Source organism: Sebastes fasciatus, chromosome 14, assembly GCF_043250625.1.
Source record: "Sebastes fasciatus isolate fSebFas1 chromosome 14, fSebFas1.pri, whole genome shotgun sequence".
Taxonomy (NCBI): Eukaryota; Metazoa; Chordata; class Actinopteri; order Perciformes; family Sebastidae; genus Sebastes; species Sebastes fasciatus.
In genome coordinates, this window is record NC_133808.1 from 1,687,430 (window position 1) to 2,264,145 (window position 576,716).

The 576,716-nt window shown below is 41.3% G+C and overlaps 2 protein-coding genes, 4 long non-coding RNA genes and 2 other non-coding genes across 9 annotated transcripts; 5 read left to right on the forward strand and 3 right to left on the reverse strand.

Moving 5' to 3' along the window:
- Nucleotides 1-21,338: 21,338 nt before the first annotated feature.
- LOC141782143 (uncharacterized) lies at nt 21,339-353,254 on the forward strand. The gene is made up of 3 exons (XR_012597057.1): nt 21,339-21,550; nt 352,956-352,976; nt 353,087-353,254. It is a non-coding gene; the product is annotated as an uncharacterized LOC141782143 (long non-coding RNA).
- LOC141782110 (uncharacterized) lies at nt 33,348-42,673 on the reverse strand. The gene is made up of 3 exons (XR_012597044.1): nt 41,739-42,673; nt 34,213-34,268; nt 33,348-34,115 (listed from the first exon to the last, which is right to left on the reverse strand). It is a non-coding gene; the product is annotated as an uncharacterized LOC141782110 (long non-coding RNA).
- trnas-cga (transfer RNA serine (anticodon CGA)) lies at nt 100,401-100,482 on the forward strand. The gene has a single exon. It is a non-coding gene; the product is annotated as a tRNA-Ser (tRNA).
- On the forward strand, nt 103,234-103,315 carry trnas-cga (transfer RNA serine (anticodon CGA)). Its single transcript has one exon. It is a non-coding gene; the product is annotated as a tRNA-Ser (tRNA).
- On the forward strand, nt 143,196-146,122 carry LOC141782227 (uncharacterized). The gene is made up of 4 exons (XM_074658322.1): nt 143,196-143,338; nt 143,536-143,691; nt 144,009-144,101; nt 144,910-146,122. Exons 1-4 carry the CDS (start codon nt 143,234-143,236, stop codon nt 145,216-145,218), a joined length of 663 nt encoding a protein of 220 aa, XP_074514423.1. The 5' UTR covers nt 143,196-143,233; the 3' UTR covers nt 145,219-146,122.
- LOC141782142 (uncharacterized) lies at nt 154,665-172,592 on the reverse strand. Of its 2 annotated transcripts, none has more exons than XR_012597055.1 (3): nt 172,438-172,592; nt 156,203-156,342; nt 154,665-156,095 (listed from the first exon to the last, which is right to left on the reverse strand). It is a non-coding gene; the product is annotated as an uncharacterized LOC141782142 (long non-coding RNA). The 2 variants fall into 2 exon arrangements; XR_012597056.1 differs by lacking the exon at nt 172,438-172,592 and adding an exon at nt 169,561-169,621.
- Nucleotides 353,255-513,749: 160,495 nt separating the features above from the next.
- On the reverse strand, nt 513,750-516,022 carry LOC141782087 (uncharacterized). The gene is made up of 3 exons (XR_012597037.1): nt 515,878-516,022; nt 514,731-514,800; nt 513,750-513,890 (listed from the first exon to the last, which is right to left on the reverse strand). It is a non-coding gene; the product is annotated as an uncharacterized LOC141782087 (long non-coding RNA).
- Nucleotides 516,023-550,838: 34,816 nt separating this feature from the next.
- On the forward strand, nt 550,839-554,016 carry LOC141782078 (serine/threonine-protein kinase pim-1-like). Its single transcript, XM_074658118.1, has 9 exons — nt 550,839-550,995; nt 551,110-551,364; nt 551,661-551,729; nt 552,302-552,396; nt 552,482-552,529; nt 552,650-552,868; nt 553,097-553,277; nt 553,406-553,579; nt 553,695-554,016. Exons 2-9 carry the CDS (start codon nt 551,169-551,171, stop codon nt 553,784-553,786), a joined length of 1,074 nt encoding a protein of 357 aa, XP_074514219.1. The 5' UTR covers nt 550,839-550,995; nt 551,110-551,168; the 3' UTR covers nt 553,787-554,016.
- The last annotated feature ends 22,700 nt before the right edge of the window (nt 554,017-576,716 follow it).

Sequence of the window (576,716 nt, forward strand, 5' to 3'; positions counted from 1 at the left end):
TTTGACCTCGAATTGGAAAAGTCTTGCACGAAGGTCATGTTTTGTTGCATTAGAATTTCATTTTAGAGTTCAACTGAGGAGATGAAACACCTGTGCACTAGCACAGCACTCTTTACACAACACTTCTATTCAGGACAGCACATTGTGAAAGCCACAGTGTATAAGGCAGCACAATGGCTAAGCATATGAAGATGCTTTTGGCACAGCCGAATGCTGAACTCTGGCATTCAGGGAGTCACATCACCTCGGAGCATAATGTTGTGGTGTTTGGTGACCAGCCAATGGGTTACCATGACCCCACCTTGAAGCTATTCTCCACCCGAAGACGTTTCTTGCAAGCACTTTCATCAGAACAGAGCCAGCTGCTGACATAGGCAGCACACACACACTGATTTTACCAATACTATTAAAAACACCTGTAGAGTGTTTCATGTGTATTTTCAGTTAAATATCCACCAGCAGCAGGAATATGTGTATTACACCTGCAGTCTCCAGTTTTGTGATGCACAGTGCGTCATGCTCGAACAGTGGGCACAGTCTTCAGACACAACAGGATCTAAAGATAATTGACCTTCTGTGGTTTTGTATGAGCTGTTCTAAGTTTATACAGCGACATCATTTACACAACAGCCAACTGTTTTACTTTGAGCATCTCCAAACCTCACATCATTTTCAGATGTGGCCGAGGTGCCACCTCGGCTGGAGACTGCATGAAAAGGCAGCAGCTGTGGTCGGCTACAATGGATTGCACCGTTGAACCAGTCTCACAAATAAAACTTCGATCAAAACATCCACAGAGACTCCTCAAGCTCAAACTTCTGGAGCATCGTCCATGGTTTGCCATGTTAAAACAGAAGAATTGCTTGCTTCTTGGTCACCAGCCCAGTCGCACTAAATGGCGTATGAACAGTCTCAGGGCAGTTTGTGAAATAGTCACAACATTTAATTTATTTGATTTGTGTACATCTAGACACAAATTTCCCTTTTTTTCGTGATGCTCAGAACGACTTTCAACAACGTATTGTTCATGCTTTTTCCTACAAATGTCCAGCAACATGTGGCGCACGAGTCAATTTCCGCTCCAGTCTTTTCAAAATAAAACAAAAAATCGACTTTGTTAGGCTTATGCGACAAAACTACTTAAGATAGTTTTAGGAAAAGATTGTAGTAGAAGTTTAAATAACACCGGAAGTACCGTAACTTAAGTACGGAAGTTACTTGACAAATAATTACTTACCGGTTCACAATTACTTGGATTACACACAAATTGATTTTGTGCTGACCATCACAAAAAAATGTGAAATTCCTGTTTATGTACACAAATCAATACATACAATTTTGTGACTATTTCACGAACTGCTGTGCGACTGGGCTGATATGAATAACGCAATGAATTTCCCAATTCATTATGCGTGTAATCATTTTGCGAGAGTGGCTTTTGCGTGACATTTGTACAGAGGCAGGCAGGGAAGACCGAGATAAATCCTCCACCCTCTACCATGTCATCCGGAGCTGATGCTGGAAAACCAGTACATGGTGCTGAGCTCGGACTCGTCCCTCGACCGCCATCACCCCTCTACACTCACTCCTCCACCATCGCTTGCCTCCACCATGGTGATCGATGATTCCATCGTTCGGGAGCTTGCGCTCCCCTCCCACGGGATTTATGCAGCGGTCCACTGTTTCCCCAGAGCATGTGTGTTGGACCTCAACACACATGCTTCCTTACGTACTTTGAAAACACGTTAACATGAGTACTTTGGTGGCACACAATGGTAGCAACGACACTTCCCATCATGAGTTTGAAACTTTAAAGGAACATTCTAAAACTTTTCTCACCACTCTTAAAGCAACTGGAAAAAAACATTGCAATTTCAGGACCCCTACTGACTTACAAAAGAATGGAACTTTTTATTTGACTTAAATAGTTGTAATCAACAGAAGACAATCCCCAATGGTGTAACAGATCCACAAATATTGCAGTATCCACAAACATGTATTTTTGTATTTGTGTTGTGTAAATTTAAATCCACGTTTGTAGTTTACGTACTTATTTTATGGCCAACCATGATGTTTTTCCTAAACATAACTAAGGGGGTATGTTGAATGACGGCTGTTCTTGTATTTTGTTGTGTGGCATAAAAATCAAACGCAATACAAATGACACATGGAAAGGCTAAAATGCATTCTCATGACACACAGAATGTCCTTGTAATGTTGTGCTATTTATATGCCTTCCCGTGAGATCGGGTTGTGATCACACACTACATGTCATCTTTTACCTGCTGCCTAATGTATGGTCTGTACTACAGCCAAATGCAATGCAAGCACTTTTGGATATGTTGTATTTGAAGTGTTTAACCTCTAATATCCTTTCTGTACATAACTAATTTGCACATTTTATCTAAATTTGAAAAAGATGGTTAGTATATGAAAAGAAAAACAGTTTTAGAAGTCACTTAACGTTTCAACTTGGTACTTGATGCCCTAAACCACTATAAATGGTTTGTGCATTAATGTGGGCGAGGAAACCTTAATTTAATTCATTTATGCTGCCATACAGGTCAGGTACAGTACTGAGCATTTTTGCTTCAAAACTATTGAGTAAATGCAATCAAAAGCTGTATGCTGACTCCTCGGGATGACAACACTATAGTTTTTATAGCACCTGATTCATTTCCAAAGATCTTCACACCAATACGTGGATCCTTCTAAAGACCACTTATCCCTGCACTTCAGGCCAATGCAAGAACATAGCAAGAGGAAAATTGCATAATGAGGAGAAATACACCTATCTACTTGGTGCTTAAGCAGAGGTCTGAATTGCAGCTATTATAGGTCTGAATTGCATCATTATATAGTAATAAGTAAAAGCTTCACAATCTTTCTCCGATCCTCGTGGCCATCTAAAACTCTTCAGGTAGTGCTCTTGTTAAAGTCAGCTGTTCTGGTACAGGTCAATTGAAGAAATCCAATTGTGGCCCCAGAGGGCAGAGAGGCTACATCATACTTCCAGGCCCCTTAAAGTAATTAATGTTGCAGTTGGCTCAGTAACTGAAATCCTTCTTAAATCTTCTCATCTGCAAGGGAGGGATCCTGCAGACCTCAGGGCCTCCTGCAGCAATGAAGCAGCCACAGTTGTTCATGTCATTAGCTTGAGCAGCCCACTCGGCTAATTGGTAAGGCAGAGTTCATTTGGCTTCCTAGCTGATTTGGCTAGCCACTGGGGATAGGAGGAGTGAGTAATTAGAAACTCAAATTAAATGTAGTTTTCACAAATGGCTCGGAGGAGACCGGTGGCACACAACGTGTCCGTAGGTTGGCTTATTAATGTGTGTTGAAGCTGTCCTACAGCCAAATAGTCACGTCAGTTGGAAAATAAGTCAATAAAATGATAATTTGGTTAAGCATTAGATGGTGTGGTTTACGTATATCGATGGAGAGGAAAAGCGTATCTTAATATAAGATGCACATAATTTTTTTTCCTGCAGCTGTCAATCAGCCTGTTCTCTTTAACAGTACAAATGTTTTTCTAATTTGACTTACATTGAGGGACAAAGTGGCACCATTGATTGGTGGATGATGCTGTATTCCTCTGTCTATACTCCATCTTGCAGCATCTAGAGGCGCCTGCCACCTACACTCGGGTACTATTCATCAGCTTTTAATACAATCATCCACATAAGGCTTTACAGCAAACTTTTACAGCTCGGTTTCCACCAGTCTGTATGTCTCCTGGTGTTGGACTTACTGGTTAGAACACAGGTTGTCAAAATCAACAATAGATATACAAACTCATTGACGATCAGCACAGGTGGCTCTCAGTGTGTCCTCTCACCACTGCTCTATACTCATAAGTTTGCTGATGATACAACTCTGGTGGCACTGATTTCCTGTAATGATGAGACAGCTTACAGGAACGAGGTCTCCTCTCTGGTCGACTGGTGCAGCCAGAACAATCTGGAACTGAACATCAGCAAAACTAAGGAACGTGTGATGGACTTCAACATACCCAGGGTATCTTCTCCTTATTTGATTTAACTAACTTTAACAACCGATATCCCGCTTATCAACTCGGTAGATCAACTCAGGGTTTCTCAATCTGGCTACGAGCACGTTCACGTGAAAGGGCCGGTGTTTGCACCACATGACCAATCACAAACATGGACACAAACAAGTCTACTTGTCCGCAGTGATTCTACAAGTCAGCAGAGGGGCATATGTATTTTACAAACCAAGAGCAGACTATAATATAAGACAAATACGAAGAAGTTACACGTAAATTACACGTAATCCAGAATAAAAGTATCACAGTTGCAGCTGCCAGATGCAGGAAGGACAGCTGGCTAAAGAAAAAAATGCAAATGTATGAATGCGTAAATTAACAGACTTATTAATTTAAATGTATTTTTCTAAATGGGGCAGTGATTGGCTATTTTAAATAGCTTTCAAAATAGAATGGATGAACAGATTGCACTTCATTATGCCCTTTGGTAATGATATGGCATGTATGAGTGTTTCAGCCATCTTTCAGCTGCGTTCCTGTCTCCAGCGTTGTGAAACGGACTTAAGAGCAAGTAAAAATATAAATATAAAAACATAATTCAAAGTGGTTAACACCCACAGCATAAAGCCAGCTGCCCTTCCTGCATTTGTCAGTTTTAAATGTGTTGCTTTTAGCCTGGATTATGACTTTAATTTGTTGGTATTTGTGTAATATTATCATACGATCTGCACACCGAGCTTTGATTGGTCAGTTGGTGGTGCTTTTATATGAGTAGATCTCTTATCTGGAACATAACCTGCTGCAGAGCAGGTCAGGTGTTCAGCATAAGTTAACATGGCGATCTACTCCGGTAAGAAGTGAACCCCCGTTGTAGGACTGGAAACCCTGAAGGGTTAACCCTGAAGTTAGCTCGATAAAGTACAGGCCTCTGGTGGTAGAGAGAGTTCATCATTTCAAATTTATCGGGACTACAACCTCCTCCTCCCTGAAATGGGAAGACAACTTCACCATCATCCAGAAGAAAGCTCACCAAAGACTTTTTTTTAAGACAAAAAAAAAATTTGGTGTGTCAAAGATTGCAATGTTACAGTTCTGCTGAGCGATAATAGAACAAGTCTGCTCACCTTCTCAATAACTGGATGGTATGGCAACTGTACAGCCCACTAGAAAAAAAAACACAGTCGTGCGCACAGCTTAAAAAAAATTGGCTATGTACTCCCCACTATTTCTGAGCTACAGTATACCACATCCGCATCCAACGGAAAGGTTTGAACTTTTTAAAGGAGCCCTGCAACGTCTTGTTTCCACATTAGCACTCATCCTGATGCAATCCACATCCTAAATGCTCTTAAATGCACTTAAACTTGTCACTTTAAAGGACATTAGCCATCTGGTTACTATATTGTAATTGTGTCAGTGTGTGGCAGTATGTCTTTATTGTGTATCATATCTGATTATATGTTTTGTTTTTGAACGCAAAACAAATTCCTAATCAACTGCAGTTGATATGGCAATAAACTCCCAAATCTTGATAGAGCTCTTCTTTGATGTAGTTATAACTTAAGTCTGACATTTTGGGAAAAACATTTAGTTGCTTTCTCACTGAGAGTTAGATGAGAAGATCAACATCTCTCTCACATCTGTGAAGCTACAGCCAGCAGACGATTAGCTTAGCTTAGCATAAAGAGTGGAAGCAGCTGGAGTGGCTCTGTTCAAAGTAAAAAAAAAAAAAACATCACCTACCAGCACCTGTAAAGTTCACTAATTAACACACTGTATCTTTAATTTGCACCAAAAAAACACGACACTTCAGTTTTGGTGCTGGTAGGCATATTTCCCCCTGATCTCACAGAAATATGTGAAATGACCACGAACTGTTAAAAGCGCAAAACTAGGTGGTGGCATGGAATGTGTTAGGATTACATGCAGGCACTACGGAAACAATGCCAATGGAAAGTCAATTAGGATCCTTTTGCTCGGTGGACAAACTAATTCCCAGGTTCAACAGAAATATGTTTTAATGAAAGTTTACTTATGGAGGAGGTCGTGGTGGATGGGTGGGGTAAACACGTGTCCTGTGTGAAACAACAAGTCAATGTTGAGATATTTTAAATTGCATACGCTACATTCTTTTAACCCAAACTGATCTTTTTAACTTACATAAGCTACGTAAGATGTAACAGAACAAACTTAGTTCTTTTAACCCAAACCATTAAGTTTCCTTTCCTACCTAAGCAAGTAGTTTTGTAGCCTAAACCTAATGTTAAATTGTTTAACCTAAGGATGTAGTTTTGTAGCCTAAACCTAATGTTAAATCGTTTAACATAACAATGTAGTTTTATTGCCTAAACCTAATGTTAAATTGTTTAACCTAAGGATGTAGTTTTGTAGCCTAAACCTAATGTTAAATTGTTTAACCTAAGGATGTAGTTTTGTAGCCTAAACCTAATGTTAAATCGTTTAACATAACAATGTAGTTTTGTAGCCTAAACCTATTGATAAATTGTTTAACCTAAGCAAGTAGTTTTGTAGCCTAAACCTAATGTTAAATTGTTTAACCTAAGGATGTAGTTTTGTAGCCTAAACCTAATGTTAAATCTTTTAACATAACAATGTAGTTTTATTGCCTAAACCTAATGTTAAATTGTTTAACCTAAGGATGTAGTTTTGTAGCCTAAACCTAATGTTAAATTGTTTAACCTAAGGATGTAGTTTTGTAGCCTAAACCTAATGTTAAATCGTTTAACATAACAATGTAGTTTTATTGCCTAAACCTAATGTTAAATTGTTTAACCTAAGGATGTAGTTTTGTAGCCTAAACCTAATGTTAAATGGTTTAACATAACAATGTAGTTTTGTAGCCTAGACCTAATGTTAAATTGGATAACCTAATGACGTCAGTTTGTTGACTAAACATAATGTTAAATTGTAAAAACTTAGTTTTTAGCATAAACCCAACATTAAGATGATTCCGTAGTCTCAGCATGTAATTTTAACATATTTTGTGCCACCACCACGTAATGCGCTGTCAAGAGGTCGTGGTCATTTCACGTATTTCTGTGAGATCACGTTGCATATTTTGTCATATAGAGCCAGGCCAGCTGCTAAGCTAAGCTAACTGTCTCCTTGCTGATCCTGATGAACAGGGTGTTGGGCACACACATCCAAAAAACTTCGACAGGTGCTAAATTGAACTGATGCAAGAATCAAACAAAAGATCTGCACAATTAAAATGACTGGGTGCTTTTAACACAGGATGCAGATCTTTTGTTTGATTCTTGCCTTGGTGGTATTGATTTAGTCATCTAACTCTTGGCGAGAAAGTAATTAGCCGTATTTCCCAAAATCTTGAGCTATTCCAAAGTTTAACCAAATGGAATCTCCGTATAGTGAGCTTGAGTAACTTGAATGAGCTACCTAGGAGGTGACTAAATGTGTGGCTGCCAAATTGAATTTGAGTTTAAATGCATACGAGGACAAGGTAGATGTGTTAATTCAAAGCAGTGCAGTTCACAGTAGTTAAGTAGCTTTAGTGACACATATGAGAGGTGAGGCAATAGGTATTAAGTATTATTGTATCCAAGGCTTCAACCCAGTGCGCCTGTTATTTGTCTTCACAAGTGCCATGCAAGATGTTAGTGTGGATGTGAAAGGTGCATGAAAGATCAGTTAAATGGCCTTCCAACAGTCCAAGCTTTCTTTCAATAAAGAGATTAACGGTACAAAGCAATTGTCGAGCTCCTGAAATGGAGCTCGCCCTTCTCATATTACTCCATCAACAGCCTCAGCGGTAAAATATTAACAACACTGTAGAGAAGGAGGATTTCCCTTCATTTTGTACTTTCATGCAACAGACAAGCGACCACCTATACCAGGGCCGATACACTCATTCTCTGTTGAATGTCAGAAATGGATAGCGTAACTGAAGAGGCTCTACATTCCCTGCTCACCTATGCAGACTATGCCCTGTAGAGGTAGGCGTTAATACTCTGTTAATTCTATTAATTGCATGTTTAGGATCCATGCCACTGCAAGTCTTTTAACCAAGCTGCATACTGTCAGTTGCTCCTAAAAATAAAGTTGCTAATCAGTGGACAGAAATTTGACACTAGATCATCTCTCAGAGGAAGCTGAACCCTTTGAGGCTGGCTCTGTGGGAGAGTGGAGCTGGTTATGCCCCTGCAGCCCTTCCACAGTAATCTGACATATGCAGTGCTTTGCACTACATTTGCATTACAAGCTTTGAGGCACTGATCAAAGGAATGAGCTCTAACAGGGCCAGCAAACAAGAAAAGAAACAAATGAACAAATGATTTTGTTCCAACCCCAGTGTGATGTTTACCTCTTGCTCATCACGGCCCCTTCGACTACAGACTTCACACAGCCATCTCCTTATCTCATTTCCTTCACAACTTCTTCCCCCCAACCACCCCTTCCAACAAATTATTTCCTTCAAAGGAATGCCATCGAAAGCTTCTTGACTCCTGTCTGTGTGGTTGAGAGACTGACCGAAACAACAGCATTATTAGCCTTGTTTAGCAAGATCAAGTCTTTAAAGGTGATAAATTCGAAATTCAGAGAATTTCTATGGCCCACACACGGCTCTCAACATGGCGCCGGCTGAGCTGCGGCTTGCAGCTAACAATGCTACCAGTGCAATCAACGGCAACAGTGCTGACAGAGCTAACCGTGTTAACCTGGGGGGGAACTGGAGGGTGGGTGCTACACTTCCGCGACGACACCATAGGTCAGGGTGGCGTTATCAGCTGTAACCACCATATGAGCGCAGTGCAGCGTCCGTGAGCCAGCCAGTGGGGCACGCTCACATTCACTAAAAGGCATATATATTTACATGGAAAGTAGTTGTTTGCTGCTATACTAGTGCTCTGAATATGTAGATAACCTTTGAAAAACAAATTGAGGAATCTGTATCAAAAATATTTACTTTTATTGTGAATTTATCTTAAAATAAATATCTGCTGCTATATAGCTATCAGATGTTTTAAACTCTCAAATATTGAATGATTGTAGCAGCAAAATGGGATAATTCAAATCGAGCAGAAAAGGCATTTCAGCAACATGAAAGTAATTCCCATAATATAAATAAACACAATACTTGCTTTACACTGACAACCACTCACATGAGACCTTTGTACACTCTCCGTCAGCAAACATGACAAAGAGCATCGAACCTAACAAGAATTGTGCTTTTGTCAGTGGAGGAGGAAGTATTCACATAGTAGCAATACTGCTATATATATATATATATATATATATATATATATATATATAAATACCCCATTACAAGTAATCCTTCATTGAAAGTGTCACTTAAGTAAAAGCACAAAAGTAGTGTTTGCACTTAAAGTATCAAAATTAAAAGTACCATAACACAATTATGTTTTATATCAATGGATTATTATAACTGATGCATTAATGTGTAAGTAGGAGTGAAATCTATAATAAATGTATCATATTTTATAAACTCATCATGTTTTGTATGCAAAATCTTAACTAACATAGTAACTCGTAACTAAAGCTGTATAATAAATGTAGCGACAATGTAGCGTGAAGTAGAAGTATAGCATGAAATGGAAATTGGAAATACTCAAATTTGTACAATAGTGCAGCACTTGAGTAAACTGTAGGCTAATTAGTTACATCCCAACACTGGCATTTGTGGAGGAAGTCCTAAGAGCCAGGGTTACTTTTAAAAAATTAACAAAACACTGCCTCCTACCATGGATTTCACAATCATGGTTTTGAGAGATGGATTTTCATTACACTTATTTGTATTATTTAATTTGTCCGATATACACTCTAACAGTTTCTCTGCCAGATGTACTGTATGTGTGTGTGCTGCTCATACGAGGGGTAAGTTTGCTGTACAGGACATTTTATTTCCCACTCAGGACTGATGTAATGGGCTGTCACTGTAAAGCAGCTCTCTGTACCTCTGGTGGTTCATCCATTGGAGTAAAAGGGGGATGCGAGGGGGGCAATGGATAATTCCTAAACAGCTTGTGCTCTCTATACAGGACAGGCAATATAGACTGACTGAAGTGTACACTTGAAGGAACATTCTATACACCTTCCAGGACTTTGAAGATATTAAACTGTGTTCTCTATAGCCGAGTGTGGTTGCAGACCTGAAGGGACATTTCTTTCTTCGGATAAGTCTGAATATGGCTGCTGTGGTATTTGAATTTTAGGACTAATGCCCAATATGTTCTTGACGTTGGAGAAGTGACACGTTCGATGAGTGCACATCGATTAAAGCTCAAATTGTATTTCCACTGTTTGCCATGCTGTCCACGTCCGGGTCAGTCGATCAGGGCCTTGGGGCAGGTACAGGTGAGAGCCGTTGCCCGAGGATGTAACACAGAGCTGGGATGTAATGACCATAGCGTTAGGAGAGGGCTGGGTCTGCTCAGCAGGGCAACAGGGTGCGTGGAGAAACAGGCATAACTTGTTAATGCGACACATAGACTACAGAGACAAGTGAGACCACTAAAGGGGACCCCTGAGTTAGCACTCAAGAAAGCCAAACAGACCAACCACGGGACTGTATGAGAGCAGTGATTTTGGGAGAACTTCAAAAGCTACAACTATTAAATCCATCTGCTGATTGTCAGTTGTTAAGAAAGTGCACCTCCCGATCTGTAAAAGCCATATAATAAAATATTATTTTGTAGCAATGACAACACATACAGTATGTGTATCAGTAGAGTGCATATATTTTAGACCCTCCATAGTGAAAATCCTGGATGCACTGATGATGCTGGATGACAGTCAACAAAACTGTCCAATGAGTTACCTGTCCATATGAATGTATGCTTCCTCCTCTTGGTTCATTTGTCAGTGTGAATACAAAGTGGACCAGAACTCAAATTCAACAAAATATAGTTTGTTTCCCGATGGTCTGGACCGAATGTACCGAAATACAGGTGTGGACGCCCCCAAAGCCACTATTCACTAAACAGGCTTGTATGTGGACGTAGTCACTGTGACGTCACCCATAGGTTTGTGGACTACCGTTTTTGAAGACTCGAGTTTGGCATTCTGTCCGTTGCCATCTTGTTTTTTTGCAACCAGAAGTGACACAAGAGGGTGGAGCTAAGTACAAACAAATGCTGAATAAGACATTTTTAGGCGACCAAAATGTTACAATTAACTTTCATGAACTGAAAACACACTGTGAAAGGGTTAAAGTTCTAAGATGAAAACGCGGACAACTCCCAGACCGGACAATCATAAGGTAGCCCGGCGCTAAAGCATCCCCTGCTTTATGGTCTATTTGACTCTAAATGGGACAGTAATTTACTAAATGAACATCATGCTGTATTGAAGAAGACTTGAAACTATAGATTGAGACCATAAACTCATGTTTACAATGTTTACTGAGGTAATAAATCAAGAGAGAAGTAGGCTCATTTTCTCATAGACTTCTATACAATCACACTTCTTTTAGCAACCAGAGGAGTCGCCCCCTGCTGGCTGTTAGAAAGAATGCAGGTTTAAGGCACTTCAGCATTGGCTTCACTTTTCAGACCCGGAGGTAGCCCACTGGTTGCACCTCCACATTTAAAAAGATATAACATTTAATTATGGCTAACCCTAATCAGCATACATAATTAATGACATACACATGTAAGCAGGCCAGTAGGAATTCAGTGTAAGAAATAATGCAATCCTGCTCATGCCATGGCCACTTGTCAACAAACTGACATACTGTGTGCTGTCAAATCAAAAAATATCAGCCCTTAATTTACTTATATAATTATTTTTTTCATGTCACTTTTAATTATACAATTCCTGCTGTTTCCAGTTCTTGCAACCTTCAGTCCAAACCCCAAACAGCTAATAGCAACAAAGGATTACACATATTGTATGTGGAAGCAACAGCAGTTTTGGTCAATTTGAAATTGGGTTTCTTCACACACAAAGATAATTTTGACAAATCTCTGCCCTCAAATTGTTAACACTCTCAAACAACAATAGTAAATAGCGCTGCATCTGGCCACAATACATTATTAAGACTAATCTCTAAGACACACGAGCTCACCCCTCTCTCTTTCTCTTTTTTTGCTGGTTTTCTATCTTATATTCAAGTTTCCAATTTCATACAAACTTTGTATTTCACATAGGCTCTATTGGCATGAATGTGGATGATGCGTTATTGTCAAAGCTAAATTACACACAGTATGACTGAGACAGACAGACACAGCGTAGACACAGCATCATATGACCCAAAACACAAACACACACATCCAGTATTTTGTCTTTTTTCCTCCATCACTCCAACACACTCACTTTGTAGAGCTCGTGTCCATGTCTCTGTCCGCCAAATCCAGAAGTGTAACATATCTGCAGTGCACAGACCCGCTTGTAATTAAACACCTCAATGAGCAGATTACGAGTTTCCCCATTTGGAAATTTCATTACCATTTCCATAATTGGATTCCAAATTTAATTAGTGCTCCTGGGCTAAACAGCATGTGATCCGAGGTTGAATGCAGATGCTGTAAGAGGTCTTAAACACTGGTTTAACTCGGCTTGCTCTTCTGACACCTTGGCAAGAAACAAACTGACCACTATAGAAAATGTGTGTACTTGTATTTTTTTGCCAAGCACCCATTATAAAGGCAAACATATCATTGACACTTCTTCTATAAATAAAATGCCATTATTTTCACAAAAATAAAAAAAAAGTGTTACATTTCCTGAGACGGCACTCTTTATTATCCTCTAATCATGTGGGAACTGTAACTTATCTCAATCTAATTAACACCATTGAACTGAGCTGTGTACAGTAGAATGTGTTTAACTTAGAAAAAAAATAGTGTCTGTTACTTAAAAATGTATGATATAAACAAAACTCTGAACTGACTCTGAACCAAACACAAAGAAAATCTACATACAGTAGAAAAGTTTGAAAACTGTTATTGTGAGTGATGCTTTGAGCTAAATGCTACCAATGACAATGCTACAATGCTGGTGTGTAGCAAGTATAATATTTTCACCATCTTAGGCCCTATTCAGACCTGGCATTAACATGCGTTCTGAGTGATCAGATCACGGACAGCTTTGAATACGTCTGTTCACACCTGACATTAGAATGCGTCTCCACGTGTCTCCATGGACCACTTGTGATCTGATCTCACTTCCCTGTTCTATATGCAAATAAACACGTTGTAAACTGACGGCTAATACAGCAGACGCTGTGATGTGATATTAAAGGAATGCTTGTCTATTCACATGAGGAGCGCAGAGACCCGCGGATCCCAGCTGGACGTCAGTTGAGAAGACGGTCCTTAATGTGGCCCAGGACACATTCACGTACACGTTGCTATAAGAATGTGGTGATATGTGGCCCAGACCACCTCTGAATGTGGTCTGAAAGATCCGATCTCAATGCGTCTTGAGTGCATTCACACCTGTACTTAAAGCTGTCCACTTGTGATCCGATCACTCAGGACGCATGTTAATACCAGGTCTGAACAGGGCCTTAGTTATACATGTTAGCATGCTAACATGTGCTAATTAGTGCTAAACAAAAAGTACAGCTGAGGCTGATGGGAATTGGTGTGCAGGTATTTGGTCATAAACCAAAGTATTGGACACATAAAGTCTTTGGCCTCATGATGGCGCTGGATGGAAAGTCAGGGGATCACCACGAATAGGCATGTGATTGACACGATAATGCACAAGGCAAAAGCGTGTAATAAGAACGCCGTTCTTGCTTTAGGCGTGTTATTTTCACGGCATGTAGTCTGTACTGACTGCAATGTAATGAAATACAATATAAAATGAGAAAGACTGTTTATGGTGGGCGGGAGGGGGGATGGGTTCAACAAAGACAGGGCTTTCAACCAGGAGACCGCTGTTTGGTTTTATAAATTACATTAGTGACGTTTGTCACGTGTTTTGTAGTGATGTTACATTATTTCGGGACATATTGTAGTTTACATACTTATTTTAAGCACAATCATGATGTTTCTCCTTAACTGGTTTTGTTGCCTAAACCGATTTGAGTGGTTTTGTTGCCCCCTGCTGGTACTGCACCTTAATACAGCCGTATAATATTCATGCCTCGGAGAGGCAAAGCGTGACACTGCCACTGTGTCCTCTGGTGGACAGGCGGGTCTATTACACACTTTGGCGTGATATGGGGTTGGACTACCTCCTGGAGACATGAATGTCTATAATAATTTCATGGCAATCCATCGAATAGTTGTCAAAATATTTCACTCAAAACCACAAATGTCAACCTCATGGTGGCCCAAGAGTTTAAATCAGTCTAGACCAAGTGCTGAACCAACTGATAAATGACAGACCCACACGCCATCCCTAGAGCGATTAGTGTGGCTAAAAACAACTCACTATTTAACTTAGTAATGCATTTCCATACTGAGTCTCCAAAAACGGTAAACTGATTAGCTTTGATAGACTTAAATCTGAAGAATTTGTTTTCTTGCAGTGTTCTTTGTAAAAGAATGTTCAGCATCTGACTGAGAAGGAAATTGAATAAGTTGAGTGGACTTCCCCTAGCTGTCCAATAGGTTTTAATATGATTATCCCAAACAGCATACCATATTTCATTTAAAGGGATAGCTGTACATTTTGGGAAATATGCTGATTAGTTTTCTTGCCAAGGTGTTACAACCCTGGCTCGGGGGTCAAACCAAAGTTGGATGAACACAATTTAAGCTCTTTCCATAAATAAAATCAAGCAGGAACAAAGAGGAACATGGTGGAAGGAGACTGTTCCAGCAGAGGCTGCCAAGAGGGACTGAGGGAAGTGGAGGAAGGGCCATTTAAAGCAAGGCCCGCTGCCACTGATTGGTTAACAGCTTCCTGACAGATAACCAAGGGCAGGTACACAGACAGATATGCTATACATGACATAACAGAGAAGATCAATACTTCTCTCTATGCTAAATATGAAGCTACAACCAGCAGCAGGTTAGCTTAGCACAAATACTGGAAATGGCTCCCTCCAAAGGTTAAAGAAATCCACCTACTAGCACCTCTAAAGCTCACTAATTAGCACGGCTCATTATCTTGTTGATTTAATCTGCACAAAAAACTAAGTGTAAAATGACAAGTTGCAGTCTAACTGGTGGTTACATGTGGGACTATTTCTTGGCCGGGGGCTGTGAGGCAACTAAAGTCACTGCTCCCAGCCAAGAAATAGTCCGGCACATTTTCGTCGTTTTACCATTCTGTACACCAAAATCTGCTTAAATATTTGCAGTAGTAAAACGTCCTTATTTCCTGTAAACAACATGCATTTAATTTAGGGCTGTCAATCGATTAAAATATTTAATCGCAATTCATCATGATTGTCCATGATTAATTGTGATTAATTGCAAATTAATTGCATTTTTTATCTGTTCAAAATGTACCTTCATTTTTTGTCAAGTATTTAATACTCTCATCAACATGGGAGTGGGCAAATATGATTGCTTTATGCAAATGTATGTATATATTTATTATTGGAAATCAATTAACACAGAACAATGACTGTTACGTTCCCCTCTGTTTAAGGTCCAGGGGGTGGAGGGAGAAACAAAATCAATATGTAAAACCAGGAATGAGAGGACTGGCAACAGGATTGTTTGAAAAATAATTATACAATTTATTAACAAAAAATATGATGAAAAATGTACAAATACCAACTGAAAACTACTTTCTCACAGAAAGCGCAAAGTGATTACACAACCAAACAAATATGGCAATAGCCAATAGTAAAACACTCAAATTAAAGCTACTGCTTAAAAAGTGCAGCGACAAAACAACCCGTAGGTACTCAACTTAAAACTACTGCTCCACAGAGACAGCGAACAATCGGGGAGTAAAACAATTTAACACTACTGCTCCACAGAGACAGCGAACAAAACAATCTTATACACCACAAAGTTTGTCGACTTCATCAACCACTGACGCAACCACGGAACACACAGTCTCAGATACTGCAGATTGGCACTGGGCAACTTCTCCTCCGTTTTCCTGCTGTGATATACTCCGCCCTGATTGCTGATCAGACACAGCCGTGTGCTTCCATGGACTGCAGCTGCACAGTTGAGGAGGACGGTACCTGAGGAGACAGGGAATAAGGCACAAAAACACAACACACATGCAACACAGCACGGCACGTAACAATGACAAATATTGTCCAGAAACCCTCACAGGTACTGCATTTAGCATAAAACAATATGCTCCAATCATAACATGGCAAACTGCAGCCCAACAGGCAACAACAGCTGTCAGTGTGTCAGTGTGCTGACTTGACTATGACTTGCATGTGATTATCATAAAGTGGGCATGTCTATAAAGGGGAGACTCGTTGGTACCCATAGAACCCATTTACATTCACACATCTGGAGGTCAGAGGTCAAGGGACCCCTGTGAAAATGGACATGACAGTTTTTCCTCACCAAAATTTAGCACAAGTTTGGAGCGTTATTTAACCTCCTTCACGACAAGCTAGATTTGGTATCAATGGATTCTTCAGGTTTTCTAGTTTCATATGATACCAGTATCTTCACTCTAGATTTAAAGCTGAGCTGATACAACCTAAACATTGCAAGTTGCGTTAATGTGTTAAAGAAATTAGTGAGGCTTTATTATGGTGTTAACTTTGACTGGCCTAGTTTAGCTCAACAGGTGCTGTTGATGGAGAAAGTTAAATAAAGATCTATGAGTTACCAAAATGCATTAGGTGGTTAATAGATGGTCAATAATAAATAGCACATGTTATTTGTAAAGATAATTATTCAGTAAAGATAAAGAATGAACGATTTCTTACATGTGTTTTGCCACTTTGGGCGCTACAATGAATGTACACACAGACAATTTGAGATGATTCTTCCATTATATTGACTATTCTTCCATAATTATAAATGTACAACAATCCACACGGACACAGTTCCCTGTTGTATCTTTTCTCTCCTTTATACACAAGCAGAGCCCCACACTCACTCCAAGACACCATTCAATTTGAAACTTCTTGGCCAGTAATCAAATCATTTAATAGGATGCATTTTTCCACAGTCCAAAGGTTTCATTTCCAGTCAAACGCACTTCCCTTAAAGAAAAGTGTGCACAAGCATTATTTTCATTCCCATAGGGACCAAGAGTAATTGTAGAGCTACCTCCCTTTGAAAAGAGAGCATGATGCCTTGGAATGATTATGATCATAAATGAAATAAAAGGGCCTTGAGGACAAGAAAACAACTCCCCACCAAAGTTAGCCCAGAAATCAGCAGAGAGTGCCTTTTAAAATAAAACCACAATGTGTGTGTCTCAAGTGATTGCAAAGCCTCTGCAATCATCTAAGATATATAACAGCCATGAAATGTGTCTGAGGTATGAGAGGAAGGAAAAATAAACCATTTTCACTTCTTGGCATATGACTGAGACTTTCAGGAGGCTTCGGAGCCTGAGAGCTGCAGGCCCAGACCTGACCTCCGCAGGAACCGAGCCTGAGGCAACAGGACTGTGAGGATGTTTATCTGAAACATGGGACAGGTCGGGTTGCACATCACAAGCACATTCCAACATGTAAACGTAACCTGTCCACCAAACCGTGAATCAGCCCATACGTCAGGTGGGTAGACATCTTGAGTGTACGTGCGTGACGTGCGCCATTGCTCTTTTGAAAGAGGCCTCACAGAGGTAAACAAGATGAAAATGAATACATGAATCAATCTATCTGGACAGACAGACTGCTCCTGTTAAAGCAGCAGTAGGAAGGATTGAAGAAAATATAATTTTAAAAAGTTATTCTATAAAACGGTCACTGTAGCCTGACAGTAGTGCATGAGACAGGTAATCTGAAAAAAATCATGTGTCTCTATGTCCTTCGGTGTCCTTCGGTGTCCTCCGGTGCTCCTAATGGCATCTGCAGGATTTCACAGACCGGAGGAAAACAACCAATCAGAGCCGAGCCGGAGCCTTGCCGTCTCTGAGCAGCTGTCAATCACTCACAAGCTCTGATCAAACGGTCAAACTAATATTCTGTTACTGTAATGCCTATTTCTCACGCATGTTTCCAGAAACATCTTGTAGTGTACTGTTTAGCTTTAAAATGAAAAAAGTTTGTGACCTGATCTGTTGAGGATATACCAAGCACCGTCCACCAGCCGGAGCACACTTTCTCATTTTACAGCTAAACAGTACACTACAAGATGTTTCTGAACACATTTGAGGAGAGAAATAGAACAGTTACAGAATATTAATTCATATTTGATCAGTGCTGCCTAGTTTGACCGAGTGATTGACAGCTGCTTCCGTTGAATGAACTGCCAATAGGAACGCTCTCTCTCTGTGAAATGACCTGTGATTGGTCAAAGTCTCCCGTCACGGACTAGATTTTCTAAAGCCTGAAAACAGAGCCATGAGGAGGAGCAGAAGTCTAGTTTTCTCTCAGAACACTTGAATACAATATGCTGAAAGGTTATTATGGAATTCTTGCCCAGTGATGCCAAAAATATTCTGCCTACTGGCACTTTAAGATGGCTATAACTAATACTTGTAAGCCTGTGGGTCCATGGGACCAGCAGTAACAACTACCCCACAGCACCCTGTTGCCTAACACCCATTCAGCACAGCATGGGAGTGATCTCAGAAAGCATGACAAGTGCTGATAGAATGTTCTGATTCAGCCACAACATTATGCACACTTCAATTGCTCACTCAAACGCTGCTAAACTTGCAAAGGTTTGGATGTAGTGAGTTCTTTTTTTAAACCCTGGAGAGAAACTTTATATCTCTTCTCCTTTACAGCACGTCTCTTCCACAGAACAGAGTTGTCAGACAGTTTAGTTGCCTCCGGCACAGTTTGAATTACTTTCAAGTGACTTTGTTCCATCCATGATATCACCTTAGCCTAAACTTGTCTTGAAATCTACACAGAGAGGGAGGGAATGGAAGCACATATTGATTAGTGTGCTTTCCATGGAAGGCTTCGGGGTGAACAGTAAATACTTGTGGAGGGACGCAACAGAACATCATTGTAAGGTGATGAAAAGTCTCTTCATAGACCTTCTCCATTATATCTAATGAATAAAACAACACTGTAAGTAGGTGGTAAAAGGGAAACACAGCTACTTAAGGCTTTATGGTATCAGTTAATTAGGTGGTTTCTGTAGCTATCTAGAGACAGCAAATCAGTGTTTTATAGGGATAGATGAGGTTAGGAGGCTTAAGTCCATCCAAATAGAGACATACTGTACCTTGACTAACTCATTTCAAGTTGCAAAAAGAGTAATATTTGCTGTTCCTGATAATCATAAGATGTGGTCTTAGTGATGTTCAGGGGGACTGCAAGTACACTCAGACCTCTGATGAACCCCGAGCTATCTGTGAAGTGTAGATATGAGTGAAGCTAATCTTTCTGTTCTCCATTCCCCCATGGCATGTCTGGGAAGCATTCAGTCCCCGAGATAACCTCTGACCTCAGGCTGCCAGTTCAACCACATACCCTTTGGTCGGTTATGTCAAAGGTTCCTGTTGCTGATCCATGTTCACATTAGCGAGTCAGGATTAGCAGCACGTCACTGCTTCCAGGCAAAACACAAAGTTCTCAGAAATCCCAAAATACTATGTGTACTGGTATTCTTGTATGGCCAGTTATTTTTGTAATAAACAGAACTCAACATATGAATGAGTATATTGTTATAGTAAAAAAAATAATTAAGAAAATAATTCGAGCTGCATACTTCCTCTGTGTGAGAAGTAATGAATTTCAAAAGGTCAAAACATTAGTGTTGGGTGTGTTGAATATGTTGTTTTCATTTATTTGACAAGATTTCTGAAGGTAACCAATAGAGTGCCACAGGAATGAGTCCTAAAACCCAGAAATGACTTAGTATTGTAGTACTTCCGGTTCCCTCGTCTGGAAGTCAATGGGTTTTTGGTTAGATGCCTGAAATAAGGTCTGTGGTTAAAGTGGCAGTAGGCAGTATATTTTATTATACATTTGTGTTCAAATAACAAAACAATGGACATCTGGTGCAGCTGTGCTGCGTCATATATTATTTAAAGGGACTGTTTGTAACTTCTTACACATATTAATCATTGTGGGTCGGTGTTCCATGCGCGCTCCCGTGTGGCTACGCTGTTCAGACAAGACTCCAACACAAACTACACAGAAGCACCAAAACCTCTTGGTTGTATCTAGTGAAGCCCGTCTGTTAAACGGTGTTGGCCGCGGTCGGAGGACGCGGGGGAGACCGTAGTTTTGGTCTCCAGGACCGGAGTCTCTGCTGTACTCTGCTCCTCTGCTCCTCTGCCTGCCTTCACTCACACACCGCGCTCGTTCTCACTCGCTCAGCTCGCTCCACTCTCACGTGCATGCGCGCTCACTCCACACTGAAGAAGAGTTAGTAGCTCTGAGAATATCTAGTGAATGTACAGTGGACGTTTGTGCAGAAATAACTGCTGTAGCTCCTCCAGACCAACAGAGGTTTCCCGTGTCTTGTGAAGTGACGGGGCTCCGCAGAGAAAAACGTTAGCGTCTCCGACTAAAACTCCGGCATCTCCCCTGTTCCCTCTGGCCGCGGTCGGGAGGCTGAGGCAGGAAAAGCCAACACTAGGATCAGCAGTGATTCATGGAGAGACCTTCGGCTGGTCAGCTAACATTTCTGCCAAGCAGCTGAAATATAGAGTGATATTGTGCTTTTAGCTGACGTGTGTCGCCTCACTGTTTTGATTGATGCTCGTTCATGTCTATGTAGAGCGAGCACAAGCGCGAGCAACAGGACGCTGACTTTCGTTGACTTAACGGCCACAGGTGTCACTGTTAACAAGACATTTCTGATTCTTACAAACAGTCCCTTTAATTGGCTTTTTTTTTCTAAAGGAAGACTCAGATGCAAGGATGTCTCATTTGTGAAATGCCTGTTGCCTCAACTCCTCTGTCCTCGCGTCTCTTTCTCGCCTCCTCCGCTCGCATCTCCCATGGGAGGGAGGAAGTGTGGCAGAGATGATGTATTTTTATAGGCCGACCCAGACAGCCCTGTTTCCTAAAAATGACGTTCACGTATAACAAAACTGCATTGTGAGCTACGTTTTGGGAGAAACGCATTTTGTCGTGGATTAAGTTTGTGATGGTGGTGGACGGGTCAAACAAACACAGGACTTTCATGCCGGAGACCGCTGTTCATGTCCCGTGTCAAACTGAAAGTCAATGTTCAGATATTTTAATTGATGTCCGTAGCTTAAATAACATAATCTCCCGTGGGAGGGACTAAGAAGCGAGGAGAGGAGAGGAGTCGAGGAGGTACAAACTCGGATATGGGAAAGACCTAGTGTCATGATTTCACATGGGCAGTCTAGTGTTTCCTTTTGTTTCCTCTGTTTCCCTGCCCTTTTGTCTCCTGTGTGTTTTTCCCTGGTTTGTCTAATCTGTCAGTGTGTTGGGAGGCGTGGTCTTCCTTCTCCTCCTCCTTCTCCTGGGCGGGCACTGCTGGAGCAGCTGACAGCAATTATCCTACCATCACACACACCTGCAGTATATCAACGCCGGTTTTCCTGCCAGTCATCACCAGATAGTTCCGTCGCCCTCAGTGGTACAAGACACATTCAGGCTCTCTTAGTTTATTACTCTCGACTTTGCTCATGCTCGTGTTTTTGGAGTTTTTGGACTTACCTTGTTTTTATTGTTTACTCAGGTCTGTTCACCTGCCAACTGTTACTGCTTCCTGGTTCCCATCGCCTGCTCACTCCTACACTCTGCTCCTCCTCGACCTAGATCCTTACCTTTGTTACTCACCTGCCTGTTCACTCTCCGACGCCATTCCAGCGCTCGGAGCTCAAGTGGATTCATCTGTTCCTCCGGAAGGATTCCTGGACACCCCCTCCCCGTGCACCCCGTTGCCTGAAATAAGTATTGACTTTATTACTGCCACGTTTCGGACCTCCGGGAACCCCAACCCTGTTCACTGTTCATTTAATATTTGTGTAATAAATTCTCTGTTACACCTTTAAAGAACTTGTATTTGTGTCAGCATTTGAGTCCACGCTATTGTTGAAACCAGAACATAACACCTAGAGTGTATGCTACTGAGAGGGGATGGCTGTTATACAGTATACACAGCCACAAGGTCAATCTAAACTTGTTGTTTTAACTATTTGAAAAAAGTAAAGAAAAGGTGAATGTGTTGTTGTTCTGATGAGGACGGACTGTCTCTTATCTCTTTATTTTTCTCTTGTGCTGTCTTTTTAAGAAATACTACTGAAAGCTTGTCACATGGGACAAAAAAATACATAAAAATGTATAGCCTGTTAGAAATATCCTGGTCTGTCCTTTCTTCCAACTTTACTCTCATAAAGTTTGCTCTTTGTCAGTCACACTCTGCTGCTGTAAAGTCATACGCTAGCACACAACCACACCACAAATCTACCCAGCGTAATCACACTCTTCCACTGAACACTGACCAGCTGAGGGGAAACAAGTTCATTACTTTGCCCAAATGCACCTCAACAACAGACAATGAAACGAGTGCTCTTCCTGTTTCTTTTCTTATTCTTTAACTCCAGCTTTAAATAAGACAATTCATATCACAGTTAAAGTGGGTAGAAATGGAGCAAATATGATTATTATAAAACAATTATTATAAAATATGTTATTTTTATAAAGCAGTCACTATATCCTGACAGTAGTGCATGAGACAGGTAATCTGAAAAAGAAATCATGTTCCTCTGTGTCCAGAGGTCTGTACTACGAAGCAGGATTTGGCGTTATCGAGGTAACTTCAGGGTTAACCCTTCAGGGTTTTCCTTCCTACGAAGCTGGATCACTTCTTACCGGGGTAGATCTCCATGGTAACTTATGCTGAACAGCTGACCTGCTCCGGAGCAGGTTATGTTCTAGATAAGAGATCAACTCATATAAAAGCACCTCCTACTGACCAATCAGAGCTCAGTGAGCAGATCTTATGGTAATATTACACACATATGAAGAAGTGTAAGTCATAATCCAGACTTAAATTAACACAGTTTAAACTGACAAATGCAGGAAAGACAGCTGGATGTATGCTGTGGGTGTTTACCGCTTTGAATTATATTTTTCTATTTATATTTTTTAACTTCCTCTTGAGTCTGTTTCACACCGTCAGAGAGGGGGTACGCAGCTGAAAGGAGGTTTAAATAATGAGAGACGCAATAAGTTACACATGGTAAAAAGAAGAGCAAAACAATTATCTATTACACTCTTGAACGCTATTTAAATCTAGACGAGTATATCTGACTTTTGAGTGTTACGTTAAAGTGTGTTAATTTACGCATTCACACATCGGGAGTTTTTTTCTTTTATCAGCTGTTCTTCCTGCATTTAGCAGCTTCAACTGTGTTACTTTTAGCCTGGATTAAGTGTTTAACTTCTTCGTATTTATCTAATATAGTTCGCTCTTCCTTTGTAAAATGTGCTGCTCTGCCTGTCAGTAGACTTGTCCATGTCTGTGATTGGTCACATGCTGCAAACACTGTCCCATTTATGTGAACGCGCTCATAACGAGATTGGAAAACCCTGGGTTGACTTACCGAGTTGATAGCCAGCTTCGTAGTACAGTTTAGTGGGATCTCGTTTGTTAGGGTAAGTGAAGCCAGATAAGGAGAAGATACCCTGGGTATGTTGAGCTCGCTTCGTAGTACAGGCCTCTGGTGTCCTCTGGTCCTCCTAACGGCATCTGCAAGATCTCACAGACCTGAGGAAAACAACCAATCAGAGCCGAGCTGGAGCCTTGCCGTCTCTGAGCAGCTGTCAATCACTCACAAACTCTAATCAAACGGTCAAACTAGGCAGCGCTGATCAAATATGAATCAATATTCTGTTACTGTAATGACTATTTCTTGCATAAAATGTTTTCAGAATCATCTTGTAGTGTACTGTCGAGCTGTAAATTGAGAAAATTTTTGACCCGGCAGCCATGTTGAGATCAGTTGAGGAAATACCAAGCACCGCCCACCAGCTGGAGCAAACTGTCTCATTTTACAGCTAAACAGTACACTACAAGATGATTCTGAACACAGTTGAGGAGAGAAATAGTCATTACAGTAACAGAATATGAATTAATATTTGATCAGCGCTGCTTAGTTTGACCGTTTGATCAGAGTTCACGAGTGATTAACAGCTGCCTCCGTTGAATGAACAGCCAATAGGAACGCTCTCTCTCAATGAAATGACCTGTGATTGGTCAAAGTCTCCCGTCACGGGGCTAGATGTTCTAAAGCCTGAAAACAGAGCCATGAGGAGGAGCAGAAGTCTAGTTTTCTCTCAGAACACTTGAATTACAATATGCTGGAAGGTTATTATGGGATTTTTGCCCGATGATAACAGAAGCATTCTGCTTACTGCTACATGAAATATTTCCTGTAAATTATCACAACATAAATAATGCTGGCAGCAGTATGTTACTGTCAACAGTGCCACCCCATCCTAATGGTCCAGCTGTCATGATCCCAGGGTTTCAAAGAGAAAGCTGTCAGTCACTTGTCTCCTTCGGAGTAACTGTCTCTATTAGGCTGCAACGGTGCATTCCTAGTTCAGTTAAACAAATGTGTGTAATACTCAACACTTTAATGCATTCAGCCGGTAGCCCCTATTTAAATCCATCATCACACTATCCATTGCTGCTCCCACTTTGAAGCATAATTAATATGCAACAACAAAGCTAAGGATAATTAAATTTTCTTTCCATTTTCATATTGCAGCGAGTGCCATCCGGCGTGACACTTGATGAAAGGAGAGCTCCTGCTGCCCCGCATATGCTGACAGATGTGTTTCAGAGGAATCCTCAGTATAGACACTGACTACTGAGTGACTTCTCATCTATGCAGAGTTTGTCCTCTGTGAGGCAAGTAGAGAAATACTATAAATCAGCCTTTATGTAGCTTTCTTTTGCATTAATAATCATTGCAATGTGCTACATGTCAAGTGGAAGACAGTGAAAGAGATACAATTTACCTTATATGTGCAACAGAAATGATATAGAATAGAATATCAAAATAGACTGCAAAGGTGAAGTTGTGAATTGGATGTCAATCAAAGTATATGATTCAAATGTAGCTTACTTGTTGATGACAATACAGCTGTTCTTCATCAGCAGCTGTTGTTCTTCCAACACACTGCCTTCATTTGCTACTTACTTTTAGTAGAGTATATACTTAGTGTGTGGCTCATAAAACATTGTGTACATTCATTCTTCCAGTCTTCCCTTATTTCTGCATTCCTACCGCATATTGTGTTTCTTTCAGGTATTGTGTAGTGGGGCGTCATTTCTCCATCCAAGATGAAGTGCAATATCTTTGCTCAAGTTGTGTGCAGTGAAATGTAACTAAGTACATTTACTCTAGTACCGTACTTGAGTACAACTTGGAGGTACTTGTAATTTACTTGAGTATTTTAATTTTCTGCTATTTTAAACTTCTGCTCTACTACATTTCAGAGGCAAATATTGTACTTTTTATTACACAATATTTATTTGCCAACTTTAGTTACCAGTTACTTTGCAGATGTAGATTAATGATACAAATTATAATCACCAAACAAATTATGATTTATTAAAGGTCACATATTATGCTCATTTCCAGGTTCGTAGATGTATTTTAATGTTGCACTAGAACATGTTTACATGCTGCAATGTTCAAAAAAACCTTTATTCTTCTCATACTGCAGCCTGAGTCTGCCTGCCTCAGAGCCTAATTCAGCCTCTGTCTGAAAACCACTGATTCACAGCCTGTCTCCTCCCACTCTGCTCTGATTGGTCAGCGTTTTCTGTCAATCAAACTTCCTCAACAACAACAGCGTCACCCTCCCCCTCCCTCCCGGAGCAGCTCTGGAGAGAGAGACGAGTGGAGAGAGAGGAGTGGAGGGAGAGGCAGCTAGAATAGAGCTTATAAACCACTTTAAAGTTTATAAACCAGAAACTTCACCCAGCGCACGTTACCGGAGGAATCTGATCAGAAATCGGCGACACATGATGAACATCTGCGGTCCAGATTCCAGGTTTTCCTGACGGTTTCTCTCAGGTAAATAATACTATTTATAGCTCTGTTAGTTAACTCAGTGTTTACCTCATGCATCAACTCTGTAAACCGTAAACATACACTCTGTTTTACGTCTGTCTTTACAGATCCATCTGTGAGAAATGACCGACAGAATCATCCCAGAGGAGAGCAGATAGCTGAAAGCAGATGGGAGATACAGAGCTAACCCGTTAGCATGTAGCTACATGCTAACGGGTTAGCTACATGCTACCGCTATGACACGGTGTGTAAACACAGCGACCATCAGGGTGGAAAATAGAAGATGTGAAACAGTAGTCAGTTCATTATTTCTGCTAAAAGATAAATGTATGGAAGATCAGAGTAATGGTATATTATTTACAATAGTAGCTGTCTCTGTGTTACCATGACTACAGACCACCGGAGCTTAGCTTACCATAGTTTACCAGAGCTGAAAGACTTTCTCCTGTACCATGTCACATAACTAACTAACAGGTGAGATGATTACAAATGCTGTGAATAATTAATATTGTCATCTGTCAACTCAAATAAAGTTTGACTGTGAAACAAATGTGTTGTTGCTTACAAGTCACTATTTACTACCTGTAATCTGCTACATGCATGACATCAAATATATATAATATATAAATATCATCTGTTTAAACAGTGTAATTACATAAAGCCTTTGTGAAAGAACATGTTATATTTAGATGATGGGAGTACATGAAGCCTGTTCTGCTGGTTCTTGCAGACTTTGCTCAAGTTAGGTTGAGGAGGAGAGACAGTGACGCGCTGTGGGGCGGGGTCAGCTACTGAAGGTTCTCTCTGGTTCGACCAGGAAACCCTTACATGGCTTGCATTTCTCTAATGACGTCAGAAGAGAAGGAAAAAAAGCGATTTTTTTTTCTGCACCCATTTCCGGACAAACGGAGGAGGAGAAAAAGAGAGAGGATGGTCTTTTATGATACTATGGTGGCCTGTAGACACACTGGGGACAGATATTGATGTTTAAAAGACATGGAAAAGTGCATTTTGCATAATAGGTGACCTTTAATACAGGTTAAAGGGACTGTTTGTAAGAATCATAAATGTCTTGTTAACAGCGACACCTGTGGCCGTTAAGTCAACGAAAGTCAGCATCGGGTTTGCGCTTGTGCTCGCTCTACATAGACATGAATGAGCATCACTCAAAACAGTGAGGCGACACACGTCAGCTAAAAGCACAATATCACTCTATATTTCAGCTGCTTGTCAGTAATGTTAGCTGACCAGACGAAGGTCTCTCCATGAATCAATGCTGATCCTAGTGTTGGCTTTTCCTGCCTCAGCCTCCCGACCGCGGCCGGAGGGAACAGGGGAGACACCGGAGTTTTGGTCGGAGACGATAACGTTTCTCTCTGCGGAGCCCCGTCACTTCACAAGACACGGGAAACCTCTGTTGGTCTGGAGGAGCTGCAGCAGTTATTTCTGCACAAACATCCATTGAACATTCACTAGATATTCTCAGAGCTAAACTGTGAGCTAAACAGTGTGGCGTGTGCGCGCATGCATGTGAGAGTGGAGCGAAAGAGTGAGAACGAGTGTGAGTGAAGGCAGGCAGAGGAGCAGAGGAGCAGAGTACAGCAGAGACTCCGGTCCTGGAGACCAAAGCTACGGTCTCCCCCGCGTCCTCCGACCGCGGCCAACACTGTTTAACAGACGGGCTTCACTAGATACAACCAAGAGGTTTTGGTGCTTCACTGTAGTTTGTGTTGATTTATACGTTGAAGAAGTTACAAACAGTCCCTTTAAGATAAGGCTATATAGAGTGCTGCAGAGATGACGCATTTTTGTAGGAAAACCCGGACAGCCCTGTTTCTTAAAAATTAGGTTCACATACTGTATAACAAAACTGCATTGTGAAATACGTTTTGAGAAAAAAACATTTTGTCTTAGATTACGTTTGTTTTTGTTGTATCACAAATACGTTTGTAATGATATTCCACAGAAGTCTGATAGGGAGGAGGTCAGGGTGGAAGATGGGTCAAACAAACAGGACTTTCACCCAGCACTGCTGTTTGTGTCCTGGGTGAAACTAAAAGTCAACATTCACTTATTTTAATTTATGTCCGTAGCTCAAATAACATAACAAACATAGGCGGGCTAGTGTTCAGCGTGATGATGTTTAGTAGTGTAATTTATCCACTTGTTAGCAACCGCCTTTTTTAATACACGTAAAAGCTTCAAAATTCACAAGTGGGCTATTTACTAGGGCTTTCAATCGATTCAAAATATTTAATTGCTATTAATCGCAAATTAGGTCAGAGGTCAAAGAACCCCTTTGGAAATGGCCATGACAGTTTTTCCCTCGCCAAAATTTAGCGCAAGTTTGGAGCGTTATTTAGCCTCCTTCATGACAAGCTGGTATGACATTAGTACCAATGGATGACTTCGGCTTTCTAGTTTCATATGATGCCCATATGAGCCTGTGTTAACCACAACCCTTATATCATTCATATAACCAAAAAAAAACTTTCAAAAAAATCCATTGACTTCAAGATAAGGGAACAGGAAGTGTCAAAATGCTAACTCATTTCCAGGTTTTAGGACTCATTCCTGCAGCAGTCTACCAGCTGCAACATTAAAGTGATGAACATATGAATGCATCAACAATTATAATCCAATAATATAATATATATGATTCTGAATTCTGAATTCTGTATAATGAGTAAGCTCTTGTATCCAACATTAATTCAATTTGACCAAAGCCATACCTCTCTATGGAACTACCAACTTCTAACAGCTGGGTTTAAAGCCCAGAGAGGGGGAGTACTTGATACTGAAAAGGCTTTGGTTGGAACATCAGTTCGACACTGTCACCAAGACACAGATTAAAAGACAAAAAAAATTAAATTAGTGATAAAGCTATAAATAAATGAATTATATGATGCCACTTGGGTGATGTGAGGGAGGGAGGTCACAGTCTTCCATTGTTAAAGAAGTACTATGTAAGAGAACGTCTTGTTCACCCTCATCTTACAGAAACAGACGTTGACGAGAGACTCATAACAAAATAGTTACTGCAGCTTCATAATGCAGTGACATTCACAGAGTGGCTCGACCTGGAATGAACAACCAGCTGTGTAGAAAACACAGTTTGGAAATCTAAGGTAGAAAATGAATTTACTGAAAATAAATCATTCTTCTAGTTCTTGGAAATCCAAGAGACATACACAGAGGAGCCACGACAACTTCTCCCATATCTATCTATCTATATCTACAGTATATATGAAATAGTTACAATATTGAACGTATTGATTTGTGTACATAGACAATTTGACATTTTTTCGTGATGGTCAGCACAAAATCAATTTGTATTTAATCCACGTAATTGTGAACTGGAAAGTACAAAGAGCGGCAAATGCCGTGTAGGGAGGAGGTCGGGGCGGCATAGGTGTGTCAAAAAAACACAACTTTCACCCAGGAGACCGCTGGTCGTGTCCCGTGTGAAACCACAAGTCAGACTTGATTTATTTGTCACCTAATGTCCGTATTTTAACCCAAACCACGATCTTTTCCTAAACCTAACTAAGTAGTTTTTGTCAAGTACCTTCAGCTTTAAGTTACGCCACTTCTGGTGTTAATCAAACCCAGACCGCCATCTTTTCCTAAACCTAACTGAGTAGTTTTATTTTTGAAAATACTGGAGCGGAAATTTACATGTTGCTAGACATTCGAAGGAAATCGCACTAAAAATGCGTTGAAAGTCGTGCTGAGCGTCACGGAAAAAAAAGGAAATTCATGTCTATGTATACAAATCAAATAGATTACATTTTGTGACTATTCCACGAACTGCACTGAGTGTTTTGTGTGTGTGTGTGTGTGTTCATATATACTGCATACATATATATATATACAGACGTAGGCAAAGTTGTTGGTAACGTTCCGTTAAAGAGAGAAAAACCCACAATGGTCACTGAAATAACTTGAAACTGACAAAAGTAATAATAAATAAAAATTCACTGAAAATGAACTAATGAAAATCAGATATTGTTTTTGAATTATGGTTCAGCAGAATCATTTAAAAAAACAAACTAATGAAACTGGCCTAGACAAAAATGATGGTAACATTAACTTAATATTTAGTTTCACAGCCTTTTGAGGCAATCACTGCAATCAAGTGATTTCTGTAACTCTCAATGAGACTTCTGCACCTGTTGACAGGTATGTTGGCCCACTCCTCGTGAGCAAACTGCTCCAGCTGTCTCAGGTTTGAAGGGTGCCTTCTCCAGACAGCATGTTTCAGCTCCTTCCACAGATGTTCAATAGGATTTAGATCAGGGCTCATAGAAGGCCACTTCAGAATAGTCCAATGTTTTGTTCTTAGCCATTCTTGGGTGTTTTTAGCTGTGTTTTGGGTCATTATCCTGTTTGAGGACCCATGACCTGCAACTGAGACCAAGCTTTCTGACACTGGGCAGCACATTTCGCTCCAGAATGCCTTGATAGTCTTGAGATTTCATTGCACCCTGCACAGATTCAAGACACCCTGTGCCCGATGCAGCAAAGCAGCCCCATAACATAACCGAGCCTCCTCCATGTTTCACATTAGGTACAGTGTTCTTTTCTTTGGATGCTTCATTTTTGCGTCTGTGAACATAGAGCTGATGTGACTTGCCAAAAAGCTCCAGTTTTGTCTCATCTGTCCAAAGGACATTCTCCCAGAAGCTTTGTGGCTTGTCAATATGCATTTTGGCAAATTCCAGTCTCACTTTTTTATGATTTGGTGTCCTCCTGGGTCGTCTTCCATTAAGTCCACTTTGGCTCAAACAGTGACGGATGGTGCGATCTGACACTGATGTACCTTGACCTTGGAGTTCACCTCTAATCTCTTTGGAAGTTGTTCTGGGCTCTTTGGTTACTATTCGTATTATCCGTCTCTTCAATATGTCATCAATTTTCCCCTTGCGGCCACGTCCAGGGAGGTAGGCTACAGTCCCATGGACCTTAAACTTCTGAATAATATGTGCAGCTGTAGTCACAGGAACATCAGGCTGCTTGGAGATGGTCTTATAGCCTTTACCTTTAACATGAAGGTCTATAATGTTCTTTCTGATCTCCTGAGACAACTCTCTCCTTAGCTTTCTGTGGTCCATGTTCAGTGTGGTACACACCATGATGCCAAACAGCACAGTGACTACTTTTCACCCTTTAAATAGGCAGACTGACTGATTACAAGTTTGAAGATACCTGTGATGCTAATTACAGGACACACCTTAGTTTAATATGTCCCTATGGTCACATTATTTTACATCTTTTCTAGGGGTACCATCATTTTTGTCCTGGCCAGTTTCATTAGTTTGTTTTTTAAAATGATTCTGTTGAACCACAATTCAAAAACAATATCTGATTTTCATTAGTTCATTTTCAGTAAATTTTTATTTATTATTACTTTTGTCAGTTTCAAGTTATTTCAGTGACCATTGTGGGTTTTTCTCTCTTTAACGGAACGTTACCAACAACTTTGCCTACGTCTGTATATACATATATGCAGTATATACTACCTTAAGATGTGAGAATGATATTATTTATGATAAGAGGACCTTGGGCCACCCTGCTACCATAATATGATGCAGTGGAAGCACAGAATTGATTTAGTCCACCACATTCATATCAATGAGAGCAGGCTGAATCTCTGTGTAATGTGATACAGTTCAACAGCACCACATGCTACAGCCTCCAAAAGGATCATAAAGTTGGATCAACACCTCTCTAAAGCAACAGAAACTGAACATCATAACCTCCGTGAAGAAAGGATTTATTGCAGGACTGTTGTATATGACTGCATTAGTTGTAGTGAGGGGTACCTTGTAAACTGGGCACTGAGTGTATTTTGGAGGGAATGGGTTTTGTCACATTTTAATAATCGTTTGCAGCACAGAAAGTATAAAATTCTATTCTATTCAAAAATAGTCTTACTCTGTCTAAATAAAGCCAAAGCATCCCTCATTACATCATGATTTAGGGTTTTATAGGACACTAGAAAAAGTTCAAGAGAAGCTCACTGAGAGTAATCATCAGTTCTGTAACAGTCACAATCTTTGTTCAGACATAACATAGACATGACATTGTGCCTCACACTGTCTGTGCTGTCACACACAACCTCTGACAGAAAGGAAACTAGATTCCTCACACTTTAATGGCCTTTTGAGATGACGAGACGATGCAATTAACAGGTATCTCAAAGCAGTGGCGTGTGATTCAAGAGGCAATCAACAGCTACGCTGCATCTATGGCCCTGTTCACACCTGCCATTAACATGCGTCCTGAGTGATCTGATCACAAGTGGACAGCTTTAAATACGTCTGTTCACACCTGGCATTAGAATGCGACTCCAGTGACCACTTGGGATCTGATCTCACTTCCCCACTCTATATGCAAATAAACACGTAGTAAACACACGGCTAATACAGCAGCCGTTGTGATGTCATATTACAGGAATGTCAGTAGTAATATTCTACATATTCATGAATTTGGGAACATTTTATTATCATCTAAATAAAAAGTTATTTTCTACCGGCGATCCCTGGGGACTTCCATGCCGCCGACACCGCTGCCTTTGCCAGTCAACAGCTGGTACAGAGCTTCAGAGAGCCGGGGATGAGAGATGGTAGTTGTCCACAGGGATGTTTTTCAAAAAAAATGTGGAAACAAGTGTGAAGAACAGCTTTTTGGGCATAAACTGTATCATCAGTTGTAAATGATGTGAATACTGATGTCCTGTCTGTGTGTTGTTATCAGTCAGCTGCCAGTGCAGGAGTTCATCCTGCACCAGTGAAACTAGAGAGACAGCTACCATTTGTTGGTCGGCACCATTTCATTTTATTCTCTCAGTTTTTGCTGATGCATTTACCGGAAGTATAATATTTGCATATTTTTTATTGTGCACTGTTCTCATTTATTCAGCAGGTGTCTTCAAGTACTTTGTTTTTGCATTGTATGAAGGATCCATGTGTGTTATGTAACTTCGCCAGTGGTACATGCTGTAATTTATGACTTCATGTTTGCTTAGCACTTCATTAAAATGAGAAAAAAAAACACTAGAAGAGCGCTCCAGGACTTATATATATGGAGAAAAAAAATGGATGCTTGATGGGCTGCCTCTAAATACAAGGCACTAGGCACCTGATTGGACGAACGCTGTCCCTCGTGGGCTGCTGCTCCCAGCTTTCAAACCGGAATCAACATGGCAGCTCGTTTGGAAACTTTCTTCTTCTTATGTTATGAAAGTAGTTCACCAAAATGAGTTTTTGAAAACATTTGAGGCGAGAAATAAGCCACGCAGTTGGTGAATCTGTCTTTATTTTAGATCGACAAGGTTTAGTTAAAAAGTTTCTCTGGAGTTTCCAGAGACGGCGAGTCGCGTCGGACGCCCCTGATTTGCATAAAGTAGCCTAGACCTCGACTTTATGCAAATGAGGAGTGAGCAGTGACGGTCCGTCTCTCGGATAGCGCCACCACGCTACCAGAATGCATTGCACGGCTGCTTACATAGACAATGAATGGGAAGAGTGGAAAGGACGGAGCCCGTAGACACGTACCAAGGCAGAGAGCGAGCGGGTGTCAGCTCCGTACAAAGCACCGGACTAAAACACCAACACATCACTGACAGTATGATAATAATGCACTTTGCATTCCTAGTCTGATAGTCTGTAGATATGTAGCCTATAAACAAGATCTATTTTAATAAAACACAGTTGTACCGTCAGGATACAGTAGAGCACAGAAGATGTTTCCACGTCGTTTTACATGAGGAGCGTAGTGAGACCCCGCGGATCCAAGCAGGACATCAGTTGAGTAGGCGGTCCTTAATGTGGCCCCGGACACATTCACTACACACTGCTAAAAGAATGTGGTCATATGTGGTTCCAGACCACCTCTGAATGCAGTCTGAAAGATCGGAGCTCAATGCGTCCTCAATGCATCTTGAGTGCATTAGTAACAGGAGGTCTTTCTTCTGTCTACTACCTCGATACCCAGTTCATAAACCCAACGGACAGCTCCAATGTCCATTCAAGATGGATTTATATGCTTCGAGCACTTCGGGACAGACATTCACCTGGGAGATACAAGCCGGTCTCTTAGATTATACATTATACATAGACTATACATTAATATTTACAGATTAAAATTTACACACACACACACTCACTCACCTGGGAGATACAAGCTCGGTCCGACTGCTTTTATAGCTCCATTGTTACCTTGGACACTGTAGTATCAAATATAAAAATATATATTTAATAACTGCATAAAAATATGAAAATAACACATATGTTCACGTAACGACTATCAAATAAAGGTAAAATTACTGACAAAATTGATAGTAACAATTTATTAAAGCTGAAATGGTGTATCTAATGTAACATGCATATGTTACACATTCACACCTGTATTTAGAGCTGTCCACTTGACTTGGTCTGAACAGGGCCTACTGTATGTGGCTCTGCTGGCTCAGAGGGGTATCCTGCACAAGCACTGCTGTGTCTACTCTACTGTGTTTACCATGCATACAGTAGACAATCAATATAATGTGCTCACCCACTTCTAGAAACCTGAAAAACACCTCACAAGGACACCAAACAAGCTCAAGATAAGAACAATAGAAGCACTGGTGTAAGCCATCTAATATCTAAACATTTACAGCTGACGGCAATAACAAGAGAGCGGAGAGGTGCAGCAAATCCCTTTTGCATTAGTGTGAATTATAAGCTTATCAGTATTTTGGTGAGCAGGAAGGCAGGCCATAAGATGAGCTAAAGGCCTCTGCTTCTCCCCTGGTGATGCATGCTGGTGCCCCGCTAATGGCGCCTAATTTGCCAGCGAGGCATAATTGGGTTCCGGAAGCATAAACTCTACGGGAATTGTGAACACCAGCAGAGATGGTAGCAGGGCGAGGGAAATTGTTTGTGTGTAGTTTGCATAGGGTTTGCTCACAGTATGTGCATGCACCATATTACACATAGAAGATCATTTACTGTATTTGAGTGTGAATTTCTTCGGTGTGTATTCAAACCGTCTCTTGGAGGGTTTCACCGCTTTGATATTAATGCATGTGTGTACGCGCGTGTGTGTGTACAGTCTCCGAGAAGTTGTCTTTATGTAAATGAGAAACCGTGGGAGACGAAGACGGGCTTCAAAGCACGCTGCTGGTAGAACAATTCTGTGCCGCCTAGCCTAAACACCAGTGTGCATGCAGCAGCAATGGAAGCATACGAAGGATGCACACACCGAGTGATGAAACATCTTCTTATTGACCAATAAATTCAGTGTGAGCACGTGGAAGTGTTATGGAAGGTGGCCATCTTTTTGCTGTAATGTGCAGCTGGAGAATGCTTAATTGCCTCTACCAAATGACACATCCCCAGGCAGGTTTACGTTCCCAACATGAAATACTGTTCTATTCTGCATGTCACATGAGGATGCATTGTGCAGTTATCCATTTCTGCATTATGTTTTTTTCTTCTCTGTGGACAGTTCTTTGTAAAAACACAAAGTGACAACTTCTCACACAGCAGCAAAAGAATGTTTTTGGACTATAATGACAATTCCAACTTACAACTCAGCGTTGTGTGTCTGCGTGTGAGTGAGCTAGTACAGTGGGACAGCTAAGCTGAAATATTCTTAACAACTGTGCATTTTGCATAAAAGCAACACATTTGGCACAGATGCAGGTTTATATGTCATGAAAAGATACAGATATTGGGGCAGGGCAAATTTGGCCCCCGGCTGCCAAACAGGCGCTTAATATTCCAAAATGTTGCAGAAAAATGTATTTTATGACTCTTGATCATTTCCAAGGTGTGTTCAAGCTGATTAGATCAGACGTTAGAAGATCAGATGTTAGAAGATTTCTCCCTTTTTAGTTTTTAAGAGTTCTTTTTAAAAGCTTTTAATCAGAGAAAAACATGAAAACCAAATAAAGGGAGTGTGGCACACCTGAGACAGTATGAGCACATCTAAATGATAAAAATGTGAGTAATAATTTGACTAATAATCTTGTATCATTATGTGCATTTATGTTTGGACATTTATTTATTTTCCTTGCATTAATGCAGTGATGATACGGTTTTAGAGAAGAAGTAGTGAGGCGGAACATTCATGTTCACTTTAGTTGCTCCGGGGTACGGGTAAGAGAGCGCCCGCTTCCACCGTTTCCTCAGAGAGCAATCTGGAAGGAAACGAGACGCACCGTGTCCTCATTGCTCCTGTTCTACCTGCTTTATAGAGGTTGGTAAACTGTTAACAAACCATTACTATATACGTTATAAGGTTGGGCTTTATTAATGAGATGGTTCGCTAAATGTTTACAGAGTTTGTATTGATTTATATATATATATATATGCATAGAAGACACAAAGTGAGTTACATCCGTCCTGGCAAAGCATTCGTGCAGTGACGCCATTTTAGATCTAACATGGCCTGACAATAGTACGGTGTCTCAAGGCTCCTGCACAGAGTGAATATTTAGGATAATTGTTTACTAATGTGTTTAATGATGTGTTTATTAAGTCACATGCACTCTGTTAATATTGACTGAAAGTTGTAAATTGAATTTAGGTTGTTAGTTACACCACTAAGTATATTTCTGTTCCTGTATCACAGCATTTTCTTATTGACACATTTCTGTGGCCTGTAATTATTACAGAAGTGTAATGTCAAATGCAGCATATTTAAAGGGGCATTGTGTACCTCTTCTGAATTGCACTAAATGAGAATAGTACTGTTTAAACCAGTTGAATACTGTGAGAAAAGAAGCATTTTAAGTACTAAAGATGTTTATGGAATATAAAAGGGAGTTAAAATGGATGTTTATCACAGAGAGAGTAACTGACTATAGTGAATGTGAGTTTTATTGAGACTGTGAACATACTGAAGTGAGTAATGGACTGTAATGAAGAGAACTGAAATGCAGATAGCAGAAATATGTTGTGTTTAGGGCTACATGTGTTGAGTTGAGTGTAATAAAACAACCAGAGAAGCAATCTGGAAGGAAATGAGATGCACCGTGTCCTCATTGCTCCTGTTCTACCTGCTTCATACAGGTTACATTTCTGCTTCGGCGACACCCATCCCTGGGACCCGTAACAGGAGCATGGTCACTTCAGGGTCAAACTTCACCCCTTTGCCTTCATTTGAAGGCACCGTACCAAATTCTGCTATTCCATCCATGTTTTCCTCATTGCAGAAATCATAGGGCCCTACAGAGCTTCATAACAATACACCATAGCAACACACCATAACACATAGCTTCATAGCAACACACCATAACACCCCTTTGCCTTCATTTGAAGGCACCGTACCAAATTGTACGATTCTGTCCATGGGCCCTACAGAGCTTCATAACAATACATAACACAAAGCTTCATGACACATCATAACAACACATACGTAGCTTCATAACAACACGACATCATAACAACACATCATCAGTGCCGTTCTAAAGGTGTATTGTTTCTCATTCTATCATGAAGGTAAGGTGGTGAAGTTTGACCCTGAAGTGACCTTGCTCCTTTTATTTGGTTTTGATGTTTTTCTCAGGTTAAAAGCTTTTAAAAAGCACCCTTAAACAACAAAGAGGGAGAAAATCTGTGATCTTCTAACATCTGATCTAATCAGCTTGACCACACCTTGGAAATCATCAAGACTCATAAAATCAGTTTTCTGCAACATTTTGGAATATTAAGCGCCTATTTGGTGGCCATTTTAAAAAAATGACTGTGAAATTCATAGTGCCCCGATATCTATATCTTTTCATAACATAAAAACCTTCAACCTTGCCAAAATTGTTGCTTTAATCATAAAATGCACAGCTGTTATTCTTAACAGCCCCGCTAGTAATAGGTATATCCATCTTCAAGTTCTATGCATATTGATATCTGTGTTTACGATTACATTTATCCTTTAATAATATCCTGCTTTATTCCTACCAAGCACTCTGAAGTTTGAGTTGTGTGCTGCTGATGACCCCGAAGTTTCAAATCTCAGTCAAAATAACCTTTCCACCGCTTTTTACTACATCCTGACTCAAAATAGAAAACTTGTCTCCAACTGTGTTGACACGGAGGGGTGTGCATTTCATTGTCTCATTTCGGAGTTGCAGAGATACTTGATGTCTGCCATACTCCGTTCCTCTTGTCCTGCTCAATTACACACACCCGGAGAGGCTTGAGCTACCTTGCTCACTTAGAGCGCTCCGCTGAAACCTCAATTTGTGAAAAATGAACTGTGTTGAAAGTATTGATGTTATTTGCTGCTGCTTGACTGACATCTACAGCACACGTTCTATTTTTTCAGAAAGTTTGTTTCTTCAAATCAGTTAATCAAAGGAGCCTTTTTTATCCTCGGAAATTGATCGATGACAGTGTTTAAAGAGGACTCATTATGCGTATTTTCAGGTTCATACTTGTATTTTGGGTTTCTACTAGAACATGTTTACGTGCTTTAATGTTCAAAAACACATTGTTCTTCTCATGCTGTCTGTGTGAAAATACCTGTGTCAGCTAATTAGACTGTTGTCCTACGAGTAGGTTTTATCATCTATTCACATGGTAGATCACTGAAAGAGGATATAAAAGAACATGAAAGCGACCTCTAGCGACCGTAGTAAATATGACAGGAGCAGAAGTGAAAGTCAGGCGCTGTAGTATAGACAGTGTGAAGGGGGACGAACGAACTGGAATTTGCATCCCGCATGAAACCCAATGTGTAGTTCCCTTTGTGTTAGTGGTTATTTTAACACAAAACCCAACAACGTTTTTCTTTAAACTTAACTAAGTGCTTTTTTTGCCCTAACCTAGAAGTTGTAGTTTTATTGCCTAAACCTAAAGAAGCCTTTTTGCTTGTGTTCAAAACGTGATTTTTAATTTAGTTTTATAACATGTTTAGTATGTGTTAAAGTTTCACTAGATATTCTCAGAGCTAAACTAACTCTTCTGCAATGTGTAGTGTGCGCGCATGCACGTGGGATGTGGAGCGAGAGAGCGAGTGAAGGCAAGCAGGCAGGCAGAGGAGCAGAGTACAGCAGAGACTCCAGCCCTGGAGACCAAGGCGGTCGGGGGGGTGTAGCAGGATTAGTTGACACTATTTAACAGACGGGCTTCACCAGATAGAACTTTGCGGTTTTGGTGCTTCTTTGTAGTTTGTGTTGGAACAGCGTAGCCACACGCTGGGACACAGACCCGCAATGATTTATAAGAGTGTAAGTGTAAGAAGTTACAAACAGTACCTTTAAATAAAGAAAAACATGGTTTTGCGTTGCTGGTTCCGTGTTGTGGTTTTGCCGCAAGTCTTTTCATGAACTGCACTTTACAAACATCATGTCATTTGGTGCAGTACTGTGTTATTACTGCCACTGATGTAGTGTTGATTTTAACACTAGCAATTACTCAAGTTTGATGAAAAGAAGAGCCACAATTGTCTAATCTTTATTTAGCTGCATGAGGCTGTCACTCTCTTCATCTCTGTTTGTTGAGAATGACACACATTGTGATATTGCTGCATCTTTTAAACCCCCCCAAACCTCTGCTGTAACATCCCCTGCACTGCTGTCAGATCGAGTTGGCAAACCAAGCAAAAGACATGTTTGCAATAGTGTTAGATTTAAACCAGGTAAAAGAAACTGCAACCTAGGAACCAACAATGGCCGATGCGATTGGGAAAACATCGACCTTATCTTATTTTCTTGAGATGTCTGAAATTGGGTCTGCTGTGCCAACACACCAACCTGGTACAGGAACAGGCTATTCAGTATAGATGTTGACAAGTAAATGGAGTTACTGCTGCCTGTGTTGGATAAAAAAAAAAACTTTTCAGATATTATCTTCATCTGGAAAAACTCCCATTGCACAGCTGCACTGTTGTGTGTGCAAGCAAGCGTGGGAGATCTTAATGTTTGCCTTCAAGAAGGCCAGGAGGCTTGTATGTGTGTGTATCTCTCTTGTACAGTAATGTGTTATTTTAAAAATTTAAACATTATAGTATTAAAATGTGTTTGTGCCAAACGTAAGCTTAAATCTGGGTAAAACAAAAATAACTGTGTTCTGAGTTCTTCACCCCACAGAATATACATAGTATATACATAATATCCAAGTATATACATACATGGAATTTAACTCCAATTTTATGCAGCTTTCTCAATGTATTTACACAGAATATAAATAATAGAATTAAAGAATACCATAATAAAAATGAAATGTCTATACAAGTCAATGTTATTTCAGTTATTTCTGATATTCTCAGAGCTAAACTAACTCTTCTGCAGTGTGGAGGGTGCGCGCATGCATGTGAGGTGGAGCGAGCTGAGTGAAGGCAGGCAGGCAGAGGAGCAGAGTACAGCAGAGACTCCGGCCCTGGAGACCAAAGCTACGGTCTCCCCCGCGTCCTCCGACCGCGGCCAACACTGTTTAACAGACGGGCAACCAAGAGCTTTTGGTGCTTCCGTGTAGTTTGTGTTGGAGTCTGAGTCTGAACAGCGTAGCCACACACGAGCGCGCATATGCGAGCGCGCATGGGACACCGACCCGGGTGATTTATACGTGTAAGAAGTTACAAACAGTCCCTTTAACAGGGACGCCAAAATAAAAAACAACAAGTAACGCAGCCGCCACGTGCTCCTGACGTTCCTGGTGTGTGCCAGGCTTAACACCACAACTCAGAACCACATAGTTCAGTCTTTTCACTTGTTTTCAGCTCTAAATTTGTAACATATATAATGTGTTTGGAAACAAATCTCTGATTTTACTAACCCGGACTTTAACAGCAGGGCGAGATCATACATAATGTGTTCATGCACACCGTGCATATACCTGTGTGTACGTGATTGTGAGCGTGTGTGCATCAGGCTGAGAGAGACTCAGGTGTGAGTGTGTGAGTGTAATCAGGCCTCCTTCCCCTCAGCTGACAGCTCTTTTACTCTCTCTTGTCTGAAGTCAGCTTCTTCACAAGCAGCCAATATATTACTGTTGCCTGGCCACAGGCTCGTCTTTGGAGAGTTTCAGGCCCTTTCCGAAATAACCACTAAAACTCTGTCCCCTGCAAACTCACCTGACATGACATCTAGCTTGTTTTCCTCCCTGGTTGAGACAGTTTACTACTCCAGGGCTGAATTGCTTTTGTAATTGTCTTGGTGACCTCTGTGCTACAGCAAGCTGCTTACTAAACATTAAAGAGGATCTATTATGCTCATTTTCAGCTGCATACTTGTATTTTGGGTTTCTACTAGAACAGGTTTACATGCTTTAATATTAAAAAAACAAACATGTTTGACTTTTTTCATACCAACTGTGCTGCAGCACCTCTTTTCACCCTCTGTCTGAAATGCTCTTTCAGCTCCCATTGGAGACTTTTTACATGCAAAAAACTTATAGGTAGCCTCAGTCCCGTCCCTTCCAGTGGACCCCATGGGACCTTATTTTGGAAAAATGATGTAAGGTAGACAACAGAGAGAGACAAATATTTTTCTGATCCTCTTTGAATTGCTCCATGAATCACACATATGATGTTTGTCAATTTAAAAGATCATTTTGCAAGTCAAGAAAGTCTCAGTTTGTCATAGTATCATTTAGTTTTGTGTGAAACCGCTCAGTGAACTACATCTCTCGTCTCGCACAATAAACGTCACCGACACTAGCTAGCTAGCTAACTTAGCTATGACCAACGCACAAATGAAACGTTATCTGACCTGATGTGTTTTATCCAGAGACTCCTGCTCTTTTTATCAGCCGGGAAGAGAAAGCTGCTGGTGTGAGTTCATTCCGGTACGAAACACACAGACATCGCAGCTTCAGCAAGGGAGACGTCACTTGCAAGACTTTTGGTTGTGTAGTCTTTGTTATGACTCAGTTCATGATACCGTTCATGACTCCATTCATGAACTCAGCCTTCCTACTGTGTCTTTTCCCTTTGTGCCCAGTTCCCTGTGTGTCTAGTGTGGGCGTGTCTGGCTGTCTATGTGGGAGTGTGAGTTTTTACCTGGCAGACTCTCTCTCTCCCTCACCGAGGCAATCAACCCACCTGAGCAACCTGCGCAGCTGCAAATCATCTCATCATCCACCTGAGCATAAATACCCCGGCTCTCCAGTCATTTGACGCCAGATCGTTGACTCTACCCAAGTGGTAGTTTCACCTCGGTCTCTTAGCTTGTACTTTTGAAATCTTGTTCATAGTGTTGACTGCGTTTGTGCTTTTTCTAACCATGTGTTTTTTCTGTGCCTAGGATCACCGCCTGCCTGCTTTGCTCATTCCAGCCTGCTCATTCCGTTCATTCTGCCACCATTCATGCTTTTGGCAATAAAGCTTTTTTGTTCAACTTCTGCCATCGTCTCTGTCTGCGTTTGGGTCCCACCTTACACTGATATTAAAAGTCTTTCTAATTATGTATTTTCACAGTCTGATACTTCAACAGTCTTACAACAAACTGACACTTTCTTCACTTGCAACATTCTGTTTTAAGTTGACAAACATCATATGTGTGATTCATGCCACAATTCAAATGGGATCAAAAACATAGTTGTGCCTTGTTGTTGACTACCATATTTTTTCTATAATAATGTCCCATGGTGGTCCAACGGAAGACTTCGCCTCTCTATATAACACGCTAAAGGAAAGGGAAAAGCACAAAAGCATAATAGGTCCTCTTAAAGATGAATCCTGTATCAGTTTAATCCAATTTAAAGCATTTAAACCATTTGATTTTTATGATTTTATGATAATATGTCAATAATCTTCTGGGGCTGCAAGTCAGCCATATTCTGATGCCATTCTTGTAATGCTGTAAAGCCTCATGGCTGCTGTATCAACCCCGGCTGGTGGATAGCATCAGGAGAGCCAACATTCATCAGGTGCAACTACAAGAGTAATCTGGTTAACACGGAGGAGAGAAATTCATTTTCTACAAACCAACAATGATTCATTCATTGTGAGAATATAAATAGTTCAAATAAATCTGTTTCTCCAGTGGGTCAGCCAACATATGTGAGCTGCAGGACAAAAAGGCCCTGTCAGGATGTTGTGGAAATAGGTTAGTCACACTGTACATTAACAGGTCTACATACAATAAGGCTCCAGCAGAGAAGTTTCAGTTGCAGACAGACATGTCTGAAAACTGGATCAGCATGTTCCCTCTTGTTCTAAATAAAAATCAAATACATTAATAATTCAATTTGGTCCCAGTTGCATGAAAGCTGCTGGTTGTTAAGTAAATACACACTAGCTTGCTCGCAACACATCAGCTGGCTTTGTGTTGTTTTCTGTAAGGATGCCGATTCACTAAAGGCTGAGCCCATGCAGCAACCTCTTACGTTCTTTCTAACAGCCAGCAGGGGGCGACTCCACTAGTTGCAAAAAGAAGTCAGAGTGTATAGAAGTCAATAGGTGCATCTCAATTCTCTTATTTGTCATTTCCTCGTTCCTCATTTGAACCAGAAGTTGTTCTGGTGCTCCATCTTGAGGACCATCTCAAAGTTCTTATTTCTGCACCGAGGATCGAGGATCGAGGATCGAGGAGGGATCTCTGAGGAGCAAGGATACAAAAGAGCAGCCTTCATGGAGGTCGTGCAGCTTAAAAGCCGACGTACTCCGCCTCCGGTTACATCTGCCAGGACTTTGAACTATGGCGTAAAAACAGGACATGTGTAAGTGTCAGGTATTTAATGTTATTTCATCATTATTCTGTGAAATAATGTGATGTTAAAGGGACTGTTTGTAAGAATCAGAAATGTCTTGTTAACTGCGAAACCTGTGGCCGTTAAGTCAACTAAAGTCAGCGTCCTGTTGCTCGCCCTTGTGCTCGCTCTACATAGACATGAACGAGCATCGCTCAAAACAGTGAGGCAACACACGTCAGCTAAAAGCACAATATCACTCTATATTTCAGCTGCTTGGCAGTAATGTTAGCTGACCAGACGAAGGTCTCTCCATGAATCAATGCTGATCCTAGTGTTGGCTTTTCCTGCCTCAGCCTCCCGACCGCGGCCAGAGGGAACGGGGGAGACACCGGAGTTTTGGTCGGAGACGATAACGTTTCTCTCTGCGGAGCCCCGTCACTTCACAAGACACGGGAAACCTCTGTTGGTCTGGAGGAGCTGCAGCAGTTATTTCTGCACAAACGTCCACTGTACATTCACTAGATATTCTCAGAGCTAAACTAACTCTTCTGCAGTGTGGAGTGTGCGCACATGCACGTGAGAGTGGAGCAAAAGAGTGAGAACGAGCGCGGTGTGTGAGTGAAGGCAGGCAGAGGAGCAGACGAGCAGAGTACAGCAGAGACTCCGGTCCTGGAGACCAAAGCTACGGTCTCCTCCGCGTCCTCCGACCGCGGCCGACGCTGTGTAACAGACGGGCTTCACTACATACAACCAAGAGGTTTTGGTGCTTCCGTGTAGTTTGTGTTGGAGTCTGAGTCTGAACAGCGTAGCCAAATGCGAGCGAGCATGGGACACCGACCCGCAATGATTTATACCTGGAAGAAGTTACAAACAGTCCCTTCAATGCAACGTGTTTACATTTATTTCATCCACAATCCGTTTAGTGATGTCATGACAGCACCTCCTAATGTGTGTACTGTAGAGCATCCGTTATTCATCGGACTTTTGTTAAGTGTGTTACGTCAGAGCAAAAGTAACGCCATCAGTATTCACATGGCGGACACGCTGCTTGTTTCAAGAAACAACCTATCATTAATTGTTTTTCATATGATGTGAGGAAAATGATGTGTGACATTACTTAATGTTTTCCCTTTTCTGATATGTATGAAATATGTGTCATTTAACAGGGACAGACGAAGACAAAAAAGCTTTAATCAGTCACAGGACCAAAAATGACCGACTCTTCAGGGGGAGGAGGCCTATGGTGAAGAAGGCCTGGGGGTGAGTTAACTGTTTTACGTCTGTTTACCGCCACTTGGCCGTGGTTCTCCCTGATGCATGAGGCCATCGGGAGGCAGCCCTCTATTGAGCCCCCAGTCCTGACGGACTCGTGTGTTGGGGAAAACCATGAGCCTGTGGCTGACGTGGCCCCCAGTGGCTCATCATCTGGAGCTGGGGCCGCTACTTGTGGCCAGGCATGTGAGGAGGAAGAGAAATCTGCCCAGCCTGGCACAATTAGCGGCACCGCAGAGCTGGATGATGAGCCATCCACCTCTACCTGTCCCCCCCCACCCAGAAAACAGCGTGCCACAAGGGGGGCATTTCTGAATTTTTTGGAAGAGGAGTCGAGAAAGGAGGAAGTCAGATTCCAGGCAGCCCAAGACAACACCTAGTGCTTTTTAGATTTGTTTGAGGAGTTGGTGTGAAAGTAATCTAATTTGGATTTATTTATTTTATATTATAAAGGTCTTTAAGTTAAGCATTATTTATTTATTTTATATCATAAAGGTCTTTAAGTTAAGCATTATTTATTTATTTTATATTATAAAGGTCTTTAAGTTAAGCATTATTTATTTATTTTGTCCTAAATTTGGGAAATTATTAATTTGTTGGCAAATATAATTTGTTATTCTTTCAGACTGTCATTAAACATTTTAAGTTGTGGAAACCATCTTCACTGTTCTCCAAAATCTGACATTTACTTCATTAACAAAGCTATATTCACAAATTCCTTTTCCAGACTAATGTTCCATGGACAGGAGCAGAACAGTGTTATCATTACGTTTGTAGTCACAGGAAAGCATTTCCTATAACCTTGAAACACCATAGACCTCTTTCATACCATTTTGTAAATTGCAGAGCAAACCTAAATAAATAAAAGCAAGCAGACAATACAAAGTATAAGTAAGTCAGTAATGAGATGTTGGGAACAAACTGGAATAACAACTTGTTTACTGCACAAAACAGGGTACAAAGCCTCTTTGTAGATCCTGCTGTTCTTCAGGACTCTGGTGTCATGGACAGAGCCAGGATACCCCACAAATGTGTTACTGAAGAGGCCCTTCCCATCACATACTGCCTGCAAGTGTATGGATGGGAAGAGCTTTCTGTTGAGGTAATCCTGGCCATTGGGTCCTGGAGGGTGGGGGGGGGGGGTTATGTGGACATGGCAGCCATCAATGGCACCCACACACTTGGAGAACACTGGACTGTTGGCCAGCCGTGGAAAGGCTTGGCCAACCTCATACAGTGCTCCAGCGGTGGGCAGTTTGATGACACCTGGCGAAGGGCTCCAATCTTCTCCACTCCAGTGTGCACCAGTCTGCAGACTTGGGGACATGAAAGGCTCGGGACACCACACTGTAGGATGAGCCGTGTGCCAGCCAGTATATGGTAATAAGCAAATGCACTTCATGTGACCAGCCTTGCGTGTTCTTTTATGGCAGAATCCTCAGAAGGACCTCGACGGACTGTCTCCCCAGCCTGGAGTCCGCCATGAGGTCCGTCTGGCCATCAAAGAACACAGCAAGGACCGGCACATGATGATTTATTTGCGCATACACCACTGGCTCCGTGTCCATCTTCATCTCCATCTACAAAATAAAGGAAACGGTTACATCCCACACCTAAGTTTGCTAAACTGTGATTAGAACTAATCTAACATTAAATGAAACTCATAGGTACAACCAGTCATAAAACATTACACTTGTGTGATGCTTACCTCTAAACACAGGATAGCCCGCTACAGTCTTCCTCTCCTGCGCCTTGCGTTTTCCTGCTCTTGTTGCAGTATATTAAACAATGCAGTTGCAGAACTGATCTGTTTTTAATTTCCTGAATTGTTTTTTGTGTGCAATCCACATTTTAAAAATGTCTTTTATCTGTTTTTGCAAATTAACTCTTCATTTATACACTTATTTTGGTCTGCAATTAATGACAGAAATGTAAACACAAGTAAATGTGTCAAACAGAGTCCACAGTTGGCGGGGGATATCGTCTGAGTGAACATGGAACAGATAACACGGCTGTCAGCAGATCCAGCTGTGCCGCCTTCATCAGAAACGAACGTTGCTTCACGTGGCGCTTCACGTGACGCTTCAGAGGAAACAACGTCTCATTTCTCTTAAAACATATTTCCTCGTTTCCTCTCTCCTCGCATGGTTTCCTTGACGCAAGTGAGGGAAACATGGATGCAATTAAGAAAATTGGGATGAACCCAAAGATGGCGACGGACAAAAACCAAGATGGCGATGGGCAGAATGCCAAACTCGAGGCTTCAAAAAGGCAGTCTACAAACCAATGGGTGACGTCACGGTGACTACGACCAGTTCTTATATACAGTCTCTGACTTCAGCATGGAAACATCTCTGCATCCATTAACATGAGGCCACAGAAGTCTTCCAGACTGGTATAAACTGACTTTGGACTCTGGATTCACACTGGGAGCTGTGGTTCCACAAAGAAGGAAACCATGCTCAAGTCCAACTGAACAAACATGGTTGAATAAAGCTTTGATACGAGTTTAACATTACATATTATTGGGGATAAAGACATGTAAATAATGTAGGGCTGTCAATGTTAATGCGATAATAGCGTGTTAACTCAAATTACTTTTAACACCACTAATTTCTTTAACGCATTAACGCAATCGATCTTTCGGAGGTCGTAGCGGGCTCAGTTGGAAACCTAAAGAATCATTGGTACCAGCCATGTCATACAAGCTTGTCATGAAGGAGGTTAAATAACGCTCCAAACTTACACTAAATGTTGACGAGGAAAAACTGACATGTCCATCTTAAAAGGGGTCCCTTGACCTCTGACCTCCAGATCAGTGAATGTAAATGGGTTCTATGGGTACCCACGAGTCTCCCCTTTACAGACATGCCCACTTTATGATAATCACATGCAGTTTGGGGCAAGTCATAGTCAGGTCAGCACACTGACACACTGACAGCTGTTGTTGCCTGTTGGGCTGCAGTTTACCATGTTATGATTTGAGCATATTGTTTTATGCTAAATGCAGTACCTGTGAGGGTTTCTGGACAATATTTGTCATTGCTTTGTTATGTTAATTGATTTCCAATAATACATATACACATACATTTGAATAAAGCAGCATATTTGCCCACTCCCATGTTGATAAGAGTATTAAATACTTGACAAATCTCCCTTTAAGGTACATTTTGAACACATAAAAAATGTGTGATTAATTACAATTAACTATGGACAATCATGTGGATGTTCGCGATTAAATATTTGAATTGATTGACAGCCCTAAAATAAAGGTTAATAATTTGTAATAATTAGCAGTTGGAGTTTGGTTAATTGTTTGCATGACATGTCCAGGAGAGATGTCATACAAACTACATACTACTACTGAAATTAAGACCAATGAATGAGCCTCAAAGTCTTCCTTTTCCTTAGACCCACAGTCTCTCCTTTTTTCCCTCCATTATTGTTTGATTAGAGATGAATCCATCTTTGCCTGTTAGAGCTCAGGTCCCTGTTAGCAAGTCAGTTCTACTTGCAGAAGCCTAACTGTTAATACTAATACAAATACTGCAAATGCAAAACCTTGTTTATACAATGGAACACATGGATGTCATCATTTCTAAAATATGGCTAATCCAGTATTTATCCACTTTCCCATCAATAAATTCCCAGTCTCAGTGTTCCACTTTGGCAAAAGGCCACACAGAAAGAAACTGGCAGTAGTGGTGGGTTGGTTTCGAAAGCCCCATTTGTGAAGTTTTAACCTATAAATATTGTATGTATATACTCGATGACAAGGTCATTTTGAATATTTGTTGCATTATGGCTGTTGCCTGCGTTATTACATAATTAACTGTCATGCAAGCCACCAATTATAGCTTGGTAAGCAGAGATGTAGTGAGTAACATGGCCTCAAACCCTGGTTTGCCTCTCACATCTAGTTACTTAATTAGCTTTGAAGTTACACTATTTGCCAACATCCCATTTAAACATGTATTCTGTATCAGCTTGTTCCAACACTTCACTGAAACTAATGATTATATAAAATATATAAAAAATAAATAAAACTTCTTTTTGGGCACACTATAAAAGCGTAAAAGATGCCTAAACAGCATAAATGAATCCTAACACCTCTGAGACTATCACTGAGACAGAGAGTCAGCAGCCTGTTGAGCTTATGGCTGTGCATCCCGCCAAATAAATACATAAATAAATAAAAGGCAGAATAAAGCATAGTGTTCTTTGTTAGCGCCCCATGAGCCCTCAGATCCTCTTCAAAGCCCTTCCAGCTGTTCCCAGATCCCACCTTGTTACAGAGGGTGACATGAGTTTTCCCGGATGGGGCTCTAAACTGTGGAACGTCTTGGCTCAGAATATCAGACACAGATTATTCACTCCAGAAAGCTGAAGGCAAAGGTAGCTGTCTACAGAAACTGGTTCCTGCTCCCTAAACATCCAACCAATGTAAGCATAGAAACAAAAGTTCCCTTTGTGAACCTTGGTTGACTGTTGGTTGGTTGAAAACTTGTGTATGCAGTTATATTCTGTATGTTTGTGACTATAGCAGTGTCTGCACAAAGCCTCAACTGGTGTTGGCAATCTGCCACACTGTGTTATTTATTCTATTTATATATATTATATCAGCTGGGTTTATAAGGTTATTTACCGACCAATGACCTCACAATTCAACTCATGATTACATTCTTGCAAGACTTGTGTAAGATGAGTTGGGTTTATCTGCACTTGCACACTAGTTGAACGGTGAGTATGGGTAAGTGTTTGACATTATGACACTCCGTGTGTCTTTGTTGACTTCACCAGTAAATGCTATATGTTCACAGCGAGACGTGTTTTCAAAGAGGGGCAAGGGTGAAATGAAGTGCATGAGTAAATAAAGGTTTAGATATAGGTTTTCTTAGAAGGGGGGGTTCTATATGACTTCTATAAGCCCTTCTATAAACTAATTTTACTTTTTCACACTTAAAAGGGACATATGCTCATTTACTGGTTCATACAAAAAACACATTGTTTTTCTCATACTGTCTGTCTGAACATACCTGTATTGACCCTCTGTCTGAAACGCTCCGTTTAGCACCTGTCTCTTTAAGCCCCCCTCCAGAAAAGCCCAGTCTGCTCTGATTGGCTTGCCTAATCACTGAAATGATGGTACTGGTATCATATGAAATTAGAAAAACCTAAAGAATCCCTCAGTACCAACCATGTCATACTAGCTTGTTGTAAAGGAGGTTAAATAACACTCAAAACTTACGCTAAATTTAGCTGAGGAAAAACTGTCATGTCCATTTTCAAAGGGATCCCTTGACCTCTGACCTCCAGATGTGTGAATGTAAATGGGTTCTATGGGTACCCACGAGTCTCCCCTTTACAGACATGCCCACTTTATGATAATCACATGCAGTTTGGGGCAAGACATAGTCAAGTCAGCACACTGACACACTGACAGCTGTTGTTGTCTGTTGGGCTGCAGTTTGCCATGTTATGATTGGAGCATATTGTTTTATGCTAAATGCAGTACCTGTGAGGGTTTCTGGACAATATCTGTCATTGTTTTGTGTTGTTAATTGATTTCCATTAATACATATACACATACATTTGCATAAAGCAGCATATTTGTCCACTCCCATGTTGATAAGAGTATTAAACACTTGACAAATCTCCCTTTAAGGTACATTTTGAATGGATAAAAAATGTGCAATTAATTTGTGATTAATCACGATTAGCTATGGACAATCATGTGATAGATCACAATTAAATATTTTAATCGGCCCTAGTTTTATTACAATAATGTACAATTCAAAGATTTATCATAGCATTGATATAATTATATAGATATTTTGTGCTAAAATAAGTGATACCAAATTAATGGGGATTGTTGCAGAAGTTTGGAGAAAGCTGTCCATGTAGAAGTGAGTTGACAGAAGTTTCAGGAAGGAAGGTGAAAGCAAGAAATAATAAACAAAAGAGGGCAGAAGATCAGTGTGGGGAAGAGGAAGTGGACAGCAGACTAAAGGAAGCATGGAGGATGAGGATCACGGTCAAAGATGAGCAGAGAATGATGGATGGGAGCTGTGGCAGGACTCGGCGGTGAGAGCCACACTCTCCGCTGGAGCATGGAAAGGCAAAGGCAGAAAATAGATAAGTACAGTATGATTGTCTTGTCTTTTGTGACCCTGTCTCCTTGTGGACTCTGGAAGGACAAACGCTGTTTGAAGTTATCTATAGCCTGTGGACAGAGCCTAATGGTGTATTTGATTTGAAAAGTGAAAAATAATGACAGACTGTCTTCCCTCCCCGAAATTTCATTATAAGTACTGTACATGTACTACATTTTAGGGGCACGACGTATGATTAACCGGTTGAATTTGCAGAATCCACTTAAGTAATTGGATAACCAGACTGCATAGAGGCATGAAACACGAAACCACTTCTCCTCCTTTTGCTCTGCTTTTTTATCTGCTATTCCCTCCTCTCCACACCTGAAAAAAAAGAACAATCTAGATTGTGAGAAAACATTAAAGCCCCAGCCCCCAGGCCAAACCCCTGCTGGGTTCACCTGTCAATCAAAACTCTCCCAGCGCAACTCACTGAAGGATGAGTTTCTGTTTCAGATGACATCAGCGATAGAACGATCACCCATTTATCTCCAGGCTGGGCTAAAAATTACCAACAAGGTATTTGTCAGAGTATTTGGGATATGGTTGCATTGATCCTTGTCAAGATGAGACTCAGTGAGGAAGGCAAGGACACAAAAAAGAGAGGAATTAGGTCCTTTAAGTAGAAAGGTTGTTGTGAGAGGTCGCTGTTACAAACTGTCCTCTGAAATATTGTTATATTTAAAATTTTGCCGAGTGGAAAATGATCCACATACTAAATATTCAAACTTAAAGCTGATGAAATCAATATTTTTTTATATTTGAAGGGATCACTTGTATGTGAAAGGGAATTATCATCTTACTGCAGTTCCCCTCAGTTCTACAGAGCTTTGTAGATTTCAGCTAATTATTTTGGTTTTCCCGACTGCCACTTCACTGTTTTGGTTCACTCTCACCGCTCTCATAGTTTTTGGCTGCAGAAAGCAGCTGTTTTCAGCAAAATAAGCTGTAAAAACAGAGTGGATGCTACCTGCTTTGAACGCCATTAGCGACTAGCTGGTGAAGATAGTGGAGCATTTAGCAGCTAAAGAGCCAGATATTTCCATCAGGAGTTGGTAGAGACCATAGACTGTATATAAGAAGTGGACGTAGTCATCGTGACGTCACCCGCTGGTTTGTGGACTGCCGTTTTGAAGCCTCAATTTTGGTATTTTGGCCGTTGCCATCTTGTTTTTTTTGCAACCAGAAGTGACACAAGAGGGTGGAGCTAAGTACAACCAAATGCTGAATAAGATATTTTTAGGTGACCAAAATGTTACAATTAACTTTCATGAACTGAAAACACACTGTGAAAGAGTTAAAGCTCTGGGATGAAAACACGGACAACTCCCAGACCGGACAACGCCGTGGTAGCGATGAATCACAAGGTAGCCACGCCCTAAAACATCCCCTGCTTTATGGTCTATCTGACTCTAAATGGGACCATAATTTACTAAATGAACATCATGCTGTATTGAAGAAGACTTGAAACTAGTGATTGAGACCATAAACTCATGTTTACAATGTTTACTGAGGTAATAAATCAAGTAGGATCATTTTCTCATAGACTTCTATACAATCAGACTTATTTTTGCAACCACAGGAGTCGCCCCCTGCTGGCTATTAGAAAGAATGCAGGTTAAAGGCACTTCATCATTGGCTTCACTTTTCAGGCCCGGAGGAATCTGCCTGGTGGAGACCAAAAACTGAAATAAAAGGAGAGGGAGCATTGGGATTATATTCATTAGGTGGCAGGAAATACACCCCCAAAGGAATGATAATGTTGCTCCATATCTTCCGGACATGTAAATAAGCAACTGTTGGTTAACAAGTTCACCGAATAAACTTAAAAGGTATGTCAGCGTTGTATTCACAGCTTGTTTTTGTTCTCCTGTTGTAGCAGAAATGAGGAGAAAAAATGACAGGTTTAAAGCTAGATTTTCATAAGATTGTAGCTTTCCATTTAATACTCTATCTGTGAAATGAATGGCAAAATTAGGGAAAAACGCCCAGATTCTCACATGATCTTATCTATGGAAAGCAGTTTTCAAAGTGGCATGAAGTTAATCTCCTTAAAGAAACCTTGAAAATTACAATACATTTAGTCAGGGAATTAATACCCTCAGACCTGAGCTTGTAGTTAGTCAAGTTACCACCATTTGGTACTGAAACAAATGCTCTGAGTGACAGCCCTATGCTGCCCGTTAAATTGCAACATGCTGCAGGTTGATATGGAAGCATTGTAGTTCGGCCCTACATACCGATGCATGACCACTCTCCCAGATATTGTTGCATTCTTGGTAGATTCCTTCTTTACCAGTCTATTTGGATCCATTCCTGCCCGTCATTCCCCTTGGCGAAGTGAAAGCTTCCAGCCTTGGCAACCAGGTATATAAATTTGTACTAAATCAGTCAATTAGGTCAGGTCCTCCTTTTATGGCAGGCATGCAGCTCCTCACCTACAAGGCCTTACATGGCTGTGATCCAGTCTGCCCCATCTGTCTAAGCTCCTTAGCTCACACCGTCTGACTCGCCGTTTGCCTCCTTCATCTCCGCCTCTTTTTGCTTTCCATTTTGCACATCGGGTGATGTGGACTTCTCCAGTGTTGTCCATCACTGACAAATGCAATCACACATGCAATTTTTTAGCAGACAATGAAAATATTTTGTAGCAAGTGGTGCAACTAACAGCTCTGAGGGTGTAATATGTAAAGCATTTGAAATGAGTTATGGCTGGTAAATAAAATGATATCTTTGAAAAGCATACGCCACAGGTTCACTTTGGGGGCTAGACTACGAGGTGTGTCGGTGTAGGATGTAGTAGAAGAAGAGGGCCAAGGTGGCTTTGATCCCCACACTGCTGAACAGCTGGGTGTTAATTGAAGGGAGACCCTCAGAGGTACTGGACCCGGCTGCTGCTGGGTTCAGGCCTCTGCAAAATCCCAGGGTCCCAGGCCTGCTGTTCTCTTCTGTAAGCCGCAGCACAGCAGTCAGAGGGGGTCAAGAGTTCCTTGAGCAGTAAAATACAATATTTCCCATTTAGCATTCAGAGGACTGCTAAACCTGAGTGCAACTACATTGAATAAACAAAAATTAAATTACTTAAATCAGTGAAAAACGGTAACCTTAATGGTTTGAGCTGGTCTTTTACCTATATTTAGGTGAAATGGAAACTACATTTTTAGGATGGGGATGCCTTTCTCCTAAAAACTATCATTATATATAACTAAATCCTGTTGTTTTGCCTAATCTGTTTTGGAGGAAACGTGATTGCTGCCTGGATTAAGGCTGAGTAATTAATTGCTTTTATATCAAAATCGCAATTTGAGACAGAGCAGCTTTCAAATGGCAAGAGCTGCGTTTTGAGTTAGACTACAACTCAACCTCCATCCATCCATCTGCAACCGCTTATCCCGTTAGGGGTCGCGGGGGGGGGGCTGGAGCCGATCCCAGCCGACATTGGGCGAAGGCGGGGTACACCCTGGACAGGTCGCCAGTCCATCACAGGGCTGACACATAGAGACAGACAACCATTCACACCTACGGGCAATTTAGAGTCAACTCAACCTAATGTTTGAAAATGTGCATCTGTGACTCAATAGGCCGTTTTCACAGCAGCCATGTTGACATGTCATTGCAGGGGGAACACTGGTGTAATTATTGACTTTAATTGTGTCACGATGGCTGCTGTGGAAAGGGCCTATATGCTGACAGGTAGCTAGCAGCTAGCTCGTGAGTTGTCAGTGTTAATGACTGACAGCTGTTGGTAGTGAACAGCGGTCAGATGGTGCCTTCAAATGGGGTCCTGTTTACCGTGTTCACGAGAAGAGTCCATATGAACGCCATATCATATGGTCCATATGACCTCTTCAGTGGAAAGTTTCTGAAAGCTCCGAGTTCACGAGATGTGACGTGTTTGTTGGCGTTTTCAGAAATGGCGGAGGCCATGGAAGTTAATTTTTTGGTGTGTTAATAAGTTAATATATTGTAATTTTAGTCGTATTTAGTCGTATATTGTTTTTCTTCATAATTTTATAATATGTCTGAGGAAAATGTTGATATTCCCAACGGCCTCATCTTTCTCCTCTGTCATTATGCCTTGCATTTGCATTTCCTGCATTATGTTACCCTCTTGCTAGCTTGTTAGCCTCTGTGGCCTCTGGACACCAACAGTAACATTAATATTGCCGTTGCTTAGCAGTGGTATTCTCACGACTTAACCACTTGAACGCTAAACATATTGTGTACATGACTTCCCATGTTGTAAACTGTGAGCTACTTACACTACAGTGCAGTATATATTTACTATCCGCCATGTATTTGAGTGTCTGTGTTTTGAGTGGAAAATGTACACTTAGTGCCTCAAAAAGTGTCCATAGCAGGTACACGATGCACGCATTTTATAGAGTGGCCAGGTCCCGTACGGTGGACCACCATGGGACCTTATTTTGGAAAACAAGACTCGGTCAAAACCAAGTATCTGTCTGGACCGTATATGGTCAGTATGGGAATTTGTGGCTAAATTGTTCCATCAATAGTCAGTGGTCATGTCTATCATGTTTTGTGAACAGTTTTTTCCACTTATATCTTAATGTTTGATTGAATCTTATAATGAAGCAAATGACATTCAGTAATAGTAAATGGTAACATTTACTAGTCAGTATATTATACATTTTATAAAAGGTATTAGCATGACATAGGCCTACAGTATGCAAGGTTAAAAGTATTTCAGTTTTTTATTAAAGCATGTGTATTAAAAGCATTCATCATATTGTGTAACAATATATACATAATTCTCTAAAATGTATGTCATCACTGACGTTGTTGCGGCTGTATTTATTCCTAGATGGAGTGTTAATGGAGCAGCTACAATGTTAGCATAGACTGGCACTGATCGATCCAAACTCCATTCAGAAAACAAGCATTTTAAAAGTTGTTTGCATGTCGTGTTGCAGACAGACTCAACAAAGCATGAATTCAGACTTTCTACTAATCAGCATCATTACGTCGTTATTTCGGCATCATTTTGATCCGTTTATTGCAATTAAACAGCGCAGTCTGTTTATTTTGGGTTCATACGGCAGTAGCGACGTGTGGCTTGCTAGATACAGATACAGTATGTGAATACAGCTCGCCACTGGGTGACGTTATGAACCCAGACACGACGGCGTTTGGTTTTCCGACACATCTGGGAGGCGAAAATTTGCTTTGCGCTTGGCGTGAATGCATTATAACACAATATGAAGCACAACGTAATGTAACGTAACTTAAACGAACATAAACAAGAACTGTTCTCCGCCTTTTCATTTTGAAAGAGCAACGACCAATGAGGACACTCCAACAGTCGGCTGACCAATCCTGTAGCTTCATCACTCAGTCAGTCAGTCAGTGACAGACTTTTGCGTTTGTAGAGCTGGCCTTCTGCGGTCCAGCCAAAAATATGAACTTGCAAAATTATGTTTTAAATTGACAAACATCATTTGTGTGATTCTGATTGTGAACTTTTTTTTTTTCTTTCTCCTCCCGTTAAGTATACCAGAGAGCTCAAGCTGGTGATTAAAGTACACCTGTCCAGAGTCAAACACCCCTGTACCAGCAAAGAAAAGTGCTAACAAACTGGATTCTACTTCAACAACTACACAGTTAATGGCGATATCCAAATAACTGTGCGACTGTGTTGCTGCGTCTGTGTGCTGCTGGACAACCATTCTGCTAAATTTCGCTGAAGAACTACATTGCTTGGCGGAAGAATGAATATTTGTTATTAATAAATTAAAACATTTATTGTTGCTGTGTGTTTGATTTATGAAACCTTGTACATAGCAACCATCTTATAAAAGCAATAAGTCACTGAGGCCGTGATTTATAGTGATTTTACAACAGCTAAGGGGCGTTGTTGGAGACGACGCGGAGCGGAGGTGTTGTAAAATCACTGTAAATCACGGCCTCATGTGGCTCATTGCTAAAATAAACATCTCCTTATTATGTTGATAGATAAAAAAGTAATCTTTAGCATTATGTTTCATCCAAAATGTGTTTCAAATTAGTAATGTACAATCTGAGACGGAGACAACATTGAATGAATTGTCTGGATCTCCTGAGAATATCCACCAATAAGGTCAAATGTACTACACATCCATAAGATATTCTCTTCTGGATCTCTTCAGTTCACTTTGTTGTTCTAAATTTTGATGTTTTATGACAGTTTTTTTTATTTCAATAAATAAAGTTGTCTCACCACACGAACCAATACACATCAAAAGGACAACTCTGAATATGCAGTTCTCTCAAAAGTATATAACTGATAAGTGGAAGATGCTTTAGGTAATATAAACGGCTATAATAAATGATCTAACAGTCATATCTCAGTGATACAGCTGTGAAGAGTTCAATATGTTCCACCGCAGCTGCTCCCTTCCTGGCGCAGGATTTTTCAGTGTGTTTTTCAGAACAGGGTGATAAATGGAGAGGTCTCATATAGTTCAGTGGTTTTAATACAGGTAGAGGCATCACTCCTCATCATTTCTTCATCTGTCACATTTATGGATTTCTGTCTGGGCTAAATTACTCACTGGAGCCGTGGAAAAATCAAGCCTCAAGGTTTATTTACAGATACTCCCATTAGACATTTCTCATATACATTCCTGCTGTCTTGTTTGCCGTCTGTGCCCTCTGCCCATCAGCTCTCCATTTGGCGTTAACGCTTCTCAAGAAGCAATTGGAAATGTAAAGGCTTTGTATACATGAGAGCCACAGTCCCAGGGTTGTAAATCCTTTTCATGTGCACACACACACACACTAAAATAAATGTGCTGTCTAATACGGTGTGCCAAGAGCATTTCATTTAGTAAGCCACTTTAATCACATAGCTTCAAAGCGTCTGCCTGTATGAATGCATTATATTCATCAGCAGACTGGTGACAAGTCAACATAAAGTGGCCACCACGAGCCTCCAGAACAGCTCCAGCGCTACTTGGTATAAATTCTACAGGTCTCTTAAACGCTGGAGAGATGAACAATAGGGCTCATACTTGCCAACCTTCTCTATTTTGCGGGGGAGACTCCTGTTTTTCATTGCCCTCTCCCGGTTTCCTCCCAGGGTCGCACTTCTCCTGTTTTTTCACACTTTTTTTTCTTTTACTGTTTCCACTCGGAAGATAATAGAGCTACACCAAATGTCGTTTCCCGGCGGAAGAGAGCTGCTCGCGACCATATATTTATATACACTCGCGACCGACACAATGTATTTTGAGCTGCGCTTGCTGCATATCGAAGGATGTAGCGCCTGAAGTTGGGCTTTGCTCGATGCAGCAAAAATCCATCGCGGCGCAATCCATTGGAGATATCGGGTTTCAGAGCGCAGTGCTGCCGTTGTCGTGTTGTGTCTGAAAGGGTCTTCAGTGAGTGAGAGACGGAGAGAGAAATGGAGAGAACTAAGAGAAAGAAATTTCAATTAAAAGTCAAATTAAAAGTAGGCCTATTTAACCAAAAATGCTGTTGCAGTGTACTGTACTGTTATTTTCATTCTTTAAAAGTCACCAGAATGCAGAAAACAAAGTCTCATATTTTTCTGGGGGAGGACCCCCAGACCGCCTGCTTTGGTTTTGAAATCCTCCATATTTTTGAGGTCTCAAGGTTGGCTGGTAGGGCTGGGTAATATCACCTAAAATCAATAGCATGACTGTCAATTTCACTTAAACAAAATCTTATTAAATACACTACTATACACGGTAAAATATGTCCCCACTCATCTACTTAAAGCTGCAGTAGGCAACAAGTTTTTGGCATCATTGGGCAAAAATCCCATGATAACCTTTCAGCATATTGTAATTCAAGTGTTCTGAGAGAAAACTAGACTTCTTCACCTCCTCATGGCTCTGTTTTTAGGCTTTAGAACATCTAGCCTGTGACGGGAGACTTTTGTGACGAGTGTTCCTATTGGCTGTGCTCCAGCTGGTGGGCGGTGCTTGGGTTTTCTTCATCTGTTCTCAACATTACTGCCGGGTCACAAACGTTCTCATTTTACAGCTAAACAGTACACTACAAGATGATTCTGAGAACATTTGAGGGAAGAAATAGTCATTAACGTAACGTAAAATTGATTCATATTTGATCAGCGCTGCCTAGTTTAACCGTTTGATTGGAGTTTGTGAGTTATTTACTCGTGGCTCTCATAGACAGCAGCTGGACGGCAGACTCCAGATCAGCTCTGATTGGTTGTTTTCCTCCAATCTGTGAAATCTTGCAGATGCTGTTAGGAGCACCGGAGGACACAGATGCACATGATTTTTTCCAGATTACCTGTCTCATGCACTACTGTCAGGATATAGTGACCGTTCTATAAGGATAACTTTTTTTAATCAGATCTGCTTAATTTATACCTACTGCTGCTTTACAGCTACTACAAGGAACTTTAATTTATTGTTGATTTTGGTGGTCTCTGTGGACAAAAGCGGTAGTGTTTCCAAGCACCAGAGTCCCTTTAGAAAACCTCTCATTTTAGTGCAGCAGGGTCTGACAGTCTGCCCCGATTAGTCCTGTTTCTGCTTCTCCCATGACTCCCTTCCCTCCACCGGGCCCAGCAATAAAGCCATACTGGGCCTCCAGCAGCGTGGTGTCGGTGTTGGCTCCCAGCGGGGACCGGTGGAGCAGCAAGGCGAAGCTCTGCTCCTGGCCAGAGGACGAGCCGCTGCTGCTGGGCGCGGAGCTCTCCACCTCCCGCCGGAGTTCCAACTGCAGGTCGAAGGCAGCAGCGAAGCCGGATCTGGGTCTGTCCGCGGTGGGCTGGTCGCTGCTGGAGAAATAGCCACTGAAGGTCTCGTTTACTTATCAGTACAGCATCAGTATTACATTGAGACTGTTTAATAACCAGTGCAAAGTTCCTCACAGTAACTTTAAGATTGTTCCTTTTTGTCACCTGTCTCTAGTGCACACTGGCCTGTCGTTACTATATTAACCTAGAATGTGTAGCCTCTCTGAAAAATTGAGGTCCGTTCCTGGAAAGTCATGCTACCAAGTGCAATTTTGAGAAATTACACACAACTGCTCACAGCCTTAATTAATGTTTATAGACATTGTAAAATGAATAGGGCTAGGTAACAAACACCAGTCAAGGCCCTCTTTGTTATTCTGGTTCACAAGGTGTGAATCAAGGATTCTAACACAAAGGAATGTACACACATACTGAAGATGGCGGGGAAAAAAATACACTTTAATTCCCACAGCTAACATAACATTTTTCAATAACTATTCAATTTCCTCTTTAGCTGGCCCACATCCAAGAGGAGGCCTTGCCAAATATCTCAGCCAAGTTTATGATTTATCAGCTGTGAGCCTCATGAAACAAACTTGTGTTGAGAAAGAGATAAATGATTGATAATTATATGTATGGGTCTAGTTACGAGGACCTGAGGGTGAATTCTGCAGGTGTGAAAAGTTGCATATATCAGGAAGCAGTGTGAGCCGTCTGCCTGGGCGGGTTAGAATAGTTACAGAGTTTAAATGCCTTCAGCTGTTAATTGACAAGCAGCTCCAGGATCTTTGACTGTCGGGACAATGTGGAAGATGGACAATAGTTATTGATGTCAGTGCAATCTCCACTTTTATGCAAAGGGACCATTTAAACCAATTCTAAATAATAAATGTTGTCAGAATCATCTTGTAGTGTACTGTTTAGCTGTAAAATGAGAGAGTTTGAACCGGCTGGTGGGTGGTGCTTTTTTAGATCTCAACATGGCTGCCGGGTCACAAACTTTCTCATTTTACAGCTAAACAGTACACTACAAGATGATTCTGAAAACATCTGAGGAGAGAAAAAGTCATTAGTTTGACCGTTTGATCGGAGTTCGCGAGTGATTGACAGCTGACTCCGTTGAATGAACAGCCAATAGGAAAGCTCTCTCTCTGAAATGACCTGTGATTGGTCAAAGTCTCCCGTCACGGGCTAGATGTTCTAAAGTCTGAAAACAGAGCCATGAGGAGGAGCAGAAGTCTAGTTTTCTCTCAGAACACTTGAATTACAATATGCTGAAAGATTATTATAGCATTTTTGCCCAATGATGATAAATATATGCTGCCTACTGCTGCTTTAAGTATGTAAGTATAATGCTCTCATATGCTCTTATAGTCAAATCTTAATTTGTAAAGTAACTAGTAACTAAAGCTGTCATATAGATGTAGTGGAGTAAAAAGTACAATATTTCCCTATGAGGTGTAGTGGAGTAGAAGTAGAAATGAAAATAAAAGACTCAAGTGAATTACAAGTACCTCAAATTTGTACTTACTTAAAATATTTTTGGCATCAATGGGCAAAGATTCCATAATAACCTTTCAGCATATTGTAATTCAAGTGTTCTGAGAGAAAACTAGACTTCTGCTCCTCCTCATGGCTCTGTTTTCAGGCTTTAGAAAATCTAGCCCGTGACGGGAGACTTTGACCAATCACAGGTCATTTCAGAGAGAGAGCGTTCCTATTGGCTGTTCATTCAACGGAGGCAGCTGTCAATCACTCGCGAACTCTGATCAAATGGTCAAACTAGGCAGTGCTGATCAAATATGAATCAATATTCTGTTACTGTAATGCCTATTTCTTTCCTCAAATGTTTTAATGAGAACGTTTACTCTGGCTGGTGGGCGGTGCTCTGTATTTCCTCAACTGATTGATCAGAGTTTGTGAGTGATTGACAGCTGCTCAGAGACGGCAAGGCTCCAGCTCAGCTCTGATTGGTTGTTTTCCTCCCGTCTGTGAAATCTTGCGGATGCTGTTAGGAGCACCGGAGGACACAGAGGAACATGATTTTTTTCAGATTATCTGTCTCATGCACTACTGTCAGGTTATAGTGGCCGTTTTATAAAATAACTTTTTTAATCATATTTGCTCCATTTTTACCTACTGCTGCTTTAAGTACAGTAACTTGAGTAAATCTACTGAGTTACATTCCACCTCTTTTCACACAGCAAGCACGAGCAATTTGGGGTTCAGTATCTTGCCCAAGGACACTTCAACATGCAGACTGGAGTGGAAGAGCCGAGGATCGACCTCCCGATCTCCAGATTAGTGGCTGACCCGCTCTACCACTGAGCCACCGCTGCCGCTATATTCTAGGCAACAATGGTCTTGATGCAGTATACCTGTCATACAATCACAACATTCACTACTCCTCCTTTAGCACTTTTGATCCCCAGTAATGATTCTATTAAATTCCACCACATTGATTCAACTGGTTTAGTAAAGCCCAATGAGTTTCTGCAAGAAGCAGTGATTTTTTTCATGAGTTTAAAGAGCGTCTCCCTGTATGATCTCCCACTTAATTGGCTCTTGCCACTGGAATTCTAATGAGTCATTTTGTTTGAGGTTTGCGAGCGAGGCTATTGTGATGCAAATTCACATTGCAACCAACGCTTAAGACCAAAGAAAAATCTGGAATACCTGACATCAGATTTTAAAGTCCCGATGATTTGTTTATCAAATAATCCCCCCACACTTGCCCACTTCAAACACTGTAATGATATCAAAACATGGGGAGCTTTGATATGCAAATGTTGTGTAAGGGGATCTAAAACATTCTGTTTTCCTTCCGTTCACCGCATCAGGCTGCGACAAAGACGCTGCTTAGTCTCATTTCTAACACAAAACGCTCCATTAAATTCTATTTAAAGATGGCTCTGGTGAACCCGTATTTTGACAGCACCTCCTACACTAGAACCCACAAAAGCTCTTAAGTATCAGTCTGCATTGTGCCTTTTTTCGGTTTGTATTCTTGTGTATGTGTCTTTGTTTTGCCTCTTGTTCTGCCGCCAGCTGCCCACATCTTTTGGTCTGCGCCTAATCTTCCAGATCCAACCCATGACTCTTTTTTATCCCTTTATCCCTTTAAACAATACACAAGAGCCTTTTCTGATCTGATGCCCGTATTAGCAGAATGACATATTTTGTCTGTGTAAAAAAAGCTGTTGCCAGCCGTTACAAACATGACGTATATGACCATTTATTTTTTATGTTAGGTTAGTTTAAGGCAAAAACATACAAACAAACAAAACAAAGAAATCTATAAGAGCACAGCCATGTGAGTGGCTCTGTGAGGTTGGGCTTTGAGTTCAACGCTAACGTAAGCATTGGGGGTGGGAAAAAAATGTATTCACCTATGTATCACGTTTTTTTGTTTTTTTTAACGATTTTGAAATATATATTTTAATGCCAGAATCGATATATTTGTTTCATTTGAATCTATGTGGAGGTAGAAGGAAGTAGCCGCTTTTTATTGTTGTAGTCTGAGTAATGTGACGTCATATCTGTTCCGTATCCGTCAACCAAAACAAACCGCAGTCGGCCAGAACGAAAAAGTAGAAAACGTTGGAGGGTCAGCGTGGATACGACCTGCACCCTCCCATGTTAAATCCAGCGTGGTAAACACTACACATCCAGTAAAGGATGGAAACACTTTGGGTTTCACACATTGACAGGAAAAGCAGACCTAGACATCACGGCTAAAGCTGCATGCTAACTCTGTCACGGACAGGAAACGTTATCGTATTGCGGTAACGTGCGGTCGAGCCGGCCGTCGCTCTCGTCTCCGTGGTCAAATGGGCCGACGCTACAACTGTAGAGCACCCAGATACTGACATTTATGTTCTCTGTATTCAAACGGCCCCAATGGAGCTGACCATGGATGGATAAAGAGAACGGAGCTGACGGGAGAGCTAGAGACCACCTTGGAGAAGTTACACGTGTGACTACGTCCGGTTTTCAAAAGGTGTTAACAAAGGGAACTGTATATACAAAATACATCTATGGAAATAAGATTGATCGGATAATATTCACCAGAAATATAAAACATGTCCCTTAAAAACGAAAAAGAAAATACCACTGATCTGTGAGGGAAATGTCTTTATTCTTTGATTTTTGGGTTGCTGGAAAAAATATAATAAAAAAATTACTGATATATTCGCCTTCAGGACACCACTGACTACATACTTGCTGTTTTACTGTATTCATTTATTTAATTTTTCAACTTAAAATTCCTTAGAAGTGCATGACTTGTGACCCATGGTCTAGTGTTAAAAAGGTTAACAAAAATGACAATAAATTGTAATATTGAAACACAATACTTAAAAATCGCAATACATATAGAATCGACACCCAGGTATCGTGATAGTATCGAATCGAGAGGTAGGTGTATCATCTGAGTCCTAGTAGGCATGCTAACATGCTCCCAACATTTACTGTATATAGATGGACGACGCGTCTCTGCTTCCTCCAGCTGTACAAGTGAAGCCAAAATATTCCAACACGTTCTCATCCCAGCTCATCACATACTGACGCTTTGTCGGACCCCTCGGCATCACTTTTCAGTCGCAGTAAACACATGCTTGTCTGCTGACACTAATATGAACACATGAAGTGCTCCGACAACTACTTCAGCTGTCAATCACAGCTGTCAATCATGATGTCACACCCCCTTTTTTATATCATCGAACAACTAATTAAAACCAAACTTCTAAGAAAAATGAACACATGAACATGCATCCGTATGATAAGAACTAACTAAAATCACAGAAACCATTTTTGAAAAAAAAATTATTTGACATGTGTTTTGACTTTATTTTGGCTCATGTCCCATAGGCTCACATTGAGGGGGCGGGCTTTATGAGCTGTCCTGCAGCCAGCCACCAGGGGGCGATCAAGATGTTTTGGCTTCACTTCATATCGTTTGAGCAGGTTTAATGTTTACCACGTTGGCATGCTAACATTTGCTAATTATTGCTCAACACAAAGTACAGCTGACAGCCGATGGGAATGTCCTTAGTTTTGCAGGCATTTGGTCATAAACCAAAGTATTGAAATGTTTTTGCCCCCAGGTTTGTTGGTAGCTTTAAGAATAGTGTCCGGGTCCGCCAGCGGGCTGTTGAGAGTTATAAGGGGTTAATGTTAAGTTGCTGGCCATATTATCTGCCCAGAGAGTTCACCAGTGGTGTTGTTGCTAATGTTTGCATTCCTTCTGATGGACAAAAAAAAATGCACTACAGAATGCACCACTGTTTTTGTTTTGTTTCTGGTTGTAGTATTAATGGACTAGGCTACAACTGAGTTCCGTTGTGCAGCCCTGTGTTGTATAATGACAATAACTGAGTGCTCCAGGGATGATATAATTTTAAAGGCCAACCAGGAAGTTAGCATCACCCTGAGTCCCTCGACACAAAGCCAATGGGATTTTTTCATTGGTTTTGGATTATTGCAGAAAATAAGCTCTGTGGCAAACAAACGTTTATGATAATTACACGTTTTGTTCGGCAAGATAATCTTCACAAATGAACACACCTTTTACTATTTTTGAAACATGAATGTAATTGCCAGAAGTAAAAAGCGAACGCTCTGAAGAAGGCTCCATGCCGAAACGCATAAGCGTATGTCTATTGTGATGTGGGCCAATTAAACGAGTGAAATGTTACTACTTGATTTTTGAAATCTGGGATGTGCTACCCTATCACATTTTTATATTTATTGGACTTTGGGTCTAGCACTCCACCGTGAATCCCATTGTTGAAGTGTAACCTCCTTTACCAAAACATAAAAAGCTAAAGTCAGGCTATAAACGATCTACACCACGGTCTCATGAGCGTGAGTATACACAACGAGGCTGTAAAGGTGGACGAGTCGGCGGGATGATGTTTAGCATTTTGCAACTTGCTAGCAGATGTCTTTTTTAAGACACATTAAGGCTTCAAAATTCACGAGTGGGGTATTTTACAAAATACATAAATATGTATTTTATGTCGTAGAACAAAATGTGAAAATGTCTTAAACTTGTGTTAACCACAGACCTTATTTCAGGCATCTAACTAAAAACCCATTCCAAAAATCCATTGACTTCCAGATGAGGGAACAGGAAGTGCTAAAATGCTAACTCTTTTCCGGGTTTTAGGACTCATTCCTGTAGCACTCTATAGTTATTTTTGTAACTACTTTTACAACTTGCTGTATAACAGTCTGTTTTCTGCTACACGTTCATGGGGATCTAACAATGCTGTTAATGGCCCACTGGGCTAATGTAGCATGTTTGAGGTTTTTATGAGACCAGTTCATCAGGAACAAGCATAAACATGAGGAGGATGGAGGATGAAGCTGTGGCCAGACAAATAAAAGAACAGCCAAGCAATCGGGATGGCAGTTTTCCAAAGAATGGTTGTCTGAGGGGCAATTGGATGAGCCGGGCGCTGATGTAAACACACGTATGCCTCCCTCAACAGAGAGAGAGAGAAAGCACAGCATGCCACTTCCTCCTTCATAATCACTTTGTCTCTTTCATTTCGCTTATTTTTTTTTCAAAAGGCACAGAAGCCCTGAGCCCATGTGTCTTGAAAAGGGAGCGCAATGGTGGAGCATAAGACATTAGTCTTGGGAGTAGTGAGTGTGTGTGTGTGTATGTGTGTGTGTGTGTGTGTGTGTGTGTGTGTGTGTGTGTGTGTGTGTGTGTGTGCACTTGAACACGGCATATGTAAGTAGGGTTTTTGTGAAGCTATATTTTGCATAATTTGTGCCAAGCTGCGTGTATGTGCAGTCATGTGCATCTGGTGGGTAAGCAGAATAAAGGACTTACTGGGGTTTGGTGGGACAGGGGTGTTGGGGGGTAAATGATGTGTTTGGGAAAGGAGTAATGTTGGGGTTCTGTGGAGGGTTTGATCTGGAAAGTGCTGGCAGAGTATCACAACTGGCACAGCAAGAAACGGAGCCGTTTTCCCCGACAAGCTGTGAGATCCACACAGCCGGGAAGGCTATTATCTGGCTGGGGATGTGACTTGTTTACTGCTGGCTATCGCTCACACTGCTAGCGGGCAACATCTCAGAATAGAGAGTCACAATGTAAGGAGAGCATGCTAATGGTTTAACATATTATAAGCAAGGAAAATATGCGTTAAAAGGCATATCATAATCTTCTTTTATCATATTCAAACTTGGTTGGACAGCATTGCATTCAGCATTTCAACAGTCATGAATTACGACCATGCTGTTGTTTTTGATGCCTCTACCATGAACAAATAATAGCATCTGGTTTGGCAGCCTTAACGTGCTATAAAGCAGAGGTTCTCAATCTTTTTTCAGCCAAGGCGCCCTTACGAGATCCCGGGAACACCCTCATGTGAGACCCTTGAAATAATTTGATGGAGCCTATTTTTACATTTCTAGTTATGTAAAAGAAAAACACAAGAGAAATGTATCATAGAGAGATATTAAACTTATTTGCAGATTCTAAGTTATAGATCCGTTGGATTAAAATGTAATCTATGAACTATTAAACCACCCCAGGCGCCAGAAAAAATGTTGGCATTGTACAATGTTGATATTTCTGAACCAAAAACACATTTCGTAAATACGATGCCAAAATGCACAATGCCACGTGGTTAATGTGAAATGATTAGTTAGGTTTAGGCAACAAAACTACTTGTTTAAGGTTGGAAAAAACATCATGGTTTGGGTTAAAATAAAAACATACCAAAATAATGTTACAACCGTAAATACACAACAAATGCCCTTAGCAGACTTTCTTACGTAACGTTACATAGTAAGCGTAACATTGTTATGCAACAAGTGTAATAGTGTTACGTAAAATAGCATTACGTAAAACAGCATTACGTAAAACAGCGTTACGTAAAACAGTGTTACGTAAAACAGCGTTACGTAAAACGAACCACGTAACTTTTAATAACAGTCGCTCGATATACTACTACTACTACTTCCGCTGACCGAAAGCAAAAATGTCCAAATTTGACGTAGAACATTTTCCAAGGACTCCCTCATAATTGTAACACAGATTAATCATAATGCTTTCAACCATGTGTACTCTTTCAACCTAAATACTTTTAGCCTGTTTGATAGTGAGAAACAGAAACACATTTCAATGTGAATCATGTTAACATCACTTTGTTTTGCCCTGATAATCCGGGTGCTTTGTAATCAGATGTCGCTTTAGCTTAGCTGGACTCATGTTCGCTAACACCTGAAGACATAGGAGGCATTTTGGTCTCCCGTCGCTGTTGCTTGACATAACTATTGTCCTATTTTCTCAGTTTAGCTAGTTTGATCTTAGCATCACTTGACGATGTGGACTGACTGAAGTATTTATCCATGCTCGCCAGGGATAGGGACAATAGCAATACCTGGGTGAAGTGACTAATTCATGACAGATTGACGTAATGTGTCACAATCATATCAGAGTTTCTATTGTTTCTATAACATTTTACTGATTTGTTTAGTATGGGCATTTTGCTGTGAGCAATGTTTCCTGCATCACATTTGGAAATTAGTAGAATATAAATGTAATTTATATATATTTATTTCCTTTTGTATTTCTTCTATCCACTATTAAAAAGGCAGGAATGCTTCCAAGAATCCACATTATCTACAGGCCTAATTATAGTGACACTTGTCTCCTCAAGTTGGAGACAATCCATGAAAAAGACAATTTTAGACAATAGCAGATGTAAATCTTCTCTGAACAGTGCTCTAAAAGCATCTGAGGAAATTAGGTTTTTTACATGATGTGGAGAATACTGAGTACTGGTATGTGCTGATTGTTCTATCTTACAAAGGGTTTAGGCCTGTGACATCATCAGTCTAATTGATGCAGCAATCAGCTGGCACGCCTACTATTCATTAGCTGTTGTTTCCTAACTCCTCCACCTGCTTCACGCTCTCTCTTTTTTTTGAGCAACTCTACTCTTATGCCAGGATCAGACTACACAATATCTTTGTCTTTGACGATGGTCACCATGTCAGATCTAACGATCACAGCGCCATAAACTCTTGCAGTGTCTTGGTCGGGTGACTGGCAAGACTACACGAACTGTTCGACCACGACCAATCATGGAGCGTCATATTCCACGATCATGTGCGAGTTCAGACGTCATCGGGAAGGCGGTTGAAGCAACTGTCAATCATGGTGACAGAAGTGTCGTGTGTGATGCTGGCGGTCTTGTGTTGCGCAAAGAAAAAGAAAAGAAAGAAAAAAGGGTTGTGGATCGATCCTGTGTGGCTCAGAGAGGACGGTACGGACTGTCGGTACTTCAGTCAGTTTGGTTGTCCCACCTGACAGCAGCGAACTGGGCATCCCTCCTCCTTTTCACCATGTTTGTTTATTACCAAGTGACCTGACTGCGACTGCGCGCTGGAGAGAGCACCTGATTGGTCAACGCAAAGGAACACATCGTTGGAGATGTCACACTCGGCGTATCGAGACGACAAATTCTGACAGGCTAGACTTTTCCTCGGGTGTCGTGGGGCGTCCCTGACGTGGCGTCGGTTGTCGTGTACTATAACACTACACGAGATAAGAAGATCGATTTTAGCACAGGACACTCATTTATCGTTCCCGATCCCCTACGACGGCCGTGTCGGGCTATAATCGGGCTGATATCGTGTAGTCTGAACCGGGCATTATACATGCTAATACGTGCTATAACTGGAATTCCTTGTTTCTTTCATTGTATGGAACATGGTCGTATATGTTTTATAATACTCTATTTTGCAGATGGATATAGTACTATAGCAATGATGCCACTTGTAATGGTCTGGCAGTTTTCTATTACCTTGTCTCCTTAGGCTGCTAAGTATATAGAAACAGACCTTGAGCCGACTGCTAAACTAAAGCAAACCTCACGGAGACGATCTGCACTGAGCATTTCTACATGACTCATGAAGAAACGTGAGTGAGATCATTAAACAGAGATCGGTATCGAGAGCGAGAGAATGTGGGGGATGCTGTGCCTTCCCACAGCCACGACGACAGTGACAGCTCAAGCTCGACTTGGACACTTACTCCAAGGGTTACTTATGTATTACTTTCTTTTGAGTCATACTCAGAAAGCACGGTATGTGGGAGAGAGATGCATCTGTTATTGATCACGCAGAAAACATCTATGTCTCAGCCAAACCCTGGTGGGCAGAAAAATCATTTGAGTGACAAAAAAGTTTACGAGACATGTGTAATTAGTCATTAATCAACAAGTCATTTACATAGACATGTTATGTGTCAATACACATGAGCTTCATTTATGACAATGACTTTCTGCATTTATAGATCTGAATTTAAAAGACTGTCAAATATTTATTTGCAATTAATCGCATGATTGTCACGATTAATCACGATTCATTTCAAATTAATCGCACATTTTTTATCTGTTCAAAATGTACCTTAAAGGGAGATTTGTGAAATATTTAATACCCCTAACAACATGGGAGTGGGCAAATATGCTGCTTTATGTAAATGTATGTATATATTTATTATTGTAAATCAATTAACAACACAAAACAATGACAGATATTGTCCAGAAACCCTCACAGGTACTGCATTTAGCATAAAACAATATGCTCAAATCATAACATGGCAGACTGCAGCCCAACAGGCAACAACAGCTGTCAGTGTGTCAGTGTGCTGACTTGACTATGACTTGCCCCAAACTGCATGTGATGATCATAAAGTGGGCATGTCTGTAAAGGGGAGACTCGTGGGTACCCATATAACCCATTTACATTCACTGATCTGGAGGTCGGAGGTCAAGGGACCCCTTTGAAAATGGCCAGTTTTTCCTCGACAAAATTTAGCGCAAGTTTGGAGCGTTATTTAGGCTCCTTCGCGAAAAGCTAGTATGACATGGTTGGTACCAATGGATTCATTAGGTTTTATAGTTTTATATGATATTGGTATCTTCACTCTAGCTTTAAAGCTGAGCCCGCCACAATCTAAAAACTTGCATTAATGCGTCAAAAAAATTGGTGGCGTTAAAAGAAATTTGTGTTAACGTGTTATTATCGCGTTATTATTAACAGCCCTAGTAATAACTTTTGTGCGTCGTTGATACAAAACAATAAAATGCAGGAATAAGATATTTTTAAGACACATAAAGCACAAAATTGTAATATTTTAGATGAAAAGTGAAATATGACAAAACTGAAATGCAAACTTCCATGACTAATGAAAGAAGTGTCTAAAAAAGACGTATAGCTCAATTTGTTCCCTGGCTTCCCTTCAAGATTTTCAGGCGGATTATCCAAAAAGCTCACAAGAACAGGCCCTTCACTCCCACCCTAATAGCTGCCAAATTGCAAAAAAATCAGCTAGAGTAATCCCCTGAGAAAAAAACACACACTAATCTACTCCCCAAAACCTGCTAATTGTCCATTTGGTTACAGATCCGGGTAAACACAAAAGAGCACCGCTCTCTCACTCTGCACAGTTTACACCCACCCAAAGATGTCTTGAGAGAGATCAATGCAAAAAGCCTGTAACAGCTAAACACTCATAATTTCTGAAAACACATTCTAAATAAAACAGCACCCGGTTTGAATAAAATGAAATGCTCAAAGTTTGATATGTCCAAAGCCTCAGAGCAACTCCCACATCTGTATATGTTGTATTGGCCTAAAGGAAATCATTGTTTGAATCTCTGTAAAAAGTCTCTGAACAACAAGCTTTGAGGTGTGAGTTCCAATTAGGCTGTCAGAATGGCAAAGAGCAGCTGGTACAGTAATGTTCTGGATGTAAGAGTTACTAATTGCTGTAGCAAAGTGCTGCAAATGAAAAATGAGAGGGAACTATGTACCATTCCTTCGTTAATTAACTTGAGATCTAGTTTGCAAGCTGATTTGATGGCTACCAAAGCAAAAACAATCCTACTGAGTAAGAAGCATTCAGTATATAGAGCTTTTAGTAATGTTCTGACATTGTGGGATACAGTTAAGATCACTGCTCACCAAGTAAAGGCTTGTTGGAGGAGCTGGAGCTGAAATGTATAATGAGAGGGAAAGCACCCGCACACTCCTCACTGTGCAACATTCATTTACTATGGCAAGCTTTTGGTCTTATTTTAATTAATGTATGTATACCTGTAAGGGGCCATGTAGTTTAAAATAAAAGGTTTTACTCAGCCGTGAAGGCCCCTCGACACCAACACGGCATGCAGCAACCAGACTCTTAACCACATTACCACCTTCCTTTTTAGAAAGAAGAGAGAGAGAAACAATCATTTTATTGTGTTTTATATGTTAAGTTACACTACTGGACTCATTTCTGCACAATACTTCAATTATGTAGTAGTAGTAGTAGTAGTAGTAGTAGTAGTAGTAGGTCGGGAGCCTGGCAGATAGCTCAGGGTGTTTGCCCTTTTCTATCCATAAGCAGTCATTAATGGAGGGAGGAGATGGAGAAGCAGCCCACTTGGTAGGGAAGCACTATGGCCCATGGCGGCTGAATCGCTCGCGCGGCGGCGGTTGCATCGCGTGGCGGCTGCATCGAGCCGCGAGGCTGCTGCGTGATGCACGCGTCGGGCGTTTCAGCTGCGATTCTGCTGCTGCAGCTGCTGCAGCTGCTGCTGTCAGCCCTTTCTTTCTACATAGTTTGCCTTTCATAATGGTCATTTAATTTCATTATAAATATAATTTATATTTATTTCAGACAGAGAAAGGTTAGGAAACGTGTGGTAATTTGTAAATAATAGTAATAATCAACAATTAAAATCTGGTACTTTATTCATTCATGAAGCTCTCCAAGTCACTGCATGTTCCACAACACTGTCCAGCACATATTTCAGAATAAAAGCCTTGTGTTAACAAATGAAGAAATTCTGTCCACAGAAAAAAACGCTTGAGGGCTTTTATTTTGAAATGAAAGCAGGAAGTGTTGATTTAAAAATAAGTCTTTACTTTTTTTCATGTCTGTAACATATTCTACAGATAGACATGTAAACTGTAGTAATGTAGCTGATATGATGTTAATATACAGTCAATAGATCATCTTCACTGTCTTCTGCTGTGAACGGAGTGGCACGCATCAAAAATAGGCAAGACCTCTCTTCTCTAGAAGAGATGCAGCTGAGACGCGCGTCTGACGCGGGCAGTGTGGCTGCTCTAACCTGTTAACATGGACACCGAAATAAAAAAACAACAGGTAACGCAGCCGCCACGCGATCCTGACGTTCCCTGTGTGTCCTGGACCTAAGATTGGTTACCCTAAGTAAGAATACCAGGGTAAGCCAACCAGTGGCAGATTAGGGTGGGTCATGCCTTTGCCATAGTAGGAAATAAAATATTGTGGCCGTGACATTATTCTGCATAATAATTAGCAATGTGCTTCTGATTGATGCAAGGAGAGTTTGTATTTGGTTTTGTGATAACGGGCTGTCAGACAAATGGAAATTTTTTCTGACTATTGGGGTATGGGAATAATGGGTCCTTGGAACAATGGCATGGCACCAGCTAAAGAGCTTGGAGCTAGGGTTATATGTGTAACTAAAAAAATCTATGTCTATATAATAAAGAGGACTTTAAAAAACATTGGCTGCTGTGAAGCTGGAAGCCTGCAGGTCTGAGAGACAGCTGCTCGGGGGAAGGAGAGAGGAAATGTGTCCAAAACTGCACAGAAAAAAAAGAGATGAGAAGTCACAGGTAAATGTGAGAGGGAAAGAGACAGCAATAGTGAGCATCTGTGTGTGTGTGTGTGTGTGTGTGTGTGTGTGTGTGTGTGTGTGTGTGTGTGTGTGTGTGTGAGAGAGAGAGAGAGAGAGTGCTTCCTAACACTGCCTCCACTGGAAAGTTTTAGCAAAAAGCAGCACCGTTCTCTATTCTTGTAGGTTGAGTATGTTCAAGACTTCAAAAAAGTTGTCAGGATTTTAGAACTCCTGGCCCAGTTCTGTGAAATGCACTCCTGTTTGGCAAGATGTTGCCGGGCAACTCAACTCGCTGGAATACTGAGGTGGAGCTATAGCAACTACTGTATATTTTGAGATACTTAAAACAGAAGTCATCCAAAAGTTTGTTATTTAAGTAAATGGAACACCCGGTATGCGATTGTGCATTTTGTTGGCAAGTGTCCATGGTATACGTGGAATAATACCTGACAAGTTGTACGGTGGCTATGAACCTAATTCAAAGCAGAGGGGAGGTGGGGCGGGGGGTTCTGCCTCCTTGAAATACTCACTCATCTTCTTTGAGAAAGAAATAAAGCCAGATTTCCCCTATGAGCCAAGCAGAGTGATTGGGACACTGTGTAAAGCATACAAAAACATCCCAGGTAAAGTGATATCAATGCTGTATCAAGGGCTGGTGAAGAGTAGTGGAATCAACACACTGTATGTCAGAGATAAATGGGTAAAAGAAAAGAAAATGTAACTAACCGAAGAAGACTGGTATAATATATGTAACACTCAACTACCACCAGCTCCAGGGTGTGGAAAGAACTTTGCTGGAAGAACATAATCAGATTATTCATTACTTCTTATGACAAAAAGTACATTTTCATCTACTCAACAGACATGCTGGAGACTGTGTGGGTAGGATAAAGTAGGCCACACACATGTTTTTTGGGAATATAAGAAAATGCGTAAATACTGGGAAGATGTATGGGTAGAATTAAAAGCAATATTGGGTTATGAAATACCTAAGACATGCGAGGTGATGTATCTAGGCAACCTTAAAAGGGAAAGTGTTCAATGGGAAGACCGATATCTGGTCAAGGTCTTGTTGGCGGCGGCGGCGGCGGCCAAGAAAGCAATCACCAGGAAATGGTGCAAAGAGGACCCTCCTACTCGGAGTCACTGGAAGGACATTGTTGGGGAGATATTTTACATGGAAAGACTGAGAGAAAACTTACTAATCTTACAGCTGTCTACGCAAGAGACACATTTACGCATTTTTTATTTTTTTTTTCATTTGCCTGTCTGACATGTAGCTGATGAAACAGATACGCTTAATTTTTAAATAACACAGGCTCAGCTTATGTTTCACTCACACTTTACATGAGTAGGCTAACTGTGACTCGACACGTCTGAGGCAGAACTGAATCTGCAGCGCTTCTAACGTGCTTCTTTCACTATGCTACCACTGTGTATTTTAGCTTATTATCTTATCTTAAGTTATCTTATCTCATTTTGCCTTTATTTAGGAGAAATGAAGCATTCACATGTTCATGTTTTGTTTATTTTAGGGCATATTTATGCACATCTGGAATTGTGTTACATACACTAACACTTTCAAATACATATTTTAAAGATCCCATATTGTAAAAAGTGAGATTTACATGTCTTTTATACTATAAAGCAGGCTTAAGTGCTTTATAGATACTGTTAAACTATCAAAACACTCAATATACGGAGAAATACACACAGCCCGTATTCAGAAATTGCGCGTTTGAAACAAGCCGTTAGGATTTCTGTCCATTTGTGATGTCGCAACATATTTAGACCATTACACAGATTTAAAAGTTAACATTCTAAATGTGTCCCAGTTTATTTCCTGTTGCAGTGTATGTAAATAACATCAGCTGACAGGAAGTAAAACATGGACCTAAACTGTTGCAAGGCAACGCAATTCCGTTGAAATGCACTAAAACGGAGCGTTTCAGACAGAGGGTAAATACAGGTATATTCAGGCAGACAGTATGAGGAAAATAATGTGTTTTTTGAACATTACAGCATGTAAACATGTTCTAGTAGAAACACAAAATACAAGTATGAACCTGAAAATGAGCACGATATGGGACCTTTAAGTACAAATTCAAATACAAAATTTTAAAAAATAATATTTTTGAAAGATAATTCTACAATTACATCTGGATTAAATTCAATTACACACCGATAAATCCGTCCTAGAATATCTGGCTAATCTCCATATGTCTAGATTAAGAAAATAATTCTATAACAGTGTGTCCAAGTATACATGATTTAGAAAATACCTCAAAATAATCAATGCTTTTATAAGATAATAAGAAAGAACAACACATTTACATGAGAACAGCTGTGACTGTTTTATTTCTGTTATTTGATTGGGTTCCAGGACCAAGATGTCATATATGATAAATAAGTGTTAGACAGGCTTTAAGTGTTAATGTAAGATATGTGTTGGATTGAGGTGTTCGTCTTATTCGACGTGCTGATTTTGAAAAGTAACCTCCGGGATGACTTGATAGTCCTCCTTGACCTTTTTCTTTTCCAGCAGGGAAGGTGCGTATGTGGTTTAATTTGCCGTGCCTAGAATGTGATAGGGATAAATTACATTACATAAATGATGTACTTAGCCCTGTGGCCTTGTGTGAGGTGACTTCTCATTTTACGCAGTGCTTATTCTAAAGAAGACTGTGGTTTAGGAGACGGATGGACTCCATACCACTGAGAAGGTATCAGACATCCAACCTGGGACTTGATCAGCCTCCTCAACCATTTTATTGACCAGTGTCCTAGAGACAGTTGACATGCAGCCGAGGAAAAATAAAGAAAACAAGCCATAGATCCTACAAATTACAGCATGCAGAAATTGAAAGTATTTTTTGGGGGAAACTCATTGCTGCCTGTATTGTGTGTTTTGGTCCACATATCACAAAGGATACTGAAGCTTCATTAACTTAAAGCTGCAGTAATCAATATTTTTCATCCTAACTGATCAAATTACTCTGTGTGATGTCATAGGGGTCATTTGGAATGATAAACCCTCTGATAATTATCAGCCAATTTTAGCTCCCTGCAGCTTTGCGTCTTTCAGCTCATTGTTTGGATTTTACGGGCCAAAACTTAACCGCTCCGGTTCAGTCTCACGGCTCTCATCGACCTTGTTTTTCCTGCAGTCTGGTGTCACTCCCAGGGCGCCAAATATCGACCCTTGGCAGTGGCCCGTCTTGATACTGAGGTACAAGGCACCCTTTAGCGTCTGTATTATTAGACACTCAGAGCAACGGCCGTAGTATTAAGAGCGACAAAGTCCGCTAAGGGCGGGAGGGATGTATGGTAGATGGGTCAAACAAACACACACTAATCACACACACTTTTACACACGTTCATGTCCTGGGTAAAACCAAAAGTTAAGTAATTTTTACTAACCTTGTTATGTCACTCGCCGCTACATTACTGAGTCAAATGACAGTTAAGCCGATATACAATGTTTTTTCTAACCCTAACCAAGTAGTTTTGTTGCCTAAACCTAACCACCGTCGTTTCACAATGTTACCCACCTGTTACAACGTTAATGACACGCAAACCTTCTGCGTCAAGATACTACGCAAAAGGTTGCCTACTATAATGACGCCGGGGCTTCTGCCCAAGCAAAACAAAATTAATCCGATTATACTGTTATCAGTTCATTAAATAGGCATTATCAGTCACTATAAGCTCCATAGATGTGGGTCATTAGGGACCAACTACACCTACTTTACGTTGTAAAAGTGAAAGTGAAACTAAGAGCAGCACGTTCTAACATGTCGTAAAACGGATTAAACATCCCATTTTGAACACTAACAGAAACGTTTTTTTTAGGTTTAGGCAATAAAACTACAACTTCTTTAGGTTTAGGCAAAAAGACCAGTTAGGTTTAGGGAAAAACATTGTGTTTTGGGTTAAAATAACTACGAACACAGACAACTAAAGCACCTGACTTCCGCTTCTGCTCCTGTCATAATTACTACGGTCGCTAGAGGTCACTGTCGTGTTCTTTTATACCTTCTTTTGGTGATCTAACATGTGAATAGATGATAAAACCTACTAGTGGGTGTAGTGGGCCCCTACTGACCCACATCTATGGTGCTTGTAGCGACTGATAATGCCTATTTAATAGCCCGACAACAGTCTAAACGAGTAAGGATGCAGCAGCATGCATCTATTTTTAACATAAAACTCATTCGAACAAAACTCACTCAACATAACAACTTCATAATGTGGTAAAATGTAAATGTTGTGTGTACAGGGTTGCGTTGCCTCCAAGTGGCCCATAAAAATTGTGCAGGTGTAACATTATTTTCAAAAAACATTTATCAACAAAACAACATTGCACTTATCTGGAAAATGTCCACTGCCAACATCTTTCAGTTGGTTATTTCTAAATGTATGATTATGGCATGGTTGTAACAGTATGAGATTTTTACGATACAATAACCGTCTCAGAAAATATCACGGTGTACAGTATTACACTATTATTGTCATAAGTAGCAGTAGCAGTAGTAGTAGTTGTAGTAGTAGTAGTATGGGGCGGCAGTAGCTCGGTCGCCGTTTCAAGTCCCTGCACGGACCAAGTACTTCCTCCGGGGCACTGCCGATGTTCCCTTGAGCAAGGCACCGGACCCCCAAACTGCTCCCTGGGCGCTATATAGTAGCTGCCTACTGCTCCTAATACTAGTAGGGGTTAAATGCAGAGACAGAAATACACAGTGTGATGTTACCTTCAGTAGCATTAGTATTATTATCTGTTATAATAACCCTTAAAGGAATGAGAACAGAATTATAAACCTGATGAAATAAATAGTATGCACCTATAATATGTTATCTGACTAAAGCATGTTAGTTTACATGTTAGTAGCATAATATAATATATTTAATTACTAAATGAAAAATAACATCAGCTGTGAGCTTTTAAATTATTTCCTATGATCATTGACAATTAACATGTACTGTAGGCCAGACTGCTTCTATCTGTATCTCTAACTCACTTATGTCAGGTTTCGTTCAATACTGTAGATAAGCAAATGTCACTATGATAACCGTCAACTTTGATACCACGTTGTACCTTGATACTGGTATACTGTTACAACCCGAGATTATGGTGAAGGTTAGGTAACTAAACATTCTTGATTTTATGAAAACTATATGACTATATGTTAAAATGTGGTCATTTATCTACACATTTAGGTCCTGTACTTACATTGTTTTTCGAACTCTTTCTAAAACTATGGAAAAAGTAAAGAAATCTATAATTTTTACTTTATTTTAACACTCAAAATAAAGTTACAAAGTGCTGAAAAAAAGAAAAATAATAAAACAGTGTCACAAATAAGATAAGGACAAATTAAAACAGAAAAAAACAACAAGGACATAGTTTTTAGTTTCTCATTGCAACTTCAGTTGCTAAAATTAGACAGTCCTCTAACAAACAATTAAATCCTGCTCTTTTCCGGGATTCAACAAATCGTTTGTGATAATAGCCCTACCACTAGGTAAGTAACTTAACAAATGTCTTCTAAATGGCAAAGTGAAAATACATTCAGCGATTAATTACTTCATTAGCCTGCTGCTGTTCTAATTATTGCATCAATAGTGCTCATTAAATGATCTTGACCTCCAGATTTTCTGTCTTTCACTGTCACTTTTTTTTGCCTTCTGTCTCCCTCAGCCTCTGTCTCTGTCTCTGTCTCTGTCTTTGTCTCTGTCCACCCACCAGGGCTCCGGCTGCATGCAAAAGTTAAAAGTCACACACTCAGAGCTGGACGGAAAACTGACAGCTCATTACGACTTTTGAAATTGAGTTCAGTTCTGTGTGATCTATTAATCTATTCTGTGCTTCTGCCGATCCACAGTCATTTCTCTTTTCATTCAGCAGAACAATAGCCCCAATGCCACAGAATTCATTACACACAATCAAAAGCAGATCCTTGGGGCCCATTTAATTCACTTTCATTATTAACATTACCACTATTATTAATATGCTTACGTAGAAGGCTGCTGTGACATTGTGTGGCGTTGAATTGAAATGTTAATCCACCCTTTTGACACGTGCTATTTTCTCGCTGGAGGCAATCGTCAGCTTTCTGAACTGACTGAAACTTGTTCAGAGATGAATGTGTCGCAGTTGACATTTTTTAGTATGGTACAAAAAACAACTACAATGTGGTGACATTTTCTGCCATAATGCAATGGAATTATTTGCGAACATATATGTCAAGTAAAATGTATAATTGTGCCTTAATTATGTAAAAGATTATAATTACTTTTAAAGACAGGGAGTCGTACAGGAACTCCTTCATGATCCCACTGCAATATGGTGCTACAGGAATGACCACTAACAAGTGGCCGAATGAGACTAAACGTCATCACGCCGACTCACCCGCTGTTACAGCCTCGTGTTTACTCACGTTGTCATACAAGAGAGGTGGGGACAGAATCTCACTTCTTACTGTGCTGTGAGAAATATAAGGATGTGAGAGATGTTTTCTTTGAAAAAATAAATAACACATCCTGAGTTCATCAGTCTCCCCGATCCTCAGAAAATACCATACTTATGTGGGGAGAAAAATCAATAATGCAATATTAGCTGCAAAATATGTTGACTGTTGTCACACAATAAGAGGTTCTACAAGCTCTGAACATGTTTCTGATTGACAACATCTATAAAAGAATGTATATTAAAATGTATGCGGTATATTGTGATTGTGATTATTTCTTGTGAAATGTAATTATTCATTAATATGTAATTTAGCTTTGGCAATAATATAACCACATGCCAATAAAGCTTATTTGAATTTGAACTTGAATTTGAATACTCACACTCATGCGACTGTGGTGTAGTTTGTTCATAGCCTAACGTTAGCTTTTTTTTACTTCTGGCGATAGCATTTACATTTCAAAAATCATAGAATTGGTGTTCATTTGTGAAAATTATCTTGCTGAACAAAACATGTAACTATAATAAATGTGCGTTTGCCACAGAGCTTATTTTCTGTAATTATCCAAAACCCATTGGATGCTAACTTCCTACAAAAATACATCATCCCTGCACTCTACTGACTATGCACGCAACCCCCTCCCCCCCCTAGATACTTTCTGTTCCTTCACAGCACACAGTTTACAAAAATGATAGTGGTAGATTTACCACTCAAAATTTGCGTTTATTATTTAAGCAACAAGTCTGGGATTTTAATTTTCTTCTATTTTCTTTTTTTGCTTGCTAGCTAATTAAGGCTAACATAGGGTGACCCCCAAACCAGGCCCCTGAAGTGTACCAAGCGCTTTGAGTGGTCGGAAGACTAGAAAAGCGCTATATAAGTCCAAGTCCATTTACCATTTTACCACACATTAAAACATGCACACACGTATGCGCGTCATATGCATTTTCATCAGGACGGGGAACAATTCTTTCAGCACCATAGACAGCTCCTCAACAGATGGAAACTTTTTTGTCACCACCAAAGCATAGTTCATTAGAAAACTGTGTAATAACACGAGTAAACACAAGGATTGCATTGGTGTAATATAGCATATTTATTGATTGTCAGACACCTTTTAAACACAAGGCATTTGTCAGTTAAACATGTGATTAACATAAATTGAAACAAAACAAAAATGAAACAAACTGCTTGGTTAGATTTAGTAAAAACATCATGGTTTATTACAATATTTAACTTCCGGATGTAAATCAAAATAAGTCAACGTTTACTTTTGGTTTCCCACGGGACACAAACAGCGGCCTCCTGGGTGAAAGTCCTGTGTTGACTCCCCCAAACACCCCGACCTCCTCCCTGCGCGACCAATGATTAGAAACGTTTTGTGATTCGTCTAAAACAAATGTAATCAGTTAACAATGCAGTTCCGTTGTATGGGAGTGCAATTTTAAGGAGACCAGGCTGGAAATCGTGGAACACCTAATGAAAGGCAAAGCATTTAAAGGCACTTTATTGATCCCCGAGGGGGAAATTACCTTTTTTCACTCTGTTATTTTACACAGGCCCAAAATACACACACATGCACAAACAGGACCTATATACATGCATTAATGGAGAGATGTCAGAGCGAGGGGGCTGCCAATGACAGGCGCCCCAAGCAGTTGGGGGTTGGCAGTGCCCAAGATGCAAACTGACATCTCTCCAGCTTCCAGTTCACACTCGGGACTTAAACCGGCGATCCTCCAGTTTCCAATCCAAGTCCCTATGGACTGAGCTACTGGACTGAGTTACTGCCACTCCTAGTTCAACAACAGCAAAAGTATATCAAAAATCAGTTTACAAACTCTCACACAACTCGTGTATAATCCAAGTCTCGTTGCAGTCGTATGCTCACTACTTCCCAAACACATGCATTTTCGGAAAATCATACCATTTGAAATGCCATCTCAAGCGTTGCATGCATGCCAACATGTTCTCATCCCAACTCGTCACATGTCCCTTGGCATCACGCCCCGCCCCATGGCATCACTTTAGGATTAGGCAACAAGACCACTATAGTTAGGTTTAGGAAATAACTCCTACTATGTTTTACAGTGCAAATGACACTGAACATTGTGAACACGGGACACGAACAAACAGCTGATTGTAGCGTGACGCACGGGACAAGAATGAATGAAAGCCTTGTGTTTGTTGGACCCCACCCGCCCGCTCGGTGTGTGTCTTTTTGTTCCTAACACTACATCACCACACTCCCGGCGCACTTTATGAGAGCGTTTACTGGTGCCGCGAATAGGTTTACATAATAGTTTACAGAACGCCTGGTGCGTTGCAGCTGGTGCTGAAGGGTGCCTTGTGCAGCAACAACGAGCACCGACGGCCTTGACAAAGCCTCGGAATCCAGCGCCCTGGGAATGAGATCGGGCTGTGCATGCATGTGAGTCCGGACGAGTAGTGTGCCTGCGCAAGAATGAGTGTTTTAAATAGCAATTATGTTTCCTTCAAAAGAAATTTGTCGAAAACAAATAAGTAGCATGCAAACATAATTTGAAGGCAGGTTTGGGGTAACACATATAACCACACACAGCAGTGAGCCAAGCAGATATCAATACAACAAATTAGTAAGGTGAGACTTTACGTCATAGAACATTTTATCTTAGGAACAACATACAAGGACTCCATTTAAATGTAGGCTTTTATCCAAAGTGCTTTTATGCTAAGCTCTTTACCCATCACTCACTTAATGCTGCATTCTGAACTGGGTATTGTGGGATCGGATTGGAAGGTCTATAAAAAGCAAACAAAACAGATTTTTCGCCGCAAATATTGGATGAATACTTTTGTACATCAAGGTTTTTTTTGTATCCCTTTGTACAACATGAAATAAGTAAGTGTCATTGCAGTAATGGAGTGGAAATAGTCCCAATTAGACTTGATAATTAGCAGTTTAATAAAGTCATGTTGAAAGGATTGCTCCCATGAGGACATACAGTACGTCATGTAAGTGACATCTTAAGTGCTGAACCACATGGGGCTAAAATCTACATTTTTTTAATTATGGCATGTGACCTCTTTGTGTAAAATTAATGAGGAAAAAGTTGCTCAGACAGGCTGTAAGTCAACGTACCTAGTACAATAAAGGCTGAAACTTGTTTTGAAGTGTTACATCACTGAAGTTGGTCATTATTTATTCAAAGAGCACAATACAATATATCTTTCTCACACTCCTACACCCCACACTGTAAACATACACATCTGAAAATAATCTTTATTTCATCTTTCTCTAATGCTTCTCTATCCCCAGACATCGAGTAGTCATGTCAACATGATTTTTCATGTGCATGGCCAGCCAATTAGATTGTTGTCAGGCTATTAAATGGGCATTATCAGTCGCTATAAGCCCCATAGATGTGGGTCAGTGGGGGCCCACTACACCCACTAGTAGGTTTTTATCATCTATTCACATGGTAGATCACTGAAAGAAGCTACAAAAGGACATGACAGTGACCTCTAGCGACTGTTGTAATTATGAGCAGAAGCCGAAGTGTAGTATAGACAGTGTGAAACTCTCTGTGAGTGGAGGTCAGGGACGATTAGTGGGACACAAACTGGAGTCTGCATCCTGTGTGAAACCAATAATGTTAACTTTGTGTTCTTAGTTATTTTAAGCCAAAACATAATGTGTTTCCCTAAAAGTAAAGTTTTTTTTGCCTAAACGTAAAAAAGTTGTAGTTTTACTGCCTTAACCTAAAGAAGTTGTAGTTTTGTTGCCCAAACGTAACAATTTTTTTTGCCTAAACCTAAAGTAGTTGTAGTTTTGCTGCCTTGTCCTAAAGAAGTTATAGTTCTATTGCCTGAACATAAAGTAGTTGTAGTTTTTCTGCCTAATCCTAAAGTAGTTGTAGTTTTGCTGCCTAATCCTAAAGTAATTGTAGTTTTCTTGCATAACATTTTCTGTGTTCAAAAGGTTCAGTTTTACAACATGTTGCTTTTAAGTTTCACTTTCACCTTTACAATGTGGTAGTCATAGTAACCCCCTAATGACCCACATCTATGGTGCTCATAGCGACTGATAATACCTATTTAATGGCCTGATAACAGTCGAATCGGGTGCCATGGCAATGAATCAGCCCAGAGATGTGTGTCAGGCCAGATGGATGGTCAACTAAAAATACAAAGACAGGCCATTAAAGCCATAGATAGATGGATAGACCACTGGATATAAAGACAGACAAGATAAACAGAATGAAACCTTCACTGTGTACATGTGAATGAGGCTGTCCGCTGATCTCTCAGAGCCACTGGGAATATACAGCCAGGTTAAAGCAGCTGCACTTCTCAACTGCGGGACAGGCACAGTTTATTATTCAAAATGGTGCACTGATGCAATTGATACGATTTCTTAATAAAGCTGCAGAAGCTGTGAAGTGACGGAAACAAATGGACAGGGCTGTCATGGTTGACCAGCTCATGAACCTTGTGCTGAGCTATAATACTGGAGCAAAACTGAGCTGCGTGCTCCAGAGAATCACTAAAAGCCAGACTCAGCTCATTCAACTGCAACTCTTTCATTCATTTTCAGACTTTAGGGCTTATTGAAAGAGCCAGAAAACTGAGGGTGCGTGGGGACGTACGTGTGTGTGTGTGTGTGTGTGTGTGTGTGTGTGTGTGTGTGTGTGTGTGTGTGTGTGTGTGTGTGCATGCAATTGAAAGACACTAACAGCAAAAACACCTCTGTATGCTATTGCCTTATCAAATTCTCGTTGTTAACACGGTGGCAAAAAACGAATTACGTGCACATTAGGCAGATGCAACACAACATAGGCATCTCTTTGGAGCTCAGCGTCTCTCCACCTGATGAACGTGAGCCCAATGTTTAATTGCTTCTCAGCTTCTCTTGAGAAAACATATCTGGTTTGCTAGATGTTTAAATTTCATTTACTTTGGCTGTGTTATTTCACATGGGGCAGGTAGGTTACAAGCAGCTTGTCTGAGGCTGCATGCTGGAAACAGCTTCTGTAGTTTTGCATGAGGGGGAGCTGTTGGGATTGAACCAACAGACCAAAAACAATGGGATGAAAGTGGCTGAAAGCCGAACAAGCTGCAGATTTGGGTCTCGGCACTCAGTGGAATCAGCTGTAGTAGCAAATCTTTCACATTATTCCAGGCAAACACTGTATGAACTAGAATGGCACCCAGAGAGTGCAGACCTCCGCCAAGCTGCCCGAGTACGATATAATATATATTTATTATTGGAAATCAATTAACAACACAAAACAAAAACCCTCACAGGTACCGCATTTAGCATAAGAAAATATATTCAAATCAAATCAAGGGGAGACTCGTGGGTACCCAGAGAACCCATTTTTATTCACATATCTGGTTGTCAGAGGTCAAGGGATCCCAGTGAAAATGGTCATGCCAGCTTTTCCTCGCCAAATTTTAGCGTAAGTTTGCAGTGTTATTTAGGCTCCTTCACAACAAGCCATGTTGACATGGTTGGTACCGATGGATTCCTATGGTTTTGTAGTTTCATATGATGCCAGTATCTTTACTCTAGCTATAAAACTGAGCCCGCTACAATCTAGAACTCGCAAGTTGCGTTAATGCGTTAAAGAAATTAGCGGCGTTAAAACAAATTTGCGTTAACTTTGACAGCCCTAGTTTATATATTATGTGGTATTCTACTGTTGTGTCCCCTTCTACCCCCTCACCCAATATGTTATGTGATGTTGTGTGGTTTATCATTGTGTTGTTGTATTGTATACCCTGTATAATTGCAAAACTGTGAACAAACAAATGAAAAATCAGGCTGTTGGTCAATCAGATGGATTTCTGGCCAATTTTAAATGGCTGTCTTGCAGTTTGAGCAATTCCGCAATCCATATCCCACGTCTGTTGTTTATTATTATTGGAATAGTATTTTACATGTTGTAATTAAAATGTAAAATTACATGTCTTAATTGACTGAGATGATGCTGTGATAGAAATAATACATACAGACCATATAGTCCACATCTTACCGGCCATTTCTGTCTGTGTCCATATTTTCCTCTCCATTCAAAGTAATATCACACAAAGTAATGCTGCCTTTTTCCTTGTTTGGCAACATTTTTTAAGACGTTATCTTTTTAACGCAAATTTATTGGACCTGCCAACGGACAAAACCAATCTGGAATCGATCCGTACAGTGTGAGCATAGACAACCCTGTTTCCTACAAAATTACATTCCCATACAACTAATCTGCATTCTCAATAGTTTTGAGGGAAACTTTTTTTTTTTCCCGTTACAGTTTTAAACACGCGGTTAATGTTGTAATGTGAAACAAAACAAAATAAAGAAAATGCAGCATATCTACTTAATAAGGTTTAGGCAACAAAACCACTTGCTTAGGTTTAGTAAAAAAAACATCATGGTTTGGCTTAGAACAACTTTAGAACTGAAACAAAACAAAACAAAAATGCAAGAAAACTAGTTTAGACTTTAGACCTTATTGTCCCACAAGGGGAAATTCTTTTTCACAGCACTATACTTGTCAGACACCAATACATACAACAGCACACAGTAACACAGCGACAGCAATACAACAGTGACAACAACAGAAAATGACGGACAGCAGTACACACTCAGGCCTGTTCAGTGACGCCTGTTGTTTAGGGCAGCTATGACTGCCGGTATCAAGCTTTTCCATAAGCGAGCCCTATTGCACCTCAGTGTTCTATACCAGTGCCCGGAGTGGGGCGTTATGGTGAGGTGGTGATTGAGTCGGTGTGTGATGTCCTGTGCTATTGAGATTGCAATGCGTGCAATGGCTTTGTTGTTGAGTTCTGTGAGGTTGGGTTTGGGGATACCAGTTATCCTGGCAGCAGTGTTGGTTATGCGTGTGAGTTTTGACCGATTAGTGACGGATAACATGTTAAACAAGCAGGTGTAACAGTAGAGTAGGATGGGCTGGATAATGCTCTGGTACAACAGTAGGAGGAGATGGGGGGCAACATAAAGTCCTTTCAGTTTGTGGATGACTGATAGTCTTTGATGGCTCCTTTTTAGGATGTCATTGGTGTGTCGGTCAAACCTGACTTTTTTGTCCAGAGTCACTCCGCGGTATTTAAAGCTGTCAACTACTTTAACTGTTTGGGTATTGATGATGACGGGGTGCTGAGGTGAGGTGAGATCGATTAGTATTTCCTTTGTTTTGCTGACGTTGAGGTGAAGATGGTTGTGAAGTGAGCAACTGTGTTGTGATAGTCCAGGGCAGAGTTGTTGTCTGTGAGTAGGGCAAGAATGGCTGTGTCGTCTGAGTATTTGAGGTAGGTGGTGTTGGGTGACGGACTGGTGCAATCGTTGGTGTAAAGTGTACACAGGAATGGGCTCAACACACATCCCTGTAGTGCTCCGGTGTTGGTGGTGAGTGCAGGTGATGTGGTCGTGTCCACCCGCACAGCTTGCAGTCTGTCACTGAGGAAGTTGTGTATGAGATGGATCAGATGGGGGTGAGTGTTGCGATGGTGTAGTTTCCGGCTCATCAGATGCCCTTAGATGGTATTGAAAGCAGAGCTGAAATCCACAAAGAGTATTCTGGCGAAGTTGCCACGGGCATCCAGGTGCTGGAGTAGGAGGTGTGGCAGGCAGGCCGCAGCGTCCTCCATGCCACTCTTAGCCTTATAGGCGAATTAGAGGGGATCCAGTTGTGGGGCGACAACTGGCAGGATTATATTTAGCAGCAGCTTCTCCAGGCATTTCATCATTATGGATGTTAGAGCAATGGGGCGGTAGTGGTTGAGTTCTGTGGGCCGGGGTTTTTTTGGGTACGGGGATTATGGTAGCAGTTCTCCAGAGTGTGGGTACTGTGGCAGTATGGTAGGATTCACAGAAGAGTGAGTGGAGGATTGGTGAGATTTCCTGGGCGCAGGTCTTCAGCACCCTTGCTGGGATGCCGTCAGGCCCTGGGGCCTTGCCTGTCTTACACCGGCTAAGCTGGCGCCGTACATCCACCTCTGTAAAGGGGGCCGGTTCGTCAGGGTCTGGTGAGGGGAGGGCTCTCAAACATTCTCCACATTCAGCTGTGAAGTCCTGACTGTCAAAACGGACGTAGAATGTGTTCAGTTGTTTTGCAAAGGATGCTGGGTCAGTTATTGCAGATAGTTTGGGTTTTAGTTCACACTCAGTGAGGGTTCTCACCCTCTGGAATGCCTGCTTGGTGTTCATGTTGCCAAAATCAGATTGTAATCTGTCCTTGAATTTTAGTTTAGCCTTAAACACCTCATTTTTTATTTTTTTTCTATTTGCCAGTTTGAGGCTGGCCCAGTCTTTGAGACTAAAGATATCATGTTTTTACCTTAGGCTCTGTCTTATTTGGGGAGTGATCCAAGGTTTGGAGTTGGGATATTTCATTATTGTTTTAACTGTAATGCTGGTTTTCATGCAAAAGTTGATGTAGTCCGTAATGACAGAGACCCTGTTGTTCAGGTCTCCGTCGAAAACATCCCAGTCTGTACATGCCAGGGAGCCTTGAAGCTGTGTAATGGCGTCCTCCAACCACTGTGGGGCACTGTAACGTTGTAGTTTATGACGTTTCAGTTCCTGTTTGTATAGCGGAAGTAAACAGCCGATGATGTGGTCTGCAAGTCAGAGCGGTGGATATTAACGTGCACGTAATGCATCGGTAATGTTGCCGTAAAACAAATCCAAGATGTTTGCCCTTCTGGTAGGAATGTCCACATACTGTTCGAATGATGGAAGCACGCAGTCCAGTCTACACATGTTGAAATCCCCCAAGATAAATACCAGAGCTCCGGGGTACTTCGCTAACATAGCATTAGCATCCTCGTCTACCAGCTCCAATGCTGTCTTGATGTTTGTGCTGGGGGCAATGCAAACACAGCTGACCACAACAGTAGGGAATTCCCGGGGGAGATAGTAGGGACGCAGGGACAGGGTCAGCAACTCCAGGTCAGGCATACACACCTTACGGTGCACCTTGATGTTGTTACACCACCTGTTATTGATGTAAAGGCAGTCCCCTCCACCACTTTTCTTCTTTGATTGTCCCGTTCTGTCGGATCGGATGATTGTGAAGTTGTCCAGGCTGACCTCAGCATCTGAGACCAACTCATCAAGCCAGGTCTTGGACAGGGCGATGATACAGATGTCCCTGAAGTCCCTTTCCAGTCGGCACCAGGCGTGTAACAAGTCCATTTTATTCTGGAGTTGCCGGACATTTGACAGGATGATGGATGGGAGAGGGGGTTTAAATGGACGCTTCCTTATTCTGCTGCAAATACCTCCACGTCTTCCTCTTTTCCTCGGTCGAAGCTCCGACGGTAGAGCCATAGCAGGCTTGATGTTACACAGCAGCGAGGTCCAGTGTAGCAGGAATTCATCGCGGCTGTAGGCGAGTAACCTGTTGCCGGTCCCAGGCTGTAGTGCTAAACCAATCGCAGATCAGCCATAAGATCGCGAGTGAAATGACGATCGCTTTGTAAGATCTGATCATGGTCGGTCAGCCCAGTGTGACTTACATAAAACGCGTAACAGAACACAAGAACACTTAGACCGGACGCTAGACCATTTACACCGACGCTGTCAAACAGAGTACAGTCTGTGCTGTCGCAGCAGAGCGTGCGCCATCTTAGCAGTGGGTTGATACTTAAAATGCTAAAAAAAAGGACTACGGGCAACGAACAGTGACCTCTTGGGTGAAAGCCCAGTGTTTGTTTGACCCATCCATCACCCCAATCTCCTCTCTACGCAGAGTTTGATTAGAAACGTTATTTGTGATATGTCGAAAACAAAAATAATCCGCGACAAAATACATTTCCCTCGAAATGTAATTCACAATGCAGTTTTGTTGTATGGGAACGCACTTTTTAGGAGATAATGCTGGCATAGAAGTGTTACATTTGGCTAAGCATAGAGGCTAATTAATACAATTAGAGTATGTCAACACCATATAGTGTCGTATGGTGAGTTTACAAAGTTGACCCAATCGCAGAGTAACAGGCAGGACAGGTAGTTAGAAATAAAAGCGAGCTTTAATAGAGCTGAAAAATCCAAAACAACAAAAGGCAGGGAGGGGAACCAAGTACCAAAAGAACAAATAGAAACAAACAACAAAAACCAAACAGAGGGGGCTGCCTTGTATGCCTGTGGGGTGCTGGTATAAACCAAGTCTAATGTGTTCTCTCCTCTGGTTTCAAAGTCCACATATTGATAGAATGTGGGGAACACAGTCTTTAAGTTGGTGTGATTAAAGTCCCCGGCAATCACTGCAAAGCTATCAGGATGTTTGGTCTGTAGCTCACTGATCACATCGTGCAGGCCCCACAGGGCTTCTTTAGCATTAGCTTTAGCATTAGCACTGTAAACAGCTACTACAAAAATAATGGTGAATTCCCTAGGCAGACAGAACGGCCTTAATTTCACAATGAGGAATTCTACCAGCGGCGAGCAGTGTTTAGCCGCTACTGTAGCATTCACACACCAGGCTTGGTTGATGTAGATACACAGCCCCCTCCTTTGCGTTTCGTGTGGACAGAGAAGCAGCTAGGTAAGAGCAGTCATTCCCTCTAGCTGTATTGCTCTATCCGGGATGTTATCATGGAGCCAAGATTCCGTGAATACATACGCACAACAGTCTCTCATCTCCTTGCTTGCATCTCTCAGCAGCCGCAGCTCGTCCAGCTTGTTGTCCACGGAGCGGACATTTGAGAGCAGAAGTGATGGTAAAGCTGGTCTGGTGGGGTTAGCTCTTAGCCTGGCGTGAATTCCGGCCCTCTTCCCCCTCCGTTGTTTCCTCTCACACCGCTTGCGCACCCTCCTCACTCGGTTGACAGTCGGCTTGGTAGCCGATAGCAGTCCGTGGCGGCGTAATTAGTCTATATCAAACCAGAACTCGTCAGTTTTTCCGGCGTAGTTTGTCCTAATGTTCAGTAACATATTCCGACTGTATGTTATACTTGTTGGACGACTAGGACAGACAATAGGACATACAATTGCACTTGTTGATCCCCAAGGGCCGCTGCATCTTTACACTCCGCCATCATATTCTATTTATTGTTTTTTTCAGCCACAAAATGTCACCTACATAAGAAACAAAACATTTACAGTATATTGAAATGTATAGTACTTTATGCTATGTTATACTTCGAAATGAAGCAACTTTAAACTTTGTAAAAAAACAATGTATAGACTGGTACAAAAATAATCCCTCTCAATAATCACTTCTGACACATTAGCAGTATGTGGTGGTGTCTGTATCTACAGAGACCCTGCAGCTCTCTGCCTGGATTTTCTCTTTTCTTCTTATTTTCCTTCTGGGCTTTACGTTCTATTTCTCTGATTGACTGCTATGTTCTCACTAATGCCGCTCCCTCTCTTCATTCACTCTTGCTCCCTCGTTGAGCCATGGAGGAGGACCAGCTTTGAATGCCATGTGTCTACAATCAGCAACCACCAACTGTTACATAATATAACTTTAACTTATTGTTTATTCAGATTGAAGATAATATGTATTTAGACTGTACAGTGTCCACCATTCATCAGTCCTGGGTAATATGTCCCCATATCATCAACTAATCGTGGTGCACTTGATGCATCCAGACACTTAATAACTAATTGCTACATCCTGGGCCGTCATTGAGTTATGTTTTCCTTGTTTCCACTTATTATTTCCTGTTTATTTTGGTATACTCACCCAAAGAGTATAGGAGCAAAGAGACAAAACTCTGTTGTTTCAACAGCTGCTGCCGCCATGTTGGACTGAAAACGCTGATGGTATTTATAATATTTTCTTGTTCAACACAGGATATTTTGGCAGAATATGACAATAGAATAGAAATTATTTTGTTTACATTTGTACGGCACTTTGTAGGCGGGCACTTTGTAGGCGGGCGTTTTACTGGCGTCTGGTAGTTGCTTTCAGTGCAAAATGGACAGTTTCACCGGTCCCCAATTACCCTTCTTCCTTGTGTATTTTGTCTGTGTGCTCCCCTTTGTCTGTGCCAGTTCATCTCTGTCTGAGTCGTGCTTTTTGGTCCACTTCCTGCTGGTTGCCAGTGTAATCCTGATACTAATGACATTATTTTAATATGAAATCAAATGATTGTGGTGTTTTGTTTTTCATGCATTTTTTAAGTCTTCAAAATGCATTTTACGATCTCTACTGAGTCTCCCTTGCATTATACCTTTCTATTTATGCATCATCTGACTGACTTTTTCTCCAATATTTATGCCTCACTATATCTTCAAAGCAGCAGGGACTGAGTTAGATTCACCATGAGGGGTACAACAGTGTATAAGGCTCCAGGCAAGCCACAGGTTTCTTGACAGTTATGAGGCCCTAATAGCCCATGTGCACCAATGGAAGAAGTTGACAATTGTAGATGAGGAGAGTGGTAGGCGAAGGAGGGAGAGGGTGAAGACACAGAGACAGGGGGAGTATAATGAGAGGAGAGACAGCAGGAGTGCTCATGATGACAGCCTGGAGGAGACACTTTGTGGTAGTCAAGTGTCCGCACAGTTGTGCACTCTCTGTATTTTATTATCCTTCTCTGCATCTTTCTGTTGACATCGTGATAATAATTTTACAGGAAAATATGTCTAATATGAGATTTCCCTATTGGACATAGAAAGTAAGTAATACACACAATGAAATACAGGCAGAATTGCCAGGATATTGCGCATTGAATTTCTGTGACATTCATTTCAGATTATGCTAAAGCAACCACAAGGCTACCCATTTAGGATTAGCTACTTTTTGTTTCTGAAGTTCCATGCTTCCTCCTCATCCACAGCCAACACAGGAAAATCACCACAACCATGGCTAAAAGGAAACTAAGTCTAGCAGTACTTTGAGAAATCCCTTCCCTTTCGTTGCCCCCATTGGACCTTATTTCTAAAAAACAATATATACGGTAGTCAATGGCGAGAGACAAATATGTTTTTGATCCTGTTTGAATTGCGCCATGAATCACACATATGATGATTGTCAATTTAAAAGATCATTTTGCAAGTCAAGAAAGTCTTAGGTTGTCATAGTATGATTAAGGGTGAAACCGCTCAGTGAAATACATCTCTTGTATCGCACAATAATCCTCACCAACACTAGCTAGGTAAATGATAACAGTAATTTGTTTTAACGCCACTAATTTATTTAACGCATTAACGCAACTTGCGGTTTTTATGCTGTAGCAGGCTCAGTTTGAAAGGAAGAAAGAAGATACTGGCAACATATGAAACTAGCAAACCTGGCATGGCTATATTCAAAGGGGTCCGTTGACTGAAAATGGGCTCGGTTTGAAAGCCAGAGTGAAGATAAATTAGATAAACTGAAAAAGATAAATTAGAAAACCGAAGGAATCCATCGGTACCAACCATGTCATACTAGCTTGTTGCGAAGGAGGCTAAATAACACTCCAAACTTGCGCTAAATTGCTGAAAAACTGGCATGGCCATTTTGAAAAGGGTCCCCTGACCTGAAATTGGTTCTATGGGTACCCACAAGTCTCCCCTTTACAGACATGCCCACTTTATGATAATCACATGCAGTTTGTGGCAAGTCATAGTCAAGTCAGCACACTGACAACTGTTGTTGCCTGTTGGGCTGCAGTTTGCTATGATATGATTGGAGCATATTTTGGGTTGTTATGGGTTTCTGGACAATATGTGTCATTGGTTTGTGTTATTAATTGATTTCCAATAATACATGTTTAATTATATTTGCATAAAGCAAGTATATTTGCCCACTCCCATGTTGATAAGAGTATTACATACTTGGCAAATTAAATTTACGATTAATCACGATTAACTATGGACAATCATGCGATTAATAGCGATAAGTATTTTAATCGATTGATAAACGTAATTTGCAAAACGTCTTTTGTGAAAGTATTCCTTCAAACTGAAATTAAATTGATTTGCAGGTTTTTCCTGTTGGAAAACTGTGTGCCAAGGTTGAGTGGGCAGACCCCCACTTAGCAATCCTCCCATTCTTTATACAGCTTCCTGGCTGTGCCCTAGTAACTGTGATGTGATAATGGTCAGAAGATTTGGAGTGGATGAATTAGCATTGTTGATACATCTTGATAAATATGAAAAAATTGAACTAACACAGTAGTATCAGCAACCTTACTGTTTCATTTTCCTAAATGCAAGCCCATACTCTGGGACAAATACTGCTCGACTGGGTGTTAATAGAATTCATCCAGCTTTTAGGCATGCTGTAATATCATTCCAGTATTGAGTCATAATGGACACAAACATAAAGGAGAAGATGTGTAGTGAAATGGCCAACTAAAATAAAAGTGTCACCCAGACCTAGCATGTTACCTTTTGGAACAATAAGGGAAATAATGAATCGTGCCGGAGTGGTGTAACTCCATTTTATATCCATTAACAGAGTCCTTCCGTAGCCAGAGACTCCATATCAATTTATTGGATTGTTTAATGTAATCATGCATAATGCAGAAGGATTAATTGAAAATGGCTACACCAAGAAGGGACCAATGCATTAAGGAGCCACTTAGAATCAAAAGAGGATTTGTTAAATGGTCCTTCAGTCTTGAGATACTGGCAAATTAATTCAATGGTGGACGAGAGAGACACTTTTTGGAGAGTGCATTATCTTATTAGAAGATGAATACCTCCGCTGTTATTTTGTTGCTCAGAAATGAGCGGATGGGAAGTTGTTAAAGGTGTTTTGGGAAAGCGTAAATGCTGGATGCATCCTTAGCTCAGGTGGTGTTAAAGTCCGTGTTTGAGCCCATAAAGCATTGGAGTTCGGGGATTTCACAACAACAAAATCAAATTGAAAAGTCTGAATAGAAGTGACATTCATCATGCAATTTTGTTTTCTTTTTACCTGGTCAGGAAATTGAAAAAAAAATGTAAAACTTTATTTTTATTTTGCATTGTGTCCCCTACACCTACCAGTCTAAAAAATAGGGTGGAATGGTACAATTATGTAAAATTGCAGTTTTAAGTCAAAACCTTCAAATGTTATTGGGGGAGGAGCCACAAACCAAATATCACCTAGTAGCTTTTATTCACTGTCAAAATTCAGAATGTACCTCTTTATCCTGTTGCATAATTTGTAGGCGCATCCTGACTGGGACACAGCTCCTAAAACCTGAATGATACCCTACTGTAGGCTGCAAATAACACAGAAAAGCACTTTAACTATTAACACTATGGGTAAATATACAAACAACACATCATATTCCACTAACTTCATTAGCCAGCATATGGCTCAGTAAAGCACTATCTATCATCTCCCGAGGCGCTCTGTCCACATCATTACAAATGCCCCTTTCGGTGGGAACATTAGCTGGCCATTCTTTTTTTTTCCGAAATACATAATATTTTTGACCTCTGTGTCAGGCACGTTCAGTTGTGTTATTTTTACTCGGGGTGGATTCCATTATCAAAACACGTCCAGCAGACTGACAGGTATGACGTGGCCTGCCCTGGGGTGATGCACTAATGTCAGAATAACAAAACCTGTCATGGGGAAGCCACATCCATTTTTTTCCCTGGTGGTTAAATACCGAAGAATATTACTTTTCTCGACATCTGCCTCTTTCTCCTTTTCAACCTGACTTTACTCTTTGCTGCATCTGGCCTTCATTGCTCTACCAAGAAATGTAATAGCATTCCTCAAAACTCTCATTAACAGTATTCTGGCAGAAGCCACCATAATGACTTGGCCTCTCATTAGTTTGAGCCCATTTGCCAACTCAGGCCTGAAACAGGTCGGGCCATTGTTAACACTTCAGTTGGGCATACTTGTTTTGTTCCGTGCTGAAACCCACAGCCTGGTCTGGGGATTTTAGTTTGGTGCATACCTCAAAGCAAGTTGCAGACACCATCTAAAGTCGATCTAAAGTTGAAATAAAGTGGAGCTCATAGTCATAAGCACACAAAGAGGGAGAGTAGAAAGGACTGTAGGTTCTCTGTTGAAAACCACAAACAGAGTCTGACACCCAAACAATTATTTGCAAGTGAAATAGGGCATGTCGGAGGGAATTTCACAAAGACAAATTATGGCAAATTAATTACATTATAGGTTAAGGGCACAAAGAGTAAAACAAAAACCTTCATCACAAAAGACGAGAATCTGATCACTATGATTAATTTGGGAGATTCGGGGGTGCTTATGCATGGTAATTTGAGGTTAATTACTTTGGGAAAATATCACAGAAAAATAGCAAACTGTAACCACAACAATAGAACAAAGTGTGCCATTTAATGTGAGTTTTGAATTAACTTCCATAGGTACTGCATGACATGTTGGAATGGGCTAAAAACATGACTGCATTAAGCAGAGTTCACACTACACAACTTGCTGTCTTGTAATCGGGAGTCTTTAAGTCGTTGTGGTTTTCACACTACATCACTGACCGGTGACAGGGGGTCACACACTACAAGATCTTTCACCAGGAGGAATCCCTGATGAGGTCTCCAAACTACGTTTTCCCACAGAAACACTCGCGAGAAACACACAGTAAGTGATGTGATACCATATGCCAGACACATTGGTGATGTTGTTGTTGACACGTTTTCACAAAATAGACTCTTTCCATCGTTTCCTCACTCTTTTTTTACTATTTATTCTTCTAGGTGCAAAAACAACTTTGTAGCAAGTGCATCACATCCAGTAAGTTCCTCTTGTTACAGGCGACCCCTCCTCCCCCAGGTTTCCCATCAATCCGTGTCTTGCTCTCTCATTGGCTGTAGCTCGTGGCCGTAGTCCCCGACAGGTCCACATATTTAGATATGCTAGATAGGGCTTTTTGTCTGGGAGCTCAAAAAAAACTGTCGGGGATTGGAAAATCAGGGCTAAAGTCTTGTAGTGTGAACTAGGCGTAAGTGCTACAAAATGTTGCCAGGCTCACATAGTAACAAGACTATGGGTCTACAGCCATGCTAGCAGCTCAGTGAGGCTGTAGTTAGGCACAGTGGTACTTTGTGCTAAATGCTAATGCTATGTCAGCATGACACTATGACAATGCTAGCATGCTGATATTTAGCAGGTATAATGATTAAAATATTCCACAGCTTTCATTAGCGTGTTAGCATGCTACAATTTTGCCAATTAGCACCAAAAACTAAGTAGAGCTGAGGCTGAGGGGGACTTAGTCATTAGTTTTGCAGGTGTGTGGTAATAACCTAATTGTGCTTAATGAATAACTAATTCCTAGAGCCATGCTGACAAAAAAAGAAAGGAAAGAGAAAAGCTGATTCAATGCCCCTCTACTGATGTGCTCAGAGGTCACATCAAACAAACAAATGACCAATGCAAAATTATAAATGTGGAAACCAATCAAAGCCCTGACTCCTTTGATATTGACACCTTTTGGGGTTGCAAGCAACATCTAGTTTTTGTATGTGACATTTTAAATTGCCAGGGCTACAACTGAAAAACCATCCCCCTATTCTAATACCTTCCCTTATAGTGTTTGGAGGCGTTACCTATTCTAATACATGTCTTTATAATGCTTGGAGGCGTTACTTATGTTAATAACTGTCCATATTCAGTGTTTGGGGTGTTTGCTATGTTTATTCCTTCCCTTATAGTGTTTGGGGCGTTACCTACACTAATACCCGCCTTTAGCGCCCGGACACACCGGGAACGTCAGGAGTATATGGCGGCTGCGTTGCGTGGCGGCTGCGTTGCGGCTGCGTTGCGGCTGCGTTGCGGCTGCGTTGCGTGGTGGCTACGTGATGGACGTGTCAGGTGTTCACACCAGCTGCATTTCAGCTGCGTTTCTGCTGCTGCAGCTGTCAACCCTTTCTTTCCACATAGTGTGTCTTTTAATGGTCATTTCATTTCATTATAAATATAATTTATATTTATTTTAGACTGAGAAAGGTTAAGAAACGTGGGGTAATTTGTAAATAATAGTAATAGTCCACAATTAAAACTGTGTATTTTATTCATTCATGTTCTAGAACACTGTCCGGCACATATTTCAGAATATTAGCCTCGTGTTAACAAATGAAGGAATTCTGCCCACAGAAAAAACGCTTGAGGGCTTTTATTTCGAAATGAAAGCAGGAGGTATTGATTTAAACACCATACTTTATCAATTCATGGAGCTGTCTAAGTCACTGCAAGTTCCACAGCACAGACTGCTCATATTTCAATAGATCACCTTCACTGTCTGTGACATTCTACAGATGTTTAGACATCAAAACTGTAGTAATGTAGCTGGTATGATGTAATATACTGTCAATAGATCACTTTCACTGTCTGTTGTTGCTGTGAGACGCGCGCGGCACGCGTCAACAATAGGCGAGACCTCTATTCTCTAGATAAGACGCGCATGAGACGGGCAGTGTGGCTGCTCTAACCTGTTAACACGGACGCCGAAATAAAAACAACACGCCACGCCACGCCACGCCACGCAGCCGCCACGCAGCTGCCACGCGCTCCTGACGTTCCTGGTGTGTCCGGGCTGTTATAGTGTTTGGGGTGTTAGCTATACTAATACCTGCCCTTATAGTGTTTGGGGTGTTAGCTATACTAATACCTGCCCTTATAGTGTTTGGGGTGTTAGCTATGCTTATACCTTCCCTTATAGTGTTATAGTGTTTCAAATTTAGACTTTTGTCCATCCAAATTCCCAAGTATTTCTAATTGTCAACAGACTGAATAGAGACACCAACAAGAGTTTTAAAGGCCGTGGAAAGGAAATTCAGAGTTTTGTTTCTAACCAAATTATAAATGTTGGAAAATAATGACTGAAAACATGTGCAAAGACTGTGAACGTTGTAGTACTGGATTGTGGAGTTAGACCGTTAAACTGTTTTTAGCCAGTTTTGTGTTCAAGATGTTTTAGGCGGGGCTGAAATCATGGCTCGATGACGCACTAGAGTCATGGTTAACATAACTCCACCAATCTGAAGTTATGTTGGCTAGCTCAGTTGGTAGAGCGGGCGTCTCATGTTGGCACGATCGTGGGTTCAAGTCCTGCATTTTCATCACTGATTTTATTCTGTATTGTATTTTCATGATTGTAATCCATCGCATGTCCTATGTATATTTATTATTTTCTGTAAACTAACTAAACTAAAAATGAATAGTCAGTATAGAGTACCAGGGCCACGAATGTCTTTGAGACTACCAGGACCACAAAAGCAAGCACTTTGTACACAGCCCCGGCAGCGAGGTCCGGGCAGCGAGGTCCGCGCTGTAAAGATAGCGGCCGCAAGCTGCGAGCCTTTCCAAGCCGACCGACCGCCTCGGATGAAATGCGAGCCAGCCAGCACCGTGAAGAGGGGAGAGGAGATCCGCGAGGGGATCCTCACACACCGAGCGGCCGTCCCTAACCCGCCGAGTTCAATCCCCGAGGGACTCATAGATGTTATTTATATAAACTAGAAAAAGCAAGGGTCCCAAGACAGATCCTTGCGGAACATCCATCTCAAGAGTGACCAGGTCAGACAAGACGTCACTGTGTTTAACAATCTGAGAACAATTAGTCAGATAACTGTGGAACTTCTTTTCCGCTTTACATCCAATGCTGGCATTCTGCAAGTTGTTAATGAGTAAAGGGTGGTCCACAGTATCGAAAGCCTTAGTAAGATCAATGAACAGCGACACACATATACGTTTGTTGTCCATAGCCTCTTAGATGTCATCAATGACCTTCAAAGTGGCGGTTACTGTACTATGCCTCGAACGGAACCCATATTGCATGTTGTTTCAAATATTGAATGATTCCATGTGGGATTTCAGTTGGGTAGCGACTAATGTTTCCAATATTTTTGAGAGGACAGAGAGATTAGAAATAGGCCTGTAGTTGTTCATGTCAGATCGGTTGCCAGCTTTAAAAAGGGGTGACATATAAGCTTGCTTCCAAGTAACTGGAACCTGATTAAAACCAATATACATGTTAAAATGTGGGTGAGGGGCTCTGCAATAACCAATGCAGCGGCCTTTAACAGGTAGGGGTCCAGGCCATTGGGCCCAGGTGCCTTTTTGGGGTCGATTGTATTTAATGCATTGAGAACGTCAGTGACTTGGAAGGCTTTAGAATCAAATGAATGAGAAGAGGAAGAGGGCATAACTGATGGTGTGAAACACTCTGAAGATACAGCTGGGGTTGAGGGAGACAGTTGATCAAAAATACGACCTGCCTTCTCAAAAAGACTGTTAAAGGCATTCAGCATATCACGTTTGTCTGTGACAGAGGTATATCCAATTTTCAATTCCTGGGGACAATGTGATACTTTTTTGTTCTGTAGTACTTTGATTATCTGCCAGAATTTGGAGTGGTTAGTATAACAGTCATTATTGCTCAGAGCCAGATAGATTTGTCCCCACTCATCAATTTGTCCACGTCCTGAAACACATTAAACAGAACCTTATCAGAATCACCTTTTATGTTTTTTTTTTTTTTACATCTGTTGCAATGTGCTTATATTTGTTATGCAGTCACGGTGGCCGAGAGGTTATGGTGTTGGGCTCGAAATCCAATGGGGTTTCCCCGCACAGGTTTGAATCCTGTTTGCAACAACTTTTTGGGGGCGGCAGTAGCTCAGGCCATAAGGACTTGGTTTGGGAACTGGAGGGTTGCAGGTTCAAGTCCCCACATGGACAAATCTAACAAAGTGTCACTGTCTGGCTTAAGTGGATTGATTCTGGTAGGGCTATCAATAAATTGTACTAGATTTAAAGAGTTACAGGCCAGCTTGAAACTCTCAGATTTGTCACTTAGCCAGTCCCAATTCAAATCACCAATTACAATAGTTTCAGATTTACAAAAATTTAACGACACCTCAGCTAAATTCAACACTGTTTCACTAATAGCAGAGGTAGGTCTATAGCAACCAATACTTGTAAGTTGGGCATTTGCAATGGTAATGTTTAGGGCCAGAAGTTCAAATTGTCTTGGGATTGACTGGGAAAGTAAAACTGACACATGAAATTTATTTGAAACACAAATAGCAACACCACCCGCCCTTCCTTAACGATCTGTTCTAAAAACATTGTAACCACCAACATGTATATTCTCACAGAAGGTTGAACCCATGTCTCAGAGATCACAACAATGTCCGGGTTAGCAGCCATTAACCAGGTATTCAGTTGGTCCACTTTGGGCAATAGACTCCTTGCATTAATGTGAAGAAAGCCAATTCCGTGCCTGTTGGCAAATTCAGTTGGAGTTGATAGAACTGTGTAAATCCTCAGAAGGAGCCCGGGTGGGGTTGGGGGGGGGGGGGGGGGGGGTTACATTGATATTACCAGAGACAAACAAGAGCAATAAAATCAGTGTCTGTGAGAGAGACTTTTTGTCATTGGGAGAGGGATTAGGCCTATGGTGAGAGAACACACTGGTTGAAGCCATGTGAAACAACAGAATCGAGCACTAGTAAAGCACACGATCAAGTATTAATACATTATATTATCGGCTTGTGGTGAAGTTTGTCGTGAGTTGTCCATTTAGCTGAAGGTCATAAACTCCCGTCGCAAGTAAAAGTCCAGCTGCCCACCAGCTCAGATGCAGCGCCTCCATCGGCCGGACCTCCAGCAATTCCATAGAGAGTTCCAAAGCGATCGCAGCGACAGCAGCACTTAGATCGGGGGAGAGCGGGTCAAGCAGTCGCCAAAGGTAAACAAACTACCTGTAGGTAGAGCCCAGCTGCAGCCACGGCCAAACACCCGACCTCGGACTGGACTCCAGTAATTTATTAACCTTAACCTTAACCGTAGCCTTATTAAAATAACGATTTCAAATCGATTTGAAGCTTTGAAGCTTCTAAGGCATTTAAAATGCTTTCAAAATGTTTTAAAATGCTGCTCAGGACAAGTGACAAGACAAAAAACACGCAGACAAGCACAGGGCTGCAATGGGACCACCATCTTTGACCACCTGAGTGTCTCGACTCATGCATGAATCTCAATCAGAATCAGACATGCCCACTTCATGATAATCACATGCAGTTTGGGGCAAGTCATAGTCAAGTCAGCACACTGACACACTGACAGCTGTTGTTGCCTGTTGGGCTGCAGTTTGCCATGTTATGATTCAAGCATATTGTTTTATGCTAAATGCAGTACCTGTGAGGGTTTCTGGACAATATCTGTCATTGTTTTGTGTTGTTTTGTTTATTGATTTCCAATAATAAATATAAATGTACATTTGCATAAAGCAGCATATTTGCCCACACCCATCTTAATAAGTATATTAAATAATTGATAAATCCTCATTTAATCGCGAATAATCGCAAATTAATAAAAAAAAAGTATCTGTTCAAAATACGTTATACTTAACTATAGACAATTATGCGATTAACCACGCTTTAATATTTTAATCGATTTACAGCCCTAAAAATTACACTTTTATCGAACATGTAACACAATACAAATAACGTTGAATCAAATCATGTTAAATCAAAGTCATGCAAGATAAAGAGGTCAGTGTTGATAAACAAGAAGCTTCAGTGGCCTAAGTCACATCCTGCCTGGGAGCATTTTATCCTGGGCTACCTCTAAAGCTCTGCAATAAGGAGGAAAGTTGCAGGCAGGGGGCCCGTTAATGCTGAGATGCACACAGGCAGCCAGATGGTCACCCTGCAGCCTGTTCCTCAGGTCAGTCTTCACCTGTAAATGCAGTAACAATCACTTGACAATTAATAGGTTTGGGGTCAGTGGGGTTGAAATTTGAGAGAAGTCAAATAATGAATCTGAATACAGATTACCCAGTTCATGGTGAAAGCCCGCTCACACTTCACACTTGAGATTGGTAAATCAATGGCAGCAAGCTTGCTCAGAGCCAGATAGATTTGTCCCCACTCATCAATTTGCGATGCCAGCTTCACCATAAGGCGCTGCTGGTCCACGTCCTGAAACACATTAAACAGAACCTTATCAGAATCATTTTTATATTTTGAATTATCTTTATAGGCCAAGTACGTGTGCACATACGAGGCATTTGACTCTGTTTTTTTTTTTTGCATCTCTCGCAATGTGCTTACACAGAAATAGATATAACAGCTTGGGCCGAGGACAACGAAGCCGGACAAATAGAGGAAAAGCATAGGCAGGACTATGTATAGTTATGTTACGTTGTTGTTAGTATGTTAGTTATGTACACAAGTAGTGAATAAATAGGTGTATAAATTAATATTATATATAAACCGTGTATATATTCTATATAATATAAACACTGATCAGCCATAACATTATGACCACTGACAGGTGAAGTGAATAGCATTGATTATCTGGTTACCATGGCAAGTGGCAGTGGGGGGTATATAATAAGCAGTCACAGTGGCCGAGAGGTTAAGGCGTTGGACTCGAAATCCAATGGGGTTTCCCCGCACAGGTTCGAATACTGTTCGTGACGATTTTTTGCGGGCGGCAGTAGCTCAGTCCATAGGGACTTGGCTCCGGAACCGGAGAGTTGCTGGTTCAAGTCCCCTCATGGACCAAGTATGCGGTAAATTGGTCGCTGGAGAGATGCCAGTTTACCTCTTGGGCACTGCCAAGGTGCCCTTGAGCAGGGCACCAAACCGCCTGTCAGGAGCAGCCCCCTCGCTCTGACATCTCTCTCATTAACGCATGTATATAGGTCCTGTTTGTGCATGTGTGTGTGTCCTGTATATAACAGAGTGAAAAAAATTTAATTTCCCCTCAGGGATTAAAAAAGTGCCTTTCTCCTTCTCCTTCTCCTTCTCCTTCTTCTTAGACAGCAAGTGAACATTTTGAACTGTGAGCTTTGTGTTGGAAGTAGAAAAAAGGGGCCAGCGTAAGGATGTGGGCGACTTTGACAAGGACCAGATAGTGCTGACTAGACGACCGGGTCAGAACATCTCCAGAACTGCAGCTCTTGTGGGATGTTCCCGGTCTGCAGTGGTCAGGACCTACCAAAAGTGGTCCAAGGAAGGAGAACCGGTGAACCGGCGACAGGGTCAGACCCGAGGCTCGTTGATGCACGTGTGGAGCGAAGGCTGGCCCGTGTTGTCTGATCCAATAGAAGAGCTACTGGAGCTCAAACTGTTGAAAGAGTTAATGCTGGTTCTGATAGAAAGGTGTCAGAACACACAGTGAGGAGCAGTTTGTTGCGTATGGGGCTGCGTACCCGCAGACCGGTCAGGGTGCCCGTGCTGACCCGTGTTCACCGCAAAAAGCGCCTACAATGGGCACTTGAGCATCAGAACTGGGCCGCGGAGCAATGGAAGAAGGTGGCCCGGTCTGATGAATCACGTTTTCTTTTACATCATATTGATGGCAATGAGTTGGAGGTGTCGACTCGGCCTCCAAATGCTAAAACTCATCTAACTAATTTCTGGCTTTTAGGACTCATTCCTGTAGCACTGTATCTGGTGAACCTCAGTGTTCTAGAGGGTATTGCAAAGAGAAACATGGTCCAGATGAGAAGGGCTTTAAGCCTGTACCAGTTGATCACAAATTCAAGAGTTACAAATACACTTATATACCTTTTTTTTTTAAATAAATTGTCATTGCAATTAAAGTAAAATGCAAGCCAAAATCCCAGAGTGTGTTCATCGGTGGGATGCCAGTGAGGGATTCATACATGACTCGGTTGGTTGCAATGCCAGTGCAGAGGGTTGTGAGATCTGAGGGACACGGACCTCCGCATATGTTTTACCTTCGTTGTGAAGCTCCTTGCCAGCAGGTCAAAAGAAGCAGCTGGTGTCTCAATGTGTATCAGAGGAGACATGTGGCTGTTTGCATTCTCACCAAACCAACGGCGCCAATTAGCCGTGCAGGAATTCACCACTCAAATTTGTGAGCAAAAGGGTAAAAAAGTCACATCCTTATATTTGTTAGTGCAACAATAGAAATTGTGGCAAACATTAGGACAGTTTCTAAAAGAGAAATCACAATTCTTTAGTAGTGGCACATACAATATTTTGAGTAACTTCACATGGACGTGAGGTTTTTAATAACAACATGAGATTTGGGAAGACAAATCTCATTTTAGAGGATATTATGTGCCTGTTTTTGCTCTCTGATCCTCATAGACCCTCAATCCTATGGTTGTTGTCTCAGCTCAAAGCCCCTAGGCCAGAGTTTCCATGTAATTACCAGCACATGGTCACCCAGGAGGCCCAGAATCAGTCTGCCACTCTTTGATCATAACTGATATTGAATGGCATTTACCCCCTGGACAGAGAGAAACCTGTTTCTTTGGCTCTGTGAACAGATGGCCACAGGATGGTGGAGGGTGTTGCTATTATTCAAAATTTCTCAGAGAATGTGGAATGCCAGAAGCCTTTTTACCCACCAGGAGAGCTGGAAGAGAGATCACAATTTTTGTTTGGCGAGGATTTGGGGCGTTTGTGCTTCAAATAACCTCCTGTCAAATGCTGAGGAAGATGCTGTCAACCTTTGACATTTGCTGGATGCAAGTTCTTTTTCGGCTCAAGGCCTGTCAGACTGGAAACTAAATGTTCAAGATGTTACTTGCGATTCTGCTCACACCCTGTTTAAACACTCCTCAGATGTCTGCAAATGAAAGTGATATTAATGTCAAATCTCAACTAATTCATTCCACTTCTCTTTTACCTATCTGAGTTTCATCTCATCCTCTCCCAGAGGCAGTGTTTACCAGAAGCAGTGTGCATTACTTAAGGAGAAGAAGACATGTTAAGCTCTCCACAGGCAAAGGTGAGCAGAGGAGGTTATCCACAGAGAGGTAGCTGTGTCCCTTTGAAAGTGAATATTAGTTACTCTTTATTTGATATGCCGTGAATAAACTGGAGACGAGAATAACTACAAGAAAGGAAGAATCGCCAGATTTACACAGTCAACACATTCTTACGCCCAACTCGTCAAATACCGCCGCTTGGTCAGTGCCCTGAGGCATCAAAGACCGACACATGGGTTACCCCTCTTACGTTACTTTTCGACGGCCTGGGGGTGGCGTGTCAATATATGCTTGTTACGTGCATAGTGTCCTTTCAAAATAAACTTCCGTTGTCACAAGAAGTTAGGTTTAGGAAACGGTCGTGGTTGACGTTAACTTCACTGACTAGCGACTCACGGGACTCACAGAGCTGACAATACTAGTCACGTGACTGACGATACCGTCGAGTCAGTGAGTGAGTGCCTTGCAGTTTGAGGATGAAGTCTTGATTTCTTTGGAATAACTGGGGGAGGTAATAAACCTCTCCAGACAAAAATGGCAAAAAGAAGTGGTTGGGATATGGAGGAAACGGCGGATGTTGAGATGGTGTGTTTGAGATGCGGCAGTGCTGCAGGAACATGATTATGACTGCCGTCCTCCCAGCCCATTCTCATTCCAAGGGCATCAAATACCAACGCTTTGTCACTGCCATCGGCGTTCTATACCGCCTAACAAACAGGGCTTTCATCCATACCGCTGTTCGTGTCCCGTGCGTTACGTTTCACTTTCACGTTACAATCAGGTTTGGTTCCTGTCCCCTGTTCACGTCAAGTCATGTTTTCACTGTAAAAACGTAGTAATTTTGAGCCCAGGCATGTTGTTTTTTCCTAAATCTAACTAAGTGGTTTTGTCACCTAAACCTAAGCAAGGGTTTTTTGTTTAATTCACAATATTAAGCACGTGTTTACTGCAACCAAAAAGTGATGTGATGAGTTGGGATAAGAACGTGTTGCTCCTACATGATTACAATAGCCACATTTAGACCCTAAGAGTCAATGACAACTGTAATATTAACACTGTAGATAATTTGTTATCCAAGATAACGTAACACAAAGTTGACCTAATGTTTACAATTTAAAGCATTGCAACCAATCAGAGCTGAGCTGGAGCCTTGCCGTCTCTGTGCAGCTGTCAATCACTCGTGATCTCCGATCAAACGGTCAAACTAGGCAGCGCTGATCAAATATGAAACAATATTCTGTTACTGTAATGACTATTTCTCTCCTCAAATGTTTTCAGAAACATCTTGTAGTGTACTCTTTAGCTGTAAAACAAGAAAGTTTGTGACCCGGCAGCCATATTGAGATAGTTGAGGAAATACCAAGCGCCGCCCACTAGCCGGAGCAATTTTTCTCATTTTACAGCTAAAAACTGTTTTACAGTACACTACAAGATGTTTCTGAAAACATCTGAGGAGAGAAATAGGCATTACAGTAACAGAATAGTGATTCATATTTGATCAGCGCTGCCTAGTTTGACCGTTTGATCGGAGTTCACGAGTGATCGACAGCTGCCTCCGTTGAATGAACAGCCAATAGGAACGCTCTCTCTCTCTCTCTGAAATGACCTGTGATTGGTCAAAGTCTCCCGTCACGTGCTAGATTATCTAAAGTCTGAAAACAGAGCCATGAGGAGGAGCAGAAGTCTAGTTTTCTCTCAGAACACTTGAATTACAATATGCTGAAAGGTTATTATGGAATTTTTGCCCAATGATGCCACAAATAATCTGCCTACTGCAGGTTTAAGACCCACTTCTGATTGAAAAAAAAATCCAAAGACCACCTTCCCAAATAAATGAGAAAGAAAAGGAAAAATAAATGTAAAAAAACAAACACGAAGCGACACACACTAATGGTGCCAACTTGAATGGTATATTGATATTTTTGTATATATTCACCACAAACTACCATATATCAGACTTTTTTTTTAAATATAGCACAGTAGAACTCAAAAGCCTTCAAAACTCAAAACGATCAACCACAGAAACATATTTAGCTTGGTAGTAATCGTTTTAGTTCCTGAATGGAACCGTTGTTGTGTCACTTAAAAGCAGTCAAGAAAGATGTGAATTTCTGTGAGAAGGAGGATTTTGTAGAACAACTCCCAAACCAGCACAATCTATCAGCTTGGATGAGGTTTATGACCATATCATGGTCCGCAATTATTTTCAGTTTCTCATGCTGAATTGGGTTATAAAACTGACAGCTATGTATACCCGAGCTAAAATAATACATTCCCAAAACAGTAATAAGAACAGGAGGATGCAGATTTAAACATCAACAGCACAAACACTGGAGTGCTCAGCAGAAATGCTGCAGAAACCAATAATGGTAGTGTGATTAGGCTGGCAAATGCAAGGCTTTAAGCACTTTAATTAGACTGATGGCTGCTTTCATGCTATCATCTGCTGCCAATGATACAGTCTTAATTAACCCATTTAAAAGCAGTGGTGTGTATTTATGTCCACAATGAGCCTTTCCAGTGTCAAAGGAAAACATAAAGGCATAATGCCATCCCCCAACAGCTCTCTCTGATGCTTATCACACTTCTGTTGCCGTCTGTACTCTTTCACAGGAACAAAGTCAAGCATGATAGGTTGTTGTCGTTTGTCACAGTTATTATAGAATCCTGACAGCCTGCATGTCAAGTGAAGGTTCAACTCATTCATTCAGATTCAAATACAAAATCCTTTCACCGCTTATCCAAAAGGCTTTTTTCAGTCCTGTACTGAAGAACAGTACAGTACAAAAATATTACCTAATCGCAAATTTAAGGAAGCACTTTATAGATTGGTTTAAAAGTGTATCAGTATTTGACTGACTGTTTAAGATGAATAGACGTCTAGTGGTTAATTACAAACTATTCAAGTGGAACATGATTCATGCTTCCACAGAAATGACTACATTTTAATGACATGTTATGCTTCAGTAACACTTTACAATACTAGTATACAAATAAGCATTTATTAATGCTTTAATTGTTGAATTATCATGAGTTGTTGCATGAATCATGACAAACCGAGTCATTGATTATTGTTCAATACATCAACTAGAATTACCACCTCATGGTTGTATGCCTCCGCCAACCAGTCAAGTTGCAGTTTACATCCATCTGTCCAAAATGTCATCACTTCATCATTTGTGTGAAATTGTTATATTTAGCATATTAATTCTTGAGTTATGGCCAAAAACGTGTTTTGTGAGGTTACAGTGACTGATACATTTTCTCAAGGTGTTCCTGAGATATCACGAGAATAAAGACTTTAGATGGAGTTTATGTCTGAACTGTACTAATAATACTAATAAAGACGATTCTCACTGCCAGAGCAGCAGTGTTTCCTCTCTGTAGTCTGTTACCTGTTTAACAAACACCTGCACATGAATAACAGCTGCAGTCTGTATTTCTACTGTGGAGTCCTGACAGACAGACTCTCCTTCTCTCTCTGACTTTAATTTTATCCTTAATAAAAGTTAACGGGGAAATAACAGATCATGAAAAGAAAAGTCTTTCTAATAAATGAAGAAAGATGTTTTAGACCTGTTTGTCAGGTGTTATAAACCTCTTTCAGTGACAGGCTGCTTCAGTCGTGGTGTGTGAAGGAGAGCTACTGCAGGTCCTTCTGCTGTTGGAACACCTACAGTTAACACAGATTATAACTAGATGGTAACTCAGAAGACAACTAAACTATAAAACGTTTACTCTGTGATCTGTCTTCACTCCGGTATGAAACTCCAGTGATGTTGAGAGGTAAAGTTATCAGTCCGGTCGGCAGCAGCGTCCAATCAGTAACTGATATCCAATAAGGGGGCGTGTCGGTCGGTAAAAGACTTCCGTGAAGGCTGCTCTTGTGTATCCTCGCTCGATGTCCTCAGAGATCCCTCTTCGATCCTCGTTCCTCGCTCCTCCGTGCAGAAATAAGAGCTTTGGGATGATTTTCAAGATGGAGCAAGGAAACAACAGATAAGAGACTTGGGATGTACCCAATGTGTTCACAGGAATGGAACGGACCCAATGTGTTCACAGGAATGGAACGGACTTCAGGACACGGTGACCTTTGAACACTAAAATCTAATCAGTTCATCCTTGAGTCCAAGTGTACATTTGTACCAAATTTGAAGAAACTCCCTCCAGGCGTTCCTGAGATATTGCGTTCAGGAGAATGGGTCTGACGGACAGCCCGGAAACATAATGCCTGAGGCCGCGACTGGCATCAAAACAAACATGTCAAATCTGGCTTAGGGCTGTCTGTTCAAAATGTTTCTGACTAGAACCACCGCACCGTAGCTATGAAAATGACATCACACAGGTGATGTTTCTGTCTGTCACAACTGCCTTTGTTCATATTGTTGAGGAGCGATTTGGACAGTTGGTGCCTCTTTTACTGGAGAAATGTGTAACTACAGTAGATCTTTGCTGCACTTACTGAAACTGTGTTACATAGAGTAGAAAGCAAAAAAATCACATTTCACAATGAGGAACATAGTGATTTATCTCAGGCTTGCAAACTAGTGAATCTACTGTAGTTTTTCTTTACAGAAGTATATTCAGCAACATAGAAATTCATTTGTGTTCCAATTCAAATTCTGTGCCAGCACTTGAAAAGTTCTGAATGTGGGTGTCAGTACCTTTACAGATGTTCTGTATTCCTTATCCAGACAGCCTTATACTGTACCTCAACTATGTACCTCAACCGTTTTGGTGCTCTAGGCAAAATTTTGATTTGGAGCTCCCCCCCCCCCCCCCAACGAGAGTTAAAGGGGTCAAAAGTGTATTTCTTTCTTTATTTGTTTATTTGTTACCTCAATGCAGAAAATTAGGAAGGGTGCTCACTAGGGGTGGAACGGTTCACAAAATTCACAGTTCGGTTCATATCACGGTTTTCGGTTCAGTTCGGTACATTTATGTTACAGCGAGGAGGTCAATTTCTGATTTCAACATGCTTTTCATTTATTTGCCAAAAATAAGTTTAAGGACTGTTTGTAACTTCTTACACATATAAATCTACCGGGTCGGTGTCCCATGCTCACTCCCATATGTGCGCTATGTGCGCGCTCGCGTGTGGCTACGCTGTTCAGACTGACTCCAACACAAACTACACGGAGGCACCAAAACCACAAAGTTCTATCTAGTGAAGCCCGTCTTGCAAAACAGTGTCAACTCTTCCTGCTCCAGCCCCCCGACCACGGTCAGATGACACAGGGGAGACCGTAGCTTTGGTCTCCAGGGCCGGAGTCTCTGCTCCTCTGTCTGCTTGCCTTCACTCACACACCACGCGTGTTCTCGCGCTACACTCTTACGTGCATGGGCGCACACTCCACACTGCAGAAGAGTTAGTAGCTCTGAGAATATCTAGTGAATGTACAGTGGACGTTTGTGCAGAAATAACTGCTGCAGCTCCTCCAGACCAACAGAGGTTTCCCGTGTCTTGTGAAGTGACGGGGCTCCGCAGCGAGAAACGTTATCGTCTCCGACCAAAACTCCGGTGTCTCCCCTGTTCCTGGTCGCGAGGCTAAATAAGGAAAAGCCAACACTAGGATCAGGTCTAAATCATGTTCATGGAGAGACCTCTGTCTGGTCAGCTAACATTACTGCCAAGCAGGTGAAATATAGTGATATTGTTGTTTTAACTGGCGTGTGTCGCCTCTCTATTTAGAGTGAGCAAGCGCAAGCCCAACGCTGACTTTCATTGACGTAAAGGCCACAGGTGTCGCTGTTAACAAGCAATTTCTGAAAGTTACAGTCCCTTTAACAAATGTTTGCCTCAACAAAAGTATGGCTTACATAAGGAACATAAACACTTCTTCATTGTCAAATCTTAATTGAAAGAATAGGTCTTCTACAGTCATTAATGCAAACAAAAAAAATGCAGCTTTGTTATTTTCATATAAATATGATGAAATTATAGACTAAGGCCGTACATTGAAGCATAAGCTCAACCAGAACTATGCTTAAAAAAACGTATAGCTTTTTATCTCATATAAACCCGACTTCAGTTGAACAGTGTCGGCGTACAGTTTGACACAAATCGTTGTCAGTTCAGCTCGACTATCAAGAGCTACTGGGCGTTACAGGGCTGCTATCATTCCTGGTGCGCTGCCAAAACTTTCCGGGTAAAACTCAAGCTCCAGAGTTTCTGTTCCGCACGTGCGAGTAATAGACATTAACAGCTGTTTGGATAACGGCGAACCGAAAGGATGTCGTGGACTGAACCGAACGTCCTGAACCAAACGGTTCGGGTCAAATACACAACCCGTTCCAACCCCTGCTTTTTTTCCAAATGTCCACTGTTAATCTGTTATATTTTAGTGACTGAGTAAGAACTAATCAAGTCAGTTAGTATTAATGAATATTCTAGGTGAGAGGACTTTTCATGGTGCCATGCCATTGCTTTGACGGCCCATCATTGCAATACCTCAATAGTCTGAAAAACGGCCCATTGGACCGAAAGCCCATTTGTCCAACAACCAGTTATAAAACAAACGCCCATTCTTCCAAAGGCCCAGTGCTCTGAAAATGCACACACAGTTTATGAAAAACAGAAGCACGTGGCTAATTAGTATGCCCTAATCTGCCTCTGGCTGGCTTACCTTGATATTCTTACCCTAAACCTAACTAATGTCATGCCTAAACCTAACCAAGCCAACCAACGAAGGCAACGAATAAGAAGATAAATCAGGAAGGTCCGACAACGTCATTCTGCATTAGATTCTACATCTTTAAGCCACATATAAAAGTATACTGAGTGATAGTGTAACAGACTGAATAATACACTGAAATTACTACAAGGGTTGTCAAACAAAACAGGGTGGCATAAATAAAAGAAAAGTTTCTTTAACTGCAACAATGCAATATGTATAACCCTAATGTAATGAGGCAGGTTCAAGAAGAACTGAGTTACTAACAGAAACTGCCTACGGAGTCACTGCAGGGGAAAGCAGTGGTTAAGAGCAAGAAGAGTGCCTGTACTCTGATTGTACTGTTATCACAGGCACTTTCCATGAAGTATACTGAAAAGGGGAATTCAGGTAAAAGTGAGAAATGTAGATAAACTAAAAAGTAACCGAGGCTTTTAAGCTTTTCGACAAGTGAGATGTAACTGTGTAATTCAACGATTGATCAAATGTAATGTAAAGACGGAGGCTTGCGCTGACGAACCAACGGGGAATTATCCCCCAACTCTGCAGTTCCCCTCAGCTGTACAGAGCTTTATCGCCTCTTTCAGCTCTAGTTTTGTCTCACAAACCTACTCTATGCTACCCGGCCAGCACCAAATGGCATGCAGAAATGATAGTGGTTTGCTGGTGAACGTAATGAGCAGCACTCAAAAGACAGATATTTCCCTCTGGAGTTGGCGGAGACCAAAACGGAACCAGGAAGAGCTATAAAACCTGAGCTAAACCAATCACAGGTCATTTCAGAGAGAGAGCGTTCCTATTGGCTGTGCTCTGGTCATGTGACCGGAACTTCAACAGATTTCACAATGGCTGCCGCGTTAAGAACTTTCTCATTTTACAGTACAGTACACTACAAGATGATTCTGGAAAACATGTGAGGAGAGAAATAGACATTAACGTAACAGAATATTGATTTATATTTGATCAGCGCTGCCTAGTTTGACCGTTAAGTTGGAGTTTGTGAGTGACTGACAGCCGGCTCTCATAGACGGCATATGGACAGCAGACCTCAAATCAGCTCTGACTGCTTGATTTCCTCCGATATTTGAAATCTTGTAGATGCCGTTAGGAGCACCGGAGGACACAGAGACACATGATTTTTTTCAGGTTACCTGTTTCATGTACTACTGTCACGATATAGCGACCGTTTTATAAAAATAACTTTTTTTAATCATATTTGCTCCAATCTCCACTACTTCAGCTTTAAGCGGACTGCAAAAACGTGTGCTAGAAGTATTGAATATTAAAATAAAGACATATCTCCTTCAGATTATAATGATAATTCTGATTCTGACTTCATTCATCCATTTTCGCAGTGGCTTTACAGTTTACAGATAAACTCCGCTTAGCTTTTATACTTGCTGCTTTAAAGGCAGTGTTGACGATGTTCTCCAGCCTCAACTATTTGTTCTATTGGTTGAAATGGTCTTTACACCCCGACAGCGATCCATTGCTGATGAACTCTGAAAAAGGACCGGAAAAGAGCCGTCATCTGTAGCTGCTGTAATCATGTAAAAACGTCTACCAATCACTGCCTCATGGTCCACTTGGAAAGAACCAATCAGATGCCTCCCTGCTCGTACTCTACCTTTGGCGTGCACCAGCCTGAACCATGGATATATTAAAAGAACTGGATAGAGCGTTGGAGGCGGGGCCTCGGTCTTTCCTATGAGAGTTGCCCATTGGAGCATGAAGCCCAAATGGCTTGACTTCCGTCTGGAAAAGTATCCGGATCCTGGCGGAGTAACGTCCGCTCGGTCGCATGACTTGGTCACGGGGTCCCAACGTCACGGCTTGCGCTCCAGCCTCGGTCTGGGTCTCCCTCACATGAACGGAGGAAGGGAAATAACTTTGGTTTCGGCTGTTAGTGCATTTTACAACTTTAAAAATGTAATGATTTAAATAAGGGCTATTAGAGTGTTCGTACTGGGGAGTTTATTCACCTAAAAAAAAATGATCCTCTGAGTTACAGACGTCTCTTTCCCAATGTAAGTCTATGGGGAAAAGTCTTTTCTGGCCCAATGCATGACGTGACTGACACGGAAGTTGCAGTACCGCCTTTTGGCCACTACGAAAGTCGGGATCGACGACCGACGCTCTTCCTGGGGGCTTGGACTGAACTCAAACTGTGCTGTCGCCGTCGCACGTTTCCTGGAGAATAGAAGAGAGAACTCAACCCTGCAGTAGCACTGCCGTGGTTACTTGTCATGAGGTAGCGTTGTTGAGTTGAGGTCCTCTCTCTGCTCTGTTTGTGAAGTAGTTACGATGCGGCGGTGCTCGTGCATGTGTGGGGGGGCGTTGCCTTGGAAGGAGCCCCGAGGGGAGGGGGGGGGGGGGGTGTTTAGACGGAGCTCCTGAGGCGATGCTACTTACAAATAATGCTAGCTTTACAACATCGTCGACCTTATCTTTAAACAGTCAGTGTGCTGTAGGATTTTCACAGGAAAAAAAAATCCTCTGAAATAAGGTGAAGTACTATTCCAACAACCTGCAGATCAGATTTCGCAATTTGTGGGTTACCTTCTACACACGACCCAGTCCTGCTGGGGAAGCAGAAACATGTGTCTGGAAATGACAGAAGAAGAAATACTTAGTTCAGAAGAAACTTGTAGCCCTCTTAGTTGATTGAACACAAGAAAACGACCGTATTTAAAGGGACTGATGTAACTTTTTAACGGTATATACGTGTTTTAACCGTTATTTCTTTTTTATTTTAACAGGTTGTAACCTAACATAAAAATGAGACCTTCCACGACTGTCTGGGCTTCCTCCATCACCCTGTAGACTGCTTTTAATGTGAAGAAACCGTGCAAATATAGCTAACATTCATGGAGTCCACTACCACCAACAAACGACCAACCTTCACCCCAACTCAGACTTCAACACAAACCCCACGGAAGCACAAAAAAAAGTTATATCTAATGAAGCCCGTCTGTTACAACCCAGGGGTGTTGTAGAGGTAAAGGGAGAGACCGGTTTGTAATCCCAAAGACTCTCCCTTCACTGTTGCCCTGCAGCTGAGATGCAAGTCGTTGTTCATGGGCAAACTGTAACCTACACTGTATATTTACTGCCACTAGACAACTTCACTGTTAACCTTTCCCTCCGCTCCGATCGCCGGCACCAGTCTGCCCTGAGAGCAGCCACCGTCTCTTTCTCTCTAGCTCAACCACACACTCGCTGAGCCACAATCATATCATGTGTTGATGGAAAAATAGATCAGGAATACTTGGCTTACCTAGGCATGCAAAGAGAGGAATCATTTCTAATCTTAAGCGGAAACAAGAGTCCAAACTGAAGCAATTGTTGATCACTTGCTGCCCCTACCGGCTGGTTAAGAGTAGTGAGGAGTCAGCAGTCAATGACGGTATACACCAGTCAATAAAATAATATTTGAATCTAATCTTTTGTCCGTAATATATGTTTTCAAAAAGTGTGAATCACTGCAACCATGAGAGGTCATACAGTCATAAATGAGCACAAAAAATATTAGGCTGATGGGTCCAGCAGTTTGCAAAATTAGGCGTGGACTGACAGACACACTCACAGGACCTAACGCATAATCTCCTGGCAGAGATATTAATATTTTGCAGTTTTTTTTGGTATTCAGGGAAATTATCATGGAAAAAAATTGTTTTGCTCAGAATAAAAGCAGATTGGTCAAAGCATGGCCAATAACTTTGCAAGGTCATAATCCGCTAGCTCTAGTTAGCTCTGAGTACAGTACAGTACACATGACGTCTCATGCTTGTTGTTGATACCAGGTATAAATGCCCCATGATCAGATGTGATCATCCACTTAGTATCCCAATACAAACAGCCTGCTCATACCAGGTGTCAATGGGGTAAAGACAATCTGAGCCTTGTTTCTGCTGTCATCCACAACATTAAACATATATTTGCAAAGGCCACTTTCAACTAAATGTACAGACCAGATTATCCATGTTGACATTGTGTTCTTTTTCTCTACTCTCTCCGTCCTGTGATGTTGACACAACGCGAGCCAAATATCTCCGCAAATCTCCAGCGAAACTGAAAGAGTCAAACTCTACATTCTGCATTTTCTTAAAATGAAAAGATAAAAACATTTTTAGGGTTGTCAAAATTAACGCAATAACGCGTTAACGCAAATTTGTTTTAACGCCACTAATTTCTTTAACACAACTTGCCATTTTTAGATTCTAGCTGATTCAGTTTTAAAGCGAGTGAAAATAACGGTGAAGGCTAAATAACGTTCCAAACTTACGTTACATTATGGAGAGGAAAAACTGTCATGGCCATTTTCAAAGGGGTCCCTTGACCTCTGACCTCCAGATATGTGAATGTAAATGGGTTCTATGGGTACCAACGAGTCTCCCCTTTACAGACATGCCCACTTTATGATAATCACATGCAGTTTGGGGCAAGTCATAGTCAAGTCAGCACACGGACACACTGACAGCTGTTGTTGCCTGTTGGGCTGCAGTTTGCCATGTTATGATTGGAGCATATTGTTTTATGCTAAATGCAGTACCTGTGAGGGTTTCTGGACAATATCTGTCATTGTTTTGTGTTGTAAATTGACTTCCAAAAATATATATATACATACATTTGCATAAAGCAGCATATTTGCCCACTCCAATGTTGATAAGAGGATTAAATACTTGACAAATCTCCCTTTGAGGTACATTTTGAACAGATGAAAAATGATTAATTTGCGATAAATCATGATTAACTATGGACAATCATGTGATTATTCACGATTACATATTTTAATTGATTGACAGCCCTACTTATAATAAAAAAGATGCATTTTTTTGTGAGTTGTTGCCTATTGCAGATGTTCTTTTTGGTACCACAAACCCAAGCTTCAACATCTGAAAAATACAAAGGGCTCTCACAGCTGATCTTGTTTCATAGCACACCCTCATCTGAATCCTTCTCATCACCAAGTCTACTTTATCCCCGTTGACACCCCTCCGCCCACTCTGCACTACATTTTACATATTCCTTGAGCTCTATCTCCTACCATTGTGCCAATTTCTTCACCTTCCTCCATCAACTTAAGTTCAATTCCCTCCTCTTCTGCTTCAGTCGCCCACTTTCCTCTCTTTATGATTATCCACACCGATGTCAGTCTTTTTAGTTTTGCTCCACAGGAACACAGGAGGCGTGTGATATGTATATATATATATATATATATATACACATATGTGAGGGGAACACATTGACAGAGGTGAACAACAGTCCATTCCTGTTCCCAGAGGAGCAGGTGGGAGGGAGCCCAGCACAGCAGGATGGCCTTTTCCTTGTCCCTTTGAAACCACGGTTTGCGTGCGCTCAAGGTAGAATAAATGTGTCAGTATGTATGTCATTGCATGCGCGTGCATGCCTGTGTGTGGTTTCCCGGACCATATGTTCATGTTTAACTCCCTCCACATCTGCGCTGGCAACAATAGCAGCTCGCCCCACTGGAATAACCACAGTCTGTCAGGGCTCATCAGACACGTCCTAAATTTAAATGATGTGGGCGCCTCAGACCCCAGACTCGTTTCATTGCTTTATGATGGAACCCAGTCACCTTTGACCTGCACAATCAACTCCATTTTCTGCTCAGGAAAACGTGCAGATCCACTGATCATATCCATGAGGTCTAACCAAATAGTGTTCCCTTGGGTGACGTTACTGGGATGAGGTCATATTTGTTCGCTTTCGGCTTGATTAAATGTGAGAACACAGTTATCATAAATTTTATGTTCTCCTCTCATTGTCCCATGTTCATGTCAGGCTAATTCAAACCAGTTGGAAGGAGAGAGAGGAATCCACACACCAAGGAATGTATTCATTCCGTCCACAAGCATTTCAAAAAGCCCACAAGTCTGGCAAGTATCAAATAGTAGTCCAGTTTCCATTCAAATTTTATGCAAATTTTAAAGGGACTGTTTGTAAGAATTAGAAATGGCTTGTTAACAGCGACACCTGTGGCCGCTAAGTCAATGAAAGTCAACAAAAGTCAGCGCCCTGTTGCTCGCGCCCGCTCTAAATAGACATGAACGGAAATAGTGAGTCGACACACGTCAGCTAAAACCACAATATCACTCTATATTTCAGCTGCTTGGCAGTAATGTTAGCTGACCAGACGAAGGTCTAGATATTCTCAGAGCTACGAAGTCTTCTGCAGTGTGCATTGTGCAGGATGTAGTGTGCGCGCATGCACGTGAGGTGGAGTGGGAGAGCGAGCGAGAACAAGCGCGGTGTGTGAGTGAAGGCAGGCAGGCAGAGGAGCAGAGTACAGCAGAGACTCCGGTCCTGGAGACCAAAGCTACGGTCTCCCCTGCGTCCTCCGAACGCGGCCAACACTGTTTAACAGACGGGCTTCACTAGATACAACCAAGAGGTTTTGGTGCTTCACTGTAGTTTGTGTTGGAATCTGAGTCTGAACAGCGGAGACACACGCGAGCGCGCATGGGACACCGACCCACAATGATTTATACGTGTAAGAAGTTACAAACAGTCCCTTTAACTGAATTTCCAGAAAATCGTCATCAGTGTGTGTTTTCATCCACTTCTGCTATGCCAATATCAGGAGTTGGGTGTCACTAATCCTTCAGTCAGCTTCCATTAAACAATGGCAGAAGAAGAAGGCGCAACAAGATGATGTGATGAAAAGAGCGTCAGGCAAACCTCAAACAAATGAAAGCAATGTGGAAAATATGATGTAAATATATTTTTCATGTTTTAATTTGAGGAAGGTTACGGCCTCTTGTTGCTCCACACAGATTCCACCTCTTCAGTGGAAGCTCGAGTGATGTTTAACCCTCTGAGACCTTTCGATCCCGATCAACGGTACTGTCTTCCAGAGGCTGTAGCAGGATGAAGAGCTAGAGGTATCATGAAACTAGAAAAATCTAAGGAAGCCATTGGTACCGACCATATTGTGTTAGCTCGTCGGGAAGGAGGATAAATAACGCTCCAGATTTAGACTGCATTTTTGGCGAGGAAAAACTGGCATGGCCATTTTCACAGGTGTCCCTCCATATCTGAATGAAAAGGGGTTCTATGGGTACCCACAAGTCTCCCCTTTACAGACATGCCCACTTTATGATAATCACAGGCAGTTTTTTGAATGCAGTATAAATGTGTTATTTTCATCTATTCTAAAATGGTGTTTGAATATTTCTGCATTCTGGGGTCCCTAAACAGTCTTGGAATTGCATAAATTGGGTATGACAGGAATTTTGAGACTCTTGTGGATTCAGTGAGCCTAATTGTATTCATTTGTGATAATGTTAGTTCCCAACGTTGCTATTTCATATAGTGAGACCATTTTTGAAACTTTACAGCCACAAACTAGAGACCTAGAGCATTCAGAGGATGGATGGATCAGACTAGAGACCTAGAGCATTCAGAGGATGGATGGATCAAACTAGAGACCTAGAGCATTCAGAGGATGGATGGATCAAACTAGAGACCTAGAGCATTCAGAGGATGGATGGATCAGACTAGAGACCTAGAGCATTCAGAGGATGGATGGATCAGACTAGAGACCTAGAGCATTCAGAGGATGGATGGATCAGACTAGAGACCTAGAGCATTTAGAGGATGGATGGATCAGACTAGAGACCTAGAGCATTCAGAGGATGGATGAATCAAACTAGAGACCTAGAGCATTCAGAGGATGGATGGATCAGACTAGAGACCTAGAGCGTTCAGAGGATGGATGGATCAAACTAGAGACCTAGAGCATTCAGAGGATGGATGGATCAAACTAGAGACCTAGAGCATTCAGATGATGGATGGCTCTCATAGCTAGATTGACAATAAGGGGGTTTCTGACCAGTTTCTAGAACAGAAGTGCTCGCCATCCAATCGCCGAAAAATGCAATTTTTGCAGAAATCTCCAAATGTCAAAATTTTTTTAAACCAAATCACAGCATGACTTTTTCTATTATGTTCCTCAAGGTCTTGGCCAAGACAAGAATGGTTAAATTTTGCACCAAATCTGTGTAACAAATGGTATCAACCCAAAGATTTATGCAATAACCTATGAGACATAATAGAGAATGGGGATGACCATCACATACTGCTATCATAATGTTCTAAGCTCTGACACACTTTCAGTTTGTTTTAATTAATTAATTAATTAATTAATTAATTAATGTTTATTTCTGATTTATGAGTAGGACAACTTGACATTTAGTGCTGAACTGCATCTCAAATTAATCTCCAGGTTCCCATCTTTCAGATGATGCACACCACTTCTATGTGACATCTACTGTTGACCTGCTATCTCCCATTAAAGACCCCCTGTACCTCCCTAAAAAAGACAAAAATGGTCTCTTAGGGTTAAGTCTTTGGGTGTTTTTATATGAGGCACGATTGATTCGCGGGTCTTCGGAGACAGACCATTCAATTATTATCACTCAACCCTAATGTCTACTATTGTTATGTAAGGACGTTAAGGGTGATGACCCACGGCCGTGCAGGTCAGAAAATGAGATTGTTGCATGCTGCGCACATATACAGGTTTCGGAGGAGACCGGCGGCGTTGAAAAAAGCCTGTCCTTTCAAAACTACTCGCTGTCTGCTAACGTTAAATACAGTCCACTTCCATGTTTGGTACGGTCGGCTTTCAGACCTGATGCGACCATTACCCGAGTACAACCGTACTCCAGATCACCTTTTCAAGTGGACTCCAGTACCGATCAACGAACAGTGCCCGAGTACGGTACGGAGCGTTCACACTAATCAAACCAACTGGACTTTGGGGTCAAGTGTACTCGGATCCAGGTCCCTGATGTGAAAACGTCCTAAATTATTTATACACTTTCAGTCTGTTTCCATTGCATTACATTTTGCTTTTATTGACATCAATATTTCAACTAAGACAAGACTAAAAAACTTTTGCAACTTTTTTTTTATTTCCAGCATTTTCACTCCAGTTTTTTTATGCACAATTGAGCATAAAAATAGTTGGATAGAAATGCACACGAGGAAACACCAACTTATAATGGGTTTCCTCAAATAGATCATCAACATACGGTAATTGATTCCTCTTGATACATAGATCAAACTATCTTAAAGGGACTGTTTGTAAGAATCAGAAATTGGTTGTAACAGCGACACCTGTGGCCGTTAAGCCAACGAAAGTCAGCGTCCTGTTGCTCGGGCTCGCCTGTGTGCACGCGCTACCTGAATGTGAGCAAGCATCCGTCAAAACAGTGAGGTGACACATGTCAGCTAAAAGCACAATATCACTCTATATTTCAGCTGCTTGGCAGTAATGTTAGCTGACCAGACGAAGGTCTCTCCATGAATCAATGCTGATCCTAGTGTTGGCTTTTCCTGCCTCAGCCTCCCGACCGCGGCCGGAGGGAACAGGGGAGACGCCGGAGTTTTGGTCGGAGACGATAACGTTTCTCTCTGCGGAGCCCCGTCACTTCACAAGACACAGGAAACCTCTGTTGGTCTGGAGGAGCTGCAGCAGTTATTTCTGCACAAACGTCCATTCACTAGATATTCTCAGAGCTAAACTAACTCTTCTGCAGTGTGGAGTGTGCGCACATTACCATGAAAGGTGGAGCGAAAGAGTGAGAATGAGTGCGGTGTGTGAGTGAAGGCAGGCAGAGGAGCAGAGGAGCAGAGTACAGCAGAGACTCCGGTCCTGGAGACCAAAGCTACGGTCTCCCCCGCGTCCTCCGACCGCGGCCAACACTGTTTAACAGACGGGCTTCACTAGATACAACCAAGAGGTTTTGGTGCTTCCGTGTAGTTTGTGTTGGAGTCTAAGTCTGAACAGCGTAGTCACACGCGAGCGCGCATGGGACACCGACCGACAATGATTTATACGTGTAAGAAGTTACAAACAGTCCCTTTAAAATAGGAAAAAAGGAGCATGGAGTCCATTAAAATCAGCAATCAGCAGTGTATACTGAGGACTCTGCAATATCTAACCATCATTTCTACAGAAGAAACCCAAATATTTAGTGGACTTCCAGGGTTTCTGGAGGGTTCTGGTTAGTGTAGCCTATGAAAAACAACACACCTTGTAAATCTGTAAAAGTGCTATGCAGTGCTGTAAGAAGGGGAGGTAGGGAGAGATTAAGAAAGATGGAGAACAGCAAGTTTATTCTTTGTAATTATTTTTTCTCTGTAATAACCCAGAGGCCCCTGTTGAGCCCCCTGGGTAAAACTCCCTGGAACTCGAACCACGTCCTCCCATCCAGGCTGTTGAAAGATCAGTCAAATGCTTCTTTTATCTCAACAGAGAGCTGAGAATAGAAGAAAAATTGTCTCATAAAGTCACCTATGACTTGCACAATATCTGTCTATCTTTTCCAGAAGCCCAAGAAACACACACACACACACACACACACACACACACACACACACACACACACACACACACACACACAACCACTGAAGATGCAGTCCCATGTATTGTGCTTAAGAGCTGATTCATTCCAACACCATACACCAACCATTTGACTGTTTGACTTTTGTTCCTGTTTAAAGACTGCACACCGGACGTATTGAAAGCTACCTGTAATTTACTTTTCATTGTGTGGTTTTCAATTCAAAATGAGTTAAAGACTCGGACTAAAAGACTCTCAGCACCTTGGTGCTGATTAGAGTATAATGGCCCACTGAATGGCATCATTTTATGGCTGGGTTGTTTCAGATGAGATCGAGAGTGGTGGTGTTATCTGGGATGCTCCTGAAAATGAATTCCAAATCTCTTACTAGGCATTTCGTTCCGCCGTGATTTCAGTGAGGTTTTTTTAATAATGCACGTTACGTGACATAAAAAGGTAAACAGTCTTGGAAAGTCATACTATTTTCTAATAAAGTCTTTTTAGTCAAATACACTGCCACTTTAAATTATTTAATCACAACTAATTGCATGATTGTACATAGTTAATCATGATTTATCGCAGAAATTTTTTTTTTTTTGTATCCGTTCAAAAGAGACTGTACAATTAAAGGGAGATTCATCAAGTATTTACTACGTATTAACATGGGAGAGGGCAAATGTGCTTGCTTTATGCAAACTTATGGACATGTTTATTACTGGAAATCTACAAAAGAATTAACAACACAAAACAATGACAGATATTGATCCAGAAAGCCTCACAGGTACTGCATTTAGCATAAAACAATATGCTCTAATCATAACATGGCAAACTGCAGCCCAACAGGCAACAACAGCTGTCAGTGTGTCAGTGTGCTGACTTGACTATGACTTGCCCCAAACTGCATGTGATTATCATAAAGTGGGCATGTCTGTAAAGGGGAGACTCGTGGGTACCCATAGAACCCATTTACATTCACACATCTGGAGGTCAGAGGTCAAGGGACCCCTTTGAAAATGGCCATGACGGTTTTTCCTCGCCAATAATTTGCACAAGTTTGGAGTGTTATTTAACCTCCTTCAGAACAAGCTAGTATGACATGGTTGGTACTGATGGATTCTTTATTTTTTTTTAGTTTCATATGATGCCAGTATTGTCATTTTAAAACTGAGCCTGCTACAACCTAAAAATTGCGACTTGCATTAATACGTTAAATAAATTAGTGGCGATAAAACAAATTTGCATTAACATGTTATTATCGCGTTAACCCTGACAGCCCCAATAGAAACATAAACTGGAAATTTGCTAATGTAAGATGAGCAGACGAGTGTCTACATAAAGTCTGATTGAAAATATGTTTTTCAACAGCTGCACCATTTTAATTGATCTTTTTTTTCCACTCATATCTTCCGTCATTTTGTGCTGTAATGGCCTGTAATGCTTGTCCTGTGTACTTCCTGTTGCCTAGATATGGTATATCCACAAAATCACATATTGTGTGTCCCTTCAATATGCTCATAGATAGTTACATTTAGCTAATGAGAAGTGACAAGCACACTGTGTAACTTCAGCACATCTGTCAACACATTAACTATGAAATACAGAAAAATCGAAGTCTACAAAATAATGAAATGTGGATGGGAAACGAAGCCTTGATCAGAAGAGCCAGTATCCCACGGGACAACATCTGTGAGATGTTCCTTTGTTTTTCTTCTAGACTAGGTAGCAGTTGCACAGTAATTATGGGCACATGGCACATTTCATGTGGAGCTGAACATTATATTGAAAACAAAATCTGAGATCAAATATTACACATACGTTTTTGGGTGAGATAAATCCTCACCGGGTGGCAAATGAAGATTTGATAGCCTCTGTAGCTCATTTACTCGTTGCCAGAAGCAATAGTTGAGCACAATCATTTCTCAAAACATGGCATAATAAATGAAATACAGCGTGTGTATGCATTCAGTGTCATTTATCGTATATAAAAGAACATCATAAATTACAGTATTGCATGGTGGAGAGATCAATATGCGTATTGCTACATGCACACCCATCAACAAACTCATTCACACTGATTGATTGTTCATTTGGTTCATTTTGGAGGTGAGAACAATGTCATTGTAGCTTTTGTGCACACGAGCGACTGTAATGAGAATGTCTATATAAATATTGGGAGCTGCTCTACTTTCAAGAGGATTATGGAGCATCTCAAACAGCAAACTGCCGTCTCAACTGCTCATATTTATCTGTTCACTCATATGATCTTATATCACTTTGGAGGCAAATTACAGCAAAGAGCACTGACCAGTTCATCATTCATACACTTTAAATGATTTGCCTGTACTTTTTACAGTAAGATATTATGAAATGACAGCTATGTACTGTGACCTCACAGTAGTTATGCCAGGATATTACTGTGATTAAGCGGTATGCTGTTGTAGAGTTACTGTATTTAAATGTAACTTCACAGTTAAGGTCCACAATTTTTTTCTGATGGTAAAGCTAAAGTTGGTAACTTTGAGAAAATATGCTAAAAAAAATATATATATATATTTTTATATCCTGATAGTTGTGCATGAGACAGATAATCTGTGGGAAAAAAAACATGTTCCTCCGGTGTCCTCCGGTGCTCCTAACGGCATCTGCAAGATTTCACGGACCGGAGGAAAACAACCAATCAGAGCCGAGCAGTCTCTAAAGCAGCTGTCAATCAATGCTGGCAAAACTCGCGAACTCCGATCAAACGGTCAAGGTCGGCAGCGTAAATCAAATATGAACCAATATTCTGTGACTGTAATGCCTATTTCTCTCCTCAAATATTTCAGAAACATCTCGTAGTGTACTGTTCAGCTGTAAAATGAGAACGTTTGCTCCGGCCGGTGGGCGGTGCATGGTTTCGGCTCGACTGTTTTCAACATGGCGGCCGTGTCACAAACTTTTTCTTATTTTTACAGCTAAACAGTACACTGCTCTGCCTAGTTTGATAGTTTGATCGGAGTTCTTCAGCTGCCCAGAAACTGGCCGGCTCCAGTTGATTGGTTGTTTAAAATGGGGCGATGTAGAATCTTGCAAATGCCATTAGGAGCACGAGGAGGAGGCAGAGGAACATGATTTTTTTTCCACAGATAATCTGTCTCGTGTTCTACTGTCAGGATATAGTGACAGTTTTATAAAAATAACCTTTTTTTATCATATTTTCTCAAAGTGACTGCAGCTTTAATACTCACAATACTCAGAGGTTTTGTTCATACACAACACATTTTTACAGGAAACAATTTTGTCTAGCTACAATTTCTTCAGTGAGAAAAGATGAACTTGTATGCTAAATGGTTCACTGCCAATGCAAAACATTCACTGGCAACCTATTTAATTTGATTTCCCTCCAATATCCACTGCTGGCAACCCCCCCCCCCCCCCCCCCCCCCCCCCCACCCCAAAGACTTTACTTTATAAAAAAAATTGGTAGTATGTATGTAGGACAAGTTACAAGTTACTTGAAACATATTACTTAGTTGCTATGCATCGGGAAACTAATGTCATTACTTCACCAATCACTCATCAGCAAAAGTTATTAGTTGTATTAATTGTTCCTCAGAAAAACAAACTTCTGATGCCTCACCCACATGCACAACTTCTGTTTTTATTAAAAAGAGAGAAAAAGACATTGTGTTTTAATGAGCAGCCATCCTACAGTTTAGAGGTGCTACTGAGCTTCAGCAGCTAGCTTATCCCTGCTGACCCCATGCAGCACTCCAATAGTCCCATCCCCACAATAAAGCAGCGGACTTAATTCATCATCCAACTCTGAATAAAACTAGCTGGTTTCTGAAAGTAGGTCGACAAGTTGCTAGATAGCTATAAGGCAACATCGGAGTTACCGGAAGCTAGCTGCGCCCCCACAACTCCAGCCTCTTCACCAAGTTGATAAAGGTCAGGCAATTTGATTTTCCCCCCAGGTTTTATTCTTTCTTTCTTTCAGGGATTCAATAATGTCACTATGGTGATGGACTCTGCATCTGCATCGCCAGACAAATGATCTGGTCCCAACTTCACACATCTTACTCCGACCACACAGCGCACCATGTGCTTGAAAGTGGCATTGTGATGACTTTGGGGATAACCTTTCAGGGTTTTCCGTCCTACAAAGGTGGATCATTTCTTACTGGGGTAGATCGCCATGGTAACTGATGCTGAACAGCTAACCTGCTCCAGAGCAGGGGTCTCATTTATAACCGTTGCGTACGCACAAAACGGGGCCTGCGTACGCCACTTCCCACGCAACAGTTGTGATCTATAAAAACAAACTTGACGGGAGAATGTGCGCACCGGTACGGAAACTTTGACCCATGCGTACGCACATTATGGAGACAGCGAGGCAGGGGAAACTGGAGAAGCAGACGGTGAGGTGGTGAATTGAAGCCAGACTGTAGACATTAAATGTCATTATACGTTTAATGATGCTTCTCACACATTTAACTTCACTTCATACTTATATCCACTTTATCATAAACATTTAAAACCGCAGTGCTATCTTTGCTAGTGAGCCATAACTATTCCATAAGCACCTTACAAATGTAAAAGATATCAGCCAACTCAAATTCTGCTCAATATCTCACCGACACTCGCAGTCAGCTGTGGAGCAGCTGTTGAAATCATCATCATTGGTTTTAGATATCCAAGATTATATCAATTAGCATTAAAGAATGGCAAAACAGAGCGCCAATAGTTTTAATAATATCTTCTAATAGTGTGCAGATATCACCAAGTACCATATTCGTTTTCATAAAGTTGTTGTGTAAAATCGCTGCAGTGAACATGACGTGACTTATTCATTTATTTATGTGTTATTAGATAGGGACAGATACAGTATACATATAGACAAAATGAAAACGGCTATCCGATGCAACTATCAGACTGTCTCCAGTGCGCCACCGAGGTGCGCCACTCTGCCTCCTCCAGTCACCTCCACCCGGCACATCTCCACCAGTATGGATTGTGTAAATTAACAAAGTGTGTAAATGAAGCCAGTGACAGCTCTCACACAATCGGTACTCTCCATATCCTCATTATCATTATCAGTCTTAATCATAATGCAGGACAAGTTCACTATAAAAACTTAAATAAATTGTGTTCACCTGTTAAACTTCTTTTTTCTAATGATATCCAGCGTGGTGGATTTTACTGATTGTCTTGATCATTTTGGCAAGTTGTGAATTGATGAAATTGGTCGCTGTAAAACTTTAAACACAGCAGTGACACTGGTAACATGCTGCATGGTGCTGGTGGATATACCGGCACTGAGGACTAAATGACGTGTATAACAGAATTAAGAGGGAACGAGTGTTCAGAGACCTCCTCAACTACAAGCACCTTGATCTCTGTGTCAGAAAAACTCCTTTTCTCGGTCTTCCTCTCGGGAGTTGCCGTGATTCACTGTAAAGATCAAACAGGCTCATTCACATGCAGAAACATTCATGAGGTGTTTTGCATCGACCATTTATGGTTGAATGTGGGCGTGTAGTGGGCGGAATATGAGGCGGATCCACGTGCACACATTTCCAGGTGGACTGTGATTTATAAAGGGAACATTGCGTGCAGGTGTGCGTACGCACAGTTTATAAGTCTGAATTTTTTTTGGCGCACGCCATTTTCGGCTTTTGTGCGCACGTACATTTTTAGTGTGGATCCTACGCACTGTTTTATAAATGAGACCCCAGGTTATGTTCCAGATAAGAGATCTACTCGTATGAAAGCACCGCCTACTGACCAATCAGAGCTCTGTGCGGGGATCGTATGATAAAATAACACAAATCCGAAAAAGTTACAGTCATAATCCAGGCTGAAAACAACACAGTTTAAACAGACAAATGCAGGAAGGACAGCTGGATTTATGTTGTGGGTGTTTACCGCTTTGAATTAGGTTTTTATATTTTATTTTTTTACTTGGTCTTGAGTCCGTTTCACACCGCCGGAGACGGGGATGTCGCTGAAAGAAGGATGAAATAGTCATACATGCCGTATCGTTATAAATGGATATAATGAAGTGTAATCTATCCATCCTTTACATATAGTAATGCTATTTATATCTAAACCACTATATCTGACTTTTGAGTGTTCCGTTAAATTAATAAGTCTGTTACTTTATGCACTCACACATCAAACGTTTTTTCTTTTGCAAGCTGTCCTTCCTGCATTTGGCAGCTTCAACTGTGTTACTTTTAGTCTGGATTAAGTGTTTAATTTCTTCGTATTTGTCTATTATAGTTTTGTTATTATTGTTATTATAGTGAGTGAGCCGCTGCCTTGGTGATGCATTTATTTTGTTGGTTTTGATTTAATTGTTAGTTTGTCCACCCTGTGCCGTTGTGGGCCGGCCTATTGTCGGCAATAGTAAGCACCCCGGCACATAATCTCTGAGCCGCTCTTGCACTGTGGTTTGTTATCCAACGCCAACCAACCTGTTAATGACGGATTGAAATGACAATAAGATTTTCTGTACTAATAAAGAATTATATTTTTAGTATAACAAAGTTTCCTGGGTGTAAATGCTGTAACGGCATCCGAACCTGGTGTCTGTAATATTGGGATGCTACAGTATTAAATAAATTACCAGCTATTGGGAAATTGCGGAATATGATAATAATAAAGTAAATTTCGATAAATTTTGAGGTACATTTTGGGGTAATTCAGCAGTAATTCCAAAGAAATTTCAAATAGGTTACTTGGTATTTATCACCTAATTACCATGAAATTTGCAGACCTGTAAAATGAAGTGTTACCAAATTGCGTGCTGTAAACGATAGATGTCAGTTGGGTATTGTGAATGATGAATGGTCAACAGTTGATTATCAGATCAACAATTTCAAATAAAATGTCAGTCAAGTTTATTAAATTAATTGGCAATTTATCACTCTATTTTTCTAATCACATACATTTTCATCACTTGTGCATTTGCATATTTCCACTCGAGGCCACTTTCCGTAAACGATAAATGCCAATTTTGTGAATGATGAATGTGAGATGGTAAATATGATGAAACATGGCTCCGTTTTCATCATATCAAGACTGTTTTAGTCAAATCAGCCTTAAATTAATCAAATCACTTGATAATTTATGGCTCCATTTCTCAATTCACATGCATTTTCATCACCTCCATTAATGTGATTTTTAGAAGAAAAAATATTTTTTTTAAATATATGAAATCTCACGCTAAACCATTCAGGGACAAAGTCTCTTATTGAAGTAGTAATTTAATGTCACCTGTACAAGTAAAGTTTTGTTTGCGCCTCATATGGCTGATGAATGCCAACCAAGTTTGGCATTGCTTCGCCTTTCAGACAAGGCGGTGAAGATGGGTTAGGAAAGGACTAGGGCACACTGTCTGTTGTCTGCACAGAATTAAAATGTCAGACTTTGCCGCTGAGTCTGTGACCTCTTGACCGTGTATGCAAATCATGTGAGGGTTGACAGTGAAGAAGGAGTTGGGCTCCTGGGAGGAAATAAAGCTGTTATTCCCCTCAGGTGGTGAAAGGCAGGATTAAGTTCTGGATGGGCTTTTCAACACGATAAGCATTTTTGGACGTTGGAGCAATGTAGAGGCTTGAGGCATGCCTTGCACTATATTTTATCCCTATTATGATTAAATGTTTAATGTTTGACTTCAAGTGGTTGATAAGGACACAGTTCTGCATGGCAGTTTCTCATCTAATACAAGATGTAGATCGCCATTACGGGTAGTAATGTTGAACTTATTTTAAATAAACAGAAAAAATTTTAATGATGTGTTATCTTACTTTAGTAGTAAAGTAATAATCAATATTAAAGCAGCAGTAGGCAGAATGATTTTTGGCATCATTGGGCTAAAATTCCTTAAAAACCTTTCAGCATATTGTAATTCAAGAAACTTCTGCTCCTCCTCATGGCTCTGTTTTCAACTACAAAATGTAGCCCGTGACGGGAGATTTTGGCCAATCCCAGGTCATTTCAGAGAGAGAGCGTTCCTATTGTCTGTTCATTCAATGGAGGCAGCTGTCAATCATTTGTGAACTCTGATCAAACGGTCAAACTAGGCAGCGCTGATCAAATATGAATCAATATTCTGTGACTGTTAAATAAGAAAGTGTGCTTCGGCTGGTGGGCGGTGCTTGGTATTTCCTCAACTGATTTCAACATGGCGGCCGGGTCACAAATGTTCTAATTTTACAGCTAAACAGTACACTGAAAACATTTGAGGCCTGAAAAGGCATTACAGTAACAGAATACTGATTCATATTTGATCAGTGCTGCGTAGTTTGACCGTTTGATCGGAGTTTGTGAGTGATTGACAGCTGTTCAGATACAACAAGGCTCCAGCTCGGCTCTGATTGGTTGTTTTCCTCCGGTCTGTTAAATCTTGTAGATGTCATTAGGAGCACTGGAGGACACAGAGGCACATGATTTTTTTCAGATTACCTGTCTCATGCACTAATGTTTTTTTATGAAAATAACTTTTTTAAATCATATTTGCTGCATTTTTACCTACTGCTGCTTTAATGTACAACAGTATTGGAACTTATACATTTTTGACCTTTTCTTATCAGGTGAATGTTTGCTGAGCATACATGCTCTCTTTCTGATCTTCTATTATTAGCACAGAATAAAGTCACTCTTGGGTTTTCATTCGGATCAGGATCTTTTCTAAAGCACTGTGTGTTGCAACACGTCCATTTGACTTGATCCACTAGTCGAGTATACATCAGAAATGGACAACAAAACAAAATCAATGTGCTGAACAAAGCCATTGATATCCAAATAAAGATAGTCAATACCGCTTTTGATTGACGTCCCAGGTCTGTCTGTGAATTGCAATGGATTTTCCTTGTCTTGTCCTTTCCCCCCCTCCCCCGCTTAGCAGTGGCCATTGACTCGTCGGCTAATGAATTTGCCTTGTGTCACTTTGCACGACAGCTGTCACTCTCCGACTTGGCACATCCGCCCGCATCAGGGGAGAGAAAAAGGGGAGCCAGATCGATGACGTTAATTATGCGGATGTAACGAGGGATGGTGCACGTTGGTCTGTGTCTCCTCCAAAGCAGTCGATAAAGGTCAGGCAATTAGATTTTTCCCCTAGGTTTCTTTTTTTCTTTCTTTCAGGGATTCAATAATGTCACTATGGTGATGGACTCTGCATCTGCATCGCCAGACAAATTATCTGGTTTCAACTTCACACGTCTCACTCCGACCACACACTTGCACCATAAACAGTGGGCTAAAACTCACAAGCACACGGGTGAATTAGCAAGGGCAGTGGCTCGCAGAGTCGGAAACTGTCATCGTGATGACTGTCATTTGTAAAACAGAAAAAAGCTGGTTAAGATGTCAAGAACTTCCTTCACTTCAAAGTCTGCTTGCAGATTTGACAATCATTTTGACAGAAACAATACAAGCCTATTATTATGTCATTTAGCTATATGTGTTATGATTAAAAAGCCCACATATGAAGACATTTTAAGAAAAAACAGGCACATTTCTTCATCAGTCCCATGTAATCATCTGAATTACTTTTTTATTATTAGGGATGTGCCGATGTCAACAAGGCGAATATCGGCGAGCATCGGTATTGGCTGATATTTTTTACTGACTTGTTGACGGACATCGGCCTATCGGCATAAAAGATATTTATCTGTTGTGTTGCATCTATTTTGCGCCGGCTAAATGTTGTGTTCTAAATGGTGTCACAACACCCGCCTCAGAAAGATCATGAGGATATTCTGGCCTAGAAAGATCACAAACCATGAACTACACCAAACAACAGGGTGCTTGGACATGGAAACAATATTGATAAGAAGAAGATGGAGATGGCTTGGACATGTATTAAGGAAACCATCTGATGACATGACAAAAGTGGCATTGCGTTGCAATCAAACAACAGAGATGAGTGGAGATCCTTAGTCCTTGCCCGATGTGCCACCAGGCGCAACAAGGACTAAGTAAGTAAGTAAATGTCGTGTTGGTTATTTGCAGTTGTTCTCACAGTAACATCAGTATCCAGCTGCTGATTTAGAGAAGAAGCCACTGGCTGGACACAACTCTGGCATGACAGCGGGTGCCTTGTGCATTTGGGGTTTGTTTACAATAAAAGTAAAAAGTCGGCCATGTGGGAGTATTACACTGTCTCAGATAAAGATCAGCGAAAAGAACGTTGTTATGTTCAATGAAATATTAAGCAGTAAAACAATGGCTTACAAGATTTACTAAAACCAATCACTGCGGTCTGGATGGGAACGGACCTCGTGTGTGCGTAATGTGTCACTACAAGAAGCAGTTATTAAAAAAGAAAAATATTTTTCAAGTGAAAGGTTATATTAAAGGTCACCTATTATGCAAAATGCACTTTTCCATGTCTTTTAAACATTAATATCTGTCCCCAGTGTGTCTACAAGTCACCATAGTATCATAAAAGACCATCCTCTCTTTTTCTCCTGCTCCGTTTGTCCGGAAATGGGTGTCGAAACAACGCTGCGCAGCTTTTCTTTTCTTCTGACGTCATTTGAGAATTAGCCATATAAGGGTTTCCTGGTCGAACCAGAGCAGAACCTTCAGTAGCTGACCCCGCCCCACAGCGCGTCACTGTCTCTCCTCCTCAACCGAACTTGAGCAAAGTAGCTCCTACTGTTAGTCTGCAAGAACCAGCAGAACAGGCTTCATGTACTCCCATCATCTAAATATAACATGTTCTTTCACAAAGGCTTTATGTAATTACACTGTTTAAACAGGTGATATTTATATATTATATATATTTGATGTCATGCATGTAGCAGAGTACAGGTAGTAAATAGTGACTGTAAGCAACACAACACATTTCTGTTTCACAGTCAAACTTTATTTGAGTTGACAGATGACAATATTAATTATTCACAGCATTTGTAATCATCTCACCTGCAGTTATGTTAACATGGTACAGGAGAAAGTCTTCAGCTCTGGTAAACTATGGTAAGCTAAGCTCCGGTGGTCTAGTCATGGTAACACAGAGACAGCTACTACTGTAAATAATATACCATTACTCTGATCTTGCATACATTTATCTTTTAGCAGAAATAATGAACTGACTACTGTTTCACATCTTCTATTTTCCACCCTGATGGTCGCTGTGTTTACACACCGTGTCATAGCGGTAGCATGTAGCTAACCCGTTAGCATGTAGCTACATGCTAACGGGTTAGCTACATGCTAACGGGTTATCTACATGCTACCGGGTTAGCTCTGTATCTCCATGTAAACAGAGCCATCTGCTTTCAGCCATCTGCTCTCAGCTGTCTGCTCTCAGCTGTCTGCTCTCCTCTGGGATGATTCTGTCGGTCATTTCTCACAGATGGATCTGTAAAGACAGACGTAAAACAGAGTGTGTGTTTACGGTTTACAGAGTTGATGCATAATGTAAACACTGAGTTAACTAACAGAGATATAAATAGTATTATTTACCTGAGAGAAACCGACAGGAGAACCTGGAATCTGGACCGCAGATGTTGATCATGTGTCGCCGATTTCTGATCAGATTCCTCCGGTAACGTGCGCTGGGTGAAGTTTCTGGTTTATAAACTTTAAAGTGGTTTATAAACTTTATTCTAGCTGCTATCTCTCCACTCGTCTCTCTCTCTCTCTCTCTCTCTCTCTCTCTAAAGAGAGAGAGAGAGAGAGAGCTTCTCCGGGAGGGAGGGGGAGGGTGACGCTGTGTTGTTGAGGACGTTTGATTGACAGAAAACGCTGACCAATCAGAGCAGAGTGGGAGGAGACAGGCTGTGAATCAGGGGTTTTCAGACAGAGGCTGAATTAGGCTCTGAGGCAGGCAGACTCAGGCTGCAGTATGAGAAGAATAAAGGGTTTTTTGAACATTGCAGCATGTAAACATGTTCTAGTACAACATTAAAATACATCTATGAACCTGGAAATGAGCATAATATGAGACCTACAGAGCTACAGACACAGAAATCAGCACTTTTGGAAATGGGCTGAAACAGAGGTTATAGAGACATGCTGGAATGCATGATCTGATTGTTTTTTTGAAAAAAAAACTTCAGAGACATGGTTTGGAGGTGTCTGAGACCTATAATAACTAGTTTAAATGGAGTATAATATGTGACCTTTAAGGCTTGTTTCCTAAATTTGTATGATTGATTCTGGGCTCATTTAAAGACAGTGTAATGGAATGCTGAGTTACTCTAAAACAGCTCAGTTATTTCTTCTATAATGAAGAGGTCTTTGTTTCCCTGACACAAAAGGGGAATAAATAACAGCAAAATAAACAAAAACATTGGTATTTGTCAAATTGTTATTCTAAATATTGGAATCGCCCCATAATTTTACAACCAGTGCATCCCTATTTATTATTATTACTGTTATATCAAAATCTGAGTTACGTAAAAAACAATTATTCTATTATTTTGATAATTCCATTAAAACTGACTTAATAGAATATCACAATGATAAACCTGCTTACAACCTGGTCCAAAACTGGAGCATAAAGACAGATAGGAAAAGTGGTTTGAACTAAATGTGTATTTATGATTAAACGGCCAATATAAAAAGTCCAACTTTTATTTAACCGGCGGTGCATACACTGACGTTTTTCCCAAGAACAGCAAGATTTTAAAGATGAAATGCACATACAGTATAAGACTAAAATGGAGAGCAGGCAATACATTTTCCTTTATCAGGCAGTCGGATGTGACTGTGGGGGTAACAGCCTGAGCTGGATATTCAATAACTTCCTGTTGAAAATCACTGAAACATGAAAGTGACCTTCTTTATTACTGTTGTGGTGAACCAATCACCCTGCTGGATCAGCTACCAACCCTTCTTTAAAGGCATGCAGAAAGAGTAACAGTTTGTGAACTTCCCAGTGGAGAACATCCATATCTAGTTTAGCGGAAGTAAGTGACGTCCTCTCTCTCCGAACAGGGCGGTACTCCCACAAGTAGGGATGCACCGATCCACTTCTTTTCAGACCGAGTACAAGTACAAGTGCTTACATTTTGGTACTCGCCGATACCGAGTACCGATACGAGTACCGATACGAGTACTTCTCTGTGCCAGAAGACCCTCGTTAACAGCCAGCTGGAGGGTGTGAGTGACACACGGCAGGCTGGGGAGTCCCGCATATGAGGCGGTGCACCGCGACCGGCTCTAGGTCGGCTTGGAAAGGCTCGGGGCGAAGGTGGCTCGCGGCTGCAGCTTTACAGCGCTCCCCGCCTGGACCTCGCCGCACCTTGACGGGGCTCCCTGCTCCCGCTGTGACTGTCGGGGCGGACTGTCCTCAGTGCGCCCCAACCGCGTTGTGCTGCGGCCCATGCAAAAACACGGACCGAGGAGTCTAACGCACGCGCGATTCAGAGGGTGCAAGCAAAACCCTGTGGCGCAATGAAAGTGAGGGCCGGCTGAGGTGGGATCACGGCACAGCGGGGTCGGGTGCACCACCGGCCCGTCTCGCCTGCACCGTCGGGGAGGTGGAGCGTGAGGACCCAAAAGATGGTGACGAGAGGTCAACGTCACGCCGCCATAAAGTGGCAGCGGTGCCGTTTTGCGAGTACGAGTACATGAGCACAGTATCGGACCCGTTACCCGATACTGGTATCGGTACATCCCTATCCACAAGCCATTAAAATAAGGTCCAGCCAGCCAGCCAGGGTTAGCTCATGGAGGCTTGCAAATGAGAGGATCAGTCAGGACTCCATGTTCCAATAAGAATGATAAAGAGTCATTTGTCCAGCCCTGACAGGTGCAACATACTTGTGCTAACAGAAGAGTGAGGAAGATGACAATCAAACAGTCCTCACACTCCCAGTCACTCCTGAGAAAAGCTCTGATCATCCAAAATAAGTGAAATCACCTGTGTGGGTGTGCAGCACCTTTAAGAGACATATGCAGTGCAATAAGTGTGGAGAAGATTGAAAGGGTCTTATACATGAAACAAACAAATGCCATATTTCTACATGATTTTCCACCAACTGTTTATGTCAATGCACTCAACTCCTAATATTCACATGACGTACTGGATGGAAATGCACATTACAGGTGCAGTGTGTAGGATCTGGCGGTATTTAGCAGCGAGGTGAGGAGAATGCAACCACCTGAAACCGTGTGCCCACTGGTTCGAGAGCTACGTTGGCCGACGCAAAAATTGAAATGTCCTTCTCTAGAGCCAGCTTTTGTATAAGTAGTGTAGGTCAATTGGACTTCTGTCTGCAACTATCTGCAGAACTATGTGCAAACCATGCGTCTTTCGTAGAACAATTTATGCTCAGCAAAGTGGGGTTATATAAAATTGGATGGTGAAGCATAGTTAATATGGCTTCCTCTATTTTGGACTCTCCATTCACTGGATCTAAGTTTGGTCTGCTATTGGTCAATGGCATGAATATGTATGTAAAAGTTCACCAAAGCTGAGCTCATGCAAAAGCCCTGCACATATTTATCAGATTTAATTCCACTGAAATCATTTTGGTTTTGCTCTGAAATTTCATATTTTAAGTAAATAGTTATAGGTAGAGATTTCATTGGGCTCTTACCCGAGGCTGGGGCTGAAAAGCGATGCTTTGGAAACCTTCAGCTGGCTACAATGTCAGGACTCACCTTCTTCTGAGCTGACAATCCATACGTTGAATAAGAAAAACAGTTTTCTTTGTGTTCTCTGGCTGGAGCCAAGCTGACTCCTACTGAACCAGGCTACAACCTGGGACCTTGTCATCAGCCCAACATGATTTCACAGAAATATGCCATTGTTCCGAAAACCCAATTGTCCGGAGGATGTCCCGACAACCTGTTATCCCGAATAGAAGCACATTGCTAATTATTATGCAAAATGACGTCATCGGACCTTCCCGATCACAATATTTTATTTCCTACCATGGCGGTGGCATGACCTGCCCTACTCTGCCTCTGGTTGGCTTACCCAGATATTCTTACCCTAAACCTAACTAATCTCAATCCTCATGCCTAAACCTAACTAATCTCAGTCCTCATGCCTAAACCTAACTAATCTCAATCCTCATGCCTAAACCTAACCAACCCAACAATGAAGCCGCACAAAAGGGGAATGAATAACAGCAAAATAAACAAAAACATTGGTATCGCCCTAGAATTTTACAACCAGTGCATCCCCATTTATTATTATATCAAAATCTGATTTATGTAAATGACATGACATGTGACCCAGAGCAGCCGGGGATCGAACCACCGACCTTCCGATCAGTGGACAACCTGCTCTACCCTCTGAGCCACAGCCGCCCTAATAGTATGACAACAGTCTATCCGAATGGGCGGTCTCACAATAGAAACATAAAGACTTATCACACCTGTTAACATATATATCTACACAAAGTATAGGTGCAGATCCAAAGACCTAGTAGCACCTGGATTAAGGACCCAACCAGGATTTTAGTGGTATTGCAAACAACACTAAAAGCTATCCACACATACAGCCCTACTATCTGTATCTGTGTACAGGCAAGTAGGCCACACCACAAATATTACCATTTTTCACTGACAAACAAGAATCACGAGAGAGAGAAAGTGCTATTTGTTTAACAAGGTTTTTTTTTCTGGCTTTGCACCCTAGTAGTTATAATGAGGTTTGTCAGACTCACCGATTAAAACCTTCCATCACCCTGAGACTGCTCCCTCTTTCCCTTGGACTCTCTGTCTCCTCTTTCCTCACCCCCTCCATCTTTCTCAGTTTCCCCCTGTGCAGGCTGTAAATAGAATCTGTCTCCGTGATCAGCTGAGAAATTAAATGTGCCCACTCTGGCCTCAGTTTGCCTCTTGCTCTGCATAAATAATGGGATGTGTTCTCAATGGCTGCAGAGCTATCATAAGTCCTTTATATGATGCATCATATTCCAGGTGCCGTGCCATTATTTTTCTGCTAGCTGCTGTTGCGGCTCCTTTTTTTTTATTAAGATCTATAAATATGATTCTCTACTAATTAGCCATTACATTTCACCTTTTTTCAGAGGAGGAAATTAAGACTTGTTTTAAATGTGTGGAGTCTACAGACATGCCAGCGGCTCTGTGAGTCTGTGCTTTGGCACAGCAGTCCATCCAGCTAAATGCTATCATCAGCAACAGGTTTAATGTTTACAATGTTAACCATTTTAGTTTAGAATGGTAACATTTGCTAATAGAGTTCTCCAGGGATGACATATTTTTGTAGGCCAACCAGGAAGTTAGCATCGCCCTGGTTCCCTCAACAAAACGCTAACGGGATTTGTCCATTGGGTTTTGTATTATTGCAGAAAATAATCTCTGAGGCAAACACATGTTTATGGTACTTACAAGTTTTGTTCAGCAAGATAATCTTAGAAAAATGAACACCACTTCTATGATTTTTGAATGCGACCGCCAGAAGTAAAAAGCTAATGTTAATTCAGCTATAAACAAACTACACCATAGTCGGACGAGCGTGGGGATACACAACGAGGCTGTAAAGACAGATAAGTCGACGTGATGACGTTTAGTAGTCCTCTTGATAGCAGCTGCCTTTTTTAAGACACATAAAGGCTTCAAAATTCACAAGTGGGGTATTTGCTGACATATTTTATGTCGTAGAACAAGACGTTCAAATCTCTTCAGCTTGTGTTATTTCAGGCATCTATCTAAAAACCCATTCATTGACTTCCAGACGAGGGAACCGGAAGTGTTAAAATACTAACTCATTTCTGGATTTTAGGACTCCTATAGCACTCTATTGGCACCAAACACTAAGTACAGCTGAGGCTGATAGGAATTAGTTGGTTGCAGAGACAGGTCATAAACCAAATTAAAATACTGACCTGTTGATGGTGCTAAATGAAAAGTCCGATCACCAAAGTTAAGTCAGTTCATCCCATGGGTGACGTGAATGTCTGTACCAAATTTGTTGCCAATCCATCCAATGGTCTATTGGGGTAGACTGGCATGTCGCTAGCATGCATGGGGACAAAGTCACATAAACTCCAGCTGATGGTTCCTACATTAGTACATGTTCACGCCGAGTGGTTTTAGCAAAGCAGAGACATCTGTGAGAAGTTGTGTGCAGCCGTTATTGTTAGAACATTTTGTACTGCTTGCCCCCTTTCTTCCAGATTTAATTGTTTATGCTTTGTTTTTATCACTACAAGAGGTCTTCGTTTTGCATGTGCAGACTGTGTCTCAGTACCATTGAGCTGACAGCATCAGGTCTGCCAACCCAATGAAGTGAAACACTTGGTAAATGGTAAATGAGTGTGTTATAATGCACGAGAGAAGGGGATTGGGAGCAGAAAAGGGTAGCTTATTGCCAGAGGGTTTCATTTTCTTCAAAACTGTATGAATAAGAAATAAGGTAGTAATGACACTTTGAAAACTGAGCTTCATACCCAGCCATTTAGGTAACAAGGGAGTCTTAGTAAATTGCCTCCTGGTAAATAACAGTCAGATTTCTTTTATTGGTAATTTGAATAAATGTACAGAGCTTGTCGTCAAATTATATATAACAGTACAGTATTTTCCCACTTTACCCTTGGCAGTATCAAGCTATGCAGTTTGTTTTGGTTTCATTTGCTGAGGCTTAAAGCTCTCCACCACTGAGATGTCTGCAACCCCAATCCAATGGAGGTGAATGGGATTTTGATTGTGGTGCTCAAGGCACGTAAAAAAAAAAAATACATTTGAAAAACTCAATAGCAACATTTATTTTCAGAAAAAACAATAATGTCCTATTTATTGAGGATAACCCACAGAAAGAGTAAAGTGAAGCAGAAAAATGACCCTTAAAAGATCCCTAAAGCAAATAAAACCCAAACTAACACATCCCTGAGCATAAAGTTCTGACAATACAAATCATTTCACTTCTGGATTCTGGGTCAATTCTTTTCAGCAACTGTGGCGCCATGATTTGTTCTTTTATTTGCTCAAAGATAAAACGTTTTGAATAGAGTGCTACAGGAATGAGTCCTAAAACCCGGAAATGAGTTAGCATTTTAGCACTTCCGGTTCCCTCGACTGGAAGTCAACGGGTTTTTAGTTAGATGCCTGAAATAAGGTCTGTGGTTAACACAAGCTGAAGAGATTTTAACATTTTGTTCTATGACATAAAATACATCAATAAATACCCCACTAGTGAATTTTGAAGCCTTTATTTGTGGCGATTCCTAACAGGTGGCTAAATGAGACCACTAAACGTCATCACACCGACTCGTCCGCCTTTACAGCCTCGATATGTGTACTTGCACTCATGCAACCGTTGCGTAGTTTGTTAGCTTTTTAGTTCTGGCGATTGCATTTGCAGATTATCTTGCTGAAGAAAACGTGAAAACGTGAAAGTATCATAAACGTGTTTGCCAACAAGCTTATTTTCTGTCAGACGCGCGTCAGACGTGCGTCTATTTTATAGAATAGAAGGCTCGCCTATTTTTCACGCTTGCCGCTTACCTCTCGGCTGCGTCTCCCAGCAGCAACAGACAGTGAAGGTGATCTATTGACAGTATATGAGCAAGATTACTACAGTTTCCATGTCTAGACATCTGTAGAATATGTCACTGACCATCAATATTTTACACTTCCTATCTAGATTTCAAAATAAAAGTCCTCTAGCGTTTTTAGTGCACAGAATCATTCATTCATTAACACAATGCTTTTATTCTGAAATACTCTAAATAAAGCAGTTGTCTGCTTGCAGGTTTCCATCAAGTTAATATAGTACAGGCTTTTAATTATGTAAACACTGTAGTAGTCATAGCAGAAACCCTACATATGCTATACATATAATAGACTGGGTTAATAGGTTATAAGAACATCAGGTGATAGTTGGCAGTATTTTTCCGATGCGCTCTCTCTCTCGCTCTCTCTCTCTCTCTCTCTCTCTCTCTCTCAACAAACACCACGTAACTTTATTGTTCTTTCTTTTAGAGGTGTTATTTAATTTTTTTAAAGATATTTAATAATAATTTTCGTTTTCTAAAGGTTAACAAATAACGAAACTGTTTATTTTGCTTTGTTTTATAATAATAAAAAAAAAAACACTTTACTTATATTTATCATTCTGAAATACTTCAGGTGTTTTTCTCCATCAAGGCGCAGTTCAGCAACAAGGTGGTGAAAAGCTCCAAGTTGCCTGAGATGTCGGAACATCAGCATTTATAATGTAAATTGCTGTCCCGCCCCAGATGTAAATTAAGTCGTTTTCGATAAAAGCCGCAACCTGGAATGCTGTAGAACAGGAACCCGAAACCCCCTGGAAATGTTGTTTAAAACTGTGCCAGTCAAAGTGAAGAGGGATTGCTGTAGGCTCTCTCTTACTACTAATGTATTTATTTATTTTTTTGTATTAATATATAGCCCACAGAAATCCCTCTTCACTGTCAATGAAGAGGGATTTATATATATATATATATATATATAGCCCATAGAAATCCCTCCTCATTGTATATATATAAATCCCTCTTCACTGACAGAAAAGAGGGATTTATATGGGCTATATATTAATATTTATGTATGAATTTATTTGCTTGTTTTTAATAATATTTACAAATTACCACACAGTTCTTACCCTTTTTTGTCTTAAATAAATATAAATCACATTTATTATGAAGTTAAATGGCCATTAAAAGGCAAACTCTATGTAGAAAGAAAGGGCTGTCAGCAACAGCAAAAACACAGCTGACAGGTAGCTCCGGGACGCTCCCGAGACGTGGGTAACTCGCGTCTAGTGTGAACACCCTAGGTGGGCATGACGCGGCCACGACGTGACGCTGCCGTCACGCGAGCATGATGCGCGCTGTGTGGCCCCGGCGTAAGTGTCATAAACCTTTGGAGTAAAAACGAAATCAATTTATTAAAACTTGTGTTTAACAAACAAAACGTAATTTGACAGAGGTGACGCACGTTCACCGGCCGTCTCTCATCCACAGCCGGTCTGTTTACAGCCTCAGCTCTCTGTCTGGTTACTGCATGGAACCGTTGAGTTTAGAGACATCTCAGACATGCACCCCCACCTCCCTCCATCAGGGTACCCTCCAAGCAGTGAATCTGCTTAGATAAGCAACACAGGGAGGGATTGATAGTACGACAGGTGATTGACAATTTTCTGAATATTACTTTTACTCTTTTTAAGCTTAATCAAAAATGATGAGAATGGATTAAGTACTAGATAGTGAGTATCGATTAAAGAGGAAGAATTCATATCACATTCTCCATTTTTTCAATGTTAATGCAGTAATACCACCAGTATGTCTAAGGCCTAATTATTAAATTAGAGTCTGTAGTGTAGGTTAGGTTAATTGTGGACTCTAAATTGCCCGTAGGTGTGAGTGTGAGCGTGAATGGTTGTCTGTCTCTATGTGTCAGCCCTGCGATGGACTGGCGACCTGTCCAGGGTGTACCCTGCCTTCGCCCAATGTCGGCTGGGATCGGCTCCAGCCCCCCCGCGACCCCTAACGGGATAAGCGGTTGCAGATGGATGGATGGAGTCTGTAGTGACAATTATGGACAATGTTAACTATCCCATCAAAAAACTAAATGTGAAATCTCACCTTTTGCTTTGTGTTTACAGGTTTGCTGTTGTTTCATGAAAAGGTCACAGTTTAGCCACATTGCTGAATTTGGTAAGTCCCATGCTGGACAAGATTTTTTCACTACAAAGACAGGACGTTGTGGGAAAGGAATCAGGAATGGAAGAGTTGAAAGAGAGATGGCCTGCATGGTTCACAATGGATGAGGTAAGTAACTTCAGTGGTGGCCTGTAAAGTAAATAATATTATCCCCTATCATAAGAAACCTGCTAAGAAATGGAGCCAAACAAATTAAAAATGCATGTTTTGGCCCTTGATATCAAAAATAAGATCTCATGCACCACACAGCTGTAATGTAACATGTAATGCAAGAACATTTGCATGTGCTATTTTGTTTTTTAAAGGTCAATGCTGAATTCATGAGGATCACAACTGTTCCACTTCAACCGCGATTCCTGGCTTCCTTGGACAAGCACCACAGCAAGCTGATTGACATCATCAGAAACAAGGGAGGAGTTGTCAGGGAGAAAACCCGGAACATACTGAAAGTTCTTGATCAAGTATGTACTGGTACATACAATACATAAACATTTGCCTTATATCACATAAATAGTAACATTGTAAATAGAAGCAATAGTGCTCATCTTGTCAACACATTTGATTGTGGAGTTAGATTACATTTTGGAAGATGTACTACGTTTGTCTTCTCAGTTTGACAGGCCTTTTAACTGGTTTGCTCAAAGCATTTGTAAATCACAATTACTGTAACTCCCATTTGTGCATTGTGTAGTGTTTGAATCTTCAGGTTGCATCTTCAAGTTGAAAAATCGGACAGTATAGTTTTGCATTATGTGTGTGTGTTTGTGCTCTCACCTAGAGCCTCGAGGTGAATCAAAAAAGAGAGTGTCTGCTGAAGTGCCTTATTTTGTACCTTGGGGAAGACGTGGACAAACTTATCAAGGAGTATCTGGTAAGTAGTTTTGCATGAATCACTTAAGCTATACACAAGATAAAACATTGAATATTCAAACTTTAAAGCTCATAAACGTGGTCTCAGGTCCTATAAAAATACTCAAGCGTATCGTACATTCATGTACTGTACATTTGACTATGCCTATAATTATTGTGGAGTTCTCTGCCCCCCCAGTGGTCATTAATCATCAATTTTTTTTAAAATTTAATATGTCTAACACAACGACTTAAGTCTCTTTGCTGGTTTATATTTTATATTTTGTAAAACACTATATAGTGTGGCTATATTTGGCTGGAACCTATACAGATATTTTAATTGCAGTGTGAAATATTTGTCACTTCAGAGCAGCAGCAGAAGTGCAGATGGAGTAGCGTAAAGCCTGGACATAAAATGGATATTATATCCAAATATTGGTGTCTGAAGAATCTGAAATTAATGAAAATATGGAGACACAAGGCAGTTGTAACTTTTAACATTATAGTGAATCTTATACTAGTATGTATGCTACTGTATTGTACTATTTAAGATGTTATAACTTTTTGGATATAGCTTTTATTAATGTGTTCCAATGCTTTACTTGCGATAAAGTCAAATGTTTGCTATGAGGAAAATATTTGGAGGAGCTGCCATTAAATCTGCTGGACTTTGCAAGTCATTAACATTTTCGCATCACTAGAACCCCAATTTAAGTTTTTTATTGAGATTTGATTGAGAGAATTGTTTGTATAGATATTTTCTTGTATTGGTACATCAGTCAGTGGTTTCATCAGAATAATTTTCTCATAAATGTCTTGTCTTTTATCAGGTTGTGCAGAAGGATGAAGCTGAAACCAAGCTTGAGAGGTGTACAATGGCAGTGTTTGTCATCAGGGAGGAGGAGGATCCTCTCCAGCCACCACATGACATTGGGATTGCTCTTGAAGGTGTGGAAGTCCTTAATGGGTTGCCATCGGTCGCACATGCATGTGCCATGTTATTTGGCTTCATCTATGCTCTAAACTTGAGCTATCCAGGTGAGCTCAAATACACTTTTGATGCACTGCAGAAAATATTCATGGAGATAGAGCCAAAGAAAATGACACGCAAAGTGTGCAGTCTGAGTGTCAAGCTCTAAATACTGGATCAATCAAGGAAGACATTTGGATACAGCATGTTTTTGTTCTGTTTTATAGCTTGTATTCAAATACATTCCAAGATGATGGAAGAGTTTCATTGTTAATTGTAAATAAGAGAGAGAAACAGACTTTAACTGAAAACTGGCTCCAGAGGATGCATTGCCAGCAAAAAAAGTGGAAAGGCCAACGACATACCTAACAGAGACTGTCACTTTTAAGTGATGTGAAGAAGCGAAACAATTGTGCAGTGATAAAGGACAAAATGGACAAGACTTTTTCACTGCAAAGACAGGACATTATGGGAAAGGAATCAGGAGTGGAAGATTTGAAAGATAGATGGCCTTAATTTCTGATTGTCTCTGTTAACAGAATTCTTTCTGTGGTATAAATATTGTGGCACTGTTATTAACACTGAAAATGTGAATAATGCTAAATTCACATGACAAGCAATTCAGTACTAGTAATGGTAATGTTCTTAAACTGACTTATGCACAAAAGACCAAGCTTTGTTCATAGATTGCACCCCCAGCAATTGAACTGCACTTTTCCTTGGTTGTTTTTTTGGGTCTCTTGATCTCACATTTGTAATGGTTCAAAATAATGTGACATTCATACATTCTGGTCATTTTATCAAAGGATAGTCAAGTTTTAACACTGTTAGAATCTATTTTTACACTTCTTAATGGCTATTACATTACATATCTCAGGTTCTAAAGGAGAGATGTACAAACCCGTTTCACATGTTAAGATATCTGTGGTTAAGGTTACAGAAAGGTTGCATAAGGTTTAAAAAACATTGAAAAGATCATGATTTATTTGATTTTATAGTTACTATGTATTTTTCCTCAAGTGTTGAGTATACTTGCTAGCTTTATTGGCCGCACAATTCATTGTGGGTTTCCTTTTTTGGTTTTTTTTTCTTTCTTTTTTTTAGTACATAACAGAAAAGGTGATGCATATTTTAAAAAGACATCACAATAAACATTTAGGTATTTGAAGAGAATATTCCTGTCTTTATTAATAGTAAACTAAACTAAACATTATCTGTAACAAAATGTTTTTTGAATTTGATCTTATGTGAAAATTCTACTAGCTTTTGTTTATGTGAAAATGTAAGTTGTAAAAAAGCAAAAAATGCTATTATATTGACACAGATAAAGTATCATTTTGGCTTGCAACTAAAGAAAATATATTGATTAAGGTAAATTAAAATTTTAGTTTGTTTGTACTGAATCAGAAATTTGACTTGAGAAAACTTAATAAAATTAGATGTAACAAATTAACTTGATTTTTTTAAGTTAATCCAAAGTAAAAATTTTTTCAGTGTAGGCTTAGGCAACAAACTACTTAGTTAGGCTTAGGAATAGATCAATTTGGTTAGGCTTAGACAACAATACTACTTAGTTAGCCTTAGGAATAGATTGACCTGGTTAGGCTTAGACAACAAAACTACCTAGTTAGGCTTAGGAATAGATCAACTTGGTTAGGCTTAGGCAACAAAAATACTTAGTCAGGCTTAGGAAAAGGTTGACTTGGTTAGGCTTAGGCAACAAAACTACTTAGTCAGGCTTAGGAAAAGGTTGACTTGGTTAGGCTTAGGCAACAAAACTACTTAGTCAGGCTTAGGAAAAGGTTGACTTGATTAGGCTTAGGCAACAAACCACTTAGTTAGGCTTAGGAAATATTTACTTAGTTAGGGTTATACAACAATGTACTTGGTTAGGCTTAGGAAAATATCAACTTGGTTAGGCTTAGGCAACAAACTACTTAGTAAGGCTTAGGAATAGATCAACTTGGTTAGGCTTAGGCAACAAAACTCCTTAGTTATGCTTGGGAAAAGGTCGACTTGGTTAGGCTTAGGCAACAGAACTACTTAGTTAGGCTTAGGAAAAGGTTGACTTGGTTAGGCTTAGGCAACAAACTACTTAGTTAGGCTTAGGAATAGATCGATTTGGTTAGGCTTAGGCAACAAACTACTTAGTCAGGCTTAGGAAATATTTACTTAGTTAGGCTTAGACAACAATGTACTTGGTTCGGCTTAGGAAAATATCCACTTGGTTAGGCTTAGGCAACAAACTACTTAGTCAGGCTTAGGAAAAGGTTAACTTGGTTAGGCTTAGGCAACAAAACTACTTAGTCAGGCTTAGTAAAAGGTCAACTTGTTAGGCTTAAGCAACAAAACTACTTAGATAGCTTCAGGAAAAGATTATGGTTTTGGTTAAAAAAAACTCTGGAATCGCTTAAAGGTCACCTATTATGCAAAATGCACTTTTCCATGTCTTTTAAACATCAATATCTGTCCCCAGTGTGTCTACAGGCCACCATAGTATCATAAAAGACCATCCTCTCTCTTTTTCTCCTCCTCCGTTTGTCCGGAAATGGGTGCAGAAAAAAAATTCGTTTTTTTCCTTGTATTCTGACGTCATTAGAGAATGCAAGCCACGTGAGGGTTTCCTGGTCGAACCAGAGCAGAACCTTCAGTAGCTGACCCCGCCCCACAGCGCGTCACTGTCTCTCCTCCTCAACCTAACTTGAGCAAAGTAGCTCCTACTGTTAGTCTGCAAGAACCAGCAGAACAGGCTTCATGTACTCCCATCATCTAAATATAACATGTTCTTTCACAAAGGCTTTATGTAATTACACTGTTTAAACAGATGATATTTATATATTATATATATTTGATGTCATGCATGTAGCAGATTACAGGTAGTAAATAGTGACTTGTAAGCAACACAACACATTTCTGTTTCACAGTCAAACTTTATTTGAGTTGACAGATGACAATATTAATTATTCACAGCATTTGTAATCATCTCACCTGCAGTTATGTTAACATGGTACAAGAGAAAGTCTTTCAGCTCTGGTAAACTATGGTAAGCTAAGCTCCGGTGGTCTGTAGTCATGGTAACACAGAGACAGCTACTACTGTAAACAATATACCATTACTCTGATCTTCCATACATTTATCTTTTAGCAGAAATAATGAACTGACTACTGTTTCACATCTTCTATTTTCCACCCTGATGGTCGCTGTGTTTACACACCGTGTCATAGCGGTAGCATGTAGCTAACCCGTTAGCATGTAGCTACATGCTACCGGGTTAGCTCTGTATCTCCATGTAAACAGAGCCATCTGCTTTCAGCCATCTGCTCTCAGCTGTCTGCTCTCAGCTGTCTGCTCTCCTCTGGGATGATTCTGTCGGTCATTTCTCACAGATGGATCTGTAAAGACAGACGTAAAACAGAGTGTATGTTTACGGTTTACAGAGTTGATGCATGAGGTAAACACTGAGCTAACTAACAGAGATATAAATAGTATTATTTACCTGAGAGAAACCGTCAGGAAAACCTGGAATCTGGACCGCAGATGTTCATCATGTGTCGCCGATTTCTGATCAGATTCCTCCGGTAACGTGCGCTGGGTGAAGTTTCTGGTTTATAAACTTTAAAGTGGTTTATAAGCTCTATTCTAGCTCCTCTCTCTCCCTGCTCTCAGGCCGCGAGGGGGGCGGGGAGGGTGACGCTGTGTTGTTGAGGACGTTTGATTGACAGAAAACGCTGACCAATCAGAGCAGAGTGGGAGGAGACAGAGGCTACAGACACAGAAATCAGCACTTTTGGAAATGGGCTGAAACAGAGGTTATAGAGACATGCTGGAATGCATGATCTGATTGTTTTTTTGAAAAAAAAAACTTCAGAGACATGGTTTGGAGGTGTCTGAGACCTATAATAACTAGTTTAAATGGAGTGTAATATGTGACCTTTAACTTAAGTACGTGAGTTACGTGACAAATAAATAAACTGAGATCTGGTTTCACACTGGATTCCAACACCGGTCTCCTGGGCAGAAGTCCAAACCCACCCATCCACCCCAATATCTCCCTATGCGGCTGTGCCGCTCTTTATACTTCCCGGTTCACAATTACCCGGATTACATATGAACTGATTATGAACTGATTTCGTGCCGACCCTCACAAAACAAATGTGAAATTCCTGTCCATGTACACAAATCAATACATTAAATTTTGTGACTATTTCACAACCTGCTGTGCGACTGGGCCGATAGATCACCAGCTTCACTGTATAGCACATGCACCTTTAGCAGCAGGGAAGTGTAGCAGGAGAGAAGAGATTTTCTTCTCTTCTCGGTTGCTCTAAATCAAGTGTTTTCACAGTTTCTACACATGATGTACAAGTCTGGGAAACCCAGCAAGGTACATTGCAACGATGTCTTAAAAGAGACTTAACAAAAAGGTAGATGTAATGGAGCCATGAGTATATGTGGAAACTTAGAGCAAAAAAAATAAATATCTCACAATGTAGTTAAAATTACATTCTGCAACTGACATGGTCCTGTCCAATAGGAGGCCCAGAAGCAAATCATTACAAATCAATATAGAACAGAAAATAGATTAGATTAGATTAATGTGGAATACACAACTTGAGGCAGTTTTAAAATAAACAATCATTATATATGTTAAACATGTAAATCAATCATAAATAGGCACATATCCAAAATGTAATTCAACAACACACATTCATAAAAAAAGAAGGTTCATTTATAGAACGATATGTGGAAATTTAATTTTTGCCTATTTTAATACAATTCAAATTGCTTAGAGGGAATCATTTTCATACCGGTGTGTGTGTGTGTGTCTGCTCATCTCTCTCACTCTCTCGGGGCAGGGTAACTAAAAGGATTGGCAAGCATGGGATGCATATTTTATCATTTATCAGAATCCGATTTATTTAATTTAGTTAATTTATATCATATTAAATATATCCTTTAGGAATATATTGTTTTTCATAGATTATCAGTGTGTTTTCTTGCCAGATTTGCCTACAGAAAAAAATAGATCAGATAGCTGTGTCGCTCTTTGAGCGAATTAAAAGAAATGATGGTGTTCGGGTTCTCTGATGGTGTTCAGGTTCTCTGATGGTGTTCAGGTTCTCTGATGGTGTAACTGGACAAGGCTTAAATGTTCTCAGTATAGTTTTCTTGTAAACAAACAAAAGTTATGTTTACATTGAGTGTTACTCACCAAAATGTATGAAATTCTGACCGTTAACATTCATGTTTACAAGATATCAGTCTTAGTCCATAGGTTAACTGCACCAGATTAGCATTTCAGACTCACGAGATATACTCATTTATATTTCACACATTGTTCTCCCATGTCAAAATCTGATGGATACATTACCCACAATGCAACTAGACCGCCAACAGTTGGGTTGAAGATGCGGGTGTCTGATGCTATTAGTGGCTAATGTTGCCTTGAGCAGAGATGCAGGCTACAGAGGTCTGGTAAGGTCACTTCTAACTACTGACTCCACACCCCCAGATTTTTAAACTTGTAGTCTTCAGAACCCAGGTGACTGGTGTTCGTGTCCTGTGTGAAACCAGAAGTCAACGTTGATTTATTTCTCACCTAACTTGAGTACTTAAGTAACGCCTCCTCCGTGTTATTTTAAGCCGAACCACAATCTTTTCCTAAGCCTAAATAGTTTTGTTGCCTAATCTTAACCAAGTCGATCTTTTCCTAAACCTTACTAAGTAGTTTTATTACCTAAGCCTAACTAAGTAGTTTTGTTGTCTAAACCTAAGACAGAAGTTAATTTAGAAAATAATGTATGCATGTGACAAGCGGAAATTGACACGTGTTGCTGGACATTCGTAGGAAAATTTACGAAAAAGGAGAAATAACTTTTTCTTTTTTTTTGGGCATTTTCAAGCCTTTATTGATAGGATAATGGATAGGCTAGAAAGGGGGAAAGAGAGGGGGCAACATGCGGAAATGGCCTCAGGTCCGATTCGAACCCAGGTTGGGACTCAGCCTTGTTATATGAGTGCCCGCTCTACCAACTGAGCTATCGGGGCGACCCAAGAAATAACTTTTTCATAAGATATCAACGAACCGCTGTATTAGAATATGTTGATATGGTATGTAGTTGTCTTCCCTTACCCAAATGAAGATCGTATTAAAGGCAGGGTCGGTAATCATGAGATAGTAGCAAGAGTACTCTGGATTGTAAAAATGATCCAGTGGAAAAACCCAACCCAGTGTTGCCAACTCTTTTCCAATGAAAGTAGCTAGCAGCACTAGCTTCAAAAGTCCCGAAATCTAGAGAGAAAGTCACTGAGTCTGCAACACTGACAGTCTGTTGCTTCAGGCCTCCCTCCCAAGCCACTCCCCCAACATTATCATTATGAACGCAAACAACGAACATGGCTATCGTTACTACTCAGCTGTCAAGCTAGCAGCTTGTGGAAGACTCTGGTGGCGCACAATGAGTGCACGTCCAATCATTTCAATCCGGCCAAATGAAACGATTGGACGAGTTAATTACCGTCCTGCGACAGCCACAGATACCAGATTTATTTTCTTTTTTGTTTTGTCAGAGCATTTGATGTATTGATAGCTGTCGGGATGTAATGAGAATTTCAACAAATATTACAAAAAATGTATTTGAACAGAATTACCAACCATACCTTTAATCAGTATACATTTATATCTGTAGGAAGTTGTTTGAAATATCATTAATACACACTTAGCATTAAGATTATGCCACAGAACTGTCTGTATTAGGATGCAGGTCATATCAATGAGGAGATATGCAGAATATATATTGTTATATTATTATATGAAGCTGTTGCTGCAGCAGTTTTTCTACAAAGTGTATATACAGAGATCTACCCATTCCTTTGCACTACTTTGGTGGCTCTTGCCCTCTAATTTATACAGCCCCTATTGAAATTTCCTAATGTATCACCCCAGCTAAATCCTATTTATAATTTGGGGTGTTTTTTCCTTTAAAGTCATTACGGCTCAGGACTAGGCTGCAGGGGCGAGCTATTCCCAGACTGCCGGTGTTGGCTTTGTGTTTAATGGGGCCTAAGGGTGTTACAATAAGATTAAATGTGGCCAGTCAGGGCACCTACTCATGTCACATAAAAAAGAACAAGTGCCGTGGTGCGTGACATTTATGAGATAGTTGGCCAAGCAGCGAGTGTCTGGGGATGCTGTTTGTTGTTTGTTGCAGGTGTCTGCTGCTCACCGAGAATGAAATTGATAGTTGAGCAACTGATCATAAAATGAACGGGGTGTGTTGCAAGATAATTACATAAGAACAGAAAGTCATCAACAACAGCTACACATACAGCACATGCATAAACCATTACAGCGCAGATATTATTTGGTTACAGATCGCAGTGCTTTTCTTCTGTATGAGAGATAATATAATTCATATTTTACATTATATTCATTCATTCATTATCTGTAACCGCTTATCCTATTCAGGGTAATATATATATATACACACACACTGTATATACACACACACTGTATATATAAAATAATAATAATGAATAAAAAAAAAATGGTATTCAGGACAACCCTACTATTGTTCCGGTTTGTCTCTGGCAGCTCTGAAAAATAATTCCATGGTCCTGTTGTGTATTTATGTATATGAAAGGTGTATATAAGTCCAATATATAACAAACTGCAATGCTTTATGGTATTCCAGACAATACAAATCTGAAAAGCATCAGTTTACCTGTCAATGTGTTATTTCTCTAAGAACAAGACTCGGTCAAAACCGAGTATATGTCTAGACCATATATGGTCAGTCTGTGAATTTGTGGCTAAATTGTTACACAAATAGTCAGTGGTCATGTCTATAATGTTAAATCCAGTAAGTCTTTCTTAATGTACTGCAGTAGCCAGTGTGGTCGTCGATAAGGTGGGTGAACTACTGGGTAGAGATGGGTAGGTTACAGAGGAGGAAGTAGGTATACTCTCCTATATATTCCGATGGCTTTTTGGCTAATAAGTGGATATACTGTAAACTGTCAGAAAAAGAAGTGGGTATACTCCGTACACCCTCATGTACACCCTCCACTACACCGCTGAAAGTAGCATATGATGACATTGTAAAGCTATGCATAAAAAAAGTCAAGAAATATTGTAAATTAAGTTGTATATATTATATCTTAATGTTTGATTGAAAGAAACGTTTTAATGAAGCAAATGACATTCAGTAATAGTAAATGATAACATTTACTAGTCAGTATATTATACATTTTATACAAGGTGAAAAGGTATTAGCATGACATACAGTATGCAAGGTTAAAAGTATTTCAGTTTTTTATTAAAGCATGTGTATCAAAAGCATTCATCATATAAGTGGTGTGTAACAATATGCACAGGCCTACGTCGCGAAAGTTTATCAGCGTTGAGATTCTCCCGCTGTCATCACTGACGTTGTTGCCGCCGTATTTATTCCTAGATGGAGTGTTAATGGAGCTGCTACAATGTGAGCATAGCCTGGCACTGATCCATCCAAACTCCATTCAGAAAACAAGCATTTTAAAAGTTGTTTGCTTGTTGTGTTGCTGACACATTTGACAAAGCATGAATTCAGTCATTTTTACAAATCAACATCATAATGTAGGTATTTCCGCATCATTTTTATCCGTTTATTGCAATTAAATCACAGTTTATTTTGGGTTCATACCGCAGTAGCAACGTGTGGCTTGCTAGATACAGTCAGTTAAAATGGCGCTGTATGTGAATACAGCTCGCCGCCAGGTGACGTTATGAACCCAGACACGACAGCGTTGGTTTTCTGACATATCCGTGACTTCCACAACATTTACAAAGCAGCAACAGAGGTTATTTCTTCCATGGTTGATCGAGGAAATGGAGGAAAGCGAGGCGAAAATTTGCTTTGCGCTTGGTGTGAATGTACGGTAAAACAATATGAAGCAACAACATAACGTAACTTAAACGAACATAAACAATAGCACATGCACAACAACAGCACTATGTAATGATACATTGAACCGCTGACACGCTCCCCAGAAAACCTAAACACAGAACTGTTCTCCGCCTTTTCATTTTGAAAGAGCATCGACCAATGAGGAAACTCCAACTGTTGGACGACCGATCCTGTAACTTCATCACTCAGTCAGTCACTCAGTGACAGACTTTTGTGTTTGCAGGGCTGGCCCTCTGCGGTCCAGCCAAGACCTCTTTCCCCGCTCTTGTTCCCTGCTTTCCCCCACCCTAGCAGTCAACCTGCATGTCTTTGGACTGTGGGGGGAAACCGGAGAACCCGGAGAAAACACAGGGAGAACATGCAAACTCCACACAGAAGAGCCCGAGGCCGGATTCTAATCAGCGACCCTCTTGCTGTGAGGATACAGTGCTTACCACTGCACCACCGTGCTGCCCCTTCTTATAATAATAGAAATTCACAGGTACTTTGTACATTCCGCTATGTCAAGCAGAATCAATACCTACCTACACATGAAAATACAGAGAAAAGACCTTTAACACATAATTAGTCACGTTTGGATAATTACTATAATCACAACACACAGTATAGAATGTTTAGTCATTCTCTGAACCCACAGCATAGGAATTGTGGGACAAAATAGTTGAAGATCTTGTTTATTTTATTGCGCAAAGTTAATCAGAGGGGCAAAAACATTCAGTTTTTCAAATGGGAATACAAGGGGCAGGGATGGTCTAATGAAAGATGCTTTCCAGCTGCATCATGGGAGATGTAAAATCCAGCATTTTTGGAGTTTGACTCTTACTAGCCACTAAATATCCAAATATCTTGCCCTCTGGCGCTTTCTTTTTTATTCTGACTCGTTAGTCCTCCAACTTTCTGGAAGTGGAAATCTAAATGGTGAGAACACCCCTTAAAAAAATGAAAATGGACTCCATAAAACATTTTAATTTCTAAAAAATCTTAATGATACATCAATTGAAGGAACGGCATTGAGTTGATGCCTTGAGTTTCAGTGTTTTTGCTGAAACAAACAGTAGGCGACAATTGGACTCAGATGTCCCCCTTTCTTGTGAAAGCCAGAGTCAGATTTCTGCTACAAAGAGTAAAAATGAGACTTCTTTATTGTGTAAACGCAGCCTACAGGGCTTTTGTATTTTATAACTAATTCAATTTCTTTCTTACAGAGAGCTCAGTCAGTCACTGGGGATATGAAATAGAAGTCATATGCAATATGCACTGCTAGCAAACAGACTCCCCTGTTGAATGTTCATACACAATCCTTATAAGCACCAAACATTAAGCTCGCTGAGCTCTTGTGTTGAGTCACCTATGATCTCACCAGCTATAGAACAATGATCACCGACCTTTTCCAGCTCGAGATCACCTAGGATGTCAACAGAGACCCCAATATATACTTTTAATTGATATAACTTAATTTACCCACATGCAAAACCTAGCCCGTGACGGGAGACTTTGACCAATCACAGGTCATTTCATTTAGAGTGCGTTCCTATTGGCTGTGCTCCGGTTATGTGACTGGAACTTGGCATTCCTTCACCAGATTTCACAATGGCGGCGGCACCACAAACTTTCTCATTTTACAGCTAAACCGTGGACTACAAGATGATTCTGAAAACATTTTACAGGAGAAATAGGCATTACAGTAACAGAATATTGATTCATATTTGATCAGCGCTGCCTAGTTTGACCGTTTGGTCGTAGTTCGCGAATGATTGACAGACGGCTCTCATAGACGGCAGCTGGACAGCAGACCTCGGATCAGCTCTTACTGCTTGTTTTCCTTGGGTTTGTGAAATCTTGCAGATGCCGTTAGGAGCACCGGAGGACACATGCTAGTTTTTATTTTAGGTTGGAACCCAAAAAGGAGACTGGCACAGGTAAGTAAAAAATTAAACAAAGTTTTTTTTCCAACAACTAGGAAAAAACACTAACTGGAGGGCAGGGAGCTGGTCGGCTTGTGGCTAGTAGAGAATGAAAACACGAGGACCGAGCACATGGGAAATCTCAGTCACTGGAGACGCGGAAGCAGCAGCAGCAGTGAGGCAAACCGGAAGATCTGCCAAGAGGACAAAAAAACACAAGTAAATCAAAAAGATCACAAGCGAACACTACAAAAATCTCAATCTGGAAAAAACACTCAGAAGGAGGAACGCAGTGCACTACCAAACGAGATGGAATTATCTGGCAACGTAGTGGATAGGTGACCAGGCTTTTATGGGGAGGTTGATGAGGCGATTGGACCATGGTGTGCCTCGACTGCTGCTGAAGGCGGAGCCAGCAACACCCCCTGCCACACACATGCCCTGCCAGGAGGAAAATACAGAGGGGAAGGGAACAGAGAGAGCAAGCAACAAAAAAATCCAACAATCTAAAACAAAAACAAACAGAATCATCACAACACAGAGACACGTGATTTTTTTCAGGTTATCCGTTTCATGTACTATTGTCGGGATATAGCGACTGTTTCATAATTTTTTTTTTTTTAAAGGTCTCATATTATTCTCATTTCCAGGTTCATAGATGTATTTTAATGTTGTACTAGAACATGTTAACATGCTGTAATGTTAAAAAAAAACTTTATTCTTCTCATACTGTCTACCTCAGTCTGCCTGCATAGAGCCTCATTCAGCCTCTGTCTGAAAAACTCTGATTCAGAGCCTGTCTCCTCCCACTCTGCTCTGATTGGTCAGCATTTCCTGGTCTCTGCTGTCAATCAAACGCCCTCAACACAGTGTCACTTTCTTCCCCTCCCTGCAGCTCGCCCTGAGCTAGAGAGAGAGCAGGAAGAGAGTGACGTTCATCTTGGTGCTACTGCTTTTTACCGTGAATAATAAACTACTTAAAAGTTTATAAACCAGAAACTTCACCCAGCGCTCGTTCCCAGAGGAATCTGATCCGAAATCGGCGAGAAATTAACAACATCTGCGGCCAAGATTCCAGGTTTTCCTGACGCTTTTGCTCCGGTAAATATGTTATTTTAAGCTCTATCACGTTAGCTCAGTATTTACGTTATGCATCAACTCTGTAAACCGTAAACATACAATCTGTTTTACGTTTGTCTTTACAGATCCATCTGTGAGAAATGACCGACAGAATCATCCCAGAGGAGAAGAAAACATTTGCTGTGAGCAGATGGTTAAATTTACATTGGAGATACAGAGCTAACCCGTTAGCATGTAGCTACATGCTACCACTATGAGACGGTGTGTAAACACAGCGAACATCAGGGTGGAAAATAGAAGACGTGAAACAGTAGTCAGTTCATTATTTCTGGTAAAAGACACCTGATAAACGTAGTAAAGTAATCAGAGTACTGGTATATTATTTACTGCAGAAGCTGTCTCTGTGTTACCATGACTACAGACCGGTTAACGTTACACTCACCATAGCTTACCGTGCTGAAATAGACTTATCTAAAAATTGCTCAGTAACCACAGTATCAGCAGCTACTGGGAGGACTTACGTTATGTTATGTTTCAGAGTAATGGTTTTACTTGTCAGACAGTTATTGCCATATTTATGCTGTGAAATGTTTGTCAAAGCTGCAGGTTATCTGTTCACATTCAAAACGCTGTGTATATTAATATTGTCATCTGTCTACTCAAATAAAGTTTGACTGTGAAACAGAAATGTGTTGTGTTGCTTACAGTCCCTATTTACTACCTGTACTCTTCTACATGCATGACATCAAATACATTTTTCATATCACCTGTTTAAACAGTGTAATTACATAAAGCCTTTGTGAAAGAACATGTTATATTTAGATGATGGGAGTACATGAAGACTGTTCTGCTGGTTCTTGCAGACTAACAGAAGTAGGAGCAGACTTTGCTTATATACTGGAAAAACAAAGTTCGGAAACTTGTGTTTGGTGGATTATTTCTCTGTTGTTACAATGCTAATTGGCATTGTATTTTACATCGTTGGAAAGCCTGTTTATTTACCTTCGCAATGATGTCCAACTTGTAAGGATCATGCATTTGTGGGATGAGCAGCACAGCTGATTATGTGGGTAGCGCCCAAGAAAGATTTGCCAAAATGCTCTGTCAATGGTAAACAGTGTATTCTCATAAGGCTACCAGGAAGCCTGCAATGACTGCCCTTCACCGTCAGGCCCATTTGCGCTGGTGTCGACAACACAGACAATGGAACCTGAACATGTGGGGGAATGTCATGTTCAGTGATGAGTCCAGGCTCTGTCTGCCAAAGTTGGATTGCAGGGTCAAAGTATGGAGACGACGCGGAGAACGCTATGCTGATTGTTGCACCGATTGAGTAACAGCTTTTGGTGGGGGCATCTCCCTCACTGGCAAAACAAGGCTTGTCATCATTGAAGGCCATGTCAATGCAGTGAGATATCGGGATGAGATTCTGCAGCCAGTGGCGATCCCATATCTCCACAATGTGGCACCTAACTTCATCTTCCAAGATGACAACGCTCGCCCCCACAGAGCCAGGGTTATCACAGACTACCTCCACAATGTGGGAGTAGAGAGAATGGAACGGCCTGCCAAGAGTCCAGACCTCAACACAATTAAACAGAGTGACCAACACAACCTCGTTGGCTGACCTGCAACAAATCCTGGTTGAGGAATGGAACGCCATCCCACAGCAACGTGTGACCAGGTTGGTGACCAGCATGAGGAGGAGGTGCCAGGCTGTTGTGGCTGCGTATGGATCTTCCACCGCTACTGAGGCTCCTGACGGTGTATTAAATGAATAAAGTGTAAAATTGCCAATATGTCTTGTTTGTTCCTTGTTACTGATAGAGAATTCAATCATCCAATCCACCAAACAACTCAAAACAAGAGTCAATACCAGCAGGAGAATACACTGTTTACCATTGACGGAGCATTTTGGCAAATTTTTTTTGGGCGCTCCCCACATAATCAGCTGTGCTGCTCATCCCACAAATGCATGATCCTTACAAGTTGGACATCATTGCGAAGGTAAATAAACAGGCTTTCCAACGATGTAAAATACAATGCCAATTAGCATTGTAACAACAGAGAAATAATCCATCAAACACAAGTTTCCGAACTTTGTTTTTCCAGTTTAGTTACGAAGCGGATGGTGAGAGAGCCACTCTGTGGGCGGGGTCACCTAGCTGGAGGTTTTTCTACCTAGTTCTAACCGTTCCACCAGGAAACCCTCATATGGCCTGAAAAATGTTTTCTACGTCACCAGTTTAAGGAAGTTCTACTCAGCGTTTTTTCAGACCCATTTTCTGAGAGATGGAGCAGGAGAAAAAGAGAGAGGATGGTCTTTTATGATACTATGGTGGCCTGTAGACACACTGGGGACAGATATTTATGTTTAAAAGACATGGAAAAGTGCATTATGCATAATAGGTGACCTTTAAAATCATATTTGCTCCAATCTCGCCTACTTCAGCTTTAACTTTTCTCTGTCTAAAATAAATATAAATGACATTTACGCCTCATCAACACTGGGAACGTCAGGGTTGCGTGGCCGCTTGAAGTCCCGCCTTTTCTTCTGTAACGTGTGCTGCGTGATTCACGCGTCGGGTGTTCACACCAGCTGCGTTTCTGCTGCCAGCCCTTTCTTTCTACATAGAGTTTGCCTTTTAATGGCCATTTCATTTCATTATAAATGTCATTTATATTTATTTTAGACAGAGAAAGGTTAAGAACCATAAGGTAATTTGTAAATAATAGTAATAATCCACACTCAAAACCCCATATATTTATTCATTCATGGAGCTTTCCAAGTCACTGCATGCTCTACAACACTGTCCGGCATATACTGTATTTCAGAATAAAAGCCTTGTGTTAACATATGAAGGAATTCTGTCCACAGAAAAAAAGCTTGAGGGTTTTTATTTTGAAATGAAAGCAGGATTTATTTATTTAATCTAAAAATAAGTCTTTACTTTTTTCATCTCCGTGACATATTCTACAGATAGACATTGACACCGTAGTAATGTAGCTGATGTGACGTCAATATACAGTCAGTAAATCACTTTCTCTGTCTGTTGTTGCTGTGAACCGCGCGGCACGCGTCAAAAATAGTGGAGACCTCGAATCTCTAGAAGAGACGCAGCTGAGGAGCGTGTCACGCGGACAGTGTGACTGCTCTAACCTGTTAACACGGACGCAGAAATAAAAAACAACAGGTAATGCAGCCACCACGCGCTGCTGACGTTCCTGGTGTGGATGAGGCTTTATAATGAAATTAAATGGCCATTATGAAAGGCAAACTCTATTTAAAAAGAGTGTATGTAAAAAAGAATGGACGAGCCACGAGTCACAGTGCTCACAACTGTTTCTGTGGGCATGTGTCACAGGCCTTACATCAGAATCAGAATCAGAAATACACCATTGATCCCCTGGGGGAAATTGGGGTGCTCTAAAGATTAGGAATGTAAGAAAATAGAAATAAAGGAGTATGTAACATGTAAATTATATACATAATGCTACAATATAAGAAAAATATATTTAGAGAAATAGAAGTACTACAATGAAAAATAAGAAAATTAAAATATATAAACACATATGAAATATCTACAAATATTTCCATTAAGATGTGCAATATACAGCAAAACCACAGTGCAAAAAAAGTACTGGGGCCAGATGTATAAATGATGTGTACGCACAAGAATCATGAAAACACCATTTCCCTTCCATAAACTGGTATTTATAGAAGAAGAACATGCTGTGAAGATGTATGTACCTCACTCATACAGACCAGGCGTACACATGTTCTTCTAGAGTTATCTGAGGGAGAACGAGAAACAAATAAAACAGTTTGTTTCAAGGTTTTTAGACCTGCCTCGAGACTGGTGAAGCAGGCAGACGTATTGACTAGGGATGTTCATAATTAACCATTTAACCGTTTAACCGTTAACCGACATTAAGCATTTTAAACGATTAACACTATCGGTTAAAACGGTTAAAAGAAATATTTATAATTAATTAAAAAGCTGAGCGGCTCAGAGGAGCAGCTCGTCACTTTAATGAGAAAAGCTGGTCCACCTTAACAGCCCACCTTAAGAGGCGGAGCCGGAGTTGCAGGATAAAGGAAGTCAGCTCTAGTCTCTCCAGCTCGCTTGAGAGGAGTGGAGGAGTTGTAGTTTAGTAGCATTTATTCAGCGACAAATAAACTGTACACACACTGCTACACCTACGTTCACAGCTAGAACACCACCAACAACCTCACACTCACCGCCAACACACACACGGACACTCGTTAAAGTTAAGTTGTGCTGACAGACTGTATCATTGTGGCGGCGGCGCGCAAGAAGCCTCCGGCAATGCTAGAGCTGCTAACGTAGCACAAACACACACACTGTTTGTTGGCCACTCGCTATCGTTAATCCGGGCAGACAGAGTGTCGTTCCGCCGGGCAGACACACAGCTGACAACCTGCTAAACTAAACTAAATGTGTGGTGGAGACTTTTACTGGGAAAGTGGCTGCATGTCCGCGACACTACACGCAGCATCGTAGCTGCTAAGCTAACGCTCTCGGACGGTGAACTGGAGACTCAGTTGTCTGTTGTGATCATACACTGCAGCTGGCGCGAGGCACAAATCTTGTCGGTTCACAGTTAATAATCGGTTAAAGAGGGTCGGTTAGGCTATCGGTTAAGAATTTTTTTCAAAATGAGCATCCTTAGTATTGACTAAAGGTACCAAACCCCCCTCTTTTGCCTTGGTGAAGTCTCCATGCTCTTTCGCGTGATGTATTTTCAAATGTTTTATAAGATGGTGCTGGTGTTGAAATTGGCAACACTAGTGCCAGCCCTCGAAATGGAAGAATCACATACTGGACATATCGCTGTTTTACTTCTTGGATTTTCCACAGCGGAATACTGCCAGATGGCTGACATTTTCCTCACTCAGACTACCGTTACACTCTCCACTAGCGCCGCGCTGTTGACATGACAAACTACCTGCAGTCAGTTCTTCTTCGCTGCTCTAAATCAGTAGTTGCTAGTGGCAGCTATGATGCATCCAGGGACACAGCACAGTGAAGACTACTGTTTTGGAGCAGTGAAGAAAAATTGATTTGCGGTTAAACAGGTTGATTTTTTCTGGGTTAATAAATGATGCTGTCGGATTGTTGCATAGACTGGAGTACTTGCTGATTTCTGATACAGAATTTTGGACTGTATCGGACACATTTCCAATACTGGTATCGGTATCGGAACAAATCTAATAATAATGAGTTGAAATATGTACTCAGTGAACATTTTGCTAATACGTTCAGTATGAACATGTTGTGACTGTAGATACATACAATTAAAAATGTTTCCTCATTATGTTGATAAAAAACAATCTGGGAGGCATTACGTTTCGTTCAAAATGTAGTTGCTGTTGCAAATTAGTATATCAATGTATTTTTTAGGAAACAGGGTTGTGTTGTAGCTGTAGACTGTGTTTGAGACATGTTAATGTGAGTGTGTTTTGTTATAGCTGTCAATGGATTCAAATATTTAATTGCAATAAAATTGCATGATTGTTTGTATCATTATTTAACCTCCTTTGCGACAAGCTAGTATGACATGGTTGGACTCAATAGATTCCTTATGTTATCTACTTTAATATGATGCCATCTATTATGATGGCATCATATTAAATATAATGATATATGATGATCTTCACTGTAGCTTTAAAACTGCCCCCGCTACAACCTCTAAAAGAACGATTGCATTAATGCGTTACAGAAATTAGTGGTGTTAAAACTAATATGCGTTAACGCGTTATTATCGCGTTAACTTTGACAGCCCTATTTTTTACCTTCATGTTCATGTAAAGGTTCCATGAGTGCACATGCTCAATATGTGGCATAGGTAGGACATCCACCCGAGTGGGTGATTTGTGGTGTCATGGACATGTTATGGTGACAAAAAAAGGGAAGTCATCCATCATGATGGGAATAACTCCAGCTTGAGACACCGTATCCTTCCCACTAGGAGCTTTTAGAGGAAACAACAGCACACAAAGAGAGCTGTACAGTGTTCAGCCAACCTTTGACACTCAAATCACAAATCAGAGTAAAATAGAGACAGTCTGCAGTACTTCTCCCAGTTGTCGAGATGTTTGGGGAGAGACATAAACAACATTACAACCTTGTGTGAATCTTAGATACTGTATTTTGTACTAACTTGGTAAAATCATATACTTGATTTATTCTTCTCACAGCTTTTAGACAACCAACAAGGATGGTGTTTTCAGTGTTTTCACCTGAGCTGAAGGATCCTCAGAGCTTCATGAGCCTTGAGGTAACCTTGGAATTTATAACAGACCATAACCGGGGGTGTGTACATTTAACCAACAAATGTTGATATCGACCAGTGTTTCAAAATGAAACACATTGCCACATATCAAAGCTCAGTAACAACCCTGTTTGTCCGAGGTAGAAAACAATAACAATTTAACTGGTGCTGGGCGTTAACCGGTGCACTCACACGGCTGTGAGAGCTGTGGAAATGATGCACATTGTGGAGCCATTTTCGGTGTCAATGATGGTTGTGACTCCCTCTAGGTCTCTGCAAACAAATGACCTTGCGGCTGAACATGGCGGGTTTTAGCTGGAAAAAGCACAGCAGCCACAAACCACAGGAGGTCTGTAAAGACCAGGAACTGTAAATGGTAAATTACACTCGGAACAAAAGCTGCTCGGGCGGATGGTGGATGTTTTGCAGTTAACAGGGAGTCATTCCAGGCAATTTAACAGGCACCTTGGGAAGTGCACCTTCTTCCTTTTTGGCCTCTGGTTGCTTGTTTCTCCCAGCCTGCCTGCTTTTGACCCCCCCCCCCTCCCCTTCTTTTACCTTCACCACCCCAAGTTAGAGACCGTATCAGTGGTTAACACAACCTTCTCTTCCACATAAACAAACGGGGCTTTTAAAACTGAGTTGGCAGCTGTTCTGACAATGCAATTCCTGCATGAGCTCACAGTCTCTGCTTGTCTCTCTGTGTAACAACCGACACAAACAGCGACACAAACATGTTTAAATTTGCTCTCCTAATTTTGCCTCCTACCTCTGACAGGTCAGGCACACTAGGAGGAGTGATGCCACAACGCCGGCACTGACGACTACACACTGACCCGACACCTTGCCATACATCTGTCAGCTGCAAAACATGCACTCTCCAGTGACTTTCAGATAATTGCCACATTGTGACTGACTTGATTTGCATAACTAGATTTAATAAATCAGACACTGAATTGGAGAAAAAAAAAACTGTGACGGTTATTGTACCACCAACTCTGGGTTGCAACTGTCCTCTGACCCCACTAATCAAAAGCATGCAGTACACGCGTGAGACTCGGAGAGATGTGCAAGGAACACTGTTGCATTATAGCTAATGAGGAGGCTAGCAAGGGCGGGTTTATAATTTATTTCTCACCTTCTTGCATCTGTGACGGAGATGGTATTTCACCCATTTAATGTTCCTACAGAATGCAATGTCTACTGAGCCGTCACACACCGCGCACACACTCTGCAATCAATCAGCTCAATTCATGTTCTTACTCTAATGCACACACATCCGAGTAGAAACATGCTCGACAGGATTCTTGCTTCTTACATGGCTTCTCTTTTGAGCTGATCTTGCTTGGTTTAGTCTACAGCAGGGCTCCGTTCTTCCTACATGAATGTTGACCATTTCTCTGTACTTTTTGGTTCGTTCTTTGAGTTTTAGAGATTTTGTTTCCTGCATTCTGGTGACTTTTAAAGAATGAAAATAACAAAATAATAAGTACACTGCACATTATTTTTTTGTTAAATATGCCCACTTGTAATTTTACTTATAATTCAAAGGACAGAAAACTGAATAATTTGCCCCTCTAGCGTGAACTTGTGTGTGACTCTTGTATAAACTAATAATCATCAGTTTTCATTCGTTCATTCATTTTTTTGCCCCTGCTTTAGTATTTCTTTATCTTGGTACTCTCCCTTCTCTCACTCACTGAGGGCCTTTTCAGACACAACGCAACAACGGCACCACTGACCTCTGAAACCCCTTATTTCCAATGGCTTGTGCCGCGCCACGCTGGCTTTGCTGTGATGTCTGGCGAGCATAGCTCAAACGTGGTGTCGCGAGCAGCTCTCCTCCGCTGGGAAAAGACATTTGGTGTAGCTCTATTGTCGTCCGGGTGGAAACAGTATGGCTTATGGCTTATACACGCTAACAGAAAGGAAAAAAAAGTTGTGGAAAATTGCCATAAATTGGGAGAAATGACTCTGGAAGGAAACCAGGAGGGCAATGAAAAACGTGAGTCTCCCGGGAAAATTGGGAGGATGTCACGTATGCTTAAAATCTGGAATCTGGAACTGTTGTAAGAGCCACAAGTCCCTGAGCCCAAAGTCTATTGTATGTCCACCTCACAAATCATGCACCAACATCACTCGTAGTCTAACCACATTAACTGGTAATGTCATTGTTCAACAGTGCTGAAAGTGTGGAAACATTGGTGCACGATGTAGAAATAAATAGCACCAGTAACAGGGCTTGGTGTACTTTTAAAAAATTGCGCTACCTGTACCTTCAAAGATATACTAATACCAATAGAGTACTTTGTATTTTTTTTTTACTACTTAATTTGATACCCATCATGTGAATGGTATCTGTGAGTGCCCCACTAGCTAATAGAGTGTTACAGGAATGAGTCCTAAAACCCGGAAAGGAGTTAGCATTTTATCACTTCCGGTTCCCTCGTCTGGAAGTCAATGTGTTTTTTGAATGGGCTTTTAGTTAGATGTCTGAAATAAGGTCTGTGGTTAACACAAGCTGAAGAGATTTTAACATTGTGTTATAAGACATTAACTACATCAGTAACTACCCCACTCATGATCTTTGAAGCCTGTATGTGTTTTAAAAGAGGCGGTTGCTAACAAGTGGCTAAATGAGACTACTAAACGTCATCACGCCGACACGTCTACCTTTACAGCCTCGTTGTGTATATGTTACAGGTACCGCATGGCAGCACTAATATAACAGTTATAGTCCTGAAATTCAGGAAAGAAGAGATGAGTCACCGAGACGTGGCTAGTTTCACCAAAGTCCTCTGTAATAATTGAATTACTTATTTTCACACGTTCCAAGTGCATCTGTTTTTCTTTTGCATCTCTGCACATTCAATGTCTCTCTGAAAGAAATATAAATTCCCTTATAATGTCCACATGGATACACCCATGAAATCAGCATCCATTTAAACATGACCTACCGTCTCAGTAGTATCTAAACATATCTCTGCAAATATTACACTTTAAACTGTAGCAGATAAACTCATCTTTTAGAAGACTTTTCTAATTTAACCCTGTTGGTTAACTATTACATGCACTTACAAAAAGACAAAGCCGAGATAACTTGCAACATGAACCGATCTAATGTTGGAGCCAATTAACCAAAAATAACCCATGCAAAATTATCGCGGAGTCGCCAGAGCTAAAAATAGCCGCTAGCACATTAGCAGCGTGGCCATTACAACAGATTTTACTGTCGCAAAATCATTTACATGCTTTAAAACACTTTACCATCAACGTACTGAACACTGACATTTCGGCTGCTTTTATACCTCACTAACCTGAAATTCAGGGGAAGAAGAGATGAGTCAGCGAGACGTGGCTAGTTTCACCAAAGTCCTCTGTAATAAGGGGAGGAAACAGAAACTCCCGGACCTGTAACTACAGTCTCCGGCTAAACCACAGCCTTACACTGTCACCTACTGTTACAGAGTAGACAGAACATCAGATACGTTTACTTTCTTAGCGAAAACTGTTCAAAACTGATTACATTGTTTTAAATTACCAGCAGATACACAGAATTAAATATGATTTGACAAAATAAATATTACACAAATGTGACCACACATTAGTGGGCGTCACATATACTCGCGCTCATGTGACCGGGGTGTAGTTCGTTTACAGACTAACGTTAGCTTTTTAAAAGTGCTTCTCATTTGTAAAGATTATCTTGCAGAACAAAACGTGTCAGTATCATAAACATTTGTTTCCCACAGAGCTTATTTTCTGCAATAATACAAAACCCAATGGAAAAATCCCATTGGCTTTTTGTCGAGGGAACAGATGGCGATGCTCACTTCCTGGTTAGCTTACAAATGTACATCTTCCCTGGAGCACTCTATTACCGGCGCTTTGCACTGCGCTGATATGGCAGTTACCGCTGATAGCGCAGATTGGATACTGCTTGGTACTGGGTTATTACGGTCGATACCTGAAGTACCGATTCCCAGCCCTACTCCCAACACACCTATCTCATGTCACGGCAATCACATGATCGCTCATATAATCATTTGGATGCTGATCGTGATTTTTCTATTCATTTGCCTTAATTTAAAAATAAGAGTGCACTGTTAAAATAAATCTTCTGAACTGCGTTCAAAGAACCAAATTAGCTGGTTGAGAGTAAACAGGGTTATTTAAGTTATTTATATTAGTTAAACCACGTTTTAAAGATAGGGCCCTGGCCCGAGTGGGTATTAGTCACACACTGTTACTCACACACTACATTTATACAAATAAACAGGCTGCATGAATTATTGAAAAAGAGCACAACAATTTGATTGAGATGGACTTGTGATTGAGAGGGGCAGCTGTGGCTCAAGTGTTGAAGTGGGTTGGCCATGAGTTGTACTTGTAGTTGTAGTGGAGAGATTTGAATCTCTGCTTTTTCTGTCCTCACGCCAACATGTCCTTGAGCAAAACTCAGTCTACCTACATTTCTTTCATGGGTTTCAAATGTAGTTAGAATTGTCATATTTTAATGGAAGAAAAGCAATAAAAGAAAAAGAAGCCATAATTGCACCTGCAGTTGTCTGTTACCCAAGCATTGTTGTTATCGGGGCATTGCTGAGTCATATCTTCAGGCTGGCTGGAACATTTGGGTGGAGAATGTTAATGACGAAACATTACCCTTAAACAACTGTCACCGAGGTGCTGTTGGGGAAGGCACGCACGTTCCAGTTGAGTAACTAATTGACGCAGTGAAACACTGGTTGGCCCAAGATGCTCTGAGGTATGATTGTGTGTTTGCTGCATCAGTATAAGTGTTTAGTGAAAAGAGCACATTCAGCAAACCTTCCCTGGGTTAATAAAAGTTGAAGTGGCTTTGGAGCGAACATATTTTTGCCATAGCCTTCGCTTGTGGGAGAAAAGTTCAGTAATCTATCCCTGGAGTAAAACAAAGGGGTTTAAACAGAAAACAGCTGCAAGGACAGTTCATGTTGTTGCCTGCTTGAACAGTAGCTTCCACTAAAGTACTAGAACTCATCTACAGAGAGAATCAGCACCAAGGACAGCACCAGAGTTTGGTCACAGTTTGTACTGTAGCAGGTTGGCTGTTATTTAGTTTGGACCTCTCTGACTGCTTAGATTAACAGTTTAGTTTTTTATTTTAACCGTTTTTTAGGTAACACTTCATTTTACAGGTCCACAAATTTCATGGTAATTAGGTGATAATTAGCAAGGAACCTATTTTAAATTTATTTGGAATTACTGCCGAGTTACTCCAATATTTACCTCAAAATTGATCGAAAATGACTATTATAACATTATTTAATAATGATATGCTAATGAAGCATATAATGGTTGAAATAGGGCCCTTAAGCCCCGGACACACAGGGAACAGCAGGAGCACGTGGTGGCTGCGTGGCGTGGAGGCTGTGTGATACACGCATCAGGCGTTCACACCAGCTGCATTTCAGCTGCGTGTCAGCTTGGTGTCTGCTGCGTTTCTGCTGCTGCTGTTAGCCCTTTCTTTCTACTTAGAGTTTGCCTTTTAATGGCCTTTTCATTTCATTATAAATATCATTCATATATATTTTAGACTGAGAAAGGTTCAGAAATGTGTGGTAATTTGTAAATAATATTAATAATCCACAATTAAAACTCCTTACTATATTCATTCACGGAGCTCTCCAAGTCACTGCATGTTCTACAGCACTGTCCGGCACATATTTCAGAATAAAAGCCTCGTGTTAACAAATGAAGGAATTCTGTCCACAGAAAAAACGCTTGAGGGCTTTTATTTCTAAATGAAAGCAGGAAGTGTTGATTTAAACCTTATAGTTTATCAATTCATGGAGCTCTCCAAGTCACTGCAAGTTCCACAGCACTGACTACTCATAGTTCAGAATAAAAACTTGTTGTCATTGTTAACAAATTAAGGAATTCTGTCCATAGAAAAAACGCTTGAGGGCTTTTATTTTGAAATGAAAGCAGGAAGTGTTCATTTCAAAATACGTCTTTACTTTTTTTATTTCCGTAACATATTCTACAGATGGACATTTGAAAATAAATAGTCAACGGCGAGAGACAAATATTTTTTTTTATCCTGTTTGAATTGCGCCATGAAACACACGTTTGTCAATTAAAACGTAATTGTACATGTCAAGAAAGTCTCAGTTTGTTGTTAAACTGTTGAAGTATTGGACTGTAAAAATATATAATTAGAAAGACTACACACCCAAAAGTGACGTATCTCTCTCCGAAGCTACGATGTCTGTGTGTGTCGTTCTGCGATGTACTCACATGAGCAACGAGTCTCGCTCGTTCTTTCTCTTCCCGGCTGATAGAAAGACCAGGAGTCGCTGGATAAAACACACCAGGTCAGATAACGTTCATCACTGAGCGGTTTCACACAACGCTAAATGATGCTACGACAAACCTACGACAAACTAGGACTTTCTTGACTTGCAAAATTATGTTTTAAGTTGAGAAACATCAAATTTGTGATTCATTCAAACATCAAAAATATTTCTCTCTCACAGTTGACTATCGTACATATTTTTTCTTAAATAAGGTCCCATGAAGTTCACCGTAAGGGGCGGGACTTCGCCTCTCTAATATCCCTTCCACACTGAGGACTCAACCAGGGTTGAACCAGGGTTGGTTGTGTGTATGAAAGGGTTAAACCACGTTGCTCGACTCGCCTTTGCGACCCAGGTCGAGAGGTGGGTCGGACCAGGGTTGATTTTGATGTGAATTGCACGGACCAGGGTCGCTAACAAATGTTGCGGGACAAACCTATTCGGTTGCAAATTAGGGCGCACAGTCCGTGACGTAACTGTCACAGGTCTATTAAAACTTATAAAAACTACTTACAACCATTATGCATACTACAGAAGAGAGCAATCAGGATAGTAAATAATGTGGGATATAGGGAACACACGAACACACTGTTTTTGAAGTCACATGCATTGAAATTTATGGATTTGGTCAAATTTAAAACCGCAATAATTATGTTTAAAGCAAGACATAATTCACTTCCGGGCAATATTCAAAAAATGTTTTGTGACAGGGAGGGGGGTTATAATTTAAGAGTAAAACTTCATTTTAAAAAGCATTGTGTTTGTACAACAAAGAAGAGTATGTGTATTTCAGTCTGTGGGGTGGATTTGTGGAATGGGTTAGGTGATGGGTTGAAGGGGAGCACAAATATAAATCAATTTAAAAAGCTATACAAGAAAGATATTTTTGGGAGGTATATGGTTGAAGAAGAGTTGTGTTAAAGGTTGGTTATATACTTTTTAACTCCGGATGGATTTGTGGGTTGTAAATAAACTTGGGATGCTGTTCATATATTCAACTTGGGATATAAATAAATCTGGGATAGTTTTTATATTATATTATATTATCATTCTATGATATATGAGTTAATAGAGGAGAAGTGAGAAAGGGGTAGGGTAATATACGTTTTTCTTCTACCTACTCCTTTTCGGACACTATAACCCTTGTTTTGTTTGTTATTATTTTGTATCTGTTTTTATTTATTATATGTTCGAAATAAAGTCTTTCATTCATTCATTCATTCATTCAGGTCGCCGTAGCTCATAAACAAACTGTAGGACGGCAGCAGGAATGATTTCAGACACACCGGAGGTGACCGGCGGGCGAGAACTACACGGATGTGTGGCGAGACATCGAGGTGCGGGAGCTCTAGTCCTGAACGTCCGTGGTGAGGAAGAAAAAAGAGGTAGATGACGGAATGGTGAGGGACAACGTAGTGTAACGAACATAACAAGGCTGCCGAATGAGGGAGGCATCCGCCGTTACATTACACGGAAACACACCGTGTTAATAATACCTCACGGTACCGCCAGCTGTACGCGCATCTGTTTTTAAAGCGTGTTTACACATCTTCTATTTGTTACGTTACCTTTTTAGACTTTTATCTTTCAAAATAAATCTGCTAAAAGATCCATCTGTTGCCTGTTCTGTCTGTTAAGAAACCCAGTCCTAGTTCATTACATTATCAAGCAATTAGCAAACTAAATGAAATATAATATCATTTTATTATGTTAGGCAAACATACTAACAAACTTACATTATCCAACAGTTGACACATGTCCAGCTGAAAAACTTTAGTAGGTCTACTATATGTAGTAAATCTTTGCTGGGATGGTGGAGTGAGTGAAATATACATTTCAGTCTTCAGAAGTGTCTAATCCGTTAAATATAGCCTATATTATCACATTAGATAACACAATGTAGTCTAATATATGATAAATGGGTGCTGTAGATAGACAGAGGAAAAAAGGTTCATGTTGATGAATAAATACTGTAAATCTGTATGTTTGTATGTTTTTTGCATTCATTACAGCTCCATATATACAACACAGTTAAACATTTTATAAAGCTAAAAATGCTGTGTGCACTATATTTACACTGTATCCCAAAAACATGCATCAATCTGTGAAATTTTATGTTTTTGAACAAATTGATGATGTCACTATCATCTCCTCTCTCTGTAATCCTCCAGAGATTTAACCCCCCCGCCCATTTCTAGCACCTGAGCAAATTGGTATGCATTGCTCCCAGGTCTGACCCAGGTCATATCTGAAATGTCCTGACCAGGGTTCAACCCAGGTTGACTGGCTTGGTTTGATTTGACAAAAGGAGGGTTGGACCAGAGTAGGTTAACCCTGGTCCAACCCTGGTTATTGGTGTAAAAAAGGTATATTTTAGCACCGTTAAATGCAGTGTCTTGCAACAGCTTCTTGCACACAGCCTACTTTGTTCATTTGTAGTGCAATAAGAACATGCTTAAATCAGTATGTTTAATATGTTCAGTGCTAGTATATATTCTATTCATCATGCTGTAAGACTAACCCAAATGACTATATGGAAACAGACATAACAGTGGTGGTGAGTGGCAACACCACTGTTTAAAGTGAAACACTGAAAGTTTTCAGAGTTCACAGTCTGTAGAGAATTTAAAGCCGCCTCTGCAGACTGTGCCTGTTACACTGGCGTCTGATTGTGGTGCATCACTCAAACCGCACGGCTGCATCAACCCCCTCCCGTCGAACCCTGCCACATGCTGAGGCCTGGGCTACTCTGTACTCCCTCACAATATGGCGGCCTGGTGCGCTGGGCACACACAGACATCAATTAGAGAAAGGTTACCTTGTGCTGCTGCTGCTGCTGGCTGCCTGTCTTCCTGGCTCCAAAAGAGGCAGAGAGTGAAAATATGAGAGGAAGAGATGACTTCTGTGGGCAATTTAATTCCGCCCTCTTACCCACAATGTACCCCCCCCCCACCCAACACCACCACAATCACAACCACTCTCCCTCTATTTTCCAAATCCAGCCAAGTGTTTGATTTTCAAAAGGTCACCTTCCAGCTCTGTCGTCGCTCTCAGATTCTTCCTAACCAATAAGAGTGTAAACAGAATAGATGCCGATTATTTACCTGGGAACCGCGGTGTGTTTTTTTACAAAATGCAAATCTGAGTCTGAGCAATGAACTTGCCTTGGGTTCCAATGGTATTATTTAATTAGGCATGGTGGTATGGGGTTCAATATTTGTTTGGGAGAGGGGTTGTGTTTATGCCACTGGATATTTACTGGAGCAGTGGAGGTTAAAATCTTAAGCCTGTCTTCTTCTTTGTTCATCAGATTAGACTTCCGTGCCACCACCACCACCAGCACCACAGGCAACTGTTAAAACTGGCATCAAAGTATTAATTATAGAAAAGTACCATTTGTAGCAAGGTTGGAGGGAATGTGCATGTGTGTGTGTGTGTGTGTGTGTGTGTGTGTGTGTGTGTGTGTGTGTGTGTTCCTGGAGGAATATGAGGTCGAGCACTAACGAGACTGACTATCATCCTGTTTGTGCAATCCATTTGCAACAGCTGGAGGGTTATCAACACACATTTTTGGGTCGGCAGAGAGGTCATGGCTCTTAGTTTATTAAACAATGATCAGTGTACTTTAATGTATAAGTGGGGACCTCGCAGGAATGCTGGGTTTCTTTCGTGGCTTTTTATTGCATTGAAAAATGTGCGGTTTGCTTTTAAATGGTTCTAAATTAAATTAAGCTAAAACTACTACAAAGACCTTCTCATCCACATCGTTTTCAGTTCAAGTTTTATACTTCTCTTTCAGAGATAATTTTTTTTAGCTTTTATTTGACACTGCACCATTCCCTTTAAGTAGAATAAAAGAACCACAAATGCTTCATTAGTTGGACTAGTTCAGACCAGAAGAGCAAATTTTAAAGGATTCTTAATTAGTTTTTTTCCTTCAGTGTTTAGTCAGGGTGCTTTGAAAACATTTTCAAATGTTTAATATAAACTACACGGTATCATTTAAAATGTTATTTTATTTCAATAAAGGTAAAGTGTAGGATTTGGCGACATCTAGTGGTTGCAGATTTCAACCGACTGAGTACCCCTCTGCTAACTCCTCCCTTTCTAAAGCCCGGGACACACCAGGAACATCAGGAGAACGTGGCAGATGCGTTACCTGTTGTTTTTTATTTTGTTGTCCGCGTTAACAGGTTAGAGCAGCCACACGCGCGTCTCATTTGCGTCTCTTCTAGAGAATAGAGGTCTCACAGCAACAACAGACAGTGAAAGTGATCTATTGACTGTATATTAACATCATATCAGCTACATTACTACAGTTTACATGTCTAGACATCTGTAGGATATGTCACGGACAGTGAAGGTGATCTATTGACTGTATATTGACATCATGTCTATCAGAAGAATATGTTAGAGAGATGGAAAAAAAGTAAAGACTTATTTTTAAATCAACACTTCCTGCTTTCATTTCAAAATAATAGCCATCAAGCGTTTTTTCTGTGGACAGAATTCCTTCATTTGTTAACACAATGCTTTTATTCTGAAATATGTGCCGGACAGTGTTGTAGAACATGCAGTGACTTAGAGAGCTCCATGAATGAATATAGTACGGTGTTTTAATTGTGGATTATTACTATTATTTACAAATTACCACACTTTTCTTAACCTTTCTCTGTCTAAAATAAATATAAATGATATTTATAATGAAATGAAATGGCCATTAAAAGGCAAACTCTATGTAGAAAGAAAGAGCTGACAGCAGCAGCAGCAGCAGCAGAAACACAGCAGACACACAGCTGGTGTGAACACATGACGCATGAATCCCGCAGCCGCCACGCGCCCCTTACGTTCCCTGTGTGTCTCGGGCGTCAAGACGGCTGGCGGTACCACGGTTTTGCCCTCTGCAGCTCATATAACTGCAGTTTCACAAGCAAGTCGGAGAACTTTGGTGCAGGTAACATAAAAACATGAAAAGCTCTCGCTAGAGCCAGTGTTTGGTTTGTCCGTTCTGGGCTACTGTAGAAACATGGAGGAGCAACATGGCGGACTCAGTGAAGAGGACCCGCTCACTGTGTAGATATGAAGGACTCATTCTAAGATAACGAAAACACAACAATTCTTAGTTTCAGGTGATTATATAACAATGAAAACATAGTTATGGCCGCAATGTTGAGATCAGTTGAGGAAATACCAAGCACCGCCCACCAGCCGGAGAAACTGTCTCATTTTACAGCTAAACAGTGCACTACAAGATGTTTCTTGAAACTTTTGAGGAGAGAAATAAGCATTACAGTAACAGAATATTAATTCATATTTGATCAGCGCTGCCTAGTTTCACCATTTGACCGGAGTTTGCGAGTGACTGACAGCTCCCTCTCTCTGAAATGACCTGTGATTGGTCAAAGTCTCCCGTCTCTAGGCTACATTTTCTAAAGCCTGAAAACAGAGCCATGAGGAGGTGCAGAAGCCTAGTTTTCTCTCAGATTTGTGCTGCAGAGCAGTGAGCTGCACGATATGTATTCTAGTCACTATATCATCTATCATAAAAGAAATACTGATTAATTTAATAGTTTCTAATATGGGGACAACAAGTTGCTCTTATTTGTGAGTTTTTGACAATTTACATTTAAATGTGTAGATAAGATTTCAAATTAAAGCTTTGGGGTGCATAATCATGGAACTGACATCATGTTGGCTTTGAATAACTTTACCTCCTACTTAAACCTTAAATTAAATTGAACAACAAAAAAATAAAAAAAATAAAGTCAGAGGCAAATATACAGAGAGCTCTATGTGTTCCATCAGCTGTTTATCCTTGACAGGGAGCCACTTGAGGCTCATTTAAACCTGAACTGTTCACTGATTATAACTTTGGGTCTTGAGGGAATCTGTGGATCGAGACAGAATTATGACTATTATTATTATGAGATGTAGTTATAACTTCCTCTTTGCCAATCTGCAACAATCCAAAAGCTTTTCATTCTGCAAAATTCTCAAAGGCCATTCATGTGTAATCTAATCTAATAACTGAGATGCATGTTCTATAAATTCAAATGAAAATCATCATATGTTTCCTGCCAAATGCTCATCTTTGGACTGAGGAGAGACCAGGTGAGAGAGAGCAGCGAGATCTTAAGGAACACTCAAAAGAATTGGGAAACAATGGGAACACAGACAATGAAAGGGAGTGGGTGGGATTTGAAAAAGATTAAAAGGATTGTGACGGAGGCAGAACAGAATGAAGCCTGAGAAGCTGACATGGCGGGAAGATTTTCATGTGAGCCGGAGCAGATCAAAAGTTATTGCAAAAAGCAAGAAGAAGAAGAAAGAACAAGAAATGATGTAAAGAGAAGTTAGGAGGAGGAGGAGGAGGATGACAGCAGAGGACTTAGAACTGAAGAGGGGCAGCAACCCACGGGGCGACATCGGGTAGACGGCAGAGGCACACGTCACCGGATGCGGGACAGAAAAGGACGAGTGGGGACACATCTGTGTGGACGCAGCCAGCCGTGTGTGACCGATGCTCCGTGAGGTCACCTGTCAGGAGCGGGGACTGCTGGGAACAGGGGCAAGGGCAGCACCACAGGAGGCAGGTACCAAGACAGTTGTAGAGGGGGGGGACAAAGGGTGAGGGGAAATAAATGCAGACGGAATGGGAAACACATCAAACAAAAGGATTCTGGGGCAGGTGGAGAATGGGAGAATTTAGCCTCCTACAAAGTTGAAAGAAAACAAATTTGCCCCCTTTTCAGCGTTAACTCCCTCCAAAACGCAGGAGACGCACAGTGATGGCAGAGCGTGTTCCGCTTCAAATGAGCATTCATGTCAACCAACAGAAGTGAACACAACAGCTGTGCATGCAGCTCCAAGGTGCTCACCAGTGTCTGCTCTGTCTCCTCTACAGCAGCGATTCTCAACCCCCCAGGGGCCCGTGGCACTCCGCAAAATAATTAACTAAAAATGATAGAATTGTGCTGTATCATTAACAAGTGCATATCTACAGATGGGGACCATTTGCGCCAATAAAACAAACATATTGTGTCCATTACTATCACCCACGTTAGCTTTGGGCCAATATGATTGTGACACATCATGTCAATCTGCCATGAATCAGTCACGTCACTCACTCCAAGGCAAACATTCCAATCACAGATTTTCTGATGTATGAAAATGAGGATTTGTTCAGAGCTTTCTGACAGTGATTTGAAAAGGGAGCAGTGCATTTATTGTTTTAAAATTGAAGCACTTACTGAAAGTCTGCATTAGACCGGTCATTTTAAATGTCTGGATTCATTGGACAGGGCAAATGGTAGTAAGCATTATGCTTAATTACCATTGTCGATTAATTATTTCGATTATGAGGGGGTCCTTGTAAAAAAAAAATGTCTACCCTGTAAGGGGTCCCTGACATGGGTGTATTAAAAGAACTGGATACAGCGTTGGAGGCGGGGCCCCCGGTAATTCCTATTAAAGTTGCTCATTAGCACAATGAAGCCTAAATGGCTCGACTTCCATCTGGAAAAGTACCCGGATCTTGGCGGAGTAGCGTCCGAGATGATTGGCGTAGTATCGTCCGCTCAGTCACATGACTTGGTCACGGGGTCCCAACGTCACGCCGTCGTCACGGCTTGTGCTCCAGCCTCGGTTTGGGTCTCATTCACATGAATGGAGGAAAGGAAATTGGTGCGTTTTACGGCTTTAAAAAATATTTTTGAAATAAGGGCTATTTGAGTGTTCATACTGGGGAGTTGATTCACCTCAAAAAAAATTATCTGCTGAGTCACAGGCGTCTCTGGGAAGAAGTATTTTTGGGCCCAATGCATCACATGACAACATGGAAGTTGCGGTACCACTGTTTGGCCGCTACGAAAGTCCAGATCAACGACCGGCGCACTTCCTGGGGGCTTGGTTCCTAACCCCAAAAAGTTTGAGAACCTCTGCTCAACAGATCCTGAATAAACCAGGACAACATAATAAAGTACAATACAACAGACTGGTGTTTATGGAACTTAGCAGGCTGCAGGGGGTCTGGATTTCACTCTTTCTATTGGCCAACAGAGCAAACGAAATGGGGCATTCAGGCGGTCTTCATCAATTAGTAAAGTTGGATTTCTTTCTATGTTAGAAAATATACAATATACACAAATATATTTGTGATACGTCAAAAAGAAACATAATCCGCGACAAAGTACGTTACAAAACGTAATTCACAATGCAGTTTTATTGTATGGGAATGTAACTCTTAGGAGACTGGCCTACATATGACAATATGAAAACAGTGACTGTGTGAAAGGGCATCACTCATAGTGATGAGTTATGAATCAAATATGCAGCTGTCATTGTCTTTACTAAGCTTTATAGCAAGCTTTAAGTCATTGTTCAGGTGTGTGGCAACCTTTCTGTTTTGGTTGACTCTCGTACTGTATACTGCGTCCGTCAGTAGTATGTAGTAGGTGGTTTTGAATACAGCAAATGTCTTTTTGTGATGAGTCATGAAATGATGACTTCAACATGAGAATGGACTGACAAAGCATTCGGATGTTGCCTTCTATCTTTTCGTGCTCCATTGTAACCCCATCATAATGACTCATGGGTGTGCTGCATCAGGTGTGCATGGACACTGGATGGATATCCAAGCCACTTTTGTTACTTGAGAGGATCAATGTGGAGTGTACACCACTTACACCTCTGTGCCAGTCATCATGGTGCATGATGAAAATGACTTGGCCAATAGAAAGAGCCCAGACCACCAGATTGCTGGTGATGACATACGCAATGTCAACAGGAATTGGAAAATTACTGTGGTGCCATTTGAATGCCATCTCTCCCTGGCCTTTCTTCGCCAAGTGTCCGCTACATGTTTTTCCACTCAAATACTCTTCAGGTCAGTACGGACTCTGCTGACTGACATTATATTCCATAATCACGTTCAAATGAATTGCTTGTAAAATGTATAATTAACGTGTTTCATTGACATAATTCAACATTATTCTATAATTGTTGCATTTATTTGCCTTGCATTACCACATTGATGGAATGTCACTAAGTCCATTTCCTCAAGTACCGTACTTAAAGCAAACTTAGAGCGGTGGGCTAAACGGCGGTACTACAACTTCTGTGTCCGTCACATGATGTCATCGGGCCGAAAAATACTTTTTTCCCATAGACTTATGCCCAGGACATACAGGGAACGTCAGGAAAGCGTTGCGGCTGCGTGGCATGACGGCTGCGTGATTCATGCGTCGGGTGTTCACACCAGCTGCGTGTCTGCTGCTGCAGCTGCTGTGAGCCCTTTCTTTCTACATAGTTTGGCTTTTAATGGCCATTTAATTTCATTATAAATGTCATTAATATTTTTTTTTAGACAAAGAAAGGTTAAGAAACGTGTGGTAATTTGTAAATAATAGTAATAATCCACAATTAAAACTCCGTACTATATTCATTCATGGAGCTCTCACTGCATGTTCTAGAACACTGTCCGGAACATATTTCAGAATAAAAGCCTTGTGTTAACAAATGAAGGAATTCTGTCCACAGAAAAAAAAGCTTGAGGGCTTTTATTTTGAAATGAAAGCAGGAAGTGTTGTTTTAAAAATAAGTCTTTACTTTTTTTCATGTCTGTAACATATTCTACAGCTAGACATTTTCACTGTAGTAATGTAGCTGATATGATGTTAATATACAGTCAATAGATCACTTTCACTGCCTGTTGTTAAACCGCGCGGCACGCGTCAAAAACAGATGAGACCTCTATTCTCTAGAAGAGACGCAGCTGAGACGCGCGTGTGACGTGCGTCTTATGCGGGCAGTGTGGCTGCTCTAACCTGTTAAGACGGACGCCGAAATAAAAAACAGGTAACGCAGCCGCCATGCGATCCTGACGTTCCCTGTGTGGATGAGGCTTTACATTGGGAAAGAGACGTCTGTAACTCAGCGGATATTTTTTTCAACTTCCCAGTACGAACACTCTTATAGTCCTTATATAAATCACTAGGTCCTAAAAGTTGTAAAATGCACTGATTGCTGAATCCGGAGTTATTTCCCTTCCTCCATTAATGTGAATGAGCCCCAGACCGAGGCTGGAGTGAGGGCTGGGAGGCGAGGTTAAAGGAAATGCTACTGCGCCTGCTCCATGGGCCCAACGGATGAGGAAGATCACCGGATGATCCGGGTACTTTATCACTCGGTAGTCGAGCCATATTGGCTTCATGCGCTACTGAGCAACTCTCAGGAATGAACTGGAGCCTCCGACGCTGTATCCAGTTCTCTTTATACATCCATGATTTGAAGGGATAGTTTGGGTATTTTCAAGTGGGGTTGTATGTTGTATTATCTATAGTCAGTGTATTACCTACAGTAGATGATGGCGGTTGGCCCCCTGAAACAGGAGTAAGAGCACGAAACCAAAGCAATGTACAGCTGTGGACGGGGGCTGAAAAAACTTATTTTAGCCACCTTAAAGAAAGGCTCACCTAAAAAAAATCAATATCAGTTTAACCACTTAAAACTTAAATGTTTTTGTTCCCAAATCACAGCAGGGCTTTTTCTCTGGTGTACCTCAAGGTCTTGGTGCCTTAATGTGGTATTTTTATTATGGATCATTTTTATCAATTCTCCAGTGGTAAAAAATGGTTAAATGTAGCACCAAATTTTAGTAACAAATGGTATCAACCCAAAAATTGCTGCAACACTTTATGAGACATAATAGAGCATGGGGATTGAAGTCATTTACTTCCATCATAAAGTTCTAAACCCTTATACACTTTTATACACTATACAGAATTTTGTTTAATTGATTAATTCATTGATTCATTCATTTCTATTTCTGATTCATGATCAGAACAACTTGAGCTGCTCCTCAAATTAATCGCCAGGTTCCCAGCTTTCAGATGATGTACACCACTTCTATGTGACATCTACTGTTGACTTTTTATCTATTGAACATCCCCTGTCCACCACCCCTATCCCTTCACAAAAAGAATGCGGAATGTTAAGGGGTTAAGCGTACACTATGTTTTGAATATTTTCACTGCTTTACCTTGCTGTCAGAAGGAACCGAACTAAAAGTGAAACATACCTATTCTCTCTTCAAAGCAGCCAGACTGTTGATAAAAAACATTATAGATAAATTTCACTTTCAGGTCAGTTCATCGTCAGAAAATATTCTAAACATTTTAAACAGTGCAAACAACGGCAACAGTGCTGACAGAGCTAACAGTGTTAACCTGGGATTGAACCGGAGGGTGGGCGCTACCTTTACGCAATGACGGCGTAACTGCTTTAAGTGCGCAGAGCAGAGCGGCGGCCATTAGTTATAGCCATTGGGGCAAGCTCACATGCACTAAACGTGCGACCGGCCCGGCAATGGAAACATAGCAAGGAGAAGCTCGGATTACAACACACATAGAGTAGACATTTAATCTTGTACTTTTTACTTAACTAAAGATACAAGTTGTAAATCTCTGATTTGCACTATAGGTTATTCAGTTTATTATTTTGACAGGGACAGTGCTCATTGATCAACAGAAAAATTAACTGTTATTGAGCAACAGTTAGCCTCAAAGGCAAATTTCCATCTGTTTTCCCTGGCCAGATGTTAAAAAGGCAGCCCAAGAATAGAATAGTATCTTAAATTATATATAGGGTTAGCCCGTGCCCTATGAAGTAAGATGCACGCACACACACTGCAACGCCACATCCATCAATTATTAAATCAAGCCGGCTTGGAGGTGTCTGTGTTTAGTGTTACCGTAGCATGATTTCACATGGGTATCAGTACTTTATCTTCTTAAGTATTACATTTCTTAACGTGGGTCATAGTGTAACAAATCATAAATGTATTTTTGAATAACACACAGGTACAAGTATTGTTACTGAACATTTCCATTTATTGTTAAAATGTTTTGGTCAGAAAAGTAAATTGTTTGTCACCCATTTCTCCTCTGCTTTAGTTGCGCTCTTTGGTTTAGACCCGGAACTGCCGAAACCGCACAGGAGCGTACCATTGGCTTTTGCAAGGGGGTTTCGCGGGGAAGGTACCAAGAACAGTAGAGTTGGAGGGGTGTTTTTGGGGTGACAATAGGCAATGTCATTTTAATTGTTTTTTGAATAAGGACTTGCCTCAAAATGTTATTGAATGCTTTATAATTTAACTGTAAATGTTGTCCTATTTTTTGGACCAGATGTTATTCTCCTGTTGGGTGATTGATTACTAATTATTATCAATGTGCCATAGTAGGACCCAGTTTAATAAAGGAGTAGGCTGGAATACCTGGAGGTTTTCAGTGGAGATCGGCCCTCAGTGAGTGACAAGCCAGACTGGAGAGCTGCAAGGGCCCAAAAATTAAAGGGGGATTGCCTATGCCGCATCTTTATCGATTTTTTTTTAATTTGCTAATTATTTTAGAAAAAAACTGTTTTCATCAACGCCAAGCCTGCAGTGTACATATTTCTGTTCTGGATTGTCAGTTTCCACTTTTGTAAATAAATACACCTGGACTGCTTAAAGTGACTGCTTGTGAGAATCAGAAATTGCTTGTTAACAGCGACACCTGTGGCCGTTAAGTCAACGAAGTGTGTGTGTGAGTGAAGGCAAGCAGGCAGTCAGAGGAGCAGAGGAGCAGAGTACAGGAAGTGCCCCGCGTCCCCGCTGCAAAACACCCTGTACACCAGACTCACCCCACTGAAATATATCAACAATAAACAACTTAATTAATGAATACATCCGTGTGTTCATTTAACAACATGTATCATTAAGTGTATTCAATAAGCCATTATGTATAGTAATTCTAGTTAAACATACTATAATTACGCCAGTAACGGCGAGCCGTCGTTACACCGACGTGCTGAGAAATCCAAAGGTCTACCTTGTTTAGTTCCGGTTGCTGGGGTACTGTATGATTGGACAAATGCTGTTCGGGGATGGAGTGCAGTGAACAGTCAATAGGCCCTTTTCACAGCAGCCATTTGGACATGTCATTGCAGGGTAAACACAGGTGAAATTAATAGCATTAATAATTATGGCCCTGATCCATTGAGGTGTGTCACTGCTGGCTCACTGGAATGACTGCGACACACTAAATAGAACAGAACCATGATTAATTGTATCAATTACACCTGTGTTTACCCTGCTATTACATGTAAAATGGGCCTATTAAGGCCATCCCTAGTGACTTTATCAAACGGTATGTCTTTTTCTTTAATTATTACTATATATTACATCTACTTACATTTGCAATAACATCCCCCGTACGCAGTGACTACAACATAACTTATAGAATATGGGTAAAATATGATGGGGGAGTTTGGCTTTGTGTAGTAATTGTATATTATCTTCTAGGCCTTTACTGCGTTTATACTTTATTTAGCCAACTCAATCTGTGTGTTCTATCCAGAGGTTTTCTAAATAAAGAGGGGAAAAGATTCACTTGCCAGTTGCTGTCACAGAAGGGAGCGCATCATCACATCAGGAACAGCACTCTAACAGCAACGCTACAATACTCTGGAGTCTCAGTGCTAGTGGGATGTATCGTTAGTGCCTGAGTGAAAACACAGCGCTGGGTAGATAGTGCCACTTTACTCGCTTCAGACTAGATGTTGGAATACTGTGAGGAAGACAATAAACTTAAAGTAAAACTGAAATGCACTTTTACGTTTAATCATCTGGTTTTTCCATCATTCAACCATTCCAGGTTTGTTTGTTTTTTGTACTTTGCAACCTTTGAATGTATTGTTTGATTGTTCAAGAAGAAAAAAAATAATTTGACCATGAAACCTCAAAAAAAAAAAATTATAATAATCAAACTCAAAATTCCACTTAATAGCTTTTTTTCAGACCTTCCAGCCGCATCTCGTAGTATTGTCATTAAAAAATAATATTTTGAATGTGTTAGTTTTCAATTCATATTTACATAGGCTTTCAGCTGCTTTTAGCCAAACTATGTAGAGAATTGAACCAGCAACCCTGCTACTCCCCCAGCTAGCAACTGGTACCACACATGCATGCACGCACGCACACACACAGACACACATACATACCTACATTACCAACAGTGGACTATCATGCTATTCTAACCAAATGTGGACTTCTGTTTCTGGTCATTAAAAAAAAAAAAAAAATAACAGAAAATTTACTTTTAATTCAATTCAATTCAATCTTTATTGCAGACTCAAGGTCCAGATAAAAAAACAAAAAAAAAAAACACAACAACAATACATTACATATAATACATTACAATACAAGAAGCACTATAAAAGTCATGATTAAAAGATATTACAAATATTAATATTAATATAAATATATGCATACATCAATGCCTTACATATAAAGATTTATACCAGTGCCTCCACAGCCGTGATTGGTACCGTGTAGTGCTAAATCTTATGTTAGACAACCACAAGATGATGTCATTCTCAGAGCGATTTAGCCGGCATATAAATTCGTACATGAGATTTCTTAATACAGTTTGAAAAGTATTTATGCCTGCAGACACAAACATTTCACTTTCACTGGAACATCTTGGTCTTTTTAGTAATATTGTCATTGCATCATTATATGCGACCTGAAGGTCTCTGTACGCTCGCTTTTTTATAGTTTGATCACTAATGGGCTGTATATTTAGCCGGTCTGGCCTGACACTCTGTCTTGCTACAAAACATCTCTGCGTTGTGTTGTGTGGATGAAGGATGAGACGAAGACCAACGCTCTCTTGCCGACTGGAGGGGATTTATTTTCACACCAACACTGTTCAAAGTAAAATAATTTCAGTACAGCAACTTCATATGACTGGGCTCCTACATGCACACCTCTCCTCAGCGACATCTCTGGCGACTCATGAGTAATGCACATGTGCCACTACTAAATTTTCCTTCATCTACTTTTACACAAAAAACATGAAAAGAATTAAAATACATTTCAGTGTGAATCTGATCGTATAGTTAAAATTCCATATTGACAAATGATGGCCTGAAAAGCTCTTTAAAAGACTAAATCCTTACCCACCAGCAGCAATTTTTGTATTTTATGAAGAACAAAATTTAATTCAAACAGTAAACATTAACAATTAACTACACAGCATGTAATATTACAATTACAAAAACGCTATGAGCAGAAAACACAAAATACACAACAGCAAAAACAATGAGGGGAATCACATACCAGTTCAAAATAAAATCATTTCAGTACAGCAACTTCATATGACTGGGCTCCTACATGCACACCTTAGAGGAGAGAGGAGACAATGCAGCGAACCACATGAGAAACCACCTGCATGCTCTCGCAACCGAGCTTGAGATCGTCAAATTAGCATGCTAAAACAAAGTGCTGTATTCCGTTAAAAACATAACTACTTTAAACAAACACACTTCACCAAGCGACAAGGTCTGTGAGCCTAACAAAGCGAAGTTTGAACCACCATTTAGCAGTTTTACTGCATTTTAACACTCTTTCATCAGGAGCATTAGTAAACACTCACCTCACCTCAGCGACATCGATGCGACTGAGGAAAGTAGCGTGAATCTACTGGAAGTGACCTCATCGTAAGACCGGCGGTTACAAAAAATAAAACAAACTCCCCAAAAATACAAATACACATTCAAAATAGTTACACATGAAAAAGATATGGCAAAATGCAGGCAGAAATTAAAGGATGGATTTTTGGTGAATTATAAATCAGTCATTTTGACACACTTGTTACATATACAGTGGTGTACAATATGCTCTGAACAGAGACATCTTCACTCTATCTGAACACATACTAAACTTATGTGGGAGAATGTTTGCTTGTGCGTACATCTATAGCGGCATTGCCTATACATATCATCATCATCTGTCATGTCTTCAGTAATGAAATGTCCAATATATTTGACCTTATTACAGACACAAAGATTGTTATCAGACAATTTGAAGTCTGGAAATTTTAGACATTTATTCATTCTACAGGGCAAGACTACACTCTTACTGGCATTGTATTGAATATCATGTTCCATACCATACACAGAACATACATTGAGGAGCTGCTGAAGACCAGCGCTACTTGGACTAAAGACCACAAGATCATCTGCATACATGATATGGTTCATAACGTATTCTCAACCATGCAACCAGTAATACAGGCTTTCAATTGCTTGGAGAGATCAACAATATATAAATTAAAAAGAACTGGGGACAACCCCCCCCCGCCCCCCACCCCCACCTGACACCATTGCTAACCCCAAATGGGGCTGAGAAACTGTTGCCCCATTTTACTTGCATGTTCTGGTGAGCATACCAGTAAGCCAGGATTCTCACAATGTAATTGGGCACCCCTCTTTGACTCAATTTAATAAACAACTTTCTATGATTAACACGATCAAAAGCTTTAGAAGCATCAATAAAACACAATAGAACTGATGAATTTTGACCTCTATATTTCTTTACAATTTCCTTTAATGCATATATGCACAGGTCAGTGCCGTGTTTAGCTTTAGATTCAAACTGGTTGTCTGTGGAGTTAATAAACTCATTGAATCTATCCAGCAGGATTATTTCTAAGAGTTTTGACAGTGCGCTGGCTAAGGCAATGGGCCTGTAGTTATCTAGGCTGCCTACTTTACCAGCCTTATCCTTAATTACTGGAACTAACAGGACAGACAACATGGAGTCAGGTAACACACCATGGATCATAAAACCAGTAAAACATACAGCAAGGAGAGGAGCTATCCTCGGACTGGCATATTTAAGGTGCTCAGCTGTAATATGGTCTATGCCACTTGCTTTATTAACAGACAGCTTCTTTATAGCTTCGTATACCTCATGTGACATAATCACCATTGAATCATCACAAAATGTAAAGTACATTAAAGGCTTTAATTATGTAAAATATATTCTTAAAGTTACATTTTAAAGATTGATTACAGCATTCATTTTAATTTTAATTTTCTATTAGGGGAATTCATTTTGTTTTTTGTTATTGTTGGTAACTTTTATGACCTGTGTGGAACGGTGAAGTGTGCATTTTAAACAGGCCTCCCTTCATCCTGCTGATTATATCTTATTTTGTATTTGCTCTTAATAACTTCAGGAGTCAGGAGAAAAGAAAAACATTTCCCAATGTTAAGCAGTTTTGCATCATGCGTCGACTACACCTTGTTGTGGCTGTTCGGACATCTTCAGGACATTCATTCATTTAAACTCATTCATGAATATAGCAAGGTCAAATAAAAGATAGTGAATTATCTTTTTTATTAAGGATAATTTTGTGCTAATTTGCTTCATAATTATCCATAATTGTGTAAGAATGTTGCTTCTGTCAGTCTTAACAGTACAAGAGGGGACCTTCTAGTAAAATCTAAATTGTATATAGTATAAATGCTCTGGACAATACACTTTATGTGGACAAAATCACTGTTGGATAGGAAGGTAAGTGCACACACACGCACACACACACCTATTTTTGTGGAATTTGCATTTTTGTATTACAAACTCAGCATCTTTGGAGGGTTGTGACGTGTCTGGTAGAACACTTGATTTGTCTAACTCAGACTGCTGAAGGCTGAACATAAAAATACATTTTAACACAGAGCGAGGACTGTGGATTTTGTCCCCCGTCACTGAGACACAGGCTTGAAAAAAAATGCAAAACTATCCTTTGGATTTCTGGATACCCGCAGTGGGATCATTCCCAAAGGGAGGAAAGTTAAAAGCCACGTGTGTGACCCGTTAAATGTACTTGTATTGATGTGTTTATTTATGTGTAATTTTGCAGTCAAAGGCCTTTTTCCCTTCTTTTGCTCATGAATATTGGCCATGGGAAGCCAAATGTGTGGGCAAGAAAGGAGTCATACTGGGAGCTTGAATGCCACCCAGTGACTAATATACATGTCAGATCTGTGAGCTTCGACGACCTAGATGCATCAGATACAAATCACTGCTGTTCACACAGTGAAGTGCTGTACATAATTAGCATACTTGAAGCAGACAAAAAAAGCGAGAAATGCACTGTGAAAATGAAAATTATTGATACCAATAACATATTGTTTACAAAAATATCTGCAGATGCCGATACTGTTAGTTGGCCATTTACGTCCATTCGTCTTTCACCTGCCTAAACATAGCTTACCAAGGAAAACAATTTCACTCAGACTATACACTAACCTGCCATTACTGCTGCATTTCAACACGTTCTCATCCCAACTAGTCACATACCGCCCCTTGGCGTCAAAACCAAGTGGAGGTTGGGGGCATTGAACCCGAGTAGGCGATGTTCAAAGCTTCCATTGCTGAAGCTGCAGCGGTGAGCTGTGGTCTAAAGGTCTTTGGTGCCTCAAGGGGGGGCGACCCGTTCGCCAAGGCCGAAGGCCTAGGAAGGAGGTTATGTTTTCACCGACGCTGGTTTGTTGGTTTGTCCACTTGGACAAAAATTCCAAAAGTCTGCGATGGATTTGAATGATATTTTTGGAGGGGTAGGGTGTGGCACAATGAGCAATCCATTCGATTTTGGTGGCGATCCGGATCATGATCCGGCTTTGGGAATTATTTTTAATAACTCCGTTCAGCCTGTGCATTAACACCACAGGCCACCGCAGGGGGGCAGCGACGTACATGAAACCTGCCTTGGCGGAGGTCTGCGCTCTCCGAGTGAACTTCTAGTTACCATTGGAGTCACTTTAGGATTAGGCAATAAAACCACTTAAGTTAGGTTTAGGAAAGAACTACATGGTTGGGCTTAAAACTACTACGTTTGTAAAGTCTCGATAACAGTGTGTGGTGTACATGGCCCATGAACGAACAGCTAATTGTAACGTGAAAGTGAAACTTAACACACGGGCCTTGTGTTTGTTGGACCAATCTATCTATCTTTCCGCCCACCCGTTGTATCTTTTCACTCTTTAAACTACGTCCCCACACTCCCGGCGCACTTCATCTGAGCGTTTGCTGTTGAGCGGATGGGTTTACGTTATAGTTAATGGGACACCCGGTGCATTTCATACCGGCACTAAAGGGTGCCTTGTGGCGGTACAGAACACCGATGGCCGTGACAAAGTCTCGGTATTTGATGCCCTGGGACTGAGAACTGGATATACATTTATATAGTTTCTATAGTTTACACCGCTACAATAAGCAAACTTTAAACCATTTTGATTTTTGAAAATATGATTTTCAGCTAATTTGAGAAGATGATGACAATGTAGCTTCAAAACCCTGACCAACCTAAAAAGACTATTTTGTGGCTATGGTGAAATAAACATTTTAGAGCTGGTTATTACAACTGCTGTCATTATACATAGATAGGTCATTACTCAATGGTGTGATGACCCAATAATAACAACAGCTGAATATGAACATAGCTGTTGAAACTGTAGAAGCAATCACATCCAGTGTTGCAACATGTACGATGATTATTGTATCTGTACGATCATTTTGCCTTCTATACGATGTAAAATCAATAATGCCAAAAGTGCCATAATAATAATAAAAATTTTACCATTTTGTGACGCTTAAAATTAGTAGTTGGTTTTAGTCAGGTGCTGTCTCATTTGAATTATTTTCTGGATAGCAAAATATGGATCGTACGTCTGTGTTTACGCATCTCTTCTCACATGACCTCTTTCCAGCCAATCATGCTTGGTGCAGGCTATGATGTTGATGAATGTGACTTGCGAGCACGGCTGTCGTTCTCTCTCCCGCCGCTCGGTGGAGGGGTCCTCCAAGAGACCGCAGTCCATGTCCCATGCGTCACATTACAATCAGCTGTCTGTTCATGTCCCATGTTCACAACATTCGGTGTCATTTCCACATAATAGTTTTAAGCCCAACCATGTATTTCATTCCTAAACCTAACTATAGTGGTTTTGTTGACTAATCCTAAAGTGACACCAAGGGGTGTGAGAAAGCGGTGTTGGGACCCACCATTACTGGTGGCAAAGACAATGAACTACGCTTCTCAGGATCCTTGAGTCATGCACCCATGGAGTATCTCCACCCATGGACTCAGCTCAGTAACCATTGGCTGATGACTCATTCACACATAGTTGTGAAATTCACCCAGGACAAAACCAAAGGACAATCCTTTGTTCTTCCTCTTTCTTCACCCCCTTCTCACCCTTTGGCCCTGCTGGAGGTGAGCTGCTGCTCTCCAAACCAGAAGCTGTAGAAGCAGCTCTGCTCTGATCTATGGCCTGTTAGGAAACAGACATAGAAACACAAGGAACGTTCTTCTAAGGCAGAAGACGCGAGAGCCTGCCTTTTTACCAACTAACTTCAAGCAACAACTGCAAAGAAGTTAGCACCAAGCTATCAAGCTGCTGGGAAGAAAGAATTGGAGCGACCGGCTTCCTCCAATCTGCACAACTTGATTTGAGCACAGCAAACACAACATCTTTGACTTGGAACCACAACTTCAACACATGGAATTACAAACCATTTTCTTCCATGGATTGGTAACGTACTGGGTTTATTTTAGCATTAGTAATTACACACGGCTGAGCAAGACTTTTAAACTTTGATTTCTAGAATGTACCTGTATTGATATGTTTAATGTTATTCATTGAGTTTGACTGTTGTGATATTATTTGTAGTTAAGATATTTGGGTAGCTGACTTTGCCATATCTGATGTGTTTAGTTTATGCTTCACATAGACAAGGTCTTGCATGCAAACCAACCATATTTGTGACCTGCTCCATCATTATGAGTCACATTGACCCCGAAACACATTTTGAGTTATCTATCTGACTGTAAAGAGGAAGGTCTCAGCTTTATGGCAATAGATTATTATTATCTTTCTACGCCAAATATTCAATGAGATATGCTCTTTCAAAGTTCGACTGTCATGAAACATTACTTTTGAGAAAAAGGGCATTAAAGATAAGAATTCATTTTCAGCCATTTTTTGCATTGATTAAAACACATTTATTAAGACTCAAGTCTAAATGAACACAATATGTTTTGGTCAAAAGTGACACCCAACATTTCATAATGTAGCCTACACATACCTTCATGCATACATGTGCACATAGTCACGAGCACGTGATGTGCACGTGGCCACGTGCACGCGTATGACCACAAGCAGTACAGTAGATAGGGCTACAAGTCCATGTAGAAAAGAATCCAAAATGTATGGAATCAAATTTATAAAATATAAAAAAATATACTGTACATATGATATAATATATAGTATATATGTTTATTTCAATATAATAATAATTATATGAAGAATACATAATTAAAAATATTAAATATGGAGTCTTGTGCACACAGGTACATGCACAAACTTACAAGTCCATATCCAAACAATAAAAAACCATACTAGAAAATGGATAGCATATGAACAAATATTATGTACATATTATGTATGTACAATATTATATAAAATAATACATAATAGAAATATAGATATAATAGAAAGACTATGAAATGTGTTACCTGTACTCATTCTGCTGGCTTCTTCTGCAGCTCACTGTATCCTTTGACAGGGTCATATGGGAGCTGATCTTCTCAAGGAGATCCAGATGTTTCTCATCTACAAAATGACATAAAGTGAAAAGCATAAAGTGAAAAATCAAGTCATCTCAAAGATTTTAGGCTGGCTAAATCATGTTGAATCATTGTTGAATGAGGCCTGATCATTATCATATTAATACAGCCCTATATTCAGAAACATAGCCTATTCACCATGTGATATCAGATTAATATACAACATATCATTTTACTATATGTTAAGCTATTTCTTTTGCTATTTAAAATGATATCCTCACCTTTTGTGTCTCTCACAGCAACCCTGTCTGTCCCTGTCCCTGTCTCCTAGAAATGACATTTGTATATTGTTTTCATAAAACCTGGTGTGGTGAGGAGGTAACAGCTGCCTGGATTATGTTCAGATACAACGCTTCTTTCAATGAATTAAACACTTCACAACATTTCCCTTTTAATAATAATAGTTTCTAGGAGACAGGCACCTGAGAGACATACCTGAGACAGACACCTCAGAGACACACAGACACCTCAGAGACACACATGAGACACACAGACACCTGAGAGACACACATGAGACAGACAGACACCTGAGAGACACACATGAGACACACAGACACCTGAGAGACACACATGAGAGAGACAGACACCTCAGAGACACACATGAGACAGACAGACACCTCAGAGACACACATGAGACACACAGACACCTGAGAGACACACATGAGACAGACAGACACCTGAGAGACACACATGAGACACACAGACACCTGAGAGACACACATGAGAGAGACAGACACCTTAGAGACACACATGAGACAGACAGACACCTCAGAGACACACATGAGACACACAGACACCTGAGAGACACACATGAGACAGACACACACCTCAGAGACACTCATGAGACACACAGGCACCTGAGAGACACACCTGAGACAGACAGACACCTCAGAGACACACATGAGACAGACAGACACCTATAGACTACACACACTGACACACACATTATTAGCTGCTATTAATGCTTCTTAGCCTGCTCTATAGTGATTTAAAAGTCTTTAAAACAAACAGAGAATCAGAATCAGAATCAGAATGGTGTTTATTGCCAGGTGTAAGAGGTATACACTAGGAATTTTCTTTGGCATTATTGGTGCGAGACAAACTGTATAATAACAAAAGAATAGATAAAAACAGAAGAATAGATAAAAACGTTAGAATAAAATAATAAAAATGTACAATTTACAAATTACAAATAAGCTATAAACATGATATAAAGATAGTGCAAATATTGAGAGAGGGGGGAGAGTCAGTGTCGGCAGGGAGGGGGGGGGGGCAGTAGTGTGTGTGTGAGGGAGAGACAGTCACAGGGGGGCGGATGGGCTGTTGGAGAGCCCCACTGCCATGGGGAAGAAACTGTTTTTGTGACGTGAGGTTTTGGTCCTGATGGACCTTAACCTCCTGCCAGATGGCAGAGTCTGAAAAAGATGGTGTCCAGGATGGGAGGGGTCGGCCACAATCTTCCCTACCCTCCTTAAGGTCCTGGAGGTGTACAGCTCCTGGAGGGAGGGAAGGTTGCAGCCGATCGCCTTCTCTGCAGCACGGATGACCCGCTGCAGCCTGGCCTTGTCCCTGGCGGTGGCAGCGGCGAACCAGACGGTGATGGAGGAGGTGAGGATGGACTCGATGATGGCCGAGTAAAAGTGCACCATCATGGTCTGTGGCAGGTTGAATTTCTTCAACTGCCTCAGGAAGTACATCCTCTGCTGGGCCTTACTGGTGAGGGAGCTGATGTTTAGCTCCCACTTGAGGTCCTGGGCGATGGTCGTGCCCAGGAAACGGAACGACTCCACCGTGTTAACTGGGGAGCCGCGCAGGATGAGGGGGGGGAGCGGGGCTGAGTTCCTCCTGAAGTCCACTGCCATCTCCACTGTCTTCAGGGCGTTCAGCTCCATGTGGTTCTGGCTGCACCAGGATGCCAGATGGTCAACCTCCCATCTGTAGGCAGACTCGTCACCCTCGGAGATGAGGCCGATGAGGGTGGTGTCGTCTGCAAACTTAAGGAGCTTGACAGATTGGTGTCTGGAGGTGCAGCCGTTGGTGTACAGGGAGAAGAGCAGTGGGGAGAGAACGCAGCCTTGGGGGGCACCGGTGCTGATGGTCTGGGTGTCGGAGACTTGCTTCCCCAGCCTTACGTGCTGACTCCTGTCAGTTAGAAAGTCAGTGATCCACCTGCAGGTGGAGTCAGGCACGCTCAGCAGGGAAAGCTTGTCCTGCAGCAGAGCTGGGCTGATGGTGTTGAATGCGGAACTGAAGTCCACAAACAGGATCCTGGCATAGGAGCCAGGGGAGTCCAGATGCTGGAGAATGTAATGAAGGGCTAAATTTACTGCGTCGTCTACAGATCTGTTAGGTCTGTAGGCGAACTGCAGTGGGTCCAGCAGGGGGTTGGTTATTGTCTTTAGGTGTTGGAGCACAAGTCGTTCAAAGGTCTTCATTATCACAGAGGTCAGAGCGACGGGTCTGTAGTCCTGAAGACCTGTGATCCTTGGCTTCTTGGGGACCGGGATGATGGTGGAGGCTTTGAAGCAGGACGGCACCCTGCAGTTTTCCAGGGAGGTGTTGAAAATCCCTGTAAACACTGGAGACAACTGGTCTGCACAGTGTTTCAGGGTTGCAGGTGAGACAGAGTCTGGGCCGGCTGCTTTGCGGGAGTTTTGTCCTTTGAAGAGCCTGTTGATTTCCCCCTCTTGGATGGACAGAGGTGTGAAGGAGGGGAGGGGTGTGCACAGGCTGGGTGCTTGTGGAGAAAGCTGGGGGGTGTTTGTGTTGATTGCTGATGGCTGATGGCGGGGGGGAGAGGAGATGCAACCAGGACCGTCACTACGTCTGTCAAATCTGCAGTAAAACTCATTCAGCTCATTTGCCAGTCGGAGGTCATTCGTGGAGTGGGACGGTTTGGGCTTATAGTTTGTGATCTGTCTCAGCCCTTTCCAGACTGAGGCAGAATCACTGGCTGAGAACTGTTCTTGTAGTTTCTCTGAATACTGCCGTTTGGCCTCCCTCACCGCCTTGCCAAACGCGTATTTAGCCTCTAAAATAAGGGTAGTGTAGTTTAACTATAATAACTTACCATTAGTCATTTCTTTCATCTGGTCGCGTCTTCTCTCCATCTCCTCCGGAGTAGAGGGCGGCGCTGTTGTACAGTTTGCAGCTACACTGGTACTCCCGGCCGGGCGATCTCAGTCTCTTTAACACTGTCCTGATTTAATAACTATAATCAGAGACATTTCGTGCCATCATCGGCTCAGCCATGAGTGGAATATCTTCCTCCTCGTCTTCCTCCAACTCTCTTTCTCCGTCCTGATCAGCGGATTGAGAGCTAGCCTAGCCCCTAGCGTTAGCCGGGCGTCCGACCCGACTCGGCGCACCCGCTGTCCTCATCACCCGGTGCGGTGAAATAATCTGAATTTAAGTCGGTCCAGTTGTCGTCAGATGTAGCACCTCTAACATGAATTTAATTTAAAAATCGAGCAATGTTTTCCTCACGTGAATTCATCTTGTCAAGCCCGTTATCTCCTCTGTCAACCAGCTCTATTGAGCCGAGTCAATACAGCAGACTTCCGGTAAAAACTTTATGACAACGTTATGTTTAAGAGCTTCAAAACTAGACTTATCATTTGAATTTTACATCGATTCTTACTTTGTATTAAAGCTGAGACTTTATTTATTCAGAAACGCATAAAAAAAAAACAAAAAAAAAAAACACACTTTTTCATAAAAAAACGTGTTTTTACAAGACTTCCGACTCATTTTGATAGAGCGGGTCACATTTTCTAACCCACTGCATTATCTGACACACATTAAGATCACATACATAAACTGTGAATTAGTTTTAAAGGTCACATATTATGCTCATTTCCAGGTTCATAGATGTATTTTAATGTTGCACTAGAACATGTTTACATGCTGCAATGTTCAAAAAACCCTTTATTCTTCTCATACTGCAGCCTGAGTCTGCCTGCCTCAGAGCCTAATTCAGCCTCTGTCTGAAAACCACTGATTCACAGCCTGTCTCCTCCCACTCTGCTCTGATTGGTCAGCGTTTTCTGTCAATCAAACTTCCTCAACAACAACAGCGTCACCCTCCCCCTCCCTCCCGGAGAAGCTCTGGAGAGAGGAGTGGAGGGAGAGGCAGCTAGAATAGAGCTTATAAACCACTTTAAAGTTTATAAACCAGAAACTTCACCCAGCGCACGTTACCGGAGGAATCTGATCAGAAATCGGCGACACATGATGAACATCTGCGGTCCAGATTCCAGGTTTTCCTGACGGTTTCTCTCAGGTAAATAATACTATTTATAGCTCTGTTAGTTAACTCAGTGTTTACCTCATGCATCAACTCTGTAAACCGTAAACATACACTCTGTTTTACGTCTGTCTTTACAGATCCATCTGTGAGAAATGACCGACAGAATCATCCCAGAGGAGAGCAGATAGCTGAAAGCAGATGGGAGATACAGAGCTAACCCGTTAGCATGTAGCTACATGCTAACGGGTTAGCTACATGCTACCGCTATGACACGGTGTGTAAACACAGCGACCATCAGGGTGGAAAATAGAAGATGTGAAACAGTAGTCAGTTCATTATTTCTGCTAAAAGATAAATGTATGGAAGATCAGAGTAATGGTATATTATTTACAGTAGTAGCTGTCTCTGTGTTACCATGACTACAGACCACCGGAGCTTAGCTTACCATAGTTTACCAGAGCTGAAAGACTTTCTCCTGTACCATGTTAACATAACTAACTAACAGGTGAGATGATTACAAATGCTGTGAATAATTAATATTGTCATCTGTCAACTCAAATAAAGTTTGACTGTGAAACAGAAATGTGTTGTGTTGCTTACAAGTCACTATTTACTACCTGTACTCTGCTACATGCATGACATCAAATATATATAATATATAAATATCATCTGTTTAAACAGTGTAATTACATAAAGCCTTTGTGAAAGAACATGTTATATTTAGATGATGGGAGTACATGAAGCCTGTTCTGCTGGTTCTTGCAGACTTTGCTCAAGTTAGGTTGAGGAGGAGAGACAGTGACGCGCTGTGGGGCGGGGTCAGCTACTGAAGGTTCTCTCTGGTTCGACCAGGAAACCCTTACATGGCTTGCATTTCTCTAATGACGTCAGAAGAGAAGGAAAAAAAGCGATTTTTTTTTCTGCACCCATTTCCGGACAAACGGAGGAGGAGAAAAAGAGAGAGGATGGTCTTTTATGATACTATGGTGGCCTGTAGACACACTGGGGACAGATATTGATGTTTAAAAGACATGGAAAAGTGCATTTTGCATAATAGGTGACCTTTAAACATAAACATACATATTCAGATAATGTCAACCCCCACAACACGCCCCCTTTGTCCTTCCTGAGCACATGTGCTCCAAAGAACAAAGAGGCCATGTGGTAAAATGTTGGCGGCCATCTTTGATCCGGCCATCTTTGTAGTTTTACAGTGCTCGCCATTTTGTCTGTAGGCACATGCAGACATCTTGAGACAAGAAGCCAGCCATCTTGTCTCTCTCCCTCTCTCTCTCTCTCTCACACACACACACACACACACACACATGCTTACACACTGTGTTTGGTTTGTTTAGTTTAGTTATTTAGTTAGATTAATATTTTGTTTTACACCTTTATTATCTTGTAAATAAATGTTTGTGGAATATACGTGCTGGTCTGTTTAATATTGTACAAGAGTGAATAATGCCAACCTCTGCTATGTCAACAACTCCAATATCCTTCAACCTTCACTATCTATTTTGGTTATAGTTATTCATTTAATTATTAATCAATGTTCCAAATTGATAGTTTAGTATATTTAATGATACTATATTAACGTTTTGGTTATTGATCCCTGATTCCAGGGTGGTGCCCCGTTTATTATTAATGTTTATTGATAATTTTTATTAATACTAATAATTCTATTGATTTTATTAATTAATTTGCTAATAACCAAACCTGTTCCTACCAAATCCCTACAGCGGCGGTATGTGACGAGTTTGGATGAGAATGTGCTGTTTAAAAATGTGTTCGATAAAATTACACATGTATGCCTTTTTGTTCTCGTGGTTATGACTAGCATACAATAATTTTCCTCAAAATCTGAGAATTTTACGCCTCTAGTATGATAGTTTACCATTTACCATCCAGCAACGCTGAACACATTCCTCCTTACATATTGCACTTAAGCTTCAGCCATGCCAATGGAAAGTCAATTTGGATCTTTATTTGTGGTGGACACACATATTCCCAGATTCTACAGAAATACATTTGAATCACAGTCAGTGTAGGGAGGAGGTCAGGGTGGTGGATGGATCAAACATGTGACTTTCACCAAGGAGACTGTTGTTTGTGTCCCATGTGAAACCAAAAGTCTACATTTACCTATTGTGGGAATGCTGATTCAGCATTCCCAGTATTGTTCTTTTAAGGTTTATTAAACTTCTTCAATCATTTCTTCCATAAGTTTTTTGGCCTTTAACTAGTCCTACATACTTTCAGCTACAGAAACCGTTTCACTATCAAACTATTCAGCTCTTTAAGGACATTAGTGCTATGACTTGTCTTGTTTCAACTATTTATACTTTTTAAAATATTAAGCTTTTTCCCCATTTTTTTTTACAATTTAAAATCTTAAAATCCTCTTAAACCTACTCCACTATGAAATGCTACTGCTTCCGCATACTTTCACCTACAGTCTTCATTTAAACTTTAAACGGGTTACAAGTCTTTGACCTACTAAGCTATGATTCAGCTTTATGATAACTTTTACAGTTTTTCATTTATCGCAGTTTACGTTTTATGACATTTTCAGACCGTTTCAGATTTTATAATGGGTGTGTATTGCGTGGATCGTTAAGGGCTAGAGCACGAGACATTATCGCTAGAGTGGAGCAGAGCTTAAAAATCTTTTGAAAATTATCCGAGAAAATTACTCCCTAGCCCACAACTTCCATTCATATACAATTAATACACCAAAAAGTAGGTATTTTTGTGCTGGTCGCAGTCATGTTGCTATAGTCAGTTGGACTTAAACATTTGGCGATACATGCCTGGAAGTGAGAGCAACTCCCGGCTACCTTCCCATAGGGGCCCATATTAAATTTCACACAATTTTTGGGATCAGAGAAAAAAGTTACTACTTTTCGAAACTCCCGCCGAGGTCCCATTTTTTTTTTTTTTTTAAAGTTATTTTTTGGGGTGATTTTTAAGTATTTTATTGATAGGACAGTGGATAGAGTGTTGAAAGGGGGAGAGATAGAATTGACATGCGGAAAGGACCACAGGCCAGATTCGAACCCGGGTCCACCGCTGCTAGGACTGAGCCTTGGCGTTACATGGGCGCTCGCTCTACCGACTGAGCTAACCAGCCGCCCGAGGTCACATTTTTGACACTACAAACACAAATTTCACACCATCTGTTAATCAGAGAGTCCAAACTCGTCTTATAAACAATCTTGGCGATAGTAGTCACGTTTTTTGCCTGAGAAGCACTTTTATGACATGTACGTCTCTGGTTAACTCCTATTATAAACTGTCTCACTGATGGTGCTTTGCAGTGGCCATCACCACGGCAACGTTTGATTGCTGATAGACAGGTGATTCACATTAGCCAATCAGAGCAGGCTGACTAACACACACACACACACACACACACTCTATTTACTGTATCAGCCATTTCAGTGAGCCAGCATGCTCTAAAACAGGTGTTTCAATGGATCAGGGCCATAATTAATGTTATTAATTACACTTGTGATTAAAAGCCCCGAACTCTCATTGTATGATAACAGGAAACTAGGTATTCACCTAGTTTTCAAAATAAAAGCCCTCAACTCTTATTATATGATAACAGGAAACTAAACACTCCTCACGGCCCCCCAATCACCATGGCAACCAGTGACAGACACGCACGCAGTGCGGAATGATCGGGAATGGTGTGCTATGACTTTTCTAGGAGATTGGTGTAGCGGTTCCAGAAAAAATCTTGCGAAAGCACGATTTTTTTGCTCCATAGGAATGAATGGCAAATTGACGTGAAGAGAGCTCAAAAACACTCCTCTTTAGGACAGAGTCGCCATACATTAACGTAGAAAAATGATTCAAAGTTTAAACAAGTCACGAGACTTGGGACTTTATTGGGCCTATAATCCCCATTTTTATAATCTCACTATGGTCCTCAGCATTGCAATGCTTTGCAATAAATTTCAGATGTCAGCATTCCCACGCATTTTCAGTAGGAAATGCATTTTCTAGTTTCAAATGACGTAGGCTAGGTAAGAACTTACGTAACATAATTATTTGAACCCAAACCATGATCTTTTCTTTCGTAAACCTAACCAAGTAGTTTTGTTGCCCTGAGTTTGCCATTTTATGATTTGAGCATATTTTTTTATGCTAAATGAGGGTTTCTGGACAATATTTGTCATTGTTTTGTGTTAGTAATTGATTTCCAAAAATAAATATATACATACATTTGTATAAATCAGCATATTTGCTCACTCCCATGTTGATAAGCATATTAAATACTTGACAAATCTCCCTTTAAGTTTCATTTTTGAACAGATACAAAATATGCAATTGATTTACGATTGATAGCGATTAATCATGGACAATCATGCGATTAATCACAATTTAATATTTTAATTGATTGACAGCCCTAAAAACCATCTCTAGATAGTCCAAAAATTACCACATGATATTTAAATACAACCACCAAGCAGCACCTCTGGAGCTGGTAGTCATTTAGTGTCTTGCTGCTCTTACAACAGGGTTCATATACTTTACAGATACTGGAGCAGCATAATGTGTATTTTTCACAGTTTTTCTGCAGATTTCTTTTAAAGAGCTTCCTAGTAGGAAATGATTATTTTCCTTTTTCTATGAAAGCTGCATATATTTATTTGACACTAAGCTACTGTATATTGAAAGAAATACTCATACCAATTCATTTTTCATTGGTAGAGTACATTATGCCTTGCATGTCGGCCCTGCCACCATTGGTGTATGAATGTCTGCGTGAATGGATGAATGAAGAGGCAAGTTGTAAAGCGCTTTGTCCGGTAAGGTAGAAAGACGCTGTATAAATGCAGTCCACTTGCCATTTAACCATTTACATTACACTGATGATAGGCTGTATGTGTAATTGTATACACATTTCCTCCTGGTTTAGCTATAGCCGTTTAGACAGATCTGATATAATTGAAATGTTGACCAAACCGATTATGACCAGAGTTTAATTGTTTTAGATTTGAGCAAAGCCTGACTGAGTTTATGTAAGAAGATTACAGTGTAACCTTGACTACAGACATTACCGGAGATTGTGTCTTTTTAAAGGTCCCACATTGTGAAAAGTGAGATTGTCATGCCTTTTATATTATAAAGCTGGTTTAAGTGCTATATAGATACTGTTATACTCAAAAATGCTCAATATAGGGAGAAATACACACAGCCCGTATTCAGAAATTTTGCGTTTGAAACAAGCCGTTAGGATTTCTGTCCATTTGTGATGTCACAAATATACAATATATAGATCAGGGTTTTAAATGTAAACATTCTAAATGTGTCCCAGTTTATTTCCTGTTATATTGTATGTAAATAACATCAGCTGACAGGAAGTAAACATGGAGCCAAGCTGTTGCCTAGCAACACAATTCTGTTGAAATGCACTTCTTCTTCCTTGTGTCCAGCCATCTTCTATATCACGTCTTTCCAGTGGTTAGCGCAGGCGAGCGCAGCGGCATTTGGTTCGGCCAGGTCATCTTTGGTGCATTGTGGAGCTTGGCTACATCTCATGATGTGTTCCATGGTTTGGGATTCGCCACACACACATGCATCTGAAGTTGTTATTTTCCATTTCTTCATGGACACTTTGCAGCGTCCTTCGCCGTTGAACTAAAACGAGTGTTTCAGACAGAGGGTGAATACAGACATATTCAGGTAGACAGTATGAGAAAAATAAAGTTGTTTCTTTTAACGTTACAGCATGTAAACATGTTCTAGTACAAACACAAAATACAAGTATGAACCTGAAAATGAGGACGATATGGGACCTTTAAAATGTTTTATGAATAAGTTTATTCAATATATAAATTTCAGCCTAAATTACTAAATGTCATTATTCACTGTCACAGCGTCGGGCGATGTTTTAACTAATCATACCGTGTGATATTAATATTAACCAAGACATGCTACATCTGTTAAATGCTGAATTGGTCATAGTGAAGAATTTTAAGAAGAACTTGTGGCGGGAGAATGGAATGTTTCATGTCTTCGCCCTGAAAAGCTGTGAGGCCTCAATGTTTCCCACAGGGTCACAGCTTATTTGTGGTAGATCCATCAGAAATGGCCTTGAGGTTTGTTAAATACATTTTACTCTGACCCTGTCAATGGCAGAGTGTATAAAATGTAGTCTGTGCTGCACAGCTAACCTGCTCCGGAACTTCAGAAGACCGGATCAAAACCTGCCAACAGCCCGACCAATCCACTCACTGAAAAAATGGAGTCATCATTCCTGTCGGATCCTGACATGGAAAAAAGAAGTGATCTAAATGTATTTAACAAACCTCAAGGCCATTTCTGATGGATCTACAAACACAGCACCACACAGACGTGGAGAGCAGGGTTTTGCGTCACAAAGCAACATTAGTCTGTTAGCCAGTTATCTCTGGGATTAATTTAGGTTTCCAGTATCACCAAGCTGTCTCACTTTCAACTGGGGTAGATCACCATGGTAATGAATTCTCCGGAGCAACAGCAAAGTGATTCTACAGACCTTAAAAAATATCCATTGCTCTGTCTTACTTATCGGTTTATTGTGGAACCAACGCACGGGCATCGATCACAGGGACGTACCACACCAACATACATGGACATACTGAGGAGAGATGCAGGACAGTGCTGGTGAGCTAGCCAGATGTATGGAGGACTGAGATAGCTGGAAGCATAGACTGCATATAAGAAGTGGACCTAGTCACCATGACGTCCCCCATTGTTTGTGGACTGCTGTTGTGAAGCCTCGCGTTCGGCATTTTGGTTGTTGCCATCTTGGTATTTGGCCGTTACTGTACATCTGAGATGTTCCGATACCATTTTAACTTGCGGTATCAACCGATACCGAGTACCAATCCGATATCAGTCTGAAAAAAATATATAATAATTATTATTATTTTTTAACAGCTGTGACAAACGACCTGCAATCAGTTCTTCTTCGCTGCTCTAAAACAGTATTTGCCAGTGGCAGCCACAATACATCCAGAGCAACAGCCCAGTGAAGGCTACTGTATTGGAGCAGTGAAGAATAACTGATTTCTGGTGAAGCAAGTTAATTTTTTGGGGGATAATACATTAAAGTATCGGATTGCTGAATAGACTGGAGTACTCTAACACTGTGAAAGGATTACGATTGTAAGACGAAAACACGGACAGCGCAGTCGTAGCGACCTGTCAATCACAAGGTAGCCACGCCCTAAAGCATCCCCTGCTTTATGGTCTATCTGACTCTAAATGGGACCATCATTTACTAAATGAACATAATGTATTGAAGAAGACTTGAAACTAGAGATTGAGACCATAAACTCATGTTTACAATGTTTACTGAGGTAATAAATCAAGAGAGAAGTAGGCTCATTTTCTCATAGACTTCTATACAATCAGACTTCTTTTAGCAACCAGAGGAGTCGCCCCCTGCTGGCTGTTAGAAATAATGCAAGTTTAAGGCACTTTCACATTGGCGGAATTATTCAAACCCCTGAGATAGCCTAGTGACTGGAAGGAGGTAAACCACCTGCTGACAATCCTAGGTAATGTCAAGAAGTGAGTGTGGCCCTTTAAAGCTGAAGTAGGCGAGATTGGAGCAAATATGATTTAAAAAAAGTTATTTTTATAAAACAGTCGCTATATCCTGACAGTAGTATATGAAACAGGTAACCTGAAAAAAATCATGTGCCTCTGTGTCCTCCGGTGCTCCCAAAGGCATCTGCAAGATTTCACAGACCGGAGGAAAACTACCAATCAGAGCTGATCTGAGGTCTGCTGTCCAGCTGCTGTCTATGAGAGCCGGCTGTCAATCACTCGTGAACTCCGATCAAACGGTCAAACTAGGCAGCACTGATCAAATATGAATCAATATTATGTTACTATAATGCCTATTTCTCTCCTCAGATGTTCTCAGAATCATCTTGTAGAGTACTGTTTAGCTGTAAAATGAGAAAGTTTGTGACGCAGCCGCCATTGTAAAATCTGGTGAAGGAACGCCAAGTACCGGTCACATGACCGGAGCACAGCCAATAGGAACGCTCTCTTAATGAAATGACCTGTGATTGGTCAAAGTCTCAGACTAGATGTTCTAAAGCCTGAAAACAGAGCCATGAGGAGGAGCAGAAGTCTAGTTTTCTTTCAGAACACTTGAATTACAATATGTTGAAAGATAATTATGGAATTTTTGCCCAATGATGCCAAAAATATACTGCCTACTGAAGCTTTAAAATGTCAGGTTTATTGTTACATTTTTTTTTTTTTGTGTATTTGTTGTGAATTGTTAACTGTTTATGCTGACACCCCATCACCCCAGATTCGTTTCCCTCTGTACGACTAATAACTACTCATCTTCATCACTCATCACCAAAACCTTAAAGGCACAAAGACACAAAAAAAGGAGACAAAGAAAAAATGAGAAAAAAAACATCCAAATTACTCAGCTTTGCTGCCAATAAAGGAAATCACATAAAAGTGTCAATCTTACACCTCAATGGAGTGAAGCCTGGGGGGGGGGGGGGGGGCCTTACCGCAAACTGAGAGCCACAATTATCAATTGATATATGTGAAAATCAACATGTCAATGGGTCCCTGGTGTGCGCTGTACTGATAACACTATAGTAAAATAAATGATTAAACCAGCAAGGCACAGGCACACACTGTACACACACACACACACACACACACACACACACACACACACACACACAAAGAAGTAACGCATGCATGGCGAGAGAGAGAGAGAGAGAGAGAGAGAGAGAGAGAAGGAAAGAGAAGAAATACACTGACAGAGCTTCATGTTAATAGAGGCATATGGCCGCATTTAAACATACATCAAACTGCAGTTTTATTTCCCCGGCAGTAATGCAAATGGATTGCATTGTTATTGAAAGAATGCAATCTATTAGAAATGAGGTAATTATATTTGCATTGTGTGTCATTTGTAATCTTTAACCTTTATTGTTCCGACGGAGCATGCTTCTGAGCCTGTCATTGTACTGTGTGTGTGTGTGTGTCTGCGTTTTTTGTGTGAATGTGCAAATCCATTAGAACACGTTTCACACTACCTACAGGTTTCAAACAGCCCGCAAAGGCTGTTATTGCTTCTTACTTCATGTTAGGGATGTTAATAATTAACCGTTTAACCGTTAACCGACATTAAGCATTTTAACAGATTAACACTATCGGTTAAAACGGTAAAAAGAAATGTTAATAATTAACTCCAAAGCTGAGCGGCTCAGAGGAGCGCCTCGTCTCTTTAAAGGTCACATATTATGCTCATTTCCAGGTTCATAGATGTATTTTAATGTTGCACTAGAACATGTTTACATGCTGCAATGTTCAAAAAACCCTTTATTCTTCTCATACTGCAGCCTGAGTCTGCCTGCCTCAGAGCCTAATTCAGCCTCTGTCTGAAAACCACTGATTCACAGCCTGTCTCCTCCCACTCTGCTCTGATTGGTCAGCGTTTTCTGTCAATCAAACTTCCTCAACAACAACAGCGTCACCCTCCCCCTCCCTCCCGGAGCAGCACTCTAGAAAGAGACGAGTGGAGAGAGAGGAGTGGAGGGAGAGGCAGCTAGAATAGAGCTTATAAACCACTTTAAAGTTTATAAACCAGAAACTTCACCCAGCGCACGTTACCGGAGGAATCTGATCAGAAATCGGCGACACATGATGAACATCTGCGGTCCAGATTCCAGGTTTTCCTGACGGTTTCTCTCAGGTAAATAATACTATTTATATCTCTGTTAGTTAACTCAGTGTTTACCTCATGCATCAACTCTGTAAACCGTAAACATACACTCTGTTTTACGTCTGTCTTTACAGATCCATCTGTGAGAAATGACCGACAGAATCATCCCAGAGGAGAGCAGATAGCTGAAAGCAGATGGGAGATACAGAGCTAATCCGTTAGCATGTAGCTACATGCTAACGGGTTAGCTACATGCTACCGCTATGACACGGTGTGTAAACACAGCGACCATCAGGGTGGAAAATAGAAGATGTGAAACAGTAGTCAGTTCATTATTTCTGCTAAAAGATAAATGTATGGAAGATCAGAGTAATGGTATATTATTTACAATAGTAGCTGTCTCTGTGTTACCATGACTACAGACCACCGGAGCTTAGCTTACCATAGTTTACCAGAGCTGAAGACTTTCTCCTGTACCATGTCACATAACTAACTAACAGGTGGGATGATTACAAATGCTGTGAATAATTAATATTGTCATCTGTCAACTCAAATAAAGTTTGACTGTGAAACAGAAATGTGTTGTGTTGCTTACAAGTCACTATTTACTACCTGTACTCTGCTACATGCATGACATCAAATATATATAATATATAAATATCATCTGTTTAAACAGTGTAATTACATAAAGCCTTTGTGAAAGAACATGTTATATTTAGATGATGGGAGTACATGAAGCCTGTTCTGCTGGTTCTTGCAGACTTTGCTCAAGTTAGGTTGAGGAGGAGAGACAGTGACGCGCTGTGGGGCGGGGTCAGCTACTGAAGGTTCTCTCTGGTTCGACCAGGAAACCCTTACATGGCTTGCATTTCTCTAATGACGTCAGAAGAGAAGGAAAAAAAGCGATTTTTTTTTCTGCACCCATTTCCGGACAAACGGAGGAGGAGAAAAAGAGAGAGGATGGTCTTTTATGATACTATGGTGGCCTGTAGACACACTGGGGACAGATATTGATGTTTAAAAGACATGGAAAAGTGCATTTTGCATAATAGGTGACCTTTAAGGAGAAAAGCTGGTCCACCTTAACAGCCCACCTTAAGAGGCGGAGCCGGAGTTGCAGGATACAAGAAGTCAGCTCCGGTCTCTGGCTCGCTTGAGCGGAGCGGAGGAGTTGTAGTTTAGTAGCATTTATTCACCGACAAATAAACTGTACACACACTGCTACACCTACGATCACAGCTAGAACACCACCAACAACCTCACACTCACCACCAACACACACACACGGTCTGTTGGAAACTCACTAAAGTTACCCAGACTACGTGTGCGGTGGTGAGCACGAAGCCTCCGGCAATGCTAGAGCTGCTAACGTAGCACAAATACACACAATGCTTGTTGGGATCACTCGCTAAAGTTACGCCAGGCAGACACACAGCTGACAACCTGCTAAACTAAACTAAATGTGCGGTGGAGACTTTTACTGGGAAAGTGGCTGCATGTCCGCGACACTACACGCAGCATCATAGCTGTAGGCTACTACGAAGCAGGAATTGCGGTTAGCGTGGTAACTTCAGGGTTTTCCGTCCTACGAAGGTGGATCACTTTTTACCGGGTAGATCGCCATGGTAACTAATGCTGAACAGCTAACTTGCTCCGGAGCAGGTTAAGGCCCTGTTCACACCTGGTATTAACATGTGTCCTCAATGATCGGATCACAAGTGGACAGCTTTAAGTACAGGTGTGAACACACTCAAGACGCATTGAGGACGCATTGAGATCGGATCTTTCAGACCACATTAAGAGGTGGTCTGGGCCACATATGACCACATTCTTTAAGCAGTGTGTAGTGAATTAAGGACCGCCTACTCTACTGACGTCCAGCTGGGATACGCGGGATTACCGCGCTCCTCAGGTGAATTAACAGGCAGACACGGGCGCTTGTCAGCATGGAAACGGCCTCTGTGCTCTACTGTATGTAGACTAGGCATGCGAAGTGCATTCTTATCATACTGTCGGAGATGTGTCGGTGTTTTTGTTCCGCTGCTTTTCGTGGAGCTGACACCCGACCGCCCGCCCACCCGTTCTCTGTCCTCCCCGCTCTCTGGAGCGCTGTACCCCGCTGTTGTCTGGCAAAAGCAGCGATGCCGGCACCGGTGGCATGGAGGTCCCCGGGGACCGCCGGTACAATAACCTTTTATTTTGATGATAATACAATGTACCAGAATTAACGAATCTGTAGGATATTACTACCGACATTCATGTAATATTACGTCACAACGTCTGCTGTATCAGCCGTGTGTTTACTATGTGTTTATTTGCATATAGAGCGGGGAAGTGAGATCAGATCACAAGTGGCCACTGGAGACGCATGTGGAGACGCATTTTAATGTCAGGTGTGAACAGACGTACTTAGAGCTGTCCACTTGTGATCCGATCACTGAGGACGCATGTTAATACCAGGTCTGAAGAGGGCCTATGTTCCAGATAAGAGATCAAATCATATAAAAGCACCGCCTACTAACCAATCAAAGCTCGGTGCGCGGGTCATATGATAATATTACACAAATATGAAGAGGTTTAAGTCATAACCCAGAATAAAAACAGCACAGTTAAAACTGACAAATGCAGGAAGGACAGCTGGATTTATGCTGGGGGTGTTTACTGAATAACGCCACGGGTGGGTTTACGTCGGCGTTTGCTGTAAGCCCGGTTCGTCACATACTGTTACTAAAGTTTGCCTCCGTGCTTGCCAAGGGCCACTTACCAAATGGCGGTATTTGACGAGTTGGGAGTGAGAACGGTGGCAAAATGCTGTGGGCAGGGCTTTTATTACAAAAAATAGCATAACTCCTGAACACTCCAACCGCATTTGGTTTGTAGAAATGACGTCTGAGTGACCAATAAGTAGCGCTGTAGCAGCATCATCCAACTATAAAGGAAGGAATCTCTGTCTGTCTGTGTATGTATGTATGTATGTATGTATGACTGTCCTTTGCATATCTCGATAAGCGTTCATCCAATCAGTTTCACACTTGCGGGTACAATAATTTCCCGACTTGGGATCCATAAAGTAGATCTCTCCATCTAGCTATCTACAAGCAGCCATACCGTTCTGGACAACGCTGCAAGCAGCATTTCTTCTGTGTGTATGCGTGTGTGGAGGGGTAAGGTGTGTGTGGGGTGGGGTTTTAAAATCTCAAAGGCAAGGCGTTTTTCAAATGTGTGTGTCCGATTAGCAGAGACAAGCGGGACGATGTGAGCTGTGATTAGTGGGTTGTGTGTAATGTACCATGTGTATGGGTACATGTGTATAGTGCATCAGCCTCAACCTGCCCCACTGCTTACAAAGTGTCTGCAGCCATCATGGAGGAAGGCCCTCATTGTGTGAAGGACAAAAGCGGCGTGTGCCACCGGTGGGAGATAACAGTGATTTATGAGGGCCTGTCACAGTGGCGGCAGGTAAACATGCACTTTGGGGGTCTGTCTGCGATCTCACCGCCATTCTGTACCCAGAAGGAGAAGCTGGCAGGAATGTACAGCATATTCACCTAAATACTGGCCGGCCAACAGGCTATTGTTATTGCACTGAAGCCTTGGGGGAGTGGTGAAATGATGACATGAATAAAACGAGTGGAGGAGTTGCAGTCAAGGTGCGTGTGTCACCCACTGAGAGGTCTTCAGTTGCAAGTGCTGCAAGGAAATCACTTATTAAAGGACTGTCCCTAGATGATTTTTTTTCTGATATATTATATTTTCCACTGCTTTCATGGCAACCCAGACCCTCGGTTTATCACACACAGTCAGGCCAACACAAAAATACATGGCACATTGCTTAAATTACACAATGACATTAAAGGAAAGACTTGATTTTCCTTGAAATTATTACCCTCTTCTTCACTGTGAGTGGCTCACAATATTTGGACAATTTCAATTTTTATTTTTTATTTTTTTTATTTTGCAAAACAACTAAGTGTATGAATAAATATCAATTATAACAAAAGTATTAACTCAGAGATGACAAGCAGTGATAAAAAAGAATTGAGAAAAATTCTGGCCTTTCAAATGTAAAACTTAGATGAAATGTCTTTGGATTATTAAATAATGTGTTTCACATACAGTATATGTGCTGGTGGTTGCCTAGAGCCTTTCATCAGACTGTGGCTGACTGCATATAAAGAGGAAAGACTAAGTCATCAGCTTCTTGGTCTCACAAAGCTGGATCTGTTAAAACCCCGTACCATTTTGTCGTCTTTTTAGAGGGGTATTGAGGGGGGGGGGGGGGGGGTAGAAGAAAAGTCAACAATAGATGGGAACCTGCAGATTATTTTGAAATGCAGCTCAGCACTGTGTGTCAAGTTGTTCTAGTCATAAATAAGAAATAAAAAATAATTAATTAATTAATTAATCATTTAAAATAAATATTTTTTACCATTCAAGAATTGATAAAAATGATCAATAATCCCTCCAAAATATCCCCATTAAGACACCAAGACCTTGAGGAACACCATAGAAAAGGTCATGCTGTGATTTGGTTTCAAAACACTTTTCACATTTGGAGATTTCTGCAAGAATTACATTTTTTAGATTGGATAGCGAGCACTTCTGTTCTGGAAACTCAGAACCCTCTTTACTGTCAATCTAGCTAGGAAAGCCATCCATCCTCTGAATGCTCTAGGTCTCTAGTCTGATCCATCCATCCTCTGAATGCTCTAGATCTCTAGTTTGATCCATCCATCCTCTGAATGCTCTAGGTCTCTAGTCTGATCCATCCATCCTCTGAATGCTCTAGGTCTCTAGTCTGATCCATCCATCCTCTGAATGCTCTAGGTCTCTAGTTTGATCCATCCATCCTCTGAATGCTCTAGGTCTCTAGTTTGATCCATCCATCCTCTGAATGCTCTAGGTCTCTAGTTTGATCCATCCATCCTTTGAATGCTCTAGGTCTCTAGTCTGATCCATCCATCCTCTGAATGCTCTAGGTCTCTAGTTTGATCCATCCATCCTCTGAATGCTCTAGGTCTCTAGTCTGATCCATCCATCCTCTGAATGCTCTAGGTCTCTAGTTTGATCCATCCATCCCCTGAATGCTCTAGGTCTCTAGTTTGATCCATCCATCCTCTGAATGCTCTAGGTCTCTAGTTTGATCCATCCATCCTTTGAATGCTCTAGGTCTCTAGTCTGATCCATCCATCCTCTGAATGCTCTAGGTCTCTAGTTTGATCCATCCATCCTCTGAATGCTCTAGGTCTCTAGTCTGATCCATCCATCCTCTGAATGCTCTAGGTCTCTAGTTTGATCCATCCATCCCCTGAATGCTCTAGGTCTCTAGTTTGATCCATCCATCCTCTGAATGCTCTAGGTCTCTAGTTTGTGGTAGTAAAGTTTCATGAGGCTGTGATTATCCTAGATGTCACCACAGGTCATTTTATACAGTCAAGGTGGTCAAGTTTAAAAAATGCTCTCACTACAATGAAATGTCTCCTATGGGGACTAACATCATCACACATGAATACAGTTGGGCTCATTGGATCCACAAGAGTCTCAGATGTTCAGTCATACCCAATTTATGCAATTACAAGACTGTTTAGGGACCCCAGTATGCAGAAATATTCAAATACAACATTTTAGTATAGGCGAAAATAACACATAAATACTGCATTAAAAAAACTGCATGGTTTTTGCCCCAAACTGCATGTGATTATCATAAAGTGGGCATGTCTGTAAAGGGGAGACTCGTGGGTACCCATAGGACCCATTTTCATTCACATATCTTGACATGAGAGGTCAATGGACCCCTTTGAAAATGGCCAGGGCAGTTTTTCCTCGACAAATTTAGCGTAACTTTGTAGCGTTATTTAGCTTTCTTCCCAACAAGCTAGCATGACATGGTTGGTACCAATGGATTAGTTAGGCTTTAAGCTAGCTTGAAAACTGAGCCCGCAACAACCTCTGAAAGTAAGAATAGCGGAGGGGCCCGCCAGCAGGCCGTCAGAGTTTTAAGGGGTTAACAGTGGTGTACATCACCATTATAACCACAACTGACCTCTGGACTAGTGATGTGTCGGTCGCGAACGAGCCGGCCGAGAGACATTTTTTTTTTTTTTTTTATTAATTCAAGGCAGAATGATAGGATGATCTTCTCCGAGCCCCGGGCACTCCATGCACTGACTGTGACTGAATGTTGTGTTATTGACGTCTGTGTGACCAATCAGGTGATGACAGACAAGGATCATACCATCAAGCGGGGAGGGGCAGGGAGGGACGGCACGCTGACGGTCTACAGGTATAGAGCAGGAGGGAGAGGAGGAGAGAAAGAGAGGAGTGTGGTGTGCGAATAGCAGACAAGATGAGGGACAGTTGGAAACGAAGGAGCATGTAAAAGTATGGTATTCTGGAAATTATAAGGTTTAGTATAATTATATTTTAATAATTTAAGTGATATATGTGCACACATACTAATCATAGGTCAAAACAGCACTAAATTTGGCTGAATTAGAAAAGGCAGAAATGGTAAAACGAAGAGCCGTTTGGGAGCCGAAAGAGCCGGCTCTTCTTGGTGAGCTGAGCCAAATGATCTGGCTCACTAAAAAGAGACGGAACTCCCATCAATTCTCTGGAGCCAGGAGCCAAACTGGTTATGTTCAATTGTGTTTTTATTAATTGTGCTGAAATTCTTTCACAGTGTTTGTATCCTTTTCACAGATCTGGGTATCCTTTAAATATCCCATCACTGCTTCCCTGGGGAGTGAGGTAACGTTTTGAAGAAAACTAATTAGTCTCAACTAAATGAGATGATTGGATAAACAACAAAAGTCTACACTGTACCCTTGCGACGGGCTATAATTAAAAGTAAAGAAAAAAATCAGACACACTGTCCAAAAATTTGACCATTTATAGCAAATGGTTATACAGTCCGATAATTATTTGCCCTTTGAGGAAGCCCTCAAAGAATGTGAGCAGCAACAAGGATTCTGCTGAGAGAACTAATCCCCCCTTAAAAAACACACGCATGAACAAAAGTCTTGTGTAGTTTAATGGAAGTACCAAAAGCTTAACACAACCTCCTGTTGGGGTGGAGGAGGAGGGAGCTGTGGCAAGCAAAGTGAGAAATGTTTGGATGTTGCCAGTCAGCTGGTGAATGACGTGTGACCAGTGATGATGAAGCAACTAATGACATGAATGATTAGCTAACCCGAGCGTGACATTAGGCTCGTTTCGTGGTGACAAAAAGCTACGGTCGAGTCAGACAATTCCCAGCAGCCTTCAAAGAATTTATAGGAAGTCACAGAAATATTTACATCCTGTTAGATCTGATCTGTATGTTACTTGTAGTTTGCAGACCACGTGTGGATAGTTTATAATTATGGCTGTCAATCGATTCAAATCTTTAATCATGATTAATCGCAAATTAATCACACATTTTTTATCTGTTCAATATGTACCTTAAAGGGAGATTTGTCAAGTATTTAATACTCTTGTCAACATGGGAGTGGGCACTGCTTTAGATAAATGTATGTATATATTTATTACTGAAAATCAATGAACAACACAAAACAATGACAGATATTGTCCAGAAACCCTCACAGGTACTGCATTTAGCATCAAACAATATGCTCAAATCATAACATGACAAACTGCAGCCCAACAGGCAACAACAGCTGTCAGTGTGTCAGTGTGCTGACTTGACTATGACTTGCCCCAAACTGCATGTGATTATCATAAAGTGGGCATGTCTGTAAAGGGGAGACTCGTGGGTACCCATAGAACCCATTTACATTCACATATCTGGAGGTCAGAGGTCAAGGGACCCCTTTGAAAATGGCCATGAAAGTTTTTTACTCAACAAAATTTGGCGTACGTTTGGAGCGTTATTTAGCCTCCTTCGTGATAAGCTAGTATGACATGAATGAATGAATGAATGAAAGACTTTATTTCGAACATATAATAAATAAAAACAGATACAAAATAATAACAAACAAAACAAGAGTTATAGTGTCCGAAAAGGAGTAGGTAGAAGAAAAACTTATATTACCCTACCCCTTTCTCACTTCTCCTCTATTAACTCATATATCATAGAATGATAATATAATATAATATAATATAAAAACTATCTCAAATTTATTTACATCCCAAGTTGAATATATGAACAGCATCCCAAATTTATTTACAACCCACAAATACATCCGGAGTTAAAAAGTATATAACCAACCTTTATCACAACTCTTCTTCAACCATATACCTCCCAAAAATATCTTTCTTGTATAGCTTTTTAAATTGATTTATATTTGTGCTCCCCTTCAACCCATCACCTAACCCATTCCACAAATCCACCCCACAAACTGAAATACACATACTCTTCTTTTTTGTACGAACAAAATGCTTTTTAAAATGAAGTTTTACTCTTAAATTATAACCCCCCTCCCTGTCACAAAACATTTTTTGAATATTGCCCGGAAGTGAATTACGTCTTGCTTTAAACATAATTATTGCGGTTTTAAATTTGACCAAATCCATAAATTTCAATGCATGTGACTTCAAAAACAGTGTGTTCGTGTGTTCCCTATATCCCACATTATTTACTATCCTGATTGCTCTCTTCTGTAGTATGCATAATGGTTGTAAGTTGCTTTTATAAGTGTTACCCCAAACTTCTACACAGTAATTCAGATATGGTGATACAAGTGAAGAATACAGAATGTGCAGTGATTTATGATCCAGTGTGTGTCTTGTTTTCCCTAAGACTGCTATGCTCTTTGCCAGCTTTGTTCTTACATAATTTATCTGAGGTTTCCAGCAGATTTTGTGGTCCAGTATTACACCCAGAAATTTATTTACATATACTCTTTCAATAGTCACATCATCTATTATCATTTGTACTGGTATGTCTATTTTTTGGTTTCCAAATAACATAAATTTAGTTTTGTCCAAATTTAATGACAATTTATTTCTGTCAAACCACCGTTGCAATTTTCTGATTTCTGATGTGGCCACCTCCAAAAGCTGCTGCAGATTTTCCCCAGAACAAAAAATATTTGTGTCATCTGCAAATAAAACTAAATTCAGTGTCCTTGATACCCTACCTATGTCATTTATATACATAATAAACAATTTTGGACCCAATACTGATCCCTGCGGGACCCCACAAGTAATACCTGAGCATGTTGATTTGTAGTCCCCTATTTGCACGTACTGCTGCCTGTTTCCTATATAACTTCTCAACCAGTTCAGCACTACCCCTCTTATACCATACCTTTCCATTTTATTGAATAATATATCATGATCAATGGTGTCAAATGCTTTTTTTAAATCTATAAATACTCCTACCGCATACTTCTTGTTATCAATACAACTGGTTATTTCTTCTGTTAGCTCCATTAATGCCATTGCTGTTGATCTGTTTGCTCTGAACCCGTATTGACTGTCTGTCAGTAAATGGTGCTTGTCAATGAAGTTATCTAATCTTCCAATGAACAGTTTCTCCAATATTTTAGAGAACTGGCAAAGTAAAGATACAGGCCTGTAATTAGTGAAATTATGTTTGTCCCCAGTTTTATATAGTGGAATAACTTTAGCAGTTTTCATTTTATGTGGAAATGTGCCAGTTATGAATGATAAGTTACAAATGTAGGTTAGGGGGTTTGCAATACTGTCAATGACTTTCTTGACTATCGTCATATCGATTCCATTCAAGTCAGTAGATGTTTTATTCTTGCACTTGTTAACTATGTCTATGATTTCTTTTCTGTCTATAGCTTTGAGATAAATTGAGTTTGAATTTCTTGCAATGTGGCTTTCAACACCCTCCCCATCCTTTGGAGACGTGTCATTGATTTTTCCTGCCAACTTTGGTCCCACATTTACAAAAAAATCATTAAACCCATTAACCACATCATTCATATCATTTAAAGACCTATCATTATCAATAAAATATTCAGGGTAACTTGAGCTAGTCGAACGGTTTCTAATAATACTGTTTAATATATTCCATATGCCTTTTATATTGTTTTTGTTATTTTCTAGTAATTTGGTATAATATTCCTTTTTGCATATCCTCATAATATTAGTTAATTTATTTTTGTATTTCTTATATTTATGTTCTGCCTCTTTAGTTTTACATTTTATGAATTGTCTATATAGAGTATTCTTTTTTTTTACAGGCATTTTGCAGTCCCTTTGTGATCCATGGTCTGTTTGTGTTATTATTCCTAGTGTTATCTTGTTTTATTGGACAGTTTTTGTCATATAATGACTTAAATATATTTAGAAATGTTTCATATGCTGTATCAACATCATTTCCTTCATAGAGGGTTTTCCAGTTTTGTGATAGTACATGTTGGGTACCAGTGGATTTTCTAGTTTCTTATGATACCAGTAACTTAGCTCTATCTTTAAAACAGAGCCCGCTACAACCTCTGAAAAATCAATTATGTCAATGCGATAAAGAAAATAGTGGCATTAATCATGTTAACTTTGAAAGCCCTAATTCTATCCTTTATTATTTTTATGTTTGCCCTGTAAAGCACTTCGTAGAGAGCACAAATCATTTTCAGTATTATCAACCACACAAGGTGCACAGAGGAGGGGAGGCTCGTGGGTACCCACAGAACCCATTTTCATTCACATATCTTGGTAACGAGGTGTACCTAATAAAATGGCAACTGAGGAGTAAGAAAGTGCTGCAGGAATGAGTACTAAAACCTGGAGATGAGTTAGCATTTTAGCACTTGTGGTTCCCTCGTCTGGAAGTCCGTGGGTTTTTCGTTAGATGCCTGAAATAAAGTCTGTAGAGAGCTGAAGCTGAAGACATTTTAACATAGTGCTCTACGACATGAAACACATAAGGAAATACCCAGCTCGTCTGCCTTTACAGCCTTGTTGTTTCTACTCACACTCATGCAGTATTAGAAATGCGTGTTTGCCACAAAGATTATTTTGTGCAATAATTCAAAACCCAATGGGAAAATCCCATTGGGTTTCTGTTGAGGGAACCCAGGGCGATGCTAACTTCTTGGTTGGCCTTAAAAAATACATCATCCCTGGAGCACTCTATTCATCATCTGCTAATCAATCGCCCACTGCAATAATATTACACAGAAGCACAGACGGACAAATGAATGAACGGAGAGGTCATGTACAGTATACATGCTCACGCACAGACATGATATAAAATCTCAAAACATTTTACAGCTATATTATCAGCCTGGCAGTCCCTTCAGTGGCTGATTTCTATCTCGCCTTCTTGGCTCCTGTGAAGGAGGATGACTGACTCACTCTGTCTGTCTACAGGAAGTTCAAATGACGAGCTGATAAGGAGACGGAGAATAAGTCATTCCAAAATTGTCACACTGCAGTGGAACCCAGAGGCCTGCAACAACAAAATAATCAGGGAGAACAGCAAGTTCCTTATTCAGAATCAGATGTGTTTGACTGCTTCCAGATTATAATCAGTGAATACTACCTCGGGTACACTGTCATCATTTAGGAAACAGTATGTTCAGTCTCTGAACAGCAGCGTGTGCTGTACCTGACGCTCCAGGAAAAGAAAAATTAATGTTACGAAATAACAGTTTTTGCATGTACTTTTTTCACTTAAAAGGGGAGGAATGGACCAGATGAACTAAAAATGTTCAAATGGTCTGGAAAAACAATGTCAGTTCATCAAAGCATGGCTCCGTTAGCACCAAAGACTTCACAGTGTAACTTACTATGAATGGAGAAATGCCTATTTTCAGAGCACGTATTCAGCTTCAAACTATGATAATTATGTCCAAGAAGCTGAATCCACTGGTTAAAGCTGGAGGCGGCAGATTGGAGCAAATATGATGAAAAAAAACAAAAAAACAGTCACTATATCATGACAGTGGTGGATGAGACAGTTAATCTGAAAAAAAATTGTGTGTCTCTGTGTCCTCCAGTGTCCTCCAGTGCTGCTAATGGCATCTGCAAGATTTCACAGGCCGGAGGAAAACAACCAATCAGAGCCGAGCTGGAGCCTTGCTGTCTCTGAGCAGCTGTCAATCACTCAAAAACTCCAATCAAATGGTCAAACTAGGCAGCGCTGATCAAATATGAATCAATATTTTGTTACTGTATTGCCTATTTCTCACATAAAATGTGTTCAGAAACATCTTGTAGTGTACTGTTTAGCTGTAAAATGATAAAGTTTGTGACCCGGCAGCCATGTTGAGATCATTTGAGGAAATATTCAGCACCGCCCACCAGCTGGAGCAAACTTTCTCATAGTAGTTTTCATTCACTAAATTCACAAAATATTTCCAATCACTTGTAATTTACCGCTTTCAATTACTATGAGGCTCCAGCCGAGGTGTTTCACATTAAAAGCCTTCCAGCGGCTCAAACAGCATGACCCTCACAATCCCTGTTAGGCTTTTAATTTGAAACATCTCAAGGAAGTGTTAATTATAACTGATGTTATTTTATGGCTTCACCATGCTCAATGGAGTAGCAAATAAAACAGATTGGAAAGAATTTATTAATTAAAACTGCGAAACTCGACTCGACAGTTGGATTGTTGCTGTGCTGTACTGTTTTGTGTAAAAGTACACATGCTCCATGGTGTTTACCCTGCCTTTTTTAGTGACCAACTTTCATCCTGCAAGCCATTCCCCTGCCTATTGTTTGAGACCTGGCCAGTGGATAATGTGATTTTTGGCTGGACCAAAGAGGGCCAGCCCTAAAAATAAGTTACACGATTGGTCGGCCGAGTGTTGTGTTTCCTCATTGGCTGTTGCTCTTTCAAAATGAAAAGGCCAAGCCCCCAGGAAGTGCGCCGGTCGTCGATCCCGACTTTCGTAGTGGCCAAACGGCGGAACTGCAACTTCGGTGTCCGTCACGTGATGCATTGGGCCCAAAAAGACTTTTTCCCATAGACTTACATTGGGAAAGAGACGTATGTAACTCTGTAATTTTATTTGCGGTGAATCAACTCCCCAGTACGAACAGTCTGATAGTCCTTTTTTAAATCATTAAGTTTTTAAAGTTATAAAATGCACTAATAGCTGTATCCAGAGTTATTTCCCTTCCTCCATTCATGTGAATGAGACCCAGACCGAGGTTGGAGCACAAGCCGTGACGACGGCGTGACGTTGGGACCCCGTGACCGAGTCATGTGACCAAGCAGACGCTACTCTGCCAATTACCTCAGACGCTACTTCGCCAAGATCCGGGTACTTTTCCAGATGGAAGTCGAGCCGTTTAGGCTTCATGTGCCAATGAGTAACTCTCATAGGAATGACCGGGGCCCCGTCTCCAACGCTGGAACCAGTTCTTTTTATACAGCCATGGAAAAGGCCGGGAACAGTCCTTTATGCAAAAGAACCCGTCCAGGGCGACGCTGCCGGCTCACGAAACTTGGACCAAGCTGTCAAACTAGGAGATCTAGTTCTAAAATGAGACCAGATTCAGCAGCTTATTTCTCACTGAAAGTGTTTTCAGAAGTAGATTTTGTTGGATTGTTTAGATTGAATAACAGAAAGTTAGAGAAAGCAGAGAACCAGGGACCAATCAGGTGCATTCCACGATAGGGGACGTCAGCGCTGGAACGGCCAGTTGAGTGGAGCAGCGCGTCCCCTAGTGTCCTCACCAGACTTGGTGGACATGTAGCACTGGATTTAACATTATAGACATGACCACTGACTATTTAGCAGGAAATTCACAGACTGATCATACACGGTCCAGCCATATACTCAGTTTTGACCGAGTCTTGTTTTTTAAATTATATTTATTTATTTATATATTACATTTGATTTTGTTTTTATATATTTACTATATTTATATTTACTATATATCAGGCTACTTTGTTTTCTTCTTTTTTTTTCTTCTTTTTGTTCCTTTTGCAAAATAGTAAAAGAGATCATTTTATAATCAGTGTCATATTCAGGCCAATACATTATTGGCTAAAAATTGTTGTTGTCATGTGAAAAGTCAAATTTGATCAGATTATTCCTTCCCTTGATGGGTAGTAAGATTTGCACAGATGGTGGTCAAGGTTCAAAAAAAGAGAGACAGGAAGGGAGTTCACCGGTAGTTACAACATGGAGTTTGATCAAGGTCTTTGTAAAATAGTTTGCAAAGATGTCCCCCCTCCCCTTGTGTTGCAATCAGAGATAAAATGCTTGAGGAGGACATTTTTGTTTAAGCCACTCAGCTAATGCACTATTGCAATTTCTATGCCATGCCAGCAAAATCCTTTTTTTTCTAATTGTTTTATCCAGAAGACTATGGCACTTCTTTAATTAGGTGTTTGGAAATCTAAAGTTCTCTCAATAGTGCTTTTACTCAATAAAGTAAACACTTTCATTGGGATCTGTAAGTATCATGATACAAAAAGTAATTTGATCCCTTAAAGACAATATACAGCCCAGCTCTGCTACAGGACAAGCTTTCCCTGCTGAGCGTGCCAGACTCCACCTGCAGGTGGATCACTGACTTTCTAACAGATAGGAGTCAGCACGTAAGGCTGGGGAAGCAAGTCTCCGACACCCAGACCATCAGCACCGGTGCCCCCCAAGGCTGCGTCCTCTCCCCACTGCTCTTCTCCCTGTACACCAACGGCTGCACCTCCAGACACCAATCTGTCAAGCTCCTTAAGTTTGCAGACGACACCACCCTCATCGGCCTCATCTCCGAGGGTGATGAGTCTGCCTACAGATGGGAGGTTGACCATCTGGCATCCTGGTGCAGCCAGAACCACATGGAGCTGAACGCTCTGAAGACAGTGGAGATGGCAGTGGACTTCAGGAGAAACTCAGCCCCGCTCCCCCCCATCATCCTGCGCGGCTCCCCAGTTAACACGGTGGAGTCGTTCTGTTTCCTGGGCACGACCATCGCCCAGGACCTCAAGTGGGAGCTAAACATCAGCTCCCTCATTGGTAAGGCCCAGCAGAGGATGTACTTCCTGCGGCAGCTGAAGAAATTCAACCTGCCACAGACCATGATGGTGCACTTCTACTCGGCCATCATCAAGTCCATCCTCACCTCCTCCATCACCGTCTGGTTCGCCGCTGCCACCGCCAGGGACAAGGCCAGACTGCAGCGGGTCATCCGTGCTGCAGAGAAGGCGATCCGCTACAACCTTCCCTCCCTCCAGGACCTGTACACCTCCAGGACCTTAAGGAGGGCAGGGAAGATTGTGGCCGACCCCTCCCATTCCGGACACCATCTCTTCCAGGTTAAGGTCCATCAGGACCAAAACCTCACGCCACAAAAACAGTTTTTTCCCCATGGCAGTGGGGCTCTCCAACAGCCCCTCCGCCCCCCTGTGATTGTCTCTCCCTCACACACACACTACTGCCCCCCCCCCCCTCCACCACCACCCCCCTCTCTCACATACTCTCAATACCACCCCCTACTGTATCCCTCTCTCTCCCTCTCTCTCCCTCTGATACCTGATTGTTTGCACTCCTTGAATATTTGCACTATCTGTTTTTCTCATGTTTATTTTTGTTTATAACTTATTTTGTATATTGTATATTAGTAGAATTTAAATTTGTTATTCTTATTTTATTCTAGCATTTATATATTCTTCTGTTATTATACTGTTTTGACTTGCACCAACATAACCAAAGCAAATTACTAGTGTATACCTCTTACACCTGGCAATAAATACGATTCTGATTCTGATTCTGATACAATACAAATCATTTGACTAACTCTGAAAGTAAATATCACAGCTAATCATACATGAAACAAGAGCTCACAAATGAGATATTTTCCCTTTTTATGTGGGAGGGTACGCATCAAAGTAAGCCTCTGGATCATTGAGCTCATTATAGAAGAAGTCATTACATATATTCACCACCGAACAGTCAATTACCCTGCACATACTGTGGAAGGAGAACGTCTAAATCCAATGGCCTGCGCTACTAGGATCATATGCACACATTTTAACTTTATTGTGATGGCAGTCAAGAGGTCAAATATCTGTGAGAGCTGGAACTAAAGACGCAATAACCTCTGCTCTCTCTTACGCCTGGGACACACAGGGAACGTCAGGAGCGCTTGGCGTCTGCGTGGCGTCTGACACTAACAACCACCGCCGTCACATCATAATTACGTAGCCCAGTTTAATTGCAGTCAGATTCTCGTAAAGGGACTGTTTGTAAGAATCAGAAATGTCTTGTTTACAGCAACACCTGTGGCCGTTAAGTCAACGAAAGTCAGCGTCCTGTTGCTCGCGCTTGTGCTCGCTCTACATAGACATGAACGAACATCGCTCAAAACAGTGAGGCGACACACGTCAGCTAAAAGCACAATATCATTCTATATTTCAGCTGCTTGGCAGTAATGTTAGCTGACCAGACGAAGGTCTCTCCATGAATCAATGCTGATCCTAGTGTTGGCTTTTCCTGCCTCAGCCTCCCGACCGCGGCCGGAGGGAACAGGGGAGACACCGGAGTTTTGGTCGGAGACGATAACGTTTCTCTCTGCGGAGCCCCGTCACTTCACAAGACACGGGAAACCTCTGTTGGTCTGGAGGAGCTGCAGCAGTTATTTCTGCACAAACGTCCACTGAACATTCACTAGATATTCTCAGAGCTAAACTAACTCTTCTGCAGTGGGTAGTGTGCGCGCATGCACGTGAGCTGGAGCGAAAGAGTGAGAACGAGCGTGGTGTGTGAGTGAAGGCAGGCAGAGGAGCAGAGTACAGCAGAGACTCCGGTCCTGGAGACCAAAGCTACGGTCTCCCCCGCGTCCTCCGACCGTGGCCAACACTGTTTAACAGACGGACTTCACTAGATACAACCAAGAGGTTTTGGTGCTTCTGTGTAGTTTGTGTTGGAGTCTGAGTCTGAACAGCGTAGCCACACGCGAGCGCGCATGGGACACTGACCCGGATTTATTTATACGTGTTAGAAGTTACAAACAGTCCCTTTAACCTGCTGTAGTCCTTCTGAATTCTCCGGGTCAAGGAAAAGTGTTTAGGAAAATACATTAGGACGTGATTTTATTTTTTATTTTCAACCACAGCCCTGGTTTTGCTGCCTCTCAGCTTATGATTTTGTGTTGTATTGTTTGTAGATCTTTGTTAATAAATCCTATGGATTTGAATGTTTTAAAGGTGTCTTCTGTGATTGATTTGGGTCAGTGGTGGAGTGTTGTCCGCCCCAATAGGGCTGCCCAAGAGTGGTGTGTAACTGTGCTAATGTGAGAAATGGCACTGCATAAAAAGAGGTTGTGTGTCTAGTCAACTTTCCATCCAGGTTAAAATTGAGCTTTTAATGTGAGTTGCAATAACAGGGGAGGCCATATCCAATCACACACCCTCAAGCCACAGAATGACACAATTGTTCATATCCACTCAATGGCCATCCCACGTTCAAAGCTAAGCCTCGGCTTCTCCACACTTGAAAAGCTTAGAGCCAGAGAGAGTGTTGGGTCCTCAAAGACCAACAATTATGTGGGTATGAGTTGGGAGGGGGGGTCCTGTTTATTTAGCTGATTGCTGTTTTCAGTAGGCTTGACACCACTTACGCAGAAGTACGGGGGAATAGAGATCTGGGATGAAGATTTGTTGTCTCGCGGTGAGCCTAGTTAATAACTAAAACAACATTTATAGCCTTTTAAAATGAGGAGAGTGAAGCTGCTGACTGTGAGGCTGCACACACTGGTGGGAAAATGCATTGAAAACCATACAAAGACCAGAAGGGCACTCAGAGAGCGCAGAGCACCGCCAAGGCAAATAAGTGAAAAATATAGTGTGTATCTGCCCGTGATTCAGATCTGCTCCAACATTGTATGGGTCCTTCATTCACCCGTGCTCCATCCTTCCGTCAAGTTTCATGAAATTCAGGCCCATAGTTTTTACATTATCCTGCTGACACACATACTGAACCGGAAACATAACATCCTTGGTGGAAGTAATAAGCAAAGTTATGCTGTAAAGGGCTGCTAGAGAAGAATTACGCCCAGGACACACCAGGAACGTCAGGAGCATGTGGCGTGGCGTGGTGGCTGCGTGATTCCCGCGTCGGGAACAGAGGAAGGTTAAGAAACATGTGGTAATTTGAAAATAATAGTAATAAATAGTAAAAACTCCGTACTATATTCATTCAGCGGAGCTTTCCAAGTCTCTGCATGTTCTAGAACACTGTCCGGCATATATTTCAGAATAAAAGCATTGTGTTAACAAATGAAGGAATTCCACAGAAGAAAGGCTTGAGGGCTTTTATTTTTAAATGAAAGCAGGGAGTGTAGATTTAAAAATAAGTCTTTAGTTTTTTTTCCATCTCTGCAACATATACTACAGATTGACATCGAAACTGTAGTAATCTTGCTGATATGATGTCAATATACTGTCAATAGATCACTTTCACTGCCTGTTGTCGTGAAACGTGCGCGGCACGCGTCAAAAACAGGCGAGACCTCTAATCTCTAGAAGAGACGCAGCTGAGACGTGCGTGAGACGCGTTTCTCACCCGGGCAGTGTGGCTGCTCTAACCTGTTAACAAGGACGCCGGAATAAAAAACAAAAGGTAACGCAGCCGCCACGCGCTCCTGACATTCCTGGTGTGTCCCAGGCTTTATCACTGTCATCTGATGCTCAGGAAGAAGAAAAGTAGCTAAGTTAAGCTGCTGCTTTCATGAATCATTAATAACTTGCTTGAGGTCACTTCTTTTACCTGTGAAACCTCACAGCTTTTCATCATTTAAACAGTGTTCTAAGAATAATTTCTGAAATAGGCATCATTTCTTCAATAAAAGGTATGTTTTCGATTAAACATCAGAGATGGGAACGAGTCTCCATTGTCATTCATCTCGCTGGCCCGATTCTAAGTCCTGCTCACCACGATACCCGCCCCAGTCACCACGGAGGGTCTCAAGAAGCTGATGTAATCATGAGAAAGGTGAGAGGCTTTGTGAGACACGTTGGGCGGATGCATTCACATAGCACTGATCTCATTTAAGTTCTGACCTTTTTAGTGCTTTCGGTGGGATTAAGTGAATTTGTTACTTTGACCTGAGTGGGCGCTGGGATAATGAGTTCGTTTGACCGCAGTTCTAAGACAAACCGATGTGGCCATGAGGTAATGATGAGGCAATGATGAAAGTTATTTCTGGAGTTGTTTTTTTAAAAACCTAGAGAGTGCAGTTCTAGGTAATTGTGATGGGTTTTGCCAGCTTTCCAAACACTTCAATCTGCCGTTTGAACCAAGCTAATTGTAACTTAATAGTAAAAGAGCAATCATTACCTTTTTAAAATGTAATAAATCCAATTGAAGTCACACAAAAATGTTATTATATTCTAAATCAAAAGATAAATTGAAATGACATTAAAAACATATCATTAACATCCTTTTTCAAATGCCATTAATATATCCAAATATACATTGGTGCCAATGATGCAGATATTATATAAAACTAGAATTACCGCCTTGTGGTTGTATGCCTCTGCCAACCAGTCAAGCTGCAGTTTATATCCATGTCTTTCCAAAAATGGCATCATTTCATACATTTGTGTGAAATTGTCATAATTAGCATATGAATTATTGAGTTACGGCCTAAAATGTGTTTTGTAAGGTCACAGTGACCTTTGACCACAAAATTGTAATCAGTTCATGCTTGAGTCCAAGTGGACGTTTGCATTCCTTCCAGGCATTCATGAGAATGGACACGGCTCTTGCTGACGCAGAGTCATAGAAGCTGTTTAAAACGTAATAATATATATATATATATGCATTAGCCTTCAGGCTGTGTTTTCACATTTATCTCTCAAGAGCAATCTCACACGCAGCCGTGACAGTACACAGTGCTGTGCTCCCATGTAATATAGATATGTCATATTTCTAATATAAACTTGATATAAGATCTTGATAGCCAACTGGAGATATTGGTAATCATTCTTTTTTATTACGGTATCACTGATGCTATATACAGTTTCTGGCAGCACTGGCGCTTTTCAAGGCTCCGCACCTTGTCCTCGTCATAAAATAAAGCCGACAGGGCGATTACATAAGGGGGCAGCACAAACAGACATGTCAGGACCTGCTGACTGCACACTAGTGACTAAACAATTGACAGGTGCATCCGATAAACAGATGAACATGTCAGACCCTTGTCGCCATGGTGTGATACCACTGATGTACAAATACTGTGGTTTGTTGGCTTTATTTTAACTGCTCTGGAGCACTGCAGAAACATACTAATGTAATAAAAATGTCTCCAGGCTATCGACTATTACACTTCTTATGAAGAGAACACACATAAAACATCGATAAAATAAGTGGGACTGTCAAAGTTTGACACGTTAGTGCAAATATTTTTTTAACGCCACTAATTTTGTAAAAGCCTTATTAACACAACTTGCAATTTTTAGGAATTTTTATGAAACTAAAAAATCTAAAGAACCCATCGGTACCAACCATGTCATACTAGCTTGTCGTAAAGGAGGTTAAATAACGCTCCAAACTTGCGCTAAATTTAGGCGAGGAAAAACTGGCAGGACCGTTTTCAAAAGGGTCCCTTGACCTCTGCCCTCCAGATCAGTGAATGTAAATGGGTTCTATGGGTACCCACGAGTCTCCCCTTTACAGACATGCCCACTTTATGATAATCACATGCAGTTTGGGGCAAGTCATAGTCAAGTCAGCACACTGACACACTGACAGCTGTTGTTGCCTGTTGGGCTGCAGTTTGCCATGTTATGATTTGAACATATTTTTTATGCTAAACTAAACTAACTCTTCTGCAGTGTGTAGTGTGCGCGCATTCACGTGAGAAGTGGAGCGAGATAGCAAGTGAGAACGAGCGTGGTGTGTGAGTGAAGGCAGGCAGGCAGAGGAGGAGAGTACAGCAGAGACTCCAGCCCTGGAGACCAAAGCTACGGTCTCCCTTGTGTCTTCTGACCGAGGTCGGGGAGGCTGATCAGGATTAGTTGACACTGTTTGCAAGACGGGCTTCACCAGATATAACTTTGCGGTTTTGGTGCTTCCATGAAGTTTGTATTGGAACAGCATAGCCACACGCGAGCACGCATGGGACACCGACCTGCAATGATTTATTAGAGCGTTAGTGTAAAAAGTTACAAACAGTACCTTTAAAGTACATTTTAAACAGATACAAAATTTGAGATTCCTTTGCGATTAATCAATTGACAGCCGTAAAATAAGCAATGTGATATTTGTACATTATTCAGCATTGTAGTAAATGTTTCATCACCTATAAAGAGCCTTTTTCACTGCTTTCTGACTTGTCATAGCAAGAAACGCACAGGTGGAACTAATAATGCTAATGATGGCTTCGCTCCATTTGGATGTTCCAGTAAGCCATGACAGTGAGCCAGCAGGCACAACACCACCTTGAAACTGGCACACCTAAATGGGGATACAGCTAATAGAAATGTTATTAGTTACACCTGTGCTCTTCATTTTACGACATGTCAAAATGTCTCCTGTGTAAAATGTGTATTGTACTTAGTACCCGGCGGTTATTGCTTGTAAGTTACCAGACCCATGTACTTCACTGTTCAAAGACCACAGTGCTGCTTACATGTTTGGTTTTTGAAGTTCATTTTGAAAATGTTCCAGAATGAGAGCTGCAACACCCTGATAAAAGACAAAGTAATACAATGTTAAAATATAATCTGGGATTTAAAAAAAAAGAAAGAAAAAAAAAAATTGTAGAAATGTGTACTGTTTTTAGGTATGTTTTAGTTTTCTATCTTGTTAGACGGGAAGTTTTCAGAGAAATTACAATCAATTGGTCCTAATACACACACTTGTGGTATTTAGGAGTATAGTCAAGGGCCTACTTGTGTGACATGTTTTTGGTAATTTAGGAGCAGAGAGGAGTAATATAATTAAAGCATTTAAATAAAGTTATCGAGAAGCACATGGACATAAAAAGAGACATAAAATCTAGGGATGCACAGATCCGACTTTTTCAGTCCCAATAGCGATAGTGTTACCTGGGCTTTGGGATTTTTGATCTATAAAAGTGGTTGACAGGGGTAAAAGTAGGCCGGTATGGTCCGGTACTCCGTAACACTTACAGCCCGGACACACCAGGAACGTCAGCAGCGCGTGGCGGCTGCGTTACATGTTGTTTTTTATTTCGGCGTCCATGTTAACAGGTTAGAGCAGTCACACTGCCCGCGTGAGAAACGCGTCTCATGCACGTCTCAGCTGCGTGTCCTCTAGAGAATAGAGGTCTCGCCTATTTTTGATGCGCGCGTCTCACAGCAACAACAGACAGAGAAAGTGATCTATTGACTGTATATTAACATCATATCAGCAAGATTACTACAGTTTTGATGTCTATCTGTAGAATATGTTACAGAGATGAAAAAAAAGTAAAGACTTATTTTTTAATCAACACTTCCTGCTTTCATTTCAAAATAAAAGCCCCAAAGCATTTTTTCTGTGGACAGAATTCCTTCATTTGTTAACACAAGGCTTTTATTCTGAAATATGTGCCTGACAGTGTTGTAGAACATGCAGTGACTTGGACAGCTCCATGAATGATTATAGTATGGAGTTTCAATTGTGGATTATTACTATTATTTACAAATTACCACACGTTTCTTAACCTTTCTCTGTCTAAAATAAATATAAATGATATTTATAATGAAATGAAATGGCCATTAAAAGGCAAACTCTATATAGAAAGAAAGGGCAAGCAGCAGCAGCTGCAGCAGCAGAAACGCAGCAGATACGCAGCTGGTGTGAACGCGTGAATCACATAGCCAACACTCGCTCCTGACGTTCCTGGCATTCCCAAGGTTTTAAAGAGTCAATGTCGGTACTGCGTACCGGGAAGAGGGGACAGCAGCTGCATGTCAAAACCCATGTACAACCCGTCACTTACAATCGCATTTCCAGCAAGAAAACACATCTGCTAACATCAGGTCAACATACAGTTAGTTTCCTCCACCAAGGAGGTTCTGTTTTCAGTTTGGTTTGTCTGTTTGTTTAAACACGCATTAAGGTATTTTCAGACGGGGAGTGACGCTCCGCCTGCATACTCGCTTGGATCTGCGGGGTCTGACTGTGCTCCTCATGCAGACAAGCGCTCTGCGAGTAAACGCCAGGCGCTATGCGTGGCAACCAGTGTGCACGACTGTAGGCTATGCATCCCTGCCGGTACAACTGTGCGGTGTATCAAATATCCCTAATCACAGCTCGATTAGTTGACACGTGGCAATACTGTTTCTGGAACATTAACAGTGTGCAGCCAGTTGGAACTGACGTTGTGGGATGGTTGGTCTGGCTGGACCTGTAATGCAGTGCACTGGCAGTGATTAGGTGATTAAAAACACCTGTTGGCGGGCCGCGGGAGCTGCACATTGATTGGAGTTGCCTGCGTTAAGCTGAGGGTAACTGATGTTCTTGCTTCATTGCGAGCTCTGTTTCATGGGGGCATCTTACCCTGACATGGCTGTGTGTGCAGGTGGTTCTCTGCTATGAGAGCTTTCTGAGCTCTGGTCAACAAGGATAGTTCGGGGAAATTCTATTCATTTTCCTGTATAGCAGTGAGCTGCTGCCTTGGTGTATTTATTTTGTTTGGTTTTGGTAGTTTTGTCCACCCCATGCTGTTGTGGTCCGGCACGTTGTTTGAAATACTAAGCACCCAGGCGAATAACTTGTGAGCTCCTCTTGCAGTGTAGTTTGTTATTTAATGAGTGTTTTAACTGGGAAAGTAATATGTTTGTACTTATAAAGGTCTACATTTTTAATATAACGCTGTTCCCTGTGTGTATATGCCTGCTTCTGAACCTGTCTGTGGTTTTAGGGTGCCACAATTGCGACATGGGGCATTCGAGCTGCATTCACGTGGTATTGGAATAATCTGAAATACGAGTTCCACTGGTAAAGTTCATATGAAAGCCCCCAGTCGGAACAACTCAAAACTTGAAAAGTTGTGTCAACATTATGAAATTATTCTGCAGCACTTTTCTATACATGTAGTCAAGTGTTTCTAGTTTCTTTCTCCACCATACAGACGTTGAATCATGTGGTCAGGGATGCATGAAGCTGGGGCTGGGAGGAGAACAATATCAAGCGATGACGGTTGGGGTAGCCGAGCAGTGCCGGCAAGAACTTCGATCTACTTTCACCCCTGGCAGTTGATCAATGTAACCGTGTTCACTATAAACAGTTTCCACTGTATATTGACTTGCTACGGAGAAAGGCGTAACTATGGAGTTCAAATGTTCAGTGATAGTCCATTCTATAGTTTCACACCTAGATTCATCAAAGCACCACAACAATAGCTGATCTCTGGTGTGTATCGGCTAAAGTGTATGGTTTGAGCTACTAGTCCTGCAGGCTGATTCACCTTTTTTTTAATATAATGGATCCAATTATGACCTTTAGTCATACTCGCCAACCTTGAGACCTCAAAAATACTGTAGGGAGGATTTCAAAACCAAAGCGGGGGGTCTGGGGTCCCTTCCCCAAAAACATTTGAGTTTCAGAGACTTTGTTTCCTGCATTCTGGTGAGTTTAAAAGAATGAACATAAAAAAATGAATAAGTACACTGGCTGCATGGTGGTGCAGTGGTTAGCACTGTCGCTTCACAGCAAGAGGGTTCAAACCCGGCTTGGGGCCCTTCCGGATGGAGTTTGCATGTTCTCCCCGTGTTAGCCTGTGTTTTCTCCGGGTTCCTCCCACAGTCCAAAGACATGCAGGTTATGTTAGGTTAGGTACCCATAGGTATGAATGTGAGCCCTGTGATAGTCTGGCGACCTGTCCAGGGTGTACCCTGCCTTCGCCCAATGTCAGCTGGGATTGACCATGAATAGGATAAGCGGTTACAGATAATGGATGGATGGATAATAAGTACACTCCTACATCATTTTTATGTTAAACTTTTAATTTGACCTTTGAGTCTCAGGAAAGAAAACTATATAATTCAGCCCTCTGGCGTGAGCCTGGCGAGTGAATCTCTAGCATAAACTAATATTCATCAGTTTTTCTTAATTTTTTGCCCCTGCTTGAGTATTTCTTTCAGTTATTTCTCTCCATTCCTCTCTCTGTCTCTCACTCACTGAAAGTCCTTTCAGACACAAAACAACAACCTGTTGCGCTCTGAAACCCATTATGCCCAGGACACACAGGGAACGTCAGGAGCGCGTGGTGGCTGCGTGGTGTGGCGGCTGTGTGATTCACATGTCGGGTGTTCACACCAGCTGCTTGTCAGCTGCGTTTCTGCTGCTGCTACTGTCAGCCCTTTCTTTCTACATAGAGTTTGCCTTTTAATATTCATTTCATTTCATTATAAATATAGTTTATATTTATTTTAGACAGAGAAAGGTTAAGAAACTTGTGGTAATTTGTAAATAATAGTAATAATCCACAATTAAAACTCCGTACTGTATTCACTCATAGAGCTCTCCAAGTCACTGCATGTTCTACAACACTGTCCAGCAAATATTTTAGAATAAAAGCTTGTGATAATAAATGAAGGAATTTTTTTCCACAGAAAAAAACGCTTGAGGGCTTTTATTTCGAAATGAAAGCAGGAAGTGCTGATTTAAAAATAAGTCTTTACTTTTTTTTCATCTCTGTAATATATTCTACAGATAGACATTGAAACTGTAGTAATGTAGCTGATATGATGTTAATATACAATCAATAGATCACCTTTACTGTCTGTTGCTGCTGTGAACGACGCGTCAAAAGTAGGCAATACCTCTATTCCCTAGAAGAGACGCAGCTGAGATGCGCGTCTCACGCGGTCAGTGTGGCTGCTCTAACCTGTTAACATGGACGCCAAAATAAAAAACAACAGGTAACGCAGCCGCCACGTGATCCTGACGTTCCTGGTGTGTCCTAGGCTTAAGATAATGGAAAAGAAAAAGTGTGAAAATTTGCCATAAATCGGGAGAAATTGTGACCTGGGAGGAAACTGGGAGAGGGCGATGAAAAACGGGAGTCTCCTGGGAAAATTGGGAGGGTTGGCGAGTACGCCTTTAGAATGGATACATTTTAGAAACAAGCTCTTCATCTCTAGCTTTAGAAATATGTATTTCATAAAATTACAGAGCATTTTTATTTCTCAGCATCATTCCTCTCACCAGTATCCCATACTTCACATGCCAAATGGGCAGAATCCATTTTGGCGGCCATTAACAGTAAAACATTTGGGCTCCGTCTGTTGTATCATAATGTTCTGCTTCATCTCTTAATCTTCCAGATATTCAAACTTTTTTGTTAAAGTAGCTGTGACCATGCAGCGGCAAGTGTGAGTCACTGCATTTGTAGACAGGGAGCGAGGGTGTAAAACAGAGGGTTTTAATGAGCCACAATTCATGAAAAGGGTCTGACACAAATTAAAAATAATGGCAAGATTCGCTCATTCCCTACAGCTGGTTGTACTTGATCAGACCATGCAGAGAGCCAACACACTCAACATGTTCAGCCACGGGAGTTTCAGCCCGTTTCATTCGAAGAAGCCTTTAAATTGATTTTCCCTGGACATGCAGCGCCCCAAAACGCAACATTTAATGCTCAAGACCCATTACACTCCATTCACTTCCACTGCCTCAGCGTTGTTTAGACACCTGCTGGCAAACAGTGCAGGAGCGAAGCGAAAACTAACAACACAAACCATAGATTTCTTAATTTTCTTCAACTAATGAAGGAGACTCCAACTAATCCAAAGGCATGGAAATTACATTTCCTCCTTGCTTTCAAGTTTTTCATTAAACACTGTAATGCCACAGCAAGCGATTTGTTCCACCACGCAGGCTTTTAGACTGGGGAGAAAGTTTCTAGATGATCTGTTTAATCCCAATTTATTTTTAAATTTTTTTTTTCTATCATAGACGTTAAAAGAAAGTATATGTTTTAAATACCCATTAATAATGAATAAAAACATTCACAGTTTTATATTTTTTGGTAGAATAAAGCTACATTTTTTTTACATTTTCTGCTCTCACTAACCACTAAAACCATAATAAGACAAAATAGAAATAAATAACTTAATGAGTGCCTGACTAATAACATTGAACTCAATTAGCATTCCAACTAGAAATAAAATAAGAAAACGTAAATAAAACCGATACTTGACGGATGTATTCCTGATTTCATTAAACCTGAAAGAAAGAAAATAAGTGGTATTTACAAGGGATAGAGTTTTGTTTTGTTGTTGTTTCTCTTTTGGGTGCTAATATTTTTGAAATATGAGAGAATAAATCTGTATCTTTACCTTTCAAACGTAGCTGTCGTCCGTGTCTTGTTTCACCTCTGTTGCCTGATACCCATTTCTTCTGAGCGACTTAGATCTCTGATACCTGGTCCACATTGATTATTTATTCTTCTCCTAATAACTACTTCTGGTTGTTACACTTGCTTTCGACAACCCGACATTGGCCGACGACCGACCGTTCTGTTTAGCTGTAAAATGAGAAAGTTTGTGACCCGGCCGCCATATTGAAAACAGTCGAGCCAAAACCAAGCACCGCCCACCGGCCGGAACAAACTTTCTCATTTTACAGCTAAACAGCACACTACAAGATGTTTCTGGACACATTTGAGTGAAGAAATAGGCATTACATTACAACACCATCTTAATTCATATATTCATATATATCAGCGTTGCCTAGTTTGATCAGGATTCACGAGCAGAGATTAGAGATTAGAGTTAGAGATTCCTCGGCTCTGATTGGTTATTTTTCTTTTGGCGCGGTGGAATCTTGCAGATGCCATTAGTAGCACTAGGAGGACACAGAGGGACATGAGTTTTTCACAGATTATCTGTCTCATGCACTAATGTCAGGATATAGTGACAGTTTGAACAAATATGGTAAAAAGCTATGGTTTTTATGGTAAAAGCCTGTCACGTGCAACTTTTATCGAATCAGTTCACTGTGACTGTTTCTTCTTTTACCATCCCTCCATGCAATATTTAAAACTCATCTGCTGTCAGAAAGGCAATTAAATGTCAATAGCTTTATGTATTTTACACACTAAGGAGATAACAGTCGCTAATGTTGTTGACTACAAGGCTGCAGGAAGCTGTAGCTATAGTATATTTACTTGTGCCAGGTTACATTATGGTTCACAATAAGAAGTTTGACCAGGATACAATTTGAAGTGCTAATGGATACAGTATGCTGCTTGCCAGATTTTCACTTCTGCTTTCACCCCCTATCATCTTCTCTATCTTGTGGCCATTGAATGTGAGAGAGAAAAATTTAGTGTAGAAAGAGCAAAGTGTTAGGAGATGCACGGCTGAATAACTGAAAGCCTCCTCACCCAGTTTAATGATCGCTTCATGGACCACAAAGGATTGGGCATTTTGTGGCCTCACTGCTCTAGGTACATGAATGATGTTCCCTCTGCTACCTTTCCAAGTTTGGTTTAGAGCTCTGGAGCCAGCGACGGCCAGGGTCGACTCTCTACTAACGTCACTCGTGCACTCAATCTACTTTGAAGGTAGACACAGTTAATCTACTCAGGTTTCTCCAGAGGAACGACTTGAAACAAAGCATGGCAGAGCTGTACTCTCTCACTCGTCTAGTCTGGAGAGGTCATCCTCTGAATACCACGGGGCAGGCTCCCCGCACACACAAATAGGATGAAATTATTGCAATCATACGGCTCTTTTAGACTTTCTAAATGCTATTGGACTGAATAGATCAAATTTGTTTATACAAAGAGTCATTTTGGGGTGTGTGTGATGCTCAGAATACTGTATTCACAATTCGACTTCTTTTCTGACGATTGATGACTGCGGAGGCTCCTTCAGAGCCTTCGTAACTCGTCTTGGCTCTTGAGGAGTTGTTGCATTTATTCACCGCCAAACAGCCTAAAATGTACATACACACTGCACTGCTATGTTCAAAGCTATAACTTTACTGTTAACTTCATATTCACCGTCACACACTCTCTCTCTTTCTATCGACACACTTGCTTATCCACACTACCTACACTGAGTTAGTCCTTAAAGGAGTTTGCTACTTGTATAACATATACAGTATGCGTTTAAAATAAAACTTGAACCTAAATTTTGGTGAGGAAAAACTGGCAGGGCCATTTTCAAAGGGATCCCTTGACCTCTGACCTCCAGATATGTGAATGTAAATGGGTTCTATGGGTACCCACGAGTCTCCCCTTTACAGACATGCCCACTTTATGATAATCACATGCAGTTTGGGGCAAGTCATAGTCAAGTCAGCACACTGACACACTGACAGCTGTTGTTGCCTGTTGGGCTGCAGTTTGACATGTTATGATTTCAGCATATTGTTTTATGCTAAATGCAGTACCTGTGAGGGTTTCTGGACAATATCTGTCATTGTTTTGGGTTGTTTATTGATTTTCAATAATAAATATATACATACATTTGTATAAGCAGCATATTTATCCACTCCCATGTTGGTAAGAGTATTAAATAATTGACAAATCTCCCTTTAAGGTACATTTTGAACAGATAAAAAATTTGCAATTAATTTGCAATTAATCACGATTAATTATGGACAATCATGCGATTAATTGCGATTAAATATTTGTATTTATTAACAGCCCTGGTTTGGTCTGTTTTATGCATGTTCTTAATCCTGAGGGATTTGGTTGACGAGGTCCTATTTATGCACTTTTTTGACATAATAACAGCTTGTGACAATTTTTCTTATGGAGGATAAATTACAGACTTACATAAATAGTGTACATTTATCAAAAAATAAGTTCAAAAATTGAAAACCGAATACGTATCCAAAGAACGAATATCTGAATAGTCGAATTCTTAAGCACATTGATCAAATGTCAGCTCTTAGCTGATCTTGAGTAGGTACCCAGCATGTCATCTGACAGCAGCACAGCTATTTGTCAGTACCGAACGCAACACATGCATGTGTCTCCGATCGCCTGCAGTCTGTCTGTGTGACTTCATGATGAGCCATTTCTCCACGTCCATGCCCATAAATGAGTTTGGCATGGGTTTGATTCCCCCCATGGATAGACAGGCAGGGAGCCTGACAGTGGGACCATTGTGATGAATAGCCTTTTAAAACTATGAAGTACAGCGCCGCCATTGTTTTTTTCACCACCTCCTGACTCGCCCCTTCCCCCTCCCTCTTTTCATTCCCTCACCATTGTTTCTGTGTGATGGATTGGTTTTCAGCTGCTGAGCATCAACGCCATTAGCTGCAGGAGCTGTCCGATACTGCCACAGCGGCATATGTGTGGAGACACAGATCAGAGAAGGAACCCGACATTTCCGGGCAATGGGCCTTGGATGCATGCAACACAAAACCAGTAATGGAGGTCTCGCCTCAGACAGCTATTGATGTACCATGGGATTGTCTGTCACGGAACAAGCAGACAAACATAAACATGCCCATCAGTGCAGTGTGGTCATGATAAGCAAAAACGATGGGACTTCGAACCGAATCTAAAGGGAATCCACACACGTTATCAAATTTATTACCTTCAATTTTAGGTACAATTAGATTAGAACCTAATTTTCAAACAGGATCACACAGTACAAATCATCAGTAACTGCCAGTGTAAATATCACCAACTGTTGACACACAGTCATATCAAATCTGCCGATGGGCAAGGAGAAGACACTTGACTTTTAAAAGTGTTAAATGTTCCTATGAAAAAACAGTACATTTTGTCATATAATCCTAGTGCTTTCTAATGTTTGCTCATACTAATTATGCAGAGAGGAAAAAAAAAAAATAGTGTGACCAACCCTGTCTATGACAAGGCATGGATGTTGGGCATGAAGCCGATTTTACAAGGCAAAATGTAGCATCAAGACACCAGTCGTGTACTGTATGCTGCTAAATACTCTTACCCTCTACATGGTATACAGTGAGCCAATAGGAAAACCCCAAAACAATGCCAACAACACTAAAGATTAATTAACGCCTATAATACTAAACTGAATATTCATGTTTTCTGTGGAGCTCGGTAACATTAAAGTGTAGTGCTCATGCCAGACACCAATCAAATCAGCAGTTAAATATAATTATTTTCAAACCTCATAGTTTAGCTTATTGACATTTGCTAAGCACAAACATTGGCGGCACCATAAACTGCATATACGAAGAGGACGTAGTCACCATGACATCAACCATTGGTTTGTGGAGTGCCATTTTGGAGCCTCCAATTCGGCATTTTGGTTATTTGCAAACAGGAGTGATACTAGAGGGTGTAGCGAAATACAAGCAAATGGTGAATAAGACTTTTTTTTGCCGATCAGAAATGTTACAATTAACTTTAATGAACTGAAAACACACTGTGAAAGGGTTAAAGTTGTAAGACAAAAACACGGACAACTCACAGATTAGACAACGCCGTGGTAGAAACCTGTCAATCACGAGGAAGCCACGCCCTTAAGCATCCCCTGCTTTATGGTCTATCTGACTCTAATTTACTAAATGAACATCATGCTGTATTGAAGAAGACTTGAAACTAGCGATTGAGACCATAAACTCATGTTTACAATGTTTACTGAGGTAATAAATCAAGTGAGAAGTAGGCTCATTTTCTCATAGACTTCTATACAATCAGACTTCTTTTAGCAACCAGAGGAGTCGCCGCCTACTGGCTGTAGGAAAGAATGCAAGTTTAAGGCACTTCAGCATTGACTTCACTTCTCCGACCCCGGAGTTGCCCCACTGGGCAGCAGTAAGCCAACACATATCTTTACTGTATATGAAGGCAAAGGATACAGATGCCCATTGTCTCTGTGGTAAATGAACCTACTGAGAAGAGTTGCTATTGTCCCAGACTGCCAAGGAGCCAACTGGAAGTATGGCAAACAGCAGACTACAAAGGACTATAACATGAAGGAGGCAGCAGTCTTGTCCTGAGTGGACCTTTTGTAGGCTGCAGCATTCAGTGTTGGAATGAAGGTATCTCCTGAGATCTTGGATGGATAACTGACTGGGCACACCAGGCACAGGCCCAGGGGTATCAATCCAGAGCCTCTGTCTGAAGTGACTATTAAAGTTACCATGAAACGGCTAACTGAGAGCATAGTCCGCATAGTTACGTGTTTCCTGTAAAAACGTGTTACATGTCTCCCCCCCCCCCCAGTAGCTCAACATGGAGACTTCTCGCCACCACATCACCTGTGCCAGCGGATTTTACTGATGAATCGGACAGGGATGAAATGGAGCAAGAAAACAACCATGAAGAGATCATTTTTGGAGTGAGGCCGTACTTGTAGGATACAAAGCCGGCAGTTGCTGGTGAAGGAGAGACGTAGGCCCATCCCTGTGATGGAGCTGATGCATCCCAATGCTAGGCTTGTGTCTATATTAACAGCGTTTAATTGGACACAAAATCAGTATTATTTGTAGTATTGCTGGGCCAGATACTGGTGTATAGGTGAAGACCAGCACAATACATATGTGATAAAACAACTTAAACTTCTCTTTTGATTTCATGAGAATTTCAACAGTTTTTGTTCATAAGTCAATTGAATAACTACACAGAGATGTGAAATAACCACAAAGAGATGCTAATCAATCAAAAGGAGACACAGAATGACTTCAACGCAGCCACATTGTTTGTAGTTGTTTTGGATGTCTTTCAGTTTGGATGTCTTACCAATTGTCTTAAAATCTGTCCATGCCTCATTGCCTAGTTCACACTAATGCCCGGTTCAGACTACACAATATCGGCCTGATGATAGCTCGACACGGCCGTCGTAGGGGATCAGGAACGATGAATGAGTCATGTGCGAAAATCGATCCTCTTATCTCGTGTAGTGTGTCATAGTACACGACAACTGATGCAACGTCTGGGACGCCCACGACACCCGAGGAAAAGTCTAGCCTGTCAGGATTTTTCGCCTTGACACCAAGCCCACAGGAAGAGCGCCGGTCGTCGATCCCGACTTTCGTAGTGGCCAAACGGCGGTTCTGTAACTTCCGTGTCCATCAGGTGATGCATCGGGCCCAAAAATACTTTTTCCTATAGACTTATATTGGGAAAGAGACGTCTGTAACTCTGTGGATAATTTTTTTTGAGGTGAATCATCTCCCCAGTACAAACACTCTAATAGTCCTTATTTCAAAAATTACGTTTTTAGAGTTGTAAAACGCACTAACAGCTGAATCCGGAGTTATTTCCCTTCCTCCGTTCATGTGAGTGAGACCCAGACCGAGGCTGGAGCGCAAGCTGTGACGTTAGGACCCTGTGACAAAGTCACGTGACCGAGCGGATGCTACTCCGCCAAGATCTGGGTACTTTTCTGGACGGAAGTCGAGCCATTTAGGCTTTGTGCGGCAATGAGCAACTCTCATAGCAATGACCGGGCCCCGCCTCCAACACTGTAACCAGTTCTCTTAATACATCCATGCTTGACACGCCTAGTGTGACATCTCCAACAACGTGTTCCTTTGCGTTGACCAATCAGGTGCTCTCTCCAAAGGCATATTAAGAACATATACAGTATATACAGTATAAGATATATGATTGAGGTATTGCACTTGTTTATTGCACTTTTTGTGTGAGGAAGTGTAGTATGAATTATCTATTTAAAAGTCTGATGGCCTGGGGGAAAAAAATGTTCCTCAGTCTGCTGGTGAGAGTCCTGGGGGTCCTGTATCTTCTACCAGAGGGCAGGAGGGAGAACAGGCTGTTGTGGGGGGGTGGGTGTTGTCCTTAATGACCCTCAGGGACCTTCTGAGGAACCGCTGGGTGTACAGCTCCTGCAGGCTGGGCAGCTCGCACCCGGTGATGTATTGGGCCGAGCGCACCACCCTTCCCAGCGCCTTACGGTCCACGTTGGTGCAGTTGCCGTACCAGGTGGTGAAGCAGCCTGTCAGGAGGCTCTCTATGGTGCCCCGGTAGAAGTCCCTGAGGATTTGCGGTTTCAGTCTAAAAGTCTTGAGTCGCCTCAGAGCGTACAGTCTCTGCTGGGCCTTCCTGACTACAGCGGTGGTGTGGGTGGCCCATGTCAAGTCCTTATGGAAGTTGACACCCAGGTATTTAAAGGTGTCCACCCTCTCCACCGCTGTGCCGTTGATGGTGACTGGGGGGGTGAGTGTAACCCCCCCTCCTGTAATCCACGATGACCTCCTTGGTCTTTGGAGAGGTGGTTGTTCTGACACCACTGTTCCAATGTGGTCACCTCCGCCCTGTAACCGTCTCGTCGACATGTGGCTCTTGTTGCCACACAGTCGTGGGTGTAGAGGGAGTGCAGGAGGGGGCTGAGAACACAGCCCTGTGACGCTCCCGTGCTGAGAGGGAGTGAAGTGGAGGTGAGGTTGTCTATTCTCACCCCCTGGGGGCGTTCCGTCAGGAAGTCCAGGATCCAGTCACACAGTGGTGTGTTCAGGCCCAGATCCTTGAGCTTACTGACGAGCCTGGAGGGCACTATGGTGTTGAACGCTGAGCTGTAATCCACGAACAGCATCCTCACATAGGTGTCCCTTACTTCCAGGTGGGAGAGGGCGGTGTGTAGGACGTGGGCGATGGCGTCCTCTGTGCCTCTGTTTGGGCGGTATGCAAATTGCAGGGGATCGAGTGTGGGGGGAAGCACGGAGCAGATGAGGGATTTAACCAGCTTCTCAAAACACTTGCTGGCTATGGGGGTGAGGGCTATGGGGCGCCAGTCGTTAAAGATGGTCACTTTCTGTTGTTTGGGGATGGGGATGATGATCTGACGACTTTGAATGTTGTGTAGTGTGAACTTGACTTAAGAGATATACTAAAAACTGTCATAAACTTTACACCTTACACCTGCATTAATATGATTTGATGTCACTAATCAGATCTCTTTCCAGGTGTACAACACAACTGACTAAGTTAGTGCTTTAACTTTGGCAGGAACTTGATATAAACTGTTAGCCATCAACGACATTTTCATCCAGCCAGCTTTATACCGTAGCTGTTTACACATCACAAGTGCATGTCTGTATGCCCTGCCAATATTGTTGTAGATTGAAAATCATTTCAGTACATTTAAAAAATAACATGTAAACAGTTGTGCAATCATATATTATTATATATATATTAATTAAATGATACTTGTTATGTGTATCACTGGCCATTCTTTTGTGAACCCTGTAGGTTGTGAATACTGTTTTCCTATTGAATGATAGAGAGCATCATGTAGTGAGAAAAAATATATATTACAGATAAATAAAGGGAAGTTGCCCTTGGAAAATGTTTTCCCACAATTAACACAAAATATTAAACACCAGAATAATTACCACAGCAGAAGAAATGTGCATACTGCAACACACAGTCTGGCTTTTGCCTCAACTGCTTGTGTTTGTCTGATTGAGTATCGCCAGAGTTCACTCTCTGCTAACACTAAAAGCTTTGCATGCTCTGAACAACAATCAATACTTTTGAAAATGAGAACTAGAAAGAATGTTGCAGGGATCCTTCTCGCTCGACTCTTTCTGTCTATTCCCTCTTGTTGGAGCACTTTTTTTCCCAACAACCAAAGATCTGTTAATGACTCGCTGATTGGCAGGATGCCAGATAGCTACCAGATGATGGGAAAGGATCTCTGTAATGGGCATGAGGTGGAAATTTATGGTATCTATGCTTTACCCTAGGGATGCACCGATACCAGTATCTGGTATCTGGTCCGATACTGTGCTCATGTACTCGGACTTGTACTCGCAAAAAGCTCCGATACAACGGCACCAATACCACTTTACAGCAGCGCGATGTTAACCTATTGTCACCATCTTTCGGGTCCTCACGCTCCACCTCCCCGACGGTGCGCCCGACCCCGCTGGGCCGGGATCCCACCTCAGCCAGCGAACGCCGGCCCTCACTTTCATTGCGCCACTGGGTTTCGCTTGCACCCTCTGACTAGTGCGTGCGTTAGACTCCTTGGTCTGTGTTTCAAGACGGGTTGGGTTGGGTTGCCAACATCGCCACAGACCTCTGGCACCTTTTACATGGGCCACGGCACGACATGGTTGGGGTGCACTGAGGACAGTCCGCCCCAGTCGACCGTCGCACCAGGAGCAGGGAGCCCCGTCACGGTTGCGGCGAGGTCCAGGCACAGAGAAGTACTCGTATCGGTACTCGGTATCGGCAAGTACCCAAATGTAAGTACTTGTACTTGTACTCGGTCTGAAAAAAGTGGTATCGGTGCATCCCTACTTTACCCCAAAGTAAATTTTAGGCATCATATAGACCTCCCCAAGGTTGTCATAGAAATTACAGTTTATGTTGGAGTTGAACTGCAGGGGTTTCATTGGTATGCTTCTTAAAAGTCAAAGTGCTCAAAAGTGTCTTAACAAAGAGCAATAGAAAGTCATGACGTCACGGCCAGGCCTCTGTTCCACTTGCTTCTGTAACTCAATGCAATCTCTCATTCAATTCTGTCTAATGAGTGGCCCCAAATTGGACACAATTACATACAGTATGCTACATATTTATTTGGTTTCAGTACCACAGTTGGCCACTGGGACTAATTAGAAAAACATTAATTTCTTGACATATATTTGGTATACCCAAAGACCCTAGAGGAAAACTTGGAAAATGTTATTTTGTTTTTTTTAGCTATTACAGCCACAAGCTAATGGTCAAATGTGGTTTAATATAATGGGTGAGGTAAGCTAATGAGTGGCCCCAAATTGGACACAATTACATATGCTACATATTATTTATTTGGTTTCAGTACCATGGTTGGCCACTGGGACAAATTAGGAAAAAAAATACATATTTGGCATAGGATTTGGAGACCAAGGATGAAAACATGGAAAATGTGTGTTTATTTCATTGTGTCTTTAAAGGCAGAATGAGTAGGATTTTCCTTAAAAACAATGTATCATATCATAGTAAAATAATCTTTCTCAATCATCACTTATGACTCCCCAATTATTTATTTATTTATTTGACAATATTAGATACTAGCTATGTGCAGATTCAGATACTTAAAGCTGCAGTAGGCAGTATATTTTTGGCATCATTGGGCAAAAATTCCATAATAACCTTTCAGCATATTGTAATTCAAGTGTTCTGAGAGAAAACTAGACTTCTGCTCCTCCTCATGGCTCTGTTTTCAGGCTTTAGAAAATCTAGCCTGTGACGGGAGACTTTGACCAATCACAGGTCATTTCAGAGAGAGAGCGTTCCTATAGGCTGTGCTCCGGTCATGTGACCGTAACTTGGTGTTCCTTCAACAGATTTCACAATAACTGCCGGGTCACAAACTTTCTCATTTTACAGCTAAACAGTACACTACAAGATGATTCTGAAAACATCTGAGGAGAGAAATAGGCATTAATGTAACAGAATATTGATTCATATTTGATCAGCGCTGCCTAGTTTGACCGTTTGATCGGAGTTTGCGAGTGATTGACAGCCGGCTCTCATAGACGGCAGATGGACAGCAGACCTCAGATCAGATCAGTGGATTCCTTAGGATTACTAGTTTCATATGATACAATTGTGTTAATGTGTTAAAGAAATTAGTGGCGTTAAAACAAATTTGCGTTAAAGCGTTATTATTACTTTAACTTTGACAGCCCTAATAAAAACGTAGCAACCAGGTACCAGATCGTGATCACGCATCCAAGAGGAAGCTAGGAAAAAGCCGGACACAGCGTCGAAAAGACGCAAATATAGCGAGGCGAAACGCGAAGTGACAAAGCTCGTTACAAAAAGTGAATCTGGGGTTGGCCTTCACTCGCTGGCGAGCACCCTAACTTTAACCGTGGTCAGAGGACATTGGCTTCTGGTGTTGGTTGAATGTTGTGTTTACAAACCGCCACCAACAAATCCCACTCATTCTGCCTTTAAGGCATATTTCTCAGAAACTATGAATACATCTACACTATGTTGTCTGTGTCAGAGGTTCTCAATCTTTTTTCAGCCAAAGAGTCCTTACAAGATAGCGAATATACCGGGGACCCCCTCATGTACGTCCCTTGGAATAATTTGACGCAGACTATTTTTTACACTTCTATTGTCTTAGTTGTGTGAAAGAACAACACAAAAGAAATGTAATAAAAAATATGAGACATGTATTGAACATATTTGCAGATTCTAAGATTCATAGATTTGTTGGAATGGAACGTAATCTATGAACTATTCTACCAACCCAGTCGTCAGAAAAAAGGTTGGCATTGTACGTTTCTGTAAACCACGGGATACGTTGAATGTGTGTTCCTGGACCAAAAAAGTTTCATAAATATGTTTCATATCAGCCTTGTATCACGCTTGCAGAAATGCACAATGCCACATGGTTAACGTTATGAAACGATTGGTTAGGTCTAGGCAACAACTACTTGGTTTAGGTTAGAAAAAACATCATGGTTTGTGTTAAAATAACAAAATAATGTAACAACACAACCTAACAACATAACATAACAACATAACGTAACAACATAATGTAACAACATAACGTAACAACGTAATGTAACAACGTAAAATAACAACGTTACTATTGTAAATAAATAACTAGCGCGGTTAGCCTTTCTTAAGTAACGTTATGTAACGTTATGTTACGCTGCATAAAGCAACGCGGCATACACACACTGCATAAAAAAACGCTGCGCAAAACAACGCTGCGTTAAAGACTTCATGTTACAAGTCTGCAAATTTTATGGTAATTAGGTGATAATTAGCAAGTAACCTATTTTAAATTTCTTTGGAATTACTGCCAAATTAGCCCAATATTTACCTCAACATTGGTCAAAAATTACTTTATTATAAACATGATTTAACAATGTATATATAAAAATAATAATATGCTGAAGGAGCATATACTGGTTGAAATAGGGCCCTTAGGCTTGAGAAGCGGCTGTGCACTGCTCTTCATCTGTGGTGGAAAACCAAAACTAATAGAAGACACTTCTGATCAGGCACAAATCTCACCATTGTGACAACAAATCAAATCAAATCAAATCAATTTATTTTTGTATAGCGTCAAATCACAACAGAAGTTATCTCAAGACGCTTTATATATAGAGCAGGTCTATGACCGTACACCATAGTTTAGAGACCCAACAGGATCCACCAAGCGCACTGTGGCCAGGAAAAACTCCCCGATTACTGGGAAGAAACCTGGAGCAGAACCGGGCGCAGGGCAGGCGGCCATCTGCCGAGACCGGCTGGAGGGAGAGAGAGAGAGAGAGAGAGTGAGATAGAGAGAGAGAGAGAGATAGAGAGATAGAGAAGCAGCCACAATAGTAGCCTAGCAGCTGTAATAGCTAATACAAGTAGGACTGATAACACAAAACCAATAGTGGTGGATGGAAAGAGTGATAATACAACTATCGGAAATTATATCATTGGGTCGTCCCCAGACGGGCTTTCAAGTGGAGCTTCCAGCTGTCTCAGTCCACCATACATCTTGCTAGCTCGCCAGCACTGTCCAGCATCTCTCCTCAATACGTCCATGTGTATTGGTGTGGGACGTCCCTGCGATCGATGCCCATGCGTTGGTTCCCGCAGCATTAGCATGCTTGCTGGGAGCTCTTGATCCCGCTCCAGGTATGACCTCGCTCCAGGTGTGACCCCGCTCCACGGTTAGCTGCGAGACAAGGAGGCACAAGGACTCCCGGGAAGGAATGAAGTTAGTAACAACATGGACATGGGACATGAGTATATACAGAAGGAGAGGGGAGCTCAGTGTGTCATAGGAAGTTCCTTATGACAGTGTGTCATAGGAAGTCCCCCGGCAGTCTATGCCTATAGCAGCTTAAGTATAAGCATTATCAAAGAGGAAAGTCTTTAGCCTACTCTTAAATGTAGAGACGGTGTCTGCCTCCCGGACTGAAACTGGGAGCTGGTTCCAGAGAAGAGGAGCTTGATAGCTGAAGGCTCTTGCTCCCATTCTACTTTTGGAGACTCTAGGAACCTCAAGTAACCCTGCATTCTGTGAGCGCAGTGCTCTAGTGGGGTAGTAGGGTACTATGAGCTCTTTAAGATATGATGGGGCCTGACCATTTAGCGCTTTGTAGGTGAGGAGGACGATTTTAAAATCTATTCTGGATTTTACAGGCAGCCAGTGCAGAGAAGCTAATACAGGCGTAATATGATCTCTTTTTCTAGTTCTAGTCAGTACACGTGCTGCAGCATTCTGGATCAACTGGAGAGTCTTAAGAGACTTATTGGAGCAGCCTGATAATAAGGAATTGCAGTAATCGAGTCTAGAGGTAACAAATGCATGGACTAATTTTTCTGCATCATTTTGACACAGGATGTGTCTGATCTTCGCAATGTTACGTAGATGAAAGAAGGCAGTCCGTGAGGTTTGTTTTATGTGAGAGTTAAAGGACATATCCTGATTGAAGACAACTCCCAGATTCCTTACGGTGGTGCTGGAGGCCAGAGCAATGCCATCTAAAGTAACTATATCGTTAGATAATTTGTTTCGGAGGTGCTCAGGGCCTAGTACAATAACTTCAGTTTTGTCTGAGTTTAACATCAGGAAATTGCAGGTCATCCAGGTTTTTATGTCCTTAAGGCATGCTTGAAGTTTAGTTAACTGGTTTGTTTCGTCTGGCTTGATCAATAGATATAATTGGGTATCATCTGCATAACAATGAAAGTTTATGGAGTGTTTTCTAATAACATTGCCTAAGGGAAGCATATATAAGGTAAATAGAATTGGTCCAAGTACAGAACCCTGTGGAACTCCGTGACTAACTTTGGCGTGCATGGAGGACTCATCGTTGACATGTACAAACTGAGATCGATCTGATAAATAGGACTTAAACCAACTTAGTGCAGTTCCTTTAATGCCAATTAAATGTTCCAGTCTTTGTAATAGGATGTCATGGTCAATGGTGTCGAAAGCAGCACTGAGATCTAGCAAGACAAGTACAGAGACAAGTCCTTTGTCCGATGCCATTAGAAGGTCATTTGTAATTTTCACTAGTGCTGTCTCTGTGCTATGGTGCACTCTAAATCCTGACTGATAATCCTCGAATAAATGATTGTTCTGTAGAAAGTCACACAGCTGACTGGCAACTACTTTCTCGAGTATTTTGGAGGTAAAGGGAAGGTTAGATATAGGTCTATAGTTGGCTAGGACCTCTGGATCAAGAGTGGGCTTTTTAAGAAGAGGTTTAATTACAGCTACTTTAAAGGACTGTGGTACATAGCCTGTTAGTAAAGACACATTGATCATATCCAGTAAAGAGGTGCTAACTAGAGGTAAAACTTCTTTAAGCAGTCTAGTTGGAATAGGGTCTAGGAGACAGGTAGATGATTTAGATGAGGAGATCAGTGAAGTTAGTTTGTAGAGATCGATAGGAGAAAAGCAGTCTAAATATATATCAGGTTGTACAGCTGTTTCTAAGGTTCCTAAGTTTGAGGATAAATTGGTACCAGTTGACGGTAGGAGGTGATTAATTTTGTCTCTAATAGTTATGATTTTGTCATTAAAGAAACTCATGAAGTCGCTACTACTGAGGGTTGTAGGGATACATGGCTCAATAGAGCTGTGACTTTCTGTCAGCCTGGCTACAGTGCTGAATAGAAACCTAGGGTTGTTCTTATTTGTCTCTATTAATGATGAGTAATGGGCTGCTCTGGCATCACAGAGAGCCTTCCTATATGTTTTAAGACTATCTTGCCAGACTAAATGAGATTCTTCCTGTTTGGTGGAACGCCATATCCTTTCCAGTTTCCTCGATGCTTGCTTTAATTTGCGTGTTTGAGGGTTATACCATGGAGCTGACTTCCTTTGTTTTATTAACTTCTTTTTTAGAGGGGCAACAGAATCAAGTGTGACTCGCAGTGAGTCTGTAGCACTATCTACAAGATGATCAGTTTGGGTAGGGCTAAAATTAACATACGAGTCCTCTGTTATATTGAGACATGGTATTGAATTTAATGCTGATGGAATCGCTTCCTTAAATTTAGCTACAACACTATCGGATAGACATCTAGTGTACACACTTTTGTCTGATGGTGTATAGTCTAGTAATAAGAATTCAAAAGTGATTAAATAATGGTCTGATAAAAGAGAGTTCTGTGGAAAAACAATTAAATGTTCAATTTCAACGCCATATGACATAACAAGGTCGAGGGTGTGGTTAAAGCGGTGAGTGGGTTTATGCACGTTCTGCGAGAAACCAATTGAATCTAATAAAGAGATAAACGCAGTACTGAGGCTATCATTATCAACGTCCACATGAATATTAGAATCACCTACTATAATGACTTTATCTGTTTTCAGGACTAAGCTTGATAGAAACTCTGAGAATTCAGATAGAAATTCAGAATATGGGCCTGGTACACTATAACAAATAAAATTGGCTGTAGTGCTTTCCAGGTTTCCAGCTATTGGGAAATACCGTAATGTAACTATTAAATCATGTTTATTATAAAGTAGTCTTCGATCAATTTAAAGGTAAATATTGGGGTAATTCAGCAGTAATTCCAAAGAAATTTCAAATAGGTTACTTGCTAATTACCACCTAATTACCATGAAATGTGCGGACCTATAAAATGAAGTGTTACCAAAGCCTTCTGTAAAAATGAATGAATGATGAATTTGAGAGTCACTGGTCTATGTACAGTATGTGCCAACGTCACACTCACACTCTGCCTGGCTCAAAGCTGAATCGGATCTGGCCCTCAGGGTCACTGGCTCCCCACACCCACCTCTAAACTCCTGTCTCGTTAAACATTAATGGCCGATATGAAACTGGATTCCTCTTGGTCCGAACGGGGGGTAACTGCATCGACAGAGCAATATGATAGCATAATCAGAGGTAGACAGCTCCCAGGCCCTGACAGCTAGCTAGCTGGCTACGCCGCCGGAGCTGAAGAGACAGACGCCTGGAACTAAAATGAAGGACAGGGGGGGGGGGGGAAGCGTCCGCATCTGTATATGTGTGATTGAGAGTGTGTGGTTGTGTGTCAGCGCTGGTGGGGTAGAGATAAGGCCTTAGGGATGGGGCGAGATCTGGGATAAAGAGTGGAATGTCAGTGAGAAAAGGAGAAAAAAAACATGAGGAAAGAGAAGGTGAATATCAGAGTCAGAGACACTAAGACGGTTCGTAGAGGGAAAGAGGAGAAGAAAAAGGCGGCATGGTGGGAGTCCAGATATCCATCCACCTATTTTAAGTCTTTTTAGAAGGTAATGGAGAGTCACCGCACTCCAGCATACTGATTAGAATAGAAAAACTCAGGATATTTCCTCCACACATTTGCCTGTCTCTTACTATTAATGGAAACTCAAAATTGCTCCCAATGCGGCCACGGTTCAATGGGCTGCATCACCTTATCTGATGTAATTTTTATGAGAGTCTGTCTTGAATCCCCTTATGTAGACCTCACACTGTCTCTCCTACAAGGACGTTAATGGGAAGTTGATGTGCTTGTTAGCAAATAAAAACTGGCAGTGGCAAGCTGTCAGTTAGAGCTGTTGTTGTGTACTTCTGTTGTTGTCAACCAACACGGAACGCCAGCTCTCGTTGAACGTATCCCTAATGCCTGGGAGTGTAGCGCGGAGCCCGTCGAGCATGTCTTCCACTTCCTCCTGCCTTCTTTCGCAATATTCTCTGCTTCCAGTCAGTACATGACCTGCTCTAAAACAGATGGTGGAAAGGAGTTTAGGGAGAAATAAGTTACAAGGACGTTGTTTGTGAATTTCAGGGCTGAGAACAAAAAAAAAAATGCCAGGGGGACGTTACATCATGGGAGGAGTGGAAGAAGTGAAGGAAAGGAGGGGGGATGGATGCTCCCCCGGCACACAACATCTGTTAGCGTGGTGTCTTTGAGCGGCGAGTCTCAGGTGCATCAGCAAACAGAAACTATGTTTTCCACCAAAACAGAAACTGATCATTTATTTTATTTTGCTGTTTGACACAACACGTTGTCCTTTTATTCATGTTGGTTTTGGCATCCTGGTAAATGAGGTGTACAGTTTGTCTTTTAATTGGGACTTCAGAGCTTTAAAGGGACTGTTTGTAACTTCTTACACGTATAAATCAATCTGGCTCGGTGTCCCATGCGCGCTCGCGTGTGTCCACGCTGTTCAGACTCAGACTCCAACACAAACTACAGTGAAGCACCAAAACCTCTTGGTTGTATCTAGTGAAGCCCGTCTTGCAAAACAATGTTGGCCGCGGTCGGAGGACGCGGGGGAGACCGTAGCTTCGGTCTCCAGGATCGGAGACTCTGCTCCTCTGCCTGCTTGCCTCCACTCACACACCGCGCTCGTTCTCGCTCTTTCGCTCTTCTCTCTGGTTTTAGCTGACGTGTGTCGCCTCACTGTTTTGATTGATGCTCGTTCATGTCTATGTAGAGCGAGCACAAGGGCGAGCAACAGGACGCTGACTTTCGTTGACTTAACGGCCACAGGTGTCGCTGTTAACAAGCAGTTTTTGATTCTTACAAAATCTTCCCTTTAATATGCCATATTTGAATAATTGTATCCCTTACCAATACTTGTACTTAATCTTTTGATCGAGAAAGAAATATAGTGAAGTATTCTTGCCTCATAGGCTTACAGAAAGGTATACTTGGCTTGTAGTTGTGCTTACGTTTTGATAGAGTAGCCTATTATAGTGTGTGAGAGTTTCTAAATGGATGTTTCGATATGAATTTACTTCAATTTATCAAGAATTATCTATGTTTTTGGAGAGATACATTATAAAAATTGTATCTATCTTTTTTTTTTATCCTTACAAAACATCAAGTCAGATGGCAAAAGGAGCAAGTCTCTTTATGTAATACATAAATCACTAGCTAAGTGCTATAAGTAAATAAACTAAAAAGTGGGCAAGTATATACAAGTATACACTGCAGTATAAAAGCTATTAAAACTAGTTTACTGAGATGAATTTGATGTGTATTTTAATAAACTAAAAAGTGGTTTACAAGTATATACTGTAACTATTAAACTAACAGTAAACCTATTCACTTGTAGTATAGTTCATAGTATAGTTGCAGTGCGAAATACGACTCCAATGTAAACTAGTAGTGTACTCAAAGTTTAGTATTCTTACACTTAGAGTACACTTAAAAGTATACTTTTATAAACTAAAAAGTGGGCCAATTTAGTCCCAATAAGTATTGAAGTAGTACAGTTACAACTAACTGCATTCTCAATTACATTTCAAGGAGAACATATCTTCTCCCGAACAAAAAAAGCAACAAACCTTCTTCAAACACCATGGTTTTGGCTTGAAATGACAACATTTGTTACATTTTGATGGACGTAAATTAAAGTAAGTGAACGTTGACTTCTCATGGGACATGAGCAGTTGTCTTCTGTGTTTGTTTGACCCATGCACCACCAGATGATATGTAACATCAAGTAATATAAATTTGTGTTCGTCAGCAATTGCAAACGAATGAACTGAATGTAAACAGTTACAGGAATGTAGTAAATATGCTTTAAATATACATACATGTATGTACACAGTATATATAAATAAACTCGAGAAAAAAAGTTCAGAAACTTGTGTTTGGTGGATTATTTCTCTGTTGTTACAATGCTAATTGGCATTGTATTTTACATCGTTGGAAAGCCTGTTTATTTACCTTCACAATGATGTCGAACTTGTAAGGATCATGCATTTGTGGGATGAGCAGCACAGCTGATTATGTGGGTAGCGCCCAAGAAAAATTTGCCAAAATGCTCTTCCAATGGTAAACAGTGTATTTTCCTGTTGGTATTGACTCTTATTTTGAGTTGTTTTGTAGATTGGATGATTGAACTCTATCAGTAACAAGGAACAAACAAGACATATTGGCAATTTTACACTTTATTCATTTAACACACCGTCAGGAGCCTCAGTAGCAGTGGAAGATCCATACGCAGCCACAACAGCCTGGCACCTCCTCCTCATGCTGGTCACCAACCTGGTCACACGTTGCTGTGGGATGGCGTTCCATTCCTCAAACAGGATTCGTTGCAGGTCAGCCAGCGTGGTTGTGTTGGTCACTCTAACACGTACAGCACGCCCAAGCTGATCCCACAAGTGTTGAATTGGGTTGAGGTGTGGACTCTTGGCAGGCCATTCCATTCTCTCTACTCCCACATTGTGGAGGTAGTCTGTGATAACCCTGGCTCTGTGGGGCGAGCGTTGTCATCTTGGAGGATGAAGTTGTGGAGATATGGGATCGCCACTGGCTGCAGAATCTCATCCCGATATCTCCCTGCATTGAGATGGCCTTCAATGATGACAAGCCTTGTTTTGCCAGTGAGGGAGATGCCGCCCCACACCATGACACAGCCTCCACCAAAAGATATTACTCCATCGGTTCAACAATCAGCATAGCAGGACCAATTTATATTTCAGACTTGATCAGTATCGCTATCGGTATTGTTAAAATTGGAACAAAAAGTATGGTATTGTGTCATATTAAAAACTCTGGTATCGCCCATCCCTAATTTATGTGGACTATCATTACAAATGCATTTGTGATACGTCAATAACAAACGTAATTCGCGAAAAAATACGTTCCCTCAAAACGTAATTCAGAAGGACTGGCATTGAGTAGTATTCACTAGCTTTACAAGTATTTGATCACAAATCAAAGTATTTGAAAAATGAAAGGTGTGACTCAAATGTGATGATGATACTGTAATGAGAGGCACAAACTGGGGCTAAGCAGTGTTTGTTTTGGTTTTATTTATTCTTTAACTATCAAAATGTGTAGGCTGTTAGTCCATCATATTTCTTTTGCATAGTTGTTGGTGCAGTCGCCAGGAGTTGGAGTTGTTCTATCGTCCATTGGGTCAATTTCCATACTGATCATCCTGTCAGGCAGATCCCCGACAAGAGAGTTCAGTCCAGTCAGCGAACTCATTAGCAAGCTGACTATAGAGCGCTACCATCCACATAAGGTAACATTGATAAAGCTCTACTTTTAATCACTGTCGTCATGCAGTAATCACTTAGGTCATTTGTACAGTATGTTTCATTAAATCCTGGTGATTTGGTTACAGCTCTTTATTGATCCAGGTGTAAAACTGTAGAGGTTGCTGAAAGTTTGGAGACTTGGTAGATTAGAGTTATGCTCTCATAGAACTGCATTTTTATAAACTTTAGCAACCTGGTCATGGTTCCAGTTCTTTCTCTCACAGTGTTGAGTGCTTGAGAACAGTGTTCACTTCACCTGTTATTGCTGTTGCCTTGAATTATAACTAGTGTTCAGGTTTGATATCTGTTGTGCTACTGTGTAAAATAATGTCAATGTAAATATTGTTAAAGCAGCAGTGGGTAGAAATGGAGCAAATATGATTAAAAAAAAGTTATTTTTATAAAAGCGGTCACTATATCCTGACAGTAGCGCATGAGACTGGTAATCTGAAAAAAAAACTATGTGTCTCTGTGTCCTCCAATGTCCTCCGGTGCTCCTAATGGCAACTGCAAGATTTCACAGACCGGCGGGAAAACAACCAATCAGAGCCGAGCTGGAGCTTTGCAGTCTCCGAGCAGCTGCCAATCACTCGCGAACTCCGATCAAATGGTTAAACTAGGCAGCGCTGATCAATTATGAATCAATATTCTTTTACTGAAATTCCTAGCTCTCTCCTCAAATGTTGTCAGAAACATCTTGTAGTGTACTGTTTAGCTGTAAAATTAGAAAGTTTGTGACCCGGCAGCCATGTTGAGATCAGTTGAGGAAATACCAAGCACCACCCACCAGCCGGAGCAAACTTTCTAATTTTACAACTAAACAGTACACTACAAGATGTAGTACAGAAACAGAATATTGATTCATATTTTGGCCTAGTTTGATCGTTTGATCGGAGTTTGCGAGTGATTGACAGCTGCCTCCGTTGAATGAGCAGCCAATAGGAACGCTCTCTCTCTGAAATGACCTGTGATTGGCCAAAGTCTCCCATCATGGGTTAGATTTTTTAAAGTCTGAAAACAGAGCCATGAGGAGGAGCAAAAGTCTAGTTTTCTCTCAGAACACTTGAATTACAATATGCTGAAAGGTTGTTATGGAATTTTTATCGAATGATGCCAAAAACATTCTGCCTCCTGTTGCTTTAATAGTTGTTAGACGTAAATTATACTTGGCAAATTAGATCCTCAGCACCCTCAACTGTGATTGAGATAAAAGTCGGACATTTATCTAACAAACTGAATTCACAGCAAACATCACATTTGTTTCGTAGCGCTTCAGTCATTTGCACAAATTGAAAATCAAATTTATTATGCATCAGAAGCCGTACGTTGGAAGATAAAGAGCGGATATCTCACCCATCACACGCTGGAGGAAGTCTCTTCATGTCTTATGTGAGAGCATTACATAAGCTGGTAGAACAGCGAACAAGACCCTAAATGCATGTCGGAAAGCCTTCCTGTTGCTCGGTCCTAATTAGCACAAATGCAGCGCGTTTAAAGGAGGAGGGAGGAAGACTGCGTTTCCTGTGCACGCTCCATGTTTTATTAATATCAAAATGCACAGACCCACTCTATACAGGAGCGTGTTACCAATACACATAATGCATTTAGCTATTCTTTGTGTGATTTTATGAGGATTAGTGTTTATGAAAAATCATGGCATCGTAATGGAAATGTAGGCTGGATGAGTGAGGTCACATCAGTGGCATTCAGGACTGAAATGGGATCGGTGGTGCAGTTATTTAAACCTTTAAATAATGTGCTGTAAGATGTCATGGAAGAATTCTTTGACATGCATAAAATACGGCAACACAAACACAATTTGCGAACCAACAATGAACACATTTGCAACTTCTATTTGAATGTGTCACATAGAAAAAAAAGTCCCACTGTTTTCCTTTTTGTGTGAGTCTCAGTTTGAGTCTGAACTCTGCCACTCTGCTCAAAGATGTATGAGTGTGTCACTCTCTGCTTTTCTGCGTTTTTCCCGCCATGACAGCCAAGGGAGTGAGCAAGACAGAGAGGGAGTTAAAGAGAGTTTCTGTTTAAGACAATGATCTAACCTGTCCAGGGGCCCCGTATATACCCTTCCATCTGCTCTCTATGGTGACAAAAGTTTAGAGCACTCACTTTTAAGCATTTACTTTCTGACAGTCAAAACTTGCATTCAGTCTTGGGAGGAATGAAATATGCCTGAACAACTCTTCACGTTGGAGCATAGTGTCGAGGTGTGACTCGTCAGTGAGCAGTGCTAACACAAAGATGAGTTCATATGTACATGGACCCTGACAGCCTGGACACACCACGAACATCAGGAGTGCGTGGCGGCTGCGTTACCTGTTGAGGTCTCGCCTATTTTTGACGCGTGCCGCACACGTCTCACAGCAGCAACAAACAGTGAAAGTGATCTATTGTCTGTATATTAACATCATATCAGCTACATTACTACAGTTTCATTGTCTAGACATCTGTAGAATATGTCACAGACAGTGAAGGTGATCTATTGACTGTATATTAACATCATACCAGCAAGACTTTATTACAGTTTCGATGTCTGTCTGTAGAATATGTTACGGACATGAAAAAACAGTAAAGACTTATTTTTAAATCAACACTTCCTGCTTTCATTTCAAAATAAAAGCCCTCAAGCATTTTTTCTGTGGACAGAATTCCTTCATTTGTTAACACAAGGCTTTTGTTCTGAAATATGAGCAGTCAGTGCTGTGGAACATGCAGTGACTTAGAGAGCTCCATGAATTGATAAAGTATGGGGTTTAAATCAACACTTCCTGCTTTCATTTTGAAATAAAAGCCCTCAAGCGGGTTTTTTTCTGTGGACAGAATTCCTTCATTTGTTAATACGAGGCTGTTATTCTGAAATATGTGCCGGACACTATTATTTACAAATTACCACACGTTTCTTAACCTTTCTCTGTCTAAAATAAATATAAATTATATTTATAATGAAATGAAATGGCCATTAAAAGGCAAACTCTATGTAGAAAGAAAGGGCTGACAGCAGCAGAAAAGCAGCAGACAAGCAGCTGAAACGCAGCTGGTGTGAACACCCGACGCGTTCACACCAGAGTCAGTACCAACAGGAGAATACACTGTTTAGCATCGGCGGAGAATTTTGGCAAATTTTACTTGGGCGCTACCCACATAATCAGCTGTGCTGGTCATCCCACAAATGCATGATCCTTACAAGTTTGACATCATTGTGAAGGTAAATAAACAGGCTTTCCAACCATGTAAAATACAATGCCCATTAGCATTGTAACAACAGAGAAATAATCCACCAAACAAAAAATTTCAAAACTTTTTTTTCCGAGTTTATTTCTTTTGATTGCCGTCAGATGAGCACGTTGTCTTGTTCACTCCGAAGCATCATCTGTTTTTCTTTTTGTCCCAGTCAAATATCTGTCCATTCTGTAAACCTACAGACTGTCTGTCTGAATGAACACCACTGCTACAATGGATGTATAAAGAGCCGGTTTGTTTACTGTTCGTCTGTGAAAAACATTCCGACGTCAAAACATTGATTGCGCATCACGATTTCCCCCGGTCATGCGCGCCCCACTTGTCATGCCTCTGCACTCCCCTAGGGGGACGCGCCCCACAGTTTGACAACCACTGCTTTAAACAGTGTTGGGCTGCACAATGCCTAATGACTGACCAAACGGCAGGCTGCTTATTAAGCGTTTAATGCCTGTAGATCCACAGCTTGATTCCAGTTTCATCCAACCACAGTCATCATGTTCCTCTAGAGTGTAGATTCATTCAGCAATGTGATGCTTCCTGTCAGCAGCTTCCATAGAAAGGAGCATCCACCCAGTGGCCCTGTGTAGTTTGCACATACTGCAGCATTGATGCTTTCATGGTTCTCTTGCTGAGTTACGTTTACAAAATGTTTGCAGCTGTTGTCAGGGTGCAAAGGTCTGTACTGTTTTCTGTGGAAACTTTATATTCAAGTGGGATTGTAGTCATCAGCCCGTGCACACATTTTGTACAGTATCTCACAAGTGGTGAATGCCAAAAAAACAGCTACATTTGTTCTTTTTTTTTCATTTTGCTGCTTTACATTCAAGCCATTGTGTGTGTGAGAGAGATAAACAGCTACTTCAAAATTGCTACACACCATCAAATTAGCTCAATTATGATTATGCATGAAAACTTCATATTAAGAGAGAGAGAGAGAGAGAGAGAGAGAGAGAGAGAGAGAGAGAGAGAGAGAGAGAGAGAGAGAGAGAGAGAGAGAGAATATAAAGTAACAACCATGATCAGTTTCAACCTATGTCTCAATTTTCAGGTTCTTTCCATTGTGAATATCAATTCTGCACAAGAGGCAGCCCGGTCTCCCCCTATGAATTAGGGCACTTGTTTACGTTCCCTCAGATCAGTACCTCCACCGGTGCCATGCCATTGTTCTGATGGCCCGTTATTCCAAAACCACATGACCTGCCCTATTCTTCCTCTGATTGGCTAACCCTGATATTCTTACCCTTACCCATCTCACTCCTCATGCCTAAACCTATCCAACCCAACCAACATAGAGTGCTACAGGAATGAGTCCTAAAACAAGCAAATGAGTTAGCATTTCAGCACTTCCTGTTCCCTCGTCTGGAAGTCAACAGGTTTTTTGAATGGGTTTTTAGTTAAATGCCTGAAATAAGGTCTGTGGTTAACACAAGCTGAAGAGATTTTAAAGTTTTGTTCTTCAACATAAAATACATCAATAAATTTCCCACTAAATTAGACTACTAAATGTCATCACGTTGACTTGTACGTGCGACCGTGGTATAGTAACGTTAGCTTTTTAATTCTGCCGATTGTACTTAATTCTCAAAAATCATAAAAGTGGTGTTCATTTGTGAAGATTATCTTAATGAACAAAACGTGTCAGTATCATAAATGTTTGTTTGACACAGAGCTTATTTTCTGCAGTAATCGAAAAATCCAATGGAAAAAACCCATTGGCTTTTTGTCGAGGGAACCCAGGGCGATGCTAACTTCCTGGTTGGCATTCAAAAATACATCATCCCTGGAGCACTCTGTAGGGCTGACCCCACAAAGGACATGGTAATTTGTAAGTCATTTCGCGTGCAATAACAACGTCTTTGTTACTTTTGGCGTGTCATTTGTACGCCATGTAGTCTGTACTGACTGCAATGTGAACGCATCTACGTTTATATGGTACGTTCAGAGCTAGTGACATAGACTAAAAAGTGAAAAAGGCTGCTTTTGGTGGGTGGGTAACAAAAAACCCACCCACCAAAAAACTTTAACTAAACTTTACTAGAATTGCCATATACATACAGGTACATACATGAAATTTGACCACTGTATTTAACCCATTCATTTAGGAGCAGTGTGTTGTTGTGAAACGTCCAGGGAGGTTCAGTGTCTCATAGAGGACACTACGATATGCAGACAGTAAGAGTCGGGGATAAAACCGCCAACGTTGTGTTTAAAGAACGACCTGCTCAACCCACAGAGCTACAGCCGCCACCAACTTACATGACTGACGTTTTTGACGGGTTTTCCGTACTTACGTTACGTTGTTTACATACATATTTAACTTAGTTTACATGCTTATTTTAAGCCCAACTATGACGTTTTTCCTAAACCTAACTAGGTTTTGTTGCCTTAACCTAACTGCAGCCGTTACCATTGTTTTGTTGCCTAAACATAACCACAATCATTTCACGGTAACAACGTGGCGTGAAATAACATCCTAAAATGCGTTATCATGACACGCGTTATGTCTTTAAAAATGTTGGTCTATTCATAAACCTTCCCATTAGATTGGGTTGAGAGGATGATCTTCACAACACCCCATCGCTCACACTGCTGACACACAGGCCTTTAAATAGCAGCTAATTGAAGATTTTAAATGAAAATAGCCTGTAGAGTTTGACATTGGTCACGCAAAATCTGTTTACTCCGCTGGCTGTCAGTCTCCTGTCGTGTTCATGACATATCAGAAGAAATAGAAAAATCAACTTGTAACACTGCAAATCACATTGTCACGTGCACTGTAATGATGCTGAAAAGGGCATTTCAGGTGTGTTTGTGTTTGTGATCAGACATGACATGAAGAAGGAAAGTAAGGCTGCAGTTTTTTGGAAAATAACAGAAATTACACCTCACGATGATTTGAGGTTTGTAAAAGAGAGAAATTATGTCAAAAACAATCGGCAAGTGATGTGAAGTGACGAATGTGTGTGCATGTTTGTGTCTGTGTATGCTAGTGATCATACATAAAGGTTGGACGTAAAGCATGTATCTCCACATTAGCGATATCCTGTTCCCAGCTCAACCCTGTTGCATATCGATTTGGAGTGCCCTCACCTCCAGCTCAAACAAACTGTGTGTGTGTGGGCAGCACTGAGGCAACCGAGTGAAAGATCGGCCAGACAATAACCTCACAGGGTCTCCACTCTCTGACATGCAGCACAACTGCAGTTGACTTCTGTTTCCTCCCCATGCCCAATGACCATACAGCAGAAAAGAGCATTAGATAGGGATGTTAATAATTAACCGTTTAACCATTAACAGATAATAAGAATTTTGACCAATTAATGCTGACAGCTAAACGATTAAAATAAATATTAAACATTAAAGCTGCAGGGGGATGCATTCTGCGGGAATAATAATACCATCAAAACAGGAACTCTCTGCTGAGTGCAATGACACCTCCCACAAGACTCTACAACAAACGGTTCATGAGTTATGAAAGGGGGCGTGGCTAATGTCTTGGGGCGGGGCTATGAGTCTATTTTTGCATGTAAATGACATCAGGACTGGACCCTTATCGTGCCTGAGAAACGTGGGGCAGATCGGACTATGTACAGTTGAGTTACAACAACTTCCTGTTTCATGGCGAATGGCCGAAAATGGCCGCAATGCCACAGTCAGGTCGTTCAGTGAAAAGCCACCATTTGAATAACTTTTCATCCTTAAGGTCTTAAGATGGTCCTGACCAAATTTCAGGTCGATCTGAATAAATTTGTAGGAGGAGTTTGTTAAAGAACACAACCTATAAAACGCTAAAACTGGGCAAAAATCGCATATTAAATTCAAAATGGCTGACTTCTTGTGGAGTTTTGGGCATACCTCCAAGAGGCTTTTTGGTGCGTCTCCACATGTTACATCTGTCTGCCAAATTTCATACATGTTGGTGAAACTGGAGCGAGGGGCTCAATTTTTCCAACTTTCTAGGGGGCGCTAGCGAGTCATTATGCAACAGCAAAGCCCGAGACCCTTAAAATATCAAATTGTTTATCGCGTCTGATAAGTGTGCCAAGTTGAAACACTTTTTGAGCATGTTAAGGTCGTCAAAAAGGCAATTCATTTGGGAGAAAAAGAAGAAACTGTACAGTTTCAATAGGGTCTTCGCTGGCCCGACGTTGTTGGTGCTCGGGCCCTAATTACATAAAAAGCTGAGCAGAACTCAGAAGAGCGGCTTGTCACCTAAAGAAGAAAAGCTGGTCCACCTTAAAAGCCCACCTTAAGTGAGCCTGAGCTGGTGGCTGGCAAGCAAGACACGGGAACTTGGCTCAGGTCTGGAGGGGTCGCAGCATTTATTCACCAACAAATAAACTGTAGACACACTGGACTACTACTTTTGAAGCTACAACTATTCCACACTCGCCGCCGCCACCACACACATACACACGGCCCACCGGACACTGGCTATCGTTACCCCGGGCTGACGGAGAACGTCAGGCAGACACACAGTTGACAACCTCACAGCTAAACTAAATGATGCGGTGGAGACTTTTACTGGGAAAGTGGCTGCATGTGTCCTTGACAATGCCCGCAGCATCGTGGCTGCTAAATCTCCCGGACGGGTGAACTGTTGTTTGTTGTGCTCACACACTGCAGCTGGTGATAAATGATGGATTTTACCTGTTTGTGCATCTGCTTATCATTGCAGCTGGGCAGCCTGTTAGGCACTAAAACCACAGCGTCCCTGCATGCAACGCACTAATCTTGTCGGTGAACAGTTAATGATCGGTTAACGAGGGTCAGTTATCGGTCGGGAAAAAAAATCGAAATTAGCATCCCCAGTATTGGATGTTGACATAATTACAGTGCGTTAAATCATTCAACTTCATGGTTGAATGGATGGTTTTGTTTAGCCTGTGAGCAGAGATTTTCTGTTGTTTTGAAGTCCAGCTTGGGCATATACCGGCTCGAATACCGTTTGGCATATTGGCCAGGAACAATCTGTTGATCATTGCTGACAATCAGTGTTGGGCAATGGCCCATAACTCCATATACCCAGTCTCTCCAACCCTGTTTTATTTATATTACATATTGTTGAAGAGGGGGAAATCATGGATGTATGTGTACCTTTCCAACAGTGGACCTTGGCGTTGTTGCACATTCACCAGCAGGGTTTTGGACAACCATTTTGGTTGATTTAAATCATGCTAAAATCATGTCTATGACCCTCTGGTGAATTTATCTTAATTTTAGCCATGAAGGAACCTGCAGTTATGAAAGTTCATACGCAGCACTGCTCCTGCATGCTGGAGCAAGGATTTTAACAACTCACTAACACACAGTGTTATTTCACATTCCTCCATAGTGTGAGTTAGGGGTGTCACGATATACCGGAATTGACGATAACCACGATATTTAAAAATGAAATATTGATATCATGTTCATAATACACGTGATAATACTGTGTAAATAATTCAGCACCTCTTAAATCATTTCATATATACAGTAATGGTTACAGACTCTCTCTCCACCTCCCTACACTCCAATTTTGAGTGTTCATTTGCTAAAAAAGAGACAAAATGCACAATAAATGAAGTTAAAGATGAATTTGACTGATAGCATTCATATTTCTTTCAAATTTTCAGTATTTTTTTTTTTCTTACTGCGCTAACATTGTTATTGTAAATTATTTTGGCCACGATAATAGTGTAGTGAAAGTCTGATATTGTGACATCTCTACTGTGAATGCCTTGGAGCCAACGGCATGCTTTCAGACTATGGGATGGCTATTTAACTGGCTACATCTTGAAGGAACCAGACTCCTTAAATATGATTTGTTATTATCTTTTTAGTAATGAAAAAAAAATGTAATAAAGGAATAGTAGTAAGATTTTTTTTTTCATTTATATAAATCACTAACATCCGTCTTTTACTAGACATTTTTTAGTCCCAAAAAACCCTCCCCTGACCAGTTTTCACAAGCACAGGGTTTCAATCCATTTCATAATGCACTTCTAAGTATTCTTCTCGTAAAGTTGTTCATGCGCATAACAGAAAAAGGTCCACACTTTTACTGTACAGACTAACAGAGGTTCACTGTTAGCTGGTACATAATGACACAAGTTCCTTCTAGGAACGATATTGATACTCCAACATGGAAAAATGAAAAAGACATAAGCAAAATGTTTATTCTTATGTGGAAAATAATGATCTAAACATAATCTAGTTTGTCTATCATTACAACATCCATGTCTGAACACATAGCATGAAGTGTGTCTGTGCACAAGGCTTGCACGTTGTTCATGCACATTCAGTTACAACTTGGTCAGAGGAGAAGACGAACACACTGCATTTACAAAATGATTCTATGTAAAAACATGATTGATAATATATGTGAGGTTCTTCAACAGTTTTACTTCACTGTCCTGCAACAACATGGCCAAGAAAGCACATATGTTTTCCAGATGCCTCCGTGGTCAAGGCAAAATGAGGAACAAAGTAGTACGAAACTAATTTTATTGCACATTCTTTGACGACATTTTAATGGCTTTGACTTAACCCAGAGTCTGAATTTCGACATACAGTAAACCACATTCCTGGCCTGAAGTTTACTGTTCTAAATCCCAGAGCAGAAATGAAGAGAGACGATAACTTAAACGGAAACTTTAAAAACTTTATGGATCTGGCGGACATTTGCTGGCATATTGAGCAGGGAGAAGTTAAAACATTTGCATAAACTACCCACATTGTAATGATACAAAGCTGGTTAGAAAATTGCCAAAGTTTTCCTTCCACTGCCCCCGTTGTAACTGAAACAGAAAGCTTTGTAGGAAAAGGGTTGTTTACTTGTAAATATGCAGCAGTTTGCTCAAACATACTGTATGCATTAAGGCTGTCAAAGTTGACGCGATAATGACGTGTTAACGCAAATTGTTTACTTATACTAGCTAGCTTATACTACTAGCTTTATACTAGCTTGTCACTAAGGAGGCTAAACAATGCTCCAAACTTCTGCTAAATCTTGGCGAGGAAAAACTTCAACGGGGTCCCTTGACCTCTGACCTGCAGATGTGTGAATGTAAATTGGTTCTATGGGTACCCACGAGTCTCCTCTTTACAGACATGCCCACTTTATAATAATGACATGCAGTTTGGGGCAAGTCATAGGCGCTGTTCAGACCTCTTATTAACATGCATCCTCAGTGATCCGATCACAAGTGGACAGCTTTAAGTACAGGTGTGAACACACTTAAGATGCATTGAGGACACATTGAGATGCGACCTTTCAGACCACATTCAGAGGTGGTCTGGGCCACATTAAGTATCACTTACTCTACTGACGTCCCGCTGGGATCAGAGGGGTCTCTGATCTCCTCATGTGAATAGACAGACAGACCGAAAAGATTAGAAAAATGTCGAAAAAAAGGCTGATAAATGTCCGAAAAAATGTCAAAAATAAATTACGAAAAATATCCAAAAACAAGTCGTAAAAATGTTAGAAAAATTTCTGAAAAAATATCAGGAAAATGTCTGAAGAAAGGCTGATGAAAAGGCCAAGAATTCCAAAGAAATGTTGGAAAAAATTGCTGAAAAATGTGTGAAAATGTGTCCCAAAAAAATATCTAAAAAAATGTACAAAACATATTCAAACTTTTTCCAAAAATATACCGGAAAAATGTCTGAAATTGTTCGAAACAATTCGAAGGGTGTCCAAAAAAAAGTTAGAAAAATGTCTGTAAAATTCCAAAAAATGTCTGAAATAAAATAAAATAAAATATGTCCAAACAATTTCTGAAAAAAAGGCAAACGCGAGTGCTTTTCTGCTTTGCAGAATGGAAACGACTTCTGTGCTCAGTAATCTATAGGCTACATAATCTACTGACTATTAGACTAGTCACAGGAAGTGCATTATTATCATACTGTTGGAGATGTGTTTCTGGACAATATGTGTCATTGTTTTGTGTTGTTAATTGATTTCTAATAATACATATACATACATTTGCAAGAATATTTGCCCACTCCCATGTTGATAAGAGTATTTCAAACTTGACAAATCTCCTTTAAGGTACATTTTGAACTGAAAAAAAAATTGTGTTTAATTGCGATTAACTATAGACAATTGTGTGATGAATCACGATTAAATATTTTAATCGATTGACAGCCCTACTATGCATCTGTTAATTTTTGGCAAAATTGAAATAACTACAGCTGCAGTAAACATGCATTCGTAGAAATCAAAACAAAATGTGAGAAACTGCAGAGTGGTGCATGAAGCGAATGCAAAGTGTATGTACATGTAGTTAGCCTGTGTGTCCCACATCACTATAGTGGCGGCACTTTGCATGGATGGAGTCCCAAGTGTCCGCTGCCAGAAAGAGTCCATGATGGGGGAAATTTATAGCTCTGCTGACAAAAGGAGAATCAATAAGCGATTATGTGGATACGGCACAGCATGATGTTATCACCCCTAGGGCATCCCACACTACACATTCACAAACACAATCAGCTCACACAATACACACTTAATGTTTTTTTTTTGTTTTTTATTACAATGCAACACAACATGCTCAAAAACAGGTGAGAAGAAGGATAATAAAAACACAATACAGATACAGTTGAGGTGGTGCAGCAATCAATGCAAGGTGATGGATCCAACTGTTGTTCGTCATGGACACTGCCTTGGAACCCCAGGACCACTGTAACCCCCCACAGGCCCAGGCATGGCTCTTTGCACAGTTTGCTTTAAAAGCTTGCCTCTGTCCCTCCCCAAACAACAACCAACAATGGCAGACCTCTTCTCCTCCCCGTGGATGCTGATTTCACATTCACGTCTATTATGCATGAATGTCAATGGATGCAGTGAATCAATGCAAACAGAATAATAAATTGTGTATTCCACGGGTTCTTCCTGCCTTAAGAAATGGAGGAGAGAGAATTGAATGCCAGAGTCTGCTTGGCAAAACAAGTTATCATGGTGGGAAGGCAGGCCTGATATTTTGTATTTTGTATTGAAGGAATGTGGATGTTCCCTTTTCAGCTCAGCCGACTCGACTGTTATCAGGCCATTAAATAAGCGTTATCAGTCACTATAAGCACCATAGATGTGTGTCATTAGGGGCCTACTACACCTAAGTTGTAAAAGTGAAACTGAAAAAAACAACACGTTCTAACATGTTGTAAAACTGAATGAAACATCACATTTTGAACCCAAACCAAAAGGCTTCTTTAGGTTTAGGCAATAAAACTACGACTTCTTTAGGTTTAGGCAACAAAACTACAACTTATTTAGGTTCAGGTAAAATAATCCACTTAATTAAATTTAGGGAAAAGCATTGTGTTGTTGGTTTCAGATGGAATGCAAACTCTGGTCTCCTGGGTGAAAACCCTGTGTTTTGTGTCCCCGACCTCCACCCCTTATGGAGATGCACACTGTCTATATACTGCAGCGCCTGACTTCCGCTTCTGCTCCTCTCATAATCACTACGGTCGCTAGAGGTTGCTGTTGAGTTCTTTTATACCTTCTTTCAGTGATCTACCATGTGAATAGATGATAAAACCTACTAGTGGGTGTAGTAGGCCCCTATTGACCCACATCTACGGGGCTTAAAGCGACTGATAACGCCCATTTAATAGCCTGACAACAGTCTCATCGGCTGTTCGGATGCTCTGCAGCCTCGACATGGACACTGATGGTTTTGTACAATTGCAACTGGTGTGTTTATATATAGCCTCAGACCAGGTGCAACTGTTAAAAAAGGTTTTTAAGTGTTTTGGTGTCAGCTGGTTGGTAAGCAACTGATAACACTTGAGCGTGCACATGCCTCATTGTTTCAGCGTCCTCGGTGCATTTGGATATCTTCAGCGACTTCAAATGAAGAGGGCGTTGGTGTCTGCCTAGTTCTGAGCTCACATCTGTTTCACTGACAGGCAGAAAACAGAGAAGAAAGGGAGATGGAGGGGAGTGGGTGGAGAATGAGCTGGAGGGGGGGAGCAGGAGAGGAGATACCCAGCGGCTGGCTGCTAGTATCATGGGAGTTCAACAAAGTGCAGCAGGGCCCTCCAGCTGGAGGTTAGAGAGAAGCATCTGTGTGTCTGTATGCATGCACGTTTGTGTGTCACACGTTTGTCTTTGAGCGCGATGTGCAAGTTGATTGTCCACTGATGTATACGCCACGTGTGAGTGTGTGCGTATACAGTAGGTGATGTATGTGTGTGTGCGAGAGAGAGAGAGAGAGAGAGACACATCACGAGTGGTGGCAGGTGTGGACCACAAATGAGGCCACTGACTGACGGCTCGTCTTTGTGGCCAGACTTGCCCCAATTTATCCTCTCTCTCCCTCTCCCAGACTTCAAGCCCCCTTTCACTTTGATGGACAATATGTCCCACTTCCCCGCAACACTCGACTGCCGTATAATTAAATGTCAAATAACTGTTAGCCATCACTCGGAAAGAGGATGTATTATTTGTGGCAAATAGAGCACTAAATCGGAGATAGAGAAATTCCTGACTTATTTGCAGCGTCTGTGCTTTTGCATTGATTGAAATATTGAGGACAATTGGATTGCTGCAAACCCTTGTTGCAAAGTTATTGTCTGTCCAAATTCAAAAATCAAAGCTTAAACTTTGGTTGCTAGCAGGCAACTTCAAGCAGCTGTCTATACTGTAGAGCTTCAGTATTTCACATCCAAAGTAACATTTTGAAAGAGTGCATATTGCCATGCCACGTACTGTAGAGAAAAGTTTTGAGAAAAGTTAAAAGAGCAAATCAATGTTTTTGACCACAAACTACTGGACATATACAGATGGGTGACAAAAAAATAACCTACAGTGGGCCTCCAAACAGCTCTACCGGTTGGGTCACATGGCGAGCATTTGGTGTTTTGATGATGTTGGTAGAGATTGCTGTTTAACCCATTGGTCCTATATCTAGAGTACCATAAGGTGTCCAATGTGGTTGAGATGTGGTGACTGTGAAGGCCATAGAATAGTATTCACTTCAGTTTCATACGGACCATTCAGTGACCACTCACCACCAAGCATGTGCATTTCTCATTTATTCAGGCTTTGCCTTTAATTTGTCACCAACTTCTACTGAAGAGTTTGAAGTTTAAAGTCATTAAATACAAATATTTTAGTAGTTTGGTGGTGGACCACCGTTAAAGGGACTGTTTGTAACTTCTTACACGTATAAATCATTGTGGGTCGGTGTCCCATGCTTGCTCGCGTGTGTCTCCGCTGTTCAGACTCAGACTCCAACACAAACTACAGTGAAGCACCAAAACCTCTTGGTTGTATCTAGTGAAGCCCGTCTGTTAAACAGTGTTGGCCGCGGTCGGAGGACGTGGGGGAGACCATAGCTTTGGTCTCCAGGACCGGAGTCTCTGCTGTACTCTGCTCCTCTGCCTGCTTGCCTTCACTCACACACCGCGCTCGTTCTCACTCTCTCGCTCCACCTCTTACGTGCATGCGCGCACAGTACACACTGCAGAAGAGTTAGTTTAGCTCTGAGAATATCTAGTGAATGTTCAGTGGACATTTGTGCAGAAATAACTGCTGCAGCTCCTCCAGACCAACAGAGGTTTCCCGTGTCTTGTGAAGTGATGGGGCTCCGCAGAGAGAAACGTTATCGTCTCCGACCAAAACTCCGGCGTCTCCCCTGTTCCCTCCGGCCGCGGTCGGGAGGCTGAGGCAGGAAAAGCCAACACTAGGATCAGCAGTGATTCATGGAGAGACCTGGTCAGCTAACATTACTGCCAAGCAGCTGAAATATAGAGTGATATTGTGCTTTTAGCTGACGTGTGTCGCCTCACTGTTTTGAGCGATGCTCGTTCATGTCTATGTAGAGCGAGCACAAGCGCGAGCAACAGGACGCTGACTTTAGTTGACTTAACGGCCACAGGTGTCGCTGTAAACAAGCAATTTCTGATTCTTACGAACAGTCCCTTTAAGTCACTATCTATCACCAAATGAGGTAACACGATGATGATTGAGCCTATGGCCCACTGAAGAAAGCCTTTGCATTTGCAGTATTACGAACTGGGTGTCTGTGGCGACATTTCTGGGAAAATTCACAAGCGACAATCTCTGGAAGAGATTTCTGAAAACACACCTGCAATTACCAGTTATCGCCATAGATGCCACCAAAGAGAAGGAAACGGAGATCTTTGAGATTGTAACTTGAACTAAGGCAAACTTAAAATTGCACTTTGTATTTTTTGACTACTTATAAAGCTGTAAACACAAAAATGACAAATTACCACCTTTGTGGCCAACGTGTTAAAAAAACAGTTGCCTTATTAAAGCAGACATGGGACAACATTAGCTTTTTTGCTTAAAGGTACAGTGTGTAGGATTTAGTGGCATCTAGCAGTGTGGTTGCAGATTGCAACCAACTGAATACCCCTTCACTCATTCCTCCCTTTCCAACGTGAGCCCCCGAGTGCAAAATCGTGGTAACGCCGTTCTCCTCGCTCAGAGGCCATCCTTACCGAAGTAACACTCCTTTAGGAGCAACGGAAGTCTGACGGCAGGTGGCGGTACCACGGTTTTGCACTCTACAGCTCACATTACCGCAGTTTCTCAAGCGTGTCGGAGATATACGGTGGCCTTCAGGTAACGTAAAAACGTGAAAGTCCCTCTCTAGAGCCGGTGTTTGGTTTGTCTGTTCTGGGCTACTGTAGAAACGTGGTGGAGCAACATTGAGGACTCCTTAAAGAGGACCCGATCCCTATGTAGATATGAAGGGCTCATTCTAAGCTAACAAAAACACAACGATTCTTAGTTTCAGGTGATTATACACTAATTAAATCATATGTGACGTCAGCTTGATTTGGCTAACCTGGGCCTTCCAGGCTGTAGATGTGCTCACTGTCTCTCTCCCTTCCTCCAGCCATAGTCTACATTTTAAATGCCATTTTGACCATCTAGCAAAAAAATTAAAATTCACACTGGGTTTTCTGTACAGGCCAAGATAAGTCCAGTTTTCCCTGGCATCAAGAAAAACGCTTAGCTGCTGGTCTTTTCCTGACTCTGATTGATTTTGGTGATACTATTTACAGGTTGTCCAAACTTGACCCCCTGTATCACTCAGCCCTGAGGTATGTCACTAATGCTAGCTTCAGGACCCATCATTGTACCTTATACAGCATGGTAGGATGGTCATCCCTCACTCTGCCGAGGTTACAACACTGGTACATTTTAGTCTATAAGATCACCTCTGGTAACTTTTCTTCTTACTTGAGCCAGAAGTTTTTATTTCTGCAAAACAGTTATAATCTAAGGTCACATAAATGGCTTCAATTTAAAGTTCCTTCTATCAGTACAGAAGCTGGTAAAACAAGCCTGTTCCACTACGGTCCTGGTCCTGGAATGATCTGCAGGCCAAGCTTAAACTTGAGAACCTTAACTCTTTAAATGATTTTAAACATAGACTAAAGGAAGTGGTCACTGCTACCTGCAGCTGCTTTAATTAAACAACAAACACATGCTGCTCTGGTAATGCACTATACAGTATGATGTAATGTATATTGTTGTACCTATTGTTGCCGCTGTGATTCAATATTGTCTTGTTATGTGTTGGATGCTGATGATTTAACCCTGTCTTGGCTAGGTCTCACTTTTAAAAGAGGTTTTAATCTCAATGTGACTTCCTAGTTAAATAAAGGTTATATACAGTATGTATATATATACAGTATATATATAGTAGGGATGCACAATCTGACTTTTTCGGTCTCAATACTGATAACCATACCTGGGCTTTGGGTATTGGCCGATACTGAGTACCGATCCAATAGCAGTGTTTCATTAATAAGTTGTATGCCTCACTGTGTGGACGTGACTGGGATAATGCTCATATTTGTACAGGCTTGACTTAAACATTGCTTTCCTAACTTCATAAAACAAAAAGTTACAAATAAATACATAGACAACATAACATCGATTTAGTGAATTATTTATTACTAAAACAATAAATCGTACACCAACAATTTGGCAAAAAAAATCTTCAAAATGAACAGGAATTACAATTCAGGTGTAAATCGTTTTAATGCAGCAACAAATTGGTCAAAACTTAAACAGGAATTAAAATTCCAGTATATAATATATATAGTATACAAACATAGAATTGAATTGAATAGATTGGCCCCATTGTCACGATACTCAATCCAACCATTTGAGTCAGTATCGGCCCGATATCCGATCCAGTATCGGTATTGGTGCATCCCTAATACACAGTCACACATTCATCTTTTTGAAGAGGGATGTGCAAAAAATTTGCATCAGTGAGAACAACAGTTGGAGACAGACATTATTTTACACAGCAGTAGTTGAAAGTGCAATATACCACTGAAGCACATGAATCAAAGTGTCCAGTCCATTGTGTCCATTTAAACAATATCTACGGTAAGAAAACATTGACAGTTACTTTACTCATATCAATACACATTAAACAGTGCTTACACCTTGAAACATCACAGTCCTGTCAAGCACAGTAGAAGAGCAGCATGATATGACAGCTCAAAGACTTTGGAGAATAGTGTGTCATCATTCAGCCATCTGAAATAGGCAGTTTCCTACGACCGTATTTAATATGCTGTGTATAGGAACATTAATAGTACAGGAGCTGACATAGAACTTGGATTAAATCACTCATCTTGTTTCCAAAGGAGGAGCATGCATCACAAAGTAAAGTATTGATCCGTCAGACAGTACCCTTGGTGTTCTTGAAATAACCCGACTTTAAGTTATTCTCCTTTCTCTCCATCTCACCACAAAACTCTTCCCTTTTATTTTAAAGGCTATAGCTCCTGTTTTTTTTTTTTTAAAGCACTACTATCATCCAATGAGAGTGCATCTTTCCAAAAATAGCCTTTGCAGATATGTCTTCTCTTAATGCAAAACATGTGTTGTCGTCCTTCCTTGTTGTGAGCAAATGCAATCATCCCACAAAGCTTTACATTTTTAATGCCGTGAATCCCGCTCTGCTGTTAAGCATTTTCTCCCAAGTGGCCTTGAATTTTCGTACTCAACGCTGTATGGAGAAGTGTTGTGGCTGAAATGCACATTAACATGCAACAGAGTAGTAATGTTGCTACGTCTGAGATACTCATTTGTGCATGATGTAAAAAAAGGTACGAGGCAAAAGCAGATGGAGGTTTGTAAAGACTGTTGCCATAGTGCCTATGTATATTGCTTTAATGGCTAATTCAACATCTGGCCGAGGGACAACAGTTGAAAACTATGTGCATATTATACACAGTGATGCTGATCAATGTTCGTTGTACCTGAAAATACACAAAATGAATAAATATGCAAAACATGGCAACACACACTAGTATATTTGTATGGGTATTATGCAGGAAGTGAACATGCAGGTGGAGGATGATACAGGAATTCCACATTCAGCTCTGTTATAGTCAAAGGAACCTAAGCACATTTTCACACAGTGCACAGCATCCCCTCCACACACACACACACACAAACACAAGCCGTAGCTCAATCAAGTGAAGGAAATGGCATGCGTTCCGTGTCTAATTGAAAGTAAGCAGATGGTTGTGGGCTTTCATAAAGGGAACTCAACATCAGGTGCTGAGACGTTTTAGAAGAAAATCACGTCAGGGGTGCGAAGAGAAATGTGAACAAATCTCAGTTCCGTTAGATCAGACACAGGCAGGCCCGCACTCAAGAGGGAGCCTTCTAATCGATACTAAAACAGTGAGAACAAGTCCAGGCCAAGACACAAGAGAGCGATAATGAGAGGGGAGAGGAAGAGGTAGGGAAAGAGAAAGTGAGGGGGGGTAGGGGGGGAATGAGAAAAAGAGATTAGAGACAGAAGAGTGGGTGAGGCAGAAAAGAGAATAAAAATACAGGCGTTTTGGCAGGGGCTCTGAGCAGCACGGCTGAAGATTCACTATCTGGCAATGTAACTGTTTTAAACAGCTTTAAACAAGTGTTCATTTTGCCCGGAGACGTGTGACATAATCAAAGAAAAACTGCAGTGAGTGGATAAAGAGACAGGCATGAGGCAGTAACAGAGGTTACAATATTGTAACCCTAGTTCCATAAGCACAGACGGAGCCTTCTATTGGACTCTATGGGGAATATCCTCCTCCGGTCACACAAATATGAATTAGGGAATATGTGTGTTACCATAGTGATATAAGGCGGCGTCCTGTGCTGCCTGGCATCGCCACGCCCTCTTCAGCGAGCGGTGCAGCTGCGGCAGGGCCTCATTGGTAGAGAGCTCCAATTGTGCTTATAGAACTAGGGTTACAATATTGTAACCTTTGTTCTAACTCACACAGGCTCCGCCCTCTACTGGATTGTGGGTACAGTGGGTGGAGCCTGATAGATGTACACCCTGCCGCGCCAGCTAAGGATTAGACACTGTGGTAACGCATGTATGCAGTAGACATGTCGTGATTGGCCGGCTACCTTTATGCAAATCTCAGTGGGCGAAAACGTGCGGGCGGAGCCTGTCTGAGTTGGAACATTTAGCCTTCTAACATCTCAACCCAATCTCATGGGAAGGCGTATGAATAGCATGACATATTCATGTGTCATTCTAATGCATTTTAGGCTATTCGCGTGTCATTTCAACCGTCTCATCTTGTTACCGTGAAACGGTCACAGTTATGCTTATGCAACAAAACCACTTAATTTGGAAAAACATCATGGTGAGGCTCTAAAAAAAGTATATAAACTAAGTAAAATATGTACGTAACAACATAACATAAGCACACACTACATCACTAATATAACTACAAAATATTTCAACAACACTTTGGGACACAAACACCGGCCACCTGGTTGAAAGTCCTGTGTTTGTTGGACCCATCCACCCACCATTAACTTTTTATTCCATGTCACTAGCTCTGAGCATATTTACGTGGATGCATTGCAGCCAGTACCGACTACATGTCGTACAAATAATACGCCAAATGCAACAAAGGCGTTGTTTTTGCACGCAAAATGACTTACAAATTAGTGTCATTCATACTCCATCTGGTGAGACCGGACTGGAAAATGAGATGCTTTTTTTAACGCTGCAAATCCTGATGAGCATAAATCCTGATTCAGTCCCTCACTAATTACATACCTGTAAATACCTGTTTTAAGAGATGGGATGACACATGCGAGCATGCATAACGCTGTAGAAAAACAAGTAGTTACTGATACAGCCAACTAAAGGTTAAGCTCCGATGCCCTCTCCTCTCTTTCCCCTGGTAGCCTTAGCAAGTTTGGCCTTTGATCGTTATTTGGTCTTATATCTAAGCCGGCTGCTGTGGTGAGGTAGTTTTCAGAGCAGTACACAGTTTATTAGATTTTGCAGGAAGTAGCACTCTCCTGAAAAATGAGGATTAAATCGTCCTGCAGGAAAAGCTGTATTGCCCCTCAATTGATGTGGTTACACACCCGGGAGTGCATAGCGTGTCTGGCACAATGCAGCCGGTATCACTATGGATGGGTTCCTTATGGGCGAGCTCTTGTGGCTTCTTATCAACATTTGATCCAAATTGCATCATGTTCTTTTAATGAGGTTGCAATTCAGCTCGGGGGTGCATTTCCCAGCGATTGGAAAAATAAGTCAGGCTCACACACACATACAGTATGTGTGATGTTCAGAGTGCACACATGTGTGAGTGCATAGGCAAATGAACATGTGTGTGTTGTTTTTGTGTGTGCGTGCTCCTACCAACAGAAGTCGGTTCAAGTGGTCAGCTCCTCTGCAAAGCTCTGCAACCAACAGTTACCCATAACACCCGTCTCTTCATTGAGACATTTACGTGTATCTTCAGAGAACCGTAATTCCAGCATTAGTCTTTCCTGCACTCACACATGTATATACACGCACACTGCACCTTTGTAGACATTATTGTCAACCTATAGTGTATTTAAATATTGAAAAAAAAAAAGAGTCATGTAGACTTTCCAGACATTTATTTTATTTACTCCCACTAAGCACATCATCTAGCCTCATTTAGCCCCTTCAGAAAGACACATGGTTGGACAATCGCGCCATGCCAACAGTGGGCTATTCATCCTTCTGGAGGATTTATGCCTGAAGCTTTTTGGCAACGCTTTGGATTGGAGATAAAGAATTGGCTGCTGAAGGAAGCGCGATCAGTAAACACAAAAAGCGAGCACACAGATTTGGGATTCAATGTGTAACACCATGTTCTGAAAACACCCCTATCTTGGTGTTTCAGCTCAACTTCAAAAGGTCTGCGTGCGTGTGAATTTGCGCGTGTTGTACATGTGCATGCATGAATCCAGGCCATTTGTGTTGTACATATTTATTTGTGTACTAAAATATGTTGGAGCATTATCATTGCGCAACACCTTTTTCATTCCACTTGACAGACCAGCTAAATAGTGCAGGGCCCTGGAGCACAGAATGCATTAGGAATGCATGCAAGTGACAATGAATTAGCTATAAATAACTTTAAATCAATACACCCTCCATTAAACAGCTCTGTTCACACCAGCCTTACATTAGCAATGCCTTCAGAATAAGTATATTTATTTTAAAAAAATATGTCACGTAACTCTACTTGTGAGCCACCCACTCAACGAGACTCCGAGAGCCATGCATATGTTCGCCAGTTGCTGTGATGCTAAGCCATACCTGCCAAAAGCTGATTTCTAAAAATAAGGACGGCTCCCCAATGCCAGAACACACACACACACACACACACACACACACACACACACACACACACACACACACACACAAACACGCATACCGCCTTCAAACTTTCTCTGCAAAGTCCCTCATAGTCCTGGCTCAATATAATGACTCCCATCTTGGGATAAACTTTCCCCAGCATGGCAGATGGCAATGATTTACATCTAAAACAACCGCCTTATCTGCTGCTCATGGCTGCTGCTGCTGCTGCTGGAGGAGAGATGGGTTCAAATGATCCTTGGTTTCCCCCTCTCTTCAGCCACGGCATGACGGGAGACCACTCACACACATATGATATTGACCTGCAAGCCAGCTAATGAGGAGCAGGCGCTGGACATGTATCTCAACACTGGAGCAAGCAAATATATGTGTGTGCATGTGCGTGTGTGTGTGTGTGTGTGTGTGTGTGTGTGTGTGTGTGTGCATGTGCGTGTGTGTGTGTGTGTGTGTGTGTGTGTGTGTGTGTGTGTGTGAAAGCTGTTGTCCAGAGGAGTACTGAGTGGATCCTGTAGCAATGCTGCTCCTCTCAGCCAAGAGAAGCTACCTCACATATGGCTTTAATGTCACACAGTGTTGTTGTCACAGAGAGTATACTGGTACATTACAAAGCATCCACAGTTTGTTAGAAACAGCACTGACGTCTGCATCAATCAATGTCTTGCGTTGAACGATGTTTTTAGCACTTTGGGACAATCTGAAAACACAACAATGACATGTTATCACCTTTTATTACACAGCTTTGTTGAATACTCGACTCTTATTGGTCAATCACGGCATTCTACGGTCTGTTATTTCTTTATAGCAGACCGTTGCTCTGTATAGCAGACCGCTGCTATGTTGCTAATAGTACTCGGGCACGGTACGGATCACGGAAAACACCTTAAATCCCCAGCCATTATTCCTGGTTCCAAAAACTGCCTGTTGTTGGGGTAATATTTGACAGGGGCCCAGGAACTATCAGGGTGGAGTTTACTGACTTGCATCATGAAGCCTGGGAAAACCAAGATGGATTCAATCAGATTTGTAATGTGGCTAACGAAGGCACATTTGGCCAAGAGAGAACGAAAACTGCATTAAATCGACACGTTCTCACTTTCAACTCATCAAATACCAGAGCTTGGTCAATGGCCCTACGCTTCAAACTGTGACGCTCCAGGTACCCCTCTAGCGTCAGTTTTGGACTCAGGGATGGTCACTTTCCCCTCGTTACATCCATACAGTGTCTTTTCATAATAAACTTTCAACATAAGTTTACTTAGTTTTTACGTTTACGCAACAAAAGTGCTTGGTTAGGTTTAGGCGAGAGAAAATACTGTTGTTCGGGTTAAAATAAGCGCGCTTGTAATGTAGTAGTCTAAACTACGGTAAAATGAGTGAATGTTGACTTGGTCCTGTTTGTTTGACCTGACATTGGTTGCAACCCCAATAGAGTAGTGATGAGGGAGCTCCTTTGTGACTCCTGGTGGCAGAAAAGAAAACAGCATATTGGATTTTATAAAGCAGGAGGATACTGTGTGCCTACCGCTGCAACCGCTGGAAAAGTAGCGCACTTTTAAGTCTTACTACTGTAGTTGCTGACTTTCTCTGTCTTTTGTTTGGTGCTGGACAGGTAACATACGGTTGGTTTATTACAGCTTTACTGCTGGAAACAGCTGCCAGCTGCTGCTATAAGTGAGTTTGATGAGAGAGGAGTAGCCTGGCCAGAAAACCAAAACAATGAAGTAAAACAGAGTAAGTAGCTCCATATATCAGACCGGCAATACGTCAACCAGAGTAGGTTCGCATGACCACGCCCACTTTTGGGGGAAAACAATCCTGTGTCCAAACTTCCACTTTAAACAAACCGGTATCTGTAATAATGCTATGCTGAAGAGTTGCTGTGAAGTTGGTTGCACCAACAATAAATCCCCTAAACTCTGATCTCTGATTTGTTCCTCTGCCGTGTCCTAAAAAAGATAAAATAGAGGGGCTATATGGCTCCAAGCTATAGACCAGACCAGCATGGCTTTATGGCTCCAAGCTATATACCAGACCAGCATTGCTTTATGGCTCCAAGCTATAGACCAAACCAGCATAACGTCATCTCCGAGGCTGCACTCCCTTTCGGGGGAAACAAACTCGCTGTCACAGGAGGGAAAATTATGAAAAGCTGTTGTGTGGGTTAACCGATTAACTTTGTGTAGCGGATTAACGATACTGTACGTTAATATTCACTGTCAGTGCGGTAAATCGCTAAATAATGCTGGTGACAGTGACTAGCATGGCGAGCTAACGTTAGCTTGAGAGGGAGGTTGAAGCAGTAATACAGTCATACATTAACGTTATAGCAGCATCAGACTGTCGTCTCCAGCCTATAGATCAAACAGTTGGTTATTAACACGTTGGTTATTTACAGACAACACTTATCCTAACATGATTCAATCAGATATGTAGAGATGTCTGGATCAGTAATATCCTCCACTGTGTTGGACGGGGGAAGACTGAAGGGACATGGCGGTGATCAACCTTCATTTATTAAGGTATCACAAACGCTCATGTGTATAACAAGAGATGAATGTATACAAACTTGTCAAAATTATAATCCAAACATACGTCAGATTGAAGTCTACGGGATATTTTCTCTCCTCCAAAAAGGGGGCGCGGCCTTGACTTTTTGCGAAGTACCCATATGTGCCGGTCTGATGTATAGAGCTGAGAGGACTGCAAAGTTCTAATTCTCTGTTGGGGATATAGCTACAAGCAACTCCTTTCACAACACACATAATCATCCGTGATCCATTGCTGCTATAAAAAACGCTGGTTCGAACAGTTTCAGCTCATTCCCTCTCCTCTGCAGTCATGGTGAGTGTTAGCAGAAGTGGCGGGTAGCAGTCATCCAAGAGCACCAACAGCCACCAAACACTGTTACTTCATGTGCTCTCTGTCAGAATAAAACCACACATGCATGCACACACACAATCACGCACACAGCCTAACAGCAAAAGGTCAGAGAGGTTTTGTTTTCATCTAGAGTGATGTCAATACTCTGTCACCCTGAGCCATTCGGAAAGTGTTGCGATACTGAGCCTCTCTGTTTTAGTGACACTTTGGTCCCGAAAGAGCCCTCAGGCTCTCAGGCTGAAAATGTATCTCTCTGTATTCAACCTACAGCTTGCCAGGACAGTTCTGTCTGGAGGCACTTAGGGGGCAGAGTAGTGGACATCTCTCCTTCTTATTTTCTTCTCTCTCTTTTTGTCTGTCTTCTTGTATTTTTCCTTTACAACCACAGATGCATGCTCCACTTGTCATGTGAATGCGAAAAGTGGAAAAACAAAACAAAACTAGAAAAGTGCACTCAGTAGAGTGCAGATCTCTGCCAGGTGTATCTCCCTCTCTCCCTCCCAAACAAAGAAGAGTTGAATCTCACTAAATTGTCCCTCCTGGCTTCCTTACAGTCAAGATGGTGGCAAAGATGACAATAATGTATCGGGTATCGAGCAAATACAAACAAACACAGGACTTTCAACCAGGAGACCGCTGTCCATGATCCATGTGAAACTAAAAGTAACCGTTGACTTGTTTTGTCACGTGCGTCGTTAGGCAGTGAAGTTAACGCCAACCACGACTGTTAAGGCAAAAGCCAAAATGTTAAGATAAGTGATTTTTATTTTTCATATCTAAGATGCTCTTTAAAGGGACTGTTTGTAACTTCTTACACGTATAAATCATTGTGGGTCGGTGTCTCATGCGCGCTCACGTGTTGCTACGCTGTTCAGACTCAGACTCCAACACAAACTACACGGAAGCACCAAAACCTCTTGGTTGTATCTAGTGAAGCCCGTCTGTTAAACAGTGTTGGCCGCGGTCGGAGGACGCGGGGGAGACCGTAGCTTTGGTCTCCAGGACCGGAGACTCTGCTGTACTCTGCTCCTCTGCTCCTCTGCCTGCCTTCACTCACACCGTGCTCGTTCTCGCTCGCTCCACCTCACGTGCATGCGCGCACACTCCACACTGCAGAAGAGTTAGTTTAGCTCTGAGAATATCTAGTGAATGTACAGTGGACGTCTGTGCAGAAATAACTGCTGCAGCTCCTCCAGACCAACAGAGGTTTCCCGTGTCTTGTGAAGTGACGGGGCTCTGCAGAGAGAAACGTTATCGTCTCCGCCCAAAACTCCGGTGTCTCCCCTGTTCCCTCCGGCCGCGGTCGGGAGGCTGAGGCAGGAAAAGCCAACACTAGGATCAGCATTGATTCATGGAGAGACCTTCGTCTGGTCAGCTAACATTACTGCCAAGCAGCTGAAATATAGAGTGATATTGTGCTTTTAGCTGACGTGTGTCTCCTCACTGTTTTGAGTGATGCTCGTTCATGTCTATGTAGAGCGAGCACAAGCGCGAGCAACAGGACGCTGACTTTTGATGACTCAACGGCCACAGGTGTCTCTGTTAACAAGTAATTTCTGATTCTTACAAACAGTCCCTTTAAGGCAAAAGCCAAAATGTTAAGATAAGTGATTTTTATTTTTCATATCTAAGTTGCTCTTTAAATATCATGTGTGTATTGGTAGGTCAATAATGAAATATTGCACAAGAGGGCAGCGCTAAGCAGTTGAGTTCACCTGAGATGTAGGAGGAGATGCCAGGTGAATTGATTGCAATTCACATTTCCAGGTATCCAGGTGGGAAAAGACAATGCGTAAAGCTGCAGGAAAATAGGGCTATAGAGACGCTATTGGTATGTATTAGTTTCTTGAGTTGCTTATCATTTATAATCTGTTTAAGAGCTGTGGTGGTGCGCAGGTTGCCGGTGATTTATTTATGGTCAGCGATGTTTGGAAGCGCTGTGCCCTTGTATGTTAATTGCGCCGATAAATTATTTAATTTAATTATTTAATTTATTCGGCTTGAGCAGTGTGGTGTTTATATTTTGATTAAGGACATTTTTATGGTGTTGGTTACTGACTATATTTGACATTATTATGGCGTTTAATCAGATGGTTGCTATATGATGGAGTAAGGTTATGATAGTGTGTTTTCTGGTGATTATTATCAGTATAAATTGAATGTACGCTTTTGGGGGATATATTATTTCTTAGATGTACTGATAATTGACCTGATTTATTTGAGCGTGATTAATAATAATGGTAATAATAATACCTATTGATAAATTACTGTTGATTTTTAGTTTGTTTGGAGGTAACAAAAGTAACAAATGTGCTGATGCTGATGAAATGTGAAGCAGACAAAAGGAAAGGAAATTATCCAGCACGGTGACTGTGGTAATTTAAAGACACACAAAGGCAGGAGGGGAGGTGGATGGGCCTAACCAATACAAGGCTTTCATACGGGAAACCGCTGTTCGCATCCCGTGTGTGGCACCCTGGACATTTTAGTGATAAGGATTGTGCTCAGAAATACTGAGTTGTTACCTGTGTGTTATTATTTTGGTCCCCCCACCATGGTTCATTTTGTTCAGAGGTTGATATAATCAGTCTTTTATAGAGTGTGTATTAGAGGCTGCACAGTTGCCATTGTGTTTTGGTAATTTTAGTTTCATGACAGATTTAGCTAATGTTATATTGGGCACTGAATTACTTTAATTCCATTACTTTATATTTACTTAGTTATATTTAGGTACTTTTATAATTATTCTTCCGCAGCCGGAAGTCAGCCCAGTACGAGAATAAGACAGTCAGGATAACAGTATACAAGGAAGCTGACGTTCATCCATGACTGTCCTGTTAATGTGTTTACAGTGTAATAAATGTACCTGGCACCTGGATGGAAAAAACAGTGTCTTCATTCAGTGTGTGGGTAACACTTGCGTTAAGTTTCACTTTCACTTTACAATCAGCTGTTCGTCCTTGTCCTGTGTTCACAAAGTTCAGTTTAATTTTCACTGCACAAACATGGTAGTTTTAAGCCCAACCTAAACCTAAATCTAAAGTTGTTTTTGTTGCCTGAACCTAAAGTGACGCCAAGGGTAACTATAGTGGTTGACGCTAAGGGGCGTGACGAGTTGGGATGAAAAGGTGTTGGCACTGGCTAAGCGGCGATATTTAATGAGTTGGGAGTGAGAATGTGTTGATAAAACAGTCAATAAAATGTGTTTTTCAAAACTTGTGAATCACCGCAACCTTGAGATGTCCTTGAGCATACAGTTACAAGTGAGCACATAAAACATTAGGCTGGTGGGTCCAGTGGTAAACCAGATTAGCCGTGGATAGACAGACAGACACACAACCAAACGCATGATCTCCACACAGGCTTTTACCTAGCGCAGCTAAAAATGAACAGGAGTCCAGTGCTTCAGTTATATAATTGTGAACTTTCATGGTGTCATGGATTGTGCTTGATAGCTGTGCAGAGGCTAGAACAGCGCGAGTTACCTGTGAGTTGGATGAATAAGAGGTGTCTAAAAGCACATTCAAAGAAGGATGTGAAGGACTGCTTGAAATACTGTAGGGGATGAAAGGAAAGGAATACTCAAGTGGATTTAATAATCCCATGCATTTAGCTCATTCTGTTTAAAACACATTTTGAAATAGCTCGCCTTTAATCACGAATTACAACTCGACTGCAATGTACTTCTTTTACACTCAATCACTGTTGTCAAGTGAGTGAGTATCCTCTCAATGGGTGATGTCACTTAAGCCCCTCCCTCTTTACTAAGCAGCTCTTAGATCAACAACAGGATAATCATCTATTGATCCTGAATATGCATTGACTTGTATCAGAGCTCATAAGAATCAGAAGCATGTTTCCTGTTCATTAGTGATGCCACATATACATCAGACCGGCACATACGGGTACTTCACAAAAAGTCAAAGCTGCACCCACTTTTGGGGGAAAGAAAACCGAAGATCCCAAAGACTTCAATGCAATCTGACGTATGTTTGGATTGAAATTTTGACAAATTTGTATGCATTCATCTCTTGTTATACAAACATTTGTTTTATACATATGTCTAATTATTATTTTGCGATCTTGCCTGAACCTGAGCGTTCAACATACCTTAATAAATGAAGGTTGATCACCGCCATGTCCCTTCAGTCTTTCCCCATCCAACACAGTGGCCGGATATTGCTTATCCAGACTTTTCTACATATCTGATTGAATCCAGTTAGGCTAAGTGTTGTCTGTAAATAACCAACGTATTAACAGCCAACTGTTTGATCTATAGGCTGAGATTTAGTTGGAGACGACAGTCAAGATTCAAGATTCAAGATGTTTATTGTCACGCTGGTTATACAAGTACAATCGTGTGAAATGCTTTTTGCTGGGAAGCTCCATTAAAAATAATAAGTTATATTATATAATAATAAAAGGAAATACTTTGTACAAGGCATATTAAGAACATATGCAGTATATACAGTATAAGATATATGATTGAGGTATTGCATTTGTTTATTGCACTTTTTGTGTGAGGAAGTGTCGTATGAATTATCTATTCAAAAGTCTGATGGCCTGGGGGGGGGAACTGTTCCTCAGTCTGCTGGTGAGAGTCCTGGGGGTCCTGTATTTTCTACCAGAGGGCAGGAGGGAGAACAGGCTGTTGTGGAGGTGTGTGGTGTTCTTAATGACCCTCAGGGACTTCCTGAGGCACCGTTGGGTGTACATCTCCTGCAGGCTGGGCAGCTCGCAACCGGTGATGTGTTGGGCCGAGCGCACCACTGATGCTGCTGTAACGTTAATGTGTGACTGTATTACTGCAGCAGCCTCATACTCAAGCTAACGTTAGCTAGCCATGCTAGTCACTGTCAACAGCATCATTTAGCCATTTACCACACTTACAGTGAATATTCACGTATCATATGAGCCTCAAATATCAGTCTGAAAGCCTCGGTTAACCCGCAAAACAACAGCTTTTCAGCATTTTCTCTCCTGTGACAGCGAGTTTCTTTCACCGGAAAGGGAGCTCAGCCTCAGCGATGACGCCATGCTGGTCTGGTCTATAGCTTGGAGCCATAAAGCCATGCTGGTCTGGTCTATAGCTTGGAGTCATAAAGCCATGCTGGTCTGGTCTGTAGCTTGGAGCCATAAAGCCCCTGTAATAGATCTTTTTTAGGACACGGCAGGGGAATAAATAGGAGATCAGCAACTCTTTGGCATAGCGTTATTTCTATTAGCGTTTTTTTAAAGTAGAAGTTTGGAGACATGTCTTAACTTCTTCTATGTACGATGTTACCGTCTACAAAAGATTGCTTTCCTCCAAAAGGGGGCGTGGTCATGAGAGCCTACTCTGGGTGACGTATTGCCGGTCTGATGTATAGTAAGAACGTTGCTCCCTCCCAGTCAGTTTCAGTCAATCCATGCAATTTGAACAAAGAACAAAGTGGAATCCACAGTCTGTATCTGTATCGACCCAAAAGTCACACGGACATGACATGACTGATGGCTTGTGAGAGGGGGATTCCTATTAATTGGTTATGTAATCTAAACCCTACATTTGCACTGCCGTGTTGTTGGTGTCTGACGTGGGTGGCGTAAAGACCATCTGGCAGCTGTGTATGCTCCACAGCAATCAGCCTCACTTTCTCAAATAGCATTGACATGTTCAAGAATAGTCAATTTGCTTGCATGTGTTAGAATAACAGTCCTCATTCTAGCTGCTATACATGGTGTAATCATTAAATGGACTCTTATTTAGTGCGGTGGCTTAATTTGTAATGGGAACAGGATCTGGGACCTCTCTGTTCTTTACTGCATATACCTATATTATGCACGGATCCGGTACGTCTTGTGGTATAAGGATGAAAATAATAACTCAAAAGAACGCTCCAGGGATGACATATTTTTGTAGGCCAACCAGGAAGTTAGCATTGCACCGGTTCCTTTGACAAAAAGCCAATGGGATTTTTCCAACGAGGCTGTAAAGGCGGTGGAATCGGTGTGATGACGTTTAGTACCATTTGTTAGCAACCACCTTTTTGAAAACACAAAGGCTTCAAAATGCATGAGTGGGGTATTTATTGATGTATTTTATTGTGTAGAATGTTACAACCCAAAGGTGGTCTAGGGGTGAGGGAAGCTACATAAAAGCCGGTGTTCTCAGGCAATCAGTGTGTTTATTGCAGTGGGTGAAAATAAAGGAAATAAAAGTTACAAGTTGTGCTTAGAGCACTCAAATGCGAAAAAGTGAGACAAAGAAAACAAAAGTACAACTCCTAACCCTGCAGACCCCTTAACAAAAAAATAAACTAAAGACAAACTAAACTCTACCCCCCAGATCCCCAAAAGAAAGAAACACAAAACTAGTTCCTCTTAGTGGAGCGGAAAACATCCATTTTTCAATCAAATCGTGCAAATAGTGATACAAGCACCAAATTTGGCATGATGATTGCCGAGGGGTCACTAAGCAAATATAAACGATTGGCTGCTTGAAACTCCAATATAGCGGCCATTTTTCAAGATGGCCCCCAAATTGACCAGCTGATAATGGTTTATCTCATAGAAATTCATCTACTTGATCGATTTGAGTGATCTTGGTGTCAAATTATATGTTTTCTGGCATGCTGTATTTAATTTTGATAGTTTTAACAATTTTGAAATACAATATGGCGGCCATTTTTCAAAATGGCTGTCAAATTTACTCGCTGAGAATGTTTTTGGTCAATTTGAATGTGTGATGTAGAGTTATATGTTTTTTGCTATGCTTGATTTCATTTTTACAGCTTTAACATCCTTCAATACGTTTTTTCTTACTTTCTGACTGTCCGCTGAGTCTTTGCTTTGTGGTTTTTGCGGGGGTGCAGCTCACATTAAATCACTGCCCCCATGGTCACAGTGCAGTTTATATAGATTGGCAGCGTAGATTGGGCAGGCTGGCGATTGGATAATGAGCCGGTGACGTAGTGGAGGCAGGATCACAACGGTGGGAAACTGAGGGGCATCAAGAGGTGGCTCCTCCAGAAGAGCGGGTGACGTCATTAACTGAGAACAGAAAGAAAAAGCAGCACAATAACGAGCGGTCAACCAAGAGCCCGTAACAAGAACAAAACGTTAAAAAAATCTCTTCAGCTTGTGTTAACCAAAGACCTTATTTTAGGCATCTAACTAAAAACCCAATCAAAAAATCCATTGACTTCCAGACGAGGGAACCGGAAGTGCTAAAATGCAAACTCATTTCCGGGTTTTTGGATTCCTGTAGCACTATAACAGCCAAGAAAGTGTATGTTTGTGCTGTGAATGGTGGAATGAGTATGGCTAAATTAGGTGCGGTAGGTGCGGTAGGTGTGTTGGTGCGGCGCTGCTCATAGTGCTGAACAGCGGAGATTGATAGACAGACTCAACACGTCCCGGTTTCTAGCCGCCTGTCAGCAGCAGCTCCTGGGGAGCTGGATAACCTACCTCCACCAGGCTCACTGACAGCAGAAATGTACTGAACCAACATAGTTTTCATTTGGGCTCCACGGGAAGAAATCAACAGTGTTTGTATGTATTGATTCATTGATTTGATTTCCCCACCCACCATAGCGAGTGAGGGGAATCTGCCTGTAGTGAAACTAGCAAGCCTTGATGAATCAATGTAGATAACGTTCAAAACACACGTACAGCAGGATATTCATGTGATATAAACAGCTGTCTATGCAGATTACGCTTCGCCAAACGTGACGATAGAAAACACGAAAAATTAGGTATAACTTTCCGGAAGATATCATACAAACCGTTATATGACAATGCATTGCAGTAAGAGGTTGAGGTTGAGGTCGCTGAGCCATCACATAGATGGCTCAGTGACCTCAATCTGACAAGTGATGTCCTATTAATTTCCATTGACTATATCTATTGATTGTGTGACTACATTGGAACACATGACAGCTAATTGGACTCAGAGAGTTTTCTTTTAGGTTCCAAATGTCATTTACGCCTGTTCCCTTTCCTAATTGGCTTTGTTTTCATCACATTGATTCCAAAGTCGCACTGACATGACCAGTAGCTTGTTTATTGGGGATGGAGATTTCTTTAGGTTGCTGATGGAATTTGAGCACTTCTCCCTTTCGTGCACTATCTATACCTATTGATTCTGAAAATAAGTAGGCCCTCTTGAATTCAGCTGTTTAGTGAAGCCACAACGAGAGAAAAATAATAAGCCTTACTTCCTCAGATAATTACACTTGAAAATCACATTTGCCAGCTCTCAAAACAACACTGAAATGCAATACGACGGAATTAAAAATCCGATCTTAGCGCAGTACATTCCCTCTGCAATCCACCATCATGTGCAATTAGTGACTTGACTTGTTAACTGTATTTTAAACACACACCAGTGCTCATGAGGTTGCAAGAGCCAGTAAACACAGACATCAATTTCATGGATTGGAAAGTGCTCAGCTCCTTCAAGGGGCCACTGGAAAGTGTCCTCCATTCCACGGATGGTTTGTTTTAAAACCAAACCGCAACCCACATTTCCTTTGTTCAAAGTGGTGTACTAATCAGTACAAGGACACCATTTACAATTCATGTGTCTGTGTAGTGTAAATGCATCTACATCTAAGATGCAATTATGGAATTAATTAGAGGTCCAGCTCCATCTATCCCATTGTGTGACATACGTATGTGCAGGTTAGGGATGCACCGATACCACTTTTTTTCAGACCGAGTACAAGTACTTTCATTTGGGTACTCGCCAATACAGAGTACCAATACGAGTACTTCTCTGTGCCAAAAGACCCTCGATAACAGCCAGCGGGAGGGTGTGAGTGACACACGGTAGGCTGGGGAGTCCTGCATACGAGGCGGTTTGCCGTGACCGGCTTTAGGTCGGCTTGGAAAGGCTCGGGGCGAAGGTGGCGCGCGCCTTCTCTCCCCGCCGGGGAGGAACGGGGGCCGCGTCATGCCGCCAGTGCGGGGCTCGGCCCACATAAAAGGCGCCAGGGGTCTGCAGCAATGTCGGCAACTCACCCGACCCGTCTTGAAACACGGACCAAGGAGTCTAACGCACGCGCGAGTCAGAGGGTGCAAGCAAAACCCCGTGGCGCAATGAAAGTGAGGGCCGGTGCTCACCGGCTGAGGTGGGATCCCAGCCCAGCGAGGAGGGGCGCACCACCGGCCCGTCTGGCGTGAGGACCCGAAAAATGGTGATGAGAGGTTAACGTTACGCCGCCATAAAGTGGTATTGGTGCCATCGAGTTTGAGTACATGAGCACAGTATCGGGGCATCCCGAGTGCAGGTAGATGCAGAGCTACTGCCTTGTAGATATTATTACAGGTTATGAAAACACAACAATTATCACCAACAAACACCACAGCATTACCCTCTGCAAATAGTCAATGCATGGCACTGCATGACAATGTGTGTGAGTTAGTAACAGGAAGCATGTAACAGACACAAGCCTGTAAATGACCCAAATGGTCAACTATATTTGCATAGTACATTGTTTTCATGTGTGTTAATTTTATAGATGTTCATTAATGCTAATTGCATCATGTTACGTTATAAAGGTTGCTTATTTTATTTTGAAAGGGTAACACCGGTAATATAACCTGTTACATTTCATCATTAAGGCGGGCACTTTTATTTTGAAAGGGTGATTCCTGCAAGAAGTAAAAAGACGATCGGTAAACATGTATGTCGCAAGTGTGTTGTACAGTTTTATTGTTTAGCACCCGGCAGACGAGATCACAAGGTTTGTCTATGTTTCGTTTTTTTTACTAAAATTGATAAGAAGTGACTTTATAATTTAATTTCATAGTTTTTGCTGAGTGAAAAAGTGTGTGGGTAAGCTAGTAAAGACGCCATGTTGGCTTTACCTGCTTGGTGTGAATTCTGGATTACAGCTGCATTTTTATGTGTGATAAAAGCTTTAAAGGGGAACTAATAATTTCTTTTAAAGTTGAATATGCATATCTGTAGCACTCTTATCATAGCTTGTCATTTGTGTACAGTTAAAAATGGTCATATTTAGTTTTTATTTTGTTCTCTCTGTAGCTCGTACGGTGTGTTCGCAATGTGGTCGCAGTATATTGTTTTTGGAGCAAATAAAGTTTGTCAACCATCAGTTGGGCCAGGGATGCTACGAGCCCTTTGTCTCTCTTTGTTTCACAGTGATCTGTGAAAGTGCAGAGAGAGTGGGTGGAGTTATTACATAGTTATGTTCCCTCTAGTGCTATGATAACTACTGTCTGCCTCTGTGAGATGCAATGTCAGCAACATGGTTTATTGTAGGTCACATGCTTAACCACGCAGAGTTACCCAGTGGTCTGAGTTCAATTGCAGATGAAATGCATTGCTGGCACAAAGTGGTCTAGCTTGTTGGAGGAGAAGGACCCACTTACACAAAGCCAACGAACGCACAAGCCAAGTGTCTAAGCGTTCTAGGGCTCATCAAGTGTGGATAATGGGATAGAGGCACGATCAGTCCAGGCAGTGGACGTGCAATCGCCTCGTGGAGAACCAGTCGACCCAGAACCGAAGAGGCTAGCACAACATGAAGACACAGAAGTGGTATTCAAATATCATGCAGAAAGCACGGCGAAAGCACGGCGAATCTAGCAGGGCCGAGCTCCAAAACAGAGATGACAAGGAGTTGTTGAGCAGTAAACTGCACCAACTGCAGAAAAGATGGATTGAAGATGTTTAATATTCTGAAGGGATCACATGCCTTTACTAAAAACAGAAGGAGATTATGGATCCAGGCCTGATGGGTAAAAGCATTCTAGTCACACAGTGCTAGCAAAGCAGCGGGTGGTCATGGCGAGCTGTCACGCTATGCCTTAAAACCTAAAAGTGATCCAAGACTTTTATACGGTTCTAAATTGCTGTAACGTTACGCAACTATGTCGGGGGAACGTTCACTCCGGTATGCCGTAACGTTACATTTTGAAGGGTAGACGTCTGATCTAGCTAACCTTCGTTTAAATTTGAATCGGACATATCAGCAATATCATATTGACTTTTGGCGTTACGTTTCCGACTGAGGGCTAACTGCTAACGTTACCTAGCAACCAGCAACACACTATTTACTAGAGAGCCATCAAGGGTCTAATGTTAATGTCCACCTGCCCGACATACAGAGAGCTGCTGTGTGACCGGTTGTACTAATAACACGACCCACGTCTCTAATTTTATATTAACATTCTACCTGTTGAGGAATCTCTGAGGAAAACATGTCGGCAGCCTTCAAGTGGGACTCACGTAACTTGAACTCCGACCGTAGGTCCCCCAAGTCAAATCCCACTATGTCTGATCTAACGTTACCCATTTCATAACAGGTGAGAATAATAAACAGATATCATACTGCAGGGGTCTATCATGAACAAGAATTTACAAACAATGAGAAATCTACGTTGATTACAATCTTGTGACCGGCTGCCAAAGTGATTTTGCCCCCTGAATGTGCACGCTCCCAGTAATGTTTGTATACAAGAAACCCGTCTATATCGACAGTCGCTGTGGGTGAATTTGAATTATTTGAATTGGACGGTTGAGAGTTGTCTGGTTCACAGGTTGTAGATGACTATCAGTGTAGCGGGTTATAAAGAACACAGGGCTTTATATTAAACAGTAGGTATTGATATTCATCTCACATTTTTGCCCTTCGTCCCCCCACTCCCGCTTGATTTGCATTAACAGCATTTAAAATGGAGGGAGAGGGAACTCTCAGCGGAGTAAGTTGCACTCGACTACATGATCACTGTGACTTAACCTGCACTTTTTCTCTTCTCAGGCGTGAAGGGCACAAGGATCTGAGTGTATTAAACCAGAGGATAGCTGGAATAAAGGCAGTCAATGCAGCGATGGAACTCCTCGCTCGAAATGAACTACCCAGACAGTTTAAGCTTTCGGGTTCTCTGATGAGATATGACACAGGGCCTCTTATTCCCAGAGGTGCCCTTGCCCCTAACCCTTTAGAGAGCAGGAGACTGCAGTGAGTGGACACATTGTGTGAGGATTTTTATTCTCAAAATGAGATTTAGTTTAAGAACTGAGAAATATCCATCCATTTATCCATCAAAAGTGATTTTGCGTGATCACTGTTATCTTTTGATGAAACTTTTCTATCCTGATGGGAGTGGTCTCTTCAAGGTTTGCAGTATACCCATTCATAGAGGGGCCACTAAAACAACAGCATTGGTTATTTGGATCTCGTGTCTTGTGGCAGTACAGTTCCAACTGTTGTCTTCCAGAGGTAAAGGAGGAAGTAGCGTAACATCCAATGGCAATCTGAAACAAATGAAGCAAAGCTAGATCAGGCAGTCAACTTGAGTGGTGCCATGCCATTGTTCCGACGGCCCATTATTCCGAAGCCCAAATAGTCCAAAAAATTTACCGACAGCCATTATACCGAACAGAAGCACACGCCTAGTTATTATGCAAAATGACGTCATGGGACCTTCCCGGTTGCAATATTTTTTTCCTACCTACGACCCGCCCTACTCTGCCTCTGGTTGGCCTACCCTGATATTCTTACACTACACCTAACTGATCTCACTCCTCATGCCCGAAGGTAACCAGCCAACCCAACCAACAAAGGCATTTAAGGCAAAGAAATAGGAAGTTCCGATGATGTCATTCTGCATAAGAATTAGTAATGTGCTAGTGTTTGTTGCACGGAGTGTGCGTTTTCAGAGCAATGGTCTTTAGGAACAGTGGGCCGTTGGAACAATGGGCAGTCCCCACTTCAGGATCCACCTCTACACTCACATAGTGTACTCTTCTCACTGCAACATATATCCAACGTAGCCTTTCAATCATGGCAGTTTCCTCATACTGTACTAAAGCATCAGTTCCCAGCTCCCTCTTTTGCTGCCACACTGCTCATCTGAAAGCCATGCAGTCACTAGCTGTCAATATGCTACAGTTCAAAGAGCATTTCTAAAGCCCCAAGATTCTATTGTCATACGGAATTATTTTAGATGATTAAAAGTTTTTAATTTAACTTAATTCAAGGTATTAATGTAAATGAACATTGAGTTCACCTGTAATGAAAAGTGAATTGAAATTGCTTTGCCTGATTTTTTTTTTTATAAAATCAGAAGAATAGACTTTGATGGATCCATAGGATGCAGTCACATTTTTTTATGATTTGGACTAAATAGAAAAAGATGCGAGGGTTTTATATTAAAGGTAGGGTTGCTAGTGCTGTTCAAATTAGGGATGTCCATAATTAACCGTTTAACCGTTAACTGACATTAAGCATTTTAACCGATTAACGCTATCGGTTAAAACGGTTAAAATAAATGTCAATAATTAACTCAAAAGCTGAGCAGCTCAGAGGAGCGGCTCGTCACTTTAAGAGAAAAGTTGGTCCACCTTAACAGCCCACCTTAAGAGGCGCAGCCGGAGTTGTAGGATACAGGAAGTCAGCTCCGGTCTCTGGTTCTCTTGAGCGGAGCGGAGGAGTTGTAGTTTCGTAGCATTTATTCACCGACAAATAAACTGTCCACACACTGCTACACCTACGATCACAACTAGAACGCCACCAACAAACTCACACTCACCGCCAACACACACACACGGTCTGTTGGAAACTCACTAAAGTTACTCAGACTACGTGTGCGGTGACGAGCACGAAGCCTCCGGCAATGCTAGAGCTGCTAACGTAGCACAAATACAAAAACTAAAGTTCCGCCGGGCAGACACACAGCTGACAACCTGCAAAACTAAACTAAATGTGCGGTGGAGACTTTTACTGGGAAAGTGGCTGCATGTCGGCGACACTACACGCAGCATCATAGCTGCTAAGTTAACGCTCCCGGACGGAGAACTGGGGACTCCCGTCAAGCAATATCTGTTGTGCTCCTGCAGCTGGTACGAGGCACAAATCTTGTCAGTTAACGGTTAATAATCGGTTAACGAGGGTCGGTTATCGATTAAGAACATTTTTCAAAATGAGCATCCCTAGTTCAAATACAGTTTTGTTATATTTGCTGTAATTCTCTTTACATCCCGACAGCAATCAATAAATCAAATGCTCTAACGAAAAAAAAAAATATATATATAGGCTAAAAACTAATTGGTATTTGTGGCTGTCGCAGGACCGTAATAAACGCGTCCAATCATTTCATCCATCCCAAATGAGATTATTAGACAGCCTCCCTGTCTGTGTACCTGCCTGCCTGCACTCTACCCGTGAACTCTTTGCATGTCACCAGAATCTTCCAAAAGCTGCTAGTTTCACAGCTGTCAGTACTAACAATAGCCATGTCCATTGTTTAAGTTAATAATAATCATTTTGGGGGAGTGGCTTTGGCGGGAAGCCTGGATGGACAGGCTCTCAGTGTCGCCAACTTGGCGACTTTCTCGCTACCTTTAGCGAATTTCGGAGCTGCTAGCTGCTAGCTGCTAGCTACTCTCATTGGAAAAGAGTTGGCAACGCTGGGCTGGGTTTATTGGTTGGATCATTTTTAAAACCTAGTGTATTCTTGCTAGTCTCTCAACATTACTGACCCTAGCTTTAAACAGTAGGTCGTTCAGGGAAACATTCAAAGTACTAACAGCCGATTAAAAAAGAAAAACTCTAATTTGAAATGTAGGTAGTTGCCATAGTAACACCATTCACAGTAGTACATCCATTTATCAATCTGTAACAATGAGACATGAAGAGTGGCATATCAAGAAGTTTAATAAAGCATCAATATAAGTATAACCATTCTCAACTGAAGGTTGCTGTTCTAAAGCAACAGGAATTCCATAAATAAATACAACCAAACATGCGTATTATATATTTATATTAATCATTTTAGTCAGTTATATTTAGCAAGCTCTCGAAGTATGCATTCAAGTCTATTATGTCGATTCCTTTTCCAACTCATTCTGAAATCTCTAGTTGAGATTGGAAAATCATGTTGAGACCCATTAGATTTATGTCTCACATTGTAGGGCATGTTTTTTAAAAACATCCAAGGTTGATGTCAATATTTCATATCTACACTGGTTGTGTGCTCATAATTCTCCTGCGGGTCTCTGTTCATAACACAGAGGTGTAGTCTATACAAGCTTAATCACTTCAATATACCTCATTATAAACAGATAAATGCTTCATCAAGCAAATATGTTCTTGCTTGATGACAATTGAACAGCAATGGAGAAAACTAAGAGGATTGTTGATTGTGACCTTTGTGGAACATTATGCAGTAGGGCTATGGTGTTGAGTATTGGTCACCATAGATCCTCATGGAAGTTGTCCGAGCCAATATTAGATCTTATGTTTGACTAAGCACATCATGTATAGGAGAAATGTTCACTCATGGCATGTATTTGATGGCAAATATTTATGAGCTACACATCTGTCTTCCTTGATTTGCATAAGACTTGATAGAAACACAGCAATTACTTTGAAATAACAGGAAACAAGCCTTTTTTATTCTCCCAAAAAAAAACTCCCCTGCACCTGCTTTTGAAATGTACCATTTTAAAAGCAAAAACAAGAAACAATGTCAGGATTCCACCATCTTGAATACAGTAAGATCTCCCATGTGAAAATAATCAATAGTTGAATGTGACAGGGTAATGAGGTAGAAAACAATTCATCTCTTTCATATTCACACAGTATGCAAAACGTGTGTCTGTTATAGTGGGATGGTCTAATCAGCATTTAATTTATTCAACAAGTTGTCATTTGCAGATGGCTTATTCAAGGAGAATGGAGGGAGAACGGACCTTCCAAAACACAGTTTGGGCTGCCAGTGAAATGCTAATAAACTGACATGGGAAATGTCAAATCCAATTTTAGTCTCATCTCATGAAGCTTAAATAACCACTTAGAGTTTAGATTGGGGGGGACAGTTTGGTGAATATTGGAATTTCATCAATATTATACACCTAGATATCCACAGCTGCTTCCATAACACATCTCAAGCCAGGAAATGACAGTTCAGTCTCTCCTAGATTATTTATAGATGCTGTTTAAACAGGGTGTTTTGAATGCATGCTAAAAGAGAGAATTGGAGTGACTTGTTATATATATAAATATATATTTAGCTTTTGAAAACATTTTAATATTAAAATAATGCAAGAATTGATATTAGATGTAACTAAGTTTTGAATTACAGTAAAGAAATTAGAATGTTTAAGAAATTATAAAATGTAATGTATGAAACATAGAAAGTATTCCCCTTTCATCTGGACTTACTGTACATGAGCCACTGATAAATGTTCTAACAATAGTTACTTGAAGACAATCATATGAAAACCAGACCAATTTACTGTAGTTAACATTTATTACAGATGTCGTCATGTTTGCTTACATGACGTAACAGAAGTGCATATTAGGGCTGTCACAATATAAATTTTTCTCAATACGATTATCATGGCAAAAAATATCACGATAACGATATTATCGCGATATCATTAAAAAAATTATGCAATCACTTAAAATACATCTTTAACTTTATTTGGTCCAACGTTTCTTTGTTTTCTTTCCAGAACAACAGATAGCAGTGTATTTCACATGTCAGAGTGTGTCTGAACTGAACAAACTAATAGAATAGAATAAATAGACTGAGCTGACCTGCTCCTTTTTCTCTCCCTGATGAGTTCTCATGTTTCTTGGATGCTGCTGCCTGACCACAAGAAAAGTACCAGCTGTCACTGTCTTGTTGAACAGACCTTGATTAAGTTAACCAACTTTACTTAGCATATAAATTAGCTAGCTAGCTAACATCATTCACTATCACCGGTGGGGTCCGAGCTAGCTAACACCGCCCAGCTCCGGCCGGTTGAAGCTGAGCAGTGCCGGCCAGCCGGGACCCGCCGGTGGTGGCAGGTGGCTCGGCTGGTTGGAGCCGGGTGGTGTTGGCCAGCTGGAGCCCGCCAGTGAAAGGGAACGAGCCAGCCAGCCAAAGCCAAGCAACGCCAGCCGACCGGTTCACTATCGCTGGTCTCGGTTGGCTAGCATTGCTTGGCTTCAACTTAGGTACGTTAGCTGGCTAGCTCACGTAGTCATTCACTAACCAAGATATGCTAACGTTGTACTCGTATAACTGAACTATATAACTTTATCTATGCTAACATTAAAACTTCCTCGCTCTACGGTGGTGAAATGTTCAGCATGATGATTGTGAAGGTGACTATGCAGCATGTTTGAAGTATTCCCTCCTTTGGTTACTGTAGCTCCACATTCCCTTCACACTGGAGCAGTAACAAGAAGGACTTTGTTTTTCTTGCGCAACCCAAAGAATTCCCACACTGCAGAGTTTACGTTTTTAGCAGGGCGATAAAGTATCTCCTCTTCATTTGTCGTCATTTTGACAGAATCACGAAGACAAGATGTGCACTTGCTTGTGTGTGTTTACTTTATAGTCTGTTTGTGGCGCGCGTGTATGACGTCATGTCTGCAACAACCTTTTGCAGAACACAAAAGAGAAACAGGTAAACCAAGAGCTAAATGCCATTGTTGTTGTTAAACACGCTATATCGTTGCTGGGTTATCTCATGATATTACCATTTTCATGTTTTTAATACCGCGATTACCACAAAAACGGTATACCGCGACACCCGTAGTGCATATATCGGATTCAGTGTGGACACTGTATAGGAAGGTGATTTACAGCGTCCGGGCCTCGGTGCGCTGCACTGGTTGCACTGTTGATATTTACGCCACCGGGATCTACCAGATAACAGCTAACTGTTTCAATTTGTTTGTCTAACTCACAATATAAATGTTTATACAGCTTATAAAAAACTAAGAATGAGACAGCCTGCTAACAGCATTGATGCTCTCCTTGACTTTATGGGGACAATTGGGCACAGGGAGGTTGTAGTGACAAGGCACTTAGTATTGTAAAGATGCCATGATCACACTGCTCTCTATCAGGAAAAAACACAAGACCTGGTGCTCAAATTTAATCCAAATAACCAACAGTATTAAGAATGCCTGTTTGATCGATACAAGGGCAAAATACAGGACATCGTAACATGGCGCTGCTGAAACACAACCAATGGCCCGTATAATGTGCCACGCCACATGTTACATGAAGAGGCTCCTTTGGTCTACATGTGAGATGCAGGCAAGGACAGAGAGGGCACGACCTTTGGCATGACGCACCACATTACGGTGTCACAGCCAGTCACACTCCATCTCCTCTGGGCTTGTTACAGCAAGACACAGTCTGTCAGGTGTCCCATGAGTGCTAGACTGTGAATACACCCCCACAGATGTGAGCAGTATATGCCGTCTAATTAAGCAGTTCATTAATTCATTTGTGTCATATTACGTGACATGGCGGTGCCCTCTACTGCTAAAGTGACTTCCTGGTGGGCTTACCTGAGGGGAATCTGTAATGGCTTCGGATAAACGTTGTGGACTAATCGGTTCAGCATAAACACACTGACCAGCTTCCCTCAGTATAATTAATAGAAGTCAGCGATAACAGCATTATGTCAGGCTGAATGTCAGTTATTTATGAAATGACGGTGAGCGTGCTTCACACGGTTGAATCACATTAGTGTTAAAGTTAATGTGTGAATGTGAGATGTGTCTCCGGTCCAGTGAAAGCCTATCAAAACACTCCTGTAGGGTGTTACATACAACATTTAGCACCCACCCAAACTGTCAGAAAATAAAGAAGTCGTGTTACAGCAATCAAAAAGAAAGAGTTAATGAGGATAGGAAAATGACTGCTTTGGTACTGAACTTGAATCCCCCCCCCCGTCATGGATTTATATGGTTTTATGAATCACTTATGAGACTTCCAAATGATCAGTGGGGGGGTGGTGATGTCACAAAAGTACAAGCCGTAATCCTCATAATCTGTAATCCGAAAACACTCTACCTGCCAGGAATTAGCCACATTAACCTCGTAGGAAAATGTGGTGTTTAGATTTAATCCGGTCGAGAGGCTCTGCAGCAGTTGTCAGACCGTTTTCTAGGTTCAGCTTTGGGTTATATTATTTGCTACAGCCGTACAAATACAACTCTTCATATCCTGTGACAGTTGGATCAAAGGAAAACATCTTCTCTTTATACCTCATCCCTTTTCCCAGCATGCACAGGGCGGAAGGCAGGGAGACAGTGTGAACAGGTCACCGGTCCATCACAGTGCCAACACAGAGCTCACACATATGAAAGCCCACAGAGACCGACACAGAGTGCTGGAGGGCAAAGGCGTAAATACAAGAATGACACAGTCTGGGACACATTGCATATGACCACCATGTCCCTGCTTTATTGGCAGGGACCCTCTTTTCCCCTCCACATATTTATTCTATTTTGTGTTGCTCTTTGTTAGGAGTGGGCGATACCAAGTAATACAGGGCCAGCATTGCCGAAATAGATAATACTTATCAGATGCATGTTAAAAAACAGGACATTTTTTATAGGCAAATACCAAAATATGTTTTTTTTTTATTTTCGTAAATTGAATGTGCGATATAAATATATTTGCAGACAAGGGCTGCCAAAGTTAATGCGATAACGCGTTAACGCAATTTTTTTTTAAAGGTCCCATATTGTAAAAAAATACGATTTTCATGCCTTTTATATTATAAAGCAGGTTTAAGTGCTTTATAAATACTGTGAAAGTATCGAAGCGCTCAATATACGGAGAAATACACATTCAGAAATTGTACGTTTGAAAGAAGCCGTTAGGATTTCTGTGATGTCACAAATATACGATATTTAGACCATTACATGGTTTTAAATGTAAACATTCTAAATGTGTCCCAGTTTATTTCCTGTTGCAGGGTATGTTAATGACATCAGCTGACAGGAAGTAAACATGGACCCAAGTTGTTGCCAGGCAACGCAATTTGTTTGCAATTCCGTTGAAATGCACTAAAACGGAGCGTTTCAGACAGAGGGTAAATACAGGTATATTCAAGCAGACGGTATGAGGAAATTTTTTTTTTTAACATTACAGAATGTAAACATGTTCTAGTAGAAACACAAAATACAAGTATGAACCTGAAAATGAGCATGATATGGGACCTTTAACGTCACTAACTTCTTTAACGCATTAACACAACCTATGGATTTTAGGTTGTAGTGGGCTCAGTTTTAAAGCTAGAGTGAAGATACTGGCATCATATGAAACTACAAAAAACCTAATGAATCCATTGGTACCAACCAGGTCATACTTACGTGAAGGAGGCTAAATAACGCTCCAAACTTACTCTAAATTTTGGCGAGGAAAAACGGGCATGGCCATTTTCAAAGGGGTCCCTTGACCTCTGACCTCCAGATCAGTGAATGTAAATGGGTTCTATGAGTACCCACGAGTCTCCCCTTTACAGACATGCCCACTTTATGATAATCACATGCAGTTTGGGTCAAGTCATAGTCAAGTCAGCACACTGACACACTGACAGCTGTTGTTGCCTGTTGGGCTGCAGTTTGCCATGTTATGATTGGAGCATATTGTTTTATGCTAAATGCAGTACCTGTGAGGGTTTATGGACAATATCTGTCATTGTTTTGTGTTGTTAATTGATTTACAATAATACATATATACATACATTTACATAAAGCAGTGTATGAATAAAGTAAGAGTTTTAATTGTGAATTATTACTATTATTTACAAATTACCACACATTTCTTGGCCTTTTCTGTCTAAAATAAATATCAATGACATTTATAATGAAACGAAATGGCCATTAAAAGGCAAACTCTACGTAGAAAGAAAGGGCTGATAGCAGCAGAAACGCTGCCGGTGTGGACAACCCGCGCGAAGTTCAGCGAGGCAGCTGCCACGTGCTCCTCACGCGGGCACCGTGTCCCCGCCGTTAGTCATGGAAAAAAAGGTCGTTGACGAACATATTTCATCGTAGTTTTCATTAATGAAATTAACGCTGCCCAAAATTTGGAGCTATTCCTTTAAAGGTACAATTTATTTCCCCCTGGGTTGAAAGATGTCACTGTACCAAATCATCACATAGTGTGTGGATTTCAGTCATCTCCACAGGGGTGATAAGTCAGCAGTGACCACTCCTGCACTCCAAATGTATCTGCCTGGCCCCGCATGAAGCCATAACTCATGCTGCTTCTTCATTACCTGGGATCCTGTGTGCCTTGACCAGCTTTGTTCTCCAGTGGAGGGCGTCCATTAATCCCACACTGCAATAATCTCCACTATCTTAATGATGCCACCAAGAAAGACAGAGACAAAGGAGTAGGTGAAGACAATAGTTTTTGTTCTCTTAAAACATGATGAACCTTTGGAAACGCTCAATCTTGTTATCTCACTTACTGCTTCCAATCAAAGCGTTTGTAATGGAAGCCTGGGTTGTAGCAGTGGAACAGCAGGGAATCAATTGGCTAAGCTACAGTATAAGGCTTTAGCTTAAATGTTTTGGTTAAAAAGCGCTTTTTTCCTTACTGTCCTCAGGTAAGTCAATGACTCCCACTATCAGGGGGCTTTCAGAAGGCTTCATGATGATTCGGTCACGGTTCAATAATGCTGGGAGTTGGAACCTAAATGCAGATACAAAGTCAGAGTAGCAAAGAAGCAAAACTTTATTTTAGACTTTAACACTGAATGACTCTTACAGTAAGTAATCATAATTGCCAGCAGTGTTATTAACAAAGGTCACCTTAGTTGGAATGGCATTTAGTGGCATATGTTGCTTATAGAAGTCTGGAAATTGGCCCTAATGGGTTTTCAAAGCACATGGCTGCTGTTGCATCTGTTAACAAATGGGAACAGTCTGTAAGCCGTGGTGAACTCCAGAAAAAAACACCAGTGTTAAAGAGGAACAACGGTCACAAGGTGAAATGGAATACAATAACAAATACTGCAACCTAACACGGCGCCCTTTGTATCAGTGTTTACTGTGGTTACTTCTTTACGTCAACTCCTCATTCATGACATTTTAAGTAGGGCTGTCAAAGTTAATCATTTTAAGGCCACTAATTTCTTTAACGCATTAACACAATTAATATTTCGGAGTTCATAGCGGGCTTAATTTTAAAGCTAGAGTGAAGATACTGGCAACATATGAAACTATAAAACTGGATGAATCCATCGGTACCAACCATGTCATACTGGCTTGTCACGACGGAATCTAAATAATGCTCTAAACTTACGCAAAATTTTGACGAGGAAAAACTGTAAAAAGGGTCTCTTGTCCTCTGACCTCATGATATGTGAATGTGTCCTTGTGGGTCCTATGGGTACCCACAAGTCTCCCCTTTACAGACATGCCCACTTTATGATAATCACATGCAGTTTGGGGGCAAGTCATAGTCAAGTCAGCACACTGACAGCTGTTGTTGCCTGTTGGGCTGCAGTTTGCCATGTTATGATTGGAGCATATTGTTTTATGCTAAATGCAGTACCTGTGAGGGTTTCTGGCTCAATATCTGTCATTGTTTTGTGTTGTTAATTGATTTCCAATAATAAATATATACATACATTTACATAAAGCAGCATATTTGCCCTCTCCCATGTTGATAAATGTATTAAATACTTGACCTTTAAGGTACATTTTGAACAGATAAAAAATGTGCGAATCATTTTTGGTTAATCACGGACAATCATGCAATTAATCGCAATTAAATATTTTAATCAATTGACAGGCCTAATTTTAATATTACTTTCTCTTCATCCTGTAGTTACATACAGTGATGCCATTATTCTTAAAGGAACAATATGTCTGACTGACCACAGGCGTTGAAAATGGGTAACAGAAGTCCAAATTCAAAACATTGGAGCTGTCGCCCGTCCGCTCCTCCGATGTGACTGATAGCAGTTAGCACACATTTTCGCAATTTGAGGGTTACCTTCTAGACACGACCGAGTTAGCCTCTGGCCAGCAGCAGTAGTAGACGGAATCACTTCACCGGCTGTGTGTCATATCTGTGTGTTATCTCTGTTGATCCAGTTGGTTTGCTTGCTTTCATGGCTGCAGAAGGCTGTTTGTGTGCCAGTTTGATTTATATGTGGCAACGGGGTGTTGAAATGGGCAGTGGATGGGATCACACCGACCAAAACAAAAACAGACATTCCGGATCGGAATGGAGAACATATTGGCTGTAGCATTGTTGTTTTTTTATTTTATTGCAAGACAAAAGACAATCCATTAACACAACAATAAGAGGACAACAAGAACAGTGAATACAGGCCAGTTAACACATTTCTGCCATAGGACGAGAGAACCAAATGGTGTGTGTGTGTGTGTGTGTGTGCGCGCATGAGCGTGCGTACGAGCATGTGCCTTGGGGTGGAGTCTATGGAGTGGATACATGGAGAGAGGAGAGGTTAATATTTTTTTTTTAAAAATCATATATATATATATAGATAGATATATATATCTATCTATATATATCAATATAGATATATATATACAGCATATACATAAATAAATACAAAATTAACAAAAAAAATTGTAAATAGTTAAGTATGGCTAACTAAGGGGAAGCATAGGGAAGGAAATAACTAAATAAATGAGCAAGGAACATAATTCAGGTCAGCATGGTCAGTTCGGCAGGGTCAACCAGGTTATTGTTTCATATTGTACTTATTGATTTGAAGTTTTATTTGTGCATCTACTCTATTTTATTTTACTTTATTTATTCATTTTTGACTGAATGACCCAGCATTGGGCCGCCCCCAGACCCTTAGAGGAGAGGGCTGGACCATTGTGGGCATGATCCCTTTAAAAAAAAAAAAAACAGCTCCCTGACCCAAGGGAGGGGGGTCTGTTTATCGAGGAGGGACAGTCATGTGATTTGGATGTGAAAAGGAGGAATAGCAGGCTGTAGTATTGTTGTCGGAGTATTCGCCGGTATTTCAACTTAGCATGTTTCTTTAACCTTTGATGACATATCATGGTCATTTTATGATTTAATACAGTAAATATATTACATATTGGTCCTTTCATATCCATGACTCTGTGAAGAGACAACAGAGTACTGTCTCTTCACCACACATATTCTACCACACAGACATTAATGAGGTGGTTATTTGACCTCAAACGCAGTTTCACTCTCACACTTTATTAAGTTAACACAGCTGTGCAAACGTCACACTCCTATAAAGACACAGCACGTAACAAATCAAGAAGAAAAAAAGTGATAATATGACTCGATACAACCTTAATTTCCTCCTCTTGAGTGTGTCGGGATATATACTTAGACAAGTTGGCAGTATGACCTGTGCCACCTGGACAAGTTGCCTGTGCTTGAATAGAGTTATTCTGACTGACAGGAGCCTGTTGCCAAGCCAACCACGATAAAAAGAGAGAGAGAGAAGAAAGAAAAAAAAGCAGAGTGAAACCTACTTCATCTCTCAAAGAGGAAAAGATAAGCCTTTACTCAGTTCAGCCTATTCCATTTTGTATTTCATTTCAGCAGCATGGAAATAGGTGCAAGCAGTCAATCATTTTCATTGCAGATACATGTAATTGGATTCTCCGGAAAATGGATTTTCTGCTAAAACATTGTTTAAAAAATAAAAAAAGAAGAATTTTGTTTGCTATTTAATTTGCTTTAAAGTGATAATGACAATTGATGGCACGGGTGTTAAATAGAGAGGAGACATTACAATGATGGGTAAATATTAGTTCATTAGATTGACGTCAGCATATGTCAACTCACTGATGATTCTAATACGCTCTGATTTAATAATTGACCGTCCTCTAATCGGACTTTTGGAGGCTGAGTGACTTGCTATTTCAGGTCTTATATTATCTCCCCCAAGGCCATGCGAACTTTCACTGCTTCACATCATGTCTCTAGTGCAAACTTTCCCCACCCCCCACCTTCTTGCACAGCATGCCTCCTCTGTATGCCTTCCATTCTGCTGTACCACCAAGCCTGATATCCTACAAAGTTAAACACAGAGAAAGGTCAGGGAGGTATTGGTTGCTGAAGCTGTTGTTAACAGATTGTTGCCTCACAGAGCAGCGTCTCATGAAGACGACCCCTCTATGAAGACGAGCCCTCTCCTACTATCTGTGCCGAGACCTTTTGAGACCACTTTTAACAAATGCTTTGTGAGTGTAATGTGAGACAGAGGTTCTGTTACCCTTACATTGTCTTCACATCTAATTCATAGCGCAGTCTCCTCTCCAGAAATGTATCATCTATCTTTGTTTTTTCAGACACAGCAACTTCATATGAAGGGTCTTGCTATTTTTGTTAATTAACCCCTTAAAACTCAGACCGCCTGCTGTCGGGACCGTCCGCTATTCTGTCTTTCAGAGGTTGTTTCGGGCTGTTTTCAAGCTAGAGCGAAGATACTGGTGTCATATGAAACTAGAAGGAATCCATCGGTACAAACTAGGGATGCTCATTTTGAAAAATTGTCTTAACCGATAACCGACCCTCGTTAACCGATTATTAACCGTTAACCGACAAGATTTGTGCCTCGTACCAGCTGCAGGAGCACAACAGATATTGGTTGATGGGAGTCTCCAGTTCACCGTCCGGGAGCGTTAACTTAGCAGCTACGATGCTGCGTGTAGTGTCGCGGACATGCAGCCACTTTCCCAGTAAAAGTCTCCAACGCACGTTTGGTTTAGTTTAGCAGGTTGTCAGCTGTGTGTCTGCCCGGCGGAACGATTCTTTGTCTGCCCGGCAGAACTTTAGCGAGTGTCCAACAGTGTGTGTATTTGTGCTACGTTAGCAGCTCTAGCATTGCCGGAGGTGTGTGTGTGTTGGCGGTGAGTGTGAGGTTGTTGGTGGCGTTCTAGCTGTGAACGTAAGTGTAGCAGTGTGTGTACACTTTATTTGTCGATGAATAAATGCTACGAAACTACAACTCCTCCTCTCCCCTCAAGCGAGCCAGAGACCGGAGCCAGCTTCCTGTATCCTGCAACTCCGGCTCCGCCTCTTAAGGTGGGCTGTTAAGGTGGACCAGCTTTTCTCCTTAAAGAGACGAGCCGCTCCTCTGAGCCGCTCAGCTTTTGAATTAATTATTAACATTTCTTTTAACCGTTTTAACTGATAGCGTTAACCAGTTAAAATGCTTTAAGAGACTGTTTGTAAGAATCAGAAATGCTCGTTAACAGCGACACCTGTGGCCGTTAGTCAACGAAAGTCAGCGTCCTGTTGCTTGTGTTGCGCTGGTGCTCTCTCTACATAGACATAAACGAGCATCGCTCAAAACAGTGAGGAGAAACACGTCAGCTAAAAGCACAATATCACTCTATATTTCAGCTGCTTGGCAGTAATGTTAGCTGACCAGACGAAGGTCTCTCCATGAATCAATGCTGATCCTAGTGTTGGCTTTTCCTGCCTCAGCCTCCCGACCGCGGCCGGAGGGAACAGGGGAGACACCGGAGTTTTGGTCGGAGACGATAACGTTTCTCTCTGCGGAGCCCCGTCACAAGACACGGGGAACCTCTGTTGGTCTGGAGGAGCTGCAGCAGTTATTTCTACACAAATGTCCACTGTACATTCACTAGATATTCTCAGAGCTACGAAGTCTTCTGAAGTGTGGAGTGTGCGCACATACACGTGAGGTGGAGCGAGCTGAGTGAAGGCAAGCAGGCAAGCAGAGGAGAGGAGTACAGCAGAGACTCCGGTCCTGGAGACCAAAGCTACGGTCTCCCCCGCGTACTACGACCGTGGCCAACACTCTTTTGCAAGACGGCTTCACTAGATAGAACTTTGTAGTTTTGGTGCTTCCGTGTAGTTTGTGTATATGCGAGCGCGCATGGGACACCGACCAGGGTGATTTATACGTGTAAGAAGTTACAAACAGTCCCTTTAATGTTGGTTAACAGTTAAACGGTTAATTACTGACATCCCTAGTACCAACTATGTCATGCCGGCTTGTTGGGAAGATCGCTAAATAACTCTACAATGTTACGTTAAATTTTGGCAAAGGAAACTGGCATGGCCATTTTCAAAGTGGTCCCTTGACCTCTGACCTCCAGATATGTGAATGTAAATGGGTTCTACTGGTACCCACGAGTCTCCCCTTTACAGACATGCCCACTTTATGATAATCCTTACGCGTTGATTGATTTTCAATTATAATAAACTGGAAAAACAAAGTTCGGAAACTTGTGTTTGGTGGATTATTTCTCTGTTGTTACAATGCTAATTGTCATTGTATTTTACATCGTTGGAAAGCCTGTTTATTTACCTTCGCAATGATGTCCAACTTGTAAGGATCATGCATTTGTGGTATGAGCAGCACAGCTGATTATGTGGGTAGCGCCCAAGAAAAATTTGCCAAAATGCTCTGCCAATGGTAAACAGTGTATTCTCATAAGGCTACCAGGAAGCCTGCAATGACTGCCCTTCACCATCAGGCCTGTTTGCGCTGGTGTCGACAACACAGACAATGGAACCTGAACATGTGGGGGAATGTCATGTTCAGTGATGAGTCCAGGTTCTGTCTGCCAAAGTAGGATGGCAGGGTCAAAGTATGGAGACGACCTGGAGAACGCTATGCTGATTGTAGCACCGATGGAGTAACAGCTTTTGGTGGAGGCTGTGTCATGGTGTGGGGCGGCATCTCCCTCACTGGCAAAACAAGGTTTGTCATCATTGAAGGCCATCTCAATGCAGTGAGATATCGGGATGAGATTCTGCAGCCAGTGGCAATCCCATATCTCCACAATCTGGCACCTAACTTCATCCTCCAAGATGACAACGCTCGCCCCCACAGAGCCAGGGTTATCACAGACTACCTCCACAATGTGGGAGTAGAGAGAATGGAACGGCCTGCCAAGAGTCCACACCTCAACCCAATTCAACATGTGGGATCAGGTTGGGCGTGCTGTACGTGTTAGAGTGACCAACACAACCTCGTTGGCTGACCTGCAACGAATCCTGGTTGAGGAATGGAACGCCATCCCACAGCAACGTGTGACCAGGTTGGTGACCAGCATGAGGAGGAGGTGCCAGGCTGTTGTGGCTGCGTATGGATCTTCCACCACTACTGAGGCTCCTGACGGTGTATTAAATGAATAAAGTGTAAAATAGCCAATATGTCATGTTTGTTCCTTGTTACTGATAGAGAGTTCAATCATCCAATCCACCAAACAACTCAAAACAAGAGTCAACACCAACAGGAGAATACAGCACATACAGCATTTTGGCAAATATTTCTTGGGCGCTACCCACATAATCAGCTGTGCTGCTCATCCCACAAATGCATGATCCTTACAAGTTGGACATCATTACGAAGGTAAATAAACAGGCTTTCCAACGATGTAAAATACAATGACCATTAGCATTGTAACAACAGAGAAATAATCCACCAAACACAAGTTTCCGAACTTTGTTTTTCCAGTATATATACATACATTTGCATAAAGAAAGCCACTCCGTCCTGCTTGCAATCATCTCATTCCCTTCACCTGGGTTTCCCTGGCCATCTCCTCACCTGCAGCTTGTTCCCTAATCAATTCCACAGCCCATATATACCAGTCCTAGTTCACCAGTCACTGGACAGATTGTCTAGTGTTTTGCCACATAGCTTTCCAGCATTTCTTTGTCTTGCCTAACCTACTAGTTGTCGATCTGCCTACTTCCTGGACCTTACCCTTTTGCTTGCACCTCATATGATGTGTTGGCCTGATTGGACTGATTTCAAGTTATATACCTTCAAGGGTATAAACCCTTGAAGGCTTTTATTTCGAAGTGTTGATTTTGGACGCCGAAATAAAAAACGACAGGTAACGCAGCCGCCACGCGCTCCTGATGTTCCTGGTGTGGATGAGGCTTTACACATATTTGCCCACTCCCATGTTGATAAGAGCATTAAATACAAGACAAGTGTCCCTTTAAGGTACATTTTGAAATGTAAATATTCACTCATGCGCCAAATGTGTAATAATCCACCACTGAAAATAGTCCCCAACAAATGCACTATTTTCTGCTGTTTGAGTAACATTTGATAAAAACTACAATGCCCAGCTGTATTAGAAAATGACTTACCTTTTTTATTACTTAACCCTTATAGTTCAGCTACAGAAGCTTAGTACACAGTAAAAAAAACTCCCTTTACTTTGCATTGTGGGTGGTATCTGAGAAGCAACTTCTCAAATACACAAAATGGCATCTTACTTTATTGAATCAAACCCTGGGGGGCGTAAAAATATGAATATAAATACAGTATATAGTATTTAATACCATCTAAAATTATGCGTTATTTAAGATGTGCATTGCTAGATGACTCAATTCCCACCCACAACATGCTCCTGTTTGCAAAACTGGACTGTTTGCCAAACTTTATCCTAATAGATCTGAATTCATCTTTTCCTCTGGGCATTTTCAAGGTGGATAAATGAGCTGCAGCCCAATTTTATAAATTTGGCCAATGAGGTCTCACAGCAGCAACAGACAGTGAAGGTGATCTATTGACTGTATATTAACATCATACCAGCAAGATTACTACAGTTTCAATGTCTATCTGTAGAATATGTTACGGAGATGAAAAAAAAAGTAAAGACTTATTTTTAAATCAACACTTCCTGCTTTCATTTCAAAATAAAAGCCCTTAAGTGTTTTTTTCTGTGGACAGAATTCTTTTATTTGTTAACTTGGCTTTTATTCTGAAATATGTGCCGGACAGTGTTCTAGAACATGCAGTGACTTGGAGAGCTCCATGAATGAATATAGTAGGGAGTTTTAATTGTGGATTATTACTATTATTTACTAATTACCACACATTTCTTAACCTTTCTCTGTCTAAAATAAATATAAATTATGTTTATAATGAAATTAAATGGCCATTTAAAGGCAAACTCTATGTAGAAAGAAAGGGCTAACAGCAGCAGCAGAAACACAGCAGAAAAGTAGCTGGTGTGAACACCCGACATGTGAATCACGCAGCCACCACGCACTCCTGGTGTGTCCGGCTGTAATTCAAGTGTTCTGAGAGAAAACTAGACTTCTGCTCATCGTCATTGCTCTGTTTTCAGGCTTTAAAAAATCTAGCAGCTGTCAATCACTCGCAAACGCCGATCAATCAGTCAAACTAGGCAGCAAAATATTGATTCATAAATTGCCAATTTATTGTGCAAAATGTGTTCAGAAACATCTTGTAGTGCACTGTTTAGCTGTTAAATGAGAAAGTTTGCTCCGGCTGGTGGGCGATGCTTGGTATTTCCTCAACTGATCTCAACATGGCGGCCGGGTCACAAACTTTCTAATTTTACAGCTAAATAGTACACTACAAGATGTTTTATTTTTTCTTTGATCAGCACTGCCAATTTTCACCGTTTGATATGACTTTGCGAGTGATTGACAGCTGCTCAGAGACAGCAAATCTCCAGCTCGGCTCTGATTGGTTGTTTTCCTCCAGCCTGTGAAATCTTGCAGATGCCGTAAGGAACACTGGAGGACACAGGAACATGTTTTTTTCAGATTACCTGTCTCATGCACTACTGTCAGGATATAGAGACCGTTTTATAAAAAAATACTTTTTTTAATCATATTCGCTCCATTTCTACCAACTGCTGCTTTAAACAAGTGTATGCAACAAGTCAGTAGCCGGCAGTGAGATAAATCATGAGAAAGGACTTTGGCTAAGTGACCATACAAAGTCTAACAATGTGTGGCCGTTGCTTTTGGGCGCCTTCAGATAGGTGTGAATTACGTTTCACAGTGAAAGTTAATGTTCCCGTCATCTCTCTGCTTTGGCTGCAAGAAAGAAAATGATTTTGTTTGGAAGGTTAAGAATTCATGTGTTTAATTCCTCTGTTCTCTGCTGTGCAGCTTGTTTTGATCGCTTGCACAGAAGGTCATGTAGAACCTGGCATTAAAAATATAAGTTTGAATTACCACTGCCTCTGTACCATCAGAGGAATGAAACAGCTAAATGATCTTTGTCCATACCAAGTCCATAATAGCCTCTTTTTTTAGCAACTTGGGCAAAGCCTCTGAATGTCACACTGATCTGTGGACCCACTGACTTTTTTTTTTTTTTTTAATGATACAGTAATAAATTCCTCGTTCTCGCACTCTCTTCACCACTAATAATGGACTCTTGTGTTATACAGTCAAATTACAAGCTTGGAATACACGGGTTGATTATCTGCAGGGGCTCAGAGAGGATATTACATTTCTTATGTTGAGTTCTGCAGGCATCCCCATTAAACCTGCAACAGAGCGGCGCAGTGTGCTCTGGCAATAACATAATGTGAAAATCTCTAAACCAAGGGGCATCAGAGAGGATTTTGTACTTCATAAATGCAAAACTGATTTGTGAACACCATTAGCGACCCCATATTACAGCTGTTACAATAGGCTTAAACAACAGGTGCAATTATTCCCTTCTTTCAAAGTAAGTGATCACACATGTGGTAAAAAAAGCTGCCGTATTGTTCCTTCATTTGTTTATGACTCAGAAGCCGAAAGTGGAGAGTTCGAACACATAATGTCATTGTGAAGAAGCATCATGGATGCCAGGAAGGAGAAAACAAACAACAGATGCTAATGCAATTCAAGGAAGCAGTTGGTTATTGATTGTCAAAGAATGCGGCTCTTTCCCTGGACTTGAACACGCTTATTGTTTAGTTTTATATGATGAAATACATGCAGAAAGACAACGGACGACAGACTAAAAATATGTATGTGTCTTCTGTTGACTTTTCATCAGCATTATCCGTGGCTGATTCATGTGCAGTATCCTCCCTCTCTGTGTGTATGCCAGCAATATTTGGTGAGAAGCACTCGAAAGAAAAACATGCAAAGTACTTGCCTATTTCTTCTTCAAAGTTGATGGACTTCTCTGATGGAGGCCACTTTAAGATGAGCCAGACCCATTACAGCTTTTCAGTTAAAGAACATACAGGTCACTAAACATCACACATCACTGAATGATGATGAAAAACTTAAAATGAAGAAATAACTTTCTTATCAAAGGGAAAATGCTGTGCTTCATGAGGAACAAAAGATGAACCTTAAACCTGCAGTAGGCAAAATGTTTTTGGCATCATTGGGCAAAAAATTCCATAATAACCTTCCAGCATATTGTAATTCAAGTGTTCTGAGAGAAAACTAGACTTCTGCTCTTCCTCATGGCTCTGTTTTCAGGCTTTAGAACATCTAGCTCGTGACGGGAGACTTTGACCAATCACAGGTCATTTCAGGGCGAGAGCGTTCCTATTGGCTGTGCTCCGGTCATGTGACTGGAACTTGGTGTTCCTTCAACAGATTTCACAATGTCTGCTGCGTCACAAACTCTAATTTTACAGCTAAACGGTGCACTACAAGATGATTCTGAAAAAATTTGAGGAGACAAATAGGCATTACAGTAACAGAATATCAATTCATATTTGATCAGCGCTGCCTAGTTTCACGGTTTAGTCGGAGTTCGCAAGTGATTGACAGCCGGCTCTCATAGACGGCAGATGGACAGCAGACCTCAGATCAGATCAGTGGATTCCTTAAGATTACTAGTTTCATATGATATGACAATTGTGTTAATGTGTTAAAGGTTGGGCTGGTGGGCAGTGCTTGGTATTTCTTCAACCGATCTCAACATGACAGCCGGTTCACAAACGTTCTCATTTTACAGCTAAACCGTGCACTACAAGATGATTCTGAAAACACTTGAGGAGAGAAATAGGCATTAATGTAGCAGAATATTGATTCATCGCGAGTGATTGACAGCTGGCTCTCATAGACGGCAGCTGGACGGCAGACTCCAGATCAGCTCTGATTGGTTGTTTTCCTCAGAGACACATGATTTTTTTCAGAATACCTGTCTCATGCACTACTGTCAGGATATAGTGACGTTTTATAAAAATGACTTTTTTTTATATTTCCTACAATTCTACCCACTGCTGCTTTAATCTCCTCCAATTGTCTTATGTGAAATCTGACTTACTTAAAAACACTGCTGGCAGAAATATTGTTTAATTTATTCAATTGCCAGAAATGTTCAGGATAATCTCCAAATAGAGAATAACAACACAAAGAAGTGTCCTTTTAGCTAAAGCTGCAGTGTGTAGGATTTGGCGGCATCTATAGCAGTTTGCAGATCGCAACCAACTGAAACTTCTCCCATTTGTCAAGTGTTTATTAGAGCTACGGTGGCCATGGTGAAAACGCCAATGGCCGTATCTAGAGCCAGCGTTTAGTTTATCTGTTCTGTTCTCTGGCTCCGTGACCCGCTCCCTATGTAGATATGATGCCTTCAAATGGAGTCGTGTTCACAAGTTTACGGAGGCCGTGGAAGTTAATTTTTCGGTGCATAATAAGTGAATATATTGTAATTTTAGTCGTATATTGTAATTCTTCATAATTTTATAATATGTCTGAGGGAAATGTTGACATTCCCAACGGCCTCATCTTTTTCCTCTGTCATTATGCCTTTGCATTTCCTGCATTATGTTACCCACTAGCTAGCTTGCTAAATTGTTAGCCTCTGTGGCTTCTAGACACCAACAGTAACGTTAATATTGCCGTTGCTTAGCAGCTTAGAAACACGAGTTTCATTTGAAGGCTCATTCTAAGGCAACGAAAAAACAATTCTTATTTTCAGATGATTATACCCTAAAGTAAAACATATTTAGTGATATTGTATTCCATTTCTGCCAATATATCCCCATCAATGCTCCACACTGTTCTTCTAAGAATGGGTACATCTAGATATTGTTGTTGTCACATGCCGATGGCCGCTTCCCCCCGGTGCAACGATGCCTTTGCTACTGAAAGAAAGAAGACATTATTCGCTCATCTGGACAAGGTCACTTGGGAAGAAACACAGGCCATTTTAAGTTCTTGAACAAACGACCAGTGCTGTTGTTTTTCTGTTGAGTCTTCCCTGAAAAGGGGCATGTACCACCTCTGTTGTTTTTATCGGGCTCCTCTTTCTCCCCATCTCTATCCTTTGACTCGAACGGAGAATCCTCATTCAACCCAGCTGGTGTGGGGAGATAATATGTTATCATCTCTCACATCCTCAGCATCAATCTATGCTGGGTTATCTGGTACAAGAGCAAAAACATTGTGGAGCCTTGTAACGTAAATCCATCTGATGGCTATCTATCGACTTTGAGGCATGAAAAATTAAAACTGTGTTATTATGTAATACTGTATCTCGAATGTTTATCATGAATTTTGTTCAACATATCTGCAAAGTGTTCAGTGTCGGTGCTTTTCAATTGGATGTTTCAAGACATACCGACGCTTGGTCAGCGGCCCTCGGTGTCTGATACAGACGCTCTGAGGCACCCTTTAGCATCTCTATGAGACACACTGGGCTTTCAAGTAACTCCAATGTAAACCCATCCACATCAGTATTAGATGGTCAGAGCAGCGGACGTAGAATAAAGAGCAAGAAAGTCCACTTAGGGAGGAGGTCGGGATGGATGGTTGGGTCAACTTTAAGTGCACTGTGATGTCTAACCAGCAGATTGTATAAGCATTAGAAGCAGATATCAACTTTCATCATTCATCAGGGAGAACATCATCAGCAACATGAGTCACATTCAGTTTAATGTTGTGTCATTAACTAAACAGATTCCCCATAAAGTATTCAGCTTTTTACATTCTGTTCATTACATGAGTGCATGTCATTTCTAATGTTTCGTCTTTTGTCTTACAATAAAATGGAAAAAAAGAAGAGCAAAGAACATCACTGAGGATTTTCTCCATGGTAAACATGTTTTCGCTCTTCTCCCGACTGGCTTCGGCAAAAGTTTGATTTGGATGGTTCATCCAATCACCTGCCAAGTATTTTTTGAAAGAGCCTGCCCTTTTCCGAACAGTTTCCAATGATGGCTTCTTGGATTGTTCTGAGTAACAAGCCATCTGGCAGGTCAGGTTAGACCCATGCAGGACGGGCATAGTAATATGCATGGCACATTATTAATCAATTGACAGCTCTATTATTAGGGCCCGAGCAAGGATTATTAATATTTTTCTGCTGTGAGATCACATTTTGGAGGTGCTTAGGATGCACGAAAACTGGAATACGCATCAGAACTGGCGAAAATTTCAAAGTTCTGTAGTGATCGGGCTCGGGTGTCGCCAGCAGGCTCCATAGCGCCCCCCTAATGCAGGCAGTTGTTCAGAAAAAGTTACATTGATTCTTCTAAGAATGCTATGGCCAAAACCAACAGACTTGCTACTGATATACTTCCCACCAGAATCATTAAACAGTGTACATGCATATTTGTCTGTACCTGTAAATGTTATCCGAGTGACAATATATTTCAATTAGACTTTCACACATAATACTATACCTTACATTGTGAATGTATTCATGTTGTTGTTAACAATTAAAAATTACCAAAGCTGTAAAAAATACAACAGCTTAGGATACTGACATGTATACAGAAATTCTACATTTTTGTAAACCACAACTGATTACAAAAATACAGTCTATTCATAAAACACAGCATGCATGTCCCTGACAAGGCTTTCCTTATTAACAATGATTATTTAATAAAATGGTGCTAATTTCTTTCACCCACAAATACAATTTGAAACATAATAATCATCTTCAATTATCTACCATTATGTTCACACCTTTCAAGAAAGTGTGTTCATGACATCAACTGCATCTCGCTTCTGACTTGCTGTTGCACTTCACAGTACATATTATATATGATACACACTTCAATATGGCTTTGTCGCATAATGACTACATATTTGTAATGGTAACTCAAACTCGCATTTTTTTGACCATCTTGACTAAATTCTAGCTGGGCCTGAGTGTCTTTAAATTGCTTCTGCAGTTTCTCAATCAGTCTGTACTTCTAGGCCGGCTCCTTTCTTAGGTGACCAGCCTTTCAGTCCGTTGACCGCTGTAACTTAACCATCCTGACCATAACTGTTGCTGCCAGTGACCTGGCATCAACAATACGTCGATATACCGAATCACGAGTTACTGATGCATCCAGACTGTCAAGGTTATGGTATACAGGTGGACCCAAACGCAGAGAAAACCAGCAGGCCGATGAATTCAACAAAAAGCGAGCTTTATTAGTAAAGCTAGTGGACAAAACAACTTGACAAAACAACAGAGTCCAGATCCAAAGAAACAACAAAGTACAAATGTGACCTGCTCTATCAAAATGAGTCGGATGTCGCGGCAGCGCATTCTTGTAAAAACACGTTTTTTATGAAAAAGTGTGTTTTGGGTTGTTTTGTTTTTTTATGCGTTTCTGAATAAATAAAGTCTCAGCTTTAATACAAAGTAAGAATCGATGTAAAATTCAAATGATAAGTCTAGTTTTGAAGCTCTTAAACATAATGTTGTCATACAGTTTTTACCGGAAATCTGCTGTATTGACTCGGCTCAATAGAGCTGGTTGACAGAGGAGATAACGGGCTTGACAAGATGAATTCACGTGAGGAAAACATTGCTCGATTTTTAAATTAAATTCCTGTTAGAGGTGCTACATCTGACGACAACTGGACCGACTTAAATTCAGATTATTTCACCGCAACGGGTGATGAGGACAGCGGGTGCGCCGAGTCGGGTCGGACGCCCTGCTAACGCTAGAGGCTAGGCCAGCTCTCAATCCGCTGATCAGGACGGAGAAAGAGAGTTGGAGGAAGGCGAGGAGGAAGATATTCCACTCATGGCTGAGCCGATGATGGCACGAAATGTCTCTGATTATAGTTATTAAATCAGGACAGTGTTATAGAGACTGAGATCGCCTGGCCGGGAGTACCAGTGTAGCTGCAAACTGTAAAACAGCGCCGCTCTCTACACCGGAGGAGATGGAGAGAAGACGCGACCAGATGAAAGTAATGACTGATGGTAAGTTCTGATAGTTTAACTACACTATCCTTGTTTTATCTGTTTGTTTTAAAGACTTTTAAATCACTATAGAGCAGGCTAAGAAGCATTAATAGCAGCTAATAATGTGTGTGTCAGTGTGTGTAGTCTATAGGTGTCTGTCTGTCTCATGTGTGTCTCTGAGGTGTCTGTCTGTCTCAGGTGTGTCTCTCAGGTGTCTGTCTCATGTGTGTCTCTCAGGTGTCTGTGTGTCTCAGGTGTGTCTCTGAGGTGTCTGTCTGTCTCAGGTATGTCTCTCAGGTGCCTGTCTCCTAGAAACTATTATTATTAAAAGGGAAATGTTGTGAAGTGTTTAATTCATTGAAAGAAGCGTTGTATCTGAACATAATCCAGGCAGCTGTTACCTCCTCACCACACCAGGTTTTATGAAAACAATATACAAATGTCACTTCTAGGAGACAGGGACAGGGACAGACAGGGTTGCTGTGAGAGACACAAAAGGTGAGGATATCATTTTAAATAGCAAAAGAAATAGCTTAACATATAGTAAAATGATATGTTGTATATTAATCTGATATCACATGGTGAATAGGCTATGTTTCTGAATATAGGGCTGTATTAATATGATAATGATCAGGCCTCATTCAACAATGATTCAACATGATTTAGCCAGCCTAAAATCTTTGAGATGACTTGATTTTTCACTTTATGCTTTTCACTTTATGTCATTTTGTAGATGAGAAACATCGGGATCTCCTTGAGAAGATCAGCTCCCATATGACCCTGTCAAAGGATACAGTGAGCTGCAGAAGAAGCCAGCAGAATGAGTACAGGCAACACATTTCAGTCTTTCTATTATATCTATATTTATATTATGTATTATTTTATATAATATTGTACATACATAATATGTACATAATATTTGTTCATATGCTATCCATTTTCTAGTATGGTTTTTTATTGTTTGGATATGGACTTGTAAGTTTGTGCATGTACCTGTGTGCACATGGCTCCATATTTAATATTTTTAATTATGTATTCTTCATATAATTATTATTATATTGAAATAAACATATATACTATATATTATATCATATGTACAGTATATTTTTTTATATTTTATAAATTTGATTCCATACATTTTGGATTCTTTTCTACATGGACTTGTAGCCCTATCTACTGTACTGCTTGTGGTCATACGCGTGCACGTGGCCACGTGCACATCACGTGCTCGTGACTATGTGCACATGTATGCATGAAGGTATGTGTAGGCTACATTATGAAATGTTGGGTGTCACTTTTGACCAAAACATATTGTGTTCATTTAGACTTGAGTCTTAATAAATGTGTTTTAATCAATGCAAAAAATGGCTGAAAATGAATTCTTATCTTTAATGCCCTTTTTCTCAAAAGTAATGTTTCATGACAGTCGAACTTTGAAAGAGCATATCTCATTGAATATTTGGCGTAGAAAGATAATCTTGGTATTGCCATAAAGCTGAGACTTTCCTCTTTACATTCAGATAGATAACTCAAAATGTGTTTCGGGGTCAATGTGACTCATAATGATGGAGCAGGTCACAAATGAAACACACCAAAAACCAAACTGAGAAAAAAAAAAAACTACGAACCAGAAGACACAAGAAACACGGGCAGGAGGAACATTAGAGACATGGCAAGGACGACAAGTAAAACGGAGATGAGGTAAACCAGGCAAGGACGACAAGGAACTGACAATGACACAGGGGAACACACAGACTTAAATACACAAGGAGGGCAAGATGATTAGACACAGGTGGAACAAATCAGGGCGGGGCAGACAATCACAAAAAAGGCGGGAAAACAAACAAAGGCAGGAAGTAAAACTAGACATGACACAGGAGGATTGAATTTCAAACTAAAACAGGCAACACCACAATGCAGACAAAATAACAGAAAACCAAAATCACTAATACAGAACTAATAGACTAAAAGGAGGAACATAAGATCAAAACAAAAAGGAAACAAGTCCAAATGTGCTCTGGCACAGCCAGACCATGACACAGACATGAATACTGCAACACACACAACAAATAAAACACATATTATACAACCTACATAGAGTTACTACAGTCAACATGCCACGTATTACCATAAACACAAATAAAATAAGCTTTAATTTTACCTTATTATTGTTACGTACTACATACTTAAATAATGCAGAGTACGTAAGTTACATAACAAGCACACTTATTTTAGGTAACAAACTTATTTATTTTAACCCAAACCACAATCTTTTGACCCTACTTTTGGTGCCTAAACATAACCAAGAAAACATAAAAAACTAAGTAAATCTACATCCATCCATCCATCTTCAACCGCTTATCCGGGATCGGGTCGCGGGGGCAACAGCTCCAGCAGGGGACCCCAAACTTCCCTTTCCCGGGCCACATTAACCAGCTCTGACTGGGGGATCCCGAGGCGTTCCCAGGCCAGAGTAGAGATATAATCTCTCCATCTAGTCCTGGGTCTTCCCCGTGGTCTCCTCCCAGCTGGTCGTGCCTGGAACACCTCCCAAGGGAGGCGCCCAGGAGGCATCCGTGCTAGATGCCCGAACCACCTCAACTGGCTCCTTTCGACGCAAAGGAGCAAGGACTCTACTCCGAGTCCCTCACGGATGACTGAGCTTCTTACCCTATCTCTAAGGGAGACGCCAGCCACCCTCCTGAGGAAACCCATTTCGGCCGCTTGCACCCGCGACCTCGTTCTTTCGGTCATGACCCAACCCTCATGACCATAGGTGAGAGTAGGAACGAAGATTGAACGGTAGATCGAGAGCTTTGCCTTCCGGCTCAGCTCTCTTTTCGTCACAACGGTGCGGTAAAGCGAATGCAATACCGCCCCTGCTGCTCCGATTCTCCGACCAATCTCACGTTCCATCGTCCCCTCACTCGCGAACAAGACCCCGAGATACTTAAACTCCTTCACTTGGGGTAAGGACTCATTCCCTACCCGGAGTAGGCAAACCACCGGTTTCCTGCTGAGAACCATGGCCTCAGATTTAGAGGTGCTGATTCTCATCCCGACTGCGTCACACTCGGCTGCGAACCGATCCAGTGAGTGCTGGAGGTCGCAGACCGATGATGCCAACAGGACCACATCATCTGCAAAAAGCAGCGATGAGATCCTCAGCACACCGATCTGCAAACCCTCCTCCACCCGACTACGCCTCGATATCCTGTCCATGAATATCACGAACAGGATTGGTGACAAAGCGCAGCCCTGGCGGAGGCCAACCCCCACCGGAAACGAGTCCGACTTATTGCCGAGGATCCGAACACAGCTCTCGCTTTGGGCGTACAGGGATTGGATGGCCCTGAGAAGTGCCCCCCTCACCCCATACTCCCGCAGCACCCCCCACAGTATCTCCCGGGGGACCCGGTCATATGCCTTCTCCAAGTCCACAAAACACATGTAGACTGGATGGGCATACTCCCAGGCCCCCTCCAGGATCCTTGCGAGAGTGAAAAGCTGGTCCGTTGTTCCACGGCCAGGACGGAATCCGCATTGTTCCTCTTCGATCTGAGGTTCGACTATCGGCCGAACCCTCCTTTCCAGCACCTTGGAGTAGACTTTACCAGGGAGGCTGAGCAGTGTGATACCCCTGTAATTGGCACACACTCTCTGGTCCCCCTTTTTGAAAAGGGGAACCACCACCCCGGTCTGCCACTCCTTAGGCACTGTCACCGACTTCCACGCGGTGTTGAAGAGACGTGTCATCCAAGACAGCCCCTCCCCACCCAGAGCCTTCAGCATTTCTGGGCGGATCTCATCAACCCCCGGGGCTTTGCCACTGTGGAGTTGTTTGACTACCTCAGTGACTTCCACCAGGGTAATTGATGATGGTCCCCCATCAGCTTCCAGCTCTGCCTCTACCATAGAGGGCGTATTGGTCGGATTCAGAAGTTCCTCAAAGTGCTCCTTCCACCGCCCGATTACCTCCTCAGTTGAGGTCAACAGTGTCCCATCCTTACTGTACACAGCTTGGATGGTTCCCCGTTTCCCCCTCCTAAGGTGCCGGATGGTTTTCCAGAAGCACTTTGGTGCCGACCGAAAGTCCTTCTCCATGGCTGCTCCGAACTCCTCCCACACCCGCTGCTTTGCCTCCGTCACGGCAGTGGCTGCTGCTCTTCGGGCCCGTCGGTACCCTGCAACTGCCTCCGGAGACCTCCGAGATAACATATCCCGGAAGGCCTCCTTCTTCAGTCGGACGGCTTCCCTGACCACCGGTGTCCACCACGGTGTTCGAGGGTTGCCGCCCCTTGAGGCACCTAAGACCTTAAAACCACAGCTCACCGCCGCAGCTTCAGCAATGGAAGCTTTGAACATCGTCCACTCGGGTTCAATGCCCCCAACCTCCACAGGGATGCCAGAAAAGCTCCGCCGGAGGTGTGAGTTGAAGATCTCTCGGACAGGGGCCTCCTCCAGACGTTCCCAGTTCACCCTCACTACGCGTTTGGGCTTACCAGGTCTGTCCAGAGTCTTCCCCCACCCTCTGACCCAACTCACCACCAGATGGTGATCAGTTGACAGCTCCGCCCCTCTCTTCACCCGAGTGTCCAAAACATGCGGCCTCAGATCAGATGATACGATTACAAAATCGATCATCGACCTTCGGCCTAGGGTGCTCTGGTACCACGTACACTTATGAGCATCCTTATGTTCGAACATGGTGTTCGTTATGGACAATCCATGACTAGCACAGAAGTCCAACAACAAACGACCACTCGGGTTTAGATCAGGGAGGCCGTTCCTCCCAATCACGCCACTCCAGGTGTCTCCATCGTTGCCCACGTGCGCGTTGAAGTCTCCCAGGAGAACTATGGAGTCCCCTACTGGAGCCCCATACAGGACTCCATTCAGGGTCTCCAAGAAGGCCGAATACTCCGAACTGCTGTTTGGTGCATACGCACAAACAACAGTCAGAGTTTTCCCCCCCATAACCCGAAGGCGTAGGGAGGCGACCCTCTCGTCCACCGGGGTAAACTCCAACGTAGCGGCACTCAGCCGGGGATTTGTGAGTATCCCCACACCCGCCCGGCGCCTCACACCATGGGCAACTCCAGAGAAGAATAGAGTCCAACCCCTATCCAAGAGTACGGTTCCAGAACCGAGGCTGTGCGTAGAGGTAAGCCCTACCAGATCCAACTGGTAGCGCTCCACCTCCCGCACAAGCTCCGGCTCCTTCCCCCACAGAGAGGTGACGTTCCACGTCCCCAGAGCCAGCCTCTGCCGCCCGGGTCCAGTCCGTCGAGGTCCCTGGCCTTCACTGCCACCCGTGTGGCAGCGCACCCGACCCAAGCGGTTCTTCCCGCAGGTGGTGAGCCCACAGGATGGAGAGGAGGGGGGTGCCACGTTCCTTTTTCGGGGTATCCCCGGCCGGGCTCCGTGGCAAGCCCGGCCACCAGACGCTCGTTGACGGGCCCTCCGTCTGGGCCTGGCTCCAGACGTGGGCCCCGGGCTTCCTCCGGGCCGGGTAACTCCTCCTCTGCCTCGTGTCGTCATTGGGTTTTTTGTGAACCATTCTTAGTCCGGCCCCTCACCTAAGACCAATTTGCCATGGGAGACCCTACCAGGAGCACGAGGCTCCAGACAACACAGCCCTCAGGGTCATAGGGACACACAAACCTCTCCACCACGTTAAGGTGATGGTTCCCGGAGAGTAAATCTACAATGAAAGTTTATTTTGAAAATACATTGTATGTTTATAATGAGCAGAAACAGTACGTTTCCTGTGAACACATAAGTTTATTTTGAAAAAACACTGCATGTAACAAGCAGAAACTGACACACCATCTCTGACACTTCCAAAACTGATGCTAGAGGGGTACCTAGAGCGTCACATGTTGAAGCGTAGGGCCACTGACCAAACGTTGATATTTGACAAGATGAGAATTAGGCCTGTGGGAAGACCCCCAAAAGTGCTTTAGTTTTCGAGATACCCCTACCGGAGGTAGAACAAAGCACAACAATGATTTTCATATTCTCCTAGGTCTCCCATATATGAAATGGATTCTTGTATAAAAATATTTTACTGCAAAAATGGTTAAATTGACAGATATTGTGACATAACCCATAAATAGAAAAAGCGCAAAATGAAGCCAGGCTGAATGGGAGATGGTACAAAAAGCTCATGTAATTTCATAATGCTAGCTCTGATTGATCCCAAATTTGATGTGATAATGGCCAGGTGGTTCCTCTACGCGTGTGAAGAAACAGAATGTTAATATATTGATGCGTTGAGGAAATATAGTACTACAAACACATAAGTACAATAAGCGGAAGCATCAAATTTGAAGGTCTATGATGAATGTATTCATTTACTTTCAGGTAGCTTTGGCTGGGATTGTCCTAGAAACACCAATCAGGATTTTCTGGAATGGTATGACTGTGCTGAATCCAGCAATATATGATATGTAACTGTAGCAGATATGGTCAATGGTCTACATTAAGAAATGTATCACATGTTCCAAGCATGAAATGGGGTAAATGGCATATCTGCAGTCAATAGATACTTATTAATACACTTCAATCAGGTAGACACACCAGTTATTAAAAGTGTTGTATCAACTTAAATTTAAGGAGTAAATAAATGTTCTTGATGCAATTGCAAGTAATAATTTGCACTTAAACCTTTAAGAAAGGGATAATGTACAGCGAGCCCATTGTTGTGGAATAAACCCTGACAGGGTGATGCGGCACCCTGATGCAAAGCATCGCCCTGAAGGGGTTTATTTCACAACAATGACCCACTAGCTGTACATTATCCCGCTTATTACATGGCTAATTACTTCAGAAATCAATAATTTGACACAAAAACGATCCTCCAGAGTCCGAGATCAGAACTGCGCGCATAGCAACGGTCTGTTATACATAGCAACTGTCTGTTATACATAGCAACGGTCTGTTACACATTGCAACGGTCTGTTATAAAGAAATAACAGAGAGTAGAACGCCATGATTGACCGATCAGAATCGAGTATTCAACAAAGTCATGTAATAAGTATGAATATATAACACCCATATGAACATAAAACGTTCCCTGGTGTATTTGTTTCTTGCTTTTTCCATCTTTTGAATGCAGCATGTCCATCCACATTATCTTCGGTGACAAAATGTGTCATGTTTGGACCGTCAGGAAAGGTGCACAAGCAAAACTCAGTTCACACTGAGAAATGCATTTGAATTTCATCACTGCAGTATGGGTGTGGGATGTTTCTGAGCTTTTGTGGAGCCGCTGGTTTCTGGAAGAACGTGGCCTCATGGATCCGTCTTCTGACTGTCTATTCTTTTCCAATGGGATTCCAGAGAAGTGCCTTTGGAAGATGGCTATGATGCCACATTGCTGGCTGATAGAGTATGGTCTAGACCTGCTCTATATGAAAAGTGTCTTTAGATAACTTCTGTTTTGATTTGATGCTATATAAATACCTTGAATTGAATACATTGCTCTCATTCTACCTCCGGTAGGGGTATCTCAAAATTTTGGGTGTCTTCCCACTAGCCTAAATGTGGTGTTCAAAATGTGGACACGGCAAGGGATCCATAGTTAATGAATGACAAAGGCGAATGAACCACCTATAGTCTCAACACAACATGACTGAATACACCACTTCCATGTCACACTATCACCTCATCATTTTTCGAAGTTCTGCCGAAAGTATTGTATTTAGTGGCAAAGCAAGTATTGTTTAGAGCACAACCATGAGCAGCAGAGAGGTGGCTGATGCTGCAGGAGTGGTTTGAGGTTGGTTTCTGTTTCTGTTTTCATATAAAGTATTTTGCCACATTTTTTGCTGTGACTTTGGGTCAATATTTGAATCCATCAGAACTGCTGTGAAGTCAAGCTGACCGTAGCTGCCGTCCTCCACAAAGGAGAAAGCTTCAAACCTTCCAAAGGCACCTTTAATGTGTACAGAGGGGTTCGGAAAGTCATTGGAGTATTCCTTTAATATTTGTTAGACTGACATTTTCAATAAAAATACACTGTAGGTAATACAATAGTTCCCCTATTCTTTACAGAATATAAAGAATAGACTATTCAGCTTTAACTAATACAGCTTGATCTCTTTTCGGCATAGCTGTGCTCTCACCGGTTATGCCTAAGTGGTTCTAGGGGAACATATGGCCATCTTTTTAAGTGTCTATATGAGATAATTACTGTGTGCATGTCATGGACGGGGGATTTGCTGCATGTTTGTTCAGCTGTTTGAGCCAATAGAGCTATGGGAGTATTGTACAAGTTTGTCGGTGTGCTGCCATATTAGTATGAAATACTCAGCTGCAGACAAAAAAAAATGATTCCGTTTTATTATTATAATAACCGCTCTGACAAATGCACTGTCTTTTAGGAAAGAAGGCTTTAACCGTATTCACAGCAGCCTTACACATGTGAACACACAAGCACATATAGGTTCTAATGTCATATGTCCTGGTAAAATGGAGAAGATTTTGGTCAGAAGTCAATACTGCTATCTAAATTCCCAGGGTTTAACTCACTGGCTTATAGACTAAATTGTGTGATTATGGTTCTTTGTGTGTATCCTGAGTAAAAGAGGCATCCTGATATTCTATTTTATAAACCAATGACTGAGTTTATAAAAGACAGTTAGTCATATTTAGCACTGGGGTGGATAACAAGATAACATTTCCCAGCCAGGATTTGATTAGGTTTCGTTCCTAAATTGTTACATTTCCTAAAAAAAGAAACGGAGGTCCTAAAAATACTGAATAGTAAATTAGTAAAGCCAAGACGTCAACTGTACACCCCCCATTGGATGTACGCAAGGACCTAATCTTACATTTCCAAGTGAAGACGAAGAGATGACGCTGCAGACGATGCAATAAAGGGTACACCAACACACTGCAGTAAGTATAATGTTCCTCTTTGCTTTTCAGAGGGAAACAACTGTCTTTGGGACTATCATTGCAAATGAACACGTGAGACAAAATTGTAAATACAATTTAACCTGTATTTTTTTGTAATAAATGACTATTCATAAAAAATATGACTGTTGTGGGATTATTAGACATGATGTGTACTGTTATGGAGCTGAATGGGCATCAGTCCTGCAAATGAAACCTTAGTTGTTCCATATATTTTTTCAGACAATGTGAGCACAAATACAGACATGTATTCATTCAACAATTTCCTAAAAACGTAATAAATGCAAAAAATTTGAAAACTCTTTAATTTCTGCAATCCAGAAACCTCCTTCAACAACATCTGAGAAGTGACATGTTTTTCTTAATTTTATTTCTATATTTGGGCTCCACATGGTTAAAGAGCCAGGTTTATGTTGTCATAATAATTAGGAAGTAGGTTTGTAAAAGGTGTACAACAGTATCAGATGGAACGGAGCTAACACAAGACATACAGTAGGTTACTGTAATTAATCAAGTAGTCCCAGAATTTTTCTGTTGGTGTCTAAAGTAAAAAAGTAATCTTTTCACTGCACCTTCCAAGAGCTACCGAGACAAGTAACAATTACTGTCAAGGGGAGGATCGGCTCCATCACGATGGTGTTGTAGAGCTGCGGAGGAGAGTTGCCGCCCTATAGTGAAAAGATACTGCTTTGTGACAGGCATTACTGTGGCTCAGAGGTTGGACTATTTCCAGGTACAGGTAGCAGGTTTTATGGACACTACATGTTGCGGGTCCAGGATAGATTTACCTACAGTCACTACTCTTTCACCTGAGCACATTTAAAACCCATCCATCCCTGTCTCCTACTTAATTATGTTCCAATACAACCAAACTGCATTCTCTATTATATTTCAAGGGAAACGTAATTTCTCCCAAATTATGGTCGCCGTTTTAAACATCTGTAATGTTACAGTCCCTAGATAGACCAGGAACCAGTTACTAACCACTGATATAACCATTGGTTATCTATCTAAATAATGTGTATTGGTTTCTTTACAAACTATTTATTAACCATTTAACAAGTTATTATAATCATCAGTTGCAACTTTATAATAGCCATCCAAATAATGTTTATAGATTCTGGTCCATCTTTCTATGTGATGTTTACAGATGTTTTACAAACAATTACTTAGAGGTTTACAAATATATATAAAAAATTTTACAATAACAATAACATCAATTATAGCAATACTTAGTAAACGTTATTAATTACCATTTAATTGTTTAACAGTAAAATAACTGTTCACTAAGTTTAATTCATTATCAATTTACCATTTGTAAATGATGGTTATTATAAAGTATTACCATTGAAACAAAAAAAAACACAAAGGTGAACAACAATTAAACAAGTGAATCACGATTAATCGCATGATTGTCCATGATCATCGTGATTAATCACAAATTAATCACACCTTTTTAATGTGTTCAAAATGTACCTTAAAGAGAGATTGTTCAAGTATTTAATCCTCTTATCAACATGGAAGTGGGAAAATATGCTGCTTTATGCAAATGTATTTATATATTTATTATTTGAAATCAATTCCTGGCATGGACACAGTCTTCACCAGCCCCACACCTTTCGGTTGTGTCGGGTTATACAGATTTTGCTGTTTACGCTTTAGAGTCAAACAATCAGCAATAAGATGACCTTTCTTACGACAGTAAAAGCACTCACGCTCACTACGTGGAGGAGACCGTGGTCCTCAGGTTTTCTCCAGTGAGGGATCAGGTCTCACAGGACGCGACACAGTGACTTTATCTGGACGAGAAGAAGACACAAACACATTCTTGTAAGTAAGAACAAACTCATCAGCTAGAACTGCTGCTTTATTCACTGAGGTCACCTTCTGTTCATTTAAGAACATCACCATCTTCTCTGAGAGAGAATTCTTAAAGTCCTCCAAAAGAATCAACTGACGGAGGGACTCAAAGTTATCCTTAACATCATTGGCTGCACACCACTTATCAAAGAGAACACCTTTCTCACGTACAAACTCAACAAAGGTCTGTCCAGCCAGCTTTCTATGGTTCCTGAACTTCTGTCTGTAGGCCTGTGGCACAAGCTCATAGGCACGCAAAATAGACTCCTTAAGAACCTTATAGTTCAAACTGTCTTCCAACGAAAGAGATGACACTACTTCCTGTGCTTTACCTACTAACTTACACTGTAATAAGATAGGCCACATGTCCTTGGGCCAATCTAGTGCAGTAGCAATCCTTTCAAATGCACCAAAGTAAGAATCAACCTCTGGCTCTCTAAATGGTGGCACGAGTGCAATATGCTTACTTACATCAAACCTTGTTTTATGAACATCATGTGTCGGTACACCCTCCTCAGATGAAGGTTTTAAGAACCGATTGGCATTGATTCTCATGGCCTCTACATCAAGCTCCCGTATTATAACTTCTGCCTCAAGTTCTAATTTGCAAAGCTGTAATCGATGATCATACTCTGCCTTGCGCACCATCTCCTTCTCTTCTAACTGAAGGCGAGCCAGACGAACCTTAAGCTTAGCATCAATGCTAGAACCTCGACTGCCTGGAGAGAAAGGCTCAAAACGTGGTAATGTTGCAGGAGGAGGATCCCCTTCAATAATTTCCTCGGAGGAGTAGTTGATTCAATTCGTTCCTCCTTGGGAGTCTTTGGTTCTTCTAGAGAACCTGTATCATGTGAACTTTCATCACCAGAGGAATCAGGGTTGCCTGGAACCTCTAGAACTTTCAATTCAACCAATTTTTCAATTAACTTCGCCTTTATTTCTTTTTTTACACTATATTTTGACACTACAATGTTAAAGTGTGCCACAATGCTAAGTAAGTCATCTTTACGACATCTCTCAACTTTATCCAAATTAGGACCATTCACAAAACCCTGTAGATTAAATGCCATTTTTACACAGATTGCTAACTACCACAGTGACTCATCATCAATTTGGTTGTTGAGTTGTTCATGGGAAAAAGATCCCGGACGAGCCCCCATTTATTACGTCCACTAAGTGGAACAATAAATTAACAACAAACAAAGATTACACAGAGTCAAAGTGAAGTGCAAAAATTAAAGGTTTATTAAAGGAAAACTAGAGGTTAACAAATGTGGTGGAGGTAGGGACAAAATAGTTGTGCCAAATAATCAAAATCAACAAATCAAAACTAGGCCTAACTACCTCCCTGTCTTCTTTAAACACAACAAACAAAAGGCTGACTAAATTATCTACAAACAGCAGTTTACAAAACATACAGGGGTTGGCAACAACCAATAAACCTAGTGTTTCTAGACATGACAAAAACCTACATGCAAAAGATGTACAGGGTACCCCAAACTTACCTATGCCCTCTACCTCCTTACCACAAACCTTATCTTTTTAATTTCACACTGGACACAAGTGTCTTCACAAGTCAAATACTTCATTACAAATGAGAGAGAGAGAGAGAGAGAGAGACACACACACACACACACACAATAGCAGTCTAGCAGCTGTAATAGCTAATACAAGTAGGACTGATAACACAAAACCAATAGTGGTGGATGGAAAGAGTGATAATACAACTATCGGAAAGCCAGCACTGTCCAGCATCTCTCCTCAGTACGTCCATGTGTATTGGTGTGGGACGTCCCTGCGATCGATGCCCGTGCGTTGGTTCCTGCAGCATCAGCATGCTTGCTGGGAGCTCTTGATGTCTTTGGCAGTGATTGAGAAGTGTTATTCTCCAGGCTGCCACATTGTCACTAGGTGTTGGAAATCCCTCGTTAGCATTGGTAGTCCCTCGTACAGACGTAGTTAATTAGGGATGGTAGCAGTTGGTGTCAAGCAGGCACCGACGCGGCAGCAGATGCAGCCACAATACCGGAGACCACCAAGATCCAGGTGAAACCCTGCTCCAAGTGTACCCATGCTCCAGGTATAACCTCGCTCCAGGTGTGACCCCGCTCCACGGTTAGCTGCGAGACAAGGAGGCACAAGGACTCCCGGGAAGGAATGAAGTTAGTAACAACATGGACATGGGACATGAGTATATACATAAGGAGAGGGGAGCTCAGTGTGTCATAGGAAGTTCCTTATGACAGTGTGTCATAGGAAGTCCCCCGGCAGTCTATGCCTATAGCAGCTTAAGTATAAGCGTTATCAAAGAGGAAAGTCTTTAGCCTACTCTTAAATGTAGAGACGGTGTCTGCCTCCCGGACTGAAACTGGGAGCTGGTTCCAGAGAAGAGGAGCTTGATAGCTGAAGGCTCTTGCTCCCATTCTACTTTTGGAGACTCTAGGAACCTCAAGTAACCCTGCATTCTGTGAGCGCAGTGCTCTAGTGGGGTAGTAGGGTACTATGAGCTCTTTAAGATATGATGGGGCCTGACCGTTTAGCGCTTTGTAGGTGAGGAGGACGATTTTAAAATCTATTCTGGATTTTACAGGCAGCCAGTGCAGAGAAGCTAATACAGGCGTAATATGATCTCTTTTTCTAGTTCTAGTCAGTACACGTGCTGCAGAATTCTGGATCAACTGGAGAGTCTTAAGAGACTTATTGGAGCAGCCTGATAATAAGGAATTGCAGTAATCGAGTCTAGAGGTAACAAATGCATGGACTAATTTTTCTGCATCATTTTGACACAGGATGTGCCTGATCTTCGCAATGTTACGTAGATGAAAGAAGGCAGTCCGTGAGGTTTGTACTCATGCACCCTTTCCACTCATTATCACAAGTCATTCATACGAATGGACGTGTTTTTTTTACTGAAATACAGTTGACCTGTTTTGCTCGCCAGCGAGTACATCTTAAAAATGAAACCCGATTGCGAAAAGGGAAAAGTGAGGGAGAGAAATGGATGGCGATGGAAAGAGAAAAGGAGTGAGACAGTGTGTTTTCCATCAGAGTCAACCTTGCCAGGCAATTTGGGCCCCCATTTCAGAGGCCTAATGGGAGATGGACAGTGATGGACAGCGCGTGTGGGTTACTTATTAATCTGGGAGAGGCAATTGGAGAACCTCTATCGACCTGCAGTAAATTAAATAAGGCCTATCCTGAAATGGCATTATTCTCCCTCAACTCTCCCTCTGCTCCTCTCTCCTCTCTTGACCCGCTGCAAGGGATTAGAGCAAATAAAATGGGAAAATTTAGACACTATGAAATGATGATGGATATGGACCACACATACAGTTAAAGGTGTATACAGGGTTTGAGAGTTAATGCATAAAGATTAATCATTAAGGAAAGTTTGTAGAAAAAAATTCAACACACTCAATGTTTCTACGTATGTTTTTACAAAGTAAGAAGGTTTAGTTTAGGGAAGGCCAACTGTTTTGTACCTACAGTAAATGGACTTTTGAATTACATATTGCTGTCATGAACGTTAGGTTAAAGGTCCCATATCATGCTCATTTTCAGGTTCATACTTGTATTTTGTGTTTTTTACTAGAACATGTTTACATACTTTAATGTTTAAAAAAAACTTTATTTTCTTCATGCTGTCTGCCTGAATATACCTGTATTTACCCTCTGTCTGAAACGCTCCGTTTTACTGCATTTCGATGGAGTTTCAATGGTATGGCAACAGAATTGCTTTGCTAGGCAACAGCTTGGGTCCATATTTACTTCCTGTCAGCTGATGACATGTCATTCACATATACTGCAACAGAACATTTAAACTGGGACCCATTTAGAATGTTTAGGTTTAAAACTTTGAAATGGTCTAAATATTGTATTTTTGTGACATCACAAATGGACAGAAATCCTGACAGCTTGTTTCAAAAGCTCAGTTTCTGAATACGGGCTGTGTGTATTTCTCTGTGGATTAAGCGTTTCAATACTTCCACAGTATTTATATAAGTCTTAAACCAGCTTTATATTATAAAAGCCATGAAAATGTCACTTTTTACAATATGGGACCTTTAAAGTATATACTATACTATAATGAGTCAATTGCATTCGGTTGGTTATTGACTGTTATTTGTACAGAAACAAGGCTGTCAAGCATTTCATGATTCAATTATGATTCGACCTCGGTGTGCTTAAGATGCCTAATGAGCAACCCAGTTTCGACAGAGCTATTTTTTGTCACGCATACAAGCCCTTGAGAAACACAGACGCACATGCTCAGCGTCACAATGGCAGCTCGCTGCCCTAGAAAAGATTGCTCACACAAGTGTTCTTAAGAACCAATCGCTGCCTCGCACTGTAGGCTTCAACTTATTTTTGATTGGTTGATTTCTTTTCTGCCTTTCTTTTTTTTTTTGTTCAGCAACTTCGGTGCTAATCTTTCATTTGAGCCATTTATGGATAGCCCTCTCAGAGGTTTCGTCTCCTCCCGCCAGATGAACCAGATATGACGATACGGCTGTGAAGAGGACTGAGAAAATAGCCCTGCAGAAGTCACCTTGTGTCCAATAATAGCCTCGGCTCTGTTGTACATCCATCAGTCTACTGTCAGTTATTTAGGACAACTTTACCCTAAAGTCTTCAGAGGACCTCAGGGTACCAGATACTTTGGCCCATTCTGCCCTCTCTTCCATATGAAAAGTCACTCTCAGAAATGACTGTACTTGGAATGGTCCACTCTGTACCTAATTACTAGCTAACAGGGCAAATCATGGCATTGCTCTTTTTGTACTGTATTATGCAAAAGGAAAGGGCATGGTTCCTTCTAGGTTGGAGAAGGATTGTTAGTCTTCATGATCACACTCAAATCCTCAGACAGCTAGGATTGGAGAAGTCAAGAAACGTACTCTGACATCAAATGTTATCACTGCATGAAATGGAGTAAAGCATAAATATGTCATTGTTTGCTACCAGACGAAGGGAAAGTCGACAGTTGCTCGATAACACTGTTCTCTTACCCAACTGTCCTCGTATATAAAGTGCTACAGGAATGAGTCCTAAAAACCCGGAAATGAGTTCGCATTTTAGCACATCTGGTTCCCTCGTCTAGAAGTCAATGGGTTTTTCGAATGGGTTTTAGTTAGATGCCTGAAATATGGTCTGTAGTCAACACAAGCTGAAGAGATTTTAACATTTTGTTCTACGACATAAAACACTATAAAATATAAAAGATCAATAAATACCTCATTCGTGAATGTTGAAGCCTTAAAAGGGACTGTTTTTAACTTCTTACACGTATAAATCAATCCGGGTCGGTGTCGCATGCGTGCTCGCGTGTGGCTACGCTGTTCAGACAAGACTCCAACACAAACTACATGGAAGCACCAAAACCTCTTGGTTGTATCTAGTGAAGCCCGTCTGTTAAACAGTGTTGGCCGCGGTCGGAGGACGCGGGGGAGACCGTAGCTTTGGTCTCCAGGACCGGAGTCTCTGCTGTACTCTGCTCCTCTGCCTGCTTGCCTTCATTCACACAGCGCGCTCGTTCTCGCTCTTTCGCTCCACCTCACGTGCATGCGCGCACACTCCACACTGCAGAAGAGTTAGTTTAGCTCTGAGAATATCTAGTGAATGTACAGTAGACGTTTGTGCAGAAATAACTGCTGCAGCTCCTCCAGACCAACAGAGGTTTCCCGTGTCTTGTGAAGTGACGGGGCTCCGCAGAGAGAAACGTTATCATCTCCGACCAAAACTTCGGTGCCTCCCTCCGGCCGCGGTCGGGAGGCTGAGGCAGGAAAAGCCAACACTAGGATCAGCATTGATTCATGGAGAGACCTTCGTCTGGTCAGCTAACATTACTGCCAAGCAGCTGAAATATGGAGTGATATTGTGCTTTTAGCTGACGTGTGTCGCCTCACTGTTTTGAGCGATGCTCGTTCATGTCTATGTAGAGCGAGCACCAGCGCGAGCAACAGGACGCTGACTTTCGTTGACTTAACGGCCACAGATGTCGCTGTTAACAAGACATTTATGATTCTTACAAACAGTCCCTTTAATGTGTCTTAAAAAAGTTGCTGACAAGAGGCTAAATGAGACTACTAAACGTCATCACGTTCACATTCACGTCCACTAATACAGCCTCGTTGTGTATACTCGCACTTATGTTTGTTTGTAGCCTAATGTTAGCTTTTTATTCCTGGCGAATGCATTTACTCTTTTACTCAAAAATCACAAAAGTTATGTTAATATCTGAAAATGATCTTGCTGAACAAAATGTGTAAGTATCATAAACGATTGTTTGCCACAGATTTGCTTATTTTTTGCAATAAACCAAAACCCAATGGAAAAATCCCATTGGCTTTTTGTCGAGGGAACCAGAGTGATGCTAACTTCCTGGTTGGCCTAGAAAAATATGTCATCCCTGGAGCACTCTATTAGAGCTGTAACAGTTTGCTGGACATTGCATGTCATGTAGATTTCTGTGGAAAGCCCAGGCTACCTACATACACTATTCTCTCTCCTGAGCACATTTAATCACAAACATAACTTCACTGACCTGGTTTATCACTTTGACCTTTTGACATCTTCGTCGATGCTGTGATTGGTTTTGGTCTGGTGTTCACGGTCTGCTTCTGGTGTTCATTCAATTTCGTGTCCAGGGTCCTTGCGGTTTTGCCCGTGTAGTGTTTCCCAAAGCTGTCATGTGATGTCATACACCTCTCAGGGTGGGTTTTCAGAATTATGATGTTTCAGAATTGTGATGTCTGATTTATTTGAAATAAGAGAAAGTATTGCCAGTAAACAACCTGGGTAAAAGGACTTCTGGAATTCCAGAGACAGCCATTTAATTGTCTGATATATTTTTAGGTAATGAGATTATGTCAAAAAACAGAATTATCTTCATAGATGTGGATCAGATTCAGTGTATGACTGGATCTAGGGATGCGTATGTCAACAACAACTATCGGCACCCATGGTCGGCAGAGGAGTCCTACTGACTTTGGTGATCACCTGACTTTTTCCTCTAGCACCACCATGAGGTTGACATTAGTGGTTCAGAGTGAAACTTTTTTGATATATTTGATGTTGATAGTAATAGTATACCCGAATCCGAGGAAGTACCGGTACAACTTGCCATTACTGCGGTGGCATCTCCCTACAATATGCTTATGTTTGAATGCAAGCTGTCCTAAGAGGTGTATAATTTTCTACTTTTACTTTTATTTTATATGCAACGCTACTTTTGACAACAATGTCTAGGAGAATTGCTTTGGTCAAGTCTCTGACTTTTACTCTCATGCCAATTTCAGATCAGAGTTTTCACTTTTCCAGACAAATGTCTCAACATACTAGATGGATTGGTGACAAATATTTTACAGACATTCGTGTTTCCAAGATGATGAATCCTACAGATGTTGGTGATTTCATGAATTCTCCTCTCCCCACTTTTATTGAAATGTCTCAACAGCTATTGGATGGAATGCCATGGAATTTGGTACAAATTAGGGATGTCACGAGAACACAGCCTTACAGATCTGGCGTTTGAAGGACACGGTAATTTGCAAGTAATTTTTCATGCAATAAGAACAACATTCTTTCCTTTTTTTTACACTGTGTAGTCTGTATTGACTGCAATGTAAACGCATCCACATAAATATGCTACACTCAGAGCTAGTGACGTAGAATAAAAAGTGAAAAAGACTTCTCATGGTGGGTGGGAGGAGAGGTTGATTGACCAAACCACAGGACTTGTAACCAGGAGACTCATGTTCAACACCGGTCTTTGTGTCCCAAGATGTTGTTGAGTTATTTTGAAGTGACGTTAGTGACATGTTTTACATACTTCCGTTACGTTGTTTCCGTACATTTTTTACTTAGTTGACATACTTATTTTAAACTCAATCATGACTAAGTGGTTTTGTTGCCTGAACCAAATTGAGTGGTTATGTTGACTAAACCTAACCGCGGCCGTTACCATAGTTTTGTTGCGTGGCGTTAAAATGACACGTGAAAATAGACGTACAAGTTACACGCGAAAAGGCTAAAATGCTTCGTAATGATACACGGAATGTCTTTTGTAATGTTGTGCTATTTATATGCCTTGCATCGTGACTCGTTATATGAGCAAAGGCAGCACCTTCTAAGAGGCTGTAGGCCTTTATCCTTCTTCACTCACCATTGCAGAGCATCCATCCATCCTTTATCTGTAACCGCTTATCCTATTCAGGGTTGCGGGGGTGCTGGAGCCGATCCCAGCTGACATTGGGTTAAGGCGGGCTACACCCTGGACAGGTCGCCAGACTATCACAGAGACAGACAGACAACCATTCACACTGACAGTCACACCTACGGGCAATTTAGAGTCAACAGTTAACCTAACCTGCATGTCTTTGGACTGTGGGAGGAAACCTGAGAACCCGGAGAAAACCCACACTAACATGGGGAGAACATGTAAACTCCACACAGAAGGGCCCCAAGCCGGGTTTGAACATGCGACCCTCTTGCTGTGATGCGACAGTGCTCACTGCAGACCAGCTTGTTGAAATGTACATGCACTGGTTTGGCAAATCAGGGAATAGGGTGATGAGGTAGGCTCTGTCTGTGCTCAAAGGACTAGCATTAATATAGTGTAACCATTATTCTACAGTATCTCACATAGCCTTTGCCTTTTAATTTTCTCAGATTACAGGGGGGGGGGATGCTTGTACTTGCCTCCATTAAACCAAAATGAGGCAAGCCTATGGCCTTGACTCACGCAAAAAAAAAAATGCAAGTAATCTTCCAAAGTGGATGCTGGGTCAGGGTGGATGGGTCTTTAATCATTGGCCACGCAAAAGTACATGCAAATGTGTGCTCCGCAGGGAGCAGTGGTCAAGCCTATAGAACCCATTAGAAGGTGATGCCTGCATGAGGTACAACTGAAAGCAGCATAACATTCAAAGCACCTCTAATGCTTTCTAATGTGGTAATAGATTTTCATTAAGTATGAGGAGTTGATAATGTGTGCATTAGGACGGTTATGTTCCACTGCATAGGTTTCAGGACCAGCTTTGATTTCAGCTTATGAATGGACGATATCCAGGTGACAGGGCACCATCTTGTTCAGACTTGAGGAAAATAAGGTCAGCAAATACATGAACATTTGGTGAAGTGTTTCTAAAGACCCTCCGGAGAATTAGGGGAGCAATTATTGGAAAGAGAAAAGTTCTGATGCCGAATCAAAGGTGACATACACCCCACTTCTTCAAACGGTTGAGTGGTGATATGGAGACGTGAGTGAATGACGGTTGCATTTAGTATGGAGAGATTTATGTGGAGAGGTGAGCAGATATTGAAGGCAACTGCCCCCATCAGCATTGTCATTACCACCACTAACAAACTCCTCTGGGTGTGAGAGGCCTACTCAACTGGTCGCTCAATAGATCCATTACCAGGGCATTAAGCACGCAAGATGAGAACAGGAAAACCCATGGGACGTGTGTGTGTGTGTGCGTGTGCGTGTGTGTGTGTGTGTGTGTGTGTGAGGGTCTTTGTGTATCTCATTCTGTGTATTGGTTGGTAGATATTATACTATTGTGTGTTGGCAAATGCAGAATTTTAGTTCATGCAAACCTGTTGGAGACAAAACACTGTGTCAGATTCTTACGACACAAACCTGTTTGGTCATCTGTAACCTGCCCCAAAAAGAAAAGCTGTCCACGAGCTTTATAATATTCCTCTTTGATAAACACTGGGGAAAGGTCATTAATAGCCTTTCACACACAGAATATGCATGCATGCACGCATACACACACACACACACACACACACACACACACACACACACAAAATCCCACATGCATGGACATGAGTGCATTCACACACACACTTTCAAAGGGGATGACACACAAGCCAAGGTCCTTTTATAGAGACCAAAGTGTCTGCCTAATGGAAAAAACATTTTCTTAAGTACTTTGTTGCACCATCTGCATTATTTGCACAGTAATTGCTTCCGTAGTCTGCAGGTTAGAATGTGCAACCTCTAGGGCAGTGTAAATAATGGGGAAATGGTAATAGTCTTTTATCTATGTGAATGCACAAGTGTGTGTGTGGATTTAATGAAAATCAGTATCATATTCGGCATAAATGTTTTGCAGATTTCATCTTTTTTTTCTGTCCTCTTCTCTTCCGTGTCATACGGCATTATGAAAACCATACGTGCAATTTGGTGGACACTTTCACTCCAAGTGACTTATAGTGCAGTGCTCTTTATTTATTCGTCATGCCATGAAGCAGTCCAGAAAGTGCCATGTAAATCTTAAAACCACATGTTGGCCAGTCTAAAAGCACGAGTGTGTTATGAAATCAGTCCCAACTGTACGAGAGATCTGCAGTGTCTGTTGACGAAAAAAGCATTTAGTAATCGGAGATGAGTATAATCTTCAGCTGAAAATATTCGTAATTGCAGACATCTTGGGCCTGGGTGATATCAATCCCACCCAGGCCATCTCCATTCCATCAAATCTAACAGAATGCCATAGTTGTGACGCACTGCAATAGGAGATGTTGGAGTAATACAATAAAGGCATTAGTGTACCATTAGGAGGGCGCTTCCTGGCTTTCGGAGGGACACACAGAGCCTTGTTTAGCCTAATAGAGCGTCCCTGTTAGCGTTTATTTATGGCAGCAAGATGTCAAACCACTTAGAGGTGGAATGCTGCCTGTCCATTAAGGCTGTTGTCCAATGGGAGGCCTCCGAAAGAAGATATTAGGGTTTGGCCGTAGTCCAATCTTCTTGTCTATAACCCTTTTTTTTCAAAATAAATAGCTTTGGCCTTTTCAACCGGCAAAAAAAGGTGTCACATAAACTTTTTAATACTGCCGACATACGTACTCTATGTCTGGACATTGTGAGTATTTTTGATTCATCGTGTGAGGTTTCAATGCACCTGTTCTATGACAGCATGTGCTCTTTGTTATTAAATCATTTTAGTTGTCATGGCAGCAAACGAGTGGTCCTGTCATGTGTATGAAATAGGGCTGTAAGTCGATTAAAATAGTTAATCGCAATTAATGCAAATTAATCGCACATTGTTTTATCTGTTCAAAATGTACCTTAAAGGGAGATTTCTCAAGTATTTAATACTCTTCTCAACATGGGAGTGGGTAAATATGCTGCTTTATGCAAATGTATGTATATATTTATTATTGTAAATCAATGAACAACACAAAACAATGACAGATATTGTCCAGAAACCCTCACAGGTACTGCATTTAGCATAAAACAATATGCTCCAATCACAACATGGCAAACTGCAGCCCAACAGGCAACAACAGCTGTCAGTGTGTCAGTGTGCTGACTTGACTATGACTTGCCCCAAACTGTATGTGATTATCATAAAGTGGGCATGTCTGTAAAGGGGAGACTCGTGGGTACCCATAGAACCCATTTTCATTCACATGTCTTGAGGTCAGAGGTCAAGGGACCCCTTTGAAAATGGCCATGACAGTTTTTCCTCGCCAACATTGAGTGTAAGTTTGGAGCATTATTTAACCTCCTTCACGGCAAGCTAGTATGACATGGTTGGTACCGATGGATTCCTTAGGTTTGTTAGTTTTATATGATGCCAACAGCTTCACTCTAGCTTTAAGACTGAGCCCGCCACAACCTAAAAATCACAAGTTGTGTTAATGTGTTAAAGAAATTAGCGGCTTTAAAACGCATTAATATTGCGTTAACTTTGACGGGCCCAAAAAGGACTTTTTAGTGGTTTCATCACACATGTTGAAAAGTTATTTTTCTCGCAGTGATCTCTCTTCTTTCAGTTTGTGTTCTAAATCCCTGAATTAATAATATTCAAAAAGAAAAGTCAAAAAAGAGGCTGAAAGATCAGCGATAAAGAATGAAGGTCAGTGTGAAGCCCTGCTCTGGGACCTCGCAGTGTTTCACAGTTTATGAGAATGCAAAACATAAAATCGCAGTGTTTTCAAAGTTAATGAGTTACAGGTCGTGAAATAAAGGTCATAAAGCCATAAAAGCTGGCTACAAATCAAACCAGGACCAGTAATTACAGTTTTTGTTTGCTTGTGCAATGTCTGCAGTCCCTGTATTTCATAATTCATACTGAAGACGAATGTATGAGTGAATGAGCATATAACCTACGGTGAACCCATTTATTTGAGACAGCTGTCACTGGTTAATCTGTGGTTGTCACCCTTAGTAGAGACTGCAGTCTGTACTGTACTTCCACACAACAGAACACAGAAATACATTATATCATTACCAAAGCTGTAGTTTTTACTTCACGCTCCCTCTTGCTTTTCCTCTCACACACACACTAATTTTTTGGTCAGTCAGACAATATCGCTTAATCAATTTCCAGTGTCCATCCCGCGTTTAACCCTGAGCAGGAGAAGGGTTGCGAAAGGCATGCTGACTCAAATAGCCCCTCAACCAGTGTTTGGGCAAGTTACTTGAAAGATGTTTTCAATCTTTCCTCCACACCCACACCCACATAATCATCACATATCCGTCACATATTCTGCATTTAACATGTTGTTGTTGCTCATCTTTCAGCTCCTCCTGTTAAGGGTCGCCACAGCGGATCAATGGTCCTGTTCAGACCTGATATTAAGATGCGTCCTGAGTGATCGGATCACAGGTGGACAGCTTTAAGTACGTGTGGCGTCTCCACGTGCGTCTTGAGTGACAACTTGTGATCCGATCTCACTTCCCCGCTCTATATGCAAATAAACACGTAGTATACACACGACTAATACAGCAGCCGTTGTGATGTCATATTAAAGGAATGTCAGTAGTAATATCCTACATATTCATGAATTTGGGAACAATTTATTAACATCTAAATAAAATGTCTACCGGCAGTCCCTGGGGACTTCCATGCCGCCGGCACCGCTGCCTTTGCCAGGCAACAGCTGGTACAGAGCTTCAGAGAGCCGGGGATGAGAGCGGGTGAGCAGGCATCAGCTCCGTACAAAGCACCGCAACAAAAACACCGAAACATCTCCGACAGTATGATAATAATGAACTTCCTGTACCTAGTCTGACAGTCTGTAGATATGTAGCCTATAAACAAGATATATTTAAATAAAATACAGATGTACTGACAAGACACAGTAGAGCAGAGAAGCCGTTTCCATGCTGCGAGGCAAACGCGAGCGCATGTCTGCCTCGCAGCATGGAAACGGCTTCTCGTGTGAAACGGCCACACAAAGGCCCTTCCCGACAGCGCTAACCACTGCACCACTGTGCCGACCCCTGAATTTAACATGTAGAAATAGGAAATGTCTGAGCTAATCTATTGCTGTATTCAGTTGACATGTCCAGCAGATTTAAAACACTGAGTCAACTGGCTCTATCCAGCAGCCCCCTTCTAACTGATAACCCTCATAAGCTCTTGTAAGCTCTTGTCAATAAGGACGCCGAAACACTTCCGTCTTTGCTTCACTGATTTCCTGGCTGTTTTGATCTTGACACAGTGCTTTTTACTTTGATGTCATCATGCACAGAGGAATGAGTTGCAATGAGAGCTGAGATGAGCTTGTGTAATGCCAATCTCTGGTTTGCCTGCGGTACTTGCAGAATGGGCTTGTCAAACACAATCGATACCGAGAATCTTAAAGTAAAGCCACAGACGCTGTAGAGGTTCAATTAACAACAATTCAAGCGCAGTCAAGAGATGTGGAATAAAATAAACAAGATTCTTTTGTGCACAAACATAGCTTGCTATTCACGGCAAACATCAAACTCAAGGTGAGATTTTACTGATTGTGAAAGAAACGCATTAGAAATCGACACTTTTATTGTAACATTTGATGATTGTGATTTGTTATTGGAAAGCGTTCGTCCAATCAGGTGCCGAGTGCATTATGTTTACTAGCAGCCCATCAAGCGTCCAATGCTAGGAAATGAGGCGATCACTCTCGATAAAAAATGTCCCTGTGGACACGTACCATTAGGGGGACACTGGGATTGGGCCATTAAGCTGTGGGTGGAGATACTCAGATAAAGATCATGAACAACTGGACCCAAACATGGTCAACAAGTCAATCAATAAAAATTAGGTATTTCTCTCTCTCTTCTCTTTCTCATATTTTTAGTGACAGTAGTTAGCCAATCGAGGAATATGTCTTTCCGAACCCTGTATGGAAATGCTGTGTCTTGAATTATGACCACGGCGAGTGAGTGAGCATATGGATAACGATATTGGCCCCAGCAAGGCTCAAAGAGGCTGCAGCACGACGCAGTGCTCCATCAATATCAGATTTTAAATTGGAAAAACGTTTGTGTGTCACAAGGGGGCCGGACCGACGGGGCTACTTGATGAATGGGCCGTCTTGGTGATTGATGGTCAAGGGGGAGCGGTCAGAGGGAAAGTTACGCCACACCGTGTCAATATTGGGTTGTTTGCCTCTCATGCATAGTGATACCAGAAAAAGTGTGCACTAAGTACCCTTGACATGAGCATTTTACTTTTCGCAGGTTAGACCTGCAGTCACCATGACCCGTATTCAATTGGCTGTTCCACGACAACAGAAGAGGACAAAGAACGGGGCGATCCAATTATTGCTCCACTCAGACCATGGTCCACTTTGTCCCTGTGAGAAACATACAAGTGCAGTGTTTACATAAACCCTAACAGTACATCATACTAACAGATTACATACAAGCATATATTCTCAAACACGGTTGTATGTTCCCAAGTCCATATTCTGCACAATCAAGGACACACACACACACACACACACACACACACACACACACACACACACACACACACGTAGTAGCAATAAATGGCCTTGCTAATTAGCTTTAGTTATGGGCATTCGCACTGTCATTTGACATTCTCAACACTTAATACAATCCCAGGAGTCTGGAATAGCATAACATTAGGGGAAGGCTTTATCATAGGGAGGGAGGGCTGTAAATCAGGCACCTGAAACTCCATTAGCAATTCCAACCAGCAGGGAAGCCTGTGTGATTACTGTGGGACCGGTCGCTCTCTACATGCTGATAATGATGACTCATTCAGATGCTGGTTGTCTGACAATGCTGACACTGAATCACAAAATGAAGCTCGTGATGGAATGCATCCAATCTCCTATTAACTCTTTTATTAGTATATTCAATGAATGTTAGTGATTGTTTACAGCAAACCTGACTGAAACTGTAATCTTTGCTAACAATTCTGTGTGAAGTCACCATGTCAGAAGATTTCTCAACATTCATTCTTAATTGCTGTCACTGTCAAGAGGAAAGGTGCTGGAAGGAGGAAAAAAGAACTTTTCAATGTTCTGTTTTTAAAAACTAAAATAGCTTTAATATATGTTATTTAATATATATGTATATGTTTGTTAATAGTTAATTCCAGAATTCAGCGAAAGCAAGAAGTAACACAAGCACAGAAAACCATGGGGGTCTACATTAACTTCAGTTAATTATGTCTGCTTTGTTCCATAGTAGCTGCTCTGTGCTATTCATGACCATGGATTTGGAATTTATCAATTTAAAGGCATGGTCACATGTGCAAAATTGACATTTGCCCCCTGTTCACTTTCGTTCTATGCGTCTTGCTCAATTAATGTATATTTCAAGATTTGTTTATCAAAATATTAACTTTTCTTACAATTGTTGCTATACAAGTCTCTAAATGGTTTAAGTAGGTCATCATCATCTTTGTAACAAGAGAAGGAGTCTGCAGCCATGCTAGCGTCTCTGTGAGGCTGTGCTTTGAGCTAAATGCTAATGTTGGCATGCTAGCATGTCACAATGATAATGTTAAATGTTTATCATGTTCATCATCTTAGCAAAGAATGTTTATTTATGTCTGCTTTGTTCAATAGTAGCTGTTCTCTGCTTTTCATGACCATGAATTTGAAATTTATAAATCTAAAGGCATGGTCACACATGCACAAAATTAGCATTCACCTCCCGTTCTTTTTCATTCTATGCAAGTGAAGGGGCAAAAAAAACATTTGTTTCTAGTGGTGTAGCACATTTGCATCCTGGAATTTGCATGGAGTTCAATTTTGATGAACTTTCAGGTGAATGTCACCTTCACTAGTCTGCATTGGTGCATGTGTGACCGTGCATTAAATGATTTTCCATTTATTTTTTTGGCAAAGCTATAGAAACCAAGATTGCAACCAATTCATGAATTTCCCAAATGAGTTTTGTGCATTTGATGCTTTGAAAGGAATTTGACCTTTGTGCAATTAGAATGACTCCTGCCAATGCTGCAAGATTTTAGTGTCATTCTCAATGATTTAGTGTGAATTCTGTAATCATTTGTTATTATGGCCAAAAGAATCATGGATCATCTTTTTTTTGGAATCATATTCAAAAATAACATGTAACTAAGAAAGCACAGCATCATTGACTAACACAAAGACAAAGTCAATCTATTCCATTTAAATATTATAAATTGAATATTATATTACCCTCACAACATATCCTCATACAACTGTTCGTATGATATCTCAGGAAAAGTAATTCCTCATTTTTTGTGCATTTTCCTACAAATGTCCAGCAACATTCTACTCCAGTCTTTTCGAAATAAATTTCCATCTAAACAGGAAACAACCTGGTTAGGTTTAGTCAACAAAACTACTGTTACATCTGCTCCTTGAACATTATGTTTCATGGTAACCTGTCTGTCTTGGAGCTGCACTCTCTCTGTGTTGTGTCTGATCATCTGCAGGTGTGCCGGAGTCTGGGAGGAACCGCCAGCTGCCCTGCATCACCATAATCAAGGGCTGCGGTCGAAAAGTCAAAAAATTATGTCCTAATGTCTTTTCCTAACCACTTTTCTTTGACCTCGATGGAAAACGTCAGGAGGTCAAGGAAAGATGGGAAGGAGGATTCAGAAAGACTTAGGACAAGACAACCGTGGTGTTCAGAGAATCCAAATGCACTTACACTAGGCTTCGTAATTATGATGCAACGGCAGCAGATGTTATTGACGCGGGTCTGCCGTGATGAAAATACAATGTTCTGAACATGGACTACAAAAGGCTCTGCTTGCCCCCCGTGCGTTTTAAATAGGTCTTTCAATGACTGACTGATTCACCTGCGGTGTGTGAAAGAGAGATACCACAGGTCCTCCTGCTGCTGGAACACTCATCATCAACATATAATAAAGGATCAGCTGACCTAACATGGACAACCAGTAAAAAATATCACTTCATTACCAAGGCTGTAACTGAAATAAACAAAGGAATATATGATGGACATATTGAGTTAATTGTTGGAGTTTTGGAGAAGGTGTAGGACCATAAAATAAGTATGAAAATAATATGCAAGATAAGCATATCGTTTGTTATCAGGAACGGCCGAATGGTGCATCACTTTAAATGCTGCGCCCGCAAGGCATTGTTGGATGTTATTCTCTCCTTTCCTTTGGTAAAGGATGGTCCAGTGTATCCTATGCTAAAGGAGATAATAAAGGAAGCATTGAAGCATTTAGAGGATTTGACGAGCTCTCATCATGGCTGCTACTGAGGTACTTCTGGGTCATTTCACTCCGTTAGGAACCTTCCTAAGAGGAAAAGACTTTTCGACCGCAGCCAAGATCTCCTCAAAAACCCTGCTCAGCCATCTCCTCCCTGACAGTTCGTCATTGCTACCACAGTTAGTGCAGACACGTTCAAGCCATCTTTTAATATTCCCTGTTCTCTTTTGTCTGCTGTTGTGCTTGATAGTAACCATGTTTTTTCGTCTGCTCCTAGTCCTGCATTCTTGACTACGGCCCTGCTTAATCCTCCTCGCCAGCTCTTCTTTCACTATTCCTTCCAGTTATTTTGCAATTAAAGACCTTAAAGCTGAAGTAGGCGAGATTGGAGCAAATATGGTTAAAAACTGTTATTTTTAAAAAATGGTCGCTATATCCTGACGGTAGTGCATGAGACAGGTAACCTGAAAAAGATCATGTGCCTCTGTGTCCTCCGGTGCTCCTAACAGCATCTGCAAAATTTCACAGACTGGAGGAAAACAACCAATCAGAGCTGACCTGGGATCTGCTGTCCAGCTGCCGTCTATGAGAGCCGGCCGTCAATCACTCTGAACTCTGACCAAACGGTCAAACTAGGCAGCGCTGATCAAATATGAATCAATATTCTTGTCACGTCTCTGGCCTTGACTCCAGTAGTTTTCCAGTGTTCTGCTTCCCCTGGGTCTCCCCCTCCCCTGCCTGTCTGTGTGGGTGTGGCAGGGGCGCGTCTTCCTCATCAGGCACCTGGTCTCACTCTCCACTCTGCACTCTGCACCTGTCAACAATCACCTAATCAACCCACAGTACAAGAACACCAGCTTTCCTGCGAGTCCTCGCCAGATTGTTCTGCCTACCAGTTGGTATTCTCTCGGCCGCTCTGTATTATAATTACCAGAGTTATTCTTGTGTTTCCTAGTGCTTCTGATATTTAACATTGTGTTCTCCTGTCTTCTGGATTCCAGTGCCAGCCTCCCATCGAGCCATCCTCACGCCGCCGCAGCTCATTCCTCCAGCTACTCCACCCTGCTCAACAGCCTGCCTGTCCCCTGCCTTCTCCAGCGCCCTCACCACCTTTATTATAATAAATCCACCTGACTTTCAACCACCATCCAGCTGTGTCCGTGTCTGCTTCTGGGTCCTAAACCAAAGCCCTCACAATTCTGTTACTGTAATGTTTATTTCTCTCCTCAAATGTTCTCAGAAACATCTTGTGTACTGTTTAACTGTAAAATGAGAACGTTTGTGACCCGGCAGCCATGTTGAGATCTCTTGGGGAATACCAAGCACCGCCCACAAGACTGGAGCACAGCCAATAGGAACACTCTCTCTCTCTGAAATGACCTGTGATTGGTCAAAGTCTCCCGTCACAGGCGAGATTTTAAGATTCTAAAGTCTGAAAACAGAGCCATGAGGAGGAGCAGAAGTTGAATTACAATATGCTGAAAGGTTATTATGGAATTTTTGCCCAATAATGCCAAAAAATGTTCTGGCTCCCTGGCGTTATCTGCATTTCGGGTCATTAGTTTATCGCCCCTTAACAACTTCTCAGTTGGGTATAGGAAAAGATTGTGGTTTGGGTTAAAAAACAACGGAAGAGGTGTTACTCGTAAGTTACGTGACAAATAAATCAATGTTGACTTCTGGTTTCACACAGCGGCCTCCTGGGTCCTGTGTGTTTTGACCCACCCATCCACCCCAAACTCCTCCCTATGCAGCATTTGTTGCTCTTCATGCTTCCTGGTTCGCAATTACATGGATTACATACAAACTGATTTTGTGGGATATACACGAATTACAGTGCATTGCTTTTTGTAGGTGTAAGGGATTTACAAATGGAACAGGTTTGGTTATTAGCTAATTTAATAAATAATATTCATAGAATTATTATTATTAATAAGAATTATTAATCAACATTAATAATGAACGGGGCACCACCCTGGAATCAGGGACCAATAACCAAAACGTTAATCCAGTCTCAAAAGGGAAATATTCCCTCCAAAGGCCAGTATTTTAACACTACTTTACACTTAGGAGGTGAATAGCGAAGGGTGAATCCGAGCACTAACTCTCATAACCAGTTGTTATTACAATATGAATGCACAATAAACACAGACAACTGCTATTTAAAATAAGACCATTTATTTAAATACAGTGATCTTAATCAACAATAAACACTCTAACAACATTAATCTAAATCAATATTTATCACAGCAGTAATTACTAATTAACAACACTTCATAAACAAATGGATGTTCTACAACGCAGCTCTAAGCACTAAACTAGAATTAAACAAAACACAAAGTGAGAGAGAGAGGGAGATGTGAGCGAAGGTGTGGGTTGGTATGTTGTGAGAGGGGGGTGTGTGTGCGAGAGAGAGAGGTGTGTGAGAGAGAGAGGAGGAGCAAGAGGGGAAGCTCAAGGTGGCTTCACCACGTAAGTGGTTACGTCACGTGAGGGAGGAGTTAGGGAAACCCCGAGGCGGCGTCACCACGTAAGTGGTTACGTCACGAGGGAGGAGTTACGGAAATCAACGACTGTGTACGAACGGGAGTTTTAAGTCCCACGTGGTCGATGAAAGAGAAAGAAAGAGTGTGTAGGAGTGGGGGTCGCTCTGGTGACGAAGGCGCCACGGAAATCAACGACTGCGTACGAACGGGGGTTTTAAGTCCCACGTGGTCGATGAAAGAGAAAGAAAGTGTGTAGGAGTGGGGGTTGCTCTGGTGACGAAGGCGCCACGGAAATCAACGACTGCGTACGAACGGGGGTTTTTAAGTCCCACGCGGTCGATGAAAGAGAGGGAAACCGAGACGCTCTGGTGCAGCACAAAGAGATTTTCAAGGAAAACCCACGGCGGGGCGCACACAGTAGTCAACAATAACACCGTAAAATACACAGCAAAATACACAGCAAGCCAAGCAAAGCAAAGCAAAGCAAAGCAACAACAAGCAACAAGCAAGGTACACAAGCAAAACAAGCGGACTCGGCGGTCCGTACGTTTACTATAAAACACAATAATTATTAACTATTGTGATACACTTTCACTAATCTCTGCCCAGACACAAGCCTCTTACTTGAATCGCTTCTTCGGAGCGATAGTGGTGTAGATCGTCGTTAATTGGTCCGGCGGCGTCGTGCTGGCTCGGACAATAACGGGCCGTTATGATGCTCGTCAGCGGGGGAAGAACGGCAGGGCTGGCTCTCCGTGTGGCAGCGGATGGAAGCAGCTGATGTGAAGACGGCGGGGCGGTCGTCTCTTCCTTGGTGAAGGACGCGGATCCGGGTCTTCCTTCTATAGGTATGGTGGTCTGGACGTCTGATGAACGCAACAATATCTTTACTCGTCCGGCGAGGTCAGGTACTGTGGCTCGATCTTAAAGGGAACGCTGCAGCGTTGGGTACCTCCTGGAGCAAACGTTGTTCGCGTTGGAAAGGGACGAGCTCCTCAGGTAGCGTGCTTTTATCTCTTGAGATAGTGGGCGTTTCCCCGGAAAAGACCCCACGTTTCCTGTTAGCCTCATCCAATGGGGCTGCTCCCGTTTGGATTCAACTGAGATCTCGCGTGAAGACGCGAGATTTCATGAGCTGGCGGTTTAGTCTTTGTTCTGTTATCAGGCTTTAAATCACCCATGTAGGCCGGTATCTTAGGCTTACTCCTAAGCTCTGCTCTAGGCCGCTCTTTGTCTCGTGAGGTCCCTACATAGGTACAGCTTCAAATGAGAACAGCCTAACCCTCAACAAAGTTAAGAATTAAACCTTTAGCAAGGAGAACAGTTGTTCACACAGGTATGTGCTGCCAAATATAGAGAGCATTTGAGCAGCTTGGGTACGCAGCTGGGGCATTGTGTCGGGGATGAAACGTGGAAACTGTGCAGCACCCACAGAGTCATTATTTGCCTTGAGTGTGTCACTACATTGGAGTTCAATCAGCTCCATTTAGAGGTTGGTTTGTGCGCTTTCCACGTCAGCTGCAAATGGATTGCTGAGCAATTCAAACCTGCTTTTTTGGGCTTCAAAGTCGGCAAATCGCCGTGTGAAGTCGGCACCAAGTATGCTGAGTTTTTCAGCAAACTGTGCACTTGGGAACACGGCGGTAGAGACCTGCTCTTTCATAGTTTGGCAGCACGGAAAATGGCTCGTTTTCTTGCAACATCTGCGTCTCCCACAGGCGCAGCTTGGTTTTAAAAGCCCTCACTGTAGCGTACATGTCTGTGATCACATGGCTTCGCCCCTGAAGCTGCAGGTTGAGCGCATTGAGATGGCTCGTGATGTCACACAGAAACGCCACTTCACACCGCAACTTTTTATCCCGGAGCTCTGTTGTGTCTTTCCCTTTGCTTTCCATGAACTGACAGATCTCCTCATGCAACTCAAAACATCTTTTCAGCTCTTTTCCTTGGCTTAGCCATCGCACCTCTGTGTGATAGGGCAAGTCACCATATTCTGAACCCAACTCCTCCAGAAAAGACTTGAACTGGCGGTGATTTAAACCTTTGGCTCTTATGAAGTTAACTGCTCGTGTTATGGTGCTCATTACATGTTCCATTTTCAAGGCTTTGCCACACAACGATTCCTGGTGTATGATGCAGTGATAAGCTGTCAGCTCACCTGCGCCGTTTTCCTCCCGCATCTTCTCCTGGATCCTGCCCACCAATCCATTCTTTTGACCGCACATCGCGGGCGCTCCATCTGTCGTCAGTCCCACAAGTTTATCCCAAGGCAGCCCCATTTCATTTACACATCTGGATACCTCTTCAAAGAGATCTTTTCCCGTAGTTGTGCCATGCATTGATCTTAATCCCAAAAGTTCCTCTGTTACGCACAGACTTGAGTCCACTCCACGGATGAAAATTGACAGCTGGGCAGTATCAGAAGTGTCGCTGCTCTCATTCACAGCAAGAGAGTATGCGATGAAATCTTTTCCCTTTCCCACCAGCTGTTGTTGTAGATTGGTGGCAAGCTCACGTACACGATCAGCAACGGTGTTTCTGCTCAGGCTCACATTTGAAAATGCTTGCCTTTTATCTGGGCACACGACGTCGCAAACTTTCATCATGCAGTTTTTGACAAATTCTCCCTCGGTAAAGGGCTGGGCTGATTTAGCGACCTCTGTTGCCACAATAAAATTAGCCTTTACAGCAGCCTCACTTTGTGATTTGGCTTTTGTGAACATAGCCTGCTGTGACACCAGACTTCTTTTCAACTCTTCTACCTTCTGGAGCCTCTGTTTCATGTCCAGATGCTTGTACCTGTCGTGGTGTTTCGCTTCATAGTGTCTTCTTACGTTATATTCTTTCATTACAGCCACACCGTCTCCGCACACAAGACAAACAGGTTTGCCCTTTATATCCGCGAACATATACTCTGCCTCCCACCTGCCTTGAAAACCTCTGTTTTCAAAGTCCACCTTTCGTTTAGCCATTTTTTGGGGAGTGGGATAGCTGAAAGTTGGCCAGAGGTGAATAGCTCCATAAAGCTGCTGATGAGCGAGTAGTGCAAGGGCTCGCGCTTGCAGGCCCTCATGTGGCAACGCACTGGCAGTGCATTGTGGGATTTGTAGTATTAGTGGTGCGTGCAATATACCGGCGGGCCAGCTATAATAGTAATTAGATATTATCCTGCGGGCCAAAGATAATACCACCGCGGGCCGGGTTTAGCCCGCGGGCCTTGAGTTTGACATATGTGCACTAGAGGATAAGTAAGGGGGTGTAGGGACCCAGCAGATGGCTGGTTTCAAGTGACCTCATGAACTCAGTAACATGATCCTTGACCACAGGACTCATCTCAGTCCTCATTGGCTACAGTAACATTTCACACCTAGGTGTGAAATTCACACAGAACAAAACCAGAGGAATTTCTTTGTTCCTCCTCTTTCCTCTTCACCTCTTCACCCAAGCTGACCAGCTGCTGGAGGTGAGCCACAGCGCTTTCTACTCTTCATCACAGCTCTCCAGACCAGAACTTGCAAAACAGTTCTGTTTCTGATCTATGGTCTGTTAGGAAACAGACACAAGGAACCAAAAAGGCAGACGATGCGAGTGCCTGCCTTTCACCAGCTAACTTCAAGCTACTGGAGAGTTAGCACCAAGCTAATCAAAGACCACCTCTTTGAGTTGGAACCACAACTTTAACACATGGAATTACAAACCCTGTTCTTCCATCGGTAACGTACTGGGCTTACCGTAGCATTAGCAATCGCACATGGCTGAGCAAGACTGTCCAACTTTGATTTCTAGGATGTACTTGTATTGATTTGGTTTAATGTTATTCATTGAGTTTGACTGTGGTGATTTATCTGTATTTGATATCTGGGTAGGTGGCTTCGCCACATCCGATGTGTTTAGTTTATGCTTCACATAGACAAGGTCTTGCATGCAAACTAACCATCTTTTCTAACCCACTGCATATCTAACACACATTAAGATCACATACAGAAACTATGTCCTTCTTGAGCACATGTGCTCAGAAGAACAAAGAGGTCATGTGATGACATGCTGACGGACATCTTTGATTCCGCCATCTTTGATTCAGCCATCTTTGTAGTTTTACAGTGCTCGCCATTTTGTCTGTAGGCCAAACAGACAGCCTGAGACAAGAAGCCATCTTGTCTAGTCACTCTCTCTCTCTCTCGCTCTCTCTCACACACACACACACACACACACACACACACACTGTGTTTGGTTTGTTTAGTTTAGTTATTTAGTTAGATTAATATTGTGTTTTGAACCTTTATTATCTTGTAAATAAATGTTTGTGGAATATACATGCTGGTCTCTTTAATATTGCACAAGAGTGAATAATGCCAACCTCTGCTATGTCAAGAATTCCGATATCCTTCAACCTTTACTATCTATATTGGTTATAGTTATTAATTTAATTATTATTCAACGTTCCAAATTGATAGTTTAGCATATATAATGAGACTATATTAACGTTTTGGTCATTGGTCCCTGATTCCAGGGTGGTTCCCCGTTTATTATTGATGTTTATTGATAATCTTTATTAATATTAATAATTATATTATTATTTATTAATTAATTTGCTAATAACCAAAACCTACTAAGTAGAATCCCTACAGGGGTCACCAATGTCCATAGGATTCATCCTCTTGCCACTTTGAATGTCTGTACAAAATTCCACGGAAATCCATGTAATAGTTGTCGAGATATTTCAGTCTGAACCAAAGTGGTTGACCGACCGACTGACATTGCCATCCCTAGAGCCATGAGCTGCTAGCACGGCTAAAAATAAAGCACAACAAATCCTTCCCACCCACAAACACAGCCAACAAGGTGCCCAGCCAAGGTTGAAGCCCTTTTACCCCTCTGCCATCCTAACCCAATGCATATTTTAAATCCAAAAATGAAAATAATTACAAAACTACTTCACCATGTTCCACAAACGAGCCTCTCAGAAACTTAACTAAAAACGGTGTTCTTTCCTTCCATCAACGAACACATATGAAAGCAAATTAATTAAAATATATGGCAGAGTGGACGATTGCACTGTGCATTGTGCGCTACAGAATCCGGTTCCTGTAATACTGATAGTGGAGCAGCTCAAGTGTTGCTTTGGGATTTATTTATTTCTGTTCTTCTAACCCTCACAGGAAAATGAATTTTCTGTGTTCAAGTACAATACAACTACATCTGGAGAAGTAAGACATGAGAGAGTGAAAGGCATTGTTGTCTTGTAATATTTTTATCAGCATGCATAAAGTGCTACAGATTTACTATCCCTGTGCCGTCAGCCCAGTGACTGAGGAAATTGGGAGTGATGGTCACCGCCACTGTGGATGATTAAATGTGAACGAATGAGCACACACAGAGAGTGCTGTGCTTTACTGCTTTCTCCCAATGGAATAGAGAGGATGAGAGGCTGCCACCAGGTACGCGTCACAGAGAACAGTAATGAATGGCAGGGGAGGGAAGAAAGGGGAAGAAGATGAGAGAAAAATGGGAGGACAGATGGAATAATGGGGAAATGAATAGATGTAGGGAAAAGAGAAAGAAAAACACAGGTGTAGATGAGAACAGAGCGTGGCTGACAATAGGGTCAGGCTCTTTTAAAAATGACAGTTCTAAGATGTTGATTGTGGGCTCACAAAAAAAAGAACCCTGTGAAGAGAGCGTTTCCAAATGTGTCACATCCAATATAGGCTTCAAAAGAGCCCGCTTTAAATTTCAGAAAAGGTAGTTCACAGAAAAAGAGAGGCAGCGTGTGCCACATGGCTAAATGGAGTGAAAACAATATGTCTGTCTGTGGCCGTGACACGGGGAGCAATCCAACCCACATACACCGAGAGGTGAATGGACTGAAAGCAAAAGCTTTATTTTCATAAGCTATTGTTCATTGATTAACCACAGTTTAGCTGTGACTGACGGAATCAATACATACACACATTGTAATAATAGCTCTGTGATCACAGGAGGCGCCCTCTTGCACGGCTTTCATTGACTTAGCCTCTTATCTTATTGTCTCGGCACAATACAAATGCCACGCCGTTGTTCAGACAATCGTGATCTGTTTAGTCAACCTCATGAAACTCCTTTTATAAAAAGGCACAATATTACTCCTGATCTAACCAGTCCTTAGCTCTGTCATCACAGAGCCAGAAGAAGTATGCATATTGATTATGGGCTACAAAATGTGAGACTATGATTGAGGAGACATAGATGTGCACATATTCAGTCCCTGATGTGTCTGTCATTGTCGAAATAATCACCTGGCCCTGCACTCGGACCAAGTACCCCCCCCTTGATTAGTCCTTATTAAAATGGTCCCTAACAGCCGAATCCAGAATTATTTCCCCTATTTCGCCTATTTTTGACGCGTGTCCCACGGTTCACAGCAACAACAGACAGTGAAAGTGATCTATTGACTGTATATTAACATCATATGAGCTACATTACTACAGTTTCCATGTCTAGACATCTGTAGAATATGTCACAGACAGTGAAGGTGATCTATTGACTGTATATTAACATCATACCAGCAAGATTACTACAGTTGCGATGTCTATCTGTAGAATATGTTACGGAGATGAAAAAAAGTAAAGACTTATTTTTAAATCAACATTTCCTGCTTTCATTTCAAAATAAAAGCCCTCAAGCGTTTTTTCTGTGTATAGAATTCTTTTATTTGTTAACTTGGCTTTTATTCTGAAATATGTACCGAACAGTGTTCTAGAACATGCAGTGACTTGGAGAGCTCTATGAATGAATATAGTACGGACTTTTAATTGTGGATTATTACTATTATTTACAAATTACCACACATTTCTTAACCTTTCTCAGTCCAAAATAAATATAAATGATATTTATAATGAAATGGCCATTAAAAGGCAAACTCTATGTAGAAAGAAAGGGCTGACAGCAGCAGCTACAGCAGCAGATATGCAGCAGACAAGCAGCTGTAATACAGCTGGTGTGAACACCCGATGCGTGAATCACGCAGCCACCACGCCACACAGCCGCCACAAGCTCCTGGCGTTCCTGGTGTGTCTGGGGCTTCATAGGAATGAACGTGAGCCCACCTCCAACGCTTTCACTAAACCCCTCCCACGACCATCGGCTATCCAATCACACTTCAGCAAACACAACTGTCCCGAGATGTACCGTGCCGTTCGGGGTCATATGAAAGTGAAAATTAGAGTGTAAGAATGTAAAAAAATGATTTGGGCTCACCGGCGGTGAGTGACTTTGAGTTCTGACAGTGAGGCTGGCAAAATACACAGATTTGCTAGGCTCTGTTATCTCTCTCTTTCTCATTAGCAGAGAAAAGTGTACAAAACATCCAGCGTAGCAGCTTCTCATTTTTAGCGAGCACTGAGCGTTGCTTTCACAGGTTCAAATGACAGACGTTCCCAGCGGCAGATCATATCATCCGTCGTTAATTAACTTTAATTCTGTGAGTTACTTGATAACAGGCCAAAATCTAACTTGTCTGTTGTCTACAGTAGTTACAGTATGCCATACTCATTGGTTAGTCCTCATCTTCAAAGCCTTTTCTCTTGAAATATGCTGTTTGGAAATTGGAACAATAGAGTGTAACTCTATGTTGTGCTTTCTTTAAGCATCTAAGCTGGGTTATGTGAGTGTTTTCCTTATAATACTGTAGCTAACAAGCTACCCTGCAATACAAGAACAATGTTTATTTTTATTTCCATGTTGTCTACAAGGATCATCAAGTGAAGTGAGTGAAGATACTGGCATCATATGAAACTAGAAAAACCCAAGGAATCCATTGGTACCAACCATGTCATACTAGCATTTCGAGAAGAAGACGAAATATCGCTCCAATTTTACAGTAAATTTTGGAGAGGAAAAACTGTCATAGCCATTTTCACCACCTCAAAATATATGAGAATGTAAATGGGTTCTATGGGTACCCGCGAGTCTCCCCTTTACAGACATGACCACTTTATGATAATCACATGCAGTTTGGGGCAAGTCATAGTCAAGTCAGCACACTGACACACTGACAGCTGTTGTTGCCTGTTGGGCTGCAGTTTGCCTTGTTATGATTTCAGCATATTTTTTATGCTAAATGCAGTACCTGTGAGGGTTTCTGATTTCCAATAATAAATATATACATACATTTGCTTAAAGCAAGCATATTTGTCCACTCCTATGTTGATGAGAGTATTAAATACTTGGCAAATCTCCCTTTCTTCCCATTTTGAACAGATAAAAAAAATGTGTGAATAATTTGTGATTAATCGCTATTAACTATAGACAATAATCGCGATTCAATATTGTCATCGATTGACAGCCCTAGTTTGTAATGATAGTCCACATAGGGATGGTGGATGGGTCAAACAAACCCAGGAGACCACTGTCAATGCCCCGTAGTCATTTTAAGCAAAACAATTAGCAGTTTAAGCAGTTTGGTTGTCTATTCCTAACGTAGCAGTTCTGTTGCATTTTTTTTTTCTTCTTCAATTTACAACATTAACCACGTGTTTACAATTATTTAAAACAGTGACCATTTTCCTTGAAACATAATTGAGAATGCAGTTAAGTTGTATGAGAAAATAATTTTGGGAGACAAGGTTGTCCCTTTTAGAGGATTGTTATTTTAAAACCAGTCAGCCAGTTTGCAAACTCACAACATTAGCGTTAATTAGCTTGCTAGCTAGCTAGCTAAGACAGAAAAATCCTGCCACCACCAGTTGGTCACCGGCTAGAAATGAGAAGCTGCTTTTGTCTGAAATCAAGTGTCATGTTCACTACCTTTAGTCTAGGAGTTCCTTTTGTTTCCTATGTTTCCCTGTCCTTTTGTCTCTTGTGTGTTTTCCCCTGGTTTGTCTAGTTTGTCAGTGTGTTGGGAGGTGTGGCCTTCCTCCTCCCCCTCCTCCTGGGCAGGCACTGCAGGAGCAGCTGAAATCAATCATCAATCAAACCTGCAGTATATCTACCCCGGTCTTCCTGCCACTCATCGCCAGATCGTTCCGTCACCCACAGTGGTACATTCACTAAATCAGGCTCCTAGAATTTGTACTCTTGTCTTTGCGGTTGCTCTTGTGTTTTTTGGACTTGTTTGGACTAAACCTCGTTTTTGTTGCTCTGTGCTCAGGTCTGTTCTCCTGCCAGCTGTGGCTGCTTCCATACCTGCCTGCTCACTCCTGCACTCGGCTCTTCCTCAACCTGGAACCCTGTAGTTAAAATAAATATTCTTTTGTTCATACTTAAAACGTCTCGTTGTGTGCTGCATTTGAGTCCACGCTGTTGTTTAATCCAGAACATAACATCAAGAACCAATACATCAGACCGGCACATACGGGTACTTTGCAAAAGGTCAAGGCCACGCCCCCTTTTGGGGGAAAGAAAAAACGAAGATCCCAAAGACTTCAATACAATCTGACGTGTGTTTGGATTGCAATTTTGACAAGTTTGTATTCATTCATCTCTTGTTATACAAACTTGTATTTTATACATACAGTATGTCTAATAATTATTTTGCGGCCTGAGCGTTGGCGATACCTTAATAAATGAAGGTTGATCACCGACATGTCCCTTCAGTCTTCCCCCGTCCAACACAGTGGAGGATATTACTGATCCAGTCTTCTCTACATATCTGATTGAGTCCCGTTAGACTGAGTGTTGTCTGTATATAACCAACGTGTTAACAGACAACTGTTTGATCTATAGGCTGAGATTTAGTTGGAGACGACAGTCTGATGCTGCTATAACATTAATGTATGACTGTATTACTGCACGTTAGCTCGCCATGGTAGTCACTGTCACCAGCATCATTTCGCCATTTATCACACTGACGGTGAATATTCACATATCGGATGAGGGCCTGGATTAACCTGCTACACAACAGCTTTTCGTCATTTTCCATTTTCTGTCCCATGACAGCGACGTTCTTTCCCCCGAAAGGGAACGCAGCCTCGGCGATGACGCAAGGCTGATCTGGTCTACAGCTTGGAGCCACAAAGCTCCTTATTATATATTTTTTAGGACACGGCAGAGGAGCAAATCAGAGATCAGCGTTTTTGGATTTATTGTTGGTGCAACCAACTACAGAGCAGCTCTTCGGCGGAGCGTTATTACTATTACTATTACTATTACTATTACCGAGCCTGCTCTGGAAGACATATTGCCGGTCTGATGTATTGTTTAAAAAATTACTTGGTATTTGATTTGCTCTTAAACTGATCCTAAACTGACAAAACATGCTCCATTTTAATGCGTTTTCTGAATTTGTTAGCCATACATCAGTCAAGGAGTCAACATCAATTAAAGCAAGGTCAGATAGGCATCAGTGCATAATCTAAGATCTGCCTAAAATTTAAAAAAGGGAGAACTGCTGCAAAAAAAAACAACCTATTGTTTTCCAGCAGATATTCTGTCACTGTGCCAGCAATCTAAGCAAACAAAACTTGATAACCTGCCCACAGTGTCAATAACCTGGAATTTGTCCAATATTTGCGCTACATGAGGTCGCTTGTTTGCCATAGGCCAGGTTAGGCCTGATTGAACTGGCAAGGTTTGTCATTTGTCTGATGGGGGTGAAGAGTGAGACAGTGAGATCCGGATCTATTTCTGGATGAAAACAGTGCCAGGGAGCATACAGGGTGCCATTTGTCCCCTCAGTGTCTAACTGCCTTGTATCTTGGATGTACTTCTTGTCAAGTATTTCATAAAAGACTAAATCAGCATGTTTCTTGTATTAGAACCTTTGGCAAAGTCTTCGTGAAGTTTTGATTCTGCCCTATACTCCATGATACCATATAACATTATACAGACTACTCTCACTCCTTCTCTTTGAAAATAAAGTTAAAATTGCAAGGTTGAATGGCCAATAATTGCAGGTTTTTCATACCTGTAAATGCAATAGAAAGGTTGTGAATGGTTGTTGAATAGATATATTGATCTCCAGGGCAATTCTATAGCCATATACCTTCGTCAGACAAAGATACGTTCCTAGCACCAGGTAAAAGCAGCCATAAAGAAAGCAGTAAATCAGAAATAAGTGAAAAAAACTGACTGATGGATGAATAGAAAAATGAGAGAGGGTGAAATTCAGAATGATGAAAGGGGGATGTCAGTGAAACTTGACAAGGCCGCTCAGGACAAACATAACAGATACAGCAGGTATAATACAAAGACAACTGAAGTAAGGACAAGGAACCCCACAGATGAAAGATCCACTCCAGATGGGGAAATGTATTCCAATTCCTACTCTCACCCGCACCCTCGTACAGGGAGGGCCCTGTCTGTGTTCACTCATAACAATGTACAGAGTATAAATCTATAGTCCTCCCGTGGCTCCCTCTCTCTCCCTTCTGCTTACAGTATTATAAAGCAGCTCTCTCCATGGCAGAGTGCTTGTGTAGCACGGCTTGCTCTTGGCCCCGAGGCTGTCAGGCATTAGCCACGGTAACATTGATACTGACAGGAAGAGGAATTTATTGCTTCACTTCAGTGCCTTTTGCCTGCTCCATATTCCCCACTGGTCATTTAATGGGAAATGGTGATGAAAATGGTGAATGACATAAGTAAATACTCTTAGGTAGTTGACTTCAAATATTTATGTCGGAGGTCCCCTACTGTGTTGGTGGTACTGACGCTGAAGCTTTAACCATCCTGAGAGAGAAATGTCAATTCAGACACTAAATTTGCATAAATGTGACGTTTTTGAATCCTGCTTATTTGTCAGATTCAATAGGGTTTTCAAAATGAACGCAAATTTGTTTTAACGCCACACATTTTTTTAATGCAATTGATATTTCGGAGGTTGTAGCGGGCTCAGTTTTAAAGCTATACTGGCATCATATAAAACCAGAAAACTTAAAGAATCCTTTGGTACAAACCATGTCATACTAGCTTGTCGAAGGAGGCTAAATAACGCTCCAAACCTGCACTACATTTTGAAGAAGAAAAACTGTCATGGCCATTTTCAAAGGGGTCTCTTAACTTGACCTTAAGATAATGTGAATGAAAATAGGTTTCTACGGTACCCACGAGTCTCCCCTTTACAGACATGCCCACTCTACAAGTCATAGTCAAGTCAGCACACTGACACACTGACAGCTGTTGTTGCCTGTTGGGCTGCAGTTTGCCATGTTATGATTGGAGCATATTGTTTTATGCTAAATGCAGTACCTGTGAGGGTTTCTGGACAATATCTGTCATTGTTGTGTGTTGTTAATTGATTTCCAATAATAAATATATACATACATTTGCATAAAGCAAACACATTTTCCCACTCCCATGTTGATAAGAGTATTAAATACTTGACAAATCTCCCTTTAAGGTACATTTTGGAACAGATAAATAATGTGCGATTAATTGCGATTAAACATGTTAATCGATTGACAGCCCTAGTTTTCAAATGTATCATACCAAACCAGTCAAACGCTGCACTATGGCACACAAAAATAAGATGGAACCTTAACTCCATGGTCACGATCATTCAGTGTGAGGACGCCATGAAACGCCACTTTCACATCACATTCTGTAGCTTTCGCTCTACATCCAGGACCTCAATATCTCTGCCTTCTTCAGCAGCAACCTCCCCCCCCTCCCTCAAATTCGGTAGCTAGCAGGGAAGATAATGAGTGTAATTACTCAGGAAGCGAACGGAGTTCACCTCTTCAGCGAGGAGAAAATCAGTGGTGCTGTGTCAGTGGGAAAGTTCAATTCCCCACAGAGACAGGGCCACAGCCATCGTTGACTATTCTGCTGACCCACGCCACAGGCAAGGCACTGAGCACCCACGGGGGGCTGTGACTATCATAACAGCAGACTATAGTTTATTAGGAGGGGGAAAAATTGAATGCCAAGCTGAATGTAACCTAACCTCACAGGTGCTTTGTCCCCCCACAATAACCGCAGTATGCACTGTATAAATGTGTCAGGGTTTTTCCAGATTGCAGAATCAGATTGAGTGACACAACCACTGTTGGATTGTGTAATGGTTAAACCATTATTTAGCAAACGCCACTAATTTCTTTAACACATTAACACAACCCAATGGGCTCAGTTTTAAAGCTACAGTGAAGATACTTACATCAGATGAAATCATAAAACAAAAGGAATCTATTGGTAACAACCATGTCATACTAGCTTGTCCGAAGGAGGCTAAATAACGCTCAAATCTTACTCTACATTTTGGCATAAAAAAACTGTCATGGCCATTTCCAAAGGGGTCCCTTGACCTCTGACCTCCAGATGTGTGAATGTAAATGGGTTCTCTGGGTACCCACGAGTCTCCCCTTTACAGACATGCCCACTTTATGATAATCACATGCAGTTTAGGGCAAGTCATAGTCAAGTCAGCACACTGACACACTGACAGCTGTTGTTGCCTGTTGGGCTGCAGTTTGCCATGTTATGATTGGAGCATATTGTTTTATGCTAAATGCAGTACCTGTGAGGGTTTCTGGATCAATATCTGTCATTGTTTTGTGTTGTTAAATGATTTACAATAATAAATATATTTACATAAAGCAGATAAGAGTATTAAATACTTGACAAATCTCCCTTTAAGGTACATTTCTAAGAGATAAAAAATGTGTGATTAATTTGCGATTTATCATGATTAAATCTGGACATTTAATCGATTCACAGCCCTACTATATTCTAAACTTCTAAAAGGTACAACAAACTACAAATTTCAGCTTGTATGTGTCGTATCTTTTCTGCGACAGTGCTGTTGAAGTGATGATGAAGGAAGCTCCGAGGACACTGTTCTTGCTGGTAAATAGAGTTTATTACAAACAAGTCACACATGTCATACGGACGTCTCGAGCAGTCCGGAGGCCTCCAGTCGAATATGAAAGTCCTGCAGCTTGGGGGCCCCCGACCACCTTATATCGGGTTCAGGCCCTCCAATCACCGAGCTAAGATATGAACTCATGTCTTAGGTATTCTCCTACATGTTTATCTTTCAGCCCCTGGCCTTTGCCCTACTTCTTTCACATATGTTTTTAATTAGGGGCCTCTCAGTCCGGCATCAGACCTGAAAATATACCACATATTCCCCCCTTCGAGACTTAACAAAGTCTCGAAAAAATAAGAGAAGAAACATACAGGTGTATTAACATGACAAATTTAACAACCTGTCCTTATTACCATTGAAACAACTTTATGGAGTATAAAAGTGAGAGTGAAAAACCTGTCAGGCAGCTAATCTTTCTTGAACAATGTATTAAACAATGTATACAGGCAAATTCTCTCACGGTCCCTCTGCCAAGGCGACCATACATAATACTCCATAATACTGAAATACAGAATTTTAGCAATTTGTATATGGAACTGATTTAAGCAATGCATATGGAACACTCAGCAAATTAAAACAAAACAAATGTCCAAAGTCAGGCTGGTCGACCCATCGCACCCTTCTATGAACCTTTTCCTGCCTACCCCACTGTCCCTAAACATCGAGAAAAAGAAAAAGAAAACATCTGAGGTCCCATTGTATTTAGAAACCATCATTTCTCAAGCATGTAATACACAAAAAAGAAAATTCCTTTTCAATAACACTAAGGTAACATCTCAGAGAAGACATAAGACTGTATAACGCTGTAGTTTCTCAGCAGCCTTGACGCCGGTGTAGTATCGATGACGTCTTGACTCTGGATGTTGTATCGACAGTCCACGTTCAGAGTTCTTCAGGCCATTCGTATTTTCATGTTTGAAATGTCTGAATCCATTCAGCCCCTCGGAGTCCCTGACAATCCACCACCCTCACAGTGTTCTTCCCCCAGAATGTTCTAGAATGAAAGAAAAGAAAACCAGTATCTTTTGCATACAGAACAGATACAAATTAAAACATCAAACACAGAATTAGATAAGTAAAAATGTAAATATTGTCCATTAATCATATTGTTCATTTGTTGCCATACCCCCCCTTCGAGACTAAACAAAGTCTCGAAAGAGCAACACAACATCAACACTACAAACTACACAAGCAAAAACAGAGGTAAATAATATGATTATGTTTTAAAATGGATATTCCTCCATCACTTCGATCTTCATTGCGTCATCCTCTTCCACGTCCGTGTCAGCTTCGTGTAATAATGGCATCAACGTTTGATCGCCGGGCAGCACAACTCCAACCCATTTAATTATCATGGCCTTTGCAAAGGTCAACAACATCGTGCAAAAACAAAACATCACGCACAACGACAGAACGAGCGCTACCAAAACCTGAACTAACACTGCTCCTAGTGGCCCCAATTTATCCCGCAACCAAGCATTTGCAGACCATCCCGCGTCTTCTGATGGGCCAAACGCATCTCTTATGAGCTTCAATGCCCCTATGACACTAGTCATATTATCAGAACTATCGGGAATCAAAGTGTAGCAAGCATCTCCTGTTAAATTTAAAGCAACACATAAGCCCCCTTGTTTGGCCAAAATATAATCAAGAGCCATGTCATGTTTCAGCAACGTCAGTCTGTGACTTCTCTGGGTATTTGACAACAATTCGAAACCTCTTATGGTTTCGTTCGCAAAGCCTTGCAAGGTGTATGTAATGTTGTCGATGTGATCTGCCAAGAACGTCACACCATACCAAGGAAAAAATCCTATACCCCACTTCTCTCCTAAACTTATTCTCCAATGGAAGGATTCCAACTTGTGAAACTGTGCCAACTCACGTTTTCTCCTACTACTTGAAGCGACATCAGATTGGACCCCCTCTGTCCCTACTCCCTTCTGGATAGTAAGAACCTCATATGGAAGTTTCAACAGTGACATATAACAGCATCCTGTCCACCCATATGGTAGAAATATGTATGCCTTATTACCACAGACCCACCAAATATCCTTGAAATTCCCTATAGTCACATTCCCTGGCAATATCTGGTTATGTACCCTCAAAATTGTCTTCTTTTTGTGTTGTGGTGCCTGAAAAGACGCTTCATACGAATCATTACTATTCCCACGTTCCATTTTACCCAAGTCCATCATATATTTATCACACTTTGATAACCCCATAAACGTTCCCGGCCCTTCATGAGTTGTATTTGAACAAAAACAGCTGGTAGCTCCCACTGCTGTCACCTCCATTATATCAGGGACCGCTGTTCTGATATCTTCATGCTGATCACGTATATTTACATATGGTAAATCTGCCACCCAAGAACAAGTCAATCTAGGCTTAAAAAGGTTCATTGCTAAAGCCATCACTTTATCCACTGATGATTGCTGTTGATACAAGAGCCATGATAATGCATAATTTTGACACATAGTGGTTAGTGGTTCTGGTATAGTCTCTAAAATCGAAGGCCATGAGCTTGGCGATCGGATTTTCACCAGATACGGACCATCCGTTTTCACAACCGATCTTACGGAGTGGGTTACTTGCTGAAACCATAAGTTCCTACCTGCCCACGGGTCTGCGATTTGTAACACTGAAGGATCAAACCCAAATGCCTTCCATTTAGTGTCTCTCTTCTGCAATACATGGTTCTGTTCAAACATCTCCTGTGATATCTGATCTGAGTCAACAAACTCCTTTCCCATATCTAAAATATTCCTCTGAACAGTCTCAGATGAATTTCCAACCTTCACTTCCTCAATCTCCTTCCTACTACCCACACTAATCCCCATCTCCAACATAGACTTCCGTCTCTCATTTACCATCTCTTTCATTTTCAAGGATACTTTATCAAGTGTCTGTGTCACATTCTCCAATTTCCTAGGCGTTAATATTACCGCCAAGGTAGTACTCTGATTGGAAGCATTATCATTATTTATTGATTTCAAATTTAAAGTAGCAGCCTCTGAGCTGGACGTAGATGACTCTACATCCTTTTCTTCTATCCTCTGTTCTCTAACTTCAACAATGTCATTGCTTCTGTTCACTCTAGGCTCTATTTTTGACACTTGCTTCTCGACTAAATTAACCACATCCTTAAAGGTCCAAGATGTCATATTAGATGTCTGCGTTGTATTTACAAATGTCGTAGATGCCACGGATGTCGTCACTGTTGTAACATTCATCCCCTTTGAAGTCATAATTAGAGTAGTAGCCAGAGTCGGTGTATGACCATTCTTAGTTGTTTTTGGAACTAATGTAACAAGCTTTATCTGTGTACTAATCACCTTTGGAGTGGTTACTGTAGTAAATTGTTTCTGAACTTCTTTAGTACCCCTAGACACTCCAATAGGCCCCAAATCTTTTATCAGGAGTGACACTCTACGAGTCACATGACCTGTGATCCTTTTTTGCTCATCGAGCTTCTCCTGCTCCTCCTCCTTAGTTTGCCATTAACGCCAATGGAAGTGCTGCTATCCAGGTCAACCCCGTGTGCTGGCATATTTTGACAATACGATTCTTCAGAACCCCATTCATTCTCTACTAGTCCCTGATTTCTTGGGCTATAGATTGCTCCAAGACGCTGTTTGATTCCTAGTTTTTGCAAAATCAATTTCACCGTCTTATCCACAAACTCTTTCCCATTGTCTGAGGATATTCGATCTGGAAGTCCCCACCTGCTTATGACCTCTCTGCATAAGAACTTGGCAACCGATTGAGCATCCTTTCGTTTTGTTGGACAGGCCTCAGGCCATCGTGAAAATCTGTCCACCACGACTAGCATGTACCTTTTCCCTTCAATCGGTTTTATCATGTCAACATAGTCTATAACTAGTTCCCGCATAGGACCTCTTGGAGTTGGGATGTGGCCAGGAGGAACCGGCACTCCCCTCCGAACATTGTTTTTCAGACAGATAGTACACCTGCCTATGACATAATCAATCTGTTCAAGCAAACATGGTGCCCAAAAACCATACTCTTTCGTGATCTTTCTCTTCACTTCCCCCCTTGCAACGTGAGCTAAGCCATGCGCCTCCTGAATCATCAGACCCAACAGGTCTGGAGGTGATAGTACCAGCCCCTCATGAGTTCTCCAAAGTCCAGTAGAATCTCGGGTGGCACCTCGGTCTAGCCACAACTGTTTGTCCATTTCAGGAGCAGCTTCCTGCATTAAAATCACATCTTTGAGTGTAATTTTGTCTTCCAAGTTCACTTCATGCGTGACGAGGAGAACTTTGCCCAGTTTATCTGCTCCAGTGACTGCTTTTGCAGCTTCATCAGCCGCTCTGTTCCCTTGTGAAACCCTTGACGCATCCTTCTTATGTGCCGCACATTTAGCTATTGCTATTTCTTTAGGCTTCATCATAGCATGCAACAATTTCATGATCTGGGCGTGATGCTGTATCGGCGAACCATCCGTTTTCTTAAACCCTCGGTTCTTCCACACTGCTCCAAACAAGTGGCACACATTATGTGCATATGCAGAGTCAGTGTATATCGTCACTCGCTTCCCTTCTGCCAACAAACATGCTTCAGTTAGCCCCACCAGCTCAGCAAGTTGTGCAGATGCAGGCTGTGGTATCTCTTCAGCCTTCTCAACTGTAAATCCAGTTCCTTGGGCTTTTACTATCGCATAGCCGGCCCTTAATTTATCGCCCACACGATAACAAGACCCATCAGTCCAATACTCCAGGTCTACCACATGCAATGGGAGAGCTTGTAAATCTGATCTAAGCCTAGAGTATTTCTCTGCTTCTTGAACACAATCGTGTGGCTCACCGTCTTCTGGAGTTGGCAAATTCTCTGCTGGATTTACCGTAACACACCTTGCTAGGGTAACATCTTCCTGCTCTAAGAGCCTATGATAGTCTCTGAGCCTAGACATGGTCAAGTTGTTCTTACCATAGTTCAAAAGATTTCTTAGACTATGATGTGTAAGAATTGTCACTGGATAACCCATTGTTACAGATGATGCTTTATTGTACATTAGAGAAACTCCCACCATAGCTCTGTAACACAGTGGTAACCCTAGCTCTACTTCTGAATAAGCCGTGGAGTAATACGAAATAGGTTGAGGACTCGTACCCGTACCCGTTGGTTGACAAAGAACTGCACATGCATATTTACCCCCAATGGAAGTAGATACATATAACACAAAATTCTTAGAGTAGTCTGGAATTGCTAGCGCCGGAGCCTCTTGCAACTTCTTTTTTGTCGTTTCAAATGCCAAAAGGCCATCATGTGTCCAGGACAGATTACAGTGTAGCTTAGCATTCCCAGTATCTTTGATCATAGCTCTTAAAGGCCCCGTCAAGCTAGCATAATCCTCAACCCATGCTGAGGAATATCCTGCAATACCAAGGAATGTCATCATCTCTCGGACTGTTCTGGGTTTTGGAGCCTTACGAATAGCCTCCACGTGAATATCAGAGATGCTTCTGTGTCCCTGCGTTATTGTTTGACCCAAATAGATTACCTTCTCCTGACAATACTGCAGTTTCTTCAGAGAGGCCTTGTGGCCCTTCTCTGCCAGTATTTGTAGCAATTTAATTGAGTCCTTTTTGCATGTCTCCTCATCTGGTGAACAAATGATGATGTCGTCCACGTATTGAATCACATTGCTTTTTAGTACCTGCTCTATCCCCTCCAAATCGTCTTTCACTATTTTATTGAAAATGTGAGGACTATGTTTGAATCCTTGTGGCAGTCTCTCATACTCATAAGATTGTCCATTGTACGTGAACCCAAATAACCCTTGGCTTTCCCTACTGAGTGGAACACTGAAAAACGCACCACATAAATCTAACACTGTGAAATGTGTCGCTTTTGGCGGAAGTTGGGCTAGCAAAGTATGTGGATCCGGCACCTCTGCTGGAAAATCAACCACCACTTCATTGACCGCTCTTAGATCATGTGTTAGGCGATATGAATCATCTGGCTTCTTTATCGGCAACAAAGGCGTGTTGCTCTGGGGATCCTGTGTTATCTTCAACACCCCCGCCTTAAGAAGTCCCTCAATCTGTGGTTCAATTCCTCGGATTGCCTCTTCACTCAGTGGATACTGGTTCTTCCACGGTGGTTTGACTCCTGGTCGGAGTTCAACTCTCACTGGTTGAGCTGACTTCACAAGTCCAATATCCGTATTATGCCGAGCCCATAAACATTCTGGAACTTGTTGTAGCATCTCTTCTCTCATTGAGTCTGAGTCCATCTTAGCACTGCAGATGGATTCATGTGTCATTCGCACGGTTTGTGGCTGTCCTAGTCCTTGAGCAGAGATCATAATCTTAATGAATCTCTGATCCTCACTCGTCCAGATGGCAAGATTCTCTGTTACTGGTGTAAAAACAGCTTTTTCAGCCTCCGCCATCATTTCTCCCACTTGCTTCTGGGTATGTTCTTCACGCACCCACAAGGTCACATGTGGGACACTCTTCTCGATGTCAAACTCTTTGTCCAAATAGTCATCTTTGTGTATTTTCATAGCTGCTCCTTGTGGTCCCAAAATTATACAGCCTGAATTTATTTGAACTTGTTTTGGTTGTCGGCTCACCCATTCTTCTGCGTTTATTTGAGCATCATCATTGAAATACTGGAGCGTGCAGTGAAATGGATACTCTGGAAGCTTTGCGTCGGGCATATTTGCGGTGATAAACTTTTCCCACAACTTAACCGGCTCAAAAAAATCTGCACTGAGATTTCCAATCCAAAATACTGACGACGCTCCAGTCTCTGTTGTCATCAATAATTGGTGAACCCTCTCGTTCGGCATTTCCACCAGACAGCCGTCTGGCGTGCATTTTATTGTACACCCCAATTTACACATAGCATCTCTTCCCAAAAGCGCAATAGGTGTATGTTCTGATACCAATATGGGTAACGTAATCTTCTTCTTTTTATAGCTGATCTCGATTGGTTTAGTGAGAGGAACTAGCTGTTTTACTCCCTCGAACCCGATTGTCCGAATCAATTGATCAGACATGGGGAGATGTATAGCATCTTCAGGCCGAATACAGGTAAAAGCAGCTCCGCTGTCCGCCATCACTTCCACTGGACGATTATTTACTTTTACCTCTATTGTTGGATCTTCCTCCGGCCCTGATACTACCAGCTGACACCCCCCTCTCGAGTCTTCCGGGCACCCCTAGTAACCAGGTTCCGGGCCCCTGTAAGGGTTCACCGGTCCTCTGGGTGACCTTGATTGGCCCCTGAATCCTCCCCTGAATCCTCCTCTGATGTTTCCTCCGGGCCTGTTGCACTCGCGAGCGAAATGGCCTTGTTGTCCACAAGTATAACATCCGGTTGATTGCTGTTGAAAGTTTGGATTAAACCTTCCTCCTCTTCCGAAATTTCTTTGATCTCTTCCTCTCCAGGGCTGCGCTTGATCAAAGGCTGGCTGTGGGTAGGTGACAACTGGAACCACCGGCGGTGGCTGGAACGCTTGGAGCTGAACCTGGTTCGGCTGTGGTAGTGGTACTATTTGATTTAGTGGAGCCTGATTCTGCATAACCAGAGCCTGCTTCTTCTCCATCCTCTTGTTATCCGTCAGTTGTATTTGATTAAGTTTCCTGAGGGTCTCTTGGTCCTGGTCTTTTTGATCATGTTCCTTTTTCCTATACAGCTCCACCTGGTGGGCTATATGATCCGTATAAACCCTCTTTGCCATGCTTCCAAGACCAACCACCTCTGCCAATTTGCTTCTCACTGGCAGGGGCAACCCCTTCTGTATTCTGGTTCGCAAAATCGACTGCTCCATTTGATTCAAATCCGGGTCATTTCCTGTGATACTTCTCCACACTCGATGAACTCTCGACACATAGGCCCTCGGGTTTTCCTCATGTCCCAGTGGATCAATAAAAATATTGTCAGGATGTACGTTTGTCGGAAATGTGTCTTTCAGCGCCCTGCACACTGGGCCTCTACTTGCAGCAAACAGCTCTGAATCATTCACAGCAGTTCCCACATATCGATTAAGTCCAGCTTTCTGTAGAATATCTTCCATAGCGTGAATTCCAATGAGGCAGGCCAAGAGTCTCTTTATATCTCCCATGGCCAGTTGCTCTCCCACTGTGATTTCTTCCAACTTCGAAATCCAAGGATGTGCTCCATCTTGAAGAGTAGGTAACTTTTCACGTATGTTTGACATATCTGTATTCTGCCAAGGCTTGTACTCCAACTTCCGTCCTCGGATAATGACTGGACAGATTTTTCCAGTCTCCTTCTTGTTTCTTGAGCGCAATGCATATCTCATAGCTGGTTTTGGGGAGCTCTTCTTCTGTAACTCTTTTTTCTGTCTATACAGTTCCTCCAATTGTTCTTCCAACGTTCCTTGGCGATCAGGGCTGGGACTTCTATCCAAGCATGAAAAGCATTCCTCTATGCTTCTTTCGATTTCTCTCATAGTTTTCCGTGCATCCTCTTCATGGCCCTCTTCCTGGCCCTCTTCATCCTCACTGTCATCAGAGTTATCATTTCCTCTTATTTCCGCTCTTGCCAACATCCGCCTGACTTCAGGGTCATATCCTCCTCTGCACCCTTCCTGATCGCTTTGGTCACTCTCGTTTCCATGGTCCCGCTTTTGCCTCCTAGACCCAAACTTTGTTTTACTCTTACTTTTGGATCTTGGATACATCGTTATAGTTGTCTCCGCTCGTCCTGTTTCTATTATTCTGTCCTCCTCGTTTCTGATACGGTAGTCACCTTCCTGACTGATCACCGGGATTTGAGGATAGATTTTCTTAGCCATCGTCTTTACCTCATAGGGTGGTGGTCCCATCACAGGGTTCATGTGTGAGAACGATGAATTGGTGTCTTTCCTTAGTTTTTCTGTTTGTTCTGTGTTTTGTTTTATTTCTTCTTCAACTTTATCCCTCTTATCGTTTGCAGCTTTGATCAGTTTCTGTCCCTCATCTTCAAATAACTGGAGAATGCCAAGCTCCACTTGCCTCTTCTCTTTGCGTTTTATCCCCTTTTTTCCCTTCTTTTGCTCAGCTCTGTATGTCGATACAAGTACTAGCATTATTCTAATTACATCTGGGTTAAGCGTCCCCTCTATTGGCCATGGTTGGTCAATTTCAGGCCAGCGTTTGTGCCATTTTTCCGATATTTTTGCAATGTTTGCGATGCCCCTAATTAAAGGATTATTCTTCTGTACTATCTCAACAGGAGTGATTACTTTCGGATTTTTAGTGTTCTTCTTCCCCATTATAACGGCTTCCTTATGTTCCGTTATTGTACTTTAAGAAGTAATTGCTGAAATTAAAAACTACTCAAGGCTTATTTAGATTACTTCCCCCCTTTTTTTTTTTTTTTTTTTTTTAAATCCAATTACCCAATTAATCAATTAACCAATTATCCAATTAACCAATTAACCAATTAACCAATTAACAAATTCTCCAATTAACCAATTAACCAATTGACCAATTAACCAATTAACCAATTAACCAATTCTCCAATTAACCAATTAACCAATTGACCAATTAACCAATCAACCAATTAACCAATTAACCAATCAATCAATCAACCAATCAACCAATCAACCAATTAACCAATCAATCAATTAACCAATTCTCAAATCAACCAATTAACCAATCAATCAACTAACCAATCAGTCAATCAACAATTTATCCGATTATCCAACCAATCAGTTAACCAATTATCCAATTAACCAATTGATCAACTAGCCAATCAGTCAATCAACAATTTATCCAATTATCCAACTCCTCAATTAATCAACAAATTAACCAGTCATCTAATCAATCAATATTCAGCTCAAATCTTCAAACAGTCACCACCTTGAATGTCCACCACATCACAGATCAGACAAACTACGCACCATAACATACATGAACATCTGTAATTGTCAGTAGAGGTTAGACTCAACAATCATATGCCATTAATTAATCAAATGCATTCACTGATCAATCCGTTGCCAAGTTTTCTATTAATTCATTTATTTATTTCTCCTAACTGAGCAGGTCAGTTTCCTCTTAGGCTTAATAAATGAAAGCAGGTCCATATGTGTACCATCAATATTGCTTATGACTGAGAACACACACACATATGGAAATGCAGGTTTTGTTTTTGTTAAAGAGTTTGTGTATAAGTTGTACCGGCCTTTTTAGTTGATTGACCTGGAAAGCCTTCCAAGTCGACGTCAGCAATCCACCCTCCGTGATGTGCCGGCCCTCTGCCTTGCCTCCCGTCTCAATTTTCACTCACCATAAATGACATAACAGACAAGGAACAGGCAATGATTTAGTCTCTTGTGAACCCATAGGTCCCTTTAACAGCATCATACATTATATTCCTAACTTAAACCCCTTATCTAAACATTAAAGAATCCCACTGGACCAAACAGTTCAAATGGCAAAGGAATTTTCTGTATCTCCCAAGAAAGGGTCATCGAAAGGAATTTTGGGAAGAGAGAGAGAGAGAGAGAGAGAGAGAGAGAGAGGTTTCAATCACTACCCTTCTTAGAGAAGTTCATTTTGTGCTTTAACAGCTTTAATTATTATATAACGTCCCTTTTAAGAAGAGCTCATGTTTTAGTCTTTTATAAGAAGCTCATGGTTTTACACACTACATTATTCAATTCAACAGTCTTCTTAGAAAAAGGCAAGAAGCTCATTGGTTTACACAATATATCATTAGTCTTCTAACCATTTTATGGCCCACATCTGGACTCCATCAGCAGCCAAATGTCACACACACATTTACGCACCCACATTTTCCCTTCTGCTCCCCTCAAAGTAAACACACCCCCACCTTTTCTTCACTCCAAACTACAACGCACACACATCCAGACTCCAACGCACACCCATTTTTCTCAACTGCCCCCTTCCATCCCAAAGTAAACACGCACCCACATTTTCTTCACTTGAACTTTTAGATATATTCCTATGCATGCTTTCTGCCGCTATTTCCTTGCTTTTTCTCGTAAATTTCTGCTACCCATGAGATGTAAAATTTTCGACGAGAAGTTACTTCTTGAATCACCGTTCGTCAACAGCGTCAGAGTGGTAACTGTCAATCGAATTGTGATTCTACACTCTCCAGTTATTAACTGACCATCAGATGTTGTTTCAGGTTTTAATTTGGCCCATACTACAATGCTCCTCACCTGAGGGCTCTATCCTATCCGATTTGCGGCTTGTCATATGATCATTTCCTTTATTTCCTTTATTTCCTTTATTTCCTTATCTCTCTTAACACTCTTTACATTTATTTATTCAAATTACCTGGATCCAGGTTTCCCAATTTTGTCTTTCTAAGTTAATTCCGGACTATGTCAGAGCCATCGTTACGCAGTGGCTAATATGCATGCGTCTTACCGTTAAGAAGTTTAGGGCCCCTCTTCATTAATCCTGCACGATACTTTTTAACCACCTTATCGTTACCATAAAGCTATTCTAAACTATTCCTTGTATTTCTCATACTTCTTTTCTTCCCTTTATATCTTTTCTCTATTCATTCCCCCTTTTTTCATTAAATTTAGCACGGAGCCTCACTTTAAACATCAAATCAACAGTACATGTCTATAACCAGAAGGTTCTTAATTTACGGTGTGTCCAAACAACTCCACATAACAGCCCCAATTAATGACCAGCATTCAATGAGTGATCTCACCGTTCTGTGAAGTTGTGCTGATGGTCACCTCCGATCCTGTCTCGTGACGCCAAATTATGTCGTATCTTTTCTGCGACAGTGCTGTTGAAGTGATGATGAAGGAAGCTCCGAGGACACTGTTCTTGCTGGTAAATAGAGTTTATTACAAACAAGTCACACATGTCATACGGACGTCTCGAGCAGTCCGGAGGCCTCCAGTCGAATATGAAAGTCCTGCAGCTTGGGGGCCCCCGACCACCTTATATCGGGTTCAGGCCCTCCAATCACCGAGCTAAGATATGAACTCATGTCTTAGGTATTCTCCTACATGTTTATCTTTCAGCCCCTGGCCTTTGCCCTACTTCTTTCACATATGTTTTTAATTAGGGGCCTCTCAGTCCGGCATCAGACCTGAAAATATACCACATATGTAAATGTAAAGTAACTTCTTACACATATAAACCCTTCCAGGTCGGTGTCCCATGCGCACTTGCGTGTGTCTACGCTGTTCAGATTCAGACTCCAACACAAACTACAGTGAAGCACCAAAACCTCTTGGTTGTATCTAGTGAAGCCCGTCTGTTAAACAGTGTTGGTCGCGGTCGGAGGACGCGGGGGAGACCGTAGCTTTGGTCTCCAGGACCGGAGTCTCTGCTGTACTCTGCTCCTCTGCCTGCTTGCCTTCATTCACACAGCGCGCTCTTTCGCTCCACCTCACGTGCATGCGCGCACACTCCACACTGCAGAAGAGTTAGTTTAGCTCTGAGAATATCTAGTGAATGTACAGTAGACGTTTGTGCAGAAATAACTGCTGCAGCTCCTCCAGACCAACAGAGGTTTCCCGTGTCTTGTGAAGTGACGGGGCTCCGCAGAGAGAAATGTTATCGTCTCCGACCAAAACTCCGGTGTCTCCCCTGTTCCCTCCGGCCGCGGTCGGGAGGCTGAGGCAAGAAAAGCCAACACAAAGATCAGCATTGATTCATGGAGAGACCTTCGTCTGGTCAGCTAACATTACTGCCAAGCAGCTGAAATATAGAGTGATATTGTGCTTTTAGCTGACGTGTGTCGCCTCACTGTTTTGAGCGATGCTCGTTCATGTCTATGTAGAGCGAGCACCAGCGCGAGCAACAGGACGCTGATTTTCGTTGACTTAACGGCCACAGGTGTCGCTGTTAACAAGCAATTTCTGATTCTTACAAACAGTCCCTTTAATATGAAGATTATATGGAAGCATGGATTGCACATCTCACAATAGCAGCAGTGATAGCAGAAGAGCCTCCTGCCTCCATATGTTGTCTCAGATGCCAGCAGAAGGAATTTAGATGTTACTGATTCTTGTTTGTTCTGTTATGAAACCTGACTGGTCTGCATGGATGAAGAAAGCACCTTTAGTGGTGTTCCTTCTACTTTGCATCAAATGGTTTATCAGTCCCTATAAGGAACCTGCTTTAAATGAGTAATTTATTATTTCTTGTATAAGAGAACCTATCAACTTCTAAAAAACAAGAGAGATTTGGGTTTTTGCATTAAAACGTTTTTTTTTTTAGACAGACTAAGTGATTTCTCAATGTGAAATCTGTGTTCTGTAGTCAGTTAAACAAGGAATTTAATTAAGGAACATTTCTGTTACACAACATTTGAATGCGGTAAGTGTTCTCCACCATCTGTGTTAAACACCTGGATATGAATAAGATAAAATGTATTGATGAGACAGACACTTACTGGGCTAAAAGGGGTTGAGAGCTTGAAATCAAGCAATATACTGTATGTGAGGTGTCTAACCTTCTGGGACTCTAATATGCTCTTCACATGCCTACCATGGCGTTGTCTGTTGGTTATATCGCCAGTTGACTGGCACAAATGACATTGTGCTTGTGGTTTGAGGACACTGTAGCCTTCCCTGTGTGGCACTGGGGTAATCTGGGAGACTGGAGACAATTTGTCAAAGTCAGGAAGAGGTTGAAGAGGAGGTACATCACCTCAACTCACTGGCTTACATATAGATTTATAACCCTGGGGCTGATATTGTCAAGTTGTGACATTTCTGACCAAAATCACTTCAATGGATTGAACTTTTACACACAAATGTGTGGTACTAACTAGGGATGGAACGGTTCAGGTAAACAATCTGAACCGTTTGGTTCGCTAGTCACGGTTCGGGTCGTGTATGAATTGTTCGGTTCATTTGAAATAAGTTATGAGGCCGATTGTGTATTTTTTTCATGTAGAGTTAGGCTCCCGTTTATTGTCACACTAGAAATCCAGGCCTATTGAAGGAGGCTGGGACACGGGTGGACATGGGTCTTGAGCTACGGGGTTTAACACATGCACAGTGTAACTGAAGCTGCGGTCGTGCGTTGCTATTGGCTCAATTTCGGCAAGTGCAGACCAGATTTTACTGCGCATGTGCTGATAAAGCGTCCGATGGGTTGCATCGGAAAGCAATACAGTTTTCATTATTTATCAATACATGTGTATCATATTTAGCCTTGCGCTTATAATAATATAATGAATTTTGCTAATAAATAGGTTATCGGTGCATATGCTCATATGCAGTCAGATGGATTTGTTGATGGGACAGAGGATTGGTAGACAGCGGAGACAGAGGGTCCACCGGCCAAGCACCACATACATCTGCTCGCACTCTTTCACTTTGTGTGCAAGCAGATCCGTTTCCTCAGCAGAAAACATCTCATTCATTCATTCAAAGCCTTTCGCTCCTTTGTGGAGCATAGGCCGTTGACCACAGTCCGCCAGAGTCTTTTGTCCTGGGCTTTCCTCTCCAGTTGTTTCCATGTCAGCCCGCTCTGTGTGATGTCCGTGTCAAGGTCCCTGCGCCAGGTGTTCTTGGGCCGGCCTCTCCTTCTTTTGCCTTGTGGGTTCCATCTAAGGGCCTGCCTGGTGATGCTGGTACCGGGTTTCCAGAGTGTATGGCCAATCCATCCCCATCTCCTTCTCCTGATCTCTTCTTCAACAGGTTTTTTACCATCAGTAACAAAGATCATTGTTACTGATGGTATCCGGCCAGTGGATGTTTAAGATGCGCCTCAGGCAGTTGTTTATGAATGTTTGTACTTTTGTTGTTGTGGTCTTTGTTGTCCTCCACGTCTCTGAACCATAGAGGAGTATTGGTTTAATGTTGGAGTTGAAGAGTCTGAGCTTTGTCCGCCGGCTGATTTCTTTGGAGCTCCAGATGTTCTTTAGTTGTATGAATGAAGCCCTTGCCTTGCCGATTCTGGCTCTGACATCTGCATCCGTTCCGCCCTGTTTATTGATGACACTACCGAGGTATGTAAAGGCTTCTACTTCTTCCAGTGCTGTTCCCTCCAAGGTCACTGAGTCTTCGCTGGTTGTGTTGACCTTGAGGACTTTACTTTTTCCTTTATGGATGTTGAGGCCTATTTGTGATGATGTGTCTGCCAGTATTGTTGTCTTTTCTTGCATCTGTTGTCGGCTGTGAGACAGCAAAGCCAGGTCATCAGCAAAGTCTAGGTCTGTCTCGTGCTGCTGGTATGGAATGCTCGCCTTAGTTGCAGCTTTCACTACACAGTAGCAGGAGTTGGTTGGGCTTGACGTGCCGAGACAGCTTGTACACGACCCAAAGCCTGTCTGGCCTCACGTGGTAAGAAAACCAACTCCAAAACTTACCAGAAGCCAGAAATGGTGGAAGGTTAGGCTTGGGGTTAGCTACCCCAACTTGTAAAAAACCTATATGCTACAGAAACGTTGACAACAGAAAGAAAACATCTCGCTCCTCCAATTTGCCAAATCCACCTTTTAAAAAGCAATGCCCCAATGTGCAGAATGCTTTCAAAGGGAATGGGAGATGACCTCTGATTGGTTTGATTCCTGTTACGCTCAAAATACACCTATGCTTAACTAAGAGACTAAATACTACCCCTTTGACCTTGCGCCCAGATTATGTACTGCTTCACTAGCAGAAGTGGAGCTGGACACGCCCTAAATGCACCCCCGCCATGCACTTTAGACCATGCGCTATAGATCGTTGAGAGTCCAGAGAGTCCTAAATGGAGGAAGCTGTCACCGTCCAATTTTATACAAAAAACTGTTTTATAAAAGAGATCCCGCATTGGTTTGCAGTCGGCCGTTAGACAGGAGAGAAGGGTTCAGATACGTACGTGAGATGTATTAACCTACCAATTAGTGATTGAGAAAGTAGTCACTATGTCACCAACTTCCCAGCAACACCATACGCACCAATGGGTGTTGGTGTGCCACTTTTTGGTCCGACTGGACACTAACAATGACTCTGTGAGGTCTTTCCCAACACCCTTCTCACACTGTCACAGTAACAGACACTTGGGTGGAAGGGAATTTTTGTGACAGTGAAGCTGAGATGGAGAGAGGGACTGACGCACATTCTTGGGATTTTGTGTGCTACAGCTACACTGTGAGTTGGGGAGAAGTGGACACTGTGGGGTTGAGCAGGGTCATGGAGGCGCTGGTGTACTTCCCCCAGAAAACAAAATTTAATATGTCCTTTTTCCTCCATCATTTGGTGTAAAACCTTCTTGTCTTACTCAACACCTCCTTCACTCTGTTTTGAAGTCATTTTGCCTCAGAGTTTTTTTTTTTTTCCATTCCCAGTTCTCCACCTCATCTCCCTCTAGAAAGGCATGACTTACATGCCTCCATTAGTAGAACCTCTCTTGTTTTCTGTTAAGGATGTATTTAAGTTTTTTGTTTTGGGGGAAAGTACAACATTTCTGTTGAAATGTATATACAGTAGTATGTACAGTACTAGGGCTGTGAAAGTTAACGTGATAATGATATGTTCACGCAAATTCATTTTAATGCCAATTATGTGTTTAACGCATTAATGCAATCAATTTATCAGAGGTTGTAGCGGGCTTTAAAGCTAGACTGAGGATACTCGTATATGAAACTAGAAAACAAGTCATAGTCAAGTCAACACACTGACACACTGACAGCTGTTGTTGCCTGTTGGGCTGCAGTTTACCATGTTATGATTTGAGCATATTGTTTTATGCTAAATGCAGTACCTGTGAGGGTTTCTGGACAATGTCTTTAATTTTTTTGTGTTGTTAATTGATTTCCAATAATAAATATATACATACATTTATATAAAGCAGCATATTTGCCCACTCCCATGTTGATAAGAGGATTAAATACTTGACAAATCTCCCGTTAAGGTACATTTTGAACAAATACAAAATTGTGTGATATTTGCAATTAATCACGACTACCTATGGACAAACATGTGATTAATAGCAATTAAATATTTGGATTGATTGACAGCCCTATAAACAATATAGGAGTGTTTCTATTATAAGCAAAAAGAAGAAAGCTTAACTATGGTGTTTAAATATAGGTAGGAGAAAAAAAGCACCGGATGTCTCTGGGATGATGTCCGGCAACCGAACCTGTCGGTGAAGAGCAGCCCTGTCAAGTCAGACCCAACAAGAAGCTGAATGGTCAGTTTGTTCACTCAAGTGTGCCAAACACTGACAGAGCATGAAAGCACATGAGAAATGTAGTTTTGTGTTACAACAAGGCTAGTATTTTACTCTGTATGTGTGTGCTTGAGGTACAAGAGCAATAGGAACACAGTAATAGCAATGTTGGCCATTGCATGTCCACCCAAAGCTAAAACTATCACAGTGAAACATCTGTGTTGTTCTTGACGGTAACAAAGACAGTGTAGTACCACCATGAATCCCAATACCAGGGGTTTCTCTGCATAGTGAATTATGAGGCGGCCTGACGGGTGTCTTCATGGATAACATTATTTTCTAAGTGCTGCACTTGGTGGATTTCTGTCATTTGTAACTTAATTTGCGTCATTACACCGATGTGGTGGCGCTGTATGGTAATCGGCGCAGTGAACCAGGAAAGGCGCTGTCAAAACTGCCAGAGAGGAAGAAATGAGCCGTCTGTTCTCGGCTGGACTGCAGAAAAGCAGGTGTGACGTGTTTCCGCTGGTAACGTCTAGGCCACCACAGCAAAAAAAAACTATTTTTACCTCAGCACGAGATCTAGCCTCCTAATTTTGCTTTCAAAGTGCACCAGATTGATGCATTTAACTTTAGAATGTACAAATCTTTCTTATGGGGACCTGACCTGCCCTCGGACCGTCAAGATGGTACCAACTCCAACTCATGGGAAAACCCTGAATTAATTTGCTCTTTGCTCAGCGTGAGGCAGGGCGCAGTGCAGGTATAATATGCCATCCAAAAGTGTATGAGGAAAGCCATTCACTGTTTCTAGGCAACAACATCTGGAGCTGTTATTTCATTGGTTGCGCTTTGAAAGGTAAACGGCAACCAAGGTCAAAGTTTGAGCTGTGCACCACACTACGGCAGCGCTTCGTTAAATAACACTACATTTTAGCAGGTTCTATAGGTACCCATGAGTCTCCCCTTTACAGACATGCCCTCTTTATGAAAACCACTTGAAGTTTTGGGCAAAAACCATGCAGTTTTTTGAATGCAGTATAAATGTGTTATTTTTGCCTATAATAAAATGGTGTATTTGAATATTTCTGCATACTGGGGTCCCTAAACAGTTTTGGAATTACATGAATTGGATATCACTGTAAAGCTGAGACTCTGGTGGATCCAATGAGCCCAACTGTATTCATGTGTGATGATGTTAGTCCCCATAGGAGACATTTCATTGTAGTGAGACCATTTTTTGAAACTTGACCTCCCTGTATAAAATGACCTGTGGTGACCTCTAGGATAATCACAGCCTCATGAAACTTTACAGCCACAAACTAGAGACCTAGAGCATTCAGAGGATGGATGGATCAAACTAGAGACCTAGAGCATTCAGAGGATGGATGGCTTTCCTAGGTATGTTGACAAGAAGGGGGTTTCTGAGCAGTTTCTAGAACATGAGTGCTCACCATCCAATTGCCGATACATGCAATTTTTGCAGAAATCTCCAATTTTTTTAATACAAAATCAGCTTTCAGATTTTGTACACCACTTCTATGTGACATCTACAGTTGACTTTGTATCTCCCCCTGAACATCCCCTGTCCCCCCCCATACCCCTCTAAAAAAGAGGGCGGAATAGTCAGGGGTTGTTAACTCTTTAATGACCAGGCAGCCAGCCCTGTTGGAATAAATGACATGCTCATGTCCTCACACTCCATCACATGGGGTTATTCATTCCCAACCCAAAGGGGGCAATCCACAGTTTTTCCAATATCATGGCCTCAGACTTGAGGAGCTGACTCTCAGCCCAGCTGCTTCACCCTGTGCTGCAAAATGCCCCAGTGAGCACACAGTCTGTTGACATCAGCGCTGGCCGCTCAGCTGCTCCGGGACTATTTAATGCCATTTGATACCTAAGTTATTTTTAAATTATCTTTCGATTTGTGACATCCCAAAAACCCAATAAATCAATAAGTATAGATAGGCAGATAGATAGATTGGTACAGTAGATAGATAGATAGATAGATAGACAGACAAACAACAACAAACAGCTTCTCTCTTTTCTCTGTTCGATGGTTTGTTTAGCAAAAAAAATGACAGATTAGCTCAGGATTCATCCACCTGCTCACTTTGGACGGCTCAGGCTGGCGTGCTTGTCATGCAAGGAAATACCAATTATATTCCAGTCTATAGTTTAATTACAAATCACGGCTCGCTCGGTGCTGTCACACAAATTAGATTTGTTGAAGAAGGGCAAAGGAAATGCAGAGCTAATTTTGTCAGGATCTTGTCAAGTCTCCCGAGGAAAAGATCTCACGTAAAAGTGTGTCTGCCAGTCTCTGCACTCACATTTAGAGGGAGTCATTTTTCTAAAAGATCTATTAGTGTCAGAAAAGGGATTGTTATAGGAATGGTGTGTCACAGCATGTAGTCACAAGAATCGGCAACAGATAAAGGTAGATTTCCTTTCCTTTTTTTTTTTTTGTCATGGTTCAGACACCCATTGTCATTAAAATTGTTTTTCAATTTTTCAAGATTACTCTGTCTGTCAAGATTACAAGTTTTGAAGCAATTACATTTTCCAACCTTACCAAAAATAACTTTATCCAGGTGTGCTATTAGTATATTTCTATTAAATTTGAAAAAAGAGAGTATACTTTCAGTTTACTTCTTATGTACTTATCAGAGATATACTTAACAAAAGTATACTTAAGCATACTTGGCTCATACTGATAAGTATACAGAAAAATCTAAGCATACTTGGCTCATACTGACAAGTATACAGTAAAGTCTAAGTTCTTGGCTTATACTTGTAGTTCATCTTTTGATAGAGATATGCTTAATACAAGTGTAATTAAGTATTCTTGCCTTATAGGCTTGTAGTTACTTTTTGACAGAGTAGCATATTAAATTGTGAGAGTTTGTAAATGGATGTTTTGATATGAATTTACTTCAATTCATCAAGGATTTTTGTACGCTTTTTTTAATTCTCCGTTCACTGTTGAGGCATGCAAGGAAAACAAATTGTATTTATTGTTATCTATGTAATATATTTTACTTTTCATACTTTTATAAACTTAAAGTGGGCCAATTTAGTCCCAAGAAGTATTGAATTAGTACACTTACAAATATACTACTAGTACATTGATATTAGTATACTTACTACATAAAGTAGACCTGGGGGAAATACCCTTAGACTTTACTTAAGTATACATGATAAAATAAACTTGAAGCATGCTACTCTTTGGTAAGAGGAAACAGTAATGAGTGCAGTGTTATAGGTATTACAGGTAGTCATTGCCACACTAACGGCCATTCAGCAGTACAGTAGTGAGACTACCTATTGTTGCTTTAGAAACCCAGAAACCATTGACAGCTTTTGCCTCGCAATCAAACATGATGGGGATTTACATAACAAAAACAGACACACCAGTTAGAAGTGCCATCTGCTAGTAGATTTTCTCATGCTAATTATACAATGCAACTCTTATTGGCCAAAGGGTGTTATTTCTGTTTAATCTGCCTGGTCGGTTTTAAATTAGTGTTGAAGACAAGTTTGAGCATATTGCCATGATAGCATAATGCCTAATGGTTTGAGCAAATTAGCTTTTATGTTGCCTTCAGAATTCCCTACTTCAAAGAAATTCATCGACACTAATGTCTCAATGTAATCATGCGAGTCTGATCCTTTAACATTGCTTTTAAATATGTGTGCATTTGGTGGCATGATAGTAATGAGTCATTGGAGGCTTGTAAAACCAAAGGAAAAAAATATATAATAATGTGAATTGCAACAAATATGGTGATTAATTGTCTAGTTGTGGTGAACTCTGTATGATTTATGTGTATTCATTAACCCCTTACCATTCCACCTTCTTTCTTTAGAGGGGTAGGGGTGGGAGACAGGGGATGTTCAGTGGGAGATAGCAGGTCAACAGTAGATGTCACATAGAAGTGGTGTAGATCATCTAGAAGATGGAACCTGAAGATTAATTTGAGATGCAGCTCAGCGCTGTGTGCCAAGTTGTTCTAGTCATTAGTACGAATTCAAAATTAATTAATAAATTAATTAATTAATTAAGTGTATACGAGTGTAGAACATGATGATATATGTTTGTGATGGTCATCCCCATGCTCTATTATGTCTCATAAGCATTTTTTGGGGCTGATACCATTTGTTACACAGATTTGGTGCTAAATTTAACCATTTTTTACCATTCGAGAATTGATAAAAAATTTTCAATAATCCCGCAAAAATACCACATTAAGGCACCAAGACCTTGAGGAGCACCATAGAAAAAGCCATGCTGTGATTTGGTATTAAAAACTTTTGACATTTGGAGATTTCTGCAAGAATTGCATTTTTCGGCGATTGGATGGCGAGCACTTCTGTTGTGTAAACTGCTCAGAAACCCCTTTATTGTCAATCTAGCTAGGAAAGCCATCCATCCTCTGAATACTCTAGGTCTCTAGTTTGATCCATCCATCCTCTGAATGCTCTAGGTCTCTAGTCTGATCCATCCATCCTCTGAATGCTCTAGGTCTCTAGTCTGATCCATCCATCCTCTAAATGCTCTAGGTCTCTAGTTTGATCCATCCATTCTCTGAATGCTGTAGTTCTCTAGTTTGTGGCTGTAAAGTTTCATGAGGCTGTGATTATCCTAGAGGTCACCAGAGGTCATTTTATACAGTGAGGTCAAATAAATAAAAAAAAAATGGTTTCAGCACAATGAAATGTCTCCTATGGGGACTAACATCATCACTAATGAATACAGTTGGACTCATTGGATCCACAAGAGTCTCAGCTTTACAGTGATATCCAATTTATGTCTGACTGTTTAGGGACCCCAGTATGCAGAAATATTTAAATACAACATTTTAAGTATAGGCGAAACTAAGACATTTGTACTGCATGCAAGAAACTGCATGTAATTCTCATAAAGTGGGCATATCTGTAAAGGGGAGACTCGTGGGTAACCATAGAACCCATTTTCATTCACATATCTTGAGGTCAGAGGTCAAGGGACCTCTTTGAAAATCGCCATGCAACCAAAATTTAGTGTAACTTCGTAGTGTTATTTAGCGTTGTTCCCAACAAGCTACCATGACAAGGTTGGTACCAATAGATTCATTAGGTTTTTTTTAGTTTCAGTTTCTATAAAATCGATTCCTCTACAACCTCTGAAAGACAGAATAGCGTCCAGACCCACCGGCTGGCCGTTGGAGTTTTAAGGGTTAATAATGTCTAAGTTGCAAAAAGATAGCAAAAAATGCCGCATTTATACATGACTGAAATGCAAATGTTTTGGGTTATATGCAATCGCAATAAGTTGGTTGTCAGACTGAAGAATCACATTCAGGGTCCCAAACAGCTGCTGCCAGGATCAAAGGGGTTAACTGACAGCAATGGGACGTGTCACCCAAAACTAAGGTTAGTAATTCACCTCTATTGGTTATGCTTAGGGACTGACCTTGAATGGTTAGGGTCAGAATAGGTCGTCGGCCAGCGAGTCTTGCAAGAGTTTTTGCAAGTTTTCGCAATTTGTGGGTTACATTCTAGACACGACCTTTGTCAAGTGTTGGAGCTGGTTGGTATAGCTCACCAAACTGCAATTCATGAGACTGCATATGGTTTTTGATGCTCGAAGGCCCAACGACATTCAAGAAAGGAGTCTTGTGACGACCCCTCTCACTCTGCCTGACTGAGTGTTTGCTGCAGTCTTTGCAGATCCAGGGAGTAGCTGGTTGGTGGAGCTGGAAGGAGAGTCTGTTTAGCAATATTTCTGAAAGGGGGGCGTTGAGGTGTTCTTCGGGGGCGTTTGGGTGTGTCTGTTTTTAATGCCAGTTTAGCCCCACATTTGAAAGCATTGTGTTAACGCAAATTCATTTTAACGCCACTAATTTCTTCAGTGCTTTAACACAATCGATCTTTCAGAGGTTGTAGACTCAGTTTTAAAGCTAGAGTAAAGATTGTATTATGTCAAACTAGTAAACCCGAGGAATCCATCTGTACCAACCATGTCATACTAGCTTGTCAGGAAGGACGCTAAATAACGCTCCAAACGTGCGCTAAATGACAGGAAAAACTGTCATGACCATTTTCAAAGGGGTCCCTTGACCTCTGACCTCCAGATGTGTGAATGTAGATGGGTTCTATGGGTACCCACGAGTCTCCCCTTTACAGACATGCCCACTTTATGATAATCACATGCAGTTTGGGGCAAGTCATAGTCAAGTCAGCACACTGACAGCTGTTGTTGCCTGTTGGGCTGCAGTTTGCCATGTTATGATTTGAGCATATTGTTTTATGCTAAATGCAGTACCTGTGAGGGTTTCTGGACAATATCTGTCATTGTTTTGTGTTGTTAATGGATTTTTCAATAAAGAATATATGCATACATTTGCAAAAAGCAAGAATATTTGCCGATTTCCATGTTGATAAGAGGATTAAATACATGACAATTATCTCTTAATTAATTTGTGATGAATCATGTTTCATCATGGAAAATCATGCAATTAATTGCGATCAAATATTTTAATCAACTGACTGCCCTAATTCTTATTATTATAATAATAACTGTTATTATTATACATTGCAAGACTAAGGCTAAAAAATGCACTGAAGCGACCACAGTGCTGCTTTAAACTCAGACATGAAAGGCCAAGAGGCTCCACGGTGCTCCAATCCAAGGGGGTGATTTTGCGAGGCTATTCTTTCTATACGTTTTTTTTTTTTTGCCAGAAATTATTCTTTTGCTGAAATTTATATGGACTTCTCACAATTGAAGTTCAGGCAGAAGGACTACATTTGATCCGGCCGAGTAACTCCTCTCAGCCTCCAATTACGGCTTCATACTGAGATGGCCTTCTCCCAGCTGTGCTTTGTTTCTCACAGTACTCCACAACCCACACCACCTTTCCTCTCTTTCCTCTTTCTCTCTCACTGTGTCTCTTCGGGTTAAGCTTATGAGGGGTTTCCACCTTCATTCTGTGCCTAAGGGGCAACTCACATAACATACGACGTGCGCCAAAACAGTAATGCCTGTTGTCTGTGTGAGCCCACACATGGGTGACCTCACCCCACAATGGCACAAAAAGATATGCCACTGTTCTATTTACCAGACTCAACATGCATCATTGCTCCAGAAAAGCACCAATTTGATCACATTTGGTCTCTGGGTTGGCCTCAGGAAGAGCTGGAAAACGTTGCTGGGGAGAGGGATGTTTGGAATTCCCTGCTAAGCCTGCTGCCCCCTGCGACCTGGCCCCGGATGAGTGGAAGAAAATGGATGGTTGGCACAGGCCAGATTCCATAGACTGAGTACTACACACAATCATTCACATGTACAGATAGTTTACCTCATTTGACCTGAAATCATATGGCCTTAACCTGGATTAATCTGGAGTTTAAATATGATACTCTCATCAGTCGTGGATGGCTTTCAGTGGCGTAAATATTGACAGTGCAACCGGTTCAGCACACCAGGGCCTGCATCGCTCACGGCCAGGACATTCCAATAAAAAGACATGGTTCAGTGTTGTTAATGACTTTGTGGAGCACAAGGCCTGTTGGATGAACTTCTAATGGGTGAGTACAGGTTTCTTTTTGTTATTATAGAGTTGGATCAGGGATTTAAATATATATAATTGTTTCACCTTATATGTTGGAAAATGTGCACCTACTGTAATCTGTGCAACATTTGGCTGCTGGGTCCAGTGCAGGCTGTTAAATTAGCACTGATAAATTTGTACTGCTGCTGTCTGTGGTGCTGGTCTAAGGCTGGTTTGCAGTATGGGAGTTGCATGGTGAGCCTCTCCATGGTGCCATAGCAACTGTGTGCTTTGCAATTGTCTGGATTGGTTGTGTGTGTGTACGTGCATGTGTGCGCACGAGCGTGCGGATGCGTTTGGGGGGCGGGGAGCCCAAGAAAAAAAAAAGTGAACCGGGGCCAATCACAATGATGCTACACTGCTGACGGCGTTGCTTTAGATACAGTTCTTTAGCATCCAACCTCATGTTAAATGATGCCCTCTTTATGCTTGTCACAGAACGGCGCTGCTCTGACGATTCGTTGCTGACAGCTGTTCTGTTAATATTGTATAATTGTTTCGGGTCCTTTAATACAACTACTTACACTGCAAAACGTGTTATCTGTCGGTTCAGTGACATTATGTAATTATAACAATAAAAATAAGAGGTTTAATAAATGAATCTAATTAACCAGAATGTTGTGTTTTAGTGTTACTAAATATGTCATATCAAATTAATTAAATGGGTTCCAGGTTTAGGAGTGGAAGATGGCCTTCATTTTTCTTTCTCCAACACAGCACCTCACTCAGCTGAAACCTCTGATATCGCAGTCGGTTATTCCATTTATGTGTGTGATCATCAAAGAGACCCTGATCTCAGGAATTCCAGGACAATAAATCACAACCTGGCTCCATAATCAAGGTTGAATTGCCCTTGAAGTTCGTCTATAATGCATTGTGGTAAAGCCAAAGCATCTCCCACTCTGTGTCAATAAATGCACCACAGAGTGGCTATTAACAGGGCTCGCGAGCCCAGGCACTGGGAGAAAATGGTATTTTCACACGTTTATTGGCACACACTGGTTTCACACAGTCTAGGAACCATCGTCAAATTCACACTATTCAGCTATGTACATATATCAGCCTCATTTTACCACACACATTCAGAATAGGCTATAAAATACATGGACTTAGATGGAATGGAAAATGGAGAGAGTGACCGAGTAACTGTCCCTAGATAGCTCTTTTCCTGCTCTGGCCACCTCTCTCTCTCTCACTGAGTGTGTGCACTTTAACCTGTCCTGAGCCAATTAATCTGGCTCGGAACAGGTGTCTGAGCCGGCATGGCAGGAGGGAACTATTTCCCTCTCTGCCTCCAGCTGGCACTTCAAGCACATCCCCCATGCCTCACTGTCTGTTTACCCGCTGTCCGAGCCAGTCCACCTGCCTCCGACCAGTTGTACGTTCTTTGCAAAATGGTAAAAAAAAACATTCTGTGTTGAACCAAAGACGAGACTGTACTCTGAACATGTTTTTAGCAACGCCAGTGGCGTGGCTCTAGGGATGGTGATATGTAGGTCTGTCTGCTGGTCCACCACTTTGGTGCAGACTTCAATGTCTCAACAACTATCCCCTGACTTTTCAGCCTTACCAGCGGGTCAAACCTTTAAGATATTCAGTGAAATATCTTTACATCTACTTGATCTAATGGGACAATATGTTGTATAGACATTCACAGATCCCAGACAATGTATCTTAATGACCAAATGCCTTCAAAATGTATGAGAATCCCATGAGCCCCAGCTGTAGTTTGTCTGTTAACACACTACACTAATGAACACGAGAAACATTTACCTGCTAAACATCGGCATGTTGCAATTGTCTGTCACCATGTTAGCATGCTGCTTAGCATTAGCTGTTAGTCAGTGTGACTAGTGTTGCCAACTAGTTCAATGGAAAGTAGCTAGAGCCTGCTCAAAAAGCTGCTACATGTCTCTAGATTACATCACCATTCTTTTCTCAAAGGAGAACACAGAACATGCGATTCAAAGAGCAGGTATGTATGTATGTAGCTATAGCCTACCTACGAAAACCAAGGCAGTGCAATTCGTATATCCCACAAAATCAATTTGTATGTAATCCACGTAATCGTGAACCAAGAAGTATAAAGAGTGACAAATTCCACGTAGGGAGGAGGTCGGGGGTGGGACCAAAAACACAAAACGTTTACCCAGGAAACCGCTGAAATCAGAAGTCAGCATTAATTTGTTTAGTAACTTCTGTACTTAAGTAACGCCACTTCCATAGTTATTTTAATCCAAAAATCTTTTCCTAAACCTAACCAAGCTGTTTCTTGTGAAGAGAGAAGTTTATTTTGAAAAAAACTGTATGCATGCAACAAGTAGAAACTGGCATGTGTTGCTGGACATTCGTAGAAGAACGCACGAAAAATGAGGAATAACTTTTCCTATAATATCATACGAACCATTATTAACCGTTATTTTAACCCAAACATTGACTTATTTGTAGGTCAATTAACAACACAAAACACTGACAGATATGGTCCAGAAACCCTCACAGGTACTGCATTTAACCTCCTTCACGACAAGCTAGTATGACATGGTTGGTACCAATGGATTCCTTAGGTTTTTTTAGTTTCATATGATACCAGTATTTTCATTCTAGCTTTAAAACTGAGCCCGCAACAACCTCAAAAATATTGATTGTGTTAATGTGTTAAAGAAATTAGTGTCGAAAATTTGCGTTAACGCGTTATCACATTAACTTTGACAGCCCGACTTATTTGTCAAGTAACTTCCGTACTTAAGTAACTCCACTTCCATAGTTATTTTAATCCAAAAATCTTTTCCTAAACCTAACCAAGCTGTTTCTTGTGAAGAGAGAAGTTTATTTTGAAAAAAACTGTATGCATGCAACAAGTAGAAACTGGCATGTGTTGCTGGACATTCGTAGAAGAACGCACGAAAAATGAGGAATAACTTTTCCTATAATATCATACGAACCATTATAAGAGGATACATTGATGTATGCTGAAGCAGAACAAAAAATAAAAGAAGCAATTTAATTTTGGTTTGACTTTAAAGCCATCTTCTGTTCCTAAACATTTAATTAAATTAATATGACGAATTTAGTCAACTAGCCCACATAGGCCTACTATTCTGGTTTGTTAATCCTTATTTCAAATTCAGGGCTTATTTTGTGTAACATATTTAATTTGGTAATGCTGTATGAACATGGTTAGTGAAATGCCCACCATCTTGACAAGGTCCACATCTCTGCCATCAATCTGTCCGGGTTGAAACCTGTTTTGTTTTTAACGTCATAATTATAAAATATAGCTGGAGTAATTCCATATGCAGTTTCTTATGTTTACGCCTTACTAAGAAAGCAGCACCCCAAACATCAAAGTGAATCTCTGAAGAGCTAGAATGAATCTCCAAAGTTCTTGAGCCATTAAAGACATATAAGTGTGAAAGGATCTGCAATCAATAATCAATGGATTCTTTGCTTAATAACTCATGAGTCTCCGACACTCAGTTAAGAGTCCGTTTCTCACTCAGAATAAATGATTCCTTCAGCTTTTGACAGCTGGATAACAGAGTAAGAGACAAAGGTTTCAGTCCCAAGGGATTGGAGTCCTTTTTTACATTCAAAGGACACGGACAGGTGCATTCTTCGCAAAAGAAAATTCTCACTGTGCAGGCTGCAGTGACAGAATAAAGTGGTTCTTAATGTCGTTTGACCTTTGCCATTTAGGTAGTTCTAATGGTGGCAAAAAATACCTACTAGGACATCTTCAGAAAGGCGCTCAATATTTGATGCTCAAGTTCACTTTGCTTGGCAGAGTGGAGTCTGGGAAAATAGCTTGATTTCAGATGGCTAGTCTTTTCCTTTTCTTCTTGGCAGTATCAGTGTTTCCCTTGACACATTTTCAATGGGGGCAGTGTCTTTGTATGAAAAATAATTACGAGGTTATCATTTATTGATTACTGACAGACAGTTGAGATCAAGATTTTACATTTCTAAGAGTTGAATTATCATCATAAGCTTATTGTGGCCCATTATTGCAATAAAGTGAGAGCCTTTGCAGAATGCATCCCTGCCTCTTACCCAATGTGTGCAGCAGCCTACCATGACCCTGACCAGGGGAATCTGTTGGATAGGCTCATGTATGCACTATTGAATGTTTATTGAATCTAAAGCTGTCATACATCCATGAGGAATTCTCCAGTAATTATCAGCAAGTAAGCCACTATCAGATTCTGTTAAATCAAGCGCCTTTTCAGAATATCTCAAAGTATCCAACCTTTTATCAACGAGCCATTGGTGCAAACATTTTTGCCTAATACAGGAAATTATACTGCCACTTTGGAAAAGTTGCACGGCGAATATCATTTCCTTTTAGACGGGCAGCTGTATATTCAAAGGCTAAGAATTTCATTTGTAGATAATTGTAAGAAAAATGTTGAATATATTCATGAGAAACTATTGCTTATATATTGGTCTATTTTTAGCATTCAATAACAAAGCGTTCTTGCTTTTGGCATGTCATTTGTACGCTATTTAGTCTGTGCTCACTGCAATATAAACATTTTTGTGCAAATATGCTGCGCTCAGAGCTAGTGATGTAAAATAAAAAGTGAGAAAGACTGCTTATGGTAGGCGGGACGGGAGGCGGAAGGGGTCCAACAAACACAGGACGTTTAACCAGGTTAAAAGGACACTGGTTTTCGTGTCCAAATTGTTATTGAGTTATTTTGAAGTTACATTAGAGACGTTTTGTGACGTGTTACTGCTCTTGTGTTATGTTGTTTCTGTATGTATTTTACTTAATCTACGTACTTATGTTAAGACCAACCATGACCAAGCCTAACTGAGGGGTTTTGTTGCCTAAACCTAACTGTGTCCGTTTCAGTAGTTTTGTTGCGTGACGTACAAATGACACACGAAAAAACTCAAGTGTGTTCTCATGACTCATTTATACATTTTCCCATGTGATTGGGTTGGTTAGTGTCCAGCTGTTTTAGGAATATTGCTGAGCCTTTTTGAAAAAAATCGAAAGATGTATTTGTGACCCGTTTTTTTAAAGGCTAGCTGAGTATTACAGAGTGGGTAGGGAAGTCGGAGAGTACATATTGGCAGATGGCTATGGTCTGTCTGATGCATTTGTGTCTTAGCTGAAGCCGCAGCACAGACAGGAAGGACCCAAATGCAGACTCAGAGACAGGCTGATACTTTAATTAACAAAAAGCTATAGGCCCAAAAGCAGAGCGGAACAGCGGGCAGATTTTAGCTAAACAAAACTCCATGTGACAAAGAAGACACACTGACAAAAGACAAGTGGAGCACCAAGACTAAATACACAAGGAAAGGAGGGATATAACGAGGGACAGGTGACAGCAGGACTGATGAGGAACAGGTGAAACTCATCAGGGCGGGGCAGACAATCACACAGGTGGGAAACAAAGTGTGTAGGCTACGACATATACAGCCTGTGTCCCAGGGAGAGAAAGGGGAAAACACTATAGTTTTAACACTAACTTTAAACTTTATCAATTGTTTTAGGAGTTGCGGCAGGACACCAACTTCCTCGTCTATGCTATTTGCATAAAATATAATCTCAAAAAAAATTGAAAATGAAAATGTCCCTGCTTGTGGGCGTGGTCCCCGGGATAGAAAGGTCAGTAGCAAATATAAGATCAAATGTTTATGACGTTAGACTGTTATGGTCCTCAAACCTAAATTCTATGCATTGATTAGTTTGTTAAAAGATAGATCAATATTGTTTATTTCTGTTCATCCTCATTAATCATTATATTAGCATAGGAAAGACACTATTGCCTTCTATGGTCTTGAACAGGACTCGATTTGCTCTGGACTTGACTGCCTCATGACTTGGCTCAGGTCTTGACTCAGACTCGACCGGACCAGAGAACTGTACTACTTAGCAGGATTTGGCGTTAGCGAGGGAACTTCAGGGTTAACCCTTCAGGGTTTTCAGTCCTACGACAGTGGATCTCTTCTTACCGGGGTAGATCGCCATGGTAACTTATGCTGAACAGCTAACCTGCTCCGGAGCGCCTTCTGACCGATCAGAGCTCGGTGCACAGATCATATGATGATATTACACAAATACAAAGACGTTTCAGTCATAATCCAGGCTAACAGCAACACAGTTTAACCTGACAGATGCAGAAAGGCCAGCTGGCTGTATGCCGTGGGTGTTTACCGCTTTGAATTATGATTTTATATTTATTTTCACACCGCCGGAGTCCGTGACGCAGCTGAAAGAAGGCTGAAATACTCATACAGGCAACTTTTTTACTAAAAGGTATAATGAAGTTTAATTTATAGGCCTGTACATAGTTCTAGGCTATGTATATATATATACAGTATATACAGTATACTGTATATATATATATACATGGTCAGAGCCGAGGCTCATTGATGCACGTGGGGAGCGAAGGCTGGCTCGTGTTGTCTGATCCAATAGAAGAGCTACTGGAGCTCAAACTGCTGAAAAAGTTCATGCTGGTTCTAATAGAAAGGTGTCAGAACACACAGTGAGGAGCTGTTTGTTGCGTATGGGGACCGGTCAGGGTGCCCACGCTGTCCTAATGTTATGGCTGATCGGTATATACATAGATATATAGATATATCTATACATAGATATATCTATATATCTATGTATAGATATATAGATATATATTACTGCCCCATCTAGATGACTGTTTCTGACTTTTGAGCATTCTGTTAAATTAATAAATCTGTTAATTTAATCATTCACACATCGGCAATTTTTTCTTTTGCCAGCTGTCCTTCCTGCATCTGGCAGTTGCAACTGTGTTACTTTAGGTCTGGATTACGTGTTTAACTTCTTCGTATTTGTGAAATATTATAGTCTGCTCTTGGTTTGTAAAAGGTGCCGCTCTGCTGACAGTAGACCTGTCCATGTTAGTGATTGGTCAGATGCTGCAAAGACCGCCCCTTTATATGAACAGACTCACAGCCAGATGGAGAAACCCTGGGTTGATTTACCGAGTTGATAACCAGTGTCGTAGGACCGCTAAGCGGGATCACGTTTGTTAGGGTTAGTTAAACCAGATAAGGAGAAGATACCCTGGGTATGTTGAACTGGCTTCGTAGTACAGGCCTCTGGTCTTGAACTCGATTATGTTGGACAGGCATGGCCGAAAGACTACTTAAATTATGATGAGAAAAACTCACTTTTCAGCGGTTTGACGGATTTTCAAAATATCTTCACATTTGTGCTTAGTCAGGCCAAGAGAACACTTCCACCACAGGAAATTAAAAATTTACGTTGCAGGCACAAATGGGGTTAAAAGGCAATGTGGTAGCAACATTCCCAATAACCTCTAGAAGCTAGCGTGAAAGGCCGCTTTTAGCACCTCATGCTCTCTAAACTAGAAACTAAACTAAACTAAACAGCTGTTGTTGTTTTTTTCGCTTAATTTTCACTTGTCTCTAACTTACTCTCTCTAGCACACATCCTCTCATTTCCATCATGTCTCCTTTCAGTTCTCCTCACTGTATTAGACAAATCCCCAAATTCTTTAAACACACCAACCAAAATGGCAATAAAATGGTTCCAATCCTCGGTATTGAGGTGTAATCTCTATTTTATATGCCTTGTGCCTGTGTCTTGCTGGAACCTTGAGTGAGTCAGTGCTCAGTGAGTAATGAGGACAAGGTGAGGGGGCTCTGGAGTGTAATTATTTTCATTTGGGAGACAGTGGGGGGCTGCTCTACATTTGTCTCACCCATACGTGACAGTTCACTATCTACCAGCGGCGGTAATGAGCACCAGGCTCTCGTTATCTGTTGGGGATGGCACCTCTAAAAATAAATGTTACCTTTCACTGTCCACACATGACAAGGGAAAGCGAAAAAAATACAGTAGAGCTGGTGTCATGAGCTGAGCTGAGCTGAAAGAATGCCTTGTGGAAATATTGTCTTTTGGAAAAAAGTATAGAAATACCAAAAGAAAAGGACAGGTCAAGGGAAGGTGAAGCTGTGACTGTCAGGATGAATTTAATGATACATATAACCAGCACACTGCCACCAAACAGGAAGCTTGTCATTTTATTTATATCAACAATATTCATATACTCTCACAAATATACACACAGACTACTGGACGGGACAGAAACACAAAGCAGTTTTTTACAAGGTGAAGCCTTTGGGCTATTTTGTCCCCTGTCGCTTTGCATATTTCTAGAGCACCAAGCTTCATTGCCTCGTCCTCAACTGCAGAGTCCACTACATTGCTCAAAGTGGAAGAGAAATTCTTTGGGGTGTTGACCTGGTAAAAAGTATTTTGTCTTCTGTCAATAAATTAGCCTTGCTTATCTAAGAATGGTATGTTTTCTCCATCTATTTGCGGGTATTAAATATTCTTACTGAGGCAAGTAAATACAGTAAATTTATCTTTGTGTGACACACGTGTTTGTATTTTTCAATTACTAGTTCTTCTACTTGCATTTATTTACAAGATGAGGAAATGTATCAGAAAAGATAAGAAATTAAGACATTAATGAATTACTATGTATTAGGGCTGTCAATTGATTACAATATTTAATTGTGATTAATCGCATGATTGTCCATAGTTAATCATGATTAATCACTGTGACGACCCCTCCACTCCACTAGGTGTCCTGTGTCTTTTTGCTGGTTCTCCTTTGTTTTGCAGGAGAGGGTCGTCAGGTTGATGAGCCACACCTGGGCTTGGTGTGGTTGGGATAAAAGCTCTCTACCTTTCAACAGATGTCGCTCTCTCTTCCTTGGCTGGCACACCTGTTTTGGTTTTGTTTGCGGGAGACATTTTCACACACCCACACATGCCTACATCACTGATTACTGACTTTCCACGTTTATTTAGTTATTTATTGTTGGTTTGTTAAATAAATGCCTGTTACTATTTTTAAACTCGTCTGGTCTCCCATTTTTGTTGCAACCTTTGAGCCGGGTTGTAACAAATGGGGGCTCGTCCTAACTTGTTTGACCCAGTTAAGATTGGTATTGTGCAGTTGGTTCTACTAGTTGTTAATGCTTGATTGGCAGAGACTGTGGTTTCATGAATGAGATCAGTTGTAGCCTAGTCGGCAGGTGCACCTCATTTTGTAAATTGAGTTGTGCATCTAGTTTTTTGGGAGACATGGACGAGTGTGGTAATTAGGCTGTTCTGCTGTTTTTTTGGTGAATGTCAGCAGCTGAATTAGATAAAGTTGTTAATTTGTTCTGGTGTGTTTGTATTGAGTTGTGCATGCTGGTTATTTTTTATGGCACTGAGTTCTGTTGGTCCTGCAGCCAGTGTTAACACGGGTTGGCAGGTGTGAGCTATCAGCAGTGATTGCAGGGTCCTCTAGTGAGTAACTTTTAGCTTTTGTGGAGTTTCCCTGGGTAGGCATAGCAATGTGGTCCATTTGGGCTCGTTGGTTTGTTTTTTTAGTTTGTTATTTTTGTGTGGTGTGCGGTCAGAGCAGTTGTCTCGGGGACACATTCAGAGCTGTCAGGTGGGTAACCAGCTTGCTGGGGGCCTAACCGAGGCTACTGGTTTAAGTGTTTAAAGAGCCTCCCGCTAATCTGCATGAAGACTAGGGTTCAGTGAGGTAGATTAGTTTGAGATAGGTAGTTTAGGTAGGGGGAGACTTCCACATTAGTTTTGGAGACATTGTCTCTTTTGTTTCACTTTGACCTGGGCAACACTGTCTGTTGGTTCTGTTGGTGCCTTTAGACCAATAGTGTGTGAGATGGCTGGGGTAGTTGGACCCAGTTATGTGAGTTCTGCACAGCCTGGAAGGTCTCTGGGTAGTTGGACCCAGTTACACTGAAGGTGCTTCATTTGTGAGAACCTGAAGATGGCTGTTGCAGGAGGTTATAATGGGTCATATGGTAGGCAAGTAAATGGTTACAGGAGGAGGCAGTGATTACCATTGATCTGTCCCCCGTGCCTCTCGATTGTGTGTGTTGTCAAGAATTGTTAACCAGAGTGTTGTATATAAGTCCTACTGGAGTCAGTGGACTTTAGCTTGATAGTGAATGTTAACTAGTCTGAGGTACTCGTTTAGTTTGTGTAATTTGTCTGATGTTTAGGATCATTCAGGGCTAGGGTGTGTGCCTTTGTTGCCTCCTTTTTCGGCCACCCGAAACCCTCGTTTTCAGTTGTTATAATTCAATCCAGTGTATGTTTGTTGCTTTAATTTCAATCACCATCAATAAACAAGTGATTGCCTGATAACATCGGCTCAATGTTACTCCCTTTACCCCTACCCCAACTCCGGGTTGTAACATAAATGGGGGCTCGGGACCTTTGAGCCGGGTTGTAACAATCACACATTTATTATCTGTTCAAAATGTAAAATCCTTTGTCTTTGTATTTAATACTCTTATCAACATGGGAGTGGGCAAATATGCTTGCTTAATGCAAATATATTTATTATTGAAAATCAATTAACAACACAAAGCAATGATAATAATATTAAAGCTGCGAGCAGCGATGAACGGGTCCTCGCACCTTCCCGTGCGTCGGGGGTACTGGCGGGACGCCAATCAACGTGGCAAGGCACGATGAACCCGGAACTCTGATGAGCGCAATGATGCCTGCAACAAGACTCTACGACAAACGGTTCATGAGTTATAAAAGGGTGCGTGGCTAACGTGTAGGGGCGGGGATAACGATAACAATGAAACAGGAACTCTCTGCTGAGTGATATGACACCTCCCACAAGACTCTACGACAAACGCTTCATGAGTCATGAAAGGGGGTGGGGCTATGATGCTATATTGGTATGTCAATGACCTCAGGCCTGGACCACCATCATGGCTGAGAAATTTGGAGCAGATCTGACAAAGTATGCTGAAGTTACAACAACTTCCTGTTTCATGGCGAATCACGCCAAATGGCCGCCATGCCAGGGCAACGCCGTTCAACAAAAACTCAAAAGCTGCTTCTCATTTCATAATTTTTCGCCTCCTCGACTCCTCGCTCCTCGATCCTCCGGCTGTGACCCAGAAATCGATCTCAGTCCTCCATCTTGAAGGACGTCCCAATTCATAAAATGCGCATCGAGGATCGAGGAGCGAGGAGGCTTGCTGGAGGACCTATGAGCGAGGATACACCAGTGCATCCTCCAGTGTTTCCTGCACGGAAGTTTATCACCGACCGACACGCCCCCTTACTGGATATCAGTTATTGATTGGACGCTGCGCCCGATCAGACTGATCAGATACATCAACATCACTAGAGTTTCATACCAGAGTGAAGACGGATCACAGATTAAACGTTTTATAGTTTAGTTGTCTTTTTATTCACCATCTAGTTATAATCTGTGTTAACTGTAGGTGTGAACAGCAGACGGACCATGTTGATGGTGAAGTGATCCAGCAGCAGAAGGACCTGCAGGATCTCTGCTTCACACACCGTCACTGAAGGAGTCTGACACTGAGAGGGGTTTATAACACCTGACAACAAACGGACCTCAAACAACTTTCTTCATTTATTAGAAAGAGTTTTCTTTTGATGATCTGTTATTTCACTCATTCACTTTTATTAAGTATCCAGTTAAAGTCAGAGAGAGAAGGGGAGTCTGTCTTTTATACCTTTAACATCATTTATCCTCATTTCCATTCAGTCACATGTGAAGCTGATAATTCCTGAGCGTCGGGTTTGATATGAGTTATATCATTTCACTTTTCCCTGAAACATTCAGACTAATACATAACTTCTAGTGTCAGAATATCAATAAATACAGACACTAATAATGAATACATAATATAAGATATTGTTCCAGTAGAGATGGTTCCTGGTCCTCAAGCAGGACTCAGTCCACAGTAGAAATACAGACTGCAGCTGTTATTCATGTGCAGGTGTTTGTTAAACAGAGAGAAAACACTGCTGCTCTGATAACTCTGTTTCTTTATTAGTATTAGATCAGTTCAGACATAAACAGCTGTTAGAGCTGACTGACAGCTGATCCAGATGTGATCAGCTGCTGCTGTCATCAGAAACGGACGTAGCTTCACGTGACGCTTCAGAGGAAACGACGTCTCATGTCTCTAAAAACATATTTCCTCGTTTCCTCTCTCCTCGAGTCTTTTCCTCGCCTCCTCCGTTCGCATCTCCCGTGGGCGGGACTAAGACGCGAGCGGAGGAGTCGAGGAGTCAAGCACTAATGGGAAAGACCCAAAGTCTTCACAATGATGCATCATCAAGGTCTTAAGGCTTTTCTGACCACATTTGAGGTGGATCTGGTCTACCTCGGAGGAGGAGTACATTAAAATAGAAATGAGTGGACTCCCTCCAAAGCCACTCCCCCAAAATTATCATTATGAAAGTAAACAACGAACATGGCTAATGTTAGCACTCACAGCTGTCAAGCTAGCAGCTTGTGGAAGACTCCTGTGATGTGCAACGAGTGCACATGCAGAGTGCACGCATGTAGGTACATAGAGAGGCAGGTACATAGAGAGGCAGGTACGTAGACAGGCAGGTAGCCCATCCAGTCATATCATTTGGGCTGAATGAAATGATTGGACTGGCTTATTACAGTCCTGCGACAGCCACACCTACCAATTATTTTTTAATTTTTTTGTCAGAGCATTTAATTTATTGACTTTTGTTGGGATGTAATGACAATTTCAACAAACATGACAACATTTTTTTTTTTGAAGATTACCAACCCTAGTTCTATTTCATCCTTACTGACCGCCAGAGGCAGTGCTTCAACACTGAATATCTTCGTCTCGCGCATGCGCAGGTCGAGTATTAATATCAACAAAGTCACGTGTGACCTCGGATGACCCTGGTTAGGTATAAGTTCCGGTGTCATCCACGAGATCAGTCCTATTTCATCTTCTCGCTTGCGCAGTTTAACTACTGTGGTAGCATTAGCTAAAAGCTAAATTACCTATTTGAGCTCGTCGCCGGTAGCCTTGTGACCACCGGTCGGAGTTGCGGAGTTTCGCCCTCCAAAGGCTGCGACGAGCCGCCCATCAAACTGTGTTGTCCGCCGTTCGGTCCTCCGACGGAGGAGACGGCGGATGCACCTATCCTGATCATCACCAGCGTGATAAGGACATCTTCCAATGTGTACATCACCCAGTGAGATCGATTTACATTGTTTTCTATAACAAGAACGTCTGTGCACAGTTAGCAGAGCGTTAGCTCATGCTAAACTAGTGAGATACTAACAAGAGCGTGTCCGCTCAGTGTTTACCGTTTGACAACGTGCTGTCAGGGAGGAGGCGTCCAGCTCTCCTCTCTGCTCTGTGTAGCACTATAACGAACATTGCTTACAGCTGAGTATAGTGGTAACATTACTGTATGCATTGTTTACTATAAACTTACTGCCTTCTTAACTAGCAGAGTGCTCTCGCTCAGGCCAATTTCGGCATTGTTTTCACAACGTTACCGCCTTCACAGTTAGCGGAGTGCTCTCGCTCAGGCTAACCTTGGCATTGATTACCACAACGTTACTGTCCTCGCATTAGCAGGGTGCTCTCGCTCAGGCTAATCGGGTAGACTAAGACATTGACAGTTACTGTACTAGTGAAAACAGTGTGCTCGCTCTCCTCTCACTACACAGACTGTTTCTTGCACGTTCTCCTCAGTTAGCAGAGTGCTCTCGCTCAGGCTAACCTTGGCATTGATTACCACAACGTTACTGTCCTCGCATTAGCAGAGTGCTCCCGCTCAGGCTAATCGGGTAGACTCAGACATTGACAGTTACTGTGCTAGTGAAGACAGTGTGCTCGCTCTCCTCTCACTACACAGGCTGTTTTTTCTGCACGTTCTCTCCAGTTAGCAGCGCGTTCTCGCTCAGGCTAACTCGGCGCGACACCAGCAACAGTTAAGTATATTGATAACAGTTACTGTGCTAGTGAAGACAGTGTGCTCGCTCTCCTCTCACTACACAGACTGTTTCCTGCACGTTCTCTTCAGTCAGCAGAGTGCTCTCGCTCAGACTGACTTCAGCAGCAACTGACGGGACAGAGTTTCTCCGTGGCTGTCACGATGCTCAACTCTCCAGGCTGCTACACCTGTATGGCTCCTCTTCAAACCTCCTGATGGGTTACGCTGTCCCCTCAGGGCAGCTGGCCCCAGCCCAAACTACCCGTTCCAAACAGCAGGCCACAGAGGCTGCGGGTGCGCCATCCAAGAAGCAGGCTAAGTCTGGCAAGCTGTCTTCTAAGGTGGATCTGCTTACGGCTGAGCTAGCCCAGATGAAGTCGCTCCTCCTGGCCCTCCACTCTAGTGCGGGTACGGAGGACGCAGGTACACCAACTCTGCCCATGGCTGAGTCATATTCGGAGGAAGATGCTGTCTCGATGGCGGCTTCGGCCACCCTCTTTAATGAATACAACGTGGAGGAGCCCTCCCATTCCTCTGGGCGCGGCTCCCGTTCCTCGGCCCATAGTTCTTCCGATGGGTATACGGCAGCCAGAATCGGCGCCTGCGAGCGCTTTCTTTAGGCGCGCGCCGGCCTCCACCACCTTTACTGTCCCTCCCTCCAAAGAGTATCTTAGGGAGTTACAGGCATGCTGGAGGGATACTAGGGCTTTCTCCCGTCTCCCGTCTGATGGCCGAACCCTGGCAGCCATGCAGGATGCGGCAAAAAATTGGCCTTGACCACATGCCAGCTATTGAGCCTGCCATTGCTTCTCTCATAGTCTCCCCTGACGAGGCTCTGAGACCAGAGGCAAGGTGCCCTCGACCCCAATGTCGGGTCACAGACGACCTCCTCTCTAAAGCTTATGATACAGCGGCTCGCATGGGCCGCATGGGCAACTCCCTCTCACACCTCATGCTTGCCCTCTCAGCCTCTCTGCAGGAGGCTGCTCCCGACGTTTCCTCCACCAGCCTCAGTGACGCGTCATTGCAGGCGTTTGCACTGATGTCGAGGGAACTTGGACGGCTGATGTCCATGCTGGTTCAGACTCGTCGCCAGGTTTGGCTGGCGCAGTCGCCCTTGTCTGAGACATGTCGGAGGACCCTCCGTACTGTCCCAGTAGAACCAGGGCACCTGTTCGGGACAGCTGCCCTACAGGTACTTGAGCGGACTGTCCAAGCTGACCAGACCAGGCAGTTCTCTGGTCTTCGAAAGGGCATGCCCCCCCCTGCCAGGCCGAGGGGCTCCATGTCTGCCCCCCGAGGCCGCTCCCGGCCACCGGCTCAGCCTAGTGGCCACCACGGACCTCAGCGCTCCACCGAGAGGCAGGTCCGCTACCGTGACAACCCCGCCCACTTGCCCTCCAGGCAACCTGGGACGTGGAGCCTAACCGCCGCCCCCCCAGAGCCTTCAGAGGCCGGGGGGCCCGCTACTGAGACCCTAGGGCCGGCTGTCGGTTATTTCTCCCAGCAGCAGCTCAACTGCTGGGCAGCTCACACTTCAGACCCCTGGGTGGTGTCCACCCTAACCCGGGGGTACAAACTTCAATTCCGGCGCCGGCCCCCATCCTCCAGCCGGGTCATAATGAATGCTGAGCACAGCGGACACTCTTCGTGCTGTCACCAGGTGGGAATGGTTCACATCTGTCGACTTGAAGGAGGCTTATTTCCATGTTCCCATTGTACCTCACCACAGGAGGTTTCTTCGTTTTGTTTTCCAAAACGGTCAATTTCAGTTCAGGGTGCTTCCATTTGGACTCTCCCTGTCCCCCACGAGTATTCACCAGGTGCGTTGCGGCGGCCCTCTCGCCCCTGCAGTCACGTGGCATGAAGATCCTGCCGTATCTAGACGATTGGCTGATCTGTGCGCCATCCCCGCTTCAGGCGGCCCGGGACACGGCCCTCTTTCTCTCCCACAGGACCCAGCTGGGTCTCAGGGTGAACTTGGGGAAGAGCTCTCTGAACCCCTCCCAGAGCATAACCTTTATTGGTATGGCTCTGGACACAGTCACTATGAGGGCTTGTCCGTCACTTTAGCGTGTGGACAACATCCTCCACCACCTTCACATCTTCCAAGGGGGCAGGTCGTTGCCCCACATTCTGTTTCTTCGCCTGCTGGGCAAACTGGCAGCTGCCTCAGCTGTCGTTCCCTTGGGCTTGCTTTCACTGCGCCCTCTGCAACAGCCTCCACTTGGACGCCAAGCGGCACAGGCACAAGAAGATAAAGGTGTCTCAACAGTGCTTTCTCGCTCTATCCCCATGGAGGGAGAGAGCGTACTTGGAAAAGGGCGTGCCCATGGGCTCCGTTCCATCCCGCAGAGAGACCGTCACAACAGATGCCTGCCTCTCTGGGTGGGGTGCAGTGTGGCAGAACAAGACTGCTCGGGGACAGTGGTCTGCTCTGGACCGCACAGAGCATGTCAATGTGCTGGAGCTACGTGCAGTGAACCTAGCGCTCAAGCACTTCCTGCCATACCTGAGAGGGAAACATGTGCTCGTCCGGTCGGACAACACCTCGACCGTTTTTTTATATAAACCACCAAGGGGGCACCAAATCTGCAAGGTTGCTGCAGACATCCCAGGCTCTCCTGACATGGGCAGCCTCTCGCCTGACCAGCCTACGGGCAATGTAATTGCCAGGGGAACGGAACCCTGTCGCAGATTTCCTCTCCCGTCACAAACCCCCGCCGGGGGAGGGGCGCCTTCACCCACAGGTGGTGCACAAAATATGGAGTCTCTTCGGCAGAGCAGAGGTGGATCTCTTTGCCTCAGAGATGTCAACCCACTGCCTCCTCTGGTTCTCCTTGAGGGAGAAGACCAGCCCTCTAGGTCAAGATACTCTGGCTCACACGTGGCCAGAGAGTCTCCTCTATGCCTTCCCACCGTTCCCTCTGATCCTACCAACGCTTCTCAGAGTGTTTCAGCAGGGCCACAGACTTGTATGTGGCTGCTATTTCATCGCAGCACGATAGGGTCGATAATAACACTGTGGGGAGCAACAGGCTTGTGTCTCTCTTCTTAAAAGGGGCTCTGCGGCTGCGTCCCCCGAGCACTCCGAGGGCTCCCGCATGGGACCTGCCCCCGGTGCTGGACGCTCTATGCTTGCCTCCCTTTGAACCCTTAGTACAGGCAGAGCTGAGGTGGCTGTCGGCCAAAACTTAATTTCTCCTTGCCATCACTTCTGCAAAGCGTGTAGGCGAGCTACATGCCTTGTCAGTGAACAATTCACGTCTGAGGTGGAACTCAGATGGCTCAGGTGTCACTTTGTGGCCAAATACAGCGTTCCTCCCTAAGGTGCTGTCACGATCACATCACAATCAGCCTATTCGGCTTGCCCAGTTTCAACCCCCTAAAGGAGATGGGGAGGAGAGGGCAAGGCTGTTATGCCCAGTGCGGGCCCTTAGAGCCTATGTAGAAGCCACCGCATGCATACGGCGGTCAGAGCAACTCTTTATCTGTTACGGCGGTCCCAAGAAGGGCTGTGCGCTCTCAAAGCAGCGCCTGTCCCACTGGATCGTGGAAGTGATTTCCCACGCATACAAGGTGAATGACCGTTCTCCTCCATCCACAGTAAGGTGCCACTCTACCAGGAGTGTTTCCACATCATGGGCAACCCTGAGAGGGGTCCCCTTGGAGGACATATGTGCCGCGGCCTCAGGGACGTCACCGAGCACATTCTTCAGATATTATAGAGTCAATGTGGCCACCCCCCATCCACTGGGCGTGGTCCTTCAGCCGAGTTCCTCTGCTTCATCTTTAGGGGGTATGTACTCGAGGATTCCTCGTGACTCTGTTGTTATAAGTCATCCAGTGTTGAAGCACTGCCTCTGGCGGTCAGTAAGGATGAAATAGAACGATGGTTACGAATGTAACTACGGTTCTATGAATCCTGGATGACCGCCAGAGTTCTTAGTCACTCAGAATCTCGTGATCCCGCGAGAAGATTCTGTAGGACTGATCTCGTGGATGACACCGGAACTTATACCTAACCAGGGTCATCCGAGGTCACACGTGACTTTGTTGATATTAATACTCGACCTGCGCATGCGCGAGACGAAGATATTCAGTGTTGAAGCACTGCCTCTGGCGGTCATCCAGGATTCATAGAACCGTAGTTACATTCGTAACCATCGTTTTAAGTCTTAAGTCTGTGTACTTGACCCACCCAGTGAGTCCCCAAAAAGATGTCCAATCAGAGCAGACTGGGCTTTTTTTGGAGGGGGTCTTAAAGAGGCAGGTTCTAAAATGGAGCGTTTCAGACAGAGGGTGAATACAGGCATAGTCAGGCAGACAGTATGAAAAATAATGGAGTATTTTCAGTCCACTGAAAGTTTAACCAGCACAACATATTTGCGAGGTCCTGCCAGTTTTTTTTTCTGTACATTTGGCTCATGCACTGTGAAGATAATGCTTATAATGACACGGAAAACCCTGATGTTTATTAATTGTATCCACATTTTGGCAATTTCCACAACATTCCGCAGTTTAAAATTGATTCCATTTATATGATCAAATTCTGTGATTCTGTCCATGATCTCTTCATCGGGGAAATCACAGGGCCCTACAGAGCTTCATAACAACACAGCTTAAATTAAAACACATAACACATAGCTTCATAGCAACACATAACAACACATAGCTTCATAAAAACACATAATGACACATAGCTTCAGAACAACACATAGCTTAAATAAAAACACATTACAATACATCAAAACAACACACAGCTTCATAAAAACACATGACACATAGCTTCATAACACAGATTAAATTAAAACACATAGCTTCATAACAACACAGCTTAACTTAAAACACATAACACATAGCTTCATAACAATACATCAAAACAACACATAGCTTCATAAAATCACATAATGACACATAGCTTCAGAACAACACAGATTAAATTAAAACACATAACACATAGCTTTATAGCTTCATAACAACACATAGCTTACATAAAAACACATAGCTTCATAACAACACGTAGTTTACATAAAAACACATAACACATCAAAACAACACACAGCTTCATAACAAAACATAGTTTGGAAAAAAACAACACATAGCTTCATAGCAACACATAGCTTCATAAAACGCATAACAACACAAAGCTTCATAAAACGCATAACAACACATAGCTTCATAACAACACATAGCTTCATAAAAGCACACAACACATGGCTTCATAACAACACATATTAACACATCATAACAACAGACCGTAATCCGCTCACAGGAGCACAAGAGCAGTTGATGACAATCTTCTCCTTTAGTTGGGCATTTATTACAGCTAGTTAGCAATTCAACCCAAAGTTCAGTACCACTTCACTTGTGATTAGAGGTTGTCTGTCAATGTTACTGCTAATGAAAAGATAAATGTACCAATGGAAATCTAATTTGTGTGGTTAAAGTGAGTGCTGAATAATATACTATTTTTGTTGAGGATTGTAGTGGTTTCCTTTCTTTCTTCTGGCTTTGAAGGTATTTAATTGGTTAGAAAAATCCTGAGAATCTTAATATTTGTATTTGCCTAAAGGTTGATGAAAACTTTTCTGTGTGTCATGTTCAGGATTTACTGTAAGTGTGATTTTCTTTCTCTCGCTGTAATGCTCTGTTTATTTCATTATCCTGTTTTTTCCCCCCTTCAAATTGATAAACTCACTCCTGCCATGAAAAATTGATGACCTCTTCCTTTGTGTTCCACCCCCTCCGCTGCCCTCCGTTTTCAATTGAAAGGTGAGCGCTGGCTCACTGCCAGTTAGCCACTAATGGCCCTGGACAGCTAGCTTCCGGATGGCCTTGTGGCAGGTAACGTGCAGTATTAAAAAGGCCATTATGCTAATGCTAATTCTGCCAGGGGAGGGTGGGAATATCGCCCCGACACATCTCATCCCCATCATTAGCGGCAGTACGTAAGGAGGGGATGGAGAAGCTCTTAACTGCAACCTGAGCCTTTCCAGAGGATTTCAAACGGGATATGAGGGAGGTGTGGGCTATTCTCTTTTTAACGGGCAGAGCCTTGACAGCTCATTTCCACTGTTGAATGCAACACAGATGGAATATGATGAAATACTACGCTCATTGTGGAAAACCAGTTATTGGTTGTAAAGAAAAGAGCACAATATCCTTCTATATTTGGAAGAGGGCCAGCAAGACAAGCCAAAGATTGACGACTACATTATTTAGATGGATTATATTACTTAATTCTTAGGAAACTAAATCATTATATTTTATTTTGTTTAGTAACAAAACAGTTTGGTTTGCCTTCATGAATATGATCTCAGGTAAAATGTCAAATTGTTTTATTAAAAAGTTCTTTATGTTACATTCTATATAAACTGTAAGATATATTTAAGTTTATTTATATACATTCCAGAATCACAAATTTGCCTCAAAGGGCTTTACATTTTGTGCAGCACACAACACTCTCTAGCCTCACTACCTTAATTTGGATAAGGAAAAACTCCTTGAATGAGTAAAAAAGGAAGAAACCTCAGGAAGTGTACGGATGCCTCTTCCAGGACGGACAGACACGCAATAGATGTCGTGTGTACAGAACAGACCGAAGCAACGATAGTAAAATTACATATGAAGAAAATTAATGTGGGACAAGATTTAGCACATTCGGTGCCGCCAAGGTAGGACCTGCATGGGCAACTTTGTCTCCTAGAAATTACGTTTAAATAATTCTGTTTTTTTCCCCACCAATGTGCCTCATGTGCAGGACCGGCGCATGCACTTCTGCTGCTCTATGTGAAAAACTATTTTGCTGCCCCTATTTGCAACGTACCATGCCAGCAACAACACACAAAGGCCAGTATTCCATACACATGACGAAAATAGCAACGCTAGTGTGCTCACAGTGTCAACAATATTAAAGTATGCACATTTTGCTGATCCATATACAAAGAACGCACCAAACAGGTCTGCATAATAACTCTGATGACCTGATTACAAATTGTTTACAGCAGAGTCATGACGGCATCACGTATAGCTAAATCTAAATCATCCAATTTCAGCTCCTCAAATGGAATAATACCAGTATAAATCTCTCACTTTATCATGTGCATCAAACACACACACACAAGAAATGTGCGCAAGCAAGTTTCATCAGCAACTCAAACAACAACTAGAGAGCAAAATAAAGGTTACCTTTTCACATCTGATATGTGAACTCTACCTACTTCCGCCTCTTCTCTTTTGGAGCTAGTTAGTTGAGCTAGTTAGTTGAGCTAGTTAGTTGAGCTAGTTAGTTGTGCTAGCGGTCTATTGGTTTGATGGTACCGGACATGAAGGCGCGCTGTCATCCTTGCTTACAGTCCTGGGATCAATGTATCTTACCAACCAATCCCTCTGTTTTTGGAGCACTTGCTCCTTCAATAGTCTCCTCTTTTTCAATTAAGATAATTCAGATAATTTGGGTTGTTTAGACATGCAGCAATATTTCCCTACTCTCACATTGCATTTGTTTAAATATTTCTCGAAGACACTCTAACTTGGTGTCAGCAGGCCGGGCTACCATTGGCTTGTGAGGGTGCGGGTGCAGCGTGATTGACACATTTCTTAGCAATTCATTATGCTTACAGAACTCATAACCTAGCCAGCCTGAATTTTTTTACTTTCGTTTTTATTGTTGCAAAAACAAAACAGCAGCGACTTTACAAGTAGTACAACAATGATAAGAACAGGGGAGAATTACCCAAGAAAAGTCTAAGAAAATAAGGTAGACAAAAGCCAGCAGGACTGAGGTGTACAGCGAGCGTGGTGGAAAGTGAGCAGCAACAGACCAACCAGGATTTTTCCAGAGCTGCAGGTTTTTACTTGTGACTATAGACAAGTTATAAAATATCACAAAACTCTCAGCAGTGGTTAGCAGGCAGATGAACAACAACACTGGGTAACACATGGAGCAGATTCCAGGATTGAGGTGACACTACACCTGATTGTAACTTCCTGCCTCTAGGCCACTAGAGAATCTATTTAGGATTTCTATATATAAGATATTGCTTAATATAGTATAATAGCCATTTAGAATACCTAAGACAGTTCTTACATATGATGTTCAGGCAAAATTGAAAAAAAAAATTGAAAAAAATTGTCTGCAATAAAATGCACAATTCTGAGATTATCCTCATGATTGAAAGCATAATTTATTCTTTTGGAGCTATAATAATCAAAATTCTACCAAAATCTTTGTTATTTTGGTTCATTTTAAACAGACACAGTTGTCTTACGCTCAATACTTTGCATAAAAAACAATAATTGTGTATTGGTAGAAAAATAGAAGGATTAAACCGACAACATAAATCTCTTTCACCAGAGGATACAGCAAGTTTAAAACTGGACCCAGGTAAGATGGCCGCCATATGGTTCCACCCAAACGATTAGAACATGTCACATCTACTGTTTTATATCTATGGTTGAAATAGGCCACACAAGCTCTTCTGTACCACAAAGACCCGGAGAGACTGCACATCCACAAGAAATAAAACTCAAATATACCGTTCACACAGAGGGAGAGGAGACGGGGTGAGGCTGAGGACAGTATCTGTGAGGAAATGCAAAGCTCCAACATAAAACAGAGGGATGGACAGTATCCGAATATGCACTTACAAAAACACATACAAACACGTAATCCTGCAGTAGGCAGAATGTTTTTGGCAATCATTGTGCAGAAATTTCAAAATAACCTTTCAGTATATTATAATTCAAGTGTTCTGAGAGAAAACTAGACTTCTGCTCCTCCTCATGGCTCTGTTTTCAGGCTTTAGAAAATCTAGCCTGTGACGGGAGATTTTGACCAATCACAGGTCACTTCAGAGAGCGAGCGTTCCTATTGGCTGTGCTCTGGCTGGTGGCCGGTGCTTGGTATTTCCTCAACTGATCTCAACATGGCTGCCGGATCACAAACTTTCTCATTTTACAGCTAAACAGTACACTACAAGATGTTTCTAAAAACATTTGAGAAAAGAAATAGGCATTACAGTAACAGAATATTGATTCATATCTGATCAGCGCTGCCTAGTTTGACCGTTTGATCAGAGTTTGTGAGTGATTGACAGCTGCTCAGAGACGGCAAGGTTCCAGCTCGGCTCTGATTGGTTGTTTTCTTCCGGTCTGTGTAATCTTGCAGATGCCGTTGGGAGCACCGGAGGACACCGGAAGGACACAGAGGCACATGATTTTTTTCAGATTACCTGTCTCATGTACTACTGTCAGGATATAGTGACCGTTTTATAAAAATAACTTTTTTTAATCATATTGTCTCCATTTCTACCGACCGCAGCTTCAAAAACATTCACTATGTCAGTGAATGTTTTTACAGTGAGTGTGTGAGATTTGCACGTTTCATGTTGACCGCACACATTTAAGTGAAAACTTTTTCAAATGCCTTGATCTTCTGAAATATTCACGACCTCAGTGCTTGCTTCAAATGATATGCATCCCTGAATAGGAGAGTTCATATCTGTTACTGGATGAGCTCCAACTTTGCATCGCATAAATGATACACCAATGAGAAATGTCAACGGTAATACGCATCGGAAGGCTGCTGTAACAAGACTTGCTCATTTTACAATTATTCCAAGCGGTGAGCACACCACCATCACTTGTAAAAACCATGCATAAGTCACGAGGCATCTGGCCTGAATGTCTCCTCCACTCAGGTTTTTTCACGGCTCATGAGCAGGTGCAGGAAAGCATTGCCACTAATGTGGGATAGTCTGGTCCCATTCTTTAGTCTGTGTGTAAGTTATCTATATATAACATGACTTTCAAACTTTGGCAGAGGTCCAGCTGTCTGATTCAGGTACTGTAGTGAAGTGGTCCCATCACAGAGCCAAACAGGTAGAACATGAACTGTACAACCACCTGCCTGACTGCACAGTCTGAAGTCATCTCCCTACATGCAAACATAAGGGACTTGCATCAGTTCCAGAAGTGAAGATTGCACGTATTTGTCTTTACTTAAATTGGCATAAATTCCATAATAACCTTTCAGTATATTATAATTCAAGTGTTCTGAGAGAAAACTAGACTTCTGCTCCTCCTCATGGCTCTGTTTTCAGGCTTTAGAAAATCTAGCCTGTGACGGGAGACTTTGACCAATCACAGGTCATTTCAGAGAGAGTGCTCCTATTGGCTGTTCCTTCAACGGAGGCAGCTGTCAATCACTCGTGAACTCCGATCAAACGTTCAAACTAGGCAGCGCTGATCAAATATGAATCAATATTCTGTTACTGTAATGCCTGTTTCTCGTATAAAATGTATTCAGAAACATCTTGTAGTGTACTGATTAGCCATCGGCGCAGTTTGAACTTTAAGGTTGGGGGTTCACACAAAAAAAATCTAGAGGGGATGTAATGTGTACAACGCAGAGAGGTCTAATTTATTGGGATGCTTGTAGCCTACATATTACACCCTACAAACAGAATGCAAGGAAGCATCAGTGACAAAATCAGTTTGGTTGCATTGTTTTTTATTGGATTGTCCTAACCGGCTGCGAGTGACTAAACGCTGCGCAGCGTGGCGTATGAGCTGAACTTTTGTCAGACGCCCTGTTTCTATTTATTCCTGTCACACGCGGTGAAAGCGCCGCAACAGATGAGAAACGACTGATTGGTTTAGATGAAATGAGGAGTTATCTGTACGATATCTCCTCATTTCACTACAAACACCTAAATAAGGTGGCAGCTGGTTGGATGGAGATCACCAGGATGGAGATCGCCTGAACGTTTACTTAGGCTACAGTTGGCTGCAGGCTATTGTAGCCTGTCATTTTCAGTAAATATAGCAGTGTAAAACCTGTGCTTTCTGTTTAAGAAACACAAACATCAAAAGAGAGTAAGGAGTCTACTACTCAGCCATCTTTTAAGTAGCTACGTCTTTAATCTGATCTTGACCTGCTGAACAGAAAGTGCATATTTAACGATGTGTGGACAGAGTGTCCGATGTTATAAGTAAATAAAGAGACCACAAATATATCTTCTCATCTTGTTGGTTTCTTATTCTGTCAATATGAAGACACAACAAAATATAATATGCATTTCTAAGGGGTTCAGTGACCCCACCCCACACCCCCACCCCGAACCAATGCAAACTGTGCCTCTGTGTTCAGCTGTAAAATGAGACAGTTTGCTCCAGCTGGTGTGCGGTGCTTGGTATTTCCTCAACTGATCTCAACATGGCTGCCGGGTCACAAACTTTCTCATTTTACAGCTAAACAGTACACTACAAGATGATTCTGAGAACATCTGAGGAGAGAAATAGGCATTACAGGAACAGAATATTGATTTCATATTTGATCGTTTGACCGTTTGATCGGAGTTGGTGAGTGATTGACAGCTGCTCAGAGACGGCAAGGCTCCAGCTCGGCTCCCTCCGGTCTGTGAAATCTTGCAGATAAAAAAAACGTTCAATCATATTTGCTCCATTTCTCCCCACTGCTGCTTTAGTTTTACACCTGGTAAATTATGTGTAACGTTGGTTGATTGGCAAAGAATTAGAACTGCAGAAATAGTCTTTGAAAGAGTAAACTAATTCAATGTGTTTTTTACAAAACATAACAGCCAAATTTTAACAGATTTCCTCAAAAGGACAGGCCGCAAATAATCCTCGCATTTCACCCTTTCAGCTAATGTGACGTGTTCTGAAGTTAGTTTCCCGCTGCTAAACAATCTGAACCAGGTTGAATGAGAAATCTTCTATTTTTGTACACGAATCAGCTGCCCCGGGGGCCCCGGAGGCACCGGGAAGATGGTCTGTTCTCCCTCGCTTTGATTTTCTTTACCTCACACACAGCATTTCAGCGAAACTTCAGCTGAGGTAAATATTCTTTCAACTTCAAATACCATTGAAAACACAAATATTTGATGGAAGAATTTGATGCAATGCTCTGAATATTTCATACTGAACAGGCGATCTTCACAATAACATCCTTCTCAAACCACTGCTGAGAGGTATAAAATGTTAAGATATCACTATAATGCTAAATGTCTTGCATTACAATGTAATATATTTTTGAGAAGGGCAACCTTTACATGTCACCACAAGCATTAAGTATATTTAGAAATAGCCAGCCAGTCTTCTCACTGATGGTCCCGTTTGCTTATGTAGGTCATATGGAGGCATCAGTATTAAATTGAGACTCTTTTATAAGCAGGTAAAGGTTCCTCATGGTAACTTAAATATATGTCACAAACATACTTATTTGAACCCAAATCAAGATGTTTTCCAAAGTAACCAAGTAGTTTTGTTTGAATTCACAACGTTAACCACTTGTTTTAAACCGTGTGGAGTGTCATAGTTTGACGTGTAGGGCTACACAGTGTGCTAAAAAGTGACGCCAAGGGGTCCTGACCGAGCGTCCGTATGTGACGAGTTGGGAATGAGAAGGAGTTGGGTATTTCGCTGATCAAAAGTTGGTGCACTTGACGTTAGGCAAGCCGTCAAACAGCAATGCACACACAAAGGCAGTGGAGAAGAAGAAAACTGCTAGCAAGCAAACATGGATGTAAACAATGCACCATTTTAAATATTGAAAAGTACATAACTTTATACTAGGGCTGTAAAAGTTACCGCGATATTAACGCCTTAACGCAAAATTGTTTTAAACGCCACTAATTTCTTGAAAGCATTGACGCAATCGATCTTTCGGAGGTTGTAGCGGGCTTAGTTTTAAAGCTAGAGTGAAGATACTGGCATCATATGAAACTAGAAAAACCTAAGGACCATATCATAATACATAAAGGAAAACATAAGGAATCCATTGGTACCGACCATGTCATACTAGCATGTCGGGAAGGACAAGCTAGTATGCTCCATGTGAATGTAAATGGGCTCTATGGGTACCCACGAGTCTCCCCTTTACAGACATGCCCACTTTATGATAATCACATGCAGTTTGGGGCAAGTCATAGTCAAGTCAGCACACTGACACACTGACAGCTGTTGTTGCCTGTTGGGCTGCAGTTTGCCATGTTATGATTGGAGCATATTGTTTTATGCTAAATGCAGTACCTGTGAGGGTTTCTGGACAATATCTGTCATTGTTTTGTGTTGTTAATTGATTTCCAATAAAAAATATATACATACATTTGCATAAAGCAGCATATTTGCCCACTCCCATGTTGATAAGAGTATTAAATACTTGACAAATCTCCCTTTAAGGTACATTTTGAATAGATTAAATATGTGAGATTAATCGTGATTAATCATAAACAATCATGCAATTAATCGTGAAAAAATATTTGAATCGATTGACAGCCTACTTTGTACATAACTTTTGTCTATAGAAAACTCCATAGGGCACCTTTAAGAAATCTGTGATCTTAAGAAGCATCTAAAAAGAATAATTGTAATAAGAATGAACTAGATCTACATTTAGTTAAGGAAGGGAGTTGACTTTCATACTGAAGAGTTTTCATGTTATATTATCCTTTTGTGAATTGCATACTTTTGTATGGGGTATATGGGGGAGGCCTCAACACATACATGGTGACATAGTATATTTCAATCAGATTCATCTGTTAAAAATCTCCCACAAGCCAACACTTTGGAACCTGCTAATGAAGAGAGTTTTAAGACAAACACTGGAGAACAACTAAAACAGATTTTGTAATGTTTTTAATTCCATCAAAGGTTGGTTGGTTTACAACATTACTTTGTACAAATATCAGTGAAAAAACCCTGTAATGATCAATAGAGAAAGGAAAAGTTGAGTCACCTTTAAAAATATAATAAAACCCCTGGATGAGTGTGCTATGTTGCAACCAAAAAATGGAGGACAAAAAAAAACACACAGTATAAATAATTTTGGAACATGAGCATAAATTAATAAGAAAACTATTAACCTAATGGTGCATATTTAATAACGAAACAATTAACTTAATGGTGTTCAAAATTCTATAATTATTATTTATTGAGCGGTACTATAAACAGCAGATGTTGAGAGCTAAAATAGTAATGCTTCACCTTCATGAACACAACATGATTAGAAAGATCATTTGATCAAAATTACAGTATAATCATGCTGTTTTAGTTTTGACTAGACAAAGCTTTCACATCACGTAAAGTACTTATTTACTCTGAGAATATCTCGGATCGTCTTCACAGTTGGCGTTCAGATTGCAGTCGAGCTACAATTCAAATAACCTGCTGTTGATTTGCATATACAGTACAGTTAATCTCATAAAGTACAAACTGCACTCAAAGATTTGCCTATGAATTCTTGTTTGCTGTGTCTTTCATTTAAATGCAGAACCATATCACTCTGAGCAAGATTGCATTAAAGATACAATTTTGAAGTTCCACTCGTATACCGGCTGGGCGACAACTGAAAGAACACCAATCAATGGAGGTTCCGTCCCGCAGCAGCAGCAAATGAAAATTTCCGATCTGATTAACATCAAAAGCACAATTAAGAGATAAGCAGCAAAGAAACCAGACATAATGGGAATGCAAAACACCAAAGCAATAACAATTAAGTACCCCCACTCCTAGGATAATGGAGTCATGGCCTGGTAACAGATTTAAGGACCAAATGACTATTTCTCAATTCATGTAATTACAAATTCATTCTGTGTATTTCCATTCTTCCAGGGGTCAAAAGGTGAAGGGTATTGCCTCTGCTGCATGATGGGGAACACAGTGTGACCATTTAACTGTAATTATCCTGGCGAAGTGTGAGTCCCTTTGAAGGACAAGGAGAAAAACAAGTTCATTTATTGGGATTCCCTTTTGTTGTTTTCATTTTCAAAACTGAGTTAGCAGCTGGACTGCATTTTAATAAGAACAACTACAGCCATGCTACTGTAGAAGCTCTGGAAGCTAAATGCTAATACATCTCAGTTTAGCATGTTAGCATGCTATCATATACTAATTAGCTGTAAACGTGAACTACAGCTGAGGCTGATGGGAATGTCATTAGTTCTGTAGGTGTTTGGTCATAAACCAAATTATGAGACACTAAGGGTGGGAAAAAAAATCCATTCACCATTTTGTACCTTTTTGAAATCGTTTTTTAATGCCAGAGTCGATTAATTTGCTTAATTTGAGTCTATGCGGAGACAGAAGGAAGTTACTACATTTATTGTTGTGGTCTGAGTAACGTTCCGTATCTGTCAACCAAAACAAACTGCAGCAGCTGGACGCAACGAGTGGAAGCATACACGTGTGACTACATCAGGTTTTCAAAATAAGGTGTTAACAAAGGGAACTGTATATACAAAAGATATATATGGAAATAAGACTGATTGGATTATATTCACAAGAATTATAAAACATTGCATGTCCTTTATAAATTTAATAGAAAATACCACTAATTTATGAGGGAAATATCTATTTTGTTTTATTTTTGGGTTGCTAGATAAAAAAAATTATAAATAATACCTGACAATGGTTGACATCTCTGACTACATACACTAAAAATAAAACATTTGAATATATTAATTTAGATATTTTTCAAATTAAAAGTCCCTAGAGGTGTATGATTAAACTTTTCCCCATGGTCTAGTGTTGAAAAAGTTTACAAAAATCACAATACATCATAATATTGAATAGCAATATTTGTAGAATTGCAACACTTAAAAGTCGCACTATATATCGAATCGGCACCCAAGTATCGTGATCGTATCAAATCGGGAGATACTGTAGGTGTATCGTCCCAGCAATATATGACACATTAAACATTGACACCAAAATTATTGCATTCATCCTGAAGGGAACATGACTGTCTGTACCAAATCTAAAGGTATAATATGCAATAATTAACTAAAAAACAATGTATAAACTGATACAAAAAGAATCCCTCTCAATCATCACTTATGCCCCATTAGAAGTGTGTGGTGGTGTCTGTTTCTGCAGAGACCCTGCAGCCCTCTGCCTGTATGTTTTTCTTTTCTTCTTCATTTGCTTTACTCGGGATGCTTCTGGGCGTCAGCAAACAGCCTTTGGGCCCCTCGTGGGGGTGTAATCCTCAGCCAATAACAGCGCAGGGGTTTGCAGCCCGTTCAGGTTGTCAAAAATCGCCGCTTGGTCACGCAATCATTCCCTCCTGTTTCTTTAAAAGGTCAGAGTTGCGATATTTGCACGTATCCAAAAACCTGTTGATATCTAAGTCTTATAATGTTTAAAAGTAGGTGTGTTTCTCCTTCCGACAGGAAATGTGGGCTTTTCTTTTGGGCATGCATCTCTGCAAACTGTCACTTCTACATAAATATCCCACAATGCAATGCAGTAGTGACGACAACATTCATAACGGACGTTGACGGACAGCTCTGTAACATCAATGACGCTTCAATTAAACTGTAAGTATAAGATTTCAGTTTGCTAGGCGTAATATACACTCACCGGCCACTTTATTAGGCACAGCTGTTCAATTGCTTGCTAACATAAATAGCTAATCAGCCAATCACATGGCAGCAACTCAATGCATTTAGGCATCTAGACGTGGTGAAGACGACTTGCTGAAGTTCAAACCGAGCATCAGAATGGGGAAGAAAGGGGATTTAAGTGACTTTGAACGTGGCATGGTTGTTGGTGCCAGACGGGCTGGTCTGAGTATTTCAAAAACTGCTGATCTACTGGGATTTTCACGCACAACCATCTCTAGGGTTTACAGAGAATGGTCCGAACAAGAGAACATATCCAGTGAGCGGCAGTTGTGTGGACGGAAATGCTTTTTTGATGTCAGAGGTCAGAGGAGAATGGGCAGAGTGGTTCGAGATGATAGAAAGGCAACAGTAACTCAAATAACCACTCGTTACAACCAAGGTATGCAGAATACCATCTCTGAAAGCACAACACGTCGAACCTTGAAGCAGATGGGCTACAGCAGCAGAAGACCACACCAGGTGCCACTCCTGTCAGCTAAGAACAGGAAACTGAGGCTACAATTCGCACAGGCTCACCAAAATTGGACAATAGAAGATTGGAAAAACGTTGCCTGGTCTGATGAGTCTCGATTTCAACTGCAACATTCAGATGGTAGGGTCAGAATTTGGCGTAAACAACATGAAAGCATGGATCCATCCTGCCTTGTATCAACGGTTCAGGCTGCTGCTGGTGGTGGTGTAATGGTGTGGGGGATATTTTCTTGGCACACTTTGGGCCCCTTAGTACCAATTGAGCATTGTTTAAACGCCACGTCCTACCTGAGAATTGTTGCTGACCATGTCCACCCCTTTATGACCACAGTGTACCAATCTTCTGATGGCTACTTCCAGCAGGATAATGCACCATGTCACAAAGCTCAAATCATCTCAAACTGGTTTCTTGAACATGACAATGAGTTCACTGTACTCCAATGGCCTCCACAGTCACCAGATCTCAATCCAATAGAGCACCTTTGGGATGTGGTGGAACGGGAAATTTGCATCATGGATGTGCAGCCGACAAATCTGCAGCAACTGCATGATGCTATCATGTCAATATGGACCAAAATCTCTGAGGAATGTTTCCAACACCTTGTTGAATCTATGCTATGAAGAATTAAGGCAGTTCTGAAGGCAAAAGGGGGTCCAACCTGGTACTAGCAAGGTGTACCTAATAAAGTTGCCGGTGAGTGAATATTTTAAATTAATTCAGACTTTGATTCTCACAAACCGTCGTTTTGGTCACATGAGGTTGGTACGGGTTACCATGGTTACACGTCTCCAACCGGCAAGGAGGCTCTCAGGAAGTGACGACGTAAATTACTGCTCAGTGCGTCTGAAGAGACACATACTACTGTTTATTCACACAAAAGTATGTTGAACACCTATTGAGTATGTAGTGCATAGTATGGGATTTCGGACAAAGCCAGTCATTGTCTTATCATGCATTCCACCACTGACTACAAGAATCTATCTTCGAGAGGTTGAGCAATAAGGTGAGTTCATGATCCATCAAAAACAATGTCAAGTGCAAAGTGTCAAGACCAGCTATCACATGGCTACTACAATCCTGTGATATATGTGCAATAGCAGAGTTTAATTCCTCATCTGAATAAAGAGATGTCATCTGGAGGAGGAAAACGGCAGGGAAATCTTCAAAGAGGAGCCACAGCTTTGAAGGTGTCGCTGGTAGCTTCAAAGAGCAACGTACACGTCTCCCGATGGGCTGGAAGCTCATAAGCGTATAATGAGAGTTGCTGTGGGGGTATCTTGAGACGGGCCCTCTAACTCCCACCTATGTTTTTACCAACGCTCCTCTTCGCATTGAAGTGATGAGAGAGTCTTGATAAGCCAGTTTCTTGCGTGAGGAACTGATCCGTCGGTTTTATGATTTTATCAGCCTTCATAAAAAACGGCTTTAGTCAATAAGCCGTTGGTAAGCCATTGTTTCACTGACAGCACAGTTCAATGTCATGTAAAAAAGATTGTCTTTCTGAGATCTGCAACTTCAAAGTTCCCACCAGAGAGAAGCAGAGGCAATACTTTCAGGAGCTTTAAACAATAGCCGGTGGCTTGACACGTTGAATATTCTCCTTAATCCATAAGCAGGCTGTTACAGCCATAGCATATCCAATAAAAATTGCATCAGTGCTGCCAGCGGTTCCATTCCAAGCATTTAACGTTGTTCAAACAGCCGCTGCATTAGAAATGCCCATTCCTTTAGTGTAGAAGAAGAACCTGTCCAGGACTTGTGAAAAGCCCCTGTGCCAGAACCTTTTTGATTCATATTGAACTCATAAATTTAATGTAGCCACAAAGGCAGAGACAAACTGGAAGCTATAGCAGCAGTCTAGACAGCTCAGAAGTGCACTTTGGTCAATCATGAAGGGCAAATAAAGCTGCAAAAGGAGAGGAGAGAAACTGTTTATTTTTCTCCTTTGGTAAAGCTGAGAGCTTTACTTCACAGAGCCACAACAGGTATTTATTTATTTAGTTATTTATTAGGTGGCAAGCTGACGGATAGATTTAACATGATGTGGAAATAATACTTTAATGGTTACATCAGTCGCATGGCGGGTCTCTAAAACACTTCATTTATGCAGTTTTGTGCTTTGTAGTTGTCAAGAAAGAGAGGTTTAAAAGGTTCTTGCAGGAAAAAAACAAAAACAGTTGTGTCGAGGTAGGATGCATTTTTTTAATCGAGCTAGGCCTCCCCTAATAAAGAAAGACATTGTTAGGGAAGCTTTGAAAAATGCTGCCTGTGCTTTGAGTAAAGTTCACAATCTTACTGCGTCCATGGTAATATTCTGCTGACAGCAACCATTACTTTTCTCTTAATCTGCTTCTTTTCCCTTTAGCATTCACTCATCCGATCCTCTCCATAACTCCTGAATATGCATGAGATTTGTCTGCCGTGCAGGTAAATATGCTTACACAACCGCTCGAGCTCAACAACATTTGGAGTGTGCTCTAGAAACATAGCTCTGATACGTCCGTTTGCACAATTTGAGAACGCTAGGATAATGTGATTGAACGTATCGAGATATAAACGTCAGGCAATTCTCGAGGTGTTGATGATGTGGTATCCAATCAGTGTTCGTATGATTAGCAGATAGTTAGAGCTTTGAAAATGAGATTTTAATGGTGATGCTGATAAGCAGTAAACATGTTAGTGAGAAAATGCGTGTGTGATTGATCTGAGGAACACAAATGACTCTCCATTACGAGAAATAAACAGTGAAATCCAATCTTCCACAAAAAAATACCTAAAAGGATGTCTGTGTATGGATTCAATTTCACATTGTTGTATGTCATATCTCACCACTGATCACATTTTCTGAGATAGATGCAACACAGTGCCACAATTGTGCATTTTCACAGTTCAGAAAGAACAGATTGTTAAAGCTAAATAAAAAAGACTAAAGAAATGTGGTAGTTAGCAAACTGCTGCATTTTTCCTTTTCCTTTAGAGTGTTTTGCTAAAATGTTAAAGAAAGATCTGTTATCCTCTTCTGCACTAATTACCTTTTTATAGTCGGCTATAAACAGACAAACTAGCAAGGCTGCTGAAAATTTGCCATGTAATGCTTTGGCTGTTTCCGTTTGTCACGAGACCTCACCGTGCAGGTTGTAGCGATCCCTTGAGAGTGTAGCGAGGGGGATTGTATGGAGGACCACAAGTGTCACGAATATAGTAATAAAGCATGTCATCAACAATAAAAATAGGCATTGTTTTATTAATTTCTAAATAGACTAAATTACAAAGTAATTTATAATTTGATATTTTAATGGGCAATAAAAAAGAGGACTTATAAAAATAATGTATAAATGAAATGTTACTCCATTAATAAATAAAATCACAACATAAAACAGTCAATAATTATGTCATTTAAAAAAATGTATATATTAATTCATAAATAAATAATGGAATCTAAAAAATGTAAATTGCAGTTCAAAAAGACAAATAAATAGCAAATAATTCATAAACTGAATTAAGCATACAGATTTTAATCAGGCATTTTAAAGGGCAATATCCTTTACCAATTGTGTTTCCATTTCCCTGTCACTTTTCCTTTTCCTATTAGCTATTTGATTTATCATTTAGCTTCTCCATTTAGCCTTTCCAGGACACTTTGGGCCTTACGCTAGTAAAACAAGGTAAAACAATGCAAATGATCCATTGGATGCAACAAGCTAATATGAATATAACCTGGCCCACTTTAGATGAAACCACGCCCACTTCCGTATGATGGAAGCCTCGACGCTGCGTTCAGGGCAGAGTACCATCCCTACGCTGTGACTAGTGTGTGGATATTACTCATTTAGAGGCTGGCTAGTTAGCTAGCTAGCTTGCTATTTCCACCATGCCTTTGTGCTACACTGGTTACAGAAAATGAGCCAAACAGCAGCCTACCCGTGACCGTCGAATAATGCCGTTGGTGGGTTTACATTGGAGTTAATTGAAAGCCCGGCTCGTCACAAACTGTCGCCTCCGTGCGTCGGGTTCCAATGGCAAGGGGCTCTGACCAAATGGCAGTATTTGATGAGTTGGGAGTGAGAACGGGTTGGTATTTCCAGACTCACAATTTCAACATTAACTATACAAGAAAACTTCATCGAATCTGGCATCTGACTTTGTTGAAATTCCTTTTTTGCCCATCGAGATTGTTGCATGAACTCTCCATCGGAACACCCAACAAGAACAATGAAAACGCCGTGGTATTTCATATGAAACCTGCGCAGAGGCAATATCCCAGATCACACCGAGAAGTCATTACTGTCCTCATCTCGCCATACATTAATTCAATACCGAGATTGATAGGAAACCCTCAGGCAGACTTTGCTTACAAGGGCACCATCCTGTGAAATCCCCGATCCAATATCATATTTTAATTTGACATGTTTGGCGATGTGAGATCTACATTCGTAGTCCGAGCAAGATGCCTGCTATTCACAGAAGCCGGTCCAATAACCTTTAAATGTGGATAATTACAATCTAAGCTGCTGCATTAGAGCAATGTGAGGGGCTACTGAGCGTGGCTGTGCATGAGTTCTAAAATTAGAAAAAATAAATTTAACAAGCTCTGTGTGAAGGTGTGGATGATGTAATGCTGCACATGAAATATGCAATACTACACCTGAAATACTTTGTGAATTATTATACATTTGGCTGCAGACTTCTGAATAAGTTATACACTTTAGCTATGGCTTTCTGACAGAAACAATAGTATTCTACAACTTGCTTGCTCCATGCATCCTGCACAAAATAATCAGTTGTGACAAATAGACGTTGACGTTCATTATTAAAGCTGCAGTAGGTAGGAGTGGAGCAAATATGATTAAATAAGTTATTTATTTATATATATATATATATATATATCCTAACAGTAGTGCATGAGACAGGTAATCTGAAAAAAAATCATGTGTCTCTGTGTCCTCCGGTGCTCCTAACGGCATCTGCAAGGTTTCACAGACCGGAGGAAAATAACCAATCAGAGCCGAGCTGGAGCCTTGCCGTCTCTGAGCTAGTGATGTGTTGGTCGCGAACAAGCCGGCTCTTTTAAGTGAACGATGGGAGCCGGCTCCTGTCTGAGAGACTTTTCTTTTCTTTTTTTTTTTATTAATTCAAGGCAGAATGATAGGATGATCTTCTCTGCGCCACGGGCACTCCATGCACTGACTGTGACTGAATGTTGTGTTAATGACATCCGGGCGACCAATCAGGTGATGACAGACATAGATCATACCATCAAGCGGGGAGGGGCAGGGAGGGACGGCGCGCTGACGGTCTACAGGTACAGAGCAGGAGGGAGAGGAGGAGAGAAAGAGAGAGAGTGTGGTGCGCGAATAGCAGACAAGGTGAGTTACAGTCGAAACCGAAGCAGCATGTAAAATTATGGTATTCTGGAAATTATAAAGTTTATTATAATTATATTTGAATAATTTAAGTGATATATGTGCACACATACTAATCATAGGTCAAAACAGCGCTAAATTTGGCTGAACTATAAAAGGCAGAAGTGGTAAAACGAAGAGCCATTTGGGAGCCGAAGGAGCCATCTCTTCTTGGTGAGCTGAGCCAAATGATCTGGCTCACTAAAAAGAGACGGAATTCCCATTACTACTCTGAGCAGCTGTCAATCACTCACGAACTCCGATCAAACGGTCAAACTAGGCAGCGCTGATCAAATATGAATCAATATTCTGTAACTGTAATGTCTATTTCTCATGTAAAATGTTTTCAGAATCATCTTGTAGTGTACTGTTTAGCTGTAATATGAGAAAGTTTGTGACCCGGCAGCCATGTTGAGATCAGTTGAGGAAACACCAAGCACCGCCCACCAGCCGGAGCAAACTTTCTATTCATTTCTTGTTTCTGAAAACATTTGAGGAGAGAAATAGGCATTACAGTCACAGAATATTGACTCGTATTTGATCAGCGCTGCCTAGTTTGACCGTTTGATCAGAGTTTGTGAGTGATTGACAGCTGCCTCCGTTGAATGAGCAGCCAATAGGAACGCTCTCTCTCTGAAATGACCTGTGATTGGTCAAAGTCTCCCGTCACGGGCTAGATGTTCTAAAGCATGAAAACAGAGCCATGAGGAGGAGCTGGTCTAGTTTTCTCTCAGAACACTTGAATTACAATATGCTGAAAGGTGATTATGGAATTTTTGCCCAATGATAACAAAAACGTTCTGCCTACTGCCATTTTAATCTGTTGGTACTGTAAGTCATATTATGATATTAAACCGCTAACATAGGCAAGGATTATTTGTTGCTAGAGATTGTGTTAGTGGGTCAAAATCAGTCAAACACTTTCCTTCTATTTTATGAGTTCAGTCTGTGATTAGAGAGTTTTTTTTATCAAATGCAAGCCCTGTCTGGATATACTGTATCTGTGGAGAGAGAGGAGAAGGAGGAATGAAAATTGATTTCCATCAATCTTTTTCTTGACCTTCTTACTTTTCACATGTCAGAGAGACATTACATATTGACTGACATGCTGTCATCTCTGGCAGGGAGGGGAAACGATTTTAGAATGCCTTCTGCACTTTTGGACATATGGACCAAATACAAGTCAGGTATAAAGCATAGCACCCTCGCTTCGCATAATGCGTGCGTTTACCGACATACAATGAGAGACAAAGAGATGATTATTTATTATGTGGTAACAAATACATATTAAATGTGTCCCAAGGACAAAGGAGGCTCTTGTAAATGATACAACTTGCACACTATAAAAATTATTTGAGAAAAACCTTAATACTGCAGCCGCTACATATATATACTATATATATATATATATATATATAAAAAACTTATGAGAAAACCCTTAAGGAGCATTGGAGATTCAAATAACACATTTTAAAATGAGTTGGCATGTCATAAAAAAAGAAATAATGAAATAAAACTTGGTTAAGTCAAATATTGATTACATTTGAATACATGCTGGCCTTCATAGAACGATCACAGCTGAATGAATTGTAATATTTTTGTATGTGGGTGTATGCCAGAAAAGCAGGAGTTGAGTTGCAAACACAGTGAGCCAACCTTCTTATGTGAAACAGCTATTCTTTGAGGTTATATTTAGACTTTTTCAAACTCGACAACATAAAGATTCTAAAAGATTCCCTTTGAATGTTTGTTAAAACCCCCCTACAGTGTATTTTGGCCTTTCTATGATTTTTCATATTTATTTGAGTCATTTTTTGACAAAGTTGATCAGTCACAACATATTTTTTTTTTAAACTAATAACTTAATTATGTGCTCAAAGATAAAAAATAAGGTTGTTGCTAAATTGGGAATATTAAGTATGAATATAGTAGAAGCTTCAAATCATACGTCATCCTCCAAGTTTGAGCATGCTCGTTTGAGTCTGAGCAGCAGCGAACCGATAAGTCTGTTGTCAGTCTGTCTTTCTAGTTAGTTAGCCAGTTATGTGTAGTCAGCTAGCCCAACTTGTTGCATTAGCTAACTGAGTGTTTTCATTTTATTTTTTAGTTTCCTCCACCTTAGTTTAATGTGTTTATTTTCACAATGGCATTTGTGTGTACCAAGAACGGGTGCAATCAACGCAGTGAATAAGTCTCACTCGCTCTCTTTTTATCATCTCAAGCGAACAACGTTCAGCTCATCAGAAAAGCCCCGTTAGAAATAAACTAATCACACTGCAGTCCAATGCGGTGTCAGTGCTGGAGCTGAGGCGAGAGCGGCCGGTGTTAGCACCTCCAAAACGTCCGCAAGCTGCATTTCAAATGATGGACCTCGGCAACACGTCTATCCGTCCTCCGGTGCGCTGTGGCCGATGTGCGGCTTGTACGGCTGCTTGGTGCAGCAGCAGCAGCCAGACAGCCGCCTTCAGAACAGGACCAGAAGAAACTGATAGTTGTGACAAAATGTGGCCTGAAAAATCAGATATAGTTAATTTGACCTCATTTGTCTGTTTCAAAATTCAAGATAGGTTCAAAAATAAATCACTGTAACCTTCTGGTAATTGAATCACAATGCACTGGGATTGAAAGAAGAGAAATGTGGACATATCTTCCTCACCTGCTTCATATCATTTGGATTTAGTGTAAAGTTGAAAAAGCTGATAAAATTCCCTGAGCTGCGATTAAAAGAGGGCTTTTTAAAATGATTGTTATAAAAACAACATATTTCTGGTTTATTTACACACGCAGGTTTATGAGAAAACAAATCTGGCGCATGAAAGCTGCAAACGTTCTCACATCACTAACTAGGGGTGAAATATTCTCAATACTGAATGTGTTAAATCTGACAAATGGAAGCGGTTGGGGGGGGCATGCACTGGAGGTGGGCAGGTAAAGCCCGGAGTGCCTGCTAGTCTGTATTGAATTGTTTGATATTGCAGTGTACTTTTGATTTCAGTTGGTTATAGAATGTTCACATTTTGATCATTTTTCTAATTTCTTTTCCTACATGATCTAGAAAGCTGCATAGAGGGAGAAATAGTAAGGCTAGGGAATGGGTTGGATCACTACAGTAATTACAGTCACTAGACCTGTAATCAACAGTTTCTCTTGGTACACGAGCACAAATCATTTTAACTCTCAGTGACAGATTTTTTTCTGATGTTTAACATAAAAAAAAAAATTCTGAGCAGCCAAAAATGCATGCAGTTACAGGCCAAAGAGACCGAAATAAAACTGCACCATGTGATCTGCATACAAACTAGCTCAGGTGTGCTTCTCTCACACACCTTGACACAAGCAGGTTCTTTGACACTGCAGAATTACCAAACAGGGGCGAGCACAAACAAAATCCAACGCGTGTCATATAGATAAGATATACTGTATACATAATGGTGCTTTGTGCATATTTGTCCTTTTCTTGTGCTTGCTCAAGGGCTACCAAGAAACCATGCAGCAGAACAGGACCAGACAGGAAACAGTCACACATGAGAATCGAGTGTATTGAACCAGGGAGACAGCCTGGTTTTTAGCTTTGTAAGACGCTTTAATGTCAATATATCAACAGGTCAATATATCATTAAGGGTTCAGTGTCTGTTTTTGTGGGGAGAGCTTCACTGATGCATCACTGTTAGGGCTGTCAATTGACTGAAATATTTAATCGTGATTATGATTGTTCATGATTAGTTGCGATTAATCGCAAAATAATTTTTTTTCATCTGTTCTAAATGTATCTTAAAGGGAGATTTGTCAAGTACGTAATATTCTTATCAACATGGGAGTGGACAAATATGCTGCTTTATGCAAATATATGTATATATTTATTATTGTAAATCAATTAACAACACAAAACAATGACAGATATTGTCCAGAAACCCTCACAGGTACTGCATTTAGCATAAAACAATATGCTCAAATCATAACATGGCAAACTGCAGCCCAACAGGCAACAACAGCTGTCAGTGTGTCAGTGTGCTGACTTGACTATGACTTGCCCCAAACTGCATGTGATTATCATAAAGTGGGCATGTCTGTAAAGGGGAGACTCGTGGGTACCCATAGAACCCATTTACATTCACATATCTGGAGGTCAGAGGTCAAGGGACCCCTTTGAAAATGGCTATGCCAATTCCTCCTCGCCAAAATTAAGCACAAGTTTGGAGCGTTATTTAACCTCCTTCACGACATGCTATTATGACATGGTTGGTACCGATGGATTCATTAGATTATTCATGTTTCATATGATGCCAGCATCTTGACTCTAGCTTTAAACTGAGCCCACTTCAACCTCAAAAAGATCGATTGTGTTAATCCGTTAAAGAAATTAGTGGCATTAAAACGATTTTGCCTTACCGCGTTATTATTGCGTTATTATCGCGTCAACTGTGACAGCCCTAATTTATTACACAACAATTGTTGCTGACAGTGCACACACACACACACATACCCATAAAGGAGATTGGGTGGTATAGGTAATGGACTGTAGGGAGTTTATAGTGGTTTCACATTTCTACTGACTGAGTGCAGACCATGTTATTAATTTCCCAAAAAATAATGGGAGGAATTAGATATTTCCATTCATTATAATGCCCAACAATAACAGCTTCTTGTATTAATCATATTGCCTGCTGACATACAGATCATTGGGCCCAGTCATGGATCAAACGTCTGTATGTATTGTTCCCCATACAGTAAGTCATGATCATTTATTCTGGCTATCCAATACAACATAGACATTTTAAACTGGGATTACAGTGTTAATGGGCTTTTTATTTCCTCTGTTATATGAAAAGCCTTTCTGCACAGTTTATATGGTTAATGACAGAGACAAGTTTAGTAATTGACAAACATTTGCTGATCAGTAGAGAGAGGCGTGTGTTTAAGCTTCGAGAATGCTAATTTTCCTGTTAGTCACACAGTGTAGTTGTGTAATGACATTCCAGTGTGTAATGGGATAGATTACTGCCTCCCCTTAATGATGACAATGCTACAATTCTGGGCAGATGATCAATAATCAAAGTTAAATTGCAATCATGACAGCAATGGTCATTCTTTCACTTGTAGATTGATTTGATTAATGATGTTTGTATTGAGGTCTAAAATCACTGGAAAGGAGAGTAAGTATAGTGTGACTTCTTAACACAACCCTTGATCAGGCTTTACTCATTCCTTAGATTACAACAGTTTAATATGATTTGTTTTTATAGGTGTACTCTAGTGCTAGTGCTAAAACATTATATTACCCTTGAATAGTATTATTTGTATTTAACATAACATTTTTGATAAATTATGCTGGAATGCCCCCCGAGGCTAATTTGTGATTTGTGATTTTTGGCTATACAAATAAAAATCAAAAAATCAAAATAAAATTGACTTGAATGCAATGAATGAAAACCAGTGTGTCAGAATCAGCTGATGAATAGATGAACAGATGAATGGGAACACAGCAGACAACTGAACTTGCACCAAGGCTGGAGATGGTGAAAAAACGGTGGTATGATAAATATTATTTTCTCCCTCGGTGCCCATTACCTCAACCTAACTAGGAATAGCTGAGTGCTGTCCACTCACTGCAATGTCATGTTAATTAAAGTGTATAGATTCTTTGTTGGCCCATGTTACACCCTTCCACCAAGTTTCATGAAAATCGGGCCAGTCGTTTTTACGTAATCCAAACAGACAAACCGAACCGAAAACCAACACATTCTCACTCCTAACTCGTCAAATAGCACCGCTTGGTCAGTGCCCCTCGGCATCGGAGACCGATGCACAGGGTACCCCTCTTGCGTTACTTTTGGACGGACCGGGGACGGCGTCTCAATAATACTGTATGCTTGTTACTTGCATAGTGTCCTTTCAAAATAAACTTCCGCCTTCATAGGAAGTTAGGTTTAGGCAACACAACCACTTAGGTAGGGTTAGGAAACAGTCGTGTTTGATGTTAACTTCACTGACTGGCGATACCGACGAGTCACGTGACTAATGACTGATGTGAATAAATAAGTCAACGATACTTTTAGTTTACTGTTTTACTTTCACCAACTCGTTTTTCAACTTGATTTTTATACACACAAAGATCAATAGTTCCAACAGGGGGTGACCACACTCTTTCAGTGTATGTATAGTTGTAGTCCAAAGGAAGTTCTGCACGCAAAAAGAATCCGGGCATCTGCCTCACAAAGCATTTTCTCATTCACCACTTTGGAAACCCCACGAACGAGAGCTGTTGGTCACAGCGGGTTGTTTATACTCTGTACCATTTGGCAGGTGAGATTATACTGGAGTGTTCGAGGCACACCGTATTACTGTCTGTCTCAAGCCAAAAAGACAAGGTAAGAGCCTCAGTGCAGGCACAGCTGGCCAGCTTTCATGTGCCTCTGGGCTTATGTAAATACCCTCTATGGGCTGAACATTGGTAAACAGCCTTATCACCTTCCCCACCAGGTTTGCACGTTGCACGTCTCTCTCTTTTTTCACTTTTCCTCAATGGATGTGATCGTGTTGGCCTGGGCCCACGCAGATCCAAAGGCAAATTATACACATAGAGGAAATGTTTTGCTCTGACTACATGTAACAGTAAAGGTGAAAAAGACATAATGCTCTAAAGTAATTCAGATTAACTCACTCGAGAACGTAACTACATGTGTTAAAGGTTGTGTGACTCGTAGATAAATTCAGTAACAATGAGAACAGATTCCTATTCAGAATTCTCCTCATCCTACTGTAGTAAACCAGTTTGTATAAACTGTGTACAGCTTAAAGTTCTGTAGAGCGAGGTTTCACTGTGTTTGTCCAAATCATGCTATAACACATTAGCTCTTGAAGGAAGATTACAGTTCATGTTTTTTAACTGCATATTTATGTAAAGGCTGCCTCTATTGGAAGCTAGTTATGTTTTGATTGGGGATGTCTATGATGAGAATCATCGAATCGAGAGAGCACTTATTCAGAATGGCACACCATTTGCCATTTTTTTTAATCTTTTTTAATGAATGTAGCTTGCTTGCTATGTAGGAAGATGACATCCCCTGTCTTAATCCTGCCTACTAAACTCTGATTTGACAATTGTTTGGCAATGGACAACAACTCCAAACCTGTTTTGATTCACAGAACAAATCTGAGATTTTGATGGCAGTTAAGAGGTCTGGAACCAGGCAACCAGTAGAGAAAAGGTTTTGAAATATCATCTTCTGAAACTGCTATCATATATTCCTATAGCCAGGGTCTGAAATTAGCACTGGCCACCCACCAAATGTGGGTAAATTGTGGAATCGTCGGACCATCCGCTACCTTAGAACCAGTTCCTAGTTGTCTGATTCCTTGGCATCTCATACCTCCGTGACTATCAAATGAAGCTTAAAGCGAAAGGTCCGACAGGAAGACCCTCTTAATACTCTCTCATTCACAACCTTTCTGTCTCTCTCTCTCTACTGGCTCCTACTCTATCAGCTGACTGTGGGTGGTTCAATCTTAGATAACCAAACAGATTTTACCACGCTCTCTTGAGCCAATCATATCGCTGCAATCAAATTTGAAAAAACATCCTCCTCTCTCCTGCGACAGTTGTCCTTTCAGTGCGACTTGAGGAAAATGGAAAAAACTATCCTTACCTGTTTTAGTATCTTGCTGTTGGTTTTCAAGGCGATGTCGGATTTTGACCTTGTTCCTTTTCTGGAAGAGCAAGACTTCAGCGCAAATGTTGGAGGAGCCTAGCGCTGCGCATCGACTCTCCGTCTAACGATCCAGAAGCCCTTACGAGTATGCTCCATGATCGTGGAATTGTCCCAGCTCCATGCCTGCCGGTCTCCCAGCTCTGCGAGCTGGCGATGCAGGTAGTCAGTCGTGATCCGTGTCATCGGCTCCAGTCAATCCACCCACAGCGCCTGCTCCCGGGCGTAAAAGGGCCAAGAAATCAGGCCCTTCTCAAGCCCCTCAGCCAAAGAGAAGGAATACATCAGCTCGCAACCCTTCTATAGCTGCCGCTCCAAGCCCTTCTTGCACAGACAACGCCTTCATCAACCTCTCCACTAGGTAGGCCATATATTCCACTAGCAGCAAACATTTCCTCGCGTCTCAGGTCAAAAACCTGCAAGGTAAAGACGTGAATTTAGTCAATATCATACTGCCATCCCCTGAGTGCGATAAATCTGTCGCCACCGGAGGCAACATCTCGGCGGTGTTAAAATCATCAGACCCCCGGCTAAACAGAGACCTGACAATCGGGCAGTTTCTGGTAGCCTTCAGCGTCTATCGGGATGTCATATGCGCCGTCTACCCAGAGAGAAGATGTGAATTAGACGCTCACATGACAATGATCTGCGATCTCAATCTGAAAAATGGGGAAGGCATATTCTATCAATATCACAAAGCCTTTTCCAGCAAAGCTGCCCTCTACATCACTCAAACTAACATCCGCCTGGACTGGTCTGTTGTGGACACCGAGTTAATGGTCATGATCACAGGTGGAGTTCAAACAATTTCCTGCAACACGTGGAAATCCAGGACACGTTGCCTCCTTTTGCCCCTCAGTACTGTTTCAGAACCCCGGGGGCTTCTATGACTAACTGTTACGTGCCGTGCTGTGTCGCATGTATGTTGTGTTTTTGTGCCCTATTCTCTGTCTCCTCAGGTGCCCCCCTCCTCCCCTGTGCATCTGCAGTCTAGGGAAGCACACGGCTGCAGCTGATCAGTAATCAAGGCGGAGAGTATAAAAGAGAGAGCTGGAGAACGCTGCTAGTGGGCCTAACAGCAGTATTCAGTACTGCGTGTGGTCGTTGACATCGTGGTTGGCAGGTGTGTCGGAGTCGGCATTTGTCTTTTGTGAATTAAGTGTGTTTATTGCTATATTGTTAGGAAGTAGTTTTAAATAGTTTACTCCCTGATCGTTCGCTGTCTCTGTGGAGCAGTAGTTTTAAGTTGAGTACCTACGGGTTGTTTTTCACTGCACTTTGTAAACTGTAGCTTTAATTTGAGTGTTTTAATATTGGTTTATTGCCGTATTTATTTTATTGTTTAATTACCTCGCACTTTCTGTTAGAAAGTAGTTTTCAGTTGGTGTTTGTACCTGTTTTCATATTTTTGTTAATAAATTGTATAATTATTTTTTGCACACGATCCTGTTGCCAGCCTCTCCCATTCACGGGATTACATTACTCCCTCCATCCCCTGGACCTTAAACGGAGGGCAACGTAACAAACACGCCCTTTTCCAGCGTGAGAAGAGGTCCACTGAAACCGCTGGGCGCGAGGCGCAATATTACAACAACGTGCAAATCTGCAATAATTTCAAAGAAAATGTCTGTACATACGCCAATTGTGGTATTCTTCACGTCTGCAGCCTTTGCAAGGATGCTCACCCCCGGTCAGTCTGCCCCTGGCGCAATCATCGCTGGATTCCTCCACAACAGAGGAACCTTACATTTGAGTTGTCTTCTCATCCGGACTCTGTTCGTAGACCACCTCCTCAAGGGTCTGTCTCAAGGTATTCCGGTCGGAGCTCTAACATCTCCAACTACCACTTATGTTATGTGGCAAAAAACTTGCAGTCAAGATTAATCTTCGATCTGTCCGCACCGCGCTCCGGCCCAAATACAAGCATTAACAGCCTCATTCCATCCGAGCTATTCTCTCTTCATTATGCTTCCATAGATAACGCCATTAAATGAATAAAACTAGCTGATCAGCATGGCTCTCCAAAGCTGACATTAAAGATGCATTTAAAATAGTTCCAATCCACCCTTCTCAGCGGAATCTGTTCGGCATCGGGATGGATTCCAATTATTATTTCGGGGTGCGTCTGACATTCGGGTGCAGGAGCAGCCCATTCATATTCAACCAAGTCTCCGAAGCACTTTGCTGGATTTTGCTCAACAGAGTCAAAGTTCCCTCCGTCCTGCATTTGCTGGATGATTTCCTTTTAATAGATCCACCACACGATTAATCAGGTGCTTCTTTGCCTAAACTGAAACATTGCTTCCGCTTCCTCGGCATTCCCCCGTCAGATGAGAAAACCACAGGTCCAGAGACACGTATAGAGTTCCTGGGCATCACTCTTGATTCCACTGAAATGAAAGCGTCTCTCCCAGTCGAAAAACTGCAGAGCATCCGCGATATAACAAAGTCCTATTGCGAAGCTGACAACATAACCAAGCAGCAGTTACTCTCCCTCCTCGGTAACCTCAACTTCGCCATGCGCATCATTCCGCAAGGGCGCTCTTTCATTTCCAGACTCCTAGAAATGGCATATTCTGTGCCTCAATTGCAAGATATCATCTCCCTAGATGAAGGGTACTGCTCTGACCTACATTTTTGGACTCTTCTGCTTGATCATTGGAATGGCGTTACATTATTTTATGATGAGCTGGTGCACTCCTCCGATTCATTAAACTTCTTCACAGATGCAGCGCCATCCGTGGGTTTTGGGGGGTTCTATCAAGTTCAGTGGTTTGCAAGCCACTGGCCTCCCAGCTCGGTTTGTCCTTAACGCTCTTTGAGATTTATCCCGTCACTGTAGCTTGTCATGTTTGGGGACAGCACTGGAAACGCAAACGCATCACCGTCCTGTGTGACAATCAGGCAGTTGTCGACATCATGCCTTTCATGAGAAGCTTCATATGGTCCTCCGTCATTCACAACTTCATCATCACAGCCCGTCACGTGCCTGGTCATTGCAATTTACTAGCTGATTCGCTTTCCCGTTTGAAATTCCAGATTTTCCGGAGCATCTGTCCAGAAGCCAGCAGTACCTGTAACAGTTCCCCCTCTCCAAGCCTTAGCTCTTTCCTAAATCAGAGCCCCATGTCTAAATAAATGGCTTCAGCTAATGCATTCATGGGGAAGGGTTTAGCTTTTTCCACTTTAAAAACGTATGATTTTGATTGGAGTACTTTGGCCTTGTTTTGTGTTTCTGTCGGCATGCCCCTAAAACCTGTGTTCATAAATACTGTTTGTGCCTTCATTTGCTACTGCGTTGATGTTCGTCATTTCAGACCTCAGTATCTTCGAGTGTTGCTTTCCAGCATTCAGTTTAATATTAGATGTGTTATGTTTTGTTTTTTCGCTGGACCCCAAAGCAGAGACTGGCACAGGTAAGTAAAAAGGTAACAAAGTTTATTATAAACCACGACGCAAAAATGCGAGCTGGAGGGCAAGGAGCTGGACGGCTCGTGGCTCGGAGGACTTGGACCGAGATGACCAAGCACATGGAAATAGTCACTGAGAAAACGCGGAAGCAGCAGCAGCAGCGAGGCAGACTGGAAGATCTGGCTGGAGAAAAAAAGACACTGGTAAGTAAAACGCAACAGGGAACACTAGAAAAATCTCAACACTAGAAAAACTACGAAGAAGTAACGTTATGCTCTACCGCATGAGACGGAATTATCTGGCGCCGTCGTGGAGTGAAGACCAGGTTTATATGGAGCGGTTGATGAGGTAGATTGTAGACCGGTGTGCCTCCTCTGCTGCTGCAGGCGGAGCCAGCCACACCCCCTGCCACTCACATGCCCTGCCACAGGAAAAATACAAAGGGGAAGGGAACAGAGAAAAACAGGCATGCACAAAAACAACCACAGCAAAAACAAAACAGAATCATAACAACATGTTACGATCCTTCTTACCCTAGTCTTTTCTCTAATTCAGCTATCAAATGACTTCTTCAAGGTATTTCTAAAGCTTCTCCTCCAGTTCCAGACCGCAGTTGGCCCATTACTCTTTCTATTTTGCACAAGATGCTGTCAGTACTCAGAGCAGGCGTTTTCTCACCATACATTGATGCTCTACTCGATTCCGTTTTCTTGTTAGCTTTTTATGCATTTCTCAGATGTGGCGAATTTACTACATCCGCTAAATCTTTCAACCCAAATAGAGATATAACATTTTCATTTAGGTATTATAGCTTACATCTTATGCACTCCAAATGTGGAGGCGCATGTTCTGTAATCGTGGCTCCCATAGACTCCTTTTGTTTTGCCCCTTTAATTCCATGATTAATTCCATGCGACTTAGACCCAGTACTTGTTCCACCTCTCCATTATTTATTACCCCCTGATAATCTCCCTCTGTCTAAATCTTGGTTCCTTCATCATTTTGAGTTAATCCTCACCAAAATCAATGTATCCCCTCAGCATTATTCAGGGCATTCTTTTAGATTAGGGGCAGCTACATCTGCTTCAAACCAAAGCATCCTCTTCTACTACACTGCAAAAAATGGGGCGATGGTCTTCATCTGCTTACACTTCCAACGTTAGCCCCGACGTCAAAACTATCGGTCTAGGTCTCTAAAACCCTGACTCTGGTAAATTATGCATATAAACTCAGAAAAAAAAGTTTGGATATTTGTGTTTGGTTGATTATTTCTCTGTTGTTCCAATGCTAATTGGCATTGTATTTTACATTGTTGGAAAGCCTGTTTATTTACCTTCACAATGATGTCCAACTTGTGAAGATAATGCATTTGTGGGATGAGCAGCACAGCTGATTATGTGGGTGGAGCCCAAGAAAAATTTGCCCAAATTCTCTGCCAATGGTAAACAGTGTATTCTCCTGTTGGTATTGACTCTTGTTTTGAGTTGTTTGGTGGATTGGATGATTGAACTCTCTATCAGTAACAAGGAACAAACAAGACATATTGATTCATTTAATACACCGTCAGGAGCCTCAGTAGCGGTGGAAGATCCATACGCCACAACAGCCTGGCACCTCCTCCTCATGCTGGTCACCAACCTGGTCACACGTTGCTGTGGGATGGCGTTCCATTCCTCAACCAGGATTCGTTGCAGGTCAGCCAGCGTCTTGTTTGTTCCTTGTTACTGATAGAGAGTTCAATCATCCAATTCACCAAACAACTCAAAACAAGAGTCAATACCAACAGGAGAATACACTGTTTACCATTGGCGGAGAATTTTGGCAAATTTTTCTTGGGCGCTCCCCACATAATCAGCTGTGCTGCTCATCCCACAAATGCATGATCCTTACAAGTTGGGCATCATTGTGAAGGTAAATAAACAGGCTTTCCAACGATGTAAAATACAATGACAATTAGCATTGTAACAACAGAGAAATAATCCACCAAACACAAATCGCCAAAGACTTTGCACTATTCTTCTATCATGTACCATGTAATAAATCATTGTTCATTCTATACCGGGTCTCTCCTGATTGAACTCCTCTTATTGATGCTTTCCCACAGTTAAGCATGCACAATGACACATACGCACGGGAAAATAATTAATTTCAGACCTGCGTATAGCAGAAAGTAGCTCCAGTGAAAATGGCTCATGTGAGGTCTGGGTTATCCTATGTACTCTGGAATGTGGTCAAAAGCCTCGGGAATTACTAAGTAAGTGCACTTTGAGTTTAGAATTTTTACGACAGTATACTGTATATGTTACCAAAGACAAGAATGAACCTCCAAGCTCGTCCGATTTACTTTAACTGTGACATTGATTCTAGAGAGACACCCTGCAGGGACATAAACAGTGTGTGTATAGAGAACTGTTGCTTCCCTTCGGCACAGACCCAAACATCTTTTAGTGCTCTCCAAACATCAACATTACATAGGCATGAAGTTAGCATGTTGCAGGTGAGGTGTCAGCATTATTTTCATAATCCTATTTTTTGCACTGCACTTGTATGCACGTGTATGTTTATTTCCTGTATGACTGAACAACTAGATTTGGTACAGAGTTTCCTCACACTCGGTAACACCTGATCAAGATGGTGCTCTTGACATCAAAGACTCTTTAGCACTACTTGTCTAACAGCAGGGGAGAGACCACGTCATGAGTCTGAGATTGCCAGACATGAATGAGCACTCTATTTATTTGTGTATACAGAAGGAATATCAGCAGTACACCTTCCACATCCAGTGGACTGTAGGAACGGGCGATACCAGACTTTTTTAATTCAATACGATTCTGATTTTACCGATACCCATACCGATCATTTTTTAAATTGGTATGAGATTTTTTTTTAATAATGGTATTTTTTGGGGAAAAACAAAGAGATCATTACATTTAAAGGCAATTACTGTCTACCACAAATGTATATTACTTTATTTTACATTTTATGTATGGTTATATTTTAACCCTATATTGTATACACTATTTTGTCTTAGATTCTCATTTTGCTTTCATTTGTGTGTTTTTCCTTTTCTTTATAGCCTGCGTGATTAATAAGCATTGTTGAAGGGAATCTGAGATCCAAGGTTTGCATTGCCAATGACTGCTTCACTCTAACTGTTCTGCACACTGCATGATTATAAAGGACTTGAAACTTGAAACTCATGTAACAACAACCTAATTTAAAATGAGATTGTGATGATGAAGTTTATGAATTTAGGGTAAACAGACAGACACGGCAAAAAGAAACTACTAACAGTGCCATCTGTACCTCGATATCCCGTACCAAAAATAAGTTTATTCAAGTGTTCTATTAGTCTACATCTTTTAAAGTTAAAATAAGAGAGTGTACTTCCACTTTACGTTTTATGTACTTATCAGAGATATACTTAACAAAAGTATACATAAGTTTACTTGGCTCATACTGACAAGTATATAGAGAAGTCTAAGTATACTTGGCTTATAGGCCTACTTGTACTTAATCTTTTGATCAAGATATACTCAAGAAAAGTGTAAATAAGCCTTATAGGCCTACAGAAATGCATACTTGGCTTGTAGATGTGCTTACTTTTTGACAGAGTAGCTTTGCCTCTCTCAAACAAACGTCTTTTGTCGGACAGAGGGTGGTGCAGGACACTTAGATGTATGCATCTTCTTGTTTTTGTTCTGCTTCCTTGAAACTTTCAGTGTGGGCTGTTTTTAAATGTTCGAAGAGATTACTTGTGTTGCAGCTGTGCGCCACCTTGTTGTAACAAATATCTACAGGGGAAAAGCAGCACCACACAACGCTATGTTTCCTTTCTGCCATTCTCCGACACTCAGCTCGCTCTCAGTAGACCTCCTGCCGTAGACTCATGGTACGTGTCCACAGCCTCCTTCCTTTCCACGCTTCCTATTCATTGTCTATGTAAGCAGCCGTGCAATGCATTCTGGTATCCTGACGGCGCGATTTGAGAGACGGACGTCACGTTGGCCGCTCCTCATTTGCATAAAGTCGATGTCTAGGCTAATATATGCAAATTACGGGCGTTCGACGTGACTCACCGCCTCTGGAAACTCCAGAGAAACTTTTAAACTAAGCATTGTTGATCATAAATAAAGACAGATTCAGCAACTGCGTGGCTTATTTCTCACATAAAATGTTTCCAAAAACGCATTTCGGTGAATTATTTTCGGGATATAAGAAAAGACAGTTTCCAAACGAGACGCCATGTTGTTTCCAGATTGAAGGCTTGGAGCAGCAGCCCGAGAGGGAAAGCGTTCGTCCAATCATGTAGAGAGTGCCTTGTGCCTATTGGCAGCCCATCAAGCGTCCAACGCTGGGAAGCGAGGCCCCTGTGGACATGTACCATCGCTCACATGTTGGATGCAGAAGTGCGCGACTGCGCGCTATGTTCTGATCTCACAGGTTTCCACAGTCATGTGACATCGGCCAGCTAAGGGCTGTTTTGGCACAAACATTTGGAAGTGATGCAGCCACCCATGTTTTGTTTATACAATTTATTATTGATATTTTTTAATAGGAATCGATACCAAATGAGTAGCTTGAGAGTATCGAAGTACCAATACCACAGTATCGATCCACCCATCCCTATTGGACTGCAGGATTGTTCAGTTGCATACAAAACCCACCCACTGGAAGTGAAACAGCACAAAGACCAAAAGAAGTAAAAAAAACTTGATGTTTTCCTCATCTGTTGTTGATATAATCGGGGGCGTGTGATGGTGAATGTTTATTACATTAACTACACCGAACCACTGGCTATGGACGTGCAACCACCTCAGGAATTAACACTTCATCGTTGCTGTTGTGTATAACAGTAATAATATCCCCTCGCCTGATTCATTCCATGTAGCCACCAGATTATAAATTCAGTGTTCCAGCCTCTACACTTTAATCATGTATCCCACATTAGTCAAAGACACTGGTGCTGGCTTGTGTTGCCAACCCTCTCCCTAATAAAGTGGTTGTTACCCAATCAGCAATTAAGGCCACACTGATTAAGCTATTTACATCACTGCATTGATTAACGCATCATTTGCATGACAATCAGAAGCATTTGTCAACCCCCTATAAACTGACATTGTTTTTCAGTATAAATTCTCTTTGTATGTAAATACAATTAAATACTATAGATGTCTCATGTGGCCTTATTAGCTCAGAAGTACTTAGATGCCTTATAGCTGACAAGCTGATTGTCATGGAGTCTAATCACCAGTGGAACAGTGTTTCTAGATGTGATTAAGTTATATTGTCCACAGGGTTTGCTGTACATTATTTGTCTTCTCACTGAATGTTCCTAAAACTGTAATTTTAGTTAAGTACATAATGACACTAATCATATCGTACCCTGGTGTTTACAGGGAGTCTATCTTGCACACATTAATATCACATTGCAGTTACAATTTTATGCGCATAACTAGAATGGAACTCGGAGAGCGCAGACCTTCGCCAAGCTGCCACAGTACAATAGCCCCCCCCCCCATACCCGTGAATTTGTGTTTATGTTGAGATCAGCTGTATGCAGCGTAAAACACTTCATTCAAACTGGACAGAAACAACATAAAACTCACCTAGACCGTCGTCGTTACTCTTTCCAACAATCACCAAGTGTGCTTTGGTCCAACTCAACTGGAATTATACCGAGTTTAATGTGAAAAAACGCAGAATCTGCAGGTGCCCCCCTCCACCCCCCCCGCTTTCTCTCTGTCCCTTTCTCTGCAGGCAGAAGGAAAGAGGCAGGGTGACACGTCCTGTGGTGTTAATGCACAGGCTGAGCGAAGTTATTAAAAAAAATCCCCATGATCCGGATAACCACCAAAATCTAATGAATTGTTCATTGTGCCACACACCACCCCACCAAAAATATCATTCAAATCCATCGCAGACTTTTGGAGTTATCCTCCAAATGGAAAAAACAACAAATCAACTCCGGTGAAAACATAACGTCCTTCCTAGGCCTTTGGCCTTGGCGGAGGTAATAACACATTTTGTACAGCCACAATCCTCTGCCGCCATTAATTTAAAAGTGAAGGTACGTTCAAAAATGAGTTTGTCTGACATGTTACAAATACATTTCCCTCAGTAGCGCTAGGGACCTTCAACGATACGACTGGTGATATTCTCTATGTTTCCTTATTGTCAACAAATCCAGTGAAAAGACCAAAACCAACAATGAATTGATTCGGCTAATTTTGCTGTGTAGCCAAAGCCTGGCGTATCTTATTTCTGTGCCACAAAGCTCCATTGTTGAAAATCTATTAAAATACATCAATGAGGCATGGTCTGACATTATCATGAACACTCCGTTTGTTTTGACTCAATCCCACTTACACCGTCCAGCTGCCATAAATACTCACTACTGCACCACATGTGTGTTAAACCGCTGCTGAAAATAGTCCCTAGCAATGCACCATACTAACATTTTCTCTCTATTACATTACCATTTGATATGTAGTTTGTCAGGGGTGATCAAAATAATTTTAGAATATCTATCTCAGTGAGCACACACATTTTACTATTTTTTGGTTGACAGAGGCAGGATACCAAAGGCTCTCCTACTTTATACCAATTTATGTAGAATTTAGGGCTGTCAATCGATTAAAATATTTAATTGTGATTAATCACATGATTGTCTATGATTAATTGTGATTAATCGCAAATTAATCACACATTTTTTATCTTTTCAAAATGTACCTCAAAGGGAGATTTGTCAAGAATTTAATACTCTTATCAACATGGGAGTGGGCAAATATGCTGCTTTATGCAAATGTATGTATATATTTATTATTGGAAATCAATTAACAACACAAAACAATGACAGATATTGTCCAGAAACCCTCACAGGTACTGCATTTAGCATAAAACAATATGCTCAAATCATAACATGGCAAACTGCAGCGCAACAGACAACAACAGCTGTCAGTGTGTCAGTGTGCTGACTTGACTATGACTTGCCCCAAACTGCATGTGATTATCATAAAGTGGGCATGTCTGTAAAGGGGAGACTCGTGGGTACCCATACAACCCGTTTTAGGGTCAAGGGACCCCTTTGAAAATGGCCATGCTAGTTTTTCCTTGCCAAAATTTAGCTTAAGTTTGGAGCGTTATTAATGTCCTTCGACAAGCAAGTATGACATGGTTGGTACCGATGGATTCATCAGGTTTTCTAGTCTCATATGATGCCAGTATCTTCACTCTAGCTTTAAAACTGCGTCGGCTAAAACTTAAAAATCCCAAGTTGCATTAATGCGTTAAAGAAATTAGTGGCCGTTGTTTATAATAGAAAACACACTATTTATTGTATGTACACCTAGAATGGTTTGGTTCGGTTAAAACAAACCGACTGCCTGAAAAGCTACATTATATCTCTATATTGACTTATCTTTCTGTGTATTTGTTTAAGTATAAGTACACAGAGAGCTACTGACAACTGGAGTAAAATCCCTTGCATGTGTCAGTGTCTGATATTAATGTTTATACCTGTGGGAAAAGGATCTCTTTGAGACTGACCAAACTGATAGAAATCACGTGGTATTATGTGGGATTATTATTATTTGTTCATGTTTAGATATCTCTCAAGAGACCGAATTCATGTCACAGGGGATTTATTTGCAAGCATGCAAGCCTAATGAGTACGTCCATCATTTGGTTATTTGCAGACATTCCACATTACACACTGCACCAATTATCAGCCTTATGGGACGTGTCTGAAAACGATTGTGACATATAAATGACACTACCATCGTGCCTGCATTCATATTTTCTTCTTTAAAAATTTACTCAATTCATGTTCAACCACGGCTCGTCCCCCTTGCCCTGTAAACACTACACCTGACCCCGTATCCTTTGACTTGTAGTTGGCAAGCCACACAGCATTGTTCCCATGGTGCTGTTCCAGGCTGTACCCAGCTAAGCTGAAGGAGTTATACGGCCCTAGGCGCTCACCCGTAAGTACTAACCCCAATGCCTGGCCCCAGGAGTGTGGCTCAGTCTCCCTATTCTGGGCAATATTCTCTCTGTTGCTATAACATGAATTAACATCTGTGGTGGTCCTACCCGGAGACCAGGTTCCTGGAGACGTTTGGTCCCAGGTTCTCTGGGGGACCCCTAATGTGACAGAGGGGGTTGCGATAGCATATGCTGCTGCTGCTGCTGCTGTTGCTGCTCCCCTGCAATGAGAGGAACCGGATGAGGTTTGGAGACGAGGATGCCTCAGGCTTGATCTGCTGGGAGGAGACCACAAGGCAGACTCTGGACACGCTGGAGGCATGCCATCTCTCTGATGGCCTGGGAGCCATGTAAGGGATACAGGGTTGGAGGAGAAAGGCCGGTGATGGGAGGGCTGGGGGGGCCAGAGCAGACCCAGAACACACTGGTCTGCCTTGAGATCACCAAGAAAGAACTAGAGGCTGTAGCTAGGGAGAAAAGCATATTGGGTAATTTGCTTAGAGCGACCACCCAGTTAGGCCTGGGTCACTGTGAAGTGAATGGTGGAATTATATCAGACTAAACTGCAAAAAATCCCCCAGAAACAGCCCTGGTCCCAGGATGAGCTGGAGGAAATTGCAAAGGAAAAGAACACCACAAGTCTCAAATGGAATGATGGATGGCTTTGATGTCCACAAATCAATTTCAGTGGCACGGGAACACTGTTGTGCAATACAATAAAATGTACTTGGCTAGAAGATCCCTCTAAAATTCACACACTACAAGAAAAAACATGCAAAGAAAAGTCAAAAAGGGACACATACTGTATGCACAGTGAGTGTAACCAGACATCCCCCATCCACAGAACAGAAGGAGTGGGATGCTGGCGCTGGACTCAAAGTTGGCTCCGATTCCAGTGTTTGTGTAACTTTCTGCATGATTAGATTTAAAATGTAATACGTTTGATGTTCCAATTCAGTTCCAACTCGGTACCACTGGTTAATATGTCTTTGTCTGATTAACCAACCAGTCCAATATACAGTATATACAAACATGAATATGTACATAAATACATTAGGGCAGCTGCAAATTAATTTTAACGTCACTTGTTTCTTTAACGCACTAACGCAATTGATCTTCTGGAGGTTGTACCGGGCATCATATGAAACTAGATAACCTGATGAATCCATCAGTACCAACCATGTCATACTAGCTTGTCTTGAAGGAAAATAGCGGTCCAAACTTGCATGTCCATTTTCAAAGGGGTCCCTTGACCTCTGACCTCCAGATATGTGAATGTAAATGGGTTATGTGGGTACCCACGAGTCTCCCCTTTACAGACATGCCCACTTTATGATAATCACATGCAGTTTGTGGCAAGTTATAGTCAAGTCAGCACACTGACAGCTGTTGTTGCCTGTTGGGCTGCAGTTTGCCATGTTATGATTTGAGCATATTGTTTTATACTAAATGCAGTACCTGTGAGGGTTTCTGGATAATATCTGTCATTGTTTTGTGTTGTTGATTGATTTCCAATAATAAATATATACATACATTTGCATAAAGCAGCATATTGTCCCAATACTATGTTGATAAGAGTGTTAAATACTTGACAAATCTCCCTTTAAGGTACATTTTGAACAGATAAAAAATGTGTGATTAATTTGTGATTAATCACGATTACCTATGGACAATCATGCGATTAAATTGTGATTAAATATTTTAATCGATTGACAGCCCTACTATTTGCTCAAGTTTTTTGGTATTGCTATGTCTCCACTGCCATTTGATGACTACAGTATCCCATCTGGGACATCCTGAGACATTTTCCTTCTTAATTTTTCTCTGAGTTGTATTGTACTTTCTGAGTAACCTGACAGAGTGTGACAAACAGGTTGTTAGCTGTCTAAACTAAACCTTGTGTGGCTAATCCAAACCGTGTCACGTATTGAGTTAACCTATTTGATGCTACCTGCGCCGACATTTATCCATTACTTCATGGATTTGTTCTAAAACGTACAAGAATAAATAAAACCAAAGTACAAATCTGAGCCTGGATTCTGCCTGTTGGAAGATATTATATCTATTTATCTGGCTTTGACAGCTTCCATTACCCTCTCCCTGATCTGTAAAGGATTCATTTTCAGTTATTGAACCAATGGTAAATGCTTCTAACTGGATGTGAGCTCATATGATTGCCTTCTATTTTTACTTCAGTAAAGTGTGAAGAGTTTTTTTCTCTCTCTATCTCTCTCTCTCTCTCTCTCTCTCTCTCTCTATCTTGTCATTTGACCATAACACTCCCCCCGTTTTATCATTGTGGCAAACAGAAAAAAAAAAATCCTATTATTCAGAAGGATGCCTGCAAAACTAATATCATGTGTGAGATGGGATGCTGTTGAAATAAAATACTGTATTATTCATGCCATGGGCATATCAGTAATATCCTCAGTAGTTATGATTTTAAATATTCAATTAGGCAGAGGGAAAAGTTATTTTAGGTAACTCGGATAAATGGGCACACAAGATTTATCTAAGCAAAATTGAAAATAACCATTTTTGTCACATGGACTAGATAGACAAACATCTATTCATCAAAATCGAATAACATAACATTATTTTCAGAAGAAAAGCAATTAACTCAGTTAACCTATTTCTTACAACAAGCCCTGCATATATATTTGTTGACTGTCAACGTTAATAACGTGTTAACGCCACTAATGCTGTCATATAGCTTGTCTGGAAGGAGGTTAAATAATGCTAATGGCATGGCCAACAAAGCTGCTGGCATTATATGAAACAATAAAAACCTAAGGAATCCATCGGTAACAACCATGTCATACTAGTTTGTCACGAAGAAGCCTAAATAACGCTCCAAACTTGTGCTAATTTTTGGTGAGGAAACACTGTCATGGCCATTTTCAAAGGGGTCCCTTGACCTCTGACCTCAAGATATGTGTATGTAAATGGGTTCTATGGGTACCTATGAGTCTCCCCTTTACAGACTTTATGATATCACATGCAGTTTGGGGGCAAGTCATAGTCAAGTCAGCACACTGACACACTGACAGCTGTTGTTGCCTGTTGGGCTGCAGTTTGCCATGTTATGATCTGAGCATATTGTTTTATGCTAAATGCAGTACCTGTGAGGGTTTCTGGACAATATCTGTCATTGTTTTGTGTTGTTAATTGATTTCCAATAATAAATATAAACATACATTTGCATAAAGCAGCATATTTGCCGCGCGATTAAATATTTTAATCAATTGACAGCCCTACTATTTTGACTTTACAACTAGAAGAAAAACGAAAAGAAAATAGTTTAAAGGGTATCACTGTGGCTTAATATGATATATACTGCACATGATTGATTCTGGCATGGGATCTATATTGTCCCCCCCTTTACACTCCCCCATATGTCTTGCCGACCTAGACAGTCAACTGTCAAATAAAGGCAAATATGCCCGCGAATGTTTAACAAAAATTATTCATACATCTCATACATGCAGTTACAAAAACCACAACAAAGGTTCATAATCACTGCTGCAACTGCATACAGTATATGTATTTGTAACATGAAATACTTGTTTCCAATTCCCCAATTCTAACACCATCAAAAAATACTTCAAATGGTTTTGGATTTTAAAAAATGGAAGGTAACTTCCACCGACTGAAAAACGTCCTCTTCTCTGGGAGATGGTCATTTTTCATCCACACTCTTGACTTTTATTTACGCTGAGTAGTGACTAAAAGCAGTGCTTTCTTTTTTTCTGCTATGTCCTTATACACAGTTCCACACATTCACAACGAAGCTACCCGGGACAACCGCAGTCTGATCTGCTGGCTAAATGGAGTGTTACTCCAAATGTCTGACCACTTTCCATTACTTCCACACGCCCGTGTTGACAGTTGTAAGTAACCACCTTTCCATCATGTTCAAGTATCGATCCATGTCCCCCTGGCTTTAGAAACAGCTAGAGGACCCCTCAACACACATTACCTATTTTTGCTGAGTTTGCGGTCATGAACTATTCTGTGTATGTCAGTATCTATTTTGTAGACACGCTTACTGGAAGTGAATATCACAGCTCCTGAAGGAGAAGTGCAGGAAATGACAGTTAAAAAAAAAAAAAAAAAAGACCTTTTGTTTGTTGAATTTCTCTTGAAATGAAACCACCCTGAGTTCTCCTCAGTAAGCAGATTGTTCTTCATTTTAAGGATGTGAGATGCACGTAAGCTGTAGGAAGACAAGCCTGTTGTCAACACAGTAAAATGCTCATAGTTGTAAAAATGCGTATTTCTAAAGCACTGACGTTTAAACAATTCTTCAAAGTAGCAGACATGAATGAGGAAAGCGAAAACTGAGAAAGCACAATGGTATTGTCACACGGTGTGTGATCTCTTTGGTTACAGCACAGATCCTTTTATAACCGTGAGGGTAGTGATGGATCTGGTACCATTATCCATGCGTATCCCTTACATACATCTGAAATAGTCTGAAAATTGAGGGTTTGTTTGTTTTTCAAAAGGGTCTCTCGCAATTTCTTTCGCCTGGATTCTATCAACGGTTTCATCAGTGTGTTCAGTGTTATATTTCTGTTTTTTAGATCAGCCTACATCTAACGACTCAGGTGACGAGAGCACGCACCCACTGAGCTGAAACGCTCATGATTTTATTCAGAGATTGGAAATGTGTCTCTAACAGTAGAATTGCCTGAAATGTTGTTTGGTGTGAGGCCAGAAAGATAGCCGGGCCGATTCAGCACCATGGACAGGGCCGGCAGTCGGCCATGTATTTACAATTCACTTTGATGTGCTGGAGATGAACAGAAAAAAGTAAATGAATAGTAAGGACATATCCTATTAAAGGGACTGTTTGTAAGAATCTTGTTAACAGCGACACCTGTGGCCGTTAAGTCAACTAAAGTCAGCGTCCTGTTGCTCGCGCTTGTGCTCGCTCTACATAGACATGACCGAGCATCGATCAAAACAGTGAGGAGACACACGTCAGCTAAAAGCACAATATCACTCTATATTTCAGCTGCTTGGCAGTAATGTTAGCTGACCAGACGAAGGTCTCTCCATGAATCAATGCTGATCCTAGTGTTGGCTTTTCCTGCCTCAGCCTCCCAACCGTGGCCGGAGGGAACAGAGGAGACACCAGAGTTTTGGTCGGAGACGATAACATTTCTCTCTGCGGAGCCCCGTTACTTCACAAGACACGGGAAACCTCTGTTGGTCTGGAGGAGCTGCAGCAGTTATTTCTGCACAAACGTCCACTGAACATTCACTAGATATTCTCAGAGCTAAACTAACTCTTCTGCAGTGTGGAGTGAGCAGCATGCACGTGAGAGTGGAGCGAAATAGCGAGAACGAGCGCGGTGTGTGAGTGAAGGCAGGCAGAGGAGCAGAGTACAGCAGAGACTCCGGTCCTGGAGACCAAAGCTACGGTCTCCCCCGCGTCCTCCGACCGCAGCCAACACTGTTTAACAGACGGGCTTCACTAGATACAACCAAGAGGTTTTGATGTCTGAGTCTGAACAGCGTAGCCAAACGCAAGCGTGCATGGGACACCGACCGGCAATGATTTATACGTGTAAGAAGTTACAAACAGTCCCTTTAAATATGAAATGAAATAATTCCACAATTTCTCCTCAGATTATTATTATTATGTGAAACAAGTTAACAACCTATCAAACACTCACAATAATAATTATAATGAAATGAATCTGCTCTAAAGCAGATTTATCTTTCTCCATGTGTCCATTGTTCACACTTAACCTTCAATGGTTTCTCAGACAAACAGAAGCACATGGCTACTGGTTATGCAGAACAGTGGAGGCTGGTCCTTAGAGGCAGAGGAGGTGGTCAAAATATGAAAAAAACAAAAACAGTAATTGGTTGAAATAAACCATTACCGAATCTCATTATCATTAGTAAAATATTTTTGTCTTTGGAAAAGTAAAACATTATTTTTTGAAAAACAAAACATTGAAATTCTGATTAAGATGTTTTAACTGCGTCATCTGCATGGCAAGCAAGAAATTGGTCTGGGGGCAAGGAAGGACGAGGCATGGCTGACCTACATTGAGGAGGGACGTCTTCTATCAATTCAGTGTATTTCATTTTTTTCATGCTTATCTTTGATTGGCCAAAACACATAAAATGACGCCCTCCCTTGGTTCGTTACCAATCAACATCCAGCAGAATACAAGATTGACATTGCGTTGGTCCAATGATCATTTCCAAATGTCATCTTCAATCTCTACCGCTGTATTGTATGTGATGAACTGGCAGTAAAGCATCATACAGCTGATCATACGGCTACAGGCGTTTTGAAAGCCCTTCCCTCCTTTCCCAGCCAAATATTCTCTATCAACCGTCAGTCGCCTCTCACCCCTCACTCAGTCAGGCAGTCAGTCAGTAAGACAAACAGATCTCAGTCCGATATACCAGAGCCTCATGGGACATTTTACACCTTCGGGCCTGAGGGCTTGAGCCCCGGTAAGCCCGTACATTATGGCAGCGGTGCAGGGAGAGTGTGTATTTTTGGAACAACAGGACTTTGGGTGTTTGTACTCGGAATAACGGGTTGTCGGACTAATGGGGTTTCGGTCCAATGGTGCATTTTTCGGACTATTGGGTTGTCTGAATAACGGGCTGTCGGAACAAGGGGCAGTCCCCGACGTTCTCATCCTAACTCTACCAAAAGTGGTCCAAGGAAGGAGAACCGGTGAACCGGCGACAGGGTCAGACCGAGGCTCATTGATGCACCTGGGGAGCGAAGGCTGGGCCGTGTTGTCTGATCCAATAGAAGAGCTACTGGAGCTCAAACTGCTGAAAGAGTTAATGCTGGTTCTGATAGAAAGGTGTCAGAACACACAGTGAGGAGCAGTTTGTTGCGTATGGGGCGGCGTAGCCGCAGACTGGTCAGGGTGCCCGTGCTGACCTAATGTTATGGCTGATCGGAGTAATACAGTCCCTATCCCTGAACGTTCACTGTTGCCTCAGATGGGTTTTAGAGTTAATGGAAAGCCTGGTGCATCCCCTACCGTCGCGAAAGGGTGCCTTGTGCAGCAGTATCGAACGCAGACGGCCGCGACAAAGCGTCAGTATTTGACGCCCTGGGAATGACGACGGGCTGTTTAACCTAACTGAACACATTATCTTGTTTGTTTAATCTGTACTTCCTGGAGTCTTCTGGTCAAAGTACCCGGGAAGACACTGACAGTGTGACAGTGAACAAACTCCAACTCCAACTTGTGCAGGGCAATGTGTGAAGCAGCTACCTCTTTCATTCCACACAGTACCAGGGGCTTGTGTTTCTGAAAAATGGCCCAATATCCTTCTGCACACAGTTTTAAATCAGAGCCATACGGATATAGTGAGCACCACTATATTCAAGGCACTGAAGCTGTTCTCACTTGGTCCCACTCTGTTTAGTGTGTCAGAGCCAGTCCAGTGAGCCAACATGCACAACACCAGGGCCCTGGCCCACCTAAATGGAACAGGGCCACAATTAATGTTATTAATTACACATGTGTTTAAAATGATGTCAACATGGTTGCTGTGATAAGAGCCTAGTCAGTTAACGCTTCGCTCAGTAGAGACTGAAGACAATCTCCCTGGTTTCGTTTCTGAAACCGGGTGGAAACAATTTAGTTTTTAAAGAGCTGCATAGCAGAACCAATCCGAAGTTGTGTGCTTGTTGTAAACACTGTTGTAGCAGAAACACATGCACAGAACTGTTGTTGCTACAGCTGCTCTGCCAACGTGCTCACAAAGATGGTTCACTCACTGTCATTGCTGTTCAAAGTTTAAAGAATGAAATAATCTCGGAGCTCTCCTCCCGCCAGTAAATAGCTCCATAATGTGACTCACGGTCGCAGGCTTTATTCCTCCACAATCTCCGGCTCTCTTCCCCACCCAATCAATTTTCTCAACTGTTTGCAACAAATAAGTGTTTTTCACAAAATGAAAATCTATTCATTGAAAGTATCTAGGCTTGTGTGTATTATCCAATGCGATGTCATGGGAAGGCATAAAAATAGCACAACATTTCTGCGTGTCATGATAACGCATTAAAGGCTTTATGCATGTCATTTATACGCCACGGCCTTAACATTGTGAAACAGCTTTTTCGTGTGTCATTTAACACCACGTCCTTACCATTAAACTGTCGCGGTTGAGTTTAGGCAACAAAACTACTTAAGTCAGGTTTAGGAATAACGTCATGCCTGGGCTTAAAATAGCCCAGTAAAATATGTACGTAAACAACGTAGCAAGTACAGAAAACATGGTATCAACACTGTGAACATACATCTGCTGATGCCTCTGGATACATCTTCAGTGATGTTCCTGAAATCATCGGGTGTTTCGGGTCTTTCAACATCATACACCCTCCTCCAGGTGACCCAGTTGAGGCTGATCAGACCGCAGCTTGTGTCCAGATAGCTAGCTACTCTGACTCCATGGCTCTCCTCTTTTGAGCCAAAGCCATCTTGAGGCCCTCTCTGCCGCATCGGTGGAACTGCGGATGGCTCTTCACCTCGCTCTCCATCCAGCCTGCAGCTGCTGACTAGTCCCGCGTACTTGGAGAGCTTCCTTTCAAAAGCTTCTTCCAGGCGATCTTCCCATGGGACTGTCAGCTCCAGCAGCACAGCTTGCTTAGTGGACTCAGACACAAGGACAATGTCTGGTCTCGGGGTGGTGACTGCAATGTGGCTGGGGAGCTTCAGCTGCCGTTCGAGGTCCACCAACAGCTGCCAGTCCCTTGCCAAGGTCATGATGCCACCGATGGTCTTCTTGGAGGGTCGGGACCGCTTCGCCCACTCAACTCCTGCGCTGATGGCTTCAGCGATGGTCTTCAGGACCTGATCATGCCTCCATCGGTACCATCCGTCACCAAGTGCCTTTGTGCAGCAGCTGAGGATGTGTTCCAGGGTTCCTCGCTTGGAACATAGTGGGCATGCTGGTGTCTCTGCTATGCCCCACGTGGGCAGATTTGATGGGCTTGGAAGCACATCATACACTGCCTGAATGAGAAATTTGATGCGTCACTTATGTAACGGCGTGTTCACACCACCCACGTGAGCAGCGCCTGGGGGCTGCGGAACCTGTTGTTTTTTATTTCGTCGCCATGTTAACAGGTTAGAGCAGCAACGCTGCCTGCGTGAAACGCGGCTCGGCTGCGTGTCTTCTAGAGATTCGAGGTCTTGACTATTTCTACAGCCGGTTCACAGCAACAAACAGACAGTGAAGGTGATCTTTTGACAGTATGTTGACATCACACCAGCTACATTACTACTCTTTTAATGTGTGTATCTGTAGAATATGTCACGGACATGAAAAAAAGTAAAGATTTATTTTTAAATAAACACTTCCTGGTTTCATTTCAAAATAAAAGCCCTCAAGCGTTTTTTCTGTGGACAGAATTAAGACTATACTGTGTTGAGATCTTTTGGTGCCTTATACTGTAAGTTCTGATTTGGGCTTTCTGTCATATTCCTGTTCTTATTCATTCTAGTGTTTCCTGTTTTATTTTGATAACTTCACTCCTCTTGTGTCTTGTCTGGTTTAACTTCCTGAACTGAAAAAAAAAGTTCTGTGAATGTACTTGATTTTAATGTGTACATCGGTCGCACATGATCAGAATGTGGCCAACTGACACAATTGTTCGCTTTTTCTCAATGAATTATTGCTTGTCAAACCAAAATATTTTTTAATAATGATAATTTCACATTTGACTGTTTAAAAGAATCATGTTGATTTAACTTATTCTTTTTCAGTTACCAAAATACCAATTCATTGTGTAATGTTAAAGTAATTTCATCATCTCCAGGGTACCTCCAACTTGACTTCTAAATTATATTATTATTCAAAGGTTTTATATAACTGTAAAGCAATTTCTTTATTTCCCTGGTACCCAAGTTAAGTCTGTAAATCTAACTTGATTTGTTAAAGGTACTCTGTCCAAATGCATCGTAGACATTAGTTCCATGTTTAAGTGTGTGCAAATACAATGACAAAATGATAAAAAAGGTCAGAGGTCAGTAACATGTTGCTATATTGAACCATTTTCACAGTATTGTCAACAGTATTTCCAAAGTGGATTTACAATCTACAGCAAGTGCTTTGTTAAAAAAGTTTACCTCCATCCAGTTCCATCAAACTCATTTTGAATACCTCAAATGTGTAGCGGAGGTCAGCAGGGTAGCTGAGGTTCTGGGCATACATCAGTTCGAATGGCATAGCAACAGCTAATGCTACATTATCCAGAACCTTCACTGGTCTCATTCATTCTAGTGTTTCCTGTTTCATTTTGGTAAGTTCCCTCCTCTTGTGTCACATCTTGTTTCACTTCCTGCTTTTGTCTGTTTCCCGCCTTAGTGATTGTCTGCCCCGCCCTGATTTGATCCACCTGTGTCTCATCATCTCCTTGTGTTTTTAGTCTGTGTGTTTTCCTGTCTCGATGTCAGTTTGTCGTCGCTCCTGAGGCCTGTACTACGAAGCGAGCTCAACATACCCAGGATATCTTCTCCTTATCTGGCTTCACTTACCCTAACAAACGAGATCACACTAAACTGTACTACGAAGCTGGCTATCAACTCGGTAAGTCAACCCAGTTTTCCAATCTCGTTATGAGCGCGTTCACATGAAAGGGGAGGTGTTTGCAGCATGTGACCAATCACAGACATGAACAAGTCTACTGACTGCAGACAGAGAGACACATTTTACAAAGGAAGAGTAAACTATATTAGACAAATACAAAGAAGTTAAACACTTAATCCAGGCTAATAGTAACACAGTTGAAGCTCCCAAATGCAGGAAGAACAGCTGATAAAAGAAAAAAACTCCTGATGTGTGAATGCGTAAATTAACGGAGTTATTAATTTAACGGAACACTCAAAAGTCAGATATACTCGTCTAAATATAAATAGCTTTTAAGAGTGTAATAGATGAAAGAATTACTTGTTTTTACCCTGTGTAACATGTGGTGTCTATCATTATTTAAACCTTCTTTCTCCTGCGTCCCCCCTCTCTGACGGTGTGAAACAGACTCGAGAGGAACTTAAAAATATAAATAAAAAAATATAAATCAAAGCAGAAGGACAGCATAAATCCAGCTGTCCTTCCTGCATTTGTCAATTTAAACTGTGTTAATTTAAGTCTGGATTATGACTTAAACTTCTTCATATGTGTGTAATATTACCATACAATCACCGCACAGAGCTCTGATTAGTCAGTAGGCGGTGCTTTTATACGAGTTGATCTCTTATCTGGAACATAACCTGCTCCGGAGCAGGTTAGGTGTTCAGCATCAGTTACCATGGCGATCTACCACGATAAGAAGTGAACCAGCTTCGTAGGAAGGAAAACCAAGAGTTAACCCTGAAGTTACCTCGATAACCACAAATCCTGCTTCGTAGTACAGGCCTCTGGTGTGGTGTGTTTCTCTCTTGAGAGTTTTTCCAGTGTTTTGTTCCTTTTGACTTTACTTTGTTGATTAGCTGTTTGTACCTTCCTGCTGGACCAGCTGCATATTGTATATTATAAGTGTTTTAATTATTAAATCATTGAACTCAGCCTGCTGCCTCCTCATCCTTGTTTTAGGTTTGGGTCCAAGTCTTGTTTTTTCAAGTCTTGAGACAGTTGTTTTACATTTGTATATCATTAGTCATCAGTGAATTGTTTACGTTGTCAGAATTTGTAAAACTTGGATTTGGTGTAAATCATAAATAATCTCCACGTCTCTATCGTAGGCCCACAGCACTGAGCAACAAGCCCAGGCAGCCGCATGTCATTTCTCTCTCAGCCGGAGTCGGGCAGGAATATGGTGGTGTGCCCATGCAGTTTCATCATCCAAAGAACAATCTGTAGGGTATATTAATGATCCAGTGCTTGTCTGATGTTTTCGGCTCCAAGGTGAAAAATGAGCACAAACCACATGACATGTTCCACTGTGTATTAATCGCAGCCCAGCCTCCGAAGCGCTTGTTATACATGGATCCTGTAAAGAGAAAGACCCTGGATTTTAAACTACTGACAATCTCAACCCATTCTCATGTGTTGTTGTTGTTGTTTTTTTAGAGTGGGACGTTCGTGTTTAAAACAAGCAGTTGTTTTTTGTCCTGATGTCCTTTTTTTTCAAGAACTATCCTGCTGCCCTCCCAGCCCAGTCACACATCAGTTTGTGAAAAAGTCACGAAATGTAATGGATTGATTTGTGTACATAGACACAAATTAAAAAAAAATTCCGTGCTGGTAAGCACAATATCAATTCATTTGTAATCTGCGTAATAGTGAACCGGGAAGTATAAAGAGCGGCAAATGCTGTGTAGGGAGGAGGTCAGAGTGGATGGGTCGGTCAAAAAACACCGGACCTTCACCCAGTAGACCGGTGTTCATGTCCTGTGTGAAACCAGAAGTCAACATTGATTTATTTGTCACGTAACTTCCGTACTGAAGTTACAGCACTTCCGGTGCTATTTTGACCGAAACTGCTATCTTTTCCTAAACCTAACTAATAGTTTGTTGCCTAAGCCTAACCAAGTCAATCTTTCTCTAAACCTAAGAAGTTTGTTGTCTAAGCCTAACCAAGTCGATCTTTTTCTAAACCTAAGTAGTTTGTTGCCTAAGCCTAACCAAGTCGATCTATTCCTAAACCTAACTAAGTAGTTTAATGCCTAAACCTAGCCAAGTCAATCTTTTTCTAAACCTAAGTAGTTTGTTGCCTAAGCCTAACCAAGTTGATCTATTCCTAATCCTAATTAAGTAGGTTTATTTTGAAAAGACTAGAGTGGAAATTGGCATGTGCGTCACATAATGCTAAACATTTGTAGGAAAAAAGCACGAAAAATACATGATTGAAAGTCGTGCTGAGCATCCCGAAAAAAAGGTAAATTCGTGTCTATCTACACAAATCAAATAAATTTAAATTTGTGACTATTTCACGAACCGCCGTGAGACTGTGTTTGCCCCCCCCCCCCAGAGTGTTTTTAAATACATCAGAAAAGCACAGCTAAACATTACTGTCAGTGACTTCTCAGTGGGCGAGGTGACTGGTGTTAACATCAGTTTCTGACAGATGCAGCTCTCTGCTGTTCGGACATGTCTGTGTCAGGTATTAGATTAGCCTCCACGCCTAGCCCTTTAGACAAGAGTGTGTTTGCTCCCGCTGTAATGCCGTTATCTCCCTTTCTTTCCCTCTTCTAATCTGGACACCACAAGTAAGCGGTTCTGACAAGGGCTGTGCACAAATTGAATTTTTCTTCCCCTATCCCTTTCGATTTATAATTCCCTCTCTCGCCCTACAAGCAAACTCAATTTCTGACCCTTTAGACAAAAGGCTTAGATAAAGCAATTAGTTTGTGATTCCGTGTGAGCTCCTGGCTCGGCCGACCTGAAAGGGAGTGTGAAGCACTGAAGGCAAGCACAAGCAGGGGCGATGGCGGTCACTGGCAGACAATTTCAGCTCCACAGAGATGAACTCGGAGTCACTGGCAACAAAGAGGTAGGAAGGTAAACATAACGGTAAAAGCAGCCAGAGTCCAGACAGCCTTTACAAAATATGTCTCACCTGCGTGCCCCTGATCACTGCTATTTCGTCCTACTTCAAGCTTTCTGAGGATGCACAGGGTATTCTATTATTCCACTGCACTTTCAGACTCTCAGGTGACAATCTATATTTTAGTGCTGAAAGGCAGGCTTATATAAGGCCGGTATTTTGAGATGAAATGCACAAAGCCGAGGGGCGTGCGTGTTTGAATTTTCTTTCAAGTGAGACACTAGAGTCCAATGAGGCATGCACATACAATCATCAATAAAAAGACATTCTTCTTCACAGTGAGTTATTTCACTCCTGATAAAAACTCATATGCACATTTTAATGCTAATAATTGATTAACTTCTCACAAGTCAATTTTTAAAAAATTATATTACATTTGATGCCGAGTTTTTTGTGCTTCTTACAGCACTGTAGTTTTTCATTTGCTTAGTAATGTCCAATATCCCTCCTTTCCAAATAACACTGAACAATCAACAACTTGTATACAGTAGGGGTTCTCAAACTTTTGGGGACCGGGGAAAATTGTCCAAGGACCCGCTCCTAATGATAACACAGATTAATCATATGCTCACCACCAGTTGTAATCTTAGATGCCATAGGAGCTGTTTGTATTCTAAAACCTTTCAACCTAAATACTTCAGACCTGTTTCATAGTGATAAACAGAAACACATTTACATTGAATCATGTTAATACCATTTATATACTTTTAAAGGGATTGTATGTAAGAATCAGAAATTACTTGTTAACAGCGACACCTGTGGCCATTAAGTCAACGTCCTGTTGCTCGTGCTTGTGCTCGCTCTACATAGACATGAACGAGCATCGCTCAAAGCAGTGAGGCGACACACGTCAGCTAAAAGCACAATATCACTCTATATTTCAGCTGCTTGGCAGTAATGTTAGCTGACCAGACGAAGGTCTCTCCATGAATCAATGCTGATCCTAGTGTTGGCTTTTCCTGCCTCAGCCTCCCGACCGCGGCCGGAGGGAACAGGGGAGACACCGGAGTTTTGGTCGGAGACGATAACGTTTCTCTCTGCGGAGCCCTGTCACTTCACAAGACACGGGAAACCTCTGTTGGTCTGGAGGAGCTGCAGCAGTTATTTCTGCACAAACGTCCACTGAACATTCACTAGATATTCTCAGAGCTAAACTAACTCTTCTGCAGTGTGTAGTGTGCGCGCATGCACATGAGAGTGGAGCGAAAGAGCCAGTGATAACGAGCGCGGTGTGTGAGTGAAGGCAGGCAGAGGAGCAGAGTACAGCAGAGACTCCGGTCCTGGAGACCAAAGCTACGGTCTCCCCCGTGTCCTCCGACCGCGGCCAACACTGTTTAACAGACGGGCTTCACTAGATACAACCAAGAGGTTTTGGTGCTTCACTGTAGTTTGTGTTGGAGTCTGAGTCTGAACAGCGTAGCCCCACGCGAGGGCGCATGGGACACCGACCCGCAATGATTTATACGTGTAAGAAGTTACAAACAGTCCCTTCAAACAAATTGCATTTGGACTCATCTTGACAGCAGTTATACATTTCAAGTAATGATCTTAAAAGCTTTGAGAAAATGATCAGTAATGAAGACTGGCATAGTCCTAATAAATCCAGATATTTAAATGTACCAGTCCAAAGCTGACTTTCAGAAGGTGCTTCAACTTAAAAATAATGAACTTATTGCATTAGTGTCAGAATCATATCAGAGTTTCTAACGTGGGTGGGAATAATGACACAATATGCTTGTTTTATTGGTGCAAATGGACCCCATCTGTACATAGGCACTTGTTAATGATACAGCACAATTTTTTACTTTATAGCAAATATTCCATTGACCCCCTGACAGAGTGCCACGGACCCATGGGGGTCCCCGGACCCATGGGGGTCCCCGGACCTCACTTTGAGAATCACTGGTAAATAGAGCTAGTGAAAAGTAAAGGTACAGGCTATTTGAACTGTGGACAGTTTTTTAAAGTCACCCTGGCCATATCTCCAGCATAAGAATTCAATTTGGCCACTGCAGGAGAAAAACTGAAAACCGTAAAGGAGGATTTAGAGTGAAATACATGGCATGGGAGATTCTTTAAGAAATATAGTTATCTTGCAGTCTGGCTGGGGAGATACGGATACAGCAGAACTGATGGAGTTCTCAGTCATTATCTTCCAGGTGATAGCACGGTATATTGCACGCAACCTCTTATCACTATAATTGCCTTTAGGGAATAATTTATTTTCCAATCAACTGTAGTTTCACAAAGGCATTCCTAATCATTTTGATGTTTGATTGTTGCTTGTATGGTGCAGTAATAAAATAATATGTTTGGTTGCTACAGTGGTATATTATGTGCCATAAGATAAATTACTTTTATTGAAAATGTTCTCACTGGTAGCATCCTCCTCTCTTTAGCCAGCCTTGTCTCCTAAAAATGAGGTTCCCATTAGGGCAACATAATTACAGTACGTTAACGCCACTCATTTTTTTAACACATTAATGCAACTTGCGATTTTGGGGTTGCAGCGGGCTCAACTTTAAAGCTAAGTGAAGATTGTGATGACCCTCCTCCTCATCCTCCTCCCATGCACTAGGTGGCCCTGTTGCTGTGCCGAAGGTCGTCAGCTTCATGAGCTGCACCTCGACCCGGTGTGTGCTCTGTCCTATATATAGCGGCTTCATTCAGCAGCCAGTGTCTCTCTGGAAGGAGATCCTTTCTTCCCACTGGTATGAGTCACTTTATGGTTGTTTTTGGAGTTATGTTTTCTTTGTTAATAAACTGCTTTTCTTCGCAGCCCGCTTGGATGGTCTCCCTTTTTGCCACATTCTCTGAGCCAGTTTGTGACAAGATACTGGGATCATATGAAACTAGAGAAACCTAAGGAAACCATTGGTACTAACCACGTCATGCTAGCTTTTTGCGAAGGATTCTAAATAACGCTCCAAACGTACGCTTAATTTTGGTGAGGAATAGCTGGAATGGTCATTTTCAAAGGGGTCTCTTGACCTTTGACCTCTGGATATGTGAATGTAAATGGTTCTATGGGTACCCACGAGTCTCCCCTTTACAGACATGCCCACTTTATGATAATCACATGCAGTTTGGGGCAAGTTATAGTCAAGTCAGCACACTGACACACTGACAGCTGACATTGCCTGTTGGGCTGCAGTTTGTAATGTATTGTATGCTGAATGCAGTACCTGTGAGGGTTTCTGGACAATATTTGTTGTTGTTAATTGATTTCCAATAATAAATATATACATTTCCATAAAGAAAGCACTCCCATCTTGATAAGAGGATTAAATACTTGACAAATCTCCCTTAGATAGATAAATAATGAGATTCATTTGCTATTAAATATTTCAATCAATTGACAGCCCTAGTTCCTGTTCAATGAAACTGCATTGTGAATTAGGTTTCAAAGGAAACGTATTGTCGTGGATTACGTTTGTTTTTGACGTATCACAAATATGTTTGTAATGGTTGGTGGAAGTCCGTGTAGGAAGGAGGATGGGGGTGGTGGATGGGTCAAACAAACACGGGACTTTTACCCAGGAAACCGCCGTTTGTGTCCCGTGTACAGCCCCGTCGCACCAAATGGTGTATGAAGACACGATAACTTGTAAGTCTTTTCGTGTGCATAACAATGCCTTTGTTGCTTTCGGCGTGTCATCTGTACGCCGTGTAGTCTGTACTGACTGCAATGCAAACATATCTGCGTGAATATGCTACGCTCCGAGCTAGTGCCATGGAATATTTATTGAGAGAAACTGCTTATGTTGAGCAGGAGGGGAGGTGGATGGGTCCAAACACAGGACTTTTAAACAGGACCCTAAACATAACCGCGACCATTTCACGGTAACAACGTGGCATATAAATGACAGGCAAGAAGCCTAAAATGCTTTATCATAACATGTGGAATGTCCTTAAAATGTTGTTCTATTTATACGCCTTCTATGAGATCGGGTTGAACTAAATGTCATCATTCACTTATGAAGTGCAAGGAAACCTATTGTTTTTCTAAAGATTATTTTTCCCGCTGGGAGATCACATTTTTGAGGTGCTTAGGATGCACGAAAACTCGAATACGCATCAGAAGTGGCGAATATTGTAGAATTCTGTAGTGATTGGGCTCGGGCTTCGCCAGCGGGCTCCATAACGCCCCCTAATGGACGGAAGGCCATAGTTTGGACAAAGTTTATCCTATATTTCCTATATATTTATATATATATATATATATATAGAGAGAGAGAGAGAGAAATTTGGTTGGCACATCCCGCTTATTATTTCAGACCTATTTCTCATTGGGTTTCATTAGCTCCGCCCACCCGGAAGTCGGCAATTTTGAATTTTGTGCGTTTTTCATGTATTATATGCATACTTTTATATACTCCTCCTAGAGTTTATCAGATTCGCGTCAGATTTGGGTGGTATAACCCTCAAACTTATGTGACGCAAAATTTTTGATCGCTCGAATAGTGATATCATAGGTCATGTGAGAAGCCATTTTATCACTTTACAGGTATGGATTGAAGAGATCCATCTGAAAGTCGGGCAGCAGAATCTCACGATGCAAAATTGCGAAGCTTTCGTGTTTTCACAAATCGGCGTTGTTGTGGCGGCGCGGTGAACTTCGATGTTTCGACATGACGCACGAGGCTGTTGTTACTTGACTTTACATAATCCAATCTGCCCCAAATTTTACAAGCTGGATAAGAGTCCAGGCCTGAAGACATATACGTGCCATTATGAGCGATAGTCATAGCGCCCCCTACAGGAAACAGAAATTTGTTGTAAATTGACTATACATTGTCCAATCTGCCCCAAACTTGACATGTTTTATAAGAGTCTTTAGCGCCTCGCAGAAAATACCCTTACTGTTGCGTGCAGTGTCCGACTTTCAAGGAAATGCACGGCAGCGGGTACCCCCGACGTGCGCAAAGGGGCTCCTCCTGCGTTACTCCTGATTTATGACAAACTTTCACCCCTTTTGTTTTTCCTTTTCCTTATCTCAACCTGGTTCTGGCACTGTATAGCGTTTATAAGCCTTACTGTTTCCACGACAATACAGGTTCACCTAATATTGTTTACTGGCAGATGAGGGCTGCTCGCAATACAACACGGTTTGAGCTGCGCTCGTCGCACATCACAATGCTCAGTGCCAGAATTCGGGCTTTGCTCGAAGCAGCAAAAAGCTGTCGTGGCGCAAGCCATTAGAAATAATGTGTTTCAGAGTGCAGTGGTGCTGTTGTCCAGTTGTGTCTGAAAGTGCCTTCTATGAGTGAGAGACGAAGAGAGAAATGGAGAGTACTAAGAGAAAGAAATACTCAAGCAGGGGAAAAAAATTAATGAATGAACAAATAAAAACTTATGAATATTAGTTTATGCCAGAGATTCACACAAGTTCACGCAAGACGGGCAAATTATTCTGTATTCATTCCTGAGAATTAAAAGTAAAATTAAAAATATTTAGGATAAAAAATGCTGTTGCAGTGTACTTACTGTTTTGCTATTTTTATCCTTTAAACGTCATCAGAATGCAGGAAACAAAGTCTCTGAATCTCGGATTTTTTGGAGGGAGGACCCCCGGATCCCTCCTTTCATTCCAGAACCCTCCCTATTTTTGAGGTCTCAAGGTCGGCAAGTATGACCATGTTTTTTTTTACTACACATAACCAAGTAGTTTTGTTGCGTTTTTTTGTTGTCTGTCATCCAGGAGAAAATGTGTTTCCCACAAAACGTAATTTAGAAAGCAGTTCAGTTGTTTGGGAACGTTTTGTAGGAGACAGGGTTGCTTTAGCTGCTCACTCTGGTCTTGGGTAGCATCGATGTCAATGTGCAGTCCAGTCAATAGGAAAACATCCATGCAGACGTTGGCAGCTGAACCACACAGTGCAAATCCTGCTGGTTCTGTGCTATCTGCCCTGGCACAAATGAGAGTCAAAAGGATGGGCTGACGGCCATGCTGTTTCCCCCCTGCCAGAGATCCAGGCCTTGAACAGAGCGATATCATGAATGAACCGAGGTACTGTGCGATGACCCATTTGCACAGATCCAAGAGCAGCCACCAATAATACACTGACCTGACGGGAGTGTGTTATTTGTACTTAATTATGTGGTTAATTAAAACGAGGCAATTCCTCATCTTTCTTCATTGTCTTTTCACAATCTGTAACACCATGCCCGCCACCGAACGGCTCTCCAAACTGTATAAACTGTTTGTGTTGCTCTGTGGCCCGGCAGCTTGTACACTGGGAGTCTCCAGAGATGCGAGCTACTGAATCACTATGTCTACTCAGCGGGGAGCTGGGGAGAGTACAATAGCCAAATCCCTGGAGTTGGAATATCAGGCCAGCAGTCAAGCAGCACACAGTATCTGCTGAGTGCTAGTCTAGGTTGGTGTTTGCCCTCACAGCACACATGCAGGTCATGCTGGGACACTTGGAGATACAGTAACAAATGCAGCACATTACCAATACTTGACTGCTCAACTCTCTGTCTTTCTTTGACAGCCTTTCTTTGTTCGAGTTATTTTTAATGTCAAGCATTACTGCCTCTATAGTAGGAGTCAAAACAAGAAAATATTATGTCTCAAAAGTAATTTTCCAACTCGGTTACCAGACTATGGGACCTCTTCACTGCTAACTAACCATCGGTGAATGAGTTGAGGTCAATAACATATCAACAACAGTTCAAATATGTATGTTAATATTATCAATATGGGTGGGGGGGTGAAAAAGTCGTAGTCCTGAGCCCATGGTACTTTAATGAGGCCTTGGTCGGAATATATGTTATATGAAAAATAAAGATATGAGGAATGCGCACCGTGTTATTAAATTAATCAGCAAGTTATTAGTAGACTTACTGGGTGTGAGAGGAGACCTGGGGACTTGCTTTTCATAAACTCACAAAAGTCTAGTCTGTTTTTCGGGCACAGTAGCCCACTTGTAGGTTTGTAAATGTGTATTAGCATAAAGGTACAGAAATCCATCGGATGGTCGGTATTAGCTGCTGCTGTTTTGCAGCCTCAGCTGTTTTGTGCGCTCTAGGTCACAGCCAAAATCACAAGCTCCTGTTGCCTTTGTAGTCTGCCTGCCTTAAGTAAATGTAAGTAATGAACAAAAACAAAGGTGATTAAAACATTTTTGCTTAGAAACAATGGCAGCTTTATTCAGCAGTTTAGTTTAGTTCATTTGCACAATAATGAGGATAGAGATACATTCAAAAGAAACGACAGTAAGTACAGTACAGTACTTAACAGTACTAATACAGCAAACAACTATTTGCTATGTAAAGATATAGAGGAGTAATGTCTACCTGAGCAGAGAATTAAGTCTCTCTCCCTGTGTGTGTGTGTTATAATCCAAAATGTGCTTAAGCCGGGCAGTTCATCCGTGCCTTTTATTGCATGTTCATGCATGTGAGCGTGCCCCACTGGTTAGCTCACAGCCGCCGATCTGCACTGCTCTCATACGGGGGTTACAGCTGATAACGCTGCCCGACCGAGGGCGCCATTGCGGAAGCATAGCACCGTTAGCTGCAAGCTGCCGATTTAGCTGTAGCCATGTTGAGAGCTGTCAGGAGGCAATAGATATGCCCCCGATCTCGCATTTAGCACCTTTAATTATCATTGTGTTAATAAGTTCAAGGCTAACTGAATCTCACATCACATCAATGCAATTTGAAGACTATTAAACTTAAACCATTCCAACTACAATATATAGTGGAAATAATGAACATTAACTTGTGTCAGCAACAGAACTCAAACTATTATGATCAACACCAGAACATCAGCATAATCTTTTCTATGTGTTGTCCCATCAATTTAGATTGAAATCGGTCTTGACTCTATTGGCAGAGTTGCTATCATACTGTACTTCCATAGACCCAGCTGATACGTGATTGACCAGTATATGAAGCCTTAACATTGCCAACCTTTTAACCACTCTCATAGAAAGCATGTGACAGGCAGGCAGCCATTCAGTTGGTCTGTCAAGAGTCACAATCATTTGACCAAACGGGTCATCAGATTCTAATAAGGTTGACACACACATCTGCATTAATTCATACATGGAAAGATGGTATACATGCATGTGTTTTCTGGGATGTTTCAGGCTTTGGACTATGGTCAACAAAGATAGGTTATCACTGTATGTTGTGGCATAGATGTAGTCAGAAGGTGGAACTATGTACAGTTGACGGACAGAAGTCACTGCCGATGTCACAACAGCTCTTCCTCAACTCTTTAAATGTGGCCCAACCTGTAAGATAGTATAGTGTTTGGGTTGTCACAAGTGGGGAGTGGGGGACACTTGGTCAGCTAGACAAGCCTCAGGGATTTCCACTAGTTCGGTTGAGTCCCTCTTTTTTTTATTCTGATGTGGTCACTGTACCATCATTAGTGCCACACTTTTCAAACTGGGTTTGTGTTATCAGCCTCAGACTTGCCTCAGCTGTGGGTGCAGCATCATTTGCATCAGTTGACACACGCCAAGTGAGAAAGAAGGATATGTCAAGAGAACCAGTGTGCACAAGGTTCGACACCCAGTTGGGGTTTGGTGGCACTAATGATGCTGGGATATCCTGCAGATGTTGATGCATTAGAGATGTGAACATCGGGGAACCTGCCAGCACCAACATAATGGAAGTTGTCATCCGTACACAAGTATGGCTTGGCCTCCAGTGGCTTACAACCCCATTTTTCACAGACCTGGATGATGTTTTTGTCCATGTGACGAGGAACTGGAAATGTAATGCCGAACCTTACGTGAGATCTTTTCCATATAATAAAGCAGGAACGTTATGACCCGGGAGTGTTTTATAATTTTGTACCCCACATTGAGACCCATCAATATAAAATGTAAAAAAAAGTCAATATGTGAATAATGGAATCTACTGTAAGAATACTACTTAAAGTCCCCCCACTCACCCTCCGGCAAAACTCCGCCGCTCGTTTCGTATCGTCATCCGGTGAATGTTCACTGTGTCAGGTTTTGGTTAAAGGTGGTGGACCCAAACGCAGAGAAGGAGGAGGAGGCAGCAGACAGAGTTCAATGATTTAATCAACTTACTGGGAACAAAAAGCAGCTGGTCCGGCATGCAGGTTCACAAAGAATCCAACGGAATAAATTTGAAATGCAAAAAACACTGGGAAGAACTCCCTCACAGGTGACACACAACACATGAAAAACGACGATGAACTGAAAAAGACAAAGGGGAACACACAGGCTTAAATACACAACGGTGATTAGACACAGGTGGAACAAATCAGGGTGGGGCAGAGAAGCGGGCACAGAACCGCTGAATTGGGGGAAAGGCAGAAGCAGAGCCGGGAAAATAGGGCAGACGGCCTGGGGACAGAGACAGAGCCGGGAAACTTGGCCTGGGGACAGAGACAGAGCCGGGAAACTCTGTCCCTGTCCCTGCGATTCAACAGGGACAGGGACAGGGTCTTGGGACTGCAGCCCAGCAGGGACAGGGACAGGGTCTTGGGACTGCGGCCCAGCAGGGACAGGGACAAGGTCTTGGGACAGCGGCCCAGCAGGAAGTGGAACAAGGCATGGCTGAAACGCAGGCGGAACAGGGCGTGGCTGAAGCCCTGGCGGGACTAGACGTGGCAGCGGAGACGACCCAGCCGGAACAGGACGTGACTGGACCGGACCGCCGACAGGACAAGTGGGGCAGTGGTCGGCTGGACACCCGACAAGGGAGCAGACTTGGACCTTCGACACCGAAACTGTCACAACGCCGACTGGACCACTGGACCACCCAGATTGCTGTCTCCGAGACCCACGCCTCACTCCAGGGGCTCCAGCCCCCGGACAGAAATCCGTCTGGAAGCCAGCAGGCTTGACGCTAACATGATCTCCCTAGGCAAGGCGGATTCCAAGGAACAGGTTTGGGGCTCAAGCCAGCTTAGGACTGGCTGGCTGCTGGGGCATGGACCGAGGCTGAGGCTAGAGCTGGGGCTGAGGCTGGAATCTCAGGAAAACCAAGGTGAATAGTCCGGAGTGGGGACTGGTGATTAGCAGACTGGGAAACACACTGGAGGCTGGCTGACGGGGGTGTATGCTGGGGAGGAGGCTGGTGATTAGCTGGCAAGGAGAGTTGATTGTTTTGCAGAAACCGGTTGAGCCTCTCAAATGTCCAGGTGGGGACAAAGTGGCTCACCCACGGCTTCTCCTTAAAATACAACCACTGCACAGCAAGTTGATCCAAGAGGGGAAAAAGCTACTTCAATCAAAGAACACATATTGATTCGATCCACAAACGATTGGCTAGCTAGTGGCCAAAGTCCTTTGATTGGATGAATTTTTGCAAACGCCCCCGAGTGCAGGATGAGGCATCACACATTTTAAACTTTTTACAGGAAGAGAAAAGACAGGGATTTTGATCAGATTTCGATGTAAAAATACACCGAGATAAATGAACAATTAACACAGGATTAAAATGGGGAAAATTTATTTTTCATTACATAGAGACTTTAAGGTTTGGCTTCTACTTATGATAGTCCGGCTTACCATATCAAGTATGGCAAGATGTCATTAGGTCAAACCAGTCAATTCAATGGGCCATGCTGTGGGCAGCAGGTCACAAGCTATTAGCAGTCTGATAGCAGAGGACATCGACTTTGAGAAGACCTTGCATGCAGGGGCGATCTACAGTAAAGCTAAAGGCATTTGTGAAAATGTTATTGTCTCAAAATGCTGATAGCAACTGCTGAATGGATTTCTTAGACTTCAATTATTCAACTAAATAGGACCATAAATAATACAAGGGCCACATCTTAAATTTTGCTAACTCCATTTATTATGGACTTCCATACCTTCATCTCCTCAAAGCTCTGTTTTGTTGAAATAGAACTTGAAGTAAGGCCAGGCACCAACTTCTCAGCGGAGTGCTCGTCTTTCTCAATGACCTTTTGGATAGGCCAGAGAGACACCTTTGCACAGAAAACAAAAATGAAGGTGACTGATGAGAACACATAATATACTTTGCATGTTGCTCACCATGTTGTTTGGCAAGTGTTTGTTCTGCACCAAACTGTCTGGAAGCTGAAATCTATGGTTGCACAGAACTGTTTTCATGGCTTTCAGAAGATGAGGTGTATCTGGTGCAAAGAACAGGTAACCTCCTGGATAGAATGGATGGTCTTTGTAGGATTTATCCATGGCCTCATCCCCTTGAAGGACCCAGTGAAATGATAAGCCACCACTTTCTTGTAATGCGGTGATACTGGACAGCAGTTTTTTGGCTTGCTTGTCAGTAGTGGGAGGCATTGTGACTGCACCCAACACGGCCTTTGTAGCTGGTTCATACTGCTGTCCTTTACCTATTGATGTGTCATCCATCTAAAACAAATGCACTACATAAAAAAAGGTATATGATATGAACATAAGTGTTTAAAAATAGACAGTACATACTTAAAGACCAACTTTATAGGCGGGGAGGAACTTCAATATCATGGACATCAGATTCAAGATGTCCAACTGAATTCTAGGGGAGAATTTGCAGTCCCTCCAATCTTGGAAGGAACTGGTTAGTCCATGTCTTGGAAGAATAAACAAAAGCAATGCTACATTTACAGAAATATCACAATTATTATGTTTAATATTTCATTGGTCAAAATTTGCACAGCCATTCAGTAAGGGCACCCTTTTCGAGAAACTCCTATCCATCACATCCAACAGCTAACCTGAGTGTGAGATTGCTGGAAACTCTGTCAACGAACCACTTGTGATAGTTAGTAGACCAAGAGGGATCAAGCCTGGTCGAGAGATATGCCAAAATGCATAGTATATGATTCTCAACGAGTCATAGATGAACAATCAACATCTGAAAAGTCTGGATAGGCATGCATTAAAAAAAAGAAAAAGAAACACTTGAGAAAGCATGTTGTTCCAGAAAAAGGTTTACAAGTTGCCATTACTTTTAGTCCATGGTAGCCTTCAACATCCATTTAGATAGGCAATAATCCTGACCAGGTGTGAAACCATCAATGTTTACTTATTTTAATTTACGTCTGCAGCTTAAATAACAGAACAAACATAGTCATTGTAAGCCAAACCATGATGTCTTTTACTAAACCTAACCAAGTGGTTTTGTTGGCTTTTTTTCTTTATTTCGATTCAATTAATGCTAACCACGTTTAAAACTGCGACCGTAATGCAGAGAAATATCGTCATCACGATATGAACATATGCGATGAAGACATCGGAAAAGACGGCCTAATGCGCAATGAATGACCAAAAATAATTCTGTTTACATGTGCACTCAGCATGCAGGCATGTGACCTATCAGATGGAGCCCTGGATACATGGGCCCACCATTCAGCCAATCAGATGAAGCCCCATCTAGCTGTATCTACCCTTGATTACTTTTGGTTTCAATTTGTGTTTCTGTTAGCTGGTTAGCTAGCACAATGGCTGAAGAAGGAGATATGCGAGGAAAATGTGGACGAAGACCTTGTTGTGAAAAGAACAGCACTTCTGCTTTATGGATTTATTTTGGATTCTGGAGGGACAACGTGTTACAAGCTCAGGTCGTCGCCATTCTAAAAAAAGAAGACACGTGCAGGGAGACCGTGGAATCTAAATTGGGTCAAGTTGAACACTACGCCTGTAACACAGATCTTGGGTCTAACAGACAGCCTACTTCCCACAACACAACGGAGAAAACATTGCAAGTGGACTACACGAGGCTCTGGCCAGCTGGCATTTGTCGGAGGAGCAGCTCGTTTGCGTCACCACAGACAACGGGTCAAACATTGTGAAGGCAACCGAACTCAACCACTGGGTCAGACTTCAGTTATTTGGCTACAGGCAGCATCTTGCCATCGACAAGTGTAAATGAATACATTAGTTTTACGTGGCATTATGTAAGGGATAATATACAGCGAGCCGGTAATTGTTGTGAAAAAAACCCAGACAGGGTTTCAGTAAAAAAATAAGAAAAAAGAAGGTTGTTGGTAAACTGGGAATATGACGTATGACTACAGTCGAAGTCATACGTCATCCTCCAAGCTTGCGCAGGCGCACTCATGCTAGTTTGAATCTGAGCAGCAAACCGATAAATATGTTTATCGGTGTCAGTTTGTCTTCTAGTTAGTTAGCTAGTTAGGTGTAGTTAGTTAGCCCAACTTGTTGCATTAGCTAACTGAGGGGTTTCATTTTGAGATAAACATTAAATTCATCTAAATGATGCAATCTGGTTGCCATGGTAATGAATTACATCTTACTATTAACCACACCCCCATTCTCTGTTTGAGAAGAACGTTAACAAAAAAACAGGAAGTATAACTGTCTGGAGGAGGGCTTTAATTAGCAATAGCAATTAACTAATATCCCTGAAAATCATCCCTATGAAAATCAATTGTAGCACCCCAACACGCTATAGTAGCTATAAATAACCTTAAACTAAGATGAAGGGGTGTTTGAGTTCGGTTTCTTAAGGTAGCTACCAAAAAAGGTTTACCTGTTGTGGGTGAAAATGATATTACCCTAGTGATACACAATCTATTTACACTCAGTGATGTATTTTAAATAACTGACCCCAGACAACTTCTCTGAATGAAAAATAATAGTTTACTGACCGTTTTTAGTAATGTACAAATAATATTTACCCTTTTTGTGCAAAGAAAAAATAACAATAACAACACACTTTATGCCCCTTTAAAATCCCAAAAATAAACACTTCAAATATTAGACCAACACTTAAATCATCAGATTATCTAAACAATTAGTTAGCAACACTTAAATTACCTGGCCAGTTACTGGCAAAACTGAATTGGTTTACACAAATATACTTTAACAACACACTTAAATCAACTTAGATTCCCTTTGAAAATCCTATTTCTTCCCTTTTCCTTTTAACCACTATTCCCCTATAGAAAATAAAAAACTTCAGATCCAACACTGAACTCAATTAGACTCTAAACATTTCTGTGGGCCCACACACACACACACTCACACACGCACACACGCAAAATAATAAAAGTAGCAGGCCTGTATGTTGCTCGGGTGCGGTGCGGCCGTCCAAATCTTTATCCTCAGCGAACAAAGACGTGAAAAGTCCAACTTACAGTTCGAAGTCTTCCTTTAAGAAACAGTTCGTAGTTCGGGAAAAACAGTTCAGGTCCGAGAGATGAATCCAGTGGCAGCGGAAACGAAATCCCCGTCACGAAGCAGGCAAACCGTCCTCCTCACGTAGCGAGCAACAGCTTTCCTCACAGCGAGCAAGCGTCCTCTTCACGTGGCAAACAGTCTTCAGTTAGCAACGCCGTCCTCGTGGCTAGCAACTTACTGACGTTAGCATAGCAGCGACACAGCTCACACCAAACATTCACTTAATCCACTGTGATAAAAGCAAAACGGTGTGATAGTCCACAGCTACACTTTTCTACTGTTTACATAAAACATTCACCAGGCTATCAAACCCAGCGTTCTTCCCACTCCTTCGTTCTCTCTTCTCCTACGTCTGTTCTACCGTTTTCCCTTCTTCTCCTCTCCTTTCTCCGCGTCTCTCTTCCCCGTGTTTTTCTCTACTCCCGCCCCCTACTGGTTCTCTTCCTTAACTACAGCCAATCACCACAGGTGTCATTGACTGATAACTCAAATAACCAATCACAAACAAAATAGCTGAAACTAAAGGCACAGTCTGTGTATTTTTCACTTAGTTTAAATCCATTTTTTACCTTAAAACAATATACATTTATTTATTTTGAGCTACTCATTAACACATTAACATCCTACCTTATTTATGATTAGATTACTTTTTAATTAAACCTTTGTTCTTTCTTCATTAAACTAAATTACTTTCAGTTTAATTGCTTTACTGCATTTATCCACCTAACTTTATTAAGCAAACTTGTTTTAGTCCCTGACTGTTTTACACCGGGCTACACAATGGACAGAAAATATTTGATCAGAGCCTCCATTGCGCAATTCATGAGATGTCCTGTGTTGCTGGTAGCTCTGAGGAAAAACGGAAAACGATCCAGTTGTCTTTGTGACATCAGCACCAACAATAAAACCACTTGGAAATGCAGGCGGGAGGGAAGTTGTCTGTTGCCACTTTAACAATAAATTAACATATTTTTTTTTCCATAAAAACATATAAACATAGGAAACTATTATTGAGGAAATGACTTGGTTCAATAATCAACAGATGACACATTGCATGACATAAAGCTCCACCCAACTTGCTTGACTAGAGGTCTAATTAGTGAGGCTAATTGAAAACACATGTGTGGGTGTGCAGGGCTTTTAGGACCAAACTATTATGTTTGAGTTGCAGATAAATGGCAAAGAGAAAACAAGCCCTGTCCTGTTTTCTAGCTAGAATCGTAGCTATAGTTTCATAGGAACAGAACAAAAATATTTCAGTGGAGAGGGGTGCTGAACCTTTTCTTTCCCTTTTTAAGGGAAAAAGCAAAACCAGGTGATTTCAGAATGTAGGCGTACCAGTAGCTAACATTAGCAAGTCAGCTTTAAAGACATAACATAAGACAGATTTGGTCGGCCAACTACAGGGAGTCACATTTCTTCTCTTTTAGCGAAGGCTAACTGCCTAATGTAATGTAATTACTAAATTAAAAATGTTACTCCCTTACACTACAAAAGTACCTATATAAGAAGTGAAATTAGCAATTGCCAAAATAACTAAATTGTGTTACTTATGTCAGCTACTCTCTATTTTTGAAACAAGAGCTAATGAAAGGCTTTTAGGATACCACTGTCAGTGAATGAGGGACCTGGGCACAAGCAGCAGCAGTGAGGGTGCCAAGAGACTTGAGTGCGGCAATATTGTTGCCCAAACTCTGGATTCTAAATATTTTTTAAAAACAATATGAATTCATCGGATCGCGCTAGAACCTTATATGCAAGTAAGTAACGTTTTTTACATCACACCCTTTTTGGAGCAGATATTAATACAGCTAACAAGACAAAAAAAAAACTGACATTTACAAAAACAGATTTTCATATGAATATGTAGGATATGTGTGAACATAAGCAAGTCAAATGTGAATCAAATTTCCATGTTTGTACATGTTGAAACTGTCTGAGCCATCCTCAATCATCTGACAGAATGAAAACTTCTCTCTCCCACTTTGGTCTCTGGCTCCAGTGCTCCCTCTCTAAAACTCCATGAAGCATGCCAAGTCCATGTCCCTCTGCATCGATGGCTGGCACTGTCGGAGTGCACAGCTGCCAAGATCTTCACTCTTGGCCTCAAAAGTTCTTCCTTTGACCTGTACCTTTTTAGCCCAGGTTTCATGTCCGCCCAGAGATCCCCTCTCATTTTGCTCAAGCCATGTTAGGTCCCATACGGCTTTGTTCAATTCACATGGATGCATCTCTGTTCCTCGTCCGATGTGATATTTGATCAATACTCTAAATGGCAAATCAAACACAGACGGCTGATGCTGACATGATGGTAGTGAATGTATCATTATATAATATGTGTTCCACAGAGACATCTTTAGAAGAGGCATTTGGATATCATTCTACCTGCTGGCAACGTTCACTATGATTTCTGAAATCCCAAAGTTTAAAGCCAGACATGCTGTGTGTGTATGTGCATGTGTGTATTCCACAGGATGAAATGCATACATAACTGTTCCACACCGGTCATAAAAATGACCGACAACAACAAAGAAGAATATGAATTCCCATAATAGAAAATTAGAATTAATGCACGGTTGTAATCAATCTTTAAAATTTAAATTGAAAGGTCCCATATCATGCTCATTTTCAAGTTCATATTTGTATTTTATGTTTCTACAAGAACATGTTTACATGCTGTAATGTTAAAAAAAACGTTATTTTCCTCATACTGTTGGCCTGAATATGCCTGTATTTACCCTCTGTCTTAAACGCTCTGTTTTAGCGCATTTCGGCGGAATTGCGACAAAATTGCAACAGCTTGGGTCCATGATTACTTCCTCTCAGCTGATGACATTCACATACACTGCAGCCAGGAATAAACTGGGACACATTTAGAATGTTTACGTTTAAATCTGTGTAAAGGGTCTAAATATTGTATATTTGTGACATCACAAATGGACAAAACTCCTGACAGCTTGTTTCAAATGCAGAGTTTCTGAATACTGGCTGTGTGTATTTCCCTGTGGATTGAGCGTTTTGATACTTTCACAGTAGTTATATAGGACTTAAGCCTGCTTTATAATAAAGAAAAGATGAAAATCTCACTTTTTTACAACATGGGATCATTCATTTTAATGTAATTTATACAGTATTTTGTTGCTAATACTGCAGGCCTTGATATTGGTGCATGCTGCCAAGTTCTATCTGATTTGCAAAACATTATTTGTTCTCACTTAAAGTGGCCATGACTATTTTCGTAATATTTGCATCACAGAGAAATGTTTAAATTTTTGCAAACCTTAAAGTGAAATTATCCATTTTAAGAAAGAAACAAAGAAAGTCTTTGCGGTAAACAAACACTCATTAAGTGAAAAAATGTGTACAGACAGTTCCACTGCTTATATGGAAGTCCCCTCTTTAGGTAGACATCGCTCAATGATGCGAGTCCCCTCTTGGCAATTTCTTTAAAAACATATGAAAAGCACATTTGCAGTAATATCCTGGTAATAATTCATTTTATTTTCTATTTTTTTATTTTTATATGACCAAAAACAGAAGAGAGAGAGTGTGTTATTGAGCCAATCCTTTTATATGGAAGAGAAGTTTGGGGCCCATTAATTAAACAGGAGCATTGGGACTCAGCCCAGTTGAAATATACTGGAAAAACAAAGTTTGGAAACTTGTGTTTGGTGGATTATTTCTCTGTTGTTCCAATGCTAATTGTCATTGTATTTTACATCGTTGGAAAGCCTGTTTATTTACCTTCGCAATGATGTCCAACTTGTAAGGATCATGCATTTGTGGGATGAGCAGCACAGCTGATTATGTGGGGAGCGCCCAAGAAAAATTTGCCAAAATGCTCCGCCAATGGTAAACAGTGTATTCTCATAAGGCTACCAGGAAGCCTGCTATGACTGCCCTTCACCGTCAAGCCCGTTTGCGCTGGTGTCGACAACACAGACAATGGAACCTGAACATGTGGGGGAATGTCATGTTCAGTGATGAGTCCAGGTTCTGTCCGCGAAAGTTGGATGGCAGGGACGTAGTAGTATGGAGTCGACGCGGAGAACGCTATGCTGATTGTTGAACCGATCGAGTAACAGCTTTTGGTGGGGGCAGTGTCATGGTGTGGGGCGGCATCTCCCTCACTGGCAAAACAAGGCTTGTTATCATTGAAGGCCATCTCAATGCAGGGAGATATCGGGGTGAGATTCTGCAGCCAGTGGCGATCCCATATCTCCACAATCTGGGACCTAACTTCATCCTCCAAGAAACAACGCTCGCCCCCACAGAGCCAGGGTTATCACAGACTACCTCCACAATGTGGGAGTAGAGAGAATGGAACGGCCTGCCAAGAGTCCAGACCTCAACCCAATTCAACACTTGTAGGATCAGCTTGGGTGTGCTGTGCGTGTTAGAGTGACCAACACAACCACGCTGGCTGATCTGCAACGAATCCTGGTTGAGGAATGGAACGCCATCCCACAGCAACGTGTGACCAGGTTGGTGACCAGCATGAGGAGGAGGTGCCAGGCTGTTGTGGCTGCGTATGGATCTTCCACCGCTACTGAGGCTCCTGACGGTGGATTAAATGAATAAAGTGTAAATTAGCCAATATGTCTTGTTTGTTCCTTGTTACTGATAGAGAGTTCAATCATCCAATCCACCAAACAACTCAAAACAAGAGTCAACACCAACAGGAGAATACACTGTTTACCATTGACGGAGCATTTTGGCAAGTTTTTCTTGAGCGCTACCCACATAATCAGCTGTGCTGCTCATCCCACAAATGCATGATCCTTACAAGTTGGACATCATTGCAAAGGTAAATAAACAGGCTTTCTAACGATGTAAAATACAATGACCATTAGCATTGGAACAACAGAGAAATAATCCACCAAACACAAATATCCAAACTTTGTTTTTTCAGTTTAGTTCATCTTGAGTTCTGTAAAAACATAGTGACAGTCCATAGAAACTGTCACAGGTGCAGAGCAAGGTTATAATAGCTTTTATTTTATTTTAGACTTTTTTGATTTAATTTTAGTTTAATTTTAGTTAGTTTTCAGAGTGTGATTGTTTTAGTTTACTTTAAGTGTTTCAGAAAGGTTTAGTTTTAGTTTTTATTTGGGCTGTCAACCGCAAATTAATTGCACAATTTTTTATATGTTCAAAATGTACCTTAAAGGGAGATTTGTCAAGTATTTAATACTCTTATCAACATGGGAGTGGGCAAATATGCTGCTTTATGCAAATGTATGTATATATTTATTATTGGAAATTAACAACACAAAACAATGACAGATATTGTTCAGAAACTCTCACAGGTACTGCATTTAGCATAAAAAATATGCATCTGCGAGATTTCCCAGACTGGAGGAAAACAACCAATCAGAGCCGAGCTGGAACCTGACGCCAATCACTCACGAACTTTGATCAAACGGTCAAACTAGGCAGCGCTGATCAAATATGAATCAATATTCTGTTACTGTGATGCCTATTTCTCGCCTTAAATGTTTTCAGAAACATCTTGTAGTGTACTGTTTAGCTGTAAAAGGAGAAAGTTAAGATGTGACCCGGCAGCCATGTTGAGATCAGTTGAGGAAATAACAAGCACCGCCCACCAGCCGGAGTAAAAACTTTCGAATCAAAACAACTGCAGCCCAACAGGCAACAACAGCTGTCAGCTGACTTGACTATGACTTGCCCCAAACTGCATGTGATTATCATAAAGTGGGCATGTCTGTAAAGGGGAGACTTGTGGGTACCCATAGAACCCATTTACATTCACTGATCTGGAGGTCAGAGGTCAAGGGACCCCTTTGAAAATGGCCATACCAGTTTTTCCTCACCAAAATTTTGCCTCCTTTGCAACAAGCTATTATGACATGGTGGGTAGGTTTTCTAGTTTCATATGATGCCAGTATCTTGACTCTAGCTTTAAAACTGAGCCCGCTACAACCTAAACATTGCAAGTTGCGTTAATGCGTTAAAGAAATTAGAGGCATTAAAACGATTGTGAGTTAACGCGTTATTATCGTGTTAGCCCTAATTTCAATGTAAGTCTTTTTTATTTAATTTTTTTTCCTTTCCTGTCCTTTAATTTCATTTTATTATTTATTATTTACATTCTATTGTTAATATGTGACTCTTTGCTTTGGCAACATGTTTGATCCATATCATCATGCTAATAAAGCCAATGAAATACTTATTTTTTTCCATGACACATCTGAATTCCTAATTGATTCCTAATTAAAAATCGTATTTTATTCAATTTCAGTTGGAGCTGGGGATTCACAATGTTGAGGAAGAGGTTTGGGTAAAATGTGCAGGGCATGGACCCGTATCAACCAGCCTCCAGTGGCACACGTTTTTATGTTCTTCAAATAAAATTTAAAAAAAATGCCACTGCCTAGTTTCCCTCGTCTCAGATGAAAGACAAGTGCAATTCAGGGGATACAGCATGGATTTTTTCTCAGTCTCTCAACCACATCTAAAAAGGGCTGTCTTGCAGTGCTGGCAGCGTTTAAGAGCCATTACTTTCTCATTCAGCACATGTGCCAAGGTCGTCAGACGGGATAATGAGGTTTTAGAATCCAATGACTCCCTTCAACACTGCTCTATTAGTTATGTAAAACAGGCAGGTTATTGTCTTTACTGAAGGGCTCGTGTTAGCTTTTGGAAATTGAAATTTTTCTTGCACGCTCAAGTAAAAAAAAGAATGAAATGGGATAGATATCCTCCCCTCTTCTTTCTCTTGATTTCAAGTTAACTCACGTAATTATGTGAATGCAGAATATGTAGTTGATATTTGGCATCTGCACTCTGACCTTGTCACTCCCCACAAAGATACACCGAGCTCAGCACAGCAGGGATTGGGAGTGACATTAATAACTTTTCCCAAGGGGAACTCAGAGCCGGCAGGTGGATGTTGGGGTGGAGACGGGGCTGAAAAAAAATCCCTATGAACAGTTTCAGCAATGGCAGCAACAAATAACCACATAAAATATTGTTATGATTTATTGGGCCACTCAGAGCCATGAGTGATGCAACCCTGTCCAACAAAATTACATTCCCATACAAGTAAACTGCATTCTCAATTACATTTGGAGGGAAACATATTTTCTCCAGGATTGCGGTCGCAGTTTTAAACAGTTTTAAACATTTTAAACATTTAGTTAACGTTGTAAATTGAAACGAATCAAAACAAGAAATGCAAAAAAACTGCTTAGTTAGGTTTAGTAAAAAAAACATCATGGTTTGGTTTAAAATGACTTCGAAATTGAAACAAAACATAACGCATCAAAAGTACTTTGCTAGGTTTAAGCAACAAAACTAACTCCTTAGGTTTAGTAAAAGACATCATGGTTTGGCTTAAAATGACTCTGTTGCGTTATTAAAGATACAATATGTAACTATTTTTGGTTGCTGTTTGTAAACACACAGCATTCAAAGTTGGCCACACCTCCTCAGCTCAACGAGCCACGACGGACGTGACTGAAGAGAGAGGGAGCGGCGTTAGTGAACCAGATAAATAAAATATTATCTTTCCCACGTGACTGCGTCATCGGCTGTTCTCGGGGTTCCCCACACACAACAGGATATCCCATCATAAACATGTTTAATATTTGCGATTTGAAATCGGTCCGGCCAGGATGGACTTCCGAGCAGATCGGGGGATGTAAAAAACACTCTTAACATACCTCACACCACAGGAACACAAACAGCGGTCTCCTGGATGAAAGCCTTGTGTTTGTTGGACCCATCCACTTCCCCTACCGCCCATATGATGTGTCTCTTTCGCTCTTTAAACTACGTCACCACACTCCTTTCCCCGAGTGTTTAATATTGACTGGGATGGGTTTACATTAATGGTGTGTCTCATGCCAGCACCAAAGTGTGGCTCATGTGTCGGTATCTAACGCCGATGGCCGTGACAAAGCTTTGGTATTTGACGCCCTGGGAATTAGGGATGTCACGATACCAAAAATCTAGTAGTCGATACCAATACCAGTGAATTTCAACGATTCTCGATACCAAATTCGATACCACGGTAAAAAAATAAAAAACAACAATAAATCCCATGTAATTCAACACGCACTCTTTTATTAAAAACATTTGAACATTACAAAAAACAGAGGCATGTAGCCTTTAAGTAATAAATGAAAATAATTGACCCATTTAGTTAATTTTGGCGTATCAGCGGCATGTTATCAATCGATAGTCAGACGACGGACGCTACATACTGACCGTGAATGCATCTGGTCCGTCAGCTCAGAGTAGCAGGAGTAGGAGCAGAGGATTTATTGTCGAAGCGAAAAGCAAACGCACCTATTTGGCAATATTTCATCTTTAATCCCAATGCTATAAGGGAACCAGAACGTTAATGAGGTAATCACCGCGAGGCGGACGGAGCCGTCACAGCCGGTGTGTCACAAGATTATTAACCGGTGGGAAAATTCTCCTCACTGTCACATCCCTACCAATGACCATTACAGGCAACGTGCGGTACCTTTGGTACTGTAGAAAAAGAGTACCGTCACTTTTTTAGAATTTTAGCATCGACTTGGTACCGAAGTATCGGTTCTCGTGACATCCCTACTGGGAATGAGAACAGGCTGCAAGAACAAACATAATCCACAACAATCCCTCGAAACGTTGTGCACAATGCAGTTTTTTTGTATATGGGAACGTAATTCTGAGGAGACTGGACTGGAGTGATGGTAGACAAGGTGAGAGAGAAGGAACATTTGCTGTTTTTTTTGTAAGGAGGTACATTTTAGCAAGTTTTGAATATGTTTTCCTTTATGGTCCTTTTTGTATTGCTGTAACAGCACATTTTATTTATAGAGTGGGGATTGTAGACGACGTTCATGCTGTTAAAAGTATTCCATATCTGAAGTAAGTAAAATGTGGTTACAAAGGCACAACAACAGGAGATATTTGACTCCGAGGACGATCACGTTTGAGTACTCTCTTAGCTGAATTTCTATTTGCATGTGGAGTATTTCTGACAGTGCCTGTGACAGGTCTTTAAGTTGATCTGAATAATGTTTCATGCCCGGCTGTGGGCCTGGAATTTTAATGTTCCACTCAGCCATTTAAGGTTCCAATTGTCTGTGCAATAGCTAACCTACAAACACACATTATTCACTGCATAACTGGAGGTTAGCAAGTGAAACAGGACATGAATTCATGATGCGATGCAAGGTCACTTGAAATCAACATTGCGTCACAAAGGCTTAAAGCCAAAAAGGACATTTTCCTGCACGGTAGCAGCCATCATAAACACAGTTTGCCTGTAGTGAGTTCTGAACTACTTGTGTCATCAAACAATACGAGTGCTGATTCAAAATCTCTTTTGGGAGCAGAGACCTGCCGCAGGCGTCCATAGAGTGAGCAGTGAGATTAGAGATGGGGAGAGTGCAGTACTAGATATACACATTTGGCTGGCATTTCTGCCTCAGTGACTTTACTATTGGGAGCTATATGAAGGAGGAGCGTGTGAGTAGGGCTGACTTTATCTTAAACATACCGTGGCATCGATAGGATAAAAAGAACTCAGGAAAGTGAGAGGGAAGGTCTTATCATCGAACAAGATAGTGCAGAGTTGAGTTAGAGTTCAACAGAATGTGTCATCAAAAGGCTTGACGTAGGCAAACCATGCATGACTGGACTTCCAGGGGATGCAATTACATTTGCTGAGGAAACCGGAGGACACCAGTTCATAAACAGCAGCTCTGTTTCAGAAAAAGGAAAACATCCATGAAAGATAAGAGAAATTCATTCCGCCCAAACGAGCAATATGGAGAGAAAAAGATTTAACAGCAAGTTTTGGAGCTTGGGAATTAGTTTTAAGAATCATTAAATTAAGCCTTATATAAAGAGGGATTTAAAAAAGATTATAGATTAAACATGTCAACAAAAAAAGGTGTGTCAGTGTCAGGGATGTTTGGGATTGTGCTCAAGGCACTAAGTTAAAAAGGTTATATTATATTTAGAGTAGGGGTGTCAATCGATTCAAATATTTAATCGCGATTAATTGCATGATTGTCCATAGCTAATCGTGATTAATCGCAAATTAACCCCCCTTTTTCATCTGTTCAAAATGTATCTTAAAGGAAAATTTGTCAAATATGTAATACTCTTATCAACATGGGTGTGGACAAATAAGCTTGTTTTATGCAAATGTATGCATATATGTATTATTGGAAATCAATTAACAACACAAAACAATGTCAGATATTGTCCAGAAAGCCTCACAGGTACTGCATTTAGCATAAAACAATATACTCCAATCATAACATGGCAAACTGCAGCCCAACAGGCAAAAACAGCTGTCAGTGTGTCAGTGTGCTGACTTGACTATGACTTGCCCCAAACTGCATGTGATTATCATAAAGTGGGCATGTCTGTAAAGGGGAGACTCGTGGGTACCCATAGAACCCATTTACATTCACATATCTGGAGGTCAGAGGTCAAGGGACCCCTTTGAAAATGGCTATGCCAATTTCTCCTCGCCAAAATTAAGCACAAGTTTGGAGCGTTATTTAACCTCCTTCACGACATGCTATTATGACATGGTTGGTACCGATGGATTCATTAGATTATTCATGTTTCATATGATGCCAGCATCTTGACTCTAGCTTTAAACTGAGCCCACTTCAACCTCAAAAAGATCGATTGTGTTAATCCGTTAAAGAAATTAGTGGCATTAAAACGATTTTGCCTTACCGCATTATTATTGCGTTATTATCGCGTCAACTGTGACAGCCCTAATTTATTACACAACAATTGTTGCTGACAGTGCACACACACACACATACCCATAAAGGAGATTGGGTGGTATAGGTAATGGACTGTAGGGAGTTTATAGTGGTTTCACATTTCTACTGACTGAGTGCAGACCATGTTATTAATTTCCCAAAAAATAATGGGAGGAATTAGATATTTCCATTCATTATAATGCCCAACAATAACAGCATTCACTGATCTGGAGGTCAGAGGTCAAGAGACCCCTTTGAAAATGGACATGACAGTTTTTCCTCCCCAAACATTAGCACACGTTTGGAGCGTTATTTAGGCTTCGACAAACTAGTATGACCTGGTTGGTACCGATGGATTCCTCAAGTTTTTATTGTTTCATATGATGCCAGCATCTTTGCTAACCCGCTACAACCTAAAAATCACAAGTTGCATTAATGCCTTGTAGAAAATAGTAGCATTAAAACGAATTTGCGTTAAAGCATTATTATTGCGTTAACTTTGACAGCTCTAATTTAACTTTGACAACCCTAATTTAAAGTTTTGAGCATCATTAAAATATATTTGTTTAAATGGCAATGGAGTCTGTTATAGAAAGATGTATGTAACTGCTAGCCTCCTGAGCTCCTGCTTGTAACCATACTGTACATTGGACATTGATGATGTACCAGTTTGAAAATTGTGTCCTTCAATTAAGTGATTGATTATTCAGTTTGCCTTGTAATTACCTTGGACTGTATGCAAATGGCTTTGGCATGACACTGTAACATTCCTTGTAATGCCTCCATTAATCTCATATCCATTGTGATTGCTGTTGGTACTATATAAGACTGATGTGTGCTCTCTGTGCTCAATCATCAGATGATGTTTGTTAATTCCCGTTTGTTGTGTCTTGAAAGGCCGGTTGTTTGAGCAGTGTTTCTGAGCTAACCAATTAACACTGTAGTAGTAGCTGATGAGAATGCAATGTGGAGTTGCTGGCATAGGCAGTGTAGATAAATATTATGGCCGCCAGCTACTGTACGGCAGCGCAGCAGTCTGAGAGAAATAAATGAATAAACTAAGCGCATGCCTGCGAGCAACTTTAAGCAATCAACGCAAGCCTTCTGCTAAACTCACATAGCATAATGTTCTCACTGCAACATATATCCAATGCATCCATTTGACTATGGCCATGTCCTGCCATACCTACTGCCATACTGCTCACCCGGAAGCTCTGCTGCCACTGATGCTACAGTTCATTTAAGCCCCCATCTCCACCATAGCATCCACCTGTATATTGTGAGTTCATGTTCCCCAAGGGAAAGCATTGTTATTATCACATCCCCGCTCCCCGCTGCGCTGGATTTGGTGTAATTTTTGTTCGTATAGCAATTCATGAGCCCCACCTTCTCCCCAGTATTCACTTGGAGGCTCCAAGTCTATCCTATACCAAAGAACTTATAAGAAGTGAAAGTCAATTGTTTGGACGCCAGTAAAACGTCCGCCTACAAAGTGTCGTACTAAAGTAAAACAGAATAATTTCTACTCTATTGTCATAATTGTAATGTTTATAACAAAATAGCCTGTGTTGAACAATACAAATATTACAAATATGAATGCTATTATAACTATTTACCTACTTACTTATTTATTAAACTATTTTGCCCAGCTGCTTCCCAGAGGAGCATAAACTGAGCGATGTCATAAATGGAAGTTAGAAAAATCCAGTCAATTTTCATGTCTAGAATCAAAAATCGATGTCCAACAGACCACAGACCACGGATGTAGAAGAGGGTCCAACAGACCACAGACCACGGATGTAGAAGAGGGTCCAACAGACCACAGACCACGGATGTAGAAGAGGGTCCAACAGACCACAGACCATGGATGTAGAAGAGGGTCCAACAGACCACAGACCACGGATGTAGAAGAGGGTCCAACAGACCACAGACCATGGATGTAGAAGAGGGTCCAATAGACCACAGACCATGGATGTAGAATTGGGTCCAACAGACCACAGACCATGGATGTAGAAGAGGGTCCAATAGACCACAGACCATGGATGTAGAATTGGGTCCAACAGACCACAGACCATGGATGTAGAAGAGGGTCCAATAGACCACAGACCATGGATGTAGAAGAGGGTCAACTAGACCACAGACCATGGATGGAGGAAAGGGTCCAATAGACCACAGACCATGGATGGAGGAGAGGGTCCAATAGACCACAGACCATGGATGTAGAAAAGGGTCCAATAGACCACAGACCATGGATGTAGAAGAGGGTCCAATAGACCACAGACCATTGATGTAGAAGAGGGTCCCATAGACCACAGACCATGGATGTAGAAGAGGGTCCCATAGACCACAGACCATGGATGTAGAAAAGGTTGTGTCCTGGTCGTTTTGTCCTGCGTGTTAGTAAATAACCTAAAACTACATTAGATTCTGTTGATGTCATGCTACTAGCACTACTAGCTACTGGCCGATAGCCGGTTGTTTGGGAACAGAGTCGTTAATACAGCCACCACGGTACAGGCTGACAGCATACAGCCCATGGGTGTATTAGAAGATAATAAAAGTGATGAATTACAGCCAATATATCCATTATTACAGCCACATACAGCTAGCAGGAAGCTGGCAGAACCCGATATGTCATAAGCTTATATTGTATATTCAGCATTTACAAGATCAATTCCACTTGAGATTTGTCAATACTTTTATCAACATGGGAGTGGACAAATATCCTTGCTTTATGCAAATGTATGTATATATTTAGTATTGGAAATCAATAAACAAAACAAAACAATGACAAATATTGTCCAGAAACCCTCACAGGTACTGCATTTAGTATACAAAATATGCTCTAACCCCTTTGACCACCCCTTTGAATATGGTCATGACAGTTTTCCCTTGCCAAAATTAGTTTGGCACATTATTTAGCCTCCTTCGCAACAAACTAGTATGACACGGTTGGTACCGATGGATTCCTGAGGTTTTTTCTATTTTCATATGATACCAGTATCTTCAATCTAGCTTTAAAGCCTGCTACAGCCTAAAAAAGCAAGTTGCGTTAATGCGTTAAATAAATTAGTGGCGTTAAAATTAATTTGCGTTTGACAGCCCTAATTTTAAAACAATACAGTGATATACACAGGGTGGAAGTACAATTATATTTACTCTGATTACTGTAACCAAGAGCTCTAGAGAGGTGACGTTCTCCACTCAGCTGACACTCTGGAAATGATACGTGTTCTAAAAGTTTACATTCACTGGCTGAGTGTTAGGGGGTGCAGAACAGCGATTGTGATATTTACGAGTGCATGTAAATTATGAGATGAACAAATAACTGCAATAATTACCACATTTTAGTAAGACGTTAAAATCTCATAAAAAAGGCTCATTATAGAGACAAAACAATGTTGATTGAATTGATTGCACATCATGTCACTTTTATCCTTATAGCCATCTGGTCGTGTTTCATCACAAGCAATATAAAAGAAAAAGGTCACTTCTGTTATTAATCTCCACAACCTATAATTGTAAGATACATGGTAGCATAAACAGAACACAGACTGGATACACAGTACTGTATGTGCAGATTAGGGAGGCAGAAGTGCTTTCCATGTTTTCAGTGGATGATTTTCAGCTGTGTTTCTGCCCGTTCAGACCACCTCTCATCACAAACACAAAGATCAGGTTTCAGGATTTCTTGGCAGAGGCATAGCTTTGCTTTACCACCCAAATACATGTAGGTTTATGTGTCAGAAAAACCCAAAGTTAATGTTAACTTTTGGAAGATAATGATCTACCAATTGCTTTTCAGATAACAACAACTTCAAAGCGGGTTTGGAAATGTTCCGAGGAATTTATATAAAAAAAAAAAGAAGTGGTAATATACTGTATACCCAATGCAAGGCACACTGCATTCAGTGATTTTGCTGATGAATGAAAAAGGCCAGTTAAAGATATACAGTAATTGAGAGTTGTATTTCAAAGGTTCTTAGAAGCATATTACTGCACCACACTGTATCTAGGTCAAGAGAATTTCAATTAATTCAGCTGTAAACTTTTGAGGAGATTGCAAACAATCCCTTTGGATATAAATCACTATACATAAGAGCAAAAAGAGCATAATAGGCATTATGAAGGCACTACTTTCCTAACACTACCTCTCTATCTATCTATCTATCCATCTACCTCTCTATCTATCTATCTATCTATCCACCTCTCTACCTATCTATCTATCTATCTATCTATCTATCTATCTATCTATCTATATCTATCTATCTACCTCTCTATCTATCTATCTATCTATCTATCTATCTATCTATCTATAATTAATAAATATGACTCCCCTCTACTTTACATTTTGCCAGTGGCGTCACCGGCCTGCTGGAGTAGAGCAAGGTGTAATGTAACTTGTCAACACTGAACAGGTGATGGCCATTAAAAGCAGAGACGCCTCTGCCTGTCAACTTCCTGTCCACTATTGTTGATGGTGATATTGATGGCTGTGCGGAGAGCTTTCCAGAGGAGCAGACATAGGTATGGACGGCTATGACAGCTTTTCCCACATGGATTTCACCTCGTTACTCAGAAAGGCCTTTCTCTTAATTGGAGTTCCCGACACCGTCTGTCCCAGTGACACCAGTCACGAGCTTCTCTTTCTTTTCTTTTTTTTCATTTTCTTTCTTTCTGCTATAGCCTGATCAACCACTGTGCTTTGCTCACCAGCATAATGACAACGTCTACCACAAAACAGGTTAGTTAGACCTTTAATGTGCAGCTGGAGGTCGTGTAAATTATGAGATGAACAAATAACTGCAATAATTATCACATTTTAGTTAGACATTACAATGTCATAAAAAGGCTCATTAGAGACATAAATGTGGATTGAATTGATTGCACATCATTTCACTTTTGTCCTTAGAGCCATCTGCTAGTTTTTAAATCAAAAGCAATATAACAAAAAAAAGTTCACCTCTGTTATTTATCTCCACAATCTAGCATTGCATTGTTCTCAGTCGGTTTACTTAGATACCTACTAGCATAAACAGAAGAACACAGATGATGTTGACATTTACACATATTTTCTATAGTATAAGGTAGGTAGATTATGTGTATAAGTAAATGCACTAACAGCAGTGTGTTGCCTCCTCCTGCCTCTGTTGTATCCCCATGTATCTTTGTGTCTCTACATCTATAATTCACAATTACAAGGACAAAAATGTGGATTCTTTAACCCCTTAAAACTTTGACGGCCCGCCAGCGACCATTATTCTGTCTTTCAGTGATTGTTGCGGGCTGTTTTGAGCTGAGCTACTGATATCCAATGAAACTAAAAAGCCTAAGGAACCCATCGGTACCAACCATGTCATGCTAGCTTATCGGGAAAATGCTAAATAACGCTACGAAGTTATGCTAAAAACAAAAACTGGCTTGGCCATTTTCAAAGGGGTCCGTTGACTTCTGACCTCAAGATATGTGAATGCAAATGGTTCTATAGGTACCCACGAGTCTCCCCTTTACAGACATGCCCACTTTATGACAATCACATGCAAATTGGGACATAAACCATGCTGTTTCTTGAATGCAGTATAAATGTGTTATTTTCGCCTACAATAAAATGGTGTATTTGAATATTTCTGCATACTGGGGTCCCTAAACAGCCTTGGCATTGCATTAATCTGGTATCACTGTAAAGCTGAGACTCTTGTGGATCTGTATAAAATGACCGGTGGTGACCTCTAGGATAATCACAGCCTCATGAAACTTCACAGCCACAAACTAGAGACCTAGAGCATTCAGAGGATGGATGGATCAGACTAGAGACCTAGAGCATTCAGAGGATGGATGGATCAAACTAGAGACCTAGAGCATTCAGAGGATGGATGGATCAAACTAGAGACCTAGAGCATTCAGAGGATGGATGGATCAAACTAGAGACCACTTCTATGTGACATCTACTGTTGACCTGCTATCTCGCCCTAAAGACCCCCTGTCCCCCACTCCTACCCCTCTAAAAAAGAGAAGTAGGGGTGGGGGACAGGGGATGTTAATAAAGTAATACAGAGGAGTAGGGGGGCCAAAACTAGAACAGCACTGTCATGGTGCAAACTTGTTCTGTTTGTGCATCTGGTAAATCTTGATTGCTATATCGAGTTGTGTGCTTCTCTTAAACTAAGTCAATGTACAACACCTGCAGGGTCACTTGAGCAGGTACATGGAAGTCCCATTTAGCCGTTTTGATAGACCACGTTTGTCGATAACCTTCGAGTATAATGGCATTGTCATTCTTGTAATGGAACCTACCCACAGCACTGGGAGGAACAAAATCACCCATTGGTGTAAGACACAATGTCACGAGGGAGCGTGATCATTCACGCGGAACACATGCCTCTGTGTGTAGCTGATGTGAGGAAGTGGCTTGTGGATGTCATCTGTCTTCCGCCACCTGGATACACAAGCAATTGAATTGGTGCTTGCAACCTTGCCTATAGGCTACAGCTACAGTGCATTTGTCCCAGGTGAATTAAACTCAAGACAGTCAGGAAGGGTGAAAATATTTAATTTAGGAGACATCTCATATATTTGCTGTTTTTCCAATTGAGTTCCAAATCAGTTGAGGTTGATACAGTATATCACAGTTGTAATTGTCCTGGTCATTGAGCTAATTACCCCAAACTGGCTCCTTGTGATTATTCAGCCGGTTAGACCGTTATCAGGTCATTAAATGAGCGTCATTAGTGGTTATAAGCCTCATAGATGTGTTGTATCATTGATTCACATGGGCAATCACCGAAAGAAGGAATAAAAGAAGATGACAGCGACCTCTAGCGACCGTAGTAAATATGACAGAAAGTGAAAGTCAGGCTGAAACTCCATATGGGGTGGAGGTCTGGGGCGATGGATGGGACACAAAACACACTTCTTTCACCCAGGAGTCAGGGGTTCACATCCAATGTGAAACCAACAATGTGTAGCTGTCTTTGTGTTCACAAGCGTTGAGTTTCACTTTTCAAACTAAGTTATTTTAAGCCAAAACACGATCCCTAAACTTAAGGAAGTAGTTTTATTGCCTAAACCTAAATAAGTTGTAGCTTTGTTGCCTAAACCTAAAGACGCTGTTTTGTTTGTGTTCAAAATGTAACCTTTCATTCAGTTTTACGTGTTAGAACGTGTTGGTTTTAAGTTTCGCTTTCACTTTTACAACGTAGTAGGTGTAGTAGGCCCCTATTGACCCACATCTATGAGTCTTATAACGACCGATAACACCTATTTAACGAGCTGATTACCGCTGATCATTTGATAAATCAGTGAGATTCCAATGGCAATTATCTGTAATTTGCAGAAAGCAACCTTTCTTATTCAGTCATATAATCCGAGATTTAAGAAAGGGCACTGAGTAACACTGTTGTTCAGTGAAAATGTAGAGGTGGGTCTGATCTTGTAAACACTTAACAGCAAAAAATATACTCAAACTAAGTATTTGCATTGCATTACATTACAATCGTTACCTTATGTCAAGTGTAAGCAGCTGGTTTTAGATGATGGCTATATCCTAATTTTGCACTTCATTTAAATCTAATAATCATAAGAACAAAGCTGAACTGTAACTCTAGCTCACAAGTCAAGTGGGCCGATTCTAACAGGCGCTGGGTCTTTGGTGTGAAATCCTTTCTCACATACACCTGCATATATTGCCACAGACGACACCTTTTTATAAGACACACAGTGACTTGTGACACAAACACACTGACACACAGTGTAAATGCCAAGTGCTTTAATAAGAATATTATTGCAAATTGATATGTTACAAATAGAGGGCAGAGAGGTGGTGGTGCCATTTGATAAAGGTCATGAGATATGCTCTGTGTCATATACAGCCAAGCGAGGTGGCATTCTTCTAATCACGTAAGCCTACATGGAGACAGGAAAATCACCATCACAGTGATTTAGTCAGTTGGGGATCCATCCATCCATCCATCCCATCCATTTTCTTCCGCTTATCTGGGGCTGGGTCACTGTGGCAGCACGCTCAGCGGGTTTAGCAGGTTTAGCAGGGAATCCCAGACGTCCCTCTCCCCAGCAACGTTTCCCAGCTCTTCCTGAGGGACCTCGAGGCGTTCCCAGGCCAGACGAGATATATTATCTCTCCGGCGTGTTCTGGGTCTACCCTTATAACTGGGTCTACCCTGGCTTCTTCTTGGCTGTGCTGGGAAAACCTTCAAAGGGAGGCGTCCAGGAGGTACCTTGATCAGATACCCAAACCACCTCAGCTGGTCCGTTTCGACGCAAAGAAGCAGCGGCTCTACTCCGAGTTCCCTCCGGATGTCTGAGCTCCTCACCCTCTCTCTATGGCTGAGCCCAGCCACCCTACAAAGGAAACCCATTTTGGCCGCTTGTATCCACGATCTCATTCTTTCGGTCACTACCCAAAGCTCATGACCACAGGTGAGGGTTGGAACGTAGATGGACCGGTAAATCGAGAGCCTTCCCTTCCGGCTCAGCTCCCTCTTCACCACAATTGTCCGGTACAGCGCCCTCATAACTGCAGACGCCGCACCAAACCGCCTGTCCATCTCCCGCTCCGTTTTACCCTCACTCGTGAGCAAGACCCTGAGATATTTAAAATCCCTCGCTTGGGGCAGTGACTCACTACCAACCGGGAGGGCGCAGACCACCGTTTCCAGCAGAGAACCATGGCCTCAGACTTGGAGGAACTGACTCTCATCCCGACCGCTTCACACTCGGCTGCAAACCAAGTGATAATTTTGGATCAGCATACTGTGTTTCCCTCACTTAAGTGTGTGAGAGGTGTCTGACTTCCAACCAGAACATGTGATTTTAGATAATGAACCAAAGGATTAGCTAAACGCTCGCTAAGCAGTCAAAAGCTATTTGTCCATATTTACTGAAGTACCATCGTGATTTTGCACATGAGATCAACATACGTTTGTGCTCATGCAATATGTATTTCATAGCGCTCCTACTTTGAGGTAAAAAACTAAAAAAAGAAATATGGGAGAAGGGAATTAAAATTTATACAAATAACTGCCACACCTGATTTATCAATGCCGACTGAGTGCAGGAGAGGAAGCTGTGTCGGAAATGAAACGTATGGGGGAAAGCAGGGGGGAAATCTGTTATATCAGACACACACAGAGAAAGAGAGAGAGAAAGTATGAGTGATAAAAAACTTTATTCTGTCTTCAGTAATATTTCAGACAATGAAAACAACAAAAAGAAATCTGATTGTATAGAAGTCTATGAGAAAATGAGTCTACTTCTCTCTTGATTTATTACCTCAGTAAACATTGTAAACATGAGTTTATGGTCTCAATCCCTAGTTTCAAGTCTTCTTCAATACAGCATGATGTTCATTTAGTAAATTATGGTCCCATTTAGAGTCAAATTGATTATAAAGCGTGGTATGCATTAGGGTGTGGCTACCTTGTCTGTGTTTTTGTCTTACAATTTTAACCCTTTCACAGGGTGTTTTCTTTTCAAGAAAGTGAAGTTTAACCTTTTTGGTCACCTAAAAATGTCTTATTCAGCATTTGGTTGTACTTAGCTCCACCCTCTCGTGTCACTTCTGGTTGCATAAAACCAACATGGCGACGATAGTCCATAAACCAATGGGTTACGTCACAGTGATTACGTTCACCTCTTGTATACAGTTTATGGTTTATCCCACTTTGAATAAATATTTGAAAGATTTATTGACATGACTACCGCAATGGTCTCCATAATACTACAGTGTGTGTTCAGGCCAATAGATACAATATGACAAATATTTCAACTTTGAAAAAGCCATGTTTTTTCTTTGGTTTACAGTAAATAATCTTGCAGCACATTTAAAGATACTTACACAGTTACTTCATAGGAGCTGTCCGTTCAGCACCACCACAATACACAGTTACCCACAATACCACCACACAGTGGGTACCACAATACCCACTTCCTGTTTCCATCATTGTCCTCCTGATGAATTTGTATTTTCTCCTGACGTTAGCCATTAAATCTGTGCAACTCACTGCCTTCATGGTCAAGTAGAAAATTGTCTCACCGCTGACACTTAATAGTTCAGGAAGACTTTAATTGGTGCATCCAATTAGAGCACAAAGAGAAATTAGGTTTTTAAATGAAGACGGACCTCTACTTATTTGTTAAAGGTAATCTAATTGGGATAATTGAAAGAACTAATGCACTGGTAAATAAAGTGCTACCTTTAGTGCCTTGTCTTTAGCTCATATGAATAGTGCACCTAATTTAAACATGTCATTTGATAATAATGCATAACAATTATAAACATGTTGCTGGTGTTTTATATTACTTATAGCAGCTGAGGCTTGTAATTTGACTTAAATATTGATTTCAAACTCATTATACTACACATATAATCAATTGCCCCAAATCAGTTTTTATTTCCGCATGCCCTTGAAATCCTTCAGTGAGAAAAAGAGTGTCTAGATATTGGAAGAGTTTCCACAATGTTGAGACGGATAAGAATTGACAGTTTTATTGACACGATGGAGCAGTTGGAGGTGCCACTGTGCGCTGTATTCTTTGCGCTTCCAGCCAAGAAGCAGTCAATTGTTTTCAGAGATCAATGAAATTCAACAGATGCCTGATTAGTTTGCCAACAAGGTGCTATCAAGTTTGATGGACAGAATGAGATTAGTTTCCCTGTGCTCCCAACACTTGGCAGCCTTAATCACAATGATGAAGTGAATTCAAGAAAGTTTTGCTCTGTTGATAGTGGCGGTCCTTGAAACAGTTTACTGCTCAATGGGTGTTTGGATCCGAAGTTCAACCAACAGAAGTGTCTGTATTTTGACAGTCAAGTATTTATTCCTGGAGTGTTATACTTCCGGTATCAATCCATTTCGGAAGAGTAGTTCCAATTTCTTATTACATGATTGACATCTCAATTTTGGAAAACACTCTTTAGGATATGATGCAACAGATGATAACAATTTATGTCTAGTAGTAGTCAGTAGTGCTTAGCTATGAAAATGGGCATGGTTAACAATTTCCATGTAACACAGTTGCAAACTTGGTGAAGGTGCTGGTTTTGGTTCTGGTTTTACCCGAGCGGCAACCTCCAGGCCTGAGAAGTGAAGCCAATACTGAAGTGCCTTTAAACTGTCATTCTTTCCAACAGCCAGCAGGGGGCGACTCCTCTGGTTGTATTGTAGGCTATGAGAAAATGATTTATTCACTTGATTTATTGCCTCAGTAAACATTGTAAACATGAGTTTATGTTCTCAATCACTAGTTTCAAGTCTTCTTCAACAGAGCATGATGTTCATTTAGTAAATGATGGTCCCATTTAGTTTGAGTAAAATAGAGGGTATGCTTTAGGGCGTGGCTTCCTTGCCTGCATTTTCGTCTACAACTTTAACCCTTTCACAGTATGTTTTCAGTTCATGAAAGTTAAGTATAACCATTTTGGTCACCTAAAAATGTCTAAGGGCTTTTTCACATTAGAAACAATTGATCCGTACCGTGCCCGAGTACGATTGCCCCCCCTCTCTGCTCAGCTTTCACATTAGTAAAGTTGTTCCATACCCGAGTACACTTGCATCATCACCCACGTGTATTTGTTTATGTTGAGATCATCTGTTCTAGTAGCGGAGCATCGTAAACACTTCATTCAAACTTGACAGAAACTAAATAAAACTCACCAATACTGTCGTCGTTACTCTTTCCAACAATCACCAACTCTGGTTTGGTCAAAATAAACCTTTATTTCACAGAGTTTGATGTGAACCCTACACGTTCCCCCACCCCCCATCCCGTCTCTCTCTCTCTCTGCCCGCTGAGCAGCTGAGCGTCTCTCGTTTTTCGCAGACAAACTATTAAATCAGCTAAATGAAATAACAAACATCACTCAACCCCATCGCCTACTATTGTCTATATTTTAAGGAACCTCTCGCTGGCCTTCCTGCTGTATCATCCACGGCCGTGCAGTTCAGAGGATGAGATCAACGCATGATGCGCACAGATACAGATTTCGGAGGAGACAGGCGGCGTTGAAAAAAGCCTGCCCTTTCACAACTACTCGCTGACTACTAACGTTACTCACGTTACTCACGTTAAATAGCAGTCCACTTCTGTGTTTTGGTACAGCCGGCTTTCACACCTGATGCGAACCGAGTCCACATGATCCGTACTCCAGACCACCTTTTCAAGTGGACTGGGGTACGGATCGACGAACCGTGCCCGAGTACGGTACGGAGAGTTCACACTAATCAATCAAACTGGACTTTGGGAACAAGTGGACACGGATCCGGGCCTGGGTCCCTGATGGGAAAGCACCCTTATTCAGCATTCGGTTGTACTTAGCTCCACCTTCTGGTGTCACTTCTAGTTGCAAAAAAACAAAATGCCGAACATGAGGCTTCAAAACCGTAATCCATAAACCAATGGGTGACGTTGTGATTACATTCACTTCTTATAAACAGTTTATGGTTTATCCCACTTTCAATAAATATTTGAAAGATATATTGACATGACCACTGCAATGGTCTCCATAATACTACAGGTGTGTGCTAAGGCCAATAGATACAATATTATAAATAGTTCAACTTTAAAAAGTCCTGTTTTGTTTTTGTTTTTTCTGACAGTATATTGTGGCAAATGGCTCCAAATTATTCTATTTATAATACCCCCCCTCACCCTCAGCAGCTGTTGCTATGACAGAGACACTTATCAGACTTCACACAGCCCCCTCTGGAGCCAAAATAGGCTTTGTACAACTTTATTCACTTATGAAGTTGTATCCCCGAACAAATGTAAACAGACTTTGATGTGTAAAATCTATGGAGTTCCCCTTTAAGCTTGTGATTTGTGGCACATGCATCAGAATGTAAAGCTCTGTGATTGAATATGTTTCAGTTGTAGATGTCATGCTTGACTTCTTCCATTTGTATCTACACAGTTTATTTATTTGAATGTTTATTTTTAGAGGGACAGCACATAATTAAATCTAATTGCATAGTTAGCTAGAAGCTAATTTGCATATATTATCACAGTCTTTTACCTTTTATCACACAACCAGCAATTTTCCCACATTTTTGCTCATCTTATGTATTTATAATTCAATAAGGAGAGCTCTATGCCCATTCAAGCTTCGGCAGTGCATCTATTAGTAACCTCACATTGAACCCTGAACTCCCAAAACTTACTTCTTCCACTTCACTGTTGTATTTCTGTGTGGCTAATTGATCCATTAGGCAGAACTCTTTTGACTATTGACACTCCAAAGGTTAGGGTACATTCCCTAACCTTTGGAGTGGATATATGATGGAATATGATCAAACAGGAAATGCAAGAAAAATGGAAAGGCAGCAGCAGGGAGGACAACTGACATTCTAATGATGTCATGCTTTGTTATGCACATTGTATCTGGTCATTAATGTGTAGAACATGTTACAGACAACAGAAAATCCTCCATCAATTATCTATACACACTTATCCTTCAGAAGGTCGCGGGGGGGCTGGAGCCGATCCCAGCTGACATTGGGAGAGAGGCGGGCTACACTCTGGACAGATCGCCAGTCAATCACAGGGCTGACACATAGAGACGGACCATAGAAACCATTCACTCTGAATTACCTACGAGATATTTAGAGTCGCCAATTAACCCAACCTGCATGTCTTTGGACTGTGGGAGGAAACTGGAAAGCCCGGAGTAAACCCACGCAGGTACGGTGAGAGCATGAAAACGACAGTGCTAACCACTGCACCATCGTGCCACCGAACAGAAAATCAGGGTCAGAAATGTTTGCACAAACGTAACCAAAGTAGAATAGAAATAACAGATGATAAATTCTCTATTTCTTTTTGGAAACTCCCACTCAGCAGTTAGCAAAAAGCAGTGCAGTAGGTTACCAGAGTAAGCTAATCAGTAAGGTTATGAATAATGTGAACACTAGCACTATCTGAGTGAACGTTAGCTCTGTTAACTCTGGAGATAACTGAAAGGGTTAGTTCAGATTTTTTGAAATGGGGATGTATCCTGCGCTCTACAAGGTAAAATTACTGTTTTTGTAAATGTAGTCTGGTGGCTTTGAAGAGAGCAATATAACGGCTTCTTTTCCCTGTCAGAAAGGGCTGTCTGACGGCGATGTGAAGCGGCTGAGGTCGGAAGCAGCAGAAAAACGGATTTTAGCCACCTAAAAAAAATCAATATTAGTTTAAAGTGTACGCTATATTTAGAATATTTTCACAGCTTTACCTCGCCATCAGACAGCCATTTCCGACAGCGGACTGAAGCAGCAGCCCATTCTCATTCCCACGGCGTCAAATACAGAGGCTTTGTCACAGCAGTCGGTGTTCGGTAACGCCGCACAAGTCACCCTTTAGTGTGCCGGTATGAAACGCACTTAGCGTTCCATTAACTATAATCTAAACCTATCTGCAGTAACAGTAAACGCTCAGAGAAAATACGCTGTGAGTGTGGTGAAGTAGACACACCGGGCAGGCGGAAGGGGAGGTGGACGGGTCCAACAAACACAGGGCTTTCATTCAGGAGACCGCTGTTTTTGTCCCGTGTGTTCCTGTGCATTAAGTTTCACTTTCACGTCAGCAGTCACAGTCAGCTGTTCTTTCATGTCACTACGTTCAGTATCATTTTCACTGTACAAACGTAGTAGTTTTAAGCCCAACTATAGTGGTTTTGTTGTGTAATCCTAAAGTGACGCCGAGGGTAACTACAGTGGTTCTGATACCAAAAATAAAGTGACGCCAAGGGGTGTGACGAGAGCCTGTTAGAAGCAGTTTTATTGCAGCATCGACTGGTTCGTTTGTTTGTTATTGTGTGACTTTCAGATCCAAACTATAATGTTGCGTCCACAGCAGTACATTGCTTATCTTCTGGGAAAATAGCATTTTGAAGCTAAAAACATAGATACTTCGACTAAAAATTTTTAAGATGGGAACACCACTGGGAAGCTACAAAAATGATATAAAGACCTCAAAAATAGATATAAAATGGATCCTCCCTTTAACCATCACTGTGGAGAAATCCTGTAATATGTGATTTTCCATGTCCTCCATAATATCATCCACTGAGGATTGAATGTCAGAGCTGTGCCCCCGGCTTCAATGTCTTCATTTGCATTCTCTGGCCTTGCTCTCTGCATCACTGATTGGACAGAACAGAAAATCCTCCTTAAAGGACAACATCTGGTGACTTGTCTTCCTCACATCAAAGCCCGGGAAAAGAATGTCAAAATTATTCATATTGGAATGTTGAAGACAAACTATGATGTTTTGAGCAAAGTATACCTTGTATTGTCTTAAGCATGCAAACACCATGGCCATTCTAATTTTTTTTTCCTCTTCCAAATAGTTTAGGGAGTATAATTTAATGCTAACTAGTGCCTATCGGCTCATCAGCTGTCACTGATAACGTTGACAGATAATGTTGGCAGTTTTCGCTCACATACTGCGTGGCCTCCCACTCTGTTCCCTCTTCCACTGGCGGAGAGAAAGCAGTTTGCAGGGTTTGCGGAACTGGTCCCTGATGTCTTTATCTCAACACTAATTCAATGCGCTCTTCACGTTCTACATCTTTTCTTCCTGCGGGCTGTTTGTTATTCTGCTCATGTAAGTCTCTCTTCATCTGTTTCTGCCTCTCTCTTCCTGAGGCCTGCTCTGACCCCCAATCTGCCCCTCTTGTCTCTGCCTTCCTTGTCTCAAGGTCTCATTTCTGAGCCAAGGTGGAAGTCATAATGAAGCCATCACCATTCCAATGAGCAATGCCTTTATAATATCTCATTTGATATTTGCAAAAAAGATCGTTTGGCTTCTTGAGGGAATCTTGTTCAATTCATATTGTGCTTTGTATGGTGCCTTTTGTCGGGGAAGATTAGTAATGTATGGAAGCAAAGAAAGGCTTCTCTAGAGCCTCTATAGAGCAGCGATGGTCAAGTCACTACAAACGCTCCTTTGCAGAAACACTCAGCTTCATACATTTACACACATTCACACCTTGAAGCTGCCTTGTACATGTACAGCCACAGTGTGATCTGTTGGCCGCCACTGAGCAGCACCACTGGAGCATATATGGGTTAATGGCCGTGCTTCAGGGCACCGCAGCAGTGGGCACGAGGCAGGGGAAAGTGCTAATCATTAACGCTTTCCCAACTTTTAGGCCAATACCGCCTCCCCACACAGCAATGCCTGAGCTTTCCTACACACCAGAGTGCTAATGTATTCCACAGATTCCAAGTTTGTACAGTGAAGTCTTTGAGAGTACAGCGGGCGTCCTCAGGATGCCTCCTGAGCTCCAGCAAAGACGTTGGTACAGGGCACACAGCTGGTGCAGCGGCAAAACAATCGCTCACCACCGCCGCAGAGAACAGGGTTTAGTTCCAGGCGGCAGTACCTCCAGCTTGGTAATGAATAATGAGTGAATGAGCTCTGAAATTGCACCGCCCCACCTGATCTGCATAAACACCAGTTCAGATGTACCGCTTCACCCACCTCAGCACGAGTGGGAGTGTTTGGAGATTAGTAATCGAATTACAAAAAAAGGTGCAAGAAATGTTTAGGTGTGCATTCGTGATACCACTGACTTTGTGTTGTCATTTTGTCCCATGTTTCCTGTGATTAACGATGACAAAATAATGGGAAAATGCCATAGACTTGCAGTTTTTCTTTCTTTTTTTTTTCATTTGAATAAAGTCAAAGACGTGTCTCACGATTTTGTCTATTTTAGTTTTTTAGCCATGTTAGCAGAGTGGCTCTATGGATGACGCTCAGCACGACTTTCAACAACGAAATTGTTTGTGCTTTTTCATCACAACACGTGACACACGTGTCAATTTTTAGTCTTTTCAAAATAAAACTACTTAGTTAAGTTTAGGAAAATATTGACTTGGTTAGGCTTAGACCACAAAACGACTTAGTTAGCTTTAGGAAAAGATCGTGGTTTGGGTTAAAATAACTCCGGAAGTGCCGTTACTTAAGAACGGAAGTTACTTACATCAGGTGCACCAGCCGCAACGCCCGAGAGGAGGAGGAAGAGGAAGGAAGCCACGCCCACCTGCACTTCCACACACACAAAGACAGACAGGGGGAGACAACACAGGAGACAAAGGGCATGGAACACAGGGAGACACTGGGAAACAACTGGGTAGGAGTCTGATATACAACACCATCACAAAGAAATGTGAAATGTGTGTCTATGTACGTGAATCAATACTTTTTACTATTACATTTCATGACTATTTCACAAACTGCTGTGCGGCTGGGCTGTATATTGTGTTTAGTGTTAATTAGCCAATTGCTAATAAACTAAGATGGTGAACAAATGTGATACCTGATAAACATCAGCATGTTAGCATTTAGCTCAAAGCACTGCTGTGCTGCAGACTCCTGTTCTTAGATGTGTTATTTCTTTTAAATATCAGTAAAACTGCACACCTGGATCTGTCAGGTGACGGCTGTTAGAAAACAACAAAACAGACAGAAGTAGTGGGGAACTCAGAACTCTGATGAATGACGTATTTATTGTGTTCTGGCAACAAGTTAAAGACTGCTTGTCCTTCTAAACGCTTAGATGCTTAGAATGGCCTGTTTAATATTGTGAAATATGTGAGTAAAAGTAGAGAGTTCTCATAGAAGGTCTGGTGAAATGGTGTGTATCAGACATGATGATGTTCTCCTGAAGGCTAACTGGCAAAGAGAATCCGTAATGAATCCATCTAAAATGACCTTGTAGCCTGCAGCCAGGAGCTGATGTTTTAAACATATAGACCCTAACTGACATCGCCCTGCTTTGTTTGAAGTTCCCTCACCTGCTGTTAAAACAACCATCTGTGCTGCTCATCGCTGTAGGACACACTCCTGGCTGGCTGACAAAATGGTTTCAGGATGTCGAACAAAAATGTAGAATCACCTGTCTGATTGATCTCACCTTAATCATTCACCTGAATGATTTCATGTCCACACAGGTGTATAATAGGAGGAACTCAATTACTGTTTGATTTTCAATAAAATTGCAGGCATTTGGGCAGTTTTAGCAGGTGGATTTAAAGCTTCAGTAGCCAGAATGTTTTAGGCATCATTGGGCAAAATCTCCATAATAGCCTTTCAGCATGTTGTAATTCAAGTATTCTGAGAGAAAACTAGACTTCTGCTCCTCCTCATGGCTCTGTTTTCAGTCTTTAAAAAATCTGGAGACTTTGACCAATCACGGGTCATTTCAGAGAGCGAGTGTTCTTATTGGCTGTGCTCCGGCTGGTGGGCTGTGCTTGGAATTTTCTCAACTGATCTCAACATGGCTGCCGGGTCACAAACTTCCTCATTTTACAGCTAAACAGTACACTACAAGATGTTTCTGAATACATTTGAGAAGAGAAATAGTCATTACAGTAACAGAATATTGATTCATATTTGATCAGTGCTGCCTAGTTTGACCGCTTGATCAGAGTTCGTGAGTGATTGACAGCTGCTCAGAGACGGCAAGGCTCCAGCTCAGCTCTGATTGGTTGTTTTCCTCCGGTCTGTGAAGTCTTGTGGATGCTGTTAGGAGCACCGGAGGACACAGAGGAACATGACTTTTTTCAGATTACCTGTCTCATGCACTACTGTCAGGATATAGTGACCGTTTTATAAAAATAACATTTAATCATATTGGCTCCACCCTGCCTACTGCTGCTTTAAGGGCGTGGTCACTTTGAGTGACAGGTAGGTGCTGTACCAGGTTGCTAGCTGCTAGCTGTCTGCTCTGCTGGGTCGCCCGTGCTAAGCTCCACCGACGATCCACTTTTGGGTTAGCCGGCTTTTCAGAAACCTATAGGTGACGTCACAGTGACCACGTTAATATTTGAAACAGTCTATGGCAGGACGCATGCCGTACGCATTCCTGCACACACATACACATGAGGACAACAGAAGATCCATCAAGCAGCATATGCATTACTTAGACACAAGTTATGGGTCATATGAGGACTACAGTCACTGTCCTTGCTTTCACTGAGTAATTCTTTGGATTCAATAGGCACTGCAAACAAACAAAACTATAGCACAGAACATCAACACAAAATGTTCAGCTATACTGATCAAAGAAGATTTCAGAGACGTTCAATAAAAAACACATCAAACATACTGACAATGAAGGACGAAGAGAAATAGAAGATAATATGCCTCGAGACGCGTCTAAGTCTTCCCCCCCCTCCCCATAAATGTGTTTAAGGCTTAAAAAAACAACACAAAACTAGCCTTCACAATTTTAAGACTTTGAGACAATGTCCAATAACAACAGAGGTGTTTTGACAGGTTGTCAAATTTCTCCCAAAGGGAGTGTCTATTAAAAGTCTGCTGTATAGCATTTATCTCACACCGAAACCAGCGACACAGTTCTACTGTACACACCCTGAATAGCAGCACCCTTGGAGAGGGTTAAAATGCTAGCCATGATTCTCTGAAAAATAGGCCTGAAAAAGTGTTTCTAGCTTTTTGTAATATCAGCATAATCATTTTAAAATGTATGAGTAACTGCAAATGAGATCCTTTTATGTGCTTCCATTTTATAGTTTTATAAATCATGTCATAAGTTCCAATACTTCAAATGGGCTTTAACATTGTATATATAGGAATACTTACTCAAAAATAAGGCTGTCAAAGTTAACATGTTTATGTCATTTAACGCCACTAATTTCTCATTTTGAGGTTGTAACGGGCTCAGCTTTGAAGCAAGAGTGAAGATACTGGTGTCATATGAAACTATAAAACCTAATGAATCCATTGATACCAGGCATTACCAACTATTATGAAGTAGCTCGTCGAGAAGGAGGCTAAATAACGCTCCAAACTTACACTAAATTTTGGCGAGGAAAAACTGGCATGTCCATTTTCAAAGGGGTCCCTTGACCTCTGACCTCCAGATCAGTGAATATAAATGGGTTCTATGGGTACCCACAAGTCTCCCCTTTACAAACATGCCCACTTTATGATAATCACATGCAGTTTGGGGCAAGTCATAGTCAAGTCAGCTGTTGTTGCCTGTTGGGCTGCAGTTTGCCATGTTATGATTGGAGCATATTGTTTTATGCTAAATGCAGTACCTGTGAGGGTTTCTGGACAATATCTGTCATTGTTTTGTGTTGTTCATTGATTTCCAACAATAAATATATACATACATTTGCATAAAGCAGCATATTTGCCCACGCCCATGTTGATAAGAGTATTAAATACTTGACAAATCTCTCTTTAAGGTACATTTTAAACAAATAAAAATGTGCATTTAATTCGTGATTAATTGCGATTTAACTATTGACAATCATGCGATTAAATATTTTAATAGATTGGCAGCCCTACTTAAAAGATATGATTATGTACTTAAAGCTGTGTTATAATGTGTTATAGTAACTCTCCAAGATGTAAAAGCACACACCAGACAGAACAGAATTATGCTGCCATTTGGCGATGTGAAAAGAGTATTCACGTGATTAGCAATGAGGCCATTGCAGGGTTTCCTAAACATTGAGGACTGCTTATGTATATTTACATGTTTTTCCATTTTTTTCTTTGATTTCGAAGTGTTTAAAATCACCTCTTTTCACTAGTGACTGCCTATGTTGGCAACTTTGTGTTACCTGGGCATTTTTTTCTTTTTCAAATGTATTTCCTCCTCACATGCATTGTGTCGTTCTCCCTGGTGACTGATTGACGTTCCCTCAAGAACCATCCACTGCCTGGCTGTTGGTGTGCTGTCAAGAGTGAGTCACAGGTCCTCCACTACCCATACGCGTAGCCATGGGTGGGCGTGCTATTTTCCCCTCAGCAGGTGCTAATGATAAACGTGGCTGCTGCTTCATTGCTAATTCAACCCTGTTGTTAAAGCAGCTCTCACACAAGCAGCTATGTCTCAGTGCTATGGATGATGCACAATGTACAGTGTTTGTACAGTCTTTTAATAGAAAGTTCACGAGAGGAACTTTCTGCCATGCATACATTTGACAAGCAGCTACACCACCAGTGGAAAGCACCCGGTGAGGGGGGAAATAGCACAACTACATGAGTGGGCTGTGGAGGACCTGACACTGACAGCACAACAACATCACTTACATCAGAGCCGGTTCGCAGAGGGATCTTCAGGAAATGTAAATCAGGCTGAGATGTGATGAGAACAACACATGGAATAAACGTTCCGGCCAAACATAGTTATTATAATGTAACTAAATACATGTAGAAGGGAGAACCATTACAAGAGCATTTTGAAGTCTGCAAAAGAATATACTAGACAGCTCAGTCGCCAGGAAAAATAGTTGGCTTTGTGCATTTCTGCAAACCATGAATACGCTGAATGTGCATGTTTTTTTTGTTTTTGTTTTTTAATATGGACGTTTTTTTTCAAATTGGGCAGAGCAAGTGTCATATGGAGCGGCCGTTATTGAAAGTTATGTGGTATAATAATGAGTATAAAGTCCACTAATGACAAACATGTTCTCAAACCAACTCGTTGCATACTTCCACTTTGTCCCGCCCTTTGTACATATCTGCAAACCACTGTAGTTACCCGTGGCATCACTTTATGTTTAGGCAACAAAAGTTAAGTTTAGGAAAAAAACAAAACATGATTGGGCTTAAAACTACCAAGCTTGTAAATGAAAGTGAAACTGAACGTTGTGAACACGGGACATGGATGAACAGCTGATTGTAATGTGAAAGTGAAACTTAAAACTTATTTTTGGGTCAGAAACGTCGACTTTCAACCTATCCTGTGGTTTGCATTGACGTTCATTGCCAATATTTTCTCTGGCGAGTACTGAAGTTGTGCTTGCATTAGCTGATTAGGATCAGCTGCTCCATTCATGCTGCACCAGGTGTTTAGCAATAGAGTGTGGTCCCGATTAGTCCACACTCTATGATAGACCTACTGTCTGTGTTGGGCTGATTCTGTTTTTTTTTATAATTACTATAACCATGGTAACAACAATTGTGAGATGGTAATACAAACCTTCAGCATACATTAACTGTGTCAGGCTTGGGTCAGTTCGGACATAAAAAAACAAAATGTCTTTTGGGTTTGGGACGGGCTCGGTTAGTACTCTCTCGGACTCGGGTCGGGTTCGGACAGAAATATGCGGCCCAGAACAGCACTCTATTTGGCAACCAGCTGACTAGCCCTATCCAATCATATCCATGCTGCCATTATAACCCTTTACTCTGCTGATACACTCATGCCTCTGCTGTTTTCTGCCATCCCTCCCTCCACCACCCCAGGTAGATTTTTGGTATCGTTGATTTAACTGAGATCTAATGTTCATGTATGCTTCCAGCTATCTCTGATTTGGTAACAGTATGTGTTAGGAGCTTTAGTTCTCGAGCTGGATCCTCATTGCTGCACAGAATCTTAGAGAGCTCCCTCAAACAGCTGACACTTTTAACTAAATCCAATTCCTTGACATAAGTGTCCCTGACTGAACTGAAATAATACTAGACATAGCAATGTGGCATTACCTACCCAATTATAGATTGTGGTGATTCATGATTCTACTACATTATGAGGTCAAGTGTGAGTGATAAACTATGAACACAACTATGTATGTGGTCAAAATAATAGCCCATCATATCAATCTTCTCATAATTAGTCATACGTTGATTTTACCAAAGCTCAACAGGCAAGACGACAGGCAAGACCATGCTGAGGCACGGACTGGAGGATCATATTGATACGTTTATTACCTATCTTTCACCTATTAATATATTTTAGTTAAATAATCAAAGAGGAGCTCTGTGTGTTAACAAGTCGACTTACTGGATTTCCATCCTTCCGAGATGAGTTTGCTCTTCTATTTCCGGAAAATCTTCAGGAGCCAGGCAGAGCAAACAGTTCGGGTGTTGGAGCAGCACAGGAAGAGAATGTTCTAGATAGCATTTAATGGGTCATTATTTTACATACAGTACAAACACCAAATGTTGGTTAATATTCTGTCCATAAAAGAATATTCCCGAAACCAATGTTTTGATTATCGACTCCTGTAGACTGTAGATTCACAGCAGTTACAGTTCCAACAGTGAGCCGTTTCACAGAAAGAAATACAGTACAGAAACAGCAACAGGAACCACTTCTCGGCACTCCTATTTTCAGGATTGTCACTAACGCGGCAACAATGCTTGTTTACATTGGTTGCAAGGTATTGATACTTCTCCATTAGCCATGTAAATGGTTCACTATTAGAACCCATTGTCATCACATTGAATCCAAGCTAAGCGCAGCTGCAAAAGAGCAAGCTGCAAATCTTTAGGAGCACCTTCTAAGCCTATAGGGGGCTAAGTGGTGGATACCTAAACTGCACAGAGTGCAAAATGTAGGCAACAGAAGGAATCAAAGTGATGCTATAACAGCCTTTAAGCTGTTTTGACACCAGCATATCCAGTACTGAAACAAACTGGCCCTGTCAGCATTAAAGACTTTAATGCAAAAGTTTTGTGTATACCTTTGAGGCAAGGCCAGTTTATTTATTTTTTTAAACACAAAGTTAATTCAAAGCTCTTTACATAATGCATTACAATAATCATACATACATAAAAAGAAAGAAACAGCAAAAGAAGATGGTCCATGATGAGTTTTTAACCCTCTGAGACCCACAATAGAACTGTTTTTGTCTTTTCTAGGGAGGTACAGGGGGTGTTTAAGGGGAGATAGCAGGTCAACAGTAGATGTCACATAGAAGTGGTGTACATCATCTGAAAACTGGAAACCTGACGATTAATTAGAGATGCAGCTCAGCATAAGGGTAGTGTATAAGGGTTTAGAACATTATGATAGCAGTATGTGATGGTCATCCCAATGCTCTATTATGTATCATAAGTTGTTGCAGCAATTTTTGGGTTGATACCATTTGTTACCCAGATTTGGTGCTAAATTTAACCATTTGTTTTACCAATTGAGAATTGATCAAAATTGTCAATAATTCCTCCAATATACCACATTAAGACACCAAGACCGTGAGGAACACCATAGAAACTACTACTGTACTATAAACTGCTCAGAAACCCCCTTATTGTCAACCTACCTATGAAAGCCATCCATCCTCTGAATGCTCTAGGTCTCTAGTTTGATCCATCCATCCTCTAAATGCTCTAGGTCTCTAGTTTGATCCATCCATCCTCTGAATGCTCTAGGTCTCTAGTTTGATCCATCCATCCTCTGAATGCTCTAGGTCTCTAGTTTGATCCATCCATCCTCTGAATGCTCTAGGTCTCTAGTTTGTGGTAGTAAAGTTTCATGAGGTCAAGTTTAAAAAAATGGTCTTACTACAATGAAATGTCTCCTATGGGGAATAACATAATCACACATGAATACAGTTGGGCTCATTGGATCCACAAGAGTCTCAGCTTTACAGAGTAGCCCAATTTATTTAACCTGTTTACTTAAGACTGTTGAGAGACCCCAGTATGCAGAAATATTAATATACACCATTTTAGTACAAGCGTAAATAAAACATTTATACTGCATGCAAAAAACTGCATGTGATTATCATAAAGTGGGCATGTCTGTAAAGGGGAGACTCGTGGGTACCCATAGAACCCATTTTCAATCACATATCTAGAGGTCAGAGATCAAGGGACCCCTTTGAAAATGGCCATGCCAGTTTTTCCTCGCCAAAATTTAGCCCGGCTTCCCCGACAAGCTAGCATGACGTGGTTGGTACTAATGGATAGCTGCGCAGAACGTAAACGTTTTTGGTGCAAGTCTATTATCCTCTGAACATGTGTTCCAGCTCTGCACAGCTCAGTAAGTAAATGCTGCTCCTCCATGTTTACATGCTAACAAGAGATAGCAGCCCTTTACCTGATGACCTGAGAGTTAGAGATGGATAATATGGTAAAAGACAAGATGTATTTTGGTCCTAAACCATTGAGACACTTATATACAAGCAGCAGTACTTTAAACTCTATTCTCTGACACACAGGAAGCTAGTGGAGAGACCTGAGAAATGGTGTGTTGATGTGTGCACTTTTTTTGGTCTTTGTTAGGACTCTGAATGAGCTGAAGTTATCCAAAAGTTCTTTTTTGGGTTTTTTTTTTTGTGGAGACGTGAGAACTTACCATTACAATAATCTAACCTGCTGGAAATGAAAGCATGGATTAGTTCCTTTAACTCCTGCCTTGACAAAAATCATTTGATTGATTGATTCTTGCTTCATGTTTTTAAGATGGTAGAATGATTACTTTGTAATTGATTTGACATGGCTGTTAAAGTAACTCTGAGTCCAAGATTACGGCAAGATTTCTGACTTGGTTTTTGGTTTTCAATAGTCCAGATGAGCGATAACTTCTCCAGTGCAAATATACTTGTTTCAAGTTTGGCATGTGGGAAGATCACAACCCAGAGTGTTCTGACATAAATTAATCCCTGTCTACACATATAAAGATATAAAAAAATATATATTTTCCCCCTCCGTTTAAAAATAAAAAATCTGTCCACACAACCTTCTGTTTACAAAATATCTCAACACTGAAACGCAAAACAACTCCAAACGCTCGCCCTAATATCTACATGTCACCACAAGTGAGATCACAAGTTAAGGGTCAGGGAATTTTGTTACCACCCTTCTCTCTCCCTCTCCTTCGGCTTCATTACAGTCAGGTCAATAACAGTTATTGTTGGGGGGTAGGAGGGTCGCTGGATTCCTGTCATCACTCTGCTGTCATCAACTGTCTCTTTACATGCATAAATGAGGAAAGGGAGGTCATTCAGGTTTACATCCGTAGCCCTTCCGAGTGCTCCAAACCTCGCCTTTAATCGCCCGAAAGCTCATTCAGTCACCATTCGGCCTCAACATGTTTAATGTGTTCCTGCTTTGGCCTCCTGTGACTGGAACATTTTTCAAATGTAAAGTAGTAATTAGTCTGAGCGGTGCTAACGAAACGTAAAAAAGCCGGTAGTCGGCCATCTTTGTTATTGTTTCTGGAGCATGCACACAATGCAACAATGGGCATGCACGAAATAAAAAGAGGACGTCATCGTTTCCCAAACGCTCCGTTTAACACGTCCACACAGATACAAACACGTCCACACAGATACAGAGTAACTGGAGTAATTCAAAATCTGCACTTTAGATGGCGTTTTCAAAAATATCCGTTTTTGAGGCCCAAAACTCTGTTTGTGTGGAAGAGAGGCCAAAACGTCAAGGAAAATATCCGTTTTTAAAAATATCTGTAAACGTGTAGACACAGCCTTATCCTCCCAAGGGACGTTCAAACTCAAAAAAATGTTCTCCCAATTCTTTAATTGTGACAGAAAACCACCTTGTAAGTCCTGGTTTTAAAAAAGTAGCCAAAATAATGATAAAAACAAAAAATGTCAACCTCATGTTGGGGCTACAGGAAAAGTAAGAGGATCACCAGAGTCATTAGAATTCATCCTCTGGGCACCGTGAAGGCCTACACTGAATTTTGGGGCCAATCCATGAAATAGTTGTTGAGATACTTCAGTCTTGATCAAAGCAGTTGACTAACTGACCAACAAATTGACATCGCCATCCCTTAACCCAGAGTTCATCAGGGGTCCAGTCTCACTACATGCACCAGGTTTAAATTATATTTTAAAGGTCCCATATCATGCTCATTTTCTGGTTCATACTACTTCATACTTTGAGTTTCTACTAGAACATGTTTACATGTTGTAATGTTCAAAAAAAACTTTATTTTCCTCAAACTGTCATCCTGAATATGCCTGTATTTGCCCTCTGTCTGAAACGCTCCTTTTTAGCACATTTTGACTTAATTGCAACAGAATTGCAACGGAATTGCTTTGCTAGGCAACAGCTTGGGTCCATGTGTACTTCCTGTCAGCTGATGACATTCACATACACTGCAATCAGGAATAAACTGGGACACATTTAGAATGTTTACATTTAAAATTGTGTCAAGGGTCTAAATATTGTATATTCGTGACATCACAAATGGACAGAAATCCTGGCAGCTTGTTTGAAATGCAGAGTTTCTGAATAAAGGCTGTGTATTTTCCTGTAGATTGAGCATTTTGATACTTTCACAGTATTTATATAGAACTTAAGCCTGCTTTATAATAAAAAAAACATGAAAATCTCACTGTTTTATAATATGGGACCTTTAAATAAATGTACAAAATTCCTGGGAAATATATTTTTAATTATCAGCATTTCACATAGCATTTAAACGGCACATTTTAAGCTCCGAAATAGGTAAATCTGTTTTTCATGACAAGTTAACAGTTTGCAACACTTGGCTGCCGAACTCTGCGCATTCACTCTGTGCTTCATTGCAAGTTGTCAAATTGGAGTTGAGGAGAATAGAATAATCTAAACAATATCCAATAAATTTGTTCTGGTGTTGTGCTTTTTGTTTTTTTGCTGTACAAGCGTGGGATCCAACATCTAATGCATTTATTCCACTGCGGTCTGGGAGGAATGCAATTAATCCTGCATCGATTATACCTTCATTTAGCCAAGGCTAGGTAGTTTGTAATATTTGTGCTTTGCCGTGTTCGCATTCGTGCACTCAATTCATTTTTGATCAATATGCTATTAAAGGCATCATCCTGAGGCAGGACCCGTTTTTTTTTCGAGGTTGGCTAGCTCCGGTTTGGGGCGTAAATGTTTTGTAAAGGCCCTCAGGTGTCAGGATGACTGACACAAGGGTTAAAAGAAAATGAGTTTGCATCCAGGTAAGCAAGCATGATGTAAAGCACCGGGTGTCAAGTTGAAATTATTGATTCCTGTTATGTCTGTCGCTTGGTGGCCTTTGGCTTGTGGGAGGTGAAAAATGAGTCACCCTGAGGTGAAAGTGGTCTGTTTCGGGGTAGAGCGATGGCCTGAGATCAGTGCTAAGTGAAACGCTGTGAAACAGAAACAAATTACACTCTTTCTTTGTCTTTCTTTCTTCTCAAAGGTCTATCATTGATCCCTAAATGAAGTGGCCAAATGTGGGCGGAATAAGTAAAAGACCATTAAAAATGAATCTGAGCACACTTCCTCATTTCCTATCAACATGTTTTATGCTAATAATAATTCCCTCTCCAGCCGAACCGTTCAGACATGGTCTGTACTTAAAATAGAACCTCCTTTCCAAATTATACACATCTACTCAATTTCAGCTCTAATATTACAATAATAATAAATTAGTCATTATACCATTTATCAACCATTTGCATTAGTGTTGATGAATTATTAAGATCTTGTGAATAAGTTTCCAAAAGGAACCTGTAATACCACTTGAACATGATTCATTTTCATCCACAGAGCACTGATTGTATCAGGGGCTAATGAAGCAGTGGGATTGTTATGAGGACAATTCAATATTCAATGTGTCTCTTTAGGGAAGGGCGTCTCTAGTTAATCCAAATGGAGGCAAGAGTGCAGGTCACCTAGCAGTAATCCCCAAACAGGGATACTTGTACCCCAGAGGCTTCTTCTGCAGATTGTAGAGTGTCTCAATTCATTTGAAAAAATATAAATTCTGATTTGGTTAAATTATATCCATATAATAAGTCCGTGGTAACACCGGAACACCATGTGTTTGCGAAGAGAGGTTGAAATAGAAGTAATGGAAACAGTTCAAATAGTAAACTAGCAGTAATGAATGGTTGAAAATGTTAGCTAAAATGATTGAATGAATTGTTGAAACAGTTAGCTAAAAGTAACAAACATTTGAAATGAGCAAAATGTATACACGGTTTAAATTAGCTAAAAGTGATGGATAAACAGTTTAGATTAGCTAAATATAATGGATGAATGGTTGAAATGAGCTAAAAGTAATAGATAAATTATTGAAATTAGCTAAAAGTGATGGATGAACGGTTGAAATTAGCTAAAAGTAATTAATAAATGATTGAAATTAGCTAAAAGTAATGGATGAATTGTTTAAATTAGCTGAAGATAATGGATACATTGTTGAAATTAGGTAAAAAATCAAGGATAATGGTTTAAATTAGCTAAATGTAGGCCTAATGGATAAACGGTTAAAACTAGCTCAAAGTAATGAACGGTTTAAACTAGCTTAGAGTAATGAACGGTTTAAACTATCTTAGAGTAATGAACGGTTTAAGCTAGCTTAGAGTAATGAACGGTTTAAACTAGCTTAGAGTAATGAACAGTTTAAACTAGCTTAGAGTAATGAACGGTTTAAACTAGCTCAGAGTAATGAACGGTTTAAACTAGCTCAAAGTATTGAACGGTTTAAACTAGCTCAAAGTAATGAACGGTTTAAACTAGCTCAAAGTAATGAACGGTTTAAACTAGCTCAAAGTATTGAACGGTTTAAACTAGCTCAGAGTAATGAACAGTTTAAACTAGCTTAGAGTAATGAACGGTTTAAACTAGCTCAGAGTAATGAACGGTTTAAACTAGCTCAAAGTATTGAACGGTTTAAACTAGCTCAAAGTAATGAACGGTTTAAACTAGCTCAAAGTATTGAACGGTTTAAACTAGCTCAAAGTAATGAACGGTTTAAACTAGCTCAAAGTATTGAACGGTTTAAACTAGCTCAAAGTAATGAACGGTTTAAACTAGCTCAAAGTAATGAACGGTTTAAACTAGCTCAAAGTATTGAACGGTTTAAACTAGCTCAAAGTAATGAACGGTTTAAACTAGCTCAAAGTAATGAACGGTTTAAACTAGCTCAGAGTAATGAACGGTTTAAACTAGCTCAAAGTAATGAACGGTTTAAACTAGCTCAAAGTAATGAACGGTTTAAACTAGCTCAGAGTAATGAACGGTTTAAACTAGCTCAAAGTAATGAACGGTTTAAACTAGCTCAGAGTAATGAACGGTTTAAACTAGCTCAAAGTATTGAACGGTTTAAACTAGCTCAAAGTAATGAACGGTTTAAACTAGCTCAAAGTAATGAACGGTTTAAACTAGCTCAAAGTAATGAACGGTTTAAACTAGCTCAGAGTAATGAACGGTTTAAACTAGCTCAAAGTATTGAACGGTTTAAACTAGCTCAAAGTATTGAACGGTTTAAACTAGCTCAAAGTAATGAACGGTTTAAACTAGCTCAAAGTATTGAACGGTTTAAACTAGCTCAGAGTAATGAACGGTTTAAACTAGCTCAGAGTAATGAACGGTTTAAACTAGCTCAAAGTAATGAACGGTTTAAACTAGCTCAGAGTAATGAACGGTTTAAACTAGCTCAAAGTATTGAACGGTTTAAACTAGCTCAAAGTATTGAACGGTTTAAACTAGCTCAAAGTAATGAACGGTTTAAACTAGCTCAGAGTAATGAACGGTTTAAACTAGCTCAAAGTATTGAACGGTTTAAACTAGCTCAAAGTATTGAACGGTTTAAACTAGCTCAAAGTAATGAACGGTTTAAACTAGCTTAGAGTAATGAACGGTTTAAACTAGCTCAAAGTAATGAACGGTTTAAACTAGCTTAGAGTAATGAACGGTTTAAACTAGCTCAAAGTAATAGATAAACAGACACAGATTCAATGCCTGGGTGCTTGTTTGTCGTGTGTATGTCATAAAACATGTTTGAATATGTAATTTGGCTATAAAGAGTCATTAAAGAGTCATGTTGGATTAGCATACATGTCTAATAAGCTCTGTTTCACAACCAGCCTTCAGTTTGGTGTTTTATAGTGTCCATAATGTCACAGATTGCCTATTTACAACCTGTGAATGAATAATACAGCACACATACGTATATGATTTCTTCACTGTATGACGTCATACAACCTGGTTGTATGACGACGTCCCCCCCCCCCCCTCTACAGCCCCTACTGGAAAAGACTGTGAAATGTACATATTTTTCATCCTTTGAGCTACACAGGAGCAATCAAGAGTACATCACTCACTTGTGGACTGAATCCTCTGATCGCATGTTCTCCAAAGTCAGGCTAGTCAGACCATCTTTCTTTACAGTCCCCTACATTTGCCCTACCATCAAACAGAGCAAAAGAGTCTGCCTCATCACTTTGGGGAAATACAGGTTTTTTGCAGCACTCCTGTGGTCGGGGCGGGTACATTTTCCAAGGGAGACGGTGAATGTGATTGAGGTGTCAGCAGCTGGCATCTTTGGATTACAGAGATTGTGGGAGCAGCAGTTGGTGCCACGGCTGGTAATGGAAGTCTCATTTTCCTTGATGTAGAAAGGCGAGACCCACTGCCTGATAGCCCTCAGCTTGAAAGGGCCGGCTCTGCTGGTCGGGGATTCTGCAAGAAATAGAAATATTCTGTCACCAAAACGAGGACATTTTCTAATCAAAACCAGGGTTGCATATTCACAAAATTACCTTTTAAAAATAGCTTATCACTGTATTCTTACGGTAAGATTTTGAACATTTCCTGTCGATGACAAAGACTTGTTGGTTTGTGAGGCATTGTTTTGTTTAGAATACGTTGTATGTGCTCTACACACACACAAAAAGACAAATTAACAAAATAATTGACAATTATGTACAGAGTTTTGCTTTAAAATGTTTTGATGCAGTGAAGCATTGACAATAATGACTATATTTAGATCTCATTCCTAGATACAGTGTCAGTATCCTATTAATGCTTGAATACACAAAGCTATGGAACATTGAAGGTCCCATATCATGCTCATTTTCAGGTTCATACTTGTATTTTATGTTTCTACTAGAACATGTGTACATGCTGTAATGTTAAAAAAAAACTTTATTTTCCTCATACTGTCTGTCTGAATATACCTGTATTTACCCTCTGTCTGAAACACTCCGTTTTAGTGCATTTCAACGGAATTGCAACGGAATTGTGTTGCTAGGCAACAGTTTGGGGCCATGTTTACTTCCTGTCAGCTGATGTCATTACATACATACAATACAACAGGAAATAAACTGGGACACATTTAGAATGTTTACGTTTAAAACTGTGTAAGGATCTATATATTTTATATTTGTGACATCTCAAATGGACAGAAATCCTAACGGCTTGTTTCAAACGCACAATTGCTGAATACGGGCTGCGTGTAATTCTCCGTATATTGAGCGTTTTGATAGTTTAACAGTATTTATATAGCATTTCAACCTGCTTTATAATATAAAAGACATAAAAATCTCACTTTTTACAATATGGAACCTTTAAATAGATGCTGAATATGATCTACTGGTCACAGTGCATCACTGGGCACTCCATAAAATGCTTTAGGGTTTTCACTTTATAAAGAAGGGTCAACCATGTGCATGTGCATTTCAGTTTTCCCAACCAAACAATACTGACATTAGCCAATTTAGCTATAAAGATCATGAGGGTTGGACTACTCCATATCATCAGGTTATAAATAAAAAAACAGCAAACTTGTGGCGTACCATGGTCCATGAGCACACTAACAGAACAAAATCTTCAAAGAATACAAGAATCAATGCAGCTAACTTTGCTGCCAGGCATCACTTAAAATAGAATCTGAAGAAATCAGCCATATTGTCCATCATCGGTTTGCTGTACTGAGCTGGAATGAGCCATGGAGTTATTATGCTTACACACAGTGACCCCGTATAGAGGTCATGCTTGATTCACCACCCACACATAAATCTTACCTGTCAGTATAAACAGCATTTTGTCTAATGTTGCAATGCCAGAGAATGTCTTATAGCTTCAATAGGCAACATGTTTTTTGGCATAATTGGGCAAACTTTCCATTATAAACTTCCAGTATTTTGTAATTCAAGTGTTCTGAGAGAAAACTAGACTTCTACACCACTGTTCCTATTGGCTGTGCTCCAGCTGGTGGGCGGTGCTTGGTATTTCCTCAGCAGATCTCAACATGGCTGCCGGGTCACAAACTTTCTCATTTTACAGCTAAACAGTGCACTACAAGATGATTCTGAAAACATTTGTGTAGAGAAATAGGCATTACAGTAACAGAATATTGATTCAAATTTGATCAGCGCTGCCTAGTTTGACCGTTTGAGCGGAGTTCACAAGTGATTGACAGCTGCCTCCATTGAATGAACAGCCAATAGGAACGCTCTCTCTCTGAAATGACCTGTGATTGGCCAAAGTCTCCCGCCATGGGCTACATTTTTTAAAGTCTGACAACAGAGCCATGAGGAGGTGCAGAAGCCTAGTTTTCTCTCAGAACACTTTCATTACAATATGCTGAAAAGTTATTATGGAATTTTTGCCCAATGATGCCAAAAATATACTGCCCACTGCAGCTTTAAACACAACCTCTCCTTTTACCTGTGATATGTGTCTGTAATAGAAGCATGATAATTCATTCTGAGGTGTCCAGATAAAGCCAACATTGTATCAATAAAAAGAACGCTACTCTCTATCTTAGTGTGACAATCTTTCACACCATCTTGTCAATTACTCTCTTTACGTTCTTTAAAAGGGCTTTTTTCCTCTGAGGTGTTTAGGTTATTTTTCTACCCCCACCCCATAAGTTTGTGTGTGTGTGTGTGTGTGTGTGTGCGTGTGTGTTTGTGTGCAGAATGTCTGTGACAATGAGTACACAGGCTTGAGTTTTCACTCTGGAGGTGCCAATTAGCTCTATGAGATGGCAAGAGAGCATGAGTTGGCTCAGCAGTAACGAGCTGCTCCAGCAGAACCTCTCTGCCTCCTTCTCACTTTGTCTCACGCTATTTCCTCTCCTCCACTCCTCTTAGAATCTGCCCATTTTTCTATCATCCTATTCCTTGCTCTATTCTTGCCAGCCCATTGCTTATTTCCTCTGTAATTTTTTTTTTGAATTGCCCACCTTTTTACACTCTTTCTCCTTTTTGCCTCTGCTCTTGCTTTGTCATTTTTGTGTGGGCCCCAGCTGTCTTATTATAGCACTCTGCTTCCTGCAGACTTCTTTCTCTTTCTTCCTCTGTACTCCCCCCTCCTCCTCTGTATCACCCTCTCTCCTCATTCAGCCTCTTTCCCTTTCATGTTCTCTTCTTATCCTCCTTCATGCTGCTTCCCTGTTTATTTCTCAAAGAAATTTAGCCAGTGACTCAAAAAGTCTCTCTTAATTCTGACAGAATCATAGTGGTAACCAAAGATTAATTGTCTTGTACTAAAGCTGGGGTTGGAAACATTGGAAAAACCAGCAAGAGTACGTTGATTTTTAAAATGTTTCAACCGAAAAACCCAGCCTAGGGATGCCAACTTTATTCCCAATGAAAGTAGCTAGCAGCTCCAAAAGTCGCTCAATATAGCGAGAAAGTCGGCAAGACGGACAGCCCGTCAACACAGGCCTCCCTCCAAAGCCACTACCCCAAAATTCTCAATATGAACATAAACAATTAACATGGTTATTGTTAGTACTCAAAGCAGTCAAGCTCACAGCTTGTGGAGGACTTCATTGACGTGCAATGAGTGCACGGACAGAGTTGTCCATGTGGGTATGGGTCTCTAAATCCAGCCTAAATCTGAGAAAAATAATTAATTTGGGTTGGTGACGGGTGGTGGATTTACACGTACACGCGGATTCGGATGACGTTAGAGCTGATCCGCGCATCACTAATGGACAGAGTGCACGCAGGTAGGCAGGTAGGCAGGTAGGTCGTCCAATCATTTCATTCAGTCCGACTGAAATGATCGGACAGGCTTATTCTAGTCGTGCGACAGCAACAGATGCCGGATTTTTTTTTTCTGACCATGCAAGAAATCTTCATTTCACTTAATGAAATCATCCACACGGACAGTCAAATGGGGACATAATATATATTATTTGGGGTGAAACTGACCTTTGAGCAATGACTTTCCCTCCCATCTTATTTTATGACATACTGTATTCATTTTCTGACATTCTGAGCCCTGTCACTTCATGGCTGGCTGAGTGTCCTGGTATGATATCCACCTGGGCGTCTGTCCAGTAAATCAATCAGAGTCCTCCAAATCTGGCATATCTTGTCTTCCCAGAAAATCAACGTCCTTGGGAACTTTTTGGTCAACAAATCTGAAACATGGGGACGGGGGGGTGGGGTCTCCCACTGAAGTGTTCTTGCTGATTCTACAAGTAAGGTACTCTTTGACGATATGATTCTTTGATCATGACCTAGTCTGGTATGAGAAGAGGTTGCAACACCTTACGGCAAGCTCAAACTACTACTAATATATATATACAGCCCTATATATACATATGTATATATATATATACATATGTATATATATATACATATGTATATATATGCTTTTCACAATAAACAAGCTTCTTTAAATAGCATCTTACTGTAACATCAGTCTGAAAGTCAGTGTGTCTCTATCCTCTCTGGTTGAAAGTTTCAAGCTTGTGTCATCTGTGCCACTAGTGATGCTGGGTGTAGTTGGGTGTGGTCAAAAGTGTGCTTTGTTGCACCTGTAACTACCACCAGCAGCGATGTCACGGGGTCCTGCAGTAGTTGAACCACTGGAGGTCAACAAACAGTTTTTCAAGGGGATTTAAATCACTCTCTAATTATTTTTTTGTCCTGATGATTTTCATTTGTGGTGCACACATTAAATAAATGCAGCATTTATTAAGCATTTAGTTGTCACGTGCATTGTTCTTATTCTCATTCTTAGGTAAAATATTTTTTTACGATAAGATAAGAAAAACACATCTTGTTTTTACAGTCCACAACTTGTCCCATGCAAGGAAACAAAAGTTTTAAATTTGAGGACCATACACTGTAAAACTTTTTCCTGTAAAATTACAGTAACTTACAGGAGAAACTGCTGCCAGTATTTTACTGTAAAATTTACAGTATCTGTACTGTATCAAAGAATACAGCAACTTACTGTAATCAAAGCATACAGTAATTTGCTGTAATAATTCAAAAATTACAGTAAAATACTGGCAGCAGTTTCTCCTGTAAGTTACTGTAAAATTTACAGTATCTGTACTGTATCAAAGAATACAGCAGCTTACTGTAATCAAAGCATACAGTAATTTGCTGTAATATTTCAGAAATTACAGTAAAATACTGGCAGCAGTTTCGCCAGTAAGTTACTGTAAAATTTACAGTATCTGTACTGTATCAAAAGAATACAGCAGCTTACTGTAATCAAAGCATACAGTAACTTGCTGTAATAATTCCAAATACAGTAATTTATTGGTTGCAGTTTCACCAGCAAGATACTGTACAATTTACAGTATCTCTACTGTATCAGAGAAATACAGTAACTTGTTGTAATCAAAATGTCCAATAATTTCCTGTAATAATTCCACAAATTACAGTATCTTAAGCATCTATAAAAACTAACAAGCAAATGAAAAATAACAATTTTGAACAATAAACACAACAACATGGCATATTCATATTATTCTTGTTTATTATAATAACCTGAGTTTGACAGAAAATAACATCCAAATAAAACATTCAAATACTCAAGCTCTTACAAATAAAAATGGTGTGATGAGTTGTGAGTGAGTAAGAGACACAGTGTGTGTGTGTGTATCTGACTGACTGAGTGAGGGTGTATATTTGACTGTGTATGAATATCTGAGTCCATGGACTGAGTAAATACCATAACCTTTCTGTTTCAAAATTAAATAGCCTCCCCTGTTACACTGAGGGGGTTCACTAGACAGAACCATCCTATTGAACAATACTGCGTGCTGGCTAAACATCTTCAATATTAAACGTAGAAATAATGCCAGGTTGAACATTGTAAATAGAATAAAATTCAAAAATACAAAAATAGCCATTACAAATAAAAATACTGTTGTGAATGAATGAATTCATGTGTGAGTGTATGAGTAAGTGACGGGCTTAAAACATTTGTACTTTGTGGACTGAGTAAATACTGTAACTTCTGTTTCAAAATGAAATAGCCTCCCCCGTTACACTGCGGGGGTTCACTAGACAGAACAATACTGTTGAACAATACTGTGTGCTGGCTCAATATGGTCAATTATTAAACGTATAAATAATGCCAGGTTGAACATTTTAAGCAAAATTAAATAAAAAATAACATTGTGAATAAGTGAGACACAGACATAAAGGGATTTTCAGTAATTGAGTGAGATATGGAGGGTTTGTCTCTACAGACAGAGTCAGGGATGTGATTGTTAAACTCACACAAAGTCCCACTCGAAATCCATGAGCTTCCGCAGGAGGGTGCAAACATGAGGATTCAGGGATGTCCCTTTCTTATGAACCATTTCCCCGCTCTTCTTGCTGGTCACCTTTCCCTGTCGTGCCTTTGTCCCTCTCTCTGGGTTGATCCTGACACAGCATCTACAAGGCATAGCAAGGTAAAACAAAAAGACACAAATGTGAATCAAACCACCTCTTACCTAAAATTAGACCGCTAAATATTGTTAGTATAAATAATACCTGATTTATTATAAGTCCCCAAATCGTTCTTTTTCATGCTTTATGTTTGCAATGCATATTAGAGTAGATACACGTGGACATGGTGAAATACTTCTTGCTAATATAGCTTACTTGCCTGATGTTTTATGAGTCACACTTTTGGAATATGAATATAACATTGAGTTTTTTTGGTAACTTGATGACTCTTTGATAATTATCTATTTAATTTAATTATTCAAGACTAATAACAATGGGTTATTAATTTATATATGAAATGATATTATTGAAGGCTAATACTGTTATGTTTCTTGTATATATTTTAGAACCACACATACACACCCAAACATCCAAGTGATCATTTAAGCTTATTTTGGAATGAACTCTCCATACCCTACTCTCTGATCGTATGTCTATCACACATAGATAGATACAAGGATAGCTGTAAGGCCCAAACATCTGACACAAATGACTATATGGAATTCAAACTTACTTCTGTATGAATTCAAGTGTCCAGGCAGCGTGATCCTGATATTGGAGGTTGAAGTTGTAGTAGGATGTGAAGACAACAGCAAGCCCCAACGCAGACAATGCCCCTTCACACACCACCTGACCCTCGATGCTTACCATCCAGCGCTGGTCGGAAATCATTGGACCTGAAACACAATGCAAAAAGCTTTAGGCTGAATACCAAATTGACCATTTGACGAATTATCAAGTGGCCACTTACCGCTTTATTGTTTTTGTATGGTATTGGCATTTCCAACTGATATTTGAAAACCTTTCTAAAAAAATGTAAGCCTCCGCTAGATATCAGGAATTCTTGATGTAGGATGCGAGATGCTACTCATCTACTGTACTGCTCTTTGATGTATCCAGGTAGCCATTTACATACTTGCGACACCATCGCGCACTCATTTTCATAAAGCTTAGTGGTTGTGTCCGTTGCAGTGAAGGAGAAATCAAGTAAAAAAGTTAATACAAATAAAATAAAATCTACAAAGGGAGGGAGAATATCAAACGAACTATTTACATATTTACAAGCTATAGGAACACCCTAATCCAGAAAGAGTGAGAGAAAAGCTTAAACAAACTATTTACATATCAGAGAAGAATCAGAGAAATTATTATTCCGTAGCCTACTGTGTATGTATTATAGAGTCAACTATTTATTAACTAAAACATAGCCCACTGTGTATGTATTATAGTCAACTATTTATTAACCATCTAAAACTACATATTTATTTATCCATTTCTGTATGCACAACTGTTTCAGAATCAGTATCTATTTATAAGAATGTAAAGTTGTGTGTATTATATACAATATAGAAGACATAACCATAGAAACTCACTACAACTGAACTCCAACTCCAGCGGCAAGCAGCGTCTTCCTGCCTGCCCCACACCTTCTGACTGCCTGCTGACAGGCTCAATAGAAGTACTCTGCATATGTGCACTAGTACAGTGTAAGTAGAAACGTGGGGCTTAGTGCTTACCTAGAATGATCAACCAAGGGCTATCAGGAAGGGTGAGGGATGTCTTCACAGTCGCCGCTGTGTCTGACACCTATATAGGAGACAATAAAGGCATTGCAATTCTAAGTTAATACAATTAAACAATGCTTTAACTATAGTTGTCATCAATTTTCCTGTTTAAAGAAATTATTTTTAAAATCACACTGAGCTCCACTCATTGCATTTCAATGTCTTAATCTGAAATAAACTACATCAGTTATACTCACATCTGCCTGCAAGATGAGGACATCTCTCTTCTATTTGAAGCACCCTGCATGCTCATGTGAGCACCCTGCTTGCTCAACAGTATTCTCTCCATCATCTCTCCATCATCTCTACCTGACCTGATCTGACTCAAAAGATTACCAACTACACAACCTTTATGTGTTCTTGACAAGTGTGATGAAAAAGTGGATATCACAGTAAACATTTTACCACAATTTGTGAATGGACATAAGACTGGTTTCCCCTCTTTAATGTGAGTCTTCAAGTGAGAAAATAATGTAGACAAACTGTCACATTTGACAGTACAGAAATCGATGTGGCATGATAAAACGTCTAATGTTAATGTCCTTATGCCAGAACATCCTTCCCTCAAGCTTGACTCCCTCTGATCTGGGTGATCTCTATATACATGGCATTTTAAAGCTGTAACTTTGCCAAATGAACGGTAACAATCGTGGAAAGCACATTTAAATGTGATGTGTGAGGTGTTTTGATGAACTTTCATATGCCTAACAAAGGCATATTTAGTACCACATGCATGGCGGCAAAATTGACAGTTGAACATTCTTGAAACACAAGATAGATACTGCCTCGTCTCCCTTTTAGATTGCTGCTACCTATTAGTAATTATATTGAGAATTTAAATGCTGACTAAGCTAAAACCAGCTAGCTAACGAGCTAACGCTAACTAACGAGCTAGCGCTAGCTAACGTGCTAGCGCTAGCTAGCTACCGTGAATATAAGATAGACTACTGATGTTTGTTACCTGTGATACTAATGAGTATTGAAATATAGACAAAGCTAAGAATAGCTAACGACCTACCGTTAGCTAGCTAATGTACATCCATGGAGGAACGTGCACTGTGTTAGCAAAGGTACAATACAACTTGATGATTTGACTTACCATGAAGTAACGTAATGTAACCACTGGAGTTTCCCTTCGTCTGGTCTGACGATCAAAATGGAACTGGCGGTGGTGAAAATAAAAAGTGTTTATCCAAACTGCTGCTGTCTCTCAAGTTGCACTGGACAACAACGATGCTGCTGCTGCTGCTGCTGCCAGAGTGACCGTTGACCGTTGAGCTGTTGACCGTTGAGCCGTTGAGCTGCGGCGCTCAACGGTCAACTCGAAAAAAATACGCGCGAGAATTTAGAAAAATAGCCGTTAATTTATTTTCCCGAGATTCTCAGCGGCAAGCAGTAGATTACTGTGAAAAGATACACTTGACCGCTGGGATCATGGGAGCAAGCGTTCTGACTCCCAGAATGCATTGCTTTCACAGTAATATACAGTAAAAGCATTTTACAGTATGTAACTGTTAGAATCTCACTGTAAATTTACATCGAAGTCTTACAGTGTAGAAAATGCGTAAATATCATATATCAAATGTAGATTATTCAATGTTTTTGGAGTAATTATAATAATTGGAAGTTTTCCAGTTAGTATTTCCTGTTTTATTTTGATATCTCACCTTTGTCTCTCCTTTCAGATTCTTCACTTCCTGCCACTTGTGTGTTTCCTGCCTGTGTGATTGTCTGACCTGATTGTCTTCACCTGTCCCTCATTAGCCCTGCTGTCACCTGTCCTTCGTCATTACCCTCCTCTCATTGTGTATGTAGTCTGTGTGCTCCCCTTTGTCTGTGCCAGTTCCTCTTATCTGTTTTAGTGAGTGTGCCAGCTGTTAGTTCCGTGTATTTACTAGTGTTTATTGACCGTTCTTCAGTATTTTCTTGACTCTGACTTTGGCCTTGTGTTTTGGAAACCTTTGCCTGTTCTTTGGACTGCTTACCTGGGCATCGAACGCTGCTCTCAAGTAAAGAGTGTCTGATACAAGGATCCAATAAAATGTATCTGCCCATATCCCACACACCAAACTGTTTAGCCATTCCACTTAGATTCCAGGTTTATACAGTCAAATCAATAAAAGCAAAGCCCATGTCCTGAGGTCCAGCAAAGATGTTTTTACTTAAAGGAAAAACTCCATTTTCTTCGGATAAATATCAGTTGAAAGATCCCCTCCAGACATGTTTTAAGACGTATGAAAATACTCTGCTTTTAATAATAATTTTCACAAAAAAAGTCCAATTACCTTGTTAAAAATTCGTATAACGACATGTACTCTTTCTACCTCATTAAAATAATCCAGAAACTTTGAATTTGCAACTTTTTTTTCATCTCAAAAGTTGAACAGCTGGTTACAAGATGCTTAACTGAAAAGTCCATACTCAGTGTATGTGCACTGGGGGTTTCAAGTTTCCACTGTTCTACAACTTGTAGTTTTAGCCTAATTGCACAATTGGAACTGCACAGAAACATTTCAGTGTCTAGTGAAATGTAATTTCAGCTGAGAAAAGGCTATTGTAGATGCTGTATATTAATGTACTTTGAATGTGCATCACCAGTTTCACCCGATCCACTGTCTGACTATGTATCCCCAACCACATCAACAAAGGTGGGCCATTTCATTAATTCATTAAGCCACAAATGCACTTGCTTATTCATGTTAATGATTCACATTTTAACATATCTTTTGGGCATGAGAGTTGGGCTGATTTCCCCTGCAGACGGCAGGATTGTGGGATGCATGTCACTCATCTCGGTAGGTGAATACATTTCAAAAAAATAAATGGATGTTCATTCCCATTGATGCATTTATGGTATTAGATTTAAGCACCTTTCTGCTATTCATTGAAAGCATCGAAGCAAGTAATAGAACAGCTAGTGAGTCACAGGTTGCTGGTCATAAGAAAAAAAATAAAAAAACATTCTGCCGTCACAGTGGCTGAATCTGCAGAAGTGGAGATTTTGTTGAGAATGTTCATAATTCAGAATCAAATTAATTGATGAGTATGGACTCATAAAGCACACAGAAAATAAATTCTGCCAGACGTCTAGTGCATAAAAGTAGACCACATATACTTTTAAAGGGACTGTTTGTAACTTCTTACACATTGCAGGTCGGTGTCCCATGCGTGCTCATGTGTAGCTATGCTGTTCAGATTCAGACTCCAACACAAACTACACAGAAGCACCAAAACCTCTTGGTTGTATCTAGAGAAGCCCGTCTGTTAAACAGTGTTGGCCGCGGTCGGAGGACGCAGGGGAGACCGTAGCTTTGGTCTCCAGGACCGGAGTCTCTGCTGTGCTCGCATGCGCACCGTGCTCGTTCTCGCTCCACTCTCACATGCATGCGCGCACACTACACACTGCAGAAGAGTTAGTTTAGCTCTGAGAATATCTAGTGAATGTACAGTGGACGTTTGTGCAGAAATAACTGCTGCAGCTCCTCCAGACCAACAGAGGTTTCCCGTGTCTTGTGAAGTGACGGGGCTCCGCAGAGAGAAACGTTATCGTCTCCGACCAAAACTGCGGTATCTCCCCTGTTCCCTCCGGCCGTGGTCGGGAGGCTGAAGCAGGAAAAGCCAACACTAGGATCAGCATTGATTCATGGAGAGACCTTCGTCTGGTCAGCTAACATTACTGCCAAGCAGCTGAAATATAGAGTGATATTGTGCTTTTAGCTGACTTTTTGCCTCACTGTTTTGAGCGATGCTCCTTCATGTCTATGTAGAGCGAGCACAAGTGCGAGCAACAGGACGCTGACTTTAGTTGACTTAACGGTCACAGGTGTCGCTGTTAACAAGACATTTCTGATTCTTACAGTCCCTTTAAGATATGTCAGATGTGTCCAGTTATACTGTTCGGTTCTTAAAAATAGAGTAGAAATCAAATCAAATCAGCGTAGCAGGATTGTTATAGCAGCGGCCATTTTTATGTGTGCCATTGCCATTGCAACCGTTGTAGCGGGCTAACACCCGAATAAACCGACTAACGCAAGTTGTTCACCAGCCCAGTCACACAGCAGTTTGTGAAATAGCCATAAAATTCAATGTATTCTTTTTTTTTCGTGATGATGCACAAAATCAATTAATATTCAATCCATGTAATCAAAAAACAGAGGACTTTTGCCCAGGAGACCGGTGTTCGTGTCCGGTGTGAAACCACAAGTCAGAGTTGATTTATTTGTCACGTAACTTCCGCACTTAAATTACGCCACTTTTGGTGTTATTTTAAAACAATCTGTGATCTTTTCCTAAACCTAACTAAGTAGTTTGCTGCCTAAGCCTAACCAGGTCGATCTTTTCCTAAACCTAACTCAGTAGTTTTAATTTGAAAAGACTGGAGCAGAAATTGACACGTGTGTCACGTGTTGCTGGACATTCGTAGGAACACACTACATTTTTGAAAGTCGTGCCGAGCATCACGAAAAAGAACAAAATTTGTGTCTATGTACACAAATCAAATAGATAAAATTTTTTGACTATTTCACGAACTGCCGTGAGTGTTGCATGGACTCACTCATGCCGGCGTGACATATCACACAACAGCGTTGGTGTCTAGCGTGTCTGTATTCCCACCATGCCGGCTGTCCCTTTTAAAAAGTAAGTAGGTAAGAAAGAAAGTATCTTATTTAGATATAAATGGCTCATTCTAAGGTTACAATAAAACAACTCTTATTTTCAGGTGATTATACACTAAAGAAAACATACTTAAAGGGCCCATATTATAAAAAAGTGATATTTTCATGTTTTTTTATTATAAAGCAGGCTTAAGTCCCTCTATAAATACCGTGAAAGTATCAAAACACTCAATCCACAGGGAAATACACACAGCCCGTATTCAGAAACAAGCTGTCAGGATTTCTGTCCATTTGTGATGTCACGAATATACAATATTTAGACTCTTGATACAATATTAAATGTGTCCCAGTTTATTCCTGGTTGCAGTCTATGTGAATGTCATCAGCTGACAGGAAGTACACATGGACCCAAGCTGTTGCCTAGCAACGCAATTCTGTCACAATTCCGTCAAAATCCGCTAAAACTGAGCGTTTCAGAGTAGAAACACAAAATACCTGAAAATGAACCTGAAAATGAGCACGATATGGGACCTTTAATAATTAATATTATATTCCATTTCTGTCAATAGATCCCCCTAATTGATACACACTGTTCCTTTAAGGATAAAAATAGCCTAGGCAAAACATTGTTGAATTTAGAATACAAAGTTATTTTTACCATAACATTTTAGTAGTAAGTTGAGCATCCAAACAAAGTATCACAACATTGATAAAGTAGTGTATTAGTTGAACTATCCAGGGTATACCTGGATAAGTTTCACCCAGCGTGTGCTGGCATAGACATGAGGCCCTGCAGCCCTGAAGAGTATGAGTGCTTTTGAAAATAGATGGATGGATGAATGGACTTTGTTGGAAATGTTTTTTTGGGCTGAGAGTGAAATACATTCAGACTCATTAGTTTACTTAGTGCCGTCCTTCAACAGTTGAAAATGGGAGTGTTTATGGCAGGGCTATACGGACAGGGATTATTTAGTTCCAAAGACAGTCTGGGCCAGAAAATGAGTTTTGAGAGCATGAAATCTCAGTAATTGGCAAAAAGCAATCACTGAGTTGGTGCTGATCAACAGCCCACACATTTATTCTGGTCATTTTGAACTATGGGCCATTAAAAACTGCATTTGCTGGACTCTGCATTATTGTATTAGCGAGTCAGTCTATTGAACTGCTGTACTGTTAGAAGGTTGTACTGTATAGAAGAAAATGCAGAAGCTAAATGGCAATTTCAGCTGCTATGTCCACAGACTCCCCTTCACCGCCAGTACGTTTCAGCCATAAGCGAGTGTGTTTGGGCTAATAATTAAGAACAAGTGAATTTGAAGCTGAAGATATGAAGCCTACAGTAACGTGTTTAGCCTATTTTGACAATTATCTTAGTAAATTCTTGCAGACTGCAGATTTCAGATTTGATAACAGGGAGATATTATTGAGTTTGTATATCGCTTAGCTAGACCCCCAACCCTGATTTCAAAGCCTAAAAATAATTAGTATGATGGTAAATGGACTTGCGTTTATATCTTGTTTTTCTAGTCTTCTGACCACTCAAAGAATTTTACACTACATGTCAACATTCACCCATTCACACACTGTTGGCAGAGGCTGCCATGCAAGGTGCCAACCTGTCCATCAGGATCAAATCTAAATGCTCATTAATGCCGGGTACAAACTACACGAGTATCAAGACAATTTTGGGTCTGATTCCACCCCCCTCCCGACAATCTTCACCAAAGCCAAGATGTTTTTCATGGTTCTAAAGATGATCTTGAGGTATGTTAAGAGGGTTTTTTACATCCCCCGATCGGCTCAGAAGTCCATCCTTGCCGCAATGATTTCAAATCGTAAATATTAAACATGTTCAATATTAACGATGAGATATCCTGTTGTGTGTTGGGAACCCCGAGAACAGCCGATGACGCTGTCGCGTGGGAAAGAACGACAGCCAATAGAGAACCAAGCTGACTGAAGCGGAAGGACAACCACCGCTGTCATTGTCATCGCGGCTGATGCATGAGCTAATGCAAAACACGAAACACAAAGTAGCAGTAAGATGGAGCTCAGAAATGGAGGACCAACTTGTTGATTTGTGGCCAAAACGCAAGTGTTTATTTGAAGTGTCTCCATGATTTCATCCATCCATTCTTCGACAATTTTCAGTACAAAATAATTGACAAACTTTGCTAATTCTTCCTGCCCGTCCTCCGCCATGTTTGTTTACACTAAATTCACGTTTGATCGCAAGATATTTTGCAAGATTTACGTCTTTTTAGTGGTGACTCTTGTTGTTCAAGTATGGAATCTGTTAGTGTGCGGTGTGCTGTTTTGGCCAAATCGTTGCTGACTACACACTAAAGGAAAAAAAACTGTTAAATTGATCATACCGTGTTGTTATGTGTGAACATCTGCCTGATCTTTGGACTTTGGATCCCCTTGCCTTTCCCTCATCACACTTGTTTGCCTGCAGTTTGCAGGCGTGCTCTTGCAATTTGAAAATGTCCCTTTTTCAGTTATTGATTTAATTCAAGATAAATCTGTTATTGCCAGAACAGCAGGTTCCATTAGCTAATCTGAAACCATTTATTTAACAGTAAACCAGTACAATGGTTACTTGCAGTGCATTAAGGGCCACAAAAACATTACAGTAGTCTGAACACGCTCCGCTTGGTCTGTTACCTTAATCCCTGACGTCAAACAACATATGAGATGAGAAGCTGTAGCTAAAACCTCAAGGGGTTCTATGGGTCAGATAAAATGAATGGGAAATCCAATAAGTTTTCGTGGTTACCCCTGATGTCGATCCGTGGCTGGTCAGCTGCAGGTTCACGGTAGTAATTTAATTGCATATGTCTCTGTGGCTCTTTGGGCTTTGTGTGTTTTTAAATGTTGTACTATAAAGTCACTATATATTGGTATCTGAAGTATAAGTGACGGTTTTCTCGGTTTGGGTGATTTTCCTCCACTATGTGATACAGAAGTGAGATGATGAAACGACAGTCAAACCCTTCAAATGTTACAGCATCCCTTCACAGCTCTTATCGCCGGCCTCTCATTCGGTGTCACCTAATAGCCGTGAAGATGTGATTAAACGTTTTTTCTTATTTAAAAAAAATTCAATTTATTTCTCATCTTGTCAGCTTTAATCTCAAAATGAGATTGTTTATCACTCTGATCTGTAGCAAGTTATCTGTGCACTTCATCTATACACCAAACTCAAAAACCAACATGAGTGCACGTGTCAGTGTTTAGTTAAAAATGGAATTGGAGGGAATTTTTTCTGCTCCTTCAATTAAATAAATACAGAAAAAGAGAAAACTATATTGACCCTGGTATTGGCAAGCTGTGCTGATCGGTGTGTAACTATTTCAGATTAGATTTGCCCAGGTAAGATGGAGAAAAATGCTGTCCCCCGTGGAGACGCTTTCTAAATAGATAGATAGATGGATGGATGGATGGATGGAGGGATACTTTATTTGTCTCCATGAGGAAATTGGTTTGCAGCACAATCACGAGGAATTTCATCAAAAAAGCAATCACAGATGTCATCATTAGACTGGACGTCCAAAAGAAACATCTTATGAGTGACGTATACAGCGTCTTGACCTTTTAATAGTAGGGCTGTCAATCAATTACAATATTTAATCACGGTTAATCACATAATTGTCCGAGAGTAATCGCAATCAACCGCAAATTAATCACACATTTTTTATCTGTTCTAAATGTACCTTAAAGGGAGATCTGTCAAGTATTTAATACTCTTATCAACATAGGAGTGGGCAAATATGCTGCTGTATGTAAATGTATGTATATATTTATTATCGGAAATCAATTAACAATACAAAACAATAACAGATATTGTCCAGAAACCCTCACAGGTACTGCATTTAGCATAAAACAATATGCTCAAATCATAACATGGCAAACTGCAGCCCAACAGGCAACAACAGCTGTCAGTGTGTCAGTGTGCTGACTTGACTATGACTTGCCCCAAACTGCATGTGATTATCATAAAGTGGGCATGTCTGTAAAGGGGAGACTCGTGGGTACCCAGAGAACCCATTTACATTCACATATCTGGAGGTCAGAGGTCAAGGGACCCCTTTGAAAATGGCCATGCCAGTTTTTCCTCGGCTAAATTTAGTGCAAGTTCGGAGCGTTATTCAGTTTCCTTTGCAACAAGCTAGTATGACATTGATTGCGTTAATGAGTTAAGAAACTAGAGAACATCTTGAGATGGGATCACACCAGCCACGACGCCAAATCAGTCCAGGACAATCTCGAACTCAGCCTTCATTTTGATCTAAACTACACCTTCGCAAATTTAGTTTAGCGTAAATTTGGAGCGTTATTTAACCTTCTTTGCGACAAGCTAGTACGACATGGTTGGTACCAATGGATTCCTTAGGTTTTTATAGTTTCATATGATGCCAGTATCTCCACTCTAGCATAACCTAAAAAATGCAAGTTGCGTTAATGCTTTGCGTCAGCCCTAATATAAACACCTGGCGAAGTACTCAAACACACTTCTGTGGTAGTTCCTGCTACAGTAGTCGTCTCCAGGATCACATTTTGCCATGATGACACACACACAGACTCACAAGGTGAAAACAATACCAGCGTCGCTGTCGTGGCTGATAAAAAATGAATGCGCAAATAAATAAGGCTATAGGTGTTGAAAATTAGCCTGTGTTTTGCCATTTGCTTCTTCACATGTGGTGGCTTCGCATGCTGGGTTACCTCGACTCTTGATGCCATTTCAAGGCAGACAGCTCATCAAGATAAGTGACAAATGCTGGTAACTTGACCAACAGAAGGGAGAAGGGCACTGTTTAAAATGCCATCTCAGCCCTAAGGCAAAAAGCTGCAAATTGCTTTAAGCAAGAGGCAGTAGCTTGTGTTTGAGTGCCACATGGCAATGGGAGGAAATAGGCACAATCTTATCTTTGCTATGCTCTGTGACTGATTCCCATGTGGTACACAGATTGCATAATGAAGCTGGACCGTGAAAACCCACAGATGTTATTGTGAGCCACACTGCCAGTGGTTGGCAGAGAAGCCCGCTGCTTGAATGGTGCCACAATGTGTTTTTTGTGTGTGTGGGTGTGGGCATGAGGGAGAGGAAGAGAGAGAGAGCAGAGGGAGCCTACTGGTTTCAATGTGCAATGGCATGTGTTGGTAGGACGGGGGGTGCATTTGTTGATTAAGTGTGTAGGCAAGTTTATCCAGGTGCACTTCAGGAGGCAGACGACCTGTGAGCTACCTGATGTCTGTGTTTACCTTCATCCCGCCTCTGCAGTGCTCGGATGAGTGTATGTTACATTTTGGAAAGGGGGAGAATATGTTAAGGTGTCAGGACAACATGTTCACGTCTTGTCTTCTGTACGGACAACAAAAAGACTTGTGGATATTAACAACAAACCATTTCTAGCAGGGCTGTCAAAGTTAACACGATAATAACGCGTTAACGCAAGTTTGTTTTGACGCCACTAATTTCTTTAACGCATTAACGTAACTTACGATTTTTAGGTTGTAGCGGCTCAGTTTGAAAACTAGAGTGAAGATACTGGCATCATATAAAACTAGGAAATAAAACTAATCCTTGGTAACAAACATGTCATACTAGCTTGTCACGAAGGAGGCTAACTAACGTTCCAAACTTGCGCTACATTTCTGCGAGTAAGAACTGCCATGGCCATTTTCAAAGGGGTCCCTTGACCTCTGACCTCAAGACATGTGAATGTAAATGGGTTCTATGGGTACCCACGAGTCTCCCCTTTACAGACATGCCCACTTTATGATAATCACATGCAGTTTGGGGGGAAAGTCATAGTCAAGTCAGCACTCTGACACACTGACAGCTGTTGTTGCCTGTTGGGCTGCAGTTTGCCATGTTATGATTGGAGCATATTTTTATGCTAGATGCAATACCTGTGAGAGTTTCTGGACAATATTTGTAATCGTTTTTAAGTTGTTAAAGGGACTGTTTGTAACTTTTTAAAGGGTATAAATCAATCCGGGTTGGTGTCCATTGGCGCGCCGTGTGGCTACGCTGTGCTGTACTCTGCTCCTCTGCCTGCTTGCCTTCACTCACACACCGCGCTCGTTCACACTCGCTAAGCTCGCTCCACCTCTCACGTGCATGCGTGCACACTCCACACTGCAGAAGAGTTAGTTTAGCTCTGAGAATATCTGAATATCTAGTGAATGTAGAGTGGACGTTTGTGCAGAAATAACTGCTGCAGCTCCTCCAGACCAACAGAGGTTTCCCGTGTCTTGTGAAGTGACGGGGCTCCACAGAGAGAAATGTTATCGTCTCCGACCAAAACTCTGGCGTCTCCCCTGTTCCCTCCGGCCGCGGTCGGGAGGCTGAGGCAGGAAAAGCCAACACTAGGATCAGCATTGATTCATGGAGAGACCTTCGTCTGGTCAGCTAACATTACTGCCAAGCAGCTGAAATATAGAGTGATATTGTGCTTTTAGCTGACGTGTGTCTCCTCACTGTGTTGAGTGATGCTCGTTCATGTCTATGTAGAGCGAGCACTAGCGTGAGCAACAGGATGCTGACTTTCGTTGACTTAGCGGCCACAGGTGTCGCTGTTAACCAGACATTTCTGATTCTTACATAGAGTCCCTTTAAGGTACATTTTGAACAGTTAAAAAATGTGTGATTCATTTAGGATTTATCAAGATCAAATATTGTAAACGATTGACAGACTAAATTCTGAATAATAGCGGAATATTAGTGTGCATGTAAACATAGTCTTGCATCTGTATTTGAAGTTGACCAGAACAACGCTTTTGTTTAAACAACTCATCAGTGAAAATTCTCACCTGTATGACCTGTTTAGGGTTTTATTTTGTCCATACTGTATGTTAATTATTATGCAGTAGTTTTGTAGTTTTCTCTGCAGTCTCTTCATTTTCTCATTTTCAGTGGCTTAGCACATTTTTACATTCTCCAACATGCCCATTTGGAACGGGTCTCAGCAACTAAATCATTTTAATTCAGTATTCTAGTCGTGTGTGTGGGCATGTATGTGTGAAAGAGTGTGAGCTACGGATAATTTGGCCCATCTGCATCCACACACAATTGGAAATTTTGAGCATCTTTTTAATTAGGTGTTTCCAGCTTGGCTTTCGTGAGCTGAAACATTGGATCTGCTCGGCTGTCTATCCCGAGTTCAGCTGCAATATGTTTCAGACAGCGCTGACAGCTTGTTATCCGATCAGTTCCTATCTAATCTCACAGCTCGCTTCTTATCACTGTGGAATCTTGCTGTATTTAATCCTTCATACCTGACTACATATTCAGCAAGAGATTTAGCACGTTGCACATAATTCTGCATTTTAACACATTTTCATGTTGACTCAAACCTGTAATTGCATTTTTCATTATCATTTCGTCATTTCATTTTTTTAAATATAAACCATACATACAGGTGTTGTTTTTTTACCTGTGTTTACAGAAATTTAACAGTAATGTAACCTTGCACATTATCTTAGATTTACTAGTTTGTCCATGTATTATTACACCTATCAGTCAGTTTTGGAGTGATAGCCACTCTCTGTCTTGTGTTTTGGATGTTGGTGGTGTTGTGATGCTTTGTTTCCTTTTAGATCCAAATTAAACCTTTTTCATTTGACCTCTTTTATTCTCTGCCCTTTTCCCTCTTGATTCAAATGCTTTTTTATTAGGGCCCGAGCACGAAAGTGCCAGGACCCAACGGTGTCCTGGCACGAAGTGCAAGGAACCTATTGTTTTTGTCAGTATTATTTTTCTGCTGCGAGATCGCGTTTTTGAGGCCTTTCCCATCCCCAAAAACTCACGAAAATTGGAACATGCGTCGGGAGTGGCGAAAATTGCAATGTTCTGTAGTGTTTCGGAACGGGCGTCGCCAGCTGGCTCCATAGCGCCCCCTAGCGCGTTGAAATCGTAACTTTGTCAAAGTTGATCCGATATTCATGAAATTTGGTATGCATATCCCACTCATCATTTGAAACATATTCCAAATTGGGTTTCATTAGCTCCGCCCACCCAGAAGTCGGCCATATTGGATTTTTATGTCATTTTTAGCGTTTTATAGGCCATGTACTTTAACGAACTCCTCCTACAGATTTGATCAGATCGATTTGAAATTTGGTCAGGACCATCTTAAGACCTTGAGGATGAAAAGTTATTAAAATGGTGAATGTTCACTTAACGACCCGACCGTAGCGTGGCGGCCATTTTGAGCCATTCGCCATGAAATGGAAAAATTGATATCCGCGCTCCGGTTTCACCTACAAGTACAAAATTTGGTAGACAGATGTAAGATGTGGAGAGAAACAAAAAAGCCTTTTGGAGGTATGCCCAAAACTCAATAGGAAGTCAGCCATATTTAATTTTATGTGCGATTTTGCCCATTTTTCGCCCATTTCTGGGGGGTTTTGTAGGCCGCGTACTTTAACGAACTCCTCCTGCAGATTCAATAAGATCGATTTGAAATTTGGTCAGGACCATCTCAAGACCTTGAGGATGAAAAGTTATTAAAATGGTGAGTTTCCACTTAACGACCTGACCGTGGCGTGGCGGCCATTTTGAGCCATTCGCCATGAAACAGGCAGTTATTGTAACTCAACTGTACATAGTCCGATCTGCCCCAAATCTCTCAGGTATGATGGTGGTCCAGTACTGATGACATGTATATGAACAAATATACTCATAGCCCCGCCCCAATACGTTAGCCCCGCCCCCTTTCATATCTCATGAACCGTTTATAGTAGAGTCTTGTGGGATGTGTCATATCACTCAGCAGAGAGTGGGTTAACCCTAACTCAACTGTACATAGTTCGATCTGCCCCAAATTTCTCAGGTATGATAAGGGTCCAGTCCTGATTATATGTAAATGCAAAAATATAGTCATAGCCACGCCCCCTACACATTAGCCCCACCCCCTTTCATAACTCATGAACCATTTGTCGTAGAGTCTTGTGGGAAGTGTCATATCACTCAGCAGGGAGTTCCTGTTTCATTGGTGAAAGTTATGCCCGCCCCCTACACATTAGCCACGCCCCCTTTCATAACTCATGATCCGTTTGTCGTAGAGTCTTGTGGGAGGTGTTATATCGCTCAGCAGAGAGTGCCTGTTAAATTGGTGTTGTTATCCCCGCCCCCTACACATTAGCCACGCCCCCCTTCATAACTCGCGAACCGCTTGTCGTAGAGCCTTGCGGCAGGCGTCGTGGCGCTCGTCAGAGTTTCGGCTCCACGGTGCCCGGCCGCGTCGGTCGGCGTCCCGCCAGCATCCCCGACGCGCAAGGGGCGAGGGCCCGTTCATCGCTGCTTGCAGCTTTAATTAGGGCCCGAGCACGAAAGTGCCAGGACCCAACGGTGTCCTGGCACGAAGTGCAAGGAACCTATTGTTTTTCTGCAGATTATTCTTTTTCTGCTGGAATATCGCGACTTTAGCCATCCCCAAAACTCACCAAAAGTGGAGTATGCGTCAGAACTGGTGGGAAATTCAATGTTCTGGAGTGACTGGGCTCGGGTGTCTCCAGGGGGCTCCATAGCGCCCCCTAACGTACGCAGTTTTTCAGAGAAAGTTTCTTCGATCTTCACGAAATTCAAGTATGTCATTGCTCACGCCCTCATACCTGGATTAAATGATTTTGAGATTTTTTCGGCCAACAGGAAGTCAGCCATGTTGGACTTCCTGCGTGATTTTAGAATTTACGAACGCATATTTGAAGACTTTAGGATGCACAAAAATTTATGAAACTTTACACGCACATCCAAACTAGTAATTACTTTATTTTAGTGGTGAAATTTTGCTTGGGCGTGGCATGTTGGCTCTCTAGCGCCCCCTTATGTCTTTTAGATTTTGAACATACCTTGAGGTACTCGAAAACTCATGAAATTTGGCAAAATGATAGACACCTGTGAACTTTATGTAACTGTATAGCCATTAGGCTCAGTGTGTTTTGCCGGCTCTATAGCGCCCCCTAACGCGTTGAAATTTTAACTTTGTAAAAGTTGATCCGATATTCATGAAATTTGGTATGCATATCCCACTCATCATTTGAAACATATTCCTCATTGGGTTTCATTAGCTCCGCCCACCCAGAAGTCGGCCATATTGGATTTCATGTCACTTTTAGCGTTTTTAGCGAAATTTGGTCAGGACCATCTTAAGACCTTGAGGATGAAAAGTTATTAAAATCGTGAGTTTTCACTTAACGACCTGACCGTGGCGTGGCGGCCATTTTGAGCCATTCGCCATGAAATGGAAAAATTGATATCCGCGCTCCGGTTTCACCTACAAGTACAAAATTTGGTAGACAGATGTAAGATGTGGAGAGAAACAAAAAAGCCTCTTGGAGGTATGCCCAAAACTCAACAGGAAGTCAGCCATATTTAATTTTATGTGCGATTTTGCCCATTTCTGGGGGGTTTTGTAGGCCGCATACTTTAACAAACTCCTCCTACAGATTTGATCAGATCGAGTTGAAATTTGGTCAGGACCATCTTAAGACCTTGAGGATGAAAAGTTATCAAAATGGTGAGTGTTCACTTAACGACCTGACCGTGGCGTGGCGGCCATTTTGAGCCATTCGCCATGAAACAGGCAGTTATTGTAACTCAACTGTACATAGTCCGATCTGCCCCAAATCTCTCAGGTATGATGGTGGTCCAGTACTGATGACATGTATATGAAAAAATATACTCATAGCCCCGCCCCAAGACGTTAGCCCCGCCCCCTTTCATATCTCATGAACCGTTTATAGTAGAGTCTTGTGGGAGGTGTCATATCACTCAGCAGAGAGTGCCTGTTTCATTGGTGAAGGTTATGCCCGCCCCCTACACATTAGCCCCGCCCCCTTTCATAACTCATGATCCGTTTGTCGTAGAGTCTTGTGGGAGGTGTTATATCACTCAGCAGAGAGTGCCTGTTAAGTTGGTGTTGTTATCCCCGCCCCCTACACATTAGCCACGCCCCCCTTCATAACTCGTGAACCGCTTGTCGTAGAGCCTTGCGGCAGACGTCATGGCGCTCGTCAGAGTTTCGGTTTCTAGGTGCCCGGCCGCGTCGGTCGGCGTCCCGCCAGCAACCCCGACCCGCGAGGAGGGGCGAGGGCCCGTTCATCGCTGCTCGCAGCTTTAATTATTATTATTATTTTCCTTTTCCTTGGCTGAAATTTAGAATGCTAGTTTGAATACAGACAATCCCTGGTTATTGTCTGTCTGTAATTAAGGGGTAATATAGCGTCTAGACAGAAATTCTTATGTGCACCATTAAATCTGCTTCAAAGCAAGGAATCAAAGCAAAGGCTGAATGCTGGACAATGCTCTAATGAATGAGAGTGGTTCAGAGAGTCACTATAGGCCCGGATGCCTCTGACGATACCATGCCATTACCTGGAATCAGACCTGAGCCGGTATGGTATAGCACTGTGGTGTGCAGGTATGATACAGATTGAAAGAGCAGGATACAGAGGCTGTAGTCATGGTGATTCTGTCCGTTTTCCTACTTGTCATCGTCTCGTACATCACTAATGTCTATAACTGTCATGTACTGTTATTATTGTAAAGTGATCATGTTGTAAAGATGATTGCACAGCAATCATAAATGATTAAATATATCATCCTCTGTGAGTCATAAAGTCATAGAGTGAGTCATGTGACATTTTTGTTCACGCTGAGGATATGTAAAACGTTAGGTAATAAGTGCTGTGGCATAAAGCCTGATAGAAACTGTATTCCTTTCCTGAATGAGTGAAAGAAGCTATTTTGTCTAAATTAAAATGGACAGTCGAAACACTTGACTCTAGATAGTGTCTGGATAATCAATGTGACGAAGGATGGACACAAGGAGAGAGGATAACAGCACAGACTTATGGTTGTAACAGGTGATTTGGTAAATGTTCTCCAATAAAATTGTAATCCTTAAATTCAATATTTTACTTCACATAAATATCTGATCCCATTCAGGAACATGGAGGAAATGGAAATGGAAAAAATGGGTTAAAAAAATAAAATAAAAAATTAGGTCAATGTACTTCCGGGTCCGTTTGGCACCATGGAAACAAACACAAGAGTGGAGCGCACATACCCATGGGAGAGGATAATATAGATTTGATTTTGAGATTTGTCTCAAATATAAATACATCGGCGCATTAGGGCCGTTGTATGTACAAAAAAAAAAATGACGGAGCCTGGGGAAGGGGTATTATTCCAAGAAAAAACTCCAAGATTAAAATCATAAATTCATGACAAAAAAGCTTGGATATTCTCTGTACAGTCATACCAAAAAAAACGCAGAAATTTGTACGATTATAAAGTTGTAAATTTAAGAGAAAGAGAGAGTACAAAACCATTGTGATGAAAAATAGTTTGGTGTTTTTGTTTAGGAACCACATCACTTCACTTTGCAAAGTTGGATCAACCTCATCACACTTACCGTTAAACACCGTTAAACACTGCGGTAACATGAGCCGCAGATTGCAAAATCTATTATTATTATTTTGTATACATTATATATTGTAGTGGACTCTCCATTCGTCCATTCTCATCTGTTTATCCGGGCGGGGTCGCAGGGTATTCCAGACGTCCCCCAGATGTCCCCCTCCCCAGCAAACTCTAAGGACATAATTCATAATCTAATAATCTGGTTCAACACAAACAGTTATGTCATGTGCCTTTTTTGTGTTATTTTCCCTTCAAATGGACAGTGACAGTTAAAAGCGTCAGTGTGTAACCATGGTAACGCAGTGTCTTCAGAGTTACGTCTTCTCTGCGGTTGGTTTTTAGCGTTAGCTCTGCTGGAATAAAAGAGACACACCTTTCAAAGATAGAAGTTGATCGTCTTTACTTTCCTGTAGTTTAACTAAGTATTATAATATTCATACTTCATGCTCATTAAAGAACACATTAAGGACATGAAAGAAAACGTTTATATGTATCTTTCAGGACCCCGCCTCGCTCAGTTTTTTTCTCATAAATTTATGACTTTATAATATCGAAACTTTGTGAGTTTTTCTTGTAAATTTACCACTTTAATGTCAGAGAATATCCAAGTAGTTTTTTTTCGGAAATTTAGGATTTTAATCTCAGAAATTCAGAGTTTTTTACTCCCTTCCCCCGGCTCTTTAATTATTTTTTTTTAACCTACAATCGTCCTAATACGGCGTTGTATATAAAACAAATCACTGCTGCATTGTCGTTACTCTCACTCAGTTTCAGGATGTAGTGAGTAGACAAGAATTAGTTATCTAGCTAGTGCACCCTGTGGTCCCTCCGCCTCACTCCCCGCTGCCGGGAAACTACTCGGCCGGGAGAGGAGCAGGCAGGAGCCCTGGCAGAGACGGAACTCCAGTTAGCGGCTGTAGCAACTCAGACAGTTTTCTGATCCCGGACTCCCCGTTGGATCAGCAAACTTTCTGTTGCTGATGTTAAACAGGTTAGACCCAACGGCAGCTGCCACTGGCCACAAGCCCGCTCTGACCCCCGGTGCTGGGGTTTACTCCACGGAGGGTGAAGAGAGGAGAGTTAAATCTTTTGGGGTACAACACACGCGCAGTCAAATCTGATCTGCACTCACTGAAATTGAGCCAATAGCAACGCGTGACCCCAACTCCAGTTACACTGCACACGTGTTATACCCTATACCCCAAGACCCGTGTCCTAGCCTCTCTCAATAGGCCTTGCTTTACTCGCATGGTCGAGTAGCACGCTTGTGCAAGTGTGACTTATAAGTGACTGTTTATGCGGAAGTGTTTTAAAGGTCCCATATCATGCTCATTTTGAGGTTCATACTTGTATTTTATGTTTCTACTAGAACATGTTAACATGCTGTAATGTTCAAAAAAAACTTTATTTTCCTCATACTGTCGGCCTGAACATGCCTGTATTTACCCTCTGTCTTAAACGCTGCGTTATGGCGCATTTCAACGGAATTTCGATGGAATTGCAACAGAATTGCGTTGCTAGGCAACAGCTTGGGTCTATGTGTACTTCCTGTCAGCTGATGACATTCACATACACTGCAACTAGGAATAAACTGGGACACATTTAGAATGTTTACGTTTAAAACCGTGTCAAGGGTCTAAATATTGTATATTTGTGACATCACAAATGGACAGAAATCCTGACAGCTTGTTTCAAATGCAGAGTTTCTGAATACGGGCTGTGTGTATTTCCCTGTGGATTGAGCGTTTCGATACTTTCACAGTATTTATATAGGACTTAAGCCTGCTTTATAATAAAAAAACATGAAAATCTCACTTTTTTTATAGAATGGGACCTTTAATTAGTAAGGTTTTAGCAAAAAATGCAGTTTATGACTGGATAAATGAGGGTTAGATTATACTGCACGGGTCATGTGAGAGTTTGTAAACGGATGTTTAGGCTTTCTCCGTTTTTTGATTCTTCATTCCGTGGACGCATGTGAGAAAAACTAAGTTTTCCTAACAAATTCAAGGTAACGCGGGGTGAGAGATTGAAATACAAACAGTCATTTTGGGGGTGAAGTTTCCTTTAACACGCCATTACAGGTGTTGCAGCCACTGCATATCAAAAGCGTGGTTTGTATGTGTGTAAGGGAAATGTGGCAAACCTACATCAGAGTCAGGCACCACCGTTACGTCTGTTCTGTTTTATTCAAGAGTTTTGACCTTCTGTTCAAAGATTTAACAAATGGCTCAGTGGAGCTCACAGCCTGACAGCATACGAGTGTCCAATGAACCGTGGTGCATATTTAACAGGATCCACCAGCCTGCAACATCTCTGCTATAAACTACACTCTCGCCGAGCCATTCAGTCACTCTCAGTTGCAGGTCTGAGTGTACAGACAGCCTCGATTATACGCACCATTGGACAATCCGCAGCATATCAGACACTGCTACTAATGATAATGAAGGACGAAGCACTCCTGTCTCCCTCTGTCTCCCTTTTTCAAGCCCCTTGCCTAATACTCTTTTAACTTGCAAACGTTCTTGTCACAACATATTTTCCAGATCAGACAAGGAGTTTCTTAGAATTGGGCGGCTACCTCCGGGGTCTGAGAAGTGAAGCCAATGCTGAAGTGTCTTAAACTTGCATTCTTTCTAACAGCCAGCAGGGGTTTGTGGAGTGATAGTAAAGTCAATATTGCACTGCATATTGCTGCATTGGAGTTGCTGTTACTTTTGTACTATATTTGCCAGCATGTGCTGTGCTGCTTTATGCAATCACAGTACATTTATGCACCCAAGTCGCCGAGACCATAAGGATTTATGTGATTAAAAAAAATAATGAATGGAAATGTCAAGTTTTAAAGGTCCCATATCGTGCTCATTTTACTTGTATTTTATGTTTCTACTAGAACATGTTTACATGCTGTAATCTGTTATTTTCCTCATACTGTCTGCCTGATTATACCTGTATTTACCCTCTGTCTGAAACGCTCCATTTTAGTGCATTTCAACGGAATTGCAACGGAATTGCAATGGAATTGTGTTGCTAGGCAAGCAACAGCTTGGGTCCATGTTTACTTCCTGTCAGCTGATGTTATTTACATCCACTGCGACAGGATGTAAACTGGGACACATTTTAAATGTTTGTTTAAAACCGTGTAATGGTCTAAATATTGTATATTTGTGACATCACAAATGGACAGAAATCCTGACGGTTTGTTTCAAACACACAATTTCTGAATACGGGCTGTGTGTATTTCTCCGTATATTGAGCGTTTTGATAGTTTAACAGTATTTATAAAACACTTAAACCTGCTTTTTAATATAAAAGACCTGAAAATCTCACTTTTTACAATATGGGACCTTTAAAAAAACAACAACAATCTCAATGTGGGAAATTGAAACACTGAGTGTAAACATGGACTAACTTAAGTATATCCATTCATAGAGGGCCCATTAATCAAAGACTCCACAAGAAATTAACCGTCGGTTGGACAGCACGCCTAATAGCCGCTAAATATGGCCATATCACCAAAATGTCTCAGTCTGTGAAGACACGTGTCAAAACACAGACTGCTTAGCTACCGCTTCTTGGTCCAACATTTTTATGTACCATTAGGCTTATACTGTATGTAGGGAAATCTTTATCCCATCTTTCTGCTTGGAGATTATACAACAGATAAGTATTTTAAGTGCAAGATTACCATGTGGCTAGGAGCTGGAGGGGATTATGGTTGTCACACTGGAGATACAACATATACCGCAAACGGGAGCAGCCTCGACATTTGCTTGTAAGTGTCAGGGTTTATTACCCGTTTTTGAACAAAGTACCAGGCACGTTCACTTCCTAATTTCATTTAAGTATAATACATTTATTTCCTGCAAGCACTTTGTAACCACTTATTGAAGAGCATTGCTCAAATAAAAGTGCTGTAAAAGCCTGTGTGATAAATGACAAAAGTGGTATGCCATGGGTCCATCGCCTATAAATGACACGCTGACTTTAACCATGCATTCTACAACTTCTTTTACAAATAGCAGGCATAAAATGTTTGAGCTTTACAAAAATAAGAATGTTTTTTTTTCTCACAACTGGAAATTAAATAAATAATTTATATAATATTTTTCTTTTCTTTTGAATGCTTTAATCATTATAAGTGACAAACAGTTGGCAAACTCTTTTCAAGAGTTGAACGAGAGTTTTGCAGAAAAAAACAAATCAAACAAACTAAATGATTTGACAGCCCTAATTTAAACATGATTTTTGACGTAACATGATGAAGGTGCATTAATTGTTTTCAAAGGGAGGGGCCAGAATGAATCCACACCAAGAGGTTAAAAATGGTTTATCATCACAGGGGAAAAAATCCAATCTGGGGGACAAACTACAAAGAAATTACAGCATGATTGAGAGCGTGCCAAAGATCCAGAGTACGATATTTTCAATTCCTCAAGTCTGACGTATTCCACTTTTCATTTACAGCTGACAAACTTTTGATTTAGTAATGGATACCAATATTTTCTTCATGCTGAGTTTCTACTTTTAGGGTCATTATCAAAATGTTAAAGCTAATGCTTTTTGCTGAGTGATTTGTTTGCCACTGGGACAGTGACAAATACGATAGTTTTTTACGATAGCACATCAGATCAGCTGTGCCATATTTTGTTTGGTCTTTATAACAATAAGCTTTTTTAGCAGTGATTGATAGGAATCGTCCACAAGCCTTACAATCTGCAACCAAGACGTATTTACAACTATGCATCTCTAACTGGCTTAGCTTTGTGCAATCAGTTATGCATGCTAGCACAATTGTCTCATCAACTCACGCTGCACCCTAACACCCTTGCATATTAATTCTGGCTATCAAAACCAATCCCATACACAGATTATGCAATCAATGAATACTGCATCTTAGTCAGTGAAGTAGATAAGATCCTTAGGCGGGTACCATGATAAGGACCATCAGTTATGGAAATGGGATTAAGACACTGGCCTCTCTTGACAAATGTCATAACGTGTTGCTCTCAGAAAGCACCTGGAGGTGAAAGGACCATGTCGTTGTTGCTTAACGGGGGATCTGCTGTTGTTGCCTGCCCATACTGGCACTGACCCTGAGCACACTAAGCCCCACGGACTGATCCACTTCAATTAGCTAATTGCTGTTGATGGTAATTCACTCTACTGTGTCACTAGAGAAGTACATCGTGTTGATATTATTAAGTGAGGATGTCAAGCTCATTACAACTATGAACTGGACAATATGGTAATGTATGATAGGCCTCATTGATTGCATTTTTAGAGCATGGGAACAGTCCGTCACTGCACAGGTGAGACTTTTCAGTGACATCACTCTTCCGCGTCAAACTGCAAAGAACAAATCAAGTGATGTCATTGGTCTGTGGGTGCTGGGTAGCCTGATGATGATACCGAATTGCCACTGACTTGCTGAAGAAATGTGAGATACAGGTGGCAATTAAGAGGTCTGGAACCAGGCCAGGACTTAACAGGCTGCATCCCAATCTGAAAGGTATCATTAAAGCTTCAGTAGGCAGTATATTTTGGCATCATTGGGCAAAAATTCAAGTGTTCTGAGAGAAACCTAGCCTCCTCATGGCTCTGTTTTCAGGCTTTAAAAAAATATAGCCCGTGACGGGAGACTTTGACCAATCAGAGGTCATTTAATTGAGAGAGCGTTCCTATTGGCTGTGCTCCGGTCATGTGGCCGGAACTTGGTGTTCCTTCAACAGATTTTACAATGGTGGCAGCGTCACAAACTTTCTCATTTTACAGCTAAAACGTACACTACAAGATGATTCTGAAAACATTTGAGGAGATAAATAGGCATTAACATAACAGAATATTGAATCATATTTGATCAGCGTTTAAAATGGCAACATCAATTAATTCTAATAAAATTGCCATGTTCAGTGGATTTGCTCACTGGGGCGCTGGGTATTTTTTTTTGTTCAACTTTGTTGAACTTTGACATGTGGATTTTTGCCATCAACCAATAAATTACCATCTTGAGAGTGCTGAACTTTGAGGGAACAGACAGCCAGAGTGTTCAGAATAGAGGAAGCCATGTAGCTTACTGTATTAGCTGTGTTGCAACATCCACTGTTGTCTGTCAGAGTAGAAACGGCTCCACAAAAAAGGAATGGTTTGCAGATGGTTATGAGACAGAAATGAATGGTACAGTGTTGAATAAACCGTGTGAACTCATTGTCCCATGAATAGCGAACGAGCTAACACAGAGACCTTTTTTCCTCTCTTCAATATTCTTCACTGAATGAAATGATGTATAAAAGAGGTGTTGAGTTGATGTATGAACAAATATTTATCTTCAAAGTGAACTGCCAGTTCTGAATCACCATTGTGACTGACTGAATCACTATCTTGTAGCAGTTTATCTCCCTTCACTAATGATTGAAAGCACTGTTGTCATCTCAGCCGTGACACACATATAGTACTCTCTCATTAAAAGATCATTAAAACACCGCAAAAAACACAGTGTTCCAAATAAATGGCAGCTGAGTTATTAACCTAATAAACAGTTTATGGTTAGTTATGTACTGAGCTGAACGCATCAGCTTTAGTTAGTAACAGACTGAATGTACTACTGAACTGAAAGCAGTCTGAATCAGCACTGAATTGCAGCCATGTGAATAGTGATGCGTTCACTTACCGTTGTACGTACTGAGCTACATTTAAACGTTGGACAAAAGTGCAGTTGAGAAGATTTGATCGCCTAACATAGAAAAAGTGAACAAAGTGCTTAGAGAATAACATTTTTTAAACTGAACTGAGCGCAATGTTTGAATCGGCAAAGTGATTCATAATTTACACATTTCTCTCTTCACACTTCTACAAGTAAACGGCACAGAGAAGACAGAAATAATCTCATTGAGCTATTGTGAGTGACGAGCAGCCCTGCAAGTTGTCATTATGTCACTAAGCCTCGGACACACCAGGAATGTCAGGAGCGCGTGGCGGCTACATGATTCACGCGTTGGACGTTCACACCAGCTGCATTTCAGCTGCTGCAGCTGCAGCTGCTGCTGTCAGCCCTTTCTTTCTACAAAGCGTTTGCCTTTTAATGGCCATTTCATTTCATTATAAATATAATTTTGATTTATTTTAGACAGAGAAAGGTTAAGAAACGTGTGGTAATTTGTAAATAATAGTAATAATCCACAATTAAAACCCCGTACTATATTCATTCATGGAGCTCTCCAAGTCACTGCATGTTCTAGAACACTGTCTGGCACATATTTCAGAATAAAAGCCTTGTGTTAACAAATGAAGGAATTCTGTCCATAGAAAAAACACTTGAGGGCTTTTATTTTGAAATGAAAGCAGGAAGTGTTGATTTAAAAAAGTCTTTACTTTTTTTTTCATCTCTGTAATATATTCTACAGATGGACATCAAAACTGTAGTAATCTTGCTGGTATGATGTCAATATACAGTCAATAGATCACTTTCACTGTCTGTTGTTGCTGTGAACCGCGCATGGCATGCATCAAAAATAGGTGAGACCTCTATTCTCTAGAAGAGACGCAGCTGAGCATCTCACGCGGGCAGTGTGGCTGCTCTAACCTGTTAACATGGACGCCGAAATAAAAAACACCAGGTAACGCAGCCGCCACGCGCTCCTGACGTTCCTGGTGTGTCCGGGCTGTAAGCCTCTAGAAGGACACCATTTGCAAAAACGCCTGGATAAATTTTGCTTTACCACTATCTGGTGTGACTTGGTCTTGAGCAGGTGGCAACCTCTGGGTCTGAAAAGTGAAGCCAATGCTGAAGTGCCTTAAACTTGCATTATTTCTAACAGCCAGCAGGGGGCGACTCCTCTGGTTGCAAAAAGAAGTCTGATTGTATAGAAGTCTATGAGAAAATGAGCCTACTTCTCACTTTGATTTATTACATCAGTAAACATTGTAAACATGAGTTTATGGTTTCAATCTCTAGTTTCAAGTCTTTTTCAATACAGCATGATGTTCATTTAGTAAATTATGGTCCCATTTAGAGTCAAATAGACCATAAAGCAGGGGATGCTTTAGGGCGGGGCTACCTTGTGATTGACAGGTCGCTACCACGGCGTTGTCCAGTCTGGGAGTTGTCCCTCTTTTTGTACAACTTTTTCAGTTCATGAAAGTTAATTATAACGTTTTTGGTCGCCTAAAAATGTCTTATTCAGCGTTCAGTTGTACTTTGCTCCACCTTCTCGTGTCACTGATGGTTAAAAAAAAAACAAGATGGCGACAGCCAAAATGCCGAACTCGAGGCTTCAAAACTGTAGTCGACAAACCAGTAGGTGACGTCACGGTGACTACAACCACTTCATATATATAGACCTTTTCAAACTTGGCAACATAAATATTTTAAATGAGTTCCTTTGTATTTTCTGTTGCAATGTTTGTTGATGCAGAGATAGAGGTTAAAACCCTGCCAACTTTCACACCTCTGCCCACCTGGCCAATCGCTGTGTGGGGTGATTGTGTGAGATTGTCGGTTTTGATACAGTAAGTTACTAAAATGGTGGTACAAGGTGCACGGTGGTGCAGTGGTTAGCACTGTCGGCTCACAGCAAGAGGGTCGCAGATTGAAACCCGCCTTGGCTTCTGTGTGGAGTTTGTATGTTCTCCCCGTGTTAGCGTGGGTTTTCTCTTGGTGCTCAGGTTTCCTCCCACAGTCCAAAGACATGCAGGTTAGGTTAACTGTTGACTCTAAATGTCCCGTAGATGTGAATGGTTGTCTGTCTCTATGCGTCAGCCCTGTGATAGTCTGGAGACCTGTCCAGGGTGTACCTTGTTTCTGACGTCGACAAGGTGTGTGTGGAGGAGCTTTCGGAAGCTGTTGGATCCGACAAACACTTTGTATGAAGATTAACATTTCATAAAGTTACACACCCTTTTAAACAAAGAAAATCAACTTTGCAACTTCTCCAGGATAAAGTGGAACTTTTTAATAAGGCGTGAAACAAATCTGTCGAAGTCACCTTGTGACATGTAAACACTGAGGGGAAAAATAGAGCCTCCTCACACACCTCCCGCTTTTCTCTTTCTCCATGCTCTTTTATCCATCTGGTGTTGTGGCAAGCCATCTCAGGCTGCATGAGCTGCTTCTTTCAACCCCCAGCAGCCTTTCATCTCACCTGGAAAAGTGAGTGCTCCCGTGTTTATCCCTGATCCAAGGAGTTTGAGGAGTCAGAGTACAGCACAGGGGTATAAGGGGAGGAGGATGCACAGCGGCAGACAAAGAGTTGGGTAGATCTGAAGGCAGTCTTTAACTGACAAAGGCCCCAGTTTACCGCATATCTGTGACATTAAGGATTAGCGGCTGAGAGACAGTGCTCTTGCCTGCACTTGTTAATCTCTCCCCTCCCAACATCACTCACTCAACCTCATTCTTTCCGTCTCACTCTCTCCCTCGCCAGACGCTTCCTCTGCCCCAACTTTAATTAGTTTCGGCGCGGATTGAAGGAAAAGTTGGTGCTTTCTTCAGGTCATAAAACAGTAACTGCCACTGAGCTTAGTCAGGGTTAACAGAGTTGAGGTCAAGTGTGGACTCCTGGGAGTTTTGATCAGACTGCAGAGAAAAGGGCTGAGGAGGAAAACGGAGGCCGAGGAAAAAGTGGCTGAATGAGACTGAAATTGGTTGTCTTCCATTTATGTCTGTATCATGTTGCTATGGGACGTTGGCACCGAGCAAATTCCTATCAAACATGATCACAGGAGAAGAGTTATTCTTACCACTTTTGTAAAGTTTGGTGGTTTTGCTAGAAATTGAGGATTATATAATTTGGCAATAAGTGCCTGAAACATCCAAGTACTTGTTATGCTTTTATACTCAAAAATATGTTGAACTTATTGTTTCACTTTGAAGGTCCTGCTCAACAAGAAGAGTAATGTTTTTTGATGAAATAGCCATCTGGACATAGCTCCCTATTCATTAATTATGCAAAGGAGCGCTAATCAGAAATAATGGGCTTCTTAATTACAGTCCCAACAACAAAGCTCGAACAGGTGACCAGAAGCGGCTTGGCACCTGGACATTCCACCACATGCAGTTTGCACGAACATCCTGCAAATTGACATAATGAGGTTGACAAACTGTCAGCGATTAATGAATGGCACTGGAAATCGAGTTAATTGTCTCTCACAGGTGTCCTCAGGGTGCTGCGTTTCATCTTATCAAGGTGTCACTTTCTTAGTAAAAACTGGCATTATCAAGTGCATGTCATTTAAATGGTACCCCGTGTAGTGCAGCCATCACACCTATTTTTGTATTTTATTACCAGCAGTATTTTGCTTACTGCTTAGTGGTAAGAAATAGTCATTCAACGACTGTTTAGCTAATGCTAGAAAGGTCCAATCACATGTAGCTTTTGTATATTTAATTGAATTAATACAGGCATACATGGTTTGAGCTTACCATGCTTTGTATTTACAGGAAATTCTACATAGCTAGTACAATAATTTGTACGTATAGTACATTACAGTAGCATATTATTGCTCATGTACTTATGTTAGGGCTGTCAAATGATTCAAATATTTAATCGCAAATTAATTGCACATTTTCTACCTGTTCAAAATGTACCTTAAAGGGAGAATTGTTAAGTATTTAATACTCTTATCGACATGGGAGTGGACATATATGCTGCTTAATACAAACGTATGTATATATTTATTATAAGAAATCAATTAACAACACAAAACAATGACAGATATTGTCCAGAAACCCTCACAGGTACTGCATTTAGCATAAAACAATATGCTCAAATCATAACATGGCAAACTGCAGCCCAACAGGCAACAACAGCTGTCAGTGTGCTGACTTGACTATGACTTGCCCCAAACTGCATGTGATTATCATAAAGTGGGCATGGCTGTAAAGGGGAGACTCGTGGGTACCCATAGAACCCATCTACATTCACATATCTGGAGGTCAGAGGTCAAGGGACCCCTTTTGAAAATGGCCATGACAGTTTTTCCTCGTTCCTTCCTCGCCTTAAGTTTTCTACTTTCATATGATACCAGTATCTTCACTCTAGCTTAAAAACTGAGCCCGCTACATCCTAAACATTGCAAGTTGCATTAATGCGTTAAAGAAATAAGCGGCGTTAAAAACAAATTTGTGTTAACGGTGACAGCCCCAACTTACATACGTGAACATACATACAATACATAAATATGATGTGCATACACATATGCAAACTCATCTATTGTAGCTGTATACATAGGAGGACAAATCTGTAAAAGCAATAGTTTTAGGACTCATTAAGGTAAAGACGTATTAAAGGTGGAGTGTGTAGGATTTGGTGGAAACCACTTGAAACAGCTCCGTGTGCCAAGCGTGTAGGAGAACTACGGTGGCCGATGTGAAAACGCGAATGGGCCTATCTAGAGCCAGTGTTTGGTTTGACCGTTATAGGCTACTGTAGAAACATGGCGACCAGCTCCGTGAAGAGGACCCGTTCAGTATGTTGACATAAACGGCTCATTCTAAGGTAACGAAAACACAACAATTCTTATTATCAGATGATTATACACTAAAGTAAAAAAAATTGCCAAAATGCTCTGCCAATGGTAAACAGTGTATTCTCCTGTTGGTGTTGACTCTTGTTTTGAGTTGTTTGGTGGATTGGATGATTGAACTCTCTATCAGTAACAAGGAACAAACATGACATATTGGCTATTTTACACTTTATTCATTTAATACACTGTCAGGAGCCTCAGTAGTTGGTGGAAGATCCATACGCAGCCACAACAGCCTGGCACCTCCTCCTCATGCTGGTCACCAACTTGGTCACACGTTGCTGTGGGATGGCGTTCCATTCCTCAACCAGGATTCGTTGCAGGTCAGCCAGCGTGGTTGTGTTGGTCACTCTAACACGTACAGCACGCCCAAGCTGATCCTACAAGTGTTGAATTGGGTTGAGGTGTGGACTCTTGGCAGGCCGTTCCATTCTCTCTACTCCCACATTGTGGAGGTAGTCTGTGATAACCCTGGCTCTGTGGGGGCGAGCGTTGTCATCTTGGAGGATGAAGTTAGGTCCCAGATTGTGGAGATATGGGATCGCCACTGGCTGCAGAATCTCATCCCAATTTCTCCCTGCATTGAGATGGCCTTCAATGATGACAAGCCTTGTTTTGCCAGTGAGGGAGATGCCGCCCCACACCATGACACAGCCTCCACCAAAAGCTGTTACTCCATCGGTTCAACAATCAGCATAGCGTTCTCCGCGTCGTCTCCATACTTTCACCCTGCCATCCAACTTTCGCAGACAGAACCTGGACTCATCACTGAACATGACATTCCCCCACATGTTCAGGTTCCATTGTCTGTGTTGTCGACACCAGCGCAAACGGGCCTGACGGTGAAGGGCAGTCATTGCAGGCTTCCTGGTAGCCTTATGAGAATACACTGTTTACCATTGGAAGAGCATTTTGGCAAATCTTTCTTGGGCACTACCCACATAATCAGCTGTGCTGCTCATCCCACAAATGCATGATCCTTACAAGATGGACATCATTGTGAAGGTAAATAAACAGGCTTTCCAACAATGTAACATACAATGCCAATTAGCATTGTAACAACTGAGAAATAATCCACCAAACACAAGTTTCTGAACTTTCTTTTCCCAGTTTATATATACGTATATATATATATGTATATATATATATATACGTATATATATATATATATATACATATAATATATATAATAAATATTATATTGCCAATAGATCCCCCTAAATGCTACACACTGTTCCTTCAAGGTTTGAAAAAACACATATACAATATGTTTTGTTTGTTAGGGCTGTCAAAGTTAACAAGATAATAACGCGTTAATGCAAATTTGTTTAAAATTTAAAACGTTTTAACATTTTAACTTCTTTAACGCAATCTTTTTCTGAGGTTTTAGTGGACTCAGTTGTAAAGATAAAGGCACCAAATGTAATTAAAAAACCTAATGAATCCATCAGTACCAACCATGTCATACTAGCTTTTCGCGAAGGAGGGTAAATAACACTCCAAACTTACACTAAATTTTGGCGAGGAAAAACTGGCGTGGCCATTTCCAAAGGGGTCCCTTGACCTCTGACCTCCAGATATGTGAATGTAAATGGGTTCTATGGGTACCCATGAGTCTCCCCTTTACAGACATGCCCACTTTATGATAATCATATACAGTTTGGGGTCAAGTCATAGTCAAGTCAGCACACTGACACACTGACAGCTGTTGTTGCCTGTTGGGCTGCAGTTTGCCGTGTTATGATTGGAGCATATTTTTTATGCTAAATGCAGTACCTGTGAGGGTTTCTGGACAATATCTGTCATTGTTTTGTTTTGTTGATTCATTTCCAGTAATAAATATATACATACATTTACATAAATCAAGCATATTTGTCCACTCCCATGTTGATAAGAGTAATAAATACTTGACAAATCTCCCTTTAAGGAACATTTGGAACAGATAAAAAATGTGTGATTAATTTGCGATTAATTTTAATCGATTGACAGCCCTAGTTTCAGTATTAAAGTATTAATCTCCATGACCAGTTTTATTGAGCAAAGGAATAGTCCATATTCTTATTATGAATTGCAGCCTTGTGCTACGCTACTCTGTTTCAATATGTGTTGTGTTTGCCCCACACAGGACTTACTGTGACAAATAACAGCTGAGGCACTGCAATTAATAAAGACTCATATTTTAATTTATGGCCCTGAGCGTGGGTGGGGAAAGTTTTTTTTTTTTTTATGCTTATAGTATTAAAGAGCAGCTACAGCACTGGCCACTCGTAGTTTCCCTCTGGAGACCTGGGCAGCCAAGTGCTACTGTCTCGCCGAGTGGATGAGGTAATCCTTCAAGTGCTGGCTGAAGACAAACCTGGTGGATTTGAATTCACAGTGAACCTTTAAAGGGCCCATATCATGCTCATTTTCAGGTTCATACTTGTATTTTGTGTTTCTACTAAAACATGTTTACATGCTGTAATGTTCAAAAAACACATTATTTTCCTCATACTGTCTGCCTGAATATGTCTGTATTCACCCTCTGTCTGAAACGCTCCGTTTTAGTGCATTTCAATGGAATTTCAATGGAATTGCAACAGAATTGCGTTGCCTAGCAACAGCTTGGGGCTATGTTTACTTCCTATCAGCTGATGTTATTTACATACACTGCAACAGGAAATAAACTGGGACACATTTAGAATGTTTACTTTTAAAACCGTGTAATGATCTAAATATTGTATATTTGTGACATCACAAATGGACAGAAATCCTAACGGCTTGTTTCAAACGCACAATATCTGAATACGGGCTGAGTGTATTTCTCTGTATATTGAGCGTCTTGATAGTTTAACAGTATTTATATAGCACTTAAACCTGTTTTATAATGTAAAAGGCCTGAAAATCTCATTTTTTACAATATAGGACCTTTAAATGAAGTTCACGCAAAGCTTGAAAGGGAAGCATTTCGACAAGTGGTTGTTTAACTCTAAAAACATAACATTTTCAGAAAGGTCTATTAAAACTCAATGAGACTGAAAAAAAGAAGCTATTCTTTCTTTTCTTTCCTATTCTTCTAAAAAAAACGTAAATCTCGCAAAATCTCTTGCGATCAAACATGACTTTAGTGTAAACAAACATAGCGGATGACGAGAAGGAAGAATTAGCGATGTCAGTTATTGCACTACTTTGTACTGAAAATTCCTGAAGGATAGATGGATGAAGTCATGGAGACCATTAAACACTTGTGTTGTTGCCACAAATCAACAAGCTGGTCTTCCATTTCTGAGGTCCATCTTACTACTACTTTATACTTTGCGTTTTGCATTAGCCGCGGTCGTCATGACTACGACAGTGGTTGTCCTTCCTTCTTCAGTCAGCTTGGTTCTCAATTGGCTGTCGTTCTTTCTCACGTGACTGTTTCAACGCCTGTCCTCGGGGTTCCCCAAACACAACAGGATAACCAATCGGAAATATTGAATGTTTACGATTTGAAGTTATTGCGGCCAGGATGGACTTCCGAGCCGATCGGGGAATGTAAAATACACTGTTAACATACCTCACACCACAGGAACATCTGGAAAGATAATCCTTTGAACCATCAACAAATCGGGGCTTTGCTGACGGTCGTCGGGAGGGAGGGAGGGAGGAATCGGGCCCAAAATGGGCTTGATTCTCGTGTAGTGTGTACCGGGCATTAGCTTCTGCATGAAGCGTGTGACCAGAATGATATAGATCCACTCTATGTCCCTGCTGATAAACACTAACAAATAGTAGCTCACCTTTCCTTCCTTCAAATGCTTCACGAGTGATTGATGCTCAAGAAAAGCACGTTTGAGTCTGAATTAGAAGAAGACAATTCAAAAGAGACGTATCCCGTCTTTCTGACAACACATTTGTATTTATTTAGTATCATAGAGCTCACCTTTCACATATCTCTGGTTAATGTTTATGGGAAATAATCTAGCTTGTGAGACTCCAAAGACAATATCTGGATCGAGGTCTTTTTGCATTCAGGGACAAAGCCATCCTATCAATCTGTGTCCCACTGCCAGTGCACAGCTAATTGAGTGTCACTTTGAATATCACAGCGTGCAATCTGCTTAGAAGAAAACTCCTAGACAAGGAGGGAGTGCAGAATGGGGTGCCATTGTACTCCCGCATCATGCACATCATCAATCTTGATTTTAGAGCTTAAGGGGAGGTGAAGGGAGACACTGACAATGATTTCTAGACTGTGTCTTTTCACCTCGGTGTCCTCAGGGATGAGCCCTGCTTTATGGTAAATAATCTTAGCGTTTAATCCTTTACACATCGCGTTTGCATGATATCTGCCGAGACCATTAATGAACAAGATGGCAATAAAAGATCAGAGGTCTGGGGTGATTAGGCTACATCATGACTCTCTTGATCTCAATAGACTCCCCTCACTGCCTGTGTAGTTTCACTTGAGCTACATTAACATGTTATTGTCTCCCTGTGAAGGCATTAACATTCACACACACTGCTCTCACGTCATGGTTGATTTCTCATCCAGATTAAGCATCTCCATATCCTGATCACAAATATCCCTGCACGGATGAATTATGTACCAGAGAATTTAAAATATTGCCCATGAAAGAAACATTAGCACAAAATGAATGCCGTGTCCTCGGATTGGACTAGAACAAATGGGGCTTTGGTTGCAGAACCTAAGATATTTATCTTTTAGTAGTATTGAAATTAAATAATGAGCAGCTAATGGATAACAAATACATATTCAAATGTTGTTGTTCGTCCGTTAGGTGTCGCTACAGCGGACCATTGATCCATACATTAATTTGGCACATTGATGGGGGTACATGGGAAACCCACGCGATCACGGGGAGAACATGCAAACTCCACACAGAAGGGCCCTGCCCAGACTGGGGATCGAACCTGCGACAGCACTAGCCACTGCTCCACCAAACAATGTTATGAGTAAAAGTACTTTTTGTTCATAATTAACAAATAAATGTGTGAAAATATAGAAGTTTGATTCATTTTGACTGTAGACTGCAAAACACATCAATGAAATGAACAGTGTGTAACATTTAGGGGGATCTATTGGCAGAAATGGAATATAATATGAATAAGTATGTTTAAATATGTTGTCTTTAGTGTATAATCACCTAAAAATGAGAATAGTTGTGTTCTCATTAGCTTAGAATGAGCCGTTTATATCAACACAGGGAGCGGGTCCCCTTCACGGAGTTCGTTATGTTGCACCGCCATGTTTCTACATTTCAATTCAATTCAATTTATTTTTATATAGCGTCAAATCATAACAGGGGTTATCTCAAGACGCTTTTTATATAGAGCAGGTCTAGACCGTACTCTATAGTTTAGAGAGTCAACAAGAGATCCCACTGAGAGCATTGCAATGTGCTGTGGCCAGGAAAAACTCCCTGCGCTCTGGGTGGGCGGCCATCTGCCTCAACCGGTTGTGTTGAGAGAGAGAGAGAGAGAGAGAGAGAGAGAGAGAGAGAGAGAGAGAGAGAGAGAGAGAGAGAGAGAGAGAGAGAGAGAGAGAGAGAGAGAGAGAGAGAGAGAGAGAGAGAGAGAGAGAGAGAGAGAGAGAGAGAATAGCACAGCAGCTGTAATAACTAATAGAAATAGGACTAATAACAAAAATCAATAGCGGTGTATGTAAAAGAGTGATAATACAACTACATCGGAAATTAATAGCTGTAGTAATAATTGAAATATAACTAATAATACTAATAATAAAAAGGCTAATAATGATGGTAGTAGTGGGTGTCAAGCAGGCAGCAGATGCGGCAGCAGATGCAACCACAGTCCAGGTGTAATCCAGATCCAGGTGTAACCCTGATCCATGGATACCTGAGAGATGAGAAAGCACAAAGACTCCGGGGGAGAAATCAAGTTAGTAACAATGAATAGGAAATTAATATATACAGAAGGAGAGAGGAGCTCAGTGTGTCATAGGAAGCCCCCCGGTAGTCTAGGCCTATAGCAGCAGAACTGGGAGGCTGGTCCAAGGCAGCCTGAGCCAGACTTGGGCCAGCCCTAACTATAAGCATTATCAAAGAGGAAAGTCTTAAGCCTACTCTTAAATGTGGAGAGGGTGTCAGGAGCTTGATAGCTGAAGGCTCTGGCTCCCATTCTACTTTTGGAGACTCTAGGAATCTAAGCAACTCTAAGAAACCCCTTCCTGGCACTAGCCATTCGCATTTTGGCCTCAGCCGCCGTAGTTTTCCTACACTTGGCACACAGGAGGAGTTGCAATTGACAACCTCGACGCTAGATGCCGCCAACACTTCACACTCGCCCTTTAAATAACTAACAATGCATGAGGACTTGGCTTGCCGGTTCAAGTCCCTGCACAGACCAAGTACAGTCTGGAGTGTGGACCAGTAGTTGGACAGGGGCCAGTTCGCCTCCGAGGCACTGCCGAGGCGCCCTTGAGCAAGGCATCGAACCCCCAAATACTGCTCCAGGGTGCCACAGTATGGCTGACCTTGTGCCATGCCTATGTGGTATCTAGGAGAGGTGTACGAACAAATACATTTCCACTGCCTCGTGTAAAATTGTATTGATTGACCTATAAATCTTCATTTTTTCTTTCTTACAAATGATCTCAGCCCTTTAGAATTTGTCACTAATTTGTTTCCATGAAAACAATGTAATTAAAACTTTAAAGGTCCCATATCGTGCTCATTTTCAGGTTCATACTTGTATTTTGTGTTTCTAACACATTATTTTCCTCACACTGTCTGCTTGAATATACCTATATTTACCCTCCATCTGAAATGCTCTGTTTTAGTGCATTTATTGTCAATACTGTATATACTGCTCTTATTTTTATACTCCCTTCTATTTAAATGGTTCATATTTTGTAACACTTTGTTTAGCTCTTTTTTTACTCTTTTCACTTTTGCACTATCCACTTTGCTGCTGTACACTGAAAATTTCCCCACTGTGGGGCTAATAAAGGAATATCCTATCTTATCTTATCTTATTGCAACGGAATTGCAACGGAATTGCAACGGAATTGCAACAGAATTGCGTTGCTTGGCAACAGTTTGGGTCCATGTTTACTTCCTGTCAGCTGATGTCATTTACATACACTGCAACTAGGAATAATCTGGGACACATTTAGAATGTTTACGTTCAAAACCGTGTAATGGTCTAAATATTGTATATTTGTGACATCACAAATGGACAGAAATCCTAACGGCTTGTTTCAAACGCACAATTTCTAAATACTGTCTGTGTGTATTTTTCTGTATATTGAGCATATAAAATATATAGTATATTATCATATAAAAGACATGAAAATCTCACTTTTTACAATATGGGGCCTTTAATGAATTCAATATATATTCAATATATACATTCAAATATATACACATACACAATTTATTCGAAACACACTGATTTGCATATTCCGGAACACTTGGCTGTGATGCCTTTATTACATCACACCACCAATTCTTCAGAAGCTCAGAACACACACAAAGTGCCACATTCTGACACATTGAGACTCAATCGGTCACAATCAGACTCAACATCTCGTTGCTCTGAAAGTGGTGTTAGAAACTTCTTAGAAACATTATCATTAACAAAGACTCTGCAGAGGACACCAACTCTCTCTCTTCTCCAGCTCTTGGAACAAGTTAAGGTCAGTGAAAACTCCAGTCACTCATGTTAATATGACTTATTTAGGAGTAAGCACTAATTCAGAGTTAAAACCTTGAAATACATTTATAAAAATTACAATTTCAATTTGTTCCAGTGTTTTTCAAATTTGTAGAGCTCCCTAGCAGCAAGTCAGAACTAAGTTCAGCGCCTGCAATGGATAGGACTAGGACGACTAGGAGGCTTCAAAGGAGGGCCTGTCCTTACACAAAGACCCTCGGGCAGCACAGGACAAGGGTCTCTGAAGGAGAACACCCAGACTCCTCTCAAGATAATCTCCGTGTGAGACTATTGAAGAGGAAAGCCAGAGAAGACAGAGAAGGACCGTCCTCTTCAGAGGACGTTCAGAGAGGTAAGCTGATCATGTGAAACTGCTGTTGGGAGAGTATACCATCATCATCTATATTAGAAAATATTAAATATGAACATAAAAGAACAATATCATACTATATACAATAGCAAAGTGTGAAAAGAAATGATGAGCTAGTCCTTTAACTAAGAGGCGGCAGAGCAGAAAAGACGCATGTGTCACTTTGGAAGTCACCGAATGACGGTCTGTGTTGTCATTTAGTTTGGAGGACTTATTGTCCACGTTAGTGCCTGTGACTGTCAACAAGCTGATGTTCCTCTGTTTCTTTTCATCTGTAGAAAACCTGAAGACCAAGGACAAGACCAAACTCTACACCACACAAAAGTTGCCTGCACATGTGCAAAGAGGTCAGTAGATAGTGATACATGTCGGGTTTGGCTTTATGTTAAAGGTCCCATATCATGTTAATTTTCAGGTTCATACTTGTATTTTGTGTTTCTACAAGAACATGTTTTCGTGCTGTAATGTTAAAAAAAAACTTTATTTTCCTCATACAGTCTGCCTGAATATACCTGTATTCACCCTCTGTCTGAAATGCTCCATTTTAGCGCATTTCAAGGGAATTGCAATGGAATTGCGTTGGTAGGCAACAGTTTGGGTCCATGTTTACTTCCTGTCAGCTAATGTTATTCACATACACTGCAACAGGAAATAAACGTTTCATTTAGAATTTTCACATTTAAAACCGTGTAATGGTCTAAATATTGTATATTTGTGACATCACAAATGGACAGAAATCCTAACGGCTTGTTTTAAAACGGACAATATCTGAATACGGGCTGTGTCTATTTCTCTGTTCTAGTAGAAACCCAAAGTAAAAGTATGAACCTGAAAATGAGCATAATATGTCCCCTTTAAGTAACATGTAATTAATGCTCCTCGCAACTCTATTAAACCTAAATGTTGTTTGTCTTTTTAGCTGCATTCAAGGCCAAATACAAACAACAGAAAAAGCTCGGCGAAGGAGGGTGTGGTGCTGTGTTTGCTGGCTATCGCAAAGCAGATAATTTGCCTGTAAGTATTACATACACATTTTTGCACATACACACACACATACACAGTATGGACAGGAAGTGCTAACAAAGTTTGTGTCTCGTAGGTTGCCATCAAACACGTCCCAAGCGAGACTCAGTTCATCAAACACGTGGTGAGTTAAGTTCTGCCGTATTCAACACGGCACTCTCTTATTGGTTGTATTATGGATGAATCCTGCTTCTCTTCTGTGGAGCTTCTCTCCCTCATCCTTCTCTTTGTTGTGATGTTTCAGGACGAGCATGGGAATACGTTCTCCGTGGAGGTGGCCGTCATGTTGAAACTGGCGGCCGATACAAGTGGCTCAGCGGGCTCCTCGGCACCTGTGTCCCTACTGGACTGGTATGATCTGGAACAGGAGCTGATCCTGGTGCTGGAGAGACCAGTCCCCTGCGTGGACTTGGCCACGTACATCTGCTCAAAGGGAGGCTCCTTAGAAGAGGAAGAGGCCAAGGTAAGCTGCTGGAGGATCCTTGTGTGTTTTAAACTTTGTACAGGAACTGGAGGGCTTATTTTGACCATCATTTCTATTCTTCATTGTACATTGTACTCACCAAAGTAATTACACTTCCACGTTGGCGTCACTTCTCAGACTCGGAGGTAGCCCACTGAGTAACAGCCATGAAGAAATGCCAAGGCACCCTACTCTCCGAACACTCATCTCTCTCTTTTTGTTTCTCAGATCATCCTGAAACAGCTGGTTGATGCAGCAATTGAGCTTCAGGATAAGGGCATCTTTCACCGGGACATCAAGGTGCAAAATATCTTGATCGAGACCGGCTCTGACCTCCTGCGAGTTCGCCTCATTGACTTTGGACTGAGCTGCTTCGTGAAGAGATGCTCCACTTACCAGCAATTCTACGGTAAGATGTCTAGCTTCTACTCCTGCTCTTCACTAACTTGCCCATCTGTGACTTTTACGTTTAAAGAAAGCTCCTTCTCCTCCTCCTCCTCCTCCTCACGGTCTCATCATTATGTCTGTATATTTTAGGTACCTTTAATCACATCCCTCCAGAGTTGTACAATAGTGACCGCTACAGGGCCGGCCCCACCACAGCGTGGCAGATGGGAGTGGTCCTGTATGAAACGCTCCACCGATACAGAGTTTTTGAGACCCTCTCGTTCCTCAAAAACAGTCTGAGATTCAGCCAGAGGCTGTCCAAAAGTAACAAAAACATACACAAACAAGTCAACACAGCCTAATCTGTTCATTTTAGTTCACATTCTGATAGAGCTCTGCAGCTGTCACCTTCATCTTTCTTCTCCTTCTTTCTCTCCAGATTGCAAGGATTTCTTGCAAAGCTGTCTGACTGAAGACCCCAAACAGCGCCTGACCCTGGAGCAGCTCAAGCATCACCCATGGCTCAGATAAACCAACCCGGAACACACACGTCCTCGCCATACGATACTGAAGTCATCCAAGTACTAATGCTGCATGCTCTCTCTTTGACAGGGAGAATTTGAGGAACCGGGGCGGCCAACCTGTGATAGGCTGGCGAGCTCACCGGCCTGTGATAGGCTGGCGAGGTCACCGGCCTGTGATAGGCTGGCAGAAGAAGAACGTGAGGAACCGAGGCGACCAGCCTGTGATAGACTGGTGAGGTCGCCAGGCCATCACAGGCTGGCGACCATGGACAGGTCACCGGCGTGTGTGCCCCGCCTTTGCCCAATGTCAGCTGGGATGGGCTCCAGCCCCCTTGTGATAGGATAAGCAGTTACAGATGATGGATGGTTATTATTCATTGTTTGCCCTTTGTTTTGCAGATCCTGTAACACCCCCAGCCGTTCGAGGAGAGGGGATCTCTCTTTGAACTGCCTTTCCCGAGGTTTCTTCCCATTTTCCATCTGGCCTCAGGATTTTGGAGGAGTTTTTCCTCGTCTTCTTAGGGCGTTTTCACATTGGGTATGATTAATCCGTACCGTGCCCGAGTACAATAGCCACCCCTCTCCACTCAGCTTTCACATTAGTTAATTAGTTCCGTACCATCATCATCAGCTGTATGTAGCGGACCATCATAAAACACTTAATTCAAACTGGACAGAAACAAAATAAAACTCACCAATACTGTCGTCATTAGTCTTTCCAACAATCACCAACTCTGGTACGGCCAATGATGCACGCAGATACAGACATAGATATGAAACAGTTTTGTATGTATACAAAAAAGCCTGCCCTTTCAAAACTACTCGCTAACTGCTAACGTTACTCGTGTTAAATAGCGGTCCACTTCCGTGTTTTGGTACGGTTGGCTTTCACACCTGATGTGAACCGTACCCGAGTCCAAATGATCCATACTCCAGACCATCTTTTCAAGTGGACTCGGGTACGGATCGACGAACTGTGCCCCGAGTACGGTACGGTACGGAGCGTTCACACTAATCAATCGGACTGGACTTTGGGGACAAGTGGACTCGGATTCGGGCCCGGGTCCCTGATGTGAAAGCACCCTTAGAGAGCTTGGGCTGGGCAGGTTCTGCTCATATTCCAATTAGCCATTATTTAATGTGATATTTAATAGTGAGCTGTGAAAATAAACTTTAATTAAATTTAAACCCAATTAATTCATCTTTTCTTTAGACCACAGCAGGGGGACACAGCAGAACTCTGAAAGTTGTCAGTAGTGATTTGTTTACAGTTAAATGGTTGCTGTAGGCAACAGCAAGGCCTCCACCACGGTCCGTGCGCCTCGGGGCACGGCTGGTTTAAGGCATAGGCCTTAGAGGCGGTTGCCTAGGGTACCACCTTCTGGGGGGCGCTGGTCACCCTCTAAAAAATAAAATAAAAAAAAATTAAAAATCACATCATACAAAGGTAATTAATAATACACAGAGTATGTATTGAAGGGGTTGATAATCCTAACTATCATTTGCATGAGTGTGTTTCTGAGGATTTACAACACACAAAACACAAAATGTTATCAAAAACTGCATGGGTTTTCCCCAAAACGGCATATGATTATCATAAAGTGGGCATGTCTGTAAAGGGGAGACTCGTGGGTACCCATAGAACCCATTTACATTCACATATCTGGAGGTCAGAGGTCAAGGGACCCCTTTGAAAATGGCCATGCCAGTTTTTTGTGACCAGATTTTAGCCTAAATTTGGAGTTATTTATCGTCCTTCCCCCCCTTTCCTCATACTGTCTGCATGAATATACCTGTATTTACCCTATATCTGAAATGCTCCGTTTTAGTGCATTTCAACGGAATTGCAACATAATTGCGTTGCCTGGCAACAGTTTGGGTCCATGTTTACTTCCTGTCAGCTGATGACATTCACATACACTGCAACAGGAAATAAACTGGGACACATTTAGAAAGTTTACGTTTAAAACCGTGTAATGATTTATATATTGTATATTTGCGACATCACAAATGGACAGAAATCCTAACGGCTTGTTTGAAATGCACAATTTCTGAATACGGGCTGTGTGTATTTCTCTGTATATTAAGCTCTTTGATACTTTAAAATATATATATATAATACTTTCAGTATTTATAAAGCACTTAAACCTGCTTTATAATATAAAAGACATGAAAATCTTACTTTTTACAAGATGGGACCTTTAAATGTATCTTTTCTATCTACAATAGCTTTCACTTAGACTAAACAAATTATAGGTGTGTTAATATACAACACAACTAAATTCCAACTATATTTCCATAAATAATTACATCTTTTTGTTATCTTTTCTCTACTTAGTACATTTTTGGGATGGCATTCTTTTGGGTTGTATTTTGTCTGGAAAGCTTTCAGATCGTGTTAATTGAATGCTTCCTCAGGGCAAAAAACAGGGAAATTGATGGTTGACAGCTTTCCAACATGTGCCTGCACTTACACATATTTATCCAACACAGTGTGTTGCCAGATGATGTTGTGGAGTAATCCAACACATTTGTTGCAACACAATCTGTTTTTGAAGGAGCCCTCTGTGTGGTACCTCCCAATACACAGTAGCACTGGTCTCAATGGAAAAGTGGGGTCTGAACACAGCCTTAGATTAGACGAATGATGTTGGGTGACAAAGGAAGATTGTTGTCTGATGTATGTCTGAGCTGTTGAGCCTGAACACTCTAAACACAAGTCTTCTTCAGAGGACACAGGGCTTTGCCAGTCTGACTTTCTTTTCAAGTCAGGCTGGAAAAGCACACACTCCTCCGTGATATGCCAAGTACCACCAACAAACTGTCTCCAACAAGCCCAAGTAGCACCCTCGTTCTCAGTAGCATATGGCTAATAATGAACAAGTTGCTAAATAAAGTTGGTTAGCTTAGCTAACCTAGATGATTTACAGTATATTGTCCTGTCATACAGTAACTTGTCCTCACTGTACGGTGACCAGACGTCCCGGTTTGTCCAGGATTGTCCCGGTCTCAAGCTAGGTGTTCCGAATCCCGACAAATATCTGTAAAACACTCAATAGTCCTGGTTTTCACCACACTAACAATATTATACTTCCATAGACATTAATCATGTTCTGTCCCACTCATTAATTAATGTGTGCGCACAAGATAAGTATATATGCAGAGAGCCAGCACAGCGCACCTCGCTGCACTCTCTAACTAGAGTGACGTTGCTTGCTGTCAAGCCACAATTACGCACAAACTTGGCATATCCGCTGGTTACATTTTGTGCAACCAGCATCAGACTGTTTAAAATAAAAATATAAATGATAATAAATTAAAATAACCACAGAACCCCCCGTGCTTATGTGCACATCAAACGTATTGTTTTGATTAATTATTCTACACAGTTCCTTCAGCGCATCATCGGGTGTAGGCGAAAAATTGTCACTTCAAACTTTTCGCTCTGCTTATTACTCCCTCAGGACCGTCCTTTCATGTCTTAGTTTCACCCGGTGTCTCCATCCTGGCCAAAATGTGGTCTGAGCTCCACATTTGCCACGGTCCGTGCAAAAGATGTTTGTGAGTGTGTATTTAAAGGATAGATTACAGTACTATACACTTTTATAAAATAAAAATCAATGCAAACAACTACAGTCCCTTTTTATAGAGCAGAAAGTTTGACTTTGAGCAGCAGAGACAATTCAATTCAATTCGATTCAATTTATTTTTATATAGTGTCAAATCATAACAAAAGTTATCTCGAAACGCTTTTTATATAGAGCAGGTCTAGACAGTACTCGATAGTTTACAGACCCAACAAGAGATCCCACCAAGAGCATTGCATTGGTATGTGCTGTGGCCAGGAAAAAGGGTTGGAGGTGTGGGGGAAGAGAGATGTACAGCAACCACAATAATAGCACAGCAGCTGTAATAACTAATACAAGTAGGACTAATAACAAAAATCAATAGTGATAATACAACTATCGGAATTAATAGCTGTAATAATAATAGAAATATAACTAATACTACTAATAATAAAAAGGCTGATAATAATTATGGTAGTAGTGGGTGTCAAGCAGGCAGCAGATGCAACGATCCACACAGGTGGACAACTGCAACGGTCTGCAGTGGAACAGGTTTATTTCTTTCAGTTGCGTACTACCTGGGTTGACCCCCTACGTCTCCGCTGTGGCGGCCTAGGTTAAAAAGAAGTAGGTGAGCCGCAGCGACTAGCCGATTGGGATCAGTGTGGTTGGGTCGATGTATTTTTTTTTTTTACCTTTATTTATTCAGGGGGAGGTTGGGGTTAAATGATTTGCTCAGTGGTGGCAATGAAGGAGGGGCAAGCGCTGCATTTCACTTTCCCTAACCAGATTTATCCTGCCAGTCTGGGGGATTGAATCGACGATCTTCCAGTCTCCAGCTCTCTTCTCTAACCTTTAGGCCACTGCCCCAATGTTATAGGCATTTATCAGGCCCCACGCACTGTACCCATAGAGTCCAGTAGAGGGCGGAGCCTGTGTGAGTTATAATGAAAGTTATGATACTGTAACACTAGCTCTATAAGCACAGGCCAGCCCCTTCCCCTAAAAATTCCTTCCCCACACAACTAAATTGCATCCTCAATTACATTTGGAAGGAAATGTATTTTGTAGCGGATTACGTTTGTCTTTTACGTATCACAAATACGAGCAACTGTGAATGAAAATACATTGAATTAAAATTTTATTGAATGATAATAGGTATAAAATGAGAAAAAGTCCACTACTGGTGGGCAACAAACACCGGACTTTCCCCCGAGAGACATGTGGTTGCAGTCGTTTCCTGTGTTTTCGTTTTGTTTTTACGTAAATTTAAGACAAAATTACTAAGCCTAACCCAGTATTTTGGTTATGCAGTTTAGTTGTATGGGAATATAATTTTGTGGGAGACAGACAGAGCCCTCTACTGAGGGGGCCCTGTCGTTCCTACGGCAATCACTGAAGAGGGTGTGGTATTCACGTATTCAGGTAGGCATGTCCTGATTGACCGGCTACGTTTATGCAAATTTTCAGAGGGCAAATGCGTGCTCGTGATTGGAGGAGAGTGTTACAAATAGAGTCCAGTAGATGTCTCCACCTGTGGTTGTAGAACAAGGGTTACAATATCATAACCTTCGTTTCTACTCCGAGTGAATGGTGCAACACAGCTAAGCTACGATAGCTTCCTCTAGTTTGGACTCTCCGGCTCTCAGTCCATTCAGAGATCAGCACTGTCAAGAAGGCTTACTATTGGTCAACGGGGAAGTTTCCCTCTGCCTCACCTAACTATCCCCCAGCTGTGGAGGTTACTGTATGGTGGATCAAAATCAATACAGGACAAGATGAATTAATTCCACACCTCACTAATGATAATTTCCTCATGACCACAGGTAAATTCATGAACTAGTTGAAGACAAACATTATACTACAGTATATATATATATATATACAGCATGTACTCTAAGTGAGAGTATACATGCAAGACATTTGACATCAATGAAAATCAAAGCCCTATCTCCTAAGCCAGCATTCACAGGAATGAGTGACCTTCATCACCCACACACACACACACACACACACACACACACACATTTGATAACATCTGATTAGCTTAAGAGTGCCTCCCACTTTGCCTGTAATTAATTCAACAGCACTTGGAGGGGAAGTAGTCCTGTTAAAGCCAAATCTTCTGCACCATTTAACCGGATAATGGCAGAGATTTTTATGATGTTTTTATTAAAGGGCGACCTTGGTTTTCAAGGTGTTGGCAGCTGCCGTAGAGAGCTGAGATGGGGAGTGACCAAATAACGCGTGCATGGTGTCAACTTCATTTTGATGGAGCCGATGATTCAGAAAATTCAGTGTCACCTCACTTCGTTAAGTCTACGTATATAAATATACACACCACAAACATACAGAATAATACCCCTGGCCCTGGGTACTGATCTGCCTCTTATAATATAAAGCAGCATGAATAACTGAGACTTATTATAGGATTCAAGCTTTGAATTATACAAATGGGGACAAAGGCGCACACATTTAGACAGTGCTGCACCCGGTTGTATCAAGCCCCAGAGGAAGAGTGCAGGGCTTTGAAGTAAATTTTCGTATTGGCCAAACAGCAGTACTACAACTTCCATATTGGTCCCGTGATGCCTTTGGGCCCATAAAGACTTTTTCCCATAGACTTACATTGGGAAAGAGACGTCTGTAACTCTGTGGATATTTTTTTTTTAGGTAAATCAACTTCCAAGTATGAACACTCTAATAGCCCTTATTTAAATCATTAGGTCCTAAATGTTGTAAAAATGCACTAATAGCTGAATCCAGAGTTAATTCCCTCTTCTGTTCATGTGAATGAGCCCCAGACCGAGGCTGGAGCGAGGGCTGGGAGGCGGGGTTAAAGGAAACACTACTGCGCCTGCTCTACGGGCCCAATGACTTCGGAAGATCGCCAGAATTTCCAGGTACTTTATCACTCAGAAGTCGAGCCATTTTGACTTCATGCGCCACTAAGCAACTCTCATAGGAATGAACGGGAGCCCGCCTACAATGCTGTATACAGTTCTCTTTAAACATCCCTGGGTTGTACACACAAAAAGTGACAGAAGTAGTTGTGTGAAGAATGAAAAGGGAGCTTGAGAGAGTTCAGACCCTGCCAACTTTCACACCTCCACACGTATCACTGGGACGGTTCAGATGCTGTTAGACGATCTGACAAGCACTTTATTTGAAGCATTCCGAGGCCTTTACAAGACACACTGTTTGGCCCCAATTAACCTTGTCCTTTCAAGTGTCTCACATCAGAATAAAATCCAGATGCAATTTAAAACAATTTAATTCACACTTAGCCAGATCACAAATCTGATTGCAATATGTCTTAGTTTTTCCAGGCTAACATGCAAATCAGGGTTGACCCTTCTCCAGTCCAAAGGGTGGTGGTAATGCCGTGTTCAATATTCAAGTTGTAATTACAACTGGGAAACTCTGACTTTTTTGAAAACCCTGATTAGTCTATATCCAATTTAGCAATTAATAATACAGAAGTGCCTGGAAACCAAGTAAAACATGGCTGTCTTACATCAGCCAAAGTCCAACATTTAATGCAAATAAATTCATATTTTAATGTGGTAGTGTTATATTATTAATGCACAGTATTTTTGTTAACTTACATGTATTACCATCTCTACCATCCTTCCCATATTGCATGGCCTAATGCACTTGGAGCTGTAACTGCAAAAAATGCCATAGGAAGAATAACTTGTGCATTTACAACCCATTCTCACTCCCAGCTCATCAAACACCGCTGATTGGGCAGCGCCCCTCGGCATATGAAACCGTCACACGGAGGTACCCTTTAGGACCGGGCTTTCAACTAACTCCAATGTAAACCCACCCATGGCGTTATTTGGCGGTCGGAGCAAGTGACGTAGTGTTAATAGTGAGAAAGTATGCTAAGGGCGGGCGGGAGGGGCGGTGTAAGGATCAAACAAACACAAGACTTTCAACCAGAAGACCGGTGTTTGTGTCCCGTTTGAAACTAAAAGTAACGTTGACTTATTTTGTCACGTACGTCGTTAGTCACGTGACTCGTTATCGTAAATCCCATAAATCATGTGAGTTGCTAATTACGTGAGTCGTTAGTCACGTAAGTCGAGTCAGTGAAGTTAACGTCAACCACGACCGTTTCCTAACCTTACCTAAGTGGTTGTGTTGCCTAAACTTAAATTGCTTTGAAAACGGAACTTTATTTTGAAAAGACACTATGCATGTAACGAGCATATCTTGGCACGCCATCCCCGGTCTGTGCAAAAGTAACGCAAGAGGGGTACCCCGTGCGTCGGTATTTGATGAGTTGGGAGTAAGAATATGTTGGCATTTAAGCAATTTAGTTACAACAACAACAGTTTAGATTGCTGATAACTATCCGCAAGCTAAGGCAAACACTTGGATGAATTAGGATGAATTAGATTCAAGGACTATGAACTAGACAAATGTTTTATCGTTTTCACCGGCTCGAATTCACGTTGCTCCCTCACCCATACAGATCAATGCTCTCTCATCCACACAGATCATTCAGTGACTGAACTGATCAGGGATCAGATAAATATCAAAGGCGACAGACCCTGCAAAAGGCTATTTCCATGGATCGCATACTGACGTAGTTACACCCGGGAGGAGTAAAGATAACGTATGCATCTTGGAGAGATGGATGCATTTATTCAATTTCTGTCTCTGGATTATAATCTGTCTTGAATTGCCTTTTGGGTGCATTTATAATTGGCTTTTTTTAGGCATTTTTATGCCTTTATTAAAGATTATGACAATAGAGAGATGACAGGAGAAGGATCAGAGGGATGCCATTCAACAAAGGTCACCGATTGGACTCGATTCAGGAATGATGCAATTCATGGTCAGCGTTTTCCTGGCCTCGCCCACATACCGTTGACTAAAGACAGCATCTTTTCACCTCTCTGGCAAGTGGCCAGTATAGGAAATGGCCAAGCCATCAGTGGTGAGAAAAAGTTAAGCTGACTTTAGTGCGGCCAAGCAGACATGTGGCTCCGGCTTCCAAGATCACGGTGACAGTTTCTGGTCCCTGGAGGGTCAGGGCAAGAGCAGGCAGCGTATCTGTGGGAGAGTGGAGGAGGACTAGACCTCCTGAGGCAATAAAGCCTATTCAGATTGTGTGAACACAATTTATATGGCCTCATAAACAACTGGTTATAAAGCCTGGAAAGCAAAGAATAAACAATAGGAAATTCAGGTTAACAGCTAACAAACGTATATACAGTATATCCCTACAACAATCTATTTGTATGCCATTTGGAATCCCCCACTAAACATAAGACGTGTCAATAGTCTTAACTCTCAGTCTACACTGACACACCAACACATTCTCACTCCCAACTCGCCAAATAACGAGGTCTGGTCTGTGGCCCTAAACTTTGAGCTATGACGCTCTACGTAAATGGTAAATGGTAAATGGTAAATGGACTTGGACTTATATAGCGCTTTTCTAGTCTTCCGACCACTCAAAGCGCTTTACACTACATGTCAGTATTCACCCATTCACACACACATTCATACACTGATGGCAGAGGCTACTAAGGTGCCAACTTTGCCCATCAGGATTTAATCTAAATACTCATTCACACGTACCCCTCTAGCGTTAGCTTTAGAAGCGTCAGGGACGGCGTGTCAAAAATAAACTTCCGTTTTCATAGGAAGTTAGGTTTAGGCAACACAACCACTTAGTTAGGGGTAAGGAAAAGATTGTGATTGATGTTAACTTGACTAACGAATTACATGACCCACAGGACTAATGGCACTAACTAGTCACATGACTAATGTAGCACTGTAGGTATTTACAGATAGCTAGGACCAGTTCTAGGTTCTGAGGAACAGTTTATAACTAGCACTCAAGAATAACAGACCACAGACCAAGAAGTAAGTTTGAACTGCCGGCTTATTTATATAAGAAGTTAGTAGTACACATACACATTAATTGGTACCAAGATCACACATTTCACACACCACACAGGAATTGTGCATTTAAATCCCTGGAAACCATTGAAAATAAAACCCCAAATCTCAGAAAACATGTATTTCTCCTTATACTATTTCACTCTGGTTTGATTTAAACCTGTTTAAGTTCAGGAGATTTTTTCAACTTAGGCGCCTTTAAGTTGTATTTTAGTTTCTTGTTTTTCTTTAAGTTGACTCAGTACTAAGTTCTCATTTTTATCTCAGTTAGCCCTTTTCATGAGCTTAGTTATATTTCTCTATAGTTCACTTAACCATTAAGTGAATGAATTACAGTAACACAACCTCTTTGTATTACCAATTCGGCACATAATAAATTAAAATAATATACAGTTTAACACAGAATCAAGACATGAAACCAAAAATATTCCATGATCAATTTGTATGATCAATAAACCACATTTTCACAACTTCTTGTGTAATCAGTCCTTTTCTTAAGTCCTTTAGAAGGCCAAATGAACTCCACTTCATGTTGCAGCGAAATACTGAAGGTTTAGTCCTACCACGATCAAGGCCTATGAATCAATGTCCTTATCTGTGAAGTGTAGGTTGGTTTTGCAGAAGCAGACGCACATCCAACTGGATGTCTCCTACGGGTGGCTCGCCATCTTAATTCTCCAGCTTCGGTGTGTAAACACCAAACGATCCTCTCAACTAAAACACCTGTCCTGTTGTATAACGGTGCAATACACAGAACAATAATTTAGTCTTACATAGTTTATGAAAATGAAGTACTTGAGGAGGACTAACACCTGAATACAGGTTAATGGTTAACATAATCTGTACCGCAACCAAAAAATGGCGGCTTTCACCTCACTTTACTAGCAAGAATACTTGACCGTGCCTGTTGCATGTAGCTTCTCAACTTGCTTTACACAAAGAAAACACACTAAATGCACATCATTAAATGTGTCCACAGTGTCTGAGCTTAGCTACTGGCCATGTCTGCTACACATTCAGCTTTAAAACCAGGAAATAGCTAATGCTAACTGACACGGTAAAAAAACAGTAACTCAACAAATCCTTGTTCAACTCTCAAACAAAAGAAACAGAATCCAGCAACGTGGACAGAAGGTGAACACAAAAATGGAAAGAAAACTCATAAAACATGCTTCTTTACTCTTATTTTCCTTCTCTTATCATTGGTTCCTGACTCCTCTTTCGCTCGTCTCTCTGCTCTGCTATTCTCTCTCTAATTTCCACCAGCAAGCAACGCTACAGTTGCACTGATTGTCTGTTTCCGCTGCACCTGTTTAAAGGAACAGTATACAAAGTTAAATAGAAAAATCAACCATGTAAACTACAATTATGACTGTAAATGTTAATTAACTTAATAACAAATATCATTTAATTTGCTTACATTGTATTTATTTGTTTAACCTTTTATTTGCTTAAGGTTATATTAACCTAGGTTACACTAACAACTGAAGTTTTTTAGTTTGACATGGGCCAAAAATAGCGTTCTCCTTGAAAGTCCTGTGTTTTGTTTGACTACACACTACGTCAGTTGCTCCGACCGTCTAATAACGCAGCAGGTGGGTTTACATTGGAGTTAGTTGAAAACCAAGTGTGTTGCATACAGTTGCTAAAGGGTGCCTCCGTGCGTCAGTGTCTGATGCCGAGGGGCAATGACCAAGCTGCGGTATTTGACGAGTTGGGAGTGAGAACGGGTTGGACATACAAGTGGACCGCATTCCTCACTTCAAATTAAAAATTATGACTTACCGAGACTTGCCTGCTTGGCTTGTTAGTAAGCTTTCATTGACCCGGGGCTATTCATAAGATGGGCTCCCCGATAGGACCAGCTCATGGTCTCCTGTGCCTGTCTACCTGCCATCTCACGCATGAGTCTCCCAACGTGATGCCTCGCTAGATATGCTCCCCTGAGTTGCACTGACAGGTCATCTTTCACGGGGAGCCACTTGAGTGTCAGCTGGAAATCAATTGCCGAAGACGTTGGCTGCCTCATGCTTGGTGACACATGCTCCAGAGCGACTCGCTGTGTTCCAAAACCTTATTTCATCAAAGTCTGTCCAGTCTGTTGGTGGCCAGTGACTGCATGTAGAGTCAGGTATAGGGAACAATCAGGCCTCCCTGTGTGTGTGTGCGTGCATAAGTGTAAGAGATGTTTTAAACCATACTTAGAGAAAATATATGATCATTTCAGGAGTGTATTAAGAAGAGAGACATGGAGAGAGAGATATGGTAGGAACGCAGTCAGAAAGCAAATTAGGCGTAAACTGGCATTTATGCAGTGAAGTAAACACCTGGTAAAGGAAGAGAGCTTCATATTTCGAACTGGAATATCGGACAGGGCAGAGATGTTGCATTGGTATAAAAGGAAACAATTTTATTTAACCTTCAGATGTAGGTGTATTCAACATTTCTGTTTGGTATTGGCCATATCTCAGACAGCACACTGAGTAATGTCATGTGCCAGGGGCAGTGCAAACTTTTACTGGCCATGAAAATTTCTCCAAGTAGCAAAATCTGTCAATCCAGTCCCGTGAGATCCAGCTCTGTCTTCTGTCCTTCCTCCCGGCCCCTCTGCTAGCAGGAACACAGGGGTCATTGCGCTGCAACAGTCACACAGATCAATGTAACCGAGTGAAGTGCCTCAGGTTATTGTCATTGTGAGTCACATCATTCACAGGTGAAATTATTGCAGATGTTTTGTGGACAGTGCTTCTTGCTTCCTAGGAATATCCCCTTGGCTTAGATTGATACAGTCCTGGGAGCTGAATTTGTGATAGTGAGGCTGGATACAGGCTGCCTCTTTGGCTGCCATGAACATCCGAACCACTTAAAGGTGCAGTGTGTAGAATCTGGCGGCATCTAGCAGTGAGGTTTCAGATTGCAACCAACTGAAACTTCTCCTGTGTGCCAAGCATGTAGGAGAACTACGTTGGCCAATGCAAAAATGTAAATGGCCCTATCTATACCCAGTGTTTGGTCTGTCCGTTCTAGGCTACCGTAGAAATATGGTGGCCGGCTTCGTGAAGAGGACCTGCTCCGTATGTTGATATAAACGGCTCATTTTAAGGGAACGAAAACACCACGATTCTTATTTTCAGGTGATTATACACTACAGAAAACACACTTATTAATATCATATTCCCTTTCTGCAAATAGTTCCCCCCCATATATTACACACTGTACCTTCACAATATATAACTCAGTGTTTGTTTTTTTTCTGAAAAAATCTAGCAGCAATAGTTGTCATTTCAGCCGGCAAATGAGAGGACTGTTGTTGTCTTTCGTCAGGGACCCATTACTAAGAATATTGGTTGCATCTGAAATTCCATACTAACACGCTATTTATTACGCTAAAACAGTATGTGAGATATTTTAGTATGTCCGAAACCTTAGTATGAAACCAGTAGTACGTGAATTGCATACTATTTCCGGTGAAATATTACAGTATGCAACGCTGGACACTACGGAGGCATAAATATCCCACAGCACAATGCGGTAGTGACGACAACGTTCATAACAGACGTTGACGGACAGCTCTGTAATATCAATAACGCTTCAAATTAACTGTAAGTATAAGATTATACTTTGCTAGGCGTCATATATATTTTAAATTAATTCAGACTTTGATTCTCACAAAACCGTCACTGTGGTCACATGAGGTTGGCACGGGTTACCGTGGTTACACATGTCCAATTGTCAAAGAGGCTCTCTTAGGAAGAGATAAATTACTGCTCAGTGCGTCCGAAGAGATACATACTACTGTTTATTCACACAAAAGTATGTTGAACGTCAGTACATTGAGTATTTAGTGCGTAGTATGCGATTTTGGACAAAGCAATTGAGTGGTAAATATGCCACTTATTACTGTTAACTGCATATGTGGTCTTCTCGAATAGAAAGCTCAACAGGCGTAGCAACAGTACCTAAGGGGGGAAGGGCTTAGCAAAGTAAGTAAGTAAGTAAGTAAGTAAAGTTTATTTGTATAGCACCTTTCACAGATACAAAATCACAAAGTGCTTTACATTAATAAAAAAGACATCAATCAATACTAAAAGTAGCGATGACAAGCGCAGGGCTGTCAAGCTAAAAACACAATGTAGGGACCTGCCATTTCTGGTGGCAGACACAGTGAACTGTCTCCCAGAATCCTGGAGGTATGCTCTCCTTGACCACAGGACTCAGCTCAGTCCTCATTGGCTACAGTAACATTTCACCCAGAGGTGTGAAAATCACACAGAACAAAACCAGAGGAATGTCCTTTGTTCCTTCTCTTTCTTCTCATCTGCTCATCTCTCCTGACGTGTGAGAGGTGAGCTGCTGCGCTCTCTCTGCTCTTCATCTCCTCAACCCAGGCTGACCTGGTTGAGGTGAACGGCTCTCAAGTCCAGAACTTGCAAAACAGTTCTGGTTCTGATCAATGGCCTGTTAGGAAACAGCCATTGCAACCAAGGAACCAAACGGCAGACGACGCGAGTGCTCTGCCCTTTCCACCAGCTAACTTCAAGCTATCAAGCAAAGAAGTTAGCACCAAACTAACAGCAAAGACGACCTCTTTGACTTGGAACCACAACTTCAACACATGGAATCACAAACCCTTTTCTTCCATGGATTGGTAACGTACTGGGCCTTAGCATTAGCAATCGCACAGGGCTGAGCAAGACTGTCCAACTTTGATTTCTAGAAAGTACTTGTATTGATTTGGTTTAATGTTATTCATTGAGTTTGACTGTGTTGATTTATCTGTATTTGATTTTTGGGTAACTGGCTTCGCCACATCTGATGTGTTTAGTTTATGCTTCACATAGACAAGGTCTTGCATGCAAACTAACCATCTTTTCTAACCCACTGCATATCTAACACACATAAAGATCACATACACAAACTGTGAATTAGTTAAACATAAACATACAGCTTCAGATAATCTTAACCCCACATCACCCCCCCCCCCCTCTCTGTCCTTCTTCTCAGAAGAACAAAGAGGTCATGTGGTGACATGCTGATGGCCATCTTTGATTCCGCCATCTTTGATTCAGCCATCTTTGTAGTTTTACAGTGCCCGCCATCTTGTTTGTAGGCCATACAGACATTTTGAGACAAGAACCCATCTTGTTTCCCCCCCCCCCCTCTCTCTCTCACACACACACACACACACACGCACACACACACACACACACTTTGTTTGGTTTGTTTAGTTTAGTTATTTAGTTAGATTAATATTGTGTTTTGAACCTTTATTAACTTGTAAATAAATGTTTGTGGAATATACATGCTGGTCTCTTTAATGTTGCACAAGAGTGAATACTGCTAACCTCTGCTATGTCAAGAACTCCGATATCCTTCAACCTTTACTATCTATTTTGGTTATAGTTATTAATTTAATTATTAATCAACGTTCCAAATTGATAGTTTAGCATATATAATGAGACTATATTAACGTTTTGGTCATTAGTCCCTGATTCCAGGGTGGTGCCCCGTTTATTATTGATGTTTATTGATAATCTTTATTAATATTAATAATTCTATTATTATTTATTAATTAATTTGCTAATAACCAAAACCTACCAAAGTATAACCCCTACAACAACAAAACAAACAAATGAGGACAAAGACACATAAACAGGTCACAAATACAGTCAAGAAAAGGCCAATAAAAGCAATAAATAAAGTGGAGTTGTTATTCAGATGAATGAACAAAAGCCTGTCTAAATAAAAACATTTTCAGCTGCTTCATCAAAATGTCACAGGACTCTAGGGATGGCAGCGATAGAGAGTCTAAGGATCGCAGCGATAGAGAGTCTAGGGATCTAAGCGAAAGAGAGTCTAGGGATCGCAGCGATAGAGAGTGTAGGGATCGCAGCAATAGAGAGTGTAGGGATCGCAGCGATAGAGATTCTAGGGATGGCAGCGATAGAGAGTCTAGGGATCGCAGCGATAGAGAGTCTAGGGATGGCAGCGATAGAGAGTCTAGGGATCGCAGCGATAGAGAGTCTAGGGATCGCAGCGATAGAGAGTCTAGGGATCGGAGCGATAGAGAGTCTAGGGATCGCAGCGATAGAGAGTCTAGGGATCGCAGCGATAGAGAGTGTAGGGATCGCAGCGATAGAGACTCTAGGGATCGCAGCGATAGAGAGTCTAGGGATCGCAACGATAGGGGGATGGCATTCCATAAGTTGGGTGCGACAGCTTGAAAGGCACGGTCACCTCGGGTGTTATAGTGGGTTCGGGGACTGCCAGAAGTTTTTGGTCAGAAGACCTAAGAGCCTGATTAGGTGTATAAGGCAGGAGGAGGTCAGTGATGTACTGGGGTGTTTGACCATGCAAGGCTCTAAAAGTTAGCACCAGTATTTTAAAATGGATAAGAAATTTGATTGGAAGCCAGTGCAGAGAGTATGAAATAGGGGTGATATGGGATCTCTTGTTGTGTCTAGTTAAAAGATGAGCAGCTGCATTTTAAACGGTTTGAAGACGGGTCAAAGACATTTGATTTAGACAGGTAAAAAGGGCGTTACAATAATCTAAACGAGAAGAATAAAAGCATTAATAATCATCTCCATCTCCACCTTCGTCACCACAGATCTTTATTTAGCTATGTTCCTCAGTTGGAAGAAGCAAGAGCGACTAAGCTGGCTGAAATGGTTGTCAAGCGACAGGGATTGGTCAAATATGACACCTACATTTCGGAGCTTATGTTGAACACAAGCACTTAAAGACCCCATATACTGTTTTATAACTGGAATTTGGTTTTCAGGAGCAATTATAAGGGCTTCAGTCTTTTTGGTAGTTAGCTGAAGGTAGTTGTCAGCCATCCAGATCTTGATGGCATCCAGACATTCAATTAAAACGGAGGGTTGGGTCTGTTGGGTCAGTTGAGTCTATGACTGATACATGAACACTTTACAGTGATTTGCCATATGCATTAGCCCAACCATACAGTTATAAAGTAGCAGAATCAATTAGAATTCACAACACTGCAGAGAAATATCATATAAAGGCACATCAGTTTGTTCTCAAGGCAGACAATTATGTGAAATATCTTCTTGGGTGATGAGCTAGCAGCCTCCCCACCTCCACTGAACCCCATGGCTTTGGGGCTAGAATAATACACACACTGAAATGAGATGTGGAGCACTGTTACTCGATGCAGGATTCTGTAAATCTGCTCATCCCTCAGCCATGTACAAAAACTATATTGACTGTGAGCCTGCAGAGCCATTTGCCCAGTCCTGGTAAGTTGCTACTGTGAAATGAAATCTGTAAAGCGACTGAGTGCCTGAAGCAGTAAAGTTTTTTTTTTCTTTTTTAAAGCGCACCAGTGCCTTTGTCACAGAAGTTTGGATGTAATTGATGTGATGCACTTTATAGCTTATTTGTAGGAGGCAACTGTGTGCATGTGTTTGTTAGTGTTTGTGTGTGTGTTACACAGAGAGAAAAGGCGGTCAGCCAGGGGAAGTATTTCTGTGTGCGAGCCATAATTTGACCGAGGATAATGCCCCACAGATGAATCAATTAGATGGAGGTTTGCATTGGCCTTTACTTGGCTCACACCACTGGCAACAGCAAAAGCTCTGAGCAGTAAAATTAAAAGAGCAATTCTTACATGTGGTTTATGCCTTCTGTCATTAGTGTTCGTACTGTAGATGAAACAAGTGTTGGAATAGAGATGACAGGGGTAGTATCTGAAGCAACACACTGTAGAAAACCGCAGTTTCTGATGTTTTAAGCCTTGAATTTGGTTAATGGAACCCCACAAATTCAAATTTATGCAAAATTTGTCCCAACATCTTAGTCCAAAGATGTCTAAATATAAAAAAATTCCAAGTAAGCAGTAGAAGTTCATATACAGAGGTGAAAATGCCATATTTACAATCGTGTAGATAGACAGGAATTAAAACAAAAGTCCATGTTCATGATGGATTTGTTCTGTTGTAACCTAGATTTTAGAGGTATGCATCAGTATGCGTATACACAATATAATGTAATGTCTCAACCCAATCTAATGGGAAGGCGTATAAATAGTACAACATTACAAGGACATCCTGCATGTCATGAGAGCGCATTTTAGCCGTTTTGCACAACATTTTTACCCATCGCAACAAAACTAGAGTAATGGCATCAGTTTAGGTTTAGGCAACAAAAGCACTTAGTGACTTTGGGACTCATCACTCAAGATGGCGACAGAACCATTGACTCAATTACCCAGGGACCTCCAGTTTTCACCATGACAAAACCAGATAGCTTTCTTTGTTCTCTCTCCTCCTCTGACCTCCACAGCAACAGCAGCAGCAGCAGCTGCTGCAGAAACAGCTCTCCTCAGTTCTTAGCTATGGCCTGCTAACAGCAGATTTAGCCTCGACAGAACTTCTCTTAGGCAGAGGATGCAAGATCCTGCCTTTAAAGATTCCTGCTCAGCTCAGTACGCACTGCTAACCCAGAGTAAACGTTTAGAACCAGCAGCTGACACAAAGCCTAGAGCTAACATTAAAAGTAACAGGAACAATTATTGAATTAATTATACAATTAATTAGTGATCAGTTTTCCAAATTGATAGTTTAGAATAATATGAGATGATTTCTATGAGAACACATCGATTGGCTGTCGTTTCCCCTTTGTTTAGAACGGTGGTACCCCATGAGTTGATTTAATGTCATTTCAATCATGTTATTGAACATAATTTTAATTTGATAATTACTAATTACATTTGATAGCCATTTTAATGCCTTTTTGAGCTACTGCACCAACATAATTTTGGTGCCTCGTTAATATTAATATATATTGAGAATTTATTAATATCTATTTTATTGATATCAATTATGATCTTTGCTAATCTATTTGCTAATAACCAGACCAGCTCCTTTCTGCGTCCCCAACATTTAGGTTTAGGAAAAACATCATTGTCGGGCTTAAAATAATTATTTAAACTAAGTCAAATATGTATGGAGTAACAGAAGTATGGAAAACACATCACAAACGTCACTAACGTAATTTCTAAATAACTCAACGACACTTTGGGACATGAAACCGGTCTCCTGGTTGAACCGGTCTCCTGGTTGAACCGGTCTCCTGGTTGAAAGTCCTGTATTTGTCAGACCCATCCACCTCCCCACCCACCAACCATAAAGAGTCTCTCTCGCTTTTTATTCTATGTCTCTCTCGCTTTTTATTCTATGTCACCAGCTATGAGCTTAGCATTTTTTTTTGCATTTATATTACAGTCAATGCAAACTACATGACGTACAAATGACACGCCGAGAGCAAGAACGGTGTTCTTATTGCACGCAAAATTACTTGCGAATGACCGTGTCTTTCATATGCCATTTAATGCGCCGGGGCTGAATATCTATGTATGTGATTTGCGTGTGTGTGTGTGTGTGTGTGTGTGTTGAACATTTTCAAAGAACAAAGTTAAGCTACACAAGTGCTTTGTATCATAAAGCTCCTCTACTCCCCACAAAGATTGCAAGCAGTAATATTTTTTACGTTCCCTTCCTAAGATTTCAAACGCATTACTAATTTTCTCATGGTACAGATCAGGAGAATCAGCACACACTACCATACAATGCTCGTTTCACAGCCAAGTAATAAGCAATTTACTGCGAACCCACACTTAATTGCCACATGCCAAGATGGCCTAAATGAAGAACTTAGGTATTCGCTGTTTAAAGCCCCAGACACACCAGGAATGCGTCAGGTGTTAACACCAGCTGCGTTTCAGCTGCGTGTTTGCCGCGTTCCTGCTGCTGCTGTCAGCCCTTTCTTTCTACATAGAGTTTGCCTTTTAATGGCCATTTCATTACGTTATAAATATCATTTATATTTATTTTAGACAGAGAAATATATATTTTGGCAAATTCCAGTCTCGCTTTTTTATGATTTGGTGTCCTCCTTGGTCGTCTTCCATTAAGTCCACTTTGGCTCAAACAGCGACGGATGGTGCGATCTGACACTGATGTACCTTGACCTTGGAGTTCACCTCTAATCTCTTTGGAAGTTGTTCTAGGCTCTTTGGTTACCATTCGTATTATCCGTCTCTTCAATATGTCATCAATTTTCCCCTTGCGGCCACGTCCAGGGAGGTTGGCTACAGTCCCATGGACCTTAAACTTCTGAATAATATGTGCAGCTGTAGTCACAGGAACATCAGGCTGCTTGGAGATGGTCTTATAGCCTTTACCTTTAACATGAAGGTCTATAATTTTCTTTCTAATCTCCCGAGACAACTCTCTCCTTAGCTTTCTGTGGTCCATGTTCAGTGTGGTACACACCATGATACCAAACAGCACAGTGACTACTTTTGATCCTTTAAATAGGCAGACTGACTGATTACAAGTTTGAAGACACCTGTGATGCTATTTACAGGACACACCTTAGTTTAACATGTCCCTATGGTCACATTATTTTACATCTTTTCTAGGGGTACCATCATTTTTGTCTAGGCCAGTTTCATTAGTTTGTTTTCTAAAATGATTCTGTTGAACCACAATTCAAAAGCAATGTCTGATTTTCATTAGTTCATTTTCAGCACATTTATTATTACTTTTGTCAGTTTCAAGTTATTTCAGTGACCATTGTGGGTTTTTCTTTCTTTAACGGAAGGGTACCAACAATTTTGTCCACGTGTGTATACGGCATGACTTTGACACTGATGAAGGCCGGACAGCCGCAAGTATTTTGTAATAATTAGTTACAAAAGTGATTTTTTTTTTCTGTGTATGCAAAAAAGTGTTTGCTATTTTGGCTGCAGGCTCACAATTTCACCATCCATTCAATGTTAGCTGGGTTATGACACTGTTTGTGCTCATTGGAAACAAATGCACACTACCATAGTCCTACTAGCACTTCAGCCCGTTGCGAGCCTGTTCAAAACCTTCAATTGAAGCTGTTTTGTTTGTTTGCTGTTGCTACGTTGTCGAGTACAATCCAAACAGAGGATCACCAAGTTCAGTGTTTTTCTTTGAGACAACTTATACATTGCAACTTTGGTTTTCACAGAACATACTGAGACAGCTGAGGAGCAGGTCCTCATAGTGTCAGCTCTGTCTAATGCTTGCCGATTTCGTATTCACCCGGAGCGTGGAGGTTGGCAGGTAGCTCACCATTAGTTTCGACATCTACAGTGATTAAAGGGTGTGATTTCTCGTTAGGGTTCAGCAAGTGATAGACAGTCTAATTGGCAGTCTTTCTTGACTAGGACCCTGTAAACAGGTGCATGCATCAATTGCATGCAAGTGGACATGGCTTCAAAGAGCTGCCAAGCAAACAGGAAAAACGAAGAGTGCATTTCTCCCAGGGCAGAACTGCGGTGTATTTGGGGATACATCACATCTCCATGTTTGCCCGTTTTGGTTGAAATTTTGTTCAATAAAGGCTGCAATTTTTGAGGAAACAGTTACTTCTTACATTTTAAAAGGTCTCCTAAAAATATAATTAAATTAGCTGGATAACTGCAGACCCCAGTACAGCTCTTTTTTCCCCAACTGCATACAGTATCTGTTCCATATAGGCCATATTCCAGATTTGAGGGGTTTAAAACTTAGAGATCCTGCTTCGTGAGACAGGCCCCAGGTCCAAACTGTAAATAGAAAGCTTTCATATTTCAATTTCATGGAATTCCACTTGCCTGATTTGAAACTGAACCTTGTTCAGAGGCTACATGGTGGCTCAATGTCACCTCGTTGTAATGATAATCACTGGTCCCTCTGTGTAAGGACATTGCATCTTCTCTTCTAAATTTATCCCAAATTACAAAGTAAAGGATAAGAATTGTGATATACTATAGTTTTCTGTAAACACATCCCACAAAAAGAGCAAAACCAACAGTGAACATGAACTTCCTGTGTAGCCAAAGCCTGATATAGCATATTCCCCTGTGCAATAGAGCTCCAATATTATTCAAAGCATTGAAAGTCAGACTAACCTAGTGTTGGCCTTTTTGTGGGCTGTATTGACAATAAGAACACACTGATTGTCAGCCTTCTGTTGTAAGAAAGACAGATGGAGAGTGAAAACAAGATGCCTCACTCAACTTGTCTTGTCATGTTATTGTGACTGATTCTAGGCAGCAGTGTTGAGGAAAATTTTTCTCTGTGTATTAGTTTGTGGCAGCACCCAGAAAAGATTTTTGGATGAACACACAGTCTTTTCTCACCTTCTGAATGCCAGCCTTATTGCACGGCAAATAGCACACCATTTTAAGGACATTACACTTGTCTTGACAATGTATTTTAAGCTTTTCGTGTGTACAGGCAGGAAAAAAAACTCCCCTTTAGTGGGTAGAAACCTCAGGCAGAACCCGGCTGGGTGGGCGGCCGTCTGCCTCGACCGCTTGGGTTTTCAGAGTGAGAGAGGGACAGAAAGATAGAGAAAGCTTATTATAGCTGTAATAATAATATAAATATAACTACTACTAATAATAATAAAAAAGGCTGATAATAATCATGGTAGCAGTGGGTGTCAAGCAGGCAGCAGACGCAACAGCCGATGCTACCACGATCCGGGTGTAACCCTGATCCATGGATACCTGCGAGACGAGAAAGCACAAAGACTCTGGGGAAGAAATCAAGTTAGTTAGTTAGCATGAATGTGACATGAATATACACAGATTAAGAGGGAAGAGAAGGAGAGAGGAGCGCAGTGTGTCATAGGAAGTCCCCCAGGCAGTCTAAGCCTATAGCAGCATAACTAGGGGCTGGTCCAATGCAGCCTGAGCCAGCCTTGGACCAGCCCTAACTATAAAGCCACGACAGACCGACTGCATGAGCAGCGAGTGGCGGCTGCGTTAACTGTTGTTCTTTATTTTAGCGTCCGTGTTAACAGTTTAGAGCAGCCACCCAGGGGGCATCCTCACTAGATGCCTGAACCACCTCAGCTGGCTTCTTTCAACGCAAAGGAGTAGCGGCTCTACTCCGAGTCCCTCACGGATGACTGAGCTTCTCACCGTATCTCTAAGGGAGATGCCAGCCACCCTCCTGAGGAAACCCATTTTGGCCACTTGTACCCGCGATCTAGTTCTTTTGGTCATGACCCAGCCCTCAAGACCATAGGTGAGAGTAGGAACGAAGATTGACCGGTAGATCGAGAGCTTTGCCTTCCGGCTCAGCTCTTACCGGTGCGGTAAAGCGAATGCAATACCGCCCCCGCTGCTTCGATTCTCCGGCCAATCTCACGTTCCATATTCCCCTCACTCGCGAACAAGACCCCGAGGTACTTGAACTCCTTCACTTGGGGTAAGGACTGATTCCCTACCCGGAGTAGGCTATTCATCGGTTTCCTGCTGAGAACCATGGCCTCAGATTTAAAGGTACTGATCCTCATCCCAGCCGCTTCACACTCAGATGCGAAACCGATCCAGTGAGTGCTGGAGGTCACACACCGATGATGCCAACAGGACCGCATCACCAGCGATGAGATCCTCAG

Coding starts and splice junctions, on each gene's coding strand:
- LOC141782227 (XM_074658322.1), top strand. CDS start 143,234: ATGCTGGACAAGATTTTTTCACTACAAAGACAGGACGTTGTGGGAAAG. Junction 143,339..143,535: donor CATGGTTCACAATGGATGAG/GTAAGTAACTTC, acceptor TGTTTTTTAAAG/GTCAATGCTGAATTCATGAG. Junction 144,102..144,909: donor AACTTATCAAGGAGTATCTG/GTAAGTAGTTTT, acceptor GTCTTTTATCAG/GTTGTGCAGAAGGATGAAGC.
- LOC141782078 (XM_074658118.1), top strand. CDS start 551,169: ATGGATAGGACTAGGACGACTAGGAGGCTTCAAAGGAGGGCCTGTCCT. Junction 551,730..552,301: donor GCCTGCACATGTGCAAAGAG/GTCAGTAGATAG, acceptor TTGTCTTTTTAG/CTGCATTCAAGGCCAAATAC. Junction 552,869..553,096: donor TAGAAGAGGAAGAGGCCAAG/GTAAGCTGCTGG, acceptor TTTGTTTCTCAG/ATCATCCTGAAACAGCTGGT.